Source organism: Dromaius novaehollandiae, chromosome 12, assembly GCF_036370855.1.
Source record: "Dromaius novaehollandiae isolate bDroNov1 chromosome 12, bDroNov1.hap1, whole genome shotgun sequence".
In the NCBI taxonomy this organism is placed as follows: domain Eukaryota; kingdom Metazoa; phylum Chordata; class Aves; order Casuariiformes; family Dromaiidae; genus Dromaius; species Dromaius novaehollandiae.
In genome coordinates, this window is record NC_088109.1 from 3,926,855 (window position 1) to 4,458,241 (window position 531,387).

The 531,387-nt window shown below is 47.0% G+C and overlaps 4 protein-coding genes and 1 long non-coding RNA gene across 6 annotated transcripts; 1 reads left to right on the forward strand and 4 right to left on the reverse strand.

Annotated features, from left to right (window-relative positions):
- Nucleotides 1–3,945: 3,945 nt before the first annotated feature.
- STAB1 (stabilin 1) lies at nt 3,946–72,349 on the reverse strand. 2 transcript variants are annotated; one of them, XM_064518703.1, is made up of 70 exons: nt 72,275–72,349; nt 71,039–71,194; nt 64,594–64,730; nt 62,082–62,197; nt 60,723–60,808; nt 59,564–59,633; nt 58,341–58,436; nt 57,901–58,017; nt 57,000–57,196; nt 56,648–56,781; nt 54,934–55,061; nt 53,455–53,546; nt 51,474–51,596; nt 49,125–49,271; nt 46,692–46,754; nt 45,634–45,747; nt 45,207–45,260; nt 43,701–43,781; nt 43,243–43,401; nt 42,743–42,805; nt 41,345–41,446; nt 40,313–40,399; nt 39,781–39,892; nt 39,057–39,240; nt 38,663–38,756; nt 37,564–37,722; nt 36,393–36,488; nt 35,897–35,992; nt 34,938–34,985; nt 33,990–34,120; nt 33,472–33,583; nt 33,174–33,251; nt 32,698–32,799; nt 32,053–32,160; nt 31,423–31,554; nt 31,113–31,241; nt 30,178–30,234; nt 28,610–28,702; nt 26,758–26,953; nt 26,193–26,288; nt 25,039–25,084; nt 23,650–23,729; nt 22,585–22,710; nt 21,738–21,811; nt 21,305–21,379; nt 20,547–20,666; nt 19,603–19,650; nt 19,394–19,477; nt 18,288–18,434; nt 17,983–18,120; nt 17,004–17,063; nt 16,722–16,898; nt 16,070–16,156; nt 15,445–15,591; nt 15,209–15,274; nt 14,306–14,516; nt 13,421–13,570; nt 12,401–12,505; nt 11,528–11,635; nt 11,002–11,195; nt 10,150–10,294; nt 9,517–9,650; nt 8,171–8,336; nt 7,625–7,731; nt 7,275–7,394; nt 6,681–6,833; nt 6,437–6,556; nt 6,022–6,168; nt 4,403–4,573; nt 3,946–4,148 (listed from the first exon to the last, which is right to left on the reverse strand). In XM_064518703.1, the coding sequence occupies exons 2-70, from the start codon at nt 71,117–71,119 to the stop codon at nt 4,098–4,100; spliced, it is 7,827 nt and encodes a 2,608-aa protein (XP_064374773.1). In that variant the 5' UTR covers nt 71,120–71,194; nt 72,275–72,349; the 3' UTR covers nt 3,946–4,097. The 2 variants fall into 2 exon arrangements, with proteins under 2 accessions (XP_064374773.1, XP_064374772.1); XM_064518702.1 differs by lacking the exon at nt 72,275–72,349 and having other exon boundaries at nt 71,039–71,358.
- A 6,823-nt stretch (nt 72,350–79,172) lies between these two features.
- On the reverse strand, nt 79,173–111,538 carry NISCH (nischarin). The gene is made up of 21 exons (XM_064518706.1): nt 111,296–111,538; nt 105,116–105,199; nt 104,147–104,329; nt 100,682–100,730; nt 98,731–98,894; nt 97,027–97,122; nt 95,945–96,040; nt 95,309–95,461; nt 93,874–93,942; nt 93,251–93,436; nt 92,892–93,020; nt 92,324–92,437; nt 91,302–91,410; nt 88,481–88,602; nt 87,499–87,554; nt 85,683–86,999; nt 85,032–85,206; nt 83,698–83,851; nt 82,986–83,114; nt 81,850–82,011; nt 79,173–80,572 (listed from the first exon to the last, which is right to left on the reverse strand). Exons 1-21 carry the CDS (start codon nt 111,380–111,382, stop codon nt 79,944–79,946), a joined length of 4,263 nt encoding a protein of 1,420 aa, XP_064374776.1. The 5' UTR covers nt 111,383–111,538; the 3' UTR covers nt 79,173–79,943.
- A 4,583-nt stretch (nt 111,539–116,121) lies between these two features.
- On the forward strand, nt 116,122–125,098 carry TNNC1 (troponin C1, slow skeletal and cardiac type). Its single transcript, XM_026106530.2, has 6 exons — nt 116,122–116,239; nt 121,302–121,332; nt 121,704–121,850; nt 123,217–123,331; nt 123,608–123,744; nt 124,921–125,098. The coding sequence occupies exons 1-6, from the start codon at nt 116,216–116,218 to the stop codon at nt 124,950–124,952; spliced, it is 486 nt and encodes a 161-aa protein (XP_025962315.1). The 5' UTR covers nt 116,122–116,215; the 3' UTR covers nt 124,953–125,098.
- Nucleotides 125,099–134,029: 8,931 nt separating this feature from the next.
- Nucleotides 134,030–136,855, reverse strand: RPL29 (ribosomal protein L29). Its single transcript, XM_064518707.1, has 4 exons — nt 136,757–136,855; nt 136,430–136,529; nt 135,597–135,661; nt 134,030–134,234 (listed from the first exon to the last, which is right to left on the reverse strand). Exons 1-4 carry the CDS (start codon nt 136,838–136,840, stop codon nt 134,121–134,123), a joined length of 363 nt encoding a protein of 120 aa, XP_064374777.1. The 5' UTR covers nt 136,841–136,855; the 3' UTR covers nt 134,030–134,120.
- An 11,241-nt stretch (nt 136,856–148,096) lies between these two features.
- On the reverse strand, nt 148,097–479,196 carry LOC112986963 (uncharacterized). Its single transcript, XR_010391194.1, has 10 exons — nt 479,023–479,196; nt 422,500–422,696; nt 319,355–319,599; nt 206,286–210,914; nt 194,238–194,467; nt 193,737–193,817; nt 156,512–156,671; nt 153,868–154,104; nt 151,193–152,679; nt 148,097–150,603 (listed from the first exon to the last, which is right to left on the reverse strand). It is a non-coding gene; the product is annotated as an uncharacterized LOC112986963 (long non-coding RNA).
- Nucleotides 479,197–531,387: the final 52,191 nt, after the last annotated feature.

Sequence of the window (531,387 nt, forward strand, 5' to 3'; positions counted from 1 at the left end):
TATGATATCAGTGATTCTGCACATCTGGACAGTGAGGGGACAGGGTTGCTGACTGGAAGTCCCAGTGAAGTGTGTCAGTGAATGCATCATGGGTGACTGTGAAGCGTCAGCAGTGTTACCTACCCAGAAATGGTACCAGAGGCCCTAGGTCCCATCCCATTCTTGGCCAAACTTATCTGTTGGGCCGGTGCCTCTGGTAGGGGACTGTTGAGTTAAATGTGCAGGATGTCTTAAGTCCCATGTGACAGTGGGGTGGGATTGGTGTCAGAAGGTCCAAAAAAAAAGTGTTTGGTGGCTTGCCTATTTTTGAATAGGCATGGTGCCATGTGCTGTCAGTATTTTGTGGGCTTGGTGCCACGTGTTGTCAGTATTTTGAGAAGGGTCTCTCTAGAATTGTTTGGCAATTAATGGTGCAGTGTGGCAAGTTATGACTTGCAGAGGGACATGTTAATCTGTTAGGGAAGGTGCAGAGTTGTGCCAGTACAGGTGCTGGCCATTCACATGTGTCTCCTGAGATATGCCCTAAGGTGTATGGAATGGCTGGTGAAGACGTACTGGGAGTGTGAGTGGGACATGCTGCTGTTTGTGAGGGGTGGTCAGAAAGGGGAGTGTGGCTATGCAAAGCACGGTCACATAGCCCCTGGATGAGGAAGAGGAAAGAGGTAATTAGTAGTGATGCCAGAGCATATAGGACATTGGACAGTGGTGAAGGCAGGTCTGTAGAGGGCAGGTCATGGAGTAAAGGTTGTCTTCTTGGGGGGGGGGGGCATGAAGGGTCTGGAGCTACTTTGGGATATGAGGTGCTGAGAGCAGGCTCTTCACCTTGCTCCAGAGCCATATGGTCTTGACCAGACTGCCCTGAGGAATAGGCAGGACAATGGGGAGGGGATGAAGGGGCAGGTGCGTAGAAATTGTTGAGAGTTTGTGCTACCCTGACTTGGGTGGGCCATAAGAAACAGGAGCAACAGTCATGCCACAGAAAGGCTGGGTGGCCCTGTCCTTGCTTGGCTATGTGGGAAATGGGTGACTGTGTGATGAAAGGGTAGGAAGTGTCCTTGGGGGGAAGTATGTGGTCTGTGAGGGTCCCAAAGGAAATTGGTAATGTAGATGTCATTGGAGCTAGATGTGCAGAGGCAGTCAGAGGGGGTTCAAAGGCAGAGCCAGTGGGAGCAGGCTTTGGAGACGTGAGAGTCGCTTGCCTCTCTCTCCCTCCCTTCATTGCTGCACCATTTGCAGATGGTGACAAGGGTGATTGATAGGTAGTGTTAGGCATCTTGTCCCTTTGCGTGGGAGGTGAAGCCATCCCCACTTGTCAGCGGTGTCTCAGGGCTAGTGCTGAGCTCTCTTTCTATAAAGGCCGAGTGAAAGGTCTGGGCTGTGTGTGTGGTGCATTTGGGGGATTAGAGTGACTCTCCCAAGGTGTGCCAGCATTCAGCAGTAGTGTCAGTGTGGCTTAAGGGGGTGTTGCCCTCAGGGATGTGTTTTCCTGTCTCAGGGTGTGCACCTTCACATACCAGGGCTGCTTGTCCAGCTCAGTGTATGAGACGGTACAGTGGTGGTGGAGTGCTGGGTGTAGATCTTGGTTGTGCTTCAGCTCTGAGCGGTGGCGAGAGGGGCTGTGTTCCTCAGCATCCTTGGTGAGATGGTGGGGGAAGAGGCAGTGAGGTGAATGGGTGTGAAGGCAAGGAAGGGCTCACGGGATTCAGAGGAAAGCCTGTGTTTGTTGAAGGGCAGCTACAGGCATGGGTGGGTTTGTGTGTGTGTGTGTGGGGGGGGGGGGTGCAGTAAGTATGGAGGACCAGGCCTGCCCAGGATGTCAGGAGTAGGGTTTGCATGTCTATGATGTCCAGGGGGTGGGAGCTGTCACACTGGCCGTTTTGGTGTGTGACTGTTGCAGGAGAGCAGAGAGCAATGCAGGCCAGCGGAGTGGAAAGGAACAGTGCTGTTGCAGGTGGAACAGCATCAGTGGCAGAAGCAAGGGTGGTGGTTGAGGCAACAGCATGGGTATACGTGTTGATTTGCAGGCCATGGGTTTTGGAACTGAGGAAACTTGGTAGCACCCTCCTTGTACATAAGAGGGTGGGACAGCTTTGGTGCCACCAGTTGGCAGAAAGCTTCTCTGAAGGATGGGTGTTTAGTACCAGCGTGACTGTTTGGTCAGTCAGTTCTCAGAAGACAGGAAGCAGGGTGTGTGTGTGTGTGTGTGTGTGTGTGTGTGTGTGTGTGTGTGTGTGTGTGTGAGAGAGAGAGAGACAGAGAGAGACAGAGAGAGACAGAGAGTGTGTGTGAGTGTGTGTGTGTGTGAGTGAGTGAGTGAGTTGGTGTGGGCTTTTTTTTTTTTTTTTTTTTTTAAACTGGAAAAGCAGGCCTGATAAAGGGTGAAGGAATAGGAAATGGTTATATTTCTCTCTGGATGGGTAGGGATAATGTTTTCAGCAGCTCTGCTGCTTGGCGATTGCACAGGTAATATGTGATGGCTAAATCAGGGTGAGGATGCAAAGAGGCGTCAGCTAGCAGTTTGGGGGGGGGGGGGGGGGCTGAGGCTGGAGCTGCGTTTCAGCCTGGCAGAGGGCCCCTGCGTGCCTGTGCTCCCACAGCTGTTGACAGCCTTGTCATGGGTAATGGCAGTGAGCTGGCAAGGAAACAGGCACTAGACTGCGGGGGGCGGGGGGGGGGGGGGCAAGGAGAGTGGGAAGAGGTTCAGGATGCAAGGTGTGTGTATAATATGAGAATTGGTGTGGAAGTCGACATGGGTTGCTTGTGAGCAGTGGGCTGTGGCAATTGGTGTGTGGGCTGTGTGTTGCAAATGTGGGTGGGCAGGCAAGTCAGAGGAACCTGATCAGTGCAGGTCGGGGGGGGGGGGGGGGGGGGGGAGAGGACTGTGCCAAGGAATCTCCTCACTGCCAAGTGCAGTCATACAGCATGTACGTGCTAGCAGCCCGTAGTGAGACACGCACATCTCTTCTCCCTCGTGTTCCTCTGTGGTGGTATGCCAGGCTCGCCTGTCAGTCTGTCACGTGAGTCTCACTGCCTCTGCTTTGTGCTATGTGCCAGGCTGTTGCAGCCTCTCAAAATGCCTTGCTCTTGACTCAGCTGCCTGAACGATTGGTATTAACATAGCTGCTCTGTGTTTGCTTACTAGGTAACAGTGTTGTAGTATGTACGTGCACGTTGCAATTGATGTCTTTGTGCAGCATGTAGCCTGAAGGCTCAATAAAGGTCTGCAGTGTGCAGTAACTAACTCACTCCCTACGTAGGTGGTGCTTGTCATCTTTCCTTTGCTTACCCTGGGAGGGCAGCTTTGGGTGCATGTCCGAGCGCCTGGGGAGCAGCTAGAGGGGGTGTCTGAGTGGCTGGGTTTGAGGTGCGGGGGTGGGGTGGGGGTGTCAGAGCAGGGTGGAGCATGTGCTCTTTATGGCCCTGGTGCAGCAAGGTTGACACATGGCTGGAGCAAAAGGTGTTTAAGATGGTGACTAACTAACTAATGGAAGTTGTATCTTAATGTGGGTGGTGGTGCTGGTGGGGGTAGCTTGCCTGGGTAACATGAGGGAGGGCTGGCATTTGCAGTGGGAGAGGTGGGGCAGGGAAATGTCACACAGTAAGACTTTGTGTGGTGTTAGGTGCCTGTGCCTTGGTGCAGTGGTTTAACTGAGCTTTTGGTGATGGAAGTGAGGGTCTGGGCCATGCTTTTGTGGACGGCATGTAGTATGGCGTATAGAGAAGGACCAGTAAAAAGGTGCGGGCTGGCAGGGGTGCTCTTCTGTTGTATATTGGCTCGTGGGGGCTGGGGAGCTGAGTGGTGTGCACAGATGGAGTGATGGAGCGGTGCAAGGCTGTTGGAGGGGGACGAATTGGGTAGGCATGGAGCTGGGCTGCGCATCTGAGCTGAACTGGGCTGGCCACGGAGCAGCGTGAGGGCAAACAGATGGGGTCTGCCGTGGCCTGAAGTGTTTACGTAGCGCTTTATTTGTCTGTGCGCTCCGGGAGGCAGCAGCAGGTGCTGCGGGGCTCAGCCTGGGGCCGAGGCCGACGCTCCATAGCGTGCAGGCAGGCCACAGGCAGCGTCGGCTCTGCCGGCGTCGCGCGTGCCCAGCGCCTCACTGCAGGAAGCCGTGGCTGTCGGTGAAGTCATCCGCAAGGAGCGAGTCCTGCCGGGAGAGAGGTGCAGGTGAGCCTGGCTGCCGTGCAGGGGCAGCAGCTGTGTCAAGAGGGGTGGCCGGGGGGGGACGGCCTGCCCGTGGGGGCGAGCGCGGTGCGGCGGGGGGAGGGAGGGAGCGAAGCACAGAGGCGGGGGGGCGGGGGCGGAAGCGGGGGAGCAGGCGGCCGCTATTGCAGCGGCCGTTACGCCGGCCGTTCAGCGCGCGCAGGGCTGAGCTCGCGCGCATGCGCGGGCCGTGCTCACGTGCAGCGGCTCGTAGTCGGGGGCGTGGCCTCCGTAGAGCGGGTTGGGGATGGCGAGGAGCGGCCGTTGCGGGCGGGGCCTGGCGGGGCGCAGCCCCGCCCCCTGGCGCGCGCCCCCGTCCTGCTGCTGCTGCTGGGGCTCCTCCTCCTCCTCCTCCGGGTGCAGGTCGGCCTGGAAGGGACGGGAAGCCGCGGGATTGGCGGGGCGGGAGGGGGCGGGGCCTCGAGGGCGGCGCCGATTGGCGGGCCGTGCCCGGCGCGGGGTGGAGGGGGCCTTCCCTCTCCCCCCAAGGCCAGTCCCCCCCCAGCCGCGTGCCTCGCCATCTCCTGTTTACCGTGCTCACCCTTCTGCCAGTCTCCCACGGGGCTCCTGCGACACAGTGCAGTGACTAAATGCAGCACTGGATGTGTCTTGCTGTGAACCAAAGCTGCTTCACAAGAAGTCCCAACCCCCTAGGCGCCAGCTGTGCTCCTCACAGCTGCTCCCCTGCACCGGAGCTTAACCACCGCCCTTCAAAATCCTGGCAAGCAGAGATGGTGCCACACAACCTCTGTGTGAGCTGTCACCACAGCCACGCCGCCTCCTTTCTCTCCTAAAAGCAACCTCTGCATTTATAACCTGCCATAGCTCCCCTGCTTTCCACCATCACCTCACTCTACAGAGGCTGAGACTCAAAAAGAGACTCCAAACGCTGACAGGCACTTAAAAAGCCAGGCTTACATTTGGCCTGCTCCTTCCCACACAAATACTGGAGCTTGTTGCCACCCTCCTTCAGGCGAACACCAGAAACCTGCCCTGTGGTTCACTCCCTCCTGGGGATGGAGCTGGCCCTAATGTGGCCACAGTGCCCTAAACCACACACGGTATCTCAGGCGAAAGCTCCCTTTTCCTCATCATACAGCCACCCCACCACCACACTCTGATGTTTGTCCCTGATGAGGAACAAGCTATGCCTCCGTATGCATCTCCCCTACACAAGAGCAACCATGTGACCTATTAAAACCACAGAGAAAAACCCTGGCACCCCACTCATACAACACTCCCACCACTGCTGACCACATGCTTTGTAGCAGCCTCATACTGCCGAAAAAAAGAAAGGGAAAAAAAAAAAAAAAAAAAAAAGTCAGCAATAGACACACTGACATAATCGGCCTCCGAAGCATGTGTGCACCTGCTGCAACCTAGGACATACATACTCCTAAAGAACAGCGGGCAGCTGCCAACCCAGATGCCAACGCTCCCCTTTCCCTGCCCCAAACCCTGTGCCCCTCAGGGTCAGGATATGACAAAAAGGGCTTGGAGGCCAGTAAAAGCTCACCCTCATAACTGCATGGGCCATTGGACTACCAGCCCAACAGAACCCTTAGCCTACAGCAGTGCAACACCAGCTCATGTGCTACTACACATCCCCTACCCGCAGCTGCACAGGACCATGCAGACAAACCACTTCTTAAAAAAAAAAAAAAAAAAAAAACCAAAAAACCCAACCCTCCAGGGGCACTGACACACTCTTTCCAAGACTTGCACCTGCCTAAATTTCCTTCTTGCCCTCATTCCAGACATGATAGTGCCCTTCCCCATGACCCCCCCCCCCCGCCCAGCTGTTGGTCTGCACTTACCTGAAAATACCCAAACTGCTCGTCCCGACGTCGCCTTTTGATGCAGTAATAGGCAACGCCAGCACCAGCAGCCAGTGCCAGAGCAAAGCACAGTGCTGACAATGTGCCTGTGGCCACGGAGCCTGAAGACTGGGCCATGCTGTTCACCTACGGTAAGAAACAGTGGCCCAGTTATGACATTCCCCTGCCTGAGCACTGGGCTCACTAGTGGGTGCTCTCCTAGCACAACCACCCTGCTGGGAGCTCCCCAGCGTGACCTTGGGCAGCCTGGCCAAAATAATGACACACGCCAGGAGAATATGTGCTACAAAGCCCGTTCTTGGGACCACATTAGATTCTCGTTTCTCCTCCATTCCCAGGCCTGACTCTACTGAAACCGGACAATCTTTCCCCATTCACACTGTCTGATGCTTACCTGACTGAGATGCACTACAGGTGGTGGGATCCTCAGTGGTTCTGCAATTGCATGAATGATACCATTGAAAGCTATGATGTCCCACTCCACAATCATTGTGTCATTGATCCCCTTGGTATCCTACAGCACAAGAGAGATGGTTTCATCTGACCAAAAAAACCTCTGCTCTACTCCCTTTCTCAAAAGAGACATGGTGAAAACCCAAGGATTTTTTTTTTTTAATCTCTTCAGAGGTCAAACTTACTGTGTGCTCTGTGCCATTCCCCACAAGGAGGTCTGAGACATGGAGATTGTATCCTGACTGGGAAGGGATGATGGTGCCTGTTGTGAGATTGAAGCTGAACAGCATGACATCGCTGGACGATGCATGAAGTTTCAAGTCTTCTCCTGTCAGCGTCTGAAAAAGCAACAGGGATGGGAGATGGCTGAGACAACCTTCCCCTCTGTTCCTTCTCTGTGCACCCCCCCCCCCCATGTGGCCTAAGCCCAGACACTCTCCAAGGCCACAGGACAGCTCAGTTCATGAGCAACATGACAAAAAAACCAACCAAACAAAAAAACCCACTACCTAGAGAAGGGAAAATTACAATCCTTAGAAATACTCAAAACTCAACTGGACAAAGCCTTGAGCAAGCTGATCTAAATGGCTCTGCTTCGAGTGGGGGGAGGGGTGGACTAGAGACCTCCAGAGGTCCCTTCTAACCTAAATTCCCCAATCATCCTCTGACTGCACTTCACATCATCATAATGCCAACTTTGGCAAACTCCTGCTGCACTCTGGGGCTCTGATAGTTTGTTCCATGCTCCCTCAAGTGGCCACTCATCCCTGCTTGCTTACCTCATTGTCCGTGAAGCCAGAATTCAAAGGGACAAAGAGAGTTTTGGGAGCAGACTCATCAGACAAATACATGAAAAAGTCCAGTCCTTCTTCTGTGTCATTGGCAAAATCAAGCAGCATCTGGAAATGATGGCAGATCCTACCCATCAGCATGGTGTGGGCAGCTCAAGGCCATTACCTCCCCACCCAGGTATTGCCCCAAGCCTCAGAAGGAAAATGCCTCTGAATTTGCATTCTCCACCTAGCACATAGGCCAAACCACCCGCTCCGCCCTGCTGTTATGCTCAGTCCCTCCCTCTGCCTTGTTCTTGGCTGCTGGCATACCAAAGAACCAGGAGAGCATCGCTTACGGAATAGAAGGTGGAGAAGCGAGCGTGGTCTGCGAGCACATCCAGGAGTTTGCCACTGCACAAGTACCCATCTCCCACGAACCCGTCACGGCAGGTGCAAATCACATCTGCAAAGGAACACCAAGGTGCAACTTCACCTGCCTGCAGTGGCTACACTGATCACCTCTCCCTCGACTTCCAGGTGCCTCTCAGCCATTCCTTCCCAATGCTGGGATGAGGAGAAGGGGATCTGCCTGCTTGCCTGCCCAGCATCTCATTTGCCTCATGCTCTTAGGGCAGTTCTCTTCCACTTGCCCCAACATGCTCCCTGTGCCTGGCAGGAGTGTCTCTGGGAATTGCCTCACCCTGATAATAGGGCTCTGCATTCTGCCATGGGTGATACCATAACCATGACATGTCCTGCTTCTCCCTGAGCCTGCCAGGACACTAATCCCTGTAGACAGACCCTGTGCAATGTACACTAAGGGACAAGCTGTCCCAGAGAGCTGCATCACTGCCCTGCTGAAATGTGAGACTGTCCGCACAGGCTGGCTCGTGGCCACTCACCTTTCTCCCGATAGCAGAATGCATCCCAGGTCTCACTCAGGTTGCTTCGGGAGCCGTAATCCACAATGCCCACTCGATTAGCTCCACAGCTGGGATTGGGGTAGGCTGTGGGGTATCCAGCTGTGCCGTTGTCCAGCCAACCCACCAAGCACAGGTGGAAACCCATCTAGGAGAGGAAAACAGACCATTAGATTAAAAATAATACTTCCAGTCCAGGTTTTTTTGCTCTGATGCAGACACCCACCATGCAGCCTTATGCTGCATTCCCCTGGCAGCTAAAGGGCTGGATATTGCCAGAGGTCTTGTCTCAGTGCAGCTGGTGAGACACAGCAGCCCTCTTGGTTTCATGGGTGTAAATGGAGCAAAAGTTAAGGGTGAGCTCAGGTTTGTCCAGCCACCTGGCCTCAGCATTGCCATGTTGATCATCCTGTAAGCGTGGGCAATGTGGCGAGAGAAACCTTGAATGTACTGACGGCTGCCCTGGAGCTACAGGAACAATGGTGAGGGAGGCAGGAACTGCCGTCTCAGGGGTGACATTGGTGAGCAAAGGCTAATGTTAACATTCATCGTTAGGAAAGGCAGCTAGAAGGATCAGGGCCCTGTAGGCCTTCAGCCCAGGTGTCGTGCTGCAAAGAATGGCATATACCGCCTCTGGAGATTCCCTTCCAGTTGTGTGACACATGCAGAAAGAAACAGTTGCCTGATATCTTTTCTAAGACTGTGTTTAAGTCACACACCTGCTCACCATCTATGCCGATGAAACTGGCTGCATACACAAGGGAGAGTGGTGGACGGACTGTACGTGCCTTTGGTAAGGCTGCCAACACCATCTCCCATGACTTTCTCCTTTGGAGGCTGAGGAGGCACCCCCACCCAAACAGACAGTTTAAGTGGTCACAGATTGACTGTGCCACTGAGATCCAAATCCAGTATCCTGTCAGGAGAACACTACGTGCTGACAGGCAGTTCCGCCCTCTGAGAAAGGTCCTGGTCCAAAAGCTCCCAGATCCAGTCAATAGAAAGCTTGCGAAATGCACAGATGAGAAATACACCTGGGCCAGAGGAATCTTGCACATCAGTATAGGCTTGGGGCTCCCCAGAGTGCGTTTACGTGGATGATTCCTACCAGCAAACCTACGGTTCTGTGATTTCTGAGAAGCTGTAAAGGCCGGGATTGCCACAGACATTTAAGAAAGCCCCCTTGGACCAGACTGGCCAACTGAGTGCTCACCCATCCATTACAGGCTTGCTATCTCCAAACCAGACCCAAAGTGAAACATCGCATGTCCCCACCCCACAAAACTATGGAGCTGGCTCCTGTCAGACCTCTGCATCCCTGCCCTGACCTGTTGTGCTGCTGAGAGCTGCTGGAAAGTGGCCAGGGAAGCACCTTCTGCTGCGCAGGCCTTCTGAGCCTGCTCGTAAGTGAAGTCATACTTTTTTCGGAATGACTGCAGATGAAATACGCCAACAGTTTTATCTGCAAAACACCAAGGCCAGGGAGCATCAGTACAACACAGTAAGCGAGCAATCTTCCAGCCTGCTCCCTGGAGCAGTAGTGTGGCTAGGCCATCTGCCATGTCCAAGCACAGACAGCACTGCCAGCTGGGGGTGATCCATGCTCCAAGGGAGGTGTGGGAGCATGGGCATTACTCAAGGGAGTGCAAGGTGGGGTGCAACACAGCTTTCTCTGATCTTGTTGCCTTCTGGCATCATGAGGGAGTCAGCACCTACTGGCAATATAATCCCACCTCATGCCTGCCAAGCAGAAGCACACAAGGATGACTTGTCCTCCACCATATGACATGTAGGGGGAAAGAGGGAATGTGGAGACCAGACCAAGCTACAGAGATGAGCTTCTGGCCCTTCAGCCCTCCAACAGTCGATCTCTCCTAAGAAATGCCCCAGCCAGAAGGGGAAGGATAAGGGACCTCTCAAGGGAACATCTGCATTAGCATGGTAGTGTTGAGCATGCTCACCGTGAAAGTGCAGGTCAGTGCAAATGGCTTCCCGATGGCATTGCCCATTCTCTTCCAGGCACCGGTCTGTGGGGGGCACAGCCTCTTCCAGGCACTGGATCCCATCACCAACATAACCCTGTTTGCACTCGCAGCGCCGCTCATTCTGTGACACAAAGAAAGGCTAGCATTCGCACGAGTGTACACATGCAAACACCAGCCAGGGAATCTTGTATCCGTATGAAGCTGGGGATCAGCCTGGAGAACACACCCACATCCCACCAGGACCATGAAAGAGCTACAAGAGACCACGTGGCCTCTGTCCTACCCCCATATCCAACTGCAGACACCCACGAACCAAACAAGGTCGCACTGCATCTGCCATGTGCTGTTTGAAAGATGGCTGAGCTTCAGGGTACATGGCTTGTGTTTCTTGTGCTGCAACATGCTCCTAGTCCCACCTTCTGGCCTGCAGTGTGCGGCTCCAGTTCCTCTGCAAGGATGGCTGGCATCATCCCAGAAAGTCTATCCTGGGGCCCCCAAAACAGTCCAGGAGTGGCTAGCCCCAACTGACACAGCTTACATCCCTTGGGCAGAGGAATGGGGAGAAACGGCCCCAGCATAACATCAACAGGAGACTGTCACTGCAGCCTGGCAGCAAACTGAGGGCATCCGCCCTGCTGCCTGGCAGCAAGGGCCTGCAGGGTGAGAGCAATAGCTCAGGGGAACTGAGAGGATGAGAGGCGCAGGCACTGAAATAACAAGGGACGCTATCGCACTGCTGGCCTCCTGCAGCCTGAAACATCCCATGTCAGCCACCTATGCTGTCCTCCCAGGCACGCACATCTCCCCGCATGTGTGGCATGTACTCACTGGCCCAGTGCTGATGCAATTGGCATGCTCGCTGCAGTCCCCATTCCTACCATCCATACATTTGTCTATGGGGTCGCAGACGTAGCCGTCGCCTTGGTATCCAGGAGCACAGGCACAGGACATGTTGACGCCAACCTGTGTGCAGTGTGCATGGCTGGCGCACCCCCCGTTGTCTGAGCTGCACATGTCAATCACTGCAGGGGACAGAAGCATCTGTGTGGGGACTCTGGGTCACTGGTGGGAGCTGTTCTGTCCTCCCACCTCCCTTTTCTCCGTCAGTCCTTCCCCCCATTGAAAAAGGGAGTAACAAGCTCCTGGAAACCAAATGCCGATGCCTGGAGACCATTTAAAGCTGCATGACCCAAATGCCTTGCCAGGTCCTCTGGTGGTCTGGCTGTCTTGGAAAGCATGCCACCGATGTACCCTCCTCCATGAAGTGGCTGAGGATATGGTCACCTGCAGCCTTGCTGCGCTGTCTGCTTCCCCCTTCACTCTCCACCCCTCTACCGTTATGGCTCTGCACTACCTGAGCACGTTCTCCCATCTCCTTCATAGTGTAGGTTGCATTCACACAGGTTGCCAGAGCGGCAGGTGGCTTGGGGATGGCACGGTGGCGAGCAGACGGGTGTTGTGACTGAAAGCAGAACACACACGAGTCAGTAAACCAGATGCACACGTTCCAAGGGCTGCAACATGGGAAAGGCTGTCACTGCCAGCTTCTGCCCCTAGCCACCTGCCCCATGTTCACCCCTCTCTCCCCCTGTGCTTTTCTGCAGATGTGCTTTCATCTCCCACTCCCAAACCCAGAGCACAGTTAGATATGCCTCAGGCCTTTGCCTCAGCTACTGCCCTCAACTTCCTCGCCAGGATGTCCACTTGGAGCACCATCTAAGCTCAGGGGACTTATTCATGATCGAATGTAACCTCCATTCTCCTCCTCACGACTCCAGGGCCCCAGCCCTTGTGAGGTGCAATAGCATTAGCTGGATCCTAGGGTGAGCCCAGCAATTGAGAGCTCATTTTTGGAGACATTTTTGATGGGTTGGCTGAACTACTGAGTTGCTGGGAAAATGGCCACATGGCACCAAGTACAGGACTGGGTAACAGTGGGTGCGGTAGCTAGGATTTTATCTGGTGCAGGAGCTGCCACTCAGCAGCCCAAAGAAACATTTCCCATCACTGCTGCATGAACACCATGCCGTCCCACGGCAGGGCTGTGCCTGCTTTCCTCTCTGTGGTGTTGGGGACTGTTCCTCAGGGAAGCCCTCACCTTTTATCTGGGGTGCCTGGCCACGTCAGGCACAAGGCATGAGCACAGCCTAGGAACCTGGCTTGACCCTTGCACAGAAGGAACTGAGAGGTCGGGGTTTAGGCAGTGGTGGGGTTTGGCATCCCTCACCTAGTCTGATTTCGCAGCGTTCCCCAGTCCAGCCTTCAGCACAGAAGCAGACTCCATCGCCATGCAGGCCTCCATTGCACACGCCATTTTCAGTGCAGTTACATTCTGTGAGGAGTGGACGAAAACAGTGTTACAGCATCTGCCTCGGTGGCAGTGAAAGGCCACGCTTAAGAGTGTAGGCCATGGGACAGTCGTGTGATGGGAACGCTGCTTGTGTGAGCAGTGCGTGGAAGGCAGCCACGGCACTACGCACGCATCCCTTCCCACTGCTGCCAGCCCTGGCCCCTATCTCTGTGACACACAATCTTCACACAGGAGGAGAAGTCTCTGCATCCACAAGCCCCCATCATTTCCCTCCCCTGGGCACTCCTGGAGGTGCTTTCTCACTCCGGGTCCCTGCAGCTACAAAGTCCTCAAAAATGTTCCCGCAAGCCCAGAAGCCTACCTCGTAAGGTCCAGCTGTGGTGGGGTAAGGCTTCATTTTCCTTCCCTTTGGCTTTGCCTCACACAGGCACAGGTCCCTACTGAGCACATCCCAGGGTGGGCAGCTCTTCCAGTAAGGGGTTCATCATGACTTGCTGGAATTGCTCCCCAGCTCAAAGGGTGCCGTAACGCTTACTGTCAGGTTGGGGTTCTTTACGCAACAAATGAGAAGGTGTTTTTGACCCTCGAGTCTCGGCAGAGGGGTGAGGCCATCGGCAACATGGCTGCGTGAGACATGCAGCTCCCGGCATGGACCACTCAGCCCTGAAACTGCAGGTGGAGTGGCTGTCCTGTAGAGAGCCCAGATTGAGAGGGACAGCCCTAGAGATCTGACCCAAACGTTGTGGGGACTGATGCATACATGACTGCCCTGATTCCAATAATGTAAGCTGAACACTGCAGGACCTTTCTAGAAAAAAAAGAATAGGTCAGCCCAACACCTCCCACCTCTCCAAACAGCACTGTGTGCCTCAGCCACTTCCCTAGAAACCCTCTATCTCTGCCCCACTGCTACTACTCCACAGGCTTCCCCCTTACCTCTGCAGTGTGGCCCATATCTGCCTGGAGCGCACAGCTCGCAGCTGGTCCCAATGAAAGCCTGGGTGCAGCTGCATCTTCCCGAGCCACCAATTTTGTCATCGCAGGTACCACGGTTACCGCACGGCGCCTCCAGCCCTCCTGGGCACGCTGCAAATGGGTCACCATAGGAAGGCGGTTAGTGACAAAGCAGCCCTGTGCTGGTGAGGAGCACCCACTCCCTCTTTCAAGGCCTGGGCACTGGCTGCTGGGGGGTGCTCAGACCACAGCGCCTGCTTGGTGGTCCTTGAAGTCGGTGCAGCTTGGACTCCAAGCCAGGGAGCTCCTGGGACAAGACACCTTTCTTATCCCCTTGGAACAGGGGTGTGAGGGGCAAATTTGGCATAGTTTCCAGCCTGGGATGACCCTCTGTTCTAACATGCCGAGTCAGTGCCGGCTGGCCTCATGCTACCTTGACTACAGACTCATCCAAGGACACATCTACCCTTGTTGGAAAGCTGCCCACGTGTGGAGCACAGAAGGGAGATGCCTGGGAATGGCCAAGTACCTCAAACATCTAGGAGTGAGGGATGTGTCTGACAGCCACCTCCCCGCAGCCCTATGCCCAGGGCTCTCCACAGGGATATGTCTTTCTCAGAGGAAAAGCAAATCCCCATTACAATACCATCCGTGTGCGCTCCAAGCAGATTGTTCTCTGCACAGTCCACAGACTGGGGTTCTTTGCTAGTGGTAGTGTGTGTCAGGAAAGGCCATCACTCTGGAGGGCTGTGCCCACCTCTCCCCAGGAAGCACATTCATGGATGCCAGAAATCAGTGCTAAATCAAGAACGCCATCTTACCATGAGAAAAAGGAACAGGATGGGAAAGGGTCACTTGGCTCCTTACCCCGACAGTCACGGCCATAGTGGTTCACACAGCACTGTGGGACCCACCGGGTGGAAACACAGCTCCTCTTGCAGCCTCGTTTCAGAGGCCCCCTGGAAGAGAAGTGCCTTCCGAAGGGGTCCCAGGATGGCCGCAACAAAGAGTTGCGATGAAACAGAAAAGTGTTCCTGAACAGCTGGTTTCCATAATAGTAGCAGCTCTTGGTTTCCCCCTGTGAGAAAACAGGCAAAACACAAAGTTTGCCACTCCATAATAGTAGCAGCTCTTGGTTTCCCCCTGTGAGAAAACAGGCAAAACACAAAGTTTGCCACACCAGCCACTGGATGCCATGTCCCTGACTCTTCACCTTGGCCTCTGTTGTCTCATTCATTCAGTTTTATGACAAGTAAGAAAGGCTTCCAGCCTGCAATGGGGCTGGTGACAAAGAAACTGTGGATGCACCTCGGGGAAGGTGGGTCTGGGGAAGACCCAGAAGGCTGTGAAAGATCATGGGCTGTGCTACCACAGTGAGAGTGGAGTACAACCAGTGCCCTCCAAGTCTGCTCGCTATCTCATCTCTTGATAAGCTACCTCCACCCAAGCAAACAGGCTGAGCTCTCTTGCTGTAAGACAACCAGAAAAATCCCCAGTGCTGCTGCAGGTATGAAGTTGGACCCTTGCAGCTGCTGTCACCCATAGGGTCCAAGCAAGGACCTTGGAGGCCCCTGACCTCATGTTGCTCAGCCCAGGTCCTGCCCTAAGAGACCATGCAGCCCTTGGCAGGGCACCAACAATGTGGCCAAGCTGAGGGACCTTGCCACATGCAGACGTTCCTTCATTTTGCTGCTTAAACATGAGGAAGATGTGTGTATTGTTGCTGGCCCCACACTGGGCCTGCTTGGCTGACAAAGCTGTGAGCTTTACCTGTTGAACTGAACCAGCAGGGCAGGGTGGCTCGAAGCCACAGAGTCCACAGCTCTCTGGAGGTCTCTGTGGAGGGAAGAAAGAAACCCCAAAACAACTCAATATACATTTCTGCTTCTCTTGGCTGCTTGGAGCTTTGCCGAGGAAGAGCAGTGAGCCCTGCCCACATCCCTCTTCCCAGGCACAGGGATTGACAGATGGCGCAGATCCTCAACGGCAACATCATAACTGCATACCTGCAACTCAACAGAGATGAACTCGTCACACCGAGATCCCAGACCTGGTGGTTCCAACAGCCTATCGATGCCATAAGCAATGCCCCCATTGAACTCCATGTGCCTCTGGATGATCACGGCATCGCCATTCCCTACTAGAAGCTCCCCCTACAAGAGAAAGAAAGCAACTTGTGATCCTGGCATATCCTACATCCTGGCTGCACCAACCAAAGGTCATCCTTTTTGATTGCCATGACTCCTCAGTCATCCCAAGAAATCTGCAAAATCTCTGTGCTGTTGTGTACCTTCTCTTGCCTCAACCACCCTTCCCAATTGCTGTTTTTATGGCCACCTTTCCTAAGAAATAGCTTCTTGCTTTACATGCTCTGTATAGGTCATCGTACGATGTGGTTGGCAACCTGGCCTGCATGTGCAGGTACCACGGGCCTCTGCCCATTTCTGCCAGCTAGCCACAGAGTCTTGAGCCTCTCTACAGGCCTGGCTGTAGCCAGGGAAGTGGGGTGTCTCAGCCTGCAAGCTCCCCAACTCCTTATTTGTTTCCCACTGGTGACTGACAGAGAGCATCAGTGTGTTCCCGGGGACACTCACTCAATGGAAAGCAGAGCCCAGCATCACTATTACTCACGATCTGGGTTTTGCTGCAGCTGAACAGGACAGCAGAGCCGTGCATGGTCCGTACAGATTTGAGTTGGGGCACATTACCAGCAACAATCTAAGAGGGAAAATGAATGTGAGAGCAAGAAGGAAAAGGTACATGAGGGGAAAGACAGGCAAAACTGGCAGTTCATATTTCTAAAAGGGGATGCTGTCCTGTGAGGACAGGGGTCAGCAGCCACACGGAGTGGGAGGTGTGACATGGCCACATGTAAAGCTAGTGTGGATGGAACAACCTAACTCTGTTGGGTTAGTCCGGTTTCCTGAACACTGGGAGAAGCTGTTTTTGCTGAGCTGGACCCTTCCCTTGTTCATCACCTGTATAGACAAGAGGGCTAAGCCTGTTGTGAACCTCACTTTGGCTACCTGTGGGTGATGCGGTTTCCCCAAGCAGCTGATGCAAGAAGGTTTTAGATCAACCACACTGCACCAGTGGTTGGTGCCCAAATGGCAGTTGCATCATATGCTCAGCTTTGGGTCTTCTCAAGACAACCAACATGCTGTATGTTAGCATGTCCTATAGGGGCAAAATACTGGGCAAGGTCGCTCTGGCATAACCGTAGGAATGCAGTGGCACCACATATGGCCTCAGGAGGCAAGAGCCTGCTTGTTGCCACATTTACCTTTGTGTCTCTGATCATGTGCGCTTTGAGGTAGGAGGCCAGTACGTCCCGATGCTCTCTGCGGTACAGCCACTGCTGCCTTTTCTCCGAGAGGGCATTAAACGCAGCATCTGTGGGCCACAGCATGGTGAAGGGTCTATGCAGGGGGTCATTAACCAGTGGCAGCAGCTCTGCATCCTGTCCGAGGTAAGAGGGGATACAAATAAAAAGCAACAAGCCAAAACTGAACATGCTCATGTACATACCAGGTCCCCATGCAATGGCAGGAGTCAGGCAGCTCACCTTTAGCAGCTTGCTATAAATGGTGTACCCAAAGGCCTCTGCCACCTCTGTGATATTTTGCTGTAGAAGGAAGAAAGCAAACAAACTAAGAGTCACTAAGAGACTTCAGGAGAAAAGCCACTGTGCCAGTTTGCCTTGAGTCACAGTCCCTTCCCACAGGTAACTGCAGGGGTTCTGCAGAATATTGAGAAGATCCATCACAAAGCCCAGGGTGTCCAATATAGCTCAGTAGTTTGACTGCTGAGTTAGTGGCAAAACTAGCTCCTCACAGGGAGTGAAAAGCTCCCTTTCCATGCGTAGGCAGGCACCAGGTCAAACCAGCTCTAATCTTCATGTGGAAATGAATGAGATTCCCCTGCCATGCACGGAGACTGACTTTTGACAGCACTCTTGTCTGATTCTGCCCAGGGGGCCTGTGTCTACATGGCAGCAGGGGGTTTCCCTCTGGGACCTGGAGCAGGAATGCTGAGGAGAAAACAGCCACTTAACAATCACAGCAGTTAAACATGATGACAAATTTCTCTTTGTCATCATCATGCTGACTGATTTGGCCTGGCAAGTGCTGACATTCAGGAGCCACCACTTTTTGCATTCATTCAGGCTAGACACTGCTACGGTGAAAGCTGGGATGACTTTTAGCACTTTTTAGAACTTTTAGACTTTTTAGAAAAAGAGCATGATGGTTTGCACTGGATATGACCCCCTGCCTACAGCCAGTTCTGTTCCCTGATGATGGATTCTGGCTCCTTCCAACCCAAATATTGCTACGCTGCAAATGCTGTCACTTTCAAAAGCCAGACTCATGCCGTCAGACACCCCTTACGCAAATGGGAACATGAAAAGTGGAGCATCCCATGCAATCTTAGGGAGAGTTTATTAGTGGCAGCAATATCAGAGCAGTTGGGGGTGTGAGGAGAAAAATCTTTGTCCTATCCTCAACATGGTGGTTATTAGGGCACAGTTATTGCTTGACATTTACTTGTGAGATATCTGAGGAAATGTTATGGTCCACCAGGTCGCTTGGAATGAGGATCTTGTCGATGAAGTGGATGACACCATTCATGCCAATGATGTCGCCAGCAACCACCGTAGCTTCCTCATTGAGATAGATGCTATTCTGAGAGAGAAGAGATGTGATGAGGTACTCCCGCCCAGGGCACCATGCTGTGAACCATCTGCAGGCCACAGGGCAAGTCACTGGCCACAGCTGTGGTGACGTCAAGTGACAGCAAAAATGAGGTCCTGCTAAGCAGGGCAGGAAAGCAAATCGTGGCAGAGAACTACCTCTTTCACCGCAATCTTTATTTTATGGCCTGATAAAGATGTTAGGGACTCCTGGGCTTCCAGGTCGCTGGACAGCAATTTCTGGCAACCCACCATGTGGTAGCGAAGCAGCTCGCGGAGGAGGCCTCTGCTCTTCCACGCCTCAAACTATGGAGAGAAAACAGGAACACTGAGATCATACTGGGGGCCCTTTGCCTTGGGCGAATCCCAAGGTGGGGGGGATTGGAGAGGGCACAGCCCTGATGAGGGAGACACAGATTGCCCCGAGCCTTTTTGCTTGGCCTATCCCCTCTGATCTATCCCTGCAGGAAAGCCAATTCCCCCCCCAAACATGCCAAATGCACAAATCCATTTGAGAGCTTTGGGAAATTTCAGCCAACATGACAGAGAGCAGAATTCAGACCCTTTGACGGAGGACAAACAGTTACATTGACTCAGGCAAGCAGTGCATGGGATATGCCATCTTTAGGAATTGTTTCTTTACTGACAGTATGGGTGGCCCGTGGGGAAAAGGTTGGGACTAGTGGTGTGAAACCACACGGCAGGACTTGCCAGTGATGGTATTAGGAAATTCCATTACACTGACACCAAAAAGCTATTGGTCAAGAACCTGTTTTATAAGGTCATGAATAAGGATTGTTCCTCTCTCAGGTCTCCACTTGCCCCAAACATCCCACTTGTTGGTAATGGAGAGAAGGGATCAATGGAAGCGGGATGGCAGGACCTGGGGACACAGAGCAGGCATAAGAGGTCTCCGTCACAGATACCCTGAAGTCTCACTGCTACCAGCCCCAAATAACCTTCAGCAACTGTAAACACCATTCATCATCAATTTGGCATGGTGCCTCTGAGGACCATGTGACAGGGGCTCCAGAGCCTCCGCTGGCAGGTCTCCTTACAACAGGGACCACATCTGCCCAGACTGCCTCTGCAGGCCAGCATCCAAATCTCTGTTCTTAGACTGATGGAAGACAGGGGATGCACTTAATGCTCTGCGCTGCAGCCCTTTTGCTTCATTTCACCGGGCTGAACAGCCCCCAGAGGAGACATTGGCATGAATGCAGCTTGCCAACACCTGAGAGTGCTTGGGATGAGGGCATACTTACCGTTGTGGTGTTTCCTATGAGATCCGTCTGTGGGACAAAAACAGTGAAAGGCCCTGCCCCGCTGAGCTCCTTGATCTTTTCCGCCTATAGCAGAGGGGGCATTTGTGGGAATGGAAAAAAAGCACAGTTCCAGTTAGCAAGACCCTTTGCAGAAAACACTAGGTGGAATATACAATGTGCAGACGAGGACAAAGTTGTGTGCCACCAACCAGTATCATCTTAAAGAACGTGGAAGCGCTTTCAGTCCTTGCGAGCTCCTTAAAAAAAGAGAAATAGCTCATGTTAGCAGAATCCCATCCACTGAATCCTGGCCATCCAGCACAGTGATCTGCTCTTTCCACTCCAGGTCACTCTCCCACCCCAGCAAGACACTGGTTCTCCAGATACATGATAGTGATCTTTCCCTCCCTCCCTTGCAACGGCCAGCACTGTGGGCGCAGGTGACAAAGCAGGTTACAAAGCAGGCAGTGACCTCTGCCTGGACCTTTCACACTGGAGATTCTGCAAGATGGAGAGGGCAGGAATTGCTAAGAGATGAAAGCTGTCTGCTTCTGCAGTGGCTGCCTCAGAGGCTGAACTGCCTCAGTGCTCAAGGGACATCTCGAGTACTTCATGAAACACCTGCTTTAGCCTCTCTGTGCTGCAACCCTAAGTTCTGGGATGACCATCCCAGAGTGGCAGCCATAGGCTCAGCAGGGCAAAATCTCTGCTTACCACACTACCTTTCAGTAAGAGCAGAAACACAAAACTGACTCTCTCTCTTTAATCTCAGCCATGCTATGGGCATGACAGCTTTTCATCTGCCTTTACCACAAAAGTTCACCAGCTTGCCCAAGGACAGCTGTTAACAGTCCAGTGCTCTGGAGGAGTGACCAATGCTGCCAACAGAGCAGCTTGTCAGAGCAGTCACACCACAGCTCCCTTTGGGGCAAGGTCACTTTATTGTGAGCTCTCTCTCCCAGTCAGCACCTCAAATACACCTAGAATTTATGGGTAGGTTGCTTCAGAGTACATTTCTTTGCTCCTCCACCACACACACGTGTGGATATGGCACTACAGGTTTGCTCATCTGCAGCTTGGGCTTGGAATGGGGGGAATGTTCTGCTGTGGAGCAGGTGGTCTGAAGACAAAAGACACCGTGCATGCTTCTCACCTGATACACTTTGCCATGGCAGGTGAAGCCATCTCCGACACTGTGCCAAGAGCAGGAGCAGTTTCGAGTACCAGGTCCTGTGTACTTGCAGAGCCCAAAGGGGCTACAGCCTCCATTGTTCTAGCAAGAAAAGCAGAAGGCTTGCATGTAGGTGCATCACCCACAATTTGGTGGTTTGCATGCAGGAGCTGCTAACTACTTTGAGCCCAGCAAAAAAGAAACAATTTCTTCCATCTGTATAGCACCTTAGAATAAATACTGCCCAGTTCCCCAAGGGAATATCAGCACGAAATCCTACCATGAAACAAGACTTTGGCACTTCCTTACTTTAGAGGCCACAGTCATGACAAAACCCATGATTCAAAGAGGTTTTTTTTTTTTTACATAGCAGAGATGGCATGAGTGCAAATTATTCTGTAGCTTTTGAGCAGAAAAATATCCACACTCCGCACAAAATGGATGTAAAGGAGTAAGTCACATATGAAAAGCCCACATGCCTCTATCCTTATGTCACTGGTTCTGCACTGCTTCTGTCACAAGAGGGGAGCCCCATTTTAGTGCCAGCTGGTTGAGATATTTGTGGATCAGTGTAAGAGGCAATGTAAATCAAGCAACCCTGGAAGCCCCTTAGGTATGTAAAAAGACAAGATAGCCAGCTTTAAAAAATCAGGCTAGCCCTGTTCTTGTTAACTGTGCGGAGAAAAGGACGCTCCTAGGCTTTGGCTTTCACCCCTGGTAACAGCAAAATGCAGACAAACCTGTTCACACAAGTTGATGGGGTTGCACCGGCTCACACCGTCCCCACTGTAACCAGGAAGACAGTTGCAGGCAACCTGGAGGGAGGGTAGACGTTCAGTCTGAATGCTTGGACCCAAAAAAGAAAATATGCAATGGCTGAGCTGGATGGAAAGCATGTGGGATAGCATTCACCACACACTCCTTTCCTTCACAAATAATCATGCCTGTGTCAATAACAAAAATAAGCTTAGACTGTCTCCAGCCTCCAGAAAGCAGCCATCCACTTCCGTGGAAACAGCCATCTTTTCGTGCCCTTCCCAGTCAAGTTTTCTATGTGGAAGGTAATAAATACAAGGCAGAGCACTGCCATGGAAAGGATTGTCTTTGGGAGAAGTACACAGCTTTGACAACTTCCATAATAATGTTGCCCTGACATCCCTCTCAGGCACCTACCTTCTTGAGGCCTGTTTTAATGCACTCAGCCTTGGTGTGGCATCCCCCATTGCTTTCAAGACAGGGATCAATTTCTGTATCAAAACAATAACACCACATTACCACAGAGGAATGCCCAAGGCAGCTGGGAATTGGACCCAGAAAAGTATGGGTAAAGCAACAGGGAGGATCTTCCCAGCCTGGGAAACAACTTGGTGGCAAAGTGACTTGTTCCTTAGATGACTTGTGACAGGGAAGAAACGAGGAACCTTTGCGAGTTCTAGTCCTAGGACACCTGGGTCTCTGAGTTGTGATAAATCCACAGGCAGAAAATCCCACATCTGCCTGAACCTGCTTTAAAGCACATGAGAGGACTGAACTCTCCCACACAGCTCCATCCTTATCTCAGAGCACCACCCTGGGAGACTGTCCTCACTCTCCATCTCTTGGCCTCCCCATGACATGCGCCAGAGCAAGAAACCTCTCGGGGCTGTTCTTGGCAGGGCCTTCATACACTGGTTTGAGGCCATCTAGCAAGATGGGTGCTGAGGGCAGCATGGGCTCTCTTCCCAGTTTTGAGCGGAGCTATGCCAGAACAGTGATGATCACCTCGCTAATCACGACCTGGGAGAATGCTGAGCACACACACACAGGTACGTGCGCACGTGCACACATACGTGCACAGACTTCGACAAAAAGCAGAAACAAGGTTGAATCAAGATCAGCCAACAACTACTGACTTTGAAATGGTCACTGCATGAACAGACTGAAAGGACAACGAGCGATTCAGTGCTTTAACCTGCCTGAAGTTCCTTCATGCATGGATGATGCCCAGACACCATCACCAAAACAAGCACTGAGAGCTCACCCATGCAGAGCGTCCCATCTCCAGCGTAGCCTTCCTTACAAACACAGGTTCTCTCTCCTGGGGACACTTTAGTACATACAGCATGTATGGAGCAGCCACCGTGATCAATAGTGCACGGATCTATTTCTGTGACCAGAAACAAGAGAAGTAGAATCAGCTCAGAGCATCTAAGGAAGATGAACAGTACCAGAATGATTGTCCGTCTTAACAAAAATCACGACATCTTGTTAAAATCCCTTGGCTTTTCGATGAAACTATAGGTCCTTTAAAGGCATGGTGCCTCATCCAGATCTGAGAGAGGCCGATCCAAATGTCATGCTAAGCTTAAATAACCCCCAAGTTGGACTAACAGGTCTTTCCGTCACAGTACTTGCTCACTGACAACTAATGCTTAGACCAGAAAAAATATTTTCCTGCGTAATGTAAATGTGTTTTTGCTTTTTTCCCCCTCACTCATTTTCAAATAATGGCAATACTGAAAACAGACTGTGATGTATTCCAGTGTTTTTGTCTGATTGTTATGATATTATTACTTTTGAGTGTAACTTTTCTTGGTTAGTTGTTTTTGACATAGACCAGGTTTGTATTTGCTCTAGAGCAGTATCCTGAAATCCTACCTGGTTTTGGCACAACTGCTGCACTGCTTTTACCTGACTTCAGCATGGGCAACAAATAGGAGAGGGCAGAAAATTCTAGGGAATTAGAGCATCCGCATGACCCCAATTCAGGGCCAAAATTATTACATTTGCCACCACTGCCCTGATACTAGAACTAATACAACATGTTCACGTGCCTTCCTCTCCACAAGCAGTAAGAATTGCCCTGCTCCACTTTCCTTAATCTTTTTACCTCTGTCACAGCTGAAGCAACATCAAGAGCATACTGTGTAAGGCTCTGGACTGAAAAGCCTCTCTACTGAAGCATGGCAGACTTAATGGCAGATGGCTGGGAGGAGGAAGATTTGAATGCATTGTGCCATGCATTTCACAAAAAAACCCCTTCCATTTGCGTAGCCGTGACATATATTTGCAAACCTTCAATCTTGCCCACACTTTCTGGGCATACCTGTGCAATGGGTCCCATTCCCTGTGTATCCAGCAGAGCAGGAGCAAGTAGGTGGGGAGTCGGCTGAGCTATTCAGGCAGCTGAAACAACCAAGGGAGAAACAGTCACTGATTTGCTCTGATAGTGGGAAACACACACTACACAAGTCCAGCATGTGAAGTCCACAATGAGATGAGACACTAGAAGAGGAACACGTCTGCAGCTGCTGAATATTTCTTCACAGCACCAAAGAATCAATCCAAACATGTCACCTGGAGCACAACAGGCATGCTGGCAAACATACCCAGAAAAGGGGGCTGTGCTCAGCAGAGGAAGTGTCCTGCCATTTCCACAGGTCCTACCCGCCTAAAGACACAATAGCAGCATTGAAGGAGGACACGACTCTCCATGGTGGTTTGCCAGAGGTTTGCCAAAACCAGAGACTGAGTGTCTCCTGTAGTGCTCACAGGACAGAGCACCTTGTTCCTAGGTTTGCTCTTTTCTCCCAGCCTCAGCTATCCATGCACCTCCTGGTCATGGAGAGGCATGGGAGGGCTCAAGCAGGTCTGAGTGGTGGCTGAGAGCTCTGTGATACCCAGTGACTATCTGGCAGCACCCCAGAAATGAGCCTGTGGCTCTGAAGAGTCACATACAGATCTGTAACACACCACTTGGACAGCATCACTTGGCCCCACTCACATCAGTGAGGAGCGAAACAAGTCAGCATAGCTCCAAGCAGTGCTTTGCCCATCCATGGGACTCCAGGGAGTATCACAAGTTGCAACATGCCTGAAGAGATCCCTCTGCTCAGTGGGGCCTGAAGGACAATGTAGACCTACTGCCTAAAACCCGGGCCAGACAGGTTTGATGAAGGCTCCCCTAAGTCATGTTGAACTGCCACAGAAGCTGGCTAAGGAGCTGGCATCAAGGCACTGGGCAGTGTCTCGTACCCTGCACAATGCACCTTCTTCACCATGCCCATGTGCTTCTTCATGGTACAGGGGAGATGGCTGGGTCCTGACACCAAAAAACAGGAGAGCAGATAATGGAGAGCAAAGGAAACAAGAGGAAGTCATCTCAGCCCACTGACCTATATAATTTCTTGTCAGGGCAGGCTAGGCAGAGAGGGCTTGTCCATGGCTGTTTGCTTAGTTCTATGAATGAGGCCAGACTTGGAGCACTCTGCTTTCTCCCATCCTCACATGGGGAAGGAGCTCGGAAAGAATTTATGCTCAAACATACAGGATCCTTGGGCTTTCAGCACCAAAACCAGTTCTCACGATGGAACTGATGCTTATGCACCTTTAATGAGTCCTCTGTGAATCCCCAAACACTAAGTCACCTGGCTGTAAAACAGATACACATGCACATTGCTTCCTCAGAATGACCCAGCCTCTTGGCTGTACTTACTTGGCCATTTGATGACAAGTGTTATTGCATAAGTCAATCTTGATTGCTGCAAGAGAAAATACAAACGTGACTTGGGATTTTCAGTTTAGCACTTGCTCAATCCATTTCTGCCGTCTAGAGTAAAGGACCCTGCAAAATAGCCTCATTGCCCTGCTTGTGGTGCCCTGATTGATGATGGGACACATCAGCAGTTATGTTGACTCACATGTCCTGTATGGTGGCAAGAGAACCCTTATGGGATTTATTTTCTGGTGCTGTGCAAAGGAGTAAATTCTACACTCTCTATCTGGGCTAATGGTTTAATTCAATCTTACCTGCATGGCCTCCACATTGGTAGGAATGAAACACGAACTGAAATCTCGTTAATCCAGAATGACTACAGGGCCATTTGGCTTTGTTCCATTTGAAGGAAAAAGATGCACTTGTTTCTTGTTTCACATTTAGACTAGACAGGACAGCTTCACCCAATTTCCATCTCTAAATGCCCCAAGACATCAGAGTTCACTACAAACTCAATCTTTGGGTATAAACCTTTAAAATCCCAAAGGATGCAGGAGCTTATGTTCCCCCCACCTTAATTGTAACCATACTGCCAAGTCCCAGAAACACCCATCTTTGAAATATTACTTTGACACACAATGACAAACGTTCAGTGACAACTGCAGACCTGAGCTCGCCTAAACCAATGAATCTGAGAGCAGAAAAAGGAACTCAGCAGACACGTTGGGGCAGTTTGAAGGCTGCAAATCAAGGTCTGCCACCTTCTTGGTGAAGTAACAGGAGCCGCGATCAACCCAGGTAGGCTGGGAGCTTCCACCTCTCTCTCAGGGCTTGAGATGCTTCAGATTCTCAGTGGAGACAGAACCAGGTGATATACTTTTCCCTACATGAGTTTCACTGAAATAACTCCAGAGCCAGGGCTCATGTGTTGATGAGAAAGGCACACCACAAATGCAATTCACGTGCAGGACTGAGTTACCACAATCTGATAAGCTTTCTGTAGGATGCAAGCATTTACCATGGGCCAAGAGCACATGCAGTTGTAGTCACCTAGCTCAGCTATCACAGAATTGCTCTGGAAACCAAAGGGAATCACTCACATCTCTCTACCAGAAAGGCAATATTACACCACGGGCCCCTTCAGGTTCACATACTTTCTCGGCAGGTAGGGCCCTTCCACCCTGGGAAACACTCGCAGCTCCCGTCCCCTTGTAGTCCATCGTTACATATACCATTGTCGCAGGCACATTCTGCAGGGGGAAAATAAATGCTCATCACTGTCAAACCAACCAGGACTGAAAAGCAGAGACAAACTGCTGTCTTACTGGCTGCTGTGTTCCTATGTTCACAATCCAAGGCATATAGCTGCCATAAGGAAAACACTGCAGGAGTGTCCGCTCTTGCTCCCTTGCTACCAGGCCAAAGAGCCCCGTGCCAGACCCTCTGTACTTTCTGTACTTTGGGTGGCAGCAGGATGAGTGGCATAGCACGGTCAGTCATGCCGTGGTTTGCAGATGAAAAACGGGGCTGCTTATTGGCTGACCACAAGCGCTCACTCCCAGTTTCCCCCTCTCAGTGACCTGCCAGCTTTTAGCGTGTCTGAGAGGTCCTGGGACATTTTTTCCCTCCCACAACCCCTCTTGAGAGATGAGATACAGCCACTTTTCTCCCCTTGTGAGAAGAATTGTAGTCACAAGCTGCAATAGCGATTGCTGTCACCTGCTTTGCAGTCAGCTCCGTATCGGCCCACTTCACACATTTCACAGGCAGTGCCATGGAAACCCTCCAGGCATCGGCACTCTCCACTGCCCTCAATGCCGTCCTCGCATTCCCCGTTCCCAGAGCACCACTGGCCTGGCTTCCCTGGGCACATCTCGCACATATGTCCATAGTAACCTGGGCAGCAGATGGACCTCTAGGGAACCAACAAGAACAGGTCAGGGTGAGCCATTTTGTGCAGCACAGATGAAGTAGCAAAAGCTACATCCTCCGGGGTCGCATGCTTTATTCTGGAAGCTACTCCCCTTTAACTAAGTGCTAAAAATCAGTTATGACAACACATGGAAGAACAGATGTGCACAGGTGGGTTTCTTCCTTATGTCAGCTCACCGTGATGTGCATACACATACACTTACCTGCAAAAAAGCTGTCGCATTTTGGAAAGATGAGAACATGCGGAAAGTCTGCTTATATCAACTCCCAACAATGCCCTCAATGTCTAGAGAGGTCATTACATGGAGAAAATGAAGGCACAGCCCCTAAAAACCACTGGCAAATCAATACGAAAAGGCACTGTCTTTGTTAAGATTAAATAATGCTACCTTCATAGGTCTGTGATAGGTATCAGCATAAAATATACAGCAAATGCATGGAAGAGTGACCTGTCTTATTCTTCAGTGAGAACAGACTGGGAAAAGTAATTATAAATGACCCTTACTCTGATCCCAGTTAGCACTGCTCCACCTGGGAAGACGGAGCTGCTTTCTGAGAGCATCCCCCACCTGTGTTCGCCTCACTGCCAAGAGGCAAGAGCAGCCTGCCTTCCACCGCGAGCACGTCCACAAGCACTGGCCACTGCCTGTCATCCCTCCCCGCCCCAGAATGGGGCTGTTTGCTGCCCAGAGCCTCATTTAAAGGTCTGCACTGCCAGCTGAGCAAAGCTGGCCATTTGGTAAGTCTTTCCCCTGTAACACAAATGTTCGGTCCTATACCCATCCAGCCCATCTTCCACCTGTGCCCTCCTCAGGCCCTGGCACACCCCATCTCTCAGACACACTGCTGGGCAGAGAGGGTCCACCAGAAGGTGATCCAGTTCAGAAGCCTGATTTCACTGCTCTCTTTTCTCTCTGCCTCCATCGCAGAAGGAGGCAACCATGATGGCTCAGGAAATCGAGCTGGATAGTGCAGATGAAGGGAAACAGTGGCCAGTGAAGGGACTCAGTAGCGCCCAGTGAGGTCCAAGTGCTGACTGAAGCTCTGCCTATATGCGTGATACGTCCAACTGCCGATCTCTCCTTCTCCTCACTCTACCATTCCCACAAAACTTCCCAGCAAGATGCTTCAATGTCTAAACAGGGTCAAATTCACCCAAGCTTTTCCCTTAGCATTCCCTGTTCAGGTGTGTTCTCCCAGCCACCCATTTTCACAAAACCGGCGGGAGTATAACAACTGTGAGACCTTCTGCTCCTCCTTTTAGTTTGTCTCCAGTTAGTCATCAGGTATTAGGAAAGGCACATGCACAAGCAAAATACCATCATTCATATCTCATTTCCTTAGGAAACCAAAGTGCAAACATTCAACTCCTTCTCTTCCTCTTTGCAACAAAAAACAAAGCAACAATACCAAAGCAGCGGACCACAATTCATCACTGCGCAGACATTTCCGCATGTTTGTTTTTTCTCCAGTACCCTCTATCTCCAGGACAGAAAGCAGCTTCCTGACGAGCACGGTGTCAGCTATGTAATGGCACAAGTTCAGCCAGGATGTCAGCACAGGCTGGATTTCAATGGCTGTATTTCTAACACCAATCTTGCTTGTGTCAAAGTGAATGCAAGGCAGATGTTTTTCTTACCAAAGAAACTTTTGCACAGGTGAAATAGCAGCCAAGTGTTGTATGCCCAGAGCGTAATTCACAGCGAGGGAGATTCTTGCTTCCTGGAAATTCCTACAGATAAAATTAACATAGATAAATATATAAGACACTACAATATTTAGACTAACAGATCACACATTATGGTGCATATAACAAATGGCAGTGTTCTTGCCAAACAGAGGAATAATGCTTTTTATCCTACAGGAACAGCCCTAGAAATTTGGGCATCCCAGAACTGAAAGCAATTAGGCATCTCTAGGCCTAGTGTAAGGTTGTCTCACACGCTCTGTTTTTTTTAACCTGCCCCAAATCCATGGTATACATCTCAATATGAATGCTGAGAAAACTAACTGGCAAATTTTTGGCATAGAGTAAATAACACCGCCTAAGAAGCCAGATGTGGCTGCTACGCAGTTCAAGGCCAGCACAGAGAAAAAATGCTTAGTTGTTTTCCTCTCTGGAAATGTTTGTCTTTCACTCACAAAGCAGCAAACTGCAGGCACAACCAGCCCGTCTGTGTGAACATTTCAACAGTCTGGGCTGGGAAAATCGCTATTCATACCCCTAAACTGGCCTTCCTTAATAATAATGTCAAAAGGGTAAGAGATCAAAATCTCTCTCCCAGTATGCACGCTAATTTCCCAAGGAATTTGGCAAAATGGCCCCAGGCATCAAAGAGAACAGAATCCGGGTCCAGACTGTGCTGTCACGACCCACTGTGCCCACCCGCTCTGCGGCAGAGTTGCCAGCTTTCACTGACACGTAGCCATCTCCCAGACTCTGCTTCCCCTGAAGGTGGACTATGGAAGTCTGGCTCCTCCTTAAGGGAATGGAGCTGCCATGGCCTTGTCTCCCAAGAGGCGTGCGGGAAGGGAAGGCTGTCTGGGAGGCGAGTGCATTGCAGTGGGGGGCCTCTGCCCACTGGGGCGTAAGGTGAGCAGCGTACGACTGATCCGTGCCGACGCAAGCTCCCTAGAGCCCCCCTCCGATTGTGGGTGCGCTCCTCTGCCCAGATACTGCCAACCTTTCGCCGTCCCCCACTTCAGTTAGGACACCCTTCTCTCTCCCTTTAAGGAAATGCTCTCAAGGTCTTTTTGGTCTCTGTTGCCCTCCTCTTCTTCAGTTTCAATAAGGCACACGTCACTGCAGTGACAGAGGTGCCCTCCTGATGCCTCTCTCCCACCTCCAAGAGCTTCCTGGTGCTTTGCTTTGTATCTGTGAAGAACAGTTACAGGTCCCCCTCAGACTGGCTGCTTTTCTAAGAGGCTAAATAGACTCACCACACTGCATGCTCTAAAGGGCTCCTGAAATTCAGGCACAGCATGGACACCAGCTCCGTAAGGAGCCCTATGGTTCATATTTGTCTTTTTCCTGCATAAACCTCCCTCACCTTCCCTTGGTTTTGCTTTCTCTTACAAACTTTGATGATGAACAAGCCACAGGGCACATTTTTACACATATCGAGATGACGTCTATAGAGCAATAAAGGGAAATCAAAGCACTATCTGCAAACAGTATGTGAGACACCACATTAATCAGAGACTCACCACAAGAACTGATCCAGAAGGACACTTGATCCCCTTCTCGCACTTGCCACATCTTGACTAGGACACAGAGAACAGACAAGTCACATGTGTGCCCTCCACCCATGTCACACCAAGAAACTAATCTTGAATTACAAATGCTGCTGCACAGGCTGCTGGCTGAGACAAAGACCCGCATATTTATCTCCATGGCTCAAAACACCAAAAGAAGAAAAATCACAATGCATGTCCCTCAGGTCCTGGCTGCTACCAAAGGCTTCACATGAGGTCTTATTTCTGCACTCTGATGGTGAGACTGTACCACAAAGCAAACCAGTAGAGATTCATGTTACACCTCCCTAAGTCTCTCAGCTGGAGTGGGGCTTAAGGCAGGCCCAGCGTTCCTTCATGCAAAGCTGCATGTATTTGTTTTCTGATCTGTAACGGGATAGGCCTGCCTCAGTCTGACCCTACAACCTTCGGATGGCCATGAGCCACAAGACATACAGGGACTGGACTCTGGCCATTATTCCCAGGCAGACCACAGCATTTCCTAGGAGTGCTTGTGGTCATAGCATGCAAAAATTGGGCTGGATTCTCCTTCCACAGCTGAGCACCTGGGAGTCCCTGCACCAGGCTGACCTATGGCTGGCATTGTCACAGAGTCCTGGCAAGTAAACTGAACTCGATCTGCATAGGAGCTATGCACAGCCCAAGAGCTGCAGATCTGCTACATTCAGAAATACTGGATTTGAGGCTAAGAGGTGCCAAGGTTCCATGGTGCCCCATTTCATACGAGGCAGGGCTGCTCAGCAGCTCATTTGGGGTCAGGATCTAAGCTACTGTGTCATCCAGGTGGAAGAGACAAGGTAGGTCTTCTGCTATTCATCAATTTGTCTGGTTTGGGAGCTGGAGAAACCCTGTGAGATGGTGGTCAGCTCACTGGTAAACATCATTACCCTTTGTATGGTGGTGGTATTGGCAGTGCAACGATTCTTCTGTATCTGGAGGACCTGTGAAACCCCAATTAACATGCCATTCTTCGTCTCAAAAAATTTTCCATCCAAAGGAATATTATTGACGAACTTCTGCAAAGGAGAAGGAAAGGGCTGAGACGATGACCATCAACTTGCACAGACTGCCATCAGACAGCCACAGTCCGGAGACCTGATGGGCGTCCAAAACAGACATGAGTGTCTCCAGTCACCAGCCTTAGAAAGTGATAAGTCAGCCATATCTTCAAATGGCAGAACAGTCTTCCCTCCTTACCTGCGTGCTGTTTTGGTAAAACATTAGCCAGTAGGAGAACCCTAACATGGTGTTCTTATGGATACCGCTTCTCAAGTCCGTAGGGAAGAGCTTCTCTCCCAGTACAACATGGTACTGCACTGTCTCGTTGTCCTAAATCCACAGAAAACCAAAAGTTAGGCTGCTCTTGACTTCCTAGACTGCAAATAGATAGTCAGAGGTATGTCATGAGAAGAGTTCCTAAGCAATCCTAACCACTAAGTCCACAGAGCCCAGTAACTTCTCATCATAACCAATAATAAATTATACTTGATTACTCTGTTACTAGGTGAAGCCATAAAGGTTTTATGGATCCTTTCAAAAGGTTAAAAATTGCCATTGATTTGTCAGGAGGAGGGGTGCCATCCATCCACATACAAATCTACTTATAAATTTGCATTTGGAGTCCAGCTCTTCTCTTCAGCTCCCATTTCAACATCCCAGGAAACCTTCTCATTCCTCTCTGCCATGTTTCTCCTACTTTTTTTTCATCAGGTATGCTCCTCCTCTCCATACTCAAATCCACTGAACGCAAGTTTAGGATTTGACAGTATATAGGTCCTTGCAACTACCTCAATACACGTTCACACTGTACACAAGCAGTGAGCTTACCAGCTGTGTCACGTTGGCAGCATGGCAGTACTCCTCAATGGAATTATTTCCAGGAACAAATACTGTATATTTTTCAGAGGATTCAATTTTTCCAATGAGGTCGTATTGCTAAAAAGTGTCCAAACAGTCATATTAGCAATTACACTTATATTCACTAAAGCCAAATTGCAGGTAAAATCAATTACAAAGGCAAGAGCACTAGAAGAACTGCTTGAAAACTGGATATGACAAAATACAACTTTCAGCCAGTCACTTATGTCTAACTGCTTGCTCCTCTCCCTGGGTTGACATCAATGCTGTTTCTTGGTTATAAGCAAACCTTCCTTTTTCTATAGGTTTCTCTGCTGCACTGAAGCAAGTCAGCCTGCCTGCTGCAGGCTGTCTGCCTGCAGTAGACAGGTCATTTTCTACTGTAATAACATGCTAAAGATGTAAAGAGAGATCTAACTATAAGTATATAACGCCTTGGCCGTTCAAAAGAACACTTCTAGAACATGATGCTGGAACGGTAGGAAACTCAGATGGTCTCCCCTTTTCTCACCTGGCAGTCCATGTTTAGGCCCATCTATACAAGGTAACTTGGGCATGTGCTCAAAAGAAGATTGTGACAACCATGATCCAATAGAGCTCACACCAGCTACTTACCTGTAACAACTCTTTGAATGTGCTGAATGAGGTGACCGTGTCAAGCTGTTTCTGCAGACCTGGGGGACTCGGTGGGATATCTCCTACAGGAGGCAACAAAACCTGTGGGGAAAGTGAATTCATCAGTTAGCTCAGGCAAGAGACTCTGGGGGAAATCACACTAGACTCCTGCCCTGCTTGCGAGAAGAGTAATTAGAAACAGCCTCACTGCATTATTTTGCGGTAGCCTTAACTCTTTGTCTATTAGCCAAAAGAAGAGGAACTCCCCTGCTGCTTGGAGATGAATGCTTTAAATGTTAAACATTGCTGCACAGGAAACATCTGTGAGGACCTTGTGATAATCAAATGTAGTTTAGCCATCATATCCCTTCCTAACTGTCTATATACATATTCCTCCTTGCCCCCATGACAGATGCCACAATGCAAATGTGTTGCAATAACCACAACATTTCCCAACATCGTGCATACCAACATACCTTACTGAGGACATGAATAATGCCATTGCTGGCAGGGATGTCACTGACCATGATACTTGCATTCTGAATGGTTAATACCTGCAAAAGTATCAGAGGGAAAGCATCAGAAATTGCCAAGCAGATGCAAACCAGATATACTGTTCATTCAAGGCTGCACATGATTAATCTGTGTACTATTTTAAAAAGTATTATGAATTTCAGGGCATCAGTGTCCCACCTGGGTTCCCCACAGGGTACAGCAGCTCTTGAGCAGTTTAATTTGATACTGGTATGTGTATGTTACACAAAAAACGCTTACATCACTCTTGGTGTTTATCTGCCATCTGGTCTGTGGGTTGAGGGTGGGTAATTCTGGTCTCTTGTAATTTCTGAGCTCTTCGCTAGTGAAGACACCTTCAAGAAAGTGGGCCCTGAAGGGAATACATGCAGGTAAAGAAGACGTTAGGACACCATTTGTAATGAGAGGGAGATAAGACCGTAAAGCCCAACATTCATGCATCTCCCATATCAAGGAGCTAAGCGTGCTGAGAAAACAACAGAGAGAGGGAATTCCTTGCCCTGATGGAGTCCTCTTCTGGATGGCAGTTAGGAAAAATATCTCTCTGCAAATACATAAAAAATAAATCTACTGCCAATTGCCTGACCTCTGTTACATTTCAACTGCCGAGTAAACTCTTTGCCTCCTAGATATTTAACTTTGCTTCTATTTTATCTCAAGATAACTCTTTACCGGGCTTGCCTGAGCAGAAATCGAGCTCATGGCTTTGTGTTACTGTTGTTTGGCATAGTAAAGCAAAGGCAGGAGACTCTTCGTACCTGACTAAAAATGGCAGCATATAAGGAGTCAACCAGGTATCTTTCTCAGCCTTGCTCAAGTTTTTGATAGCTGCCTCCGATGGCACCAAGACAGTGACATTGGTTCCTGATGGGATGCTGAAGAGAGATTTCTGTTGCCCAAAGCACAAAGAAGGACAAATAAGACATGCCAGTGCCACATCTATACCGCAAAACATAACCAACAGCTGTAGCTGCCATCCCGCTCTTGCAGTCTCACGGAAAGGGTGTGCAAAAAGACAGTGTAAATTCAGCAGCACAGCTGGCTCTCCTGATACATGGAAGATAAGGGCTGTTGGCAGTCAATGATGGTTTAGCCAAACACCTGCCACCAAGTAGGCACAAGGGAAAGCCTGCTGCTCCAAACTCTATTTCTGCATTTCAATTAATCTTCAAACCCATTCGGTCAAATCCATAAATCCTTTCTGAACCCTCAACATCAGTTTTGGGGCAGGGGCTAAGATTATTCCTAGCAAAAGCAGTGTATGAAGCAGGATAGGTAAACTAAGATTCGATTAGATGCTGTATTGCCATAGCTGCAGCCTGTGGAGTGCCTCTGTAATTACCACACTGGGAACAGAAAGCCAGTAAGAGGAAAAGAAACAAATATATAGCCTAACTTCCGCATGCTCTTTTGAACAATAGTTATTATTATGCACCCCTTTTTCTTTTCCTTCTGTGCTACTTTATGACAACTAGGAGTTACAGATGACACAACCATGAAAATTAAGTGTAACACAGCCCCAGTTTCTTCCTGTGCTAGAAACAAGGCCCTCAAAATACTGCACTATAACAACTGAACCTTTGTTGAGGTTTTGCTTTTCTCTAATGGGAAAGATAAATGGGGATGCCCTTCCTCTAACAGCAGCATTCACAGCAACTTCACTTCTACAGAACTTACCTGTGCTGGCATCCCACGGCTGTTCTTACCTTAACCCAGTCATAGAAGCCTGCGAAGTAGGAACTCCCGGCCAGCTCCTTCCAAACAGAAATGACAGAAGGGTTACCTCTGCCGAGCCCCTGGGGCTGCGGGGCAGGGAGACCCGGGCTGGGGGAAAGGAGCCCTTTGCAATTTCAAATCCAGCAATTATTACAGACACCTTGTATCATGGGGAGGGCTGAGCACTCCTGAAATGAAACTGCAGACATTAAAAAAAGAAATTCTCCAAATAAACAAACCCTTTTCAACTCTTCTGCAATTGCTCCTCTTTTCCATGGAAGGGGCTGAGCCCACAATGGCCTTTGATGACAGAAAACGGGCCGTGCTAGCTCTGACCAGGAAAACCTTCCAAATAACGAAGGAGACAAGCCTTATTGCATAGCACAGGCAGGGGTGAAGCAGCTTAGAAATTATTGCTGATGGTTTTTAGGACACATTGGCGTTGGCATCAGTGCTTTCTCCTCGGTCTTGGGCAGACACACACACATGTGCTGGCAGTGGCAGAAGTTGTCAGCTCAGGTAACAGAGAAAAGGAAGGTGCAAGCAGACAGCACCATATGGCTGTTATCTGCAGCATCGTTCAACAGGACAAAAGGATAGATAGTCTGCCAGAGTAGCTTCCCTTTGCAAGTTGCCACTGATTTACAGCCGTGCAAATGTGAAAGGGTCCTGTTTCAGACTCTCATGGTACTCCACAAGAAGCTTTGCCGTCACTCACTGACTCACTCGCAGGTCGAACATTTGAAGCTGAATGACTTTGAGGGAAAGGTCGGGGCAGTAGTTTTCCCTGAGCCTATGGAAACACCCTCCAAAGTAAAAATGAAACACAGGTGACAAAAAGAAAGCAGTTAACTGCTTCTGTTATCATTATTCCGGGCCAGCTTGCCTGTCATGAACACCCATTCCTCTCTGATCTCAAGAAGACCTCAGACACTTGCTCTTTACTCACTTTAAGAATGTCCCCATAGCATGTCATGCCGTCCCCCAGGTAGCCTTGAGGGCAAGTGCAGGACCTCTCCCCTCCTCCAAGGGATTCACACGTAGCCTGCCAATACAAGGAAAGGAGAGATTACAGATCAAACGCAGGTTATGCAGTGTTACACCTATCTAGGAATCAAATTCTGGCCTCCCATGGCCTGAGCTAGAGGAATAACCACACAAATACCTTCCTCCTGTTACAGCCACCTTTGAGATGGTACTGAACTTATACCTTATGCAGCAAAGCCATCACCTCATATATCGGTTGTGTAAATTTGCAAAAGGCAGAGGATCCTCCTGGGTAAATCAGAGACTAAACAGTTCTACACCTCAGTGGGGGGCCAGTAGGATGACGTAATGTAAATCCTTGCAGCTCTCTCAATGCCATGTCTGGAAAGCCTGGAGCAGATGGAGCAGAACAAAGTCCACTGCCACACCAACCTTGGGACAGCTCTTTAGCTACTCACCAAGTCATGGCAGCCACCGTTGTCCAGGAGGCATGGGTCGATCACATCGCAACTGTGGCCGTCACCAGCATAACCCCTCTTGCACACACACTTGCTCTTCAAGAAAGAGAGACATTTCAGTTTTACAGACCTATTAGAGCATCCTCTTTTGCTGGTTAAAATACACCCACCAGTGAAACACTGCGAAACAAACTACAGGAAGTTCTGTCTGAATCTAAGGAAAAACTTTTTTACTGTGAGAGTGACTAAACACTGGACCAGGTTGCCCAGAGAGGATGTGGAGTCTCTATTCTTGGAGATATTCAAAAGCTGTCTGGACATGGTGCTGGGCAGCCTGCTCTAGGTGACCCTGCTTGAGCAGGGGGTTGGACTAGATGATCTCTAAAGGTCCCTTTCAACCTCAACGGTCCTGTGATTCTCTGAATGGTGGAAAGAGAAGAGCTAATTTCCAAGCTTCCTGCTTTTGAAATATCTAGGAGAGTACTTGCGACATCTTGCCTTACTCACCTCTGCTACAGATTTGGCACCTTTTCTCAGCCTGTTGTCCAGTTTTCTGCCTTGCTCGATAGGGAGAAATGGGCGTTACCTTGAAAGGCCATCTCTCCCACATACTTTCCTCCTGTCTCAAGATACATTTCTCCCAGCCCAGCTCCCTTCACTCCATATGAACATATGAACTCCAGCTCCATATGAGCAGCTGCACATGCTTTTCTGCATATTTTATCACAGCTCAGAGATGAGCTTTGGGGTGTTCGAAGGCAGAACATACAGGATAGAGGAATCCAGGATACCCTGTGGCAGGACGGGCCCATAGCCCCCTCTCCAGCAGTGGCCTACGTCCAGTGGTTCAGGACAGCTGGCAGCCTGCTCTGGCTGTCTGGGAAAAAGTGGGGCACAGGAACCAATGCCTTATACCGAGCCATATGTTGAAATGTGGTCTCTTCCCTTTGCTGTGCAAAAGTTTCAGAGTAGCGCTGCAGCTACAGACACGTCAGTGCATCTCAGCACATATTAGCACCCTTGTGTAGGTTGAGCTGCTGTTTCTGTCGGACAGCAGACAAGCAAGCCTTACTGCTGACAGGCCCAGTTTCTACCTTCAGCAATCCCAGGCCATTACAGAGCCGCTTAGGAAAGACAAGACCAACAACAGACTGCTTAGCATAGACCATACCTGGCCAGGGCCAATATAAACACAGTTGGCGTTGATGTGGCAGTCGCCTCTGCTCTCCAGCATACAGTTGTCTATAGCCACGCAGGCCTTCCCGTCCCCAGTCCAGCCCTTGTCACACTGGCAGATGGCAGTGCCAGGGCCTGTACTGGTACACAGAGCCTCCAGGAGAAGGGAGAGAAAAAGCATTACACTAAGCAGAAGGAGGGAGGGAGTGCAGTACAGATACAGCAACGAATCTCTTTACTCAGACTGGGGAGAGTTTCTGAATGACCAACTCTGATTCTGGCACCGCAGGTGAGGGGTGGGATCAGATTTTACAAAAAAGTCTTAGACAATTTCATAACAGAGATAAAGTGATTCTGAAAACATTCAGTGTTTTCAGAGAGGCAGATACTCGTATCTAAGATGGCTCAGAACACCCGGGGCATTCCTACTGTCCTGTGAAGCTCTCCTATCACATTCAGAAGAAATATTCCCTGGAGGGGAGGAGCACAATCTTCTGCTTAGACATGTGGGAAGGAAATCACTGATGGAGGCCAGTCTCTCCCAGAAATGACCTAATTTGTTCCCAGTCCCATCCTGCTTCCTTTTACATGGCCCAGTGTGTTCCTCACTGAGGCGGTCTAAATTTTGATGGAATCCAACTGTTTGACAGTCCATTCCATCCTAAAGCACCACAGTTCTTTACTAAGGATAATTACGTGGCATTGGTGGTTACCGAGAAACAGAGGTCGGTGCTCACAGCTAAGCTACAGCCTGAATACAGCAACAGAGAAACTAACACACATCAGAAGAGCTTGAGAGGGAGATCAAAACAAAACAAAACCTATTTGGACAGCTAATCTCTGTGGCTGTCAGAACATCTGCACAAACCAGCCAAACCCTCCCCGAGGTGTTGCATTTTGGCACCAACCTAAATGACTGACATCCTCATGATGACTATGTTGAAGTAACTGTTATTCCACCTTGTCAGACAGACAGGGAAAGCTAGGCACAAGACTAGCACAAAACAAATTTGTAACAGTCCGGAGAGTCCTGGATCCCTTCTCTAATCTAATAGGTGCTGCTTCTCCATGCTTCAACGATGTAACCCACTTACGTTCTGTGAACAGCCTCCTCGTTCGGGCTGACTGCACAGGTCGATGGGCTGGCAGGAAAACCCATCCCCTTCATATCCATCCATGCAGATGCATCTTCAAAATAAGCACAGAAGAGATGCAGGTGGACACATGAAGAACAGTAACAAGCCCACAGAAGCTGCACAGATCAGCCCCTTCTGACACTTAGCAGAGAGCAAAAAGGCAGCTTGTGCCATTTCAAGCACAGCAAGCTTTTGATTCCTAGCACAGCAGGCTGGCTGCATTACTCAGATGATCCTGTCCAACAAAAACTCGGAGACATGTACACAGTTACAGGGTTGGCAGTCTCACAGCTATTGTGTGACCCTACAATGACAAAGTGCTCACCTGAATTTGTATACCAGAAAGACTGACCTTGCTGTGTCATTGAGGCTGCAGACAGCGTTCTGGTGGCAGTACTGGGACAGCCCACTTGGGCCACAGTTCTTAGATGTCTTGTCACAGAATTTCCCTGTATAGCCCTCCTTACAGGACCAGGACTGACATACACCCCCACTGCCTGGCCTGTTGTCACAGACACCATGGACACAGCCACAATCTGTCAAGCACATGGAGTAAGATCAGTTACTACATCACATCCAGAAACTGCCACGGTGGTGGCATTTTGTAGATTCTTGTCTTTCCTTTGCAATCTCTTCTGACACCAAATGACTATCACATTTGTTCTTGACAAAAGGACATCTGCTAAGAGACATCGCCTTACCTCAAAACCTGGCCAGAGAACAGATCCTGCGACTGCCTGGGTCCATGTGTTTTATGGGCTCTAAGGACAGGCTCAAATTTAGGCCATCTAGCACAAGGTCTCTGTCAACCAGGAAAGAAAAATGCCTTCTCTTTCCAAGCAGGAGAGACCTAAATCAAAATCCCACATCTAAATTTGGCCAGTGTTTCCAAGACCCACATCACCCTGTCATATCAGCCACATTTTTTCCCACTGCTGTTTGAAAAGACACCCTGTGACGACATTTCTGTCACTTCCTTCATGACATTGGTCTTGCCAGAAAGGAATCCAGGATACATGAACCTGCACTGTCCTTGCCCTACATTTTCTCCTAGTCTCTCCATCAGAATTACCAACCTTCATCACAGTTCTCGCCATGCTTGTTTGGGTTTGAACAGATGTGGCAGGCTATTCCTTTGAAACCATCAAAGCACTGACAGCTGCCAGTCCCTTGTATGCCATCACTGCACTGGAAGGAAAACAAAAGAAAAAACAAGTCACTGAAACTCAGGGAACAAAGGCAAAGCTGAGGCATTGATATCTTTCAAAGGCACTCTGACAGCTGCAGCAAAAAGCAGGACTTTGAAGAGTAGTGGTGGTAATACAAAATCCCATATAGCCAGAGCTGACCCCAAAAGCTTTGAAATGATTCACGTTAGAGCTCAAGAGAGAAAACCCACTGATGAAGACGTGCTATTCTCCCTGGATCTTCTGCTGCCACCACTGTGGGCTTAGTTCTGGAGCACAAATGCTGAAATATACTTGTCTATAACAACAGTCGTTACCATAAATAAAAAATGACCCATACTGCCATTAAAGGACAGATAAGTTAACAATGCTCTTTAACAACCCTGACTCATTGCAACACAGCAGGTTCTTTGACACCTACGTTTCCCCGGCCATAGCAAGGACTGGAAAATCCCCCTGGGCATGGCATGCAGTCTGGACCAAAGAATCCTTTGCAGCATCCAAGTTTCTGAAACAAAAGCAAAATTGGTAAAGTGCCAAGTGACTTAGCAAGCATTGTCTGGAGTCCCCCTGCCTTCACAGATCTGAAATGCTGGTCCTCCTCCCTGTGGCCATGGACTCCACAGAAATGGACTGTCTCATCTGGCATTTGCAATTCTAGGAACTCCTTCAGTTAAATTATTTTCCAACAATATCCCTATTTTTGCTCACAGCCAATTCTTTTTAGCATAAACCACTATCTTCTGCACTTTCTGTGACATTGTAGGAGCTCACTTGCTCCTACTTTATACTTGCTGAAGACTGTGTTCTTCTGGAGGGACTTTGCAGGGCCTTGTCATGGATGACCAATGGAAGAAAAATCAGAAGACAAACATCCAGCGGGCATTTAATGAGACACCCACAAATCATATCATATAGTTGGCACTATGACAGCTCAGGAGCTGCAGATGAATGTGAGATCTCTAAACTGGGACAACAGCTACTTTCCCAAACCATCTGACAATGTTTAATAAACAGGATGTAATCACTTTACAGCTTAAGGCACTTTCACTGTGCTCTGTTTCCTTTGGGAGACCTGCTTAAAACAGGGCGCTCCAGAGAAATGTGCCCCAGTGAACACTGCACTGTTTGCTGTGTGGCTTCCTCCAGCTTGGCTGCTCACAACTGGCATACTTTACGCAGGTTTAGCTGAGCTGCTTTCCAGCAATGTTCACGGCAGCTTAGTACCATGTGTTCTGCTCCCTGGTGACCAAAGAGAGGGCACATAGCCAATTCATGCGACGGTCCTGGGGGCAGGCTTTCCCACAGGACAGCTTTCCTCCTGCTCCCATCCAGCCTTCTCACAGCTCAGGGAGTCAGGATTTTCATTCAGTCATTTTCAACGAATAAAGAGGAGCCAGGCTGCGCTCCTTTGAAAGGTAGCGTGATCTTCCCTACGCTGCATCACACTCACCGTGACAGTCTGATTGCAGTACCTGGCGCACCCCTTCTTCAGGACATTCACACCTTGCGGATCATGAATGTAGACACATTCTTTGAGGGAGAATGTTGGTTCCTGTAGAAACAAAACAAGTCATCAGCACTGTAACTTACCCCTCCGCTCCTTTCACTGCAGAGAGCAACTATGCCATTATGGCATGCCTATGATGAAAAAAGGCATATGGCAGCTTCTTCTCGCTTCCAGCAGTCCACAAATCCACAAGTCCACAAAATTTTGTTCTGATAATATTGCTTATGGTAAGGAGAGAGGGTGAGCAAGGTGGTGGAGAGAGGAGGAGAAGAGATGAGGGAAGGGGAAAAAAAGAGAGACGAGAAAGTGGGGGAGAGTGACAGGGAAACTGAGAGAGAGGAAGAGAGAGAGGAGGGGGAGAAAGTGAGAAGGAGACAGGGAGAAGAGAGAGAGAGATTGAGAGGTGGGGAGAGAGGGAGATGGAGTAAGAGGGAGAGAAGGGAGAACTGCAAATAATTTCTGGGATAATGCCCAGTGACCTGTTGCAGAGTTATACATAGGCAGAATTGGGCTCGAGATGATTCTGGCCTCAATCAGAGAGGAAAATGAGTGACTGGTGATTTTGTAGAGCTCCTTTTGCAGACATTCATGCTAAGACAGATGGGCAAGTCCTCCTGAAAATCAAATCCCTCAGAAGACACTAAACAGTTAACAGTGGTGAACTGTTAGTGCTGAACAGTGGTGAACTCTGGCTTTCACTTCTCTCACAATGATTTGGGCCTGGCCTTCATATTGGGATTTCTTAGAAATTGCTGTTCTGCTAAATCTGTGATAACTTAAGCACCAGCCTCCAGCCTCCTCCTCCTCACTCCACCTCCAGCCAATTCTGCTCATCTCTGAATCAACAGTCAGCACAGGCCAAAACCGAATTGTTTCTCACCCTCTACAGAGCAGAAAGCTTGCTGCCATTCTGTCTCTGACCATGCTAAAGGCACGGGTACCATTGGATGGTGCAAGCATGGGCAGACTTGGCTCCAGCAGGTTGGAGGAGCTGGAAGACTCAGTGTGCATGTAGAAAAGCTCTGCCTGAGGCAGAGCAGAGCAGAGGTGCTAAAAGCTGCGAGACTACCATTTTATTCAGCACATAGGCTGTCTCACAGCTCTCTCCATGGATTCAATAGACTTCAGACTAAGAAATAGCACAGAGTAGTTATTAGGTGACAGAAGCATGGATCTATGAGCAACGAGTATCCTCTAACAAGCCACGTCGCTTCTCTCTATTGGTTGTCTTTCTTGCCCTCCCTTTGTTTGAAAGTGGCTTGGGTTAGGGACTGTTTATCACAATGCGTCTGCATGTCATCATGCAAAGAAGAAATTAAGTAAATAACCACAAATATTTACCATTTCTCTGCTGCCAGGTGGGCAAACACTATTGTTAAGGGCCTCACAATCCACACAAGAGCCCTGTTAAGCAAATGAGAGAGGAAAATGTAATCTTCTCAAAGGCACCCACTCCCCATGCCAAGAACACTACAGAGCTACTGCTCCCACAGTGTATACTCAAAACATCATGACATGTCAAAAACATTTCTAAAAGGGAATTTGCAGGCTCTGAAATGGGGTAAATTTTTCACTTAAATAAAATGACCCCTTTGTCTCAAGGAAATGCTTGTACATGACCGTAAGATGGGCAAGGAGGCAAATGACTTGCCAAAAAAGCAGTGCAAAGTGCTAGCAGATGCTCATGGCTCATGGTGTTGATACTAGCTAACTTCACATTATGGGACATCTCAGGGAAAATGCACTTCCCAAATGTAACTTATATGGACTGCTCTCATCCCTCCAGGACTGTGTGAGGCCTACAGCAGCCACTAGCATGAGAATGGGAGAAGCTGACTTACTGTCACAATTTTATGCTGTTCTTCATTGCATCTGTGCGGCAAAATGGGGACTATTGAAGGAGGGATGAAGATGCCATCCAAGGTATGAATGATACCATTTGATGCCACAATGTTTCTCATGTTTATGGGGATCCCCGATTCATCCATCAGAATTCTTCCCTGATGCAGAAACACAAATAATTTACCTGCTTTTTACCCTGTTAGACAGTACCAACTACATAAAACCAATACAGGAGACAGATAGTACACACCACCAAGTGCAGCCACATAAAACAGTCAGGCCCCTTAGCAGAGTCACAGATAAGAAGCAAAAATAATTCAATGACTTTAAATGAGTCTAGTTTATTAAGCAGAGGAGGAAGCAGAGCTGGGCCCAGAGTACAGTGTTCAGAACCACAGCCGCACTTTCTCCTAGCACAAGGGGTTTGACCAAAAGGGTTTTGATACTTCATACTTACATCTGCACTGACGTTGATGGTAAGTACCTGGTTAGCCATAGTAACAATGTGTGGCATCATTATCAGTTTCTCTACGGTCACCTGAAATAAAAACACGAGGGGATAGTACCATGAAAAAGCGGGCCCATTGCAGTACAGGTTACAGAATCCTTTCAGGATTCCCCCCTCAAAAAAAAACTTTAAAAGGGGATTTGGCTTTATCATTTACATTTCATGAAATATCTCCAATGTGCGCAATGGGTCAGAGAGAAATCCAGGGCTTTGTGGGGACTGTTTGCAATAGCACAAACACAGCAGTGCCTGCGGCAGCAGCCTCAGTATTCGTTCCTTGCGGAAGCTGCAGTCCAACACAACTGAAACTGAGTCTTCATCCATACTAATACAGCTGCAAGCAGGGTCAGACTAGCAAGGGAGTTCTTCAGGACATATTTAATAAATAAGTAAAACTGAGCCACAAACATAATGGATAATTTATTTTGACTTAATAAACTTATTTCTAGAGGCAGAAGAAATGTAAACTGCAGCTACTATAAGGAGAAACTTAAATATAAGGTTTTGACAGGGGAGAAATTCTAAGAACTGAACCAATTGTGTTTTTCTTTTTTTTAAATGTCCAACAGGTTGTTAAAATAGGTAGCTCAGCTTGTTACCGTGTTGTTATTCAGCAACTGCAAGAAAAAATACATTTTGCTGTTTTGTCAATACGCTGTTCATTTTCTTAGTTGGAATTAGAAAAATCATAAGGACTGACATTTGCTTCTCAGTAAAGAATGAGAATATATTGTTTTTTTTTAATGAAGGACACAACGTTGTACCATAATGGTTGAGTAATCGCTTCTCTTTCCATAGGCTTTGTGTATAATTTTAAACATTTCTTTTATTTATTATATAAGGGAAAATGTCTTGTTGATGCACTGTATTAATTTTATTTGCCCTGATATTATATTATACAGCATTGTTGGTACGAGAACGGCAGAACCAGGTCAGATTACAGGATCACATGGACCAGTTCTCCATCTCTAACTTTAGCCACTGGTGGAGCCCTAGGAGAGAGCAAAAGGAGCACGGGAGTTTGGAAAAATTCTTCGTTTAGATGTAACTTTTGTGGCTGCTATTAGGGAAACTGTGGGATGGAGGGTTCATAGTTAAGATACACTCTCCTAATTAACAGTTTAACAAATGAATGCAATAAAAAGAGCATTTGCCTGCAGCAAACTCTTTAGACAATGTTTTTGTTGTAAAGACCATGTGAACAATGAGCACGATCACCCCCAGGAAACTCAGAGCTTCGGATGGAAGTGCAAAAGCTTTCCTTTTTGGCAACTACTTCCATGCTAAATGCTTTGTCTCATCAGACCCTGGATCACATCTCTACACCCACAGGGGAAGCTCAAGAAGCAAGCAGCTGAAGTCATCGATACTCCAACCTCTGTGCCAAACAACATTGTTGTTTATATGCTGGCCCAAAGGACCCCAATTATCTAAAATTAGAGCTGCTTGTCTTACCGCTGCTGAAGTGTAGATATGATGTTTCACAAGTTCCTGAAGTTTATTTATGCCCTAAGGAAAGAAGGGAACATAATAATTAGACACCCCTTCAATGCTCAGGAGAAAGAAGAGACAACTACATTTTCTTTTAACCAACTACTGACATTTCTATGTACCATCATAGTAACTTCACTTGGAGAGTCACTTCCTTCATTTCCCCCTACCCAAAAGCAAAAAAAGGCCAAAAATCAGATTAAACAATCTGACCAAATGTATTTCTCATAGCCGCTTCCATCTGCATTCATTTCTCTCCCAAAGTCTTACACAAACAGAGACGTGGTTTAGCCAGCTCCAGTTTTCAGCAGTGATCAGGCACAGGTTGTTCCAGCAAAACCTAGTGCAACACACTTGACTTGAGACTTCTTAAATTATTATGAGCTCTCACCTCTGTGAAAAGATAAATGAGCCTTCCATCTCTCAACTTATCCACACCATCGTTGCTGGGTACAAATACAGTAAAGGGGCCTGGTCCATCCAGTATCGCAGGCAGGTCACAGTTCTGCAAAAATTAAACAGCAAAGCAATAAAGGATTTCATCATGGATCTAGCATAAGTCAGTGAGGGGGATCTACCAGAAAGGGAGAGGAAACTTGAGGCAACCCACTAGAGACAACACTATTGAAAAGCAAATGTACACGGGAGGCAACTGGACACCAAGATGAGGCAGGCAACATAGCAAAGACATAAATGCTATAAAAACATAGCTTGGACAAGGAAGGCATTTTTGTGAAGGGAGCTAATGTGCACAAGGGAGAACTGGACTAAAGCTCCCTTGTGTACATATACAGAGACTAAAACCATATCTTTCTGCCCCAGGAGAAGAAAAAGAGAATCAGGTCTACTATCACAATTGCACTTAGTGAATTTTGCAAACAACTGACAGCCATCCAACTGAAACACAACACTAGAGCAGAGCCAGATGACTCTAGTGAAAATAAAAGGAAAATCTGTCCCTAGTAAAAATATCAACTAAATCAAGCCTGGGCAGCAGTCTCAATGTATTATAACCTGAGGATTGCTTTTGTTTAGAGATCTACGCCAAACAAGCAGGTAGCTTCAAGCTAGCTTGGCATAGACAGGCATGTTCAGAAATGAGGCCTTCATTCTTTGGGCTGACACAGAGGTCAAAAACTAAATGTGCTTTGGAGAAAAGCTCTGTGCCAGGTGAGAGGTGGAGGGGGGAGAACGAGAGGGTAAAGAGACCTGCATGCTCAACGCTCATGCCAGAACCGCTATAGGTGCTAGAACTCAGATCTTTCCTGTCCATTACATTTGCTTGTAAAATACAGAAAATAAGAAGTGGTGATTCAGAAAAAAGCACCCATAAAGAAAGCCGAACCACTGAAATGCATTTCAATGTTATTAAAAATTCCCATTAAAACAGTAGCCAGCTTTGCAATAGCAGCAGTGCAGCACCTTCCTGGGGCAAACAAAGATGCTTACCTCCAGTATAGTTTCAAATCGACTGAAGATCTCCATTGAAGCAAGGATCTCACCAATGGTTTTCTGCAAGAAGATACAAAGAGGAAAAAAAATAGCTGGGTCTGAAGCAAGGTCTGAGCACAAACTGGAATGCCTCTGTCTAGGTAATGTTCATGGATTGCCCGCTGAAGATCTACAGGAGGCCATCAGCCTCTGAATATTCAAAACCACTGTCTTGGTCAGTTGACCTAGCAAGGACTGAACCTGCAGTAGCTTAGGCACAAGCTCATTCCCATACACAGCAAACCAGATTTTCCAAAGCATCATGCACTTGAGCACCTTTCTGTGTACCTAATCCCTTCTGCAAATTAAATCAAATGAAGAGGCAATCACTCATCATCATTAAAACCAGAGACATACTACTTGCAGCCATATACGAATGAGATCTGGGCTTGCAGGCAGCAGAGCTGCTCTGTCATCTCAAGCCCACCCCATGCTTTGAGGACAAGAGTTTATTCTGCCACCTGCCGATGAGTCCCAGTGCTGAGGAAACACAGTCTGTATGGATACACCTGCGAACAAGGAGGAAACCGGTGCTTTCCTTTTTGCCAGGTTGCCTATTGAGATTTTTGTTCCATTAAAGGAGCAACAGGTGCTCTTTAGATATGCAACACTGGAAGCACAGAAAGACAAAGGTAACAGGATGAGTCACCTTCCAAGCACCAGAGCTAGCAAAGAGATGCTTGCCATCTGACCTTCATCTGCAGAAATCTGCATGTCTTTTTGGCAGAAAGTGCTTCTTGCAGAACATGCAGAGGCACAGAACATTTCCAGAGAACACTGATACTAAGGGATTTGCTGCCAAAAATAGCTTGTGTGATCACTTGCCTTCATTGCAAAGCGAGTGTCACAGGGAAAAGGAAATGTCTGAAGGGGTCCAGAGAAAGACAAAATCTGCAGGGAGCAAGAGTGAACTGCCTCTCTCAGACTCAGTGGCATGAAGCATGAGTTGGCATAAGGCTTGCTCAGATCCCAGCAGACAGTCTTCATTGCAGTTGGATCATGACAGTTGCTACCTGTACCCTGCTCACATCCTTCCCCTAAAACAGCTCCTGGCAAACCAAAACGCTTGTGCCTTCCACCCTGACAGCATCCCTCCGGCATTCTCTTCCAGCCACCTGACTCGCCTCCTACTCCTCTTACAAGACAGTGGATAAACATCACTCTGATTGTGGGACACAAAAAACATGCAAAGTTGCTTTAAAAGTTTGTATCCACCGACACATTTTGAACATGCATATCAGCAGTGCAGTGACAGACAGTGTTGCACTTGGTACCAAAAATTTACAGGAGCTGGTGGAGGAAAGACTGCTGGGCTGGCATCATGACCAGAATAGCTACCAATTCTTCCCTGCAGTTACCTAAGCCCCAGCTTTCCCACTGGACCTCAGATGCACCTTTTTGGAAAACATCCACTTTAAATCCTTGCACACGTCATGAGACTGAGAGCATCTTAAGTGACAACAGTCTTCAACATCACTGATGGGCACAATCAAACCCATATGAAGACCTAGGACTTACACAGTGGATACACCATGATCAGGGCACTTGAAATCAAGAGCTACTAATACTGAGCACATTGTTCCAGCTGTTTTTCAAACACACAAAATACAACCATAACACTACACAACCCTACTGTTTTTATAGTCTAATTACAATGGTGCAAAGCAAGTGCAGATTACTACCAAAATCCTACCAAACCCAAGAGCATGTGTCATTCTATGTGCAATTTTTTGCAAGAAGGTAGTTAGGTAATAGGGCTGCTTTTTGCATATGGAAATAAAATAAAAATGCTCAGGCAGAGCCATGTGGTAGCTATGGCAAAAGTACTTCTCACAGCTAACAAAGAAAAGTGCTTAGCCAAGGCAGAGACTGAACCGAGAACTCTTAAATCCCTGTCCACTGTCTTAAATTCAAGACATGACTTCAAAACACAAAAGTCTGAGGTGATTATTTGTCCTCATTTTACATCTTTTTAACACAAAGACAACCTTTCTGAGTATAATTTCAAAATGCAATAGAGATCAATGAAAGAAAATCTTAATCTGAATTTTACGTGAAAAATGCTTTTTTATTTATGCTATTATTTTCTTGTAAAATAAAGCTGAAAAAAGAGCTCATTTTCTATGAAAAGTGTGATCTTACTCAAAAAGTAGAACTCTCTACTTGTCCAAGCACTGTGAAAGCATCACTACAAGGTCTGTATCTAACTAGGGTAGTGCTATTAACTACTTTTAATGATATGCTGACATAACAGTGCCTAACAGGCCTTAACAGGAGTGGAAACAAAAAAACAAGCTTCACTGATTTAAGAAGTTCAACCACTGAAACAGATTTTTTAAAGTGTTTATTCTATTATTCCATAAAATAGAAGAAATAAGAATGTCTCTGTACCTGTGGGTTTCCAGTGTTGTCAACGTTGGTTTTTTTCCTTATAGAGTTAACAATATGTATAACGCCATTGGCTGCTGGTATATTTGACTGCAAAACATTGTACAGATCCCCTGGCAGATCTTGATATCGAAACGATTTGTTGTATATCTGGATAATAATACAAGGTTATTTTCTTGTGGTAAATATATCCATGCTATCACAACATATCTATAAACCAAGGCTCCATTCAGTGTGCTCCACCTATAGATCATCAAGGTAAAGACACAGCTGGAGCTGCTGCAGAAAAAGTAAATTTAAGGGATGACCTCAGTGTGTACAACAGATATCCCACCTCTATTCAAGTTTGGATAATATTTGGATCCTAGGGTACTTTTAAGTCTTATTACAGAAAGAGGATCCAATTCAGGACAGTCAGCTCTAGAACTAGGTTTGCCTGAGTGTGAACAACGCTTGGTCGCAGCTCTGGATCACAAAAACATGCATTCACCATCGACAAACTGCAGCCTAAATCTGCCAAATGCAAGAAGGGAGACACACTGCTTCCTGGGCGCCAGAGTACAGAATTTAGAGGCAATCCTGGAACTACAGCTTTGACTGCTGCTTTTATTAGCTTATAATGGCAGCAAGAAGTCTTCATAACAAAGCCAAAAGTCAGGCTCCCTGATTTATATGGTACTGCAGCTGACACCTGGTCCTTCTACATTGTACTACCATACGCTGAAGCTAAGTGTAATGTAAGCGTACAAAGCGTAACCTATAAACTAAGCATCAAGGTACTTGGTGCTCTAGCAAACCTAAATCTCTAATCCAAATCCAGGCAAATACAGCCTGCCTGTGCTTTTCATTTTGCCATGTGCATTTCTTGAATTGTGCCTCTCTGCTCTGAACTCCAGCTCACATCACTAAGGACTCTGGCTGAAACAAAGGAAGGGGAGGGCAGACTTCCCAGATCAAAAGACTCCTGAGTAAACAAACAGGAAAGGAACTTAAAAAGGGCCTGACAAGCCCAGTTCAGATTCCCTGACTCCAAATAGCGCTTTGTCCTTTTGATGCATGCAGGGAGCGTGTATTCCAACCTAGACCTCAAGGCCAAGGCTGGATCCTCAGAGAGGAAACATACGGCTCTCCCCTGGCCAGCTGTGAGTATGCATGCCGGAAAAGTGCAGGATGGAGAGAGAACAGTAGATGCTGGAAAACATGAGTCAACTGAAAAAGGAAAAGCGGAAAAACAGTCTTCCATATCGTAACAGAATGATTAAAAACTCTTTGCCAGGATGACTATGAAAAATAAAATAGAATGAGAAAAGTGCAACTGGAGGAGAAAACATTCAGCACATAGCTGTGTCCAAGCACACAATCTCCAACGAGAAGCATTCAGTCCAAAGAGAGACTTGCTGCCTCTCCCACTCCAGCCACAGGGATGCTGCAGTTGCTAACAGCACAGGGAAAAGGTCTCTTCTCCTGAATACATATACAAGCTCAGGAAAGACCATTCCCCAAGCTTAGGAGTCAGATTCTGGTTAACTGTCATCTGCAGGACAGGAGAAGCAGTTGCCTGGGGTGTCTGGCCTGACATCACATTGCTTTGGGTCCCACAAATGAGCTTACTGGGAGGCAACAGCATCTCTAGTTTGTGTAACGAGCTGAACGGAAAGAGAAACCTCTGGAGCTGTGAACACCTGGAATCCGGAAATGACTTCAACCCTCAACATAGCCTGTTGCTTGGAAAGCATCAATATGACTTTACAGCCTTTTCTTCCCACCTACCTTTTCCTTTTGCCCCATGACCACCAGAGCACATATCACAGAGTGCCTCTCTGGCAGCACTCCCCACAACTGACCTTGGAACCTACCGCACCACAGATGCAGCGATGCCAACATCTGTCTCAGATGTGCTCTGTAATAACAACAAGACTTTATCTTAAATACTACACTTAGCTTCTCAGAACTGAGGAAATGTAAACAACTTAAGAGCAGTGAAAAACAGTTCAATGTCATCTTTGTGTACACACACCACAAGGGGATGGTAAGAACCAAGAAGCAGAGAAGTCACTTGAATTATTTAAAACTAGACACAGCACTGTAGAATATCTAGCAAGAGAAGAACAGTTTTGCACTGAAAAGGAGATAGACTATAATCTAATAAATCTCCTACATTTCTAGTTCCTACAACTTGACGATTCTCTTAAAAAAGTGGAAACGAAATCCTGTTCTGATCACAGGCAGGCTAATTAGAGAAAAAGGTTTTCTGGTTAAGAAAGTGCACCAAGAGAATTGTACTTAAGCCCCAGTCAGCCCTACATGAAAGCAGTGATCTGGGACTTCAGTTTAGTTTGGAGGATCCTTTACCTGGCTATTGAATGTCAGCTGGTGTCCGGACAAGGTCCACAAAGTCTTGGTTTTTATCATGTCTTCTATCAAATGCAGACCAGGAACAATGTGTATTCTGCATAAATGCTCTGCAACGGTATCCTTTGGGGAGTAAAGACCAAATAAAGGAGATAAATGGCATGCTCTTTAAAAACCTCACTTACTAAAAGAGCCCTAACTGTACCTCTTTTCCAGCTAACACACACAGAGAAATTCTCAGCATATAAGCCTGACCTTCTCTCTCCATTTTTGGTTCACTGGAGGACCACTGTACCAGATCTTTTGCTTCTTTTTGTGTGTACACACACAAACACAGGGAAATTGATTCACCTGTGACTTCAGAGGGGTTCTCTACAGCAAAACCTATTGTATTTGGACAATTTTAAAACTATCCCTGCATGCCACAGATTACAAAACTTGCATAAAGTCCTCACAGACGGTCTTTGTTTATATTGGACCATGTAGGCAGTTGGAGGTGCTGAATTTATATTTGATTTCTTCCTTTCTTTTCTGGGCTTTCCATCACGGGCATTTGTTAAGACAATCATCTGTTAATACTGATTTAGATAGAACTGATCCTTCCTTGGGGCTACAGGTGGACAACTCAGGGGCCCCTTTCTGGTCTGTTTTCTGTGATTCTAGACACAGGGGCCTTACTCATTGTAGTGAAAACCTCTGCTCAAAAAGGTATTAGGAGATGGCTAATTCCTTGGCATTTGCAGCCGGGAGTTGCTCCATAGACTGTACATGAGTTACTGCTGCTGCATAGGTAGCTTGTGATCAAGTACCAGGAGGAGAATGACATTTCTAATACAGCTGGAAATGCAGTATTCAAAGCGGGTTATTTAAAATGGTTTATTTTTAAGACATTTCCCTTCTTATATCTGTGTGCTAGCTGAAAGCTAATTTCTATCTGAAACACAACAGGAATCTTGCCTGGCATGCAATTAAAATCCTTACTGCATGAGCTGCATTTGTAGCTCACATATGCTGATTTTGGGCTCTGTCATGGCAAAATGGCTTATGTACACTCTTGTCTTAACGATGGATGGCCTGGTTGTGGGCTTGTCTATGAAAAAACTACTGTAAATGAACACAGCTTAATTAAAAAATAAATAAAATGGTAGTACGACCTGTAGGATGTACTTGTTGACGCCCAGAACTCCCTAAACTCTTATTTCGGCTTCAACAGTAGTTTTCTCTAGCCCTGTCATCCTTGCTGACCCCATTAGTAAAATGAGCTCTTCCCAAGAAGTCAACACCATACCCATATCTGGGGCCTGAACAAGGAATGGCCAAAATCCAATGCTTGGATGCAGATCTCAACCTCTTTTCAGTATTCAGGAGATCTGTGTGCAGAGCTTTGGACTGACCTCTTGTAAAGATCAGAAGCATTTATAAAATTCACACAGAGGCTAGGAGTCTTAATCCCCTGCAAAGTTCAGATCCTACATTTTTGCTCAACATCCAGTGTAGCTTAATTAAGGGATCAGGAGTCATTCATAACTTTGTAGGGAGTGACCTCTAAACATGTCCAACAGCAGAAGTCAATAGGAGAAGAATTTGACTACTGCTGCATGCTTTTGAAAACCCCACTCTGAAGCAGTGAAAGCCACCTAAATTTTGAGAATAGTCCCACACAGGAGGTAGGAGCTTTAAATGAAGAATGGCCAGAAGAACTTAAACTTTCTGAGGTTATATTCCCTGACATTAAAAACAAACAAACTCTGCGAATATTGAAGGGAGAGATAGAGATTTTCAAAATGATGCCAAGGATATAACATCCTCTATGACACTGCAACTTGACCAGACAATCAACAGTCTTCCCAAGAGACTGCTTGCGCAAGTACTGCCTTCCAAAATTTCTCCCTCAGTTGTCAATTAGTTTTTATAGCCTGCAGAAGCCAGGCAGGAAGAAATCCTAAGATAGCAAAAACTTGCTAAAAGCAAGAAAACTTACGTTAAAGTTCATTTTATCGTGAATTGGAAGAAGGGACGGTACAAAGACTGTGAAAGGCCCATATCTGGTCAGCAACACTGAACAACCAGAAGCTGTAAAAACAGTGGCAACATAAAGTAGTTACTTGGCATACGGTTTAACTCCAGCAATGATTATTCCTCAGGTTAACAACATAATCCAGTCTACCTGTCTTCAGCCTGATGCAAGTGACTAGCATATCTTTGCAAGGAACTGGAGGAACTTTGGGATTACTAAGGTATCACAGCCCCCCTTGGTGGCTGTTAGCTTTAAGTGCTCACCCACAAAATTGCTGAAGGATTGCTGGTGACTTCGGTGCACTTTGGATCAGTGCTGAAGTTTGCAGAATACTCACAATAATTTAATTCCCACATTCTTACTACTTTATTCTTATGCTCTCAGTCTTGCCCTTGAGACAACTCATTTCAGGCTGTCATTAGGATTAACAGAGACTAAATGCTTCCTGAGAAGCTGCTCTGAACCCACAGCAGTTAGCCTTCACTCTGTCATCAATGGCCCTTCAACAAAGTCCACATCGGCAAAAGCTGTTGGATATCAAGTTCCACTGCACACTATTTAGGAACCCAGATACCTTTGAGCAGTTGCTGATAGCACAAATGATCGTGGAAAACGTACAAAAAACGAGTGTTGGTAACACTGGTACGCAGAGGGAAGAGGGATATTCATAAATGCTAATCTGAGTTTTGGGCCTCCTCTCTATTCCCCTGTCAAGTCAGTGGAGATAGAGAAGACTCTGCAGAGAATAATTTGGAGAAGGTGTCTAACAGAAATATGCTTTATCATGAGCTAAAGGATTCTTATTCTTTCCATGGATTACAAAAAGGCAAAAATTAACCTTTGCAGATGCTAAGCTTGCAGTACATGTGTTCTCAAAGTTTGCTATGCTTTGCAAAACAATTCCTCACTTAAAAAGTACAACAGTGCACAAGATAAAGTCCTTTCATCTATATAATGGCCACTCATACATAATATGAGCTGGCAAGGGGACTCTTTAATGGCTTAGGTGAAAAAAACAAGTAGATGTTCCAGCGGTCTGTCTGGATGAGGATCCATGGCACACCAGCCTCGTGTACACAGATACCTTTGCTCACATACTCAGCCCTAGTTAAAAGATTGCTGAACCTTCAGCACAAATCCGCAAATTGGAGGCACACTGGTGGTTTGAAACAAAGGGGTTTGAATCACACCCCCGAGCCATATATTTCCCTTCTTTTGTGGACTGACGAATACCAAACACTCTTCCACATTGATCTTTGCAACAGTTTCCTCAGTTCACAGTCCAGAACTGATGAGTTCAGATATATGACTTGTTTGATTTTGCAGCACATGGTCATACACTGTGAAATAAATCTATCACGATTGGCAGCTTTTAGCCTTTTGCTGACATACTCTTGTCCCCACCTTTGCACCATTCCCTAAACAAATTCAGAAGACAGTTACCAAACATTTTCTTGGCGACGTTTAATTTCCTAATAAACCTTCCTCGCAAATTCTGTTGATTTATTTCACTCATGAGATCTTTATAGCAACTTCTCCCATCTCCAATCTCCCCTTCTTTACAGACACAGCTAAGAGACAAAAATGAAACATAACAATCCATTATAAAGCAGTTCTCAACAGATTTGACAAATTTGAGGACAACATATCAATATCTACATTTGGAAGATGAATCCCGACTTCAAGGTGTAAGTAAGAACTTAGTACCTTCTGTCTAAACGAAGTGACAGAAAAGAAGATGGACACTTCTGAAGTGCAAGTAAATTTGAGATTAAACAAAAAGGAGGAGGATGCTTTCCCAGATATAATCAACATAAGGATTGTCTGCTCTAGAGTAAATTCAGTGCACAGATAGCCACAATATATTCATCAAGACCTCTCTATTTAAGTACTCAGTCAGTACCAGTCAAAAGAGCAGCTGAAAATTCAAGGTCGTGTATAAAAACCAAATGTGTACGTGAAAATCCAGCAAATAAATAGCTTCTCTGTGACACCTCAACTTCATCATATCTCAGTGAAGTGTCAGTCCCAGCACAGCAGCTAGCTGTGGTTCATCTCAGACTTACTGAAAGCTTCAGACAGGCTAATGACTTTTGCAGAAAAGCTTATCTACATGTGAAAATCTCTGTCCTGATTCACATGGATTTATAGTCATTACTCAGAAACTACTTAAGATTACTAGCTGATAACCACGTTTTTTCCTGTTTGGGTTTTGTCCAAGTATCAGCTCTGCTTCTGCTAGTTCAGGGATGCAAAGATGTGTGGGACAGGGGATGTATTTGACATTACTCCAGCCTCAGAGGGCTGAGTGCCAGCTGCTAAGGAGCAGATATGCTAAAGGCAGGGATTGCACTGAGCACAGAGTCGTGCCCTTCGCTGGCATACATTCAGAGGAGGAAGCCACTGTGTTTCTTTTCTGGCCTGGAGCACATAATGAGCAGGGGAGTGCTAGAAGTTTTAGCTGCACTGAAGAGGAAGGATCAAGGGGATGGGACTGTCCTTTCTCTCTTCCGTCTCTTAGAGAAGCTCCAGCTTTTCTTGGTAACACACAAAATCCTCTGTGAAGCTTTGTCTGGTATTTGGGAGGCCGTTACGCCAAAATGATCTTAGATCTGGCAATATTCCCATCTAAGGGGTATCAACTTTTAGGTGTTTTGCTCCAAAGAGGACGAAACGACGTCTGGTGTCTCTTCCCTCAACTCCCCTTCCCTGTCATTCCACAACTCTAATTTCTTTCTTGCTTACAAGGCTGAGTGACAGAAGAACCAAAGATTTAGCCCTCAGAACCAAATGTGGGATTTCTTAGAATAACACACTAACCAAACAAGAGTCACACACACACCTTTTAGGGATGGATCATTAACTGAATAATATCTTACTACCACCACCAATTTGCTGAGTTACCCCCTCCAGTTCACATCACAGAAGACTCTCCTGCCCCAAATTTAAAGCATCTTGTGATCCACACGCCAAGATCTACACTCACTGATGTAAAACTTCTTACTTTCAATGGGATTATTACAAACAGGCTCTTCTCAAAAGGTGACTCTGGTACATTATCCTCCCTTAGGTCTCTGTTCCTTCAGCATAGCCAAACACAACTGCCATTCTAGCTGCAGAATCTGCTTCTTTAATAGCAATCTTTAAATTGGCTCACCTAGGATTCCCCTGGGAATTAATTTCACATGTGGAAGTCATGTCGCAAAAATACTGCCGGCAGTCATTGGGAAACACAGAACAGCTTGCTGAAGAAGTTCTCCTACTCATACCAGGCTTGCAAACACAAGATGCCTAAGAGATGACAAAGCTGTGATTATAATTCTGCATTCATCATCTCTTACCCAGTAAGTAAAAAAAAAAAAAAGTAAAAAAAAAAAAGAGCCAGTGATTTCCACTTGCAAAATGTGAGGATAGCAGGCTTGATGAATATGATCATGAGCCTCATTGGAAGAAGTTCTCACCCGGCTGTTTTCAGATACATGTTGCTGACATGCTGTTTTTGCACTTACCTCTCCTGGACGTTTGTAAACACAGAGTGTAGAGTTTTCTGGGCAGCCTCCATTGTTGTCAACACAGGGGTTTATGGGCTGGCATATCTTCCCATCTCCTTGAAATCCTCCTTTGCAGGTACATTCATACTTTCCTGGTCCGAGAACCTTACATACAGCTGAGGGGGAGCACGGTGAAGAAGCACAGGGATCCTCAACTGCAAATAAAGAGATGAGAGGTGAAGGAGTATCCAAATTTTTGTTTTCAAAAGAGCATTTGCTGTGACACTGCAGAAAGCCAAGGGCCCAGGAAGAATGGAGGACCAGGAATTTATTCTATTAAACTTCTAAAATTTCCCAGGCAAATACGTAATTTCAGAGTGCAGAGGGTTTGGATTTTTGAATTGGAGGAGTTTGGATGAGGCATTCCTCATATTACTTCAATAACACAAATGTCAGTAACAGTAGTAACAGAAAGAAGATGCTTGGAATTATTTCTGATTTTCCATCATGTCTGAGAATACCTGAAACTGGAGTGTGGTCAATTTAACAGCTAAAACTGCAAAAAGCCAGTGAAAATAGAGCTATCCATTGCTAGCTAGTCACATGTATATTATTGACTTTCTTTTAACAAACACAATTGACAAACTTAAATTTAAATCACTGAAGAAACACGCAAATTACATGCCTTTACGCATTATCTAAACTGGCACAGACTCACCAGTATCCTGCTATTGTGGTTATTCAGTACCTACATACAGGCAAGTGCTGGATGGATTCCTGTTAAAGGGATTCCTAAAAATCAGGTCCTTAAGCCTCCACAGTTAGGTAGACTGTTGTAGTCACAGTCATCAGATCCATGCAGAGCTGCAGAATATTTTCCAAATGGAGGACCATTTAGGGTCACAGGGAAGTCTGTCACCTTGGCAAGTGGTTCCACTTTTTCTGTAGCCCGGTTTGCAGTCACACATCGCCGTCTCATCCTTTACCACACACTGGCTGTCAGCCTCACATATCACGCCTTTGCAAAGGGGAAGTTCTGGAAACACACAGCAAAGAGAATTTTCCCTTTGAGCATGAAGGGCACTTCTGGAAGACAAAACTTACCTCACAAAAGAGAGAAAAGGAGGACCTACTTCATTTCCAGAGAAAGAACAGAGGCACAAAGAGATGGTACATCTCGGCCACTGTCACTTACGAAGTAGGGAAGAGACCCCGGCTTTTCCCTCTGTCCAGCTCTCCTGTACTCTGATCATCTTCCCTCTATATTCCCAAGTTATTTATCCCTCTGGCACCTCCATACACCTAAGCCCATTTCATAATTTAGCTCAGCTGCCCCTTTCCAGCTACCAGTGCATTTACCTTGGTCACATCTGGGGCCAGTGTAGCCTCCATAGCAAGTGCAGCTTCCATTTCCAGTGACACCACTGTTGCATTCCCCATGCACACAGTCACAAACTGCAAAAAATGTTCAGAGCACACTTAGTTCCTTCTAAGAGAGAAGCCATGTCAGCTGGAGCTTACAGAGGACATGCTGCAAGTCCCAGGCTGAAGAGGACAAAGTGTTGCCCTGTAAGAGCAGTCTCAAATGCAAAAACTTGACCAGCTTTTCAGATGTGTGTTTTAACATTCCACTTTTCCCAGTCTCCTGCAGTCCTAGAGCAAGGAAGAAGGGAGTGTTACGACAGCCTACTGCACTTGTGATCCTAGCATTGGTGTCATCCTGTGAGCTCTTGCCCTGAGACTACAGCTACATGGATCTACATGGATACAAGGGAACCAGGCAATAAGACAGCAAGGGCTTCTGTAGCAGCTAGGCTGCACTGGCCAAAAATTGCTTCATAAAATAAAATAAATGAGAAGTAGCACTGTGTGTATTAATTTGTAGAGAGGGCAACAAGGAAGAAGCTGAAAGACAACTGGAGCAGTGACAGGAATCTGAAAGACAGTCGGGAAGGGAATGTGGGCAACTTCAGGGGATGTGGGATGTAGGTAACATGGGCTAGTTAAAAAGAGACAAGAAACTTCAAAGCCTTCTGGGATAACCCTGGTAAGGAGAGAAAGTGAAATTACAGTAGGGAAAATGGACTGATTTGAGTGAGAGACCAGAGTCATTTGTCTAATGGGACAGTGAGGGAGATTATGTTCATAAGACAGGAGCTACTTGGCAAATGACAGCATGGCCCTGTTCCCCTGAGCCAGTGCTTACAGCTGACAAAACCAGACGCCTGATTTTCACACAAGGCCACTTGATGAGTCGTAGGTGATAGGCCTTAAGAAGAAAAAAGTTGGTATTTAACACATTTCGGTGACAATTATATGGTCAAAGTGTAGGCCTCAGACCTCCCATTGCATCAGTCCAGCACCCTCATGGGAGACCAGAATCTCAGCTCCTTCCCAATGAACGAACCAAGTAGCGTCATATCAGAAGGACAGAAAGATGAAATGCCAAGATATCTGCTATTAAACACTGTCAGATGGCATCCCCTCTTCCTCTCCAGCACCTTTCCCCACTCAGCCTCCCCCTGCTCTTTCCTTGCTCTCAGGTACTTTGTGGTGGTTTCATCTGAATTGCTCATCCTTACCTGACTGACAGTCTGGGCCAAAATGATTTTCATCTCGACAGTTCTGGCAGGCAAAACCACTGTATTGTTCCTAGAAGAGGTGCAAAATGTACCAGATGTTATTTTTCTATATCATTGCATTGTTCCAAACATTGTCATAGCTCGAAATCTCTCCTCACTTCTGATTTTATGTGACAGCTGAAGCAATACAGTAAAGAAAATCGATCTGTCCAATGCTCTAGTAGTATCAATGAGTCCTTGTGGCACAGAAGACCACACAGTAAGCCTACACAGTGAGGACATGCCAGTTTTTGTCACCAGCAAAACTCTGATGGGCACTGAGGAAACAAAGTCCTGGTCACAAATAGACAGAAATGTACCAGCTGACTTCTGCTATCTCTCTGAGAAATAAATTTGGAATGGGACATTTGACATTGATTTTATAGGGCTTGGGGACTTTTAACATATATTTTAATGATTTAAGGGGTATTTGAATTAAGTCCAAAATCAATTGTTCTCAAAGAGTAGTCCAAGAAGTAGGATTCTAGCTTATCCTTTGACAATGCTTTTATTTAAGGATGCTATAAAAACGTACGGTTCATATCAAAGAAAGTTTGAAGTCTGACACTAATCTGTTAAGCTAAAAATTTTAGAAACACTGCTCTATACTATTCACACCTGCATGAATTATTTACACTTTTGCTGTACTAAGTCTGAACCTGCAGTGAAAAAAATACTCCTCTGCACTCAACCCTCTTTTTGGCATCTCTTGCTTTTCCTGAGAAGGAAGGATCTGACTACCAAAGTGCAAGACCAGTTCATTTGGAAAGTATATCGTCCAAGTATGCAAAAGGCACAGCCCTTTAAGAACCAGGTGCCTCAGCGCTTCTTGCAGCTGTAGACAGACACAGATTATTTCAACTGATCAGAGGGTTAAATCCCACCCCAAGCAGTTCTTCCTTCATTTCTTCCTAGCGAACCTTCCCAACTCCATATCCTCACCAATTAGTGTCTTAGTGCTGTATCCAGCACTGATTCTCCAGAAAAACCACAGACATTGATGCTGGAATGAAAGAACCTTCCACGTGGAAGGCCAGCCTTCACCCAAAGCACCTGCACAGACACTATACAACTCCTTCTGAAAAAAGCACATCACCTTCAGAATAAATCGCGCACTGACCTTGCAGATGCAGGTCCCATTTTGCTGTATACCATCCAAGCACGTCCCATGGCCACTGCAGGGATTTTCAGAGCCACCTGGACACTCTAGGAAACGAGACAGGCCAAACAAGATTAAACTGCAAAATCAGCACTCCCTCGCCCTTTCTTTCTCCTCTTCCCACAGGCATTCCAAAAGCAATGGGCTCTCAACCAGCAAAGTCCCTGCCTCATTATCCAATGTGGCTAACAACGTCCCAGAGCTGGTGAAGATGGCCAGGAATGGCACCAAGGAACAATCCAGTTGCCATCTAAACAAAGAGGAAAACCTGCATCTATTAAATCACTAATGATTTTATTTTCCTATTGTAGTAGTTGATAAATATTATCCACTTAACCTTTAAAAAAAGGTTAAGAAAGCTCCCAGGGAGTTGTAACTAACCTAATTTCCGCAAAAGTACTAAACATTTTGGGGGATCCAGCCACTATTTTCAGTCTGCTAGGATCAGCGAGAGGTGGTATCAAACATATGAGGGCAGTTCTGAAACTCAGGACAGATGGGAGTCTGCTTTTCAAAGATATTGAGCATCTGCAGTTTCTGCTGACTTCACAAAGAGCTGGGAATGTGCTCAGAAAAACATGGTCTATGTGTCTTTGCAGTGGGGTACCTCCAAATTCTAGAGACTATTTTGAAAACTTTAGGTGTGGGATTCCTCTGACCAAGCCAATCGCTTATTCAAACCATTTCCATGTGAAAACAGACTCAAGCAACCTCTCATTTTCTGCAGTACTGGAGAGTCTTCTCCATATTCCTGTGATTAGGCAATCATATGAGAACTGTTTGGCTTGGTATATCTTGGTTTTGGATTGTTGAGACAAGAAGAAACAAAACCAAACATTTGCACATCCAATTATTTAACATGAAAGTGAATGAGAGGGGTGGAATTGCTAAGTCTTTCCAGTGGCTGAATTGCTGACTAGCTCCAAACTATACAGAAGCATACATGGCAAACACAACCCAAATTAAAGGGACATCAGCAAGAAATATCTTCCTCTTCCTTTGGAAACTTTCTTAAAGAGGAACAAAAAAATCCCTTTCCAAAATGTTCTTTTTTAAAGAAGAGACAACAGGAAGTTCCACCAGAGCAGGTTATGTTATGTGTTAAATGTAAGGGGATCCAACTCTTCTGAAGCAAAAAGGTTCTTTCTCGATTATCTTCTGACCCTCCTAGACAGATAAGGGAGATCTTGTGAGTGTTCACAAAGCAGGAAGGGGATATAATGAAAAGTAACCACCTCAATACCTACATAATGTCTTACGTTAAAATTAGTTTAACCTATTCTATAGCTAGAGACCTCTGTAAAGAGATGAAAAACTTACCATAGCACTCTGTACCCCAGAATCCTGAGCAGCATTTTTTCTCCTCAATTTCCTTCTTACATATGTGATGGCACCCTGGCTGGGAAAGCGTGTTTTCTCCTAACTTGACAGTGTATCTTAAAAAGAACAATCCAAGATTTGTGATTACAGCACAAACTTTGGGCCCAGCATAGTTTTTATGAATTGGTATTGACCACACACTTGTTGGAGGGTTTTTAAGCAATCATGCTGAGGACTGTGACAGACTGACGTGAGAAACGAAACCATATATGCAGAGAGATCCCCCCAGGCAGGAGGCTGGATGCTCATTTGTTACCTTTCTGTTGCACTTTGGACCCAGCTTAGAATCTTGGTCTTGAGCTACAAAGCCATACACGGGCACACAAGAGTTTTGTTTCCAGCACTCTCTGGTTACGTCTTCTCTAAGGAAACCCATTGGTTTGAGCTCCAAATACTGGTTACAAGAATTTTGCCAGGGACTGGGCATGAGATAGGACCCTGGACAGTTTGATGGCATCAGGACAGAAACTTTGGATGCTGGAGAGTTAGACAGCATAGAGATAGAGTTAGGACCTCCAGGGTGACTCAAATTAGACTTCACTCCCGAAAGAATCTTGAAACAACATAGTTTTCTTGTAGGACTTGTCCCTTTCTGTCTTGCACTGAAGACTCCAGATTGGGATGCTGGAAATTTGGATTCAATACCTGTGTTATTCACTGATTCTCCATGCGATCTTGAACAAACCACTTAATTATTCAAGAAGGAGCATCCTTCCCCTTTTCAACCCTTCATCCACCACCTTTACACACAGTGTAAGCCCTTGGTGGCACAGCATCTCTTGTTCTGCATGTATGCAGCTCCTGGAGTTGCACACGTCTATTCTTGGGTCTGTACAACCACCACTACCACAGCAACAGCAGAAAACACTCAGAAAAGCTGGGACTCGCACTATTCTTACACTTCATTTTATTTTTGGCACAACTTCCTTTTCAAAAGGAGCTTGGAACTTCTCTCAGATAGCATTGTCCCTTTTGATTCCATCTATCTCCTATCTGTGTCTGTGATTACTGCAAGACTGCTATAGCTATTTTTAAAGTATTTCTACAGAATAGTGAATCACAGAAGACAGTAGACAATGGAGTTATATATTCATTGTTAACATTCACTACTGAATATATATGCAAACAATAATCTATAGTGTTTTGTTTTGAGAAACTTCTTGGCAAATTCAGTTTTCCCTCACCCTTTTCCTATTAGAGCCAAGCTATAGAAATGCATCCAGCTCAACAGATCAGCAAAAAAAAAAAGAGCAAATAAAGAGCAAAGAAAACAAGAACAAGCAATTCTCTTAAGGATAACTAGGAAGGTTAAAAGTTCAGAGGATTGTTGCTGGAAGATGTGAGGATATACAAGGGGAAATACCATTATATTCTTTCCCTAATAATCCACTACCAAATGCTGGATCTGAACAGGTTCCTATGCAAGACAAACCTCTGTTTAGTTGCTACAGCAGGATTAGGTAGCTCAGGTTGTTCAGGGCAAGGTAAAAGTAATTATTGTGTAACTTGTTCTGTGTATACAAAACCTTTGCCCAGCAAAAAGGAGACAAAAATAACAAGATCGGGGCCATACATACATTTTTATGCACCTGAAAACAAAACTGCTTAGATCATTAGAGCTGCGAGTTCTCAAAACTCCTGCCTCAACTGATTCAGACCCACCATACTTCCCCTAACAGCAGCAGTCAGGCCAATTTTCTTTCAGGTGCCTCAAAAAATGGGGGCGGCTGCTGTTCCGCTGAAATGCTACATTCCTCATTCACAGTTGGAGGCCTGAGGAATGAACACTCAAACTTCTCTGAGGTTTTTAAATGGCACAAATACAACAACATGACTATTAAATATTCATATAATCAAATATATGTGTGTGTGTGCGTGTGTGTGCGTGCACATGCATTTATGTATGTGTGTGTGTATGCGCACGTGCATGCATTTATATACCAAAGGTGTGGGGACTGGTTGTCATTTTGTTCCCCAGTCAATAAGGATCAACAGTATCATTTGCTCCTCTAATTTTACAGATAGCCGTTTCTCAAAATCACAGAAGTCCTGAGGAGAGGGAACTCTAGGGACTTCTAGAGGTCTCTAGTCCAATTTCCCTCTCAGACTGGGACCATCACCAGCAAATTAGTCGTGGCTTTGCCTGGGCAAAGGTTTTTGCCTGAAAACCTCTGAGAACGGAGTTTCCACCTCTCTCTGTGACCTGTCCCAATGGTGCACTACCCTCCCACTGAAAATCTTTTTCTTAATATGCAATCTGTCTGCTGTTACATTGTCTGGCACCACCAAGACGAGTTTGGTCCTACCTTTGAGTTTCTCGCTAGCCCATATCAGAAAAGCCTATGTTGAAATGCATGGGAAAAAAACTCTGCATTCTCTTGAAGGCACATGTTACTCCTCATACTGCAGGATGCAAGAAAACCTTAACATGAATAGGAGGAAAAAGACTTACCTGCAGTCCCTCACTCCTAATCCCTGGGTGGTCTTTATCCAGCCTCTTGGACAAAACATTTTAGAAGCTGCAGCACAAGCAGTACATGCTGTATTCAAGGTAAACGTCATCCTGACATTGCATCGCATGGATTTTAACTTAAAAAGAAAAAGCAGAATGGAAATAAACCCCGAATTACTTTGTTACCTCAGCCATTCATCTGGTCAGCCTTCAGTAACTTTATTAACGTTGCACCATTCTTGAGGTGACCAACAGGGAGGGCACTGACCAGCGTGGCTTCTCTGTGATACACCACAAACTCATATGGGCTAAACCACGGTGTTACGTTGATGCACATTACCCCACTTGGACCTCAGCTAGAAGGCAATAGGGCAGATCACACCTATCTACAAAATTAAATTTAAGCCTTGATTCATCTTCGGGAGCAGCCAAAGTTGGCAGGTAGTACACCTGACGGTGCAACACAGAACAGCTTCTATTTTCTTTGCAAATGATGAGGATTGCTTTTTCCCTGTCAGATTCAAGCTTATATTTTTTTGCTGTAAGCAGCCATGTGACATTAGAAGGAGAGATCTTTGCCATCATTTTCCCTTCCCTTTCCCTTTGCCTCACCACAAAAATTCTAAACATTTCTAAAATAATCATAATCCTACTCTGTTAATTTAAGCTGATCTTTTTGCTGTAAATGCTGTAGCAGCATGTCAGAACAAGCCCTAAACACTGCAGAGGATGCAGAATTAAAATGCAACACAGTATTCCTGTTTTCCATGCCAATGATACAATTCAGTGCACTGTGATTTCATTGCTCTTCCATGGGTCGGAAGAAATGAAGAGGTTGGTTCAGTCTGTTCCCCAGAGGCCAGGAGCTGCTCATACAAGTATTGCTTATGGCAATTGTCTTAGAGGAGGTGCGAGGGGGAAGGTTTAAAGGGAAGTTGCTCTTTACCTGTCCGACCATCTGAATGGCCCTTGATGTTTTGACCTTAGGTAAAAAGGACCTCATAAACACTGGCAAGATCAGACAGGACACTTATGCAGTTGACATGGCTGGTTGTAAATTCAGCACACACTATCTAACCAGAAAAATTTCTCTCTAGTGGCTCAGGCTTCCTCACAGGGTTTTTCCATACCCCTCTACCCTCCAACCTTGTTTCCCCAAAACAAAAGCAGCCAGAACAGATGAGAAAAATATAGCCTCAGAGAGAATAACCATCATTGCATGCCAGCCTGTGGTTAAAGCTCATGATTTTACCACAAAAAGATTCCTAAACTCTTGGAGTCAAGTAAGTGCAGGGGAACCTCAGCACCCTTTTCAGAATGTTTGACACTCATGATGGCAGAGAAAAGCTGGGAGGCATGAGCTGTGTTTACCCCAAAAGGTTACCAACTGGAAAACAAGCACAGCTGACCTCAGCTGCTCCAGGCAATTAATTTTCTAAAAATAAAAACATTAGATCAAATTTTGGGTGGAGGCCTTGATTTGGGATTTTTTTAGGACAATACTGAACAACGCGGTTAATTGGGTTAACACATCTCACATGCCCACAACTCCCTATTTTAGGCTCCGATCAGCAATCTCAGCTCAGCTCTGCTTTCTCTGAACCTAAGCAAGCCCAAATGCATGCATTTGCCTCAGGGAAAGGGAGGAAGCCTGCTGCTTCCCATCCATTATCGACAGCTCAGGAAGGCACTCCCAGATGACAGCCAGCAGACTTCTGTCAGGAAAACCTCCTGAGAGATAACCTTCAACTCCCAGCTCTGCAGGGATGTCTTCCTGGAACAGTTTCCTGACTCACAGCCATGTCACCTCTGCCTGGAGTTGTTGAGTATTTTCCCATCTTCATGGATTCATTTTCTGCAGCCAACCATGCAGGGAATGCTGTCTCAAGAACCCAGCATCTCCCGTGCCCATGGTGGCCCTTCACAGGGCCATTCATTACCACTTGTGCATCTGTTTCATAAGAGAAGCTCACAGTCCCAGCTGGGTCCTGCCACCAACAGGCCTAGCTTTATGGCCTGTAAGCCAGGATCCCTTCAGGCCCCCTGCACTTCGGGACTTTGGCTCCCACATCTATGATCCCTGTTTGCATTCTGCTCTTTCCTTCTTGGCTGAGCTCTAGCTGTTCCGTTCCTGGTGTCAGAAGAAGGCTTTTCTTACTCCACAGTAGCCTACATTTCCTTTGGTGGCAGAATCCCAAAGGAACCTGTTATGTCAAGAACTCTCTTCTCTGCATTATAAACAGCTCAAAATAAATCTGAGATCCACCAACCCCACCCCTCCTTGTCCTGTGAGCCTCAGCATTACTAATTTTATGCAGCAGGAAAGAGATCACCTTTGCTGTCCCTCGTGCTTCTATCCCATTGGCACAAAGTGCGGTGAGAAGAGATTTCACCTTTTCATGGAGCAAAACAGAAAAGACATGGAGCAAAACAGAAAAGACAGGTGATATGGATGGATAAAGGAGGTGCTACCTCCACAGTACTCTGTCTCAGAAGATCAGCAGTGCCATCAATAGGGCAGGGAAGAAGCATGTCCAACCAGCTGATCTGAGTACAAATTAGGACTCCAGGTTGAAGCTGGGATTTTGAAAGAAGCCAGATAAAGCCAGGAATAAAATTCTGACAGAACTGTTCATCTCTTGCCTCCCTGGTCATATCAAATCCCAGCCTTCACCTTCACTGACACAATGTCTCAGAAAAAGGAATGGGAAGATCCCTGAGAAAGAAATACAGAGGTGGATGCCCTCCCGCGAGCAATGGGGTTAACACTGTCATAATTACATCACAAACCTTTACCAGGTTCCTGAGCTTCCCAATCTATATGAAAGAGACTACACAGACAGCAGAGCACAAAACTCCCCGAAATTAAAACCCGCCAAATCTTCCATTTCATCCTCACTTTCAAGCCTCAGGAGTTGGCTGCCAGATATAGTTAGGCCGTTAAATGTGTCACTTGGACGAAGGCATCAGCTTATTCAATTTTTCTTCTCTTTCCTCACCTGTGTGGCCCCACTTCTAAATGAAGATGGACACTGCGGGAGGAGAAAGGCTGTCACTCCCTGTTGGCTTTAGTTATTTGCAACTCATCTTCAGCACAAAAATAAGGCCTCTAAGACAAGACAGTTTTTAATTCCCCCTACCCTATCTTCCCAGGATACTTCATGAGGTTTAGGCTGCTTTCCAGTAATACCTTCCCCTTTTTATAAGGAAATATGCTTGTGTCAGCAGCAATAGGCAGGAGGAAAGGGGAAGAAAACAGCTGTGTGGAAGATAAAAAAAAAAAAAGAAGAAGAAGAAGTATGTCCCTTTTCATCAGAGTGACAGAACTGATGAAACAGTCACTTTCTGGAAAGTTTTGCTTCCTAGAAAAGCAGAAGAAGAGGGAATCAAGAGACTGAAACGCTATGTTTTGGATACACAAGATTTGGAGAGGATTAAAGTTAGATAGAAGTTTAAGTAAGTCAGAGATGGCTCCTAGGACACAGCATCACTTTAAAAACAGTGATACGCTGCTCTCCTGGGCTCAGCTGTGACTGTTACTTCCGAGTTTGAAGCCACCAGAGAGCAAGTAGCGAGAGGGAATGCCTGCCTCCCTGATGTACCAAAATTGCCTGGCGGGCTGAAAGTCAGGGAGGTCCAGAGGCCCCGCATGGCGTACGAGGTGCACCCTGCACGGTGGCCACAAGAGGGAAAGCGGGTGAAAAGAGGCACTATTCTGATCAGATCATGTTGTCAGCCTGGACTGTATTGTATCACACTCTAGGTACAAAGCAAGGAAAAGGAAGCTCTGTAACAGCTCCAAAATCAGAGGATTTTGAAGCAGAAGAGATACAGCTGCAGCCAACAGAGCCCACACTGAGGTTTGTCTTGCCAGGGCTAGGCTGTCCTCTCTCCCTGCATCCACTCACGACCTTGCATCCATGTGCATGAGTGGCCACTGCCTTCTGCACTTCGGTTCACACATATCTGGGCTTCTGGATGCCCTCACATTTCCTTCCCCCCGCCCCCACTCAGGCAAGGATGTTCCTTACTTCAACAAGTGTCCATGATCCCCTAACTCTGTCTCAAGAGTGTAAGCTGGGAATTTTTTTAGGGGGTAATGTCATTCCCCTCATTTTCTCCTTTTCTCTTTTCCTCTTAAACCATAACACAAATACTTCTGCAAGGCAACACTTACAGAAAGAAAGAAAAACACATTGGGACGTCAGTGTTTGGCTCCAACAATCCTGGGAGCCAGTTCTGGAAACAGTCATTATCTAATGAATCACCAAGTTTCCAGTGCATTCGCCCTTTACAAAACAGAGCTGCATGCACATGCTTGAGTCATTACAGCCATGTAACCCCTCAAGAAGTTCTCAGTAACCATTTAGTTGAACAGACTGGTAGCTCCTGGATACAGAAGCCTTTGAACTTGTCCAAAGATGCAACTTTTCAGCACGAGGCTGAACAATCTACTCACAGATCACATAAGACCAAGTTCATCTTGACACCATCGCAGAGGTTTTGGTAATCAACTAGCTACAAGATCCACTGTTGCAGTGGGGTATTCCCTATCTTGCGTCCCAGCTGCACGGAGTAGTGGAGGCACAGGGATGCGCAGAGCACTCCCCTCATTCCCCACCTGCCCTCCAGCAGCCCAGGCCTGGCCTCTTCCCAGCAGGAAAAGTCTTGTGATTCTCACATCTGCGGCATCTGCCTCAGCCCAGATAGTACAAAGAGGTATAGAAAAAACAAATCAGGCTAACAGATTTGCTGCCATTTTTGAGCCATAGAATCAGAGCCTGGAGGAAACTTCTCCAGCAAGTATTAGCTTAAATATCTCTTTTCTCTCTCAGTACCCCCTGCAAGGCTCCTGCAAGCCAATGGAGGCATCTCATGGAATCACAGTAGTTCTAGCGCAATCAAATCCAACAGCCATCCTAAAATATTAGGGAAGACTTCATTAGACCCTTGCTTCTCCCTGACCTCCCATTATATCCTTTTAAATGTTTCTTTTCTTTCCCCAGAAGAGCCTTTTGGGGAAACAACTCTAAAACAGGGTTATTCTCATGGACTAAATAAACTGCTCCAGAGGTGACTCAAAACATTTCCTGTCTCTCTGAGTGGGTACTCAGTACCTGATGTTTTAACTGTTTCAGTGCCAAGCCAGATCCCTCAGTGATTACAGAAATCACTTACAGGGATTACAGAAACACAGTGCCTCCAAATCGAAAGACCAAAATTCTCCTTAAACCAGCTGAAGACATGAGCCCATGCCTCTCAAAGCGTTAGCACGTTGGAACCCATTTCTGTTTCCAGATAAATAAACAACACCAGTAGAGACACTTCTTCAAATCCCATTTGTGCTCATGTCACTTCAATTATCCTACAAGCCCAAAGGTATTCATGAGGTTCTTACTGACTGTATTTGCATGCTTATAGCCATTTGTGGCCCTTTAAAGGAAGGGTCTGTATCAAAAGCATCCACCTTAATTCTGACACTCAAGTGCCTTTTCAGGGCTCTGCCTTTTTCTAAGTCTTCCAGACTCAGTGGCATCTTCCTTAGCAAAGGACTGCCTTCAGAGAATCACAGAATGGTTGAGGTTGGAAGGGACCTCTGGAGATCATCTATGCCTTCTCCCCTCGAGGCCCATCTCAAGGGTTGTCAAGAAAAGACAACCTTTCCATAGCCTAGATAGCTCTAGGGAATAAGATTTCCAAATGCCTCTCACAGTTTCTGATTTTGCAGGCCAGTTCATTCCTCCAACAGCAGGAAACAACAGAGGCAATGGAAGCAAACAATATAATACGAATTAGCATGCATTCCAATCTACTGAACGTAGGACGTCTCACCAAGGAGCCTAGACCACAGATCTACAAAGGCATCATACATTCTTCTAGATGCTGCTGCTAAACACGAGAACGGAGTTACAGAAGTTGAAACAAAATCAAGCCATGGAAAGTATTCCATACTCCTCATGGGGGAACTGCTGGGAAATGTATTTGAAACAAATGTATTTACCCTTTTCCAAAGAAACAATTTGGATGAGATTTTTGGAATTTTTTTTAGAAAGTTCTCATGGGACACTTGGGGCCTGTCCTGCCGGATGCCAAGCTCCCATCACGCGTACTCAAGATAGCAGAAGACAAAGATAACCAGTCCTTTCATATTGCCACCTTTGCATTCAGTGCTGATCATCAATAGAAGTTTAATTGGATCTAAAATTCAAGCAAGTCTCTCCAACCTTAATTTCAGCTGTTTAGTTTAGACCACACACACATGCACTCATGAGCAGAAAAGGTATGTTACAGTCTTAAAGTTTAATTGCAGATGTTATTCCACACCTAACTAAACGGAAATGCAAAACAGAGGTTTTAGGAGAAGTATTCTGCAACATGCAACCATCCAAATACGAACAACTGTTCTACAAACATTAAACTGCAAAACAAAGACTCACAGACTTACCTTCTGACTCTGGCACTCAGCTGTGGGAGTGAAACATGCTGCTATGAAGAAAAACAGCAACCCAGGAGGATGCATTTTCATAGTTTCTCAAGCAGGACCCTTTTCACGAAAGGGGTGGCGATAGAGGCTGCAATTTCTGTAGCATAAGACCGCCTACTAAGAATCAGATCCAAGACAAATCAGAGGTTAAAAGTAAACAGGGAGAGATCATTTTCACACTATGCACTTTAGCTGCAAAGCCTTCATAAGTGTTTCTGCTACTTCCAGTGTTAAGTCTGAATCAATCCCACCTTTTTCTTTCTTTCTATTCTTTTTTAAACACACAAGTAGAACCCCTTAGTAAAAGGTTTACTCAAAACAGGAACATCTACGGATTTCCTCTTACATATCAGTTCAAAACAGAAGGAAGGAAATCCTTAGTTTTCAACTAATTGGAATGAAAAGAGGTTAACTGTATGCTTAACTGAAGGCAAATCCAATGGGCAAACCTAAATATCATGAACTCATGAAGGGTAAATTAATTTCATTTCACCACTGATGTGAATGTGTTCAAAACGTCTCAGACAAAAGGTACACCCAACCATTGCCTCTCCCAGGGTACACAGGAGCAAAGCAACGTGGGTGATGTGTCCTGTACTTCAGAGCAATAACATAAGCATGTCCTTTCGTTCCGTCCAGCTCTTTGGGTAGGGTTTGATATTTATTTAAAATATTTGGGTTTCTCAGTAAGAACAGCATTACATTTTGTAGGTGCTGTGGCAGCAGTAGCAAAATGGATCATTTTCCAAACACCTTGCTGACAGTTCCATGAATCCAAGGAGCATTTCCACAGCACTTAGAGTACGAAAGCCTCAAAACGTGATTAAGAGGAGACATGCTAGCCTGAGGTATGGTTTGCAATTGAATTTCTCCTTTTGAACATTGCAAACCACTATGAATTGATTATTGACAGTTTTTACAGGGACTTTTCCCCCTTGTGCTGCCAAGAGGACTTGCTATATGGAGCAGCCTAAAGACTGCTTCTGTTATTAGCAAATGCCCTACTGGGCAATGAGGTACCTTTTTATTTTCAAGTTATTATTAGTACATGAAGATGCATAAATAAAACCAGGCTAGGAAGCTACTCTCGTGTTTACATAAATGAGAGTATTAATTATTCCCCTCCCACATGCATACACACAAAGATATGCATGCTAATATATAAAGTATATCATATGTAAGAACTGTTATACTTACCCCTGCTGCTAATTGTTCTTTATCTTTCCCTCCATCCTACAGAGAGAGGCAGCATGATGAACAGCAAGCAGTGTTATATATCCTGCACGTACAGGAAGCAGGTAAGGCAGACATCCATCCACTGCGACCAATGTGAGAAGTACCAGCCCACAACTCAATCGGACAATTCAGCCCACTTGTCCTGTTAAAGGCCTGCGCTGTAACAGCAGCCCTGGGACAGTCGCCGCCCCGACCGACAGCCGCTCCGGAGGCCAAGGACGGAGGGTTTGCAAGGCTCCAGAAACCTTTTCACACCCTGCAGATCTATGAAACGAGGCAGAGGCAACAACATAACTCAAGCCAGTTCTGGTGGGACGGCAAAGCAGCAGATAGACACTGGGGACACTCTGTTAGAGAGAAACATCAGTATGGAAGTTGCACTGTGCTCTATTTACATACAGTCAAGGTACTAGACTGGCCAGGTAAACTGGAGAACGAGACTGCTGCTCGGCTCCACACTATCTGCTAGGCATATACGTCTAAAACAGGAGGCCTAGAAGGAAGCTAAGCACTTGCTGATGGTCTTCTGAGAGCTGGCTATGCTATAGGGCTTAAGTTGCAAGAACTGGGCATTCACCGCTAGCTGACAGGTTTATAAGGTGAAAATAGCTTACCCTGAGGCATTTGAAAAGAGGTGGGTTTCCTTTAATGAATCTCTGGCACTCAGCAAATTCTAAAGGCACAGTAATGGCTGCCTTTTCTAAAGGGCTCGGCACCCAAAACGCTACAGCGGAAAAAGTACACGCAAAGACTGATTCCAAGGTTTTTTACTGTTGCTTATCATCACTGTGTCTGACCTACTGCCAGGAAACTGGGAAAGGAAAGGAGAGAAAAGGTTTTGTGAAATTCCTGTCTGAATTACATAATTCAGATTCATGGTAACATCAAAAGGCTCACAGCTAGCTTCCTTATTTGACCACACTTTAGTTAAAGGCAAACAATACAACACCGCTAAAATTGCATACACTGAGTATTGCCATTTTACAGTAAACTTGAGAAAGCAAAAGGCCGTCTTTGTCATCAGATGCTGCTTTCCTGATTAAGTGGCATAGGCGGCATGTTCCAACCACTACATATAAACTGCTCTGGGAGCATGAAAAGTTACTTTGCTGGTCATTGCTGCTGAACGTGGAACGCCAAAAACAGCATCAGCTTCGGATCGCAGCAATTCTGGGCATTAGTAACAAGGTAAAGCACCATCCGTCTCCAAATTACTAGGTGGCAAGAGTAATTTGCAATGCTCCCTGCTCAGGGCACAGTGGAAAGATGGCAGTCCAATTGGCCATGTCACCAAAAATGGCAACAACTGCAAGGAAACAGGAAGGGCAGCAGAGCAGGGTGGAAGAAATACGCATTATGGCTGCACTGATCCTGTTCCCTCTCTCTTCTGATAGAAGGGCTACTCCTAGGCAGATGGATGGATTTTCTCATAGGCAACACATCAGTCAAGAGCTTATTCCTCAGAGACAAAATGTATTGGATCACTGTTTTGTCCAACACTGTTCATAACTGTAAATAAGCAAAAAGACTCAGTAATTTCTGTAGGAGAGCAGCTAGAGGAATTAAATGCACAGGCATCTGCACAAAGCATTTCAGTCCCACAAAGTCAACCAAGCAAAGCTAGCAAGCACAGATCCTCTTTTGCAACATCAAAAACATGTAATTCAGAAAAATAATAGGTCTTAAAAAGAGTTCATGTGTAAGATATCCTGAGATCTGTCAGAGAGCTCTATAGTTGCTTGTCCAAAATTTAAAGGGGAAACATTTAAAGGGGAAACACCCAGGACTGCACTAAGAATGAAGCCATGGGATTTGCTATATCACTAGAAATGAAAGGCACATGTGAGAAAGGCTGACTGAAAAAAACAACTTCATCAAAAGGAAAATTTGTAAGCAAAACTTATAGGCATCTGATGACACAGCATGCAAAGAGTGGCCCTGAGCAGGCGGGATAGCAGGGCCTAATTCATGTCCTACTCAACACGTGTTCGAAACAGGATTGTGCAATTACAATTTTAAAAAGTACAGTAGGAACTGTGTCTGTAATTGTGTCTAGCTGCAAGTTTAACACGTGGGCTTTTGTTTGTTTTGGAAAGCTCTCTGCACAAGAAGGCTGGTCTACCAGTTGAAGTCACAGACCTGGGTCTCAGAAGCTTGTCTTCTACTTCTGGCCCTGACAAAGACGACTTCTACAAACTACTATTTACCTCATAGTCTGAGTCTCCCAAATCATCAACAGATTGCTGGCAAGCAGCAGTGCTCAGACACTGGGATGATGGGTGCAATATAAAAGTGCAAAAATACATGACAGCCCTCAAGTCCCATGGGTGCCAGGAGGCATCAGTGATGATCAGCACCTCAGCCAGCCAGTTTGGGATTTTTTCCCCACTCACTTGCTCTGTTTTATACATCTCAAGCAGCTTGTCTACTAAAAGCTGACATTTCTTCCATGAACACACAAACATTTAGAGTCGAACTCTGCTGGTAAAAACTACTGAACCTGTTCCATAGGAAAAAAAAATGCCTGGGTAAAGGCAAAGTATACAGCTATGGACCTCCCATCCTCCCCTGCCTGCGTCACAAGCCACATTCTAAAATGACGGGTCACCAGTCCTTTTCTGCGAAGCGTGTGCAGCCCTGGCGAGCTTGGGCAACTTCCTGCTATTGAAATCTTTTGTTTAAGCAATCTACTGCATTTACAGAGCCAAGACGAACGATTTACCATCCAGTCTATCACACTGCATAGAGTCCACAGGGGCTGATCATTTGTCTGCCTCAACAAACAGATACCCTATTCCACTCTTCTGGGACAGCTGGGGAAAAGCATGAAGTCTCTTTGCTCTGAATCATAAGTGTTAGAAGGCTGCACATCTAAGAAGGTACTATTAAGAGATTAAACAGGCCAAGCCACAAGTGCTTGTGAAAACAGGGCTAGCTGTAACCTACTCAATGAACAAAGCTCTGAGGCTGCTGGTGCAGAGGCTGGGACAGAATCCTGATTTTTTGCTTTCTTTGCTTGACAAGTTGGAAGGAACAGTAATGTTAAAGTTCGCTGATGAAAGCAAAAATGGAAAGGTCACACACCAAGTAAGGAGACTGTTTCTCAGTTCCTTTATCACACATTCACATTGGCAATAGTCTAATTCCAAGTAGACAGGTAGAGCCTGAGTACAATGTTGCCATGTGATTCAGGAAGAAATTACCAAGGCTGCTCACACCCTGTTAGTTCAAAGCCTAGAAGGGCAGCAGTACAAATATCAGTAAACACTGTAAATCCCAGCCTACTTACTGCTACTGGCTCCCAATTAATTTACACATGCTCCTGAGGGGAAAGCCAGTGGCAAATTCCCATCTCCGCAGTTTCACTTTGCCATCTTTCCAATCTATTAAGGAGTATCCTGGGTTTCTCCTGGGGAGTTGGGCACTAAATATTCCCAGATATTCAATGGGAATTAGATGCTTAACTCAGTTAAACTTGTTTGAAGAAACAGGCAGAGCTATTCAAACCCATCACCTGCTCACATTAGCACTACCAAGGAAGCAGTGTATCTTCCCATGGTGGTGCTGCTTATCCTTCATGCACTGTTAAATAACTAGAGGAGATAGAAAGGGCTTATAAGACGTTGCACTAAGGTCGTAGCAGTTTGCCAAGGATGCTACTGAATCGAAGCTGATGCATTGGCTAATGATTCAGCTTTTTGATTCATGACAATACCAAACAAAACAGCACCTCTAAACAGAATAAACATCATAACCTTCAGGTTGAGATCAGTATGTTACAATAGCAATTTGCACTGGTTAACAGGAGGGTGGTAGTATTACAGCTTCACTTTTATCCCTCAAGTTTCCAAAAGCCAAGCTTGCTCCTCTCTGCTGCTTGCCTTAAAGATCCCAAAGAGCATTTAAATAATTATTGACAATGTTTTTAAAGTCATTAAGTACCTTATCCCATCAAAATCAAAGCAAGTTCAATAAATTGTTTTCAAGAGAACAAATCCTTAAGGACTTCTCCAAATTCCTGTTGATCCTAGACCCATATGTTTAACTATTAACTCCTCCTCACTCTTTTTCTCCTGAGATGGCAGGTCATAATTCACCACTGGTCATTTCAAGCACCTGATGGAAAACATCACTAAGATGATACTTGACATTCCCGCTACCTCACTGTTTTCAACAGCATTCGAGATACTGGAAGTCACATTCTCAGAGGCCTTAGGTGTGAAGCATGAGTCCTTAGCACCTCACTTGCTAACTCTGGATATTATTGCTATTTATACATCTATTCAACTGGGTTTTTTTCCAGCATTGCCACATTCTTTCCTTCAGCACCTTTTTGGACTAATGAGTTTCATATCCCCATTTCTTCAATTTCAGTTCCTCCACTGCCTTTGAGTTTTACTAAATGCCCCTTCATTCTCAGGTGGACAGTGGGAAACAGAAATTTGTAGTCTGTCTACTCTAAACCACAGCTTCATACCTTTCCTCTTGTTGGTGCTTCTCCACCTAAGATTTGGTGCGTTTGAAGATTAATACCACAGAATTAGACTTATCAATCAGCCATGTTCAAGCAAAAAAGAAATAAAATTTGTTACTTTTTTTTTTTTTTTTTTTTTAACAGAAACTTGTATTTAAGCTGACAAGAACAGGAAAACAAGTCAAAGTGGGGCTGATGTAAATGCATCGATATTCAGTACATCTACAACCAGGTAGATCACACAGTGCTGTAAAAACAGCATGGAAATGGACATGGTACAGATGGACATTATAGCTTCTTCTTGGGAAAAAAACATGTTTTAGCTCAGGTCAACAACAGCTAATTTACACTCCTTCCTAATGACATTCATTTACAATGTTTCAATTGTAATAAAAGGGAAGTTTTAAAACCTTTTGCCAGATCCTCAGCACATGACACTGAACATCATTGCATGGATCTTTCTAGGGCTCCACACATCTACATCAACTAGAAAGCCAGCCTACGTACGTTTAAAATGGCTCAGAAGACAGCTTCCTGAAAAAGGTGCCCCCACTTGCCTGTGCTTTTGTCTTCTCATAACTTTCATAACTTGGATACTGTTAACGTTAAACAAGGTTTGAAGCTGTAACAGATTTGAATATAAAAGATTATTAAAGAATGAGAAATAAGCATGCAAAACTGCATTACACTGTGCCAGCTGCAAAAAGAGAGGAGGAAATAAAGACTGTTTTGTGTGACCACAATGGCTTACAAAGCAACTTCATTTTGCAGAACTTTCTGTGCCAGCTGTTTGTGGAAAGCTCTGAGAAATCTTTAAGAAATGAAGGGACAGCTTTAAGGTTTTGAACAGCGGTAGACTTAAAGAATTTAAAGTTTAAAAACAGCTGTGTTCCACCTGTGATACAACCTAGGAAGATAACTTGATTGCCCAAATTGTAGAAGCATCAGTGGATTATGCTTGGGTATTCTAACCCATATGCAGTAGTATTTTACAATATATCTAAACAGTTGGGTTTTATAAAGGAAACTTAAAAACAGAACTCGGGTCTTTCTCAAGCACAAGGTATCCCCAGGACAGACTTTACAAGTAAGATGGATGCAGGGTTGACTTTGCCAGAAACAATAAATATAAGCCCAAATATGAGAGGCAGAGATCTCAGTCATACTGGCTCAAATCCTAAGCAGCTCCAAAGGAGTCATTACAGATTTACTTTGCATTCACTTAAACCATAAACTATATTCTAAATAATCCATTAAGCTAGTAAATTTTCCTCAAAGGCTTGCAAATAAGGCTATTTGAGTTGCCGCAGGCTCCTCTTACATGTTGCCTAAGAGAATTGCATCAAACAAGCTAACAGAATTACACCTCAGAAAGAATTAATGAAGACCTAAGCTTTTAATATCATTTTATCCCTAGGTCTTTTATTTTAGAAGCTATGTTTTTTTTCTACTAATGGCATTAAAGCTTTAAAGAATAGAAACATTAAGGAGATTTCAGTGAATGCAAGACCTCCTTTACGCTAGATAAAAAACCTGGTTTTCCCAAAGAGCCACAGTATGTAACTTCATTGGTCAGTTCAGTCCAAGTTTGACAGAGGCTTCCTCTGATAATGCTCTGTAAACAGAGCAGCATTCACAAACTCTTCACCTCTTTGGTTGCCTAGAGAACTCTACTGCAACCTGCAATTGCCTGTGCCTGTCATCCCTGCCTTGGACTGGGAGCCCCCGGAGCACTGCCACAAGTCCCATCAGCACGGATACGCTCCATGGAACCACCAACCTCCCAGTGCCGCTGTGGATGTCTTTCGAGATACTCAAAACTTGTTTGGATGAGGCAATCTGCTTGAAGTTGGCCCTGCTTTCAACTCAACGGTTGGACCAGATGACCTCTTGAGGTCTTCCAACCATTTCTTTTTAAATAGTTTTTTTTAAATGCAGTTTTAAGCAGCTGTCACATGTATATCAGAACTGTCCTTCCCTCTTTTATCTGAGTGGTCATAGAACAGTCTCAGTACTTATCGTCATCATACTCAATATTTTACTATCATGGGAGGCCAAAATTTGTTAGGCTAAGTAACACTCAAGCTAAAGACAACAGACAGCCTGAAAAGCAAATCCCTAATATCTGATGGAGCAGCAAAAGGACTTGAAATAAATCCTCCTTGAATTGTGTTCAGAAGTAGCAGATCTACAGTTTCAATGACTTAGCTCTATATATGGACCAGTATATACTTGCTCTAGTAGAATAAACTATTTTCTTCTTTCATCTTGCTGCATATTTCATACTTCACAATACACTCTAGGAACAAAATATGTGTCTCTGAAGTGCCATATGGTACCCTGCAAACACAAAATAAACTTGAATAAAGACAAGACCAGGAAGAAAACTGTCAAATTACACTTTATTTGTATTGACAAAGTAGGCAAAAGAAAGACTTGGTGCTCAGAGATACAAATTCATTATTTGCTGACAAAATGCTCACCTATCCATGTTGTGTACTTTTCATTTTCAAGAGAGTGGACTTTTAACAGGCAATTTTTCTTTTTCCCAGACTAAGGAAAAAGAATGCCTATGAAATCGTAATTTCAGATGAAAATGTGGTTTCTGCATGTAGCTCCAATTTTACTGCAAAGTTCATGATTGGCAGCAAATAATAACATTTGGCCTCAGAAAGGAAAAATAGTAAAACTGTTTGTAAGGTCATTAAATAATAAGCATTAGCAGCATACCCAAAATACATCTTGTACAAATAACATTGCACTTGAACATACACAAGCATTTACCATTATTTACACATTAGAATTTGTATAGAACAGTAAGAGTGATATATACAGAAAAAAACAGCGGAAACTTTAACAGCCCTAGATGACAGCATATCTAGTGTTGACTCCTTATTTTTTCCATACAGTTTCCCAGGATGTCTCATGAATTTTTTCACTATATACTGGTGCATAAAAAATAGACTTTACAAAAAGTTCAATCCCTGGTTAACACTTCAGAATAATTCTATGTACTATTAAATGTTCACTGCACTAGGGAACAAGGGAGTCCAGTTCAGCTCCTTACTAAAATAACAGAACTTGACAGGCTCTACCTATTTAAACAGTGTGCTTTACCTTACAATAGACACTGCAATCACGTAAGCTGTGCAATAATTACCCAGTGAGTTCCAAAGGCAGTTCCCTACCACAGAGCATCTCCCACTGTCTTGCAAGCAAAGAAATTAACTTCTCTCGGCTTTCCGCGCTTGGGATAAAGATGTACCACTGGATCTCTCTGTTCCTGCTGCCTTCTTGTTTAGCATGTCCCTTTGGGGCACTGTCAGTCTCTCCAAAGTGATCCAGTGTTAAATTCTGCATCAGATCCTGGTTCTGAACATCATCGAACACAAACGTGAGGGCCTGTGGATATGTCTGATAACCCATAAGTACTCTATCTAAATCCCGGATTCGTCTGCCATCTGCAAGCTGATACTTATCTTTCTTTGGTGGTTCCTTAGCAAATTCAGGTAGTGGATAACTGATATAATCTTCATCAAAGAGGAACAAATCAGAGCTGGTTAATATTAGTGTTTTAGGCTGAAGCAAACTACGGTTTTGGGCAGATCCTTCTACACGATTTACTTGAAATGCCAGCACATACAAAAGGATATTGAGGGACTGAAGATTAGTCAAACCATCCATCTTCTCTGCCACTAGAAAAGCAAGGTCCCCAATTTCCTCTTCATTGGGATAAATAAATTTTACTCTGCTAGAGTGAATCAGTTCATAATTCTCCATTTTTCCTGCAAGGATAAATATATGTTACTATACAACATTTTCTTCATGCATGAGGATAAGCAACAAAACGTTTGACAGTTAGTTGCAGCTGGAATAACTCAAGTTTTAAATCCGTGTATACAAAGTTTTAATGGTATACAATACTGGAATAATTTTATTTGGATTGCAAATCTCTACTGGAGTCTCTCTTGCATCGCCAACACACTTTTCTGCTAATATCTAACCACATAACTCATGAGTGAGTTAGAAGCAGAAGAGGTAGAAGGAAATACAGCTGGATTCTCATATCAGAGACTATCTGCCTTCCTACCAGCTTGTTTCCTGTCTCCCCCTTCCCACTCCCCTGCTCTGAATTGACTGGAAGCACGATCAGATCACTGAACACAAACAAAATCCCTGCTTCTTTTAAGCAGACAGGAAGAGGGGGGAAATAAAAAAGAAAAAAAAGATCAAGATGAATTGCTTTTATATGGATGAGCACATGCTAGGTTCAGGAACAGCAGGAAGTGAAGCTGCATTGTGGCCTACTTTACTCCCTGCTAAGTGGCTAAAAACAGTGTAGCAAAGCATGCAGGAATCTCCTGCCTGAAAGCTTACTTTCAGGCCTTATGCTCTTTTGCATAAATCAATTAAATCAATTGGTCTAATAAAATATACTACTCATAGTCTTTCCTGAATAGACTTCAGTCCTTGCACTTTTTGAGCTTACATGGTTTTCCTTAAAACAGTGATGGTAATAAATATCCATCAGGAATACACCGTTTTGTTTTGCGCCATCAGCTGGCTTCAGAATTCTAAGCCAAAAGTTTCACCTGACATTTGAAATGAACCTAGCACACCTTAAAAAGGTCTAGTTTTCACTTCTCTGCATTCTCACAGAATGACAGGATTCCTTTATATGACCAAACGAGGAACAACGTAACCTTTGGACTTCATTAAATTCACTGTTCTTTAATGAGAGACTTGCAAGTTTCAGCCTAACCTATAGAGAGGAGTAGTGGAAGCTACGCTAGCACACATCCCAAAACACGGGGCAAAGGATGCAATTCCTGCTCCAGAATAAGCAATCACTTTAACTTCATGGCAAGGCTGCTTGATATTTAAACACAGGACATGTGTAAGATGACAATTAAGGTAAGGGAGTTTGGCTAAAGTATCAGGGACAAACAGGAAACAATTGATGCCAACACATCCTTTGAAAGAGTTTTTAATCACTACACCTTAGATGATGCTGTAAATACATAGCCTGAATAACTTAAGCCTTACAGAAGAGACCTTTTACCTGTGTTTTTATTCCCAAATTCAGAGTAGAAGTCTTTATCTACTGGTTCAGGTGAAGGTGTGCGTGCAAGCAATGACAAAACTGCCATAAGCTGCTGTATAAAGGCGTGAGTGTTGTAACTATCTCTGGTCAAGCAGGTGACTATATGATCGGCAGAGTGTCCTGAAGGGAAGACAGAATATAAAACATTCACACATCTGAACATAGCTTTATTACAATTTTTTCACCAATACAGAACTGTTGGCAAAAAACATATTTCTTGCAAGGATTAGGTCTCCCGAAAATATGCAATTTCAGATGCATCATTATTTGGATAACTTTCCAATCCTTGGAAAAGGATAAGAAAATCCTTACAACCCCTTGAAAAATAAAGTATGCAATTTCTCTTGATTTAAAATACAATGCACATTTATTGCATTTATTGCAGTTTGCTGCTGTACAGATTCATCCTCATTATCTTCTTGCTGTTACAATTAATACTGCAGAAAAACAGCCTCAAGTTTTGTGTACTCATGGTACAAAAAGTCACCTTATATTATCCCTACTAAGGTGATTTTTTCCCCCTCAAGAGCTCATGGTACAATAAGAGAAAAGCTGTTTTAGAACACAGGAATATATGACACACAAATAGTGAGACTCTGAGGCAAAGCACCAGACCTGAAACTTAAAACTCCCACATTATTTAAATTTAAAGTTGGCATCCTTTCTTTTTGCAAACTTCAAAGCCTCATTTTCCATCCAAAAAGTCAACTGTCAGCTACGCATTTTGCAGTACGGACAGTACCTTGATCTTACACTTCATTGCAAACCAAAACCTTAGTACAACAGGAAAGTCTTTAAGACTTTCTTTCTGATCTCTCTTGCTAAGACACAAAAACTTTTAAAAGCACTTGTGGGACCAATTAATTCATTGATATTAAGCCTCCTAGTTATCTCAAGTGCAAGGTCTTGCAAGACATTATCAGCCTACTCATTTATACAGCACCATCAGCATTATATTAATTCCTTTCAAGAAAAAGAAGCAACAAGATAACATACTCTTCCAGATCAGTAATGAAATAAAGATGAATCCATTTAAAACAAGACTAAAGAGACAATATGGAACTAGAAAAATTTAGAGCTTAAGATGTACTCACCAGTAATTCTGAAGTATTGGTCAAACAGGCCAACATTTACTGACTGCAGATCATTAAGTTTTAGCACAAAGCAGCAAGAGAGGTGGAAAGAGCTATTTTCGCAATCTGAGTTTTCTTGATTCCAAAAATCTGTTGAAAAAAAATATACTATAGGAAAAGGTTGTGGAAAAAAAATAAAACAATGATTTTTTTCCCATGAGCATAATTCTTATATTCAGATTTTACATCCATATCACACTCAAAGGAAGAAACTGGGAATTTCTCAATAAGTTGTCAAGTACGAAATCTGACCAAATCTCCTTGACAATACTGTTTCTGAAAAAAGTAGCTGCATCACACAGATTTAAAACAGCAGATGCATTCATGAACCAGTCACACAAATTAAATGCACACCATGACTTTCATTTACTATTTTGGCTTTTTTTAGCTGCTGAGGTGAGACTAGGGAGTATTAAATGACATATGAGAAAAGCATGGACAACATGGCACATGGAAGGGTCTGTATGAGAAACAGCCATGACTCAAGACCCCAAACCTGTTTTTTAAAGATAAAACCCCCATAAGAGTACTTTGCATAGGGCAGGCTGTGCCACTCTTTTCCTCAATTAGGAGGCCCAAAAAAAGAGGACCAGGCAAGACTGGTACTTAAACTGAAGACAAACACACAGACTAAGTTTGTTACCTTATTAGAAGCTTGACAGTAATATCTTACCTGACTGGTGGTCATGAGCATGAATGAGAGAATCATCCAACAGAAAGTAAATAGCTTTTGTTGAGAGAAGCACACAAGCCATCACTTCCACATCAGGTGTTTTGTAAAACAGAACTGAAGACCACATGAGATGCCTCAGCTCTTCATTTTCCACCTAAGATATAAATCATTTCATAAATCACTTGTGCATTTTGATCTTTCAGACAGTTTCATCAGCTTAGAGGCAGTTTTAGATCACTACAAAAACAATTTCTAAATCTGAAGGATCTGAAAACGTTATTACCAAAGAGGGAAAGTTTGCCCCAAAGCTGCTAAACACTGCTATAATAGCTGTCTACAGAAAATGTCTTGTATACATAAGAGAAAATATTTTTCTGTTGTGGACTGATTATTCCTTGTTTCTGGAAAATAACAAGAAATTAGAAAAATATTTAGTGCACAAAGTCTTTCCAGTGTAGACACTGAAAACAAAATTGTGTCAACTTCTAAGTATCAGCAGCGCTTCCCAAACCTCAACAAGCCTATTAAGCCTTCAGAGGCTGCTGAGGGACTGCATTCAAAGAGCCTCATGAGACAGGATGGAAACACAGGTAGTAATTAGAGCTGCTGTTACAGCTAGGTATCCTCCGAGCTTGTAGCTTGACAAGCTTACTGTGAACTCTCAGATGGGTCACTTGCTTTCTTTATCAGCTCCTCCAGCTGTAAGAAGAGCGGCATAACTTATAGACAGTGCTTATTTTAAAAGATTTGGAAATGAGGGGAAGGAATAAAAGTCATTCTCTTTCTGAACATGGTGAGCTTTCTTTTAAAAAGTCACATCATGAATTTAAGGCAAGAGTAGTACTTTTAAACTTTCCACACACAACCTGTAAATCTGTTATTCAGAAACTGGATTTATGTGCTTAGGTTTCCACAGTCCCTACAGCCATGTACACATTGCACACACGTTATACAATGAAGTCAGCACATTACTTGTTAATTTAGTCAGGTAACATTAAAAAAATAATTCCATTCAAGTAATTTTCTTTGTTTTTGCTGTTTTAAAAAAATGTGGGGAACATTCTTGAAGTCGTATTTTCAAGGCATATACTAATGTACTCTCTTGTTCTACATCAAGCATCCTGAGGGCAAAGTAAGCCCAGCAGAATCCCAGCCACTGCAGTGGGGGACCCAAAGTGGAGTCAGTAGCACAAAAAAGGTTTTGATCAAAAAGCCTTCAAATTTGGCATAACCTAACTCTTGTTCATAAGTTTGATCAAGAAAGTTTTTTTTAACTATTCTTATCTAGTACTGAAAGGTCACATCTTTTTATACATCTGGGCTAGGCACAATACCTCTGCAATGCTGTTATGGAAAAACTCAATTAGGGCATTTCCTTTCAGCCCAGCAACATACTGCAGAGACACAGAAACATGAATGTGAACTGGAATCTGGTTGTCTTCTGTAATCTTCTGCATAAGAAATTCAGATGGATATAAAGATGACAGAGTCAGATGAGGCTTGCAAAAGCTAGGAGACAGAACAGATCCAGAAAAAAGCAACATCAACATTTAAGGAAACACATAGCCCTTCCCCTACAAAAATCTGTACTTTACATTTCATTCAACAATTAGGAACAGTCAACTTTTATTCTCAATATCCATGGACTTGTTTACTTTAAATGATTTCTCTTGAGCATCAAGAGAAAATCAGTCAATCTGTCATGACCTCACCCTGCAAGGAAGTGGAAAAGTATCCATCCATGAGAAAAAATTTTTTAAGTTGTAACCGCAAAACAAAACAAAAATAAACAAAAAAAGTAGACAGATACAGTTCAAGACAACCATTCATGCATACAACATGCTAGCAGAAAGAACAGAATTGACCAATATTATAGGCCTGATCATCAAATCCAAAACCAGCTACAATGACAAATGCTAACACAGTGGTTAGGCCACATTAACTTTAGCACTGTGCAACCAATCTTTTACAAGAATCATCATTACCTTGCTGACTGACCGTGTCTGTTGGACTCTAAGAAGTGATTTCTTACAAAATCCGATTTGTTTGAAGCTTTGAAAATAATAATAGTCTTAACATCCTGCAGCAGTGTTCTTAAAAGACTGTAGATTCTTAGAAAGCGGAATTTCTCATGAGGTAGAACAAATACTGCTGTAACAAATCTGTATCCAACAAGCAACTCCAGCACATGCCCATCCAAAAATGAACCCTTCTGCTGGATGGAACCATGAGTTGGATGCAACACAACTGATGCCAGTGGAATCCTACTCAGCTTGAATATACTTCTCAAGTCTTCTGCACCTACCCATTTGCCTGGCAGTACACTGAAATCTACCTTAACTACGTACAAACGCTGGGGTGTTAGAAATATCCAGCAGGGATGGAACACATAGGGACCCTGATCAGAAGATTTATACATCGCTGAATAAAGTGCAGAACACAAAGCATTTTTTGACCATGCTTTGTTATTGTCAGATGACTCAGGTTGATGCAAGGCTTTCTGAACATTAGTTTTATTCCCGTAAACAAGATATGTTGGGAAACAACCTTTTATCTCAACATCCTCTGATGATATGCAATTCAATTCCATAAGCTGACAGACAAACTCTTGGAGGTTTGCTTTTCCACAGTACAATGTGGAGCTCGGTAACACCGATGTGCAGTGTTGAGAGCAACACGTGTATAAACAGGAGTAAAAGTCTTGAAGATTCTGGGAGTCTGAAAGAACAAACAAGCAGTTGTCACTGTTTTTCAGCTTGAGTGTTAAACAGATTTCCGGCATAAGAAAGCCAAATTCCGTCAGATCAGTGTATGGAAAACACAGTGTTAATTTCAAGGCAGAAGGGATATGCTGGCAGTTTCCTTTCAATTCCTGATGAGGAATCTCAAACACAGCTATCATACTATCAGTCAAAACCAAACAGGAAGCAAACTGCCTGAGTCCTTTATGAATGTGAATAGAAAAACTCCAGAGAATTTTGACTACATCAACACTCTCCACTGCTGTGTTGTCAGATGACTGAGTATCTGAAGTAATGCTGAACTTGAAAGTCTGATCTCCTTCGTGAAGTCCCATTTCAAAATATCCATCTTCTTTTTCTGTGGTTCTGGAATCACCCAGAGGGTTTCCTTTATTCTCTGTAAAGGAGGGCAGTGACCTCTGCACAGTCTGCGCTATCAAGGCAGAAAGGTGCTGGATAAAATCCTGGTTTGTGGCAGTGTATGACATACAATTAAAAGGCAAGATGACGGTGTTACAGGGGTCAGGCACTGCACAGTGTTCTTCCTCTGAATGATCCAAACTTCAAAAGAGATAAAAGCCACAGTAAGTACAAGCTTGAATTTAAAAATAGTCATAACTACCTATGATTCATGCTGCTGCTTCTCAAAGCTTGGAGACGATCTCGTTAACTCAGTTAAGTCAGCGTAATTTGTAGAACATCTTTGTATTGCATGCAGCCACTGGTTTAAAAGGCTGGTCATGTGTAATTCTATGGGAAGTATGAAGAACTAAAATCTTTACTCATTTTCCATTTCCTGTCGCTAAGAAGCATATCTCTATGAATTAAAGCACTTTGCAATACAGCTATTGCTGTTTTTGAAACTACCAGAAGCATCCCACAGCTCAAAGGTTAAAAACACCTTGTACCATGAAATTGCTTTCAGTCCAAAAAAACAAGATGCAGCATACAATGAAAGAATGTGTTTTGCCATAAAGGCTGGGTTTTAAAAATGCAGTGTCCAGAGTTATTACCAAAAACCAAGTGGAGTTTTAAGCCAGAGCTTAGATACCTAGCTTACCACATATGATGACCTCTTCCATATTCTTTGGATGAGTCCAATAGAGAGGCAGGTGCCTAAGAAGAAGGAGAAAACATCAGGAAGCCACCAACTACTTACAGCTCCTGACACTCTTCAGCATACATGAAAACCAAAGTTTATGTTGGCTCCAGCATTTTAAAGCTAGTCTACTCACTGCAAAGTCCTGACTGTTGTACTCATAGGCAGCTGAATAGTTACCCTTACTTAGAGGATCTAATCTGAGAATCCAGTTTGAGGATTCTAAAATGCTTCACCTGTTTACTTTAGGTTGGGCACTCAATTAAGGCAGGCAAGGATAGACTCCATCACTGATTTGGGCACAGATCCAACCTATGACCCATATACATTCTTTCTGCAGACTATAAAATTCTACTGAGGTTGTGTAAAGTGAGGTAAAAAGGTGAAGGAACTTCTTGAAGACCAACTACACTGGCAGCAAAGGAAGAGAACCCAGAGCTCCTGTTGGCTCTTTCCCCTAAGCCATGCATATTAATGAAGAATGCTTCCAGTGCTTATAACCAATGAAATAGTTTAGAAGCTCTCAAGCAGCAGGAGTTTGAAGGAGACAAATCAGAGCCATCATCTATTGACAAGGAGAAGCTTCTTCTACAAAGTGATGTTGTTACACCACCTAAGTCCTACACTCAGAGTAACTAAGTGAATACTAAATGGCAATGTGCTACCAGTACTGCATCAACATGTTGCAAGTACTTGACTTCAAAGTCATAATACAAAGAGTGACACCAGCTCTCTACAACTCTGTAAACTGGGATTAACTGCTTAATATAAAAGGTGGACCAACCTCCACACAATTTGAAGCTACCTCCTTTTTCCACTATAATAGCTCTGAAAATCAAAATAACTTTGCTATGGATTATTTTGACAACAGAAGTTATATCAGAACTAAACTCACAGGAAACTTTTCAAAGTACCATAAAGTAAACATAAGAACTGTATTTACCTGATTTTTACATCTGGAGTCTGACATTTCAAGGCATCTCTGGGGAACTGTATGGTCTGTAGGAGTCGAACCACTGGACTGCAAAGAACTGCTGGCTAGGACTGTTTCTCTATGAATTATTTCTAGAACAAATACAAACAGCTCTTAAACAAGCTGAATTAAAATTATATAATCAAAATCTGACTATAAATCATTAAGGGGAGAGGATGCCTTCACATAATAGCAGGGAGAAAACAAAAGCAGGTACAGATGGAATTGTAGCCTAATTACAGAAGTATCATTAATTTCATTGAAAGTTACATTAACAGCTAAAATTCCTTTTTCAAGCTAACAAGCATCTTCAATCTCAGTATCTGGCATGAATATTTTTCATACGACTTCTGAGTTAGTTTTAACAAAACATTGCCCAGGCTAGCAAAACCAGCAGCAAAGCACTCTTTGGCAACTCTGTAGCATTCTCTCAAATTTCTGTAGGCTTCAAGTTACAATGTGTAGTATCTGAGTAAATCCTTCAGAAACTCAACCCACACTGAAAACTTCTGGTCCCCCAAATGCCACTCTTAAGACAATTAACTCACCTTACTCGGAACCTTTTTGATGTGTCCAAAGATGAATGATCAGGAAACATTTTCCTGAGTGCATATGAGGCAATGCTCTAAGGGACATTTGACATTTTTTGTTTGTTTGACATTTGCAGAGTTTCACTAATGCAACTCAGCAAATCAATTTTCAATACTACCACTGAGCCTGCCAGTTTAAGTACATAAATGCATAAGTAAAAACAGAATTACAGTGTGGATATATGACTGTGACTTGAGCATAAAAACTCCTGTATGCAGCACCTTCCTGGACTGATGGTAAAGTTTATCAGATTACATCAAATCTTCTCATAGCCAGAGGAAAAGCAAAAGGTATTTATTACTTGAACAAAATACTGTGTTAGCAAGAAGGAAATTCAAATTGACAGGAAAAACAGAACACGACAGCATTATTTTTGGTTTTCTGTTTCCTATATAAATATTTAATCTTTTTCCATAAGCTATTTTCCAGTGACATTTACTTTGAATAATATGTTACGGAAACAGATGGTGTCTACAAAAACTGCAGAGAAAACAATTCATAGAAATAGCATATCAGGAAACTAATTCCATTATTCATGGTTTAAGGTCTAACAGTGAAACTCATTGCCTAGCATATTTCAAAATTTCTAAATAAATTTCTCACAATCTGTATTTTGAAAGCAACCCTTGATAGCTAAACATACAGCAAATGATTATTTCTACCATCAAAGCTGCAAAGTAGCCTGCCCTACTCCTCTTGCATTTTTCTACCATTTATAGTAGCCTTCTCTAAGATTCTACCAAAGGGACTTTATGGAAAAAGACTAACATAAATACATCTCAAATCTTACTCTAATTTTGTAGCAAATTTCTACAAAACTCCCAAGTACTTCAGAAAGAAAGAGCTGATTTTTTTTCTCTCAAGACTCATTTCCTCCTAAAAAATTATTGTAATATAAAAAAGGACTACTCACCAATATTTTTAAATAGTCACAGCTACTGCTACCATACATTTTTACAGCTAGTCCTATAAAAAACTGTAGATTGTTACATATGCAAACTGCCTCAACCCTGTAACTTAAATGCTTTATACTTTAAAGCAAGTATTGACTTCAAGTTATCCAAAAGAAAACTAAATATTTCTTGCACATATTCTGGAAAAACTGGCAGCATTTTATCTGCAGGTGACAGAGGATATCTAAAAGAATTACAAGAGTAAATGAAGTACATAAATAGCAACTGTACCAGTATTTGTTCTAAGTTGTTTGTTCTTATATCAAATGCTCTCAGAACAATTGTATTGTTATAGATTGAACTTAGAAACCTCTACTGATTTGGCAGAAATCACAGCAATGGATTGGATTTTTTCAGCAACCAAGCTCTCCTCCATCCAGAAATTCAACAATTTATTGGAAAGAGTGAAGTGCTTCACTCCAAATTATTGAGTATATACTTGCTGCTCTTTTAAACAATTAAGAAGTCTTCTCCCACTGATGTCTCCATTCACGTTCAATTACATTCTAAAGTTTCCAACCAGGAAAAAGCCAAAAAATTTTTACGTTCTCTTCCTCTCAGTCACAAATCAATACTCTTTTAAGTCATATGTAATCTTAAAGGCTTCTGCAAAAGCTCAAAAAGTACTCCATTTTTTCTGAGTTGCTAATGCAACAGGCTTTTTTGAAACATACAGTAAAAATAATTTTCAGGTAAAGCTAGCAGGAGCTACAGCAGAATAGACATGCCGAAACACAAGCTCAGACTGACCACTGATTCCGTAACTTGTCTTTCCTCTACTCACGGACTATTCCTAACTTCTTTCAGATTTATGGATGGAAATGTAATTCTTGGTAAAAAGCAATAATTGGACAGATGCTATTTCATCCTATGATTTGCCAACCGATAACAGGTAGCAAGAAATTGCAAGAAGCAGTTTTAAAACACGTCTGTACTTCAAGGTTTTCCATTAAGGAGCTGGGATACATATGTAAACTGGGAAAAGACATACAGTCCTCTGCTAGCAATTTCTGCAGGATAAAGTCCTGTACCCAAACTTTCTCCACAGTTAACATTGGCGAACAACCGGTTAGTATTGCCGATTCACATACAACTTGCAAGTTCTATGCCCATGCTACCATGTCTTTCTGCTTCATTTCGTCTTGATAAGCCCTATAACCATGCATGTAATACTCATGTATATCAATGCAGCTTCAAAAAGCAGAACCAAGAGGCTCAGCCCAGCAGCACGATACATACATGATTACCTTGGCTGGAGCTGATAGGACGAGGCAGAGAGGGAGAGGAAGGACGAACAGTAAGAGAACAACAGTTTGATTTGGAGCTGGCAGCAGTGAGCCTGGAGTCCTCACTGATCTAATAAAGAAAGTATGCCATAATTAAAGAAAAAAGAAACTAAACACACAGGACACATTAGATCCTGAACTAAAACCAGTCTGTACAACATCTCTTGCTTTCTCAATTTTAGTAATAGTGAAGTTGGCGCCAGCATTTCTTTGTCACATCCATCCACTGAGGCTTCTATTTTCTTGGTGCGGTGGAATTCCACTAAGAATTCATTTTGAAAGGTCATTCTGATCACTAATCACTGTGTTGACTGACAAGAGTAACAGTGAGTTTCATAAACCACACAAGAACAAAGCCAGATTTCTACCCTTGCAAGGACAGAACAAGCTCTGATAATAATTTTAATTCCAAAGCAGGACTAACCAGCTACACAGAAGGCTAAGAACACACATGTGAGAAGGCAAAGAGGATGCAGATTTCTGACTTTTTCCCACTGCTAAATAACCACAAGAGGGAAGATGGTAAAGTCACTTTAGTACTCTGCTGCAAAGGCAATAAAATTGTTTCTGCACTTATGTACGATGTAAAGCATGGCTGTTATGGTCCACTGCACATTCACTATGTTCTTTAAGTCATTCTGTCTTTTCCTCCCACTTCCTCTCTCCCAAGCCAGCACAGAAAGGAAGGCCAGATAATTACTGGAATTATACTAAAAATATAGGGAAAAAAATTAAAAGTTCATCCCACATTAAAGCAGCAAGCAAAGAAACTGTAAAAATTGTTATAACTAAAGGAAAGTTTAATGAATTCCCCTTAGACCTAATTTATTTGGCTAACTGACAATGCCTAATTTTTCTGTTTGTCTAAGTGGCCTATATTTGGCCATTGGAAATATATTTCTTTATAGTCTTTTTGTAAGCTTCACAACAGCATAAATATCATAAGCAATTGACTCACTCCTCCCAGCACCACTCAAACGCACCTTTTTATCTGAGTTGCTCAGTTTGTACTTCACCTCCTTCGCTTTTTGAATAGCTTTAAGCACTTCCACAGTGTCTAGTTCCTTTTCTGTGGTAACAATGTTATCCAAACAGACCTAAAAAAATGTGTAATATATCTAAAAATGACACTGCAAACAAGGCAATCTTTTTTTTAATTAATGTAATAATTAATATTAGCTTAATCTGAACTTTGTGCGTCTTATGACTACTACATGCAAAAATACCATATCACATTAGACCCTTGCTCTAGGGTGATACAAATTCATTGTACATTCAGAAACACTTGATAAGTTTTAAGACCCTTCTAGCACAACTGTATTTCAGTATTAAGATACTGTTTCTTTATCTGGTGAAGACAGAATAAAATTGCTTTTAGATCCATGGGCATAATGGAATACTACTAATATAGTTTCATTCTCTAAAGACTTTTCCAATGCACAGTAAAAACTCATCAGCTTTAACATTTGCACTACTTTCCTCATCAGACTTTTTAAAAGATTTTCTTTTAGTTAGGTGCCAGCTTCAAAGGAAAAATTCACTGTGGCTTACCTCTGAGGCCCTGTCCCCAAACTGAGCAAGCACTTTGGTCCGGTAATCAGGAATGATGCTCAAAGGATTGCTGGATAAGACCACCTTTTCTAAGCACGGGAGGCTTCCTATATTTCTTACTTCATCAATCTGAAAGTTTACAGAAAAAAGAATGAATGCAGATAGAGGAATGAAGTATCAGCACACATGCTGAGCATCTCTAGCATAAATTACTGTTATATTATACTGCTCATTTCCTGTTATAACCAGAAAAAGTTGCTGCAGCTGCATTTTTAATTTTCAATTTCGCTCTTTAGAAGAAATTTCTTGCAATTCAAAGCACAATTCAGTTTGACACTGAAATAAAGATCAGCAATTACCTGTTCTATTTTGTTGTTGCTCAGATCCAAGTTGACTAATGAGTACAATTTGTTAAGACCACACAGCCTTTCCAATTGATTTCCTGCTAAATTCAGAGTTTTGATGTTTCCTAGTTTTGTGTGAACACCTTCTAGTGATGTAAGCTTGTTGTAGGATAAGTCCAGATGAACAAGGTTGTAAAGATGCTACAAAAGCACAGAAGATCCATGTCATGCACCAAATCATTAAAATGAAACAATACTAAAGACACAAATATTAAGGCTTTTTTATGTTCTGTGCAACAGTGTTTATAGAAAAACTGCCTAGCCGTAAAAACACAATGTGAAATTGTTCATAACATGGGTCTGAGCTTATAAAACGGGAACTCCCTCAAAATGCAGTTTTACTGATTAAGAGATATGGCTGGGAGTGAAGGCACGGAACTAAGTGTTATACACCAATATTGACAAAGAAAAGAAAATATCTAGAGCAAATAAGAAATGCACCATTAAAAGAGTACTTGATGTTGTTAAAGGGTAACCTATTTTGGTTTAAACCGCTTTCCATGACAAAGACCAGCAACAGAATTCTGAAACAAAAAACAGGTTTGGAACAAAAATCCACCTTCAAAAGCATCATTTACCTGTAAATTTTCTACCAATGACACCCCATTGTGACTCAAATCCAGGAATTCAATCTTCGGAATTAATTTCTAGAAAGAGGAAAAATGCCTGTGGTAAAATGTGTCATACCTTGTAAGTCAGGACATACATCCTTCACCAAGAGCTGACTGACAAGCAAAAGAAAGGCATCATCCAATGAACAGTGTCTCAGTTTTTTGTATTAAAAAAATCATTCGGTGATACAGCGCAACAAAATTAAGTTAAATCCTCCTCTTGAGAAAAAAAAGAACAGATTTCTCTAAGAAGTATGGTTAAATTTAAGTCTGAAACTAATTTTCTTAAGATGAATATTTTTCCCCCAGTCCAGCCATTAATTACAGGTCAATTTCATTACAGCTGTTTCACCTTATCAAACAAGCATATCTGATACACGCAACCTCGATAAAGGCCATGACCAAGTGCCAGAAAAAGTTCACTGATTTGTTTAGACATATTGATTATACTAGCCAAGCATTTTATGAGCTCACATAAGCCTCTAACTCTTAGAAATGCATCTTAACCCACAAACCCTTTTATTTTTGGAGGACTCAGATGTTGCTTTTGATGCTGAATTTTGATGTTACTGTATATCCATTTGCTTTGTTTTGGCTGTAATCTCATCAATGACTTGCCTTGTACTTAAGGCCTGGACTGGGACCTGAAAAGTCTAAGTCTAGAGTCACAGTCCTGAACAAGAGGACTGCACTCCATGTTCATGACTTCTAGTTGAGTTAGAAAAGTAGCTATTTTCCCTGCTTCGCAGGAGTAATCTGAGTAAAAAAGTATGTTTATGTTTTACACATGTTCTTGTGACAAAAGCCAGATTTTTTCCTTAACAGTTGAGTTACAAAATGCAAAACCAAGGTACTGGCAAAATATTTCAGATGTTGTTTCCATGCTCTACATACTGTGCTGATGGCAAGGCGGCTGCCAGAAAAATCAAATGTTTTTAAATATGCAGGAAGCATATTTAAAGGTAAAAAAAGGTTTTTCGTTCGGTTTATTTTTGTTTGGTAGTTTTCATTTCTTTTCTTTTTCTTTTTCTTTTATTACTTTCATAAGTGGCCTAAGGCTAATGCAAACAGTAAAAATGTTTCAAAAAGTCAGTATTCATGAACACGTTACTTACAGAGCACAGAATGACAAACAGCTATTCTCCTTTAGCAAAGAAAATACCAAGGTAATAGAAAGATTTCAAAAAGTCTCCTTCAGCTTTTTCAAAGATTGCTTTCTAGTAAGCTTTAATTTGGGTTGCAAATCAACATTAAAAAAGTAGATGCAAGTGAAAATTCTTCCAGAAAAATGAAGATATATGAAGTAAATGCAAAATCCCTGCCATGTAATGCTCTACAGCACAGCCAGTCTTCTTTTTTTTCCCCCCAAAAATGAAAAATAATTCTTCCAAATAAATCTTACCACTGAATCATCAATTTGAGATATGCTATTGTGACTCATATCTAAAGTCGTTAAAGTTCTCCAAGTTGGGATAACTGCTGTCACCGGACAATTTGAAGTTGCACCCTCTGGCTCCCACTGATCAAACTCAGAGGCCTCAGGCACGAGGATTTCCTATTTAAGACAAGCACAGTAAAGTATTATGTTTATGTTTTCAGTGAAAACTAACCATTTTGAAAACAGTCCAGCAAACAGCCATGCAAAAGTAAGGAAGATTGTTAAGTTTTCTAATAATCTAAATTGAAGTTGTAGGTTTTAAAACGTGAGCTGTCTAGGCCAGAAAGCTGACATGCTTATTCTAGACTGATAAGGAGAGCCTTCCAACACCAGTAGCCAGTCTGAATTAGGGAAGGGAGAGGGATAATACAGGAACTGAGAAAATTATGCTACTAGATATCCCCTGCCAAATCAAAGCACAGAGAAAAGAACAGCCAAGCCATAACCATTCAATTCTGGATGAATAACAGAATCATGCATTCCAATAAGCATAAGAGATGTCCCTGTGAAGGGACACAAGTAAACAGTTCCTCTGCATTTTCTGCATGTTATTTTTGCATGTGCTTTAAGCAACTACCAGCAGTAGGAAATCACTCTTACCTTCATCGATGTTGCTGAAAATCGAACACTCATTGTGGCTAGAGCATGTTTTGATGAAGTCAGCCCTTTAATAAGTTTTGCCCCACAGTGATTTATCTGTTTTAAAAGAAAATTGTAATTTTTATGTTACAAAATCAGAAACAGTATTTCAGACAATTGTGAGACATGGAAAAGGTAGCTGAAAGCTTTAATATTGGGTTCTCTGCTCTATTAACAATTTGGAAAGTAGTTATAGCACTCCTCTAAAATCCCCTTCTCATAACACAGACACAAGCAGGAGATTATCACATCAGTGATACCAAAACTTGGTAAAGCTAAAGCAAAGAAATTGAGAAAGGGCTGCAGAAAAGTGAAACTTAAGCAGTTTTTTCAACAAAGATTCTTCTCCACCAACTTTCTGTCTCCCCCATAGATTTCTCGAGGTGAAACTACCCAGGCAGTTTGACAGGACACAGCATTTTACTGCTACTAAAGAGCAGTGTCTCAAAAAACTGTGCCTCTACCTGCAGACAAGCTCATTTATGTATCCTAATACGTTCTTTATTGTAAATAAAAAATGAAGTGTCTTGGGAAGCAAGGAGACTACGAGCTGAGCATTTAAGATGGTAGCGTGCTAACCACACAGACTATGTTTAAGATTAGAAAGCCTTTTTATGTAAGCCATTCTGAATCTATGCCACCTAAGGTCTGCTGTAGCCCCCGCTGGTAACCAAGTATTTCCTGGTAAAGCACTGCACACACTGCAACATGACCACAACTAGCAACTTCACTGGTGTATCAGGGAAACCACAGTGAACAGAGAACTGCAGAGCTCCTGCCACCCTCGAAAGTCTTTCTAGATTAGCGCTGCCAATCTCTGGACACACTTGTGTTACTACTAGATGAAAACATCAGTGCAGTGCCAGTCAATCCAAAACTTTTCATGAGAATTATAAAAGTCTTCATGATTATTTCCAAACACTGTACTCTCCAGTTCTAGCACCAAGCCAAATTATACAATTACTAATGCTGAGAAATACAGAGCAGACCTGGCATTTGCAGAGCCTCAATGAAATTATGAGCCAAGAGTATCTCAGTCATACCTCTATTTGGTGAAGTGATTTAAAAATTGACAGATCAAAAGGCAAGAGATGCTCCTGAATGTTACTGGTTCCAAAAGGTCCTCCTGTTCCAGTGACCTAGAAATCAACAATTAAAACCAGAGTTAGTACACATTGTCAAACTTGTCTGCATTTCAGAAGTCTTTTACAGGCTATACCACAAATACATCATCTTGGAAAAACATTCAAAGTTCCAGCCGAATTTTCAAATACGCAATGATTCATGAAAATTACAGACAATTCAACTCCGGGAAAAAATGTTGCACCAGCTATGCACAGAAAATAAAGGGCCAACCTTAAACTGCCACCTTGTGCTTGTATTCTGCAGCACATAGGGCATGCAAAAAAAGATATCTTAGGCAACACTGACCAACATTTCATCCTCAGCTGACCAAGACAGGCCTACACTCACTAAAAACAACTTTCCTGAAACATCTGGATCTTCCAAGACAGAACTACCTTCATTTCCATTACCAAGGATGAAGTTCAGGACATTGCCAAGATGATTTTAGAAAAAACACAGCACTCCAATGGTATGTATCTAATAAAAAAAGCACCTAAAATTTCCATTTAGTCTTACTATTTTGGCCTCAGAGAACGTCAGCAGCATGAAAAGAGAGATGGTTTGTTTCATTAATGTTTGCTGTGAACGTCTGAATCTTGGAAGAAGTCCTTCAGCTTTCTGCCTGGTCTTATCTGTAGGTCAAAAGCTTTGAAAGGACTCACTAAAAAGCATTCAGAAGGGCTAGAAATTCTGAAAACTCTGAAGATGGGTATTTTTCTAAAAGACATGCTTTTCTTCAGTCAGAGAATCCTCAGTTCTGAGGATTCTATAAACCCATAGGATGGCAAAGGCAACTGAAGTTCCATGGAAATAGCAGTACAGGTGTCTTTTTGCTTTTGCAACTTGCTAAGCCTTTCGATGAAATCCTCACCTTTGTCTCCCCTTTAAACATACTGCACAGTTAAAAGAAAACTCTTCTGCATGTAATAAAGGGGCTAAAAAATTTTTTGAGCCCTAGCAAGCACTGTTAAGAAGTTACTCTAGAAAACCCTTTCCAATTCACTTATTTGGTAGGACAAAACAAACAAACAAAAAAATCTAACTGGCTCCAGACTGAAACAATCTCTTCTGAGCTATTTTACATTTATTCTGAAGCAGTATTTTAGTTAGAACTTCAGGGTAATCTCACACACAAAAGGGGGTGTTTGTGGGTTTTTTTAAACATTTTCAGATACAGTCAGAAATAGAGACGAGAAATACACAAATGTACATGCATGCATATATATATATGTATATATATACACACACACACACGTGTATACATACAGACACACAAGCCTACCCATGGTAAATGCAGAGAATGCAGGGTTAAAGAGAATGTCTATCTACCTACCCATTCCTAGTAGCACCCAGTAAGATTCTGTGATTGCACTTACACAGACAGAACAGCTAAAGAGATCATGTCAAGGAGGGGACTCATCATCATTGTTAGAGAATTAGGTGTGTATTGAAGGTAGGCAGAATAAATATATGTTCAACATGGACTTCTCAATGCTCGCAGGGGCTTAAATGACACTAAACGTAAAGTTCTTCTGCATTCACAATAGGCTCCAAGTTTGCTAAGAATCATGTCAAAGTCTGCTAGAAACAATCTCTGCAGTATTTGTGCAAATATAGTTCACCTTTAAATACTTGAGTCTGCAGGTGAAATCCAGAATATGACCTAGATCTGTTTTGGCATCTCCATTAGCACATGTAGGCTTTCCCTGTAGCAACTGTTGAGTGACAGCATATAACTGCAAAGGTCTGATGCTAAACACTTCTCCAGCCATTAACAACTGCTCTCCTGAAAAAGAAGAGTATAATGATATTAAACACATTGCTGCAGTGAGTCGCACAACTTCACTGGTGACAAAAGAACAAAGGTAGAGAGATCTAAGCTTAGAATAAAATGTTTGTCCCTTATACTCTAACCTCAGATTGAGGCACCAAAACAATGCATATTTTCACCAATTTAAACAGGTACTAGAAGGACTGAATTTTAAAATTTCTAACATCAGAATAGTCTAGGTGTTGAAAAGGGCACTCTCACCATACAAGTCTGAAGGTCCTATGGCAACTAACTGCAAATCGCCCTCAATCTTACCAGGACTGGATTCAAATAATATTCTTTTATATAATGTAAAAGATACTAAGCTTTCTCCAAGATATTTTTAAGATAAGCTCTGTAACAGTCAGCACTTACCATTACATTCAGAAAAAGCAGTGCCTGACATCTAAAAAAAGTAACAGACCTTACAGCTTCTGCTCTCCTGAAGGCAGAACTATAGCGAATGTTTTTGTGGAGAGTATGAGGTCCTTTACTATACTAATACCAGTACAGACTCCCAGAACAGAAAATGTATTGTCTGTTACTATTTTTTCATTCCCATTTCATTCTAGAACAGTATTTAAGTAGTAGGAAACAGCATCTGAAAGTCTCTCTGAAAGCACCATAAAAGATAACATGGACCACAGCAGTCAGAACACATACACGTGGAATTGATGTCCCTCTCCCTTTCAGCAACATCAGTTTGACTCCATGAACAAGACAGCTTCAGCTTTCACGATAACCAGCATTTTCAGAAATGCTCTGAGTAAAAATCCCCTTGGCTTCAATGGGAGCAAGTCCCAAGAGTCCAGCTGCACATTAAGGTGAGGGTACACCAATATACAGCACTCAGATACCAGTGATTCCAGTATCAGTAAGACCACATGTGCTACAAAGTCAGGACAAATTTCTTCAGGAACTACATTAAAATATTCCAAAATTTGCTGAGTGGACCCTCTGAAATGGCTTTACCTAAAGTTAATTTTGTGCCAGAACAATCTAAAATGACATACTAAAACATGCTTCACCTATCACCTCAGCCAACACCACCACTGCTCCAGCTGACATACACAGTAGCATCCAGCATCTCCTTTAAAATAAAAATAGCCTGGGTTAATCACTTCACACGTCTCCTGCTGTCAGTGGACCAGTTCTATTTACAGTACGGACGAAAAAAGAGCTACTGCAGTTATAGCAAGTGTATTCCACTTTCATCTGCCAGCCTCAGAAAAGGACATCCTTTAATTAACTGACCAGAATGTCCCAAGTTTCCTGAATTCTGAAAGGACAGTAATAAACTAGACACAAAGTGGTTTCTTCCATTTAACACATACTACATCAGCACTCATTGACAAAAAAGAAATTTCCCTACATGTCACAAAACAACACGCCAAGACTGAAAGCTTAACAAAAGCTTCTGATCACTAGCATCCTGTCTTATCCTTTCAGGACACAGGCTATTAAGTAAGCCCTTTTCAACAGCTGAATTAATGGATTTCTCTGTTCAGTTTCCAAAAGTAATTGCACTACTGTTACAGTTCCCCCCAAAATAACAGCTTGAATCAAAGCGCATCTGCCCTAAACTGCAATCAGTAAGAAGGAAATGAAGAGAAAGAAGGGGAAGAAAAAGTCCCAGAGTCTGATATGCAGAGTTTGAGAACCTCTGATTGTGTGGAGATTAAATATCTCTGGTATATGAATGCATGCACATAGAGGAAACCTCTCTCTTCATTCCACTTCATTCAACTCTTCAAGTTCTTTACCTCTGTGAAAGAGCTCTTCAGCCAGTGCAGCAGTGATCCCATTGATCTCCTGCAAAGAATAAAGCATTGTAATTGATTGTTATTTACAAAATTATTGCAATTTTTCAATGTGCACCTTCGCTGATAATTTTTTCAGAAATCACCTGTAAATACGTCTAATGGATTTCTTCATAACTTCAAGATAATTCAAAAAAACGACCTGAAATTATTTAATTTTACATGGTTTTATTTCCAGATGGGAGACACTGAACTATAACTAAATAAGCACATCCTGCATATATTAAAAGAAAGAGGCAACAGTAGCTACAGAGACTATTACTGCCCATCATTTGCCAAACTTGAAAGTAAGCTTGTTTTTGAAGTAACTTGAAGTAATCATTCTTGGAATATCAGGCAAATTTCTACTTTAAGTATAGTGTTCTCAAAAAAAATGGGAATTTCAATATTTTTAAGAATAGCCTAATGCATCAAGCACTCAACATTTCCTCAAAATACCACTAATATACCAAAAACTTTAGCTGAACAGCTCTACAGGGAAGAAGAGAGATAAAAAATGGTCTTCTGCACTTCAACCCCCTATTACACTTGCTGGAGCAAATAACTGAGAAGCCCTGTTCTCCATCCTCCATCTCCTCCACCCTCCTGGGCCTACCCAGGTAACTCAGCTTCCATTCCAGGCACTGACAGATTCAGGAGGAGGCAAAAGGCTGAGAACTTTCAATGCAGGGATTTGTTCCTTCTAAAACGGAAGGTGCACAAAGATCAGTGCAAGTATTTTCCATTTAGACCTATTTCTCTCCACAAAAAGCAAATGCTCGGAAGTCAGAAATAGTTCTGAGCATTCCCAACAGTTCTCTCTCAAAGGCCCACAGGAACAGCATAAAATAAAACCACTGTGATAGCAAAGCTTCCCCTAGACACACACATCTGATTATAAGGTAGCAGCAAAGGGTAAACCGATATTATGGATTGAATTGAATATTTGATGAGCTTGCTTTGCTGACAAAGCCCTCATGATTCATAACAAGGGAATAAACCCACAGGACATCTGCAACAGATTGGTTCATTTGACGACACAAGTGTTTCAGAAAGGCACATCTCAATACAACTGAAACCTTGCTCACTGAGGACAAACAAAGCCTCCACACCAGAGTTTTGGGACCATAAGCTAGAAGGAGCTGTGTTCCAAACAAAATTCAACAGCTCTGACTTATTTTGAACAAACCAATTACAGTCATCTAGCATGCACGTGCTTAACTGAAAACTATACTCTCTGTATCCCTTTCATCATTTGGGACACATAGCAGATATTTTTCCTACTTTTATGATTGAAACAAGATTATGACTTGGATTGTCCAGTGGTTAACAAACAAAAAAGTGACTGCATTACTGTGTCAGCTCTAGGAGGAGAGGCCTCTGTCTCAGCTCTAATTACTTCTATGCATCAACCACACAGAAGGCATCTGTCCACAGCAGCTGGTCAACTGCAGCTTGGGGACACTCAACTGTTTTCTTGCTAAAGCTTGTATCTGTAAGTTTACAAACTGTATCTTTTAAGAAGACAAAATGTAAGAACGTGCAACAAAATCAGCATCCCCGTATCGCCATGGATATCCAATACAATGCCAGAGTAATGTACTGCACTACTACTACTATCACATGCAACTGCTTCTCTGTGCCAAGTGGTACCTAATTTCTTTGCAGCGTATGAAGTATTGTTCACGTATTCATGGAAGGCTGTCTATTTCTAATCCATTCAGTTCTATTAACCTTGAAAATAAAGTTAAGCATTCCTTACTGGAACTACTATATATAACAGACAAATATCATAGTCTTCCTATATAAACTAATGAGGCAATATTAGGAATTAAACTGTCTCAAGCATGCATGTGGGCTGTCTGAAAACTGAAATATTTTAAAAGATCAAAGTTCTGCAAGAAGATTATTTTCTAGTAGAATTGCTTAAGTAAATATTTAGCTTTTCTTTTGAATAGCTAACATTTCCTGTAAATATTTAAAAGTACTCCAACAAGTTCCAAGTAGAAACAATTGAATTTATACCTCAACCCAGATTCACTTAAGACAAAGAAGTGCAGATTAAGCAATGCCTTTGCTCCTAAAACACAAGTGAGCTAAAGAAACAGAGAAGAAATTCATATCCAAATAATGCCAGTTCTTTGGAAAAGTAAAAGATAAATGGATGAACACTGGAGCAAATTTCAATTAAATTATGAGAAGTTTCAGTGAGTTGGGTTCTGACTACTGTCAGCAAGAGGAAAAAAGTACCTGAAAGACAGGGGCAGGAATAGCAAGAAGCTGTGCCTGCATAAAAAACTTTGTTGGAAGTTTCAGCACTAGAACATTAATGAAACACATTGGAACATCATTTAAGAGAGTAGCCAGAGAACAGAAAAATTATGCAACTTGCTTGAAATGAGGAAATTTGCTTTGTCTGAAAAGAACAGACACCCACTGTCTTTATGTTGTTATGCACATTTTTAATACATTTTAAAACTCTAATCCATTTTAGAGGACTCTTATCACAATACAAACTAGTGTTTCTCACTCAAACCTGCAGGGCAATAGCAATACTACAAAGCAAACCTTCTCCTGTTTATCAAACTCTAAACTGTCACCAGGACAGGACATATGTTCGGATAATACAACTAAAACAGGTTTTTCTTTTGTTGTTAAATCTTAATCAACATACCTAATGGATCACTTGCAATTCATTTCTGAAGCCTTCATATGAAACCATAAGGAGCCATCTCAGCACATCCCACCCCCAAAGCAATTACTGCTCTTCCTTTCCAGTGAGTTCTCCAGTGCATTTTTCTCTTTATAAAGTCCACTTTCCCCCTTACAGCATGATGCCATACTACTAAAGCCTAATTACACATATGAGATGAATGCGAAATTTGCATTCTGAACACAGAAGCAAGCTATCACTTACTTCAAGCATCCTCTACTATAACATTCTACCTGCTCGATACTGCTAGTTCTCTACAGGCCACTCCATCTGTGTGCTCTTCTGGAGAAGTATCATTTCTCTTCATTTTGCTGCTGGAAACTGTTTCAGTGTGAACAGAAACAGAGCTCTAACCACTAAATGTGTGTGAGGGGGGGTGATCAACTATGTAATGTTCCCTCAGAGAGCTAGCACTACTGCCTTCAGCTTTAACAACCAATTCTGCTGCAGCTTTATTCACAGCCTGCAAGTATTCTGCCAGCACTCGTTTTCTTATCTCAGAGTCCCTACCCACACTACTTGCTAGTACAGTATCTACTGCAATAAAGGTTGTGTCAAAAATCTCCATAAAAACATGCTTAATATGTTACATTGTGCAAAATACTGAAAAAAGCAGTTTTAGTCATTTTGCAAGCATTACATTCAGTTCTCTCCAAGTCGGAGAACTGACGGAAGACACTCAGTATTGCATGTTATATGCTAAAAACATAACTTACATATAAATGAAAGTGTAGGAAGTGTGACAGCACTTTTGGAGCGGTAATAGGAAACTTGACTAGAAGGGTTTGCAGGTAGACTTCTAATTCTTTTTGTCTTTTCTCCACGAGGCTTTTGGAATTTTTTCCAATAATCTTCTTAGGAGGTAACAGATTTTTATCAATTTTCTTTTCTGAAACAAGCTGAAAGACAAACATCAGAGTTACTGCCTGACATGCCATATGAACTGGCATGAAAGATGCAAATGAATGCATTAAGAGCTTCTGCCTGTCCCTGGTAAGATCCAAGACTAAAATTGCTTCAGTAAATTAAAGCTATTACTCAATTTCTAACCTTAGGTATTTTTAGAAAGAATATTTTATCTTAAAACTATAGGAAGTTTAATGATGGTGTACTCTGAGAATATAAGAAAATGAAAATCCATGTCTGTCCTGACTAGCCCCACTCTCAGGATTACTCCACAAAATGTGTGCATACCACAGAGCAGAATGCAACTATTTAAGACGATAAAACTACAGAATACGAGGTGTGTTCCTGAGAAAGCAGCTCAGTCTTGAATATACTGGACTTTCTCTCATTTTCACTTGCTGTTTTTAATCAGTACTGGTTAGTAGCTACCACATGCAACCGTCTAACAACAGCTTATTAGCAACCCCTTGAAGACTGTCTTTGTTCCAATCCAGCGCCTCCATGTAATGACTGCAGCCTGAACTGTATTCTTTCTGATACAGGCTTGTGTCCAAGGCTGATGTCCAGGCCAATCTCCCACAGTTCAAGAACGGAGGGTAACCAGGGCAGATAATGCTGCTCATGCAAAAAAGGACTTTAGTTTGCAGTTCACATGGTTTAATTTCTATCTAGCAGACATTCTCATACTTTGAGGAAAGAATTTATGTTCCACACAACAGAACTACACGAACTGTACGAAGTCTTCCAAGAGATCATCACCACAGTTTTATCATCTTTACCTTTTCATGCAGGTCATGGAAATCACTATAACGATGTTTGACTGTCCACTGATGATTGCCAACACTGACCTGAATAATGTATACCTAAAAGAAAGAACGTAAAGTAAGGAAAGGAACTGGAAAAGCAGTTAAAGAAAAGCTGACTGTGATATGTGTAGGTTAATGTATCACTATAAGGTGACTCGACAATCATAACAAAGCATGATAGTTAAATAAAAGTTTATCCAAACTCTGCAGTGATTTTGCTTGTACAGGATGCCTGACCTCACTCACATGACTGCTCCACAAACAAAAATGGGTAGATGCTCTTATTTCCAAACAACTGCTATTATTTTTCCAACCTGAAGTTTAACCACCACAATCTCAAAGCTACTACTTTTTCTGAACATTTCTGCTAGCCAACTTAAATTGGCATTCAGATCTAGCCACAGCAAACACGAGACAGCAGCACCCCTCCTTCAGATTTACCAAGTTCCACAACAGGCAAAGGAACTTGGCAAACATCGTGCTGTCACTTCACGGTTAAGCGGGAATCTGGAGCTTGACCTTCAGAAGTCTAGGCAAATCCTTTGGTTGGCTGGATGTTAACTATTCTATTCCTTTTGGGGAAAAGCAAACATAACAGAGCTCCCTGATCGTTATGGCTGTGCCCAAAGAACCATTACAATTAACTAAAGCAATTCAACGTGTCTTCAGAGAGGGCTAATTATTTTTAACTATGCATGCACTGAATGGACACAACTCAAGATTTTCATGGCAGGCGACTTTCCAGATTGAACAGTATTGATTCTGCAGGAAACTCACAATCCAACTCTGGATATGCCAGAAGCAAGCCATCCCAATGGAACTGCCAGGACAGAAAATAAAACAAAGTATAAAACCACCATGGCTCAGCAGAACCAGTTCTTACATATACAGCTACTTGAAAACAATCAATTAAAGAAACTGTTACCTATTCCCACTATATTCCCTGTAAAAAAATCAATTGACAAGCAGATACTGGAAGCATTTAACACACTAGGGAACTTGCTTGCTATCATAGGTCACACAGACCTGATCCACAGGTGCTATGGGAAGGTTGTACATCTATTGCTAATCCCACTTGAGGAAAAAAAGCATTAACAGTCAATTTTCAATTTGTTACATAAAAGAAAGGCAGTTTTCATTTACTATTGGCACAGACCAGTAGAGTAGCAAACACTAAACAGAATACCACTTGAATTTTAAAAGAGCTATAGCACAGACGCATTTTTTGTATGGAACATCTGAGCCTGTAACATTCTGCCTTGCTGAACAAAAAAATCCCCCAAGTCCTACAGAGAATTGAATCAAGATGTCTGACTAGTGCATACAGCAAACGATGTGTCAGTGTTCTGATGGGCAGTGAAAAAACAGAAGATAGTTTACACAGAATTACAATCCCAATTAAAGCCTACATCTGACTTCCTGTCATGTTGTGTTGGGAAACTGCAGGTCAGGATTATTCACCATGCCTATGAGAAACTAGAACAGGAATAATCTGAGTATTCAAAAGCTTCTCACAACCCAGAGGAAAGCAAGTGGAGACTCAAAGAAACCAGAGGATTAAATTTAGAACTAAAAAAGTACTACCCTTAGAAGCTTTAATAAAAATACTACTACTGTTTAAATGCTGGCTGTGCTAAAAATCTTACGGGAGATAAAACAGTATAGCTAAATGCAATGCAGACTGAATATGTAATGAATAGAGTCTAAGATCACACACTGACAACCCAGTAAACTTCACAGCTCCCAAGTGACAGCTTGTGAGATAAAGAAGGAATGCACCTTCTCTCTATTTACAATACTCTACAATCAGTTAAGGTAAACATATAATAAAGGTTTCATATTCTCTTGCTGAAATGACAAGGACTGATGACTTCTAGAAAGAGTACTGAACCAAGTGGATAAGCAGCCTGGTCAAGAAAATGACCGAATATTTTAGATGTAGCGATACAACTCCTCAAATTAAGATTTTTTTAAAAGCCACGACATTACCCATGTCAAACACATCTAGAGCTGGCAATACATAATCACCTGTCAAGCAGCATTAGTAGCAGAATGACAGCAACTGATTTCAGATTAACCCATAAGTTGCCTTTATCTTGCAGAATAGATATAAATGCAACATGCTTATGTGCTCCAAAGCCTTATTTCCAAAGTTGATACAGATACCAGTCCCTCATTTTAAAGCAAAAATCTGAAGTTTTTTTTAAAAAAAGTCAGCTATGTAAGCACATCTCCAATTAATTTAGAGTGCACTAAGATGACAAGGCAGACAGTTAATATTAAGTTATGATTGTTCAGTGACTGCTTATCTATCGAGCCAATGGCTAGAAGGCATAAACAAAGGAAGAGATGATGAAATTCTATCACGCTGCATTGTCTCCCAGACATAATTTACCATGTGAAATCTCCACCCACACAAACTATGTTTCTTTTGAGCTAAAACATGAAAGGGTTTACATTCACAGGTTTTCATCTTGGGAACCTATCTTCCCATTTTCCAGAGTGCCTTTTACCAGACTCTGTGTAATGCATATTCTACACCTTTCTAAAAATCATTTGCTTTGGCCAATTTAAATTCTACCTTGCAAACTGTTTAACAGATCTATACTGCTGTATTTTTTCATGATAATTTTTCTTACCAATGAGGTTATTTATACAGACCAGTCACTTCAAGCTCATTGCAATTAAGTAGTCACTCTCCAGACAGAATGCCTTTCATCTCCTTCAATATTTAAAGTAAAATATTTACTAGTAATTTAACTTCTTAAGTAGTATGACTTTTAAACCTGCTGTTAAATGAACGTCAGTGATTCCAAACTGATCTTTGTCTATTTCCCGTACGGTTATAAAAACCTGCTCATCTCACATTGTATGGAATACTTGCAATTCCACTGTATCCCTCACCCAACACCACACTGGCACATCACCTCGGGACTGTCAAGAAAAAGGCAAGTATGTCACCCTACAGAGGCAAACAGAGCTGCCCACGGGCGCACAGGAAGCCTGGGACACAGGTGGGACTGCAGCCACTAGGTCCCAAATGCCAAAACAATGATGCAACCAAATCTCCTCCGCCCTGCCTTGTCAAGTACAGTCAGACAGTTTACACCCATTCAAGGAAGCCACAGTGTTTTCCTTACACACCAAAGTATTTATATTAAAAACAGCTGCAGAAGACAGGAAAGGCAGGAAGGCAATTTAGGCCAAACAAACAAATGCATAGCAGGAAACAAATGAAGCACTGGCAGCCTAAAGGCCTTTTTTACAATCAGCAGCCTTCAGTCAGCATCTAGTAGGATCAGCATATGCAGGAGAAACACCTGGTCTCATATTTCTCCAACACATGCAGGAGAAATACCTTGTAAAAGTACTCATTCTTTCTGAAGTCAACAGAAAAATATTAACAAGTGCAGTATCTTTTCCACTGGATTAATCCATAGATAATCTTCCACCCTAAAAATTTAAACAAGAATCACTAATATTTTTTAAAGTACCTTCAAAATTACATAGAACTGTGGGCCTGCCCTAAATATTTTACAAGATTTAAGCTCAAAATGTCAAACAAATAATGTCATTAAAATATGCCTCCTTCTGTTGAGATTATCTTGAATGCTGGAGCTCTAAAGTGCGGGGTAGAACGGGAAGCAACAATGCCAAAAGAAAACTGATTCTTTCAAAAACAAGGATGTAAATAGTGCTACTGGTCTACTGACTGCTACATGTTAACGGATAAAGATGCTTCTTGCTACTGCTCTATTTCCCTTTTCCTCTTTACCAGATTTGACTGACTTTTCTACCATCCATATTTCACTTCAGCTCAGGTGTAGGTCATTGTCAAGTCCTTAGTGCCACAAAATCTGAATTTTAAACACTAAACACAAATGTTAATTTTTGTAAATCCTTTCATTTTGTGAACCATTTCGTTAATCATTTGTTTTCATTTAAAGATATATGCCTACATTTCTAATGGCTTGGGCCTTTTCGCAGAAGCTGGCTGCAGGTTTGGAGTCCTGCTAATAATTTGCAAAAGTTTACCCACAAGTAAACTTAATGGCATAGTTCCCTGGAAACTGCAGCAACAGAATCAAAACATGACTAATTACTGGCAAATTTTGCCTTCCAAATATCTTACTTTCAAAGTCCCCTAGAAAAACGGCACTAAAACAGCATATTTCCAGAAGCATAATCATTAAATAAGAATTCAGGCCTTAAAAAATAAGCTTCTGACAGCAGTAGCTTAAAATGCTGTTATCCCCAACTATCAGCAGATCTGCTGAAGATTACCTGCAGCAGAGTAAGTTATGCGCCCGTACTACAGCTCGATCTAGCACATTAATGGCATTACCAAAGGTCGTTTGTGTCACGATGCTGATTTGCAAGCTGAGGCAGCTAAGTAGCTCACATTTCACCTCCTGTGTCCATAACCTGTTTCTAGTAGAGTACAGGGGCAGGTAACATTTTGAAATTTCCTCAAATAAATTCACTTGGATTTCTCAATCACAACTATTGCAAAATACTCATGAAAACTCTATCACTAACACTACTGGATCAGTTCATACCTAAAACAGAAGTTTCCAATCATCATGCCACAAAAGCCTCACCATGCCCTGACTGATCTGTGACTTTGAAAACAAACTTGCTTGGGGGAAGAACCACATGTCCAGCAAACACAGTGGTAACATGTCAACAGCAGAAGTGTAGTTTTTGTGAATACACGTCATGTAGCTAAATTGACAGAAAGAACTGAAACCATCTTCAAAAATGTATTTTAAGCTTCTCAACAACTAGTTCACTGGATGTTCCCCTTAACAAAGTGATCTGAAGCATTCATTATATTTTTATCTAGCTCTGTAAACATGGCCACTCATCACCTGAGAACCATTCCCACACAGTGATGTCTCAAGGGTTATCAATATGAAAAACAGCTAAGCCCTTCAAGTACTACAGCTGTGTAAATTCTCTTGCCAAGGCATGATTTTACAATTGCTCTGTCTTATTAAAAAAATCAGAAATTGCTTTCCTGTTGCTCAAGAGTTTTTTCTGAGTACCTTTTCAGTGACAGTAATCTAAGGCACTACTTGTAGAAATAATACACAACTTTTTACAAGCACTGTCTTTCTAAATCATTTTGTCCCTTTCTTTTTTCTTCTTTTAAGTTCCTAATGCAAGAAGCCGCCTGGGGTCATAATGTGCATTCTACAAAAAAAGACTATTCAAATCACAGTAAACTAAGGTAGGAGCAGAAAAAAATTTTAGTTATATAACAGGGCGGTGTTCTTGAGATGTTTTCTGTGTGCAATTACACTGAGGCTTGTTTTTGTGATGAGCTTCTTCCCAAAAAACAGACCAATTAAGTCTGAGTACACTGAAACTAGTTTTTTTTAAAAAAAAGAAGTTATAAATCAAAAATGTTTCTTCTTCCCCAACAGAAATGCTGCTGATGATTTTTCCTCTTTTTCTTGTAGAGTAAAAGAAAAAACTGTCTATGGGCAATACCATCCCCATATCATCCGATTTTCTCTGAATATGAAACAAAACTCTTCAGGAGGGATTTTATAGCATTTTCACCTTAACAAAATATTTCATACTATATTCAGTCCAGCTTTAAAAGCTACATTTTCTCAACACCCCTTTTTCATGATATACATATATATATACACATACATACACACACACATCTGTGTATACGTGATGACAAGCTGTTCAAACCCTGGCCCCGCTACTACACCAGCTCCTCCAAAGGGTCACAGTTACAAAGAGCTAGAGGGAGGGGGCCCAATTTCCAACGCCGGACATCCGCAGCCCTACCCTGAACCCCTCTGGGGCAGACTGCCCAGAACCCCCCCATTCCTCAACCGTTGGCATGAAACTTGCACCGATTTCTTCCGTCCTGGCTTCAGCAGCAGGCACGACGCCGGGTGGAAGCGCCGCCCGGCTCCCGGGGCGGCGGGAGGGAGACGGCGGCTGGCAGGCAGGCAGCGGCACAGCGCCGAGCCGGGAGGCGGCCGCCGCTCGGCGCCCCGAGCCGGGCCTGTCGCGGCTGTCCCGCCGCTGAGGGCTCCCTCCCCGTGCCCCTCTGCCACCGCAGGCCGGCTGCCCCGCACCGCCCCCTCACGGGACCCCGCAGCCGCGCCGCCCCCCAACGGCCCTCACCGTGTAGGTCTCCACCAGCTCGGAGCCCAGGACTCGGGCCCCGCGAGGGGGCTCCTCGCCGTCCTCCCCCGCCGCCGCCGCTTCCATGGCGCTGCGAGAAGCGCAGGGGACCGGGCGCCGCCGCGCTCACGCCGCCGCCGCCGCCACCGCTCCCCCCCGGCCGCCGCCGCCCGCACCGGCCGCAGCCGCAGCCCCGGCCCCGGCCCCCGCATCGGCAGCCGCCGCCATCTTGGCTCCCCCCCCCCCCGCGAAGGGCGCGGCCCGCCCCGTCCGCCGCCTTTTTATTGGCGGCCAGAGCAGGGGCGGGACTCGCCGGAGGGGGCGTGGTTTAACGCCAGGGGGCGGGGCTTGCAGGCGTCTTCGTCGGCCTGGAGGAGAAGGGCGGAGCGACGGCTCGCGGGGGATGCGCATGCGTGCTAAGCCCTCCCGGGCGGGAGGCTGGTGCAGGGCAATGCAGTGTAGGGCTGTGCAGTGCTGTGCGGTGCTGTGCAGTACACAGCTGGGCTAGGCTGTGCAGTGCTGTGCAGTGCAGTGCAATGCAATGCACTGCTGGGCTAGGCTGTGCAGTGTTGTGCTATGATGCGCAGCACTAGGCTATGCAATGTAATGCAGTGTTGTGCATTGCTACGCTGTGCTGTGCAGTGTTGTGCAAGGCAGCACAACGCTATGCGATGCAGTGCAATGCAGTGCAAGGAGCTCAGGCTGTCCAAGCTGGCCAAATGCAGCTAGGGACTGGTGTGTGCAATGCGCACATTGCAGATGATGCCCTTGGAAATGCAGGCAGATGCAGTGTAGGCCAAGGCAGGCACTAGCACAGGGTATTTGAGATTGAATTGCAGAGGGCAAGGCCAGTCCTTGTTTGAGGAGTATTGATCTCCCTAATAGTGCTGTGGCAGTGCTGTCACTGCGCTAACATCTGCATCTGGAAGCACTGATGGCAGTGGTCCAAAGCAGCGACTCACCCCAGCTGTAAGCAGCTCCCAGTGGCTATCTGTTGTCACACCATGCTGCTGACTGCCTGGAACAATGCTGCATTGGGCAGGGGGGCTGCTGCAGTGATTCTGTGATAAACATGCCTGTTGCTACCTCAAAAACTGAGCTGAGCGTTGGCTTGATGGGCTGAACATGGGCATGGAGGAGAGACCCATCCTAGGTGCTCAGGGATGAGCCCAAGCATGGAGAACGGCACCAGAAAGCCCTATTGAAAATGATTTTAGAAGGAGGCTTTTTGTTTTTGTTTTTGTTTTTTTTTTTTTTGCTTTTTTTTCTTGCAAGGATTGCCAGTACTCAAGGAGCTAATTTCAGGTGAATTCAGGGTGTAGTTCAGTGTAACTTTACTGAGGTTATGAGCTTTGTTTACCTCAATGAGCTGTGCTATGGAGGATTGGGAAGTGCTTCAAATCTGTGCATGCTAAACGGGACCTTGCCTGGAATTTGTAACAGAAGCAGATAATCCCAAAGGATGGCAAACAAATCCTTGTCCGCCTTTTCACCATGAAGTGGAATTGCCCTGAGGTGAAGTCACAGGTCTGTCTGCAAAAGCAACCTCTAGCTAAAAGAAGATGGTGTCGTCTCTTCTGTCCTTGTTTTTGCTAGCTGATCTAAGCAAGGGTGCAATTAGTCCCCGCGCAGCGTCAGTACTAATAGCAGAAGTGCCTGACTCCCGTTCGTGCACCGGCAGGTTTGGAAGTGCTCGCGGCAGACAGTGCCAGCGCTCGGCCCTGTGCTGAAGGGCAACCGCGGTGCCGGTGGGAGGTAATGCAGCGGGAGGCAGCTCTGGCGCCCGGCAGATGAAATTGTGACCTGGGCAGCAGATAAGCAAACAGCCCTCTGTGCGAATGCAAATACCAACTAGATAAACCCCTTTTTCTCTTCTTTTTAGCTGCAAAAATGCTTTTCTTTGGGCCAGAACTCATCAGAAGGACCTATATAGTGAAGGTGCACAGCAAAGGCAGTCCAAGAGGGATTTTCCTCGCGCTGTCACACTGTCAGCCGGAGCTGCTGCTGAACTCTGTGTCTTCGTGAGCTAATAAGCAGTTTTACAGAGCAAGTTTAATTACGCGTCCTCTGAATGCTCTGTCTTCTTAATTAAATAACCCTTTGCAGTGCTCACGTTTGTCAGTTTTGACTGGTGCCCTGCTCTTCCTAGGGGACTTTCCTGCGTGGGGTGGCGAGGTGGCACACCGGACGAGCAGCCCTGTCTGTGCCCTGGGGGCAGGCGGGGGGGGTGGGGGGTGCGCTCACTCCCACAGCTCGGCTCCAACCACACAAGGATTTAGCCAACAGTAAAAGCACAGATTTTTTTTTTTTTTTTTTTTTTAATTTTCCGCTGTCAGCTTGCTCCCCTTGAAGGTGGCTTGTTTTAACTCCGGAAATTTTGCTCCAGGTGGCCATCCCGCCCATCACGTGTATTCTTCGTGGAGTAAATCGTGGTGCTTGGAGAGCCCCGCGCTTGGGGCTGGCTGCCCCTCGCCTCCTGCCTCACCCCCCACCTGGGCCTCAGAGACGGCTGAAATTTAGCTGCGCTTCTGCTTTTTCTCTCCCTAAATCGGACCTGAAGAATGACCTGCTCATTTGAAAGTGGGGAGCAGCTGCCCAGGAAGGGAAAGTGAGATTTTTCGGGGGGGGGGGGGGAGACAGTGCGTTAAACACTCCCTCTCACCTCGGCACTTTGGCTGCCCCACAAGGGCAACGACACGTTGCCTCATGGCAGCCGCTGCGCGGACCAGGCTGGGGGGGGGGGGTTAATTGCCTCACCGCCGCGCAGCCTCCTGACAGACTCCGCCGCCGCCATGCGGCCTCCTGACAGGCCTCGCTGCCACGTGGCCTCCTGCTAGGTCTCCTCACCGCGTGGCCTCCCAACAGGCCCTGCCGCCATGCGGCCTCCTGCCAGGACTCGTCGCTGTGAGGCCTCCCAACAGGCCCTGCCGCCATGCGGCCTCCTGCCAGGCCTCGCCGCCCTGAGGCCCCGGCCCGGGCGTGGGACTCGTCCCAGCCAGGCACACCCAGGGCAGCAGTCCACCGGGACCCCTGCAGCAAGCCAACCTCTCCTAAGGGCAAAAACCTTAGCTCGCCTCCGCCCTGGAAGGTCTGGTGTGGGGCACGCGGGGCTGTACTCATCCTCTCCTCGCTGACACCGCCACACCTTACTGATTCATGCCCTTTTTTTTTTTTTTTTTTCCTGCAGGCACCTGTATTTTTGTTAAAGGGAGAAGTGATTTTTAGAAGAAACCTACTAGCTGCCTGCACAATATTGTCAGTTTTCTTACATTAAAAAATGTTGCTTTATAAGTCTTTGCTGTTAAAACCTCCCCCCACATTTTCTTCTTGAAACACAGATTTTCAGCAAAAAGTAAAAAAAAAAAAATCTGCAAATAATAGCTGTGGTTATTTCAGATTTTATAGGAGTACCTAAGAAAAAGCAAAGCAAAAAACAAAAAAAAAAACACCCAAAACTCTAGTCTGCACTTTGTGGAAGAGAAACCCGCTTCTCCCCCACAGACGAGCAGGGACACCAGCCGCAGGAGCAGGGCAGAGTCCTCTCCTTGCCCAGCTCCACCCTGCCCATGTGCAGGGTCCTGCACTCCCAAAACTGCGCTCCAGCCCTCGATGACCCCCTGCCAGCCCCCGGCGGGGACAGTCCCTCCAGCAAACCCCGCTGCACCGGGAGAAACAAGGGGGACGCCTGTCCACTTTGGCTTCCCAGCAGCCATGAGGTGGAGGGAGGCTGCAGGCGGACGAGGATGCTGTTTCACAGGTGTTTGGGATGCTCCTCCAAGGGCCAGACGCAGCACGGGTGACAGCACAAAGCGTGTCCCGCAGACGCACCCGGCCGGAGATGCTCACCCACATGGGACCCGTGAGGCTGGTGTGTTTCCCCAGGCATCAGCTTGGCTGACGGGGCGGAGGAGCCATCCGTGGCGCCTTTGGACACAAGAGGGAGCCTTGAATCACCGGAGAGAGAGATTTTGCTGTGGTGGTTGTGGATTAAAATGCTTTTCCCTTCAGGGAGAAGTGGCTGACCATGCAGAGGCCCCTGGCATATGGGTCTGCAGTAACTCCGGGAGGATGGGGTTTTTTCTCCATTTGCAGCGAGGACAGGACAGCTCGCTGCCTGCGAGACCAATAAATCACCATTTCCCACGGGAGGCCAGTGTCTGGTGTGGGAATTAGCCCCCGCACCAAACCCAAGCTGATGGCCTCCCCCTCCTCTGCTTGCACGGTCTTCGGAGGGGGCTAAGTGTCCTGGCGTGCCTACACATTTCTCCAGGGTCTCAGCATCAGGATGACATATTTCTCCTGGCCCCGGCCCGGATGCACATGGCATGGTGGGAGGATGAGCCCAGCTGGTGCACCCCGGAGCAGGCTGCGCCAGGCAGCGCAGATGGGGATTTGGGGCAGGACAGGGGCCGAGGGCCCAGACACCTCCGCATTTCATTCGGGTTCCCTCCTATTCCCACCAACCTCAGGGGAAGCTGGGCTGGGGCTGGGGCTGGGGACGGGCTTGTTTTCTGGGGTATCCTTTCCCCTATTGCCCAGTTTAATTAAGCACACTATAGCGTTTCCAACACAGCTCCCGGCAGGAGTAAGGGGGCTTTATGCACGAGACAGGGGCGATGCGCGGTTTGGCCAAACGCTGCAGGGCAGCGGCGGCGATGCCCCACTGGCATCCGGTGTCAGGGGCTCCATCGTCCCCCCCCGGACACCCCCAGCCGCCCCAGCGGAGGGCCAGGGCCGTGCCAGGCGCGGGCTCGGCAGCCTCCCCTTCCCGAGGGAGGCATGCAGCCGGGGAATTCCCGCGGGAGCACGCGGGGCTCCCGGGAGGGCTGGCCACATCCCCCCGCGCGGGGCGGGCGGCCGCTATATCAGCAGAGCTCCCGGGGCAGAGCCGCCAGAGCGTGCCGCCCCCCGGCCCCCACCATGGACGACATCTACAAGGCAGCGGTAAGTGATGCCTTCACTCCGAGCGGTGGTTTTGGGGGGGATTTCAGGCAGTCTGTACTGACCTTGCTGCCGATTCCCCGAAGCTGTGACATGCCGGCGTGCTGACTCCCATGCGGGCAGAGTTAATTCGGCAGAGACGTGCACGTAAGAAATAATTACAGGGTGGTGTCTTTTAGTCAACATTTCCATCCAGGACACAGATTTGTAGCACTGACAGCTCTGAAGCTTTCACGCTCTTCTTGCAAGCACGAAACTCAGCTCTACTGCTAAGTTATTTGCACTCTGGTTCTCTGCTGTGAGATGGATATGGTCCATAAGTGCAGTTAAAAATCTCAACAAAAGTCTTGAAGAGGCTAGTTTCAGCCAGGACAAAGCACAGCAGCATTTCCCATGAAATGAAGACAATTTATACGTGTTAAAATTCACCATCTCGCTTCTGGTTCTTTAATGTTCTGCCATTGCTAAGTTTCCCTCTCCCATAACTGATTTGTGTGTGTGTGTGTGGTATTTAAAAAGCTCTCAGCTTTTGTAAGTTATTTCCAAGCATCATCATCTGCTTCACCACTCCTATGCCCCTGGTATCTGCTGTACAGAAATTGAGAATGTAAAATATGCTGTCTGAGAATGCAGAAGCACCCTAACTGCTATTTTAAATTATACAGCTGCATGTTATCCTTACTGTGCAAATCCAAACTATTTGGTCTCTAATAAAGACACTGCATCATTTTGTAACTTAGACAGTGATACGTGAGTGAAATATGGATGAAAATAGATTCTGGACTGTGTGACTTGCTACTCTGTCCCATGCATAACTGGAGTTAAAACACATTATAAAAGTTTTCTGGTGATTTTTTTTTTCTTTACGTAGTTGATCAGGCTTGATTTTAACCAAGGGCACAAAAAATACAAGTGCTAATGCCAAGATTTTTAGAGGGAAGAAAGATCTTGCTTGAAATGTAACTGAAGAAAACAACAAAACGCTCACACAATTACCTCTCCTGTCCTCTTGGTCTAACCTAGAACCTTGTGAGCTTGGAAACCCATAGTGATTTGGATGTTTTCAGTGAGAAAAGAATCAGGAACGGCTGTACAATTGGGCATGGAGTTTCCCTAACATCCACTGCACAAAGGGAAGAAAACATGACCTGTAAAATTAAAGAAAATCCAGGCCTCTATAACTGATCTTTCTAGTTAAGCATATTCTCTGTGACTCAAGGAACAGGTCCTTTCCATATTGTTTAGGGACTTCGTGCAGATAATTAGGAAGAAAGGCTGAAGAGCTTTGCGAGCCAGCAATGCTAACAATTAGCCAAATGGGTCTGTCCATCAGCCAGAGGAATGCACTGTCCAGCACAGGCTGCATCGCAGCCGTGAGTCCCAAAAAGAAAGGTTTCCTCACACAGAAGCTCCAGCCGCTCTTCATATTTCTGTCCTGTAAATGGGATACGTATGGGCAAAGATCCACAGGCCAAGGTCACTCTTAGTCGAAGTCCGTGGACTTCAGTGGAGTTAGACTATGGAGGAATTCAGCCAAAAAAAAGGAACTCCAGCGTAAGAGCAACCAAAAACTTCCCACCTCAGTTACCAAAAACTTATCCCAAGCATCTAGTCCTTAAACAGAGAAATGAACTGTGCAAAATATCTGATTGAGTCCAATAAGGCTTTTGCTGCCTGTCTGAAGGTGGGGGCACACATGCAGACACCCTGCTGTCATTAGCCACGACAACATCACAACCCATAAATGCGCAGCTGAAGTCCTGGGCTTTGACAGCTGGCACCTTTACAGGGGCAAAACAACTCCTGCCCAGGTACAGCTGAGACCAACAGCTTTTTCTTGCATCTATTCCCCAAAATTTTAATTGTAAGAAGATGTTCACCTGGAAAAAATTTCAAGAACTTGAACTTTCCCCACCTAACTTCAAACAGAAACAAAAGATGAAGAACAGAACTGATAAAAGCAAAGTAAAAGCTATGACAGATTTAGCATTACCACAGACATCCCAGTGTTGTGAGCTTACTGTTGCCTTCCAGTACTGCAAGATGAAAAACCTGTCCCTGAAACAAGATGCAGAGGGAAAAGAGGAATAAAGCCATGAAAAGTGTCTGTGTCCAGAGGACACTATATGATACTCAAGTGAAATCCCTCTGTAATGAATATATTTTTCCATAGTTACCTTGCATTTAAAATTTACATACAATTTAGCCCCACATCTGTAACTTTATACCTATCTAAGATGCACTAGTCAAAGCAGCTTTGGAAGTGAGTCTTTTGTTTGCTGCTTGTTGAGGACATTTATTAATAAGCATTATAGAATTGAATGAGTTTGTGCCAAATTTGCGACATGCAGCCACAGAATCCAATGGATTTTCATCTTGCCTACTCATGTCTAGATAAGGCTGTACAAACACAAAGCTATTCTGGGAACATTTTTAGGCTCTGTTAAGCAGCCCTAAGAACAGTGCCAGGGACAAGTGTCCAGATAAAGGGCTGCAAGGATAAATACCAAAGCCTTTCTACTCCCGGGAACAATCAGAAAGCTCATCTTTATCTTCGGCACCTCTCTCACCAGGGTTTATAAATAGTGAATGCACCAAAAGGGTCGAGTTACACCAGCGGCGTGACGGTGGCCACAGACATTCGCTTGGGGAGCGCGTTGCCTGCCGCGGGGCTCCCAGCTCTCCTCCCCGCCCGCACAGTAGCCCTGGCCGCCAGCAGCTGCCTGCCTTCCCTCAGCGGCGGCTGGGCCAGGACCGGCTCGGGTTGCACCACGCAAAGCTGAAAAGCAATCCTGCCGCTGTTGTTATCCCTTTCTGACCTGAAAGGACTCACCTCCTCTAGTCCGCATCTTCATGCATGTGTGGAGCCGAGCTGTAGCCAAGCAGGCTCTGGATGAGGCACTCCGCTCGCTTCGTCCTACAGGTGGTTGTCCTCTGTCCTGCTGAGCAAAAGCCCTTTCCCTGCCTCTTGCTGCAAGCAGGCAGGGCGGCTTTCCAGCCGACTTTTACAAAACAATTGCCCTTTGGGGCAAGAACATCAGCCTCCACCCAGAGAGGGGGTGCTGCAACTTGGTGCTGAGGGTTTTTGATAAAGCTGTGTCAGGTTCCCAACCAAAACACAGAGCGAGATGGTCATCTGGGTATGGCTCGCTTTGGACATGGAGGTCAGGGGAGCAGCTGGTAAGGCTGATAGCTGTAGTAAGGAGGAAGCTAGCAGCGACAGGTACCCTCTGCACAGGACAGAGATAGTCAGATGATTTGAGAGAGGGGCCAGAGACAGAGCCCTCTAAGCTAAATTACACTGGAGCAACCTGGCATGGGGTTAGCATCTGACCAACCCCAGAGAGGCCTGCCGGCCAGCCTGGGAGGGAAGAAGGCAGGAAGACATCCAGCATTTTAATGGATGTTACTGAAAGAACAGTTGGATGAAAGGCAATGAGCACAAACTGAAGCACAAGAAGTTCTGTCTGAACTTGAGGAAAAACTTCTTTACTGTGAGGATGACTGAGCAGTGGAGCAGGTTACCCAGAGAGGTTGTGGAGTCTCCTTCCTTGGAAATATTCAAAAGCTGTTTGGGCACAATCCTTGGAAACGTGCTCTCGGTGACCCTGCTTGAGCAGAGGGATTGGACTAGATGATCTCCAGAGGCCCCTTCCAACCTCAGCTCTTCTGTGATTTTGTGATTATGTGGTCAGTACTATTAGATAGGCAGTACCTCTAGGAAGGAATGAAGCCAAAGAGAGAAACGCACTTGAAGAGAAGCAGCAGGATGCAGATCCCAGGGATTCCTCTCTGCTTTCCTCATTGATCATTTTCATTAATTCATGTTAACTAATAAGCTCCTACTGATCACTTGCAGGGAATAAATTGGGGTAGGCTCTGGAAACAATCTGCCTGCTCATTTCCGCTAATGCTTCTGCTCTACGTCACCCTCCGCGTGCTGCTGTGGCAGGCTTTCCAAGGAAGCCGCATTGGGCTGCGTGCAGGACAAGGAGCGCACAGACACACAGCCTGGGTCAGGGCCACGCAGGGTTTGGCTCCAGCCAGATCCATGGGGCCAGTGATACCCATCACGAAGAAGGGGTGCCAGTGGGGGCACCAGCACTGCAGCCCTCCCTGCACTGGGGTAGGCACTGCTGGGGTACCCACTGCTGTGCTCAGGGCACAGAGCCAGCTCTGCCAGGCATTTGTTGGCGATAGTGGCATGCTTTTTCCATTAGACTGTGAAAATACAGCTTCACTGCATTACCCTCTGCTAGGTCCTCTCATCTACCTAGTTTTATCTCCATTTTCCAGCACACTGGTGCAGGGAACATTATTGGTAATTGCTGTTTGCCTGTCATGAGTATTTCTTGTTGCAATGCAACAACAGGTCTCTCTGGGGCACAATCCCATTCCACCTCGCAGTCCCTGTTTCACTTGCGCTGTACGTGTGGGCCAAAGAGTTGCCATGGACACCGGACATTCAGGGCAACAGCTAAAACAGGCCAGAGGGAATAGCAGCCCCCTTCAATGACAGAAGTCTCGTGTTATAAAAGCTGAATTCTGACAGAAGTTGAGAAGCTCTTAATGGTTTGGGTAGTTCAGAAAGTTTCTTGAATTTAGGGCTAAAAACAGCTATTAGGGATGGTCTCATCTGCATCTCCCACCTCTGACCTGGGCCTTAGCCCGAACCCCCTCAGTGGCACAACCATCCCACTTTGAAGCCTCCCGGCAACAGGAAATTATTCCCAAGGAATGGTTGAAAAGGACAAATGCTTTTTCCAGCTGGGCCTCAGCACTTGTGCAAAGGCTAGTAGTGCTGCATGTCCGATGCTGCTGCTCTTGGAAAGTGATGCTCTCTTCAGAGGAACTGGAAATATTTTTTAAGGGGAAGAATTTTTTGGACTATAAAGGGCTGCTGTATTAAAACCTCACTGATCGTCGTGTATCCCGTAGTCCACACAGGCAACTGTTGCGAGGATTAGGTAATCTTCGACAAGACTGCTGAACAAACAACACTTTTTTTTAACCATTAGGGGTGGTGATAAATAAAAATTAATTGGTGTCTGTATTTTAATTACAGGTTGAGCAGCTGACAGAAGAACAAAAAAATGGTAGGTACATCTTTACCCTGACACTGCAGCCAAAAGAAAAACCCACTAGCACTCAGCCCATCCTTTCTACCAGCTACTGCTGGCAGCCAGCAACTTTGCCTCAGCAATCACCCACCAGAAGTTTTTTTTGTTTTGTTTTGTTTTTTTTTAAAAAAGTCTTTCTAGTGGCTAACTGAAGCACAGCATAAGCCAAGCATTTTTGAACCACCAGGATTTCATCAAAGGGTTTCTGCATGTCTGTCCAGGTGCACCCCTACGTCCTGCAGTGGGAAGCAATGCCCGGTGAAAGCCTGCTGCATCAGGCCTGCCAGGACAGCAGGACTGAGATGGCAGGCACTAGCATCTCTTCTCTCCCCTCTCTCTCTCCCCAGAGTTCAAGGCTGCCTTCGACATCTTCGTGCTGGGGGCAGAGGATGGCTGCATCAGCACCAAGGAGCTGGGGAAGGTGATGAGGATGCTGGGGCAGAACCCCACCCCCGAGGAGCTGCAGGAGATGATAGATGAGGTGGATGAAGATGGTGAGATATTTCCCTCTCTTCAGCTCCCCAGGTGTGTCAGAGCCCTCGCCCCACCTGTCTGCAGGCAGAGATTGGCTCCAAATGCTGCGGTGCGAGGGCCCATCCAGGGCCACCAACAAGCACACAGCGCACGCACCTCTCACCCCGTGGGGAGCGAGTCTGCAGCCTGGGCACCGTGGGGCCCACAACACGCAGCCACACGGGAAAGCCTGTACCTGTTTTGTCACAAGCTGGAGCCTGAAACTTGGAGAAACCAGGGTGTTCACTATAAGAGGATCGCAGCAGTTAAGGCTTTAGGCACAGAATGCCCCTCTGGACACCAGAGAGACCACAACACTTTTCATGAGATTAGGCATCTTGGTCAGTGATCAAATGTTCCTCTCTGGCACCACCTGGCAGGGCACATGGCCAGACAGATGGTATCACCCACCACAAGACGCTGCTCCCAGCGGCACACGAGCCCTGACCCCACGATTCAGGGGGGTGCTCAACATCTGCACAGCACAGGCAGGACCACGCTGGGGACGGCCTCAGCCTGGAGGGAGCAACCTGCAGGAGGGCTGCAGCTGAGGCTTTGAAGGTGACCAAGCACCCACCAAATTTTAGTACGGTCGCTCTAGGAAATTTCTGGACTAAGAGATGCTGTAAAAATTACTATATTGAATGGAGATAGACTGCTTGATCTCATTTGGCGGGGGGGATTACAGGTACTCTGAAATTGCAGAGATCCATACAAAATATTAACAGGCTGAATGTTGCAACTGCCATTTTGTGAAGCCCACCATTAGAAGTTCTACTGGCAAGAAAGTTTTGCACTGCTCAGGTATACACGCACACACACAAACCACACACATGTTAATAACAGTCAATATTAGTTGTATCAGTATACCAATAGTCAAACACAACAAGATCTACTGTGTGCAGGTTGGGAAGAAACGCCATATTAAGTAATTAGAAAAGAAAAAGCAGTTAAGAATAAGGCAAATAAGGAAAACATCTCAATGTCATTCAAAACACCAATAATATACTGCTAGTGAAAAAAATACAGTGCATGCCTTCTTTCTGGAGCTTTTATTATATATCTAGATGAGATGGGCAGGTATCTCCATAACAGAAATTAGCATTCATTGATACTTACAGCAGACTTTTGGTTCATTTTATCTAGGCAAATTGAATGCAAAAAGCAAAAATTCAGTAATGAATTCAGTCCATGGCCTCAGTCAGTTACACCAGTGCCCTGAAAACTTCCTTTTGCTACAGGGTCTCCTAAATTTTGTTCCTAGGTTACTAACAGAAGTTTGATATCGCCTTTGGCTTTACCAAGCCACACACTATAGCGTTGTCTAACTGTTTATTCTGCCTACAGGCAGCGGCACTGTAGACTTTGATGAGTTCCTAGTTATGATGGTCCGATGTATGAAAGATGACAGCAAAGGAAAATCTGAAGAGGAACTCTCAGATCTCTTCAGGATGTTTGACAAGTAAGAGACATGAATGCAACACACTGTGTAAAAGACCATACTGTAAATAGAAGTTATACCTGAACACAGATGGACCCATGGCGGCTCACTGCATCAACTGTGCACTTAGAGCAGGGGTAGTGCTTTTTTGCACTGTCTTAGAAATATTGAGCATCCTCCCAAAACGCTAATGTTTCACCTCTGAACACAGAGTGATGGTGGGAGAAGTGCAACAGGTCCTGGGCTCTCCTTCTCCAGCACGTTGTTCCACTTCTGAGCTGTTCTGTCCTTGCACAGAAATGCCGATGGCTACATTGACCTTGAGGAGCTGAAGATCATGCTGCAGGCAACAGGAGAGACCATCACAGAGGATGACATAGAAGAACTGATGAAAGATGGGGATAAAAACAACGATGGCAAGATTGACTATGATGGTAGGAGTCTTTCTTGTACATGATTTGGTTGAAACTCCTCGAGAGTCCCAGCCTTTCGAGACAGCTCCTGCAGTCTCAGTTCCCTTCTGGGAACTGATATGAGCTTGCGTAGGCAGTGTTGGGCAACACATCCCATTGCCACCTGCATTTGTACAGGTGTACAAGGTTTGCCATGCTTGCAAAAATTGTGGCAAGGGCCTGGGACTCCCTTAATTGTTCCCAAAGTCATCTGTTCAAAGTCAGCTGCACTGACCCTGTGAAGCAAACCTGATTTTCACTAGAGACCTGCTTCGCCCTTTCTGCCTCCTTAGACAAGCCTAAAAACAAGCACCAGCTCCTAAGTACTGTTTCTTTAAATACAGTGACACCAAAATGACTCCCTGGTGGCAGCCCCAGTTTTCCTTTGGGAGCCATCTGATTTAAGAAGGTAATATTAGGGCACTTACATGAAGTGACAGGAGACAGTGGCCCAACCTCAGGGTCAGCAAGCTCTGAGTCACCGTGGCCATCCTCTCCTGGCTAACAACCTGTCCTGTCTGCTTGAGGGTGGATCAGCGAGGTACGGCTGGCATTTTGAAGGACTCCGGCCATGCTACACACTTGCAAAACAGCAGAAGTAGTCAGGAGTGCACCTATGTGCTTCTTTCAGAACATTTTTGTTGCACTTCTGTGCAGTTATGAACAGATCCAGTGCAGAGAGGCTTTAAGACATAAAGAAAGGTGATATAAATTTAGATCGTCAGCCCAGAGCAGTATATAAAGCTCAGCCACCTCAATCAAACACCTTGTGGCAGGAGGCAGGGCACAGTCTTCAGGAAATGCAAATCAACATATCAACTCAGTGGCAAAAAACAGCATCTCCCCCACTTCTGAGCAGAGACTGCAGCCCCGCACCTCACAGCCCTCGCTCCCCAGGGGTTCAGCTGCCTCCTGCATTTTGGCAGCACCCACCTCCCAAGGGCAAAGCTGGGCTTTGGTGACATTTCCATAGGGAGTCATGAGGAGGCCTCGCCACAACCAGGGAACAGTAGCCATGATCCTCGGCCTCTTGCACACAGGTGGGAGGGAAAAGGAGAGGGGGCTGTGGAAACATGCCAAAGGAGTACTTGGCAGCTGTGGATGGTGCTTCGGTCCTCATCTAACACCCACTTGTCTCCAATGTCTTTTCCTTGGCAGAGTTCCTGGAGTTTATGAAGGGAGTTGAATAAACCTGAAACAAGATCTACAGCCCGAGTCTTCTAAATCCTTCCAGTGACGTTGTCTCATCTACTTGGTTATGTCCCCTTGGCTACTAGCATGAAGACTAAGTGCTGAAAAGGGTGGCCATCAGGAAAATAAAATACTTTAATATTGACTGCCTCCAATGGTCATTCCTTGGAGATTTAGTAAGAGAGCTTTACCGTGGTTATGTGTTCATGATTAACAGTGCTGCTCCTTGGAGCAATACCAAGCATCTGGGAGCCAAGTCGTGGCAGATCAGGAGAAGGTAGTAAAACAATTGTAGCTTTAAGCCTGTAAGGAGCATTTTACCTATAACCTAGTGACAACCACCAGCAAGCTGGGGCTGACAGTGAGCAGCAGGGTGGTACCCCACAACGCATTTCCTTGCTGCCCGTGGCCGGCTGCCCACCACTGCTCCTTGCACCCCAGCCCAGCCATGAGGGAGGGCAGCAGGAGCCTGTTCAAGCTTTGGCCCTTGGTGCTTGTTGGACTAACTGGACCACCAGGAGCATTTTATCAATTAAAAAAAGCTAATTAACAACCACTTAAGGCATCACTGAAATTCCTGGTGTCCTCCAATCAAGGGATACACTGTCCCTCTTCCCCTGCTTTCTCTTTGGCTGTCCTGACTGACTTGACACTGTCAACCTTATGGTGTTTATAGAAACAAAAGCTCTTTTTTTCTTTAGAAATGATAATAAAAATAATTCCTGAGCCCAGCTGGGTGCCTCCTTCCCTGTCACACACAGGCCCATGGACAGGTCCAGCAGGAGGAAGAGCGCGGGCTGCCACTGCGCGATGTTAGCAGGGCGCAGCACCCTGCCTGAGCGGCACCTCCTGGGCCTCGAACAGGCCAGAGAGGGAGGCTTCACCGCGGAAACTGAAACCCCTCCGTTGCAGGCCTCAGAAGTCATGTTTATTAGGCCACAAGGGTCCCAGCACAGGGCATAACATGTCCCACGCTTTGCTCTCGTCAGAGCAAGGTCTCCCCCAGATGTGGGACAGCATTCCCAGAGGTTGGGTTGTCTCAGCCCGAGCACGCAGAGAGGGGACAGGGCAGGAGACACCGCGGGAAGGGACACCGGCCGGCAGCAGCGGGACCAGACAGCCTGACAGGGAGGGCAAGGCGTGCTGCTCAAGACAGATGCATCTGAAGGACCCATCTTTACAAGTCCCAAGGAAACACATTCCCACGGTATTAGCAGTCCTCCCTACACATAGCAGATCCGTGCTGCCTCATCCCATCAATTACAGCCCCAGCACAGCTCATGCATTGCTTTCATGTTGCTAAAATCAAACATTTACCCAAGCAAAACAAACATTGGCAGGCCAAGGCACTATGTTCTTCTGCTTAAAATCCCTACATCGCTGTCTTGAAAACCCCTAGCAGAGCTTGTTGGCGTCTCCCAGGACCCTCATGCATATGTTCCCTGCTGCAGGATCTTTATTTCTGCCTTTCTTCCTAAGAATAGGGTTGTATACATATATTTTTTTTTTCTTCTGTAGTGAAAATTAACTCACCCAAGTGACTGCACAGCTATATCTGACATGATACAAATCCTCATTCTTCAGCAGTATCAGCAACATTGCAATTCACACCAAAGGGACCTGGGGTTAGAAAGGGTAAAGCAAGAGTATGAGAGGATTATTTGGTTATTTAGAAGGCTATAGTTGTTTCTTTCCTCTCGACAAGCACCAGATGTTTTGCCCAGCTAATGTGGTTGGTTTATTTTAAGTGGGCAATCAAGGCCCTTTCAGCATCTGTAGGGAGACCCTCTGGCAAAGCAGGCATCAGGAGGGGGAGCGGGGGGTGTGAGATGGAGAAGAGGGCTGCGTCCGGTGCCGAATGCATGATCACAGCTGCTGCTCTCTGCTGTGCCAGCCCTGCTTGTCTTCCCCCAGGACAGAAATCCAGCAGGAGCTGAGGGACGTACGTCCAGCAAAGCCCTACTGACCTGCTCCATGGCAGGAGAAAGTGAGTACAAGCCACAGGCTTTGCTCGTGCCGTTTGCTTTGCTATGGCCTGGCTGAGAGCGAGCACGCCTGAGTAACCCTGGGGCAGCTTTCGGCACTCCTTTGTGAGTATGCGAGATTGACTGCTTTTAGTGGGAGCCCACGGCCTCGAGCAGGGCCTTGGCTTGTAACCATCAGAGAAACCAAGGAAATGAACCCTCTTTAGCAAGAGGAGAAGGCTTTCCATAAAACCAGGGTGTTTATGAACAGCTCTGTAATGCAAACATCTGGAAGACCGCTCAGGGCGCTCACCACGAGGGGCATCCCTCAGGTTCCCAAGCCCTCAATGCCCCGGTGGCTACGAGTGCCCAGAAATGGTCCTGAGAGAGCAGAGCAGGGCTCACGGTCTCTCCCTAACGCCAGCCAGCAGCCGCCCTGCCTCCTTTTCTGTAACAGCCCACGGCAGGTACTCGCCCTCGGCCAGCAGCAGTGGCACTGCTGTGCTTCTGCCGGACCCCTTGCAGGGCAGCGAGTCTCCCAGCACATCCAGTCTCTCCCTCGATGGGGTCTGCACAGGCAGCATCTGGCCCGGTGCAGGGTTCACCCTCATCGCGGCCTGTGAAAGGACTTTCCCTGCGCTGGCTGTGGAGCTCTGCCCTCAGGCACAACGGATGGTGGCACTGGCGGAGGGCTGACCCCTACCCCAACTCCCAGCTGCGCCGGCCAGACCCTGGCACACGCATCCCGGACAACAGCATCCAGGAGGGACCGTGCTGACGGCTCCACCAGGCATTCCCCACATGTCGAGAACAACACAGCTATAAACAGCACATGACGCACCGAGCTCAGAGAGCCGGGGATGGGTTTAGCAGGCAGCAGGCAGCCCAGACGCACACGTGACTCCTTACGGGCCATCACGGATAGATCCAGAGCAGAGCTGGAGCCAGCGAGGTGCCCGCGCTGCGTCCCGCTACATGCTTTCCATGCTGATGCCAGAAAGGGAAGAGTCCTGAAGGTCTTTCCAGCCCAGGTGCCAGTGGGTTTGAGCCTCCTTTAAAATAAGCTCAGAGAAGGGGCAATTGCTCCCTGCCTCCTCCCTGAACCCACCCCAAAGTTTCTGCTGATTCAGCACAGCTGCAGAGGCACCAGAAACCAAGGTGCAGAAACATGCTGGTTTGAACAGCACCATGGGTAGGAAATGCTGCTGAGCGTTACTGTCTTCTGTTACAGAGGAAAACCTGTCTCTGGTGAGTCCATAGCTTAGAGATCAGAAGTCACCTCCACAGCAGGGCAGCAGGTGCTTCACGGCTCTCAGTGAGAGCTGCTTCTGAGGAGACAGCTAAAACACTTGACCCTGGGCACAGAACCCTGCCTGGAGGTACAAAGGTGTAGGCCTCAGCAATGCAAAAGCACAGCAGTGCTATTGCTGCGAAATGGAGCCTCCTCCTGACTAGCCCACCAAGGAGGCCAGAATTAAACCAAGTTTCCTCAGCACCACTCCGCCCATGGGGAGCTGATCCAGAAACAGGCAGCATCACCAGAAGGGTGGGATGGAGCGGATCACCGCTCTTTGGACTGCTGCAACAAATCCAGTCTGTCTGGAGGCTGTGATCAGAGTTTTCTAACCGGGCTCTGAACTGGCATCCCTAACCCCAGCTTGAAGGAAATAAATGCAAACTAAAGATCATCCTAGCCATCCCTGACTTCTCACCTTCCCAGGCAAAGTGGCTGGGCTCGGTGCAGCTCCTCTATATACTTCACAAGCCAAAGCCACTCCAGCTCTTGCTGCAGCCATAGCAGTCCAGCCAGCAGAAGACCCGTGCCCACACGCTCACATCACACCTCAGCAGGCAACATTGACAACCCAGTTATTTTCCCTGTCCTGAGCAAATCCCAGCAGTGTTTCTTTGTCAAAACAAAGGCAACATCTCCATGGTATTCACTGCTGCTTACTGCCAGGCCTCAGCCCACGAAGACTTTTTCAGGGAGAGAAAGGCGGTCTCAGACAAGTAAGGATCCAATCTGCAGGAGCATCCCAGGCTGCAGGGCTGAGGGAGGCCCCCTGTGCCCCCTCCCCTCTGCCAGCTGGGTGGGGGGCTCAGGCTCAGCCATGACAGCCAGCACTGGCCCCAGCAAAAGGGATGGAGCGATCCCAATCACCTTCTCAGCTCTTCCACTCTTGGTTCAACAGCCCCAGGATGAACAGCACAGGCAGCACCGAACCAGGACTGTACTGAAAATAAAACAGGAAAGAGGTGGCTGAGGAGACACAGGAACAAAGCCTCAGAGCAGCTGAAACCTGCCCACAGAAGAGCACACACACTGGGGAATATTTGGGCTTTTCCGATATGCTGGCCAGAGGCACCAGCAGGTCAGCACGCTCCATCTGGAGCTGGGAAAATTGCTGCAAGACCAATCTGTCTTAACACACTGACTATCATCTAAGAGCAAGCCTGCAAATGCCGCAGGGTGGGGCACTGCGGGTGGATTGCACTGTTGGCTAAAACACGGGAACAACTGCACTAAGAACGTAACTCTGCATGTCAGACCGGTGAGCAAGCTAGAAAACCAGCACAGGATCAGCCTGGTTGAATCTTCAGCATGGAGGATGTGCTTGGAGATGTGCTAATGGTCAATGGACAACACACAGAGGAGCCCATGTATTTATGCAGCTCCACACAAATTTGCAGCTTTCCCTCCATGCAAATGTACAGAAATGTTTTTTGTGCCAGGAGTCTTTAAGGACTACGACATCTTCATAACCACTGCTTGAGAAAGAGGCCACCAAAATATCCATGCATTTTTTTAATCAGGCAAAAAAGCCATTTACCACTCTCCAAAGCAGCCTGCAAGTCTGTATCTTCTTAAAACCCCAGCCGAGACAGGAGACTGGGTTGCCAGATAATATAACGGTGCATGCCCCTAAACGGAATCACAACCCTCCGGCCATTTGCTTTGCTTGCTTTAGTCCTGCCCCGAGATGCTGCTTTTTCAGCACATTCAGAGCTTCTCTTCAGCCTTCAGTAAGCTCAGTAAAACTTTTCTGTATGAACTAAGTGACTGCATGAAGATCAGGGGACATTTTGTACACGTCACCTTAATAAAACTTCTGCAGCTCACCTACAGTCGTGCATTTATCAACACAGCAGTGGCAGTGTAACATGAGCTAGGGTGTATCAGAGAAACAACATTTCACTGGATCAAAGCCCCTGTTGTGAAAAACACCTTCAACAGCCATGAAACTTGGGCAAAGCAGGACTCGCGTTCTGTTCACATGTTTTAGGCTTGCACACATATTACCGAAGGGCAGTAAATGAAGGGGGCAGAGCATTATGCATCAGCCCTACTTTTCACTTGCACCATGAACACCAGTCTCCCAGGTAAACACCCTACCGGTTCTGAGCATTTCAAAGCTTTGATTTCTCCTGAACATTTCTGTGCTCTTACCACGCAATACAACTGCTCACCTTTGCAAAATGAGTTGATTCGGTGTTTGTTTACATGCCCTTTCCCTTCTTTTCTTTACCAAGGGAAAGAAAACAGCCACTGCTGGAACTTACTACTGAGTCCTCTTCATTGCAAAGGGGAGGACTCATCTCTAGCAAGTACAAAACATAATCTGATGACAGGAGTATCTGAGCAGAAAGATTCTCTTAAATACATTGGTTTCCTGAGGGATACCAAGGACTTAACATTACTGCTTTTAAGACGACAGTGCTTTGCGTAATAGAATAGTTTCAAGTGGGCTGCAGCTGTCAACTTCCTCTTCTGGGCTGCACGTACATAATCTTCCTGACAAGTATCATCAGCCTTACTTGACCAACAGAACACAACACACAATTTACATCATTTCACAAGGCAAGCAAAAGAGCATAAAAACCTGCCACAAAGTCATGCCAACACGGAATCCCCTTTTTAGCCTTCCCTTCTGGGCTGGCACAAGGAGGGGAAAGAGGGGAAGTGGCGGACTGAGCTGTCATGGGGTTAGAAACTGCATGAGGCGATATAACCAGTGTTTGGCCAGCATCCTGCAGGACCACCACGTGTGCAGGGAAGTCACGGTGGGGAGCAGACAACAGCAAACCTGACACCAAGCTTCTGTGGAAGCGTACAAATTCCTGTCTCTTGCTACACAATGATGCCTGGATTAAGGTTACGTTCCTCTGTGCTGCATTTTGTCACGCAGACGCTATTTTGGTCAGAAAGTCAGCAAGCCCTTATTTGGGATGCTGTCCCACTGAAGGGCAGCATGAAGGACAGCAAGATGAAGAGGCTGCTTCCAAAGGGAGGATTGGGTGAGCTCTGTGGACACACGAGGAAGCCCAAATTCTCTTCTCTGCTGTTCTCATTAACACACCAATCTCCTTTCCTCAGCTTGACCTTTGCCTCTACCTCTCTATCCTCAAACTGCATCCTGTGGGTGAGCTACTCTCACAACACAAGCACTCTGGGGAAAACACAAAGGGGATGTAGGGAGATGAAGTCCCCCTTCTTAGATAGAAAAGGGTTAGAGTGCTTAAAATGCAATACTTAATGAAGGTTGTAGATCTGCACACACATGGGTGAAGGTGCAGCAAAACAAAACATCAGAGACTCATTTTAATTTTAAAACTATTCTCACAACACACACCTGCAACAGACCTACGTTTAGTTACACAGCTGGACCTGCCTCTCTGCCACCTCCAACACCAGCAGCAATCCAAGGGCACATCTCCCCAGTCTTTTGCAGGCAAATGTTAGGTCTTTCCACCCAAACTAGGGCTGTAAAGCTGCTGCTGGGCAGCTCTGGGCCCAAGTGGCTGAGGTGGCCTGAGAGAAGTGCACGCTAACGTGAACTAGGTGATTCCAGTCAGCCATGTGATAGCTTTGGTGGACAAACTCACTTGAACAGGTAAGGCACCAGCCGTACAGCTTAGAGACCTCTCATACCCAAAGGTATTCAGGCACTGCTGAAATCAGTGGGATTTAAGCACTGCAGATCTAGGTAGGGTCTAGGTGACCTACCGATTGCCCATAAACTTTCCAGAAAGGATTAAAACCACCAAGAACCTCTCCCCTAATGAGCACAGCCTTCTGGCTTACCTGAAAGCAGCAGAGACCAAACTGCCTTTGTCTGGACTATGCAGAGGACTGTTCCAGTTGTGACACAAACCCCATGGCTGTGTGTTCTCAGAACATGCTCCCTCCAGCACAGCTCCTCCTACCCATGCTCTCCCTATCAGCATGCTGCTCTCACACAGTAAATAAGTTTTTCCAGCTGAGAAACTTAAAACATGCCCAAGACAGAACAGATCAAGAGATGCATGCATACAAATCACACAGGTGGGGGTTGCACACCTCCCCACCCCATAAGACACCTTCACTGCTCTTCCACACAGCCCCCCAGTCCCAAGATGTGCAAGGAAAGCAACTCCATACACTTCCAGCCTCCATTTACTGACACCAGCCCCCTCACAAATAAGCCATAGTTCATGGTGAGGAACCATTCAAGCAGCGAACACCTCCACTTTGCTACCAGAAGCTGTTCACCTTTGATGTTTGTGAGGCAGAAAACCATAGGTCATCAGGCATACAGAATTTTTTTCCAGCATGTTTACACTCTGCATGTACTTGAATAAAGAGTAGGGGTAATAAAGGCACAGGAACAGACTGTAAGAGCCCTCAGCTCCTGAGTTTAATCTAGCAAGTTTCTTAAACACTGGGTTTGGTATTTGCTGAATGATATTTTTCATCAGTCAAAAGCCTAAAACACATTTGGGAATTGGAAAAAGACTTAGGAATCAGTTCAGCCAATGAAGATTTCAAAATACTCAGCTTGTTTCAAAATAACATTTCATTTTGATAACTAAGCTATTTAAAAAGCCCTTACCTTAAATAGATATTTCAGTTGAAAGTTCTTCATTCTGCAGGTTTGTTTTACAACTATACTAGAAAATTAAAAGTTACATACACCCCACCATTGAGTTGATTGGTAGATTTGCACCACCCGGTGGACAAATGCTGCAATTGCAATTTCAGTAACATCTTAACAGAGGCCCTGGGGAGTGAAGTCCTCTACTGATCCACAGAACACTGACAGCAGCAAAACCCTGTCATAACACCTCTCGCGTTTTTAATGTTACTCTCTCCACATCTCAGAGTCAGCAAATTTCCAATAGATACGTTTTTGTTACTGAAATGAAAGACCTCTATTAAGATGCAATCAACTATGAATAATTAGGTGTTTTATACAGTCCTATGACCCAAATCACACGTTCCCCAGTAGCTCCATTAGCACTTCAATACTTCCAAATATTTTAGAGGTCAACATGCATCACTGCACTAGTACCAATCACTATAACCTCTTAGTATTAGCATTTGTACCTACCTATGCTCCTGAGCTTCCTACTCACTGTTTACCATCATTTACAAACATCCCACGCAAAGGAAATCAAATGCAGCTGTTACCACTTACCTTACTGCAGGGAAGCACAGCCCCAGCCTGGAGCTGGAGCCTAGTTAGCTGTGTCTGTGTAGGCAATACCTATCCCATTTTTCAGAATTTCTGTAGCTGTAGCAACTGTGCCTGGACAGTAAAGCAGCAGATGTGCAAGAAACAGCACTTGGAAGTCTGATCTGGCTGCAACAGCACTAAGAGCTATAGCAAAAATTGTGATAGGCGAGAACTTTGAACACATACGCTAACATCCAAAACAGTTTTACCTGTACTGAATACTCTCATGTAAGAGTCAATTCAACATTGGATGTATTGTGTACTAAAAGACACGTAGGATACTTTTTTTTAATTTTAAAGCTTCACTTAATAAATGTAACAACTTCAAAAAGGACTAGTCTACTTGCAAATCTGAAAATAGTCTATGGACTACTAAACATCCAGAGCTACAGCAGAACAGTACTGAGGAGGCAGCAGCTGCTTTACTTTGTGTGTGGAGGTTGATACACATTAATAGAGAGCCTCTCCAGAAGCCTGGCTGATCTGACATGGAAGCAAAACACAGATACTGGTCACTCACTACATGCAGATTTGATGATAAATGATTGACATTTAAAAAGGGACTCATACAAGAAGTTCGAGGGTTCTCCTTCAAACTCAGAAAGTGAAGACACTTGGTTCCTGAGCTTTGTTACGCCCAATTTTATTTGTACAAAAACACTGTGACACACATGCCAACAGAAAAACCGGTTCTGTGTCTTAAACCACATCAGTCTTTTTTTTGCAGAGCAGCATGCTTGGCATTGTTGGCCTGCATCTTCTTCAGCCCCTTTTTGTTGTGTTTCTTTGCAAATCTCATGTTCCTCAGAAACTTGGGATCGACCTATAAAAATAAGGGAGAAATAAGCAGAAATGACATACATAAAAACATGCACGCTACCAGTATGTTGTAGCTATTCCCAAATGCTGGCTGCATTTAAATCAGAAACATTTCCTATTTAGGACACCAACAAAATGATTTCAGCCAACCTTAGCCATCCTTTAAACCAGGTGTTTTCCATAACATTAAAAATAAAATAAAAAGAACAGGACAAACTAAATAAAGCTGTTAATAAGACAAATTGCCTTGCCATGACATCAACATTTCATTTACAAAATACATTCTGGATCTGAAGCACCACAAACAAATCTTGTCAGGTGAGCACAGGTATATGTAATCTTCAGGCAAAGACCACTTCCTTAGGCCTTTTCTTTTCATAATAAACAATACCAGCATGGTGAAGCCGCTCCCTAGTTTTTGTCAGCTAATGGCTCACTAACACACCTTTTCATGGGGACAGCCCATTTGCAGAACTATTCATTACTGCCCCACTGAAACATACCTCCTATTTTACAGTTAAAAGCACTTAACTGGCAGAAAGCCTAAGTATCAGAATATTGCCATCCTAGCTCACATGCACTTTGTGCAAGGTGACAGACTCAGAGACAGCCAAACTACTTGTGGCACGGGGAGGGACTGAACCTTGATTCAGCTGTGCAGAAAACAAGCTTTTACATCACCCCTGAAAAGCCGATAATCACATCTACAAGGCAAAGAGAACCACAACCCCCTCAAAATCTAAAGTGCTTTGTTCCCTCTTTCTTGCTTTCAAGTGTGGAAAAAGATAGTTGTATCACTTGTCAAATCCCAAGGAAAGGAGAACGCTGTCATTTTCACATGTCTTATCCAGAAATACCAATTCCAGACATCTACGAGTAAATTTCCCTATATTAGGATGGAGAAAAGAGCAGGAAACACAGCAGGATTCAAAACTGAGAACAGTCACCCAACTCACATGCATTTGTTTCACCAGAAGCAGCAGTAAGGGGAATCTACCCGACTAGGAAAGAGACAGAAGGGGCCAACACCCAAAAAGCAGTTTTACGGACATACAATGTAGCTTTCACATGGGTTAGAACATATTTAATTTTCCCAGTTCGACACAGAAGAAAGCTCCCCTGCACAAAGCAGCATCAAAAAATGCCTTTTCTAGCCTAGTCCCACCAAAGCTTGAAACACAGCTATGGCAGCTGCAAGTAAGGTAAGCAAAAGATGGAAAAATGAACACGTGGTCATTCTGACCATCGGAAAAACAAGCTGTTTGTGATCTGATCAAAACAGGAAATACGGATACTGATATGTTGGTAGTTCCATGGTTAAGCTCAGGCAGCTTAACAGCCTGGAAGTACTAAAAGAAATACTCACCCCTTTGAGAGATTCATATCTCTGTGACCTGGGCTTCTTGATGCCGTTTCTGTGCCACTTACGGGCTTTTTAGAAGACAAAAATACAATTTAAATTACAACTTCAGCTATTTTTAAAAAGTCAATGCAGCTATTTAGTATGTACAATTGACCCTCCCAAAATGATGTGAGATAATTATCTAAGCGTTCAAATTCAAACGAAATTCAAGTTAAGCAAGCACTTCTAATTCAAATTAAGGAAGCACTTCTTTTCTCCTCCCCTTGTGTAATATACTCTTAGCACTATAAGGATTTCAAATCCAGAGATGTCAGGGTTATCCAATACACCAACGGTAACACCATTAACAGAACAAAAAGCCTCAGTCACCAAGAAGTGCAAGCATCTATGTTTAATGTTAGAAGGTACCATCCATTTCCAGTGTTTACTGTAAGAAAATAAACAGAACCTACGCGTGAGTGGGGCAAACTTACAGCAATTGATAAAAGCAAGCCCAAACAGCCATCTTACTTTATCACTATGTATCACCACTTTATCACCAGATGGCAATGCATCACAGGCAGTATTTCATTCACTGGCACATTTGATTCCAAAGAAAATGAAGCCTGGTTCTTTCTGTCTGCATACTGTTTCTATATTGAGTCTAAGCAAGCTCTGGCACTAGTCAAGCCCTCTTTCCTTAAATACGCCGTTCAGCCTTAGCATAGCGCTCTCTCCTCCCCTGCTGGGCTTCTCTGAGCGCCAAGGAGAAAGGATGGGCCGCTCTGAGGGATTCAAGGCAGCCGGGTAAAACCCTTCCGCAGGCGCGCAGCCGCCTGTCCCGGCGCCGCTCTCACCGACAAAGCGCCCGGCCGCCCCGGGCCGGCGGAGCCCCGCCGCGGCCCGACTTACACTGGTTGTGCGTGGTGTGGTTCTTGGACTTGGCCATGGCGCAACCTGCGGGGAAGGACGAGACATCCCTCAGTCGGGAGAGGCCAGGCGACGGCGCCGCCCCGGCCCGGCCCCGGCCCCGGCCCGCTCCCCGGCGCTCCCCGCCGCAGGGCGCCCCCCGCCCCGCAGGCCCTGCCCGCCCCGGCCGCCCCTGCTCCCCCTGCGGCCCCCCTGCGGCGCGGCCGCGGCCGCCGGTGCGCGGATGGAGCCGGATGGCGACGAGCGACACTCACCACTGCCGCCGCCCCTCCGGAAGAGAAGGGCGTGCCGCCAGGCCTGATGGGAAATGGGGCCGCCGACGGACCGGAAGCCCGCATCGCTCCGGTGCTGCAACAGGCGGCGCGAGGCGGAAGGTTCCGGCCGGCAGCCGCCCTCCCCCGCCCCCCGCCTGCCCGCGGCCCCCGGCGGCCGCCGCTGCCCCCCGCGTCTGCCCGGAGCAGCCGCAGCCCGCCGAGATCCCGCTGTCTGATCGCGGGAAGAGAGAGGCGCTTAGATAATACGCCGGTAACCTCGGGAGAGAAGTACTTAGCTGCATGTTCAGCTGCGTTTGTTACGCTTGGTGGGCCAATAAGATTATGTACCAGACATCTTCTTCTCAATGGGTTCATTAAATGTTATTAAATTTATTGAGAGGTTTTATTCTTATTAAACACAGGCCCTGTCGAAGAGGCTGTAAACACTTCATTTTCAAAACACAACAATAAACAGCTTTGGAAAAGCCCCATCAGTGATCCCTAAAACCCAGTGACGCACTGCCGAGCTGTGACCCCCCCTTAGCCAGCTCCAGGCCCAACACATCTGTGGTTGTCACAAAAACACTGCATGTTACACAGGAATTTTTTTCTTTGGTGCTGTGTTGGACTATGCTCAGCCGCACGAAAATGATGGTGTAGGGCCTCCCTCCCGTACCGCTCTGCACACCGACCTCCCTGTAGATACTGCAGTGTTCCCAGCAAAGGTGAATCAGCAGGGCAGAGCACAAACATGTGTGTCCGCGTGGTGCGGGTGCTTGGGAGGTACGCCCGCCAGCGCGGAGGAGGAAGGCCAGTCTCCGTCACTCGCAGCGAGCTCGGCTGTTACTGGTACCGACGGCCCCGCGGGAGAGACGCGTGATTTTGAAGTCGACGGTTGAGCGCTCGAGAGTTGAACTTCGCAGAACCTCTCACTACCACCATCGCGCTGCAGACGAACGCAGCGAGCCGGAAGGATTTGTGATGGGATTGTCAGGGAGACGGGGCATGGCTTTGCCAGCGAGCGCTCTGCCAGCAACCTGCGGACGGTGGATAAGGCTGACGAGGTGAAACCCCAGGGAAGAGGTGGTGGTTATGCAGCTAGGTATGTCAGGTGGGCTGCAGCGCATAATGAAAAAGGCCATAAGGAACCAGAGGCCAAACTCCCTCAAGCCAATGGAATCGTATCCATGTACAAAGTGCAGAGCTCAGAGCCAGGACTGCTGGACCTGCCAAGTCCAGGACCTGCCTTTCACACAGGTACCCTTGAAAAATGAGCGAAAAGGGCCTAGACTTAAGAACCAATGTGGCAGAATGGAAAAACACTACGATTATTTTAAGGAATCGCTTTATTTTAAGATGAGAGACACAGCAGAACTGCCTAAAATAGACTGGATTGGAAAATAATAAACCATAGACCAAAGCCCCTAAATCGATGCATGGGAGAGAGAACCAGGCGTTTTTTCAATTGCTCATTGCTTGCAGGGCAATTAGCTGTTCTGCCATTTCTCAAGCTCAAATACCTATGAATGATCTCATTTGTTACAAAAAAGGGGAAAAAGAAATTATTCTGCATAATTGGGTAAAACTGGCGAAATGGAAATGAAAATAGGCAGGACAAACAGAACTAATAGAATTTGACTTCAGTATTTCTCTTTTTTTCCCCCAGCAAGGTCTAAGTTGCAAAAGGTAGTTGGCATCATTTTTTTTCATTCTGGGTGGCTATTATTAGCACATACTGTAAAAATAGATGAAAATACTAATACTCATTTACTGGCTTTTTTGCAGCTAGCATACTTGACTGAGGTTCTCTACGATATCCTCCTTGATATGCAGACTTCCCTTTCTGATTTTTCAAACTTTTTTTTATTATTATTATTTTAATTCTTTCCACTGTAGTGAGCTGGAGTCTTAAAAATATTCGGACATCACTTTGGCCAGCTAATCACAGCAAACAGCAGGAGAGAATAGCTGACTTCCCTGATGACCCAAAGAGTCCAGCTCAGCGGAAGATGAAACTGAAACCAGAAGCATGTTTGCCTCCACTGCATTGCAGAAGGAGAAATACTTCACTCATTTCTGAAAATTCCTTCATAGAAAGAAACAGAAACATTTGTTTTAGGTTTCAGATATGACTTTTCAAGTTCGTAAAGTGGCTATACTGCTTCCCTTGTAATCTTTCACAGCTAGCGCTGTGCGCATAGTAGAGGGCACAAGCAGTCTAATAGGTGGGGATTAGAAAAGCTGTGCTTAATAATGCCCAGATGATACAGAAGACCAGAAAGCCAACTTATTAAAACAGAACTGTGGAAGTGCGTTTGGTTTACGGGCTGCTCAGATCAGCACAGTCAGAGTATTTCAGGGCAGATTCTAAAGCAGGGTAAATCAACACAGAGTGTTAGGAAAAAAAAGGAGGCGCCAAGGCAGGGTCAAAAGCACTTTATACCATCAGGGGATCAAGACCCCTTGAATTTCTCCTGAACTTTGATGAGCTGTGGTCTCCAATTACGGTGTTACCATGAACGATTGGCCAGTTTGAACCCTTCAATTGTACTTTTAGTGATTGCAGACTTAATTAGCGCATGTTATCCTGAGTGTCATCTACCAAAGGAGCTGTACTCATTAAATAGGATGGTAATTACTCCAGCTGCAAAACAATTATGAAAAAAATCTTGGGTTAAAATAAAAATCTTAAAGTGTCTTTGACAACCATGTTATCTCAGTGAATGTCCTTACATCACACAAGTTTATTCCCATTGATCTCTGTTAGGTCTGTCATGTCTTTTACGCTGATGCCACCTTTCAGCAGACTCCCCTAATCATGCTGCTTTCTTCCTCCATGCGAGCCGGCGACTGGACTTGGGGTAATGAATTACTGTGACTGCCCCCGTTTATACATGTTGGTGATTCAGAGTAGCTCAGCACCTGGGCTGAGCACTCCGCCGGTGTAAACCAGAGCATTACTGATAAATCGGCATTACTGATTTCAGGGGAACCGCTATGGTTCACACCAGCAGAGATACAGGCAGGAGTTCATTGACATCCAGTACAATACTTGGGAGGTGTTCAGATGTTTAAGGAAGATGTTATGTGTGAGAAACTTCCCGTCCCAACATTTCCCAGGGCCTGGGAAGCTGCCAGAGCCAGTGCTGGAAGGGTGAAGGAGGCAAGGGCCCGTGGGCATGGCCCTCTTGCGGGCCAGCGGTGGCCAGGGGCCTTTGCTCCAGCACATTTCTCAGGACGACGCAGGCAAGCCGCGAGTGTGGCCTTAGCAGCTGGGCGCAAGTGTGGCCTGCAGCCATCTCCGGGCTGTTTCCCAGCTGTTCTGCACAGGAGAAGCGACAATACACAGCAAAGCTCAGGGCAGATTCGGGTTGTTAAAGTCCAGCCAGTGAGAGGGTGAGGAGTTAAGCCTGGCAGTTTCTGAGGGTGTGCTCTACCCTGCAGCAAATGCAAGGTAATTTTGTCTCCACGGCAGACAAAATCAGTAACAGTTTCAGTCATTGATTAGAAGTAGCCCAGCTAACTTTGCTTGACATGGACGGGACGGTCCACGCGAACCGCTCTCTCGGGAGAGCTATCGGGCAGCGGGGAAATCGCGGTGACCCTTTCGGCTGGCACAGCCAGGAGAGGTCTGCGCCCCGAGCAGCTCGGGCACTTGCCATCCACCTGCTTTCTCTCCTGCCATGCAGATGCCACCGGAGTCCATGCAGTGGAGCTGCAAGAGGCAGCCTCGTGCCTACGGCACGGCAGGGCTGGCACAGCACAGCCCGACTCAGTCGCTCCCCTTCCCCCCCGGCTGCGCGGAGCCACCTGGCAGTGCCCTGGTGGGATACGGTGGCTTTGGGGCACTTTCAGAGCTGGCCCAGCTCGGGGCCAAACAGGGCCTGGCTCTGCTGTAGCCCTAGCTAGCGCTGCTGGAGGGCAGTGGGAGCGACGGACGGTCCTCAGGGACAATCCCCAGCTCTTCCCAGCCTCCAGGCCAGCCTCCCGGAGAAGCAGGCACACGAGAAAATCAAGGCACTAGAGGGAGCCTGAGCATAACAGATCTGGCAGCGCGTGGTGGCTCTGGGCTGAAAATCGGGAGCACTGGTCCCCGTCTGGGAGAGGGGAGATCTCCAGGGAATAACAGTAAGACATGCAGAAATTTCCCGCTTGACTTGGTATCCTACCTGACAGTGGCTTTTTTGCCCTGAGAGCCATTATAATTTTCTCAAAGACATGAGGAAGGTCATTAGAAATATTGTTCAGCTTATTGAAAATGACTGCTGGCCTCCAGGCAGACAGCTGGCTCTGCACATTCACAAAAGGGCTTTCCTCAAACCTGACCCTCAGTGCAAACACCATCTTCCCAGTGATCAGTGCCTAGAGGAGCTGCTTCCCGCTCCTGTTCCTAAGCAGTTAAGAAAAAAGCAGTGGCAGCTGGTGGCAACGGTTCTTGCAAGGTAAAGGCTGTCGGGGAGAAGGGTCAGCAGTGGGTCTCTCTAAGGCACTTGGGAGCCAGCGTGGCGCTGCCCTGCAAGGCTGCTCCTGTGCAGAGGGCACGAACCTGCAAACTACAGGCAGGGCCTGTGCTCACCACCGGCTCAGCTCCGCGGGGCTAGTACTGGTTTCCCACCAGCTGAGCTGACGAGTTGAGGCACTGGGGGAGACCAGGGAGCTGCAAGCTTTTTTTGCAGCAGTGTTTTTTTTGCATTTGCTTTGAACAAGGAATATGGTCACTCACTGACAGTCTAGTGTTTCTGACTCTCCCTGTGCAACCGCTTTGCCTAAGGACCAGCATAAAGAAGAAGCATGAGAAAATCGCTGGGCTTGCTGCAGGTGGGCTTATGATTGATGCCCTCTGTTTGAGATGGTGACAGGGACTGGGGAACAAATGCTCTGCAATGGTGTTCACCCGTAGAGGGTAAGATGGGCACGCTCCAAGTACATCTGCAAAACACACCTGCTTTACAGTGTTTTCACTGGGCCAAAAGCTGTTTTCAACAGTGGTACTCAAGCTCAGCCCAGCAGAAGTGAGAGGAGCAACCAGGCCAGAGCAACCAGAAGAGAGGTGTGAGCAGGGAACGCGTATCAAAGGACAGACATCTTACAGCAGCCCTTACGCTGCTCCATCCCTCCTTGCTGCCATTTGAGGCTTTCGTTCCCCCACAGAGACCATTCCCCAGATCGGCACTGGCCCAGGCCCTCTGCACGTTGTCTGTGACTTTGTTCCCGAAGACGGCTTTGCATCGTGAAGGTAGGAGCAAGACTCAGGGACCAGCCTACAGTGCAGCCGTGACCTTTCACTGCCAGGCCTGCCGCCTCCTCCCACTCTCCCCATAGCTGGCACTGCTAACAACTGTTTTCCTCTTGTTATCTTTTCCACCTCCGCTCCTTTCTCCAGAGGGGAGTCAGCCACTGCTGGTGGCCTACGTACTGGTGACTCACGGGCTGGGACTTGTGGGAGCCAGCTAAGCCACCAAACTTAGTAACTTCTTGTTTTACGTTGCCTACACCCTGGACACTTCTTCTGGCTGGGTTCATCACTGGATGTTTTCTCTAGCTACCTGCAGGGTCGGGAAGGACCAATTCGATTATGTTTCCTGGAAGTTTTGGCAATCAAGGAGCTGGGCTGAGAAGGTGCATCTTTCTGACGCAGATAAATTCCTTCTCAATGAATGTTCATCCAGCTTGCTGATACCTGCAGACCATGAGATGTTGCTTCTAATGACATACACGGACCTCCACCAGCCTACCCACAGAATGAGCTGAACTTCAGTGAGGCCCAAAGTTATGCGTATATTAGGTCCTCCCCATTTAGGGACTTATTTTAAATATCCAAGGCATGACATGACAATAAATATACAAGACTGTCTGGTAGTTACATTTTTCTGAAGGCATTTGAACGGCGCTGGTGGATTTCGGGAGAACTCAGGGACCTCAAATCGGATTTCCCTCTGTGCCAATCAGCCTCGTCCAGCTGCAGCGCTTGTGCAGAGCTGGCTGCACGTCCACAATCAACAAACGATCACTGCAATCACAAAACAGAGCCTGGGGTGCCTGCAAGCTAGTCTGGAACTGTGGAGGTGAAGCCAAGGCTGGAAGCTGGAAATGTAACGTATTTGGACTACTGAAAGGGCTAGAGACACGCGCTGCACCACTGCAGCAGCAGATTAGCAGGCAGAGCACAGGAGCCAAGGCTCCCGCGCAGCCGAAAGCCCGGCATGGCAGGCAGCTCTCCTGTACAGAAGAGAGGGGCAGACACCCTGGGTGAACCCAGCCAGACTTTTTCCTATTCCATCACTTGGTAAAAGTACGAGTTTGAAGCCAGTCAGGGAGCAGGAAGAGCAAAGTAAAACCGAAGAGCTCGCTGGCTGGGGAGAGCCCTGGGTGCAGCGTTTGACATGATGTTTGAGTCACAGAGACGTGGAGAACGTACAGCTGTTAACATCATTTCCGAGAAGGAAATGCCTCTATGGACAGAGAGCGAGCGGCTGGGGGCAGTGCCAAACCCCGCATCTCCCCCCAGGCCCGGGCAGGCGGGACCCCACGGTGCCTCCAGTTTCCGCAGTGCCGGCTCCGTGGGCATGTGGAGATGCCCCACGCGAGCTGCGGTGCTGCCCTTCGCACCCGGCAGCCAGCCCGGCCCACGTTCCTGCTCGCCCCGGTCTCCAACCAGCCCACGTCCCTCCTGACCGCCGGGCTGGTTTCTCCCGCCCGGTGCTTCACACCCGTGCAGGCATCCGGCAGGGCTGCAGGCCTCCGACACCTGTGACCCCAGCAGCAGGAGATGGGCTTCAGTGGACTTGTTTTGCTGTTTGATTCCTAGGCTTTAGGGTACACTTGCTGCACCTTCTCAAAATCCCCCCAGAAGCCAGAAGGTCAGGAACCATCGGCAACAAACACAAGAAGGGAGGTGGCGATCTCAGGTGCTTTGCAGGCTCCAGCAGCTGGGCGAAGGGGGCCGGAGGAGACAAGGTGCATGCGAGGAAATACGAGTGCTGTAAAATCGCCACAGACATCAGGATAGCTCGCTCTCGGAAGAGCGTTAAACCTCCCCGTTTCGGAGGCGGGACTGCCTCCTCGTGCTGATGTGCAGAATACCTACGTAACCTACCTGCAGCGCCGGGGCCCTAATAAGCAGTAGTAACGGGCCCTTTTTCAGAGTCAGGCTTTCGCACAGGGACGCAAGGAAACCGATAGGGAACAGAGCTGTTCAGCGGAAACAGCGATTAAGCCGCTCTGCGCTGGGGGTACCCCTCTTGCGGCGGAGGGCCCCGTTCTGCGGTTCAGTGAGCTCCTGACTGTCCCCGCGGAGCCGACGGCCGCTGAGCTGCCTGCTGCTGCAGCGTCTGAGCGGAGAGCCTGGCGCGAGGCTGCGCTGCGCCCACGCTCCCTGGTCTAACGCGACGTACCAGAGCACTTCTTGCCCCACCAGCAGAAAAGGAAGCACGCCTGCAGCAGCCCAAGGCAGGGGCAGATGTGCATAACCTACGTTACACCTGGCGAAACCGCACTGGAAATATTTTAGAGAACTGAAGCTATCAGGAAGGAGTGAGCGGATGCACAGTCACACTGTACACGCATCGGCTGATTACTGCAGGGAGGAATATGGAGAAAGTCGGGAGAAAGGGAGAGGTCTGACCTAAATAGATGCTGAGCTAATTTATTCATTTCTGTGGTTTATTATTTAACACAAGTTCAAAACAGCTCGGGACTTCTGGTTTCTCTCAGCTCTGCAACTGACTTTGGGATGAGGCAGGCTGACTCATTTCTCATCTGACTTTGCCTCCGTGGCGCTGAAAAGCAGTCGCCGGCGTGCTCGGGAGCACGGGACAGCCCTGCTCCGTGCGGCTGTGCTCGGGGGCCGGGCACGCCGCGGGGTGACCCCAGCGCCTCGGAGCAGCCTCGGAGCAGCCTGCGGGGTGGCAGCCGCGGTGCCGCGCCGGCGGAGGGGGGCTGCCGCCTTTGCGGGAGGGAGGCATTTGGAGGCAGGGCTCTCGTTTCACCTCCGCGCTGGAAGGTGTTTTGGCCCGCTTTGCGTGTCGTTAATAGGGATGCCTTATCGCCAGTTCAGCTGGCTGGCGAGCGGATTTGCGAGTTCGCCCAGCACGAGGCGGCCGTTAGCATCTATCGTTATCTCCTCCCGGGCAGCCTGCCAGACGCAGAGCCAAGTTCTGCAGCACAGGTTTTTCAAGGATAAACCCTGCGCCTGCCGCGCTTACAGCCGGGCTCCTTCTCCTCTCGCCGCAAGGCTGGGGCTGCAGTCGTTATCGATCCCCTGAAATGTCGTCTGGGAGGAATTCATTGCGAGAGGGAGGCGGATGCCCCAGCCGTCGGGAGAGGTGTCCTTCTGCGCGCCCGGGCTCGTTTTCGCTCCGGCTGCAGCTCGTCCTGCGGGCTGCACGTGTACTCGCCGAGCCGAGGGCACGTTTCAGCGCTGCTGAGGCTTTAAAGCCACAAGCTGGGAAAGGAATTGATGCACATGCAGTTTGACTGAAACCATACCGCCCGTCTGCACAGGAGCAAGGTGGCATAGACAGAGCCGTCCTTGAAGTAAATGATTATTTACTGGGCATTCAAACGGAAGGCACCAAACTTGCTCTGCGGAGGGCCCTTTAATTTTATTTTTAATTATGGTTAATCAGTTGATGTATAAACTTAGGCCAATGTTGTATCATAGTACCTAATGCCTCCATTATGGTTTTTTTTTTTTAAATGGATTATTCATTGACCTGTTTGATTCACTACAAATTTCTAATCAGTAAAGCAAACACCGATGTTATTTAGCGTCATAGCAAAGGCTGCTCAATTCGCACTGCCTTCACGTTGCCGGAGAATTTCAGAATTCAGGCAGCTCCACAGATGACGTTGCTGGGGTTGGGGGTGGGAGAGCATACGCTGAGCAGCAGCCAGGAGGGCTAAGTGCTTTTGCTAAAACTAGCAGAAACGAAGCAGTTAATGAAGCTGCTAGTGAAAGGTTTCTGAACCAGCTGGCTTCAAGCATCGAAGGGACCAGCTAGGCAGGGGACTGGCTCCTTTCTGCTCCATGACCAGGCTGCGCGGCTGCTGCCCTGGGGACGCAGGAGCAGCACACTCCTGCCCGCGCACCGCGGCAGACACATCTGCCTGCGCTGGACAAACGTGGGGCGGCACGAATCCCCCCTGGATTCATTCTCCGCAGGCTCCCATCCTCCCAGCCTGCAGAGGACACACGGCCTGGCCTGTGTTGGACCTCAGTCTGAAGGGCTTATTTTGACCAAGTGAGGGTTCCTTGTTCAGAGTTACATGTTTAGATCTGCTGGTCTGCGAGCTTCACGTTGATTTAGCTCAAGTGATGCCAAAGAAGAGAGGATGTCTAAATGACAGAAGCAGCAAAAGGGATTTGAAAGGTCTCTCTCTCTCTCCCCCTATACCGCTGAACAGAGTTTTGTTGTTGATACCCTGATTTTCTTAACAAGGCAAACTGTCTAGCAGAAAGGGAATATACCATACTGGACCTGCAACTACTGGGTTCCAGCTGTGGGCCAGGGTTTTGACACCTGCACCTTAATTTAAACTAACCGCAGTATTTGCTGTACTTCTCCGATGACAGGTTTTTCCGCAGGGATCCAGGAGGCTGGCGCGGGCGGCAGCGCGGCTGTGCTGCACCTGGCAAAGGGCTGATGAGGAAGCAGTTAAGGCAGATTCGGTTTCATGCTGGGATTTAAGACCCGTCACGTGGGCATTTCTGCCTTTCTCCCAGGTGGCAGGGGGTTGTAACAGAGCGGGGAGTCCTTTAATGAACTGAATTATGATTTCAGAGCAGAGAGTGGACCATTTTTTAAGCTTCAAAGAAATGGATCCAGTTTGGATGCTGGCTCGTCTTTATCTGTGCGAAGAGGATTATTGGAAAGCTGTGTTGACAGATGCCACAGCTAAAAAGGAAAATGAACTTCCACACAAAGGCGGCTTGTTTGTGCAAAGTGGAGAGGGGGGAAAAAGCTGCCAAAAAGCTGACATTAAACCCTGTGCTTACCTGCAACTCATCTGATACAATGACCGAAACCTCTCATTTGTAGCAACGTAATCCAAGATGTTCTTTCCACAAAGCAAGAAAGTAGGTTATTGCTAAAGCAGAGCTGGGGGAGGGGGGAGAACTACACAGAGCACAGTGGTGGGCCCCATCCTGCAAGGTGCTGTGCACCCTATACTCCCTCTGAACACAGGCTCAAGACCTGGCTTAAGTCTCATTTTTGAGCTGGGAAGAGCTTGCCTGCAAGGCCCGACTGCCAGGGAAGCCCAGCCTGCCATCGGCGAGCCAGGCTGCTTGTGCCTGCTGCTGGATTCAGACCAGGATGCAGAAAGGCATTTAGAGATGATGGATGCACACGAGGAATCCCCCAGCCCTGCTTTCAGCTGCTGCAGTCCCGCACGTGTAATATGGACGCCTGGAGGCAAGAGACATAAAAACAATAATGCTTAGCACTTATATAGCACTCTTCATCTTCAAAGTGCTTTGCTGATATGAATGAATTAATGACCCTGTATCAAATAGCCACATTAAAGAGGGCTGCACATCCCGATCCCATCACAGATGAAAAATAGCAATATTTGAGGTATTATAAAGAACTATATAAGCAATCTAATTGCCCACTCAAGGCTGTAAACTGATGGCTGTATTTATGCCTGGGGTGGGAGGGAAGATTTCACTGCAGGCAGCACACCACAATTAGCTGCAGGGACTGCTGCCCAAGCTCACCAAACAAATACTGGCTACAGCCAGGAGCAAAGCAGGTTCAAAGGATTCAGCAGCTGCTCCAGGCTGCAATATCTATATTCACACTTATGGTTTAAATAACTAAGTTGGCTCAGGTCATTTCAGCAGTTCTTACCAGTGTGGCATCTCCGCACGTAAAACAAAAGCTACTGTGGCAAGAAGAGTGACCCCAATTTCATCTTTGGGTTACCTCTGTAGTAAGGTGGAGTCCCACATTACCTCTGATAAAATCTGGAGTATTATTAGTCCATTTTACCAGGCAGGAGCTCAACTGTGGGTGAAATCGGCTTCCAGATCTGGCCGGAGCTGTTCGCAGCATCTGCCTGCTCACGGCGCTTGGGCAGTGGTGGGGCTCAGTCGGTGGTGGTCCCTCAGATGAGCCACGCAAGGGAAGCGCTCCCGGGAAGTGCTCCCAGGAGAAGTGTGGCAAGCAGGGCTGTGAAGGGACAGTCCTTGTGGCAGGTGGGGACAGGGCCAACAACCAAGCAGGGCTGGCACGTTTTTCTAGCACCTTCTAGCACAAGTGATTGCCCATCCACCCCCAAGGCCCTGGGACCTTTTGTTTCGAAAGCAACGTAGTTATAGTAAAATAACCATGGCTATACAATGGTTTGTTCCAGTTTAATTAAGGCAGTTCAGAAGCGGTGCAACTTTCTCCTGCAGACAAAAGCCACACAGGGAGCCTGCGTCAGAGCAAGGAACTGAACCAGCCCTTCCTGAACGCAAGGTCACTCTTTACACCACAGCATCCTTCCCCGATTTCCAGGCATGCAAGCACAGGCTCTCTCCTGGCCTCCTGTCAAATCGATGTGCTGACACCCAGGAGAGACGGGCAACTGGTGCAAACAGCTTCTCCCCCATGTGAAGGAAAGACAATGTCCTTTTTTTCAGATGTCTCCAAAAACTTGGATAAACTGTAATTGCTTTACTTCTGGAAATACTGCTGGGCCTGCTACCCAAATAAGATGTTAATAACTTGGCCCTGCATGAAAACACCTCTTTTTTTTTTTTTCCCCCTGGCTACAAATTAAGCAGAAGAATAAGAAAGAAAAGGAGGAAGTTCTCTTAACCCTGGCAACTATCTATCAACAGTGACAAGGAAGGACTTAAATCACTTGAGGAGCCTTCACTTAAGGCAAGAACACAATACTGTAGCTGCTACATTCAAGCATAAGAGCTTTGTTTTCCATACAATAAAAGCATTGTAGGGCTGTACAGTGTGTGGAGCGAGGAAAGCAAAAATGCTGAGCAGGTTAATTAATCTCCTTAGCTCTTCTAGTACCGTGTTGTACTGCAGCCCAGCCGCAGACATTTCCCATCCTTTACAGCCAAGAAACACCATGGCCAGACCAACCTCATCGCATGGTCCAGATTCCCAAACTGCTATAGTACAAGACAAGAGGTCCAGCTGCCTTCAGCAGGGTTAGATTTTGGCCCACAGTGAGCTCTCAAAAAAGCCACTGCGTGCTTACAAGTGCAGATACTGGAGGAATGCAAATGATTACTTAATAGAAAATACTCCACAAAGAGGTTTGGCTTTGGACCCGCCTTACCAACATTTCCTTTTGAGCTAAGGAGTAAGAAGAAGGGCTGCTCTCCCCCCGCGCCCAGGCCACGTAGTCAGGTGTAGAGAATCAGCACAGCCTCACACACAAAAGCCAAGCAGTGCAAACCCATGCAGCTCAGGATCTGGCCCCTTTGGTCCTCGTTGCTATGACTAAGGGCTGCAACGACCCGTGCACCAACACTGCTCCTCTGAACAGTCTGAGCCTGGCAGGGGAAGTGGATCTGGACAGCATCTTCACTGCTTCACCTGCTCAAAAGGGCAGCTCAGAACAGGACACACCATCCGAGCCTAACACCTCACCTAGCATTAGGTTTGTCCAAAACAACAAAAGCAGCAGACTGAAGTTGCTGGCTGCTCTGACCATCCCAGATACTTAACTGCAGGTGAAGAAGACTGCCTGACACAGCAGCCAGCTCTTCTCACATGCCAGTGCAGACCCCCAGCTCTTGCCTACTGAGTCTTTACTGCAGGACACAGCTTAAGCGGCAGGACTGATTTTTTTCAAATCCAAGGTTGGGGAGGGAGAGGAGTGGAGGGCACAAAAGAAAAGCTGTCAGGGATCAGCAAGGGTCAGCTGCTCCCTAAGAGATGGGGAGCTGGGAACCAAGCGCAGTAACAGCCACCAGGGCAGAGGCCTCCCCAGCCAGGGCCCCATCCCACCACCCCCGGGCAAGGCACGCCCTGAGGTCATATCCAGATTCAACCAAGAGCCCAGCTCATCAGGCACGTTCAAGGTGATGAGGCAGATCTGAGGCCAGCCAGGAAGTCAATCCACGAGTCAGGATCAGGTCTGGCAGCTGCTGGAAGGTCCATACGGACAGTGCAGGCCTGAGGTCTGGCCGGGAAGTCGGCCCACAGGTCGGGGCACAGACCAGAAGTCCATGGTCAGGCAGGAGCACAGATGATGGCTGAGCTGGACATCAACACCCTCAGAGCATAGCTCAGAGAAGGAAGGCCTGAGCTTAAACAGGGCCCCAGAGCCCATGGGCTGGTGGGAGGTGTAGGAGGAGGCCCCGGGTCAGGCTGGTCAGGGTCATTAAGGTCTATCAGTGCCCTCAGGGCCACGCATTGTAAACAGCCTAGAAGTCATGGAGAATGAAAAATAAACACAGAACAACTAGTACAGAGGAAATCACTACAAATAAATGTAGGCCAGTCCCATTTTTACATGGTCAATCACTGACTATAACCTCAGCAAAAGCATGTTCATGGTTTTGCATATACCTTCCCAGTACATTTTCATTTATTCCTTTTTTTAGGAATTATCTCCTCTGGTGTTCCTTATCTGCAGTGCTGTCCTTCTCTGCTTGTGTCTCTGCAGGACCACACACACTTTCATCCAAAGGCAAGTCAGTTTAATCAAAGCAAAGCTTTTCTCCTCCACTTCATAAGTGAACAGTACTGTTGGTTGCATTCAGCTCCAGCAAGGCTCAGAAAGGGAAACACGAAATAGTCACCTGTAAACTAGCGTGTGGTGGCACATCTGTTACCTTGGCCTATGCTCCTGCATTCAGAGGAGGGTGGTACAAGGCAGTTTTCTTCCTGTTGAAAAAATGAGGGATCCCCGTTAAAAAAAGGCTACGTTCCAACAGGCACATTGCAGCTCCCGCACCTGGGTTCCCTTTCCAGAGTCTCTAGGACACAGAATTCACCTTCTTTTGGTAATATGAAGACAACGATTTCAGTCAAGGCTTGGGCTCTGCCATCTGTTACTGAGATCCCAGCTTCCTCTGGCTTCCCCCCTGGCCCAGCTCAGGGATTCCCTCCAGGGACTGACTCCCTCCCTGGATGTCACGACTTCAGCGGCATCTAGATCAGCCTCATACTGCAAATCTTCTTTCTCCTGAACCTAGTCTGTGTCCTTTCCTGTGGTTTCCTGCCCACAATATTTGAAACTTGTCTGTCCAGTCTGTGAATGTCCCTTATTCATCTGCATGGGCACCTTTATCCAGACTGTCTGTATTTTATGCATTCATATGCACAAGTGATTTCTCTGTCTTATTTTGCTTCACCCTAGAGATTTCTACACAGACCCATGTTGTACTTGTTTTATGGTTACTCCTAAGTAATGGTTTCCGTTAATGCAACTTGACAGAAACCAGTTATTTTACATACATATAGCACTGCTTACCTGGGACCATTTAAATGCTCTTCAGAAGCTGGACTCATTTCAGGTCTCTTGGAAGGGGTGAAGTTAGCAGAGCGGTACCTATATAAATGTCTGATCTTGGCCGTAGGTAAATACCTGGATTTCCTCCCTGGTGCTGCTACACAGGTACCCGTGATGGGGAAATGTGTCATTCTCTGCTCTCTTCCTCTGTGGAGAGCCCGTTTTGCAGGGGAAGTTACAGGGAGGTTAAAGGACGCGCGGAGGTAACCACAGGAGCTGGTAAGGATCCAGGGACCACCACCTGCACTTTTAGGAAACGCTGTGATGTGGCCAAGCCTGAGGTTCCCCCTCTAACGCCCGTGGCCAGATCTCGGGCACCCTCTGCCTGCACAAGGCCCCGGCTCAGCAGGTCCCCGGGAAGGTCGCAGCCAAGCTCTCCGCTCTCCCGGCCCTGTTTAACTCCTGACACGTGACGGATAACAGCTCGAGGTGCGCTGGCCGCAGGCCACGCGTATATTAAGATTAAAGCCAGTCTCTGGCCAGATGTGGGGACAAACTGCCTCGCTAACCTCATTTCGCCAGCTAAATGTTCTCCCATGTTTGCCTCGATAATTGTGTCTTAGCCTCAGGACTGTTCTCTAGTTTGCTGTCCTGCCTCCTCACGTCCATTTAACGGCAAAATAAGAACAACAGGGCTTTTAATCATTGGGAGCCCGAGATGCGCTAAAAAAGCAAACAACTGTTTTGCCACCGGGACGAGACAGGCCTTGCTGGACCGACAGCCGGTAAGGCAAGCGTCTCATGAGGATGGAGGACTGCAAGAGCAACACGGACCCGCACTTTAAGCCACCCCTTTAAGTATTCACGTTAGCCAGAGCCACCAGCCGGGTGTCGAGCGGCGACACGAAGCAGGGAAGAGCGCGCAGGGCGCTTCCCCCCGGGAGCGGCGGCCAGAGGCTGCGTACGGCAGCGCTTCAGCCGCGCCGCAGCCGGGCACGCCGTCCCCCGGACCGCGCCGAGGCAGCGAGGTGTGTCCCCACAGCCAGCCGGGGCAGGGCACCAGCCTGCCGACAGCCCCTCTTCTTCGCTCCCGCTGCGGCCGTGTGAGCAGCAGTCCGGCAAAGGCAGGGGACGGGCGGCTGCGAGCGGCGAGGCGGGCAGGACATCTCCTCCGGTGGCAGCGCGGGCATACAGCTAATTAAAACGGCCACGTAACCACAGCCTCAGACACGTCTGCAAAGGCCAGTTTCCTGCCCTGGGCTTCGTTAGGGCTTTGCACGTGTTGTGCTGAACGGCCGTACGGCTGGGCACGGTGAAATGGCGAGTTCACAGAGAGGGAGGAACTGTGGTTACCGGTGGTGGAAAGGCACCTAAAGGGGCCTCCGCTCTCATCAGCAGGCCCTGGAGGGGGGAGGCTCGCCGGGGTTACGCTGTCCTGTCCCACAGAGAGCTGTAACGGCGGAAGCCAAAGTTCAGCGGGGAAGGGCTTCTTAAGTGCCCTACGAGCTCTGAAAAAGATGAAACATCCACTAGAATAATGCTCACACGACATCCCCAGCTTCTAGTACGTAAAGCACATTAAGACTCTTCCGGTTAATGAACGCTAACGTAGCGTCCATGGCAGGACAGCTGGGGGCGGCCCCGGGACGCGGCGTCCGGCGGGGGAACCTTCTGCATGGGAAGGGCTTCTGCTTTTTGAGCCCTCCGCCGGCACTGCCGGAGAAGGGCAGATGGCAAGGCACATTTATTTCATTTAAGGTGTTGTTCTTTTGCTCACTGGTAAGATTTCTGGTAACAGCAAGGCTTTTTTTTGGTTAATGTCATCCACGGCTGGTGTCTCCTGAAAACTTGCTTCATTAACACAGATGATGGAGAGGCAGAAAGATGAGCTGACGCACCAACGTCCTCATTTGACTTGCATTAGGAGATGGATTTCAAACCGCTCCTTATGACTAAAACATCTCCCGCAGGATTTACAGCTGCACAACTCTCTGCCAGCTACTATCAAACACGGGCCGCAAGAACAGCGCCCTGGGCAGACCAAAGGCCCATCTGCCCCTGGATTCCTCCACTGACTGCCGAGAGCGAGCGCGCAGGGAAAGAGTAAAAAGCAGCCTCTTCTCTGGCACTTGCCCAGTTTCTAGTAGCCAGGGTGTTTCTTAAGCTGCTTGTTCAAGTTTAACATGTTTCTAAGGAACAGCTAATTCTGTCAATACAGTGGCATCCCTATGGACTTCACCGATTTCAGCAGGGCCACTCACAGGCTGTGAGACCTGTTAGCTGGATGGGCAGGACTTGACCCTCTCTTACAGCTCTGCCACCAAAGTCCTAGGATGTTTTTAGACTCAGTCAGTAGCACAACGAGCTGGGGCAGAGTCGCAGGCAGGCAGCCAGACCGCTGCCAAAGAAAATGCATGGGACCTGTTCCAGTATGGGCATCTGTATCTGCTGCTCCCAGGTCTTTGCCTTATTTGTCTGAGGAGGTACAGAGAGAGGAGCTGGAACTGTGTGCCTGCTAGAGATGGAAGAGCAGGGGTGGAACGAGTGAAAAACAGCTACGCAGAAGGCTGAACCATTACGTTTCTAAACACTGGTTAAAATCTCCCCTCCCTGCCTAGCTAAAGCACAGAAATCAACAGGACAGTAAGTGAAATCCCAATTTGTGCAGGTTGGTGGTGCTTCCCGACATTCCCCACCTTTTCCTTCAGTCAGACTGCCTGCTCAGCTGTCGGTCCATCCTGGCTTTTCTCAGATGCCTGCCGCAGGGAGAGCTGCACGTGCAGTTCAGAAACATGGAAATTCTTCCCTCTCCAGCACCGAGCAGATCTTGCACTACTTCTTTCTCTGCCTTTAGATGCACAAAAGCCACACGGACGCATCTGCTTCTTGCTTCTAGTGGTGGTGTTGTACCAGGATCTTTTCAGAAGGTCATGCTAATTAAGAGATCATATCCCCATCAAAACCACGAATGCAAATACATCTCAGTATGCTGCACGAACGCTACCAGGGCTCACTGCAATTATACTGTCTCTCTTGGAAGGCTGCTTAATATCCTGGCTTGTAGCAATAGGAAATTCCACAAATGCTATCCTCTGATATTAAGGACATAAATTATTGAACAGCCCAGTAGCACTGTCCTTTTTCAAAGTCAGTGTTGAGAAGTGACTGACACAGTCCTTGCACGTAATTAAAATGAAAACTTAATTACACTGTGGCTGTATGGGAAGGGGCTGGGATTAGCACACAGATTTGTTGAGGAGTTCAGAATTCCCACTAAGAAACACTGTACTTTAACTATACTTTATATGGTTTTGAGTATGTTTCTCTGAGCCCCAGCCCTGTGCAGACCACAGCACATGCTGTGTCTGGTGTTTAGGCTGGTACGTTTTACTGGCTGTCAGCATCAATGTGCACTTAAATAGCACTTGTGCCCAACCTGTTCTGGAAACGGTGCTTAAGGCCACTGATTTCAGCATGACACCAGCTATCCTGCAGGTAAATGGGCCTTATTAGGGACATAAGATAATGCGGACTGTGGCAATACTTCCATTATCCCTGCTGGCACCACACCAGTTCCAGTGCAGGAAGCAGTGAATGGCCTCTCCCGCAGCTGAAATACTCATGTGTTTATTCCTAGAGCTTCCCTGCCTGGCTTCCCACCCCACGGATGTGCAGGCACGGGGCATCTGCCTATGCCAATGCAAAGACACAGGCTTGCTCCTTCAGTAATAACTGAGCTGAACTCAGTCCCCACACCAGTGGACATGCGAGGACATAGCACTGCCTGAATGAAGGAAAAGCACAGCCTTGTTTTTGCGTCAGGCTCATTTTAAGCAGTTGCTTATATTAAGGATGACCTGATTTATGATTTGGCTGTGATTAAAAAGCATTTGCTTGCATATTGATTTTCTCCAGGCTTTTCAAACCGCTTCATGAACTTCAGTAAATCCTCATGAAATCTCTGGCAGGTGGATGCCTTTAAATCTCTGTTATACCTTCGGCACTCAGCATTAGTGTACAAACGCGATATACCCAGAGGTGGTGGGGAGGATACAGTACCTGGCCATAGCTGTAGCTAAGACCTGGGGGCAGGTGATCTTTAAGCATCTCCCATGCAGGCTTCCAAGTCTGAAGTTGCTTTTAAGTATTTTAGTGTAAGGAATCAGGCCACAGCTGCACAGAGTCAGCCACAGGCTGCACTGCAGACCCCAGGAGTCCTTATGCCCTCAGGGCAGCCAAAACGCCTCTGCTCTCCTTTCTCCCTACCCTGCTGCATCATATCTCCACCCTTTCAGTAGCTGAAGGATCCTGAAAAATTACAGCCAAAGCTTTTGCCAAAGCTCTTCTTTATCTGGCCACCTAAACCAACTTTCTGCTGGGATGGAAGCGCTGAAGCATTTCTTAAAATATCTCTTCCTCCTGACATTAAATATTGAAGAGAGAAGCGTCGGGGGAAACCGTGCATTTTTACTGAGGCGGAATTGCACAGTGCTGGGAAGCACGGAGAGCCCAATTTAAATAGTAATGAGATGGCAGGCACTTGCAAAGCGCAGCTTGGTTTTAGCCTCCTGTTACCCCACCTGCTCCTGTCCTCAGCATCGCACCCAGTGATGCTCACAGCTTCTGACAGCTCACGCAGCAGCCCTGGTGGCTGAACGAGCGCGGAGAACCTGACCCAGCATCGCGGTCCTGCAGATACCTGCAGGGGAGATTACTATGGCGAGAACAAGGCTGGAGTGCTTTTGTGCTCCGCGAGGCCTTCCTTGGGTTGCAGATACAGGGAATAAAATCATATTGACCTGGAAACAAATGGACCGACCAGGAAGGGAAAGTTGCCTGGGCCAGTGCTGCAGCGGCCACAGCGGGAAGGGAGCAAAGCACGCAGCAGCCCCGGCTGAGCGGGGGGAAGGCTGGCGGCCCTGAACCGAGGGCTGCCCCTCACACGCTGCTTTGCCTCTCCCAACCCCTCGCCTTCCCTGTTTGCCTCCTTTCGGAGGGGTGGATGGGAGGGCGGCGGAGGGAGGGTGCTGGCGACTGTCCTCTTTGTGGTTGCTGTAGCAACCGCGGTGTCTCTGGTGGCAGAAGCCTCACGTTTCCTGGATCCAGGCTGAGTGTGAGCATGTTACTTGCAAGATGATTTTTTTTCCCTTGCTAAAAAAAAAAAAAAAAAAAAAAAAAAAAAAAAAGAAGCCTCCTCTCCTACCCAAACAGCAGCAGCCAAACCCCAGGAGCTGTTACTGAAGTGGGAGCTGAGGGTCAAGGTAGCTCATGCGCCAAGCCAAAGGGATGCTGCATCTTTCCTCTCTTGGGTGATTCTCGAAACATGAGTCAAATACTCACCACCTCCTCCAGACCCGCTTCGGTCCTCCCCGGGCTCCCCTCATGTCAGGCTGAAGCCTCTTCTGAGGAGCCTTAAAAGGAAGGACAACCTTGTCTTGTCCTAACCACTTTTCGAGTCTTGAAGGTCAGGTGGATTGCTGCATTCATCCAGGCTCATCTCCTGGGGAACGCAGACCTGAATTAATTTCCACATGAATTAGAGCATCTGCTTTAGGGGGAAAAAATATCAAGTCTTGATCAAAACATTCTCAGCACGAGAGGATCAGCCACAACCTTTGTTAACTCACTTCCTGATTAATCACCCTGACTTCTAAATAACGGAGCCTTATTCACAGTCTGGATTCATTTAGTGTCCATCTCTGGCCATCTTGTAAGACTCTGCCTACCAGACTGCAAATCCCATTATGCCACCATTTCTGTCACATCTGTATGTTACAAGCTGTGACCAAATCTTCCTTCTCTTTCTCTTTGAGAAACCAAAGAGACAGAGCTCCTCAAGTCAGCCTGTTTCCAGCCCTTGGAACATGCTGGTGACTCTTCCCTCAGCAACACAGCAATCGCATTTACGTTTGAACTGGAGACACCGAAACTGGCACATTTTTCCTGTGTGTCACACTTGTGCCAAGGCAGTATTCACACAACCTCTGATGCCGACCCAAAGCTGCTTCCCCTGCCCATTGCAGGCTGCGTTAGTCCTCTGGCCAGCACGCTGCCACAGACGCTCGCATTCATTCAGAGCCCATCACACCTGCCTGACTGTTTTAGGGCAGGTTAGTGCTCCACCCTATATGTATGACATTCAGTTCAAATAAAGCATGTATTTTTGGCCTCTGCCCAACATACCAACCAATCCACAGCAACTGATAGATGCGTAGGAGAACAAAGCAAACAGCTAGGCTTTAGTGATAAGGCTTCTTCATTTCTAGCCAAACATTGCCTTATGGCTCTGATCGCACCTATTTTGGCTTCATTTGCAGAGTTAAGCCACAGCCTTGCATTAATGCAGAGACCTGTCCCACTTTTCCAGGAGGCTGTAAGCCATGACCTGGCCTTTTCACCATCTGCCTTTGGAATGGCTGGGACACTGCTAGACAGGGCAAAAATTGCAACTAGGGTTGTTCTTCACAAGGAGGGGGAGGCAAAAAGGGAGCGAGTTGCTCTCCTACCCTGAGAATCTAGCCCAAAATTGTTTCCTGGCAGGAGCCATACCTTCCTTTACTCCTCAGATGCACTGGGTCAGCTACACCACGATGTAAAAAGTGAGCAACACCCAACCCCAGGTGGGGGCTGTTGTCACCCAAGACAGGTTTTCTCACCTCTGTCACTCAACTTGTCATTTCTTAGCCAGAGTTTTCTGGGATGCAGCTGCCTGGAGCTTTTACGTTCCCTGGGAAGTTTTTTTTAAAATTGGTTTGCCACTTGGGGAATGTTTCACTGCTATTTTCAGCTTGGGACAATTTCCCTTTTTTTCCTTCAAAAAAAACCAAAAAAACTGTCAACAACTCAAGAAAGAGTGATCTCAGTCTAAAATATGAGCCCTGGCATGGAAGGGCATTTGACTCAGAAGCCACTTCCCATCTTTGGAGACTTAAAGTATGTTCCACTTCGTCATCCCAAAGGTCTTTAAACACTTATAAAAACAGAGTTTATTTATCCACAGTCAGAACAGCCTATCTATTATCTTGAAGGCTGAATACAGAAAGTTTCTACAGAAATTTATTGGTTTCATTCCTACCAGTCTGAACAGAAATTTTCCACAGAGTCTGTCAAAATACAAGTGTCTCAATTCCAATTTCCCTCAGTCTTTTGCAAGACATCAAATTAATTGTGTTAAAAAGCACTTTTACTAGTTACTGAAAAAGCAAGACTACTGGCAGCTCTTCTTGACCGCTAGCTATTAACTTTTGTTAAGTCTCCTTTAATATTGGTTTGATTCAATGCGGTGGTTTTCTCCACCAGCAAACTCAGCAGTGATTGGAGCCAAGCCGGACCAACTCCAGACAAGGATTATTGGCTTTAAGTATCAATGGCTCCTACTGATGCCTGGGCAAAGTTTTTCTGCCCCTCTCAAGGATTACTTCATCACCACTGCCAGAAAAAATGGAAATGTGGAGGCACACAGTCAACCTAATGCTAAGAAGATTCTGGGCTGAAGGGGCTGATGCATGCGTAACTACATACAGAACAGAAAAATTTAATCTACACTTGCAATGCTTTCAAGAGGACTTTGGGAACCATATAATGGTTTATAGGAGTTATAATTGTGCCTGATTTTGTGTAAGTCTATGTTTCAGCTAACAGCTTAAACTTGTGATAATGTAGTATCTTTCACAAGGGCAAGGTGGTGGTGAAGAAAGCCAGCAATTCCCATTCCTCCAAGTATAAAGCAAATTAGCTCCCTCTCTATCTGATCTCCACCGGATTGCTTCTGCCAACATTTTGTCATGTTGGAGCTGTGCGGGCAGCTGGGAGTCCAAACCTGTCACCTGCTTTCCCCTGCCAACCTTCCCTGCTTCCCTTACTAAACACCACAACGAGTGAAGCAGGACGTGCGTCGTTCGTGTCTTAGCACATCAGCCAGCTGCAGGATGCACATAATTCATTATGATATGAGTATCTCTAAGAGATACAACCAGGTTGTTAACATTTAATTAAAAAATTGAGATCTACTATACATTGCCTACAACTGTCCCATTCTAAACAAGATGACAGACTTCAGTGGCACTTGCATTAAGTGACACAAACTGCGGTTGGCCTTTTCCTCCTCCTGCCATGCCACTCCAAACTGAGTGCCTGCTTATGCTTCAGCTCAAAAAATACTTTAAAGAGTGCCAACACAAACACACACACACGTACATGCAATCTTAGTATGAAATAAGCCAGTGCACTGATAATTTAGATAATGCTGAAAGATGGAACAGGTTTCCCTCAGCTGTCACAGCTTTGCTCTGGTGAGGTTATGAAAGAACTTGGGCTTACTCTAAATAGCAAGCAGATCTAAACTGAAGATTTCTGGAAGCAGCTATGCTGGGGAAGGAGGTACCCATTTCACATGTTAACAATCTGATTATAAGATCCCTTTTATGGTTAAGTCTCTTGCTGTAAATACTTAAACATTCATGTTCCAAGTTTCAAATATTGGCAAAGCTTGCAGGATTACATCCATCCATCTCCAGAACCACCTCAGTAAGTACACTCAAAATGTAATCTTGCAACTGGCAAGTGCTTTTTCTCTCAAGATCACACTACCTCTGCACACTTAGACATGCCTGAGGCATGTTCCTCAGTAAGCACCAAGAGTTATTAGCACAGACTTGATTCAGAGTCCTCAGAAGTGAAAACATATTTTGCTTTGAAATGTATATCTTTAAAAAAGAATTTAGTCTGTACAGTCCCCTCTGAAAAATATCTAAGACAAGAGTTCATAAAAATGATATAAATGATAACTCTATCCAGCTTAAACACTCACATCTCTAGGACCTAAAAAATGAGCTTGAGAAGGAGGATGGCCCAGTGGCAGAATGCTAGACTAGGATCTGGGACATATTGTGGCAAGTATCTGAGCCCCCAACTTAAGATATACGGTTCAGAGTACACCTCAGCACACAGAAGGATGGGTGGAAGGAAGACCAGGACTAAAACATAAGTGAGAGCCCAAGATAAGTTGGGAGCAAAGGCATTTCTACAGACTGGCTGCTCTAAAATGGATCGTTGGAGACTTGAGTACCTGTGGAAGGGATCCATGTAAGTAACCGGTAAGCAGAAACGCTGACAGATCAGGTCTGAAACAGGACAAAAATTGTGACACTTAAGGAACATAGGACAGATGTTCTAACAACCATCTTTGCTCTACCATCAATTTAACATGAACGCATGCGCACAAAACAAGTTCTCTCAGGCTTGGGGACGGGTATCTAATACCCCAAATCTTAGGACAACTGAAGTCATAAAACAGCTGAAGATATCTTGATCTGAAAATCTCTTCTCAGCCTCCTTCCAGTCAGAACACACCAGAGGATTGGGAGGCCTCCTGAACATCAGGAAAGGCCTACAGTCTGCGCAGACCCTTAATCTTTGTCCTTAGTTTTAGGACTCCACTCGAACTTTTAGACCAGAGCATACATAGCAATTAAGTGCTGAGCAAGGTCTGGAAGAAAGAATAGCTTCTGCACAGGATGGGCAGTGCAGGAGCCATGCCGCACTGAAGGGCACGTACCAGGGCAAACACATCTGCCTGAGAGACCTTGTTTCACATAATTTAGTCCAATTCTGCTTAGAGTGCTGGTCTGTCTACAGTCACTGGAGGCCAGGTAACAGCAGGCGTTGAGGAAGGGTGACAGGACCTGATACTCTTGCTCTTGTTATTTTCATACAGTATTACTTCACCGGCCTCATCAGAGCTAGCTCTGACTTCTCCAGGCTGGAAGGAGAGGAGAATTAGTCTCTTTGTTTCCATTATTCAGCCCTCTGACACAGCCACATCCAGTCTGAAAAACAGCCCGGTCACATGCCCTTTGCATATATGGGGAGAGCTTCAATTACATGGAGGCCGCTGTGCAGCAGGTCCGCCAGACCTGCTGTTTACAGGAAGCGCCATCTCAGAGCATGGAATTAGACAGACCGCAAGGAAGTGGAGGATTATTCACTGGAGATTAAAGGACACAGAAAAACCACAGGACAAATCAGTGGGGCCTAAGCAATGGTAGCTGCTATTTCAGTCTTTCAACTGCTGGCATTTTTACCAGTCATGCTGCAACAGGAGAATTTGAGAGGAATTCAGGAGGACAGATGATTGCTCTGCTTTTGACCAGTAAAGTACACCAGAGCATTGGTCCTACACCCGCCGCATGTAGGGGAAGGAAGCCTGCTACACTTTTCCCCTTCCCTAACCCTCCAGTGAGTCTTCTCCACCTGTACAATTCCTGCATTTGGAGTGGACCTCAAGTTTAAGCCACTCCAGCCAATTCTGCCGCTGGCAAATCCACTGAGAAGTACCCACAGATTAGCCCAGATCAGTCAAGCTATCATAGGCATCTTCTCAGTGATAGCCAACTTGGGAGGAAGGGGGTTAGGAAGATGAGGTCTGCCCTCTCTAGACAGCCATAGTGGCAATGGGAACAGGGCTGCATGCTTCTTGTTAGCTCTTGAAATATCCATGAAAGGGACAGAAATTGCCAGGTGAAGGTTATTCCTGATGCTCTGATCCAGGCCAGTCCAAATCCTCTCAAGACAAGTTCTTCTCCAGACTATTACCTTTATTTAAGCACTCGCCATCTCCTTTTCTTCTAAAAAGCTCAAAGCCCATCAGCACCGTCTCCAGTAGGGACAGATGTAGCATAGGTTATGGCCAAGGTATCCAGAGTACAGGTGGATCCTGTACATTTGTAGGTGACTTTGCAAAGATGTCCCAGTACAGCTGAAGAACAGCGCAAACTTGCATTACTTTCTGAGAACTTGCTTTAGCAGCCTGGCTGTTCTGAAATTTTTTAACACCCTTACTTGATGCATGTACTTTAAAGGGTGGCAGACACAAATCACTGTTGTATTAGCTGGCAGAAACATCAGCAGCACTGTAGCAAAAATGTGGTATCTCCACTCCAGCACTAGAATATCTCCTGTATCTTATTGCTAAGGGTCTATGGCTTTGGTGAGACCTGTTTTATTCAAAACTCAACTGGACATGGCCATGGACAACCTGCTTTAGGGGACCCTGCTTGAGCAGGGGGGTTGGACCAGATGACTTCCAGAGGTCCCTGCCACCCCCAACTATTCTGTGATTCTGTGAGTTACAGACACAGAGCTGTGTCCCTGTGGGAATTTCTGCAGATTCTTAAGCAGAGACATCTTAAAAGTAGGAGCCCCTTGTTTTAAATGCCTATGTGAGTGCCCATGAGTCTGTCTATTTTTTTGATGAGGTCTTATTTTCAGCAAAGATTGGCCACCAGGATTTCAGTGGCTGCTCCAGATCTCTGAAATTTGGGCCTTAATTGGATCAGGTCTAATCCCCAGGCTTAGCAATGCTTTTGGAAAGTTGAACTATGGAGTGGCCCAAGATAACTGATACAAGTACAAGTGCCAGGTTCCTTGAGTCTCTCTCCTCAGCTCCAACCAGTGTGATACGGCAATGATGGAGAAATCCCCACTCTCTCTTCTCACTCATTTTCCTTTATAATGGTGTTAACGCGTCCCCCTCATCTACCTCCAGCTGCAGACACACAGCTGCTCCCCTCAGACACAGCACATGGCTCCTGTGGCTCTCCAGGACGGCTATGTAATACACTGTGCTGTTTCCAGCTGCCATTCCCACAAGAATTTCCAAACACTTCCATTTAATTTCTCTAGCATTTTGCTTTTGGAAGGCAAAGCTGTTTGTCAGTGCTGCTGTCCTTGTCCCACAGCCATGTTGGAGAATTCAGCCTCACAAACCTCCTTTCAACAGCACAGCTCTCCAGGTTAGCACTCAGACTGCCTCTCTCACTCCTCTGCTGACCTCTTTTCCAGGCAATCGGGTAACTTGCTTTATGTCTTTCTGCTCAAAGACATGGATGTCACCCTGCAATCTTCCCCTCCTAGCCTCAGTCACACGTCAAAGCTGAGCGATGACAAAAAAACGATACTACTGTCACATGCCAAGTGACAGCACCCCCCACCAACCCCCACGGTTACAGCAGCAGGTTGTGTTTCCTCTCCAAAAATGGCACCTCCAGCAGCAGCGCGGCCCTTTCCACCCAGCTTGCGGTGTTGATTCAGCCATGACTCAACGGGAACGCGGCCACCTACCGAAGCCCCAGCCCCGCTTCCTGCAGCACTGCACGGTTAGCGGTTAGCACGCTTCCACTGAAAATTACAGAGATCCTGCAAAAGCAGGGCGAGAGTGACTCCATTTAGCACGGAGAAGCCCACAAGAGAGGCTCCCACTGACATTCCTGCCTCCCTCCCTCTCCCTGTATCCATGCGGTTGAGCAAACACAAATGGCACTGTGCCTTCATGTTTGACCCAGGGCAGCGCTGGCTGCTGGTGCGCTTACCACAGGCTTGGTCTGGAAAGCAAACAGTAGCTCACTAGGGCTTTTTTTTCTATTCTTTTTTTCTTTCTTTTTTTGTTCTCCACACAACAAACAGAGAGAGAGGATGAATGAGCTTATTTTACAGCCTCAGAGGAATACCCAGCCATTGTTAACGTGACACGCACTGCAAAAAGTAATGGCTAAGAAAATAAAAGCTAATTCTTTCCTGAATGGGCTGGCTGAAAAACACACCCCAAAACCCCTTACATGAAACAACAGCAGCATTTCCATTAACTACGTGCCTGATCCACAACTCAGCAACTTCCAGACCAGGACCTGACCCGCTGCACATCACAAAGGCAAGAGCAGATTCAAACCTCGGGAATTTCGGCGGGTCTGAAGTCGGTGGTGCGGCTGCTGGGCCAGCAGACACGCTCTGTGCCCCGCACACACCAGACTCCCCTGCCGCTCACAGCTGCCACCCAGCGATTTCTTCCCATGTGAGGCACTGAGCTATCCAGGGGGAGGCAATACCCTCCCTCCAGTTACGCTAACTGGTGCAGACTCTTATCTTCCTTGGAGAAAGAGTCACGGCTCTGCAGTGAATGCTGAGCAGTGAGTGCTCTGATACCGAGCGGGGAACTACCAGGAGGCTGTACACACTTGACTGAGATAGGAACCATCCAAAACCTTTCCTTCTCTCAATTCTCTGTGTCTAGAAAATGTCATCAGAAGGTCGAAGAGTCATCAGTGCCTGCCAGCCCAGGCTCAGGCACCCCCTGGACCTATGGGGAACGCCCCAGAGCCACCGGAGTGGCTGCGGTGGTGACAGGATGCCAAGGGTGGTAACCTCTCTGCTCCGCAGAGACTACGTACCCGGCACATGAGTTCAGCGGCACCTTCTTCCCTTGGAGAGTGATGTTAAGAGGCAGGATGTGCAGAGAAAATATCCATGCCTTGGCTGCTTAATTAATTAATTCAATTAATTTTAACCAGGACCTACTGAGTAATTTTACTGCAGGTCTCAGAGACGGCAGTACCGTCCCTGCTGGAACAGCCAGATGCCATTGCCTGCCACAGGCCAGGGAATGACGGTGCTGCCTTGCAGCCCTTGCTCAAGAAACAGCAGTAACGTTGCTATAGGTCCATATTTCTCTCCACTCATTACGTAACTTTCCTATGCCACCAATTCAAGCAATTAGCTCTATCGTCTAAGCGGTAAGAGCAATTTCAGGCGTTCAGAGTCTGCGAGTGCAGATCAGAGTGCAGAGTCTAGGATCTGCAGCTATCCTACATGTTTCAGTGACACACGAAGGAAAAAAAAGTCCCATTAACAGAACGTTATAAATAATTTCATCAAAACCAAAAACCCACAAAAAAGTGCTTTTTAAAAGACCAATATAAAAAAAGCAAGAAACACCAGCAGAAGTATGCCTTTTCTCTTTCACAGCTATAATTCTGCCCTCAAATACATCTGACTTATGAGAGAGTCTTTTATTTACATGGCCACATGCTATTTTTCCTGCTTTATTCAATGTTTAAGATGGCTGCAAGAAGGAACTAAACCAGAATTATTTCTATTTGAGGTTCCACTTATGCAGTCTTAAATGCAGAGCCAGTGCTTACCTCCTTCCTCATGCCCTGCTTACATGCGGTGTGCACTGAGACAGGATGGAGCTTGCTGAGGCTGCATCTCGGACATGGTTTCCTTCCTATTTATAACATGTGCATAAGTGGATGTATTAATTTAAGAAACAAACACTGACTGCTTTTTTTGAAGTCATAAAATCAGTAGACCAGTTCCCTTACTAACATCAATAGGTAGCAAAATGGAGATTTGGTTATTTTATCAGCTGTGGCTCCAACCCATGGTCTGTTGGAAAAGCGATACACCACTGAGGACTACAGCTCATCTTTTATTAAAAAGAGCCGCATACGCGTTCACTGCTCAGGCACATCGCTGCTGCACATCCACAGAGTGGGGAAGGGGTGCACTTAATAGCTAAAACATTGTCAAATACCTTCAAGGGGTTAACAAATTACAATGAGGAACAAAAAGGGGATTTTGCTTTGTCTTGAAATTCTTTTTTTTTTTTTTGGACCTATTAAATGGCTAAGGCTTTTAAGCTATCCTGTACAGTACGGGAAGAATCTATTTCCACTGTCACATCCCCGCTTCGGTGGAGCCGTCAGCCGTGCTTCACCATTCAGCTGTTTCGAAACGGGGGGAGAGGAGGAGAGGGCTTGTGCAGGGGAGATGTGGCCTGACCCGAATTACATTCATTATTTCATTGATTCCTCCGCAATGAATGGGGAGTTGAGGGTGTCACGTGAGGCCCTGCAGCAAGGCGGCTCTTGGAGCTGTTCCTGGCCTCATTACGTACAGTAGCGAGCAGGGGACTGGATTTGTGACAGCAAGTCTGTTCGGTTGCAGATAAAATGGCTTAATAGAAACTGGATCAAACTGGTCCAGCCTTGCGGGTTTTGATTTAAACTGCAGTTATGAGGTGTGATTAGAAGCAGGGGCTACTATGCCAAGAGCTCAGATATGAAGAAAAAAATCCATCCACCAAACCTATATATATTTTTTCTTCATTAACTCTTTGCCTACCACTGCCAGAAGGAAATCCTTGGCCATCTGAGGACACCTTCCTTACCACAGTTTAAGTAAGAGGCTGCAAGAGGTCTGTCAGCACCACAGAGGAATTTAGCCACTGAAGGATTAACGTGAATGGGCTTGGTCATAATAACCACAGCATAGCTCCATAGAGACCGACCGAATCTTTCCTACCACCATGCCTGAGAGCAAAGGAAACCAGCACGTTCCCTGAAGTCCCAGCGCTGGTGAATGATGGATGGAAGCTGGGGCTGCGTTTGCAAAAGCAGCTAATGGTGTTGGCTGCCTCATTGTTGGGCTTCTCACTTTCATACACCCTGTAAGGAGCCTGCTCTTTTCCGAAAATATTTAAATGAGATCTCTTTCTCATGTCTCTAACTAACCGTCCCAAACTCAATAGTTAATTTGGCAAATGGAGACCTTTGGGGATTTCTAAACTTCAGCCCCTATGAATAAAATTGCAAGTCAATACAATTGCTAGTTCTCTGTCTTCATGCTGCATCATCATGCAGTTAATTTCAAGCCTTCCAGTAAACTGTCATATATATTTTAACCTAAAAACTCCTTTGCATGACACTGAAATAGACCCCAGTCTATATACGTTTGCTGCCAAGACAAATGTATGGTTCAGCAGCAGTAAAGAGGATATAAAAGACTCCCACGTTACAAACGTAGGAGGCAGAGGATATTTTAGCGTGGCAGCGGTTACACTTTTGGCAGCTTTGCTATAATAAACGTTGTTTTCAGAACCTAAAAATATTCCCTGCACAGTGCAAACTGACATATTTGGTTTTAGAGAAGCTGTGCTATGGACCAGGGGACGGTGGACAGAGCTCAGGAACACGGGCAAACACAGAGAAGTAGGAGCTAATGTCACCCTCCATTTAAATGGGGTATTTCCTCACAAAATCTGTCACACGTTCGGCAATCCAAGTATCTGCCTGTTCGTGGGGCCAGGGTAGGACTATTGCCACGGTACAGATAGGGTCTCAGGAGTTACCCGAATGCAGCATACTGAGCCCCGCAAGCTGCTCGGGAGCCAGGCAGCGAGGAAAGGAAGCTGCGCAGGCAGGCCAAGCGCCTGAGAGCTGCGAGAAAAGGGACGTACAAAACCAACACCGCGCTTAAGAAAAGTCCTTGGAGATACCCACTACTGCACTAGACCTGACAGGACTTCGGTTTTTAAGACCTGATCCAAAAGACCAACCCTCAGCAAAGCCAACAGGACTCGACCGGGCACTGCTGAGCACGCAGCCTCTCTCTAATGAGAGTTTCCTTCTCACGGAGCTGAGAATCAGAACCCAGATTTTGGTCTCACTGTTTCAGTGCAAAGAAAACATCGGCAGTGAGGGATAATAACAAGAAGGAAAATTCAGAAAGGGACATACTGAAGGACACAAGACCACTGGTTTAATTCTCCTTACATCCTTCTGGCACTGTAACCCTGTTTAAACTTCCTGAGGCTGTAAGCAAAATCATCTGACGAAGAAGTAGCCTTCAAGTCAGCTGCCACCTCCAGGATGCCACTGCAAGAGCGCCTGTCTGGACCAGTGATGTGACTGCCCATAAGTGCATGCCCGACATTTACAGCTGGAAGCTTGTTTTCCTTGCTCTCTTTATTTAAATCTTTAATGTTTTCACCCAGTCGTTAGAGTGAATGCAGTACACAGCTTTTCTGTCTCCGTTTTCCTATGGCACCACCTTGCCCGCCTTCAGCTAAGGTGAGATGGGTGAGCGCAAGCCCAGCTGTCACTCTCACTACTTTATTTACAGTAGGTGAAGGTGGAAGGACCAGGTAAAGGGAAGGGGAAAAGATTAACCATCCTAGGTGGAAACAACTGTGCTGCAAAGCTGAGCAAAGGGCAATGTGTGCACCCAAAGCAACAAGGACAGCATTGTGCAGAGTAGGCTAGAGAATAAGTAAAATATGTCAGGAGTGGCCCAGAAGGGGAGCAGAAAGGTGCTGAGGCTCTAGGAGAGCTGGAGGACATTGGCTTCCATGTGTCTCCCAAGTCATCCTGAACTGAAACAGTCCATTCGGGTACAAGAGCTGGACCTCCACACCCTGCCCCTTCGCCCCTGTTGGGCTGGGTTGGTCAAAGGAGAGTGACGACCCACCCAGCTCATCTCCTTAGAGGCCACTACAGTCTGCGTTCAGTGACAGCACCTTTCTTGTGGCTTTGGACCTCAGCCCCTGCTTGTATGAAAGGGACACAGGCAATACTGGGCTCCTGCCTCCCGCACAGGCAAAGGGCTGCGAGTGCCACCAGGTACTTCCACGGCCCCAGCGAGGGAAAGTTGTACCAGAAAATGCCAGGCAGACGTGACTTCCCTCAGCAGATGACTGAGAAGTAATTTGTGCCGCAGAGTTACCTGTGGAGATAATTAGCAGCGATGACTCATACCTTAGTGCATTCCAGGACAGCGAGAGCGCCAGGGAAAACTTTGATGCACTCACTTTTTTGAGTGTAAAAGCAGGTAGCGATGGAAAGACAGCTTGGCTCATGCAGCTGCCAGGAACAGGAGGCAGCAGGGACAGCAGCATGACTCAAAGTTGTTATCTGTTTCCGCCTGCTCTCAGAGCTCCCATTGAGGAAAGGCACCGGCAGGATTGTCCTCCAGGTCCCCGAAAGCGGTCACCGTGCCACTGCGGGCAACGTGCTCTGTGAATGAGCACCGTTTCCCTTTGCTCTGGGAACGCAGCCCACAGGGGAGGACGCGAGAAAGAGGCACTCAAAGTGAGTGGTTTGAAACCTCAGGACGGATTTCCAAACCCAGTTTCTGAGCTTTTCATCCACTTGTTCCATGGCTCTAGAGGGGATGTGAGGAATTTCAGACCAGCTCCAGCTATAAATACTGTACGCTGCTCGTAAGAAGTGCACGCAGAAGGTTCTGCTCTGAAAATGGTCTCATGGCTCAGGTTGGTCCCCCACTGAGTCAGTGGCAAAACTCAGACGAGTTCTGTTAAAGGCTAGGTTCACATCCTCACTGCTTGAGGGCTGTCATATTTCCAGTAAGTCTGCTAAAAGGGAGATAGGAACTGTTACTGAACCACTTCAGTGCCTGACATTTTAATGAATTAATTTGTTGACTAACATTTTTGCAAGATGTTGTGGCTTAGGTCCTCAGCTGAACCAGATGCCCGCTTGCTGGAGCAGACAGGAGCAAAAGAGAAGTGACTTTTTACTGTCTCCCAGTCCCTTTATCCCCAACAGCACTTTTCAGGGTCCAACCTGGGGTGAGAAAGTGGTAGGTTGCGTCCATTCAGCTCAGTTGGAACCATCAGTTTCATGCAGAAAGGATATCTAAGAGCTGTTGAGATGGGCCAGGTTTGAATAGCAGAGCAAGCACAAAGCCATATTTCACATGAGAAAATTTTATGAAATCGGAAAATGTTTACTTGACATAGGGTATGGGCTTATTATCAAACCAAAAAAGAGTTCTGATAACTGCGAAGTCCAGCAGGACTTCACTGGGTCAGATGCAGTCTGGACACCAGAACTTTCTGTGGGTATGGATGGCCAAGTTTAATAAGGGGGTAAATAACAGAACATTGCTGGTTTGCAATGTTATGTACATATACAATCCTGGCAAGTCAATCCTAATAGTTACGGTTTCTGGGCCAGCAAGAAAAGTACTTATTATCATCAGACCTCTTAGAAAATCTCATTGCTACTTGTGCTGAATTTGGATGGGATCTGGGCATTTAGGATATTGGGAACATGTGATAGCATTATAGTTTCATACTAATCTGCAGTTTTGGCTATTTTTCTCATTGTGTACTATTAGAAATAAATAAAAATCATAGTTTCCTAATCCACACTTTACTAATTGGGAGAAAACATGTTTGTCATGGCCTTAACAAGCACTTCAATATGTCACACTTTTGTATTTATTAGTAAATGAATGCATAATACACTGTTATTGATCTGAATATCTGGATTGCAAAACCCATACAGCTACTCTAAGAGGACAAAACCCCACTTCTTAATAAAAACTGCACCAAGCAAGGCTGCATTTACAGATCTACAGGAGGCATGAAATGACTCTGTGCGTGGAGGACAGGGGAGTTTTGGCAGTGACTCACCAGTAAATTTTGCTGCCTATGGCAGGTTTATTTGGGATTCCTAGGAAGTTAAAGTAGTAAGTTATTTTGATACTAGGTCAAGTATCAAAGGAATAAAAATAACAGGTACTTTTGCAACCTGCAGGCTGAGTCCTCTAACACCAGTCCAGGCGTATGCGCCTGCCTGGGGTGACATTCGCCTTGGTTCAAAGCGGCAGCACAACGCACGGGTCTCTGATCTCTGCAACGCGTGAGGCCCTGCAGAAGGAACGCTCTTGATTTCAAAGTTCAGAGAAGTCTTTTCTTCTTATTTCCCCTTTCTAGTCAGTGAGGAGAGGCAGTTGTGAAGGGGAAAGCCCACATGGACCGAGGAACACAGAGGGGAGTGCTTCGCCTTTACAGCACAGGGCAAGCAAACAAATGGTCTTCCAGATGTGAGGAATGACCAGGACACTGAGCTTTTCTCACCGGGAATGCAAGGCTTCCACGCAGGGACAATCCTGTCCTACCTGCACACGCAGCTGGCCTGGCAACGGGGTCCTTCGCACTTGGAGGGAGGATGTATTGGCTAACGCCTTGGCAACAGGATGGTAAAGATGATCTAGTCCTAGAAATAAATTTAAGCCCAATCTCTGCTGTACAAAAAAACCCTTTCCCTTTAATACCACCACCTTTCACACTGAAAGATGACTGGATTTAACCTCTGCTGATCTTTCTGTCCCAGAATACACCGGGGCATCAGCCACCCACTCCTAATTAACTTGATGGGTAACTCAGCAGCACAAATCACCTCAAGTGACCTCGGCCACAGAGCACAGTGAATCCTTCCACAGTGAAACAGCACGGCAGGAATTATCAGAATCCATAATTGCTCTGAGCAGACAATAAACCAGCTCACGCCGGTGGAAGCAGCCACTCAGAGGTAATAACTGAGTGAATAACAATAATGGCAGCAGATACTTGATAGAAAGCATGGAACAAAAGAAAAAGCTTTCTCCATTATATAAAGAACGGATGTTTTCTGTTTGCTTCCTTTGGTTGAGAAATGCATTTAGCTATTTGGAGAGAGACAGAGTACAGATCACCAGCATACACTGTAAAAGCAGGTTTTGGGCTGGGGGAGGAGATGATCATTTTCCACTAGTGAGATCATAGGCAGGAAAATTAGTTTTCTCCTTTTAATCTTCTCTGGATTTCTACCCAGCCACTATCCAGACATTTTATTTTCTTCAGGAGAAATGTCTGCATACTGGTGGACACAACTGCTCTGGGGAGCCCTGATGTGGTTAGAAAAGGGCAGTGAAACACATGTTCTTATTCCCCCTACCTCCACTCTCCAAGTGCCCAAAGTCCAGCAATAGGTGGGGAAGGGCCAAACTCCAAGAGGAATGACCAGAGCCAAGGTCCAAACCAGCCTGCACACGCCTGGTGCATCTGCCTCAGGCTCCTTCTGCTGCAACAGAGCAGCACGGCCATTTCTTTGTGACCCACCGCTACCCAAACTGCCCATACCTATGGGTCCGATTCCCCACCCCGGCACAGCTGGCTCGATTCCAGAGGAAAGACGTCTGTTCTCCTCTGCAAGCAGAGGGCTGAGCCTACAGCGTCAAACGTCCCCCAGGCTCTGCTCAGAGCCTGACCCTGTCTGAGAGCAAGGCTTTGGAGGCAGCAAACAGGTCGTGTGGGGAGAAAAGCCCAAGAGATCTGGCTCCTAGTGGGCAACCAGAACGGACCCACCACGCTGTCCGTGCTGTGATGGTCTGTGTACTTGCTGTCACTGCTCCAGGGGAAGCAAGCACAGCCCCTCCGCAGAGACCTGGCTGCCACCACGTCCACGTGGCAGCATCAGGTGAGTGACAGAGCAGGAAGGGGAGTAAGTGCAGCCAGGAGATGGATGGAGGGGTGGGAGAAGGGGAAGAAGCAGCCAGGGGCTTCCCTGGTATGTGATTCTTGTTTGGAGCTAATAAGGAGGCTCTTGTCTCTCAAGCCTCCTCTTGAATCTGTCTCTGAGGGTAGGACATACGGCAGAGAAAAAAATTTGGCCTTGCCATCTCTGGCCACTGCTTCCTAGATTACCACTCCCACCAGCTCAGTTGTAAACTCTCCACTCCTCCCATTTGCTGGGATGAGGAAGTTGATACAGGACAAGGAAGAAAGCCAGGAGCGCTCATCTTTAACTAGGCTCTCAGAGAAAATGGATGAACATACCCAAATTTGTTTGTCCAGCTGGGACCATGAACTTGAATCCATTTTGATGAAGGTCTGAGAACTGAGTCGTGACCACTAAGTATCCAAATAACAGCCTAGGGAGCTCAGATGAAGGATGAGGAAGAAAGATGCTCCCACTTCTTAAAAGATCTCAATGAAAGAAAAAAAAAAAAAAGAAGATTAGCCTAAACTTCTTTTTTCAATACTTCTGACATGATCCATCTCCTCAAACTCCACAAAGCCTAAGGTGGCCTAAGGACACCAGTGTGGTAGAGGCAGGGGGACCTCAACAAAGCCCCTGAGGAACCTGGGGTTCAGACGTGCTCCCCAGTGCCTAGCTGCAAGCCAGAGACTCTCCCAGGTACCTGCCACAAAAATGCTGTTGCTTCTCCTGGCTCTTCTGATAAAAACTCTCAAAGTGGCTGCAGCAGTCTCTCTAGAGATGCGCTCCGTTAACTCTGCGTGCTCTGTGCACTGTGTAGCGGAGTGGGGGGCCCATTCCACCTCTCTAGGCTCATCATGTTACATTTAGTCTTGCAATCGTTCCTGCCACTCTCACTCAGCAGTAAGTACTCGGCCTCAGCGCTCCAGCTGCTCGGTACAATTCCCATTTCACAGTCAGCTACCTTCTACCGCTCCAGTGATGCCGCAAGCCAGCTCCTGCACCATCTGCCCCGCGGAGGATTCACACAAAGGTCACGCACACAAACACGGAGAGGCACCACGATGTGCTCCTGCGAAGACAACGCAACCTGGATGAGATGAAAACCACAACAAGCAGAAATCAGTGAAGGGGAGGCCAGCAAGATGCGAGCGAAAGGATGGCAAAGCCTAGTGGGGTTTTAGCTACAAAGACCGAACTGTCCAGCTGGGCAACACACTGAGTGTGCTGCAGCCACGCAGAGGTCTGCCCGGTGAACCGAATGAGCACGGGGCTTTAGGACAGCCACCTGCGCTGGAGAGGCAGCGCACCAAGGGGAGGGCTCCACAGAGCTGCAGAGGCTAAGCACTGCTCATTAAAGCGCAGAGGAAATGTGAATGAACCAGATGAATGGATGAATAAATGAATGAACGAGGGAAGAATAAGTGAATGAATATTGCATTGAGTTGGTGCCTTTCATCCTGGGATCTCAGAGCTGTGCAGCTCAGCTGATGTGCAGAAACCTAGTCAGTACTCCCGGGAGAAACACCCGGTCAAAACAAATTAGATTATTTCCCAGGGCTGTTGACAGAGCCATTTTGGGGGAGGTGCGCAGGGAGATGTGGCATATGGATTCATATTATTTGAAACATAAGGCTTTCCCCCAAACAAAATCCCTGCAAGTCCACCTTAACCAATGTGACAGATTATTAGTTTTTGAGTTGTTCTTGTTCTTGCTATTCCAGACATCAAGTAATTTCCATGGCAACGACATCCCAGGCGTTGCAGGCCTTTTCCTAACCTCTGTCATTTTCTGTCTAGTCACACTGGCTCATAATCGAGAGGGACAAGCGGCAGGGACGCGAAGGTGCCTTTTGGCACCAGGAGGGTTAAAGGACACCTCCCGCCCGGTAGGGCTGTTCCACGGCCAGACTCTGCAAGGCCCCCAGGAACCTCGCAGCCAAGCGTGGCACAGAGCTTGCTAGCAGCTACGGGGATTTTCAAGGAGGCTCAGAGCATGCTGAACTGAAAAAGGAATTTGTGGAAGTTTTATTGCACTGGTCCTGAGTGAAATTAGCTAAAACCAATGATCAAAAGAGATGTGAATGAGAAAGGATTTAGGGTGGTTTAAATGGGGACAATTTAGGGCAACTGGAAGAAGCAGTGAGAATTTATCTTTGAGGAGGGACATGTGTCAACAACAACTCTCCTAGGAGAACTGGAAGATACTTCTGGTCCCTTGATAATGCAGAACAGGATCAGCACAGAACCTGGATGCTTCAGGGAGGAGAGCGAGTTCAGCTTCACCATCCCTTCAGCTGTGTTTTGGAGGATGAAGTGCATCTCTTTTTCTCTTCCTTTTCCATCTTTTGAAGGAAAAACTAGCCATGCTGAGGACAACCTGGTCTCTCTGCTACTAGCCTAGCAGCACAGACAGAGCCTCAAAGAGAGCGGCTTTCATCACCCCTCAGTGCCAGAGTTGGATCCTACTCGGGCAGGTGGACCCAGGGTGGTTGTTGTTGTCCTCACAGCATTGTTTAGCTTACCTGCTTTTGGCCAGCGTGGCCTTCCTTCCAGTGGTCCTCTGTCCATGGCTGCAAAGCTGCCCAGAGTGGCCGTGACAGCCATTTTGCAAATATTTGTCTTCAGAGGGATATTTGAGGCCTGATGTAAAGCTCAGTGAAAGTCATGAGACTCCATCCACTGGCTTCAAGTAGGGTTTAGAGCTGACCTCAACAGCTCAAAGCATACCACATGCGGGAGTTTGGGTACACAAAAACCACTGCACTGAATGAAATGGTGCTGCAAGACTTGCTCACATAGTAACCGCCTCCACTGCCAGCAGGAGCTGTAAACAAATTGTTTGTTTTTCTCTTTGACTTAGCCTGTTCGCTATGGAAAGCAGCCTCCTGTCAGGAAGGCCAGGAAGGATTCAGGGAGGCAGAGTGTGATTGCAGGACCTGGAGCAGAGCCAGGCGAACAGAGCCAACAGCCCCGCTCCTCCACCGAGAAGCGCAGATGGGCCGGCATCGTGGCCGGCGTCCAGGAGCACCCGGTGTCACACCTCACCCCCGCGGGCAGGCGAAGCGCCCCTGCCCAGCCGCTCTTCAGTCTTATCACCCTTTAGATTCAAACACAGACTCTACCACAACGCAACAGGGTTTTTACTGCCAGAGGTTTGCAGCCCTGCATCAGCAATAGCCTGCCCACAAGTATTTTTCATAATCTGCCTTGAATTTTGTGGTAACCCTGCAGAGTTACTGGCTTATAACAAATACAATTGCTGCACTAGATTAAGCACGCTGATTATCTCATCCAAATATTAATGAGCACCAAATGTAAGGCACCAGGCCTGCTTCCACTTATGCCTGTGGGGAATATGGCCACCAAATTCAGTGGTTGCAGGGTTGGACCCAAACAGAGGTATCAATTTGCAGATGGGGCCAACAGCTTCCTTGAGTGCAGGCTGGTTGGTTGTTTTGCTAACATTGCTTTTGAGATGAATACAGAGAGGCTGTGCACTAGTTCTTACAGTTGCTTAAATTAAGATGTTGCTAAGGGATAGAAAAGAAAGAAGAGAAATGGGCTAACAGTTCTCCTCTACTGCCAGTCTGTCTCTGAACTGATTTCTTCACTGGTGGTTGGCCCACAGCGCAGACCTGGCCGGAGGGATGTACAGGGGAACCAGGAGGCCCTCAGCCCTGCGGACAGCCCTGAGAGAACCCCCTTCCCTTTCCACCTCGCATCCCCCACCTGCAAAGCAGGAAAGGCTTTCCTCCTCACTGGAACAGCCTAGGATTTACATCTTCACCTTGCTTTGAACACAAAGCACTGCAAAAATGCAAGTGCTACCAGTGCATCACATGTTCAAAGCCTGCATTCATCTCCTTAACACAAAATAAAGACCATTTAACTTCCCTTCACTAAGGGACACAAGAGATAATGTATCCTCTTGTGATTCAAGCTAAATCATACTACCTGCGAGTTAAGACTCTGGACTACAAGACCAGTGTCTTTGGTTCTATTTTTGGGCCAGCTCCCTGACTTTGTGCTATGAAGTACCTCTCTGAGTTTGGAGGTCACATCTGCTGTCGCTCTGCAATGACTTTCCTGACTAGTTAGAAAAGCAGTTTACACCAAGCTGCTCCAAGAAGGACCCCCCAGCTGGCCCAGCTAGGAGGGGGAATTTCTTTCATGACCACAGCTCTTAGGAAGAACAAATCTTTCGGGAGATAAACGGAGGGTATTCCTGTAACTCTTTCTGTTACCCTGAAAAAACTACTTGCATCGATAGAGGGTTTAGCATTGAGTTACACTTCAATATATCCACACAAAACTTCATCAAAAACAAGAGTGTAAAATAACTAATGATGTAAAACCTGGATCAAGCAAACTACCAGGATTACCTTTACAATTACAATAGCTATTGTAGTTGCTACGTTATGAAGAGTTGTACCAGCAGATTTGAGGGAGTGACAGCATGAGCAGGGGGCAGAGACAAGCAGCTAGAGGTATAAACCTTCACCTGCTCCAAGGCAGCCCACGCCAAGATGGACAAACGTTGCCCCGTCCAGACCGGAGAGCTTTCTGCAAGAGGGACCGCTGCACAAGCTGTGGGTGATGCTCTGCAGCCTGGGCTGTGTGAGCGGGCAGGACCGAATGATTAGGGCAGCCCTAACTCAGCTGAAAACTCCCCAACTCGTCCAGACAGCACCAGCCCAGACGAATGTCCGTGCCTCTGGGCCTGGCTGGTCTAGACCCGGAGCAAAGCTTCCTCCGCCCACACGGAAGGGAGGGCAGGGGAAAATCAGAAGACAAATTGGGACTTACCTCTCTGTTTTCTCCTGACATCTCCATCGCTCTCCTTCAGTCTAATCATTCTCTTCCTCTTCAATCAAGGGCAATTTGCAAGAGGAGCAGCTCCCAATGCCTGAGTGCAAAAGCCTTTAATTACTGTCATCTGGGAGGCTGTGCCAGGCTCCCCTCGGGTGCATTTTCATACTTTTTGGAAGACAGTGCTCTGGGACTTGACGCCCCCAACATGCCATTTGTCCTACTTTATTTTAAACAAGCACTTGCTGCCTATTAAGAGACATCATTATTTAAAAATGTGGCTTCTGAGAAAGTTCCTTGTAGTCTGTATGTACCTCTGACACATCTGCATGGTAATCACAGCTGTGCAGCATAGAGATAGCTGATTTCAACTGGCCTGCTTGGGTAAAGCCTGGCAGCAGTCTTCCACGTGCGCTGCCTCACACTGCTGTACACACAGACCCCGAGAACGGGCTCGCTCTCCGCCTGCTTGCTGGCTGGACGCACATCAGGTATTAAACGAGGGATGGAGGCAAGAGTATAAACGGGTTCAGAAAGGGACAAGGCAAATTCATGGAGACGAGGCTGACTGTGATTAAACGCAGTGGGCCCAAAGCAACCTCTCTCACAGGAAGCCCCCAGCCCTTGTTTCCTGGGAGCTGAGAGCACAACCCATAGGGAAGAACTGTCCATATGCACTGAACAGTATCCAGTATCAGCCACGGTTTTTAATTTTCTCCTGCAAGGGAGAATACAAATACAGCCCTCTACTACACATCATGTAGTCGAGTCCCAGGTCTGGGAAATGGCAGGGGTGAGCGCACCCAGAGAGCCCAGGCCTCACGCTAGGGAAACCATCTGCCTGATGATGATGATGATGTCTGCCTTGCCAGGCTGGAGGCAGCACGCTGGGCTGGACTGACCTTTGGGGAGAGCCAGTATGGTTCTCCCTAAACACAGGCTGAACTAACATCTGGGACTGAGCGCTCTGCAAATCCAGAGACCTTGCAGCTTGGGCTCAACGTACAGAGATTCACCGGAAAGGATGCCAACACGTTTCCAAATGGCCTGGACCAGAACCCACAGGATCTGCTCTATGAATCCTACCTGTTAGGACCAGTATTTGCTCCCTGGAGCACCAGCTGCGCCAGAGGAGAGCTGCTAAGGAGGATTCCTGGAGAGCCTCTGCCAGCGGGTGGCACTGCAAACCAGCAGTATTGCACAAGGCCCAGGGGAAAAAAGTCTCGGGGTGGAAGAGCAACAGAAGCGCTGCACACACGTGTGCTCCCCAGCCCGGGCGTGCAGCGGGGAGCCAGGGCGCAGGAGGCGCGAGCTGCCAGGGAGACGCCTCAGCCCGGGTGGCGGCAGAGGAAGGCCGGTGCGAGGAGAGCAGGCAACGGCAAAGGATTTGGGTTGCTGCTGTGGCGCAGGCAAACGGCAGCATTCGCCCCACGGACGCTGGAGGCTCAACCAGGAGGGTGAACGGGCTGCTTAGGTCAGCAGCTAGTCAAGCAATACCCACACAGGGCAGGGCCAATTCATAATGTTTGATTACTTCTCTCAAAGGTAGGAGCAGCTAATCAGCTTCCCCCTCCACCCTAATATAACATCCTTTCTGCAGCTAAAAACTACGTACTATGTGCCCCCAGACCACAAGGCCTCACCTTAGGGAACTAGAGGGGCTCCTACCCCCCACTCCATAGCCCGGGGGAAGGACACGGGTGTGGTGGGTAGAAGAGCTGTTTGGTCATCTTGCCTTTAGGGACAAGATCCTCGGAAGCACCACAACCACACGGACCTACTCTGGCCAGCACGGCCTGCAGGGCTGGAAGGCTGGACGGAGAACACGCTACACTACAGACACTGACATGCCTTCCTAGCTGAAAGAGAATTAAGGATCTCAGGGGCAGTTGGGTAAATTTGTGTTCAGGTCTTGCTTTGGTTTAAGCTCCTGCGCCACTCACCCCTGCCACCACAGGTTTCACTGCCCTTCACACTACATCTACGTTTCCTGCCCCCTTCCAGTACTTCTGTGTCGCACCCATAGCAGCAGCTTGACCAGTAAAAGCCCAGAAGGCCAAAATGGCTCTGGCCCGATTTCAAGTCTCCCCCTCCACCCCCAGCTAAAAATGCTCTGACCTCTCCAAGGTAACGAGCTGCCAATTTTTCTTCCTTTCACTACCAACGAATGAAGAAACATGTTCTCCCTCATCTCTGACGATGTCCTAATGGCAGCAGGGAATGACAAAGCAGCCAGGGGAATGGGCCTGCCCCTAACCCAGCCCTGGCTCTGACTCCAGAGAAGAAAGCTTGCTGGTGGGGCCTGGGAGGCCTCGGAAGAGAAAGTCGGGGGGACAGGGAGAAGGAGTAGTGAAGCAGGGCTGAGGAGAGCAGAATAGCCTCTCTCGTGATGTACAAAGGGAATTTGGCTCTCAAGGGAATTTAACGTCTGCCTTATGGGTGGCAGCACCATCTGACTGCCTCTGCCTCCACAGCAAAAGCCTTACAATTCAGACAGAAGAACCACCAGCCCTCGGCACAGCCTCCACACACTCCTGTCGCTGCTAACAGGCACCTTCTCTGGCAGAGAAAGCAAAAGGCGTGCAGGAGCAAAGCCTCCATCCAGTGGATCGCAGACTGGCAGGAACGCAGCCTCAAAAGGAATTTGCTCTGATATGAGAGGCTTCATCCAGCACCCTCCTTGTGAAGGGAACATGCTGAATTGCACAGAAGGGAAGGCTGCAAAATCCCCGTTCCAGACTGCCCAGCTTCACGCTCACAGAAATCCCTCGATACGGCGCACTCCGGAAGGGGGAAGAGCTTTGATCCAGCCCTTCTGCAGAAAACTGATCAGATTTGTTCCTCGTGCTGAGCACTCTGTAATTACAGTACATCCCACTTAATCGGGATGTGCTTAATTGGGAAATCCACTTACCAGGATGTCACCTAGGGAACTGATTTAAGCTTGATAACACTTAAGCACAATGCCTGCTGCTTTATAGGGAAGGTAATTCTCCTACAGGGAGGCCTTCAGGTGGCTGAATGACGCTCATTCTTCCACCAGCATCCGAAGTTCCTGGCTGCTTGCTCCTGCAACAGATTTCAGCCTTCCCCTTAAGTAGGTTACAGTCAGGAAACACACCAACCGCTACTGCCAGATCGCTGCTGTCCTCTGCACCAGCTACACAGGCTGGCACTGCATGTGGACTAGCTCACAGCTGCCCTCCTGGCCGGCCCTGCACAGCCAGCAAGTCCAACCCCCATCCCTCTTTGAACATGGCTTTCCTCCTATGACCAGGATTTTTTTTGATAATGACAATATGCTTAGCCTTGGCTAAGCTGTTCTTCAGCAGAAGAGAGGCCAGGGTGGCCTGGCCTGATTTGGGACAGGGTTAACAGCTTTGGAAAAACTAAACATCCCTTCCCATTAGTCCTAATGGTTATCTACCTCTCTCTGTCCTCCAACAATCAAAACAACATCAAATACCCAAGTGAAGAGAGGGAGTGGAAGTGGGAACAGCCCTTTAAAGCTGAACGTTGAGTCAAACACTTGGAGATGCCAAATTTCTAGCCTGGTTCCCTACGGGAAGAAGGTTTATGCGACCACACTAAGTATTTGTGTCTGTGCATACGTATGTCTAATAGATAACCCCCATAACTTCTGAACCTAAGGGCCAAGTTCAGTCAAACTGCACAGAGAAGAAGCTTTTTCAAAGATAACAAATTCCCACAAGTTTTGTAATAATAAGAGCCAGACAGAGAAGAGAAAATCTGTGCATACCCCACCACGCATTAGCTCTCAGGGACTTTACATGGGACAGTATTTGTGCAAGCCAAGCCCCATGAACCACATTTCCGCGTTTACAGAGGGATGCTAATTGCTCCAGGACCATCACTCTTCCAAGTTTTTGGCATTTCCTTGCTTATCCCTCTCCTTTTTGCTCTGACTACATTTTTTTGGACTGGTTGAAAGAACTCTGCTCCCTCTTCAAAAAACGAACCCTTGGATGGGGCTGTCTTTGCTACGCCTGTATCATATGGCAACAATACAACATAACTTTTCAAGACCCTGCACTGGTGTTTTTGTCCTCACCAACCACTGGGAGCTGGATGGAGTAAAGCTGGACTCTTTCAATGTGTAACGATTGCAGATAGGCTAGGAGAAAGCATGGGAGAATCCTACAGCGTCATTTGCATCTCGGACCCTATGAAATGCAATAGTTTGACATCAAATGAGGGATTTTTATGGCTGCATGTGTTTTGTGCTTCTCTGAGCAAGCCAACCTCCAGATTAGCTACACTGGCTTTTCTAAGTGTCATAAAATATGCAAAGGCACTTGCAACATATAGTGATTTCTGTAAAAGCAGGAGGTGAGTGCTGAAATGTCTCCTGACTTATCCTTTTGCTTCTCTTTAACGCATGCTGGGAGAAGGGATAAATGCAATCCTCTACTCCCTTTTAAGCTTATCAGTCTTACTGCCCAGACATAGATGGAAGACAAGACGCTGGTTACTACAGCACTATGCGTAGGGCAAAATGCTTAGGTCCTAAAGCCGCATGGAGGAGCTGACAGAGCAGACTGCCACGATGAATTGTGTGAGCAGGGTCAGGCCTTTGCTTTCTGCCAGCAGGCTCCCTGGTCACCTCCCACCACCACCACGGCAGACTGCCAGGCCCTGACGTTCAGCCCTTTCCCTGCACTTTGAGGGGAACACGGGAGCTCAGCAGGGCTTTAAACCATTCTTGCGGGCCCTGTGCTTTAAATAAACCAAGTCCCTTTTCAGTTAGAGCAGTCTGGAGGCCTGTTCTTTACTTTCAGTGTCCTCGGGAGAGCAGAGAACAGTAACATCATTCTGTGAAACCACATTTGGTCATAAAAGCTGACACCAACACCAAAGTTTTCCGAACCCTTACCCTTTACCTTTGGTACTTGTTCAATTCCCTCTTTTCCTTCATGCTGACACAAAGTAGTTCGAAACCCATGAGTCCCTGCTGAGGGATTGCTTCCCTCAGTCCCAGTCCTGGCTCATGCTGGCTTAAACATCTGTGCAATTATAGTGTCTGTGGAGTAAGGTCATGCTCCTGTCCTCTCCAGAGTCCCTCCTTTCCTGTGGTCTGGCCCACCCACTCCAAAAGCCAAAGCAATCTGAGGGACTCAAGTGTTGCCAAGCATCAGGTCCTCGACAGATGTCCTAGTGGCTGGACTTACCTCTTGCTAAAACCAAGACCTGCAGAGGCTTGGCAAAGGAAAATGCAACAGGGAATGAGGCTCCCATTTTCTGAGTCTTGGTAGGAGGAATAAAATATTAGTTCAAGTTCAATTTTAGCTTAAGGAGAAGAGTGTCATTTACTGGAGCCAAACAGATCCTTCTCCTCCTCTGCTACACAGCCAAGCTGTCGCCTTTCCATCTCAGAGCTGCTTTGCCAGTGACAGCACGGTGCTGCCTGGGAGGGCTGTTCTGCAGTCGCAGCCACGGCTGCCACATGCACACGCACTGCACCACAAGCCAGGTGCCGTCCAGGGGCTGTGCGAACGGACTCTTTCCTGCCTTACGCAAAGGCAAGTGTCCTACCCCTTATCTCCCATCCAGCGCTCCGCAGTCAAGCTCAGACTAGCACTTCTGGAATGGAGAATGACTATTTATGGGTTTTACGTTTTTAAGCACATGCCTTAGTGCCATGCATGTTCAAACCCATCCATCCCTACAGAGCAACTGCAGCTCTCTGCTGCCAACATGAATAGGTAAACTTAATTGGACAGTATTTTGCATCCAGCTTGCACATTTATGAAAGATTGTGCAACAAGCTGGAGAGTCATCAGACCTAAGGTCTTCAAAATGTCCCTGGACATCTTTATATAAAAACATCTTTATATAAAATCTTTAGCACAATTCATATGATATGGACTTCGTGCCCCTTGTTAGTGCAAATTAAGTATAATTATTTAATAACTGTCAGTAATGTTCTTTGCTACCAATAAAATACATCACTGCATCCTGAAAGCTATTTAGCACAAACAAGGTTAAAATGCAGATTATCTGTAATATTTTCATTCTGTTTGCTGTCAAATAAGAAGTGCTAAATCTAGCATGGGCAAATTTGAGATTGGCTGGAATATGAACATTCACATCACCATCAGAACTGTGGAACCTCATTCTAAATTATCTCAGTTACTTACGTGTAATCACATCAGTATGAAAAATATGATGGGATGGTTATTACTCAGCAAGATAAGTGAAAAGGGGATAGTTTCTTCAAACATTAACAACACAAATTGAGTAAAGATGTTACATGTCCAAAAACAGACAGAACTGTCCAAACCAGCTAGCACAAGAACATCTTGTCTCAGAGCCACAGCAAAACCAAATCAGCCCAGGCTCTGTCCCGAGATCCCCAGGTCTTTCTGTGACTGGAATACAGACAGAGCAATCGCTGCCTCTGGTAACACAGGCGCTGCCTTGCTACGAGTCCAAATGGGGAAGAAGCACCCAACCTGAACGACTATCACACTAACTACACTGCTACTGCTTTTTTCCCAAATTTCAAAGAAACCAGGAAACTTTTGAGTCCATGGCCACAGCTATCAGTTTCCCGCCTTAAATGATATGCAGGATGACCTGGTATATAAAGGATTATTCCCTATTACCGTGATGCACTAACAGTAACAACAGTACCTCGAAACCCTGAAGATCAGGACTCCACTCCACTATGCGTAAGGCAAGCAAGAGGTGCCAAACCTTATAGCTTAGGGTCATCTTCAATGCTCTTACTCCTGGCTTGTAGATGCCTTTGCAGCTTGCACTTTGTGGGTGCTGAGCAACGGATTTAAAGGTCAGAAAGAGTGACTGTAGGCCAGAAAGACTGACTGCAAGGGATTACTTGTTCCAAGCTGCTGTGCATAATTTGCAGTGCTTGAAGGTACCTTTGTTCACACGGAGAATTCCAGGATACCGGGGTAGCTTCAGAGGGTTGTCTGCATGGAACAGCTTCATTCAGGACAAAATTCAAGTATGGGTCTTACCCACTTTGTGAGGTGGGTATATGGAGGGTGGACACGGTTATCACACAGAAGAGATGTCCTTCCCAGGCAAACCAGCTGCAGAATGTCCTATCAGGTTTCCTCACTCAGTATTTCCGTGTGTTGGACCTAATTCACCCCCATCTGCACTGGCTTTGGGCACTCTTCTGAGAACTAGGGTGCCTAATGCTTCCTATACCACAGCTTGTACCAGAAACATCCAGGATCCAGGGAAACAATTCAGTCAGCCAAAAGAGAACCTGCCTCCAACCCACCCAGCTCCACCTGGGTGAACTCAGCAAAGAGTCTGCCTGTCGCAGGAAGCAAGCACTGCATCTGGGCACACATGACCTGCAACTGTTTTTCGTTACAGGTCTCTGTCCCTGCTCCATTCTCAGGGTGCCAGACACCTTTCTCATACTCACTGACTTTTAAGGGGAAGCATTCATCTGGTGCACAGCTGAGGAGAAGCCAGATGAGCAGGTCTGGGTCTCTTGGTGAAGTCCTGACACCAGAGTGTCTGCCACTTTCCTTTTGAAAAGGCTGGGGATAAAAATTTGTGTTTGCCAGCTAATTGCAGAGTACAAAGCAGTTAAGTGATTACTTTATTATCATTCCTCTAGCTGGCAACCAGGCCCAGAAACAACGACAAATGAAAACGGAGCCACAGAAATGGCTTGCTTGTGTTTCAAGTGAAAACAAATATTTGGCGATTTGAATGGCAAAACTGGATTGATGCACTGAGTGTAAACACAGGCTTGGGCAGTGAGAGAGCAGCAGACCTCTGGGCACTCTGGGATCTCATATCTAATTAAGGTGGGTAGGAATTTGTCTCAGCAGGTTCTGAGAGATTTAATTCTACAGTGTGACTAAGCTACCACGTGTTATCTAACTCTTCTATTTACCAGAAGGGGTAACTTTGCTGCCAGCTAACCATGTTCCTGCAGTTGAGGTGGGTTAATTGAATACAGTTTGATACTTAGGGGCAACCCCATTTGCCAGCCTACCTGCACCCTCCCAATCCCAATCAGCATTGCTAACAAGAAGACAACCAAGAGAGAATTTTAATTGCAAAGGAGCATTAAAAAAATTCTGACAAAATCCAAGGACCAGACCAGAATGACGGGTTCTTGTGGTTTTCTGCATCATTGTTTTGCAGCAACGCAAATTAGGTTCTTCTCTTGCAAACAAACAAAACTTAAACATGTTCTTCACACTCACAGGACCTCAAGGCTCCCAACCTCCTCTGGGCGCTGTCCTTAACCCCGGTAGGAAAGTCGTGGCGCTGACTTTTCTTGTGCTAGTGCTGCAAATATTGAGATGAAATTCTCCATAAGTGGCTCATTAAAGCAAATTCTTTTCTTTGTCTTAGGTTCCAGCTGAAGATAAGGAAGTCAGTCTGGCAGGTGCTGCACATCTATATAATAAAAAGATATTTCACAGTGGGTACAACTGAATTTCAATAAAAGTTGGAATTTCTGAACTGTCCTATGCACCCTGCAGCTTCCTTGGCAAAGGGCAGAGGTGGTTAAAGGTTTCGATTTACATTTCATTTTCCAGTTGTTTCTCTGGACTGAAAATGCTTTTTTCCCTTACTTTTCTGGCCCAACTAGATTCACAAGCCAGGTTCATCCCACTCAACGACTAGCCCAGTTTTGTAGCTATGCCGATTCTGGCTCACTTGCCGAAGCACCAGAATGGCACAGGAGGCTCTCCCCTGGGGCGCGGGTGAGAAACCCACCACCTCATGCTGCTGGGCTCCTCGGCGCTTTCGGGGGCTGGCTGCACAGTGGCAGCCTCCCAACGCCCATCCACCTGCCCCTGCTCCCCCTTGCACACCTCTCACGTCTGAGCGGCACCGGGTCCGCAGCCACACGAGCACATCACTGCTCCTGCCCGGGGGTGGGACTTCCCCTTGGCCCACTCGCAGCCCCGTTGCGGGAGGAGAGCGACAGAGCGGGTGCGCTGAGCTTTTCGGCACTTAGCCAAACCGATCCAGGAGCATCTAAAGCCCTTTCTGCCCCACCACAGACAGCTCCAGCTTCTAACCACCCCCAGGAAGCGCAGGAGGCCTTAGACCTCGCAGGCTGGATTGATGCGTTTACTGATATATTTTATAGCAGTTCAGCGGCAATCATCCACAAGACAGTGTTACAGCCAGCCAGGCACCAGCTCTGGAATAGAGAGCATCCCGGAGGACCAGCTGAAACTGTTCATCTGGAGATGGATTGCGTTTTTCAAAGGAAATCTTGTTCACTTTCAAAATGAAGTAGGTTCTACTGAAACGCTTCCCCAGCCAAATACACCAGTGGTACCAAATGTATCACTGAAAGAGGAGTATTTGCTATGTCAAAATGGAGCTGTGGTTTTCAAAGCTAACAGCTTACAGTGTTTACAAACTGTAAACACACAGAGGAAATGCATACATGACTTATTAACAGCCACTTGCTGCAAGACTTCAGGCTCCATGACAAGGCTTCCACTGTCCTCCCCATGTCCTCTCATGCCCCTCTTACCATACTGAGCACTGACTGCTTTAACCTGGGGGCACATCCGTGAGACCTGCCAACGTACAGGTGGGAGCTGAGGCACAGAAGGTGGGTTATTCCAGCCCATGCTAGCGCCTCAGCCCCCAGCCCACCACCTGCTACCGGCGCTGGTGGGGAACTGGGGTCCTGCAGAAAGACCTCACGCCCCTGTCGCCACTGAGATACCTTCCCTGCTGGCTCCCATAGAGGATTACAGCTAGGGGTTTTTATGGTGAGAGCAGGGCCCAAGGTAGGCAAGCGGGGGTGCCAATTAGGGTCATTCCCAGATAACCTGACTTGTGCGGGTTTACCACCACCTGCACTGCAAGTTGATGAGGAGTCAATTTTGTTAACTTCAACCCAAGCACAACCAGTCATTTCCCAAAAGGCCGCACAAAGTACTTCTTCTCTAATTCCTCTCCTATGCTGCTGCCAAGTGCTGCTGTCAAGGCAGCTCCTGAGTCTTCCATCAAAAGCAGCTCCCTGTTATTTAAGGCCGTCATGCTTCACGTACATGAACTGGACCAGATTTACCTGTTTCTACATAGCAAAGCCTTGCCAGCATATATCCTTTGACTTCTTTCCCTGTGAAAGCCGTAACAAAAAATTAACACCCGAGTGTTTAAGTGAGGTGACAGTAATCAGTACACACTCTGTCACACAATGGGCTTCTCAGCACATTCACAGAAGTTGTGGGATTTTTTTTCTGGTACAGGCTTTTCTATCAAACGGCGTATCAGACAAATGGGCTAGTTTTGGAAAGGGGTTAGCTTTTCATCTAGGAATGGAGGAAAAATAACCTTCAAACACCCGTCCTCCTGTAAGTGGTGACAGAGAGAGCTGGCCCATGTGCAGTAAAGGAGAAATCCTGGTAGCTTCTCTGAGTATGTTCAACCTCACGATCCATCTCAGCATTTTCCCTTCCAGGCTGTAGATTGTTCAGGGCCCCGAAGATGCATAGACTCATGTTACAAATGGTTATTTCTGTTGTTGTTATTATTTTTAGGAAACATTATTGAAACATTTGCTGTCACTGCTTGGAGGCAGATGACTTAGATGCGATGAGCTGCAAAATCTGGGAGATGGGAACCTCAAGGCAGCCAGCCAAACGGGGCTGGGACGCAGCCCTGCTTCCCTGTCGTGTTTACAATCTGTGCCCTGAGCAGGACTATGAATGAATCACAGCAGTGTACTCCAGCAGGCTTGGAGCTTGCAAAGAGCTGGCAGGCTGCCCGCTCTGGCTGGCCATCCCGACCCCTCCCCAAGGGGTTAAAAGCGGTTGTGCACCGAGATGGGCAAGGATCAGCGGCAGCCAATCTAAACAGACCCGTGCTGAAAGAGACCTCTGAGCCTCTAGTGATGCTGGCTGGTGTCCTCGCCTAAGATGCCAAGCCTGAAGCGAGGGACAGCTCTAGGCTGCCTCCCCCTTTCAGTTCACTGAGACGTGGGACAGAAAGCAAACTGCATTTTTGCCTCAGAAGTTGTTTTGTGGCTTTACATGGAATTCTTCCCCCTCCCCCTCTTTGTTCAGTATTACATTTCTTTAAAGGGTCTGTTTTCTGTTTTTTCCCTCTGAGTGCCTGAGGCTGAACTGTCCTTTGTGGGGCCAACTCTGGCCCCATCTCTAAGGGGAATTTAAATTAAAGGTGAAATCTGTGATCCCAGTGCTCTCCTTACTGCTCCCGAGTGCATGTGGTACAAGTGCAGCAGCAGGCAATGACTGTACCTGTACACTGGTGTCCTTTGCCTTCGCAGGATGGCAGCTCTAGAGCCACCTTGCACCGAGGCTCCCAACTGCTCATGCTCCCCAGCCTCTTGCATTGCTCTTCTCCTTGTGTTTGGGACAAGCGTGGCAAGGCAAAAACAGAGAGTTTGGAGAGATCAGTTCTCATCTGCGCTCTGCAAGGCTGATTTTTAGGACAGGGAGCAGAACGAGCTCAAGACCCCATGCAGAGATCTACCAAGAGAGCATCTGAGCTGCCAAGCTCTGATTCAGAGCCCAGAGTCCTACACAGGTCCCCCTGCGCCAAGCCCTGCAGCTTCTGGGATCCCCTGCAGTCACCCCGGCCTGTCTCAGGCAAGACTGGGAGCAGAGGGATAACAAGGACATTTGCTCCCTTTTCCAAGAGACTGGGGTTACCCTCAAGCTGGAAGGAGGAAAGCTGCTGAAGATGTGCCACCCCTTAGCAAGTCTGTCCTTGTGCAACGTACACTAACAGACTCACAGGGCACTGAGGGCCGAGAGAGCAGGACCCCCTGCCTGACCGAAACTACAAATGTCTTGCTTCTAAAACACAAAAAATAAAACAAAACCCCAGAGGATGAGAAGAGGGGAGCTTTGAATGGCATCTAAGAGCTGCAGGCAGAGGGAACAAGCCAGCTCTCTGTGGGAGAGCCTGCAAGAACCTGCCTGTCTGCCTGCACCAGCTTCACATGTCACGCTGAGACACTGAGTAGAAACTCACGGCACATAGCCTGGGCAGCACGGCTCATGCGAAGCCCTCACCTGCAATGCTGCGCTGCAGTACCCTCAGCATGCTCAAACACCATCGTCCTCGGTGCAGTGAGGAGGAAAACGGAAGAAAGCCGCTGAGCTGGGAGCTGCTGAAAAGGCTGAAGGTGAGGAGGCAGCAAAACACGCTGTTCGCTGGCATCTACACGATGCAGAGAGGAAGCGAGAGAACAGGAATTACCCCAGACTGAATAAAACCATTGCAAAATACATTCCTCTCACGCATGCTCTCGTGAAGGGAAGCGCTTGAGGGCTTTGAATCAGCCCGTTAGCAGCACTGGGCATTCCTGCACTTTCCCCCGTTGGAGCCTGGGCTGGCTGCCTTTGCACCCCAACACGCTTCGATGCCTGTTGAAACAACAGATGGATACTTCCCTCACCTGATTTAATCAACGAGGCTGTGATCATGCATGGGACTTTGAACCATCACCCTGAGAAAGCTACGCGGCCCACCTCACCGAGCTCACGACCTCTAACCAGCTCTGAACAGACAAAAGTATCCGCGTGGCAGAAGCTATTAACGTACCCGGCAGTAAATGAAACCCTCCTGACGGGTCCGATCAGTGGCATGGGGGTCACAGGCAGAACTGTCTTCTTCCTGCCTTCTTTCCCCTTCAGGTTTAAGGGGGCATGTTTGGAGCAGCATTTGGCAATGGCACTTAGCGGGCTGTGAATCCGGCACTCTCGCACTGTGGGTTCCCTTCTTTCCAGGCACAGGGATTCTGCCTGCGCTGTTCCCATCCTGCTAGACCTGACGCAGGGCAACAGCGAGGTGCTGCCCACAGCTCCAAGGAGTCCACAGTTCAGGGGAGTAACTAGTCTGATAGCTTGCTAAACACTTCCCTGGAGGGAGAGCACATTTTTCGAGTAGGTATTGGTATTTTAGAGATATTAGCAAATTTTAAGTAGCTCCAGTTTTGCCAGTAGGAGCAATCAGCTAAGTACTTCCGCAGGACCTGTCAGAAAACCAAGTGTGTCACCAGAACACAGCTGTGATTTAAAAGAAATGGAGATAATCTTTTAGGTCAAAGTTATCAGATTCCCTCCCTGATTTTTATGTGGATGACATCATACATCCATATATCCGTATCAGTTCACAGGCACACACAGAGCCGTACATACACTGGTACATATGTGAATCGATAGCTAGTGTTCTTCTTCCAGGACTTTGCTGATTTCCAGGCACACCTATCCGCCACAAACCCGTTCCTGAGTTACAGCAGAAGGGGCGAGCAGCTCTGAGCTGCAGTACACAATTTCACGGCACATCCTCACCGCAGCCCGAAGTGGGCAAATGGAGGATGCCAAAGCCCTCAGCAGCTCAACAGAGCAGCGGGGGCACAATCACCGTGTTGTGTAAAACCCGGCGCGTTCGGTGTAACCCACAGCACTTGACCATAACGATCTCAGCCATGCTTAATAGCACTCTCGCACTGTTCGCCCGCTAATAGCCTTAACTTCTTACTGCATTATGCTGGGGTTTAAGCAAAGCAGGGTTTCCCAGCAGGGCGCTGTATAGATTTCCTTTCCCATGAAAAGAGACTTATGCCTTCACATTTGTTCCCTGTGCCCAAATCCCATTCTTTCCAGGTAGAGGAGAGGGGAATTTTACGGATTATAATTAAAGAGGTGTTGTTCTGAGCAAGGGGAAGGGGGGACAGGAAGGTTAATAGCTGCACTGCATAAGCAAGAGACACACTAATGAGGAAAGCCTTGTGAGAAGAGTGCTTTTGGGCTCCACTTGCCCACCCCCTGCACTAGACAGCAGGTGGGTATTTACAAGCACACACTGCTGAGTTTATTTTATCTGGAGATGGAGACTGGATGTGAGTAGCTTCCTCTATTACTTTGTGCAGCGATGCTCAGCAGGCGTGAGTGGCTGTGGGAGAGCAGTATTTGCATTACTTGCATGAGGAAGCCCCATCCCATTCAGTCATCAGGAAGGAGCTGTTGACAGGACCACAGAACTCGATATGTAATAAAATATAAATATCAGCCAATATATAATATAATTCTTCGCAGGCCTCCAGCACCACTCACTCCAGAGCCCAAAGCACTATACAAATAGTAATTAAAACTTCCCAGCCCGTGGCTTTGCCAGTGGTGCTGAATTCATTTTACAGCGTGGGAAAATAAGCCTTGCATGATTAAGAGAGACAATGTAATTTCATCAGCAGGAGAAATTACCAGGCCCTTCACTTCCAAGAGGAGACTCTTCATGCAGAGACAAGAGCGGGCAGAAGGTCCCTTCTCCATCATGCACACTACGACTGTCTATTCCTGTACACATAGGTACCAAAAGAATAACGCACCAGGCACATCCATTCAGTCCCATGGCTACAATGCAACTTGCTTTGCAGAACTAGAGTCTGAAGGAAAGTGGGGAGTCCTAGAAGAGTAAGGTAGGAAATGCCTGCGGGAAGTCCCTTTTCCCATTCCACCTCCTGGAGATCTTCTCTGCCTTTATCCAGAGCTAACAGGAGTTCAGAGCTCCTCATGCCACCCTGCTAACCAAAAGGCCGATTTCCTCCCCAAGAAGCATGTTAACAATATCTTTCAAGGAAGAAAGTGACACTGGAGCATGCTAGAGCTTGGCTTAGCTCAAAACTTGCCCGCACACCAGAAACGCTGACCCTTTGGATTTTGGTTTCTTTAACACAGGCAGAGACAGTCCCTCCTGGTTCCTGCCTGTTCCATTTTCTCCAGGAACCCTTGGAGAAAAACTATGCAGAAATCAAGACCTCTATTAAGGAGGCCTCAGCCAATGATGCAGCCATAACAACATAGGCATTACTGGGGAAAAAGTCACCTGAAATACTTATTAGTAAACAAAATGTCTATCCAATATGAGGAGAAGACTTATAGGCCATTGTACTTCCAATGCGCATTTGTAGTGCTACTTTATTTGTGTTGCTTCTTTGCCTCCATTACTTCACTTGGTGTCAATGTTGGATAAACACACTTACCAAGTCAGCAAATAAGGCAACTATTGAAACAACTTAACCTTCTTTCCAACAAACAAAGAGGGGAAAAAAAAAAAAAGATCAAACCCGTTCTGTGTAAGCACTGACTGAGTGCAGTCCCCCTCGGCCTGCCTGGGTGAGTCATCAGTTTTATCCGACCTGGACAGTCCAATGCTTTAAATTCATTCTCTGCAGAGGGAGCAGAGGACCGGCACACTTACCTAGGGCTTGTTCTATTTCTTGAAGTAGGGTAAAAATGAAACTTAAGTGGGGTAAAACCCCCACACTGCCCCTCTGCAGAGCATGAATATCACCTTGAGGAAAGCGTGAAGCTACTTCTCTTTAAACATTATATAACAAAGCAATATTTAACCTCATGCAGTCAGGTATGCTGGGGCTTCAAATCCTTCCAATCCCTTATCCTTCATGCATAATGCTTCAACTGATGTGCTACTTTTCATCCCAGCATGAAAATGTACAAAAATGCCTATGCATTCACCTCCTTACCTGTTCATCAATGCCTGCTAGATTTGCAAAGGCACTTCACGTCAGGGTCAACATGCAAGAATTTTGCACACGGGCTCTGAACATATGCACAGGAGCTCAGACTGACTCAAAAGCTACAGGCAGAGCTGTGTGTGAGGTGAGCAAGAATACCCATGTCTTCTGCAGGCTGGCAGAAAATGTCAGTGAGCTTTGCTTTCAAATAGATTGAGGCAACTTTACAAATTGCCACCACCTCACTCTGATGTGATCTGTTTGCTTCCCAACAGCTGGAACGGACTCAGCACTCTTGAGTTGCCTTTCAATGAATCATTGGATCAGCTGCCTTGGCTGAACCAAACGTAACACGTTGCCCTGGGTATGCTCAGCTCAGCCATGTGAACGGGCTCCACCTGGGACAGTGGGTCCAGATGACTGCAGAGGGACGCTGAGCACTGACAGCTCTTGCCTGGTGTCACCCGGCAAGACAGTGGCAAAAGCTGGGACACAGACAATGCCCAGGCCCCCATTCTGACCACAAATAAAGAAGAAGAAACAACAGTGACTGAAAATAAATGAAAAAGACCCACTCTTCTCCCTAGAGCTGGAAAGTGATGGAACATGCACATCTGCCAAGATCTGCCATAAACGCTCCTTTCCCAACCTGCGTTCAGCTGCCGGGTGAACATAGTGCTTAAGTTTGTAATAAAACCTGTCGCACATATTTGAGCACTCTCAATATTTTTCACTAAGTCATCTGTGTGTCTCTAGCCATTAAAAGCTGAGTCCTACTGATCTAAGAAATGTATAAAATAAATTGCACTAGGGCAGTGGGGACTCTGGTAAAGCACTTTCCTGTCTGCCTGCCTCCCTGCCTCCACCCCGAAGCAGAGTTAAGCACATGCTGATGGGAAGGCAGAGCGCGCTCAGGGCTTGCTTTGCAGACGGAGCCAAGGCCCGAGAGCCACCGCGCTCTAGTGCTTGGGGCTCTGGAAAACTCTCCTGAGCATGTGAGAAAAGTGGCCCAGTTGTGGCTTAAACCCTGCAGCAATCCCTCAGGCCACCTCCTGAGACTACAGTGAACTCCAAGTCAAAGGAAGCTCTGCCTGAGCAAGGACTTCCCATGGGGCCAGTTTTCATCCTTGGTTTCCTCACATCCCTGCTAGGTGCAGATCTGGGCAGCAGCAGGAGTTACTTAACAATATGCACTGCTTTAGATGCCAGCAGACGGACAGTAGAGAGCCCATAGCACGCTGTGCCTGATGACACGGTTTCCCTGAAGCACTTGGCCACCATCCCCTCCCTTCTCACGGTTAACATGCACCTCGCCAGTGCTGACCCGGTCTCTCGGCTACTCAGGCCCACTTACCTTCTCTTCTGCCGCCACCTCAGAGGGTTGGCCAGCCTGACCCCATCTCTCTCTTCGCAGCTTGGCAAATGCTTAAAGATCCTGTGGGAGGAAAAAGCAGTTTAAATGAAAAACAACTTTTCTGCTTTTCGGAAACTAGGTATATTCCTGCTCTCCAGCCACCACCTTCAAACCACTAAGTCAGACCCCTGGCCTCCAGCAAGAATCCCCAGCAGGAGACATCAGGTTGTAGTCCAGCTGCCTGGAAAAGCCAGAGAGGCTGCAGGGCTCGGAGCTAACTCCCATCACAGAGGGGAAGGGTCCAGACAACCATAAAGTTCAGTCTCCCCCGCCTGCCATCCGGCCACTTTCAGATACACGCCAGGCACCGGAGCCAGGAACACCTGCATTAGCCCAGTCCAGGGAGCGTTCCCGAGGTCTCCGAGCAGCTGCAGAAGTGCTTACAGAGTTGGCAACTTTTCGGAGAGGGTTATTTATTTATTTATAATGGATTTTCCGTACCTGTCTATATTTCCAGGCCTGAGTCAAAAAAGAGGGACAGGGACTCTGCTGGGAGGCTCACTGGCTCAAAGGGCTTTGGTGAAGTCTGTGGTTTTGCAGTCTAGCCCTGCAGAGGCCTGTGGACTCATTCCATCTGTCTCGTCATTGCTGAAGTCTAATCTCCAAGGAGAACTGGGAAACACACACTGGTTTGTGCTCAATGTACTTCACGTTTGAAAGGATGGTCTTTTCTAAAGGGAAAGAGAGACCCAGAAATCTGCTGCTTCAATTATGCTTTTTGGGCTAAATTAGTTGGTGGAAATCAATACACCCATGAAAAAAGTACCCCACGGGACTCCATTTCAAAATCAGACAGCCTACTTCCTCTTAAAGATCTAGGAAGATCTAGGAGAAAAGTAGCAGCATGTCAACCAGAAATATTTCCCGAAGATATGATTTCCAACGAATTTCGCAATGCACAGGGTTTCCTGCCAGCTCAACCGGTAAGCTTTGGGGAGGCCAGGTAACCACAGCAGGGCGGGGCCTGTTCCGCATCAGCAACTCCCCATTCCCAACTCCATCTCCTTTCTAGGACTCGAAATGTTTGGTTTTCACTCCAAACCAAAATGGTGCCAAGTTAAAAATATCAAAATTCTCCAAGCCAAAAGACATGTTCTTTCTCTGTTCCAGCTCTTGTCCAAAAGGTAATTTCCTATATCAAGATGCACCACCACGGTGATTACTGCTTAGCGAGCCCTCTGCAATGCTCCCAGCAAGACTCTCGTGCCTGTCGCAGCTGTGTCAGAGCAGGCTCTCCACTGACTTCAGCTCATTTATACCAGTGGAGCCAGAGGGCAGAAATGGAGCTGAGCTGCAGCTGGCGGGATGCTAGGTTTCGGTTTGAAAGAGCGCTAGATTTCGGTAAGTTACAAACATACCAAAATCACAACAAAGACGTGGGGAAATGGGAACATCACTTGGCTGTGCTCAGACAAAACCAGCAGCTGGTTTCACAAGAAATGGCTTCTCAGAAGAAGGCAGCTCACCCTCTCCCTAAAGCGAGCTCCAGAAAGATGTGGCTGAAGGCACTTCAGGCAAGGGGCAGGGAGAGCAGGTGTCACTGGGCTGAACCAGGGCGTTTGTCTGAACAAATGGGCCACGCAGACACTGGTAGGAACACTTCCTCCAGAGCAAAGGGGCATGGCTCTGCTTTCACTTACCCTCCCTCCGTGGCATCGCTTGCCTCCTCTTAGCACGCAGTCCTCCCTAAGCTAAGTTCTGCGGCAGAAAACACTAATTGTCTCCTCCCCCGAAGATGAGGCAAGTGGGGAAGAGCTGAGAGCCACAGCAGGAAAGAGGCTTGGCAAGAGCCAACGTACCTCCCAGCAGCCTCTGCAAACCAGGCTAGCGGCCCCAGGGACCCTGTCACGGAGTAATACACGCAAATCCCTGCAGCTCCTTTGCCTAGCGGGGGCAAGGACAAGGTGGGCACGAGCACTGTGGCAGATGTTGATTAGAAAATAACCGTGAGAAAGGAATGAACCAGTTAATTGCTGACCCCCGATGGCAAACACCTCTCCCCCACCTTCCCCCACACAGTAAAACCTGTATCCAAGGCTCAAGCAGATTTAGGGTGGCTGCAAAGAGACTAGAAGAGAAAAAATCCTTTCCCATTCCAGCTAATAATATTTCCAGATAATCTGTTTGAGGCAGCACCCTCGGCGAACCAGGAAAGCTTTTAAGAGCTGTTAACACCTTAATGCAGACTTCCTCATCCTCCCCTAGACAAGCTGTGATTAATTATTCAATCCACCTTGATCTCCCTGGGAAACGGTGCTTGGCCTAAGCTTTTGTCAGAGGATTTGCCCTGAGCACAGGGTCCCTCTGGGAAAGCGGCTTGGAGCCCTCTTGCCCACTGGCCCCAGATAAGCAGGAAAGGTGGACTGACAGAAAGCGCACTGGGAATTAACTGCTTCCAGCTGCACATTTTCGTTGGCAGCGGTGGTGGATGGAGGGATGTGAGGTTAACTCAGGGCCTAGGCAACACTCATAGCTTTTTATTTGCCTGGTTTTGGAGCCAGCACCTGGCTGAGTATTACTGGAGCAACAGAGAGGCCCCATCTCTGAGAATTTACAACTGAAAATATGGCCTGTTGGTTTTTCACCTGGATTTTCTCAGCCCTCCTTCCAGCTTCCCTGCTCTTCCAGGCAGCTTGCTACCCCAGTAGCGCCAGCAGTACTCTGCAGAGGCTGTAGTACCCCAAGGTACCGTGGTGGCTGTGGGGCTGAGCTGCGTTTGTGATTCTGTCTGTGCGTGGTTGCTTCACCTGTGGAAAAACCCCACTACCCTGTGGAGCACCTCTGCCCCTTCACAGCTGCCTGCACCCAGCCTCCCATGTGCCAGTCCTCCCGGCCTCTCTGAAGGAGGGGAGCATATCCCCTCGGTGCGGGGCTGTCCCACCGCTTCCTCAGCATCTCCCTTTGGAAGGGGTTGGGCAAATAGGAGGACGCTTTCTCTCCTACCAATTCCCAGCCCTACAAAAGGCTTTGGGGACAAGGGAGGGAGTGAAAAAAGGCAAGCTACTGCTTATTAGGGCAGCTGGAGCCCCACAGGTTCTCCTGCAGTAGCTATGATGCTCAGCCTGACAGGTATTCCTGGACTGTGCAGGCTACTGTAGGTTAACAGAGTTCACAAAACCAATCTTGAGCTGTCCTGTACATACAGTGTCCCACATACGCTACCTTTACCCCTTAAACCACGGGCCTTTTTGCATCAGGCTAAACCTCCCGTCCTCAGGGCAGCATACCGCCTCCTGGCCATGCCTTCCACTCCGGGGCCAGGGCAAAGAGAACGTGAGCTGCTCCGGGGGCCGAGTATCACCAGGCAATTTACCTAACCCAGTGGTGGTAAATCACCCTCATACCAAATGCCAATATCCATTGCATCTGGTGCACTACAGCTGACACCAAGTCCAGGTTTGCTCACCACAGCCCCTCATCCGTGGTACCTGTAGCCCTTGGACTGTGTAAGGATTAACATATTTTCAAGTCCTCTCGCAGTCGATATCGATTGCTGGCTACGAGCCTGTTTGCTCACTGCTCACCTCCCTCAAACCCCTCTGCTCTGCCAAGGCAGGTGCAGGCTTTGCAGGGGGCTGCAGCAGGCGGTGGGGTAGCAGCACACAAACACGCTCTGCTGACTTCCTCCCCATGCAAAGGCCCTACGAATTCCTCCTCTTTAGGGGAGACCTGTGTCCTCCCACATCACGCACACAGCACCCACCAGCACGCACGCGGGTCTGGTCCGAGTGAAGTGTGTGCTGTGTGGCTGGCACACACACGTTACCTACCGAGGCCAACCAAAGGCAACCCATAATTATTCAACCACCATGGCAGCCTTCCTTTCAGCAGAGCCTGGAGTTGAGGTTTCATGCTTTCCTGGCACTTGTAGGAACGTCTTTCCATTAAACCCCTCTCCCTTTGCCACCTAGGGCTGTCTGAGAACTCATCACCTCTGCACAGTTTGTTGTGCATCTATGTATGAGGCTTATACTGCCCAAGCTGCACTGATCTATTTCCATACGCCAAGGGCAGAAACCCAGAGGCATCCTAATTTCCTGCCATGAAGCAATACCTGTCATCACCATTTTCTGCCAGCCACTTCTACAAACCTTCAGCTGGGAAATAAAAGAAGTGAGAGCAGTAGCGGCTTGAAGGTCCCTGTGTGCCAACTGCCAGCCTCCCGCAGGTTTCACAAGTAAAAACCAACATCCTCTCTTCGGCCTCTTTGCCTTACAACTGGAACAACACGTGTCGGGCATTTAGAAACAAAACAAAACAAAACAACTCTACATTCATCATCTCGCGTGTTTCTGAAAAGATGCCAAAGAAAGAATGAAAAGAAAGACAGAATATGTCTGCCAGATGGTGTAAGAAGGTTCAGGAGTCAGATCCCCCAGGATGCCTCTCAACCCCAGGTGTTGGTTAGCATCACACCTACACACTCCGCTTTGTGGGCTGGGCTGAGTTTCAATACTCATTTTATTTTTAGTTGTGCTTTCAAGAAAGGGGAAAAAAACCATCTCTCTGAATCGCTGCACTTTCCTCAAGCCCTTGAGAAACAGAGCTGAGGAACAAGTAGGGCACTTGGGAGGCCCACAACCTTTCCCCAGCTGAAGGCTCCAAAGAGCAAGCCTGCAAGATGCCTCTGCTTGTCCTTCAGTCTACGTCCAGGAATGGGAAGTTGTCAAATCAACCTCGCCGGGTGCCAGGGAAGCGCGTGGGAGCACAGAGCGCACACAGCTTGCAGATCTGCGGCAGGCCAAAGAGTGAGTGGGACACTCATGTATGGGAGTTGAGGATCTCCACTGCAGAGGATTCCTGGCTCTGCCAACATGCCTGCTATTGCTATCTGCCTGACTCCGTTGATTAAAAAAAAAAAAAAAAAAAAAAGACCAGAGGGAATCACTGTGGTTTTTCTGCCTTTGCCATGTGAGTTGCAAGCATGTAGAAATGGAAAAAATCCCTGCAAACTTTGGGGATTTGTCCCTAGCTAGCAAGGGACAACCAACGCCCCAGGCTAGAACTCAGCTTATGAGAAAAGATTCTGATTAAAAGCAGGGTGCCTTTTCCCTGGAAGATCCAGGCTGGAGAGGGGATCTCCTGTGAAGGAACAAGGGTTCCCATGGACCATCCGTCCCCTGATGCGTCAGAGACCCGAAAGCTGGTACCACTTTGGCACTCAGCTATCCTAACTGAACAGGCAAAAGCAGTGAAGTCGCATGTCGTATCTGGAAATAACGTCACACCTACGAGAGCCTGCAAGCAGCTACGAGTGCCCTTGCGCTAGGTGCCCGCAGGCAGCAGCCGGAGGGGCCGCCCGGAGCCCCGCGGCCAGGAGCTGTGCTCTGCGGAGCTCCAGTAGGTGCCACTACGGACCAGGGAAACGCCGCAGGCCTCCCGCCGGCCGGGCACGCAGCGGCGCCGCCAGCGCCGGGGGAACAAGGCTCTGTGAGCAGGTCGTTCCTTCTGCACCTTCAGCACCTGCCTGGCAATGGGCAGTACAGGTCAAGCAAAGCCCAACCCAGCTATTTTGGTCATGGCAGCCTGCTACAAGAGGCAGTATTTTTGCATGTGTCTAGTCACTGTTTGGATAGGAGATTTCTGAGGAAAATTCAGGTGCTGCAGGAAGTGGTTTGGGTGATTTAGGCGGTGGCACCTCCCCGCAGGGTTAGCATTGTGCTGAACCTCCTTGGCAGCGAGCTAGGGGCTCTGTACGGCTGCAGGTGTTGCCATTTCGATGGCATCCCAGGCTGGCTACTTGTGGTCACCCCAGATCCCACTTCTTGCAAGTGCGGAGGTGTTAGTTCCTGCGTCGTGACTGGTCTCCAGTTTTAAGCAATTATGCTCTGCTGAGCCAAAAGCTGCAGGAATTTCAGCTGGACACATCATTCTTCATTCTCTTTTCCCACTATGACTACTGAGCAGTTTTTCCAGGTGCCAGAAAACAGCATTTACACCAGCATATCAAATACAAACCCCTCCCATTGCCTTGAAAGCCCATTTCTCTTTCGCCCCATGCTCTTGCTACAAGGTCCACAAATCCTAGCTTCTGCTTTGCTGAAGACTTGCTTGTGTCCCAGCTTCTCTGTAGGCAACTGCATGTTCTTCCATCCCCATACACAGGAAAAACTCCAAATCACGATTCCAAGGGCTGCAATAGTTTGTGTCTTTCAATCCCTGCTGAAACTCACCCTTCATCTGCCAAGCCCATGAACCATTCGCATCTGCAACTGGTCTTATCAAGCAACTGCCTAACTTCTCTGCTAAGCTGTTAGTTTTGCTGTTACCCCCCTGCCCTTCAGCATGTTCAGATCACTCCATCCCCAGGTCTGATTGATCCAGTGCATGGCACCAGCCCCCCTGACTGCCAGCAGTGTCCTCCCCGTTCTCTGTCACCATCTGGGAAGGTACTAAATGCAATTGCACCCTGTTCCTTGACAGGGGATCCCAGCTGCTACCAGAAAAGAAATAATCAATTATGACACTGCCATTAATGAAGTATGAGATTGTGATTTTGGACAGCCTAAAGCCACGGATAGCATTTAAATAATTCACCATCCCAAAAGTAGAGCATATTATTGGAAAAGATGTTCAGGTCCTTCCACAGTGACATTAAATTCTATATATCCAGAGTTGATACCACGAGATGACAGCAAAAGGGAACTTCTGTTCAGTAGGGAATCTTGGCATTTCAAAATGCATTTGAAAACGAACACCCCCCCCCCAAAACCCCTAAAAATTATTTGCAAACATCCAAATATTTTGTTTCAGTAGTATCTCGTACAAGAAAACGAAATCCAAAACTAAACAAAAACACAAAATGCTGAAACAAACTGCAAAAGAATCATGCTGAGCATCATGCCAGAGAATCCTGCTGGCAAAATATTCAGCCAAATTATTGCCTTCTGCGAAATGCTTCTATTTTGGCAAAACTGTGTTTTTCGGGGGCAGGCTGTTCCGTCAGAAACTTTTGAACCTGCAGCAAGGCTTAACGAACACTGGAGAGAGACGCTGTGTGGGAGGCAGCATTGAAAACGTTAGTTTTGTTTTTAATCTGAAATAATTCCAAGGGCAGCAGGGAAGATGTTCAAAAGCAGGAATTGCTGTGAGGCACTTTTGTTGTCTTGGGCAATCTGTCAGAGCTCCGAGCAGCGCGTGGCTGATGCTGGCGAGACAGGTGGGCAGGAGAGCAGACCTCAGGCAGGGAGCGCTTGCAGAAAGCCCTAGCTCCCGAAAGAGGAGGAACGAGCAAGTTACAGGTTTGGAGGACCCAGATTTGCTTGCTCTGCCTTTAGTTAAGTGCACAGTATGTAATTCCCAGTAACTGGTAAAAAAGCTATCCAAGAGCTCCCATTACGGAGTCATGACATGCTGGCTGCCTGCGGGGGACGGGAAAGCCTTCCCGCAGACCTCCTGGCCTCCCTGCTGGTGACCCAAATCTCAAAATTTCAAATGATAGAGTTAAGACAAAACGTCCAGAACTGCAGACAAATCCTTTCCTTCTGACAACCGGAGGACATTCCTGCTGTTGGGAGGTCTCGAGACAGTTTCTGTGCTCTGACCAGAAAGCCCAGCTGGGCTTCGCCTGGGGCTGTACATCACTTCGGGGGGGAGAGTGGGCCCGGGCTGGCCCTTTCTGTCTCCAAACAGAAGAAACAGGCATTACTGCTATCGAGTGTTGCTGCCACAAAGCTGCCTTCCACAAGCACCTGACTCCTAGAGCTGCCCCATTTCCTGACCGCTTCATCTTCTCCTCCCCACTCCCCTACATCAACCCGTCACAGCAGCACGCTCCGGCCCTCTGTCACGACAGCATCCAAATCCCCACAGCTGGCAATGCACACACGCACTTCGGAAGGGAAAGCCTGAGCCAGGATCCAGCCCTTACAAACTGAGTAGCAGGGGTCAGACTGCAGACATTCAGCCCACGCCAGGCCTCCCCCTTGGCATGGAGACGTCGTGGGGTTACCCAGAAAACCCATGGTAGTTCACAAAAGCCACTGGAAGTGGGAATGTCATCTGGGCAATTATTTTAAATTTATCTCAGCAATTAAATGTAATTACCTTCACACTGCAGATGTATTTTTATTGATAATTAACCTAAACTTAGCCCTAGAGACTGTTAAGGATGTCGTGCTGGCTTGCACACGCTTCAGTTGCATGCAGTGTGAGGTGCAGCAGCTGTAAGGGACTGCCAGTGCTGGTGTGGGACCAGTCAAGGGAGAGCAGGTATCTCCTCTGTCTCATTATTCAGCCAAGTTCTCCACAGGGGAAAATGTTTCTTTGGGACTGGTGGACAGGAGTGAATGAAGGACCCGCAAGTGGCATGCATTTACTAGCTCTGATGTCTTCCCTGGGACAACAGGAGAAGGAAACTTGCTCAGCCTCCCTTGAAGGCCACATGGGCTTCTGTGTGGGTACAGAAACCCGCACAACAACAGCTTCTTGCAAAATTTGGACTCGCTGCCTTCTCTTGCTGTTGAAATCTCTGCAGAATTCCCAGTGGGAAATTCCTCTTTGAAATGACAATAATCATAGGATAGGAATCCCGCCTGTTTCAACTGGGTCAGCAGGCAAGGATGCTCTAGCCAAGCAGAGTGAGGAAATACCTACGAAAAACCCCCTTCTGTGGTTTCACTTTAAAAAGTCAATTATGTCATCTGTCGTGCAACATGTTCATAACCTATCACAGATGATTAAGTAGTCAAGGGTTACTAGATCACAAATCATATAATCCTCCCTGTACCTGGCAACGCTGTTTGTTATGATTCATGAACTCCAATCGTGTTATGATTCATAAAAGAACGTGGTACACACAGAACTCTCTTCCACGGCTTTTGCAATAGAAAAACAATAAGGAGTGACACAGGCAGAAAGTGAGACCCCTCCTAGGCTAATACACAGACGAGGCGTATCTGGAGGGAGATGCGATAAAGTTGGGTCATGCCTCCTCATTTTTGAGGACAGGACAGGTTCACTACAGTCTTGGCTACTGAGAATCTGAGAGACACCAGTTATCACCTCTCTCTTTAACGATTTCCTCCAAACAAGGGGGGCAAGTACAAAACTACAGACAGCTGGATATCAGCATTTCAGTGGAGTTATGGGTACTTTCCTTTTGTTCCCAGACCACCTTCCTGAATCCTCACATACAGTGTTTTGTTCCCTGCGCATATTTTTGGTTAAAATGCTCCAGCTTGGATTTGCTTGCATTCTCTTCACACAGACTCCCCGGGAGGAGTGAGGAAGGCAGGTTTCTGAATGAACTGCTTTTATCCTGAGCAGGAGAGGTGCCATCACATGCTGTCCCCTTGGATGGAGTGGTTTTCTGTGCTTGGAGGGGGCTGTGAACTAAGTCCTGATGGGGTGGCCAGAGTTGACAGCCTTGAAGGGGGTATGTAGGAAGGAGATGTTAGCGACTGTTGAGTGAGGGAGAAAGGGCAGAGAAGGAATCAAGGTTGACCTTCTCTACCTCCACATCAGTCAGCTTGGTGCTAGAGATGAGTCAGAACAATGACATTTGCTTTAAGCCATAGCCAGCACAGTCAGAAATGCCAATTTTCTCAGCTTCCCAGGCCAGGCTTGGTGAGATGCGTGAGTACCTGACTAAACACTGCAACACACCACGAGCCCCAAAGCCTGGATTTCACATGTGCCCTACAATGTTGGGATCTGGAGCAAGAACACTGGTTTGGTTCACTGATGAAACAGATGTGAACTACTAAATGTGGATGCAGACTGGGGAACTCTAGTTCAAGCTGTGAGGTTGGATTAGTGGGGTTTTCAATTTTTTTTTTTATTTAGGCCTCACTCAATTGTAGAGAGTTTGATTTCAAAAAAGGTACAATTAAGACCTTGGATCTCCAATGTCAATTTTAGCAGCTGTGTTAAACCAAATCAACTCCTGCCTCACTGCATGCTATTCAGTGGCTATTTCTTTGTTACACAGTCTTCTTCAAAATGATTTTGCTGCAGCTCTTCAGGCCAAGGCCAAATCCAACTGACTGCTGAGTAGAAGTGGGGGTAGTGTCCATCTCCCAGAGCATCTAAATGGGGGCACAGAATTGGTCTGGGAAAAGAAAAGAGGTAGACACCTCCAGATGAACTTTCTCAGCCAATAATTCCCATGCAGCAGCCCGAAAAGATGATACGTATTTTACTGATTGCAATCCTCGCAGCCAGCACCTATAGCTATCCCACTGTCTCATCAACAGCTACTTCCAACACTTTTTCTTCCCCTTTCTCACTTAGTTTTTCTTTGCTCCGGTCTCTTGACTTTAGCACATCCTCCTACTACGTCTGCACATCAGAGTGGACTGGGCAACCACATGGGACAGCAGCAGTTCTCTCTGCTAGAGAACAAAGCACCAGACAAAGCAAGTGTCAAACAAACTAAAAGACTGGATTCTCCACACAACCTGCAGGCAAGCAGGGGACTATCGGTTGCAGAATATTCTGAATGCCAAGTGCTTTCATGGCCTGAAAAAGTGGCTGGGCTAATCCAGAGCAGAAAAATCCATGAAAGACTACTAAATGCAAAGACAGAAACTATGACTCAGGAAGATCTCGAGTGCAAACTCATGCAGGTGGGCAGCACATATGCAGGATATCACAACCTGTTGCTCCTGTGCTTTTTTCTTCCAGATGGGATCTGCTCTGGCCACTTTAAGAGACAAGGAACTGGGCTAGCTGGACATTGGATCAGATCCCAAATAGTTTCTACCTTAGACAAGAACTGCTGCCTGAGGACATGGCTGGATTTCTGGAGAGCTGTACAGCTGCCCTAAGAACTGACTGACAAGCGAGGACCAACAGCTTTGCCTCAGGTAGCAGGTACAGTGTGTTTAGTAGGAAAAGCAGAAAACTCAGTGGTCATGCAGCAGTTGCTGCTTCCTGAAGCTCACCGGCCACTGATCCATGCGCCGCTCAGGCCGGATGACAACATTGACTCCAGAAGAGGCCTGCATTTGAGAAGCACCAGCAAAGCTGGGGAGATGATGGCCCCATGCCCATCCATCCTGACGTCATTAAACCATCTTGTCTGAGATTCACCAGTGTTGCCAAGTCCACGGGTATAAAACCCCATTAAATATTTCATTTTAATCAATTGCTTTCGGTAAGTGCCTATTGAGGAATTCATGAAAACGTTTTCTCTTTGACACAGAGAAACTTTCAATTATGAAAGATGGCTAAAAATAAAAGGAAATTATACCATTCAGACATCTCTGGAGGTGGAGGCAGGAGGGGGAACCGTCAGGGAGAGCCAAGAAAGAGACTTTATAAAATGTAAAGAAAGGCTACTTATTTTTACCCCCCAAAATGTCAGAAGGAGGCCTGACTTGAATAATCTGTCATTCACCTTCCCTATTAATAATTCTGCCTCAACTATTTGATATATTTAGGGTCTGAGCCAGAGTATCAAAGACAGTGAGAGTCATGACAGTCTTTCACTGACTGCAGGGGGCTCAGATCACCTTCTGAATCTCCCCGTTTTTCTGATGAGGAAAATACTTTTTTTAATGTGCATTTTTCTTTATTTTAAATGAAGTAGCCCAGCCGTAGCCTGTGACACTAAGATGACTTGGGGACTTTTTTTACAGGAGAGGCTAAGGCTGATAACCTACGGCTTTTTGCACACATGGTAAGTCTATGGGATGTCCTGATGTTGATATTCCATTTACAGTTTGTAGCTAGTATGACCTTGCTGAGAGGTTTGGACCATCAACCTTTTATGGATCAGCTCTTTGAGGTTAAAGACTAACTTCCTCGGCTGACAGCCATGACAGGCTCCATAGCCTCTTCCATGGACCTGATTTACAGACACTATGACAGAGCAGAGACATGACTGAGCTACCATGCATCAGCTAAGATGCAATATCCATCTCTATGCATACTTTTAGCCCTTTGCAACATTTCCAAGCTTAAATCTCCTTCACTGAGGGCAATGTAACTCGAATTACCATAGGTTCCCTATGGGCTAAGAGAAGGCACTTTCTCAGCTCCTCACATTAATGCATGGGGATGGAATCACTCTCTGGAACACCTCTCTCAAGATGAGCACGCAGGAAGCCCACACCCCTAATATCTAGGTGATAAAAGCTAGGTAAGATGAATCCCTTTGTCCTTCAGAAAATTTTGGTGTTTTGCAAGGCACTCAGCCACTCACTGATCTGGCCTACAGCCAAATCGCACACAGAATCTACCCACTGTTTTCTTCTACTCAAAGTCAGTTTTCAGGTCTTGTGATTTCCTTAAATACGCCCAGTCCGCTGGGGCCAGGATGAAGCTTGGGATGTCCTGCTTCCCAGACACCACTGGGCTAGTTGGTTGGGAAATGCAATAAAACTTACTTCAGAAGAGGAGTCAGAACTTTCCCAAGTATTGACCCTAAAATGAGTTCCCACTGAACCTCAGAGCAGCATCATATTTCAAATGCAAAGTTACTCTTTTGACCTTGCATTTTTATCAGCAATGATTAAAAAGAAAATTTTCAAATAAAACACTCACCGATGTTATCACCAGGGGGACAAGGAGGAAGGGAGAACCACCAAAGATAAACGCAAGTCCTGTGATGAAGGTACTTCTTTAAAGAACTCCAATATTGCTTGTGATCAAGGCAGCATAATTACCCAAATAAAACAGAAAAGAGAAGATGTCACTGAAAGGTAGCTACCTCAGTGCAGCAAGGAATGCACTGAAACACCAAACAAGGGTTTAATTAAACACAGAACCATAAAATTTGAATCATGGGGGCAATTCTGTGCAACTCTACTGACTGAGCTCTGACATTTTAGAAGCTACAATTTCTCTGTTCGCTAGCATGCACGGCACAAACCTTAAGGCTCTACGTTAACATTTGGATCTCTGGTCCCATGTGAGGTGCAAATTCTACAAAAAATTTCAAGCACTATGAAGGCTCTAAGGCTGCTGTACAGACCAGTGGTGATTGTCTCAAACTGAATCCTATAAATTTGTCCCTGGAAAGCCAGTTGATTCATTCCATTTCCAAAGGATACATTTTTCTTTGAACATTCTCTTTACACACCCTTGTATTTTCCAAGTCACATCCCCCAGCAAAGCTACAATTTACACCATGGAGATTCCTTCTAAAAACAATGTCAGGTTTGAAACAACATCAGTGTGCTCACATCAGAATCTGTTCAGCCTAAGAAAAAAAACTACAGATCCAACCTATTAACGTCACAGATAAGAAAAGATTTTACTTACTGATTTTCTTCTATACACTTACCCTGCTTTAATTTCCCTACCTCAAAAAGGAGAGACTTTATAGAGGAAATGGTGCATGCTGTGCATTAGCCCCAGAGGGGTAGACCCATTTACTGCTAAATCAAATCACTGGGGCTAACCCCATGATGGAGCTAACCCCAACAGTGCTTCCAGACTAGAGACTAACTCCTTTCCCCTGATCTGAGGCACAAGGAGAGAGGCCCAGCTGTGTCTGAGAGCAAGGTTGAGCTTTCATCCCTAGATGATTTCCCTGATCAGCAGAATCAGGAGACCATGGGGGCTCCAACCAAGGAGCTCCTTCCAGCCTGGAGACTGGACCGATCTTTGGTGAGCTGAGCCTGGGGCTTCTGGAGTGAAGGCTGCAATCCCACTCCAACAGAACGATAAAACAGTGGTGCTGGAGAAGGTGACTGGCCTGCTACCTTTCTCTCTACTGCCTCAGGCTTTCCATATGGTAAAATCAGAGAATACTCTAATGTGATCACTGGGTTTGTTCTCACTGCTGCTATGCCTGGGCCTGGTGCTCAAGTCCCAGGAGCGTGAGTCACATCCTGCTCCAAAGCTGCACTGCTAGGTGACTTGCTCTGAAGGTGCGCTGGATGGACGTGAGAGGCAGCCAACCTCCACGCAGCGAAAGCCACGCAGCACGCTGAGCTGTGACAAACATACATTGGATGGATTAGTGGGTCTCCTCATCTACTGAAAACTGTGAGACTTTTGCCTGTGGCTTGTCTGAGAATGACGGCTACAGCCCTCTGAATGAATAGGGCAATGGACAGCAGTCACCCTTCGAGGCAGGCCTTAAGCAGGCAGAGTGCACTACCCATAGACACGAAAAGCAGCCTATTGAGAGACCTCTGATGTATGAGGGCAGGGATGTGTCCACTTGCTCAATGAAACCTGCGGTCAGTTCAAGCCCTGACTCATCTTGGCTTTGGAGCATGTCCTAAGTGGGCTTAAATGAGCTATTCCTTTCAAAGCAAACCGACCTTCCTCCGAGAAAGCTCTACATAGATATCAGTTTGTCGAAGTTCAAAGAAATGATAAACAAAGATGACCCCCCAGAGGTCAATGTATACAGGAAACTTCAGAAATGTTTGCATTGCCCCTTTAATTAGATGACGCACGCTCAGCACAACATGCATCTATCCTTAATATACATCAGTTTTACTAATAAAAAAGAGGTATAGGAATCAAACCGAGAGCGGATGCTGTGAATTTGAGGAATTAAAAAAGGAACATCTCTCCAAACTGTGGGACTGCTGAGTGTCACAGAGCCACCTATCTACTGTATATAACAATCAGAGGGTGACATACTTAGCCCTCATCGATTGCCCTGTCATTTAGACTGTGCTGGGAACAAACCTTGTTCTGACACCGTCCACAACACTGAACTGCAATCTAATTTAAAGTTCCTAACTGAACATATATATAACATGTTGAGTGCTTCTGATCTGCTCTAGGTCTTAAAGTAAAATGTATGTTTCATACCACATATGGGTAATTGGGGAGAGCTGGAAAAAAATTACATGTGCTGCAGCTGTTAAAGAACTATGCGTGTTCATTACCTCTGTTTCTTTTCCACTGCAAAGCAAAGTCATAGGAAGAATATTAAAATTACCATAAAAAGGCATAGTCTCATTTTGTAGGCTGGAGTAAAAAAGCCTCTAGACTTTTTTCCCCTCCAGAGCACCTGTTTTTATATGTGCCCTTAGCAAAATGCTCTGCTCTAATTGGATTGGACTGTATTCTCTCACCTCCATGCGCTAATTTTAAATGATCAGTCTTAATTAGCTACACTCTTCCTTGCATTTTAAGCAGCCATTTTTTGTTAAAAATACTGTACATGCTCTGTGTTTTTGGAGAACGTTCCTATGTTAACTCAAACGGAGAAGCATCTTCAACACAGTATGTTTTCTACAAAATTACCAATAAACATTGAAAGGGTCCAGCCAGTCCCTGGTACAACTTCTTGTAGCAGAAGATGTGCTTGGCCCCAGGAGTTAAATGGGCTTCTGCATACACTTCAGCCCCACAGAGTTCATGCCTGTGGCTCTGCACTACAGCTTGCTGTTCTCAGCCTTACCTTAGAAAACAGAAGCAGATGATCAGTGCTGTCCTTCTGAGAAGCTGGGCTCTAATTTGTTAGGGGGAAGAAAAGGTTCTCTGCTTGCGAGCAGTCTGTACCTGCCTGCTGTCATATTTATAATGGGCCACAGAGGAAGACAGAGGAGTGGTTGAAAGGTAGGCATCATCTCATCGCACACAAACAGCTTTTTATCAGGACTATTCCCTTCACAGGAAGTTTGCTTATGAGGGCTCCCTTCCCTCGTGAGCTGCAATGAAAGTGCAGTATAATGCTGCTCTGGGAGGCAAGAGAAAATAGGAAACATAATGAAGCTGAATAGCAAGGGAGAGATGTTCTACAAGAGCTGAGATATAACTGTGCTCGTGATTGACAGCGACCTTGAGAGAAGACGACGGAAGAATTCAGACCGCCTGCAAAGAATGGATTATTTTCCATTCATTTTTTTTGCAAACTTGTCATCTCTCTGCCAGATCTAAATGATAATGCTTCAAATGAACATAATTCATCCACAGTCTTGCCTGGTGCAAAGTACAATTTAGGAAGCGATCGAGCAAAAGGCGGTGCCACAGGAAATGAAGCAGCATGGCACAAGATCACTTGGGGAGTTCTGCATGTGATAAGCAGGTGGCTTTCCTGGCAAAACTGTCATAATTTGACCTGTGAATGCCCATCTAGCCCCTACACAACTAACAGCACTAACAAGTAGGGTTCCTCCAGAAATCACCTCCTGGATGCCCCATAGCCTCTGGACCACATGCAATTTACTGTGCAGCTCTTGAATTGTGAACTACAGCAGTCAGCCCTGGGTGCAAAGGTAAGGGATAGTGCTGGCTTCTCAGAGCATGCTGGACTGGGCTTTCCCTCCCAAAGGAGCCCAAATCCCATTATAGCTCACATACCCAGTCTGTGCAGGTCTTGAATAAACAGACCTCTGGAAGGCACTGGGATTTAATAATAATTAGGCTCTAGAAATACTGAAGATAGAGGATAAATGATCCTAGAGACGAGAATTGTGTGTGTCACACCTAAGTGAGAAATGGATGATCATTTCCCACACCTTTTTCCATGCAGTGAACATGGAGCCTGTTTTCTTACTCTACTGATGTCAGCTTCTGACTGGGAGAACTCATTAATTGCAAGAACATAGTGCTACATTAACAGAGGAGCTGTTGAATGGTACTGGTTTATGCACTTAGTTTGCTGCTCTGGTTTATGCAGGCGGCAGCTGGGACGTGCTCTTTTCAAGAGCTTTGTTGGATTTGAGTTGGTCCTTGAAGGGCCAATAACGTCACTGCCTCAAGATTAGTGCCAACCAGTGACATGAACTGGGGGGTACTGCAGAGACTGGATGCTGGAAGGAGCTCTTTGCTCAAAGAACCCTTAAGATAAGTAGTAGTATTTGTATGCCATTAGTGACATTTAACCTGGCTAACTGCGACAGCAAGACTCCCATCTTCTTCCCTTTTCCCCTTTCCATTGCTTTTTCTTCAACTAGACCAGGCAACTGTAACATAAACGAAAGTATTTACCAGCTCTGCTTAAAAGCTTTGTGCAACTTAAGCACCTACTTACAGCTAGAAACGCCATCAGATGCACTTCAGGATGGAGGGCATGGTGGGGACTAGCCAGCATCAGGAGACAGGCTGGAAAGGGACTGGTGCAAGAACTTCCAGTTTCAAGCAATTCCTTTGTCGCATCTGTGCTCACACAGGCAGGCAGCTGGTTTGCAGAACTAGCTGGGGAGGCAGCACAACAGTGGCTTAGCTCTTAAAGAGATCTTCCTGTATCCTGGGACAGACCTAGAACAAAGAACACATCATATTAAGAACGAAGAAAAAAACATGTGGTGGAAATAAAAAAGAAGAAAACCCCAGAATATGACAAATACGATAACAGGCTCCAAATTCATCATATGCCAGTTCCCGTTCCCACAGTCCTAGAAAAAAGGGTTCTAGAAAGTATGCAGTAAGATTACATAGGGAATAGTAAAATGTGCGTGCTACATGCAGAGCCCAACAAGCAGCTACGGGTAATCCTTCTGCAGTGCACACTACTGATTTCATTCAGCCTTGAAGCTAGCAGAGCGCAAGAGATTCTTGGTCCGAGGAGGTGCTCCAAGGCTCAGGCAAGAACAGCCTTCAACACCAGGGATGTCTGCCTCTGGCACCTCCTCAGCAGAGGAAGCCAGTTACCAGAGATGAGTGCGGAAACCAGAAAGCACGGAGTTGTGGAGCAGATGCACAAGAAGGGTAAGCATGCACCAGTCAGTTTGGCATTGCTCATCGTTGACTTGACTTTACTGGCTGTCACAATCCACCTGATAATTACTAGTGATTTGACGAAGCAGCTGAGGTTATCTGTGAAGCGGTTTCTGTTCTCAAAGGAGGGTGGCTCCGCAGCTCAGAGCTTGGGCTTTTGACTTCCACGGCTGGCTTATTTGCCACATTCATTCTCTGTTACAGCTCCAGCACCATACTGAGCTTTGGCCACGCAGGATTGGAGGGGTCTGTGTTCTTCTGTCCTGCTTTGCCAATATGTGGCTGTGTGTTCATGACAGCATGACTGAATTCAGCTGCCCCTCTCTGCTGGATGCTGAGCGCTTGGTACCAAAAAGCAGCTGTCCAGTCTCCTACCACCTGCCCTGTCTTCACCTCCTCACAATCTGTCATCAATCTGGCAGGAGCTGGTGTTTTTCTGATGGCCCATGGTGCCTGCAACAGCATTAGTGCCTTCAAGCTAGAGACCAAAATGTGAAGAGCCCGGCGCTTATTCCTGTTTCACTGCCATGTTCCGAAGGACTGGAGTTCCAGGATCGGAGTGTGGGTGACAGCAGCCCAGCTCAGCTGGTCCTCCTGCTCCGTACTAGCGGTTGGAGAATTCCCGCTGCTCCTATAATCTCCATGAAGTCACCAGTTTGGAAAAATCTGTTTTGAAAACCACTGAGGCACATGATTAAAGATAATTATGTATTTAAGTGTGATTCTGAAGAGGAACATGTCATCCATATTCTTTTCCAAACTGAGGCGCTAAAAGATTTAATGATATTTGAGTCCAAATTTTAACATTTCTTAAAATCTTGTTGGTGCTGACTGGTGAGCAAAGGCTGGAGTTAAACCTATGGTCTGAAGCAGAAAATAAATCTTTCTTTCATAAGCCAGTCTCCAAAGAGCATTCCTTAGAAGAACACAGCCAGCAAGACGAAATTGCCATTCATGCTTATTAGAGACGTTCAATGAATTAAGAATTCAATTAAGAAAATGTTCCACTGCAGGAAGCTCAAATATTAAGATTATCATTATTGTAGAGGAAGGAAATATTTTTAATATATTAACTTTTTAAATTACATCACTGCAGAAAATGCACTTATTCTTGAAGCACCCATGCCAGTAAGGATGCTAGTTTTCCTCAGCGATGTGGAATGGTGGCAAGAAAGTTACAGAGTAGATGAGACAAAGGAGGTTTTCTGTGGGACATGGAGCTCTGGAAGATGCTGACGCTGAATAATGGGCCGTGAATTGTCTTTTCAAACCAAGTGACTGACCTGGACGGAGGGAAAGCATACCGAAAGGTGTGGAACCAGGGGAACGTTTGTGCTTCTCACTCCTGGCGAAGAGGCCTTTGGGGGAAAATTTTCAAAGGCAGGTGTCTGAAACTTGGCTCTGCCTTAGCAAGACGGCCGATGCAGAGCATCAGGGTACATGTCTGCAATCACAGCTGTGGAGCACACAGGGAGGGCCAAGACAGCCAGTCTCCTGGGCTACGGCTACCCAACACCAACAGCGGAGATAAGCCAGCCTGGAGCCTGGATAACCCTGCACTCCCCTGCTGTGGCTGCAGTGTTTACAGTAAGGAGGAAATCCTGAAAGCTCAGAGAGCATGGCTGGGGGATGGTTCAGTGTCTCGCACTTGGGCCTGTCCCCTGCTATCCGCTACAACCGTGGGAGAGGAAGGCTAACTGGCTGGGATGGCCCACTGATCTGCCTTGGCTTGATAGATCTGATGAAGCTGCCCAGAGCACCTGGACATCACAGACTCAAAAAGGGCTGTGGACCCGAGTGCCCTATGGCATTTTGAGAACCTCCCTCATATCTGAGTACCAGGGCAGGGCTTTACTGCCTACAGTTCTTTTTGCTGTATATTTGCATAGCACCTAACACCTGATGCAGGCAGTGTGTACGGAGGTCCCCGCTGCTGCCTCCATATGCTTGAGATTTAGCAACAATTCAACTGAAAGCAAAAGGTGTTCCTGAGCATCTCCCCAGAACTAGTCTGGGGGAAGGTAGAGATTTTTTTTTTTTTTGCAATAAAGAGATGTCACATGAAAAACCAGGAATAGAATAAATTACAGGGGAAGGAGAGAAGGAGGAAATCTCTCACAGGCCTTTCACGTTTCTGGTTCCCCTTCCAAATCTTGTACACACCACTGTTTTAATTAATAACTCTGTTACCCCTTCCAGAGTTCAAACAAAGGAGCATAAGGAGACTGTATTCCAGGCACACAGGTACCTGGGGAAATGAAGTGATCTCTTTAATGTTTCAAAGCCTTATTATGAAGCTCTAGCTCTTACTCAAAAGTTGCTGCCTGCTAAGAATTATCTGAACCGCTACCCTCAGCTGGTCACTTTGAAGCTGGGCTCAAATAATATCTAAAATGAAAAAAATCAAATATACGATTCGGATATTAGCTAAAACAAACACATACACAAACACAATCACCAGTGCTAACATTTCCATGCAGGGTTGCTTTTTCACTTATTTCCTCCACCTGACACATGCCAATGTGCGATCACGGTCATCCTCCACCATGCAGGAAGGTCAGCAGGAGAGATCTGCTCTGAGACCAGTCCCAAGAGGAGGAGACAAGAATCAAAGCCAGCTTCATAAACTAAGGGAAAGATTGCAAGTTTATGAGCATCACTGATGCTTTAAATGCAGTAGTTGCATTCAAACCTCAGTGCAGGCAGCATGTTGGCCCCTAGTGATGGCTGCCTGCTCGGCAAATTTCCCCTTGACTTCATTTTGGAGCCAGGAGGACCTGAACTGAGCCCTGCTCTTTCCAGCCCCCAGAGGGATAACTCTGCTCAATCTCTATCGTATGCGGCTTGGATTCGTTGCCCTTCTACCCTTGTGATTACAAAGGGGATAATTACACTCTTACTCTCTGCGTGTGTGGCCAGGAAACAAGTGAGTTTTCTTGTCTTTAGTGGGCATTGGGTGGCAACCGCCCCACGTATTCGTGCACACTAAAGGAGCCTAGGTAAGAAAAGAGTCAATAGCAGCATGCAATTTTATGGGCCAGTTTAACCTGGATGACCGCTGACGAGAGGACATGAGGGAAAAGACACTGCCTAGCTCTCACGCAAACACCCCCCAACCTGATTCAGGCTCTGCGCTCCCCTGGGCGCTGGGGGGAGGCAGGATGTGTGCACTTGCACGTCACCAGCACCGGGGCAGCAGTGGTGAGCGGGCATCAACCCCACCGACCAGCCCCACGGCGTAACACTGCTGCCCGACTCCTGCGCAGCGCGTTCCTGCCGCACACCGGCACGCACTTCACACCCCAACCCAACCCAGCAGACACACCCTCCTTTCGCAGGCTGAGAAAACAGGACTTCTCAAGACCACATGGAAGGGGAGCACAGGAACAGAGCCAGTCTCTGGGGGCCTGGCTGACCCCTTTATTTTTTGAGCAAATCTTTCCCCTTTGGGCAAGAAAAAGAGTAATTAAAACTATCTGCAAAAGTTCTGTGGAGGTAGCAAGTGCCTTGTGCGAAGCTTGCTGATGTGGATACGTTCGTGCTGTCCCTGACTATCACTGTGCAGACGGTTCTGATGATATTGCTTTCCTTAATTACCTAAAAAATTTAAGTCAGGAGATCAACACCACCATAAAGAATTCATGGGGAAAACGGACAAAAAGAATAGCAGAAATCTAGGAAGGCTGATGCAGAGAGAGACAGGCCTATAACCAGCACTCAGATGGTCGGTAAACAAAATGATACAGAGACAAAATTCTTTGACATTGCTGTTTACATTTCAATGTGGTTTAACAGCAAGTAGAATTTGATAGTCCTGTGCATTCAAATTAAGGAATTTGCACCACCAGAGGAACTGGCAGTTTGCAGAGGATACTGATTTCTTTCTGACCAAGATGGGCTGTTTCCAGAACACCAGGTCTGGCTCCACAGTACCAAGCCAGGAAAGGCCCATTGCCTGAGTGGGTCATCCTCACGTTCAGCTCCACCAACTCTACTTCCCCTCATTCTGTGAGAAAAGACAAAGAAAAACAATTTTTGTGAACCAAATCTTAAAAAAAAAAAACCTCACCCAAAAGAGCTTTCTGATACTCTTGAACAAAAAACAAGACACCACCATACTCCAAAAACAAGCAGTAGAGAATAATATCTGATAAAACCAGTAGAAATAGCTACATTTGACTCAGCCTTTCCCCAGACATTTTTCCATCTGAACCTGCCTTCCAGCATGTGAAGGTGGTGGCCTCTTTGGTTAAGGAAATTCAGGACTTTCCACTGGTGGCCAGAGAAGAAACAAATTGGTGGCCTGTTCTACATGGGGCCACGGTTAGAACCGTCTCCTTTCCCGAAGCTTCAGAGATGCTCGGATGAGAGACTTCAGGACAACTCAAGACAGGGTGAGTTTTTCATGCCAACCTGCAATGTGCTTTTTGAGTGGGCAGCTGAAAAGGATCAAAAGGATGAGTCAGAGAACGGCTTTCACAACAGACCTGCACAGTCAAACGGCAGCTGAAGAGAAATGTTCCAGCATATAAGGCAGGGGCCAGCCACAGGCCTGGGGAGCTGCTAACGACTAAAAAGTCTCCAGACAGATCCAAACGTTATGGTATAGTGAGCCAAGGGCGTAATTCTCCAAAATCAGTACATGAGGAAGCAACAGGGCCTTCCCAGGAAAGATTTGGAGAAACCTATGATAAAAGCCACATACGTGGGGAAAAAATGCACCACGGGCTGCCCAGAGACAACCTCCAGGACAAGCAAGGATGGACCCAGAAGGGGTCTCCGGTAGCACAGAGTAAAGAAACAGCATGTAACACGAGCACAGGAGACAGGATATGGTATGGCAGATTGCCTCTCAGAAAACTGCAGTGCGGGCTACCACGATTTCCATGAGAAAGGATGAAATGGACTTCAAAATAGGCAGAGATGCTGACATAACTGAGTTCCAAAATCACTTTGTGGGTGTATGAAAGCATTAATACTTAAGAACCAAAAACAAAAATGAAAAGACCCAAGAAAATGCAAAAGGAAAAATCTGGCTAGGAAAGAAGATGGTATCTCAGAAGGTCTGTTTTGTGGATCACCATATACTGCTCTAGGTAACCCCCCGAAATCACAGCCCTCAATGTAGTTATTTGGACCGAGCCACTCCACAAGGACCTAGAATTTGAAATCAGAATGAAAGCCCCAAATGGTTCCAAAAACTGGAGAAACTAGAAAAATAATAGCATAGTCAAATGCAAAACCATTTGCTCTTTCAACACCTACAAGCATATTTTTCTTTTTATGATCCATTTGGAAAACCGAGTCTTCTGCAAAGAACAAATATAATCCTCCAGTCAGGCACCCCAAGGCATGGCAACAGTCCCAGAACCAAATCACCAGCTTCAGATCTGCGTAACTTTACTATGCTTAATGAGAGTGACATGTACTGCCATGCACTGAACACACCTTCAGATAATGTGGTGAGGCAACAGCCTTCTTGAAATTGTGTAGCTTAATTCTGGCAGATCCCACTTGCTTCAACTGGCATAAAGAGGACAATCCACCATCCTATACCTACTGTTTTGCTGACCATTTGAGAAATCCTCTTAAACACTCTGCCTTCTTTTTTTGGCTTTGCCAGGTGGATCTCCAATACATCCCAATCTCTACCTTGTGGCTGCTTTTCTGAACAGTCTCCAGTACTTCCTCCAGAACCTGTTAACTATGGAAACCGGGAACATAGTTTGGGGGAAGCATTCCAAAGGCTAGAGACCAATGTGTAAACAGGAAATAAATGTGGTTCCTATATTCAAAATATGATGATGGGCTGCTTCACTTCTACCGAGTCCATTTTCTGAACAAAGCTATACACTTCCATTACTATAGATGCAGCTAGACAGAACAGTAGCTTGTCATATGAATTGCATCCTATTTGCATTCAGATTAAAGCAAGAGAAAATTGCCAGCAAAATGGGATTAAGAATATTTATGAATCCTACTGGCATGATGTATGTGTCTCCTAAATGATGGAAATTGAGAAGGAAATCGAGAAGCTTCACAAATCAGTGAGGGAACAGAGACAGGCTACGATGACTTCTTAATGGTTTATACATTTTTGTATGAAGTCAGTGCTCATAGAAAGTAATAATAAAGATTTGAAAGGCATGGCAAATATGGCGGTGCTTTGTCTTTCTATAAAGACCTGACCATCTCAAGATCTCAAAGCACTCTTCAAACTCAGGGAAGCCTTATCTGCATTAGGACAAGAGCAGCAGGTAAACTTATGTCACATACCAAACCCTCAGCAGAATCAAGAACCCCAGAGTCTTATACCTATCCCTTCTGGTGCGCTATATATTGAACTACTCTGCTTTTCTTCTCTTAATACAAAACCTGCACATACAGTGCTTTAATTTCTAACCTGCAGTACTTCCATGACATCCCCACCCAAGGAGTCTCAAGCGGAGAGTGCATCGTGACGTAGACCTGCAACGAGAATGAACATGAAAAGCACTTTTTTCCCCCTCTGCATGAAGCAGGATTTGAATGCAGACTTGAGGGGGCAAGCGGTTAAATGCCATTTCCAGTGAGTGACCAGAGGAAAAAAGCACCAGAGGACAGATATCTAAAAGCACTTCACAGGCACAGAGAAACTAACAGAAAGTCTGAAATACAAAAGGAAAGTTAATAGAATAGCAACCTAGACTTCAACGAAAACTGGATGGGCAGGGACAAAACTTAGGTGTTCCAGATGCAGCTTATTACTCACTTTATTAATTTGTATTGCTTCCTTTACTTAAGAGGGGCTTGTTGTGGTTCAACGCCAACCTTTCCTTAATCAACTTTAAACAAGTTGAAATGAGTCTGATTTAAAACTTAATAGATGTCTATGCAGCATTCTGCACCACTGTAACTGGTTTAACCTCACGCCTTCATTTGTACTGGTGGAGCGATGTGCGTTGGTAACCTTTTTAAAGCTGTGTTAATATTCCAACATGAATCACATTCGAAGGAGACCTACATTCTTTCCTGTTTCCAGGAGTGCTCAAAACTGTATCAGATCTGGCTCTAAAAGCCTCAACAGTGCTGGTTGGACTCATGCATACCAAGGCACATGCATATTGCTAATTGACTTAGGTAAGCTTCCTCTACAAGCCTCAATGTGTTTTATGGAATCACACACCCTTCTCATTTACGGCCTATTTCCCAATGTGCCAGGCTTCCAGTGTAGCTTCCACTGACCTTAAATGGGCCTCCAAAGCTCAGCCTTCCCCTACCATAAACCTCAAGGATCAGAAGTAGCTGCCTTTCACTGCACTTCTGGAACTCAAATGTAGCTCTGCCAAACTCCTCTTTCCCCCAAGATTTCTCTCTCCACAGAAGAGAGGCACAGGATAGAGAACAAGCAGCTGTGAGACTCCTGTAAGGCCACCTGGACACCCAACCACAGCCAGAAGAAGCTGCCTTCAATCAGTGCCAATGTCCAGTTGTGCTAGAATCTCTGGTGAGTAGCTAAGTCCAGCTGCTGCCTCCTTTTGCTCCCACCATCACACCACATCTCTACGGAGAGCATCATTAGACCGGTGTTTAAATCCACTGTGCTTCCAAATGATGGCAAGAGCAACAAAGGAACAAAGAACTGTATCTCAGCTAAGGTCCCTGTTCAGTTTGCAGTGCAGCCAGGGGTCGTCTTGACTGCTGGTGGGATTGTGGTCAGAGAAAAAAGGAGGCGGCAACTGTATTCAATTAGAGAGCCTGGAATGCAAGGAGGCAGTTTCACTCCTCATCCGTTGCATGGAGTGGCCAAGCGCTTTTACCTAAACCGGTTCCCTTCTCCTGCCATACTCACTCTGTAAGTTAAAGCTGCCCTCAAAGGGCCAGGCATGCTACCTTTATAACCCCTACCTATAACCTCTTCTTATGTGCTTCCTGTCCAAAAAAGCACTTTTTTGGTATTACATCTATCCTTGTCTGGTCTGGTTTTGTTTTCAGACTGCACAGACACTTCCCTCAGCTGCCCCAGCCTCGTGCACCATGGCAGTTCCGTGTAAACATCGCCGACCCAAGCGCTGGGCTGCAGCTGGAGCCGTATCTGCTTGGACGGAGATCAGATTACAGGAAACGGCAGCCTGCCCCACAGTGATCATTTCCACCTTTGTTAGTTTTTGGCTCCAGTGTCTATTTTGATAGATGCCAAGATCTGAAAGCTGTTAGTAAGGAAATGGAGCAGGGGAACAGCTACACTTTAACCCTTGCTTAGTAGCAATGTTAGTCCACAGTGCAGTTTCCATGCATTGGTGTTGATACATTTCTTTAATTTAAAAAAAACAAAAACAGGAACTATTTGCACAAAAAACAAAGCCATTGCTAAACTATAGGCCAGGCATTAGTGCTAATCTGGGAAAATGGCACCCAAGGACTCCCCAGCACTTCTCTGCTAAAAGGCCCACAGATGAGGCAAGGTGGCTCTCTGCAGAAGGAAGGATGTCCTCATGGTGTCTGGCTACTTTTAGTGTGACTCAGTTTTGTGCACCCCCATTTCGGGACTGAGATAGTCAGATAACAGCAAAGCCCCTTCTGGGGAGCCTTGGCTAATGCTTAGATCCTGAACTTCCAAGCTGCAACTCTGACTCAAGAAACAGCTCCCACCAGACAGGGCAGAGCGACCTCCCCTGCTGCTTGTCACGATTCTCACCAAAGAAAAAACCAGCCAAAAGCTAGCGACAACGCAGCTCTCTGCAAAGACTGGTAGAGCAGCAAACGAACTGCTAGAACCAAGCATACTGTACCCAGATGACTTCTGCCAGCACGTGCCCTATTAAAAGAGGCCCTTGCCCAGCAAAAGTCAATGTTCACACAACTTTGTGTGAACACCACTGGTGCAGGTGACTGCACGCTTTTGAGGTCCCTTTGCACTTGCCAGGGAAGTGTAAGAAGTTCTACTATGAACAGAATGTGATCCTAAGCGATAAAACCATGGAGAGAGGAGCCCAAAGGTTAAGTTTGGGCTTTACTTTTCAGCTGGCATTGTACCAGAAAAAGCAGCACCACCGGCATTTCAAAATCCTACCTGATTACTACAAAGCAAGCGGTAACAAAGATGTAAAACTCGTTTAGAAAGTACCTGATAGTTTCCCTTTAAACTTCCACTTCAGAGCAAAAATTCTTGCTCTGAAATAAATGGCTCTTTTGAGGTGACAGGGAGGGGACAGGACATATCATTCTACTAATTCAAGTTTAACCTCAAAGAAGGAAACAAACTTCTGACAATTTACAACCCAAACAGTATTTAATGCTCCTGCCCTTCCCAAAAGCAGAACATATTCCTCCCTGCACTCAAGGACCATTTTAACTGCTCTTCCTCCAACACATCTCTAGTCCATAAAAACCTAAAAGAAAAATTTGCAAACAATTTTTCTGATGTAAATAATTATGTTTTTTTCCTAGTTTATATAGTTTTAATTTAGTTTGTTACAAAGTCAATGAAAGAAGAAATGAAACCTAAGAACACAAGGTTAAAGAGGAAAACGAGAAAAGCAAAGAAAAAATATAGTGAAAGATAGCTCTGCCTAGAAAGAGACATGCAGCAAATTCCATTTAAGTTAACTAAGGGTGTAAATTGAAGGCAGATTAGTTAAATCACACTAAAACCCTTTATTGGGATTCTTATCCAGAATGAATGCATGGGCTAACACAGCTTGATGTAGAGGATGGATGTTAGGACTTCCGGAATCAGGATCAAGTCACCAAGAGGTCCTCCGTTCCCATATGTTCCACGGGAACTGGGAATCCCAGGCACTTTGGCTTCCACAATGTAAAGAAAAAGTACAGAATATCCCAAACATACTGTTAATCTTTGTACCTCACTGGACACCTGAGCACAACACTGAAAACATAGTAGAAAACTATGGCTTGGCAGTAACAAAGCCAGGAAACCACCTATTTAGCATTCAGCTACTGCCCAACCTAAGGCCCTCGACTGCTGTAGCATGAGACAGCTACCACCTCCTGGCGCAGGTGACCCCACAGAAAGCAATGCCCTGGCAGGGAAGTTTTGGAGTGCTACCAAGGCTGGCTCCTGACCCATGGCCCTTAGCTAGCCCTTGCTCAGCACATGGAGAACACAATGAAAGCAGAGAGGACCTCTTGCTGCTTGACAGCCCAACAGTGGAGACTACCATCGGTGCAGAAAATGGAGAAGTGCATGGGCTGTTCCTGGGGACTCCTGCATCACCATCACTTCCGAGGCTTTGCCTTTCCTAACTGCACCCTAAGCCAGAACAACACATTCATGAGATGAGTGATCTGCTGGGCCAAGGCTAATTCTTAATGGGGTATCAGAAGCTACTCATGGCTGCATAGTGGCTTTTTTTTGGGGTTGGACTCTCTAGATTCGGTAGCTGAGCTTTCCTGACATAGGGACCTCTGCTTGGCTGGAGGCAGCTGACCTTTCTTCCTGTGTTTAAGTCTTGCCTTGCTCAAGTCTGATAGCCTACAGCTATGTAACACTCCTAATGGCACACTCATCACACACAACACATGCAATGGACTTGACAGAACTCTGTTAACTTGAGACTTCAAACAGACCTTCACAGAGCACACATAGTTCAGTTCTCATCAGGCTCAGGAAGAGGCACGAACCAAGTGGGAGGAGAAACCAGTGATCCACATCCTCCAGGAGTGATCGGCATCTGCCGGTTTGCATAAAACCCCTACAAAAGTTTCACAGCATAGAGGAGGAGGATTCACTCTATTACAGCAATACAACAGATCCTCCAGCTCTCATACAATAATCTTCCTCACCACCATGTTGATAGCTGTAAGCCAGAAGAGTTGAAAAGAAACTCATGTTGAGCCAAGCTTTATCCCTTGTGCTATTATTATGCTCCAAGTCTCTCTTCCAGATCTGTGCACTCAGAGAAATCAGGAGAAAAACTTCAGAGGAAAGTCATCTGCTTGAAATAGCATGTGTGCATGTCAACTGTCAGTTGTCGCAAGGCATAGCAGGCTCCATGAGAGCAATACCAGCTTCACTTGAATAACAGTAATAAAACAATGCAAACAAGACCGGAGCTTAGTCACTTGTTCAAGTCTTATCCCCTTTTGTTTTTACAGATGTGCAGTTCACGGAAATGAGATGATTAGCTCATCAAAGCATCTGTCAAGGGGAGAGACAAACCAGCTTTTTACAAATGCATCCAAATGACAAGAACTGTCGGATATGGGCTGCAGTGAATCTCTCTGAGTCTTATTTTTGGATCTAACATAATCAACCTTACCAACTTGTTAGTTATCTTCAGCACATCCATGGAGAAGGGGAAGAATATATAAAACCTTGTCAAACATAGCAATCCGAAAACATTTTGTCATGAACCATGTATATACTTGCACTTTTGCAGTACTTTCTTTTAATAGGAGCTGTACAGCTTGGCCTTTGTTCCTGGAAGATTCAAATGCATGGCCAAAATTATTTAAATGGACTAGGATCTTTTATTTTTGGAGTCTCAAATTGGGACACCTTAAAAAGAGTGATTTTTCAGGCAACCAGTGGTCAGCATGGTTTGCAAATCAACAACAAAACTGCTCACATACTTAACATTATGACTAATGCTTTGCTACTTTTCCAAATCAGGTGAGAAAGGACTGTCCAAAGTTTAAAAGGTCTGGACTAGGGCTTGAGGGATTTCAATTGAACACCAGTCTCTATCTCAGACATCCTGGGTGTCTCTGGACAAGCCACATCCTCCCTCTGGAAGATGGGGAAAGGCCCTCATCTCCCGCCCGGCCTCTACGTCTGGTCCCATTTCAGGACAACCAAGCTGTCTCAAGCAGGACGACTGTGAAGGGCTGAGCACAGGGGGGCCTCATTTCAGCGGGAGCCATGCCGATGACAAGGATATTAGTAACAAGTGACCACAAAGGGCCATTTAGAGACCTTCTGGAGCTAGTCAATGGTGAGGAGCGCAAAGGGATTTTTAATAAAGAAAGGAGGGAGACAGAGGTTTAACTGAAAGGAAGATTACTCATTTGTTCCAAGACCTTTGTTGTTAAACACACCACACCTACTACAAGAGCAGTGGAAAGCTGTTAGCTTCACCTCGTGGTCCGGCTGGTGCTACCCAAAACTCTCAGCCCATGCAGTCTCTTCACCTATGGCCTATGCGGAGATGATAGGCCAGACAGAGAAGAGCAAGCCCTCGGTAATGCCGAGCTACAAGTCTGCACAGCTCCGGGCACGACTGAAGTTTGACGGGTGCTCAGGAGGCTGTGAGGAAGCAAGTCCAGCCAAAGATAGATGTAATAAGTGGAAACAAACGGAAATGACAGTCTGGGCATGAAGAGACATGTATATTCAGCGTGGGGGAAAAATGGTCTATAATGTAAATGAAACATTAGCTGCCAGTTCTAACCAGCTCCTGACAGCTCCCTGCTCCTGACAGCTCCCTGCAGAAGCAGAGACGTTGTTTGGCCTCCAAGAGCCACAGAACAAGCGTAAAGCACCAGAATGGGGAGAAGGCTGCGTGGTCCCTCACCGACCTGTGCAATTATTGTTACAACCTGGATGTCTTAACTACATGAGCTGCTTTCCTTGGTTTTGTTAAATAGCCCACATTCTTTTCCTTCTCAGGGAGGCAAAAGAGACCGGCCTCTTGATCCCTGGAACATAACCCCAGGGAAGGGCAGATTTTCACCACTTCCCCAGACTGGATTGTGGCTAGGAACACCAAAGGACTAATAATTAGTCTTATTGCCTAATTTTCTTCTAAAGACACACAATCATATTTATGAGGTACACACTGGCCAGCAGCCTCCTTTCCCCCTTCACCCAGTCACTTGATAGGGGAAGAGGAGCAGCTGCCACTTACTTCAGGCCACCGTGGTTTCCTCTTGGCTCATTCCTTGAGCAGATGCAATAGAGCCCATCTCTCAGTGCTCTGCAGCTAAGGTAGATGGTTACGAGCAGGGCCCTGCAAAACGCCTGCTCTGTCTACCATGCTCGCATACCACTATACTGCAGCAAACTCAGCCACTCCTCCCTGAGAAACTCCACCAGGCTAAGGCATAGCACTACTCTCCCAACACTGCAAAAATCTTCTGAAGCAGAAAAGACAACACACAGGTTGGGCCTGACCCATACATTAACAAAGCCTTTCATGCTCTGCTTGCTGCCCTGTGCACCTTTCACCAGTTTTCTGGTGAGCACTGGAATATCATTTATGTGACAGGGATGACGGGAGGAGGCCTTTGCCTAAGGCCTTTGAGTAGGTAGCTGTTTGGCCAAAATGGCTTTCCTCATCCTTTTCTCCAGTTTCTAGTCAATCTTTTCCTCTTCCTAAGCCTGAGAGCATTTCTGAGATGTACTGTTTGGTCTTCACCATATTCTTTTTTTCCTGCTTGCAAGCAGACTAAGGCATCATCAGAGCACTCTTAAAAAAAAGGTTCCTTCAGCCAGCACCTCTCCTCAGCCAGCAAACCCAGGTGTCTTGTTCCCGGGATCACTTGAATCACAGTGCATTTTTGTCAGGACCTGCAGTGGGAGATGATTCAGTGCAAGCTCATTGGTTCGAAGCAGATGCAAAGTTACGTGGAAGCTTTGGCAGTTCCATCCGAATGACTTCACTAGGCGGGCCGCAGAGCACTTGCACTTTGGGTGAGGAGAGGGAATGCTTAACAACAGTCACCTTGAATAACAAAAACCAGTGGCTCAGATCCTCTCATCCTGTTCCAGCTACTCTGTGCCATTCAAACAATGCCAGCCCTGGGCCTAAATAGACAACTAAGCTTTCCCTTAAGCATAAAGGTGTTCATAGCTTGGCCAGCTTCTCACAGAAGAGAAGTAAGAAGCACATATTCAGCAGCTACTAACTAGTTCAATCGTCCTTGGGGTACCAGAACCTATTTGTAAGAATTGATTACCTGCCCCATTCTTTTGGGGAACAGCCCAAATCCCCACCCTGCTGCTCCCTCCTGCTTGAACCAGTCCTCCTAAAGATACAGTTGGCTTGTTCCAGAGTGAGACAGGATGTCGGCAAACATCCTCTCCAGTGCGAGCCTTTGCTCTGAGATAAGAGCACAACAGATACATCAGGAGCATGGTACCAGGCAGCCTTGGTGGTAGGCAGGGGACGAAAGAAAGGCCCTGAGTGTTGGTGATGCCAGTCGGCTGTCCTGAAGATCACGCTCTGATCACAAGGAAGCAGTGGATAGGACAATCCCCTTCCCCGCTCTTAAACATCCATGAGTGATACTACAAGTTACCTAGCATCAGTAACTGAAAGGACTGAAATGTCTGTAGAGTCCAACAGCATACTGGACTTCAAGCAGAAGCAAGTTGAGAAGGTACTTTACATTTCCACCATTTTCTTGCTCATTTCCCTTTTCATCCTACCCACCAAAATGAATGGAAATACTACAGCAACTGCTGAGCATCATGATTCTTCTGCAGAAACCACCACACTGGGCCTATAGTGACACAAAACCAGAGAATTAGGTTATATCATTTTTCATAAAGTTGGGAGAGCTGGTCCCCAAGGGCACATACCAAGTCACTTAGCAGCTACCCTGCCATAATAACTTTCAGCTTTCCAATACAACTTTTCCTGGATTTCCTCCAAAAACTAATAAGACTATAGTTGCCTGGAACATGTTCATTCTGTAGCATTCTCCTCATTTGCCATTGGACAGCAGCTGTGTGACTGCAGGGCTAACCCATTTATTCTTTAGCTAAGTGGTCTGGCTAGTGATTCCTCGTAGCATTACACTTCTGGAACTATACATTGTCAGGCAATTTTCAAAGGCAGCAGACATGCCTCCAATCATATCTGACCATATTACTTATTATTAGTGCCCCTGGGACTCCCTCCACATCACACAATTTCAGTCAACCCTCCCTAAGGCTGAGAGTACAAATGCAGCGAACAGTACAAATGGTAACAGGAGCCTAAGTGAATAAGGCACCTGGTTGCTACAAAAAGTCATCTGGAATTGGACATCTCATTTCTGTAAGTCCAGTCAGACACTCCCATCATATACAAGCCATCATGTGTAACTGCTCAAATCATCACTGTGATTTTGGGGTTAAAAATCAACCTTCTACACATAGAATTTGTCTTAGTTGTCCAGAAGCAAATTGGTACTTGAAGTAGTCAAACTCCAAAGGCAAACACAATGTCTTTAGGCTTTTCATATTTCACTCTTAGTGACTTCTCAAATTGTTATTATAGCATTAATAACTGTATGAAGCTTATTCTGAATGGTTTATTGGACAATTATAGCTTGTCAGCGATCAGCATAAAATGACTGAGTTTTAAAGGCAGGACAGTCCATTATAAAGTGCTTCTTAAACATAGCTCTGCTCTTGGTACTTAATACAGTATTTTAGGAATGATTCCTAAACAATTACAGGTCAACCAGATATTTTATGTAGTGGATTCGGGAAGGACCTGCAGTCTGATTTGCAATAGGAATCCAAAGTGTGTCTCGCATTTGAAAAGACAGTCTTTCTTCTTGTCTTACCATTTCCCACTACTTCACCATTGGTAAAGTAAATGCCCATGCAACACAAGTCTGGCATTTCATTTGAGCTTTCCAGAAGGTCCTAGGGAGAGACCATCAAAGAACGCTGAGTGTGCAACTCCCCCAGGCTCCTCCTCCCAGCCTCTGCTGTGCACCTCCTTCTTTAGAAGCCAACTGAAATAAGAGGAATAAATATTTTACTTCAATAGGTGTGCCTAAGTCTTCAAGAAAGGTAGTATTTCTTGAATGAGTGCACGTGGATATAATCCTTCAGCCACATTCTTTGCATTTTCATTTTGATGATGGGTTTGCTTCTCATCTGTCACATTGGCTACTTAAGGAGAAGATGTCAAGGCTTCCTCGGAGTTCCCTTTGGAATGGGGCCATTAGGTGATTCTCCTTCATGGTTGATCCTGAAGTTTGGACCTCATCCCCTCCCATGGTAGGTCCTTCCAGTCAAAACCTGAAATGCACCTTGGTACAGGGAAAGAGGAGGCTCAGCAGCATGGGAGCTTGCTCTGTTCCTCCTAAAAACACTAGATAATTTGTCTTGCTACCATTACACGGATAAGCTCATGAAAATAATTACAGGAGCCCAGAGACACCCAAGAGATCTCAGGTGTCCTTCACCCCATTCACCAATTGCTGGAATCCACTGGCTAATGTTCCCCTGTTCCGTTTCAAACCCAAAACTCTGCCAAATCTCCTGGGCTAGAAATCACCGCCTACTTCTTTTCGGAATATGATGCAGTTCTTCCTCAGACTCACATACCTATTTCCTTCTCAGTTGCAGGGGTTTAAATGAGAAAAATTACTTCTTTCAGAATCAGCCAAAACACTCCACGCTCCTACAAATAATGTATTAGTATTAGGGCAAATCTCTCTCTGATCTCATTCATCATTAGCTTCAGCCCTCTTGCTAAAGTAGACAATACATCACTGTTTTGACAGCACAGACTTCTTACTGTCTTTGAGGAAAAAGCTTTAGCATCTGGTTTAGCCAGTGCAAATCCAGCACTAGGGGAATATGAGTGTTGAGAACAATCCTAACACCTTTCTTGGATGCCTACAGCGTCTGCCTTAAGGTCTGAATTAGTGACCTACGACAGGTCACCAATGGAAGAGCCGCCTTAGGCATCACATCCAGGATGGAGCTTGGAGCTAGAAATTCCCATCCATGCCTGGCTCACAGCTGCAGGTACACAGGAAAGTCCAAAAGAGAGGGGGGATTCCAGACATAGTCCTCTCTTCAGCATCTTCTGTTGCCTGGCTGACGTATCCTCATTTCACGCATTGTTTGTCTAATTCCCTCTGTACATTATTTTAGGAACTTCAGAGATTGACTCAGGCTCATGAATTTTATTCCCAGAGCCAGTTCCCTAAATCCTTTTGCAGTTCTAGGCCTCAGAGGCATCTGTTAAATGCCACATCCTGCCTCCTAGAAGTACTGCGAGGATGAGGACTCTCTAAATGACAATCTTTGCGGATAATACAGTTAAATACCTTTGAAAATACAGTAGGCATAAGTTCTTTTTCCATGCCCAGGGACAACTTCCAATGAAATACACCTCATAGAGTTTGTCCTGGTACATGGAATCAACCAGTGAACACAGTGGCTTACAGTAATCCACAAGTTACAATGAACATTGATGGCTTTCACTGAGTGGACAACAGTGCAGGCTCTGCAAAATTGTACATTTTCATGTGGATTCCTATTAGCACTCAGAAAACTGAGGCTTCTCTGGTGCAGATTGATTTGTATGAGTCTGCTTAAGTGAGCACTCCATGTGCTCCCCAAATGACTCTGCTTGCCACATTGCTCATTGTCTGTGAAATGGCGCAGTATTAAATAAGCTATCATCTTGGTTAGCGATAATGAGAAAATTGGAACAAGCTATTCCGTAAATGTAATCATTATCTAGTGATTTAAATGAGATATTCAAAGTGTCCACCCAGCAATGGTCAAGGAACTTCTCTTACTCTTCAAGAGGAAATTATCAAGACCTCCCACAAACCAGAGACTTCAGTGGACATGCTGCCATTAAAATGATCTGGCTTTCCACACTTTCTGCAAGGGACACAGCACAGCACAGCGCAGTAACTACCGGACGTTCAAAGACCTAGAAGTTCATCTCCGGATATTGCTGGTGCTAATGGATAGTTAACAGGGACCAGATTTCTGAGGTTTGTTTTCTGGAGAGCAGCGCTGGGGACACCACACGTCACCAGGGAGAGCAGTGAGAACTACTATCGGGCACACAGTACCAAAGGTGCACTGAAGAGACCCAAGGATAGCTGGGGATTGGAAACCTACTGAAGCCTTTAGAAAACAATAAGAACCCCTTAAAATTTTTTCAAAGGGCAAAGTAGTAGAACTGCTTTCTGGCAGATGAAAGGAGGAGAGGAACAGTCTGAGCTTCATACCTGGCTGTTACAGGGATGGGACTGAAGATGTGTGTGTGCGTGTGGGGTAAAAAAATCAATCTCTCTTTTTTTTCTTCTGAGTAAATGTCTTAAACACTAAGCTGCAGAAAAGAAACTTACTCCAGAGAAAGGACAAAGGCAATGAGGAATTAGTAAAACAAAAGAATAAATACAATGGAAAATATTGACAAAAGCAAAATCACCTTCTCTTTCCACCAGCATTTTTCTTCATGGTTCTGTTGATTCTGTTTCCTGTTCTGGAAAGGCGGTAAAAGCACGTAGCCCATAACCAATTCCGCCTTTTCTCTGACAAAAGCTGTCTAAGGGGAAGTACCTGCTCCGAGGGAGCTCCTTGGCCCTGGTCCCCACTTTCCCCGGGACGTGCGGCTGTTTGCAGCCGAACAAGGGCAGCAGCCTGGGGGGCTCCCTGCGGCGGCAGGGCCCCAGCAGCAGCAGGGCCCAGGCAGTCAGGCCACGGCGTGCTCACATCTCCCCCGCTCCAGGCCGAGCCGACCCCTCCTCTTCAGCCTCAGTGACCAATGCGGCCCGACGCAGAGCTGCTCTAAGGGAGCCGAAAGGGACCCTGCCCCGGAGCAGAGGAGCAATCTCCTGACAGGAGCTGTTGAGAGCATGTTTCCAGCAGCGCTTGTATCTATCCGTGTTTCACTCTGCAAATGCTTGTCAGACACGCTCACTGGGGCATGGCAACCGAGGCTCTTTTGTAACTTGTACAAGAAATTCAACAAACCACAAACAAGTGACCGAACCGTGAAATGCAGAGCAGGCCCATCGTATTTCTAAGAAGCCAAAAACGCCTTAAAGGAAGAGTGCTACTGTAGAAAGAGCAGGCACTCAGCACTCTCCCGGAGAGATCTTTGCTCTGGCAGGCCCTCCGCTCTCCCTTCCTGACAGCTTATCCTCGGGAAGGAGTAGAGACGCAGACACCGCCGGCACACGAGGAGCAGAGCAGCTCCCGTCAGAGCGCTCAGCAGAAACGCCGTGCACTACTCCAGGGTCTGGAGCCATTCGAGCCACAGGCAACGCTCTGCTGCGGCGGTGGCTGGCAGAAGTGGCACGCTCCAGCCGGCCATCGGAGGGCAAACTGCTCCAAGCATTGCTGCGTGTTTCGATATCTACATTACTAACTTCGCTTGAAACCAGCCTCTTCAAATATAATATAGGCCTGACTTTCAAGGAGCTTTAATTGTTTGGAAATTCTGGAAGGGCTCTAACGGGCTATATTTCAACCAGACAGAAATGTTGGAAAAGGCCGCGTGCAAATCAGAATACATGTGGAATGTACCGCAGCTTTCAAGCCAACGCAGGAATTCTTCTTTTCCCAAATGGCAGAAAAATTACTGTAGGCCTTCATCATAACCCAGGCAAACCAGGTCTGCTAGCAGAAGTTGGAGACAGTTAAAAATAGGGATTGTGCTAATCCAATTTTAACTCTTAACAGAGGAGGCAGTGACTTCTCTTTGGGTGCTGGAATGCACTCTGAAGGGGACTGATGGGTTCAGATAACATCATCAGTCTGCTTTTAGTCAATGTGCTGTTTTTGTCCGCCCCAGTTCCCTCTACGCATCTTCTTTTATGGTCCCCCCATTTGTTTTTCCTCCTAACACTGCAGAAATCAACCCAGCATGACCATTGTCCTGGTTGGCCTGTTTTCATCAGTTTCTGGTCGGCCTGCAGTCCTGACGGTAATAAACAGCATTAATTAACAAGGAGTGTATACTGTAGTCCATCACCGCACAGAGGGGCAGACTTTCAGACTACGATCAGAAGATCTCTCTATCCATTTTTGTTCGCCCAGCAGCATCTCCTTCATCTGTCTGCATGCATACCTGCACCCCTTAATTTCATAGCTTTTTAACCATGCAAAAGCAGCAAGATAGGCCTCCTGCAAATAACTTTGCCTTCCTTTATTTATTGGCAAAGTTTAAGATCAAGGTCAACTGAGCTCCACAAACTCAGGCAAATTCCTGAGTACTTTGTTTTCTTTTAGCACTCACTATGGCCCACACTGCAGAGTTCCCTGTGTACTGCAATGCTCTAGCTGGTGCGTGGTGAGAAAGTAGAGGTTTATTAACACCCAGAAAGACAAATTTAAGAGCTGAAAGCCAGGATAGCCATTGAGCTAATTGCTACCCATCTACAGACGGAGCCCCTAAAAAGCTTTGCTTACTGCCGCATAAATGCTAGGACCTGGAAAAGCCTATTTCATCCTGAACATTGCCTCCATATATCTACTTCCACTAGGAAGAAGACAGGTAATGATCAAAAAGCAGTGAAATGTTTGGAATTTAGGCCAATTACAAAAATGGGAAACAGGCAGACTTGAACCTGCTCTTTCCAGCCAGCCGTTACTGCCATCTGAAACCTCTCAGAGGAAACACAGGGAATTGCTGCATTTCTGCTTGAAGCATCATGGAACAACTTGTGGGCAAAGCTCATTCAAACACTGTAACTCAAAGGGATTGTCATTGAAATACATTAGTTCAAAGTGAAGAGGCATAGACTGCAACCAGGTTTTGACAGGAAGGTTTTCAAGACCAGAAAGACAGGTCAATCTGTGACTGACTGACCTGCTACAATATTCCTACTGCAGAACCAAAACAAGCTATGAAACCTCTGAAAGCTGCCACAAAGCGAACTTGACATCCACTAACCTCCTCTACCAGGCCTAGTCACAAAACACTGCTGTTCGTGCACTACGAAGGACCAAACGATCTAGCCTGCAATTACCTAGGTGATCCTCCAGAGCTGCAGGTGTGAACATGGAGACCTTTCTCGCAGATCTGGCAACTCTGCCATTGCTATTAACAGTTTTGCTGGAGTAAGCTCCCGTGAGGGTCCAGCAAGCTCTGTGCTCCAGGAAGCACCAGCTCTGCCAGGCAAGCAGAGACCTTGCCCAGAGCTGAAAAGAGAAGCACTCATGCAGACAGATGATCTGGTGAGAAGTAAAACCAGTTGGTGTTCAGTGTATGAAGCGCAAGGGCCCTGCTAATCCTGTGCTCCCCACACCTGCACGGCTCCATTACACCAGCATGAAGCAGCTGCTGTGACTTGCTGTGTATTTAGTATCTATGCTTTCAAGGTGGTTTTGCTCCTTTTGGTCTGCCCAGCACTTTGAGAATAATGTGTCTGAAAGCTAAGGTCACGCAATAGCAACACCCAGATTAGCTGACAGAGCCTTAGAGTCCCACGTAAAGCATGGTCCATAGCCCGGGGAAGGGGGGCAACCCTTCTGCGACTGAGCCCCTAGCCTAGATGCGAAACCACCAATTCCCGAACCGGACATGAGTACAGCGAAATCATGTCACCACACACAATCAGATCACTAAGGCATTTCATTTTTCCAGTTCATGCACCTTGTTGCCGCCGTACCTGGTCAGAGTGAAGGCCAAGGCAGAGAGAGACACGTTCTCGTCGCTGACAGACACGACGGGTTTCAGTATCAAGCCCTGACAAGCCATTCACCCGCAGAGGCAACAGCCAGTCTTGATTTCTACCCTCTGCTCTTAGGCAGCAATGAGATGGAACAAGCCAGATAGGACGTCTTTCTATTTTATTTCTGCTCTAGCAGGAACGAGTGGTTGACAGCACTTGATCCTGGATCACAGTTAAAAAGAATTCTTCTAGATCATTACACAAATAATAGTAATATTCATGGAATTACAGGAAAACCTGGCTTTTTCAACTCCAGGTGGAAAGGCAGTACTATTAGCAGTCACACATGAGCTCAACTGCTTTGATTAAAGAGCAACCATCTAATCTTTGCCTGGACTCAGTCCCGTGTTTTTAATGCCTGATTAACTACCTCCTGCCAGGTTTATTTTGCACCTTTGCATATTTTGGAGCTCTACATTTCCATTTATCCGCATAGACAAAGAACTGTTTAAACTAACTCTCTTCTCATTTGCATTGGCAGTTCAAAGTACTGTGTATAAGTCTGTAGCTGAGCAGTAGCAAGAGAAGATTTCAAGGAGCTTTTATGGCTGACACTTCTCTGGGAGCAAACGCAGGACCAAGCACTCTTAAATAAAGCCAAGGTGTCATTGTATGTCTTATCCCTCATGGGAGACACCAAACGTCACCTCCAGGATATCAGCAAGTTGCCACCAGTTTCAGTTGAAATGGTTAGAAAACTGACTCCCCATCCTGGGAACATTCAGGCCTTTCATAAGAAATAAAAATTAAAATAGGGTTTGGGGTTTTCATTTTCCAGCAAAACTCAAAATTGCTGTGGAAAATAAATGATTTCTATGCTAAATTTTGCATTTATCAAATTCTAATAGTCCTTCTAAGAAAAAATTAAAACTGTCTGGAAAATCTTCTTGACCAGCAGCAATTGCCTGGCTCTAAATAGTTTAAGCCGAACGGCTGGATCTCACTGTATACAGGCACTTCTCCAAATTATTTCCCACATTCACCCTCTTCCACTAAGAGCCCTCCCGCATCATTTGAGAACTCCCAGGACCTCTTCTCCTAAACCAAGACACCAGGCCAGTCTGATAGAGCACCAACTGCCCCAGCTGGGGCTGGTGCTCTATCTGCTGGTTGGAGCCCTAATCGGGCTGATGCCAACACAAACCTGCTCCCTCCTTCCATACAGGTCTTCTCCCTGTGGCTAGTGTAACTGGGATGCATTAACTCTGGGGAAGAGCAACAGCTATTCTAGACTGAGATAAGGATTTTAGCTGGAGGATATTCACCAAGTCTCCAGCACCGCTGGCACAACACAGCCAGCCTGCCCGAGGCTTGGAGCCCATTGCTGAGGACCGATTTTCCGAACAGACAAGGCTACGGCAACACTCTCCCCACAGCAGGTAAAAGGGGCTTTGGAACAGAGCTGGTATTTGTCCAGGAATCACAAAAGAGGGTTTACTGTTAGCAGTTCCTCATGCCTTAGACCAACCACTGCTTTTCCACAGCCCTCTCCAGTTTTCCCATCTTCTGAGTACTGCTAAGTGCCATATTTAAGCACACCACTTGTGTTGTGGCCAGGGCATTTTAGTGCAGAACAAAACAGGATTTACAGATTAGGCAGGGGGAAGGGACAGTGGATGCGGCTTAGTCGCTGTCTCAGTATCAAAGCAGCAAAGAGAATGTTTTCACAACAGCGCCCTTAAAAGAGAACAAAATGTCTCCGTTAAAGTGGGTAATCAGGTCACAGTACGGAGCCGATGAAACATGAAGTCCCAAAAGATATCCCTGCTTTGGGGTGGTGGTGGGGAAATCTTCACAGCGCAGCTCTACGAGTAACAGCAGAACAAAGCAAAGAGCACGTCGGGTGATTCACCTCCAGCTCCTGGGGTTCACCCGACGCTGCGGCTACAGGAAAAGGCTCCCTGGTGCGCTAAGGCACTTCTGCTCACCCGCCGCCTCGGGCCTTCTGGCGTTCTTTTCCTCCTTCCTTTGTTTTTGTGTTCGTCTGTAATTATAAGGGCATTCGCAGTAAACAGGATTTCTGTCCGCTAGAAGCCCATCTGCTCCCACTGCTTATTTCTTGCAGTTGTCACAGTTGTCATTCTTGTCATGAATTTCCATGTCGCAGCCGCACTGATGTCACTTCACATGGGCCATGAGAAAGGAAGCCGCCCCGCTCTAAAAGGGAGGCCCACCGCACCCAGAGGACCCAGCAGGAACGGCAGAGCGCAGAGCGTGGCTCCCTGTTTCCATACGACTCCCAGCAATGAAACAAAACCTGGGAAGCAGAATATTCCCTATGGCAACACCTCGCTCCAGGCCGAGCACTGGGTGAGCCAAGCATTTCGGGGACACCTCACACTTCCCAGACCACTGGAGCTGCGCTCCCTTTGGGTTCACTGGTTGGGCCAAGAAGTCGTGCTGGACTCTGCGCCGACTCGAGCCAGCTCTAGCGAGTCAGAGAAGGACTGCTTTGGCCACAGGAACCAGCTGAAGGGATAAATCTGTGAAGAGGTTTTCAAAGCCTCAAGCTGGGCAGAGCTCTCCCTCAACGTTAGTGTGCCACCACCAGCCTCCATAGTTCAGTCCTATTCCAGTACCTACCACAGCAATGAACTCCTAGAATAAAGGACTACAAAAAAGGGGTTAAAACCAACTCTACCCCCTGCTCTTGCCTTCTAAGAAAAGTCTTTTCTTTTTGGCTTGGTTTCATTCAGCTTCCCTGTTTGCTGTGAACTCAATATAGTCTTCTCCAGGTGCCCCTTTCTTTCCATCAGCTCTGTGACCTGGCTCTGCACCTGCTTTCTCGTCCTCTGGGGAGTCTCCAGCTGGTTTCTCGAGCAGTCGGCTCCCTCTTCTGGCTGGCCCTGCCTTGCTCTCCCCGTTAGGCTCACTGCCCTACTCTCCAACTCCGAAATTCCTCTCCAAGAGCAGGCTCAAGGGCTCTCTGGGAAGACACACTTTTCCCCCTCTCAGGGACAGACCTAGAGTGCAGAGCCCTAACTGAGTTCACCCAGCCAGGACAGAATCACAGTGCACAGCAACCAGACACACAGCAGACTACACATAAAATTAGATGTCTGGAAAAGGCAAATTTCCTAACACTAGTGCATATGCTGTGGGATAGTTCATGGGGCTGAACTGCAAGAGCAGAAAAAGCAATCCTCCACAGGTCTGTGCACAAGCCTTCAAATTAACCATACTCCCATCTGGTTTCCACCTGTTCCGCATTCCCCTTTCCTGCCCATTCCATGCCTTGAATATCTGTGCAGACTTTGCGAGGTTACCAGCAGTTAAACATGGTACCTTGCTCTCCCCTTCACCACAGCTTGACATGTGGCTGATGTGGCTGGCTCACGTCCATCAGCTCTAGGGTGGTTAAGTCTTGGCCCCAGCTCCTGCAGACTTCCCTACTCTATCTCCTCTGTACCATGCAGAAATACCACCTTCATGGCAAATGACCTCTCCCTCCTCAAATGCTCCCAGAGATATGGTGACCAGCCCAGAAGTACAGGCAGATCCTGGGCATCCAAAGTCAGTGCAAAGTGCACAGGCTATGTCATCCTGCAGGATCCAAGGATTCATGCAGGAAGTAGGGATAAGACTCTATATTTCAGTTTTGCTTTCTACAAGCATGGTAAATGAATAGTATTTACTGAAAAATATCCTGGAAGAGATGCAGTTAAGGTCTCCTTCAGCATGCTATGCAATTAGGTTTGGGGGACCAACTTAATTATCAATGAACCTATAAACTCTTACAGAGGACTGGATGGTCAGAATACAGCATAAGTATACTGCTGAGCTGGGCTGTCTTTGGACAGGCCCTCCGAAATAGAAATTGAAGACCTAACGCAACCTGGAGGGAAGAACTCTTTGTGACTCCGATTGGCAGGAAAAGCAAGTGCGGAGTACAACAGTGAATAGACAGTGGGAGAGTGAAATGTAGAAAACAAGGCAAACGTATGAAAGTCAGATGAGTATCGAGTTTAAGCTAAAGTCCACAGTAAAACTATCAACTCTGATGAGCGTTGGGTCATTTTGGAGTAGATGAAATGAAATAAAGAGTTTCTTTTCTCTCTTTCCTTTCTAAGAGCCATTGCTGAATTCTGCCCAGCTAATGAACAAATATAACATTGCATGTGCCCTGCTTTCTTCTCACTTGGATGTTTCCTCATTTCAAGATTATAGATCTTCATTTTTCCACTTTTCCAGAACAAAGACAGCACTGTTTTGCTATTGTAGAGCTACTTCCTGAGTGCTGAACCATGCAAGAAAGTCTACTATGTTAGAAAAAGCGATGAATGAAGGATTTGATTAGGGTGGGGGGAAGAGGGAAAGGGGAATACAGATGAGATTTGTGTTCCTGCTGCACATAGCTATTGGAAACAGTAGTGACACTTGAACTGCATTTGAAAAGTTCACAATAAGGCCCTTAACGTCTTTTTCTGTTTTTGTCTGATGTAAATTACTATAAATTCAGGTGGTAGTGAGGAGATTCACACTTGCTAAGGGTGCTGCTCCTCATCTGGGCTGTTTCCCAATTTCTTTACCTGTACTTTTCTAATAAAATGCCTTTCACAAAGGTAATGCCCACTACACCAATCATCCTGCCCAGTAGCTTAGGACTTGCTGCATTTGGATCCCTATAACCACACAGCACAGTCAGTGGACTTCAGGGAAGAAAACACTTCATATTTTTGGTCTTTTCTTTCTACAGGCTGCATCACTACTCCAAGTAGTGAGCTTTCCAAATCAGAGCTGACCATTTACGCTTGTGCCATTGAGGGCATCTCCTCTACCAATCTTGTGTGTCAGCATGGTACAGTTGGTAATATTTGTCTCTGGGACAGCAGGTTAGGGCTTTACTGAATCCCACACATCAAGTCTTTGAATTCAGTGTCAACCAAGGATAAACCAAGGACCTACGGCAAAGTGTGATCTATTACAATGCAATATTGGGCGGGTGCTGTATTGTTAGAAATGCAGTTCCATCTTTCAGATGAGAAGCCAAGCCTGAACTGTCACATGGTTGTATTTTTTCCAGATTTTGGGAGAACTGCAGATTCACATTTTCTCCCTTCGGAAGCCCAAAAGGATTGAACGTGGCTGAAACTGATGAGCTCAAGAAATTTAATAAAATATATACTTGGCTATAAAATTAGAAACAACAGAGCCACAAAACAGAAAGTAAACAGAACAAAATCCATTTCTCTAAATCATGCCAAGAAGTTTTCATCACTGTGTTGCAGAGGGTTTGGCGTGCTGGGGCAGCAGGGAGAGGGACAGGGCAGCGACATTCACACCAGGGAGATCACCACTCCCATGCTCTGCCTCTCCCGCCGCCTCCCTCGCTGCTCACAGGACACCTACGCTGAAGAAATACTTATGCGTGCCTCCAGCCTGGCTGTAAATGCAGTGGTCTGGCTGACCTTTCATCGCATGGCAATTATTTAATGCACGTACAGCACTTCGAATACCTCACGATACAAGCACTGGTCGTAACTATTCACAGAGATCTGAATCAGATCCTTATTCTCCTTTTGTTATTTAGCAGCTGGTGATGGTGAGAGGCAGCACTTTCTGCAGCTACAGACTTGACCTCTTACTACCCTGCAGACTTTGCCTATGTATTGCAAAAATGTGTGCATATTTGCCAATGCTTTAAAAACTCAATTGGACAGTGCCATTTCTACTGCAGCAACATGCTCCAACTTCTGTGAATAGTGGAGAAGGGTATTTGGTTGTTAACAAAAACCTTCTCTTTTCACAGTAAAATACAGCAGGCCTCTGGGGCTCATATTAGGACTACAAAGCTTGCTTGCACACTGTAAGGCCAAGAAGAATTATCCCTTCTGACTTCCTGTATATCCCAGCCTATTCATTTTCACACAGTTACCCTGTATTGAACTTAATTACCCCACTATTACGATTAATGGCTTGTGTTGATTAAGACCCATCTGAAAAGAGAGACTATTACAGCCTCTGAGACAATAACGAATCCTCCACTGGGGAGGGTTTGTCCCAAAGGCTCACCACCTTCCCTGCTGCCAAAAACATGGGCCCCACTGAACTTTCTTTGCTACACCTTCCAGCCAGGGAGACTCACCTTGAATTCCTCCCAAGATTAAGGAACTGTTTCATATCTAATGTCTTCTCTCTGTAACAGTACTTGGAGACAATACTCAAGTTACTTCTCATTTCTTTTTTGTCTCACTAAACAGGTAAGGGTGCTGAGGCCATCACCCTGCCAGGTATTTTCTCTAGCTCTTACACCTTTTTTTCTTGTGGCTCTATTCTGTACCTTCTTCAGGTTTTCAAATAACCCTCTAAAATCCCAGAAAGAGCACTGCCCCTGTGGTTTACAACTGTGTAAGATTTTGGAAAGCTGCAGAGGGGCCTTCAGCATCACCAGATCCATCACCAGAGGGAACTTGCTGTTTTGAGCACCCTCAGGCCAATCCCCTCCATGACAACCTTTTTCAAATGAATCCGCCTCCAATTCAGCAGTCCAGCACCAGAGCAAAATAAAATTGAGGCTGATGGAAAAAAACAAACAAAAAAAACCCCAAAACCCAACCAGCTGGATTGTCTTTTGCTTCTGTTACATGGGAACTTGGGAAGCCTTTCAGTGGTGGAAACATAAACCCTTGGCGCTAGCCGTAGCCATTTTGGGTTGGTATTAGATAAGGAACATCTTGATACGGTTTGGAAACTGCCTCCCACATCATTCCTGAATCAGATTCACTATTTTGTGGCCTAGTATACAAGTACAGACACTACATTCCTGTATTTCTTAGGGAAATGACTTCATCTTCTGATACAGTACTAATGATCACATTGCCTGTTTTACATAACTTTTAATCCCCTCACTGTTCCGTGATCATTAACAGGAGCATTTTTGTGTTACTTTATCTCCTAATGAAGCAGCAGCAGACGGAAAGCCCTCCAAACAACTGTTGACTGCACATTTTCATATGCTCCACTGCTCTAGTAGAAACATCTCCCCCCCGCCCCCCCTTCATTTGCTCAGTCTGGAAACAGAAAGAGAAAGGGGATCTAGGTTTCCATGGGATTTTTGGCCTTTGGTTCCAGAACAATTAAATCTTCAGTGAGCGAAAAGGCTTCGCCTAGGTGACACAGCCTTCCTCACTGGAGTCTGCCAGCTCAAACAGTACGTCCTGGCAAGCTATCAAAGCTGGGGCAACCGCGCACGGGCCTAGGTCAGCGAGAAAGGATCATTGTGATCCTTGTGCTCTTTTCTTCCCTCGTACTTTGTGCCAAGACTAGACAGTGACTTTAGACAGGATACATTAAAAAAAAAAAAAAAAAAACCCACTCATCACTTTTCTACCACAATCCTTTCTTTCACCTGGCTCAACTTCAGCCACCTGCTCCTGTGACAAGTAGCCACACCAGTCATATCCCAGTTGAACAGACTGCCTGCAGATCAGCTACATTTGAATTCAGTATTTTGAAGGAACGTAAAGTAGTTTGCTTCATTTCATCTAAGCTCCAGCCATACAGTGACACACGCTCATATCCAAAGCTGCTCCAGCCTTTGGATGGGAGTTTCTGCGTTTGCCTAGGTGTGCTCTTAAGTAGAGAGCTAATGCATTCCTCCCCAGGACTGCAACAGATCCTCTAAGGTTTCTCCCCTCAACTCTCAGTCCTTTTCTCTAAATACTGCTGTTTCCAGCAAGACATACTCCCTGCACTGAAAGCCTGTGGCAAAGCTACTTTTTTTCTTTTGACTCTAGACCTTCTTTGCTGCCATTTGCTTTCCTTTTTAGACCAAGCCAGCTAAGACCACTGCAATGGCATAAGAAACACACTCAAATCTGGAGAGCAAGCAAAGAACTTGAAAGCACGTAGAAAGGAGGATGGGGTGTCTTCCTTTGGGCTCTCACATATTACACTCGTCCAACACTACCTGGAGGATGAGACTGTCTGGGCCAGATCTGCTTCCCTTGTCCCTCAATTCTATTGCATTTTCAGGTCAACATAATGCTCTTCTCGTACAAAGACTCCTTGTTCCCTTAAAGACGTGGCTCGGGGTGTGCAGGCAAAGCAGGCCAGTGCGTACCAGGTGGACAGCACCCCCTTTTTCTGGGCTATCTATACTGAGGCTCCCTGGAAGCACTTTCAACATGTGGAAGCAGCCTTCCTCTCTTCCTTAATGAAAGGAAGAATTGTCCTTTTTAATTAACCAAAATGATGCTACGGGTGTAAAATTTAGTGAGCAAAACCAGCATTCCTGAGCGTTTATACAAATGCAAGATGCTCACAAGCGGGACCCAAAGGGCTTATTGCTTGGAAGTGGGAGAGACCCCGGGACAGGGAGTCCGAGCGGCTGCGCTCCGGTTCCTGTTCTCCCACCGGCTGGATTTCCGCCCTCCCCGCCCGAACTCTGTTTTCCACTCCGAAACGTCTGGCAAGCGCATCTGCAAGGCTAAATAAATTAACATTTGTGAAATGTTTTGAGATCTTGAGATAGGAGGGGCTATAAAATCACCCAGAACTATCGATGTCTTTTAGTATTTATTAAAGCCGCCGTAGTGCACTTAGCCAGGAGCCCTCGGGGCGTTTTGAACAGGAAAGAAAGCCCCCAGGCCTGGGCAGCGTCCCAAGCTCTGCAGCCAGGTGACCCCTGCGGGCCGTCGCCACGAGCGGCTCTGCACGGGACAAAGCCGGGCAGCCGGCGCTCAGAGCCCGGGGCAGGCGTCCCCGGGGAGGCCGGGGCAGGCGCCCGCTGCCCAGGCCCGGGCCGCGCTCTTGAGCGAGGCCCGTGGGACGAGGCCGGGGCCCAGCGCCCCCAGCCGCGGCCTGAAACGCGGAGCTGCAGCCTTAAAACCGAAAAGGCCGCGTCCTGCTCACGCGGCCCTCCCTGCCCGGCCTCGCGGGACGCCCTCGGCTCGGCCGCGACGGGTCCGTGGCCGCCGGGAGCGGTCGGCAGGTCGCAGGGCAGAGCAGCACCACGACCCCTCTGCCACAGGCTGCGCCTCCCCCGCAGGAGCCTCCGCGCAGAGTCAGGCCCCTTTCTCCCTGCCGTATGTCTCTAACCCAAGCACAAAAGCCGTACGTTGAAGTGGGTTTAAATGGTTAAAGGCACTCGTTCGCCTAAAAAGGGAATGAAATCGCTATTGACACCTCCATAAAAGAGAGGCTTTTCAGGCACAATACGTGAGCGACAGACGAGGAGTCTTCCTCGCTTTGCGTGTCTGCAATTAGATCTGCATCCTCCTCCTTTTCTGTCGTTAGAGCAATAGGTACCGGTATCTTCAAAGGAAGAGAAACTTAATGGCCTCACTGGCAGTTTGATGAATAATTAATGCCACCGCATTAATCGGGAGGTTAACTAAGGCCTGCAGAGAGCCGACCTTTAACGCACCAAAGCCTCTGACCTGGGACAAGAGCAGGGCCCCGGCTCAGGGAGACGCAGGGCAACCTAAGCACAACCTGCAACAGGCAAAAATCACAGATAAACCAACACGCAAACATCACCTCGCTCAGTGCCAGGCAGCAGGGGATTTTATTAATAGCTCATTAGGGCAGAGACCTGAGGATACGCCAGGTTTCCTTCATTTGCACAACCGCAGGACACGGATTGGGAGACACGGGATGCGGAGAGGGCTCCTGCAAACTAAGGCCACCACGGGGGTAACCTGCTGGACAGGGCTTGGGGCAACGAGTTTGCTGTGGCCCCAGCAAAGGAGGTTTAGCTGAAGCGCAGCAGTTTGACTCGGTTTAGTTTAGGAGTCCCCCTACGCTGGGCCTTCACTGCTGTGCTGTGATGCAAATAGTATCAAACGTGACTCACTGGTGGTATTTGTGAAACATAAGGAAGAAAGGTAACAGCCGAACGCATTTAAACACACTGTCCTAATTGATATTTTTAAGAGAACAACAGCACGGCTGCACCCATAGGAGCCTTGTCAGATAAATGCTAAATGCGCCTTTGAAAATATCCTCTGTTCAGACTTAATCATCCTCCATTCACCCTTTCCAAAAATAAAATGCAAAAAAAGAAAAAAAAATCTTTTTGGCTGAAGCATTTGGTTCTTGCTCAAGAATCTGGTCTGAATTTTATAAAGGTTTCCTGGCAGCTGAGATCAAGGGGCTGGTTTGGGGCTCAGAAAAAGGCCCTCTGGCGGGATGAAGAAGAGAAAACTGCCAGAGACCAAGACTGATACTTTGTCATTCGTTTATTGGGAACACTGCACAGGGCTGTTCCTGTTAATTAAAACCAGCGGTGAACAAAGCTAGTTTGCAGAGATTGGGCTTTGGCCAAGCGTTTGTATATAGATGAGGAAATGAGCTCATAAAAGTCATAAATGGCCTCCAACCTCAGGTTTTGTAATTGGCTCTCACACCTTGCTTCCAAGCCCCTCCAACTACCACATTTTGTAATAAAAGGGGGAATGGGACTCCTCACATGTATTTTGAGCTGGCATCTTGGAACAAATGCGGATCATGGAATGGGACCAAGAAAATCCCGGCATAGGGATTTTCCTTGGTCAGAACTGATTAAAAACTCTCTGAGATTGGCTCCATTCCATCTGGATATGGCTTATATATTTATGACGTTCATGCGCTAAGTTTTTCCTCAGGTAAAAATTCTTGCTATAATAAGCCCAGTTAAAATGCATATTGAAATCAATGGGATTAGATAGAGTAAGGACTTGCTTTTTAATTCAGACAAGTGCTTCATTTACTGCTGCCACTGATATAAAAAGCCTGGATGGGAGATGACTGAAGCATCCCAAGTCGGACATAGATCACAGAGACAGGCTTGCCATGACACCATCTCCAACACAGCTCTTGTTGCTGACTGAGCGAACAGCGGACAGAGGATCTATCTTTCCTCAAAAGGCAAACTTGTCACAGTATGTTTTAGTGACGAGGTAGGACTGGTGGGCTGATGTGAGCAACACTGCAAAATTGCTGCCTACTTAAATATATATATACACACACACACAGAACAAATACACACTCCCTTCAGCAGATAGCATGATTTAAGTCATAATATGCCTACTGGCATGTCCACCGCAGAAAGTTTACAATCAGAAGTATCCCAGTATAATTATACCACCAGGGTTACAGCCGTATAACTGCGTAGCATCATTTTTATTCTGGAGTAAGCCATGCATACACACGTTTTGGGTGCACCAAATGCAGAGGTCTGCTTACACCAGCATAGTTTTGCTAGGAAATTTCTTAGACATATCTTAAGACAGATTTTTCTCCAGGACTAACATGTTTGCTCTCTGGTAACTCTCAGCAGTACCAAAAACACTTCTGATAAAAGGAGTCTAACAGAAAGGACAGGAATGTCAAGCCAACAATTAAGACAACTCATCTCATTTAACGAGATGTTTTCACATTTGTTTTCTTCTCAAAGGACAGAATCAAAGCCTAAATTAACTAATTCCCTCCAACCATACACCACCTAATTGCACTGGCTTTGTTTCCTCAGTTCAGTCCATCAGTCTAACAGCTAATTACTCCTAATGTGCTCTAAAAGTTGTCTTGTACTTAGGGACAGCTCCTTTCTCATTTCAAGAAGAAAGCAGTGTCCTTCAGAGCAAAGTTGGTTTACCTTCACCTGATCAGATGGTTACTGCAAATCTTAGATCTTTTCCCCACAAAAAGACAATGTTTAAGCAGGAAATCCAGCAGCAAACATCCTGGGTGGACACCCAGGGATTGCACAAGGTCATATCATTTTCTGTCCACGACAGAAGAAATCTAAAATGCAAAATGTCACCAAAACAGCATCCAGCAACAAGCATTACACAACAGAGAGGGGAGAAATGGGCTGCATTTTTTGAAATTTCTACTTATTCTGTGTTTTCTCAAGGAAGTCTGGCGTGTTAGAGCTGACTTTCTAAAGGGCTAGTCTCTCTGTAAAGGGAGTCTAATGCACATACTGACACATCTGTGTTGTGAAGGCCTGAACTTAAGCAGGGAAGACCCCACCCTTGGTGTCTGTGAAAGCCCACCCCTGCCCTGAGTTTCTAAAGAGCTTCTTACTGTGCTTGGAGGGTCTGGCCTGATCTTCCCCTGCGGGGGAATAAGGACATCCAGCAATGTGTCCATTAATTCTCCTTTCACCCCAGCAGGAGATTTTGTACAGACCTGTGTTTCTGGTGAGATTCCAAAACCATTAAACAGCTCTCACTTTAACACATGTTGCCTCTTTTCAGACCATTAAGACACGGACACTGGTGACAGCACCGTGTCCCTGCCTTGCTGCCCATGCACTGGCAACACACGGCCTAGGGCTAAGCCGTACATCCTGCCTTCGTGCACCCAACAGAGGCGAATACCACTCACATCCACAGCAGGTTGCCAAGCCATGGTTTACGCTCCTGCACGCTCAAGAGGCTGAAACAACACACAGAGAGGGTGGTGCTGTAGTTATCCTATATCTGGGTTTTCATCAGGGCTTCCACCTAAAACTGCACTGCCATTTATACTAAAAGAGCAGCCCTGTAAACTAGTAACAGTGCTAAGCCATTAGAGAGGGCTCCCACAAGGCACGCTTTGCCTAGGGACTGAGGGAGAAAGCAAGCATCGTGGCACATCAAATGACACATGGAAGCACTACGAGGGAGAAAACGAGACATTGCAGCCAAGCAGGGAGGTGAACAAATCTCAGCGTGAAAGTGGCATGTGGAGGAATCAGGCTGAGTCAGGAAAAGATGGCACATAAATCTACCGCAACAGGAAAGAAAGCTGGCTAAGGACGAGCAAAAGGACCAATGCAATGGAGGGCGAGGGATCAGGGAGCCCTGGGAAAGATTCATACATGAGCAAATTAAAGAATGGCTCTAGGACCCAGTGTGTCCTGAGGCTGCACCTCCGGCTTTGGGCCTACATGTCCAAAGGAAAAGGAAAAAGCTCTTCAGTAGAGGCAGTTCTGGCACAGCAACTGCCTTGCCCAAACAGTCCTTGCACCAGAGCCAGAGAGCACTCCCACACTCCTCCTACTCCAAACACAGACTGCGAGTCAGGGAAGATGAAGAGAAAGGACCCGATTTCCTGCGGCAAGAGGAACTGGGAGACACAGTAACGAAAAAGAGTGACGGCACAGACAAAACAGTCCTTGCATTTTATCTCACAAAACTTTAGACTGTCCCGCTAGAAGAAACATAGTTATCTCGCCCTCATCGTGCACTGTGCTACACATACTCCTTTTAATTCGTTGGATCAAAGGTAGTTGTCATGGCAATATAGGATGAAAGTCACTGCATCATTCAAGTTCCCCATTGACTGCTGCAGTCATTTCTCCCAAAAAGCCTTGTACAACCCTTTCTGGCCCTTCACAGAGCTCTGCCTGGGTCCACAGTGGCTGCTCCCAATGTGCCCTTTCCCATGGCTCCATGACCTAAGCTCCATGCTGTCATGCAAGACCCACCAGTCTGCTGGTGTCCAGCCCATGCTCTCCTGGTTAATCTGCCTGCCTCCCAGGCTGCTTGGGGAGCGCTCTCTGCTTACTGAATGTTGTTAAGCACAAACAAGCCCCCTCCAGGTCCTCCTTGTGAATTCAGCCAGGACTGAGGCTGCTGGAACAGAGCTCCGCTGTGCTAGGCCCTTGCTCCTGGGAATGAGCAAGGTGATCACAGGCAGCGCTCCTCCAGCTTGTGGCTTACCTCGTCTCCTGTACCTGCAGATGGGCTCCCTCCTCACTTTGGCTGGGCAAATTACAGAGGTGAGAAAGGGTATCAGGTTAGCACATAGGGAAGCTAATGCATCCATAATCCCGCAGCTAAAATGCAGCAGTTTCCTTCATCCTTGCACTGAATTGCTCTCCCTCATCTCGTTGCAGCCTTAATTACCACCTAAGCTTGAGGAAACTCCTGCGATGAAGCAGGGTCTGCTGAAAGCACTGTGATTTTGCAGCAGCGCAGAAAAACAACTTAGCGTTCCACAGCTATGAAGACCTGAGAGCCTTTAACAGAGCTTTTGCTTTAACTAGAAATGAGTTACATTTCAGTTTCTTTCTCCAAATGCCTCTCTGCATTGGTGTATGGAAAGCAGCAATTCTGGAAGGATGGAGATAAAACACTTACTATTGTATATATTGCTCATACGTTCGGTACGAGCAAAGGAGACAGGAACACGGCATCCTGCTTCTACTGACTTGCTAAATAACCGTGGGCCACAGGCCGTATTGTGAAAGCAGACATTTCATGAAATTAATACAATTTCCAGGCATTTTACAAAATGACAGACTTCATGGGCCCTTTACATCCTCTAACTGTTTCACTTGGTCATTCTGTAATATACTTAAAAGTTTCAAGTGCTTCTTGAAATGATTCATTGTTACTGTTACAGTCGCCGCGTGCCACCTGGCCTGACAAGCATTTCATCACGTAGCTGTGGTGAACGGTGAAACTATCTGTGGCGAAGGCCCTAGAAATCCATCTGACTCGTGCTTAAAACATTCAGCTATTGATCCGCACCCATCAGGAAACGTCCGTGTCAGCAGGTGAGGCTTTCTCAGGGCGGCGGGGGTGCAGGTCAGGTCTGCATAAAAGTGTGCGCAAGTTTTGTTAACTTTTTTGAGACTTATTTTACCCCTCTAGAAAACAGAGCTAAAAATATTGTCTGTTCCAGCACGCATACCGATAAGAGAGACCACTCCAAATATTACTTTACGAATTATCTATACTATGTGGTGCCCAAAGATTTCAGTGTCATTAGGTTTTGGACACTATGGGACAAAACAAGAGACAGTTGCTAAGCTCATAGAATAGACCAAGTTGGCTAAGAGTAGAAAAAACCCAAGTTATCACTATTGATTTGAAGGCCAGGAGACCAAACTGACTTTGGGTCAGGTCTACAGAGGCTGAACCATCCATTTTCATGCTGAGATTCGTTCACCTCCCTGCTTGGCCGAGGATTACAGGCTTCCTTAACAGCAGCTCAAAGCCACAGCTGGAAGATTAATGCTCCTCTCCTGCAATTGCTCACTTGGTTACCGACTGGCCAACAGCACCAACCAAATACAACTGCTGGGCAGTCATGCCTGTGGTTCACAGCGGGTGCTGTTTACCAGTGTCACCTTCAACACCACCTGCTCACCATGAGGTCACATTTAGCAGGTTTCCTGAGTGCCAGAAACCTGGAGGAGGCAGGTTTGCTCCCTCAGGGCCAGCGCTGCCCCTGTTGTCATTCCTTCGGCATTGCTCTCCTCAGAGAAATCCCCACCAGCTGCAAGGATCCCATCTACTACTTTCTGGAAAAATCTTCTGTGACATAAATTATTCTTGCGTGGGGAGTCCTTAGGAGCAGCGACTTTGCATGACTGTGTGACTACGAACCTATCTTGCTCTGGGAGGTAACATCATCACTAGGAATAATAATGTTTCCATGGGGCAGGGAGGATGGGGGACACAGAAATGAACGGCATCTCCAGTTCTTCTGGTATTTGTGAGGCAGATACTCTTATCCAGCTTCTCCTCTCTGATTCAGACAGCCTTCTCACTCACTGGAGGGAACTGCAGGGATGTGTTGGCACTGCTGCCCTGGTGTTAAATGAGCAGGCTTGGTTGCCTCTGATGGCAGCACAGAGACATCCCACAAGCCCGACCACCCTCTTTGCTCTGCTGTTCAGCAGATGTGAGAACGTACCTGCTTCCTGTGCTACGCAGGCTGTCACGCAGAGATGATGTGTAGGCTGGCGTAGGAGCCTTCGGTGAGTGCTGATCTGAGCAAAAAGACTTGCAGACACCGCTTAGATAAACTTGACACTACCTGGATGATGTGACGGATAACTTCAGCATTTCTGAACGTGGGAGACTTTCCACCTTTGGCCAGAAAAAGGGATGTTGTTGAATCAATGGGGGAAGGTAGGATTGGGAAACCCGAGGTCAACCTCTGCACGCTTCCTACTGTATTCAACAGGAACAGATAAAAGCCAGCACTGAATCCTTCAAAAGCCTCCCCCTAAACGCACACTGGTGGGATGCTGCCGGCCAGGCGGCGCAGGTGGGAGAACCCTGGCATCACACACAGCCCACAGCAAGCAGCTCTGCTCCGTGCACCGTCGACCGCCTCCTGCGCCAACGCCATGGCACCGCCCTGGGGACCCCAAGAGCAGCAGTCCTTTAAGAAAGCCCAAGATACAAAACTGCAGGAGGTCTCACTGACAGCAACAGTGCTAGGAACCCAGCTTTTTGCAAAGTCAAGCCAAGGATTAAGAGATGCTAATTACTGATGTTTGCAGTCACATTTTTCAGAGTGTGACTCAGGCAGGGTCACATGGCAAATACAGGAAAGACCTACAAACAGGGTGAGGTGCCCTGACTCTCAGGGCCAAGTGCTAACCACTCAACCATGCCCGTCAGCCTGGGCAAGGAAAGCGCCAATCTCTGAAGTTACGACAGGATTACACAGCTCTCCAGCTCAGAGCTCTGAAAAAAGTGACATTAAAGATGATTAAAAACAAAGAAGAGAAACCTCCATTACTGACAAGAGTATCTAATGACAAAGTAGAAAGTTGCTAAAAAATAATCAGCACAGGTGGCTCTACAGAAACTGTAAGAGAGAGAAAGAAGGAAAAAGAGGAAATGTAATTGAAATAAGAGCCTCTCTCACACTAATGTCATTCTTGACATTTGAGCAAGAAATTTTAAAGACGACTAAAATAATATTTACATATAGGGTTTAATCACTGGATGTACAAGACAACTCTGTTAGATCATCTCCAGGGAACAGAAGAATGATGGGCTAATTAGCTGTGTTTGCCAGAAATTGCTTTGCTTCATTTTGCTATTATTTCCTACACACTTCTCTCATGGATTGGGACCTCTCTGTGCAAGATGCTACGCAGACAGACAGAGCAATAGCTCTGGCCTCCAGATGTCTACTACTAGCGAATACTTGCGCTGCGGTAGCTCTCTGAAGCCTCAGCCAAGCACAGTAAAATCCCGTAACGAAGGTGAGCTCACCCTCAATGAATGCCAGCTCTGCTCTGCTCGAGAGCTCTCTGTTCCCTGGTCTTGCACAGCTGAGCACAGGTTGTATTTTACACAACACTGGTTCGCTGAACTAATTAGAGAAAGACAGCGCTGACCTGAAACTTCAGTGCAAACCAAATCTTGGTTCGAGAACCAAACAGGTCTTCTCATTATTTCTTGTCTTCATGCATTGTCTCATTTCTTGCTTCTCCTCAAAGATGAAAATCAACACAGAATGACTGGCTTAGTGGGATAAGATCTGTGGCTTAAAAGGCAAGCTCTGAACAGAACTGATTCATAGGTATTTGCTTTAAAAACAGCATTAGGCTGAAGAGGAATTGAGACAGACAGATTTACCAGCCTCTCCCCTGATTCTAAGAAAGCCTTGGGGTCCTTGGTCCATGTCAGCCCAGCCATACGCGTGGGATGCTGAAGAGGTAAAAATATACTGGTGGGCTGGCAAGGAATGAGTTTGAGCCTTTCAATCTCTCTGAACCCAACAATGTCTCAGTGACTTGTCACAAACTGGCAGAGAAACAAGCAGCTCTGCCACAAGTTGAATCCTTTGACTACGTCACATCACAGAGTTCATTAACTGGAATAGGTGCAAGGGAGGGAAGGAATGGAGGAAAGTGCGAAAACGGGTGTGGGGCAGGATCAAGGAAGGAAAAACAGAGTTCACATATGCTAGGCAAGTCTCTCAGTTCTCCTAAAAATACCTGGAGGGCATTTCCATTCATTTACAAGTGATCATTTCACCTTCATCATCAAACCTCATTTCAGGTTCAGATCTTCCCAAAGCCAGTTGCCTGCAAAGTTGCAATACTTGGCATATGATTATTCTGAATAATCTGCCTTTGCAATATGCTCTGTGCCTCCTTCGGCACTACGGAAATGCATAAATGACAAGGATAAAGGAGAGGGGGGTTTTACGCTAGCACTAAAGACAGCATAGGGAGAAATGACCAAGTATAACCTTATTTTCAATATATGTCTACTAAAATCCACTGGTGAGGAGCTGCCAGGTATTTTCCCGGTGGAGAAATATCACTAGACTGCAACTCGAGCGTTGATTTAAGGCTGTGTCCTTGCAGAGAGGCTATAAAGCTAAAGATGGGACTCTGGGAGAGCAAATGACTAGGTGATTTAGGGAAAAAGACTAAGTTCTAAATACTAATTGCAAATGAACCAATGCTCGCACTAATTCTAGTAGAAAAAGTTAAAGATTCACTAAGAGTATCATGAATAAAAGTGCTGGGGCAGTTTTACATCTCTTTGCAATCTGACATGACCATTAATGAGCATTCAGGAGTTTGAGAAAATGTCCAGAAGTTTCACGAGACTTCCTTAATTTTGCCCAAATACTTATTTCTCTGAAGATCTTTCCTAGAAACCTGTTATTTATTATCTCTTTTTGCTTGTTCTTCAATTCTAGCTTTAAGGGTTTGATTCATGGAGCAGAAACAATGCCACGTGATCTCACTAGCCACCTACCCTCCAAACTGTAGAAATTAAATTAAACAAACAACCCTTTAGGTGGAAATTGTCTCAACTACTGAAAGCACGTTTACCAGCCACACATTCGCAAAAATCAGGACCAGTTTGTGAACTAACGAGTGTATGTCTTCCTGTAAGACCTTTTAGGGGAAAAGGTCTCATAGCACGGAACAGAAAGCAACAGCTTTTCTACAGCTTTTGAGAGCGCTTATGAATTTCTATAGCAGAGGTATCAGCTGCAACTAGATTACCATGGGACGCAACTCCAGCGCATGCAAATCAGTGTAGCTGTTTCAACTTCCATAAAGCTCTTGCAGATTTACACCAGCTGGGTATCTAGCACACAGGCTTTTAGAATAATTCTTGCAGGACCTCATTGCTCACAAGCATGCTGAGTTTCAGCAATACTCTTCACAACAGGAAGAACGTCCCCATGAATACTAACTGGAACTAACATTTTCAAGTAAAACCTGTACATCAAAAGGGCCAGAGGAATAACATCAGTTTCACCAGCTTAATTGCAATGACTAATAAATGCGGTCTTCCCACCAACCTTGCTGTAGCAAGGCTGCAGAATTGGACCCCAAACACAAGTGAGAAATTTGAAGATTTGAGATGATCTAACATACTCTTGAAGTATGTTTCTACCATTAAGAAACTCTCTATTCTCCTTTGCTCAGTGGATACATTTTCTGCTGGAAGAGCACAGACTGCTGAGGAAGAAGTGCTTAGAGCTGATTTTAACAGTAGGGATTAGGGGACACAAGAGCTCCTAAACCAGTAAGTTTAAAGTGGGATTTTCCAAAAAGCTTGAGAGCATAAAATGCCCAGTACCCACTGACACGGACTGGCACACACATGTTCAGGTCCTGTTTGCTCCCTTCACAACCCAAGTCTTTATCGGATGGCATTTTTTTGAATCCTTTTTTACAAAGCCGCTCTGAGTCCAGTCACGCTTGAGCATATATTCATTCAGACCAAGAGGAAAAGTCTTTCTCCTGTACACATCCAGACTCCAGACACTTCCCACCTTTCTGTCATCCACACAACACTGCAAAGAGCTTTCAGCGGGAACTGTACACTAAAGGAAAGGGAAACCAAGCAAACAAAAAAACTTTGATCATTTTATTAGAGTACGACCTACAGTATTTCCTTACGCCAAAACAGGGACAGGAAATACAGACGTGACTTCCTTGACTCCTCTCCTTCTATTATCGTTTAAAAGAAAGGGATCTTTGCTTCTTGGCTAACAAGAGACACATGAAGCTCACTAAGCTCTTTCCTGCAAATATAAACACACTGGCAGCCAACAAGATTCTCCCTCTGTTGTTTATATGCTTTTCCTTTGGCTTGTTCACTTCTTTCCTGCACAAATGTGCAGCATGGGAATATATTCCCAAGTGCTCCTCTCTCGCTTTCTTTAAGCTTGACTCTGCTGCCTTCCTGAAAAGCCCAAGACTTCTCGCTCCCTGCTGATGTTGCTCTCAACTCACAACGGTGAGAAACACCCAAAGCCAACGTTCTCATCTCTCTATTTCATAATAAAAGAGGTGCCATACGAATGTAACATTCCTCAAGTGCAAACCAAACTGCCCTTCAGATGCTGTGCTTAACTCGGGCGCATTTTGAGTTGCAGTTTCTGGCTACAGACCTCCCACAGGTGTGAGGCGAGGAGTGGGGGCTGTGCTCAGGTTCACTTTTCTGCTCTCCTTTCTCCCCTCCGTGTCCCACAAGACAATAACAAGGTTTTAAAATCAGAACTGCAGGCAAAAGCAAGAGAACAGGCTGCGGCAGTGCCTCTCCCTATTCCTGCCTTCAGTAAGACCTGCCGAACCACATGCAGAAGCGATGGCTGACACATTAGGTGCCAAGATGCAACCAAGTGATGGGTGCTTGGGAGTCAGCTCAGTGCCAGTATGTAGAAGCCAAAGCCTGGGCAGATTTGGTTACAAATGGCAATATTGGAAGCAGGAGCTTGGACAGTTCACAAAAAAAAAACAGAAAAAGATCCCACATATTCCAACGACTGGCAAACCTGAGGGATGGGAAGGATGAGGTGCTGCTATTCAGCTGTCCATTCCCAAGACTGTTCGCCTTTAGGTCTCCACTTACCCAGCTCCTCCGAGTTTGGGGGACATGTGCTGAGCCCGGCCCCCTTGGAGGACAGGTTCATTCCAAACTTTTGCAAAGCATTCTTGATAAAGTTTTGTTTGAATCCAAATCCCGAATCAGAGATGAGTGCTTTGCTCAACAGTTTCATCCTCCCTCACCCTTCAAATCAAAGGGTGGACGGCAGCTTCACGGCCCTCACTTTGGCTTCTTTCTCCTCTGTGCTGCGTTAATTCCTTAGGCTCCCGCCGCTCCCGGCTTGGACGCTGCGCTGCTGTAAACGACACAGCTGTCAAGGGGTCAAATGCCTAATTATTCTGGTGAGACCAAAGCTCACGGACAAAGGAACAGAGACTCTGAGAAGGCAGAAGCGTTACGGACACAATGGGGAAGCGCTGCCCTCCCAGTGGGAAATGCTGGACTTTGGTCTCCGAGCTGCCCTGCGGAGAGGGGCACGGCCCGCGGGGAGGCCTACCGGGAGCCGCTGGGGACAGCCCCGGTGACAGACAGCCACACTCGTGTCCTCGGAGCACTGCTGACGCCGGGAAGCACTACGGAGCGGGCTTGTAGCTGCTGCCCCCCTTCAGGGCCGCGAGGCCCGTCAGTACCTCCAGCCCCTGGACCGCCGCTCCCGGCCCCTCTCACCCATGCGCTCCCCGGGCTCCGCTCTCGTGCTCCCGCCCGCCCTGCTTCCACTCCCGGCTTTTCGCCTGTTCCTTCCTCCAGGCCCTCAGCACTGCTGGAAAGAAGAGGTCTCCCAAAAGGGACGTCCCTTCTGCACCTGCAGAGCTCTGAGAAGCGGGCGGCAGAAAGTCAGTGCTCCGTCCAGCTACGTCCCCTCGCTCACAGCCCAGGCAACTGAATGGGTCTTCGCAGAATCAGGCCTGCGACCTCAGATGCCCAGATATCCTGGGCCGTCTGCACCGAGGTGCTGGAACCGTCCCGCCCACGAGGCCGCTCTGCCACACAGCTGCTGCGAGGCCAGGAGAAGGGCACGGCTCGCACCTCTCCAGGCTGCCCAGTTACGCTCACACTACGCACACACACGCGCTATCCCCACAGGCCGCTTTGGAGACGAAAGGACGAAGCAGATGGACTTCTCGTTTCACAAGCAATTAACTGGTCAGCCTCCCCTGAGCCTCTTCTGTTGCTTCCTGGACACATCCCTGGAATTAACCTCAGAGCTAATGAAGCCAATTACCAACAGCAGACATGGTCTCCCTCTAATTATTTTCACTGGAAAGGTCACCCAAAGCAGCGCATTGTGAAACGCAGCTAATTGCACTGTCTCCTCGCAATACGGAGCCGGCTCCTGCAGGGCTCGGCCGGGACCAGAGTGGGGGCTCGTGTGCCCCAGCCCAACAACCGGAGCCTCCAGCCGGGGAAAAAAGGCTGGGAGAGAGGATCCCACTGCCAAACGCTCCTCGCCACCAACGTGGCTCACAGATACAGGCTCTGGCTTCTGGCTTATCCCTCGCCTCTCAGATGTGGCAAGGCAGCCCAGCAGTAAAGGCAGAAGACAACATGAATGTGCCAAGCTATCTGCGTGTTAGAAGAAAGCAGCTGGATGCTTCTCTTTGGAAATCATTTTGTTTTCATATGAGTTTTTTTTTTTTTTGGAGAAAAGAAAGGGAGGGTGAATTTCAGTTTGAAAACTTCAAACTCATGCCCTATCTTCCCAATGTGCACAGGGATGTCGATGTGGGTACCATCTACAGGAGTGTCCTCTGAGGACACTGCCCCATTTCTAAATTAACAGTGGGAAAAAATGAGAAACAAAATCCAGGTATTTTTGAAAGTGCTCTAGAAACAACATCGTCAGACCAAAATAAAGGAATGGCACCGAGGAGGAGGATGACAGTGGATTTTGTACTGCTTCTGTTTGAATGAAAGATTTCTGATGGAAACAGTGATGTTTCTGTAGAGTTCAGGTAGGTGCCTGAACTACTCTGTGAATTTTTTAACGGAGCTATCCTGTTTTATTTCTGGGATTACCAAAGTATCCCAGACAATCGACAGCGCATCACGGGTTTGCTCCTACCAGGCCGCAGGGCAGCTCAGAGAAGGGCAAAGGGGAGAGAGATGCACGCTCCTCAAAGGCCATGCGTCTTCTCATACTTCCATACAATAAACGTATAGTGCAACATATTGTGCCCTGTCCTCACCACCTACCTCCAACAAGGAAATAGGACCTTCAGTGCAAGAGCCCTATGTATTTGACCTCATGCACATCTTGCCTTTCCGCACGGGGAAGGGTTAGGAAGAAAGCAGAAATCCTGTCTTTGTCATTTGGGATTAAAGAGGACAAAGTATTTATGCCTACAAATGGATGCCATGTAAGCATTTGAGGAGGAAATAATATTGCATTTGCTTCTGGTGTAACTGGGCAGAAGCTCAAGGTTTACGACCCTACTCCTGACAAAAGTACAGTGGAATTGTCAATATGTCTGATGGGCTTTACTGAGCTAAAAGCACCCTCATAATCAGGTTGCTGAGAGACTTTGGTTCATTGTTAATACACACAAGGAAAACGTATCTGATGAGTAAAGAAGTTAGAAAGTTCACCCCTCCAGCAGGAAAATCCAGGGCGGAAATCCAACTGCTATGCTGGGTGCTGAAGACTGCTTTTATCAGAGGTTGCTTTGAGAGAGAGAATGTGTTAAACCAAAACACTTAACAAAAATGGATGATCAATCAAAAGCAAACTCCAGATGCTGCATTTTCAGCGTCGGCAGCACAAGGATCGGAGTGGCTGGATGTTAGACCAACGGCGCATATTGCGCCTGTCTCCTCTCCTGATGGCGGCTGTGCGGTGCAGCGTGCCTGTGCCCTGATGCGACAAGCCAGTAATTACATTCACATGTCAGGTCGCACTAGGCGGGAGATGATGCGTGTGACCACATTAAAGGAGAGAATTTTTTCCTTTGAGATTTCTTTGTTGGCTTTAATAAAGGCTCCCTCTGGGCTTTCATGCTTCAAGGGAGAAGGGGAGAGAGCCCATCTTTACACACCCTAATTAACAGCGTTTAATAATTGTTCTTTGCATGCTGCTATGGTTCCACAACTTTAGAGCAGCTCAGAAAAAGTAAGACCTCGCTGGACAGGTTTAGAGAACGTCAGTGTCCTTCGGCCTCAACAAATCTCAGAAAACCATGGGGCTGAGGCGGAGTTGCTTATAAGACCCACACGTAAGCCAGTACAGCGATGGCACCGACAGAGGCACACACAGGGCATGGGCAACCAGCCTCCACCCTGGCCAGTGTCTTCCACAGAGTTTAATTCTCAGGCTGGAGGACAGAATTGCTTTGGTGGCTCCCTCTAACCCGTAAAAGGACAGAGTGGAGCGACCACTCTTCTGCTCTGAAACTCTATCCCCTGTTTAAAGAAGCCTTTGGGAAGTTGGCAAGGGAGCACAGCATTTAGTGTGCTGGCAACACACATCGCCTTCACCTCTGAGGTGCCTGATAGTGAAAGAGGAGTCTCAGCACCTCCACAAAATCAGTGGAGGTTCACAGCTCAGTCTGGGAGGGATGAGAGATGCCACAACTCCAAGGGAAGCTAACGGAAAGTGGATCAGTCGTACACTAGACTTTTGCAGATGAAACCGAGAGCTCCAGCTTTCAGTAAGAAACAGAATTTCTCCTGTCTGGCCACTGAAAATATATATATATATTTTGCCATTTGCATTTGTAAAGATAGCGCAAGTCTTCCATGACCCCAAACCCCTGTCTTTGGGGATCCTGACCTGCAGTAAGTGCAGAACAGCGCCTTCCCTGTAAGTAACAGCGAGTCAGGTGTGCCTTCGCATTAGAGCTCAGCGCAGGCTCACACAGCTGCTCGCTTCAGTCTGCATTTAATGCACTGAACCATTCTAGCTACTAATCCTACCATAAGATTGGATTCACTTACTCACAGAAGCCTGGGGTCTCATATCTGAGATAGGCACCACAGATTTCCCCTAAATTACCTCATTAAAATCTAGATAACTTTTAAAGAATGATTTCTGACAACAGTAAGAGGAGGCCTTTGGGAAATCCATCAGAGATTTGTAAGATATTTGTCAAACCTTACGAGTGTCCACCCTCTGTGCAGTACTACTATGTTCTTGCAGGCACACCACCTCGTAACAATACCCTCCCAATACTCTGGTGGGGTCAGCAACTCCCGCATCTGTCTTCCTTAAGATGAAGCCAAGTGCACAGATTCCTGTCCAGCTGCAGTGAGATCGCCTAGGCAGTTTCCGACTATGCCGTGTTTGGAAGTCATACCCCCGACATCTGAACCACAAAACCATGCTTCCTCCCCCTTGAAAGCAACAACCAAAAAAGACCTGAACTAAATAAAGAGAAGATCTCACTCCCACCAGCTCTTTCCTCTGCTGAATAAATGTCTATTACTTGCAGATCTGAAGCTCGTATTCTCTAAGGGTGATCAAGCTGACCCTCACAAACACTTTATATGCGACACAGCAATGTACTGTCAAGAAATGAAGGAAAAGGACCAGAATCTTTCAGTTTGTTCAGCTGGAAGAATCAGGCCTCTGTCACTCACCAAGAGTCATTCCTGGTTTTCCGGCTCTGCCCCGCAGTGGTTCACTCTGTGAAGACCATCACATCGTCGCTTAACAATAGGCAGGTGGTACCTGCACCTAACTTAGCAAGGCAGTCTATGCAGAACAGCACGTAGACCACTCTAAGTGGGTTCCTCTAAAACTCTCCTAGAAGCCCCACATCTTATTTTGCCTGAAAATACTGGGATGAGTTACAGTGAAGAACACAAAAAGTCACAATGCCATTCACAGACAAAACGTTTAGACAGGAATGGACTGCTGCCTTGTTTAACTTTTTTATGTGCAGCTTAGGTATTACTTCTGTGTCTGTCCAACAAAGCAGGTAAGTAAAAAAGTCCTCAGGCTGATACCACAAGGAGAAACAGAAGGACTGGCAAAGCTCTCTGAGGGCTCAGGGCCTGAAGAGCAAACACCACCGAGGTTAGAGTTGAGGAATATTGACACTGTTGAATGGGGAAAACACAGAGAACCTGCAACCAGTATACTGGGTTTAAGCTCATGCCTGTTATGGCCTCGGGTAAACTAACGCTACATTTGTTAACCAATATGAAATGTAGGAGTCTATAGGAACCACATGTTTTCCATCCATTCCATGTGCACCATCAGCTTGATGGAGTTAGATGATGCAGACAGACAGTCTGAGATCTGGGTTAAATAAGTTGAACTGCTTTATTTTTCTCTTGGTGTTGCAGCATGCACAAGAAATTCTCACAGGGTAGAACATCTGGAGTGCATTACTCATTAAGAGTGAAAGATGCTGTTGTGTTTGTGGAGGAACCAAGCAAGCTTCTTGCAAGGATCTGACACAAACCAGAGTGACAATTAACGGTATGGCAGCTTTTTTTTAAAGGATATTAGTTCTGCCTCATGTTAAATAAAACCTTTGTCAGCTTAGCTGCCAGCACAGGTTTCTGAGAAGGCATTTCTCTAGCCCAGTAACACACACGAAAGGCAGCTTTTAAGCACTACACTAACATTTGTATGCACAGTAATGGGAATTCTTAGGTACAGTAGCAAGACGCAACTCTGTCAGGTTGAGAGCACAGTATGAACTGATGATACAACTTCTATCTACACACAGATAATATCTTCTTCACCCACAGTTTACGCACAAAACAAAGGCAAAAATACAGCGTAAGTCAGCCAGAAACTATCTGTGGACTTGGGTCAACATTTGAAGAGCTGATCTCTCAGAAGCAGCAAACAAAAGGGTTTCCTATTCTTTCGCAGCCAGTGGCCAGGGCTTTCGCACAGACGCGGGAGCCCTGGCTCAATTCCCTCCCTTCCTTGAGGGCCTTTCGCTCAGCTCCCCGGCTGCCCCGGAGGAGGGCTTGCCCCTGTTCTCCGGAACGTTTTGGGGTGGCTGCTCTCGGGCTCTTCTCTTGAAGCTGTGCCACTTCTGGGGTAAAAAACATACATATTCATTACAGAAAAGATTTGGGCTCCCAGTCCCGATGTGAGTGAGGAGCTGGCTGGCTCACGAGCTGCTCTTTCCCTGGCTACCTCACTGCGCGCAACGCAGAGCTACAGCAACACAAGAGGCTGCAGGAGCCGCGAGCATCCCGGAGCAGCGCCGTTATGGCACTATACGGGCAGATGGGGCAGAGAGAGTCACATCCTCCCAGGCAAAGGAAAGTTTAAAGCCTGGCTTTCCTTCCTAGAAACTTCTGCCTGCTCTGCAAACAGGGACAAAGCCCAGTTCTTATTTCTCTTCTTTAGATTTTGTAAATACTTGGGATGAAATATTTTAATTGATCTAAATACTTTAAGTGAATTCAACAAGGAAAAAATACAAATCCAAACCAATTGCCTCCCTCTCCCTGTCCCCCCCTTTTTAATTTCTTATTTTTTTACAGCTTGGCTATGAAACCAAAATGAAGAAAGAATAAAAGTTAACTATTGCTACGTCCCTACTTTTACCAGGTACTTCAGCAGTCTGCACCCCAGACCTTATCATCACTGAATCACTGGCTCAAGTCACACTCGTGTGTCTGGCTGTGGTAACGGGTTGTCACAGGGAACTCCATCCCCAAGCTGGTCACTGGCATCTTGGGGTAGCTGCTACGCGACACTTCCCCCGAGCTGACAAGATGACCAATGTTTTGCTAGCTGTACCCTAGCCCAGGTTTCCGGATACTTTTGATTAAGCCAAGACACCACATCTTACAATAACCAACACAACACTGTATCCTGCCTGTCTGCCAGGCGTTTCTTTCCTGTAAGAACTCGCCAGGTGGACGCAGCACTGAAAAGATAACCACGAAAACTTCCTGGGAGGGCAGATGCCAACAACAGCATGAACCAGGAGACGTGGCAGCTCCCTAGTGCTGCAAAGGAGCAGTGGAAGCTAGGAGACAAACCGAGGGAAGCGTAACGTGAAGACGGAGCAAAAGGTCATCCTAGGCATTACAGCTGGAGACGATCCTCCTTGGCTTTTCCTCATGACAATTTCATCCTGAGATTAACCACAACCGTTCCCTTAGAAGAAGAAAAGGAAGAACAGAGAACCTGAACTGGAAGGTCACTGGAGGGAAAGACGACACCTCCTTATGAAGCCAAGAGCTAAATTCCTCCTTGTGGTCTGGGCTGACGATTATTAGCATGTCTTGCACCTCCCACAATGAAGTCCTCAGTCAGACCTTTTCCAGATTATAGGTTTCTGCTAAGACTTGTGTGCGTGTGTGTGCGCGCATGCATGCTCATGCACATGTGCGTATCTCAGTACACATTTGTTCACATTATACCAACAAAAAACTGCCAAATGTCAATGATGTGCTTCAAGTCTTTGGGAATCTTTCTTTTCTTCTCTGTTTTCTCTTCTCTTTTTTCTTTTTATGATAAATTCAGATAATTTGTTCTTACCTGCTCTTCCAGAAATGAAAAAGTAGCCTGTAGGAAGAGACAGGGCAAACTTGCATCAAAAAGCCTACTTCTTTTACCATGCTAACAGAACAACTACTTGAAGTTTAGACAGAATGAATAAATGAATATGAGTTTTCAGACCATAATGGCAGAGTGCTTCCATTTATCCATGTGTCCATCAATTATTTCCTTGTAGTTAAACCCATGACTAATTACCCTTGGAAACACAATAGCTAACATCCAGTTGAGTACAGGCATCTCTTTTCATGTACCCAAGAACTCATAGCTTGAAAATTATGCCAATTATCAATGAAGTGAAGGCTTCTATGGACCAAGGCCTTGAGGCAGAAAGCACAGTGCATCCTGGGAAAGCGACTTCCAGAAAGAAGGAAGGGGAGTGTCCGAGCCATGGACAAAAATGCATAGCTTGTGATACAGCTCCAAAGAAGCGCTATGAAGACTCAGGAAGATGCAGAGATTAGCATTTCTCCTGTCCCCAAGTCTCCTGTCCAATTTTCAGTAAAAAATAAATATTGGGAGTGAAAAAGTTCTTCTTTGTGGAAATGAGATTTTTCCTTTGAAAAGTTAACCAGGTAGCAACCTCTCAGCCACTGTCATTAAAAATGCTTTTGGATCGTTTTTCCTGCAATGAAATACTCTGAATCAATTCTATCTCTCAACATGACCCGCTCCTTGATGACAGCACTGGGCCTGCAGTACGGGTTGACCACACCACCCCTCTGTCCTGAGAAACCCTCTCCTTGCCATGCTTGTTGCTATGCCACAAGAATGCTAGTGAGCAAAGCAGAGAGGCTTGAGCATAAAGAAGGACACAGTTCATCACAAGATCTTTAAATTTACCCCTGGAGTTCAACCCGATTCATGCACATAGAGTTTCATATACCCATGGAGAGAGGCACGGCTACACTGAAGGGAGCAGCACACACTCTGTATCGAGTTCCTAAAGGATTTCCCCCTCTCGATGTGGCAATTATTGCTATCTGTTACACTACCTCACAACATTTCTATGCCTAGTCTTGCATCCAGCTGACAAACCTTTTGCCCACCAAAACAAAGGCAAGTGGTCAGAAGACTGCCTCAGGAACCTATTCCAAAAAAGAGCCCACCTACTTCTAAAAGAGTGCTCCAGCAGATACTTACAACTGCTTTAATGTGACTGAGAAGAGCATGCTTATGCATACACATTACACTCCCTCGTGGTACCCCATTCAAGATCGATGGTACCAGAAGGGCCTATTTTAACCACTGACTGTTGGTGGAGATGCAAATTGGTGAGCCAGGAATAGACAAGTGTAACCTGAATTCTCCAGACCTGGCAGTAACACTTGCATTGCATTACGCAGCCTTGTCAAAGTGAATTATGCCCCTAGTTTCAGAGGAAAGTTGCCAGGCAATATTTCAAGATATTTGGCTGTGGCTTCTAACTGGGAAACACAACTTTTTTCTTTTTCTTCCCCCTCCCTTTTTGTTACACTTGTGCAGTCCTATCCAGTTCTGGCCTCCCTTATTTCACTGGTTAGGAACAGGTAGGCTTTCACACAGCAAAGCTTCCAACAAACGGAGGGGCCTAAAAAGGCGTTCCCTGACCACTACTTCTTGACATTCTCCCCTTCAAGTCAACAGTCAAAAAATTACAAGAATCATAATGATGTTCATAAGGTGACATCAGCGGGGGGGTAATTTTATTTAACACCATGTATCTTTGGAGGTATTGGAGGAATCAGGCAACTGTTTAACAGGAGACATACAGTAAAAAAACAAAGCGATATGTAAAAACGAAGGTCCTTTCCCCACTTCTCATCAGGTCCCTGCAAGAGTTGAGTAGGATTAGTGGTTTCTATTATCGATGTCTTGCATTACTCCTTTTGGAGGAGACTCAATATAATGGAAATTAGATGAATTGCTAAGCAAATAAACAGAGACTTTCATGGGCATTGTAAATGTCTCCTGACACTAAGCATCTCAGCGCAAAACTCTACAGAGAGAGAAGAAGACCCAACACTAAGAGGTATATACTCTCATCTCCAAAGACCGAGTCAGATCACCAGTGGCTGCTTATATTTAAAAAGCAATTGCATGAAGCCAAAAGAGAAGAGGCATTTGATTAAGACAACCAGTCAGGGTTTGGCATGGGCATTACTAAAAGCAGACACAGCTCAGAAGCTGTAGGCTCTCAAGACATTTTCCTGAAAGAGAACTCGTTGTTGCCTTTCTGGGACAGGAGCCGTGCTGCAAACTCTCACGCCGTTCTGCAGAGACGGAAGGCAGTAGGACCAGAAAGACAACCAACTGCCTTCCATTCAGCAGTTGTTTTTTACCTTGCTTTCTCATCCTTGACTAGTTTTTGGCCAAAATCAGTGTGAGACACAGAGAATAACAGTGTGATACATACTTCTCTCTGCTTTTGACAAAATGGCAAATCACTACCTGAGATTTCAGCATCATCTTCTAAAAAAGTCTCCTTCCTCCACTTCTTAGATTAAAATTACAGTTTATGGTGAGAACAAATTTCCCATAACTCTACATAAGGTGTATCTTACAGTTGTAATTATCCACACTTGAAGGAGAATCACAGGGTTTTTTTCTGACTAAATATCGTATTAGAATTGCATATTGCCTCGTTGCAAACCTCTCTATAAACAGAGCATGTTCAGGCCAAAAGCTTTTGTTTTCAGACATCTAGGAAAATTCAAAGCTTAATCCCAAGTGGACTACTGTAACTATGAAGCAGTTATGCACCTCACATCATATTTTTCCAGTTAAAAAGCTATTTGGAAGGACATGTAAGACCTTTTGTCCTTTATAAATACAATAGCTAAGATACATGAGTTACCAAAGTTAGGTTTCCGAGTTTGCACTCAAGCCCCTAAATAAGTGAAGCGAGAAAACTGGAGCAGGAAGATGGAGGAAAACTTCAGCCTTCTCATTGAGATACAGCATAATTTGCTTGCCAGTTTGTACATGCTTCAACAGCCTTTTACCATGGTTTTGCACTTGCAGAACTTCAGGTTTAAACAAATTTAGTGTGCCGCAGGGAAAACTAAAGTTGATGGGGAAGCAGCAAAGCCTGTGAATCTCCAAAAATTACTCATGAGATTGTCCGAGAGCAGATGCAAAGATATCTTTGGAACACTAGGCAAGAAATAGAGATGCAAGGATGCAGGAAAGCGAGTGAGAAGGTGGTTTTATGTTCATTCATCCATGCATGCACAGGATTCTTCCTGTATGAGTTTTACCTGGACAGACACAGACCTTGGGCAGATATGGATACTCAGGATCTCACCTGGGTTAGCACGACTGTCTGTCTGGCAAGGAATTTTGCATGTTAATCACAGTCCAGGAGAGTAGCTAGGCAGCATTTGAAATGAAGGGCAGGGACGAAGCTCAAGAGATCTAGTCCAACTCTACGCACTGAGAAGGTAGGATTGAGTGCCAAAATTCCCACTGAAGCAACAACAGCCTCTGTCAAATTGGTGTCCCTGCGCTCAGCACCCACCTGTATTGAACTGCTGTGCTGCATCAAGACCTGCTTGACTGGGATTCCCAGGGGCTCGTAACGTGGTGCTCACAAGCTTGGCTGCATCTCCACCTTGACCAACTAAAACTCAAAGGAAAAATGAGCCTGGTTTTTGCTTTCTAAATAGACCTTCAAGTAATTTCACTGTACTATAATCACACGAGTAAAGTTCGCTTTCATCCCACCCGAGCAGCACATTTCCCTCCCGCCGACAACGAGAACGCCCATGTGCTGTTTGAAGCGAGTGAGCTGTTCTTGACACAAGCCTGGTCGAATGCAGGTGGCGAGCAAATGTATGGGCGAGAAAAAGGAAGTACAGCGAACAAGAGAGTGGGGGGAGAGAAAAAAGGAGTGGAAACCAGCAGTAAGGCAAAGTACAGAAAAGAAAAAGGATTAAGGAGGAAAGAAAAGGAACAAGACAAACAGAGGGTTGTGGCAGCTGCGTGATGACAGGCGCTGGGACGAGCGGACAGATACAAGACCCAGCAACAGTCATGAACTGAAAGTTGACAAAGGCTCATTTCTTTCCCGCACTCCCACTTTACAGGACTTGAACTCCGGAAGAGAGAAAACCACAGACTCTGTGTCTGCTCCGACCGACTGGGACATCCTTGAAGAAGCAGCCAAAGCAAAGTGCTGTGATCTGTGGCTCAGGGCCATGAGGAGCTTATGCAAAAGACCAAATCCCAGCGGAGCCACCCATTTCACAGCGCTTACTGGCTCCGAGAGAAAGAGGCTTCCAGCACTCGGCGATGTTGGCCATGGGCACTGAAGGATTTGCACAGAATTAGCCCATGAATTGGGCATTACCTCCACCGACTGGACAAGCTCTCTCTCGTGGCTGGAAAGCCAACCTGTGTTTATTTTGCTCCATTCGGGTTTGTCAGAGATCCTTTGTGGAGTAAATTAAACACCACGATGACTGTCTAGGAGGGGCAATTCTGCCGCCTGCATCAGGGGAACTCTTTTTTCTTTTTTTTAAGCCAACGTATGCTCTGCTGTTATACGCGAAAGCCAAAAAAAGCCAAAGCAAGGAAATGAGTGTTACCCTGGACTGAAAGTTAAATTTTGACGTGCTTCACTGCAGCAGAGAAGCTGATAAGCGAGAAGTGGCTCACAGCCAGCAGGATTTATACCTGCGCAAGCAAAACCCAGTGGATTTCCAGTCCATCACCATAACTGCTCCAAGCAGTATATGCCTATGTATAGCACTCCGTCACGGAGCACGGACCTGAAGTGCTGGCTTTGCTTCTTTCCTTCATTACTGCCTATTTTGACTTTCTCTCCCAAGAAAATGGGAAAGTTCCACTACTGGCAACGTAGGAAGCTGTTTATTGCCAAGAAGAGAAATTAACAGTCCCTTGCTATAGGTTTTCTATTCAAAGCAGAAGGAAGAACATGGCTCAGGAATGCTAATGCAGCTGGCTGCTTTAAAAAAAAAAGTCTCCTCTAAGCCGGATTTTGATGCCAAAAAAAAAAAAAAGAAAAAAAAAAAGAAAAAAAATCAACCAAAGGTTTTCCCCCAAATACAGTACCCTTTCATGAAACAAAAATCCCTCAGTGGGAAAGGAGTTAGGTAAAAATTCTGGTTTGAGCAACCTTCTGAAAAGTTTTCTTTTGATTGTTCTTCAGCATAAACTAAAAATCTATTTCCATGAAGCTGTGTCACGGGGGAACACAAACCATGCCAAAACCCCTTAAAGGTGCAGTTCCCATAGGTGGGACTACTTTTTAAGCAGTCATCGCCGCACAGAGAGGCAGAAATACAAAGAAAGCAGATATCTGTACAGAACATTTCTCCGTGCCCAGGTTCATCATCCCCCCAGAGCGTGGAAGGAGGGCGGCTGCTGCTTTTCCCCCAGGAGCTCTGCTCCCTTCCCAAGCTACTGTGCAGCCACTGCACCACGTTCTTCTCAGCAGCAGCAAATACTGTCTTCAAAATTGGTTTCCCAGCTCTTAAGCCAAAGCGCAGTCTTGCTCTTTTACATTTAATGGATTTAAAATAGTCAGGTTTGCTTCTGGTCCCAAATGCATATGCATTTCTTAATTTATTCAGCCTAAACTAATCCACCTCCGATTCTTGGAAAATCTTAAGGACGTGCTTAATTTTAAACATGTGAGGAGGCTCAGCGAGGTGAATGGGATTACACATGAATATAGCCGCTTTCTAACACCACCCAACCATCCCTCTCCTCCCTCCTGTACTCCCCAAAAAGAAGATCCCACGCCTTAGCCAGGAAAACACAGGAACAGCCAATTCTGCCTCAGAAGAGCTTTGTTTGTAAAGACAAAAGGTAAATAGGGAAACAGAGCAGTTATTTGCCCCAAATCAGAAAGTGAGCCACTAACGCGGCCAAGACGAGAACGAAAGCCCCTCGTGACTCAGCTTGCTACCTTATCCGCTATAGCGTGCTGCTCCCCGACACTAAACCCACGCTCGAGGGCTTGGCTGAACCACAGCCCGACGGTTCAGATGCTGCAAAGGAATGATAAGTGGAGCTTTCAGCACGGCCCATCAAATATGCTGCAGAAGTTTTTGCCACAGGAGTGTTTTAATTGCCCTCCTCCCCAAAGCAGCCTTAAGAGGAATTAAAGGCAAGTGAGGCACAGGGTCTGATTAGATTATTGTAACAGCCTCCTCCAAATAAATACAACCTAAAAATAGTTCCAGAGTACAGAGATCACATCCAGCCAAGAACTGGATAAGCTGCCCTCACTGTAGGCACGTAAACGCAGGCCAGACAGATGTTTATGCCTGGTGATTTAGTGCATTTGAATTTGTCAAGTTGTTTGATACTTCATACTTAAGAGAGCTTTTTCTTCATTACAGAAACATCCTGGTTTCCAGTAAAAAGTGTTTTTGGACAGGAATTCCCCACATGCTGTTTTCTGCACAGTAGACAACAGAAGAGTTTATCGTACAGGAAGAAAATAAAAGCCATAGATGGATCGAAGTTTTCAATGCATTTCTGCGGGTTCCCCCTTCCCTTCTCCCCCCTTGCCAAAGCGGTGGCCGTGTCTATGAAGCACAGACCAGTTGGATCCTTTATTTCCCAAGACACCCAGCTGCAGCCCAGCAGAGTGGCGGCAAAGCAAAGACGCGGTGCCGGCAGAGCGCTATTCTTCTGATGCCCGTGCTCCACAGGGAAACGGGATCCTATTTACACCATAAGCTCTGCCGCTGTGTTTTAGCTCTACAGGGACACTCCTTAATCTGCGAGAGGAATCCAAAGGACTTGAAACAATAAGAGAAAAGGAAATCATTGTTTTAAGACATGTACTGAAATATCATTGTGTGAATGTACTTAACAGATGGGGAACGTGATAGCCAAATTCAGCCCCCCCGGTTATTTTCTCAGAACCAGGCTGCCCCATCCTTTCTCTGGGCAGGAAAACCGGAGGGGATATGGTTTCCAAAAGCCTCCTCGCCCCCACTGAAAACTGACAGTAGCTGGGGTCGAGTGCCATTGAAAACCCCATCTGTGCTGGGCAGGGTCAGGAGGATGAAGATGCAGCACGCTCTGGTTCATGTCATGTAGCTGGGATTTCTCAGAGCTCAGGGAGGAAGGAGGCCATGTGGACGGCAGCATTTCTAGGCAATTCACGGAAACCTCGGGGGACTGGGGAAAATCACCTCGGGCCTCCTGAAGCTGACAGCAATGCGCCGGTTGATTTCAGCTGCGCCAAGCGCTCACCATTGGCTCCCACTTGACAAGCAGTTACTTTAAAAAAGTAGTAACAGATTCAAAACGTGGATGGTCTGGCTGTATCCATTTATACATTGGCCAAGAGCTAAATCAAAAAGCCTTATCCCAGTCTCTGTGGTTTGCTGGGCAACTAGTGAAGGCTGAGCTACAAACATTCGGAAGCTCCTCACTCTTTAAATTAGCAACCCAAAGCATCTGTGAAGACGTTTTTCTCTTGGCTTGCAATGCCTTGAAGAATTACTTCAGGGCTAGGATGTTCAGAGCACCCAGGGGAGCAAAGTCCCTGGTGAACACTCAAATTCAATGGCGGCTGGATGCCTGGTCCCCTTTGGCTGCTGTTAGCAGACCTAGTCTAGGTGCTCACCCTTTTTGTACACGGGGTATAGTTTTTGGAGAGGAGGTCTGTACATCCCATTAGCCCTTCCAGGCTTGTCACCTAGGGCATTCTAGAAGGAAGAGGGAGCAGGGAGAGGTGCCAGAGCGTCACTCCACCCTCAGCGATGCTCTGGGGGATAGTCTATGCAAGTGCCCACATGAGCTTTTGAGTTTGGATCAGATGTATGTTTTTGAAGCAAATGTCCTGATTGTCTCCACTTTGGTTCCCATCACACAGAGGTCTCAGCCAGTGAGAACTGGATTCCTTTTATATCACAGAAGCACAGAATTGTTGGGGTTGGAAGAGATCTCTGGAGACCATCTAGCCCAACTCCCCCGCTCAAGCAGGGTCACCTAGAGCACATTGCCCAGGACCATGTCTGGTCAGGTTTTGAGCATCTCCAAGGATGGAGACTCCACAGCCTCTCTGGGCAACATATTCCAGTTCAACCACCCTCACAGTAAAGAAGTGTTTTCTTATGTTCAAGCAGAATTTCCTGTCTTTCAGTTTGTGCCTGTTGCCTCTCATCCTGTTACTGGACACCACTGAAAGAGTCTGGCCCCATCCTCTTTACAGCCTCTCCTCTGGTATTTACACACATTGTAAGATCCCAGTCCCAGCTCTCTCAGCCTCTCCTCATACGAGAGATGTTCCAGTCCCTACATCATCTTTGTGGCCCTTCACTGGACTCACTCTAGTACGTCCATTTCTCGCTTTTATTGGGGAGCCCAGCACTGGACACAGCACTCCAGATGTACCTCACCAGCACTGAGCAGAGGGGAAGGATCACCTCCCTCAACCTGCTGGCAACACCCTTCCTAATGCAGCCCAGGATACCTTTGGCCATCTTTGCTATGAGGGCGCTTTGCTATCCCATGTTCAACTTGTTGTCCACCAAGACCCCCATGTCCTTCTCTGCAAAGCTGCTCTCCAGCTGGTTGTCGCCCAGCACATACTGATACTTTGGGGTTATTCCTTCCCAGGTGCAGGACTTTGCATTTCCCTTCGTTGAACTTCACGTGGTTTCTCTCTGCCCATTTCTCCAGCTTGCCAAGGTCCCTCTGAATGCCAGAGCAACCGTCTGGTGTATCAGCCACTCCTCCCAATTTTGTATCGTCTGCAGACTTCCTGAGGGTGCTTTCAGTCCCATCATCCAGGTCATTAATGAAGTTGTTAAACAGTACTGCCTCTGCTATTGACCCTTGGGGTACATCACTAGTGACTGGCCTCCAGCTGGACTTCGTGACACTGATCAACAACTCTCTGAGCCCAACAGTTCAGCCAGTTTTCAATCCACCTCACTGATTATTTATCTAGCCTGCACTTCATCAGCTTCTCTACGAGGATATTATGAGAGACCATGTCAAAAGCCTTGTTAAAGTCAAGATACAAATAAGAGCTGCGTGCCATCAACCTAGGGGTCCAGAACCTGACCGGAACCAGTCCAAGACAATCCCCAAAACACGTATAGTGTGGACATCAGGTCCTCAGCGCTAACTACTTCACTCTCCACATGCATTTCTATGGCGCCATTCTATTTGCTAATGCAGTTACTGCCTAAACCAGAATTTTAGAGAGTTTGCGCATTATCCCTTCTGTTAGCCATCCTGGTATGCCAAGTCCAGCTAAGCCCAATGTATAAAACATCCCCTGGATTCAATGACAGCAACAGGATGGGATTGTGAGCTACATCAGGTCTATTTTTAAGGCACTGCCTTTCATACTTCAAGGCCAAATACTTGTTCTGCAGGGAGCTGAGTAGCTCAGAGGTTAGATGGAACAATCTGCATCTGTTTTGCAGAACAAATCCATGAGCAACCCATAACCACTGGAGTAAAGAATGAGCAGGTTCCTGGGAGCGGCCTAACAAACTGCCCTGGAGATCTCTGCTGGTACTCACCAGCCTCCTGAGAAAGGCTGTGGACACTGGGGCCTATAGCTCTGGAAAAAGCACACATGCAGCTTGGCAGCCAGTGCAGGGGCAAGGCACAAGAGACCGCCAGGTCCTTCATGAAGACACACATATCACCAGTTCCCTTGAATTGCAGCAGCACCTAACAGCTGCCCACTGCACCATGTTTTTCACCATCTTGTGCTGCAAGACTCCCTACGCTAACAGCCCTACAGTCTAAATAAACAGGAGAGATGCCAGAGCAGCAGCAAGACACTTGCATGCGCTCATTTTGATACTTATTCCTGCAGACTCTTGAGGGGTCCTGGTTCACAACACGAATAAGGCCATGCAGAGTCCCAGGTTTGTTAAGTTGCATTGCTCTGGGACTGGAATCACACGTGTCATTCAGTACTAGGGCATATTTCAATGCTTCCCTATGGCTCCAGGGCCCTGGTGACAGGTGCCAACTTAGCAAGCCCCAAGGTCTGAACAGGAGGCCTGCAGAGCTGCAAGCACAAGGCTCTGCAGTCTGGGCCAAAGGCCAGGCTCTACCCCTGGAGTTAAGACAAAATCCCTCACTATGCATAAGGCACAGAGTGGGATGCACAGCTAGAGGGATCCACCACTGTCTGGAGCTATTTGGACCTCTCTCTGGGAGAAGCTGGGCGTTCTCAGGGGGGGCTTCCTCCACTTGCACACCTGAGACTTGCGAAACCGGCAACGTGATTTGGGGCAAAAGCTCCCATCAGTCCCACTGGGAGCTGGGCACCTAAACCTCCACCTCGGGCAGATCTGCAAACATCCGCCCGGGTTCATTCCACAAGCAGGTCTGGGATTCCCTCCTCCTACCTCTCTCCTTTGCTTCAGCAACACAATGTCTCTCTTTCCCTGCTTCCGAACAAGGATCTGCAGGGCTCTCTGCATCAGAGATCAGGAGCAGCTTTGAAAGGGGGAACCCGCAGCCTGGCCTCTGCCCTGTTTAGAGACCTTTTGTGCCTCTGCAAAGCTTTCTGCTCCGCACCAGCCCCGCCGCTGATTGAGGGAAACGCTGCAGGAAGCGAGGATTTATTCTGCTGCTGACAATCGCGAACAGCAGTGTCCTCTGGTGCCTTCATTGTCCAAAGGTGTTTGAGTGTAAAGCTCATGCACAATAGCGAGCTCCCAGAGATGCCTGTGAAAAAGCCTTTTGGTACTTGCCAGCCCTGCGTGGAATGCGGGACCTCAGGTGTCTGGGCTTATCTTCCAGCCAAACTCATTCACTTACTACCCAAGCCCAGATTACTGCTTGTAGTTAAAAGAAAGCCCCAAAACAAAGGCGCAGCGGCCACGTACTCCTCGGCCATTCACGCTTCCCCAAGCTGCCGGCGCAGGAAGCAGGTGTTTCGAGGTCTGCGTTCCCACTCCAGCCTGAAGAGGCTGGAATAAGATACCGCCTTTTTAAAACATTCACTAAAAAAGAAAGGAGGCGGCAACACACCATTACTTTCTACGCTGGGGGCAGGAGAAGGAATCAGCTAATTTATAGCATGAGCTGGCTGCGTGCTGCAAAAGACGTTCCCACAGAAATTTCTGCAAATATGGAAATGAATCCAGCTGAGCAGTTTTCACACCCGTTCCGATACGTGCTTTCTGCTAGCTTGGGGAGTGTGCACCTTTCACTGGGAAGAGATTTATACTCTGCTGCTCGCAGGCACCTACAGTGGAAACGGCTAGATCCCCCTTGCTGCAAGGGCAGCGGGCAGCTCCCAAGTCCCCGTCCCGCCGGCGCCCCAGCGTGTCGGTGACGGCGCTGGTAAGAGGGGGAGTGCTTGGCCAGGGAAGGAGGAGAGCTGGTGACCACGCAGCGCTGAGCATCCTAACTTGAATTTAGGAAAGTGCGTTCCAAAGTGCCAAACCCTCGGCTGAGGGGAACTTGTACAGGAAGTTTTCAGTGGGAGCAAGGGATAACGTTTGGTACATAAGTAGGTAACCGTAACTCTCATAGTCCAAGGAGGGTTTGGGGTGCCAATGTGACCTCCATTTTGCCCTCACGAACAGTATTAATTGCTTTGGTATTTGCTATACAGAGGTACAAAAGAAAGGCTGATGAGGGGGTGGTTCTGCTGAAACAGCCCAACGACTATACTTTTCCCAGGGCTCGGTTTGCTCCCAGGCACCACACCGCGTGGTTATAACGGGGTGCAGTTCTGGGGGGGGGAAGCTGTTCTGAAACTGTATTTGAACGTCATACTGAGAGCTGCTCCACGACCACTGTGCTTTAAAACCTATCCCCAGCCACATGGCTAGACCTTGCGTTAAAAAACAAAAAAAACAAACCCAAAAACCAAACAAAACCCCACAAAACCTATTCCACCAGAAAACTGCAATTTCCTCTCCCTTTTCTCACCCATCAGCTGAGCAGCAAACTCAGGGCCAAGCACTCTTCCACCTCACTCAACCTCTGTGACGCAGGGCCCTCCGGGCGTTTGGCAGAGCATCCTTGTCCTGCTCCTACTACAGATGTGATCAGGAAGCGCCCGTCTAAGCACTGGACTGGCCCAGGCCAGCCTCACAGCCCTGACCAGAGAGCAGCACTCGGCTTGAAAGGGCTAAGACGAATTTCTGGCCATCTCTAGCTATACCTCAAACTATACAGCTTTATAATGGGGACTTCTTAAATGCATATTCTGTTTTAACCCAGCTATGTTAAGATAACAGCATCCCCAAGCCCCCTTTTCCATAAAGCTGCCAGTTTTAAAGATGCATCGCAGTCATTTTTTAAAAGCTGCAGGCCATCAGCGCTGCGTAAGTGCTCTTTACTTAGAGTGTGGTACCTGGGGACCGCAGAGAGCTGAGACTAAAAATATTCCCGCCTCATTATACATGCTTGTGGATTACTCAGTAATTACATTATGAGATCCTAAGGTAATTACCACTTTACTCGTCAGGCGTTCCTTTCGTTAACAGACAGGGTCAGCCACCCCGTTCCCTCTCGGTCACGCCGCCCTCCGCACGAAACCGCGCCGGCTCCCAGGGCTGCCAGCATGGGAAGCGAGGGGCCGCGAGCCGGACGGCGGCACTGCTGGCACCGCACAGGCGGACACGGACGCTCATCCCCCCGCGGTCCCTTGCCCTGCCTCCTCCTCTCCCTCCGGACGAGGCCGGCACATTCAAGCCAGTCAGGCTCACACGAAACCGCGGTGACAGCCGGGAGATGGAGGCGTCTCTCGTCTCCCCAGGCCTTTCGGCGCTGCAGCGGGGACATCGGCGGGGGACGCAGGCTGCCTGCAGCAGGCCAGCGTTCAGACCACGAGCGACGCTGTCGGGGTGACTCGGACACGGCCCTGTGGCCGCCACACGTGGGTGACAGCCACTGTCCATGCCAGAGCGACAAGGAGTGACCAGGCCCAAGTCCTCATCATGACACCCCATAAGGAACGGACTCGGGAAGCACCTCACCAAAACGTGCCCGCAGGCCTGCGAACAACCGAGCAGCAGGAGCAGCTTAGCAGCTGCTTGCAACAGCGGGTTGTTGACTTGCAGTTGGATTTAGGCTGTGGATAAGTGTTTATTTTACAAACAGAGGCCAGACGAAGCCATTCCCACCTAACTGCTTACTACCAGGGCTCCGCCAAAGCTGCCGCATCCGCTATCAGCCGAGCCAGACTCAGGTAAGGGAAAGAGCCCTGAGCTACCCGGGTAAATCTGTCCGAAACAGGGGCTTGCGTGACCCTCTGGCCAGCAGAGCTGTAGCCATCACTCCCAGAGGGTGGGAGCGATGTTTCCAGCGGGCACAGCCAGGGCAGCAACAGGACATCTGCCCACAGCCAAGCGCCTTGGACCCTTTCTGCCCCCAGGGGCTACCAGCTTTGAGACCGCAGCAGCCCACGTAGACGTGCTCGCGCCAACCCAGCGCGGCCTGCTCGCAGGAGCAGCCACGTCGGCTTCAAAACGTAGCGACTGCCCCCGGGATGGAGGAGGGAGGTCTGCAAGCAGCTCTCCTGCAGCCCCGCTTCCACCCGGCCGAGCGGTGCTGTGGGTTTGGCCACCCGCTCCTCCGGGGCGCAGAAGGCTGTCCTAACGCTGCCGTTTCACCGTGCTGCCGCGACAGGGTTTGCAAGAGCAGATACAGACAGGGAAAAGCCTGCCGTGCTGCTGGCAAAAAATATGCAGGAATGAGAGGGCAGCGTACAGCCCCACTGAGTCCCAGAGCCACGTTAAAGGCCTTATTGTTGGGCACCGAACACTGGCAGCCGCTTTGTCTCTTCCCTCCGGATTAAAGTTACACTTGCTTTCGGCTTTTTGCCCAAGCCTGATCAGTTACCAAAAGGCATTTTATTTTCTCTACAGTCATTTCCGGGAAGAGCAATGAATTTATGTTAACTTGGAGAGAAAAGGCATAATCATGAACTTTTCAACTAATCCAGAAATAAACAGCAATAAATTAAAAACTCACTGGTGATAAAAAGATAGGACATAAGTTATGCTCTTTCCACCCTACGGTTCTGCTTATTGAAAGAAATAAATTATTTTAAATGACTTCGATGCATTCAAATAATCTAACCTAAACAACAGCCCATTTTATTAGCTAAAATATCTTAGTCTATTGGTCGTTCCTTCCAAGCCAGACCACTTTCAGTCCAGTGTCACCGACAATCCAGGTGCAAGAAATTCCCTTGAATAAATCAAGATTGGCTGTGCCATAGCCGCACACGGAAGATACTGAGGGGATGAGGTTGGATGCACACAGTGAGAGGGAAGGATGGAGAGAAAATCATTACTTTTGTACAGGACATTTTTGGTTACCTGAAGATCTGAAATGCCTTTCACCTAAAAAAAAAAAAAAATGTTTTGACAAAACTCATTCCTTGTTCCAAAAGTGTTTGGAGAGACAATTCTGACGTGCTATAGCTGCACAGCAATATTCAAAGATCTGAGAGGCAAACATCAGCTGTTCCTCTTTCTTAATGAGAGGTAATGCAGCACTGAGAGCACATCTTTCATTTTGTTTGTCTCTCAGTAGGACAATAAATGAAATATGGGAATTATTTCTTTAATGGCTTCCCCCCCAAAATCAATGGCATTCAATCCAGTTCCAGCTGACCAGCTCTTGCCTTCAAGCATCACATGCCTGTTTCGAATTGCTGCAAATGTAGAAGAAGGAAGAAGTAGGACTGGATGGATTTATGTTGTCACTTTGAGGTTACCGGGTTCTTGGCTCTAGACCTGACCAACAACAACGCTACGAGAACGGAGGGGATGGAACAGGACGGCAGAGAATAAAAGCTGAGAGAAAGGAAAAACAGTTGAGGGGTGATGGAGAAGGGAAACCATTCTGCTGAAAAAAGGAACACAGTAACCGAGTGCCCACATAAGGGAAGGGAGCCTAAGGCACGAATATGGATTCATCTTCCTTTTGGATACCTCGCAGCCTCGTGGTGTTTCCAGGCTGTTGCTGGTTAACAGCACAGTGCCTGGCGATGGGAGACCTGCCAAAGGGCTGGCTGAAAGACTCGCCGAGCCCTCTGCGGAGAAAGCTTCACCCACATCAGCTCAGGTTTTTTGTCTGGACTCTTAAGACCCAAGCACTTGGGACAGACATCCCTCGCTTCTATTTTTCAAAAGACTTTTTCCTGATTCAGATGGGGACTTAGCCTGAGGTTTAGGTTCAGACACTTGAACTAGATATCAAAGCTGTTAAAATGCAGTAAAAACAAAAAATACTAGAGTGCTGCAAACACTTCGAATGCAAGCTACCTGCTAGTCCAGGAGTTGGCAACAGTCTGGCAGGTAGTCCAAAGTCCCCTTAGGATTTGCTAATCAAACACTTTTGATGATGCTGTCACGGTACCCCCAAGTTTCAAAATGCACAAATGAGGAACAAATGCTCAGTCATACCAAAGCAAAACTTAGCACAATAACTGCATGTATATGGAGAACAGAGCTACTGCTAGTTTACTGCAGGGGACAGTGAGAGAAGGAAAGCTCTGGGATGAAATGAATGTAGCACAGCATGAAAAAATTAATTTTATATTCTCTCCCTCCCTCCCTCCCCAGTAGTGGCAAGGTATCCACCAGCTGCTTTATAGCTCACTTTCTAGAGTAAAAGCTAAATTACTAACTGCATTTATAGGAAATGGAGACAGAGAACAAGGGGAAGAGCTACTGAACTAGACGCATTCGGAAGGGAACACTGACACCGGACAGCCAGGACAGGTTTAGGGAAGACGAGGTACAGGCTGAGGGCCAAAGCAGCAGCCGGCTCAAGCTCAGAGCTCCCAGCTCTAGCCTCCAGGATGACGGAGCAAACACCTCATTAATCACTAGGCATCTATGCAATCCCTGCCGTGATTAGCACTAATCTCCAGCATTTATGGATGATGATGATGTGTTTCCTACTGTGCCGCATAGGTAAATCAATCCAGCAGAAAATGCACCCCGGTCATGTTTCCAGCATGTGCTTTACTCTACCCAAAACAGGTGCCTTCCGGGGGAGTGCTCCAGCATCACGATTTCACAGACACATATGCTACTTCAGCCGAGAGACAGAACGACAAATATGAAGTCAATACGTTGTTTACAAGAGGAGACTAAGCTGTGAAGCAATTGCTGGCAAATTATCACGAGGAACGTTATCAGACAGAGGCAAAACCCTTTTCCAGATAGAAAGATGCGATCGCTTGTGCTGTTGACTCCTCAGGGTTACGGCTTACACCCCACTGATGGCTGCATTTAGAGTGAGGGCTAAGAGTGGGATTTCAAGGCTGTCTTCATACAGTGTTATTTGCAAGGGGCCAATAATTTGCTGGCAGAGTTTTCTGTGCCCTCACTCAAAAATCAAATTATTTTGTGCAGATGGAAATTTACCTGAGAAATCAGGCAGACATTTAACGCGTGATTGGGGAGCTCAGAGGAGAGGTAAGGCCCTCCCATCCCAGGGCAACCGCTAGCCACACTCCAAAGGGTCTGCGAAAACCCAGGCCAGGCCAGGCCAGGCCAGGCCACTTGTAGACTGCATTCATAAATGCCCCTTTACGTCTGCGCAAGACTTCAAGACTGATGCTGGCAGTTACAGAACCAGGCTCCCAGCAGCAGGAAAAACAAGCAGTTCTGCAGGTAGCAGAAGTTACAGCGCCCGTTTCACATCCTTTCGTTCAACATGCTCCCACGGGGCGCCCTGGAGCCTAATGACTGAGTCGAGCTCACGCTGGCCCCTCTCCCGTTTGTATCCCTGCTGTTTCTCCAGCAATCTGATCCCACAAGCTTTAGAGATGCTGAACACCTGCTAGTTCTCTTTGCCCCATCAAACATGACTGAAATTTCCCAACAAGTTCAAAGCTCTGGGGACAAGCAGATGGACACTGTGATTTCATGAACCTCCTCTCAACAGGACACTAACACCAGACCTAGGAAGTCAAATACAGGCTGGTCTTGACCCACATTACCATAATACCATTTCAAGGGTCTTGCAGACTTCCTGAGAAGTAGAGATCCTTGTGGCAGCAAAAATCACCCGTGAGATCATGCAGCTCCAGTTGAGAAGCAGCTCAACTGGGCATCTGCACTGACCACTGCCAGGCTTGGCCATTTAGGAGGTGCCACACAAACTCTACCACTTCAAAACAGTGCTGGTCTGAGCAAGAGTAGCAGCACATACAGCCTCACTGGGAGAGACGCAAGGATTTCTCTCTGAAGGGTCAAGTGCTAAGGGATCAGACTGGAGGGTATACGGTATACGACCACCAGATGAGGTGAGCTTGACCCCTTTAACCCAGACAATACACTGCAAGGAGTAATTTGGGACGGGGCAGCCAGAGCTGGCCACCTGACTGGCTCCTCCTTCTTCACTGATATCAATCAGTTTCCACCAAGTTTCAGCAGAGATTTTTCAGAGTGGCCTGAAGGATTCTGGTGACTACGAACACTTCTGCTGCTGTTCGTTTGCTGTCCTTTTCTGCTGCATTTTTTGCAGCGCTACACAAACCGGCTATATTTCAGAAACATTTCCAAGGGAGGCTATTGTCATTATTCTGGCTCAACAGAGGGACAAACCCACGGCACAGAGAAGTTAAATAATTCTCAAAAAGTAAGGGAATGAGACAATGGCATAGTGTGGCTCAGAAAACAAGCTCCCATGGTCTCGTGTACAACCAGCCAGACGATGCGGCTTCTGCACGCTTTGCTGCTGCTGGCACAGGACAGGGGAATGGGTGCGCATCCTGCAAAACAAGGCCTTCTGCTTCACTCCCCCACCAAACGCCGAATTGTTGCAGTCTGGTTCCCTTGGTAGGGGAGCTGCAGAGTAAAGTAGGTAAAGGACTGATCAGTGATCTAAACTTCCTCTCACAGGGGAAAAAGAAAAAGCAGCAGCAAAGCAGCAGCTTCTCCCTGTAGCAAGGCAAGTGGCAAAGCCAACGCTCAGATCACTTTCCAACCAGCAGGCTGGTGTCAGGGAGCACAGATCAATACGGGATCACTTAGATGCACGGCCAACAGAAAAGCCCCTTTAAAGGCAAAAAGTCCTTTTCTCACCCCTCCTTCCCCTTCTAACCTCCCACGGAGCATTGAAGCAACTGAAGGAAGGAGCTCATGATTTAATAAACCAGAAAGATATGTCAGGCTCAGAGGCTGTGGGTACGCTACTCCTGTTTTACTGAGCACATATCTATCCACTGCTGGGCTGTCACACTTTCCTATTATAAGGATATGTTTCTGTTTTAAACCCTGGGATCTCCATTTTACCCAGAAATCAAGTTCAAGCTGAAGGCAAGGCTGCTCGAACCTGCTGGCTCTGGCTGCATCGCTGTTAGGGCCCTGCAATAGCTCACCTCCCTGCACCCCACTGCTCCCACAGAGCGGGAGGAAAAAACAGGAGGAAAATCTGCCTTTTGCTGGCTGCAGGAGCAGTAATGTTGGACATTCGTAAGTGGAACCTGGTAATCTTCACTCCCCTTCTGTGGCACTGCAAGTGTGTGCCAGCACCGCTAGCGGAGACAGACTTCTGGCCCCAGCCTGGGCTGCTTGGGAGCAGGGCTACGGGGAGAAGAGGAGAAGCCTGGTGAGCGGCAAGCACAGGGGCCGCTTCATCTCCAGGGGAAAGCACCAGCACAGATCTCCCATCTTCTGGAGTCCCTGCTCTCCCTCTCCTTCAATGCATGTGACAGAGGAGCAGCATAGGCAGGGCCACAGGTAAGTCCCATGCCATGCGCTAGGCTCCTCCCTGCTCTCCATCCCAGGCTGGAGCTGAGCAGATATGTCATGGAGCAGGAGAAGCCATGACAAGAGACAAGCTTGGCTGTGGGAATGAGGTGGTGGAAGCCACCCGGGTGAGTCCTGCTCAGCTGCAGGGAGTGCTCCCACCTGGTGCCCAAGAGAAGGGATAAAATGCCCAAACAGTTCTTTTTGTGCCATACCTCCTTTCTGCAGGCTGGCTTCTGCGACTGCCCTGCGTTTCATGGGAGACAACGGAGCTGAGCCTATTTCCAGCAGCGGAGGAATTGGCCTTGGGTCTCTCCAGCCATCTGGCTTTGGGAAATGGATGCGCTGCTGTGGCCTGGAGAGAGGAGCCCTCCCTGGCAGCTTGCGTCTGGAGCGGCATGGTGGGTGGGCTTGAGAAAGACTCCATTTCCTGAGAAACAAGGTATTAGGAATAACGCTACGCGTGTCGTGCCAGAGGAAGCCTCTGCCACGGGGGTACTCTGGCGACTTGGAAAGCCCTGGCTGCTGCGGAGCAGCGAGGGTGAAGTGACCACACACTGACTGAAGCTGCAACCACATGCGAAGCGTTCCTCTTCACTCATATTTTCCTTGGAGCCAAAAACAATGAGAAAAATGAAACAAAGCAAGACAAAGCAAAACAAACAACAGCTCAACCTACTCTTGGCAGCAAGGTCAACTGAGGCCAGGTTGACGCGGGTAAAAGGCACAATGCTGCGAGATGCTGAGCACAATCCAGTCCCGGGGGGCTCAGCAGGACACCGGGGCTGCCAAGATCTCAGGGCAGCTGCTCACCGAAAGTAGGTGGTGTAACATGACTCCTGAAGAAAGGTCTCACCAGGGCAGCTGTGATACAGGTACGGTCAGTGTGACAGCGCTGTACGCTGCTATAAGGACACTAACTGTGCCAAAAAGAGGCTAACTGTGCTCAGAAGATGACAGCTTTTTAGGAGCAGTTTTTAAGGATTCCATTTTTGCCTTTGTTCTGCATTGAAACAAAATTAAAAATCCCAAACATCTTTGTGAGAAGATAATCTGGTGGTGATATCTGGTTCCAGCCTGAAATCTGAACAGGATGATGGAGTGATCAGGGCCTAAAACCCCAGCTCAGGTCTTGCCTCTGCCTAACTTCAAAAACACAAGGAAATCTTGCAGGGCCTGTCACTGGTCAGTCAGGGCTGGCCTTTGGGCAGAGACACCCCATGCAAGTCTGAGCAAGAAACTGATTTATTTTCCATTGCTGGCCAAACAAGAAAAAAGAAGATTGCATGAGTAAACCCAGTTTTCATGAAATTTTCACCAGATTAAAATGAATATTTCATTTGATACAGTTTTTGTGTGTGTGTGTGTGTGTGTGTGATCAGGCATTTTTAATGAAAGCAGGGAAGAACTGAGAAATGAATGAGTAGGGATGACAAACCTTTGCACTGAATCCTTAAAAGAATCATGCAGCAGGATGCGGAGCAAAGGTGCCCTCTCTCCTGCCTAAGTGTCCTGACCACCCGCATGGAGCCAGTCGCTTTCCTTCTCTCCCTCTGGCTGTTGGGCACTTTGGGCACTGTTCAGAGTGGATGAGCCTGAAGCGGGGAAAATGAAGCAACCCTCACTGGGTCACTGCATAGCTCAGGGGCTGGAGACTTCAAACGACACAGAGAAGACAGGAATTTGAACCGGGCAAAAGAGGCACTTGTGCCCGTACTCTAGCCTCAGATAACATCCAAATGAATCCAGCCCATAATACATGGTTTGGAAATACCAAAACAAATCTTTTTTTGACATTTGTAAGCCTTCTCTGCCCCTTCTCCTCTCCTGATTTATTAGGCTAAATTATTGGACAGTTTCTGTCCTGTACAACTCTTTTCTGAGGGACCAAACTCCAATTCCAAGCCAGCTCTAACAACCGGGTTACAGAGCACGCGACACACTGACGCTTTCAAGCCTCCCCAAAATGTCATCGAAACCAAGCAAGCATGAGGAAATACTTTAGCTTTGATGAAACATCATGTCCCAACCAGATGCAGCGACTAGTTCTAATTTGCGTCCTGCGTGGCAGGATCAGATAAGGCCGAGCAGCCACAACACAAGGAGGGCAGGGAGGAAATCAGACAGCTGGAATTCCAGCAAACCGCTTTTCGTGCCGTGGTGGCGCCGATACTAAAGGCAACCTGCTATTACAGAAGTGCCCAGAGGCAGTTCACACCAGTGCCTCTTCCCCCACTGTTTGGACCAGAGCAAACAAGGTATTCTCAGGGACCACGGGAAGCAACACGGGACTGAACTGTCTGTCAGGCCATGAACTGGTGCTGCTCTAAGTACTCTGTGATCACTCGCGCTGGCCGCACCGTGATCGAATGACGAGCATCGCCGACTATAAACTTCTGATTCAGATCCATTTTCCCCTCCCCCTCAGCTTGCTCCACCTCTCAAAATTGTCAGGGTTCAGCCTAAAAGTATATATATATATTTGACTTGATCACATTCACAAGGTGACCTAGGAAATCATGGGAAACAAGAAGCTATGCCAAGTCACCCCCGAGATGCAGTAGTATCCCCAAGCATCCTGTCCTCTATAACTTCCTCATCTGCAAGAAAGTAGGGGCATCTAATGCCCTCTTTGAAAGATAAAGGCAGTTTCAGGCCATCTCCCAAGGAACCAGTTTCCCATAAAGAGCATCAGCCTATCCTGTGCACAGGCAATGAGCCCGGGCAGACTTGAACTAACTAGGTGCTAGTGATGTTTGTCAGTCCCTGCAAGGCTTCAAGCAAGCTGAGGAAGCATTTACTGCACCAGATGAAGGCATTTTAGGAGGAAAACACCACGAGTTAAGACAAGAGAGATCAGCCCTCTCCTGAGCGGAAGAAGGTGAACGGGGTGCCTGTCCAAGCAAGGAGGGGAAGCAGAACCGACATGGGTGGATTCCTGCAGCAGGCCCACGGCCCAGGAGAGGCAGCCAGGAGCAACGGAAGAGAACTGCGAGCATCCCTGGGATATGAGGCCAAGCAATGAGAGGTGGAGCAGGAAACCTCAAACATGATGCACAGTGAACATGGTCGAGACTAGCCTAATCTCTGTGTCGGGAGACTGAGCTGGGACTGTGAGGCAGACGTGCAGGGGCAGCAGGCTGCTGGGGACTTTCCTTGTTTGCAAGAATATGGATGAACAGACTATGATGCATTCAATGGACACCGCTGTCCCAATAAAGACAGTGTCTGGACTAACTCAAGGCCCCAGCTGAACAAATATCACTGACCAAGCCACACGGAGGTGCTAGGGGCAGGGAGGAGCTCTGACACCTACCACCGGTCCCAACACGACCCTCTGCTCAGAAGCACTCTTCCTCTGCTTTGCACAACAGCACGCCCCACTTGCACACCTTGGGCCTGCAGATTGTCGCAGTTTTGCTCATAAACTAGTTTTAATCCAACAGGCTGGAGGAGAAAGTGGCACTTGCACCCTGGCAAACACCTGCTGCAGTAACTTGACTGAAAATATTTCCTGTCTCCATTAAACCTTAAATCCCCCTAGCCACAAACAGGAGTATATGCCTAGCTCCATGTTTAAATGACTCTGAGGTAACTGCAGTGATGCTGAGCTGGGACACTTGCACATCTGCCCAGCCTAAGTTACAGCACATCAGCAGGAGACAGAAGTCCCCACAAGAAATCCCTGCAGAGCAGTGATGTGTTTTTGGGCTGGGGTACCAGATCAGTGTAACCCTACAAGTGCACATGGACCAGATCCACAGCTGCTGGAGTCAATGAAAAGCTCCCAGAAGAGATCCTCAGGGGCACAGAGAGGACACGTTAAAGGGAGGAGATGAAGTAGCTTATGGGGAGAGGGAGCAACGGGAAATATTCTCCTGGAGAGCATTCACAGGAGGAAGCCTGGTTTGGAGAGGGTCTTCCATTTTCGGCACAAGGACTTGCTGCATCTTATTCCCCAGTCTCTCCACTCGTCACATCATTGAACCTGCTCATTTTTAGGTAACAGATGAAAATTTTATACCCTCAATCCTAGCAAAATAACTTTAACACATATAATGTGGCATCCTGACCAAAGCCGGCCTTCGGAGCCCTTTGAGATATCAGCTCCAACTTGTTGCATAATGGGGAGTTTTATTAGCAAGGAACGCAGCACTGCTTGTCAGGAACAGGACAAAATTCTTTCCTGCACCGTAACAGCCAAATTGTTAATCCAAAGAAAATGCAGCACAAATGTTTCTTAATACTAAACAATGACTGAAGAGCCCAGCCAGGCAGATGTAGAAAGATTCCCTATGAGGCCAATCAAAACTTCTGTCTGCATCTATGAACCTTTTGAGGTTCAACAATCTTAAACAAACAGCACAGCCATCTAAAACCTATCACAGGCTTCCCTGGCAGTCTGCCTACAGAAAGCAGAAGCTTGTAAAGAAGGTATTGAGCTCCAGCTGGCAGAAACGAGCCAAACTCAAACACATTTGCAGGGAAAGTTGAGGGCAACGCGGCTGGCTTCTGCGGTCGTGAAGCATAAAAAAGCCTTCCCTGCACTCAGGATACACCAGCAGTGAAATCTGGGGTCTCTGACCTGCAACGCAAAGATGAACAGGGTCCTCCCACCCCCAGAAACGCAGGAGCAAAGTGAAGGAAGGATTCCCATGGGGAGGCAGTATTTATTTTGGCTCCCTCACGAGTACTGCAGTGACAGTAATGATGACCCGGCACTTTAAATTAGGACATGCAGGGCTTTTCTTAGAAGAAATAGGATGCTGTTTTTAGAGGATGCAGGGCAGGCACTGTAAACGGCAAAATTTCTCCACAACCATAAAACCTCACAAAACCCCCAAAACCACAGTCAGGAAATTAAAGAGAATTCAGAGAAAAAACAACACAAAATGATTAGATCTCTGTAGGGATTACACTGGGAAAAGTTTAAAAGAACAAAGACCTTGATCTTTCAAACGCTCAGTCCGTGCTCAGCTTTATTCACCGAAGCTGCCAGTGCAGCACTGCAGACCCCCCGTCCAGCCGTTTCGCACCAGGCAGGACGGCACGCGGGAGGCTGTAGCGGAGAGTCCTGCTGCGACTAGGGGAGGAGAGACAACATGACCCATGAGATCCCTCTTATTTCTGACTTATTCTTTATTAATTCCGAAACTGGAATCGAGTCCAAACTAGCTGATGCCACAGGCTTATTACACTTGCCTGGATTTTTTTTCCCCCTAATACAGCTCTGTAGTACAGTTTTTATTTTAGCTAATGAATCCCTGCCTACACATGTGAGAGATTCCAAAACACCCACAGAACAGAGGCAGGGGAAGGAAATGCCGGAATTGTTTGTTGAAATCTGGCACGGACTATTTTTTGCAATGGTCCAGAGGAACACAGTGTTCTCCAGAGATCCTGAAAAGGGTGAGGTCAGAGATTTACTTCTGCCACGAGGCCTCGACATTAGGAGGATTTTTGTCTTTTGCAATTACATAATGTCTTTTCCATGCCTTAGTTGGTTGCTTCCAGATTTCTGAAGAGAGCTCTGAAATGACACACTCTACGGCTTTAAAAAACTTTTGCTCATATAAAACTGCAAAACCTCGTTTCCTGCCACAGTCCTGTATTATAACAGATGGAGGAAAGAGAGGGAAAAAAGGGCTTTTTTTTTCCTCTTTCATTTTTCCATATTATCCATGTGTTGGCAACACAACGCTGTCACAGAGTGGTGGAAAGTTCATTTACGGGAAACCTTCCGAAACTGGAGCAGCTCATAAAACTTTTAATACAGACTTGGTTAAAAAATAATGACATGAGACCTGAACGTTTTTTGGTTCAGCTAGGGAATGTGTTTTCAGGCCTGTTTATATACTTTGAGCAACTGATGATATTAAGGGATATTTTAACCATTAAAAAAAAAAAAAGAAACCTCAAAGCAGGGATGCAGTGAGAGATCAAGAAGTGAGTAAAGTCCCCTGCCTTGTGCCCCAGGCCAGGCGACAAGAGGGGGACGTACACCATGTCGCCCAAATTGTTTACCTGCATTTCCTCATGAACGCACTGCTTGGCAGGGCCTTTAGCTGACACAGACTGAAGGTAAAGCAGCTAAGAGGCAGCCTGGAAGCTTTTAGGATTGAAAACGTAAACTTTCTAAACATCGAATACTGGCAGAAGCAGAAGATGATTTGCACGATAAGGCAGGACACAGAGGTAGCCAAGGACTGATGTGCCCCACGCCAAATTCCAAGCTACGTCCCCAAGTGGCCCAATGACTTGGGGAAATCCACTCACATCTGGATCCACAAAATTACTCCAGCACCAGACCCCCCCCCCCCCTTTTTTTCATTCTTGGTAAAATAACTGTGTTCCCCAGAACAAAATGGATGCATCATGTTCCCCATCCCATCATAGAGGTGTGAGCACCTGCAGATCTGAAGAGCAGAACTTGCACCTTCTCTCTAAATCTTCCTCCCCGAGATCTAGCACCAGCACCGGTAGGTAACATGAGAAAAAACCTGCCCAAGACATTCCCTCTCTGAACATCCTCCACCCCTGATCCTGCAGGGCTTCTTTTCTCCTGTGCCATGGCCTTTCACTCCTTCCCCTGCTTTCTGTGCGGACACCTGGCAGCACAGGTTATGCGCACACGAATACGGGATTAGCACTTGCCTCATCTGAGGACATGGACTGTAGGAGTATCTGGACAGACGGAGAGACTTGGAGACTCTTGGACGAGGCCTCCAGTGGTCCTGCGACAGCCACAGTGAGTTACATCTCTGGGTTAAACAGTTCAGCTGCTCTAAATCAACACGGCCCATGATTTTGGTGAACCTCCCAGCAAAACCTCCCGGGTGAAGAGCAAAGTCAAACAATCCCTGGAAAGGACACAGTGAAAAGGACAGGAAACAATAGAAAGCTAGTCACAAACCGCCTATTCTGTCCACTCGTGGGTAACGACGGAGCGAGGCATTTTCTACATAACTTGGATTGTATGAACAGGAAATCTATGCACTAATGTATTCCCCCGGCCGCTCACACGAGGGGACTGTGTGCCTCTGGAATGCCTGCAGTGAATCATTCATTGTCCCTGCTCGGGCTTTCCAGTAGGAAGAAGCTACACATTTGACCTTATAAAAAGCAATCATTTTGCCTGCTAAAATGTGGCCAGCAGTTGGCCAGCAGTAGCCCAGCCCTTGCTGGCTGCCTAAAATATACCGGAGAGGATATGGGCTGCTGCTGTGTCCCCGAGTGCCGCATCAGCATTTCCATAAGAAACTACTCTATTCAAGGCTGCTACAAACCAGCCAAAAAAGAAAAGAAACAAACTACCCCAGACAAAAGGAATTTGGCCCCGAAAATATTCTTCCCTTAAAAATATATAAACTATGCTGAAGGCTTTGGTCTCCGGTAGAAAAATTGAGAACTAGACATTCTTGTTTTACAGCATCTTTTTTTCACGTGAAGAGAATTCCTGCCCTAGCTTGTGATCTTTAAGGTACGCTTGCCCGCCTGCTTTCTCAAAAAAGGAACTGATTAGCTCATTTGGCAATGGGCAAAATTGACGGCAGCACCACTCATGACTGATCCACGGCTCACTGAAGTCAGTAGGATTAAATGGGTTCTAGTTTCAGGGCATATTAAGCCTATTTTAGGGTCAGATACAGCCTGGCAGGCTGCAGAAGAGAGAACAAAGGTGTCCATCAGCCCATCTAGTAACTTCTCTCTTCTAAAATGCTTGTTCAGTTAGTGGCCACTGTGATATCTGAGTCCTTTTCAGTAATGAAAGCAGTACTCAGGACTTCAAAAAGGACTTTTTAATAATCCCAGGTAACTTGATTTTCAGTGTCTGCCCAGGGGAAAGAACTGGAAAGATGGCCCAGTTGAGAGCACCTCTTCAGGTTGTCCCTGCTCTTTCCCAGATTTCCTGTGTAACCCTGAGGACACTTGGAGGTTGATTTAGGCAAATGGGTGCAGAACCTTAAGACCCAGCCAAACCCCGTGTACATCACTGGATGCCCCAACGTGGCTAGAAACTGGGCCCATGCTGTGCGACTGGCCTCAGCTTCCTACCTGTAAACTGGGTATATCAGAGTTTCCCATCCAACAGGTATGTCGGGAGAAGATGCACATCACTTGTGACTCCTACGCTGACAGAAGCCATGCAAGTATATCAGATGGGGAGAAAGTGCCTAACGCACCAAAACTGCCCCCGCCGGGCAGCCCCAACCTCGGCAGCAGGGCAGGTCTGGAAATCGTACCCAGCCCCGCCGAGAGCTGCCATGGAGGACAGTGGTGTTTCAGGCTCTGAACCTCGACATCTTGTGTTTCATGTAATCTCACTGAAAATATTTTGATTTATGATCTCAATTATCCGTTAACTGAAATCCCACATCTCAGATATCATGAAATTAAGCAATAATGAATAAGAAGCTGTGCTGTTGTGGTGTTTTACAGAGTGATTCATGTTAAATAAGAGACTGTGTAACCAATATAATAGTTTGCCAGATTAACACATGCCTCGCTGAATAGTAAATACTTTTTTGTGGCTGCTTTGGAAACATCATCGTGTACAGTAATTAGCAAAGTGTGAGACTAATAAAATTAAAAAAAAGGAGAAGAAAAACTTTGGGTATGATTGGAGCTTGTGTCTTATCCAAGCCTGAAGGAGAATTTAAAGATTTAATTACAGCTAATGAGAACATATTTCAAAGCTGCAAAGCTCCTTTGCAGCTTAATAATGCATAGAAAGAAATACTGAAGTGTGATGCTCCCGTGTGGGGCAAAGCGTGTTGCTCTGGGAACATGTTCAAAACCCAAAGGGAAGTAGAGAGTGATCCAGAGGCCAAAGGGGAAAGGAGAATCCTGCCTCAAGATGGTCACTTCTTTCCCAGCTTTTGCACATTAAAATTCCTCACTAACTCTTCTGAGAATTACTGCATTAGCCAAAGCTTATGGTAAGCAAAGAACCTGAATAATTGTCCTCCAAGGAGCCAACATGGTTTGCAGAGCCATCGCTGCCAATTCTGTTTACTTATGAAATATTAATGCTGTACTGATGACAGTTGCTGGCTTTGACAGCACTGGAGAGCAAAGACCTCTGTAACGCATAAAGGAGAGCGCTGCCTCACAGGGGCAGAAGGACGCTCCCAGGGCCCGAGCAACGTGACTCAGACCGCCGGGATCCCGTAACGCCTGGCAGCACATGGCGAGCTTTCTCGGGGGGCAGCTCAGCCTGGGCATTCGTTCCGAGTTTGCCTGAAGCCCAGGTTCAGGTTCTACCTCGTGCCATCCCAGCTCGCCTGGCATCAGCAGCTCAATTCCCCAGTCATCACCTGGTAAAAACATTCGGGCATCCCCAAGCCAGGCAGTATTCAGATGACCGGTGTCCTGACCAGCCACTGATGCACAAGCCAACTTGGACAGAACAGCAGCTAACCTGAACTTGCCTCTAAATCTTCAATTAAGCTTTAAGGTTTAGGAGTCCCAACCATATTTCCCTACACCTGGGTTTTCCTCCTTTTGTTTTTGTACTATGAGTTCTTGTGGTATGTTCAAGGTAAGATCTCAGGACCTGATTCTGGGCCAAAACAGATCATCAGACTCCTGTGAACTCATCCACTCTAAGCTTTTAACTCTTACGTGACTTGACAGGCTAGCAAGGTCAGAGGCCCAGCTCACATCAAAACCTGTTTCAAAATAATTCATATCAGTCTTTTTCACAGATGCTGGAAAACCCCCTTTATCAGACAAATGCGGGATACATAGGCACATTTCCTTCTCACAGTGAAAGGGAAGAAAGCCTGAGGTAGTAGGTAAGGTTAGGAGAGGGGGCAAGAGGTTAGGACTGCTGGGGTCTACGGCTGGTTTGACCTTGAGTTACTGCACGTGACCTCAGGCAAAGCAGATACCCTCTTTGATCACAGTTCCTTCTTTGCAAATGTGAATCTAACTGCTTACACCTACCTCCCAAGTGGAAGGGAAAACATAAGACATAATCAGTATTTGTAAAGTTCTTATTGCTCCTTGCAGAAAAGGCATGCAGACCTGTTTATCTTAAAGCACTCTAGAATTAGCGTATACAACTGAAGGACGTAAATTGGTATAAAATATTCGCTTTCTTCTGAAAGAGTTTTTACTCCTCCAGAGTTATGCAAAGGAGTCAGCCACCGCAAACACTAAAACATGATTCACTCTCTACCTGAAAACTACCACGCAAATCGTATGTCTCCCTTTGGAGAATGCTCAAGACTGACTCACCAAATCTTTGAATGGATTTGTTACTTGGAATTTCTTTGCATAGTAAGACCCTATTTCAGTGAAAGACTTGTAAAGAGTTAATTGCAGATAGTTCATAGTCAAATTTAGGAATTTGTTCCATAATGAATAATTATAGAACTCCCCTGTATTGCACATGTTCCACATTTTGGTGGCTACGCACTAACAGCTTGCAGTTCGTGCTCAACACAGTTTTCCAATACATTACAGAGAACGTGTGATGCAGAGTTCACTTTCAGAGACAGTTTGAACAGATAAATTTCACTTCCTTAGAGAAAATCATGCAGCAGAAACACTATTATTGGAACGATCATGGAAAGATATAAAAGGCCACAGAAAAGGTAAGAATTACACTCAAACAGAACATTCATACAAAAAGCAAAAACGGTCACAAGCGGGTTTGCCATTTGGTTTCCGGCACCAGTTTACTGAGTGAGGGGTGTTGAGTAAAGAGAGGAAATTTGCTACATTTTTGAGGGTTTGATGCAGCTTAATTTTCAGGACATCAACAAATAGTTTGATTTGGAAGCCAAATATAAAATTCAACTCACCAGGAAGTCCTTACGGGGGCAAAAAGATCACCCTACAGGTGCTCAGGACATTAAAACCCAAACCAACCCCTTGCCACTGATAAGCTTTTTGAATATGAAGAGCAAAGGTTATTTAAATCCTCCTACATTTTATTCAGTGCACTCTCGCTTGCCCTAGGTTGCCGTGATCCCTCGTCTGCATGCATGCAGGACACCCATCGCTTCCAGGACACCGTGCAGCGGACTCCTATACGCACAGTCTGTCACGGCACCTGCCCATGCGCCATAGAAACGTCAGGCATTTAGCTGCAAGAGCTGTTGCTGGGCCACTCTATGGCTAGAAATGGTGGACAAACAAAGAAAAAACACTTTAAACGCCAGCCAGAAACCTGGCTTTCTAGGAGGCCTACTCTTCCTTCCACAGTAAGCATAAGAACGACAGCTTGCATATCTTCACGGACAGATTCCTGCTGCTAACATGGATTTCTCCGTTTATTTGTCAACATCAGCAGCTATAATTTTGCCCTAGAAGAGGAGCACAGTACTCCAGGCCCTGTGCTACAGCGCCGGAGCCGGTCTGGTTTCCAGGTGGGAGCTGGGCTGGAGCCGCAGGCAGCTCAGAACAAGGGGAGGGGGTACACCCCCCCCATTGCTATGCCGGACACCACCAGGGCCCCTGCACTGCGGGGAGGAACCCAGGCAGCGGTGAAGTTATCACCTCGGTCCTGCTGGTGGTTTGCCACGGGTGCCGAGAGAGCTCTCTGGGGCTGGAACCGCACCAACAGCTAATGGCCACAGCGTCAGTGAGTAGCACGTGAGCCTGGGCTGCGTTAAGCCCTGGGGTTTTTGGACTGGGAAAACTGTGCTGCAAACAGCTGTCTGCTGCTCTTCACGTCAGCTTGGCAATGCAGAGCAACCTTGCAAGTCACAGGGCACCTTCCAGCGTGCCCCAGAATCTGCACGGCATGACAGCAAAGTCACCCAAAGGTGTCAACCTGGGGCAAGAGGCAATTGTCAGTCTGTTCTTGGCTATATTATGGCTCCATTCACTGGTAGCTTTGGAAAATCCCATCTGTGTGTACCAGTAGGTACCTGCGGTTATATACGAATCCCAGGAGGGTCAGAAAACAGCAACAATCCCAGTCACCCTAATATGATATCCTGCACCAGAGACAGCAATTCAGATCTACAATCACAGAGCAGCTTGCCTCAGAAATCCAGCCCTTGGGCCACCCTGCCAGGACATGACTTCAGAAACCGGAGTCGAGAAAGCATGCTATCAATGTAAAAACCCCCGTTCACCAAAACCGCACAAATCTGGGACGTGACTCAGAACTTTTGAGTTCTCTGTAAAACTACAGAAGATGACTACAGAAGATGACTTGTTTGTTCTTCCTTAGGACAAATACATTTGAAAAACAGTTTTCTCTTGCCAACAAGTTGCTATTAAGATCCACAGGCAAAACCCATGCAATTTATTGGTTGGTGCCAATACCATTTGCAAAAATGCCAGAATTACTGATTACAAACATAGTAAATTGCCTTCCCAAAGGCACCAGGTGCATCCCGCAGGCAGCGCAATCCCAGTGCCACCAGCAGTCCCTCCGCCAGCCTGCGGAGCCCAAGCTCGCAGCGGCCACGTCCCTTTCCCACCAAGGGCTCCCAGTCCGCGAGGCCTGCAGCCTGCCTGGGCTCCTCGACTCTCTTCCCTGTGCCAGCGAGGAGCAGGGAGGCATACACAGGTTTCCCCAGACACGTGGTCTTTTTGCTTTGGAGGACAAAAGGAGAACCAGGGAAGACCTGAGCACTCCGGGTGGGTGCGTCCACTGGTGACCTAGAGAGCAGGGCAGATGCACCACCGCTGAGCTGAGCTCAGGGAACACAGGCCCGCTTTTGCTGCCGGGATGTTCCTATACATTCGGTCCCACCTTTCACCAAAAGGTCAGTGGGAGCCAGGGTAAGGGAGCCTACGTAGCCTGGCTCAGCACAGAGCAGCGTGCTGCAGAGCGGAGGTGGGTGTTTAAACACTGAGGAGCTCAGCAACAAACGCTGGGTACACAGAGCGGGCAAATCTTTAACAACTTCTCCGTATTTATTAGCCAAAGTAAATATTCTCAGCGTGATGTGCCAACAGCGAAAGGTGAGTTTTTCTGTTTAGATGAGACAAGGGTTCCCTACTCAACGGCAGCACAATTTATTTGCTTTTTCAATTCTGGAGAAAAAAATTATATTGCATCAAGCTTGCATCCATTATCTAGCTGTCCCTGGAGACAGAAGCTACCTCAAGCAAAGAGCATACTAAGGAGTCAGGTGTTGTCCCTCACGTTTGGTTTACTAACACTTGCCTGCTTCCCTCTGGCTTGTGCTTCAGGTAGGTGTCAGGCTCTGGGAAGCTCAGAGCCACATTCTCAACCTCTCGGAGCTCAACTTCTCATGGTAACACACTCAAATATCTCCAGCAGCTCATTAGGTTGAGCAGAACTTGTCCTTGTCAGTCTGCTTCTCAAGTGCGAAAATAATTATTCCTTTGGCACTTTATTTAGTGCCCCTCTCCTTATAGTAAGTATTGGAGCTCATTAGCGCAAAACACAGCGTCTGAGAAGTATTACTGCAAAATGAAATATCCGCGCAGAACATGGAGATAAACAAAGAGTTTCAAATCCATGTGGAAAGCTCCAGTTTCTGAATTTTCAACGGACGACTAGGCCACCTTGATCTGCAGACTCTTAAGACAAATCCCTCTGGTTCTGGTGCCCAAAATGGGCCCACCCAACCGATCCAAACTGATGCTTTTATTTCGGCATTTAAGAACAGAATGCAAAAAAAATAAAAATAAAAACAGACAAAAGCTTCTCCAGGCCACATCTGTGTACGGGCAAAACATCCAGAGTCAGCAGAAGCTGCCCAGGAGAAATGACCCCCAAACTCATTTCTGCACCCAGACATGCCGTCTCCCCCGGTGAGGGACAAGCACCTTTGCCATCTCAGCGGTTCGGGGAGCCTCTGTGGAGAGGGAACGGCGGCTCTCAATCGCGGCGGCCTGCGGAGGCTGCTGCCCTGCTGCCCGGGACTGCATGCGTCTTGGGCATGTTCTCTAACCATGGACAGGCTGGTCCCACCGCTGACTGCCTAAAAGAAGGGGGCCACCCCTTCTCCATATTTGAGAGGACGGCTAGACATCTATGACCTGACACCAACACCATCTCTGCTATGAAAGGTTAGATGCTCCCCCAAGGAGTGGAGGACTTAGGACAGACTCTTTTCTAAGGCCTTCATTACTGGCCAGCTTAGACGTCTCAGTGCGCTGACCTCTGTGCAGGCCATTCATGTGCTTCACATACTGGAGGGGAAAGAGAAACACTGTCTGAGGGCTACAGCTCCAGAGCCTTACAGTTAAGTACCGTAAAGCTGAGGTCTGCTGTGGCTTAAAAAGAAAACTGTTTGCAGATACAGATCAAGTACACCGTGAACATCACAACCACCGCACAGCTCACTTCATCTTTCAGCTGAAGCACCTTGGGAAGCAGAGAAGCTGTGGTGTCCACACAGAGACATCGCACCACCATGGGCCCCTGGCTGCTATTGCACTTGCTGCTGTAACATTTCCTTGAGCGTAACGGGCTGAGGACTCCTCTGCGCTGGGGAAAACACCATCAGCACCTTTCCAACTGGTCGTTTCCATGAGAGCAGCAAAGCTGGGCCAGACGGCAAGACAGAATATGCAACCACGTCTCTCGACAACACCCTGACAGTTTTTTCTGTCAGATAGCAACCGGATCACACAACCTACGCTGACCTACGTTTCCCCAGCAGGCTGGACGCGGCACTCACACCTGCCCAACAGTTCACCCACGCGCTGTGCAACGTGCCTGCATGAACCCCGCTGACTCCGTGGCGTCAACGGCTGCCCGGTCCTTTACGGGCTGGCCTACTGCTGCTAATGAGTTACCCAGTAAAAAGAGAAGGAGCTGGCCTACGTGCTTGGAGGCTGGTGCGCGTGTAATTAGCTCCCTGACCTCAGCCGCTGTATACGAAGGTTAAACACAGAAGCGGATATGAACTTTGGACGCTCATCAAAGACACCCTCGTTAACACGAGGAATGTTTAGAAAGGAGATAAACATAACTGTGAGGAAGGCCAGAGATGCGGCTCCTAAAACAACTGCTCCCATCGAGCCTCCCACCTGAAAGAGCCTGCTCAAAGGAGCCACGACACTGGCGTTTTATTGCCCACACTGGCTTGCTTTACCACTAAAGCTACTTACTTCTGCTTCCAGTGCTCCTTCTCACACTGATGCCAACCTGACAGCGCACAGAGTTCACGTTACCAGCGATCCGCATGAATGATATCTTCCCGCATGCCCTTCGCTGAGACCAAATACAATTTCTCTCTCCCTTGCAAGCTGCTGCTCCCGCTGGAACACAGCACCTCCGCTCTCAAATTTATGTGATTCGGGCCGTAGGCAACGTCCCAGCCGTGCTGCTCAGAATGACCAGGAGCAGCAACCCTCGGCCTCCGCAGGCAGGGCAACACGCAAACCTGGGAGCTGGCCCGTGCTTGGAAGTGCAGGTGAAGAGTCCCAACGGCAAAACTCAGATGGGGGGGGGGAAAAATAGAGAAGAATATTAATTATTCCCCTTCTGGGTGCCACTTGGCTACACGTTTCTTTAAGTAGAACAAACAAAACCTAATAAGGCTAAATTTGAACCAAGAAAAAGAGAATTAGGAAAATTTGAGTGTTTTTTCATTACTTTCATCTCACTCAAATTTTTCTTAAACTAAGAAACCTGTTAGGAGACAACTGCACATATACAAGAATTTATTTTTTTCCTTGTTCTCTAGTGAGAGAAAACAAGATGCCGAGTCATTAAAAACCTTCCTCAAGACCACATAGCCACTCATAAACCACCGCCACAGGAATGGAAATGCAGAAGGTTCTGGAGTTTCAGTCCTATAGCTACTCCACTGAAAAGTCCTCTCTTTAGGAGCAGACAGGAAATTAATGCGAGCAGTGAAGGAATAAGCTCTCCTCAAAAACCCCAGTAGTAAGAATCACAGTAAGGTTATTCCAGATGAGCACGGAATAGGCAAGTGGACAAATATTTCAATCTGATATACTTCAATGACTTAACCAGCCTAAAAGCTCTTCCTCTAACGGATGCTGTGTCTGGCACAACGTCTTTATCGCATCCTTTATCCATACAGAGGAAAGAGTGCCAGGCCCATTGCTTCCTATGAGCATGTGTCATTGTCACTGATACATAACATCCCTCATTGTGTCTTCACATACAACAAGGCGTTGACACGATGCTCTTAGCGTCCATTCTCCTCTAACATCAACTGTAAAGGCTTCCACGAGCTCTAGCCCCACCTTGAAACTACATCATCTCGAATCCTCAGCGAGAAATGTGAGAGTTTCCTCGCAGCAGCTCACGTGGCTTCCCACTCCAGTCACAATCTGAACGCAGGCTAGAATAAACAGGTTATGGCTTGTACCGTAACTACATCGTCATGTCCTGAATCAGTTCTTACTCAGGGAAACTCCCACGAAGTTGGTGAGAGTTCATCTTGAGCGAGGACTTCTGGGTAGAAGGAGAGGAAAGTTGCAACCACCACTGTCCTTTGGGGGTACTTTAAAGAGAGAAAGTCCAAGCAACTGGAAATCTTTTTTTCTAGATGAACAGTGTATGTCTGCACAGAGAGGGGACAAAATTTGGGAACCTTAGAGAGGAGCTGCAGCAGCAGTCACAATGGAGCAAACTGGCCACTTTATCTAGAACTGAACTGGATCAGCTGTGGAGACAATTTCAGCTTGTGTGGCTCTTGGTCCTCTAGTTACCTCACTCGGATGAGGATGTGTTGAGAGATGAAAGCCGCCAGCCAGAAAATCCTTCGGCGGCTCTCTGCCTCAGCACAGAAGCCTTATCTGCCTCTCCAGAGGCTCCAGTCCAGCTCTGAAGAACAAAATTGGTTCTGGCCTGTCAGAATAAAAGCTGTCCCAACTACATAACCGTGCCATCTCCCAAAACAAGGGCCTTCGCTGGCCCTGGAGGAACAGACACACGGTGTTTTCATTCTGTCCTTACAGACCTAACCACCCATCCTGGGTTTCCAACACAATAGTTAGCTGTACAGTATCTAGACTTAAAGTCCTGGCAAGCAAGAACGCTTTTTATCTTCCTACAAGCTAAGCTGTCTGGATAGGGAAGCAGATTCTGGCTTGTGCTGGAAAAATAGAGCTCTGCTGAGGAAAACAATTTCAAGAAGCGTTTTCAAGCCCACATATCACTACTGAGGGTATTTATTTGGTTACTAACTGCTTCTGCTCACTTTTCACAAAAAATCTGTGGCAAGATCATTTCCTGAAGGGCCCAAGGGTTCCTGAACTGCCTTTAAAGAAAGCTGCAATGCTCGCACTACAGGAGGACCAGGAGGCCAACAGGATACAGAAGCTTTCACTTGTAAGTCTTGGAGGGTGAACAAGGATTCAATGTGGTTTTAACTGAAAGATGTTACCAGCTCACATCTCTGCATCAAGAGGAGGAGGAGGTCAGAACCCCAGCTCTGAAGCAGCGCTGAACAAAAACCTGCCCATGGCTACCACGGTAAAATCACTGCGGCTTGGCACCAGACTGACATCATTAAGAAAAGGATCTGCAGTTGCAGAAAAGAGCTACAATAATATTTACCTTTGCAGGCCATGATTGAAATGCTTTATGGCAGGCAGAATAGGACTTTCATGAGCTGTTATCTGTTTTATGCGTGTGTGGACTTCATGAAGGCGTAATAACGAAACTGAACTGAATGGAGAGAGAGCAATCTTGATTAACACAGCAGTTAAGCTCAGCTACCTCACAGCTTGCTCATGAGCTATTCCCCTGCTTTAACTATTGGTAAATCACTTACCGTCTTTGCTTAAAACTTCCTGATCATCGTTTTCAGAAACACTGTGCATTCCCATCGAATCCAGGAGACTAGGCTTTAAATGCCTTTGCTGACAGAAGCGGTCTAGAAGCACACATCTCAGGGTCTGCTAGGGGACCTGGTCACCCAAAATCACATCAGGCATCCTAGAAAACCTGGCCATCAACTTCTCTCCCTGCCCTGCAGTCTCCCCTGTTCTGTCCTGCCCACTTTGCTTTTACACTTCGTGATTTAGTGTGCTGATGGGTCTGTATTCCCCGCTCTCAAATCAGGCAGTTACTGGTTAATATTTACTGCATCAAAGAAGAACACCACGTAGTTTTTCAAGGCTGTGCCCAGGTGAGCTGTCTCATTCAGTACAGTGCAGCTGTTCCATTGCGTAGTTTCAAAAAAAAAAGCTTCCCCAACAATAAAAATTAAGAAATCTTTTTGTCAAGTCACCTACAGAAGCTTTGACTGTATGCCATAAATGGGAACGGCAGCAATAGGTTAATCAAATAATCCTGCTGAGTTTAACACGTGGAGCACATTCTCCCTTACAGCTCTTTTAATCCAATATAACTGGCAGACGACCCAGCTGCAGGTTTATGATTTTCTTTTTTTTATTGCAATAATTAATTCTGTGAAATTCTAAAGCCTGCTGTGTTGTTTGCAAGTTGTTAAAATGATCCACCCATCTCTACACGATACTTTAAATACCAGACCAAAAGAGGAGGAAAAATTAAACAAAGTATTCCTCTTGAAAGTATCAGTTGGTACCTGTAAGGCCTCAGTTTTTTATCTGGAAAACACTGGTTGCAGTTTCCAGGAGATCTTCAAGATGGTTAAGTCATCAGCAGAGTGGTATTCAGAACTGCTTTCTTCAGAAAAAAATATCCTTTCAGATGAAATATTTCCCTTGAGCAATTTTAAACAGTAAGAAATAAAGATCAAGTACATTTTGAATTGTAATATTATTTCAAATAAAAAGCACAGAATGTTTTCTTCTGCAAATGCCAGAATGAGATGTTTTGCTGATTTAAGATTCTTTGGAGAAGATAAGGAGAGCGGTCAGTGAAAACGTTTTTTTCGGTGAAAAAGTGCAGGCCAAAACCTTCTGCCCAGCTCCCGTTATCTGCTGCAGCTGTGACTGGCTTTGCTGGACCAGTGTCAGATGCTGATCTCCTTAAGCACAGAGAGGGGTGCTCCCCTCTGCAGCTCTCCTGGCTTGATTCTAGCAGGACTAATCATGGAGAAAGACAGAAATCAGCAGGGGTTGGGATGTTCCAGAATGCGACCTAAAGGATACTTTATGCTTTAGTCTATGTGGTCCAGGACTGTAAACAAGGACACCTCATTTCTATCCTCCGCCCTGCTTGTTGGCTTCTGTAGGAACTGGAGAAAGTGATTTTACCCCTTTGAGCCTTTACTTCCCTCTTTTGCCCTTTCCCCATCACCGTCATCCTCTGTCTGGCTCCTCTGGTTAGACTCTTAAGCTTGGCAATAGGATTTCCAAGTTGCTCCCTGACATAGCACTGGCACGGACAAACTTTGAGAGCATGACAAATTTTGAAGCAGCAAGGCAGGGGACAGGGATACAACTGAGATCCTTCTCTTCCTTTGACACTGCCCCATAACAAACAACGTAGCCATTTATTCATTCCCTAGTACTTAAACTCAGTAGCCTCTTCATTGCAGTATGATGCCCCATGAAGTAAAGATGAGGGTGAATGCAACTGCAGGCAGTGAACAAATAGCTATTTGGAGATAAGTCAGCCTGCTAAATAGGTCCTGATGAGGCCAATGCCACTGAACCCAGGACTCATATGCCCAATTAGCTCAATCACAGGCTAGAAAGTTGGCCCACAGCCTGTGTTGGAAGGAGACAGATCTTTCGTTAGCGCACAGAGAAAGCTCTGATTTCTCCTGTGATGGATATGACATACTCTTATGAATCTATTAAGTATAACAAAGTGGTTATTTCAGCAGCAACACTAATGAAGCCTGATTTCCCACTCATTTGCAGTCTGTGCTCTTACACTGTCAGCACAACAGCCTGAGTTCCCCCATTCTTTCTGTGATAAGCTTTCGCTTCTCTACCCAAGAAGAATACCCTGCTTTTCTCCCATGTCCCATCATCCCACCCACCCACGGTAACCTCAGCTTTCTAAATATATGCCCTACTCTTTTCCCTGAGCAAGTGGCAGCATGTGCCTGGGCTGGTTCAGAGCTGCTTCTGCACAGACACAGTGCACGGTGTGGGCACCGACTAGGCGGCTAACTGCTGCCTCTCCGAACGGCAAGTGCTGAGTTCTGCCTTTTTTCCAGCAGAGGCACTAGTTCAGGTCCCTTCCCCTCCACCCAGATTTTCATGAAACCAGCAGGAATATTTTAGCTTGGAGAACTCGGTCAGATTGAGCTGCCACTGGCAGCAGGTTCAAAATTTCTTTGTGAGACGACAAATGCAGACAAAGTGGCTGCATAAGCCTTTTCTGACAGACACTAGGCTTAAAATGAGGAGAGAGTAATAGCCATAAGCAGCAGCTGTGACACTTCTTCCCTAGTTATTTGGCAACGACTAATATCTCTTGTCACTAGCAAACATTTGCTCTTCAGCTTCCGCTGGGTTTGCTGACTTGAAGAAAGACTTTGTGTAACAGGCTACAGTGACTCCTTGGGTAAATGCTGAAGGGACAAAGGAAGGTAACAAAACATCAGACAGGATCGACATAAAGTTACCTTCCATCTTCCTTTTGCCAGTAACCAGCAATAAGCAGAAGTTTCACACTTGGAAGAGCATTCAAGCTGATCTCCGAAATACACCAGAGCTTCACGTCGGACCAGGTCCGGTTGCCTCAGCGGCTCTGTCCCCCCATCGCTGGTCTCCAGCCCCACGGGCTAAGGCAGCGACGTCTCCCACGAACAGCCCTCACCCAAAGAAGTCAGCCTGGTGAGGGCGGATTCCCCTGGGCTCCTCCCTGCACTCGCTCAGCCACGCAAACCAGTACTTTACTCCCTGCAACAGTCCCACCGGGTACCGGGAGAGAAGAGTCGCTCCAGGAGGCAACCAAGAGGACTCCCTGGCTGGCGCGGATACACGGGCCACGCAGGTTTGCCCTAACAGAAAGCAAAGACTCAAGCCGCCTCATTTGAGTCAGTCAGTGATGAACAGCAAGGCCTGGAGAGGGCCTGGGGGCCCCCTCTGCTCCTCCGACCCACACCGTGTTGCCATACCTGCCTTTTGTACATACTTGGGAGCGTCCACACGCACGAGGTGGGCACAACTCTCCACACCGCCCAAAGACGGCCTACAAACAAAAATAAAACTGCGGACCCTACGCTTTCCACACTGCTTTCTTTTTCTCTCCTCTGATGCCAATTCCTGGTGCGATCCCAGAAATAACACGGAGAAATTCTTGGCTTGCTATTTTTGGCAGCTCCTGCCACCGAGGAAACGGGGAGCTCACACTGCGGCCTTTCAGGCACGCTGGCGAGCAGGCCGCAAGCGCGCTCCCTAGCCCGTACGGCTCTGATGGCAAATCCCGGCCAAGCCGGACAGACAGCTTCGGCTTCAGTTTCTTTGGAACGGCCGGCGCTGCGCGGGACGACCGGCCTTCACGTTGAGAAGGTGCTATTTATTAAGCATATTTAACGAGTAGACATAGAGCTGTGCGGTGGGCACCGTGACCGAGGGCGGCCGGTGGGGGACGAGAGACTCGCAGCCCTCCCGGCGCGTTCGGTGTCCGCTGGCTGGCACTGCCACCTGCCTTGCACAGATAAGTAGCGGGGCGATCGCCTTGTCATCCGCACGTAATTAGCCGGAGGCAGATGTCCATGTGCACCGAGGCCAAATCAAACAGGGCGGTTTATAGACACTGAGCCTCCTGTATCGAACTTGGCACGTCCTAAAGAAATAATCTTAGAAATGAAAACATGGAACATTTCATCAGGTTCCCTCAGAAGCTGCCTACAGCGTACGATACACAACAGTATTTAGGCCTTAAATTGCATCTTGGTATTGGGGTAGGCAGCAGATGAAAGAACATTTTCTAACTCTGGGTTTATGTGATACTAACTATACCATGGTACCGCTTCTAGGAGTTTGTTGCTGGTGATCGCATTAATATCCTTGGATTTTCCTTTTCTTTTGAACGTACAACTCAAAATGGTATGGAAATGAGAAAGAGACCGAGCCAGCCTGGTTTGAAGAAAACCAGCAGACTGTTTTCGAATTTATGAATACTTAAATGGCCCAGACTCTGAAAGAGCCTCAAGTTTCAGAGAGTCCTTTTCTGAGGACCAGCTTGGTTTGAAACCTGCCAGGGATGAGACAACCTTCCATCTGAGTCGTCCCTTTTAGGGCACTAAACCTCCAATTTGATCCCAGAAAGTCTGCCTCTTTCCTGCACAGACATTGTTTAGACAACAGGATAAGCCTAAACTAGGCCACTTTAGATCCTACTCTAGTTCCGCATTTTTACAAACTCTGACACTGTTCAGACCCAAGAATTTAACTCACCTGATTAAAAAGATTAAGGCAGACATAACATTTGGATCTGGAAACAGGCAAGAATGTCCCCTAAAGGCAGAGGTTGGCCAACTTGTGGCTTTGATTCAGAGCCACATCTCATTGCAGCTGGCACTAGAGCCAGGATTAGCTGCATGACACATCAAATCCTGCTATGCACCAAGTAAACAACGAATCCATAACACTGGGATTCACAAGTCCTAAAGAGCTACAGAAAGTAATTCAGGAAGTTTGAGAGCTCCACAGCCAAACATAAACCAGGGATGTGTAGGACCAATATCTCTGTGAACTTCTCGGTTCTACCGTGAAGCCAAGTTGTCACTCTGGTCAACTCCTAATCCTCCAGTGTCAGGAGATGGTGGAATATTCTGCCAGGCCAGACTGAGTCGTCCAACAGGCTGCCAACTAAACGATGCTGATGCGAAGAAAGTCCAGACGCTTGTAAGCATTCATCGGCCAGAAACTCGTGGCATAGCCCTCCCAGTTAGAGCCTCAAGTGTAGGAGTCCCCAGCATTTTGAGTGCTTTTGAAGATGCTGGATCTCAACAACTGACTGGACTGCCAGCAAGTAATTCTTGTTGCTTTATAAAACACATTGAGTTGCCCAAATAGGATTACTACTCTGTACAGCAACTGTAATTCTGAATATCGCAAATGGATTCCTGGTAATAAAGGCTGCAAGGACTTCCATTTTAGCCCTCTACTTCGAATAACCGTAATGTTCCTGAATTTTCTGAGCTGCAAATTTTCACACTGCTTTCTCTGCCAATGTTGGCTTTCATTATTTCTTTTAAATATAAACTTGGAGCAAAAACTTCTCAGATGTTTTAAGTTATGAATGTGTGGAAAAAATACAATTTTCCCCATTAAAAAGAAAGTTTTGTGTGTGAGAGAGAGACACAGAAGGAAAGAAGCACAGAATAGCTCAAAAATGGCTGCACTTTGAAACCTGAAACTTGGCACAGGAATAGTTCCTGACAAAGAGTGTATGCTCTGCTAAGTTTAGAAGAAATTGTGGTTGTAAAATAAAGCTATGAACACTTGAGAATATGCCATGGTGCACAAACAGTAGAAAAATCCTGTTTGGATTTAAGTTGTTCTATTAATCCATACAGCCTGCATGTACATGTCTGAGGACTGCTGTTTTCATTACCAGTAGCAATTCCAAATAGGGACTGCAGGACGGAAACCAAGAGCTCCTATAGCTTGAGCTAAAAAAAAAAAACAAAAAAAACCCAAAAAACCCAAAAGAGGCTGAGGGCATACCTTCCCCCTGCATATGAAGACATGGGAGCCACTTGTGTTGTATTAATCTGGGAAAACAAAGCCTTGAGCTAGGGCAAGCGAGCCAGGTCCAGTTTGAATGGACCTATTTTCATCTCACCTAATGGTTTATTAGATTGGGCTCAGCATAAAGATGCCTAGACGTGTCTTGGACATGAGATGGAGAGTCTGTGGACCATGTGGGGTTCAGGCTCAGATCTCCACCTGCTATGGGAGCCATGCTGAATGGTACGGATGGAAATAAGCGGCTCCACGTATGGAGGAAGCAGGCAGCAGGGATGTGTGGCACATGCTGACCGGTGGGGTGCTTGGGCACATTCAAGGAAAGCTGACTCTGGACCTCAAACAGCTAGAAAGCAACAAATGCCTTTCCAGCTGCTGCTCTTGCAAGTCTTTGCCTTCTTATCCAGAAACGCTCAGTTCATTCTTGAACTCTCTCGAATTTGCAGCCTCTCATTGGAGTACTAAAGCATCGCTTTTGACTACTGGGGATTTTTGACCTCTGTTTACATTTGGTAGCGCAGTAAGAGCGCAGAGACGGATCACCCATCTCCGGTCTCCAGCATCAGAGTTTCAAGGATGCAATTACTCTTACTACTATGGGAAAAGGGAAAAGAGTGCTATGATGGTGGCTGTCATCTGCACGTACTCATTACTGACCAATCTCTAATTAATGGCTGCTGCACCAAACAGCCAACTATTGCCTCTTTCACTTAAAAGAAAAAAAAATCCAACTAGACCTCACTGCTGCTGTAAGAGTGATTGGTCATTCCACAGCCATATTCCTCCTGCATTTAGTCCTCCCTGTTTTATATATTCCCTAGGGTATCCAAGAGGAGAGGCAAGGCCGAGGTATACGGAGCACAGCTGGCTGCCTGGGGAGCTCCTCCCACGGCAGGGATAACATTCCTGGGATTAAACTGGGTGAGTGTAACCAGATGTGAGTCCCAGCACACCAGGGGCAAGTAATCCCTGCAGCAGGAAGCAGCAATCAGATCGGCAACCTTATTTCTGTCAGGCTGACGCTGGGATTGTTTCAAGCTTCAATAACAGGTACAGTGAGCACTGCTTAACACAGAATAATTTTCACACTCACACTCGGAAGTGCTGGAAGAACTCAGTGCTCTTCAGCCAGTTCCCCATTCCTCCCCAGCCCCTATCACCCATCTGAGTGAGAAAAACAGGCAACATTATAGGGATGGTTCAAGCAAGGCCAGATTAAACCCAGGATCATACATAAGGCAGCTGGAGGGTGGAAGAGGGTCAGCAATTCTGCAGCTGATTCCAATGAGGAGGAGGAATGTTTTTCCTCCCTCTAGGCAAGGGAGAGGTAACACAACATTTTTAAACAGGAAAAATAATCTGGAAGTGAAGACTGAGACTTGGACAACCTGAACAGATGTGGATATTCCTCTGTGCTCAGATGTCCATCTGCAAGTTACAGATACCATTGCTTTTGCTGATGCTTACTATGTTAATATACAGCCAAGGTGGACTCTGATTGTAGCAGAAAAAGGAGCTTGTTCTTAAACAATGGTTACTCATACAAAAGTCCTCCTCAAATCAAGATCATGTTCACTCATCTCTAGGCTGGAATTTCTGGGACCTAGTGGCACAAGAACTACTGAAATCCATTAAACATAGGGTCTTGGAGGCTGTGCAGAAAAGTCAGTATTCACATTTGGGACTGAACTCCCAGTCCTCAAGCATGGTGAGCAACAGCATCGCACTTTTAGATTCTTGCACAGTAAAGACATGCAGGGTCTGGGCGACAGTTTCTCCCCTCCTGTGAGTTAATGTTGAGCAGTGGACTTCATATGCCACCTGCATGTGTCTCCTCCCGCCTCCCACCCTGTACCCTAGCCCAGTTCTGTGCACGGCCTGTTGCAGTCGAACATGCCATATGGATTTGGGGGAACGAGTGGGTGACTGTCACTTAGAGCTCCTTTGGGAGCTGATGGAGAGAACGTCAACCTAAGAATACACTTACTTTGCCATCCAGTCCTAGCGTAGCAGTCAACATGATCTGCTTCTTTCCGTTTCAGTTCAGATCATCTACGTAGTGGTTTCAAGGAGGGCCAAAGGACTGAATACGATTATGCATGGAAGTACAATCTGCACACAGCTTGCTCGTGGAGACATTTTCTCCCCAAGCATTATAGTGCTGTGCCCCTCCTGTTCTTCCATTAACACCGTTTCTCTTTGCTCTGTCTAGCTGCACCCTGAGCGCTGTGTTGCCATGCCAAGTGCGGTTAGGAGAACGAGCAGAGATGAGGGAGGGTATTGATGCCAGAAGCCTAGTAACATCCTAGTATAATAGCAGCCATCACTTCAGTCTCCAGACAGCTGAAACTGAGACCGTGCTAAATAGCCAGTGTTAGTCCCAGCTTTTCACCTCTCCACTTCTCTCATTACCCCCAAATCAACAGCTATTAGGTGACAACGAGACAGACAAACACTGCCAACGTGAGCAGGAGGCTGTGAAGACTCTGCACAGACACGTTTTGAGATGTATGCCTAACGGTTAAAAGCTCCCACTGCATCAGCTGGGTATTTGCACAAAATACTCCACACTCCTCAGCAGTGCTGTTTGTCCGGGCGCTCTCAGAGGAAAGCAGGCAGCAAACTGGCAGTTACTCCTACTTCACAGGCACGATGAAGCACAAGCACACAGAGCAAAAAGCGACCGTCCTAAAGCCACTCAAGTGAGATGGCAGCACTTGAATTTGCACGTCCCACTCACAGGACCACGCTGCCGGGCCTCACCAGGCTTCTCCCCTCGTAACGCCCCTCGGCTACCCCCGTTTTACTGCTCTGCTGCCCCTGGATCTGCTAGCTTGATGCCGCAGCTACGCACAGAAACGCAGATACAGCGCAAGCTCCCTAGCCCTGCTGGTCACACCATCTTCTCGTGGCTCCAGAGGCAAACGGCCATCCACGAACGCCGCAGCACGCTGAAGGCGGCACTAGCACTGCTTCGGTGGCAAAGGGAAGCCAGCGCAACTACCCTCAGGATCAGAAACGCAGGGTCTGAGCCCAAACTAGCTGGGGCCTTTGCAAGCCTGTGCTGAGGGCTACACTGAGCAGGGGCCGAAGAAACCAAAGCCAGAAAAGAAACAAGAATTAACAGCTGAAATGACTGGAATAAAGGTGCTCTGACCCAGAGCAGAGCCTTCTGGGAAACGGCTTTTTACCGCTGCCTTTCTTGGGCCTCCCAGTTCAGCGCTGGTCCCTGTCAGCGTCCTGCAGGGATGCGGAGAGTGCTCAGCACCTCGCAGGACCAGGACCGGGACCGGTGCCAGAGGGCACAAAGCAACAGAAGAGAGGAGAACACGTGTCGCACAGGGCTAATGTGGGTGAGATCCCGTCTCCTTAGCCCCATATGGTAACTCTACGTTGCAAGTAAAAAGATGAGGCCAAAACCCAAGAACCAGAAGGGAGGAGCGCTTCTGGAGTCACAGTCCAACCCAACCCTGCTCTTGGGTGCTTGTAGCCGAGGTCCAGCCTCAAACGGTCCCCGTTTCCCCAGTCCCAAACCCCACAGGCGGCACGCAAACAAGAACAGCTTCACGTTCAAAAGCTGGAAATCACAGCAGCTCCTCTGAAAGTTTAGATCAATCTCAGCGCGCACGTGGCGGCTGAACAGTCTCCAGGCTCGAACCCCCGCTCCCCCACGACGGGGGCAGCAGCAGCCGCTCGCAGGGCTCGGCAGCGCAGCCCACGCGCAACCTGAAACACTCCACTTGACAGCTGACTGCCCTGAAGGAGCCTCCCAGCCCTGGCGGACCTTGGCCTACTTTCTGACATCTCCAATAAAAGGTTCAGCCTCTGTATTTCGTGAGACTGGCTTTCTGTTTGCCCACTGTTAAAAACTGCACTCGAACAAGCAAACCCATTTCACATAGGAAATTCTGTCTGGAAAGACAGAAATACACAGACGCATACACCAGCTGAAACGCAGCCCGCCCCAGTAAACACTGCACTTCCTTTTTCACACATACATGTAAAAACCTGGATGGTTTTGAACAGCCTGTGTTCAGAGAGACCTTTCATTTTAGTTATCCTGGATCAAAGCAAATAACATCATGTGGTGGCTCATGGTGGTTTCTTTTGGCTCTTCTTTATACTTAAAAAACACTGAGCACATTTTTACAAATCCAAGTCATGTCCAAACAGACACTAGCATCACTTTATATTAGTTCCATCATCCTCTGTGCGGAAAGCATGAAGAATAAAAAAACCTCAGGCACTGGGAAATGACCTGAACTTTCATCTAACACAAACCAGTGCAGAAGGTTGAAAAAAAAATCAGGTATGAAAATTATTTTAGCATTTATCATTTTCCAGCATTTATTTTCTTCTTCTGCTTTGGGGAGAGGTAGGAGTAGAAAAGCCAAAATCCCAAGAGAATTGCTATAAAGTATTTTGAAGACAACTTATTTGGAATGGGAACTCAGGGACACAGGCAAAAGCCTGCTTTAATGAGATTTCCAGTCCAATTTTGCAGAACTTAGGACATTTGGATATTGGGACTTTTTACAGGCATCCAAACTGGAGTGAACTGAATACAAGCTTGCATAATGAAATTTGAAATACCAGTTGAACATGCTGACCTTATGCAGCATTTGATTAGATGTTAAGCACTAGAATAGGAGGGCTTGGGGAACAGTTTGGTATCTCAAAGAAACCAGGTAAAATGACTTTTTCCCAGGTTACACTACCTAACTATGGAAACCAGTGCCCCAAAATTTCACTGGGACCAGGACCTTGGCACAACCAAACAAAAGGATTAGATACTTGTGTGAATACTGCAAATATGCGCACCGTTAAGGACAAATGCCTTTGGGATGCTGGGGCTCCAGGGTAAACCCTCATAGATGTCACTAAGGAAACGTCTCCTTGGAAGAAGGCATGTACAACTGCCGCCCAGCTCACTCACCCCAGAGCAAAGGGTCCACCTGAGGGGTAGGATATCAAGCAGAACAACAGGGACATTGGTAACATCATGAATTTGCCTGTGTGGCAAAGGGAGATGAATAACAGACTTTGCTGATACTTCTGATTCTACGTGAACGATCAACAACTGTGGTTCCCAACTCAGATTCGAAGCCGCTCAGGGAAGGACTGTGCCTTCTCCTGCGTTTGGTGGAGGACTACTTCAGCACGACCATGAATATATTAAAACAGAATACACTGAATTAACGTGTGTCCAAAGCAAGCTCAGGCTCAGCTACCTTTTCAATTGGAAAGTGTGTCACCTGCTGATTATGCCATGTTTCCCCCCTCTAAATTCAACAGAGTCAGCTGGCCACTAGCAAGCCTGAAACAGCCAAAGCACTCCTGAAGCCAGAAGGAACCTCAGGAGGACTGCTCTGCAGAGCTGGGACCACCCAGGGCCTCTCCTCTCCCACTGAGGACCAGACTCCTATGGCTCTGCTCCAGCCGTAACGGGAATCATGTTACTGGGATAATACTGAAGAAACAAGGGCAGCCTGGCTTCACACCATCTCATCCTGAGCACACTTCTGTCAGGGGAACAGTATCTCAAACTCACACTCCAATTTATTAGTTTCTTTTCTCCCAGGGCAGCTGTTCTGCAGGTGAAACAGAAGAATTCACTCTAGGGCTCTCACTCTTCCTGCTTTCCATCAGCACCGATTCCTTTAAAAGAGAAAAATAAGGCAACAACTGGCGATGCTTACACAAGGCTTTCTGCCAGCGTAGCTCTGCTAGTCAGGGATATGAAGAGGTGTGATCCTTCACCGATGGAGCTGTGCTGGCAACCCTCCACATGCAGATACTGTTACACCAGCAAAACCATATTTGTTTATTTTTACAAAGATAACTTGTGTTGTGCTCTATGTCTGCGTTTGTAGGCATGCACATTTTCTCCTTTACAATCTGACAGTAGAAAGCACAGCCATGTCCAGACGAGGATGCCTTTGGTGGGCGTAACAGCCTTTGGTGTCCTATTTTGGGTAAGCATGCACAGTGCAGCCAAGGTCTCCGATTTTTGGAATAGATGATCACAACTTAGATTTATCCTTTGACATATCTCAAAAGAGCTTACTGGGAAGACATGTGGAAGTGGGGGGGAAACATAGTTTTCAGAGGTCTAGTCATGCATAAAATTAAAAGCAACTGTATTTTCAGACTGTGTAACTTTCAAGAAAAAGCAAGCAGTAGATGTTACTGTTGGGAATATGGTAGATGGATGGATGGATGGAGACAGAGAGAGAGCAGACTAAGAAATAAACACAGCTGAAAAATGCTAATTTTCTATCAAGGAAGTATATTCATGGAACATGTCATGCGATATTTGCCCAGCTGAACACACATCGGTAGCAGTCAGTGCGACCCAGAGCCGCAAAGTGAGAGAAAGCTGTTGGCAGAGGCAGTCTATAAAAAGCCATAAAAAGTCAGAGTTCTTCCAAACAAGGTCAGCTCTTAGCTGCTGCTTCTCTTCCTCTGTTTAACAGTCGAGGAAGATGGCTCAAAATGATTCAGCAAGAGCTTTTGTTCTGGTAAATCTCCGAGTGAGGTAAAAGATTTGAAAAGAATCACAGCCCAACCCTTTGACCCAATGCATCGGAAACTTTGCTGTTCATTAAATGCGAGCTGAGCCATGACCTCCGTGAGTCCTGAAAGATTAGCTTGCTGCATCCTCAAGGCAGCTTTCCTGGCAGGAACTTGGTTGCTGACACCTTGAATTGTTTTAAGATGCTGCTGCAATTTTCCTGTCCTGCCCAGGAATGTGACAGGTCCTCTGTAGCACCAAGCTGCACCAGTCTCCCAGCAGTGCTGCCTCTTCCACTTCTTATCACAGACAAGGAAAAACATACAAGCATTCAATCATGCTATTCTGCAGGTAGGGAGAAAAAGGGTTTTTTTACATGATTTTATGCAACGTAAATGTCCCTCTGGTTGGTGCTGTTACATGAGTGGTTGATCTAGGGTCAGGACGGGGGGCAGCTGGGATATAATCATCAGCCCTTTGAGTACCACAGACATTCTTGGAGATTTGCCTTTGCATCAACTTCCTACCACAAACAGCCTTGCCTTCCACAACTTAATGGAAAATACAACATGACAAAGAAGTCAGTAAACACCATGTAAGGAGAGCAGTCAAGGTTTATTCTATCGGGATTTTTACTTCGTTCTTTAAAGGGACCTTATTCCCAGAAGCACCTGACTGCTCACAGAGTCTCTCTCCCAGTGCAAGAAACTCTTGTTCTTAGAAGCCTTACTTCATGTAAAGAAACACCCAGAAAAATAGATACTTTGCTCAGTGTGTGGATCTTCATCATCTGTAAAGCCTTTATGCTCCTCCAGAAGAGAGCACAGAAAGGATACCTGTTCTTGCTGCTGGCCATTTCATACCAAAAATCCCCCAAATTCCCCTCCAACATCAATACATCCACCAAAAGGAAAGCTATTTTAGATCTGACAGGCAATCGGGAGTAGAGCAGAATGGTTACATAAAGCATCGGGGGAGTAAACTAACATTATGTATAGACAGTAACGCTTCCATCTGGAGGAACCCTCACCATACCACACAGGCTCTGGGATTCCTCCGAGTGAATAACTACATAGACTAGCTTTTTGGCAGGTATTCAAGACTTCCTTCCATATACCTGCCCTTCCTCCCGCACATATTTTCTGTCTATGTGTGCTCCTGCTGATGCTATCGGTCTCCTCCCATGGAATTTGTGCTCAGCACATGAAGGTCTTCTCCTGCAGCCAAAGGATGGAATAGCAGACACGCCTTGGCTTCCAAGGAGCCCTTAGAGTATCTGGATGAACATTTCTCCCCTTGAGTACACTGGCCTACTGCAGTGTCATGCAATGGTCACTGCTGTATTCTGATTTGGGAGCACTTTATACCTCTTTGGCATTTCTGTAACAAAATTATGCAAGGATAAGCGACCATTAGTGTCTGATTATGACAATCTCTGAGATGAAGGATACCTTCCTCCAGGCAGCACTAAGTCAAGGAGTGATGGCTGTGACACAGAAGAGTGGACACAAGACAATTTCCCCTTCCTCTTCCAAGTGAATTTTCAAGTTCTCTTGTCATCGTAGCAGGGCCTCTCGTAACAGCAGTGTGCGAAGGAATCACAGCCCTGTATCACCTCATTGTCCAATGCGCTCCCGATACTGTGCCATTGAGAACATGCGCATTACTCAGAAAAACCCAGCCACTCTGCCAGAAAGGGACCATGTATGCTTGGTTAAGTCTATTGAATTGACACTCTCTATTATCTACCCTTCCAGCTGAAAACAGGCCTCCATAGTAAATAATCATTTCCAAGATCTTAAGAAATGCCAGGCTTCCTTCTATTACAAAGCATTATTTTCTCTGTTGGGTGATGGCTCCACAGAGTTAAAGGGCATCTCTTTAGCTGGGTATAACAGCAGTGCAGGATTTGCCCTTCAGGAGTGGAAGCACTGTGCTCCTGGAAGCTAGAGCCCACCACAGCCTTCAGAAGTCAATGCTACCGCCAACTCCCAAACAAACTCCATCCTCTTAACTCATGACCTAACTTACCGTTTTTCTGTCTCCTATTCTGTGCCACATATCAAGGGTGACTATTAAACAAAATCACTGCCAGAAGTGTTGAGAGTGGTTTCACTTTTAGGCCTGCAGCTTAAAGTGTCTTCCTTTTGCGCTGTCAGGAAGCATTATAACTCTTACACAGCCTCTTGATTCTGCTCCCCACCTTCTGTTGCCTTCAAAGGATATGCGTAAGGACAAAATCTTTTCCCTTCCAAAACCCTGAAAAGCCAACAAGTACCTCTTCAGCCTAATCTTTACTAGACTAGCCTTTTTGCAATGACAGCTGAAGCCAGCCTGTACCAACAAATAGTTTGTGTTAGAAGTGTCCCAAGCTGCCCAGCACTCTAACTTATTTTTTCAGATTTCCCTGTCAATCCATACTTCAGGACACACTAATTCAAATGTAAGCAAAATCATGTAGGGGCCCAAGACATATTGTGGCTATAAGGTTTCTTTTCAGAAGCTTTCTAGACTTCAACCCTATGAGTTTTGAAGGCAAAGCCTGGCTCTGTGACAAAGGCATTTGGGCTGGACATTCCCAAATCCTTCCCTTCTAGGAGTCAGGTCTTCCCGAGACACCAAGGAAACAAGAGACAGGCAGGAAGAAATAACCCTGGGTCTACAGGTTTTCTACACAGTTCTAAGCCATGCCTATCTCTGGATTTTGTTCTTAAGTGCTGAAATGTTTCAGCCTGTTCAGATAGGTAGAACTGCGCTTTTGGAGGCTGTCCAAACCATCCGTTAGGCTTCTAGTAGTGAATAAATTTTTCTGCCTGATTCATGGACAGCACTTCTATCTCTGAAAGAAGTTAACTAGAATGTAACCAGGACTAGCACTTGCCATTGTGCAAGCTACTGGAACCAATTTGATAATTACTATATTATATAATTATTGGAAAACAGCAGAAATTTTGTTCTGATCAAAATATATAAGTTAATTGATTCCTACAAAGTAGCCTTGCAGAGCCAAAGATAATGCTTCTGCAAGTAGGCCACCATCCCTGAAGCATTTCAAACACAGCTCAGTGTTAGCCTGCAAGCACCCTAACCTAATTACTCTCACACACCCCATCTATGTGAAAAAGAGCTGAGAAAATCAACTCCAGGTTCATTAAATAAGTAAAACATGGTCAATCTTATCTTTTGCAGCATTTCTTATCCTCAGGTTCTCCACCAGCTTGTAAGATCCACCAGGCGACTGCTGCACATGCTTTACCTACCTTTCTCTGCACAAATCTTACACCAGTGATTGGCAAAATCTCAGTGCTTGGGCTGCTGCAAGAGTTTCTGCACTTCTACAGCAGCTTTCCGTTGCAGTGCTGCTGCTGCACTTCTCTGGGCCAGCCCTAGAGCACCAGGACTTCACAGAGCTACAGTCCAGCCCTGCTGCTCCAAGAGAATAGTAGTGAAAAGCCTGCTCTGGCTCCTTTCAGGAGCACTGCTACCTTGTCCAGCTGAAGTGCAAAATGATCATCATCGACAGCTACAACTGCCCTCACTTTAACTCTCACCCGACAATCATTCCTAATCACTGGAGGTATCAAATTCCACCAAGCTCCCAAGCAGGGTCCCCATAGCTCTTTGGTCCTCTTCCTTCTATCTCAGCCATGTGCAAGGCCCTCTATGCCTGGTGAGATGCAAACCAAGTCTGTTGACACTTAAGCTTGCCCAGAGAGTGTACGAATCATGATTACGTTGCCTGCCTGTCAACAACAAGCACTTCATTAGCAGTTCTGCCAAAGGGTATGATGATATTAACCACCATGACCAAAGCAGTTGCCCTTGTGGAGCAGGTACTGTGCCTGGTTCTCCTTGGTTTGCCCACAGAAGCACGAAGAGGTCCCGGATGCTGCCTAAGGTGGGAACGTGCCCCCATACGAGCCCTCACAAAGGGAACTATGAATGTCGGTGAAGCAGGAGGGAAGTTAGTCACCAGCGTAAGAGCTAGCCATACTTTTTGGAGTATCTGTGAGCAGCTTTTGAGCCCTCAATCATCAGACATCTGAAGCCAACTTTGTTTCAGTCAGGCAGATACAGATCTTGAGGACCTCTGTTAAGGTTATTCAAGGTACGTCCTTTTCCTCCCCAGCAGAATCAAATGCATATCTGGCCTGTTACCTGCAGTGCAAACACTACCCAAACACTTCCACTGCTGACAAATAGATCTTTCCATCATTACTCAATCATTATTTTCTCAGTTTAACTCCATATGTATTAAAATAGCATTTAAAGATGGAGCCAACCTTCAAGAGCAGATGAGAGAATCCAAAATTAACTACAGAGGCATTTTTGGTTCTGAGGTCTGGATGAGAGCATAAAATAACTGAACCTTGTTCCTGTGGCTTATTACATCATCCGTCTCCTCTCTGACTGAAAATATTTCTATTCCTCATTCCAGCCCATCTGTTCTTCAAAAAACTCATTCTCTATATTTACTTGAAAAACAACTAAGTGAAGGCAAAAGAGACTTTTCAGAGGAAAGTATGTTCATAATTAAGCAAAGAACATTGCATGTTTATTCCTGCTAGTGTGTGTATGCGTATAAGCACATGTGTGTGTGCAGGCCTATTTTTACTTACGCTGTCAAAATTAGTCTAAAACTTCACAGCAAGAAGGTTTTCTTGACCCCCAAAACACATCATTATTTCTAATTAGGAAATAAAAAACTAGAATTGTCAAAAAGATCGCTCAGCAGGGGAGCCCTGCTGCGAGATGACGGGACTTTTCCCTGCTGTTGTGTTTTCTTTAGCTTTAATTTACTTTTGTGTGAAAACTGAGCCCAGTGAAATTCTTCAGCCAGCAGGGAAAGGAAACAGGCTCAGGGCAGCACTGCCCTCCCCTTCCCACGTAGTTCGGAAACGGCGTATCCGGCCTTCTCGCCACGTGAACGTTTACTCCTCTAACACAGGTTCATCTCACTCAATGCAACCTCACCTACCTATGCTGTGTTCAAGCTGCATCCACTCATATACCTGTTCTCACACTGGAAGACGACTGAGGTGTAACAGTACCAAACACTTCTCTGTTGGTCTAGTCCATGCTGTCAGTATTTCCAAAAAGAAAAAGAAAAAGGAAAAAAAAAAAAAGCACACACACACCTCTAACAAGGGAGGTATTCTCCTCCTTTTGCCATCTGTGATGTGGAGACAACACATTCCTCTTTGTCTTATCTTTCCTCACTATAATCACTTTTGGAAAAACATACTTTACTCTTTGCCTGGAAGTGCCTGTAATGAGGTAGGTCTTGACTGCGTCTGTGGCCTCAGGGCACAATTTCAGTACACACAGCAGCGGGAGCACGGAAAGAGAGCTTCAGTTAACTGTCCTCAGGAAAACTGTCTGTTTGCCTCATCCAGGCCGCTTGGACACAAGCGCGCTGAAGAAATCCTAAATGACTCAGGGCTGAGCTCATTTGAAACAGTGACTGGCAAACCACACGTGAAGGAGTGAAAACCCCTCTGATGACCACACTGAGTTCTCAGAAATCGTTGGCTGAGGGGAAATGCATTTGTACAGCCCACTTTTTGACACACAGAAATCACTCAGGCAAGGACGACTTGCCGAAATCCTCTCATCTCGCTACACGAGGAGGCAAATTAGATGAGCAGGATGCACCTCTGAAGCAGCTAGAGCCTTGGGTATACGAGTTCAGGTGTTCACACCTTCCTTTGGAACAAATTTCTTCTCCTCAGGGCAGCAGAGTAGCTTGTACAGATTTCAGCAGTGACACTTGGTCAAGTTTTTCCTTATTTAATTTCAACCAAAGCTAGAAAGGGAATTCCACCACGTGGAACACGATACACTGCACAACAGCCCAGACTTGCAGGGTTTCTAGGTAGAGCTGGAGAAGATCATTCATACTTCATGCCCACCGCACCCTTGATATCTCTGTTAACATCCTTAACACCTACCTAATTCAGTCTCTAACCCATTTACATCTGTACTGGGACTACTAGTAGTGGCTCTACAGGGAACTCCACTGATGCAAGTCTACTCTGCTGTTTATGGTGTATTGAAAAAATGTCTCTTCCTAGATACAGGGTCTATTCACACGCTTATGGATTTTTGTAATTCACCTGGCTAAACTTGTAATAGAGAGGTTTCAATGCAACTAATGAAATAATTATGAAATATAAAACTATAAAAACTTAAGCAGCAAGCCACTGAGGGTTTGAAATAGCTGCAGTCTGTATAGACAAGGCACACAAAGAATGGGAAAGAAAACAGAGATACAGAAAGCTGAGATAACTAGAACTGGAAGGGAGTTTTTTTTCAGGTCAGCTACCATCAGACAATCCCCACAAACATAAAGGAAAAACCCATTCAAACGTAAACCCCTTCCAGAAACAGAGGGAAAAAAGCCTAGACTTCCACATTCTGAATGAGGCCACTGAAATACCAAGTAGGAGGTATGTCCACCTTCAACCCATCACATGCCCGTTTTTCCAGCTAGAACTACAGAGCAAATTCTACTCAAATTCCTGGATAGATCATAGGGTGAAGAACCCCTGCCGCTGAGCAAACGTACCTTTTGCCAGATTTTGTCAGACAAGCTGTGCAATGGGCACCTTTCAGGCCGCTCACCACTTCATTAGCCACTACGCCAAGCTGCAAGGACTGCCAGGTACAGTTTCACATAAGTGCTAGTGACAACATTCACTGGTGGGATCGCTTGTCTGTGACACACGTTTCTTAAGTGCAGAAAGAAAAGCCATACTACTGGCTTCTAGGGAAAAAATACAGACAACAACAAACATGCTTGAAGTCTGCATTCATGTTGAGAACGACATGGGTTCATCGTGTGCTGCTTTACCCACAGGGGCACAAAATGCAAGTGGCTTGCATTTCTTCTCTTCCTTTCTCTTTTTAATTTTTCACTTCTCCTTGGCATTGCCAGAGGGCTCCGTTATGCCTGAGGAGTACATCAGACAGATAACTGCAGCCAATCCACTTAGCTCCACAGAGTAAAGTGGCCATGCTAGCAACAAATTTCATTTCCCGTAAGGAATGAAACCCGTCTTGTGAAGTGTGTTATGTCAGAGAACAGAGTTTGAAGGAAGTACTTGCCTGCAAGCTGCAGACAGCGCAGGTGGGAGCCTCGTCTTTGTTTCACAGCAATTTATCAATGCAAAAGAGCTGAGAATTGGGCCTTTAAATTTTTACGTCTCCTGATATATCTGGTTTCCAGGAAAAAATATTTGCTGATGTAAGTCCTTCGTTACTACTGCAGTCAACAGAAACACTGCCATTGATTTTAACCGAAGTGAACCAAGCTGGTAGGCAGTGAAGATGTTCTTCTACAGACGCAATTTACACTTGCAAAATACACTTTTTTATATTCTTGAGCCTGAAATCTCTACTCCCTTCTTGACTCGTGGCATCAAAACTTCACACTGATTTGCCAGGTTTGTTTTCCCAATTCACTACACCCAGCTGGGGGAGTCCTGCCCTCTGTAATAACCCCTCCAACCGCCAGTGCAGCAACACTCTGGACTGATCACATGGCTCAGAACAGAGGTAAGTAAATGCACAGTAGGAGACTATTTTTTCTGTGTATTTTTTTTGTGTGTAGGTTCATCTTTCTACTTGTCTCCACATAGTGTTACTAAACACTGATTTTTTTTTTTTTTTTTTTTGGTAAGCTTACCCAGAATGGGCACAACTGATCTCCTGACGTCTTGGAATCCATCCAAACCATCCATTAGCCATGAGTTCACAAACTGATACATCTTCCAAGAGGCTCATGGGCAATGCTATTGTCTCTAAAAAGAAGTTAACTTAGGGTAAATGAAAATAAGATTTACTACTTGGGACAGGTCGCATGTAGTTAATAATTCAGAATTTATGAATTGTCATTGCCAAACTCCATTCATCTGCAGTGATAAGGGGCCTTCAGACCACTCAGCACGGTAACTCTCCATTAAATCGCTGTTATTTATGTGCATTGTGTACGAGGCGTACACATGGATCACATCTCCGCTGCGCTAGGCACTATCCAAACACTACGGTAGGTCATCACAGTCTCGTTATCCTGATAATGGTGGGGTTGGATATAGATCCGGGACATGGCCCTGAGTAGGGACTCCTATCAGCACGTCTTCCTACACCTCCCTTGCCATCTGCTCCATCAGCAGATGACGTGGAATATCTACGGGCCGGACACGTAGTTTATTCAGGGCAAGGGACTGGCTAGAGAGGCCAAGTTCCTAAGCATAAAGTTTGAGTCCTTGGTGTAAAAATGACCAAGACAACGGAGCCCCAAAGACGTACTGCCATGGAAGACCTTGCCCACACTGCTGCTCCCTCTCGCTGGTTTCTGTTTTAAAGGCTAGGTTTGTTGCTATCTAGCAACACACGGCACCCAAACTTCTAAGTTTAGAGACCTGCTCTTCCCCTTTGGCACAGGGCCTCTGGCCTTCCTCCCACACTCCACAGTTTTCTCAGCACCATCAGTCCAGTACAGAGAGAGGTCGCTACTACTGGCACTAACACGGCACTGGAGAGGCTCCCTTCCCACCATGATCTCCCCCGTGCTGAACTAAACGACCGGCTGCAGACCATGGCGGGGGGGTGGTGGGGTGGTGGTGAAACCAGTTAGCACCAAGGACCCTAGGGAGTCCCTGAGACTCCAGTGCTTTTACACCGTTACTGCTCTGTATTCCCGCACACTGTGCAAAGTCGGCAGCATCGCAGTGCCAAACACAGGGTGCATTTCTCACCCCCAGATAGCTCCCCAGCCCCCCACGATTCACAATACCCAATCGTTGGCTACGGTACACATCCCAAACACACCTTGCAGCGAGGGCTAGTAGAAGCACAACATCTCAGGCTTGGAGATGTTAAACTGGAGACCTGGGTTTTTGCTGCTTCAGAGCCCTCAGTTTATTCAACAACTAAGACCTCGTTGAGCAGTTTCAACAAAACTTCCAAAAATACATTCTTAATGAAACGTAAGTGTTGAAAAACAACCTTACAGGACTAAGCACAACCAATGCCCAAGCCTCACAAAGTGACCCGCTCATTCCCATGCCTAACGCATGGGCTCCATGGAGCTGCACAGCGGGCTTCGCAACACGCAGAGCGGAGCCAGCCCTTCAGAAGCTCTCAGCTCCGGGAGCCCCTGACGGCATGTGCTGGAGGGGAAAACTTTACTTCATGCTTGTGGGTTTTTACATCATGGTTAAAAAAAAAAATACTTCTGAGTCCTCATCTGTTTTTCAGTGAGAGACATTGATTTTCTGTGGCAAAGGAGCGGGGGGGGGGGGGGGGCTTTAATGTGGGGCAGAGAGACACCCCTATGGAAAAAAAGCTGTTTACAATTATCTGATATCATGTCATATAAAGAATGTTACCACCAATAACACACATGTATCAGTGTCGATTGTGGTCTGGTTTCTCTCTCTCCCTCCCCATTTCCCTACAGGCTTCGATCCTGACTCAAACATACAGATATCTGCATAGTGGGTGAACAACCACTCAAATAATATGAAAATTGCCATGACTGAAAGTACTCTGAGCCAGCAGTGGGGAAAAAAGCTTTCACCGAAACCACGCAAAACGAAGAACGTGCGAGAGAAGCAGTGTCAGAGTGGCTAGAAGTGTCTGTGTGAAAACGGTACCCTCCGACACACAGCCTGGTTGAAGTCTTCCCCGCAGTTACACCCACTCAAACCACTATTTGCGGCAGTACGTAATTCCTAACAACTCTTCAGAACTATCCAGTGTCTAACTGTAAAAGCCATTTGACAGTTGACTTTTACAATTAAATAGCTGATTTCAAACCATCTTCTAAAGCTGCAATTCAAGCCCAAAGACTGTAAATCCCAAATTTCCAATGTAACCTAGAAGGAAACATGGAGAAGGAAGCCTACCTGAGCACCTCCAAAATGCCAGCGCATTCTCCATCAGCTGCTGCATGCATTGTCCCAAACACGTGCTCCACTGCAGGAACAGAAGGGTTGAGCATCATCCAGGAACCAGAGCAGAAACCATGCAGAAGGATGATCTTCGATGGAGATGCTGGTTTGGTACTTGGGAGGTCTGGATTTTCCCTCCATCGCTAGCAAGGCCATTCCTACGCGAACTCAGCAAGCCACACAATATGCGCTTCTGTTGCCTGCCTGTAAAGAGAAGAGAGAAAATTCATGTCTCACTGGCTGTGTCACCTGGTTAAAGTGCAAGCTCTTTGGAACAGGACTATCTTTCACTGTGCGCTTTGCCCAGGCTGGATGCCACCGTCGCGCCGCGTCTCAAAACAATAATGAGCAGTGGCTGCTAAACAGTATACAAGAGTAGACAGAGACACACAATTGAACGCCCCCCTAAAACTGTAGTCTGTTTTTCCTCTGCAGGAAGGAAATAGTATGATGAAGACTTCAGGCTCAGATGCTTTATGGAAATGTCAACAGGAGGCACAATTACTGAAACATCTTTTTGGAGACATTGCTAATGTCAAGTCTCCTGATTTACATAGATATATGTTCCTGTTCTCTGGAACAGCATGCACAAACTCTGTTTTTAAGCTCTCCAGTGATTTATTGAAAACAGCAAGTTTCGCACTGCACTAGAACAATATGCTTTGCACACATTATTATAGGCATTTAACTTCAAAATCCTGGTCATAAAATACATCTAACCAGTCTTAAAAGTTTTAACAAACCTCCAAACAACGGCTAGACAAATTATTGCTTGTTTTTAGTATACAGCAAGGTGTCACCTTGGCATAGCCTACAGAGACAACACAGCTCCTGCGGGGAAGGCCTACAGCGCAGCACTACACTGCATTTCCCCGTCATTTCAATACACCACAAATCTCAGCTATTGGACAACAAACTGGGAGCTGCCGCAGGGGGCCGCTGACTTGACTGGAACCATCGCTTTTTATTAGAGCAGTCGGAACCGAACAGGTATTCTGGGCAGACTGACTGCAGCTCAGTATATCCCATCTCTGAGGGCGGTGAAGAGTGAATCTTTAGGGATGGCTTTAAGAAACAAAGCCTGCATTCAGTAAACCTGCCTCTAACACGGTCACTTTTGAGCCACGTTCTCTTTAGAGGCTCAGAGGTCCTGCTTACTAACGCTGAATTAACTGCATCTCCCCCCTGCAAGCTCTTACTTTGCTCCCCCGAAGGGCTGGCTCACAGCTCACGGACTTGGTTCAGCTCAGGCCTCCCCTCCTCGCTGCTCTCCTGCCACTTAGTCTTTCTCCTTCCTCTGTTTCCCAAATGTTGCATGAAGAAAACTCCCACTGCAGTTTGTGGGAACAAAGTGGGGCAGGGCCCTGGTTTCTGACAGTGCCTCAAGGGTGGGATTTGCAGGAGCATTTTACAACCTAATTGCCAACAGTGGCACATTTCCCATCAACTTCATGCCAAAACAACCAATGCAAAGCACTTGTGCTAACCCCACTTCCCCCTCCTCCCCTTAAACGTATCCTAGACCTATTCCATGGTGGCTGCAAACTGAGTGAAGACCACGATGTAAATAAGGCTTTCCTCCGGGAGGGGGAGAAGCTTACGGGCACTTGTTTGCACATCCACAAAGAAGCACAGCTGAGCACTAAAATAAAGGAGCTGAGAACAGCACCTGCCATCCACCCAGAAAGGTAATGACTGGTTTTCTCTTTGGCAGCTCCTACTAAAACATTAATCATCACTGATCAGCCTCATTCTGCTTCCATGTTGGGATGAAGCCCTGAGATGTGCAGAGTCCACGAAAATCACATTGAAAAAATCAGGACGCCAATATCATGTCCACTGGCTGAAACAGCCAGGATCACCAAGAGTTCTCAGTCCCGAGTCTTCAGCTATCACTGGTTTGTAGGGGTTCCTAGCACAGCACTTTCAATTAATTGATTTAATAGGACATAGCATCTTGTGTTTATCAAGTTTAACACGGACCAAAGTCTTCCTTGGACACAATTCAACTTCAGGTCCAACAACTGTAGCTAAGAAGAAGAAAACTTCTGCAACAGATCCAATTATTTAAAATTTGCAGGCGTGAAAAAGCTGTGCTGGAATATAACTATCATCACTTAATCACTGTTACATTCTTGTTAGCCTCAGGAGCCTTTTGATATCAAATATCAGCTCCCCATACAGGCACTTGCATCATCAGCTCTTCATATAGCTTCTGATAAACAGCACACATCGAGCTTTCCAAGCCGCAGCCTCTCTCCCTCCCAGTAACAGAGGACACGTGTTTTCCAGAAGAGCCGGGCCATTCCCACAGCTCTCACCCACAGGCGCTGCGGTCACGCCGGGTCTGTTCTGCACAACCGATGCCAGCGTGGGGCACTGGGCTCCTAACGAAGCGAGATCAGACGGGCTGATCTGCCTTTCTGAAATGCTTTCAACTAAGCGGCGCCTCTGTCCCGCCCGCTTGTCACCTCTGAAAAGGCCCTTGAAGCGACGGCCATCTGCACTGACGTCCACCGAGCCCATACCATCACGCTCTGCTGCAGGCTGCGCACGCGCCTCTCCTTCAGGCACCTCCGCAGCTCCCACACAGGCCTGCAAGACCTGCCCTCGCGAGGCAGGACGCCTGCAATTCCGTGCACCTGCTTCCGGGGGTTTTGGCTCTCGTCAGAGCACAGGCAGTCCCGGGGGTTTGGTCAGACGCCTTTCGGACACCTGGCTCTGCCCCTGTCCCCTCCGTCCACAGAACCAACAACTGCTGCTGTGCCAACAGGGCGTCCTGCCTTGGGTTACTAAAAATACATGCCAATACCAATGCCACAAGCATTTTTATAACTACCAGCTAGAGCACTCAGAAGTTGCAGACCAGCCCCCCGTCTACACAGCTGCTGCTCTCACTCGATATTACTGCTCCGGAGTGCCAAGATCGCACAAACGCATTCCTCCAGAAACACCAGACGGGAAGTTTTGTTAAAAGCTTTTCCTTGCTCTGCCAGCTTCCTTACTCATTCGCAGATCCCCCTTTCTCACTCCCCCCATATCCGTCTCCTCTCCCCACCCCACCTTGTTTCTCTTTGGAAATTATGCAATTTCCCCCTGGTAGAGATTAGCAAGTGCAGCTTGCGCCTCCGGCGCTCCTGCGGGTTTGGCCATTGTGCCTGGGATCCCTCAGCCAGCATTAGTAGGTGGAAAATGATTATGTAACTTCTCGCACTCAATGGTCCCTCTGTGCACGCGCTCGAGCTGTGGGCGGTGGTTAATCATGTTCCGCTCCGCGCTGCTGCTGTATCTGCAACGTATCATTTTCTTCTTTAAGCGAGCGGCTGCAGCCACGGGGCCTGCGAGCTCTCCTGTATTTCAGCCCCCAGGCGAGGGGTCATGGGTGCTTGGGGGCCCCGCCGCACACACGAGCAGCCCGCAGGTCTTCAGGAAAAAGATACTGCCAAAGCCTGTTCCTTCTCTTATTCCTGTGCCGTTTGCTAAAAATCAAAAAAAATAAATACAGACTGAACAGTAAGACTAGCTGAAGCCTCGGGGAAGGGAGGATAAGAGGTGAGCGCAGAGGAAAGAGTAAGGAGAGCCGAAAGAAAAACGTTCTTCAGAGCAGATTTTCCGAAGGAAGGCACCGGTTGGAGCAGCACTGCCCTGGGGGGAAGAGCACTGCTCAACAACTGGACACTCGAGGAAAGGGTGACTTTCTTTTTTTCCCCCAAACTCTAATTTTTAGGATTCATCACCATAGGGATGTGTTGGGCCATCTCTCCAGTTTAAGGTTTTCCACCCCTTTTCCTGGGAAACCATTCTTTGTACCAGCAGCGCTCAAGGCCATGCCTTCCTCTGGCACAAATTGCCACAACTTTCAGTGAAGCCACAGCGGACAGCAGCAGATCATTTCAGCCCACCCGTAGACTTCTCTTAACATCCTCCGCTTCCTCCTATACTAGAGTCCCTTTGGACTGGGCTGGGATTCTTCTTCCTTCCAAAGCAGTTTGCCCCTTCAAATGCTTGAAAGTACACGTATCTTTTCATCATTTAAGAAAGATTTTTCTGTTGTAACCCTTCCTTCGGTCCATCTTTCACTCACAGTCTGGTACGGAGCCTCCTGTTTCTACACATTTTCGAACGCTCATGTGAAGCGAGCAGAAACCCCAAGACTTCTGAGGTCGGACTGGGTCTGGCACAGAATGCAGTCAAAGAAACGAACGGATTAAGAGCCATTAGGGAACCTCAGCCAGCCTTCAAATATAAAACCAAATACTTCCTGCGCGGCTGAGGAACACATGCCTGAGGGACAGTGCTGCTTTATATCCAGCCTGCTCCCAGCCGCGCTCTGTGCACTTGGGTCTCCAGAGTCCAATAAGCTTCATTCAGCAGGAGCAAAAATAGACAAAGATGAAATCAAATATCATGACATTTTCTCAATGTTTCTAGTCAAACAGAAAATTAAACAGGCTCAGTATTATTGCCAGAATGTTAATTTATGCACTGCTTTGGGGAAAGCAGACTCGGGCACATACAGAAGGTCAGGTTTACCACCGTGTTATTAGCAGCCCCCTCCTTCCTCCTAGAAATCCTCTCCAGGATACTTTCCAGTCAAAGGAAGAATATGTTACATTGAGAGGAGGTGGATGAAGGGCTGGAACTTTATATGGAAGAGGCAAGCACTGACATTTCAAGTCACTCAGTTATAGGCAGACTGGCAGGGCAGCATCTACCTCAGTATCTTCTCTGTCTTCACCCATTCCTCTGTACACAACAACGCTGGGGATTCGTGCTGTACTGATGGGTTTTTTTGTTGTTGTTGTTAAGATGGAGTGACACTGAAATCAATTATCCTGCACCCATGAAACAGGCAGCGGGAGAGTTTACCCTCTTCAAATATTAAAGGTTGAATTAACAAAAGGAACACAATTTCGATCAAGATCCTAATGGTGCAAGGTAAAGGAGTAGATATATTTCTACATGGTGCCCGTTAGAACATTATGGGGGGTGGGGAGGAAGAGACAGCTTAATGACAGCAACTTGCAAATGAGAACAAAACCTTTTAGTGTGATCCTTGCCCCAGGCTTCTTGAAAATCAGTTTTTGTGTCACATCCATACATCGATGAGTATTTGAAAAATCACATACACGCTATGAGTTGCAAGTATCCTTCTGTGGACCAAAACTATGTTTTCATACAACATAGAATACCGTCAGCAGTGCAAAACTCTAGTGCTGGTTGCTCTAGCAACACGTATAAAGGAGCACTGGGTGCAGAAAGCAGGGAATTTGGAAAAAAGTGTCAAATAATCAGTCTCTGCAGGAAAGGAATACCAGCCGCAACTGTGCTAATGGACCTCCAGAACAGCCAGCACCACTGGAGAAAGAGGGACTCCTCCTCTGAAATCACAGCACAGAGGCCACAACCACGCTTTTATCAGCTTCACTTTGGAAAACTGCTGACATCCAGGTTCCCTGACGGGCTCTGATGGTTCTGAACCGATTTCTGTGAGGACACAGCTGGCTTGCAACTGAAGAAGCTGGATAAAGGAAAAAAAGAAAAAAGTAGGCTGACTGCAGATGAAACGTGAACCTGAAGCACTCACTGGGATGAACGTTCATTACATTTGAACACATGCAAGAGAACTCAGGACTGATAATTTTTACAACCTTCGGTGAACAGATGGCATTGTAAACATCTCTCAAAATTCCTCTCCTGAATTCTTATCTATCATCCCTTGAAAGTGCCTTTTTCCTGGAAGATCAAGCATTTAGACTCTTTCCAACTGATGAAACGGATTTCCGGAGGAGTAAGTCGTAGCTGCCACCTAATTAAGTACTGTATTTTAATAAAGCATTGGCCTTCTGCTGTTGAAGTGTCTGATTCCCACAGCATTTTGGTCAGACTGTTTACCAGCACTAGGACGCATTGGCCTAGTTTGTTAACAGCTCAATGGAAAAATTTATGCCACCAGTTCAAGCCTCCCTTTCAGAATTTCACTGCTTCCTTCAAGCCCTCCCAAGCTGCAAGAAGCAAGGTATTTCTCAGAAACTTAAGCCAAGGTTTATGCTCCAAGAATCCATGCTGCCGGATGAGAGACAGTGGTGCCCGGCGATGTACTTAACATTTCATATTGCACACCCTGAAACGCAGGCTTTCAGTAAAAAGATTTTTAACTAAATGTTACAAGGTTTGGTAAACAGCTTCAGAGGAAGCTATATGGTGCTGTTCTGCCTGGTGCTTAAGCATGCGGCATGCCAGATCTGGCAGTTCTGTGTCAGTCTAACAGCTGTTCCCAGCACAGAGTCTCATTTCTTCCCGAAGCCAGGGATGATGACGCAGATACAACACCTAGCTGGGAACGACTTCAGCTTCCTCAGCTCAGGTGGCTGCAGCAGGGAGATACCCATACAACATGCAGGCACCCCACTGCTAACGGGGGCCTGCGCAAGCTTCGCTGCAGCTGGCAGCGCGGCAGCACATGGGCACCCACATTTGCAGCAGTGGGGCGTGCAGTTACAGTGTGGGCACAGCCCAAGCTTGCCTCTGCAGCTGTATGAGCACAGCAGGCTCCAGCCAGAACAGTACACACCTGATTACAGATCCCTTACCCCTGGCAGGGTACGAGCTGCGTCCCACATCCACTAAACCTTCACGGATGCTTGTATCAGCTACAGTCCCCAAAGGCCACTGCTGCTGCTACTTTGCTAGCAGATAAAACAATGGCTTCCTCAAAGTCAAGTATGCCTTTCCAGAAAGTCTCCAAAGCACCAGTTATAAAAGCCAGGACCTTCCACTATCTCAGATTAAGTAAGTGGAGTTGGGAAGTTGCCTCGAATCTTTTTACTGCTCAAGAACTCACTAGGTTCATATTCTGCCTGCAAGGAAAACAGTGGCATATTGAGGATGTATTTTAGGTTTGTTCAGAATAACAGCCTCATGGTGCAAACGCTCATCGGATAGAAGAAACATCATTACTCAGCACTCCATTAGGACCTTCCTGTTTTTCTTACCTCTGCGAGAACTGAAAATTTAGCATGTCACCACCAGTCCTCGTGTCATTTTGGAAACTATCAACTGTTTTGTGGCTATACCAAGAAGCTCTGTCTCTCAACTTTTTCCTCAAGCCCTTTCCCAAATAAGGCACAAAAGCTGAACTCAAGTTTCAGGAACATGCTTGGTCAAAAGTGATTTGCACCTACGCACTAGTAAGCGTTTCCAGAATAATGGTGCCAGAAAGAAAAAATTGAAATACAATGAGCAAAAGAAGCAACGATGATTTCCAAAGTCATTCACTGGAAAGAATTTAAGTTGTCCTGGTATGTCCCAGAGCTGTCAGCACTGTCAGTACTTTGTCACTATTACAGGTGACGGAAAAAGACAACTGAAGTCTACAAGCCTACTGGAGAAACAGTTCCACTTTTCTGAAAGAGTTTTCATTTACTTTTGAAAATTGTCAGTGCTTGTTTCAGTGCTTTTAGGGAGAAGAGGACCAAACTGCAGAACGTACCTAACAAGAAGGGTAATATCCTGGACTGACATGCTCAGCGGGTCTCCAGGTTTGACAGGCCTCTTGGGTATGATCCCTCATGCTCCTGGTGATTTAACTATGAGGCAAATCCATCTGGTAACTGGTATCACTTCTGCTAGTGAAACATTTATGTCCAAGCAGCCTGCATTATCATGCACTGAACTTACCAAGCCCTGAGATGCATCTGGTCATGTCGCACTCACTCCCCAGAGAAACGTTAGTGGGATGCAGTTCCATGCCATGAGCTTCTTAGAGAGCCACCTGCCAACTACTTACTCATAGCCAGTGTCACAACAAGAAAATATTACAACAGCCTTGCAGCACAAGTCATTAACGCATTGAAGTCACTAAAGGTGACACTTGCAATTGCACTGTAGATACTGGCTCTGCAGAGCATTACTAGTCACTCAAGGGTTGAGGAGGGAGACATCTGAAGAGGAGCTGGGCATTTAGGGCTCTTGGGAGGAAGCGTGTCTGTGCATGTAACAACGGAGACCAACTCAATGAGACAAGATACTAGTGTTAACACTGAGCATTAGGCAAAGGAGGATAAGGGCACATCAAGGGAAAGACCGAATCAGAAGAGCTCTGGTGCAGTTACAAGGCAACACAGAAAAGGATATGCGAGACACTGGACTGACTCACATGACCAAGAGAATCACTGTCTCAGTGGGCTTTTCAGAAGTGGACCTTACCGCATGGGCATGATTTGGGCACAGACAGCGGCGTCTGAGCAATACAGCTGTGATCGAGCCCTAGGGCTGATCCATTCCAGCAGTGGAAACAATACTCGGTCTTGAATGATAGGTAAACATTTACCTTTCCTGCAAGCGAGTAGTAACTGTAGGCACAGGGCTGAGTATCTCCTCTCCCTCTCTCACCTCTAGAGAAAAATTTAACATAAAATCAAAGAAATTCTGAGTTAAATAAAATCAAGAGGGGAAAGAAGCCGGGGGGGAAGGAAGCTGGGGGGGAAGGAAGCCTCTCTCTTCCACGCTGTGGTCCATTTCCCCAAACCAGTACGAACATAATATTGTTAAGTCTTCTAGCTCTCTGACAAATGGCTGAAGTGGGTCAGCCGGGACATAAACAGAACACTTAAGTCCCACTGTTACAGGAAACTGGGCTAATAAATTGTTCACATAGAGGACAAACTTGGAGTGCGATTTTTTTTTTTCCAGGTTAAGTGGGGTTAATGTTTGGATGAGAAGCACATTCCAGGGTGATTTCACTGCTGAAATGCGGCCATCTCTGGGGTGGAGCCCTGCAGCTGTTGGTAGCACACATGTATTTTGCTCTATATATCCAAAGAAAGAATTCATGCAAGTAATCAAAGAAAACAACTGAGGATACATCAGCATTTGGTAGGATGGTGAGGTGAAGCACTCTTGTTCTTGCTGTGTGCACCAAGGGAATCAAGGGATTTACACTTTCCCTGAGAACTGCCTTTTTTTCCTACCTTACTGACTATAAGTGGGAAGGAGAAGGAGAAGAGATTTCTCTCGTTGGAAAGGCAGCTGGTCTATAGCACCAGAAGGAAGCTCTTCCTGCATCAGCAATATCTCTTGCCACTCCTGTGCTTCCCTTGCACACCTCTCCCCCAGGGACCGTCCAGCGCTCCCTCACTGGGTGCCAGCTGGAGAGAACACGAACTGCCGGTCAGGAAGCTCTGAGGAACATCAAAACGTGCTGATATTGACCTGGCAGCAAGTAAGTCGAGAAAGATGCTCCCTTTCCCTTCGCATCATCCAACTGATGACTAGAACAGCCGATAGCTGCGTAGTGCTATCAAACACATATAGCAAGATGCCAGCTAGTAATTTCTCACATTCTTTCCCCAACCTCCTCTCCTCATGCCTTGCCAGCTCACTTCACCCTTACTTACAGCAGGCTGAAACCACTTCACATCCTGCTGGCCTTATTCCAGCTGCCTTGACATAACACAGTTTCTCCTATTTCTAATCATGCATTTCCTGGCATGATCCCCATTGGAAACCTCCAGTTCTGATAACATTTGATGACCTTTCCATTATTATTTCCCCACAGCCCTCTTCAGTCTCTGATAGGTTCTAAAATTGGGATTTGCCTTCCTGGAAAGCCAGACACTTGGGGTGAATGACTCATGAGCCTTGGCATGCGGTTCCAGCAGCCCGGGACACAAAGGCAGCACCTTCCCCCACACACAGTGCATCTAACAGTAGGAAGTATTATTCTGCAGGGCTGCGCTCAGTGATTTCCTAGAAAAGCAACAAAAACGCCACATGTGTTTGTGTTTCCATGTGAATTCAGCACAAGGAAATCCACACAGGCCACATGCGGTTTAGAAATTGTAGGTGTTGCGAGCCTCGTGTCTGCATAATATCTTGCTTTTGGTATGCAGTAAACATTCCACATCTTTAGGGGAAACTCCCACATAGCCAGGAGAAGGAGGATTTTTAAAACCCAAGATCCTAACTTCAGCGCAAAGGCACGAGCGGACAATAAATTTCACATCTGCAGAGGGAGTGCCTGATTTCACTCGATTATTTTGATATGCTTCTTTAGTGAAATGATTATGCAAGAGTAATCACAGACAGACAAGAAAAGGCTTGGTGACCATATGAACTTTAAAGAGAGAAGGATGTCTTGGAATTAAGTCATTGACAGAGACTCATGAGATCCATCTCTGCCAACAACCAGGTCACACTGCAAAAGTCAATGGAGCCAGATTTCTACCAAGTCTTGGAGTTCAGAGTCATAGCTTTGTTCAGAAAGAAAACCAGCTCTTCTCTATGTACCAAAAATCAACTGATTTACCAGACCTCTCAGGATGGAGCATGATGCTACGTAGTCACTAAATCATATCCTCCATGTCAGAAGGATGCTGGCAGGTATTGTCTCTCTCAGGTAAATTTTTGCCCAACATGTGGGATCTTGATCATATGCACTTCTTTGTCCCTCTGCTGTCCCCCTCTGAGATGCGGGCTGCTGTCCTAACCTTCCTTTATTTTTTCCCCACTTTATTTTTTGATCATAAGTGAATGCTTTCTAACTAAATTCTGGTTCAAAATGTAGTGTACTTAAACCTGAAAGCAAAAATAAGAAGTATTTGAATCAAAACAAAAATGTCTCAACTGAGTCAAACCAAGCGTTCCTTTAGATTTTCTGTTGAAGAAAATCTCAGATTTTGATTCGATTCTGAATCAAGATAGAAAATTTAATGTTATCTCAAACATGCTAAGGAAAGAAGAAACAGCTACAAATGAAAGTTCTTCCAAGCAAAAGAACCTGCTTCTCGTGGGAAAATGGTTGGTGCCATCTTTGAATGGGATGGTCTCAGAAAGATGAGCCTAATCCATTTCACCTTCACTGAATGACGGAATATATTCATGTCACTTCACAGCAGGGACCCAGTTACTGTATGAGTTTTAGCCCATTTTGGGAAAAAACCCTAACTTATGCTCCCCAGCCACACATTGAAAACATTGTACCTATAGAGACTTCTGTATTTCAGCACACAGTAGGTATACTGGGGTGATCCAGGCCAAGAAGGGACTATGAGTGCACAGCAACACACACCTTAACCGTCATCTATCCACGAAGGAATGAACAACTTTAAGAAGCTCCAGGAGCTCTGAAGCCACCAGAGACCAGGGAAGCCTCAGAGCTCCTCCAGTTTCCCCGCATGTACACACAAACCAGACGCTTTAGGCCAGGTAGAGAGGGAAAGACCATAAAGATTTTTCACTACAACATTCCTGGGGAAAAAAGTATACATGATTCAACACACCTCTGAAGGAGAGGTCAAGTGGAGAAACAATACTTGATGGAAGAAAGAGTCACAAGGTTAGTTATATTGATTCCAGGCTGAACCTTGTAGATTAATTATGGTGGAGAAACATAAGTATGGACAGCTAGATGTTGACTCTAAGCCAGTTATTAGAACAAAGCCCGCTGAGGGTGATCTTCAGAGGAAACAACTTCCGATAGGTTCTCAGTGCTAGGTTTCTTAGGTAACTGGACTTCTGCCAAACCATCTGGCTCTTCTGTATTTCATTCTTACAAAGAGGACTTCACAAAGGCTGGAAGAAAAACTTGCACAAGAAATGCAAGAATCATGTTCTGAAATGTGCCATTAAGGAGATACTTGATATATTTTAGAAAGATTTCAAGTTAGGAGAGGGAAGGTAGGGGGGGAGAAAAAAATCCTGACAGAAATGCTCATACCTGAGACAGAAATACCACAGTCCCTGCATTGTGAAGCCATACTTCTACACTGTTCAATCCTATCAAGGAAACAAACATCTTACTACTGAGAGCAGAAATTGCCCTCTTTCTACTGAGGCAGAAGAGAACAGCAGTCTCATAATTACTATTCCTTTGACTATGTCTTGGCTCAGTTTAGAAGAGACCAGCTCAAGAGGACAGTTTGCATGTCTTCTTTTCATCAAAGCTTATGAAGGGCTTTTAAAATACAAATACAATGGTGGCTTCATCTGATATAGAGATGCCCAAGCAAAATCACCCCCAACTAGATCACAGCCTGCTTATTTTCAACCTGTTTAGCAATTAAGCAAAACATGGGTTGATCTTAAGTCTCCACACCTCCTTTCACTTATTCCATTTATACTGCATTTAATCTGAGCAGCTAATGCAAAACAGCATTCAGAGAGATCACCAAGGTGGGGAATAGGAATGTAACCATATCTGTCCTTAGCAACTACCCATTTGTAGCAGGGTCAGGACACACACTCTCCGGGTCTGCTTTGGCAAACCTGCGTAAAATTGACAACTACAGAATATTTGGCGGGGAAAAGGGACAGTTAGGATCTCAGCAGATGCTCCTAGTCAGCACTCCAAGGCAGGTAGGAGCTTGTTGACAAATTCCTTGAGTTCAGATAGGTGTCAGATGGTTTCTCCCTGTCTCAGGCCAGCCAAGTGCTCTGTCATGTCCTGTACAGCGAAGTGACAGGACAGGTCTTTTCTTTGTCACCCTGGCATAGGAACAAACAACGAAGGGATGCAGCAGAGAGAGAGTGACCTTTGCCAACTGTTAGTCATCATGCTGATATCTCAATTCTGTGTCAAGGCTCATCTATTTCCATTCAGGTTCCTTCCTGCACTGCCTTTGCAGCAGCAGTGCTCATGCAGAGGACAACACCAGCTTGTGATGGTCCCCTGCGATGGCCATTGGCAAGGTGAGAGAGCCTATTCCCAAAAGGACACCCCTGCAGTACAGGGGCTGGCAGGACAAAGTTTGGTACTTGGGTGTTCAAAGGAAGCCACAGAGTTTGGTCTGCAGGTGAGGAGTGGAGCCTCTCTGGGCCCATGAAGGACATCTCACAGCCACGTACATGTGTGTGCATTTTAAACATAGCAAATACAAAAAATTGTAACACTGTGAAATGGAACCTTTTATACCTAACAAATTCTTGGAGCTTTCAGTTTTCATCACCCCTGACTGAACTGCGGACTCCCAGTGTTATGCCAACGGGTTGAGTAAAGCAAACAGCTCTGCCCCACATCGTTCAGCTTCACTCTGCTCCTTCTCTCCTTCCTGCCTCCCAGCACCACCGCGGGTTACCCTCCGAGCTCATCTGCTCAGGCAACTAGACAAAATGCCCTACCAATATCCAGTACCCTGTGCATGAGCAGGCACTGCAAACTGCCATACTCAAAAGAAAATGCAAGATCAACAGAGCATGTTATCAAAGATAGATCCAACACTTAGGTATGGGGCCGTGTTCCTCCAGTGCCTTAGGGCAGCATCACACCAACACTGCCCAGGTAAGTGCTCTAGAAACAAGCATCTTAACCTTGCCTATCTCCCAACGTCTCTCTTGGTTCGGATCTCAACAAAACAGCTCCTCTGCTGCTAGCTTTCAGTATGGGCTGTGCAAGTAACTGAATTTCTTCCACCTCACTGGGGTGAGGATCAACATGCAATGAAAAAACTTTTTGCCTCCTCCAGAAGCTTTTTCTCTGAAATGGGAGAGTGCACCCAAAGATGCTGAGAATAAAGGAATCAATTCCTAATTTCATACTTTCTCAGATAAAATCATTCAGTTCAGCAAGTAGCTTTGACTGTCCTAAAACTATGCTTTTTCTCAAGTGAAAATGCATTTGAAAATTAAAAATCTTCAGTTCTGGTGCAAATTACATGCGTATAGCTTGAAAAAATCTAATTGATCCCTGCTGCTGAAAGGAGCTGGTCCCTTCACCAACACACACACCCATTTACCATCTGCCTCTAGCCAGACATTTGTTTCACTCTCTTTGCCATAGCTCTGGTGCTCTGCAACCCTGCACTGAGCTATTCACCTCCCTAACCCACCAAACACAGGGAACGTGTTTCTGACAGGTTATTGAGGAGCGTCTCGTGCAAGGCTGACAAGCCCCGAAGCTGCGCAGGGAGGAGATGGGAACACCTGGCTGGAAGCGGGACAGGATGTAACAGTTCACTGCTGCCATCAGCTTAGCTGCGATACGTAAAATTCATCCCGAGCGCTCTGGTTACTAAGAGAGACTGAAATAAAGCAGAAGGAAGCGAGCAGAGCTAGAACCTGCGCACCTCCCGGCTGGATGATGCAGCGCTTCCATGCCTCTCGGAAACCTTGCTCCCTTCACCGAGTTTCTCTAAGAAAGGGGCAGAAACTGTACTGCCAGTTCCATCTCCCCTCCTAACGATAACCATTTGGTTGGGTTTTTTTTTCATATAACATAGGGTAAAAAAAATTTCAAAGCACCCGGGGAATGTTTGCGCCCAATTTCTAATGGGAATAAAGCTTCAGAAGCCCTTTGGCTGCATCACCATAACAGCTGATACACGCAGCCCCGAACCTGCCATAAAGAAATAACAGCTATTGACAGAGTGCTATAAAGATTAGTTTAATGCCATAAATACTTCCAAACACTGTTGAAACATTAACTAATCCATTCTCACAGCACCTCAGTGTGGCAGATGAAGCTCATCCTCTCTATGGTTTGGGGGGACGGGGAGGGGGGAATAGAGCAGAGAGTCTTTAGATGCACAGGGGCTGCTGCTGATACTTGCTCTGAGAGCTGTTAATACCATATAGTGACCACTTTGGGGGATGGAATAGACTCCCATATCGGAGCTGATATGAGCACACACCTCACTGCGGTACTCTCCGAGGAGGGGATGGGTACCTGGCACTTATCACAAGGTCTCAGCACCACTGGTGAGCAGAACACACACACACCCAGCCAGTGACCTCTGTGAGAGGAAGGATCTATCTAATCACAGCTAATTACTCTGGCACAAGCGCAGTTCTGTTCTTTCTCATTGTATAGCCACAAATAAAAGATGAGAGGGACCAACACCACATAACAACTTACAGAAGGCTCCCGAATTCAGCCTGTAATATAGGATACAGTATTTGATTGCAGGACTTTGTTTTCTTTGGACACCCCACACTGGTTCCCCAAATTATGCTGGTACCAATCATTCCGTAATTGCTCTGGTGGCCTGCTTTGGAAGAGGTACGTATAGCGTCAGTGTGCTGCATCTTCATTCCTGTATTTTTAGATTTCCAGAAACAACTGCCATGGGAACAGCCTATTCTTTATGAGGTATGGTAGAAAAGAAGTGATGTAACTGTTCCACCCAACTGAACATTATATATAAGAAACTATATATAGTCACACACAAAGCTCAAAGGGCAAAGCCTCATATGTGCTGTCAATCAGCTGGGATCAGTTTCTCCCTTTTCGGTTGACTATCACACACCTCCAAGGCATCCGGCTATCGGAGGGCGGCTGCCTCTCTGCTGTGAAGCCACACGAGCCCCCACACCTCAGCCAACAACCCAGGGAGCTCCCAGGCTGGCCTCGGCTGTGCAGGGCTCGTTAAAGGACCCAGGCAAGAAAGGAAACAGAGTGACAGATCAGGAAACAAGGGAGGAAGCTGTTCTAAGGAATAAATCCCTCCTTGGTCGCAGGCAGGCTAAGGACTGCTTGCTTGTGCCCTCCTTTTGACCTCAGACACGGGAACCACTGGACTGAGCTCTCTTACAACACGTCCCACTTCCTATTTTGGAAAACTATCTCCAGACCATCTAGCACGCCACGATTTCATGGTGGCTTTCTACGTACGCTGCAAATGAACCTCAGCATGGATGGTCAACGAGCCAAGCTGTGAACGGGCACCAAGGGAAGCCAGCTCTCACCCCGGGCAGGGCCTATCAAGGGGTTTGCAACCCTTCCACAAACCCCTTGTGCTGCGAGCCTGAGCGTTAAACACAACTCCAGCCGATGAAGGCAGGCTAGAGAGGGCCTGCGGCCGAGCGCACATCCGCAGCTCTCGTGAAAGCCGGCCAACGAAAGGCGGTGAGAACGCGAGGCAAAGGTTGTCCGCTTCTCCCAGCCTTGAGAAGGAAGCACGCAGCCAGCTGACGCGTAGAAAACACACCAGGAAAGACAGTGTGCGAGGTAAGGAGAAACCCAGGGACAGTCCCCTGCTGGGTTTACACTTCGCTTTGCGTGACCGAGTGAAACAGCTTTGTTTTCAATGATCTCTTTGACTCACTTTAATCCAGTCACCGATTCTTGAATGAAAGGGCTTACGGGAAGCAGGTCCGAGCCAGCTGGCTTACAGGAACATCCACCTTCCACTCGAGTCAGCGCTGCTCGGTTTCTGCTTGCTGCCACCTCCACGGGGAGAGGCGGCTGCTGCTTCTGGGGCAGCGAGGGCTTCGAGTCCTGCTCCCCACGCTCCCTACGAGCCGTGGCCAACAGATCCTGGCAGCAGGACACAGCGCTCAACCGTTTCACTGCAGTTATTTGTAAGGCTGCAAGGACCCAGCTTCTCTCGTTGGCAAGGACTTGTATGAACTACACTGAGCTGGGGTGGGCATCTCGAATTTAAAGACAGCAAATGTGGCTATACTGTAGACCTACTGCACAGCCCAGGATGAACGCCTGCCCAGACAACTCGCCTCTCTTAACACTGCTCATTTTAGACCCAAATTAACTTTGGCTTCTCACAAGCCTGCCATTATCTCCATTTTCTTGTGTAAATTATAGGCAAGAGATACAACCAACACAGGGCTGAGGTTGTACCAAACACTGCTTCCGTGACACAAACGAGGGCTAGGCCAGAGCCCTACCGCCGGAGGAGCTGGGCACATTTGCTGTTATTTTTGGGCAGCTGCAGAAATGTTTCTAATCCTTTCTGCCTTGATAACTTCAGGCCAAGGTCTGAAGGGAAGGGTTATGCAGAGAGCAAGAGTGGGTGGGAAGCACCGTGCTATTCCAGCTAACAGGAAGGCAATGCTCTCAGCAGAGGATCTGCTTTCTCTTTCAGTTCTCCCTTTGCTCCTTTCCCTACAAGACCTGACTTCAGGGCTAGGCACAGTCGTGGAACAGCAAACAAGCAGCAAAGGCCCTGAAGACAGCAATCTGCCAAACTCCACCAGGAGCAAGTGACGTCCCCTGTGTGGGCTCAGCTGTACCGGCCACAGATGGTATGAAGCTAGACCTCCTGAGAGCCTTTCCTCTGCTCCTCAGTACCCCTCCGAGCCCAGACCCAAGGTCTGGGATATGGCCAAAGTTCTCAGTCCCCTTCCCAATCTGTTCGTGGGCAGCCTTGCAGGGTAACACAAACCTTGCAGCTACACACGTAGCCCTGCACATACATAGCGGCTGACAGCGGCTGCCCGCTCCATCTGCCTTGCTTTATACCCCGCTATTTCCCTTGAGTCATGAAGCAGCAGAGAGACAGGCCATCTCTGAGCAGACGCAGGGACCCAGCGTGCCTCAGTCCAGCGCAAGCCAGCACCGTCGGGTCTTCTCTGAACGCCGGCACTCCAACCACCGCACCAGGGCTAAACTATCCCCAGGACCTGCTATGGATGGGCCAGAGACAGACATGCAAACAAATCTCCTCTTTTAAACAAAAAAGACTATTCAACAGAAGAACATTGGAATACTTTCATTAAACATTCAGGAAAAAACAAAAAGATTTTGAAATGCCTATTTTGACATTTCTGAAATAATGCATCACCAGGAATACTTTGAGGCATTTATACAATACTTGTTTAAATAACTGGTATAAATAGAATTTATTTTTTAAGTTAGGATTTGAGGGTGTGGTGGAAGTGTTTGTTTATTTAAAGTTTTGAGTTTGCATCCTAGTTTCAGGATAATAAGAGACAGAAAGAGACATCAATCCTTTAATTTTTTCACAGGACAAAAATTGCTTTTCTTGAGCATTTCTCTAGTCACCACATCCATTGCTTATATTTCCCCATCAAAATTGTCATGTATCAAGCAAGCTTATGTTCACAGTCAGCTAATTAAGACTCCAGAGGAGTCTTTTTGGAAGACTCCAAAAAACATGCTAAAGGTTGCAAGCAATGTAACCCCAACGGGAATAGACTCCGGAAAATTCAACACCACACTGGCCAAGAGCTTTCCCCCCGTGTAATATTTTTGGAGTAGACGAGACAGTAAACAGCATACCAAGATGATGTGCACCATACGACAGAAACCTGCCGAGAAGAAAACTCCCAGCCTCTGCATGCCCGGACTGCAGTGGGCACAGCACAGAGGAGCAGGTAAGATCGGGACTCAGTTTGGTCCTGCAAACTGCTTTAGTCATTGCCCAAACTCCTCCTGAGCCACTGAAGCCCCTCAGCTTCCTCCCTGCGCAGTCCAACACTTAGCCGAAACCACCACCAAGAAGACGCTGTCAGAGCGAACGGGCCCAGCAGAAAGGCAGGCGTAGGCTCCATCTCACCACCCCAGCGAAGACGGCCAACTGGACACCAGGGCCAGCAGGGCATGCCCAGAGGGGCTCGCCACATTTCTCTGCCAGTCTGTTTTGATGCAAAAAAAGGGCTGTGTAATTCCCCATGGAGCATACCACAACTTGCCTGATGCATTTGGGATCTTATAGGTCTCACAAACAGGCAGTGGCAGAAATAGCAGCAGACAGCTGTCCTTCAGACCGATAACATGCGTTTCCAGGCAGGTACATCCACTCCACTCCAACAGCTCCAGAACTGCCACACTCTGACCTGTGTTTTCTGAAAGGTATATGGAAATCAAAGCCAATCGGTCTGCAGAAGAAACCACATTATCTGTAACAAGTTGAACTCCAGAGCTCAGTGATGCTCTCAGGGGATGACTGAGAGCATGGGGCTTTTGTGCTTCCCTTGTTGCTTTCATCTGGCAATTACAAATCCAGCTGACTGGATTTATATATGCCAGTCGGCTTTCTGTAGGTGACGGGCTGGCATCTTGTGAGGAGTACCAAGTTAGCTCCCTCATTTAAGACTAGCAAGCAGGCAAGCACTTGGGCTGTGTTGTCTCTGCGCTTGGCGTGGTTTCTGCCAATGCCCATGTCCAGTAGGAAGTGTCAGAGTCCAACCCGGTGGAAAAGGCAAATATTTGAGTAAAGCAACCCCAGGAATTGAGGCAAAAGGACTGCATGGCTGGCATTAGATCTGGGCAGGAAACAATGTTATCATCCTAGGAGAATGCAATATTTTGCAATGTTTTCCTGTCCCAGATCAGTGCAAAAAGTCTTAGTAATTTTTGGCAAACTAAGTTTAAAAAAAAGAAAAAAAAAGAAAAAAAAGAAAGATATTACTTTAAGAGTTCAGTCTGTATGGGCCTTTCTGCCAGCCCTCCCTCTGTAGTTTGCTTTTAAATTTAAAGAATAGATGAGCAATTTCAATTTGCAATTTTTCATTTTCCAGTATGTTAAACATTAAAATTGTCAAAAGTGCCCATTTGTTTTAGTTTTGACACATAGGGGTTTTCCTTAATAGACTTTGCAGATGGGGGGGAAACAAACCCCCGCAGTCCTGACTCCTGCTAGCTGGCATCTCCCTGCCCCGCTCCCAGGGCACCACCTGCTTCCACGGGAGTCTTCTCTTGCTGACCATGGACATGATCTCTCTACCAGCTAGTGGCTGAGTCAATCCTTCCTTCCCCTCTGCTTGGCAAAGGAATAACTGGTTAGAAAACTACTCACATGCTAAACAAGCAGGAACTGTAGGCTTTCTGCTAAAATGAAGCAGCCAGACAAGCAGTATCTGCGGTAACGGCAGAAAATGACTGCGCAGCTGCACGTCTGCAGCCCTGCTGCGTGAGTCCCAGCAACTGTGCCTCAGTGCCCAGGACATCGGCCAGGGAATTCAGTGAACCCATGGACAAACAAGGGAAATACTGTATCTGGAAGAGAAAGGCACTGCGATGCTCCTGAGCTGCAACGTTATACCCTGACATTAAACAAATCCTTCACCCTTACCTGTTTCCAGTTCCACATTTCTACAAGTTTCTGTGGGTCTTCAACTGAATGCCACAACACTCACACGATCTCCCAGAGTTTTTGGTCCCACTAACCAACTGGGGCTATTTCTCTATGCAGCTCCAGATCAATACTCGTCAGTAAAAAGACAAGCGCCATGTATATTTCCATAAAAATATTTTGGTTTTTGTTTGTTTGTTTGTTTTAGAGAGGTAAATCTTACGCATTGCACTAAAGAAAATCCGAACACAAAGGTTTGGGGTTTTTTTCTGCCCCCAAATTAGCCGAGCCCCAGCCTCCCTTCTCCCTCGCAAGAGTCGAAGCAGCAGCCAGGCCAGCACCTCCCCGTGCAAGGGGCTACGACGGCCTCAGAGTTCCAGGCTTTTCTTGGAGCACTCCTCCCGACTCCAGGGGCTGGAGGTGCAAAACGCTCTGGCGGTGTCGTCACAGTAACGCAAGCAAGAAGGGTAATGCAAGAGGCTGCCCAGGAGAGCAAGAGCAGAGGCATTGCCTGACTCACTGCAGCACGGGCAGGGTAGGCACGAGGAAGGTAAGCAGCAGCAAGGGGAGGCGAGACGTGCAGAGCCGAGCCCCAGGCCCCACGCGGGGATGAGGCGTTACAACCCACTAGTTTCAGGGGAAGAGCGCCCATTCCCGCTAGCTGAGGAGCCGGCCTAATAACCAGCAAAACAAGACTATTAGGAGCAGCGATTGGGAGCCACGTACATGCCATGGGGCAGGTTTATGTCTGGCCTGGCAGGAGTGGCCGAGGCAGAAGCTGATGCTGCAAAGCCTGGGAAATCGGTCAGCGGGCTGAGCTGGCCAGGACAGCCCCGGGAAAACAGCCGGCACGCGCGGCTTCGTGCGACGGCTGCAACAGGACTTCCACGGGCTGTCGTGCCAAGCTGGCACGGGGGAGGTGGAGCAGGGATAACCGCTTAGACAAGGCACAGGGTGACGGCAGCGATAAGGCAGGATGCTTAGGAAAGAAGCAATTCTGAATGGAGCCAAACCTGGTGATTTAACAAAGAAATGTGTTTTCAGGAGAGGGACGCTCACTAATGTATCTTGTTCGGATTTGGAGGAAAACCACCTAGTTCAACCCCACACAGAAATAAAGCCCCAACATGACTTGCCAGCCCTCCTCCATCAGTGCAGCGACACCCAGACTGACAGACAACAGCAGAGAAAAGACCTGAAATCACGGAGGGGCCACTACGGCCACAGATGTACAGAGGCAATTCCCAGCACGTTACCTATCTTGGCACTTTCTCATTCAAGCAGAAGGTCTTGTACTCATGTGACTTACGGGAGCAATTTCTTCATAAAGAAAATATGTCTGTTCCTCACGGCCGCTGAGACAACCTTAAAAAAACGGATCCTAAAGATCAGCCACAGCAAGACAAAAATAAATTCAAAGCTCAGGGTTGCTTAGGCCCCCAACTCAAGACTGCTAGATCCCTGTGAGCTGCGACAGTTAGAACAGAGTTTAGGCAGATGAGAGTATTTGACCCAGAAATGCACTTTACTCTTCACGCACATAACCCCAAGTATGCAGGTAAGAGTGTAGCAGTACGGAAAGGCTCTTCTCGCCCCACCTCAGCTCCAGCAGACCGCAAGCGGGTCAAAAGACTCACGGGCAGCAACAAAACTAGAAGCGATACAGGTGTTTCAAAGGGCTAAGAAAATGTGCCGGGAATAAAATCAAGCACATATGGCAGCATGTTGCTGGATCAGGGCTCCTGCCTTTCCCTCCACAAGCCGTGGCTGCCAGGGCAGCCTTTGCAAATGACATTTCCCCTCTATTTATTTAAACAGTGCAGCCTTCACCTTGGGGGGTATGTAGGGGGGAGACAACACCCCCCCCCCCCCCCAAAGATCAAAGCTCTGAGAGTCCATATTTTATTAGTTCCTTCCATAAGTCACGCACCAATGAATTATGAGGAATTAAGCCCCCTCCAGAGAATCGCTACCTTTTCACTGCTAGCTTAGCTCACAAGCAGCCACTGCTGTGCGGCTTTATCAGTTGTTCATTCCGTCTGAATGAGTCTCGGCTCCTCATTCACAAACCAGCCCCTATTCCCTGAATCAGAGGGCGAGGAAGAGGGAGGGAAGGAGGAGGATCTTGCTGCACTTCTGTCATCTCTTTCACACTCCGCTTGGTGTCTGCTGAATCAATGGAGACCTCAGGAATCCTCTGGCTTTGTTCTACCTTGCATGTGGGGGCTCTTCCTGCTAAAATAGCAGGTAGTAGCAATAACCCTGCGCACAACAATAATCCAAACCCATCTGCCAAGGTGAGAGAAAGATACAATATGCTGCTTTTGGAGAAAGAAAAATGTTTTGGGAAGCAGGGGGAGAAGAGCCAGATTTCCTGAACACCTCTGGGTAAGGCAGTGCAGAGGGAGATTTTATAGCGGAGAAAACTGTCCTGTTCCACCGTTATCATAATGCATATGGGGGAATTTGGAAAGCTTATTGTATAGTGTATCAATATGCTTCACAACATGCCATGCTATGAAAGTGGAAGGACCCCCCAATGCATCCATGGCCTTTCCCCCTCTAAAGGTATTGCAGCAAGCACAGTCCTGCTTCCCTCCAGAGCTCTGAGCTCTCTCCCATCACAAGGGTATGACATGCAGACTTCAACAGCTCAGACTTTCATCATCAATGACGGACTAGAAGCTGGTCATTTTTTAGGGGTGCCAAACCAAAAGAGTCTTAAAACGTTCAAATTTCTTTATGTTGAGTATCCACTTTCATTTAAAAAATACACAACAGACAGATCAACGCACACCAACCAGATCCCACTCAATGGAATCAAATAACGCATGCAACATCACTCACAAGATACTCCTGGTTTTAGGAGTTTCTCATCTTGTTTCATTGGAATCAAGCTCTGATGCAGGCTCAGGCAAAGCAAGAGAAGACTTTGCACCCAAATCTCTCCCCACCGCCTCTCAAGACAGCAAACCCAAGCAGCACGGCCTGCCCTGGGCACATACCAGTCACAAGGATGGGTGAATGCAAACATAGGCTTCCATCTTGCAATTTTCATATATGGCTCTTTTGGCTTAGCTGCTGCTTCTCACTGAATGAGAAGTCTGCTCTATTCTTCATGAGGGCTTTTATTAACCTAATACTGGTGACGTCTTTGAATGGTACCCACTGTGCTAAGTATCATGCTGGGTAATGGTTGGCTGTGAATGGGAAATTGCTCCTTCACCCTGGAGAAGGATGCCTGCACAGATCAGCTGCTGCTTTCCTCTAACCCCTGCTTCCCTCTTACCTCTGCTCCATCTGTCTCAGTGATTCAGGGCCTGTATTTCACCTGGCCTGCCATGCCTTTGCCAGCAACAGCAGATGTTCACGGACGGGGATATTTGGCTGGCCTAAGTTTAGCCATGGCACAGCTGGTAGAACATCTCCCTCTTGCTTATGGGGTCCTAGAGAGAGAGTAGAGGGCTGGGAATGGCATCTTTTCCTGTTCCTATGGCAAGCTGGGGCTTGCAGAAAACATTGGTGTTATATCACCTGTTTCAGAAAATCTTGCTGACAGTGCCCTGGGCCTAGATGGCACATGACAGCCCAGGACCCCATTTGGTACAAGGGCTTGTACACAGAATCAAACTGTTTAGGTCTTTGGTCTACCTATAAAATGTGATGTGAGGTGCAACAAGGTGGAATTACCACACATGACCTCCCCTTCCAAAACAAACAGAAGGAAAGCACTAATAAGGGATTATGGGGAAACCAAACTTCCCTCATTCCATCCCTGGAGTGTGTTTCCCCTTACTTTACGGGGCACTAAAACCAAAGCTTTTTGGGAAAACACTGGCTGAGGGAGGGACAGTCAGACCTAGGCAGTTATGCACGCAATGTCTCTCCACCTCCTGGCACACCCTCGCGGGAGCCTTCCTCTCCTGGGGGTGTTCCACTCGGAGTACCACCACCTGGGCATCCCCAGCGGGCCCAAGAGGATATGGCCCCTGCTTCTCTTCTCTTTGGCAGCCTGACCATCTTGGTACAGAGTAACCACACAGCCTTCTGTTAGAAAAGAAGGATTTTGAAAGCAGCGCTTTACTGAGGTCTCTCTTCCCTAGAGCCCCACAACTCTGACTCACCGATTTCAGGAGGCCGGCCTTCCTCGGGCATCCTTTTGGCACTATGCTTTCAGCACCGCTGCCCTGCTTCTGCTCACGTGTTCCCCTGCTCCCTCTGGGTACGGGTTCTGCTAAGCACCTGCTACAGAGTGACAGACCTCAAGCTATTCTTCCCTTTCAATTTTTTTATTCTTACTCCTCCATTAACCACATGGGCTTCACAGGATACAGGGCAGCTCCCCTGCTGTCCCAGGTGATCCATTTTGCCATAGGCGCTTCCTGAGCCTGTTTGCTATGGATTGTTTGGTCAACACAGCAAGTCGTAGTTCCCTCGTTGCTAAAGGCTTCACAAACCGTATAATAAGCACTCAGAATAAGTGTTACTGTCATCACCATCATTATGAATCTATGCACAGCATTACAGAAGACTGTAAATGTTAAAGTTGTCAACGAAACAACAATGTAAACGTCGATGCTACACCTACAGGAAGCAGAGGACAGGAGAACAAAGGTGCTGGGCCAAGGCCGGACACGAAATGAGTGGCAGAGCCAGACAGAGGTCCTAGGTGCCCGAACTGCAAGCCAGCATTCTGCTCACTGGACCAAGCAAAGGCATCTGGATTTTGAGGCCTGCCCCTTACTTCAGTAGAAAACAAGCAAATAAGCTTGTGCAAGCTTTCCGTGAATCCTGCAGATCTGAGAACAACATTTTAAACCATAGAGCGATTTAGAAAAAGAATTTTAAACCATCTCTGACCTACACTGCACCAGACGCAGTCTTGTCTCAGAAGAATAGCTGGCTGGCCTGAACATCAGAGCGGATGATTGTCCTGAGGGTGTAAAGTCAGAGATGAGGCTGCTGCGCATCATTAAGCAAACAGATGGAGAGACAGCCCCAGGGGCTCAGACGGAGCCTGACGCTTTCTGGGTCTGTGAATGCTTGTTCCAGGAGCAGGAGCGGCTCCAGAGTGCTCTGTGGAAGGAGGAGACGCAGTCATGGGTGGAGCCTTAGAAACTCCAGCTAATTGATGATGGAGAATAGAGGAGGGAAGGGGTCAGAGGGCCTTTTCCTTAAAACTAGGTCATCAGGAACAAGCATGCCGAGAGGCTTTTGCTCTGCAAATTCAGAGCAATATCAGACTGACCAAAACGGGCACACAGGTCCTTAATTAAAAAAACAGCAGCCTCTCAAAGCAGTAGGAACCATCACGCACCTTGTCCATCCCTCTTGACCCTGTCAGGCTGGGCCAGGAGTCCTTCCTGAATCCCTTTTGTATTCATCTGCCAGGACAGACAACCAGGATATCCTTCCAGCTATGAAGTTTGTTGTGAACTCTCCCACCAACCCTCCAACAAGAAGTCAGATGGGTAACTTTTCTAGTCATTCCTTGATGGAGCTGGAGCTACCCATATGCTGTGGCAAATCCCAACACACCTGAGCTATCCAAGTGCTTAAGCACCTGCTGACATTTTTGAGAAATGTTATACATTTTGAGAAATGCTATACAGACAATATAGCTCTGGACCCAAGCAACACCTAGATTTGACTCATCCCCTTCTTTGTATTTTTGGCTTTAGACCCCTTTTCAGTCTCTCACTGGACTTTCTTCCTCCTAGTGTAGCCTAACCCTCTTCTCTTGCCTTTCACAGAAGAGCCTTTTCCCCACCTCACCCAGTGCCACTGAGAAGAGACTTCCTCATCACCTTTTCAATACATCCAGACCTCAGGATACAGAGCTCCTTCCTGCCTTCTGCCACTGTCATTAGCCTTAGGACTGAGTACAAGATGATCACCTCATACTATGTCATCAGTATCCATTCTAATTCAAGACAGGCCTGAGCCAAACGTCTTGCCTCTAGGCAGGTCTTCCATCAGCTGTTCAGACTCAGCCCCCATTTTTAGCACTGGAGGCTGCGGGCTCTTGGGGGGGCGGGGGTGTGTGTCAGTGTCTTCTTTTGTAGGACTCTAACACACATTGAGACAGAGTTTTAGATGAAAGAAATGCAAGCTTTGCTCTGTAGGAATCTCTCCATTTCTCATGGGAGTTCAGTAATATTTTCATGTAGACATGCAAATAGTGCAGTTTCCCTTCCCATGCAGTGTACCATTTCCACTCAGCCTCAGACTGATAGCAGCTCTATCAGTGTTAGCACAACACACAGACTTGGCGCAGCATCACTGGACATCCATCATGTTTGCAGGCCAGCACATTCCTGAGCTGCCACAACACACTGCGTGTGTAATGTGCTCCTCCTCCCCGCTGGCACCCTTCCTTTCACTATACACTTCTCTGACAGCAAGAACGGTCCCACTCGTACCTCCATGGTCGGACCAGCTAAACATTTCACCGCTGCTCTGGACACAACTGACGCACAAATCTACTGCTACTGCAACAACCTCTTCCTCGCCCTTTCTCCTTTGACTCGGTCCTCTTGCTGTTTTGTGTCTGCACGAGCAATGCTTGCCTAACAGTTAATCTTAGAGAGATGTGAGCCTTCAAACAAAACAGCACATCTGCATGTATCAATCATTAGATGAAGACTGCTAAGAGGACCAAGTTTACTCTTTCCAAGTATTTCTCATCTCTTTGAAACACCTAGGTCTTGCAGCTGTCTTGTAGTTTTTCTGCTTCTGTGCTATCCAAAGGTACAAAAAAACAAGGAAAAAAAAAAGTTGGATTCTTTCCCCTGGTGGGAATTGGACTAGAAGACCTCTAAAAGTCACTTCCATCCTAAATTACTGTTTCTATGACTTTCCAGAACTAAAACCAAATAAACGTGGAAAATAAATACCCAAGTAGTTTTCATTTTACTTCTGACTACAACCACTAATTAGGGTCTTTCTACAAATTCTCCAAGGCTTTCCATCCCGGCCTAGGGTTCAATCTTAGAGGACCCAAAGAAAGCTTGGACCAGCGCTGCTGCAAAACCAGGCTCTTGAAAGGAGATGAATTACTTGATTTCCCCTACATCCCATTCAGCCTCCAGAGCAACGGAAGCTACATCCTCCATTGAGGAATCTCACGGCCAGGCTTGGCTTCTGAGGTATCGGGAGCCTGTTACAGTCAGAACTTTAGGAGGATCTATCAGAACCAGCAACCATAAAACCAGGAACCTGAAGGTCCAGCTAGATGAAACCGAGGAAAGGCTTCTTCCAATCTTTTATTCAAATCACGATATAAGCAAGTGCATGACCCCCAACCTGAGAGACATCTCAAAACTACAACCTAAAAATCACTGCTGGAATAGATGCTGCCATCTTAGAAACAGAGAAACAACTCTAGAGGTCTCCAAATAGGGATGACACAACCCAAAACCTGCCAGAGAAATGGGGTTTTTTATTTTTGCTAAGAGGAAGCATCTTATTTACCTGGGAGAGAATGATCTCATCCCCCTAGCTGCTTCTTGGCAGCTTTCTTCACTGTTAAAAACCAAGTGGTATCTCTGGGATGGCACTGAACTTCTCATGGAGTTGTTCTAGTGAAATTCATGCTAAACTGGTATTAGTATCAGTTTCTTTATCTCTGTTTCTGAAAAAGGGTACAAGCACTAACAACTTCAGTAATGATTCACGGGTTTGAATTCCTAAACCTCTTCAGAACAGGAAATTAAAGCAAAGATGAACAATACCCACATATTAAATATATTTAGCTGCTGTGTTTCTTGATGAGAAACTCTGAGAACTGTTTAGTGGTGCTTTTCATGTGGCTGGTCTATGTGGAAATGATGGCAGCTGACATTTGAAGTCAAAACAGCCAACTAAAGGGGGGATGCAGGAAGACATTTTATCGTTTTCCTTGTGCTTTCTGCTCTCCAGCAGAGTTCCTTCAGACAGGAACTTCTCACTACTCCCTTTGACATGAGATAAAAACTACTACAGGAGGAACCCCACATTAGATGTTAAGGCACAAGCCATGGGGAAGGGAAACCACACTTCTATGGGCAAGTTATTCCAGAATGAAGACTCTTGAAATGTTTGCAGAAGTAGGTCACGTTCGCTCCAGGCAGGCAGCAGCAGACAAAAACAGAGGCCTCCAACACGAGCTGCTGCAGCAGTTCCTTCCCGTGAGGTAACCAGCAAAAGCAGTCGGCTCCCAGCATCTCCCTCCTCTTTTCGTGCTGAGGCATCCATTTCTGCATTTCATCCATGACTGTGTCGAGTCAGGAATCAAAACCATCCTTCAGAGCCCTGCTTCAGTGCCCTGGCTGCTAGGTCCCTGCTTCTTTGCTCTCTTAGGGCAGCTTGTTGACAGCTGTTTCATAGAGCCTAGGATTCCAGCTCTTTGTTTTTTCCTACTTCATTAGCTAAACAAACAATGACACCATATAAAATACCACCCGGCTAGTCCGTCTGGGAGACACAAACCCATGCAAAAGGATCTTGGAGACAATTTTAGAAACAGGCTGTGCCTCTGCCAAGTGCAAGCGCTTGGATCTGCGTGGTTGCTAAGTGTTTAGCTCCAGTTCTTGGAGAGACAGCAGCACGCTGAGCCGAGTCTGGAGCGAGGGCTGTGAGAGCGGCTTTGGCAGGGAGCTCGTGAGGACGGAGCACAGTCATTGAGATAGCAGGGAACTGAGTTATAATACTGCTAAGTGTTTCAATTAAAAGGCTGTGAATGACCAAAATATCAGAGCCAAGTAATTCTTTGGTAATAAATCTGAGTTACAGATACTACTTTAGGCTTAAACTCTTAACAGAAGACATTATAGGGACATTTAAGAAAAACACAGTAAAGCTGTCTGGATGGGAGACTCAGATATCCCCATAACTCTCAGCACCAGATGTTTAAATCTAAGCCACCATGGGAGACCAAGACTGCAGTAAAAAGCAGGAAGAAAGGCATCTGGGTAAAGAAATCCTTTCCCCACATCCCCATTAGCCACACAGGGAACAACAGTCTCCCTACGCATTCAGCCAGAAGTAGATTATGGCTCCAGAACCCATCAGGAGCCCGGTCAGAGGAATGCAGTGGACAGAGCCCACGTGTATCTGGAGGATGTGACAGGACTGTGCATTTTAGAGCCCTCTGGAGCAGGATTTTCATCCTTATTTCAGTTGCATCAAATCCTCTGTTACAGAGGCACCAAGAACAGAACCCAGGCGAGGCTCATCTCAGGCACAGTCACAAAAACTGCTGGCACAGGGTGCCAGCGCTGCCTAGATGGACTAAACTCATCGTACACAACAGCCTGCAATGACTCCCAGCTACAGAAGAGACTGCTCTGCACAATAAAGGGACCCTTGCAAAGCCCACAGACGCAGGGCTGTCCACCTTTCACCATCAGGATGGCTCGGGCATACATTTGTCCCAGGCTGTGGTTCAGCAGAGCGAGCTCTACAGCCCACTGAAATCCCTCAGCAACTTTTAGCAGTTTGTCAGGAGGTCGGATTGGATCTCTTAAAGGTAAATGGCTTATCTGGACTGCGTATAGACCTGTTCTAGTGTATGTACGTGCCAGAGCAGACTTCTGTCCCCCGCTGATACGCTCCTTGGCAGATGCCACCCACCGACACCTTCCCAGCACCTTGGGGCCTGGGGCACTGCAGTGGCACCAGCTCGCCCGTAGCAGAATCCCGCTCGTCTATGTGGTGAGGACATCTGATGCCTGACTCAGAGGAGCACACAGTTCAAACCGCCCCCACGACTTAAAAATAGGCTGAACAACTTGCTGGAGCAAATCAGCTTTTCTAAAAGCAGAATAAATAATTTACACGCTGAAGCAGCTAACTTCACTTAGCCTTTTCCTGTGGCCTAGGCCTAGTTTGAAGAATCTTACAGAGATACATGCCATAGGCTAGAAAGTTAGACTTGTTATTCACATTTCTTTTGAACTCAAAGGTCTCTCTAATCAGAATCAGTGAGCTGTTTTATTTGTCCCTCTTTGGCTTACAGAATCTGGGAAAGTTATTCAAGTTTTGCTTCACATAATTCTGGGTATCCAGTCCTAGCCTCTCTGTCTCGGGGGAAAAAATCCAAAAAATAAAAAAACAAAAATAACCCCCCAAAACAAAAAAACCCCAACCATTCAAAGAGATGCTGAGAGACTGTTTCACCATCTTTTTTAAGACACAATCCTACCTACTGCCCCCTGCATCATCAGCCAAACAGGCACCACATCTTCACATCTGCTTTGGGAGGTTAAGACTGTATTCAGAAGAAAAGGAAGCAGGCAGAAATACCTTTGCGGTGTCCATGCTGTTCCATGCTCAGTCGCAGCTGGATTCCTCCAAGTATCGAACTTGGCCCTCAGTCACACTGACTGGTCTTCAAAGGATTGTTGTGTGGCCGTAACAGGCCTGTGGGCTTTTGACCCACGCGATAATTGTGGTTTGCGCTATTGGAGTAGATCTGAATGTCTCTCGTGAGAAGAAGATGGTGCCACGTTTTCCTTCACATCGACCCTTTTCCGTCACGGCTAAGCGGGAGAGGCTCAGGTTTTGAGCTCGGGAGGCAGCCGGGCTCCCTGGCTGGGCCCCGCGGACTCTTCCTTCGCAGAGAAGGCAGGAGATCTCCAACACGAGTTACAGAGCAGCCTCGTGCACTCGCTTCTCAGTTAACCAGCTCAAGTCCTCCCAAGAAAAGTCATCCAGGAGCACAGCAGTCCAAGGGACCCCCTGGCTCCGAGGCCCCGGGCCTGTCTTCAGGCCCCTGTTCAGTGACAGTGCGGTCACAGCTGGCGGAAGCGCCAGCCGGCCAGGCCCGCCCTGCCTTCACGCGGACTCGGAGAGACGCGCGGGAGTTACAGCGGCCCACAGAGAGCGGTGCCGCGAGCGAGGGAGCGAGGACAGCCTCCTGGCAGGCTTCGCTCCAGCTCCGTGTCCAAGTCTAACGTGGCAGGACAGCCCCTCCTCGAGCTAACAGACACACGTGCCCTGCCGCGCACGCGCAGCGGTGCCTTGCAGGGGGGGTGACCCCAGCGGCAGCGGCAGCTTTGGCGAGGGGAAGAGTCGTTAAACACCCGGCTTCGAGCGAGGTCAGGGCAGCAGTACAGCTCCTGCCAGAGCGCGAGAGGAGCCCTCTTGAAAACCCTGACTGCAAGGCGAGGGGCCCCACAGGGAACGAGGACCCTTGTCAGCGCGTTTCAGGAGAAACGCGAGAGGTGAACCACAGACCAGCGAGCGCAGCGGAGCCGAGCTTGCAGCACCCCGGCGCGCGGCACCGAGAACCGCGCTCGGCCGCACGCCACGCCTGCTCCTTCCGCCATCGCCTCCCTGCCTTCTCCCTCGCTTTCCGCCCCGGCGGCACACGCGCTCGGCACAGCCCTCTCCTCTCGCGTACGCAGCGCCTTGCCTGGAGCTCAGGAGTGGCCCGGCCGCTCCTGGAGGCCGCTGAGCCCCAGCGGGGCAGAGGCAGCGAGTGCTGCAGGCTGGTGTGACGCCCTTCGCATCCTGCTGAGGAGGTACGTTTGCTTCTCCTTCTCAAGGCTGAACAGAGGCTTACAGCAGTGAGGACCAAACTTTTGACAGAGCCGTTCGCATAGAGGAGCTCCCCCTACTCTTCTCCTGGGTGCACTTATTCCCTACCGGGGTAGCGTTTTCATGGGCTTTGACAGAGCTGCAGGTCTGGGACTGCCATGCTGGAGTTGCTTCTAGGTTCCCACTTCATGGATTATGCTGCAAGTTCTCCTGCACACAACATGCAGATCTTTCCGCAGGAAATAAGCAGATACGTAGCCTTTTGCAAACACGTTCTTCCCTCAGAGCAGAAGCTAAAGACATGCCAGTCCCGTTACAGCCTGCGCTCAGAGAGGGCAATTCAGGGAGGCTGAACACCTGGTAGACCTGCATCTAAAGCTCAGAACATCATTTCATGCTGGACACAGTTTTTGATGGGAAATCTCATCTCAAAGCTTAACAAATGTTTAGGTGCAGCCCTTTAGGCTGAGCCAGCGTGACCTCAATACATTTGCCAGATTAGCTGCAATCAAAGCTACTTTCCTTCCCTTCGAAGTATAGCCACTTTGCAGTTAAGCACACCACCCTCAGAAGACCAGATAGACATGGCCGTCTGCCTCCAGAGAGTAGCCACCTCTAGCAGGGGTAAGACGCGGCTGTCGAAACGGCTCCTACCCCTAACTGTCCCCTTTGTCGCTCCGCTGGCAGGAGCACGGTCTGCCTCTCAGCTCCTCCCGTACCGCCTTTAGCGCCTTGCTTTGGTGCAGCAGGGCTGGCACGGAGACGGGAGGCGATGAATGAGGACGGCAGGCACACCCCTGCTTTCCCTGCGGGGAGAGGAACGGGGCAAAGAGGGCCGGGGTGGGGGAGAGGACGCTCTTAACCTGCTGCCACAGCCCGTCTGCAAGAGCTCTCCTGCACGTGGGGCCCCGTGTTGGCTTGTCCGGCAACACCTGCCCTCCCAAAACGGGGCAGCCAAGGTTACGCACAGCTGTTAAGCAGGCAGAGCTGCTGCGATGTATCAGCTCCATAAACGCGGCAGCACCGCCACAAAGACCGGCTAGGCCCTGGTGACGCTGGGTGGAAGCTGCAGGGGAGAGCACATCTCTATGGCAACAGCTCGCTGCCTCTGGTACCAAACCAGCTGCCTCTTCCTCACTGGCAGGCAAACGGGAGGGCTGGGTTTCTCCACACTACCATGAAAAGCTACCGGGTCCTACAAATCCCATCATTAAAAGCCAGGTACGTTGTGCTCCATTTAAAGCTATTTTTGGAATGTGTTTCAATAAACTCCACCCCCTGACATGTCTTTGCTTAATAAAGTGACATTCTGAATAGACTTACAGAGGAAAAAAAAAGCCAGCTTAAAACACTCCAGCTCCGACTTCCTTTCCCAGGGAAAACCTCTCAGGAACCGATTCTGGTCGGCAGAGAAGCAGGATTCCTCCGCAACCTCATCTTTAACTTCAGCGCAATAGGAATCCAGATCCTAATATCCAGCCTCCCCACTGCAATGACCTGCTGGCAGCCCAAGGTATTTCACCTTGCATCATTCACCACTGCTGAGCATCCCTGTCGCTTGCAGCAGACAACGATGTCAGCCACGCACGCAAGCTAGTTCCTCTTGCCCTTTGCTTCTAGGAGCTTTCCACTGCAAAGCTCGAACATTTCGACAGAGCTACAGATGAACAGCAGCTACGAAGCCCCGCTACAGAGACTGCCAACCCATTCTCAGCTTATGACAGCTTGCTGCAGGACTAGGAAGTATATTTGGGGGTAGACAAAAAACAACATAATAAAACTTAAGTACGTAAGACAGTGCACTTTCCCTCCAAAGCTTCCAGCCCCTTCACATGCCAGTGGCATTTTCTGCTTCTGCAGCTCTGCTAATGAGGACTCCTCCCACTGCCTGAAGTGGAAGCAGGTGAAGTAGCTTGGATTAAGACACAAGTTCAAAAACACTGACAGCTCCACGTGGAAGTAGAACAATTGCTCAAAACACAAGAACCCACACCAGTTTCTTCAGGTTTATATTTCCCTCAGCACCAATACTACTTTTTGACTAAAGCTGTTTACAAATTCAGATTTGAGCAGTTTGGTCCTTACACAAATATTTACAGCATTGGGAAAAATACTACCAGACAAAAATCAGCACAATTTAACACTTAGCTTCAGCTTCTTAGCCAGCAGTGAAGATTGACATTTTCAGGTTTAGAAAGAATTCCTTTTTTTCTCTACAGAAAACTAGCATGAAGCAGCTCAACCTGCCAGAAAGCTGTAATATTTTCATCTTAGCAACATGCAAGGCCAACCAGGAGGGTTGAATGTTTGCAGACATAAGGGTCTCCAGCGTTTCAAAAAGATTCACTTGGAAGAAGGCAGGAGTGTCAAAGTCAGCTGCTGTCTTCACCTGGTATCTCTGTACGTCACCACTGCCTCAATACTTTCGAGTCAGCCAACACATGTAGAAGTTTCTTTAAGTGCCATTCTTTGCACCAGAGGTACAACATTGTCTCCCATTTACCTCAGAGGACAGCTAGTACAAATACAGCACTAGAGGTACCTAAGGCAACTTTTTAATCCATACTTTCTTTTCAGATCGACCCTATTAGATTCTCATGTGTTCACATGGGATATTTTTCCAACACCAGATGCAGTAATGTCTACTCAGTTGAAGAAATGAGAATGAGAAATGAAGAAATACAAATTATGCAATGAATTCTCTACCCAGTTCAGGCCTCTAGGTCCATAAACACAAGGCTGAATTTGCACATCTGTACATATTCCCCTGAAACTCAGCCCACAAGCACTGAAGCTTTTTCATCTTGAACATCCCTATGACCCAGGGCAGCATGTGGCAGCTCAGCAAAGGCGCATGCACTTGAGAGCCAAACGAGAGCAGGAGATTCTTAAACGCTTGCTCAACCTGCAAGCTAGTCCCAATTCTTTTTCCCCTAGGAGACTGCAACTTCAGGAGATGCCTGTAGGAAGCTGGCTACTCATGCACACTACTGCCAGCACACAGCTGCAGAAAGACTAGAGATATTTACCTAATCATCCATTTTACCTGCTTATTCAGGCACAGCAGCCCAGCAAAGACAATTATAACCCCAAAGGGACACGTGTGCCTGGGAGCAAGCTGGAGCTTGGAAGCAAGTCTGCCTGCACCTCTTCCCTTTAGCAAGCCCATCCAAAGGGCTCTTCAATTTGGAAGCTCGGTTTTGTTTGGACAAACCCAAATAATGAACCTTTTAGGCTGGAGGAAACTCAGACAAAACAAAAGTAAAGAGTTTGTGAACAAATATCCCTCTGTTCACAGCATCCTTAAAGGCCAAGCCTTTCCTTTAAGGCTTGTTCTCCAACAACTCAGAAACTTCCTGGGTTACAGCAAATACCGTGCTGTCCCCCGTCACATCCAGGTGCTTAAGTCGTCCTTTCTTCCTGTCCTCGCTGTGGCCTGGCTTTGTCAGGTCCCTCCTGCTCTTAGCAGTCCCCGGGCTCTGCCGTGTTGCAGGCTCCCTCCTTGCTCCCTCTCCTCCACTCCAGCAGCTCTGAGCCGCTGGCAAGCTCTGCTGCTGGGGGAGGCGGCAAGTTCCTCCCGAGACTCAAGGTAGTGCAGCCAGGACAAACACTCGAGCAGCCTGCTTTCTACCGTGTGGCCACAGGCCATCAGGAGGAATGAAACATGCAAAACCAAACCATCGGAGCAGATGCTGTCTGTCACAGGGGGAATTCACAGCCTGTAGTTAAATGCTTGTCCCTCACGCTCAGATCACCCCCTACAGATGCTGACCTCAAAGAGGAAACTCAGGTGCAATTCAGAGCACCTACATTCAAGAGCCCTCAATAATGTTAGTAGTGCTTCTCCTTCTCTCCTTACGGGACCTTGGAGACCACCTGAGCCTTCAGAACAAATACTGAAGACAGAGCATTTGAAGCACGTGCAGAGGCAAAAACCCACTGTGAAGCAGATTTCTTTCCTTCCCAGTGACTGTGCTCTTACCCTGAACACAAGGTACAGGAATCATGGAAGCTCAGGGAGCTTTCCCAGGCCAAAGTAGTCTGAACACCACTTTCAGGAGCCGAGTGTGATGGAGTAAGTAGCTCCTCTCCACAGCTGTTCTGCACCTCCAAGTTACTGCAAATGCAGTGTACCTGCAGTTGATGGACTAGCCAGCTGCTTGCAGTGCTGCACATTTCCTTACGAAACCGTGAACTTGCGACAACAAATACAGGACAACTCCATCTCCGACAGGCCACGCTCCTTAGGTTTTATCATGATACCTTGCCGGAGCACATCCTCCCATCCCCTTTCAGGGAACTCCCTTTCAGCTTCTGCTTCCTCTTTCATCTCATTCCCAGAATACTTAATGCCATCTGCTCGGTACAAAAGTCACTGCATCCCCCTTTCCCCGGACCATACCAAGAACTCCATGCACGGGCCTGTTTCCATTCACAAACAGACCCAGGAACGGAGGGGAAAAAAAACAGTCTTCGTAGACGATAACCATTCCGCCAACGCTAGCACTGGTACGCACGCTCTTGGATTTGTGACGCAGCACCATCTCGTCTCCATGCCCAGGCCCTCGTGCAGGCTCAGCTCCTTCCCTTCCCAAAACGGAACTCGAGCCAACAGGAGCCAACTGATTTTAGCGGTCATCAACACAGTAGTCAAAGCGTTACGTCTGAACAGATCGCTGTCCCACAGCTAAGTGGCCAAAACGCAACGGAGTTCACAGCAGCTTACAGAGTTGATTACGTACAACGATGCTCAACACAGACCAGGCAGATTCACACGTTCAATACAGTGGAGCTGCTGCCTGGATCCCAGCCCTCCATGCCCCGCAGCAGCAGTGCTGCCTGCTGAGCAGTTCCAGCAGCCTCGCTCACTGTGGCCGTTCGGCCTCCCCTCCCCACCGACAGAGACACGCTGTGTTCATGCACACGTTTCCAGGATTTGCTGCAAGAAGCCTTTTCTTTCTCCTTAGGGATTTCAAGGGCAGGCAGGGCTGCTCTGATCAGCTAGGCTGGCCCTCGGACTGCACCCAGCAATTCTGCACCCCCCACTTCTGGAATAACTTAGAGAGAGCCTTTTAAGAAGGTGTCCAGCACTTTTCAGCAGTTCCATACTCACATGTCTATGAAATCCTTCAGATGAAGGATAACTGCATCTGGGTAAGTCTCATATAATTCTCTCTCCTATTAGTTCAAACAGAGCAGGAGGCAAAGAGACCAAAATCTGACCTAGGGACCTGACTTTAAAGAAGTCAGTTCCCTCGGTATCTATACAGCAAAACCGCGCTGATCAATGAAATAAACAGCACATTACCATGATGGGGCTGGTGAGCGTGGTAACACCAGACTTACTGTGATTCTCCCACTTCTGCCAGCAGTCAGCTGTCCAGACCTCAGACCCCCCTTTTCCTAGGCACTAGGTAAGTTGCAGCCAGCCCTCCAGCCAAATACAAAACCAACTCCTCCTCTTGCAGCAGCTCCTTCACAATTCAATTTGCCTCCACATTGTGCCCTAAATTAAAGCCTGAGGCCTATAACTAAGCTCAGGTGCTGCAAGTGATCTGCAGCACACAGCTGCCTTCTGTTTCGCAGTCCCCTCTCTCAGAAAGGGTGGAGATATTTCATTCTGCTAAGGAGGAGCCCCAGCTCCCCAAATTCAACCTTAAGCACCCCAGACAAATTTGCCCTTACCCTGCTGATTACAGTGCTCCCCTCAGTCACAGTCCTGCACTCTCCTGCTTGAGGGCCCACAAGTCCAGGGCTACTCAAACTACATTTCCCAGATGACTTGGCCTTAATTAGGAATACTCAGAAAAGAGCCCTGTTCCTAAAGGACCCTGCGCCGAGGGCACCCTCAGCAGAAGTTTGCACAAATAAGCACTGGGGGCTGAAGAAAGCGTTTGCAAGATGAAGGTAACAGCAGAGGCAACACCAAGGCAGTAACAAGCCCACAGAAGGGCTGATTTCCTCAAAGCCTGATCCAGTTCTCATGCCAACCTTAAAAACCACTGCCAAATAGGTCTGGCAGGATGACACTGATTCATCAAAACCAAGTATTTGGCAGAAGGATGACTTTAAACTTTCAATTGGAAAAATGAAACTGAAACCTCCTGTTGGGCATACTTGTTACAAGTCCTTCATTTTTATACTTTAAGGTTACTTTTGAATTGTTTACTTTTTACACTTCTCTAGGAAAAATGCAGTTGAAATGAGAAGGAATATGTTATGACGGCCTCCGTTATTTTTTCAGTACTTTCCCCATAAAGCCGAGTTTGTGATTCAGTTTTGCTTTAAAGAAAAAAAAATTAAAATGTCTGAATTTCCCATGGAAGAGAAAATTTGGCCCTTACTCCCCTTTGAAAGATACCTCTAGCATCCAAAGCTAATGAAGGCAGAGAGCCACAGCAAGCCTGGGTCCTCACGTGTTCTTTCCTATCACTCAGCAACCACCAGAAGACTGACCATTTCGAGGAGAAATTCCTCGCTAAGTCAAAGGAGAACAAAGGCTTGCTTGCAGGCACTATTTGCAGGTTGCGGCTCCAGATACCTGCAGTCCCATTCGACTGCCAATGTAATCTGACCCTTGCAGAAAATCAGAGGTCAGTCTGTCTAAATTAACAGAAAAAAACATGTTGTTCCTGCTGCAATACTCGAGAGGGAGGTTCAAAATCCAATGATCTCAAACTGAGTACTTTAGGTGGCGGGGAGATGGGGTGCAGCCCTGATTTCCATTCCGCTTTTAACCCTCACAGACACTGAGTAACCTTTTCCTCTGATGACAGCACACAGTTCTTGACCAAGGACACCGTTACTTCTAATGGCTTCCGGTTACTGCGCTCTTCATCCCACAGGAACCCAACATGCTTTACGGTACCTCTCCATCCGCCCCCACCGGATATGTTGCACGTACTGGGCACAGGCCACCGGGGGCATTGCCCCTTCTTAAGCAATATTTGAGGTATTTGCACTCATGCTCTCACACGGGTTTACTGGAGGGCAGCCTAAGGGAACCGCAGCCCACCGGTGAGCACCAGCCAGCATGTCGCATGCTCCGTGACGTGACTGAGACAAAGGCTGGACTCATCCCTCAAGCCTCGCACTAACTTCAACTCTTGGAATCACTTCACATTTTCCTTCAGATCCCCAGAAGACGCAACTTGATGCAAGGCAAATGAAATAACCAAATCAGGTTTTACTATCAACTGTTTTCCACTATGGGAAACTACCATCAGTTCCTGCAGAAGGATGCTAACATCACGAGGGAAGAGCTGTTTGGTGCAATTCTAACTTAGGAAAAAGATACGCCAAAAGAAATGGGTAAACATGGAACATGCGTCAGGGAGAGGTTTCTGTATATTGATTTATTCCCATCCAAGGGAACAGCATTTTCTAGAATCAGTGGTGCCCCGACAGAAATTTCAAAACGACACACAAACAAGGCAGCCCTCGCTCCGCCGTGCCTGCCGGCAGAAGAGGGCAGCTCGCCCTGCCGCCAGCTCCCCGCTCCTCCAGCGCAAAGCAGAGAGGCTGTGACCTGCACTGGAATACAGCACACGGCAGCAGAGCCAGCGCAGGCCGAGGCACCGGCAAAGGGCCTTCAAAAAACCTCATGAGTAAGATGGGAACCAGCACACGAAAGGATGGGAAAGGGACAACCTGTGGCTGGTGTGTTTATGCAGAAAAATTCTATGTATTTGTACCTGAGCTTAGGAATTTCAAAAATCTGCCTAGTTTTGAATAGTGACGATAATCCAGCAGGATTTGCATAGAGCCACCCTGAGAGATGAGAACAGGATCTAAATACAATCGTACAGGACTGAAATTTAAACACCGAAGTCTGATCTTTTCAGCCTGACAGCGACAACCCTGGAATCGGCGCTCCCACAGTTGTCTGGGATTAACAGTTACTGCACTCAAACCTCCCTGCGTTCATTAGCGTCCAGGTCCTGCCCGACACCCCAGCGAGGCTGCGGATGAGACAGTACAGCAGGCTTGGAAATGTCTGGCAAGAGGAATTTCAATCATTCTTTTTCTTTTTTCATTTATGACCATCATAATTTCCTTTCTAGGCTGAATAACATCTTTTCCATTTGTTCTGGTTTTCTCTGACAGCACCATTAGCGCTATCAGAAATAACAGCGGTATATTAGACAGCAGTGTCAGAACAGCAGCTTTTAACACCTTGATCGCCACAACCTCGAGTGCATCAGCATTTCCCAGTGTCACTGGTGCTGCAGCCCCTAGGAATATTTCGTGTCTTCAGTTAGAAATTAAAAGTTCGACTCTACAAAGAAAAGGCAGCCAGAGGGCGAGAGGCTACCGTTCTGATCTGATCTATAGGATCAATAAGAACAAAAGAACAACAAAAGAACCTGATTCAACCAAATATTCAAGGAACATGATTAGCTTTAATGATAAAAGAGCATAAGCTGGTGAAAGTCATACATATTCATACCAGGGAAAGATTATTTGTGAATGTCACAGACTGCTGCTGGCAGAGCCTGGACTGAACATGAGACTCTTGGCCAAATCTGCCTGAACCACAAGGCAATCCTTGGCTCTCAGACACTAGTGAGAATATAGTAGTTTGTATTTCATCTCAATTAGAAGTCTTCAGGAAGTCAGTGCAGGGGGGAGGTGAGGAATGGGGACACTATATTCTGTTTTTAAATTACATTTTGAAAGCTATATCCCCTTATCCACAAGGAAAGCAGCTGAAGACACAGGGGTATGTCTGCTTCTCTTTTGTTAAGTAAGGTAAACAAAACATCACGTAGTCCTGTGAGCTCAGGTAAGAAAGGAGTCAAGCCTTTTGAGCGAGAAATGTAAGTTGCTGCAGAGCTGTTTTCTGCTACATGATAGCTTCATGCTTTCCCAGACCTTTCAAAAAAAGCTATTTTACTGAGAATCCTCATGTTTTCACAGTTTCTTCTTGGAGGTTTTCAGAAGCAGAACTGTCAAGCCCACCCTGCCATTGGTTCTCCTGTCCCCATAGCTCGAACATCGCAGTACAGAACAGAAAGAAACAGAGGCAGCCTTAAAGGAAATACCGCAGTGGAAAATCCTAGAACAACATGTGCAGAAGGAACTTTGTTCTCAGCCACTTTCAGTTCATTAAACTTAGGTTTAGGCTGGAAAGTGTAAGCTCTTCCAAGGCAAGAGTTGGGTGGTTTTTCTCAAAAGCTGGTTCACTTTGTGATGGCTTTTTAATACATTTTTTGAGTTTTTAGCTTAGCCTCAACTTTACAGAATCGGCCAGTTGACTTGTCTGTATCCGCTCTTGGAGCGATATCACTAGACTCAGGTTTTCATGAGTAGAGCCTGGCCTTTGAGAACTCTTTGTCTTCTTCCTCAGACCCCTGTGTTGTGGTCATATGTTGAAACTATTTCCCTTAACGCACTGAAAACAGTGCCAAGAATTAACACAGTCCCATCTTCCCACCATCACTAATGGACTAAGACCTTGAAATCTCAGCCTCAAAGCCACATGAGGCATTGGAGAAACAAGCAGATTGACAGTACAACCTATAATCAGATTGAACAATTCACAATACTGGCCTTCCTCTTCCTCCCACACTGCTTCCCTCTTCAACGAAATAGTTTGTATTTGAAGTATTGGTACCCCTTTGCCAAAAGCCCCTCATTGTACCTGCAACCGAATCCCTGTATCTTGTAGCATAAACACCAAAAAACTGCCTTCTGTGCTCGCTCCAGCCAAAGCCTAAGAATAGGACACTGGCTGATAACAGAAGAGGTTCTGACCTGACACATGGAAAATATCTTGCTACAGCCTTGCTCTTCCATTTGTTATTCATATAACAAAAACAGTTTATAGACCTAAGGATCATAAACCCTCTCTCATGTTGCTCTGCATTACAGCACTTTACTTTCTGCTGTTCAGAGCGTGCCAAAGGGAGAACCTTAGAGGAAATGGAAGAGGACTATTTATCCAACTGACAGACTGGTTGTCTAGGTTCAGCTAAGTCACTCCAGCCCAGGGAGAAGGAAGTACAACCTTCATGCTAAATACAGAACCATTTTAGTTCTTCACTAGATCACTTAAATTCATTGACATTTGAATAATTTATTTAGTGGTAACAACTAGGAATAAAATACCACAGAATCACAGAATCCTTGAGTTTGGAAGAGTCCTCTGGAGATCATCTGGTCCAACCCCCTTGCTCGAGCAGGGTCATACAGGCCAGGTTCTTCGGGACTCTGTCTAGTCCAGTTTTGAGCATCTCCAAGGGCAGAGAATCTACAGTCTCTCTGGGCAACTTGTTTCAGTATTCACTGACCCTCACAGTGAAAGTTTTTTCTCACATTTAAATGAAACTTCCTGTATTTTAATTTGTGCCCTTTGATAAGATCCCCCTGAGCCTTCTCTTCTCTACGCTAAACAGTCCCAGCTCTCTCAGTCTCTCCTCATATGATGCTGCTCCAGTCCCTTCATTATCTTTGTCAGTCCCGTCACTATCTTTGTGACTTTTCACGGGACTCGTTCCAGTAAGTCCTTGTCTTTCCTGTCCTGTCCCGGTGAGCTCAGCACTGGACGCAGCACTCCAGAGGTGTCTCACCAGGGCTGAGCAGAGGGGAAGAATCACATCCTTCAACCTGCTGGCAACGCTCTTGCTAATGCAGCCCAAGATGCTGTGGGCCATCTTTACTGCAAGAGTGCATTGCCGGCTCACGTGCAACTTGTCCAGCGGGACCCCCAGGTCCTTCTCCGCAAAGTTTTTTCCAGCAGGTCAGCCCCCAGAGTGTACTGCTGCACGGCGTTATTCCTCCCCAGGTGCAAGTCTTCGCACTTCCCTTTCTTGAACTTCATGAGGTTCCTGCCTGCCCATTTCTCCAGCCTGTCAAGGTCTCTCTGAATGGCAGCACAGCCCTCTGGTGTATCAACTGCTCCGCCACTTCGTATCATGTGTTCTGTATCTAGGGCTTTGTCTGAAGGATACTGATTAATGTTAATGTATTTATGCAAAAAGAAAAAATTTTAAAATTTTTTGCTGTTTTTTTCTGCCAGCGTGATCTTGTCCAATCTCCCAAAGCCCTGCCTGAAGCCTGCAGAACTGTGTGCACAAACTACACCTGCACATGACCAACTCATAGCTCAGAGATCTGAGACACAACAGCCAAGCTCATGCATCCTTGCTAGAAAGGTGGTCATCCCACAGACAACGATACGCATCCTATCCAGTCATTCCTCCCCCTTCATTTATTTGTCTGGTCAATTAAATTTATAGAATTAAAAAGTAGCAGCTGCAACAGAGGCGCCAACATCCTCCGTGGATGACTCATCCCTTTGTGGTTTTTTCTGGGATGTATTCCTAAGGAAATGAAAACACGCTAGTGTCTTTTTTTCCTCTCATTTCCTTACACAACATGCTTGCTGTTCTCCTGCTTATACGCCCGTGTGGATCTCTGTGGGCCCTCTCTCTGTCCCAGGCTAGGCTTGCTGTCTGATCTTCTGTATCATGTGGGAGCAGGACTCCAAAAGTAGCAGCAGCGGGGTCATATAATGCCTGCCTCTGTCTGATGGTTTGTTATAACTGGAAAGGATAGAAATACCCATGAGGTGGACAGAAACTGAAATAAGAGTGAAGCAGAGATATGAAAGAAAGAAAGGCCCTGATGAAAGAGAGGCCATGCGGTGTTATGGCTATGTGATGACAGCTAAGTCTTACTTGATTTCTAGTTGAAGAGCACTGGGCACACCCAACTCTGTATGTTACGGTCTTGCAAGACTATAAGAAACCAAATTAAGGAAGTCAAGCTGGACTTACGGAGTCTCAGTTCCAGTCACTTCGTAACACACTTCCTCGTGGTGCTCTGCTTTCCAAATGGCATACCAGGCACCAAGAGCAGGCAGTGGAGAAGAGGAGTAGAAATCCTGACCCGCTTAGCATCACTTTGAAGCATGGGTGAAGAGCGCAGCCACGAGCTGGGGCCACCCCCCACCCCCCCGGAGCAGGGCTACAAAAGGGTAAGACAAAGAGGAGACAAACCCCATGAAATCCATTCTTACGAACACCACTGACCAGCTAAGATGGGTAATTTGAAAGGCCACAAAATGAAGGGTTTTAACCCTGCAGAAAGCTGATGGATCAGTACCCCAGAGACCCTATTCTCTGTCTTCATCCCTAGACTATGCTGAGATTTAAGAGTTTTTACCTGTTAGAATGAACCATCCTGCTCTAGAGCTTCTGCACGCTGGTAACAACTCTCAGGACAGCCTTTGATAAATGCTACCTCAGGTCACGGTGTCTCAGCGCTGACCTAGGCTTAGGCCCTCTCAGCATAACATGCTGGTCAGGAAAGGAGCCAATCTCCCACTGCTGACAGACACCAAGCTTTCCTGATGTTCTATATTTTTAAGCGCTTTTGGGACTTCTGCTCTAAAATGCTTCCCTTTAATTTCCATTTAATTTCCTTAAAATTGTCACTGGAGCTGTTGATATCTCTGACACGTGTCAAACGCATCCTATTCTCTGCTGTCTCTTTCTCCCCCAGTACGCGGTACATACAGAGATTTAAAAAAAGGTTTTAGCTCAGCACTTCACTACCCTCCTCCACACTTTTTTGAGCATTCAAACCTTTTTTTAAAGGAAAAAAAAATAGTGCACCTAATTGAACACATAATTGTTGCATGCAGAGCTTCCCCAGAGAATTATATAATCTCAGCCTGTCTTCTTTAGGCAGCATATAATCATGTAAACTACTGTTTTTTTGTTTCTCTTATTTTTTACTCCTTTTTCTCCCTCTCCAATACTTGTAATAAGTTTTCCATCTTGTCTAGACATTTCTGACACGCACTACCTTTACCTAATCTTCAGCGACCGCAGCAGGGGAGATGTAGCAGCTCTCCTCTCTCCACATCGAGACCCACAATCTCAGCATCCCCCACCTGACAAGTCCAGCGTTCAGCATCTCCTCTGACCAGTACTGGCCACGCTGCAATCACAGCCATTTCCAACCCCTCCAGCAATCTCGTCAGAAGGATTTTTTCTAAGATTGGGATTGTTAACCCATTAGGATGAAGGCTCTGTCTTAATGGGAGAATACCCAAAATGACCAAAATTGGTCATGTTTGATGGCCCTGGCTGCTACAGTAAAGAATATAATACTGTCAGTATGTAGGCATGATCAGAAATTTTCTGTTGTGATAGCATTCAACAGAAAAGCAGGCTTGGGTCCTTTTTTACTATGCTATTTTACAAAAGAACGACAGCTTTTCTCTCAAAAAAATATTTGTATATGGAAACACGGCTGTGATATTTCTTGGGAACTGTGGCTTGCTTGCCTTGCCTTCCTGTTCTCTTCTCTCTCAACAGCCTGACGACAGAGCATAGTTGAAGATCTCCAAAAAACAGCCTCTCAGGGAAGAGATAAGACAACACAGCACCATGGAAATCACAGCCTGACCAAAGGTTCTCCAGAAATGCCCACTGAGCACTGCAGCAATATTTCAAACCACCGCTGGAGCCCTGGATATCCTGCTAACATTGGAAAAGCTATATTTTCTGCAGACAAAAAGCTTTCTCTTCCCTACCCTAGTATGAATGAGTTCAGTTCTTCAGCTAACTCTAGGACCGAGGTGAAGTTCTGTTCGTGTCTGGCGGGAATCTCCTTTCCCTCTGTCGGTGCGCAGCTTCTACCGGGGCACTGAAAGCAGGATGCAGAATTATTTGCAATTATGTATTTGAGATGTGGGGGAAAAAAAAAAAATTACCTTGGGGTGAGTTCACATCCTTTCAGATCTAGCTTTTTGCCAACAGTCTAGCAAATTTGCTCCCCGGTAGGAATGTTTGCTGAGACAATAAATCACATTTTTTTAGATCTTTGCACAAAGTAACGCTGAAATATGTAGTGGTAAGTATTTACCTCCCCAATCTGATCATCAGAACTACCCCCATCCACTTGGAGATTAGAAACATACCACAGAGCTGATGTGTCCAAACAGCTAAACTTTGAATCCAAGCAACGGATTCAAAGGCCGGATTCAAAGGCCGTGTTTGCACACCCTGAAGGTCTTAAGTACCTGCACTAATGACAACCTAACAAAGCAAATGGAAAGCCCTGTGGCATCCAAAGCAGGTGAAGAAAGGAGGAAACAACTTGAAAATGGATTCAGTCCTGTCCAGGTTTCCTCACAGGCAACATGTACCACATTTGCACAGTTACTCTTCACATTTTTGAGCTTCCTCAGGACGACTGACCAAACAACCATGACCCTTCTCTTTCAACTTGCTTCCTCCCCGGTTCCAGGGTTCTTGTTCCACCAGAAACAAGTTACTGCCAATGATATTGAGCCATTTTCAGTGTCCTGTCTGTTTCTTTCCTTTCTTTCCCACATCACCTCAGTCTAACTGATGTTGAGATGTTACACCCTTCAAGCTACAAGCATTCAGGGAAGGGACTGACTGTATTTTGATGTCTTTTCTCACCCCGAGTGCATAAATAAGGCCAACGGGCATTACTGTGAGGCCAAGAGAAAAAAAGTTCCAGCAATCCAGCTTCTGTGAACCCAACTGCCCGGCATAACCACACCTGGGAGTTCTGCTGGGCACAGGAAAGGCTCCCTCCCTTCTGGACATCCTAGACCTTACTTCATTCTGGTGCCTGAGGGAAAATGGCTACACATTCGAGTACTCAGCCCATGATCTTGTCAACCACCTTTGTTACTCCACAAAAAAAAGGCCCCAAACCAAGCAGCTCCACGCACTCAGAAGCACAGTCCCCTTTGTGGCACACTGCTTGGTGACACATCTGGGCCCAGTCACACCTTCCACACACGCAGTTCTGCTGCTGCAGTCTTGCAGCTGTGCCTGACTCCACAGAAACCAGGGGGTTGACCTTTTCTGGTTAAACTTAAGGGACGGGGCCAACATATCCCAAGGCCATTTGGTGAGTCAGACCTACCATGTGTTTCCTAATCTAGCCAGCCACTGAAACTTGCAACGCATTTATCAATTCACAGCAGCCTCTGCCAGTAATATTAATAAGTCACAAACATTAAAATTCATGTGCAAGACCTCTAAAAAGAATGCTTCTTTTAAAAAAATCATGTTTTTTGTTTCTCTTTATTTCCCTTTGACTTTTGCAGCCTTCAAAGACTGCATTTTGCAGGTTCTTTCAGCAACTGTGATGTGCTTTTGAAGAGAGAGTCCCTTGACTCCAGGAGGCTGTCACGAAAACTCCATGCAACATTGCAACAGACTGCCATAACCCTGCCACATATCTCAGCTGCGGTACTTCTAAAGAAACCGATCACTTCTAGATAATCATTAGTGCTGAAACTGGGACCCTGGAGTAGGTGCTGGAGAACAGCAGGTTGAACTTCTAAGCCTGCCACACCATTTCCAGCAATGTGCTCTGCGCAGTGGAATACATCAGACGTTCCTGGAAGCCAGAAGATCTGGCCTCTTGGTTCTTCCACTGACTCATTCACTGACTCTCGGGAGGTAACTTCATCCCCCAGCAGAATGAGCTGGGACGGTTACCCCTTCTGGGGGGCAGCAGCTCTCTGTGAGCTGTGGCTGGGAGTCACAACACACACCAGACCGCTACTCCCTATTAGCAGTGTGGTTCTTGTATCAGGACCATGGCACAGACAAGAGGAAAGCAAACATTTGCAGCGGCATACATGTGCAACAGGAGGAAAGCAACTGAAGCCCTCCTCCCAGATTATATGCTACAGGGAGTTCACAGAGCAGCAAAATGTGATTTCTTGGTGCTGATCTTTCTTTTGATAAACATCAGCTGCAACTGATTTTTTAACACTACCTGTGGAGGGTAACAACTACCTGTTGCAGGGTGTCCACTTTCTCCTCACTTCGATATAACAACTCTATGGCAGCCTCCACTGGATTTCTCCCCTTTCACCCTGGGTGAAAAAGCAGAGTTGTGTCCTGATGTACATGACTTAGGAAGCCTGTGCTCATACCTTAACTAGTCCCCATCATTACAGCTGAGTCCTTTCATGAAGCTATGCAGATGCTGTTCTGTAACTGGACGCAGCAGGAACTCAACCAAAGCAGGACCCAGAAACTCCAGTGGCTTGAAGCAGCAAGTGGACGAGACAAACACGTGAGAAGCCAGGCTAGATGAACAGAGGAACTAAGCCAGTACGGTTTAGCATGACCAGCTGCATATCCGGTGCTATCCATGACCGTCATTTGCCACCACCAGCCCATCTGCAACAGCCAGGGCCTTGCCACAATGCCTTGGCAGCAGTGCTCTGAGCCATTAGCGTATCGTATGAAAGCATTGTATTTTCCTAACAACATTCAGCGTAAATACGTTACTTCCTCAGTTGGCGGCTCTGATGTGCCAGCACGTTAATGAGAAACTAATGAAGAGTGCCAGGCGAACGCAGAAGCAGTAATGAAGATTAATCTCTCCCCAGAGAGGACGACATGCCTTCTCAGAGACCTAGTGCACCGCAGCAGCATTTGGAGGGTCAAAATTGTGTCAATGAAAGCTAATTAACAGTAAACCTCTCTCATGTTCTTAATTATAGAGCAGTGCGTAGGGATTTCAAATAAGCCTCTCTTTCCATTGTAGCTGAATTCCCATGCTGGAACCTGTGAGTCCTGGAAGAATTTGATGGTGTATCTGGACACAGGTCTTCCAAAGGGAAACACGCAGAGCCATGCAGAACTCCTCCCCTGGCAGCAACTAAGAGTCTTTGTATTGGAAGACACGCTGTATGATCTTCTGTACGACACAGCACCAGGACCCTGCCTCCCACGGTGCTGTCCTGCCATGGCAGCTAGTACTGTTCCTCATCCTCAGGCCATGCCTGAAATCCATCTGTCAGTGTCAAGCTCCTGGCACCCACCAGCAACCTTTGGAGTCAGTTCTCCCACAGCGCGATTCCCTGCTGCATAACTGCTTGCCAACGGATGCTGTGGATTCACAGAGCTACAAGGTGTGGCCACAGCAGGTTCATCAAAGAGAAACCCATCAAGGGCTGGTACTGGCTTTGAAAGGTCCTGAGAGCAGAAGCAGCACTGAAAGATGATGCAACACCAGAGAGCCTTGTCTCAGGAACCTTTCTGAGTCTGCTGCTCGCTTCTAGTGCGCCCTCATGTCACTTCAGTCCCCCCAGCTTGATTCCTTGCCCATTACATGAGGGCATTTGGTGGCAGAGATAGTAAAGTCCCAGATAAAGCTCCCTTCTCTGGTGCTGCGTGCCCACACTGCCTAGTGCAAAAGTCTTGGCCAGGCCTTCTAGACACAGCTGCAGCAATAACGATCACACACATTTCTTGGGGATACTTCCATTCCTCCTTCCCCTGACCTGGGTAAATCCACTTCATAAAAAAGCAGCAAAAAATTCTCCCAGGCCATCGGTACGCCTGCAGAGTGAACTGGAAGAGAAAGTACCACGCTTTGCTGCTCTGGATGAGCCATAAAGCAGCAAGCACTTAGGATTCCTGTCTTGTCTGGCTGGAACCCAAGGGGAAGCAAATCCTCTGCAGGCAGGACTGTCCTGCCAGCTCCACGATCTCCCAGCGACAAAACATGCTGGGTCTAAAGAAAATCAACAACTTTGCACATGTCTTTGCAAGGCTCTATTCAGAGAGGTGATTGGCACTGAAATTGCCCTACATACCACAAAAGCAGTGACAGTGCCACCACCGCAGCAGGGGACAGACTGACTCCAGGCCTTGTTTCAGACCCTGCCTTCCAACTGGAGCAGGCTGTGCTGCCAGCAAGAAAACAGGATCCTTTACGAGATCAGAGGTACACGTCTCTCATTCCGCTTTCAAAGGTGAGCCAACAGCTCCTCCACTCTCCACTGCATTTAACTCTTGCCCAGCTGATATCCACAGCACCAGTCCATGTACTCTCCACGGGGAAGGCAAGAAAGGCGGGGGGGGCACGGAAATCAATAGTCTGCAAAGATTTACAGTGGCTGAGGCACTCAGGGACACAGCAGCACATTCTGCTTCGAGGTGCCGGAAACTTTAGTGTCTGGGTGAACACTTGCAATATGCGGCTTGACTTGATTGAGAAGCGTTCAGCAACTTTACTGCAGGGTAAACGAGCCAGCCTGCACATTATGGGAGCAAACGGAAGTGCCACCCTAATCTGTGTGAACTCTCACATGGGACTAACTGTGTCCTATGCCTCTTGCATTTTACGGCTGAGTAATGCCATTTCTCATACATTTAGATGTCCTCTTCTCCTGACTGTGTGGGCAAGGACTCTGGGACAAAGTTGCCATCCTCTAGACCACCCAGCAGGAATCATTTCCTCGGGGCCAGAGGGCTCTTCCCACTTACACCCTGTGGACTGAGTGGAGGAGTGAAATGGGCATCAGCAGGGCCTGACTCTGGCTGGGAGCTTCTGTCTAGAAGCACTCTGACCCCTTTGCTAGGAACATGCTGCCCACAAAGGATTGGAAAAGCTGCTCTCCCACCATTTGACTAAAATGCCTTGGTTATTCTTTCAAGCTGAGTGTTTAAGGGAAGTATGTACCTGCCTCTCACTGATAGCAGAAGGACTGAGGCACCTAATTCTGCTAGGCTCCTTTGAAAACACTGAATTTCAATGCTCAAGGGCCCACTCTGCTTCCTCAAATAATTGCTCATGTCATGTCTACACTCTTAAATGACTGGCAGCAGAGCTAACTTGCACTGATTCACCTTCTTCTGACTCACAGTCATTTATTTGCACTATTTCCAGCAATGGCAATTGAAGTAGTGATAAATATTTTCCATATATTCCCAAGAGATGGGAATATGCAAGACCATGTCCAGCCACGTCAGGCTCTCCTACCTTCTCAACCAAATAAAAACAGCCAGATCTATTAGAATTATAGGAGTTCTGGATCAAGTTTAGAGAAATATTAACACAGGTAAATCCTCTTTTTCCCTATTTTTACATCAAATTCCAGCACTGTGAAAGCTTTGAAGGCTGTCAGGCTCAAAGTGTTTCCTCTTTACTACAGAAGTAGCCCCTCCTGGCTGGTCTCAGCTTGTGTCTTCAAGGTTTGCTGGAGGGGCCACGCAAAGGGCTGAGAAAAACAAAAGAAATGGCTCTACGGTGCCTTTCTGGTTTTGAGTTTTGCGTTACAATTGCCAGAAAGCTGGTGCCAGCTGTGATACAGACACTGTCCCCCAGCAGCAGCCTTGTCCCCCAGCCTTGTCCAGAAGCCAAGGTACCAGACACTAGCAAATTAGGCTGCGTTTGAATGAACCATCTAACCCAGGATACATCACATCACTTCTGATCACTTCAAGAGATGAACCAATGTAGACAAAACTGCTGACCTGACTCCCAAGTCAGACCAGTATTGAGCAGTCCTTGGATTTAGCTGAACACAGAGTCAGGGGAGCTTCTCACAGAACCTGACTCTGAATCACCCACCAAACTCTGAATCACTGGGTTTCAGCTCAGCCTTTGAGCTCCAGCTAAAAGCGAAATGACTGTAGCTCTCTGCACGTATTTCCCCCGGGGAAGCGCATGTAAACTGTAAAACCACCTTACAGTCTCCCACAAGAGAGGAACCGAGAACGCCCAGGATGCTCCAGATTTGCAGAGAGGTCTGATGGGAACCAGCCGGCTGGCAGGGTGCCGGGCAAGCAGGCTGGCTCTAGAGTCAGGACAGCAATGTCCGACAAAGTCTCCCAGCCACAGTACACAGGGTGGGGTTTTTTGTTTTTCATGTATGCTAGAGAAAGGCCCCCAAATCCCATGAAATTCAAGGGGAGCTGAGCCCTGTCTTGACCTCTTAGACGCTCTAAACCTTACATCATTCAGTACCACAAGACAAAATGGTTTCTCAGGAAAGAACGGGGCTTGTTGCTTAATATTTTTCACTGCCATAACACAATGAAGAGAGAAGCTGGACAGGGGCCAGTTGCCATAAAAGCAAAATCCAGACTGGGACCCGTAAAGTGGTTGAGCTCATCATAAGCTCTGGCGAAGCTGTTCCACAACTGCTCTATCTCCAGCTTTCAGTCATCTCAAATTTTCTCTAGTCCTTACAAGCACAGAAATCAGGGATGGTCAGGACTGTGAGCAGAAGGGCAGCTGTTTACAGCATCTGAGTGCCAGCTTTGGAAGGCACTGAAGACAAGACATGCTTGGGTAGAACAGCAAGTTAGAGCTATAGATGTCTTTTTAGCAGCCTGTGCCGGTAGTGGTCTGCTTGCTGCTGCTGTGTTTCAGATCTTTACTAGCCGAGCTCTGCTTGAGGAATTCAGTGTGGCCATCAGAACTTCACATGAAGATCAGGCTGGCCCTCTTTACTGAGGGCTTGCCTGGGCCACCTCAGCAAAGATTTTGCAGATCTCGCTTGTGGAGCTGCAGCAAGTCCCCTTTACTTTTAAAAAAGCAACAGTGCTAAACAGACTAGATTTATGATCCACTCACACGCCAGAGGTTCAGCATCTCTAAAAAACCAGACAATTACAGCATTCAATTGCAGTGACTTTGCAAACAGCCCTTTGTCACATTAAACATTGAACACTAAGATAGGATCAATGAACATAAAGCAAAATTGCACACCGCCTGTCCTAGCTCTGCTGTCATGTAACCGGGGAGACTACACTTAACTGAACAGCAAAGATAATGGCTTGAGGTTGGGTTGGAAAATAGCATATTTGGCAACCATGAGAAATGTTGTCAGCACTGCAGCTCATTGGAGAGGCTCAGCAGAGAGCCTAAGGCGTGAAGGTCTGCACCTACGCTGAGCAGAGTCAGCACTGACTTCTCCACTGACTCCTCTGAGGTTAGGACCTGCCCTGGCCAAAGCAAGGGCTAAGCTGACCTGTCACAGCAAGGAAGTCATTTGAGAGGAGGACAGAGACAGTTCAGGATGCACGACCAAGCTCCGACTCGGAGGTCAGCTGCCTGGGATCCAAAAACCATACGCCTGCATTCGGCAGGACTGAGCCGCCCCCCTCGATGGGGCTCACTCCGGAGTTCACTGCTGCACCCCTGCTCTCTGCATGCCCCAGGGCTGCATGCCCCCCACACGTGGGCATCACGGGGATCTGTGTGGTTTCCCTCTCCTCCTCCACCAAGGCCTGGTGCTGCTCTAATGAAATCTCACTGACTGCAGGAAATTTCTGTCTTCCCGCAATACACCACAGAGACACAACCCATGTCAGGACACGACTACCTGTCCTTAGGGAGGTAACTACGAGTCTGACAGTCTTTCACTTGGCGCTGCAGTCATCAGTAAATGCACTGAGCCAGACCTGGCTGGGTAAATCACAGCAATTCTCTCAAAGTTAACAGAGCGACTGCAGATGATACTGGCTAAAGACCTGAAGCTCAGACTCTCCCTCCTTGCTACATGCTTAGGGCAAAGCTTCGTGGCAGGCAAATCATGCCAGCCGTTCCCTAAGCCTAAGAGTAGTACCCAACTCTCAGCATATGGTTTGTCAAGTAATGGCAAGATTGGTTGCGTGCTTTAAGGTAAGCTGCTGCTTAAGTCTTTACCTAATTGGGGCTTTACTGCAGTGCTTAAATATGGATTAGAAGTAATTTCTCAAAAGCATCTAAGTGACTGGAGTATCTAAATCCTCCTACCTCTTGCTATAGCTCGGGCTGCTAACACACAAGGGCACAAGAGATGGTCACTAGGAAATGTTCTCAAGGTGGTTTTGAACTCTGTTTCCATTTCTTCAGCTTTCCAGGGGTCATTACAGGAGATTTGTGAAGGGAGAAATGTTTTAAAATAGAACTATTATAACTATTGTAACCATTTGTTCAACTTCTACAAGGAAAATTAGCCAGAGCTCCTGCTTCCCTTGGTATATATCACAAAAATCACTAACCACTTCACTGCTTGTCCATAACAAGTCCTCTCTCCCCACCCTGCCTCCTGGACACTGTGTCCTAGTCCAAGCAGTAAGGGCAGTCAAATGCAGTTTAATCAAATTTACACATTCCACTCCGTAATCAGCGATCTCTGCATCCACCTTCTGTGCAAGTAAGGAGAGGCCAAACGCACTGATTTGTAATTGTCTCCTTTCTTGGCTTTCATTAGCTTTTTCTTCTCCTTATGACGGCATCTCCCAGCTTCAAGATCCTACGTATACTGTGAGCACATCGCACCTTGCGGTCAAGCCGTGGCTGACACTCTTTGTAGGAACAAAAGCCTCAGTTTAGTACACATCCAATTTTAAATGCAAAAGCAAGCTCTCAAAAAAAACCATCAAGGTACCAGACTGTGCGATGGATATTAGCCATGTACCTAAGTGTCTTGCTGAATCAGGGCCACAGCCTATCAATTACAGACATTAATGATGTAATTTTCTCAGAAATGATGATGGAGTCTGTATCTAGGCCACAGTTATCCAACACGTACAGCAATGCAGACCGACACAGGCGTTACCAGAGGTCTGTGGACAGCCACAATAACAGCACGTGGAATGGCCCCCACTTCCCCTGGACGGACCGCACACCTTTACGTGCTGCAGGGGCATGGAGCAACACCTTGCTCTGCCTGCACAGCTCCCAGGGCAATTCTGAGTAGAATTTACGCTGTTTATGGACTGTCATTTGGGGTAGGCTGCACAGAAATTTGTAGCTGTGCCTAATCATACAGGTCACTAAACAAAAGGTAATTAATAAAAACTAATTAGCAAGCGTTAATCATGTAAAAGCAATTAGTAAAAGCTGTAACAACAGCTGCATTGTAGGGTTGCAAACAATAGTCTATTCAAGACCCAGACTGCTGCCCCAGACTCCTTCCCACTGTCTCTGTTTAATACCACCACTGTCTTAATGTGCAGGGCCAATTCCCCACCTGGAGTGAAGCTGGAGCCTGGCAGCTCAGTGACTGCCAAGCACGGCGCACTGCTCTGCCCTTGCTCTGCCAGGCTGAACTGCTGGCAGAAGAGACAACTCTCGCGTGGAGGACACGTCCCCTTTTTCTGAATCGCTTTGTAAAGGACAGACCCAACTACAGGCAAGACCTGCTTGCTACGTGGTCCCACTTCTTGTATCCCCTTGGCCAACCCCAGGACGTGGTAGCTCAGCTGGAATAAACAGCCTCATCCCATGCATACTGAGTGCTGTCAGATACTCCTCACAGGGTCTGTGGCCTCTCCATCTCCCCACGGCACTGTCGCGAGGCACAAGCCTGTGTTTAAAACACCTTGTAAACGTAGCCAAAGTGGTTTAGGAGATGAAATCCCGCCTATCTGGGTGGGACCAGTACACCCAGACTGGGGAAATGGAAGTTTTGATGGCAGTAACTCACTTCTCTTGTATGCGGCTAAGAAGCGAGTTACTGCCATCAAAAAAGGAAAAATATTATGGCCATATTGTGCTGTAAATGCTGCAGCAGGGGAATACCCACAGACTGTCAATTCAGCATCACATTGGCAAGAGCTATTTTTATTGACATCTGCTGTTTCCATCACTGCATAAGGAAACAGAAGGAAGGAGCGATTCAGAAACAGTACCCAGGCCAGGTCCTGGAAAGCCTTGCTTGGGGTGTGTCAGCATAGCTGGTCCTAAGCACCTGAGCTGTGCACTGCTGTACCTACTCGAGGCACAGTAAATCTCCCCTCTCCTCCCTCTCCCGTCTTTCCCCCAGTTCCTTTCTCAAGCCACACTGCTTTCTGTCACCCATCCATGTATGAGCATTTTGCCAGGGTGGATTTCATTTGCAGTCTCCTACGTAGGGTGTAGCGTTCTCCTTCGGCTTGCACAAGGCCCGTATGGATTCCTGCAAAAAGTTAACTACACGGCATCTGGGCAGACACTGCACTTCAAAAACCCGTGCCTTTTTCAGAAGCAACCAGCTTCCCGATCCCACATGCCCGAGGCTGCCCTGAGTTGAAGTTGGTTCATGCTCAGCAATGAAGCCCAAGCACAGCAGTGCACCGTTCTGCGGGGCAACTCTGAAGTTAATGATGCAGGAGAGCAGTCGGGTGTGACTTCTAAGGAAGGGGAGAATGTGCTTCTAGCTTTCCTATGATGGTTAATCATTAAAACCTTTCATGGTCACAGAAGGTGCTGGCCTCCTTACAAGCTCCCCTTATCAGCCATAATTATTTCCTGATCTGCTTTCGCCTAACCACCTGGCAGACTTATGCACAACACCCTTGAATCACCTGACTGCATTTATTGCCCTATATTCCAGTTCAAATGGGCCTCTGCTGTGTCAGCTGCAATATTTACAGCATGTTATTTCTCCCAGACCATACCCAAACTTAAAAGCTATTCTGCCCCCTGCCTTGCCCTTTATACTAGCCCTCTTCCCACGAGGAAGGGAAATAGAGCCGTGATTTAAGTATCTCGGCACTTCTTATCTTCTCCCCCCAAACGAACAGCTCCTTTTGCTTAAAGCACATAAGAGCACTGCTGCCGTCTCCCTAATTCCACTTCACTCTAAATTTTCAATTACTTTTATTCTACAGATATTGTCTACATTTATCCTTTTTATGCAGTTAATACATTTCTATTTGCACGTCTGTCTTTTCTGTTTTTGAGAAAGACTAGTTCACCTCCACAGAGGAAAGAGACACAAATCCAGTGACAGATCTAAAAGCATCACCCACGCGCGTGCCACTTGCCACGTCAGACGCAGGGCGCTGCCAGGGCAGCCACCAAGGGACAGCCTCAGGTCCGGACCTGCGCTCCAGAGACCCTCCGCACACGCGGCCACCACGCGTCCGGCCGGGACTCCCCTCTCCTGCCGTCCCCGTCCCCTCGGGGGCAGCGAGGAGGCCGCACGCGGCGCCCGGCCGGCCCTGCAGAAGCGGAGCCGGCCTGCTGCTTCCCGCTGGGGAGAGTTCGGAGAATCACCGACTTAACTCTTTTTAACTGAATGAAAATGGATAGAATTGGCCTCATGTGCAAGGTTGGTTTGAACAGACGAAGCCCAATCCTGAAGTCTTATGCGAGTGGAGCCAGTGGGAATTTCCACGAGCAGAGGGGCTTGTATGTAGTTAGATAAATAAGAGGAAGAACCAGAGATCCCGTCTCCACTGCAGCTCTGATTAACTGGTAGAAACTCACCTCATCTATTCTCAGTGAAATCCAGTCTACGGGATGTTCGTGCCTATCTGTGCACATACGCACGTGCCGTACTGTGCTCTGCAACACCTACCTGAGCTACCAAGAACTGCACACAGAAACACAAGCAAAGGGAAACAGAGGTGTCTACACAGGGAGAAGAGTAGAGAAATGGGAATATGGCATTTCACAATCAAAGTTGTTTTCTCAGTGAGACAGTATCATCTACAAAATGGAAGAAAAATGCAGGAGGGGGGATTTTATCTTCGCTGCTTAAGTTTATGAAAATACCACTTTAGGGAAATTCAAAACCACTAAGTGAACGGGGATGTACACAGAATAACCCCAAGGTCAGATTACACTGCTGTTACTTAACCTTGGTGTCTGATACACGGCTGACTCCGCATGCAGGAGACAGCAAGGTCAATTTGAAACACTTGCGTTCTACAGTTCACACCAAAGTGTTTCCTCTTTCTTTCTAATATAACACGCATGTAAAACAGCCAGTAATCCAGAGAGTTTGCAAATACAACCAAGTACTTGGAAATGTTCTGCTCTGCGTGTCTTTCCCCAGCACAGAGCGCAGCCAGCTAAGGCTGACTGCTTCACAGGGTACCGAAATGGTGCTCAGCAGAGAGGGAGACGGGTACACCATCCATCCAGAGCACAGAAACGAGCTTTGGGAGGCAAGTTCCTCTGGATCTGCTTCCAAGTCTGTTCACTATCTTAACACAGGCAGATACGGTACAACTGGAGAGTTTTTCCAGCTCTAGTGACGTGAGAGTTAAAAGCCTGAACCATGATTTCGGGATTTGACCTGGCTCCTTCTGAGTTTTGCTCAGCTTCCAAACTCAGCAGCGCACAACAGGCACCGGCCTGTGCCGAGCCCAGGCAGGGCGCGCTCCGGGCGGGCTCACACCAGCCCTCCCGCATCTGAGCGCCCCGAACTGTGAGGAAAACAAATTTGCTCTATGAAAGCATTGGTCCAAATTTTCGTAACAAAGCCAAACAAATGCCACAGACGGTTGTCCTGAAGCACTCTAAAGCTGCACGGCACAACAAGGCCTTATCCCACATTAATGCATTCCCTTTGACTTGACCCAGGCCCCTTGGGGTACGTAACCGGGGGGGCAGGCAGCCTGGCAAGCTCCAAGGAAGCCTCCAGGATTCACGCTAACCTGGGCTGGAAAGCAGCCCTCGCAGATCCCACAGCCTGGCTGATGTTCAAAGGCTCAGCAGCAGGGGAAGGAAAAGTGTGCTTGGTATGGGAAGGGGGGGGCTTGTAACTTCTACCTTCCACCCTTTTGTAGGAAGGAAGAAAAACGTGTTTTGGATACAAGGTGAGGGAGAAGACTGGACCTACTGTTAGCAGGATTTGACTTCTTGCTCACTGCAGTCATGTCACCTCCAAGGCAGAATTAAGTGCATCTGACCAAACAGATGTGCACCAAAGGCACACCGGGCAGACCCTGAGAGCACAAATAATACGCTGCTAAAGTATAAAATAAGTGCTCACATAAGTGTCTACCTGCACATGCAGTTCTCCACTTTGCCAGTATTACGCGCTTCTTTCTGCTCCCACAGTCATCTTTCATGCTGCTTGGAGCCACTGCAGACAGTGCTTTAAAAAGGCCAGCTCAAGGCTCAGGAACAGGCACGAAGACATGCAGAATCTCTGAAAGCACTAAAGAAAGAGCAGAGAACAAGGAAGGCAATATGATGCCCCCAGAAAGAACAACTCTGGGTTGCACCTACGTCATCATTCCCGTGGGGCTTATCACCCTCTCTTGGAAAGGACAGAAAATACATAGGGAAGGTCAACACAACGAGCAGGGACCTTGCATACCGCACAGCTTCTGTGTCCATGTCCTCAGCTCAGAAAGAAGACGACGGGGAGGTGACAGAGCTCTGAACAGTTACAAAGGGCGGAAAGGCGATTCAAGCACACACGTTCAGTACTTCTCACAGCGCAAGAGCTAAAACCACTGGAATTACCAGGTCTACCAAAATTCTCCAGGACGCTGATGCCACAAGACGGGGGGATGTGCCAGAAGCCAGGCCAGCAGAAGGATCACACTACGTACAGCTTTTTTCTGATGCTTCTCCTAAGTATGTGTTACGGATCACAGTCAGAGACGGGACACTGGGTTAACGTGGGCCTTTAGTCTGAGCCAGTACAGACATTGAAGTGGTCATTGGCTCGCTACCGAGGCATAAATTGAGAGCTTATACTTGAAAACAAGCCATCTTACACCCAGAGCAGTACCCCATCCACTGGGCTGGGGGAACCACCGCGGCGCACAACAGCGTTGGCTTTCCTTCACACGGCACGGCAAATTCTTTAACAGCGCTGCGACTTGACCGAGCAGTTCGACTATCCGATGCACTGGGACTACTATAATCTGCAGCCATTTAGTAGCATGGCTCTTTCCATTTTTAATGCAGTTTGTGAGGCTTTGAGCAAACCTGATGAGGAACAAGTAGCCAGGGCTGAAAGCACACGGCAGGGAGGGAGTGTGTGACTGGTACCGCACTTGTGCCTTGCATCACTAGTCTCCGATTCGGATCCTGCACAAACACTCTTTACTGCTGCCAGTGCTCCTAGAAATCCCCTACCAGAGCTGCTTGAGCCACTTTTGAGCGGGTAACTTGGCACTACCAGACACCACACAGCAGACTGAGCAAAAGCTGTGGTATTTTGAGCTGTCCCATTTTTCTTCCCAAATTCAGCTGCCTCTTAATTGACAGGCTCATAGATGGTGTTGTGTGGCCATGGGTCCACACAAGGATGCTCCTTCCTGGGTTTTGGGTGGATTACTGTATAAAGTTCCCTCTGAACCCACATTTAGGACCCTGGCCTTTAGCAACCACCTCACTCAGGCTTTCTTGAGCTGCGGCTGGGGCAGGCTACCGGCGCTGCAGCTCGTGTTGTGCCGCAGGCGCAGCTGGGAGCTCCCGCCAGCACACCCGCAACGCCTGCGAGCCGCAGGGCACGCGGTGGGGGCAAAGGGGGCTTGCATTCACCACGAAGCTTCATCTTGATCATGTCCTGAGCCGCCTTTAACCACAGGGAGGGAGGAAGGGAATTGTTTCCAGCCCTGCAAAAAGCATTGCATGGAACTGGAGAAGGTCTACTTTCCACTGATTATTTTCTGAGGGAGGTTTGGTTCCCAGGTGAGCTTTCTTGCCTGAAATCCCAGTGAAACACACATACAACATCCTCAGGAAACCCTAGCCATGGCGCAGAGGGGCAGGAAAACGTGGGGTTTTGGGGAGCAAAAGCTGAACATCGTGTGCACCCCCCCCTCTCCCCCACTCAAAGCCTTTAAATGCTCTGATAGGAATGGCTGCTTTCTGGGACACACGTACCCTGTCAGAAAGCCCTGCTTCCAACAGAAAACATAAAAAAGCTTCTGAGTTGCTTTGTAATCTGAACTGAGCCAAAAGACAGGGCTGGTTTCTGACTGAATCATGGACCACTGCAAATCCCTGCCTTGTGCTCCCAAACATGCCCTGAAGCCACCTCCCAGGCGCTCCACCTCCCGCTCTAACGAGGCTGAAGAAGCGGCAGCTCCCAGGTCTGCTGCACACTGTGCTTTGATTCCCCAGCTCAGCTGACAGGTCAGCTCTTCCCTAGCAGCAGATTCCCATCACTAGCACAGACAGCTGCCATCAGTCATCTCGATTCCCCATCACACAGTCCTCCTGTCAGCCTCGGTGACATCTCTGCTTCATGACAGCTCTCTGAGCCAGGAACTCGGGTGGCACCAGGGAGCACAGTCACCACTGCTCAACACGTACAAGGGCCTGGGCCACTCATGCCTCTCCGGAGCTTTCCTCCTGGGCTCTATACTGTACACACCCGACGCGTTCAAATTTCTGCTGCCTCCAGCTTTGAGCAGCCATTCGCATCAGCACAGAGTGAGCCTGCCGTTGTACCTTTTAAGTCAGAGTGGTTGCTCTCTTACAAGGGATAGGTGTAAACAGCTCTTTCATTCTACTTTCTGGGTCTGGTTTTTCCACTTCCCTATGCCTTGCACTTTCTCACCACAAAAAAAAGAAAAAACAAAAAAACAAAAAAAAACCCCTTACTATTTGCCATATATAGCAGTTCATGTGCAAATTCCCTTGCCTCCAGCTCCAAGCACAGAGCACTGGAAGAAAAAAAAAAAAAAAAAGAAAGAAAAAAAACAGGGAAACAAATTGCATTAATTTGATCTATCTTTTGCTCAGGGCCTCCACCCTCTCTTGCAAGACCATGCACTTAGATAATGAGAAACAGGGCATTCCCACCCCTCACGCACAGTCCCCTTTTGATTTCCTAAGCAATAAGGAATTGAGGCATGAGACTTTCTCAACCACTTCCCACAAGAGCTGTCTCTGGCTTTGACTTTGATAACTGTTTGACTGCTCTTTCTCTGGTTGTGGTATTGGTGTCAGGAGCCAAAGTGATGGATGGGCTTTTACAGCTTGAATGGCCTTTGGCTGGTTGAAGATAAGTCCCTAACACTTGATACATGCTTCCTGGAGTTCCTAAGCCACAGGATGCTTAGGAAGACCTCTTTCCTCTACTGTTATCTTTGAAACGGGAGCAAAACAAAGAGGATGAGCCTCTCAAATAACTGTATTGCATCCATCACCATACGAAAGTGACTGGGAAGTAGTGATGGTTGCACTACCACCACCACTAATTTTCTACCATTCCCACTTCCTGATCCCCCAGGCTCATATACTACTACTTTAATTTTCTCTCCTTTATCTGAATTTTTATTCTATCTCCTGGGCCAGGTATGACAGGAGTGAATGCTGTTGCCTACAGGTAGAAAATAAAGATTGGAGTGACAGGGAAGATAACAGGTAAGCAGCCACAAAAGACACAGCATCATCAGTGTGGGCTCTTGGCATCCTGGAAAGACGCCACAATGCTAACTTCAGGCAGTTGCCAGAGACACCTCTGTTGACAGTTCATGATTTCACCTTAACTCATAGTCTGCTAAATCTTTCTCGAGTTATCTCAGTCATCACAGGATTTGCGATCACTCGGGTAATCTAACAACGGCTGAAACTTTAAATGCAGTCAGACTGATGGGCTCCACTGACAGACTCATCAAAAGCTACTGAAAACAGATATTGATCTATGGTTACCATCAGGAAAGTTTCTTTACAGGCAGTTATACTCTTCTTTTTCAGCTTTCAGAGATGATTTTGTAGAGTTTTCACTATTTAAGTTTTTAAGCTTAAAGAATACTTGAACAATTTTCTTCTGACACTGATTTCAAGCTTTTGGGGGACTGCCAATGAAGGCTGAGACTGAAGATGAGCTTACAAAAGGGCCCGATACCAAGAAGCAAACAGTGAGGCTCCTACTGATAAGGGCAATTGCTTGGTGCCCTCGGGAGCTTAAATCGGCGACCGGGTTGCTATAGAACCAATGTAAACACACTTCAGCTGACCCACCGCAGCTAGCTGTGTATGTGCTTTTAAGCTGTGGCAAATACGGAGGGATACAAGTTGGCTCCCTGTACACAGACAACAGCAAACTTTGGCCAGGGCCGAGCTGAATGCTGATCCAGACGATCCCTGTTCAAAGTCGAGAATAGCCAAGACACATTTACGTTCGGTTCTTTCACGCTGACACAGACCTAGAGCGGTTTCCAGGGAGGGATTGAGAGGGCACTCCGAGAGAGGTTTCAATTTGACATAAATGTAATTTGTAATCAGCGCGGTGGAGGCACGAATCTGCTTTGGCCCTCTTGGAATTCAGCGCCCAGGAGATGCCTGGCAGAAGCACACAGCAATGCTAAGTTGTACTTCAAGCCCTGAGAAATGTTAGAACTGGCACCCAGTTGTGTTTTCATCAAGGAATGGGACTCCCAACCTGCTCTCTTGTTATAAAAGCAGCACTAAAAGCAGCAGACTAAATTTTTAGGAAGAAGCCAGTTTCATCCTTCTTTGTATTTGAGGATTTTCCCAACCATTATATAACCACAGAGTAAACAGATGTATCAAGGGTGAATCTGGGTAAAGAGTGACTCAGGATTTCTAAGGCAGCGTCAAGTACAAACAAGGCCTTTGAGATGAATTACTAACTGCCTCAAAGTGAAACAGCACTGAGCAGAGACACCGTGTACCACGGAGGAGTCGCCCTTTTGACTTCATAGATGATTCTTCCCGGAGATCAAAGCTATGAAGGTGCCACCTTCCACAAAAATGAGCTGCAGCCGTTTCCTCCCAATACATGGAGGAATGAGTTCCAGAGACCTCCTTACGTGTGGTCACACTGTGCTCCCAACTGTCTCTGGGAATCGTTGCCTAATTTCAGCCAGAACTGCAAGAAGAAAAGAGGCCTCCAAGATACCAAGTTCCTATGAATTTTGTGAAAACTCATGGTCAGACAGAGGAAAAGTCTCTGTTGGTGCCCTTGCTAGGGGAAAGGCTGATAAACCAAACTCTCCCTAGACACTGCAGAACCCCTAAAAGGAGGACATCCTAGAAAGCACATCTGACTCCTGCTGCTGCTCATCAAGTTGCTGGTTTCTTCCCCTGCTACTCAGTGATATACTCTGACATTCTCCAAGCAGTTGGGCTCCTGTCACGTAGGACTTTTTCTCTGCCCTTTTTGCTCCTGACTGCTCACTCCAGGCTTGCTGGGCCTGGACTTTAAAGATGCTCTGCCTTTACCCATAGTTCAGGGGCAGGTGTGAATTCTTCCTTCAAACCCTACATCATTCTTCTTCTTAGAAGAGACAGTGGTTCCAGAAACCCTCTGCTGGGCTTTGGAGCCCAAACTCCACTGGTTTTCAAAGGGGACTTTTTCTCTTAGTTGCTTGCAGTGCCTGTAACCCTTTCAAGTCAGTTTGTTCCCATAAATCTTTGAGACTCCTCCAGCTTCCTGGAGAGCCCCAAGCTCTCATCTCCGGGATCCCTCTGGAGTCTGGAGCACGACCAGTGACCCATGTCACTGCATTGCTGGAGGATGTGACACAAAGCCTGCTGGCTGTGGCAGGAAGCTGATTCCTCATTGCAGCAGGCCTTCAGAACAACTCATGTCTCTGCTATCTGTGAGAGAAATTCTTCAACCTTTGCTCACAGTGAGTAGCAGATTATGCTGTTAATCATCACAGAGAAAAAAGGGAGGGATGGAAAAACGTCTGCCTCACAGACCTCTTACCGGGGCTTTAGGGGGAGACCTTTCTCAGTGGGCGCTGGTTGTCCTCTAACTTTCTCCTGTGGAGTTTTGTTTCTTCGAAACAAATTGGTCTTAGATCCTATTGAAAACAAGGTACTGGCAGTTTCAGTGGGCAAGTTATTACTGTTTTCTCCAAGCGGGTAAGAAGGTTGCAGAAAGGCCAGCTGAGAGTCCTTTCCATATCTATTATGAAACAACCCCCTGAGACGGGAAATGCTGAAACAGCCTAACAGCAGGACAGAGCATCAGCACAGTATCAAAGCCTCTAAAACAGAAGTTCCACAGATTTTCCAGTCCTCTCTTGTTGTTCAAAGACTCCTCCTCCATGAAAGCTCAAACTCTCACAGGAGCAGCGGATCATGTGAGAGGCATCAGAGGATTATTAATTTGAAAGAAATGGGTGGAAAGTGTGTCAAGCACGCCCAGTCTTTGAACTGGGTACTTTAGAGGATCATTGCAATATAAAAGACAACTGCACATTCATTTCCCTTTAGAAAGAACATATTGCACAAAGCCGCAAAAGTTGCATGACCTTCATGTGAAGGAGAACTGAAGGACCAATCTTCACTCATTGTAAACTGACTTGGAAAGGCAACAAAGCTACGCCAGTTTTCACCAGCTGAAGATACAACCAAATGTCTGCGGTATACTGAAGACAAAACTATAAGGCCTATTCACTGCTGATGCTTCTGGGCAAATGTTAATCAGTGAGAAATTTCTTTCCAGAGATGATTATGGAGCAAATAGAAATCAATGAATCTGGTCTATTATGAAGACTGCATCTTTGCCCAAAGCATACAGCTGAGGGTAGGATTTATTAACATCATATGGCTGCAGAAAAATCTAGAGCCTCAGAGCTGCTTCTGGTAGCTTGCATTTACCTGCAGTACCATCTTTACTGTGTCCTCTCCAAACCCCTGTCCAGAAGACAGGCCAACAGCATCACAAATATTTTTCCCATTGACACTGCCTGGGCCAGAAGCAGGGAGTCACTTGAGAGGGAGCCACGCTGTGCCCCTATCCCGGCAACTCATGGCTGAGATGCAGATCAACACCTCTGAACTGAAGGCTACCATTAACCTTCCCTTAAAGGATATGGCACTGGTCATCGGCCTAGGGGCCATCACACAGGCAGTGCAGTGTTCAGTTTCATTTCCCTCTAAAAGTGAAAGAGGATGCTCTGCATTTTCTACAGTAACATACAGGCCTGAAAGGGGAACTTTCTTCTTGCAGAAACCCCCTGCTGCTCTGGGGTAACAGACAACAAGGGAATGAACAGTGCACACCAGGATCAACCCAGCCTATATCACTGGCATCTCTAAAACGCACTAGAACTTGGTGGCAACACCACCAAGGTCACAGCCACCATTTCCATTCTAAGATCCTTACGAGACTTTATACTGAGACAACGATGCTGGTCTCCTATTCCCTGATACAGGAATGGAGATGCAAGAGAAAAAGATATGACCAGTATTCAGCTACCCAGCAATCAAACCAGGAATAAAACCCAGGACTGCCACATCCCAGGGCAGTGATGCTATTTAGCAGACAGCACTACCTCAACAAAGGTATTAAAAAAGTTTAACTGGGGGGGATCTGGCTTGTCAGCCATCTACCCGAGACAACGCAGAGCGAAGCCTTCCAAACCACCTTCATGGCCTGTGACAAGCAGCATGGGCATGTGAACTCATCTCACAGCTTTGTCAACCTCCTCCCAACACACTTGAGCAAGAAAACCACTGGGTGAATGCTGCTAGATCCATCATTTCTTCAGGAATAACTACTGGCAAAAGGGCAGTACTGACCTGGTCCCATTTTGTAACCTGAATTATGCACACACGAACACCTAGCAAGTGTCAAAAGGAAACAGATTTAAAGATTTTTCTTTTCATACAATTCAATTAACTACCACAATTCCCTGCACTTAGAGAAGAACTGAGAACTGTGGGACAAGGACTCCCCCCTTCCAGGACACTGTATTACCTAGACCTAATCAAAATAGCATTTCCTTGTCCCAAAACTGGAAAATCTTCTTATGCAGGAGTCTGGTTTACTTTATAACAAAGATTTTTGTCTGCCTGAGCAAGTCAGCTCTTGACAGCCTGACCTTCAACAGCAAGGCTGCTCCGGCGTTACGGAGTTGACATGACACTCCTGCAGTTCTCTGCGGTACGAAAGTACATCTCTCCCCATGAGGCCAACCTCTGCTTCCCCCCTTCACATCGCCCCTTCCAAGTTTATTCTGTATCCTTTTATTTTCATTGCAAACCCCTCAAATATTTTCTGTGCATGTAGTTCCTGACAAGAATTTCCTGCCCAAGCACCACCATATATGACCTGTTGGTGCGAATATCTTGTTTTATTACCCTGAAGTTTAAGGGCTTGTTGCGTGGATTAGAGGAAGCTGCTTGCACAGACAGCTGAAGCATACACAGCATATGCCCTGTGTCCCACCTCTTCGAGCACAAGAGCCACATCTTGAGAGCTATGCCAACAAGAGGCAGCTACCGAATTCTGGGTGGCCTCGAATTAGAGGTCCTTCAGATCCTCAGTCGATTGTTCCCTCCCAAAGGTTCACAAGATGAGAAATCTAAAACAAAAATATTAAAAATAATAAATAAAAAAGGGATGCTAACTGATGTACATGCACTCACCCTCACTGCCTGACCACCAATACCCTTCTTACATGAGTTTATTTCATTATGAGCCTAATTTTCAGTCTTTGCCAACAGTTTCCATAACCTAAAGGGAGCAGTTTGCAAAATGAGTCACATCACTGTGTCACCCTGGCACCCTCCGCAGTGGTTGCCTGCGAGCAGCCAACACGGTGGCTCTATGATTCATGGGACCTCCTGGCAGGCCCCTCTGGTTTCCACTTTCAGGTTGGCAGGTTGGTGTTGGCACATGCTGCAGAGAGGTTCATACAGTAACTTACTGTGCTCCTTTAAAAGAAAAATACGGAAAGGATTTCTAACCACAGAGAGGACTTCCATTAAAAGCATTTTAAGAAATTCTCCATGGAAAGATATCTTTTAGGCACGCACTACTCCTGTTTAGATCAGCCCTATGATGCCAAAAAATGGACAAAAGCAGATTCTTTTCTCTACGAGTTCAGCAGGAGTGGAAACAAAACCCAACACTCATTCCCTCCCCTCCCCCCCCCAATGTCCTCCCAGGAAAAGATGAGCCTTAAGGTCCAACACTGTTGTTGACTCCAGCTTTGCGTCTGCCCATTTCCATAGGCTTCACCCATCTGCACCAACAGAGTTCATAGAACCCCAAATCTGTAGCTAACCCCTCCCCATAAGTCTTTGCTCCAACATCAGCAGGTATTTAAGGACTCTGTACAAAAAAACCTGGGTGCTCTATAAAACTTTGACGTGACCTGCATTGTCTAAGAGGAGATCTTATGGGAACTGTATAGAAAGGGCGAGGAAGTGTTCAGTGGAAGCACACACAGCATTAACCACCTCTCGATAGCTGTGCGCATTCCTCAGCAGCCAACGAGTACCCGAGGGAGATGCTTTATGTACTGCCTCTGCAGTAACAGCAAGGAAGCATCTACAGCTGCAGTTCAGGAAGCATGCACTCGAAGAGCATACAGCACATCCGTGGTTTAGAAGGCCTGCTATTTTAAGGCTCACAGCTAGCTGGGTTAGAACGGCATAAAGCCCTGAGGACTAAAACACAAAGGTGGAAAACAGATCTCTGAAGAGCTGCAAAGTGACGACCTGGCTACAAAAAGGCACTAGGTAGAGCATGCTTGCATTCTATAGCAAAATCTCCCATAAACTTAAAGAGGAATGCCCAAATCAGGAGAACAGGACACATACAAGAACCTCTGTACCTCTGAGACTGTGGGCTCTACCCCAGAGCGTCGAACTTGCATGCCTCTAAAGCAGAAGCAAGAGGAAGCCGTGACTAGGTGGATACTACGTTCTGAGGCTAAATCCTGCAAGCAAACGTCATGAGAGCAGCAGCACACAGCACTGTACAGAGCTAGCCATTTAAAGAGGTCTCTGCAGCTGCCATTAGGATCAACTTGAGATACCAAAAGAATGGCTCTGAATTTCCAAAGTGCTAAGACATGAGGTCCCAAGTCATTCTGGTCACTGTGTCCTGTGATGGGAACATTAGCTCCACTGGAGGCTGTTAGTCCGTTACAACCCCACAGGTGCTCATGCGATGCTGAGCAGTATGAGCAGCGTATCCCAGCAGGACAGCACGGTGCACACCACTAAGCTCCATTCAGACGGGACTAAGCATGACAAGGAACATCCTAGAAGGCTTGTGGATGATTCTTCCTCACTGCTCACCCAGTAAGCTTGCACCAGCTGGAGAGCGCAATCAAGCACAGATTTCTGCGTTTGCATTAATAATTTACACAGTGCAACTCCTTTGGGTCCAGCAGATTGGCTTTCCCAGAAACAGGGCTTCTCTCACCTACCCTATGTAAGGACAGCTCAAACCGCAAGCGTGCCTTGCCCTTCACTCTAAAGAAATCAAATCAACACAGCGACGACCAACGCTACAGCCCTATGACAGCCTCGGCCCTCCACAGTTCCCCTGGCCTTTGGGAAGGCTGAGCCCAGGAACTACCAGCCTCTCTCAGATCAGCATCTGACCTCTCCTTTCACCTGGATTGGTCTCAGTTTCTAAGCTGTTCCACCTTGTAACTAGCCTTTTTACTAAAGTAGCCCAGCTGACTTCCACAGAAGAAAGAAAAAGAACCCAGATGAGAAAAAGGTGGCAGGCATGAAAGGACAGGAAAAAAAAGAGAGAAAGAGAGAAATATGGAACAGAGCAATCTTCTGCTCTCCATTCCAGTCATGTTCTCACACACTTGATAGCATTTCTTTCCATGGTCCCCATACCAATGCAGACAGAGCACAGAAATCAAACTGCAGTTTTGCATAGTGCTTAAGCACATGCATTGCTGAATGAGAATAGGTTTCAGACTAAGAGTGCATTGCAGCTAGCCCTTTCCCTCTCTTGCCTGCCTTGCTCCATCTGATCAGTGGGGCAGGGGCTCTGATGCCCACCATAATACAGCCCTATTCTTATCTGACCCCTAGAAAATGCAGTAATAGACTCAACAAATAATGGATACATTGCTTAAACGGGACTATGAGCCAGCTTGTAAAGAACTCACTAAAAGTCTTAGTCTTGCATTACAAAAAGGAATTTAATGTCCAAGAGGAGTATAGCTAAACAGCATGGCCCACTCGTGCCTGCACTCCTGGTTCCTCCAAATCAGCTGAGCTCTTTTTGAGCATGAGCAAAAACGACAGGCTCACACCTACAGCATTAGTGGCTTCCTCCCTCATGACACCACTGAAAACTTTCCTGTGCTCCCAGAAGCCTCACTATTTACACAATTGCTCCAGTCAAATGCTCTGAACGGGTGGGAGTGCCATACACAAATGATCATGTTCCTTGGTGGCTATGGGAAAGGTCCTCTGAAGTCCATGCTCAGAGCAGAAATGGCAATGAGTGGTAGAGACAGACAGTGCCCTGACTGTGCTTGCTGAGAGCATCTGCGTGGCAGGCCAGTGCAGAGGCAGAGACAAGAAGGCAGCATCAGTTATTCACACTGCCAGGCAAATACTTTTAAAATAGTGTTTCCCATATAGCCATCATTGAAAAGTGCCAGGAAAATAGCAGTCTTTAAAAGGAACAGTCCTCTCAGCAGAATTTGTCCAAAGTGATACAGTATATTTACATCAACACATTTTTTTTTTTTTAATGAATGACATTTAGTAACCAAATAGAATCAGAGACTAATCATCACGCAGATGCCATGCCTCCTTGTTAAGATAAAAGGATTATTAGAGAGTAAATCACAAAACTCCCTTCATTTGGATGGGGAACTTCTTCCCATCTCCTTTCAGATTAATATTAAAGTAAAACCGATTCCAAATCAGAGCACGGTGTGTCCACCTCCCTCTTTGAATGCTGTGGCATTATCTAAAAAAATGGAGCCAAACTGTGCCCTGATTTTGGTTCTGAAAGTCCCAGGCTACGTAGCAAATTCCTTCCCCGTTTCTGAACCCGATTCTGCCAGCGCGAATCTTGTCAGGCAATATGTCTTTCGGAGTCCCGCAACAAGACAACAGGAGCTAAGGTGACGTGATCTGCCCCTACTCTTCTTTCCAAGTTTTAAGACAACGTCCAAAAGGCATTCTGTTGCTATAACAAACAGTGTGGTTGTGACTCACTGAGACATTTAAAATTACACTCCTATAATTTCATTTTTCACTTCGCTCATTCAAAGCCAGCCTGCTGTGGCTTCTGTACAAGCAACAGCAAATATTCACTAACTGGCCTGATATAGTAGCGGAGTGTGTTCAAACATCAGCTCAAAGTGAGGTGAAGCTAGGACAGGATACAGCAGTTTTCACGGACAGACAAAAAGGAAAACGAAGTCAAAACGAAGCAAGGACCTGAAATATCAAGGTCTTCTCCATACCAGCACATTACTCTCAAAAAGAGGAAAAACAAGAATTCTAGCCCAACAAGGGCTGTCACAAAGAAGAGCCTAAGTTTAGTAGCAGCCAGTCCAAGGCTTCGCACAAAACACCTCACTGGTGTGCGTCACCACTACATCTGTGTGTTATCAAAAGCACCTTATGCAGTTACTCTTCAAGCTATGAAGTCACTGTGCTCATTGTTTTGGCCAGTTACGTGAGCACTGCACAGATATGACTTTATTTCCTGTCATATCAGATACCCACCTACCTTTCACGCTAGCCACCTAATCAGCACCAATGAAGGAGCAGTGTTCAAGCCCGGATGGCTCCTGGATGTCAGTCTCCCGTTGCTAGACTACCTTGTGAGCAATCTCAGAGCAATGGGGCACAAATGTACCAGTGCCCCCATCCTGCAGTAGGTGCTGGATGAAATTAGTGCTCTGCCCAGATGGGGAGAGACTACCCAGCAGGCTGCCTGAGCCAGGCAGGGGGGTTGGTACTGCATATGCAATGAGCTCTAACTTAACTTTCCAGATTTTATTTTAAATCTTGTGATATTTAGACTCTGTGAATGTCAGTTCACAAAGCCACAGAATGGTTGAGGCTGGCAGGGACCTCTGGAGATCATCTAGTCCAACTCCCCTGCTGAAGCAGGGTCACCTAGAGCACGTTGCCCAGGACCCTGCCCAGATGGCTTTTGAATATCTCCAAGGATGGAGATGCCACAACCTCTCTGGGCAACCCACTCCAGGGCTCAGTCACCCTCACAGTAAAGAACTTTTTCCTTATGTTCAGACAGAGCTTCCTGTGTTTCAGTTTGTGCCTGTTGCCTCTCATCCTATTGCTGGGCACCACTGAGAAGAGTCTGGCCCTATCCCTCCCTGCAGAGGCCAAAGTTTGCTCTCCTGAAGTCTGGGATTGTGATCCTGCTTTTTGCCAGTTGTTCATTCAGGAGGCTGACATCTTTCCCAATATACAAACTGCTTCAGGACAACAGGACAGAAAGACAGGCCATTCTGGGGCTGGCTAGGAGCTAAGACACTGATTGTTAAGATATGCATCAGTATTTTGCCTAGTGTCTTCTCTGCAGTTTGTACAATTATTGATCATAATAGGCAAATGCAAGGTTTTTTAAAAAATATTTGTAAAGAGATCCATCCACTTCAGCAGTTTTCCATTTATGTGGAGGTCTAGGGTTTACGTTATTCTTAGAACATATTTAAGGTGTGCATCTTTCCTCCAGACTCTGATTACAGGGCTCTGTCCAAAGTAATGTTCATCCTTTATTATCATAAATTGATACACAGGCTTTCCCAGCTTCACTCAATAGCTTCTCATTGGGCAGCGCAGTTAGAGAAAAGGCGATGTATTTCATTTTCTGTGAGGCAAGACCAGCCGTAAGCATCATTTTTCAACCAACAGGACTGACTTGAGCCAGGCAACAATTACTCTTTCCTCACCAGTCTGACTTTGGTCCCACATGACCTACAGAAACTGAATTCCCCAACTATCCACCCAGATTTCCTCTCTAACTCCCAGCTTTCCTGTCCATATGGATGCCCCAGGAAAGGTCACAGAGCCTTATCTACAGGATTGCAGTCCTGAAACTCCTTGCAGACGTATCGCTCAATTAACATGCTCAGGAGCATCACTGAGTCTACAGGTGGAAGAAACAGCAGGACATATTTCCTTGGTCTGCTGGACTGAGAGCCTCGGGGTGGGGAGAAGAGAGGACAAGCCAAAATGGTGCTAAAATACTTGCTATTGAAGAAATAAGAAGCTCAGAAGACAGAATTGAACTGGGGAAGGAGAAAGATCATGGATTTCTATTGGTGAAGACACTGAGGGTACTGAAGAAGTTATTTTAACCAAGCAACTGCATTTTAAGGAATCCCTGCAAAATTGAGCTTTTAAGAGAAATGGCCCAGGTAACAATATCCTCAGCTTGAACTCATTTTCCTAATATTTAAGAGCCTAATGAGTTACATTCTTAAGTGAAGAAGATATTTGGTAGCTGCTTGGTTTTCTTTGTTCCACAGGTTCTCAGAAGACCATTGCCTCAGTGTCGGAGGGCCTGGCCATTTCAGCCTTCCCTCCAGCAGCACTGGCCTGCCTGTCATCCTGATCTAAATGGCAGCTATGAAGCCGGTTCTCTAACAGCCATTTACAACTTCTCCAGAGTAAACACACCACAGGCTGCTAGATGCTCTCTCTCTACCTATCACACACTCCTAACTATGCTTTACATTGCAGCAAATGTTATGTTTATATAACATATACATTATGTTACAGTTTATGTTACTACACACTTATATACAGCCAGCCCAGGACATTTCAGTATCCAGCTCTGTTTTCTATTGCACACGGCTTGGCTAAGTTTTAGCTCCCTGTGTTGCAATTTTCCAAAACAGGCAACTACCTCAAGCTGGATTTTTAAGCACAATCTGGCTATTTCTAAGACTACGCCTAAGAAAATAGATTGTCCTTTACAGCTTAACCCTCTCTCCCTTGCCACCCAAACGAGACAACCATTTCACTGAGAAATGCTCATGTCCATATGCCTTGGCACGAGGACTCATGACTTGGCAGCATCCAGAACGCACTGCCCAACTCACAGTCCCCGTAAAGCTGCTGGAGTCCAGCAGTTGAACACCGCGAGCTCCCCGTCTGTACTGAGTATATCACTGACATAGTAACCGTATCCGAGTTGAGTCATTCACGCCCATAAAAAAGATAAACAATCAGCAGCGCTGACACGACGATGCATTAATGCATCTGTACAGATCAGCAAATATGAGGTTTGTTTGAAGCATACAGTCACAGAGGCTTGCCATTTTCCTTGCCTTTCCTGTTTCTATAGTTGTATATTTGAAAGTTTTCTCTTCTCTAAATGAGAAAGAGGACAGGAAAAATAATCCATTCCAACAATCAGATGAAAAAGTTTGGCATTTTTGGAAAGGAAGGATTGAAAAACACACCATACATTAATATTGTCCTCTTTTTCAGGGAACGGTATATATAATGGAGAAGAAGGACTCACTGAGACAAGTCAATCAATAAATCAAATGGTAACTCTCACCTCTGCTCTATAGGTGTACACTGCTCTGCAGAGGTACCTCGGGTCTGACCTGAAGTACCCTCTCACCTAGCCAGTCCCCAAGCTCTCCTGAACAGAGAAAGCCAACGGTGCAACCTGACTGAATTAAAAAACTAAAAACCCCCACTGCTGCAGACTTCTGGGAGTTGTTAACACTCATTTTAAGCTGTGACCCAAGATACGAACCTAGATCTCCCAAGGATATTCACCTTTTAAGCCACGGTTTCCAGTTCCCTGCTTACAGCTCATTCCTTAATGCAAATACAATTTGACGGATTCCGGTGCATACAGCAATGATGTGGCTAAAGTCTCAGTCAACTCTTCTCAGAATAAGCGTTGCCATTTAAAATGTGGCAATCAAGCTTGTAAAAGGAAGGAAAGAAATGTCACTTGCAACCTGAGTGATTCTGTTAACAAGCTAGATTCCTGCTTCAGGTTTTTTGTCTGATAAAGCCACTTATCTCACTGTATTAAAGGTCATAAATTGCTGGAACAGGGGAAAGTCCACACACAAGGCTTTTTGCCATCCCACAACTTTTGCTTAACCTTTATTTGAATCATTATTACAGCTCCCAGAGCCGAGTCATTTAAACTACCTTCTACATGAGTGCACACACAGCAATTCTGCATTACAGAGCAAGTATGGAATAAATAAGCAGTGGTGGGTGATTATACAGGACAGTGTATTTCCCTGCACGTGAAACTGCAGTTCCAGTTTCCAGCTGGTACCTAGGAACCATTAGAGGCACCTAGTCCTCAACTCACACGACTATACTGGCTTGGCATTACAAGACTCCTCCACCCTCTGAGCAAAATCTGATTTTTATACTTGGAGACAGGGGAGGGAGAGGGAATGCAGGACTGCACAAAAAGCAGCAACTTCAGGGCACATAACGGTGAGCAGTGACAGCTGGACAGCTTCCCCACACCACCGCTGTACGTTCACTCACCCCTGACTCTACCTGGCCTAATCAAGATGTCTCTGAGCACCGATGCCAGTCCTCAGTGAGTCTGAAAGACTTGTCTGGAGCATGTCAAGCTGCCGCGTTCATCTTAAGGCAATATGTTAGTGCCACAATGCACTACTCCAGGGAAGAGAATTTCACTCCTCAAACCTCCTCCCAGAAGATGCTGGGCAGAACCCAGGCATGCCACCCCCGTCCCACCACGTGCTGCTGTCACGCCGGACAAGCGGCGTCTCAAAGGGATGACCTTGTGGAAGCCTGGGCACTGCAAGGAGAAAGGCTTGGATAGGACTATTAACTTTCCAAGGTGCTTAAAGTTAGTAACATATTTCATTCTAAAATGATGCGTTTCTGGCTTTTTACATGAATGTCTTCTTATACAGCCTGAGTAAATGGATTAATTAAGAGAGATTGATTCTCTGAAGGTTGTTTCTACATCTGCCTTCGTATGGTATTCACATGCCATTTGTTGAAGTATTTTAAGACCTTGTAAACATCAAAGATCACTAAAATAGTTTTTTTTTTCCCTGCTCACCCTCCCTCCCCCTTCTTTACTTCAAGTCTACATAAAACCTTTCACTAAAGATCCAGATTCTCCCACTGAAACCAAGTGTCACTTGTCTGGAAATAGATCCTCTCCCTTCCTCAAAACGGATGCGCAGCAGATGGCAGGGGACGAGAGGCTCCGGTATCGCGAGCTCACGCTGCCTCCCCGATGGGGCACGAGGGGAACGGTCCGAGGGAGGTGCCGGCCCGGCGTTACCTGCGCCTGTAACCTGCACGGTGCCTCTGCTCATACGTAAAGCACAGGGAACGCGAGGCGTGCGGAGTACCTGCGGCTGCCAAAGGCGCAGCAACGCTTTCCCAGCGACAGGGTCCCTGGGACACAACGCTTCCCCCCGCCCCAGGCCATTTTGGAGCGCTCACCAGAAACAGTTAATCCAGACTAACAATAAAAACCTGCAAGTCCTTTTTAAAGTGGAGAAGAGGGCCATTTTAAAGATCAAGAGCTGCACTCCTCCTTTCACAGGATTCAGGGCTGCTTTCATCGAGCTTTATTTTTACAGAGCGTGAATCATTTCTCACTTGAAGGTAGCTGCGATCGCTCTGCTGTCGGTATCTCTGCCATCAGCAATGCTAAAAATACAGAAAGCTCCAAAGTCAGCCGCGGCGCAGCGGCAGCCCTGGACCTATCCACACAAAGCTCCCGCTTCTCCTTTTTCCCCCCAAGAGCAAATATTCCATTTCCCCCCCACTTTCCAACAAAGACTGGGAGCCTGTAACCACAGCTAATACCGCAAAGGTTGCCATGCTGTCAGGTCAGCTACGTTCTCAGCTACGCTCAAGGGATGAGGACTGGACAACTGCTTCTCTGCACTGGACCACTTGTTTCATTTATGCCCAGCTCAGTAAGTCATGCGCTTGTGACTATTTTCCCTTTGAAAGGGATAAAGTGTGAACCAGAAAGCAGCAGCAGATCCTTTCCTGAAAACCCTTTACCTTTTTATATTTTGAGTTTGCAGCAACAGCTCAAGAATGCACCTCATCCAAGTTTGCTTACCAAACCACAGCTAGAGAGTAGGCCAGTAACGAGCCCTTTATGTTAACTGACAATTTACATGTACTTTAACATCCACCCCCTCCGGAAGAGAAATTATCTTGCAACATATGAAGATAGCTGTGCTAATTATGATTTCAGTTGCCATGAAACAGTCTTCAAATACGGTCCCTCCCAATTCATTATAAACAAGGTCTCGAGGTGTGGTTTGCTCTACAAGGAGCAATATCTGATTGTGAAACCATGTGCCACTGGCTGCGGTGGAGGCAGAACTGTTTTTTGCATGGACTTGGACAAATTCACAGAGGAAAGGCCTAGTGGATGTAGTCTCTGGTTCTGGAAACCTTTAAATGCCCATCTGATGGGAAATAGAGGGGCATGCAGGGAGGAACCCCTCTGTACCAGACTCCTCCCGAGTCTGTCAGAGACTCGCTGCTGCCACGTTAGAGCTGAGGAGAGGCCTTGGTCCCACCTACCTCAGCCACTGCAGTGAGCCAGCCAGAAGTCTGGTCCCTACCAGGTTTTGATTTGGTGCTAGACTGATCAGATTGCCTATCTGTTTGTTCTCAGTGTTACTTCCAGGGTAAGCGCTCTTTTGGGGAAACAAAACAAGGAAAAGGACCTTGTAGTGCTGGTGCATCTGCTTTAAGAAGGTTGTTGCTTGATTGAACATGGAAGTTCAAGACTTGCGTTACTAATACCATACTCTTTGGTCTGGGTTACGCAACATAAAATTTTATACAGTGGCATGGGAACCTTATTTCATTTCCCTTGGGAGAACTGCTCTCGTGTCTCTTATAGTACCATCTCTGACCAGGTGGGATGTTGAGAATTGAAGGTGTACGGGCCCTCTCTCTGCTTCAGCAATGGGAGCTTTGCTAGCCAGCGAATTTCAGCTTGGTGTCATCTCCAAATGAGAAGCTGCCTGGCAGGATTTATGCATCATGGAAATGAAACCAGGCTAGAACACGTGTCTGTCAGAAGAGAAGGTATGTGACCATGCTAATATTTGCGCTTGTCCAGCATAGCCTCATACAATGGAAAGATGAAGAGATGGCCTCAAATTCATTACCAATATACCACTGTTTTTTTTTGTTTTTTTTCTCTCTCTCTCCAAACAGAAAAGGGGCTTCTCTTCAGCCAGGCACCAAATCTGACCTCTGGCAGAAAGGTCCAAGCACACCCTTGGTGGCTACAGTGCCCTGGACACCTAGTCTGGCTGCCAGAGGAGAACGGGGCAATCAGCTTCTGTTCCAGCAATGGGCATTTAAAATAGCAAAATTGTTTTGTTCAACTCCAAACTAACGTTTTTGTTTGGTCTGCTTGTTTCACTGAGCAGATTTGGAGAGTTAACCTTCAAGCTGACCCAAAACAGCGTTACCGTTCACCAGCGAACAAGAGTTAACACACAACTATTCACGTAACATTAACAGTAAGCTAGCGTAAACTCGTCACGAGAGAGTTAAATGAAAATGCTGTCAAGACTACAGAGACTCCTGGCCAAGACACAGAAGCCTCTTTTCCCTCTGATGTCCTTTGTGCTGTTGCGCATGGGTTTTCATGCAGAGCTTCGTTCACTGGAAGTAAACCACGTGACATGCAGGCTCCTGAACACATGTCCCTTCCTTTTTTACCTTGTATTTGTAAAGATTTCTATAATAATTTCATTGGGTCACTTCAACACTCTAAGTTATCTTCCGCAATAATTGGGAAACCCCTGCTTGGTAGAGAGACATTACAGAGACAGCACTGCAAAGGACCTGCTTTTTGCAGTGTCCAGCTATTTTGCCCAGTGCCCTGTACACTGTGAACTACATTTATTCCCAGTGCAACTCTGGCAAGCCCACTGGAGTTTCATCTTAGAGAAATTTTTCCACCTTACCTCAAATCTCACAGGGGGTTAGAGGGAAAATATCCTTCCTTGTCACCCCCCAAGACAAACTAAACTGAAACACATGGCTCAAGATGAACGCAGGGCTCTCCCAACGTTCAAGCTAAAGATAAAAACATTTTAAAGCAAATAACTATTTGGTTTCTGGTCTTCTCCATCCCCTTCCGGAGCGACAATAAGGTCTTGACAGCAAGAAATGGAAGGACTGCAAGTACACCTGCTACAAGCATCGTCTCATATCTGTCCTTCACAGCCACATACAGCCCTCTATCACTGTTTTTTAAAGATTAAATTCTATCTTCAAAGTCATCTCTTTAATGCTTCATTAACTGCCTCATTGCTTTCTCATCATTTTTGTTTTGTTTTTCTAAACAAATTCTCAGGTCTGAACACCTGTGCAGGCGAGTCAACTCCCATGTATAAAATGCCTTCAAGAGGTGGGCAACACACTGCATTTTTCTAAATAGGATTCAAGTATCAACACTAAAGAACCGGACTCTGGAGTGGAAGAAGCCTCTTGGTATGGGATATCTGCTCGTGGAGCAGGAGCACTAGCCTTGCACCGTGGAGACCTTGACCTTGAGATTCCCCATGCCTCTTCTCCCCTCGCCCCGAGGAAACAGTGCATGGGCACAAGTTGTGAGGGTGGTGGGGCCAGTGACGCCGTAATCGCCCTTAACCTTGATCCCGAGAACCAAAACGTATTAAATATATTAATATTTTCTGTGAGGAATAAATAACTGTGAACCGCCAGAGCTCTGATGTCCAGCATCATGATGTTTATCATCATCAGCTGTGCTGCACATCTGCAGATGCCATCTCAGATGAACTAGTATCCCAAACACCTGGCTGAATCTACTTCAGTTATGAGAAAAAGGTTTGCTATTGCCCAAACCCCACTTTCTTGCCACGCGTGGGCTTTTCCTGCCCCTGCCAAGCCATGCTAACCCCAGAACCATCAGTCGAAAGTGCACAGTGACCAGACAGGAGCGGATAACTGCATGCTGCTATTGCTGTATGATTTAGTCACTTGTATATTTGATAGCAGTTAAATCTGCAGTTACATTCCAGACAACACAGGACTGGATCTCTGTGTGTGGCAGCAGAGGCATCTGCTGAATTTTTTTTTTTCTTTTTTTTTTTAAAAAACCTGTAGCATCACATCCTGAATTCATCCAAATCAACAAGCCCACTGGTGCCAGCAGAGCTTCAGCTCATACCGGTTGGGGGCAGGACCAATTGCCATTAAACTTTCAGTGCTGAGTTTGTGTTTGAACTGGAACTGATTGTGCCCAAACTATTAAGTGCTTCCAGAAGGCTGAGGGACTTCTGCTATTGATTAGAATGATGCGGCTGCCAACAGAGCGGCTGTGCAGAGCACTTCAGAGCCCATTTTTGTTGCAACAGTAAGCTGCACTGTCCCATAAAAGCCTCGGAAAAAGGCTGCGATCAGAGCTTTGTTAAAGTTGGAATCAGTCCCCTCCGAAAAACACTGCCAGAAACGCCTCCGCCAGGCTTCTTAGGTAGGTCCCACTGCTCCTGCCTTCACTCCCTGCTCCTTGGAGCTCCCTTTCCTCTCCAAGCCTTATCTGCTTCCTTGGATCCCTCTCAACCCCCTCGCAGCCTCCAACATGCTCGCCTCCTCCGCGTGGCAAGGACAGCTCTCTGGCACACACCGCGAGCTACCAAGCCCGGAGCGTACTCGCGTGGCCCCTTCGGCATCTCGGCTAGCTGGAGACTGCTGGCGCAGGCTGTGGAGCACTTGCATCATGCCTAGGACTTATCTCTTTGAACTTTCGTTAACAAAATCGAAACAGACTTATTTAATGCTTCCCCGAGTTTTCCTAAAGGCTGCCTCTTTGCTGTTGCCCTTAAAGAACAGTAAAACAACTGGGATTTCTTTAAGGCTGAAACTAAAAGGTGTATGATAATGCTGATTTATATTATGCTGCTCCTATGACCTTATGGCATCCCCAGGCTGTCTGTGCACTGCACAGGTGTAATAAAACAATGCAATAAAACACACAAACATATTAATTAAAATATCTATCATAAAATATCAGTGCCTAGGTACTTTCCAGCACTAGTCTGCAGTATAAACAAGTGAAATTAAGCTAGTGCTACAAAAGCAAACATTACTTTTAACTTTGCCATCAAACTATTAGGAAACAGGAGATTGGGCCAAGCCCCTCCTGCTACAATCAGGTGCAAAGCCATTCAAGGCAGTGGCACGTCACCTGCTTGCAAAGTCCAGCTGTGACCCAGATCTGCTGTTTGCATCAAGTCAGCTGCAGTTTTACAGAAAAGAGCAAAGCTCCAGTCTCTGAGGCTCAGCAAATTTAGGCCCTGCCTACTTGTGTGGGAAATAGCTTCAAGGGTTTCTTTTGGCCCCCAAATCTTCTACTCTTCATCCCGTTGCATCTGTCAAGTTTTAGAAGTTTAGTCTAACAAAAACAGAAACTCCTTCCTTTTTCATAGGGCCCAAGAGCCATCCCACTAGGGTACGACACTGCCAAATCCAGGGAGCAGAGGTGGGGTAGAGACGGCAGGCTGCCAGCTTTCCACGTAACCTTGGGCAGAATATCACGCAGGGCGGTACTCTGAGCAGAAAGCCCCTTCTCCAGCCAGCCAGCGCATACTCACTCTGCACAAGCGCTAAGCATCAGGCAGAGGAGGAGAAAGGATTCAGTTAAAGACAGTTTCACCAACTTCACCCCAGTTTCTCCCTTTTGCCTTTTTAGGCTGGTTCCCTAATCAAGTAGGGCTCGTACGCTTGTCCATAGTCCTTCCTTCAGTTGCTTTCAGACTCACTGGTTGACTTTAAGTTGGATGGAGAGGTCTGAAGGTATTACATCCCTGCAAGGTTCATGAATACACCAGATCCACAATCTAGCCCTCCATTAAGGAACTACTTGCTATCATGCAACAACCTAAGTGAAACTTCACAGCAAGTAGTGCCACTAGCTCCTCACAGAGGCACACAACAGCTGGGGTTGGCAGGGACCCTCTGGAGATCCTTTGGTCCAACCCCCCGGCTCAAGCGGAGGCAGCTACAGCAGCTTGCCCAGGACCGTGTCCAGTCGGGTTCTGAGCACCTCCAAGGATGGAGACTCCACCACCTCTCTAGGCAACCTAGCGGCAGGGAACAGCTATGACACAGTACTTCATCCAAGCAGGACAAACAGAAAAAGGGACTTAGAGAATCATTGTGAAAAAGCACAGCTCAAAACTATAGCCAAATGCCTGACCGTCAGGGGTTGAGCATGCCACTGCTCCCACCGGCATTCCTCGGTTTACCTTCAGGAATCCTGTCTCTCATTCAGGCACAGAAGAGATTGCTGTGAAAATAACACTCCAGGTCACACAAAAACCACTTTACGTTGGAAAATGCTTGTATTCAACTGTTCTTTAGCTCTATTAGCCTTTGGCCATCTTTCTAATTTTGACAGTGACATCTGTCGTGTAAAACTAATTCTGGAAGCATGTTTTTATTTTTGTATATGGAAGCTGTGCATTTTAAAGGGCAGAAGGCTGATGAGAGCCAGAGCAAGGAAAGGAGGGAATAGTGTATCCCCATGGAGTAACAGAGAAAGAGGCTGGCAAATGCATGTGCTGCTGCTGTTACAGCAGCATCGCAGTAGGCACACTGGTCTAAGGATGGTTTAAGCAATTAATTAACTGTCTCACAGCAGCTTCTATTTAAGGCCCCAAAAATCTCTCTCGGGCCATTTCTTGTCAGTTTTATTCCCAGCTGTAACAACTCTTTTATCCTGGGATATTCTTCCCAGAAACCTTGCCATGCTGGCCCTACTAGAGACAGGCATGTGTTTCATTACTTCGAACATCTTGCGTTTTGCCAACACATCAGCAAGTTTTAGCAGGCACAAGACCCACTTTACCAACGCGGACAACATTGCACAAACAATTACAGAACTGGAACGGCTGCCAACAAGGGTGATGACCTTCCGGCTGAAATGTCGCAATACGGTTCCCCCACCTCAGCCTTTCTCCACTGGGACGTCACCTCAAAAAGAAACAAGATGTTATCTAGTGCTGCCTCCTCTTCTGGTCCTACAGCCGAATGTTTGAGATTTTATTATAAGGCCTGGGGATGGGGACCATGTCATTATGTGAGAACCTCAGGGTCCATTCATAAAAGGCATGTGGTTAGAACGGAAAGAGGAAAACCCCCATATAACCAGATTTTTGCTTGCCAGAGGCTGTCAGTACTGCAGGCCTTTAGCAGAGACATCAAGCCAGCAGAAGACCACACCAGTTTGCTGCGCTTTCTGAATGAGACGTGCATTTAACACTGTCAAAGCGTTGACTCAAAATAAAGCAACTTGTGAGCCTGAGGGTGGCAGATATAGCTAGTGGCACAAATGTGAATGCCTCCCCTGTTCAAGATCGTCTCAGAAGCCATTCAGTGAGACTTTATAAGATGAGCCCTTCAGGCAAAGTTGAATTTTAGATATCCTTCTTTAATGCCTCACTGCAACACACACCACCAATTTCTACCAGTGCCAGCAAAAGCTAATGTTAGGCCTCTGAGCAGCCCTCTGAAAGACTTGTGACTTTCCCTTTAAACATTCATCAGGTTTACGCCACGACATCAATATCAGCCAGCTTTTAAAAACAGCCTCACAGAGCCTCTGCACAGGGAGAGTTTGCTCACGCTTGCACTGATTTAGCCAAGAACAGGATTTAGTCCTTATTGTTAAGAGGGGAGACTGAACAAAAAAATGCAGCTACAGTAAATAAATCCAAGTAAAGGTCAACCTCCCCCAATTTCAGTGGGGTCATTCAGGGAGGACAGTATAATCGAGTCACTGGAAGGATGCCGAGGTTGGATCTCCTGTGTCCCACACTCAGCACACCAGGGAGGCGGATGCTGCGTGCTCCTCACCCAGGCAGCCGGGCTCCGGGCTGCCTGCAGTCAAGCGGGGCATCACCACCGCCAGCCTAGACAAATCCACGCCAGTGTTACGGGAGCTAGGTTGGGTACCCATAAGCAGGCCAGATGCAACTGCACAGTGCAGAAAAAGCCCTCTGAAAACAATCTTCTTCTCAGGTGAGTGTTCCCACAAGGGGGTAAACTTCTGTGCCAGACCCTCTGCAGGCGTCGGCAGGCAGAGCTACGCTGAACCAGGGCATCTCCGACCACTTCTGACGGCTAACCGCTTGGCTCCGAATCGCCTTAGCCACAACAGTGCCTGCTTCGCTTCAGGCTGGAACAAGATGACTTAGGTTTTCCTCCATGCACCTTTCAAACCACAGTGAAGAAAAGTCATAAAGGAAAAACTGATGCAATATTTACATGAAGCAATGAATGGCTTTACTAAAAAGACTCTCCCAGTTACAGCACCTTTCTCCCTGTGTGCTTACCCTGCACTGCTGTATTGCCCTTCGGTTTAAGTCAGCTGTCTTTTCCTTTATTAAAAATAAAACAATCCAACCCTGCAGTTCATTCACCCGAGAAGACTATACATATTGCATACGTGCTCCATACCAAAACGCCACGCAGCCTCAAAACATTTTCTTTTGGTAAAACAACACTTCCAAAACACGGTAGGAGGAGGACCAATTTAGGTCGTGCAGCCATAACCCAGCCGTCAGTTTTGTTCCTCCTGGCACCGTGGTAGTTTCCCTTCTACTTCCCCGCGTTTCCCTCTGTGATGAATTACGTCTCACACAAACCTGGCCTGGTTCTTCACTACCTCAAACCCCGAGCCAGCACAGCAGCGGGCTGGCTTCAGTCCACCCTGCCGCTTTCACTGCGGAAGGGTTACGAGGGGCCGTGCCCATCTCCGGGCGGGCAGGCAGGCTCTGCTGCTCCTGCTCCTGGCAGCAGGAAACGCGGCCAATCTGCCAGCAGCAGAGCGGCCTGGGAGCAGGGAGAGCAGCCGGGCCTCCACGGAGAGCTCTCACGGGGGGCTCGCTGCTCCCTTTCTCGGAGCACTATTGCTCTGCCAGGACTGGATGCTGCAGCTGCATCGTAACAGAGAACCAGATCCACGTGTCAGCCTCCTACACCTTTCCTAAATCGCACTGCATCTCACGGGAAACCTATTTTTCTACGAACTCGAGTTTGCTAGAGGTGAAGGTAGTTGTGCAAAAGCAGCCTGTTAAAGTGTAACCAGCCATCGGATGTGCCGGTTAATAATCTACATTAAAGCTTGTCCCCTTTGATAATAATTTTCCATGGTTGCAGAATTAAAGCTTAACTGGTCATTGGCTTAGGAAATGACCTTGTCTGACAGGGAATGCAGAAAAGGAAACAACAGTAACATGACCTTCTCGTGTAAACTCCAGACGAGGACAGAAGGGAGAAAAATACTGCTGGCAATTTCCAATTGACTCAGCAATTTACTGCAACAGGTCTGCAACTTCCCTCACCGTCCCCCAGGCACCTGGGCAGCACAGGCTCTCGCCTTCGGGGACTGCAGGACCGCGGCAGATTAAAAAGGTCAACCGAATATCGCAGCGTCTTTCAGAGGCCTACCAGCGAGGCTTGGGCGGCACTCTGGGGAAGGCGCAGAAACGTAGCTTTTGGACCCAACTCAAAACGCGTCATCGTCACCGGAAGCCTTTCTGCTGGGCTACTCTGAACGTGGGGCCAGAACGGTCTTTAAGGCAGGGACAGCGAGCAGACAACCGCAGGGGACAAGCCCGCTCTGCTGTGGGTGAAGATGAAATGAGCTAAAAGCCCGTTCTGCTCGCAATTACTAACGTGTCTTGAAGAAATATGATGGAAACATAATATGGAAGAATTTAAAAATCTAAGTACACATAGGAGAGAGTTTCTAAATAGACCCTGAGCACGACAACCTCCCTAACAGCATCCAGGACCAGCAGAAACGGATAAGAGGTTAAAACACTAATACGCCACCAGACCAACTGTGTTCCTGCCATAACTCCAACATCGCACGTACAGCAGATACGAATTCGGCCTGAGGATGAGGAGATACAAATGAATCCTAACTTTTTCTTGGCAGACAACCCACACCACAAAGCAAAAGGCAAGGAAAAAGCACAATCACCACTAGATATGAAAATATCACCTTCCTGTGACATCCACCTTGGACTTCTCCTGACAGGCAGAACATACTCCAACAGGATACTGGGGAGCTGGGGCTGGTTACAAACTGGTCACCAGCAGAAGTATTTTCATTCAAGAGCCCTTGTAGCTTTCTAATGGGCCTGTTCAACCCTTCAAAGTAAAAGGCCTCCTCTCCACACATGCTTTTTTTTTTTTTTTTTTTTTAAATAAACAAAAAGGGTTCTCTTTTGGAAGTCAGGAGGTGCTTGATGGACACAAGACACGAGAGCAGTTTAAATCACAGTCTTGAGAACTACGGAAGAAAAAGCCCCCATCTATTCCAGGCACAGCTCTCCCCCTGAGAGGCTGGGGGTAGCTGCTAGGAAAGACTGGAAGTCCCTCCCAGTTTGGTGCTTCAACTGGCATCTCCCTAATTCTGCACGTGTGAGATGCCTTTTGGCCACAAATACCTGTACTGTAACGACCTGACTAGCCCTGGCAATCGGGCAGAGATGGAAGCACCTAAATCTTCCTGGAGTCAGGCACAAAGATAGAAATGAGGTGTTTTATTGCAGTGTTAAATTTCAACTGCTGACAGCAAAACAAACACTGGAAAATGTGACCCTTCTTCTATTTATGAAAAGCTCCAAAGACCCGATTTTTGGGGGTGGGGAAGTAGCTCACAGCCAAATTTTTTTTTTTTTTTAAGGATTCAGTCACTCAGTAATGTAGATAAGTGACTAGATGGATTGCCAAAACAGAGAGAGCTCTTAAGAGCATGAGTCCTCTCCTTTCAAAAGCACCTTAAACACTCACAATTCTACATCACTGACTGCGAGTGAAATTTAAGCTTAAGCTGTAACCTAAGATAAAATGTAACTTTAGTTGGTCAAAAACATAGGGAGAGTTCAGCATCTAATGGATTACTTGTTTAAATAATAATAAAAAAAGGGAGGGGGGGTGGATCAAATCACATTGACATCAAAAATCTTCAAACTGCTTCACAAACTAAGAGCTCCGTAACCAGAAGCCCTCTTCCTCCCCGGCTTGGGGCCGCTGGGAGTCTTGCTTTCTTCACTTAACGCTTGCAACATGCAGCCTGTGAAGACAAACTCTCCAGCCAGGCAGCTTCTGACCTGAAGCCTGCAAGCTCCCACAGCTCTCCCCTTCACTGCGTGAACTGCCCGGCAGCTGGAGACCTGCTGACTCCAGACCCACCCAGCTGTTTCCTCCAGAAAAATGGGATCTCGGATCACCTACTCACTGAGACCTTGCTGTTTTGAAATGGTCCACAAGAAAACTCGGAGCCACACTTCAGACTCAGCAAAAGTTTGCAGAGCCTGAAACATCTTCGCTTGCTGGCCTTGCTCATGGGAAATCTTGCAACCAGCTCCAGCGACACCACTTGTAGGCATAGCTTGGGATCACGTGAAGAGAAAGACACAGTAAAAAGGAAGAGAGGATGCTTGGAAGAGTATTGCAGCTGGGAGGCATGAGTACGTATTGTTGCATAACAGCAAAATTATCCAGTGCCACGAAGAGCACAAAGATGCTATTTATATTCAGTGCCTGGTTTCAGTAAGCTATTTTGTACTAAAATTCCCTGCTGATCCAGCTGCACTGTGATAGCAGGTGTCTGCTAACATCAATCACGTTACTGCATTTTTCCCTTCCTCCTTCAGGTGTAAGAGACATAATGCATCACTGTACAACCGCAGAGGAAGACGACGCTGCCTAATTTCCCATAGGATGCAATATTTATCCTGTAAGTGAGGATTAACTGAATAACTTGCGAGCTTTGTGTCAAGGCTTGTAAGAAGTGGTGACTAATCCTAGCTAGTGGAGATTAACAATGTTTGCTGTGGGAAATGTGCCAGACATTTCAATTATATCATGTCTCCCAAACAGACTGCAATAGTTCTACATGAATACAACTGTGTTCTTGCCACAGCACAATGATAACAGGGTATGTCCTCTCCGGTTTTCCCGTCCATAGTCTGGACTGCAACGGAGGCCTCAGCAGGCTCCAAGAGAGCATATCGCAGGCTGCTCTTCTCTTTAGAATAGGGCAAGAGGAAGGGAAGGATCAGACACGCAGCCAGGAAGTTTTTATATTATATCTTGAGAAGCTATTTTTACCGAGTGCGTACCACCTGTGATACCCTCAGTGACCATCCCGAAAAGAAGGGGGTGCCAGCAGGCCACGCACAGCAGACTTGAGAAGCAGCGTTGAAGACTTTGGCTCCGACCGGCACACCAGGCCACCTCCAGAACGGGGGAAGACCACATGAGTATGGACTTTGTCATCACTAAGGAAAAAACAGAAAGCAGTAAAAATTGCCAAGGAATGCTGTGACCACTCCAGCTTCTCTGAAAGCCATCAGCTCAATTTAGAGACTTAGGTACAAGTACAGGATTGAAAGCAAATACAGCATCACACTTAACCAGTTTATCACTTAGCCAATAGGCTCCTATGGACCCCCTACGCATCCAACATCTACTGCAGTCGCAGTAGGAAAGCACGTTGCATTTCAGCCACCATTTTCAAGCCTGTGCCCTTTACAGGAGTCTGGTCTTGAACGGAGCTGCTGACCCATAAGAAAGCTGCAAGTGGCCTTCTCCATACAAGGACTTTATCCTAAATCAGCTGGTTCAAGTCATGAACAGTCAATCTGGGCGATATAGATGAGGTGCTGGTCACCCCAGACAGGGCTGAGGTGTACTGAAAGCACTGAGGGGAAGACCAGGACTGCAACTCTGGTCACTGCTGCTGCTAGAGCTAAAACAGCTTTGCAAAAGCTTTCACAGGTTGTTCCACTCTTTTTTCAGTCGGCCACAACACTAGGGCAAATATAACTGGCAAGTGCTCAGCAGTCCCAGAGGTCTTTGCAGGAAATCTTTCCTACGTGTTGCCAGCAGCTGCGCAGGGTAGCTAGAGTTGCAGGAGACCTTTTACGGATGATTTTGGAAGCTCAGCTTTCAAGGCCTCATACCCAGTACCAGCAGCTGAACAAGCTTCTGCTTTCTTTACCCCACACTTGACTTGGGTACACTTAAATTCACTTCACTAGTAGCGAGAGGGCAAGAGAACACTCTGGCAGGACGTGGCCTACAAGGAGAGTCCAAGTGCCAAAACACCAGTTTTCTGGACTCTGCTTCTCCCCCAAACAGCCTCTCACCCTGCAGCCCAGAGCTGGGAACCAGCAGGCTCCGTCTCAGCTAAACTAAGTAACTGCAGGACACGGCAAGCGCGGCAGCAAACGAGCACCAGCTGACAGCAGCAAGGGCTCCCGCTGCACCCCTGCCCAGAAGCCCTTCCCCACGCTGCAGTGTCGGGCAGAAGAGCCACTCGCGCAGCTAGCTTCCCGGGTCTTCGCCTCGGTATAACGTCGGGGAGATGCAAGACTGACTACAGTGCAGGAAAGAGGCTTGTGACGGGGCATTCGAGGCAGGTTAGAGTGATATGCCTCATCCTGACCACTCTGACTCATTTCCACACATGCCCACAGCCAGCTTGACTCTACGCCGGTTTGAACCTTCCCTTTGATTTCAAAGGTAAAGAGCAAAACAAAACCACCCCCTCAAAAACAAACCACAGAGGTTCAGCTTCTAAATACCGCTCTCCCACTCGCTGACCCGACAGACTCCCATACCCAGGAACGAAACCATTTGTCTTTCGAGTTCAACGCTTTTCCTCGTCTGCGTTCGGATGCACCCACGGGAAGCTTTATGCATCGCACAAGACAAAAACCTCTCTGTGCTCCTCTTGGAGCGCTCTTAATGAGTTACACGTTAACCTTAATTTCTCCCACATGTATCAGTAGTTATTACTACTTAATAGCGCTCCAAGGTGTTTGAGAGTAACAGCAGCCCAGAGGTAATTAGAAGAAAAGGAACATCTATTTATGAGTAAGGTATACGCATCTGAACAGAACATTCTGCAACAGAGTGACCGCCCAACGACAGCTGCTCCAGCACACCAGAGACAGGCTAGTCTGGGATTTTTCAGATTAGCGACTGGACTGATTTTTTTAAAAAAGTTGTTTCGAGTTAGCCTGGAAGCGATATTTTTTGGAAGTCCGCATGAACTTAACACACCACCACTTGGCTCAAAACAAGCTGCTTTGAGGATACTTTTAACAGGCTATGTTTATAAGATGCTCTTTTTGCTGCCTTTTTCTGCTTATAAAATAAAACATAGGATGCATGAGAGAGAGTCCCTCGTTTGCCCTGTTGAAAGCAGACTTTTCAAGCAAACCACCTCTGTTGTTCCAGTCGCTCACTTCAGTTAAGTCATAATTATAAAAAATGTTAATACTCATCTAATAATAAATAGCATCCTGTGCTTTGGGCCAGCCAGAGAGAATCTCCAAGATGAAGGACTCAGCGAGGTCTCCTGGGTGCCAGTGACTGCACCCACGTACGCGAGGCGCTTGGCTGAAAAGCCAGAGAAGCCCCTCAGCAAGCAGCCCACAGCCAGTTGACGTGGCCAGTCTTCAGCACAGGAGACTTAAATCCATACTCTACATCATAGCAGGGGGGTAAAATTGAGTCTTGCCTCTCTCCTATGACTGCCCTCCCCAGCTAACTAAAGGGAAGAGCACCACCATACATTTGTTTTCCAAGTATTTCCATGTGAACTATTTCATTTCTAATTTATTAGCTAGTTGCAACTATCTGCCAAACAAACAAAAACCGCAAACAGGCCAAGACTGTTTGAAAATGCACTTCTGGAGAAGACACTAGCTCGCAGCAGCATGAATTCCAAAGCTGAGTTCAGGTTTTGCACGTGTTTTTTCTGGCTGCTCTTCACTGTTGGGTCTCAGGTGGCTGATGCAAACATGGCTAAACAGCATCGCCCCCATCTCACAGGAGAGAGCACAGAGGCACAAAGAAGGGAAGGGCAGGAATTGGTTTTTTTTTCTTTTTCTTTTTTTTTTTTTTTTTAAATAAGTAGTCATTTAAGTAATGAAGCTGAGAAACATTTCCATCTATTTCTCATTTTTCCCTCTGCATTCTGTATTGCAGTAGCAATCCGTTTTGAGGCCACATTTTACACAGGTCCCAGAGCTAAGCTGGGCAAGTCAGGTTGCAGATACATGTGCTCAGAACCAGCAAAGCTTGGGAATGCAGAATTTCTGTCCGTCAGACTCTGCACAGTGGGTGTTTCTGGTCCTCGGGCCCTGCTGAAGCAGACATCCCATATTCCTACCATTCTACGAGTCCTCCTTGTGATTTTTGGGTAGCTCAGAAGTTTGCCAGGAGCTACAAGAAGCCTCTCCTGTTACAAAAGGCTGATCTCCAACCTCATATAAGCCAAAACCGGAACTGAGGCATGACATGGAGCGGAGCTCAAGCCGCTACATTCCTCAGGCCTACTAACACAGGGTCCCCCTTTGCTTCCCTGGACCTAGCAGCAGGGTTGGGCAAGAGAGCAGAAGCCTGGGGTGGAAATACAGTGAGACCAGCTGCAGGGGCCCGGTGAGCAGTGGGGATGGGCAGGCAGCACAGGGAAGCCAGAGGTGGGTACTCTTGGGGTGGGAGAGAAGGTGGTGACAGTGAGAACTACTCCCAAAACACTGAGCTTTGCTGCTTCAGATCCTGCCTGTGTAAGACTTGGGATAGCAAAGCCACCTCGGACAAAGCTTCGGTCCATTTCCGGGCTGCTAGAGAGCTGCTCCCTCAACATTTGGAAGTCCTGTCTCCACCTGCCCATTCCTGCCTGCCTTGTGCTGAGCACTATGTTTAGTGAATCACGCACCATCCTCTCTCCTTGATTCATTTGCCAAAAAAGGGTGGGGGGAAGCAATTAAAGAGGCAGAATGTGATATTTTATCACTTTGTGCTCCTCTAAGCCTGACCACAGCCTGGTGCATCCACTTTTCTCTCAGGTGTTCAGATATTGTGGTGATGTGATGGTTGCAGAAAAGATACAACACAGCAATAACAACAAAAACTCAGTGAAGGAGAAGTCAGCTTTCTGCACCAGAGATAGGGGCTCCACAGCTGGGTCCAGCTAACCTGACAGGACAGAGTCATGCAGCTAATGTCCCCAGGTTTGCTTCAGTGAATAAGCTCATTAACTCTATCACCAGGCACTGTTTCCAACCACTGTCCAACCTTACTCTACTAGGGCCCACAGAGCATCTGCCGCAGGACCGTTCCTGACCGCATGCAGACATTTCCCCACTCTCCCAAGGGACCAAATGCCTGTGACAGAGAGACAACACCTACAGCGTGCCACAGGAAGGCAGCAGGAGAGACAACGCCTGCTGCCCACGGCTAGGCCCCTGCAATAACAAGATACGCCAAGGAAAGCGGAGATGAAGCAACCTCTGCTTGAGCCTTGCACCAAACTGGCTTTTCCTTCAGCTCTGCCAGGACAGCTCACAGACTCACCCCAGTCTTCTCTACCTCCAGAAGATGAACACCTGCCCTCACCTCCACTGCGTAAACCAGCACAGACCAGATCATCCTTTCTTGTCTTTTCCTTTCAGGTTTAACATTTGACGACAGCTTGGGGTGTTTCACACGAACAGCCTCATCCTCTCACCATGAGCGTTTGCTTACCTTCTGCCTAGTTCTTCAATTCCAGCATACTCCTGCACCACAGGAACAGCTGCTACAGGGATCGCTATGCTCTTCTCTGGACTGGCAAGCAAGGAACGACTTGCACTTTCTTCTGCACAGGTGGGCTTTTGTGGATCTGAATTATGTACTTTTCCTGGGATAGTGGTGGACTTGACAAAGTGGACAATTATTACACCCTCGAAAGAAAGACGTGGAGAACAGAGAAGGGTTCACCAGAAACAGGGGGTAAAGGATATAGGCTGAGCGGTTCTGTTCTCCCCAATTTTTTGATCACCCTTCAGAGATTTCAGTGAAATGTAGGTTAATAATGAAAATGTTACAGTGGACAATAGTTTTAGAGTTGAAAAATGTACACATAAGGTACTTGGTATGCATAAAAGACTTAAAATAATTTTGTACTAAAAACCATATACTTCGAGAAGCAAGTAAAATAGAATATATTCAAATTCTTTGCTTAGTTCTCTTCCTTATGCAAGGTTCTTAGTTTCTTCCAACACAGTGGTAGGAGAGTTGTGAAATACAAATACGTTTGTTTTCATTCTTCACCAGTATGGACAATATTGACTGCTCCACTCACTAAGATTAGCTGTTTTTTGTAAACAGCTAATACACTTTGACAGTGAGGATTTTTTCAAGGCTTTCTCAATTTTGCTGACATAAAATATCACATTGATCTATTAAAATTGCTCTCTGGTCTAAGTACGTTTTAAAAAGCCACCTTCCTTTTCATGGCAACGATCACAGTCTTTAATGTGTACTTCTCCCCACTGTTAAAAAAAACCATCATCTCTTCCTGCTAGACTTACTACACCACATTTTGACTGAGTTTCATTTGAGAAAATCTGCCTTGAGATGACCCAAATATTCTGAAACACATTCCCTACAGCTTTGCTTTCTTCTTATTTTCCAGGCTTGATGCTCTAAGGAATAAGAATGAAACAGTTGCCCTGGTTATTTAAGGACGTTTTTTTCCAGAAGTATCAAAACCATGTGTCATTGCTCTTTTTAAGACGACACCCTTCAGGGAACGCAAGGGGATTACTGGGAGGCAGGTCCTGACCAGTGCAGCTGCGTGTAAGCAAGCAAAGGGGATGGAGGGAGAGGCATTTGGCTGCTAGTTGAATGGCAAAGCACAGTCTTGGTAGTCTTGGGAACAAAGACTGGAGAAACGGCTTGCAGCTATCCAGCCCCAGGCTGTGACTTGCCATTCTCCCCGCGCAGCAGGGCTGGGTAGAGGTCCCACAGGAGAATCCGAGTTCTACAGGAAGCCATGTCTGAGTCAATACTGAGACCGCATGCAAGCACAGCACTAGGACATGGCCCTATTTTAGGGACTAGGTCTTGGATGTGATGTAACACGTACAGCGTAAAGGAGAATCATCACCAAAGATCCTGTAGCTGTTCTTGGAGAGGATCTATTTCAAGTGCCCTGGCGAAACGCAAGTAGCTACTGTATATTCTTTGAAAGCTTAGCTGCTTCTGAAGTTTAAGCAAGAAGTAAGCACTCTCCACTTCCCACCCTGATAAGCAAGATGATGCTGTTCTGAATGGTTTAATCAGCAGTGCCTTGGAGGACACATTTTGAGTAGTGAGATAATGTTGCAGGCACATTATTTGTTCAGTGACCATTCTGAATACAAAGCGCTACCTGACTGCAAGATACTGTCTGCATGTAAGTCACACACACATACTGGCCTCTTAGCATGCTTTGCCCAGCATCACACCAAATCTGCTGGCCTTGCCTCATCTGCTGTAGCCTGTTCCAAAGGGACATAGTAAAATCCCGCACTGCTTTGCTTATCACCTATAAACCACATAAATGAATGAGTGCTTCATTTGCATGCATGCATATCTAATAGCAGCATACAGAGCAAGTTAACAAAAAATAAGCTCTTTCTTTCCCCTAAGATGTGGGACTGAGGCTTCACATACAAGGCACAGCATGGAAAAGGCCCTCTCCTGCACGCAGGCACAATAGCAGCCTTGGACCCGAGATTCTGTGTGCATTTATTTTGGCTGTTTGACTTGAGATGTCCACTCTCTCAAGACCAATGTTCTCCCAAAACTGTGCTCACTCAAGCTCAGTCACTCCCTGCCCGGTGAAGCCCTGCTGCCTCCATAGGCCAGGTGTCCTGAGGCCTCCGAGCACAAGGCAGTCTCACTGTCATGCTGCATCAGCTGCTGAGTTTTGAAACGGTTTCTCTTCATTAAATATGCTAACAGGCACATAACTCTCAGTCTCAGTAGCTTGGATTCAAGTCCGTATCTTATTTTAAAAGAATCATCTGTACGTTTTACAGAACAGTTGCTGTTCTCTGTGTTCCCCCCTCTGGTAGGGGAGAGGGGGGACAACAAGATCCTGAAGTCTTCCTGTAAATGATATAACACTAGCCCATAATTTCAGTCTCCGACACATTCTGTTTAAGAAAAAAAGAATACATCCAGCACATCCAGAAAATTTTGCTTCTATAAAGCCCCATGTAAGTCAAGTCTAACCAAAAGATCCCTTTTGAATTCAGTGTTGTTTGGATTAGGCCCTTAAAAAGCAACCGTTCAAGGCAATGGCCACCAAGGGAACAAATCAAGATTTTGCTATTGTGGTTGAAGGTGTAAACAGATTTTTAATAATTTGGAACAGCATCATTGTTACAGCTTAGTTATTCCAGAATAACCATCGAAATGATGTTTACTGAAATTTACTGCACACCAGTATCGATCCAAACAGCCTTTAGAGCAGGGCTGTGTTTCCTGTAAGCATATACAAATACGTGTAGAGGAGCACAGTTGTGTATCAATGATGTAATTACATCAAACTGCATAGGTAAGTACTGACTTTTCAAAAGGATCAAATGGAAAAATGCAAAAAAGCCAAACTCCAAATATTTGGGAAATTAGAGTATTTAGAAATTAGGTTACAACATTCACGTTGGAAGTATCTGGAGCTACAAAACAGTCAGGTAAATTGCAACATCAATTCTACCAAGTAACCCTTCCCCTGCAAGCTCGCTTTGACGTCCTAGTCAAACAGCTCGCGCTGCAGAGCAAAATCAACACTTTTTCTGGAGGAAGTATTTTTACGAAGATTTCAGGAGTCAATGAGAGGGTTTTGCTTCTATAGAACAGCAAGCAGGTTTTTCAAAAACTGCCCTGTAACAACAGCTATACAGTGACGAGCACATGCAACATCATAGTTGCATTCTTCTCCTGACCAACTCCTGGCTCTGTGCACGAGGAGCTAGTGTCCAGGGATGGGAGACTTCAGGAGAACGTGTACTTGCCTTTACAAACTGTAAAATTTTCTCCCTTTTCTAGCACTACCAAAAAAGACTGAATTAGTATTTAAACCACATTTACATCATCACCGCTGCAGGTGCCTGTCTGTAACTCCAAGTATCCACATCAGCCTGCATAGCGAGTTTCTACAGCTGTGGGTAAGAAAGAATTATTTTGATTAGAAAAAAAGCTGGACTGTGGCAACTTCACAGCTCCTTTCGGTTGCATAAAGAGTTGCTGTCTCCCCAAAGATACCCCCCCAATGCCACCGGGACAGAACAGCCTTTCTGCAAGAACAGCTTTCTTCAAAGGATATTACAGGCAGAAAAACAGTAACGATCCAGAAACTTGACACTGACTTCCTAAGGATGATATCACATCGCGGAGCAGAAACTCCTCTTCTTCCCAAATGCTTAGCCTTTCTCCTCTCCTGGGAATAAGCAGCCTGGACTGAGCATTAGATAGTACCACATACCCTCACCCTGACCTCCCTGAGGTGCAAAATTGAGGAGATGACCTTGCTTCAGCAGGCAGGCCTGACTGCTCGCCGAGGCGGGATGCTTGCAGTAACAGCGGGACACTGCATAACAAATCTCGCGCTCATTTTCCCACCGAACGAAAACATCCCTTGACTGAACACACCCTAAAATCCATGGGGAGCATTTGACTACTGGGAATGCTGTGAACCCACCAGAGGTTTAATTCCCACGAGGTTAACATTTTTGACGTGGAAGTACCTGAACTGGCTGTGAGTTAACAGAGAAGCTGATGGTTCAACGTACAGACACAAGGTGTAAGGAGTAGAGCCCAGAAAAAGCAGGAGTGCTTGCGCTGCGTGGAAGAGCAGAGCACAGCTCAGAGGTTACCCCAGTGCCTCACGCTCTCGGCATTTCCAGCACGTATCAGTGGGATCCCACAGAGACATCCTGACTGGTGAGGTCACACGTCGCAGTGCGTGAGAGCTTACTCACAGATTTCTTCGCAGCTTCTCCCAGGCCCTGCTATGGAAAACTGGTGTAACAGAGAAGAGAAATAATGACACTTCTCTGGTTCCCCTACACTGTCACAGATGCACCGTTTGCAGAATTTTTCCTCACAGATCAGCTACCTCATTCAGTACAACTGTCTGTGAAAAACGGAAGAAACCCAAGGTAACCAACCGCATGCGAAAGGGTACAAAACACTAGGACCAAGAGTGAGAGGTGGAGAGCTGAGGAGCAGGAGTTTACAGCTGCGAGCTCTCTTTCTGCTTGTGTCACTGATTCACCACGTGGCCCCAGGCAATGTATTTAGTTCCTGTCCCCCACTAAGAGCTCTCCATATGTCCCACGCCAGCAGCACAACACTTGAAGGAAAACAAAGCAGAGAGACCGGCTTGTCTGCAAGCAGCCACAGTATCATTTTCCTAGATATCAGAAACCCGAGATGAATGGAGCTCTATCTCTGTATACATTTATCTCATTTAGACCAAAGATAAACAGCAGGAAGCATAACTAACTTTATGGCAACATATCGTACAGGACAGGACAGCCAAACAGAGTTTCCCTCTCTCACTAACCCTGCTAATTCTGTTTTAGGCTGCCTTTAACCACCGTTCCCTTCCTCAGAAGTGGATATTTTGGGTTGAAAGAGAACGTAGGTGGAACAGGAACTCTTCCGAGAGAAGAGCAGAGCCACAGTCTTCCTGTGGCGTCTCTTGGAACCAGCCTTGCAATCCTTCAGATTTTAGAAAAAAGAAGGGGTGCCCAGGGACAGGAAGCATTTATCGACAGAATAAACAGAGTTACAGTAATGCAGCAGGAAGCAGAACTAATGATGCAAACCACTCAAGCCAAATAATTCACTGGAAGCAAGGCAGACTTCTCTCCATGGGGAAGCAGGGCACACACTCAACAAGAAAAGCTGGTCTAGCCCAGGCCGGATGAGACTGGAAGAGAAGGTCACATCCCAGCCATGAAATGGGAATAGAGAAAAGGATTTAGTGCAGACCAGGACTGAGGAGAGGGATCAGCTGGCAGAAAAGCAGTATCAGTGACTGAGGCTGGAAGTGAGGGTGGTGTTCCTAGGAGGGCTTGCTGCATTGGGGCAGGCTGCTGACCTCCAAGTCAGAATAAGAATGCCACCAGCAGCACATTGAGGCACAGATGTACTTAAGAGCATGAGAAACCCAGGTCTGCTAGGAGAAAGTCCTGTGTGAGGATCAGGTGCTCAGAGGAGTGGTAGAGAGCTGCAGCTTCATGGCACAGAAGTGCAGCTTTGTAGCACAACTGCTTCAAGGTGGCTTTTCGCGTGTCTATCTGCACTCCTTACCCTACCCCTGCATCCTGGAGAGACAGCGAGAGTATGGGTTCAGTGCAGTCCTCTGCCAGATTTAAGCTCAACTTCAACCCTCCATTTCAGACTCTTCTTTCTACCTTCCTCTCTCTCTCTGCAGTACAGGGGGCAGCGCAATGCCTGGGAACATCCTCCCGAGGAGGAGCAGGAGAAAGGACGTCTCTTCCAGGCCTGCCTGGTCTGAGAGAGGAGTGTCTTGTGGTAGGATTGAACACGGGCTCCAGTTGTCCTCCACAAATGAGGGGACAAATTCCCTCCATGTCAACTAGTCAATAGCCTCCTCTTCCTCCTCATGCAGGACCTCCTCCTCCCTATGCTCTCACTAGTCAGTGGAAAGGCAGAAGAACTTCAAGAGGTAGATTCAGCCCCATAAGATCCAAAGAGCCCTCTGAAGGGCACTGAAGCCTGAGCTTGTCAGGCTCTGTTGACTGCAAAAGCCGGGGGGCTGCACGTGCAAAGGTAGAAGATGCCTCCAAATATAGTTAAATGCTGAAGGTCAGGTGAAGTGAACCTGTACCGCTGACTGTATTCAGGCAGAAGAAAGGATAATTCAACACTTACAAATATAACAAGCTCCAGTAGCGGAACTTACAGCTAACAAGCCAAAAAGAAAAGCTTACACTCCTTTCCCCCTCAGAGGGCCAACAACAGTAGGAAGAGACAGTGAAGGGCTGATTTGATTGCAGTGGGCTCTTACTTAATACAGCTGTTCTAAGGCTGCCTACAAAGTATTTCCGCTATAAATACTGGGAAGAAATAGGTACTACTAAGACAGAGAGGAGAGAGAAAAAACATGGGGAAACACTAAAAGCTGGATATAATGTCTATTGAGAAAAAGACTGATCTCTTACTAAGTCAGGTTCAATCTGCCAAAACTCATGACTGACTTTGGCCTACTAAGATGGACGAATTGAGGAATTTTTATCACAGAATGGTTACTAAGGAGACGGTGAGGTTAAACGGACTTTCCTGAACTAGTCAAGTCTCTCTAGTCTACGACAGGGTTTAGCAGCATAATCAGTAGGCAGGTACTTTGGTGCCAAAAGGCAGGACATTTCTGAGGCCACTTCTGTGGGGTTCAGTAACTCACTCCCAAAGCGAAGGGGAGCACAGCACAGCACAGCAGTCGGTCGGAATGGCGCTGTTTCCTACACATGCAACACAACACGTGTTGAGATGAGAGATGATTAATTTAGTCACACAAAACAAACCATGAAATTAAGACAGAAACTAGAAAGCTGAGTCATGACAGTCTTCAATTCAGAAATCAATATTGATCTCTGTGTTCAGAGACACAAGGGGAAAGATCATTAGACTGTAATAAAAGGAAGTGAAAGTTCAGGACAAATTCCATTTCCCCGACACAGACCAGTTACAGTCAGCATGCCAACAACTCAGAGGGTATGCAAGGAAAAGGTAGGCAGAGAAATTATAAAAATACCATAGGAAATTCAGAGTGTCCCATCCTGTTTTCAGCTACTTAAAGAAGAGATGATACAAACTCCCTTTTTCATAACCTGCTATGATACATTGTTAACAGAGCGCCTCTTTTTTGCTTGTCGATCTTGTAACGAGTCACACATACGTGATGTTGCCAGTTCCTCCTCTCCTCTGTGTAAATGACTGCACTCAGGAGGGACCATACATCTGGAAAAACTGTTAGAAGTAGCAGCAGGGAGTAGACAAGATACACTCGTAACCCTCCCCCTCGCACACACACAGATCATAGGCCCACTGAAGCCAGGAAGGATTTTGCCTATTGACCTCATAGGCACATGGGTTGAACACAATACCAGTGGCAAGCGGCAATATAGTTTTCAAGCCATGCGTTATTAGTAGGCCAGCTAGTAGGACACAGTGGTGGCAGGGGGGAGTTAGACCTGGACAGATGCAGAATCAGAGTTGTGGCAATCCCAGACCAGAATCATTGCATCTGTCAGGATGCACCTGAAACCACTGAGCCAGTGTGGAAAGGATGCAGGCAAGGGGCACAACGAGAAGAGAGATGAGAGACTACACGAGTTCTACTGCAGCTCCCCAGCCATCCATATTTTACAGCCTCTCAGTGCATTTGCGATCAGAAAACAAGCAAGAGCTCTTTCCCATCACATAAGTTCATCTGTCCTAAACACCCACTCAGAGAAGGTTCCAGGACGAAGAGACCCGGGCAAGCTTCTAGACACCACGTGAGCAGGTCAGTCATCACGGGACAACAGGAGACACGCGTTTACAGCGGACGGGCATGCACACCAGACTCCGTAAGTAACTTACTCATCTGCTCCTGTTCCATAACCCAACCTGTCTGTTCAAAACACAGTGGAAAATCCAGGAATGACGAGGCAGACTTCACACACCGACTGACTCATGTTCATACCGCCCGCATTCTTCGGAGCTCTCTCAGGCCCTCATATCCTGGGAAACTGGCAAAAAAAGCTTATTCCAAATATTACCAAGAACAAAGTTGAAACATGCTAACACAAATCCAGCCCACACAATGGTCCACTAAATTCAACAACAGTCTTTCCCCTGGCTTCAGCAGGCTGCGTATCAGCAATAAATAAAGTTAATGCCCGTTGATGGCTCTGCACTGAAATAACTGATGCCTTCAGTGAATTTTTCTGTAGAAAAGATAGTCATGTTAAACACCTCCACAGATAGACCAACGGTCTGCATCTCGACAGGCAGCCTGAGCAGAGAGGGTAGGGTCTGAACAGACATGAAGACTAAACTCTTCCCTTTGCTTGGTGGCTGATTTGCATCAAGGTTGAATGTGTTTGTAAATAAGGAAACAGAAATTTATTATCCTGGTCAAGTTCTGTAAGTTTAGGCTATGAGATGCAAAGTTATCAGTCGAGAGAAGAACCCCGATTTCTTGATTTCATACAATTTAGAGCAGATTTGATCCAGCCATGCTCCCTGATCCTGAAAAGGATAGCACGACCACCACAAAACGTTGTTATGCTTCTAGCACACTACAGTATTTCATTCCTTTTGTGTCATTCACCCCAAAGAAATGCTTCTCCCAGCAGCATCTGCACATGTCCCAGCTCCCTTCCCAGTTCATACTCCAGGATGTAAACTGAACAATGAGCAGTGTGCAAGGAGAGGAGGAACAGGGCACGCCTACACTGTACAACAGAGCTCAGCACAGCATTGGGATGGTGCTGAGAGGAAGCCAGAAGACCTTAAACCAGGACAACTATTCAGCATTAAAAAGGTCAGCTGTGAACCAGGACAGAGGATTAAATTGTGTAACAAAAAAAATGACTCCTTCTGTAGCTCACTGATGCTCTACAGTCTTGGTAGCCATCTCCAGCACCTGAGACAGGTAGAAATGCACACGCATACAACACAGCTGTTCCCAAAACTCATCCAAGGGACATGTGTCCTTCCAACTCCTGTTTGTTCCCCATAGAGTTTAAGGCAGTCTTGTCCTCTTTCTAACTCTCCCAGGGCAGGATGCAGGTGAGCACGCATGACAGCGCGTTCCCAGGGCACTGCCTGGATTACACTCCCCACTCCGGGCCAACGCACCGTCGGTTGCGCAGGAGGGACCTCAGTGGAAGTTCAGTACCCTGACAGGGAGCACTGAAAAGGGCTGGAAGGAGACAGAACCACAAAGATCTGACCTTTTACTTCTGTTTGATTGCCAGGAACCTTTTAAAGCTACAAATTAGATAAAGTTTCAAATGGAATTTTTGTGCCAAAATGGGAGGAGGGGAGAGGGAAAGCAAAGCCCCTCTTCGCAAAAAGGGGGAATCATATTTCCACACGCTTTAAAATTGTTTTCACAAATACGTTCAGAACAGGAAATTCATTAAATCTGATCCTTTCCCACAAAAGTTTCAATTTCAAAAAAGATTTCTAATAAAAACATTTTCAAGGAAGCATTTGTGGCCAGCTCGCATTTTATTCTCTTCCTTGGACATGTATCTTGTGGGCCTGGAAACAAGATGGTGGCTGTAGAGGGAACAAGCAAGTTTTTCACTTTATTATGTGACACTTTTGCTTAAGGACCTTCTCTCACTCAACAGTTGGGTCATCTTTGGAAATGTTCTATTTCAATTTTGAGTTCAGCCAGCAGAGAGGCTGGTACTTGACCATACCTCCACGACCCCAGGCTCAGAATTGAGCCCTGACATTTATATGTGATTTCACTATTTCACCACCCCAGGCTCAGAATTGAGCCCTGATATTTATATGTGATTTCACTATTTCACCACCCAAACCAAAAGCCAAGCCTAGCCTGCCAATATCCAATCTCTAGAGCTATTACTCCTTCTCTCTCGCTCTGGAGCTTCTTTGCAAGTGAGACTGGTTAATCAGCAGCTCCGTGTCTCTATCAGCATTGCTCTCCTCTTCAGCACCCTCCGGAGTCGTGGGCCCCACCAGCATCGGAAAGGAGCCAGCACAGACCTCACAGTCAAATTCATGCCAGGACAAGAAGGACAAAGTCACGGACAGACACGAGAGAATGGGATTATCTGCTCGGCTGCTGCTTGCTCTGAAAAAGTTGCGAAGTCCAAGACAGTAAAATTTCCACTGAGCTTGCATTTTCCATGATGTAACTCTCTTTAATGAATTGAAGAGAAGTGAATAAATAAAAAAAAATAAAGAGCCGGTGCTAACAAAATCTCTAGCAAACTTTGTCAGTTGGGACTAGACCCGTTATAGTCCATTAACATGCTGAGCAGCCTTAGGCCACCATTCAGCAAATAGATTAAGCATGTGCCTGTTTCAACCTCAGCAAAGAGGAAGGGGCAATACTCCTCTTGGAAGCACCAAGACCTAAGTCTTCTTTTGCATGGCAATCGTGCCCAATAGCTTCAGACTCTTCCTGTTCTAGGCATCCCAGAAACAGTACAAAACAATTGCTTCTCTCCAAATAACCATCAGCAATAAATACAGCAAGGCAAGTACAGAACAAGTTAGCCAAGAAACAGATGCACTGGGAGATGCGTGGACTCTGCTGCTCCATCACTTTCCTCCTATTCGCACCCACCACAGTATACTGGATACATGTCAAGGCATTTAAATCCAGACTGTGCCCAAAGAGGAACTGTATACAAGTCATGCTCCCACTGCTAACAGCACATTAGGCATGAAAGGATTTGAAATAATCAGCTTTCTTTCAAGAGCAGGATGTTCTTGGTTACAGAACTCCCACTGCTTCACCTCTTCCATGGCTAAGTTGCCTTCCAGGCTTGGAACTGAGTAAACTTCAGTTCCCCTCCTGCAGGAAGCTTGTACATTCAGACACCTTCAGTGAGCACAGTATTTATCCCAGACTGATGCAGCAACCGTGAATCATGCAATAAGGCTGTGAAAATGAGACCAGAGCTGTAACCAAAAGGGAGAAGTGCTGGTTTTAATGAAGAATTTGCTTCCATCAGAGCCTCATCCCAAGTCCTTTGTACAGTCAGTGAGCTCAAGAACTCACTTCTCTCATGCCTTTCGGTCTATTTATGTCAACTTACTAGTTAATATTTTAAACAGGTTAAAGGGAAAACACATTTTGAAGTTACAAGAACACCAGTGAGCACAGGCTTATGACTAATTCGATGGAGGCTGGATCAGACACAGCCTGCATTCAGCTTCCACAGACACCTTCAGGGTGAATTCAGCAGTGACGTAAACAGCAATGCAAGTTGCATCTCAGGTAAGCAGACCGAAGTAAGTAGTTTAATATTATCGCTGCCCTCTGAGCAGACAGGAGAAGGACAGAGAGAAAAAATTTATATTAAATTTTTGTAATTTTATGGACAAAGGTAGGTGACCATAAGAGAAGACTACACTAGAACATAAGCTGTAAGAAGGCGATTCAGCACCAACCTACGTGGTGCAATAAGATGATGCTGTACATAGCCGTTTGTGACTTTTGTTAGTATAGAACTGTCTGAGTTGCAAACCAATGGCCTAGAAGTAAAACTTACCTCAGATCCTGAGCCACCCCAACATTTGCCCCTATGTTCATTTAACCAATCCAAAACATTAGGCAATGCTTGAAGACAAACATTTCCATTACACCATTTTCCACTAGAAACTGACTTACACCAAATCCTCCCCACCAGCACTCGGCTATACCCTACTGCTCTCTTTCAGCACACGCTATCAGGGAGCCATGAACTAGCAGAAGGGTCCACGGTTAGGTGCAGACCAAGGCAGGCTCCCTCTTTCCAGAGGGGCATCATCTCCAAACTCCCTCATTGAAGAGGCTCTCCCAAAAGCTTACCCCACAGGAAACTATACACAGCAATTTAGCTACCTACTTTTCAGAGGACTAGAACTAGACCGGAATTGCAAGACTCAGTTTAACACAGCCTCTTGAGGAGATCGAGTTGAAGGGGGCTCATGTTTCCATTTGATTAAACAGGACTGACACAGCCAAGGGGAGTTCCAGATTCCCTTTCATGGGACTTACCCCTACCATCCCCGCTGTTCCAGCCAAAGGGAAGCAGTACAACAGAGCTTCCAGTGGTTAGTGCTTGTCCAAACGCTGCACAAACTGCTCTCAGCTTCTCTAAATATTCCACAAGTCCAGAAATCCCGGTATCAAATTTGGTTTGGGCGAAAAAAAATCCATCCAAATTTTCCTTCATTTCTTTTTCCGAGTCCTACAGAGAACAAAATAGTAGGAAAAAAATTTTAAACATGTATCACCACAGTTATTTATCCAGGCATTTCTCAACTGCTCAGTCTAAAAAGCGTACAGCCACACTTTCTAGGAAACGCATCCAGCTTTGAGAAGACAGACCTCAGCCTGATCCAAACAGTGCCCTGTCTCTCACTCCCTTTTAAATATCTCAGTCCAAACTGCAAACTGTGCATGTGAGACCCATTTGTAAGACTAAGTAGTCTATGCAAAACATACAGTATAGAAACAGTTTCCATGATGGGGGAAAGGGAAGCATTTGCCCAGGTCGTGCTTGTTCTGTTCACTGACAAATACTGTAATGGCAAAATCATTTTTTCTCCCAGCCAGACAGAACGGGCTGGTCTGGCTCCACAGGGCAGCGTGACCACGTCGGCCCTTCAAGTACAGACCTGCTCCAAGTGAGCCCCATGGAGCAGCCTCTCAAAGCCGGGATGATCCCCCCATCTGAGCCTTTAGAAAGCTTCCCATCTCAAGCAGCATTTGAGCCTTTAGAAAGCTTCCCGTCTCAAGCAGCAGGGACACACCGGCAGGAACACAGGCCACGATATCATTCCACCAGAGCTAACCCTCTGGGTCCCTGCCATGTTTTCCCCAGCAGACAGCCAAATTCCCTCCCACTCGAAGTTCTTTCATAGCTCACAGAAAACAGATCCTCCAAGCGTCCCAGCACAAAACACCCCGGGATACATCTCAGATGCAGGCTGCGTGTGGCAGCATGGTGACAGAGCGCTTGGGCTATGTTTCGGGAAGAGCAGGCTCGCGTCAGGCTGGCGCCGACCCAAGTACCAAGTCGGCCAGGGTAGCCGCCTGCTGAAGCCACCCCAAGGGCTCAGCCCGCCAGGACTTTGTACAGTGCTTGTGCTCCTCGACGTTTACCTTAAACCCCAGCCATTTCTGTGAATCCAGCGAAGGCATGGAAGACTTGTACAACTACCATGTTGATCAGAATAAGCCAGGCAACGGCTTCTCTGCAACTCCCTGCCTGGCTCAAGCCTTCTCTTATCTGCGGGCCCTTGGCAAACAGGGGCTTGTTGGCTCTTTCAGGCTAGCCTTTGCCTCCACCACCTACCTCTCTGTTTATGTTACTTTCCCAACACACTTGCAAATATGATAAAGGTTAATCTGGTACAGAAGGTAAATAGGGTTACACAAAACTGGATTTAGCAATTTAGTTTTATTGGCCACTAAGCAAGGTAATTCTTCGATGCAGGTAATGAGGAGATAGCCAAGCCAGATAAAGGATCTGTGCAATATAAACATCCTCCCAAAGGCCTGCTCCCCACTTGCATAAGCGCTGTAATCATGAAAGCAATTCTTAATGGAGCCACTTGGCAGCGGCCCCGGCAGAGCGAGCTGCGAGCCTCTCCCTGGCTGCTGGCCTGGCTCCAGGAGCACCTCACTCCCGCACCGCGACGGGGTGGGGGGGGTGCAAAGCCGGACCTGGTCAGTGCGCGGCGGCACTGAAGCAGGGCCCAGCCTCTTCTCGGACATGTCACCTGTGTGGTTCAAAGCACGTCACTTACCCCCTCTGTGCTTAATTCTGCATCTATGAATTCAGATAGACAATTCTTCCCTTGGGCCCCATCTCTCTAGCAGGTAAACTCTGCCCTACCTCTTAGGCTGTTTCCTACACACAGGAACATGCACGGCTCCTGGCTGAAAGAGTTACTGCCAGATACTTGCAACACTTGCAATACTTGCAATTCCTGCTAATAAATGACTTCTAATCTTTCCTGATCTTCCAATATTTGCCCTTTATCTGAGGGAAAGATAAAACAAAACAAGATCCCAGTTTCCTGGACCAGCCTTGTATCACCTATCGGCACCAATACCTAGGAAAATCCACAAGGCTGGATGGAAAGCAGTTTGTATTTTGGGTTGTTTGGTTTATTTCTCAGCTGCCATCAAATTTAGGATATTCCCCACCAAGCACAGCAGTGCCAGCTCTGTCTCGCCTCTCAGCAGACACATCCACAATGTTTCACATTTTCCCACTGCACGACTTCTCATCAAGCCGACGGCTTGGCTACCACACAGCCGGGCGCATCCCTCAAAAGGCTCAGTCTACCACACAGCTCCGATTTTCTGGTGCTCCCAGGACTAACATATGCAAGATGGGAAGCAGGGGGAAGAAGGAGAACGATGGATTAGATCAGAAGATGAGTATTGCTTGACCCAAAGAAATTTCTTATAAGTTGCAAAATGAAAGGCAGTTTTGAATTGGAAATATTCTGACCTGTTTTCCAAATAAAACATGAGGAAACTCACACAAAGCTGCAAAATGCTCCAGCTAAGAGACAATTTTAAGCTTTCATTGAAAAAAGAAAGATTTTTGTGTCTCAAAATATTAGACAGCTCTACTTGTATGACAAATACGGTCTTCTCCTTCAGCTAAGGACATGTCACTAACAACATCTCAAAGGCTGCTAAGGAGCTCCTGATCAAGCTGAGAGGAGAAAAAGAAGATAGGGCCAAAGATTTTCTTGCCTAAGTTTTCCAGGAAGGATAAAAGAAGAAGAAAGTGAAGTTCACTTCACCCCAAAAGTCACTAACTGAGAGACAAGTCTAGCAGCCACTTGCTCTTCTTTACATGATTTTGCTATTGAGGGCAAAGAGGGCCTCATGTTCCTGTAACATAGAGCATACGCTTACCAGCGGCAGGATTGACTCAGGGTCTAGGCATTCATTCAGTATCAGTTAGGCTGATTTCCAATGCTGTACCTTACGAGTTCTTTCTCATTTGCACTTCTTTAACTTTCCTCAAGGATTTTCCTTGGATTGGCCTAGGAATTTTCACTCAAAATACTTGCTGATGAATTGCCATAGTGGGAGTAGCAGCATGAGCTATTGAGGATTAGACTGGATCTCAGGAGAACTGCCGCTGGCCACCCTGAGATGAGTAACTTCACTTTCTATGCCTTTTCTGCCCTCTGTATACACATAAAATGCGCTTCTGCAAAGTGCTTGGAGATCTATGACTAGAGAGTGCTGTATGACAATTTGGGGTTATTAGGCATTATTATTTTGCATTTCCTCCAAAACCCAATACCTTTATCAGCATCCATGTTTGAGCCAGGATGCTGGGCTAGCACAGTAGCTTCAATTTGCGTACAGCAAGGCTTTGCTAGTGGAGGCGAGGACACAGATATCCTCGCAATGGAAAACCTACTTGCAACATCCTTCTTTTTCTCATTCACCCATTTGCAAACCACCTTCAAGTGTCTATGTATCACAGACTGCAAACAAGCAGTTAGGCCTCCACTAAAGATAAGAGGAAGGCTGGCTGCACCTTGGGTCTTCTTGCAGCCACCCCTTCAGCATCAGCACCTTGAGGCACTCCCAGGCACTGTTACTGAAGGCGCAGTCCAGCTTTTTTGAGGGCATTCCTTTTTTGTGGCATTTTTCCTCACCCTCTTGAATGCCACATTTTACAAGAGAATATAGCTAGCCTATCTCCTTCCCTTTTCCTTATACCTGGAAATCTCTGACCTATGAGTTTGCCTCATTCGACTCCAAATCTTATCACTTATCATCTACAGAAAAACTAATCCTGTTTGGAGTTAAAGTCATTTTCCAGCTCCAGGACCAGAGCTGGTATAAATTGACAAACCTCCACTACAGTTAAGGAAGCTATCTTGATTTTTTAAAACCAAAAGATGTGTTCCTCTGGGTTACTTAAAGTTATACCTAACATAAGAAAAATTTTTTTTATCAGGTATGTTACTTAACTAAGTGAGCAAAGGAAAGAACGCAGGCATTCTTCCGAGAGATCAAATAATGACTGTTCTGATAATAAAGGCTAACTTAAGCCATCACAGCCAATTCATAGTGCCGGCTTGACACTTGTTTATCTGGACAAACAATTATGAAATGTTCTTTTGTCCCTGCGAGTACTGTGTAGGCAAAAGTCATTATGACTTTCTGAGTGACTTTAAAGGGCCACTGTTTAGATACCTATTCATAGCTGGGGAAACGAGCAATGCCCTGGGCAGACTCCGACCAGCTGAAGGACCCCGGTTTCCTCCTGGATCACTTCATGGACAGACTCCAAGCTGCCCTAACTGGAGATTTGTGGTGAGCTTTCCCAAAAGCAGCTTACAACTTTGATGTTGTAACAAACTCTCATTTTCCTCAAGGGATTTAATTCCTAAATGGCAAACTGTAACCAGGCATACAGGAGCCCTCAGCTGTTTTTTTGAAAATAGAACTCAGGAGTCTAAATAACTTACTTACATAATTTTACCCATATTTCTGAACTGGAGCTTTTAAACAATCTGTCATTTTCATTTAGAAATAATAATTAAGAGACCACGTTACTTTCTAGACCAGCTGCACACGGATACAGATATGACGTTCATCACTGTCACTTCTCAACATCTCCCCCAGTAAAGGTGATTGCTGCCTCTCCAGGAGGTGTCATAACCCCCTTGTCTTGAAAGCCTAAACAACTTGCTATGACTCCTGTCTCAGGCATCCAGCTGAACCAGGCATCCTCAGTCATGGTGCCAATGTCGCATCGCTCCCTCGCGGTCTTTCCCAGTGGAAAACACCACAAGGGAGCAATGCGAGTTGGGTCCCAGCTCAAAGCCTACATATCTCCCTGGTGTTTCAGGATCAAGGTGCCCCATTGCCAGAGAGCAGACTCAATGGAGGCCCAGCTCTGAGCATTCCCTGGCAGCTCAAAGGTGACCTAGTTTTTGCCTTAAAAACGGAGCAGGAAGAGCACACCCTGCGGTGCTGGCTCCTGGCATACGGACATGGCTCCTGGGCTGAGTAACCAGACGGGTTGCGCAATCTGTACTAGGCTGCTGGACCCAAAAGAGGCAATGGGTGCCCTGGCCACAGTCTCTGCTGAGGTTCTTGAGAAAGAGCAAGTTCCCAGGGCAATGTCCCGACAGGGGGAAGGAAAGAAAAATCCCAAGCCAGCACAAAAGCACATCTTAAGAGTTTCGCGGGATGCCAGGGCAGAGCAGAGATAGTTATGTAGTGATGTCCTTCATGATATAGTTATGGGACTACCACCAGTGCAAGAGCCCTCCGTGGAGACCTCTCTCTTTCAGTCACTGATGAGATAAGGAGGCCTTTGAAATTTATCGTGCTGATGAGAAAATGTGTATTTAATTAAACAGAGCTGGTCAAATACACTGACTTATAAAACCACTGCAGTATATTTGTGCATGGAAAAACCTTATCTGAGAGGTACTCTGTTGCTATCTTGTACCCCTGTTTTCAGGCTCAACAGTCTCCTAGGTGACATTGTGGAGTTCACCTTTTTCTAACACAAAAGGAGAAGGAAGGAGAGCTGGCTATGAGGAGATGGAAGAGCACACTTTGCCCACAAACAAAGCCATTTAAAGCTTTCAGATCAGGACCCATGAAATGCACCAGGACTTTTCAGCCTAGGAAAAGAAAGTATTACATATGGCTTCAACCATAGTCTATAAAACCGCTCATTGCCAGCGGATGCCAAGGATATCAAAAGTTTACAGGGGTTCAGAAAACAATCTGACAAATTCTTAGAACAGAAGTCCAGGACGCCATGAGCCATACTCCCACTGTAGACCGAGAGCGCGCACTTTTCTATCCACTGTAGCCACTGTCAAAGTCAATACAGGGCTAGAAGGATCTTTAGCCTGATGTGACATAGCCATGCTTTCCCTTCTACATCCTTCAAGGGGACAGGGATAGAGGAACAGGACCTGCTCAGCACGGTACATCGCTCGCGCCACCCAACAGGCGGTGGAGGCCCCTTCGAAAGTTCACGCAGACCGCAGGGTCTGATCAAGGGGTAAACATGCTCCACGGTGTGCCATCAGCGACTCAGTCAGGCTGTCAGCGTTCCCATTTTTGTTCAATGTCCCAGCATATAAAAACAGCTGACTACAGCCTCTGAAAAGCCACGTCACTGCTTGCCCTTTCCTGACCTTGTTGATAGCACATGGCGAGCCAGATCCCTGGAATGGGAGCACTGGAAATGCCCTCAAAAAATTTCAGTCTCCTCCACTTCCTTGCCCCAGGCTAGATCAATTATAGCTGCATCTTTCTAGCCAGATGCCTACCTAACCTGTTCCTGAAAGCCTCCAGTGATACCACCATTATCTCCTGCTAGGTCACCCGCTCCACTGCTGAAAACCCCAAATCCACAGTTGACAAACATATCCAGGTTAATATGCCCCCAAATAAATTGCTTGCCACTTTGAACCAACTAGAGAATAAACCTGTTGTCTTTTAAGGTTTAAGGCAGTTTGCAAAAAGTGAGAAGCTGACATTATGCTTTTTTTTTAGCTCCCCTTCCTTTTGTTTGCTTCAGCCTAATCCAAAACATTTTGCAGGTGGTAAAAAATTACAACACAAGGTTAAATTAAGTCAGGTTTAAGGGCATTCTCTGCACCAGACCAGAATCTATGGAGGTTCAACACCTCTCCCAAGGCAGGCCATTTACTGTGGCTGTGCTTTTCATTAGTGAAGTAGAAGGTGATGAAGAAATGCCCTTCACTTTAGATACACATCTTGCCATAAATAGATTGCCTAATTAAAGCAATTGTTTTTAAAGGGAAACTAGAGAGATTAGGCTTGTTCATAAAAATAAACCAGCTTTGATTAAAGTTCTGAGGGTTGTTACTATCAGGAAAACCTGCCAGGCTTCCCATCAAGATCAGTCCTTTATACAGTAGATGGCAACATTAATGCTGCATTTCCAACTGGGTTTCAATCACTCTTGAGCTTTCAGCCAGGGCCAATGGACTTCGCCAGGCAATGTCACCCTCTTTATTGCTAAACAGTGCAGCTGCATAATCTTGGTGATTCATTAAAATAATAAACTCCACACAATAAAAACGTGAAATACTCAATATATTCTGGTAAAAGTACAATAGTTTACTTCCTTGTTAAATGACAACCTGATAAAGATGTGTGTCACGCATACCATTTGCAGGAGTACAACTGTCCTACAGGTTTTTGATCAGTATAATCTATTTTTGATCAAGAAGTGCTGGTACAGCTTGAGGAATGAGCAATAAGACCTTATCACATAAATTAGCCCTCTTCAGGGCAGTGCTAACGCTGATAAGATGTTTGGTATTGTATGTCAGGCAGAGGGGGACAAGAAAAGCAAGTGATTACATGGAAGCCTGTGAGCAAAAGGGAGCAGGGCCCAACTTGAAGAACTGCCCTAGGCCTAGGAATTGTGGGCAAGGTGGTTACCTGGGAGAAACTAGCTCAAGGGAGCCACACTGAGGTGAAGACATTGGGTGGGCTAGCAAGTTCTCCTTCTCAGGTGAGGACCCCTTCCAGCAGGGCGATGAAACAGCCACCAGAAAGACGAACAGAGGACAAGAAAAATGCAGTGCAAGAGAGCTGCTAACCACAGCCTGAACATCTACTCAACAGCCCAAATCCAAGCAGCTGTACTTCTTTTGCCAAGCCTCTTTTGCTACCCTTTCCCATCGAAAGCCCAGTTCTCTCTTGCTGACCCAGGAAGTCAAAGCTCAATTTTGCACCTACTTTCACTGGCTGCCGCCTGAAGACTTGGGCTCATTAGACAAATGACCAGGTGACAGCCCCACTGCTGCTGCATAGATGTCTTGGCTGCAGAATTGCAAAGTCGGGGCACAGAGAAACTGGCAGGCACCAAGGCTGCAAGCCAAAATACCTTGCACTTAAGCACAGACCCAAGTCTCCTAAAAGCATCCACGCTTACACATATGCTGAAGATGCACAGAAATAGCCCTGCCATCAAAACCAGTCTCAGTGCTAATCTATTGCCCTTCCTTACCAGGGAGCCAGCTACCAGTTCAGAGGTATTTGGCAGCCCAGACCACTGGAAAACCAAAAAGCCCAAGCAATAGCCACCGCTGTGACATGCTGCGCTCAGATCCACTGCCCACACGTTCTAGCTTGGGCACAGGACATGCCTGTCCTCCTGCTTCCAAGCCTGCCCGTGCTGGCAGGCCTGCAGCGAAGCGGCAGGGAGTGGCGTAGGTACTCGCCTGAATCAGAGCCTGTAAGTTACTCGTTCTTTTCTCTTCCTTCTGCACTTTCTCCCATCTCCGAGTTCCTGACTACGTGATGCTACATAACAGAAGGAGCCTTCTGTTGCGTGATGGAGCCTGCCCCCACTCCTCGCAGCCGAGGATTGTTGCTCCCTTCCCTTATCGTATTACCAACATGACACACACACTTGTTTTCCCCCTGCCTTTTATTGCTGGAAATTGATTTGATCAGAACCAGTGAATCATGAAGCCAGGGAAAAAAAAAACTAATAAAAAAAACTAATAAAAAAAAAAATCACAGCAGCGATACAGTGAGAGGCTCGAATCCCACACCACTTGCAGCTTTCCTGCATGAGGAGAGATGTGGGTCTCTCTCTCCCCTGGAAACGAAATGCGTACAAATGCCCATGCTGGAGGCTAGCTAGATCTATGTATTGAAGCCGACAGATGACATATGCTTAGAAGGCTGAGGTGTGGAGGCCTACAGCATCACAGCAAACATATTCTAGCCGCTTTGCTGTAAAGAAGATATTAGAAATGAAAAGGGAAGAACTGGGCATTTTTCTACCTAGGTTCTAAAAGAGAAACAAAACCAGATCCTTTACCACCATCCTTAGCAGTTGTTCGGAGAAAAGAAAAGCAACGAGAGCACCCAGCAAGTCAGTGGTAAATCTAGTAACAAACCCCATCTCCCTCCTGCATCCCAAGGCCAATAAAATACTTTAGTGATATTTCCCTCCCCTCACCCCCATTTCCTCGCGTTTCTGCAGTTCTTAATGTTCACCCGGGATCACAGAAGACTGCCCTGTCACACTGAAAACTGCTCTTGCAACAGGCCCGAAAAGCTTTGCCTTTGGCATATTACAGCCAACATTAGATTTACTGCAGCAGCAACAGCACTGTGTATAAATCTGCTGTTTGGTGGCTGTAGATTTTGTGCAGATCTCCTCGGCTGTCAGGAAGTCATACCCTTGACTGACGGTTTGTTTCAGCAGCCGTTTCTCCGGGGCATCGTAGTCATCTATCTTCACTGTTGGCCAAATACCGCACCAGGGAGACTGAGATACACAAGCGCTCTGGCAGGACAAATCCTCTCATAAAACTACTAGCCCAAGTCAGAGATCCATGAGCCTCGTGTGCCCACAGAAACCACGCTGGGTGCCTATCCCATCTCAAGAGACTTTTTACAACACTGAAGGACTAAAAGTAGAAAGCTCAGAAGAACAGATTGCATCCTGTAACCTGCTGCTCTGAGCCACCTCTGAACACACGAGGCTTTTAAGAAAGCAAAAGTAAGTAGGCAAGCGATGGACTTTACTGTTGTTAAGGCTGAATGGAACTGTTCTTCCCCGGTAGTTTCACAGGCGAATCAATGGAAAAGCCTGGCCGCCAGCCAACGTCACAGCGGTGAGCTTTGGGGAGCATTCTTCCCTGACCCCTGGAGATATCATCTTATAACCTGAGGCGTACGATTTGATTACCCTTATCTGAACTTACATGTTATTTGTATCAATAGAGTTGCCTGGATGTAGAAGTTAACTCAATGACTTCCCGTAGTGCTGGATTCCACTAAGTTTGATGTTCTGCTGCGAAGAGGCATTTCAGATACTTGCTCCAAGTTCATAAGCAATGTAAAGAAACATTCGTGAGCCTAAATCTCAACAAACACTCCTACACCATATGACTGTTTCACTTTTCCAGGCAATTTTTTTTTTAATAACACTATTTCTGATGCTCACAGCCTTTCACCAGGACCCTTGCAGTATTCAAAGTTTTTCTCAGAGTTCCAGGTAATGGGGCTGTGTGATTATGCAAAAAACCTCGGCTTTCAAAAATTGAAACAACAACACACTAAAGTCTCAAACATAAGAAACTGAAGACCCTCAGCCAGTGTTCAGTTCCTTAGAAGCAGCTCTGAAAATGCCAGACCTTCCTACCTATCTGCATTGAGGAGAACCCGCTGCCAGAAAGACCCTCTTTTGAGGTTTAGTCCAAGTCTCAAACCACGCCACCTCTCGAATTTCTCCATTCCCAGGCAGCTCCTCACAGGTCAGAAAGCAGACATTTCTTGCTAGACCCACAACTTTTGACACAGTTATTTTGTAACCCTATACTTGAAAACAGTTTGATCATATATTGCTGTCATAAATTCAGCCTAGTAACAGCTGGGACAGATTTACAGAGGTATGACTATCTATTATTCATGGTGTGTTAGTCCTTACAATGTGTTTAGCCAAGAAAAAAAAGATAAGATATCCTCTGGTTGATTATTGACAGATACTTGGCAGCTTCCATCTTTGGGACTGCACGGTCGCAAACAGAACGAATCCAGCCTGTAAAAGCACTGATTCGATAACTTGACCATGTCAGGCTGGGAAATGATATGGACTGAAGAGGACAAGGGCAATCATTTGCAACAAACACTATTTTTGCCTTTTAAAACTCAGGGAAAAGCTTGTCAGAAGAGCTAAGCTGTTGGCCTAGGAAACGCGCAGTAAACACTGCCCCCAGAAATGTGCACAACAACATCAACGGACCTCAAAGCTTCCTCGATGGAGGAAGGCTTCCTGCCTGCTTTGGAGGCACCACAGCCATCTGAGGGATGGTTTCAGGCAACAAGTGGGTGTCCCAGGAGACTACATTAGACATCAGTCACAGATGCCCACACAGGACAGGCTGCCAACCTCGCTTCTGTGCACGGCGCTCACTCATCCTATGCTTGCTCAAACGAGGTCTGCAAGGGAAGGGCAGCACCCCGGCTGTCTGCAGAGCGCACCACCGAGGATGCCAGTTAGCATCAGCCCGCCTGCAGTCTATGAACTTCCCCTTCGCTTTGACTAACAGCTCCTCCTTTTCTATATCTATTAACTGAAGAGCAGCTTTCCTTGTTGCCTGCTGGTGGTAAGCCCTCAGCAGACTGCCTGTCCTACGGATGGTGTGAAGACCAGTCAAGGGCTGTAGGGAAGCACACAGCCAAGTCCCAGTTTTCCTTGCCGACTGCACAGCAGCTCCTTTCTCTTGGCACCTCACCCTTGCTCAGGGACAGGGTGGACTTTGGCATCTGAGACCCTGTAGGAACCCTAGGTTGCAGCTTTGCAGAGTGAAGAAGTTCTTTAGCGTTCACAGCCAGGCCTCAGTACAGGCCACCTGCAAACGAGTCCAGATACGGAAACCGCAGGGCTAAGGAGGGAAGGCAGGAGCCGCTGGGAGTAGGGCTGAGGTCTGCATTACCGAGAGGGCTGGCCATAGGGTTAGAGCGTGCTATGTAGGCTCCAAAGCCACACAGCCTACGTGTCCGCTGTGTTGCCCTTAAAACGTCACAGGCAGCAGTCAATGCAACAGCAAGCGGCATGAGAGTGCTCTCCTTCACACTCGCTCTCCAGCTGCCCGGGCTCCTGGTCCGCGCGCAGCCTGAGAAAGCAGTGAGCACAGCTGCCCACAGAAGAAACCCCCCCAGCACAGCACTGCTGAACACACTCACCGATGGCTCCACAGGAGACTAAATAAGCAGGAAAGACTCAGTTTCCTCCTCACGGCCTGGCGATGGGACAGCCTGGAGCCCGACAGCGGGGCACAGACTATGCCTCTGGCACAGAGGGAAGAAAGCAGAGCTCCTGCATCCTGCCAGCCCGGCAGCCACATAAGGACCGAGATTCACGCAGCCACAAGAGGGGCTGGGCAGCGCGGGGAGTCACCCATCACTCCCTTTCCCTAGATGAAGGGCCCGGTGACTCCCAGCCTGCTCCAGCTGCTCGGATTCCCTCACTGGGATGTGACTGCATTCCTTGCCTGTGCACTGCTTCTGTCTGCTGTCAGCTTGGTTTGCTTCACTCCCTTCCAAGCCATCGCTGCTGACACAGAAATAGAAGCACCAAAAGAATACAAGTTTTACAGAAGTAATTGCTTTAAAACTAGACATTTGTATCGTGCTCTGAGCTGAGGATCTCTGCTAGCAACGCAGGTGAGAGTTTTTTGGGTCAAGCAGGCAGGCTCCTTCTGCTGGGAATTAGGAGGGTGGATGTCAAGCCTGAGTTTATTTTAATCTTGGTCAAGTCACTTCATCCCTCAGAGCTTTCCTTTCCAGACTCACTTGTCTGCTGTTGACCGTTAGATAAAGAGAGAGGCGAAGATAGGCCAATTAAATAACCATTCTTTAATTAGGTTTTCCTTCTCAGCAGTCACATGAAATAACGTCTGCTTGCACAGCAGAAATGGCAGGATCCAAGTTGAATGCTTTTTATTATTGATCTTGCACAGTTTACTGTGAGCACAGTTTCGTTTACTCGGAAATCGCAAGATCATCAGAAATTGGAGGTAATTTCTGGGAAGAGAGTTTCCCTTTCAGTTAAATCCTGAAACATTGTTTCAGCGCTCTGTAGACTTTGCCTGTTGGGTAGGTACCTCGCACCACCCTTACCATGACTACTACTTCTGTTAACTTCATGCACAGCTCCTGCACTGCAAGGTATCACCTGCCACATGGCACTGTCAAACGTTAACTCTGTGAGCAACTCGGTTTCACTATGTTTTTTAAAGGACGCTAGCTGCTCATACATCCTAAATAAGGAGTCACCAACTCAGGTCATCCCCCGTAGCACATTCATATACTATGCACCACATGACCAACGTAGCACAGCTCAGAAACCTCTTCTGGAGAAAAGAAACTACTAGCTATAGTGTTCATCAATCCTATGCCCAGGGTCTAAACAGCCTTGTACTGCTGGTACAGAAACTCAGCACCCCCCTCCCCAAACTCTTCACAAAGCCTCTGAAAGCCCAGACTGGTTTATGTTTGTACACCTTCATTAGGCACTCGTGAGAAAAGCCTTAATGTAAACAACAAGCACCTTACTGCAGTACTGATCAGCAGTATTGGCATCGTGGGGGCTGCCTGACCGCAGACGGACACAGGCAGGACGTCCCGAGCTGCAAGGAGGGGAGGCACTGCCGGCAGGGACACCGGCGCCGGGGGGAGGGCAGCCCAGCCCAGCCCAGCCCAGGCGAGGAGCCGAGGCCAAGGCAGCCCCAGAGAGCGCAGGTGGGCTCGGGAGGGGGGCAGCCAGACCACAGCAGCAGGTAACTGCCACGGAGGGGGACTGAATGAGATAAAACGCATTTTGTGGATGGGGGGGGGAGAGAGAGAGAGAGAGAGACTCATCTCCACTCCTGCTAGGACCTTCTGAAGGTGCTATTTTTTTGTTTTGTTTTTGGAAGGAAACAGCATTCCCCAAACTGCAGTTATTCAGAGACGCATGGTGCAGCTCTGCTTCTTCTCCAGCTGTGATACCAGGTGGATGAAACTACAGCAGGGAAGGGCCGGCGGGGGGGGAAAACACGCACACAGAAAAGGTCTTGTGCTGTGTGACAGAGGCACTGACGCATATCAAACAGAAGACTTCAAAAGCTCTTATCCAGTGCAGGTCTGGGTGATGATGTGTCTCCTCAGAGAAAGCCGACAGCCTTGAGAGACAAAGAGCCCCAGAGAGCCAAGAATGCGCAGCGCCTCCCCAGGCCCGTCTTCATTAGGGGCTTTGGGCCGGTTCCCAAAAAGCGCAGCTCAGAGCCCTGTCTCAGTGCTGCGGCTGCTGCCAGGGTGGCAGATAAGAGCATATAAAGAGCTGTGTCTGCAAACCTTTCCCTTCACCCCCACTCCCAAATGCTTGCCTCCTTTTGCAGCAGCCCACTAAGCCTTCTTGCTTCCCATCCTTTCTTTTTTCTTCTCATGTGAGGCATTCACCATCGCTAAAGCCCCCAGGTACAGAGGCTGCAAAGCCCTGCAGGCCCCAGGCCTTGGAAACCGTGCAGAATGCACCACTGTGCAAGTCCTATCCTTGATTTAATCCCAGACGTACAAAATAACAGGGCCAATGACCAGCACTTGGAGGGCATGTACAGGCATCGCAGGAGCTGTCAAGGACATATAGCCAGCTCCAGACCAAGGCCTGCAACATTAATACACAGAAGTCATACTGCAAATGAGGACCGGAAGCACAAAGGTGTACCAGATCCCACCAGAGCCCTGTGGAGGTCTTCAACAGGTAGACTGTTCTTACTCATACTGCAATCTAACCAGGTGACAAATTCCTTAGATCCCCATTCAGAATCATCATTGCCGTGTTTTCAAGCACCTCAACCCATGCCTCAGATAATTCTCCCCTTTAAAAGCATTAAGATTCAAAATAATTTCTCAGCTAGCTTGCACAGGATCAGAGGTGGGGAAGCCATGAGGGACCTGAAGGGGGTTTTCCTTTGCAGGGCCACAAGCACGCAGTCCAAAACTGCTGCTGATCCATCTTTGGGGTGAGCGGGCAATTGCATGCATGAATATGGTGTCTTTCCACTCGACAGTGGCCCTTTTTCACAGTCCATGTTGCCACAGTTGGCTTTAGACAGACTACAGCCTAGGTGATGCCAAAAGGGACAGTCCCTTCACCTCCCTTGGGCCAGCACGAGCACTCACATGGCTGTGAGAGAGACAAACCAGACCTTCGATCTGCTCCTACCAGAACAGGCAATACTTCAGCAGGATTAAAGAGCCGAGTATCTTCACCGAACAGCTCTGCAAGGGCTGACACAAGGCAAGGGGAAGGATTGCAGGGGTGGGAGTGAAGGAAGAAGGGAATCTGGCAACAAACGAGATCCTTGACCAAGTTCGGCTGACTATAAAACCTCCCCAAAGACCCTACGCATTGCTTGAAAAAAGAGTTAGAAAGGGGCTGGAACTGCAGCAAGCAAGAGGGAGTGATGATATACCAAGGTTCAATGTGAACTGGACTTGTTATACAACACCAGAACCATCCAGCACCACCCATAGCGTTCCCCGAGTCTTTGGCACTAATTCACAGCTACAAACCCTACTAGGGGTCTGTCCCCCAGGAAGTCCCACTGGGCCCTACTAGACCCTACTACTGCTGCTGCTTCACACAGCCATGGGAAGACTCCTAAGGGAGGTAACACTTTACAAATAAGCAGATGACCAAAGAGTTAAGTATGTAATTTGGCCTGGAGTGTGGACAGGATAGCAAAGAGGTGACACAGCAAGAGATGGGGAAGTAAAAGGCTTCTGTATCTTGCACAGCTTTTGTTAGGAAACCCACCATTTTCCATTTCTATTGCTAGACCCTTTTCAGCCCAAGCTAAAGAGGACCAATATATGGGAAAAATCTTTGGAGAAAGCTTTTGAACTTAAGCTTGCATCAGCACATGAGAGGTTACAGAGGAGGCATGTTATGATGACTGCTACAGGTCACCTCTTCCCAGTCACCCTCTCACCAGGTTGTACTTCTCCTTCAGGCACACGGACCACACGGAGGTGTCATGGACAACTCCAGCGCTCCTGGCAGACAACCCACAGGCAGCAGTTTCAGGCTCTGACAAAACCACTGCCCCCATCCACGTGCCGATACTCTGCATTCCAGCCCTACGAGCTTGAACTGTCGCATCCAGCTGACACTGCACTTAAAGCAATCAATTGATAAGGCTCTGTTCTAGTCTGTGGTGGTGATTTCCTCTCCTTACAGCAGCAGCTTTGCTAATACTCCTGAGTTATTTAAATAATTCCGATGACAGGGGACTGCTGATGCCTCATAGGATCTTATTGCTCATGACCACGGCCTTCCTACCCACGTCAGGCACAGGTGCCACCAGACTTGGGGTAGTTCTCCAGAGCTAAGAACAGGGGCAGACAAACCTCAGAGTTAACAAGCTCAGCTGTCCAGCTAAAGAGTGCTGCCCAGCACCTCCTGCCCTGAAGCACCAGGCACAGAGGCTTACCTGGGGAGGACCCCACCGCTGCAGAACTGCCTGCTACACAGCATCGGGAGAAATGCAAGTCCGACTCCAGTCGGACTGAAACATCAACCCTGCTTTGCCAGCAAAGCCTTCCACTTCAGAGACAGCTCACTATTTCCCTGACGCATCCAAAGGCTGAAGAACTTGAGCCCTTTCAGACTCATGCATTTGTTCATAAACTACCTTCACTGCTTGAACAGCCAAGTAACAAAGCCACAGCTTGTACTGCCCCAAAGCACAGTCAAAGAGACAAACCACCACAACGCTGTTTCGTAAGAACTGCTGGGACTACCCGTGAACAACCCTTAGACACGGAGGGGACCTGCTAGTCAGTGGCCAGGGATGCTGCTTACTTCTCACTGTTTGCCAGAGCGAATCTCTCCCAGGGGCTCACAGAAGGCCTGTGTGCCTAGATGGAAGCAGGTCCGGAGGATCTCCCAGCACAACTGCAGGAGGCAGCTTTCTCCTACTACTTCCCGAATTTTGCGGAACGATATGTCCAAAAAAAAAAAAAAAAAAAAGGCTTAAAGCAACACACCAGCAAGCTCCCCTTGCTGCTCTAGCAGATGGCACTACCATATTCCCGAGAAACATCACGCACCATTGCTAGTGCTAAGCTATCAGTGATTAACCTTAGACAAATCACGCTTCTGATGCATTTCACAACAGGCAGAGAAGGATAACTATCCAAAGCCTCCATGGACAGGGACCTTTAAATGGCCACCTGCATGAGGTAACTCTGGATGCCAAGTTTTACTTGAAAGGGGGAGCAACTATTCCCGGTGCGGATACCTACAAGCCCCTTCCATTAATTGCATTTAATTGCATTAATCGCAGGGAGAGTTTTGGACACTCAAGCCGTAAAACCCCCAAATACACCCTGCGGGCAGGTGAAATCACGGGCCAGAACCTGCTCTCCTTGTGTTCGCTTTCAAGCTTGAATCTATGTCCTAGAGAAACCACAAAGCAATCGTTCTTTGAAGAGAACTTAGAAAGGAGGAGGGGAATTGCGTTTGCTTTCCTTTTTTATTTCCAAAGTCCCAGAAAAAGAGATGAAAATGTGTAAAAAATAATGCCTGCAGAAGTCTCACGTGCAGAAGTCTCACGTGCAGGAAATAAAGGTGGCATCGGTGCCAGGAAAGCTGGGAAGCGGTTCCAAGCCTCACGCATCCATTGGGGTGGGGTGGGGGGGCAGGACACTACCATGTTCTTGACCATAAATATATTCAGGGAACATGTAAACACAAACAATCAGTTTACATTACAGATCTGAGTTTGTCTTGTTTTACCCCTCTTCCCCCACACTCCAACTTACAGCTCATATTCTGTGCTGGTCTCAGGAAAACCTGGAAAATTTCAGTCTGAAAAACTCCCGTTTTTCAGTGTTGGTCCCAACTGAAACTCTTGACAAGTTTTTCTGACCAGTTAGCACAGCAGCTCAAAGTTAACATTGATGTGACTGAGCAAGTGGTTTTGATGGAACTTGACAAGCAAGAGTAGATTGGCAAGTGGGTTTTTTTCCTCTTTAAGCCTATGGGTTTCTTTAAATCCCAAATGAAAACAAAAATGTGATGGTTGTAAAATCACATAAGATGGTTTAAAGTGATTTTAAGTCTCTCTCATAAGCCAAAGCCATTGAGTTTCTCAGAAGTCAAGATGCTACCCGCTTCTGATGATAACATTAGGTCCTGGGCAATGTAACCAAGGAAGAGTTTATTCCCATTCATCAAGGCAACGTCCAGACCAGGAAAACATGCCGCAGGTCAGCAGACACGCTAGAGCGCTGGAGAAGCCAAGAGCAGAGCCATTCATGGAGCCCTACCACCAGCTCCAGACAGCCTGGTTTAGGAAGCTTTCTAAACACCCCCCAAGGCTGCCCACGCTGGTTACCTCTCAGAAGCACCGCAGGGCCCAGTACAGGCTGCCTATTTGTGGGCTCTGCTTCATTAGCAGTATAGGTATGTGCTGCTCGCGCATGGGAGCAGCAGAGTCCAGACTCCCGTGACATGACTCATGTAACCTGGTGACTCCAGAGATGCAGGTTTGAAACCAGATGTTCCGATTTCTGCTCAAACTAGACCGCTACTAGGGGCCATTATTTATTTATTTACTTCCTCCTCCTCTTCCAAATAACTAGGGCCTGGACATCAAGCCTGCAAGGCTAAAAGGGAGGCTGGCACCCTGAAGAAAGAGGGAACTCCATCTTTGCAGTCAGACACAGCCCAACCCCACAGTCTTGCGGTATATGTCTCCCCCCCCCCCCCAAAAAAATACAGTCCATCCTAAGTATCAGGTACAAAAATCAGCAGTGAAGGCAGTGTCAACTACCAGGGAAAGCTAGCAAGGAGGGGAAAGGGTTATAAATCCTCAGCACAAGCCTCAAGTCCTATTCATCGAGTGGGATTGCTCGCAGGAACACCAGCTACGCTCGTATGAGAAAGTTTCATCCTTTCAGCTCAGGGTGATTTTGAAGCATATAAAAACGCAAAAGTGGAACACAGCATTGCCTATATTCTGCTTCAAGGAGAAAATATTCAGCAAGAGCAACATTCAAGTACAGTGAACGTCTGCCAGGGCATAAATTACATGGGTACCTGAAACAAGAACACTCGCAATGTACATTTTAGAAAGTAGACCTTATCCTGCGAGATACATGAAGATGCAAGAAGTATTTCAAGACAGGCAGTTTACCAAAGCGATCTGTTTGGCATATCAGATGAATTAAAAGAAAATGGCTTGAATTACTCCTCAGTAATTGTAATGAATTATAGTTGGAGTCACACCCAGGATGAATTTAGCTCTGTATCTCTCCAAGAAATTATATATTTTGATTTTTCATCTCAGATTCTCTTTACTTCTGTCCATTCATCTTCCCAGCATAATTGCACCCATCTGAGTGAGGCGAAACATTTTTAAAATCCTTTGGTTTTGTCTGTGTGTGGGTTTTTTTTTTTAATATCCTGCTTCAAATTGTTTGCTTGCAGGGCAACCTTTTCATATCTGGCATTTCTGCTGACACCAACAGTGAAATGGTGGGGGCAGGAAAAAGGGCTTTGCTATTACAGAACAGGGGAGGGATGCAGGTCCAATTACCGGCTATCCTACAGGAGCCCTTTTTGGGGCAATTCAGCTTGATAGGGTTTTTGAAAATGCTCCACATTTCAGAAAGATATTAATCACCAAGATAAAGCTCTAGCATCACCAGCACTCTGAAATCCATATTTATTGTTTATGGGAACACTACACCTGGGCATACACCGGTCCCCAAACCCTACTCGCAAACTGCATCTTACCCCCTCCTCCTCCTCCCTGCAATCCAGATTCTCGCAGGGACCTCTAGGAGCATCCTTGTCACCAGGAAGATCACTTCATCATTTATAGGCACTATCTGCAGCAATTCCCCTGAAGTTTATGGCTTTGAGCCTTGTAAACTCAGTGCACTTACTAACATTAGGGTCTTTCTGCAATCCTACATAAACTCAGAAGGGATGCACTTCTTTTTTTCTTGAACAGCCCTAGGAGACAAAGCTGAACTCTACAGCCTTTGCCGAGGCTGAAATCCAAACCGATAACTTCCCAGTATGAAGAGGACTGAGGTGCAAGTTCTTGCTCCCACTAAGACCAGGCTAAGGACACTCCAACACGTGCAAGAAGACTGTCCCACATTACCTCAAAAGAGGAGACTACATACCTTGACCAGTGAGCGTGGACAGTAATACACTGCACATGGAGGTAAGAAATCACCACCCACCTGTAGTGACACGACCTGCGTCCTGATGGACAAAGCCCAGAGAGCACCAAAGCTAAGGAGAAGCACATTAACGCTCTTCACGTCAGCCAGAAACATGGCAACAGACTTGAGATGCCAGCAGGAGAGCACATAACCTGTTCACCATCACACCCTGTGCAACTGATCTTAAATTAACCCTTTCCATTTAAGAAAGGGGACAGAAAGGCACATCTTTGCTCCAGTGCAGAGACAAAGGGGATGACGATGGCAGGTTCATGCCCTCCGGCCCTCTCGACCCAAATAATATGTAAAATACATAGCTGCAAAGGTCACACATTTACAGGCTTTTCACCAGCAGCTTTAGCCAGATGATGTTCCCGTAGTCTGCACCTCTGGACCAGCAAGCTGTGTTTGCCTGGCGAGGCTTTTAAGACGTCCCCCACTGCGTAGTCCTATTTACCTTCTATTCTGTGTGTTTAGATATGAGCTCTGGCTCCCGACGTGTACACACAAATGGCTCCTTTTTGCCGTGGCACATTTAAAGCGATCGTTTCATGTTTCCCCAGTGCGTTAGGTTAGCAAACACTGGGTTTGTCACCTAGCCACAGCACAGTACAAACATCACACTACCCTGCTTACAGGCTTTCCCTTCACTGGCGGGGAAACGGGACTCGCTAGGACCTGAACAGATGGGTCCTGGGTGGATGAGAACAGCGGGGATAGGCTGCACAGGGGCCCCTCTGGGGCAGCACACACGCTCGCGTTGGCACAGCTGAGAAACGCTCGTAGCCCCATCACAAAAATCACTTTAATACCTGTAACCACATTGGAGAAGGTGGATAGAGAACTGGATAGGATGCTGGGGGTCCCTCCCACAATGATTTGTGCGGTTTTAAATATCCCCGTTCAGAGAAACAAGAAAGTCAAAATCTCAAATTTTCCCCAGAACTAAGGCGGCTGGGGGAGGCGAAGAGGACGAGAACATGTTGTTTCTATTCATTTTCAGGAATTCCATTTCAGTTCCAACATTTTTTATAACCTTCAATTAATGCTAACTATCGAAATGAAGCAGCATTTGGACCTAAAAAAAACATTGAAACTTTGCCATTTAGAAAAGGTCAAACAGTTTTCAAAACATTTTCATCTAATATTTTTCAGAAACTGAAATTCATCAAAACCAACACTCTTCCATGAAAACGTTCCATTTCAGACAAGTGGCATTTTCTGAGGCACGACGCTTCTCAGGGATCTCCTTGCCAGCCCGGGTAGCCAGTCCTTCCCTTTCTCCACCTCATCTGCTGACAATTCACAATTTACTCTTTGACCTCGCAAAGTCCCCTGGGGCCGTGCTCGCAACATCACCGAGTCAGCAGAAGCCAGACACCAGTCCCGGGCAGACACTTTTACACGATCCGTTACACACAAATACAACACTGAGATGGGAGGTATCTCCTGTGCCTCAGTTTCCTCACGCCAAAAACCAGCTACCTAGCAGAAGTGTGAGCCATCTCCTTAGCTCAGAGGTCCTCCTATGGACAAGGTTACTACAGCATAAAGCTGCCTTTTTTTGTTCTTCCTTGAGCTAGAATCCAAATCCATCACCACCCACCTGGAGATAATGCCTGTACTAATACCCCCGTACAGAATTACCTCTTTGATCATCACCTGTATGGAACAACCATTCTGATTAAAACTGCAGCTGGCTTTTGCACCTTCTTTGGAGATTTTTAAAGCCAAAGACTGTCTCCTGCTTACCTAGGAAAGGTCAGCCCTCTTCAGCTGCCACATTTTACTGTGTATTGCTAAGGATATGCTCCAAGATCGTTCATAAAACCCTATATCTCAAGAGAGCCACACTGCCCACTCTGCCCAGCCAGAAGGCCCCATGTGCAGAGGGTAAAAGGCTGGGGAGCAAGGAGCCATGCAGCAGAGAAGGATCTGATGTCACTGGTGGCCTTGACCAGAGACCCCCGGAGCAAGGCCTGGAGAAGGCCTCATGGAACCATCTCGGCAGACAGCAACATCCTCGACTGAGCAAAGACTCCACCCATTTGCACAAGCCGCCCCTCTTTTGTGCTACAGACTTTGACAAAGATTCAGTTTACTTGCCCATAGAGCCAGAAGAGAATCAGAAGTTATTCAAGTTGGTTTGCACACAGTGAATGCAATGCTTTTCTCTAACCTGAGACCTCCTGGAACTGACAGAACAGGGGAGACCCTTCTTGCTTGGCCTTTCGGCAGCAAAATGAATCCACTCGGGCTTGACCAGGCCAGGCCCAAAAATGCTCTTCTGGGGCTCATTTTGCATCTGAGCCCTGAAAGATATCCCGCTGCAGAACAGACATCTTCGTGTGAAACCTGTTCATGCTGCCTCATGAACTATGACATAAGCCCAGGAATCTGCAGACTCCAGATATCTGCTTGTTCTTGGATGGGATTTCATGACAAATACCTGTAGGCAGGGAAGACTATCTGAAACTGCAACAAAAGGGGCTCCCAAGGTCTTGGCTACAATATGCAACAGGGATGCAGCCATCTTCTCAGCTAAAGCAGGTATTTGCGCGAGCTGTGAGCAGAGGTCTAAAGAGCCTGGCATTTAGCTGCTGCTTCTCTGACTCCATGCTAAGAGGTGTCTGGCTCACATTCACCTGTATCTTTGCATAAGCAGACAAGCTCAGGTTTGACTGCACTCATCTGTGTAGACATGAGTCACAATCTAGTCCATAAACACAGTCTCCAGCAGAGCTGCGCAAACCACATTGATTAAAGAGGAGACTCAAGCCTCCACCTGAAACTCGCAGGGGGCCGAGCCGACAGGAGCGCAAACACACACCTGTGCGCCAGGTGCTGGCTGCCACATGGACCAGAAACATCACCACACAGCAGCTGCACTCACGGCAGCCACAGACTTCTCCAAACTAGACATGACTGCTAAAACAAAACTTAAAATCCTATGATCTTTTCTCTATACATACCATCTCTCCCAAACCCTACCCATTTTCAAAATCAGAGCAATACTGAAGGAGCATCTCAACATTAGAATAGAAACTAAATACCTACCCCATCCCCCAAAACTCATAAGATCTGTATCTGCAAATCCAGCTCCTGGCACTCTTCAGTCTCTGGAAGGCAAGCTTCTTCCAAAGACTTTTACAAATATGGCCCCAAGGAGCCATCATGAGTGAGCAGGACTGGGGACGTGCAGGGTCATCACCTACTCAGCGATACACAGACTCACAGCACTGTCCCCCAACTAAAGCACCAATGGGTTAAGTCTTGTTCTCCAGCTCTGGAGCTTTCTTGCCAGACATCTACAAAAGAGTTGGCTGTTGAAGGCTTTCAGACTGTGCCAGTCACCATTGCCTGTAGGTGGGAAAAACATTATGCAAGGAAGGTTTTCATCAGGGACCTGTTTCCAGTAAATCCAGCTCTAACACAGAATGCCAGAGGGATTTCTCTTGCAAACAAAACACTGGACTCCTTGCAAACTCCAGCCAGGGCGCTGAAAAGTGCTGTGGCACAATGCCCTCCCTTAGAGCTCCACCATGGTGGCCTCAGCTCGGAGGGAGAGGCAATGAAGCATATGTATTTTTCTTTCAACCTGGAAAGACGATAAAAACCACCATGGCGGGAACCCAGCGTGATGGGAGCCAGGGCAACAGATGAGAGCTGGAGAAACTGGAGAACTCTAAGGTCACCTCTGTTTCCTTCAACAAAAGACCAAAACAAGCCCCTCAAGCCCCCCAGAAAAGAGATGCAGAGCTGAGCGCACAGGTTATGCCGTCACTGCTCTGCCCTTCAGCTGGATGGCTCATGTTACTGCGTGAACAACTGCTGAAGCTAAGAGGGGACAGGGCGATTCAAGCCACCATAGGAAACAAGTAATAATAATAAAAAAAACCTCAATTCTTCTGCAACTTTATCCACCTAAAGGCTTTTCCAAATTCCCAAGCCTTCCTCCAAGAGTGACCTGTTTCTCAAATCCAGGTCCAAGCTCCCTTCACTGTGCAAGGGCCCAAGAGCGAGACCAATCCATAATCCCACCTGAGAGATCAGTTTCTTCCCACATGCCCCCTACAGAAATAAAGTTCCCATCTTTCCACCTGAGCCCCCGGAGACACTCCAGCAGCCCAAGGGGAAAGAATCAAGGCTTTTCTGTAACGGATATACAGCAGAAACAATCAAACAACTTAGGGTTTTTCCACTCATTTGGTTAAATTGGGAGCAGCCTAAGCATTTTTCAACTAAAATTGCATGCACTAATCACTTAACCATAGCCTTAGTTTGGGGGAGGAAAGAAGCTTCCTGAGTGTTCATAATAGTCTAGGTTTTTATAACATACAGAATAATACCCCAAATCTAAACTGCAGATGTGATTTAGGGAAGGAAATTAAGTTTTCCAACATGAAGGATGACTGCAGTTTCATTTCCAAAGCCTGTTTCTACCAATGGCAGCCGGCAGTGGCTGGCCCTACTGTTCGCCCTCCCTGTCCAGCACCCCGTCTCACGCTGCTGGTGTTCCTCTGCCACCCTTGGGCCTTTGTTAGTCAACTCAGGAGGAGGGGCACCAAGGCCCAACTCTGCCTAATGCATGTATTTTCACAAAGTCTGGGGAATACAGCTATGAGCAAGAGCCAGGTACTTCACATCCCCTTTTCCCTAAGGCCAGCTGTTCCTGATCATGCTTTAGCCTCAGCAAAGCTAACAGCAACACTTTTCCTACGTTCAGAAAGTCCGTAATTCCCACTGCTCCACGTCTCCCTGGGTTGGGGGGGGGGGGGGGGGAAGGTGGTCTCATAGACACCCAGCAGCTCTTTGCTGTCATGTAAGGATAGCGACGCATAGCCCTCACGGCCTTCGTCATGGCCACTCTCCCCTCTGAAGCCAGAGGCCATGAATTCAAGTGTCAACTCTGTTGATGAGCATCTCCCAAAGGCTCTGTCTCCTGCCCCTGCCGTCCACACCTCTGCGCAGAGGCAGGGCTGGGTGCGGCTCAGCAGCACGGGCTGCGCCAGGAGCACAGCAGGCAAACGCAGCACCCGCCTCACACTGCGCTTGGCTCCGGCCAAGGCTCTCAGCTTGCTCTCAAACTGCAGGTGAGAGGGAGGGACGGTAGGAGAGGAAGGGAAAGAATTAATTTGGAAGAGCTCCTGGATCCTGCATCTGTACCTTACGCTCGAGAGGACAGGGCTGGATGGAGAGGATGAATATGTTTATTCAGCATGTTTAAACACACACACTCCGCCTTTCTGGAAAGCATTCAACATGTGATACCACCCAAAAGTACCTGGCACCTGGGGACCAGCTAGGCCCAGCTGGCACACTCAGCTGATCACACGCCAGATGGACACCAGCATCTGTAGAGGTGGTGCAGGCCAACTGCCCTGCACACAGAGAGTGAACTATTTCTCTTTACACTTGTCCCCTTTTGCTGCTCCTGCTCCATTTTTCCCTCCCTCCTGTTGAGGTAAGGGCATAAAAGAAATCGCCGCAATGACTTTTTGCTTTTAACTCAACACTTGAAAACTTGTCATTTGAATTCAAGAAAAGAGTTAAATTTGCGGAGAAATGAATATTTATGAATTTCACCCAAGGATTATCCAGTATTCCCCCCTCTCCCTGGCTAACCTCTCCTGCCTGGGAGGACTCTTATCGAGTGGTTGCTGGGGACTTGGCGGGGGGCGGGGGGGGGAGTGCAAATTCAAGACTCGCAGCTGAAACCTCCTACAAAAGAGCAAGATTTCCAATTTTGAGATTTGAAATATTATTTAACTGCTTTGCTTTGATTCTCGTGCACGCAGGGGACGTCAGAGCACTGCACAACCAACATCAAAACAGTTGCATAAAGCCAGGAGAGCCTCACAAGGGCACAGGGCTTGTGCGACACTGACAGCATTTTCTTCAAGCCTGTTCTACCCCTGGGACCTTCATGCAGACCAATGCAGACTTTGGAAAAAACAAACAAAAACAAACTAATTCCCTGCAAACATCCAAGGTTTACCAGTGTAAACTGTTTGCTGAGGAAGGAAAGAGTCTCCATTCAAGGAGGTACTAATGCTGGGAAGCTGAGAAAAATGAAGCCTGTTGAAGTCTTGCTGCTCCCCAGATGCGGGTGAGTTTAGCCCGACCGCACTAAAGAGGCACCCAACAACTGGGGTGAGGAAAGCTCCAGCCGAAGGGCTGAGTCAGCTCGGGGAGGGTGACTAGGAGCCAGTGAGATGAACATTAACACCGCGATTCACTGACCTGGACATCCCCTCGTTAGGCATTACACAACCAAGCACAGCAGCCCTAAAACCAGGAAGCAGTGAAAGGATAAAGGGAGAGGCGCAAGCCAGCCGTGACCTCAGGACATCGGCTGCTGGCCTCTAACAAAAGCAGCACCCCAGGTTTGGGGTGTCTATGGCTTGTCTAACAGCTCAACTGTCACCTCTCAGCACTGGCTGCTCTAGTACCAAACCACCCCGAAGGTTTCTCCGTCCTCCCCAGATGAAAACAAGGGACAGACCAGGCAACTCCACTCCTTTGCCAGGTTCATCTCAGCCCGACACGTGCCAGACATGCCACCCCCAGACAGAGACGCAGCAGCCCAGAGCAGCATCCCTGGAACATCCCTTCTCTATGGCCGTGCATCGAGGACCCCGAAAACCCCAAGCCTGTTCACCCATCAGTGCAATCATCCCAAGGAGGGAAGTTCAGGAGCATCTCTCCATTACGGAGGATGAAAGAGAGGAGTCCCGTGACTTGCATCAATTGATCCAGCACTCCCGTAACACAGACAGGACAAGAACTCACAGCAGCAGCTTCAGGCTCTGTCTAGCAGACATGAAACCTACCGTCTGCTGGCAGACAGGGCACTAACACCCGGCCTTGGGACACCGCTGCCAGAAACAACGATCCCAGCCTGGGCCTGAGGAGAACAAAAGCCCTCAGGAGTTTCAAAGGGCCTCAGCTCTACCATGGTTCCCTGTGAAGTCAGAGCGCCCATGGATTTCAGCGGTGTCCTTTTAGGCCAGCCACAAATGCTTTTGAAAATCCTCCTCATTAAAGTTCGTAGAGTTTCTACACATTTCACAGAGTAGGAAAGACACTGTTCCTTCCTGTATGCTACAAGGAATTTTCCAATATACCATCCATTACCAGAAAGTCATAAAGCCAAGTACGAGTTTCCTGGAGGAAACCTTGGTGCTCAGAATCAGTACATGCAGAACAGACTCCACGCAAGCAGAGCTGAGCGCTGCAAGCAGCAAACGCCCCCTCCGTGCTTTCTCCGGGAAGATTTTGTGGCTGGGGTAGCAAGTCGAAACCCCGATGAGCAGATTTCTAGTCTTGCTCTGCTACTGGCCAGCACAGTGACTTTGACAAGTCTTTGATCTCAGTTTCCCCACCAGTAAAAAAATACTCTGGGCTGGGCCCGAGTCGAACAGCTTGGGGAGGGGGAATCACCACATCTGTTCTTGGAAGCAGGCAGGCCAGAAGTCAGGGGCTCCTAGTCCCAAGGCCGGGTTTTAATAGAGCACTAAGAAGGTACAAACAGGGCAGGGTAACTTTTTCAATAGAGAAAAGGTAGGCATGCAATGTGAGACAAGTTCAACTAAAAGCTCAAAAGCAGATCTCCCTCCTGCTGTCTACTCCCTCCTCGGATGAATCCTTGTCTCCAGTTTATCCCAGCAACTTTCAGTGAGCTCCTGAGCTATGCAAGCTCCACAGTCTCCTCTAGATGCCCTGGAAAGCCTTCTCATCTGTCCTTTTTGAAGCTTGGTGGTGACCCTCCTTTCCACAGCCAAGAGGCTCTCTAGAGCTCATAAAGTAGCAGGTCCCCCCAGTTAGGCTGCTGGACTCCTGCCTGCCATCCCGTGCTTTGGGGCAGCTCAGCATCCACAGGCCTTCTCAGAAAAGCAGCAAGCCAGGACTCAGCACAGCCAGTGCCACAGGAGCAAGTGTCCTTCCCTCCTCCTGCACAGCATGGGTTTTCAACAGGACAGACAACATACACACAGGAAACCAGGCGCAAACTTGCAGCTCAGCCATTTGCCACACCACCACGTAAAATCTACCTATTGTTCAAATAATGCAAAAACATGCCAGTACCTCCTGAAGGACAGAGAAAACAGCATATATCATAGGCACAAATACCTCCAGTGGAGGCAGCGAGTATCCCAGCATGTTCATCCACAGCTTCTAAGGACACAGGAAGGGGTGAAGGCATGGGGCTTGATGGTATTCAGAGGACTACACCTAATACCTGTGTCACCCAGCATGGGGAAACTTCTCTGTTCAGGGACCACACACCACCACACAGTCTGTCACACTTCTGATGCTGAATTATTTGCTCCATGCAGAAGCCTAGTCTTCCTTGTGCACAGAGGTGTCAAAATAGTTCCAGCGCTCCCTGAACATGACGCATCCTTGCTGGAAGAGAGCTTGTAGTTCAGCTAAGAGCCAACATTTGACACAGCAAGGTTTAGACCTTCTGATGTAAAGCACTGGGGTAAAAGACTCTGCACTTGACACCAGTGCTTCTACCCCCATTTTTCCAGACTGCCTCTGTCCCCTACAGACACAATACAAGAGTTTGCAAATGGGCAAAAGGCTGTTGTTGAAAGAGGGAAGAAAAGAGTCTGGTCTCCCTATCAGCAGTGGGTAAGACAAGGAATCACAGAGCTCAGTGGCAACCAAAGATTGCTCTGACACTGAAGTGCTGGCATGGATTGTCAGGGTAGGCGTGGGGTGCCCGGCAGTAGAGGTTGCTAAGATGTCAGATGAAATCATGCCTGTCAAGGATGGGCAAGCAGAGCGGACCATGGAGTGGGTGCTGGACTCCTCAGAACTGACAGCTGTGCAGATTGATGAACTCTCATTACACCTTTCTGAGGTACCTAGATAGCCCATCCCAACAGCCAGAGCCTTACTGCATTTAATGTCACACCAGAAAGCATCATTCCCCCACAGTGCAAAGTGCACTGTGCTGCCTCCCCAAGCACTCCCAGACGGGACACCACCCAGGACACCACCCAGGACAAGGCAGCTATCCAGAAGTATTAGCCATTGTACACACAAAAACATACCACAGGGGGTCATTCTGCAAGCCAGATCCGACCCAGCTAAACTTGCCATTCCTCCAGGACCAACCAGTCTGAAGGAGAGAGGGCACCACCTTGCTATACGGAAAAACTAGATGCAACTAAAGAGCGTCTGAGAAAAGGAAGCAGAGCTGGAAACGCTGAGACACTGCTTGTGTTGTGCACATGCTGCACTCTCATCCCAGAGCCACCGCGTGCACCAGCATCAGGGCATTTTATACACGCTAGTAACTCCACAAGGCACATCGCTGGTCCCTGCCGCAGGCAGTGGCCACTCAGCTTCAGCGGAGCTTTTCCTGGGAAGCAGCGAGCTGTAGGGAACCGAGAGGCAGGCGGGTCTAGACCTGGGTCTGCCAGCATGCCTCATACCTCTCCCTCTGCTTAACCAGTGCTGCCCTGGGCCCTCCTTGCACCATGTTCAGGTCACCACTCCCAGGAGGAGCCTGCCCAGAGCGCAGAGCCAAAGGGGCGAGCTGCTTCACATGCTGGGGGATTTGCAGGATAAAAGGGATTTACAGAGGGACAGGGCTTTCCCTGTGCTTAGATCCGCAAGCTGCAGCTGGGCTCCGGGAACGCAGCACCAATGCTCTGACCTGTGGTCCCACTCATGGGCACGAGCTGAGGAAGCTCCTGCCTTAGTCAGCGAGTGATCCCTGGGAACGGCCGGCAGGAACTTCCCGAGGAGATTCCTCAGGGCGCTGATTCACTGGAGTCTAATCCAGCCATGAGAAGTGACCAGCTGCAGCAGGCTCCCAGCTTAACATTTTGAGCGGGGGGAGGCATTTTGAAATGGGACAGAAATGATGTTGTTTTAGAAACTCCAGATATATTTTCTTTATAATCAGCAAATGTGGATGAAATATGTAAAATAGAAGGGTTTGAAATCAAAATGAGACTTTTCTACTGGTGCCAACCAAGTCTGTTGTCAATCACCAGGAAACAGAACTTCTACAATAAAACAGCCCAGTTTCGGAGGAAAATAATATTGAGAAAAATCTTGAAAAGTCTTACAGCATAAAAAAACCCCTTCCTCTTCCCTTTAAATTCATCCCTCCCATCCAAAAAACAAAGATGAGGCTCTATGGACATTCGCAATTCTCAGAGAGAGCGCGCACAAGAGAGGTCTCTCCAGCAAAATCAGACTTTTCGGAAGTGCCTACTGTCATGTGCTGAAACACGAATGACGGAGAGGAGAGTAAAAAGGGTGTCAAAGTAGGGAAATCAGGCTTTTAATTTTCTAAGCAGTTGTTAATACCATTTACATCCAAACCTAACTTGGCTGCTCCCAGACCACGTGGTTACATTTTGGGTTGAAGCTGAGGTGCTGGGTCAGTGTCTAGTCAAAGATTTGATCTCTCATAGCAATTCACAGCTGGCACACGTTACAATAAGTGAACAGCAAATTAAATCAGCCTCAGGGCTGCTCTAACTTAGTGTGGTTGCTGTGGTCTTGACTGAGGGATTAGGGCAACACAAAGCTGAGCTTTAACCCAGCTCGGGCAGCATTCAAGGAGAAGCAGCTCCAGTCTGTGTCATCGGCAGCAGAAACAATGGCGTAGCAGCCTCTCCCCACAGCTCTCTCTGCAGGGCAGATAAAGCCCGCTTTCAAAGTTCCCACAAGAGGTTTAATGGCCTCGTTACACTGGAGAGTCCGGCTTTTGTGGCTGGAATTGCCAAATGGGTCCAGCCTGCAGCAGCAGCAGCTCATTTCCAAAGGAGCTCAATGCACCCCACAGCAGAAAATGAGAACAAGGAGTAAAAGAGGCTGTTGTAGGAAGAGAAGGACACTGAAAGGGAAAGAGAGAGATCACTGAAACACAGCCCAACTTTTCTCAAGTTACAATGAGGGGAAAACTTGGAAATGAAGCATGAAGGAATTTGCAAATGAAATACAGGTGGAAGAAAGGATGCTTCTGCTGTTAAGATCTAGGCCAAAGTCTTGTTTCTCTGCCGCAGATTCCCTCCATCTCTGGGCAAGCTATCATCATCACTTCTGCCTCCACTTCCTCTGCAAATACTCTAGCTCTACCCCCTGTCTCGCTGTGCTGAGACTCGACTGATTCCCAGTACAAACCAGAGGGGCTGCGGCAGTGCAAACAACTGTATATCAGGTGCCCAACACAACTGGGACGTGCTGCAGTCGCTCACAGGCCGTGCAGTCGCCCTGCAGAAACCATTTGACTGTGACGTCTGACCCGCGGTGCCTTTTTCCATCTGGCAAAACTTCTGATTAGGAAAGTAAATCTGGAAGCCCTGGATGGGTGCTAACTTCCCACCAGGCTGTTGTAAAGATGCAGGAAACCGAACAGGCCAACAGCCAGGCTGGAAGGCACCGCAGGAACACGACAGTCCAGTCTGATGGTCACCTAGTGCTACCTCCACCAGATACAAGGACCTTCAAGGGGTATTGAGCCCTTTCTGGTTCAGAGCAGTAATATACTGAGCTTCCTCGACCCCTGCTAGTTTCAAGGGGCACTTCAGACACACAGGATAGCCTTGCAGATTTTGTGGCTACCCGTGATAAGCTATTTTTTCCTACCACTGTTAATAATCTGAAGTCTTGAGTAAGTATAGGAAAAACAACTGGGGTACTTTTCTAGCCCCTTCTCAGATCTGCTGGTAAAAGTACTTCAATTTCTACCAGTTAAGGATTTGACCCCAAATATTTACATTAGATTCAAAAGGAAAGAAAGAATATAGAGATCTGTTTTAAGACCAAAACATTATTCAGAGTTCTGCACTCAAAGCAATGTTGGTGGCTGAGTCCTGCCAATCCCTTAAAAGGAAAGCTTTGCTTACTGCTAACAGATTTTTCCCCTCTTTATGGAAACAATAAAAGTTAGCAAGCTATGGAAAGGTCCCCAGGTGCTGGGGATCAAGGAGAAGGATTTCTCAGCCAGGAAACCAAAGCAGCTTCAGTTTCTATTTGTTTGCTTGTTTTAAACAGGTTAGTTCTGCATACAATTGATAAATTAAAAAAGGAAAATAAATTCCTTCCTTCCTACCTCCACTGGCCATAAATTGAAATAAGCTAATTAAGTCATAATATTTGTTATTCACCAATGTCTGCAAAGGGAGACATTAATGAATTTTACATAACAAGAAGGCAAAGAACATTACTTGTCAGATAGCCTGAGAAATTCATTAAATAGCCCTTTAAGAGACACGATTCAAGTGCAAAGCACTGAAGTGATAACAAAACCTATTGAGGAGCCTGTTTAATTAAGCACCAACTCTCTGCCACCTCTGACACTCATACCAAGGTGTCTGTGCTAAGACAGTCTCTTTTTTTTTTTTTTTTTTTTTTTGTACAGTCAATGAGGCCTCAGCCGAGTCTATTCTTAAAACACAAAGATAACTCTGTGACTAAGTAGCCAAATACCATGCTGTGGAAAATCTATACAAGCGCTAAGGGAATTGTGCATCTTTTCTGCAAAGACCTAAATGAGATTTGCATGTGCTCCCTCGATGCCTGACTGACACAGCCTGACTCAGAGTCATGCCAGAGATGTCTGCTACATAGCAGAGGAGGATGGAAATAGCTCACGCCGGGCTGCCCGAGTCTGCAAGGCTGCTCCTCAGGAGCTTGTCGGACACCAGCAAACCCCACAGCACCCCATGGGAGGGAGCAGAGGTGGGGAGGGCCACGCAGGGTGGCCTGTGCCCAGTGCACTAGCAGCTAAGACTGTCTGCCTATGGTATGTCGCAACCCTCCTCTGCACCTTGTTTTCTCTCCTGCTTTCTGTGCACACACTATAACGTTGTGCAATACATGAGATTCATCATTAAGAAGAGTAATAGGACAAGCCAAGGGTGGCTTGTACATGTATCTGTCATAGAGTGATGACCACGAGGAACAAGCTGCCTAGCAGTATGGTTTACTGATCACCCGCTCCCTCAGCCATGACAGGGGCCGAACACTAAATATGTTCCAGTCAAACCACCCACGTTCTCCACATGCTCTGCAAAAAAACAAAATACCACTTTACATTCTTCACCAGAAACATTTCTCTCCCTGTCCTGCCCTGCTCCTGCTGTTTCTTTCTGTTTGCAACAAACGTGTCTTCACTTAGCTACAAACGACAGCTTAACCATCTCACAGGTACGTTTTGCATGTTTATCAGAACTGACCCACTAACACTCAAGCCCATACAATATTATCAGAACACTGTAACTTATCAGTGAAACGAGCCAGCTGAGCAAGTCAGACAGAGCCAGGAACTTCAATGAAAGCCAGGCTGATTCTACCTCCCGCCTATGGGCTGAAAGAGCCAGGCATTTGACAGCTGAATCAATTTCTGTCTTTTTTTAATATAGTCCCTTTATTCATTTGACTGTAAACTAAGAAGTCTCCTTATGATACTGAGCCTTCTGACCAGCAGCTTCACTGGCTGCAGGGTTTTCACATGGTAACAAGAGCTCTCACTGCTACAAGCACATCCCAGTAACAGCCTGTGCTTCTCGCTCCTTGGTCTCAGCTCTAGCTCTCCTGGATTTTAGCAGTGTGAGATTTAGATCCCAAGTCTGCAATTCCCCTGCCAACCTGGGCAGCCACCTTTTACCTTCTATCATCCTGGTTTCTCTGTGCAGGGGGGAGAGGACAAAAAACCACCTGCAGAAGTGATTTGTTTCCTTTTCTCAAAACTTCTGCACAGGGAAACAATTTTCTCAGCTCCCTCAGTCTGCGCATGCTGAAAACCCCGGCTCCCTCACAGGTTATCCAGCTGAACCCTGTGGCTCCAAGGTTTTACAGAGTCCCGCAGACCTGTGCACCCATGAGCACACAGCTACCCAAATAACTCCTGAGTTCTGATCCTGCCTCTACTGATATGACAGCAGAGAGGGCAGGGGGAGCCAGCTGCTCAAATGCATGGCCTGCCTCTCTGCCAGCAGCATCCAAAACAGCTCTCCTAAAGCCACCCGAGGCCCATGTACCTGAGCTGAAATTGCAGCAAAGAGTTCCTTGAAGCACTTAAAAGGATGGTTGGAGAAGCTCTAATCTCCCATCAGCTTGGGGAAACACTCAGGAACAGAAAGCCAGTAACAGGCCAGTTGTTTGAACAACCAGGGCAAAAAATCCTAAAGAAAGCACCAAGAAGATAGAATCACATGTGGGGAAGGGTTGAGAGCTAGATGGGAAGATAGAGCCCTTTTCCCAGGCACACATGAGATGATCAGGTCAATAAAACACAGATCACTTGTTTATTCACAGTCACCTTTAACTCAGGAGCCCTCAGGGTGATGCTGTTTCCAGTCAGCACCTAGTACAATATCAAACAAGTCTCCAGGGGGTCCTAAGCTGACCTCAAGTCATTACTCACTAAGTTCTCAGTAAAAATACTGTTCCTTGAGAGGTGCCTTCACACACACACTGACCCCCAGAGTCACAAGGTTTAGGGTCTGTCAGTCTCTGAGACAGAAAAACATAAAAACTGCGGAAGCTTACCAAGAATACGAGAAATAAGGTGCGTTCTCCCTTCCCTCCCCTTCTCACACTCATAAAGCAACTGAGTTTCCCAAAGCAAAGTCCCAAACCTGTTCAACCAGCACAGCTCTTCTCTCCAGGCTGACATGGCTCCAACTTCCTTCCTCTCCTCCCACAGCCACCAAATCAAAGGTAGAGGTTACCACCTGCCACTGAAATCAGTGGACCTCACAGCTGGCATACAAGATGAGTCAACCCAACATGACCCCACCTTACAACAGGTGGCTGAGGCCAGAAAATCATCCATCTGGTATGTCAGACTTTATTTCAAGTACGGCTTTATGCCTACCTCTATGTGCTCTGCAAGACAGCAGACACAAAGAGGAGGGTGGAAAGTTTGAACGCACCAGTGCTGATAGAATCACTGTGTTTCAAAAGCCTATAGCTATTTACAAAACTAAGGGTTCCAGTGCCCTCTTCATATGCATTTTAGGCATCCCTGAATATTCCCCTATTCAAATGTACCTAGACCTTGGGTCACCCTACAGGAAACCAGGTGAAGCCCAACCCTCCTCACCATTACTGAAAGCATACAGACATCTACTGGAGTCTCCAACCTAGAGCAAAAGCTGAGCTCTGGCAGGCAATCCCAGAGATGGAGAGGTGTTTGCCTAAACTTCTGCAAAGCAGTTCAGCCCACTCACCTAGTTCCCTTCTTCCTGGCTCCCAGGCTAGGAAGACTTGGCACAGTCATTGCTAAGGCTCACACTAACCCCTAAGCCATCTGCTGTTGCTGCTTCTCCCAAATCACTTTTCTGAAGGAATAGCAGCACTCTGTGCAGTGGCTTTGAAAACCAGAGTGCAGACAGAGCCTGCAAGAAACCACACTGCTTGCCTCCACACCAACTGCAGAGTGAGATGCTTTAAAATGATAGCCATACCCAGCAAGCTGAACAGCCCCGGAGAGATTGGCCAAGGAGTTTGGGCAAGCTTCCCTCTCCCAGACATTAGTCTCCTTCTTTCTTGAATCCAGCATTCAAAAGGCTCCTAGAGTGATTCTGGTCTTCATTTCAATACAATTCTTTTATTAGATAAGTCCTCCAAAAGACCTGAGGATTCCCTAGTAATAGTTCACTACAATATCCAACCCCTCCATCTTCCCATCATCTACACTGGTGCAAAGCGAATTAAATAATTAAAGCAACTCCAACTGCACACAGCTTGTTCCTATCCCTGCTTTCAATTTCTTCCCTGAATTGTTGATTGAGGAATGTCTCACATGTCTGCTGGTGCCAGACTTCAGGTCAAGAAGTTTTCCCTAAAGGAGATGGTTCAGGGCAGCTGTACTTCACTGCTTCCTCTGCAGCGTCCAAGTATTCTACTTCCCAGGAGAGCACATGGATTTTCTCTCCAGTGCGCTCACTGCCAGGGCTGCTCTGCATTCTTCCTACTTTGTGTTGCAGATTGTTCTTTCAGACCATTTGATCAAAAGATTTAAAGTCACTGAAGTGTCTTGTGGCAGGTGTGGAAGGGCAACTCAGAACGGAGTGTTTTCTCCTGCCTGCCTGCATTCACCTTCCCCTTGCAGTGCAACCATTGATTTCAGTAAGAACACAAGCCCATTACAGTGTGATTACACTGCAAAGCTTCCTGCTCAGCAAAGTTGGCAGACTACATTTTGGAAACAGAGATTTACAAATTCTGATGGCTTTCTGCCTTCTTCCTAACTCCCAGAAGGAAAAATCATTCACCCAATGATGATACAGGGACAGAAAAGCAGCTCAGGAGATGGGCAAGCTCCAGAGGGTGGACATGTCCCAGAGCTGTTGTCCCCAGCTCTGAGTTGCGGTTTAATCAAAGTTTCCCCTGAAACTCTCAGTTTCAGATATGCCACAAGCCTGAACAGATTTCTATAGCATGATTAGCTGTGAGCAAGTTGTCATCACTCAATAATACTTCTGGGTTATTTGGAGGGGGTATTTTTAAGTTTCAAGCTCTTTTACAGTTTTAAGGCTGCACAGTCTTTTTATGACAAAGAAATATCTAGCAACTACCTTCTCTGTTGCTGGAGCTCATGGTAGGGTGACACGCTATGCAGCAACAGCTTACGTATTTAACACTCCCATCACCTAGAAGCCTGGCTCTGGCAAAAAGGTGGCAATTGTAATTTTCAATATGAACAGTCAACATTACAGCAAAAATCACTTGCTAGCACATCCATACAGCAGAAAACAGCAGCTCCAGAATGCATGCACTTCTGTGTTTCAAATTAACCGAATCTGACAGAGCTGCCTGCGCTTCAAAACTGAAAACTGAAAATGTATTTGGGGGCCCCAGGCTCTTCTGAGGGTACTATGGAAATAGAACATCTCAGAACTGAGGGAACACAAAAGATAAAAGTGATACACAAACATAATGCCATTCTGATAAAAGCTACAGAGAAAAAAAAAGCCTGACCTGAACAATTTTTATTCCAAACTGTCCTTTCTAGAGGAAAGCTGAGAGCTAAGAGATCTCCAGGAGTTTTTAAAGGGACAGAGAACTCTGGCTGTCTTCAGAGGCCAGTTCTGCATGACAAGCTGCTGCCTGACGACAGAGGAAGAACATCAGTCTCTCTGCTCATGAATTTGATCCTGGGCAAACATCCAAGCAGGCAGGACAGCTTTAAGAGATGAAAACCACAGCATCTCACTTCCCAAAACTCTTGACAAAAAGAAAAGAAATGCATTGAAAAAGAATGCAGGGGGATTTTGATATGGCATCATTTTTGAGAAGGCTGGTGCATAGATAAGAGTGCTTTGCTCTTTCACAATAACCAAATGACGCTCTTTCCCCATAAACCCTCAGAAGTGTAGTTTCTTGCCAATGGTAAGTCTCATCGCTACTTGAGGTTTTTTGATTCTCTTTTTCATGCTCCCACAATGGCGTTTTGTCGGGAGACTACTCCACAGGCTGCTAAAGAAAAGCGGGTGTCTCTCCAGGACCAAGAGCACCAAGCGAAACAGTCAAGAATTTCTGCCCATTTTCCACTCCTCAAAATTTTAGTCCATTTCCCCCCCTTTGTTTAAGGAAAAACAAACAAACTAAAAAGGTATTTCTCCTCCTCCTCTGGGTGATGGTTTGGAAACCTGAGTTCCTATCGATAGATATTGTGTACTTACAAAATGCCAAAAGGGAGCTTTTCAGTAGCCTCCTCTGCCTTTCGACAGGTACAAATTTCTTGTGGGAGAGAGGGAACCCAAGGATTAATAGCTCTATTAGCACATCCTGCTGTGCATCACAAGATAGTGTAGTGCTTCCCCTCCCCGAAGGAACCAGAGGAATCGATTACTATGAAAGAGCTTCTATTTTATAAGAGATCGTTTTTCTTTGAAAAAATTGGGATACTGCAGATTCATTTTTTCTGCAAAATTTAAAATTTTTGAGAATATATATTTTTATAAAGTTGAAAAACTTGTAATAGTTTATCTCTTTTTACAGAAGCTCTTACCAATCAGTGAGTCCTGAGATATCAACTGAAGTTTTAACCAGCTCCCAGACATCAAAAAATACAGAAGCTTCTTAACATTAATGAGACTGTCCCAAAAGGGAGGAGATCCTGGTTGGGATCAGAGTGTCTGTTTCTGCAGCCACTTAGCTCTGAAGGACCAACTATCTACTCACGTGACCTTGATACGAAGAAAAGAAGAGCCCGTCTGACTGATGGCTTTTGGCCTCAGGATACTTAGTTCAAGACATTCTAGAGGACCAATCCAGTGTAATCATTTTTAACAAAATGAGTGACAAGGAAGAGAGAAACAACTATCATTTTCTGATCACATGTATGGTTGAAGACGAGCATCTCAAAGCAGCAGTCCCTAGCCAATACTTGCCTTTTTCCAGATGGCAAGTAACAGCTCTTTCTCTCCAGCAGTCACATGGGCTGTCCTGTTGCTGCATTTGCCATAGACAATGCTGTGTATATGAAAGGTCTCGCACTTCTATTCTGTCAGGATTGTTTCTGAATCTGTTCACCCTATGGGTCCTCTGTGTATCGTCAAGCAAGAGCTTCAGAAATCACCTTGAAGGGCTGAACCTTCATGTAGAGTCTTTTCTCAAGTATTTCTCAGTGATGGGGTAGGAAAGTTGAGCAGACAGAGTACTGCAAGCAGTGTTTCCTCACTGCCTCTCAACTACCTGTGTCTCCCAACCCAGTATTACTGCTGGTTTTATGTTTATTAGAGGTTTTGGACAGCAAAAGAGATGGTAGCTGTGGGCAACTGAACTCAACTTTCTACTCAAGATCAGCTAAATGATAGCAGACAGTGATTTACATGCTCCACTTGCATCTCAAGTTCAGATGAGATGTGCTTGCCTCTCGCATTCTCAGGTTACTTTGAGAGCTAAGTGCCACATACAATTCACGTCTTAGAGATAACGGAAGAAATGCAGATGTTTCTGGATATTCACCCTTTGCTTCTAGCAGAAGCTCTCAGTAATAATGAGCTGACAAGTAATAGATCACTTCAGCAGAAGACAAGCTGACCCAGCTGTCTGGGGAAGCTATGAGAAGGTCAGTGAAAAGGCTTACAACATATCTCACAAATAAGAACAGAGATCAACCAGCCATTGAGTTTCTGAGGAGGAGGAGATTTTCAACCCCGGGTTCATCTTGCCTCATGATGGAGACTAAAGTTTCATTCCTGTTATCAATTCTAATGTTCTATCTGCTGAATTTTTTCCATACTCCAAGGTGTTTGCCCCACAGCCTATTCCCACCAATGCTCTTTGTCAACCATCATCCTTACATATTCTGGCCTGAAGCCAAAGATACCCTATGTGAGCAGTGATCACTGCCATGCAACACAAGGATCCTGTTAACAAGCTAGGCACATACTTAGCTAACTACAGTATTTCATCCTGCAATACTGGCAGATTCAGGTTCTGTCACCCAGCAGAGAGAACCGGCCACTAGCCCTATTCTTCTTCCAGCACTGAACAGGGGAAAGGCAGCAAAGTCACTGGCAACAACAGCATCAGCATGAGGACTGTACTAAGCTCTCCATTCAGTTAAGACTGGAATAATTATCTCAGCCTAGCCTTCCAGCTAGGGAGCAAACTTATCTGGAGCACACTTTTAAATACTCTGATTGTCACTTCTCAGTTGCAGCACTTTGCAATATCTGCTATATTTCTTGTGGCAAGTTTCCTAGGGGTGTAAAACTGCTTTTTCCTATTCACCTTCCTCTTAAACCTCCAACATTTCACCATATTCAGAAATCTGGTTGCCATCCTTCCTTAAAGCAGACCCCTTCCTTTCCTCTTCACTATCCTTAATCACAGATGACAATTATTTTTCAGAAAAAAGAGACTGCAAAGGATATCCACGTAACTTTCTGTAGCTCACTTTGGAGGACAGCTGCCTGTTACTGTTTTCAGTAACAGATCCAGGCTTTTAGCTAGCAGTTGATCTCTGGAGTTCAGGACGCAAGTCTCAAGGTCAAGCGACATACATTGACTCAAGAAGCAAGTTATTCTACTCATTGCTTGCTTCACAACTAGAAGAGCAGGGATGGAACAATTTGCCGAGAATTACACAAAATCAGGAGGAGAAGAGAGAATTCCCACTCCCCATATTCTAATTATGGCTCATCCCAGGAACAGAATAGGTAGCAGGCTAATAGCATCATGCAAGATCAGGTAAGCAACAAAGTAACTGCTGGTGTCCACAGCAAACTTGCTAATTCCCAGCTCCTCTCCCAATGAGTTGCATGATTACTGTCATGCATTTAGGATGTGTGCAAGAGTAGGAATCATCCAACATAACAAGTATATAAAGGAAACAGTTTAACATGTGGCTACTTTTAATTTTGTGAGATAGGTGGATATTATCCTTTATGAAGGGTAAACACCACTGACTGAGGGATGTCTAGTGTAAGATTTGCAGCCTTTCAATACCAAACCCACTCGGAATATAAGATTTGCCACAAAACCCTTTCAGGCCTGAATCCTACCTTTTTCACAAACCAGAATCGGTGCTTGAGGGAAAGCGTTCACATCCCATAGATCTTCCAGTGATGCGGGAGCCAGGATCATGTGGGAGTCCCAGCTCCCACTCCTAGCTGCTGCAAGTGGCAGACAGTTGAGGTTACCATGGCTCTAGATCAACACACAAAAATTCCAGTTCTTTTCTGGAACTGGCAGCAGTATCTCTCTCATTGTGAGACCCCAACACAGAAGACCTCAGTAGATGACCTGCCCTTTGGTCAGTTTGAATGTAAATCATCTCAGTCTTGAATGGGAGAATCTGTGAACTGGTCTGCAGATAAGTCTGGCAAATCAGCATTAGCTAAGAAAATGTATTCTAAAGCGATTTTTAAGTCATGATAACATATGCAGCTGCTGGGCAGTACTCTTCATTTGCCTCAAAATAGTAAGGGTAAAAAAATGTGACCAGGACCAAGAGACTGTGAGGTCCCCCTGAAGGAACGTTATGTATCTGCAGCTGATTCATCATGACATTCAGAGGGAACCTCATCCCCCCTCAAGTGGTAAAGAGGAACAGGGGGAAATGGATTCACCTAGAGCAACATCCGCCTCAGAGCAGAGCTTCCTGAAAAGGCTAGCACCTGCTGTGTTAGTGCGGGACAGTCCAGTAAGGAGAAAAAGAGTAAATCTGAGTGGTTGTTAACTATTTAAAAACAAAAACATATTCTTGATTCCAGTTACCTGTCACTGTAACAGGTAACACCCTAGCACATACTAGAGTTGTGCGTATGTGTTAGTCCCAGGGAGTTTAGGGTCCACCTCACCTGCTAGTACACACGCAAGTTAATAAACACATATTAAGAACACATCTGTTTTTCCCCCGTGACTATAGCGTGGACAGTCCGGGCTGTAGGAACAAGCCTCAACAGAGGAGCTCTGCAGTGCGTGAACAGTTGGGACTACTTTCTCCTGTCAGCACATTTGGCTGGGAACTTGGGGGAAAATAGCCATAAGCATATGTGACCTGTGTGACTCCTGGAAATTTAGAAAGTGATCATTCAAATTCCACACACCCTTTTGAAACAAAACTAAGTATGCCACAACATACATAGTACAGTATGATATATATTTCATCTAGTTATGGTTTTGCTCCATGGAAAAACTGAAGATATTCCATCTAAAGGCCAAGAGGATTTTGAACTAAATTTACCCAAATTTACCCAAATTAAAGTTTAAGAAGTGTGGAACTGAACAAAGCTGGCTACACAACTTTCAAACCAAGTCAATAAATCCTGATGGAAGCTGTCTAAATTGCCTTTGTTGCCAAGAGATAAAAATAACCAAATGACAAGCCATACTGCAGTGATGGTTTTGTATTTGGCAGGTGTTATCATAAAGGGAACTTCTGTACACACGACATCAGTACATTTCAGCCCCATGATTTTAACATTATCTGTTACCCAGTGTAATACCTCAATGACCTTCCCCCTCAGTTTCCTCATCATTATCCTGGAAAAGATAGAGAAGCCTGCTCTGGAGAGGATCTGCCCCAGATTTTACATGGGCTCAGTGCTTGCTGAACATAGTCTCCAGGTTGAATCCCAACACCCAGCCAATTCTCAAGCAGTGGTAAGACGGGATCTGCTTTGGACTCCCTGCTGTGCCAGGCAGTTCAAGTTGTCTAATCTGTGCCATATCCGGATACCAAAAGGTATTTGGGCTCCAAAGTCCCTTGCATAAGAGACAATCATGTCCCAGTTTCTGAGAACCTGATGATTGCCTTGTATCAACACAGAAGATGTAACAGGAGGTGCACAGGCATTCACCGCTTTGTAAAGACATCCAAAGACACTCATTAACAGCTGCAACACTAATCCTAAAAGATCAGTCACCTCTGACTAATTCCTCAGTGCTAGCGGCCTGATTCTAGCACACTGATGGGCATCAGAAAAATAGCACTGAAACTTCATCTTTGCCAACCTGTAATTTTGTACCTGAGTAGCTTAAACCCCCACACGCTAGGTCTTCAGCCACTGCTTACACTTCTCAGACACATTTGTAGCGATCATTGGGATCAGTACATTCCAGAGTAGATGAGACTTTGTTCAACTAGTCCTGGAGAAAAAAATCTAAATGAACCAAAAAACAACCTAAAACTTCAATGCAGTTAAGAGTGAGAGGGTTTCATGGTATATCAAAATCATTGAAAGAGTCTCCAAAATAGTTCAGGCACCTTGCCTACAGGAGGGGACTTTTTCCTAAGAATTTCCAAACCAGGTCAGCTCCAGTGCAGTTACAGCACTAGAAGCCCAAACTTAAACAAGCTAGGGATATTTTTAACAACTTACTGATAATCAGCGCAAGGTTGGGTTCCTTAATATTTTACTTGGGTAGGATGATGATAGCAATAATGTAGACAAGATTTAAGATCTCCAAAGAAACTGCTTAATAAAGTGCAAGAGGAAAGCAAGCTAAGTTTAGGAGAGGGAACATGTTCTAGTTTTACAATAATTAAGTCATGCAACACCTATTTAGCTGGATAAGTGAGTTATGTTTCACAAGGGATCACAAGCACATTTTCGTCAGCTTTGATTCAAGTGGTTCACATCTCCCCGGCTCCAAAGTTTATTACTCAATTCCAGTGTAACCCAGTCCCAAACCTCAAGAGACACAACAGCGCTCTTCTGCAAATTTGTGTGGGAAAAAATAGTTCCCTCCATTTTCTGCAACAGTAAGATATTTCAGCCTTGACTTGTTTCCACAATATTCAGAAAGCTTCAGAGGAACATGGTGTGAATTATCACTTTGATGAGCACCTGTGACTTGCAAGTTGCATGTAGTACATCCAACTATAACATGCAAGCAGAACAGGGGCTGCTGAGACACCACATCCCTCACTTTAGGAAGGAACAAGAGAGCAGGAGCTCCCAATGTCAACACAGCTAGCCCACCTTACCCCTGAGGAATGGGGACCTCCAAAAGGCCACAGACATCTCCCAGCCACCCCCAGAACACCCTTTATATGCAGCCCTTTGAGGTGCACAGTGCATGCAGGAAGATGTTGGTGTAAATCTCTGAAGGTCAGGGAGAGATTGCAACCCCCAATCTGCACTCATAGGTGGAGTTAGGAACCTCATAGAAAAGGGAGAAAAAAACCAAAAGTTTTATTTGGAATTAGCTTGACACAGACACAGCTGGCAAAGAGGGGAGCAGAGGAATTTAGTGCAAAACAATGCTGAATTAAGAGTACACCAAAGGTGTGAACTGGTTTCTGGCACTGCAGGCCCATGCAGACCACTTTGCATGGCTGCACTTCGCTTGGTCGTGGCTCAGCAGAGCTCAGAAGTTGCTGTGCGCTAAGTGTTACATGCTAACCCCACTCAAGGATATAACATTTTAAATAGTTCAGGCAGGAAGAACGTCACAGGTCTGAAAAGCATTGATGTTCTCTCACAGAGAGAGCTTAGGAGGACACTAGAAGCCATGAGAGCGCCTCTTTGCTGGCAAGGATTTTTCTTGTTTTTAAACATGCATCCATTAACACCAGGGATGAGTTGCTCTAAGTGTGTTCCTGGGCATGGGTGTGCTGCAGCTGCTCTCCTGCAGTCTGACGTGCCAGGCAATGTCCCAGCAGAGCACCAGGACAGAGGATACAGATGCATCCTGGCCAGCAGGCACCACCTGGCCTAAGATATCCACTGGACTTAACCAAAAGCAGATAACAGGAGAATCAGTGGGAAAGTGAGCTGCAGCCTACGAGAGGAATGAGGGGTTTTGCAAAAGGGTGGCAGAGGGAAGGCCTGGTCCCTTCTGTAGAGCTGCCTCCATCCCCACTGAGAAAGCTACAGCTCATGGGAGCTGCCACGCGCTTGCCCCTGCGTATTAACTGCTTCTCAGGAGGAGACGTGCAGCTGCCACTGGGTACCACAAGTGAGCGGGGAGACCGAGCAGTGTCCCTCCCCAGGAGACCTCTCCTCTCCCACTCAAGACAGCTGCCCTAGAGCAAAAGGCACCAGTTTGCTTAACAGGGCCTGGTCTCCCACAGGGTAGTGCTGCAGGAATTCAATTTACACCTCGGCGTTACCAGTGCCGAGGCTCTGCCTCCCAGCTAGCCTCCTCATGCAGCACACTCCTTCCCCAGGCACTGTTCCCCACCCCACGGCCCTCCCTACCACCTCTGTTCTCTTGGCATTTTCTCCCTTCCTTATCATAAAACTTGCTTACCTAACCCAAGCACTTTTCTCCCCTTAGTCTGGCTCCTGTTCTCAGAGGAGCCATTTCCTCCTGTCTGTTGTTGATTTTTATTGTTTCTCCTCTGTAACCGCATCTGTCATGATCTTTACTTCCAATGAACGGGCAATCACATGAGTTCCTTGTATTTTTCAGGGAACCTGTTTAGCAAGGATCCTGCAAACAATGGTTTCTCTTGTTGTCCTGGGAAGGCTGCAAACCCCACAATACAGGAGCAGATTGCTGACCCCAGCAGAAAACACTACAAGTATTAGCAGCTTAAGAAACACAAGAAGCAAAACCACCAAATCCCCAAATATCCTTTGCTGTTGCCGGAAGAAAGCACTTGTTTGGCCAGCCTGCTAGATTAAGAACCACATTGTGTCCCATTACTGGAATGCTAATGAGTTTTGTAACTAATGAGTTGGTGGGAAACTACTCCCCACATGGGAGATCTGAAGCCTCGATGCTCTGCACCACCTCCCCCAGCGGGCCAACAGACAGGTAGGTTGTCCCCCCAGCCACATGCTCTTGCTTGCCTGTGACACTCGTTCAGGACATGTTTCAGACCAAGAAGAGTCTTTCAGCAGAATCACTCCTCCTCAGGGACCTCGCAGGAGCCACCCTCCCAGCCCCCCCACGCATGAAGCCTCCGGCAAGGACTGCCTGCTGCCAGAGGGACGGGGAGCTGAGCACGATAATGCAGGTAGCAGGGCAGGGGCCTCGCCAGGCAGGGTCCAGTCCTGTGGTACCCAAGCAGGGCAGGTCCAGGGATGGCTGCCAGCATCAATCCAGAGTCCAGATCATCAGGCAAGTTCATGGTGATGAGGCAGGTCTGAGGTCAAGCCAAGAAGCCAACTGCAGGTTAGGGTCAGGTCCAGTGATGGTCAGACACAGTCCAGGCATGCCCAGGCTTAAATCAACAAGTCAGTCCGTACGTCAGATCAAAAGGCTCCATGGCCAGGCACAGACATGGCTGTGACAGAGCTGCAGAAAAGTGCACTTACAACATAGCTCAAGGAGCAACTGAAGGCCCAGGGCTGAATTTAAATGAAGCCCCTGAGCCCACAGACAGAAGATGTGGGTAGAGGCCCTGGGTGAGGCTGGTTAGGGCAAGTAAGGCCTATTAGTGCACTCAGGACCCTGACACTTCATCCCTGCAGTCACTACAGCCTCTTCCCTGCAACAGTTGGCCAGCACCAGAGCCAGTCACCAAAAGCGATGCCTACAAAATCCCATGTCATCTCAGTACAAACGCTGCTACCAGCCACGGCAGCCTGGGCACTCTTGACTCTCGAGATGTGAGGCACACGGGCTTCCAAGGCAGCGAGGTATGGCTGGGATCTGAATTACCATGGGAAGGGGGAAGAGTCAGAGGGCCAACTTCAAGCCTCAGCTATAGCACACTCCTCCAAGCCACATAAAAAGGGCTTCAGATAACTGGGGATCAGCCCTCTAACTTCACTCCTCCTCTGCCTCTCTGCACTTGCCCAGAGATTACACATAGATTTTGCCACTGTCCTGCTTAGGTGCAAACTCTACAGTATTCACAAAAAAGCACTCCCTATACTCCCCCCTCAGAAATAAAAGGGATGAGATTCAATGTTATAGAGCAGCCTGCATCTAAAGGTCAAAAGGAAGATACGATGATAGCCAGGAACTGCTTTACCTCCCCAATGCTAGTGTGCCTTGGGGCAGAAGACAGCAGCTGCTGGGACAGTACAGCACCTCGACAAGCCATTGGTACAGCAGCACCAAGACAAAGATAAACAAAGATTAAGGAAGTGATCATACACTCAGATAATGAAGCTGCAAAGCTGAGTAAGCAATCGGGTATTTCGGCTCGTCACTAACTGTAGGGCTTTCGTTAGAGACAAACAACCCAAACTCAACAACACAACAGTGGCAGTTGTTCATATCAGCAAGGAAGTTAAATAACCTCCCCCAATGGATACTGCAAAAGCAGAACATGTGGGATAAGAGCCACAGTCACATTAAAGAGGCTGGAAACTGGCCAAGGCACAGTGATAGCACCCCCCTCACACACACACCCCTTACGACTCAGGAGGGGGAGTACTGCGTTTCAGGAGCATCATAGAATGTTCCTTTCTGGGCGATATTTAACCCAATCTTCAAACTCCGGCCAAGAACACACTCCTCAATAACTGGAGATGTCCAATAATCAAAACCAGAAAAAGCTTTCCATTCTGTTGCTGAGTTTTATCCCTGCCCTGATACTCATTGACCCTGTGTCAGAGCATACAAGCTTACATTCAGAAAGATTTAATGAAAAGCATGCAACAGCTAGAGATCCTGCTGCCAGGGGAGGAGGGGAAGAGAGAGAAAGGGCGGAAAAATATATCAAATGGCTTATAAAAAAAGAACCATGTGCACTTCCCAGGAGAGAATACAGTCTTTTAAGCCATCCCATTTAGGGGAGCTTCCCCTAACTCTGACAATTCCTTGAAGGCAAAAGATAAACAGATCATGGGGCCAGTATAAGGGCTATGCTATGCAGCTGCACAGGTCTCTTGGAAGGTCCATTTTGTATTGCCTTGGCTTGTTCTTCAAGCTCAGAGAGAAGGTTAAGTTGAAGTCACCTCCTTCCCTGTGTACGCAGAACTGGCTGCAAAAGCATACTTCAGCCACTGCAAAGGGAGAAGCAGGCTCTGCCAGCTACAAAATTGATGAAATTCGTCTTTTAAAAGTTAAAAATAAAGGAAAAAGAGCTTTGCTTTCAGAAAAAACAGTTGTGGGAATATGCATTTTTCTGGCATGAAGTCCATGTAGGCATCACATAAAGCCATCCTTCAAAAATCACTTTGAGGAGTTATCTGACCTGCTGATATCAATACTCGGAAACAAAGGAGCCTGGCTTTCCATTCCGAGAAAAGTCAACAGCCAGCACTGCTCCTTTGAGCTGGCTACGCTCAAGAGCAAACTAAGCAATGGGATACGCCAAAACCTTCCAGCTCAGAGCTTCTTCTTCACCACCAACTCCTACCCAGGCTCACTCCAGCTTGTGCAGACTCTTGCTAGCTTTACCAACCACGTATAAGTTCATAGCCAGATGAACCTTTCCAAGAAGATACAGTTTGCCAAATGCTTCGTTTTCAAAGTCTCACTGTAGTGCCTTCACCCAGACTTCCCCTTCCTTTTCTGCCCCCTCTTGTGTACGGCTGTCTTATATCAGACCAGAAGCTGTCACATCCTAGGGGACCTTTCCCTGTGCTGAGTCCTTCTAATTTACTTCTTATGTAGTCAAGGAAGGGAGTTAAGGAAATAATCACCGAGACTGTAGACAATTTAGAAATAGCCTGGAAACTATTTCTAAGGAGACTACTTGCCCTTAGGATGACCTAGAAAGCCTCAGTTGTCTTGCTGTTTCTTTCTGGGGACTAAAAAAACTTTAAAAAAATTCACTGTACCTCTCCAGGATTAACTGTCTCAGAACTCCTAGATCAGCCCTGTGTCAGTTGTGAAAACATAAGAGTGGCCGTATGGGTCCAGACGAAGGATCCACCTCACCTAGTACTGTCTCCAACAGAGACTATGAGTTGGCACCTAAGAAAGAGTAAGAATAGGCCAAGAATAAACAGTACTTCTCTCCCCAAACCCAAAGTATTCTCAGTCTTCAATTATTTTCAGCTGAAGAGATTTCCTGAGCCTGATATTGTTCGTCTATTTAGTAATCCCCAATAGATCTCTCTTCCGAATACTCAATCTTGTTTTCCTCTGAATGCAAGTAACCATTTCACTCCCATAACATCCTTTGCCAAGTTCTCCAGGTCTATTACTTGGAACACAAAGATCCACCTCCCTTCATCTGTTTGAAACCTGACTCCTACTGCCCTCATTTGTTGGCCCTCAGTTCTTCTATGGGAAAAGACAGGAACAGTCAGTCCCTATCCACTCTCTTCAGATGACTGAAGCTTTTGTAGGTCCCCCAGAAATCATCTCTTTTCAAGGCTGGAGAATCCTAGACTGCTCCATTGCTCCTTTTATAGAAGCTTCCAAATCTGAAGCTCACCTCCAGCTGCATGGGATCTAAAGGTCACTTGCCAATCCTAGGCCTAAATTCACCACTGGGGTGGGAAAGCACCTTATCCCACTGATGCTGTCATTTAGCCCTCTTTCTCCAGAAGTGAATTTGACTTGTGCTTTCACAATGGTCTTACAGCAAGGAGAGAAAGAAAACACAGACAAAAGTTTCTCTTCTGCACTCACTTTTCCTCCCTCTGAAATTAAAGAAAGAAAAACTAACACTCTTCTTTTAAAAGCCCCTTCCCAGAAGAGCAAAACCAAAGATCATGACTCAGACATGGGGCTATAACTTCCTCATCCTATTACTCAAATCTTTGACCTCCAACATTTCTCCATTTCTCTGTAAGGGTGCCATAGGTCTAGCTGATCTCATGGTCTGTCACACTGATCTCAGAGATCTTCAGCACTTTTCAAATAAAGTTTGGTCGAGTCATCTGCATGCATAACCTGCACCTAGGAATTTGAAAGTTTGACCTTGCAATCTTAACTTTCTTTTAAGCAGAAGAGTCTTAGGAGAGGGGAGGAGGTGGCAGGGCAGTGACTGGGTGGAAAAATGGGTGGTGTATTTACAGAATGCAGCCTAACAGAAGGATCTGTCAGAAGCTCCCCAGCAGTCCACAGACTTCAAGCCCCTCACCATTTTAGGGCAGATCAGAAAGGTTTCCTGGCTAATGTCTATTATTGGAAGATTCTTCTCCCACATCTGTGCATGTAGTTCAGTGGAAATGTATTTTATCACCCCTTGGTTAGCCTAGAGCAATTCACTGGGAACTGAGAGGATCAGCATGCCCACAGCATTAGCAAGAGTTGGAATCAGCTTACAACACTGAAATCACCCTCTACGTCAGCAGGAGGAAACAGTTTTATTTTTTTTTTTTTTTAATTTACTATGTCCAAGATAGGTAATAGGATTACAGAGCCGCATAAAATCAAATTTGAAAAAAATGACCAGTTAGATTAATTTTGAAGGTTTCTCACACTCCACAAGTATCCAACAAACAGAAACTCAATTAGGAAACCAGTTTTGATAAAATCCTCCACAGCAAGGCTGTGTTTGTGACACAGGATGCCTCAGGAGGCCCAGACTTCCTTTCACGGCCTGGAGCCATCCAGGGATCATGAAGATTCAAAACTGTGTTCTCCCTACCACTAACGTCCTAATTTTCAAGTAGAATCCAGAAAGAGTTTGGACATTCCAGTCACTAGACCACTCTCTGCCCTATCTCCTTCAGAAACATCAATATCCTTTGCAAGGTTATGACTGGCCTAGACAGTAAAGGCAGCAAGGCTAACATTATCCAGGGCCTTGCTTAAGCTCTTGGTTAATCTCTGGCCATAATCATCCTCTCCCGCCTGGTAAAACAGCACTCAACAGGTGCCTCTTGCAGCAACAGACAGCTCAGAGAGCCCACAGCTCTTACATGCCCAGCCTTGTCTTGAGACACAAGTTCAGGTGAGAGTCAAGCCTGAAAGTCAGTGAGAAAGCTCCCAAGAAGAAAACCTTCGCTGCTGAAAGAAAATTACATGCTGACATCTGACAGTGGTAGGAGCTTTATAAAAAAAGCAAACAAAAAAGCAGCACAGAAGCAGGAATGAATGGCAGGAGCTGCTCATGGCAGAACTGCTACCAAAAGAGACTTTTGGCAGTCCATGACCTCAGCCTAAAGCTTTTTCACTTGCTGAGCTCTCTGTTCCACATCTGGGTACAAACTAGCCACTCCATATTATACAAACATATTGAGGCATTTAATGAATGCAGCCCATGAGCAGTTTTTGATTGAATAAGACATGCCCACCAGGCCACAGTAACCTGATAGGAAAACAGGGTTGAGGAGGTGGAGAGAGGGATTGTCACAGGACAGCCATATCTATTCTAGGGAATGCCAAGTGTCTTTAAAATTACTATTGTTAGATTTCTAGACTTTAAGAGGGCAGCAGGAATATATGCGATCATTTAGATTGGTCTCCTGCATAAAAATGTTCTTGAATTTCATCTGATGTACCAAACCCAAGTCTTTTGGCTGAGTTAGCAAGACACACTTTCTTCAGAGGCTTCAAGTGACAGAAAAACCACAGTATCCTTGGTAATTGGTGCCAACATTTAAATAGGCACTGTTGAAACCATGCACCTTATTTCTAGCTAGATTTATCTAACTTTAATTTCTAGCTGCTAGCTCACATTATGCTCTCATCTGTTTCTTATCCATACACAGGCATCACTTTATCCAAGGAAATTCAGCCATGCATTTGCAGGCTGACACAGCAAACGATACCCAACAGTTTGGGCCAGGAAGAAAAGGATACTACATCCTGCTGCATGTATACAGGTGCAGCAGAATCAGATAACCACGTCTAAAAATAACATCTGCTCTGCAATTAAGGCTTGCTCACAGCAATAAAGCCTCGGCTCAGGACAAATGACATACCTCCAGCATCCTGCTTCCAGAGCACTACAAAACAGTGGCCTGAAGCAGCCAGCCAGCAAGGCTGGTAGCGGCTCATTGCTTGTGACATTGCTCTTCAATTACTGCAATCACAGACCAAAGTTACGAATAAAAAAGGGAGTGCAGTAAAAGCTAGTAAGCACCACTGAAGACTCAGAGAAAGAACTGTGTAGCTCTTCCCGAAGAAGCGCTGGGGTAGGGCACACAGCCCCTAGCTGCTCTGCATTACACGATTGTGCTGCCATCCATGACCTTGAACTTGCTGCTTGCTGCTCTGCCTTTGAGAAACAAAGACAGATTTACCCATCCCCAAAAGACCCAGGCCAAGCTCAACCAGTGAGAGATTCCTCCAGCTGAAAGGTCTCTTACCCCATGACACAGGCTTTCTGGTGACGGGTGCACGGTACAATAGAGCCAGTTGGGACCAAACTGTAAACTGAGAATTTTGAGAATGCAAGTTAGAGTCACAAGGGCCCTGCAAGGGCATAAAGACGCAAAAAAAGAAAAAAAACAAATCTCTCTAAGAACTGGGGTCCCACAGTCTGTCTCTGCTTCAGGACAGCAGTGCCTTTCACAGTCATAGTGGGAAACAACATTTGCAACAGCAGCAGCATGAACAGACTGTCACTCCACACAGTAATGACACTAGGGAGGAAGCAGCAGGTGCTGCCAACCAGCACCAATTGGTGTTATCTTAACATACTGGGCTGTAAAGTGTCAGAGCTGCTTTCTGCCCGGTTCAGTCTTTCCTTCCATGTCAGCAGGAGCATCTGGGACAGGCTGGGTCGGATAGCCTCAGACAGGACCTGCCCAGAAGCCCTCTGCAGTTCCACACCAACACCCTGAAGCAGCAGCTCCCCAGCAGATCCTCTGACACTGGCAAAGGACTGCTACAGTCTGAAAAAAAGTAGCTGCCAGGTCTTCCTCTCCCAGTCACAGCCTCAACACAAGCCACGCCAGCAGGATGAGACTTGCCAAGGAGGGTATGTCCAGATATTGAGCACAGGAATTTCTCTGCTCCAGGACAGTCTGCTGGGATGGGACAGAACTAACAGCAAAGGGGAACCAACCCACCACACTTACTTCATTATTAGACCAAGCCTTGGACTTTCAGGTTTCCAGCATGGACCCATATCGTTCTCTCCCTCCACAGACCAAAGTGTGCAGCTGGTTCTGTGACCTCTGAGTTGAAATGCGTAATAGTGCAGCAGCAGGTCTGCCAATGCCTGTGGTCTGTGGAGGACATCATCCACATGGTCAGTATACCGGCCCAGGCCTAGGACCTCTGGTAGCCCTGGGCTTCCTGCAGACCGAGCAAAACCTAAGCCAGAATCAGTGTCTCACCACAGTCATACAAACACGCACAAAAGCAAATTCTACAGTACTTCTCAACAGTGTCTCAATACGACACCTTCTTACAGAGCATGTTGCAGAGCTGCCGGTTACATCCTCTACATATCAGGAGTATTTTCAAGCGATGGATATTTCTCTGTAAGGTTTCACAGGCTGCCTGGAATAATTTTAACAAACCTACTTCCCTTTTGTCTGTTGTCACATCTGGGGGATTTTTTTTTCCACATGAGAACTCACAGTGGGACCTGTACATCAGCTAGAGGGAGCAGGTCTTTCTCCATTCCCATGCCAACTAGCCTCTCCCAAACAACTCTCCTTCCTTTTAACTCCAAGTACTTCTCAATATAGAACAGATTCCAGACAGGACTGGGTCTTGGAGAGCTGGGACCTCCCTCGTGCCAGCACAGAGTCAGTCCTGCAGGTAGACTGTGCCTCACAGTCTAGGAAAATTCCTGCTTTCTACTGTGCCTGGGGCATGCATACACACATTTTCCAGATCCAGCTGCAAAAGGAAGGGATCTCAGCTGACAAAGCAAACCTGCCCTAGTTGGGGCCTGGAATTAGCAGGCACAGGAAAACCCAGGCAGAAACCTGATTCCAAAACCCCAGTATTGATTTGGCTCAAGCATTCCCCTTTTCATGCCTGGAGACTTTTCCAACCCCCTCACCCACATGCACCCCTCTCTGCAATGCATCACTAAGTAACATACACCAACTTACCTAAATAAGCATCCTGTGTTTCCTAGCCTACCAGGATGGAAAACCTGTCTGCCCAAGTTCTTACAGGAAGCATGATGAGGTGCTAAGAAAATAATTCTGCCTACAAATTCCTTGGCTGAAACAGCTGCTTTTGTAGCTGAATGGAGTTTTTGGCTGGCATTCAGCTCTCCTCACAAGTCCTCTCTACAAGACACTCCATTTACTTCCCGTTCCCTGCAAGTCCCTACAGGACAGCAAAGAGGCTAGAATTAAACATATATGAAACAGCCAGGCCAAGACACACAGTCTGAATTCCCAGACAAAGTACAAGACAAATATAAGCATGACAGAGGAACAAACATAATATGGGCTTAAGTCTGAAGTGAGCCCTCTGTAAATGTGATCTGAACAGCAGGCTACACCTCTCCAGCTTGATGGATTCCATAAAAGTGAGGTCTGCAACACAACAGATCTCAGTAAGAGAGACAAAATACTCTAGGGATTCAGAAAGAGGCTTCAGAGATTCAACATCAGCTTGAATGACACCAGTCGTTAACAAGCAAGAACTGTTACCTTTAAACAGTGGTAGATAAACCAATGTCAAATGAACAGGTTCTCTGAGTCCAGACTCAGCTCATTTCACTTGAAGCTAAAGGGCTTTCTTCTCAGTTAGGAAATGAGGAAATAAAAGACCTGTCTACACTGTCCACTCCCTGTGTGCCCGAGAGGGACACCCACTGACCCCGAACGCCATCAGAGCACCTGCTGTGCTGGGTGACACTGTCAGGGTACATCCAACTACTACCTGCTAGAGGTGATCCAAGAATGGACTGAAGAAGGAATAAAGGAGGGAAGCAATATTACCCAGACATGCTGGATGGCTAGTGCTAGATTCTTAGTTTTCCCAAAGCCAGTTCTCTGGGGTCCTGGCCCAACACTCCAGCCACCAAGTTTCTTCCCTTTCATAAAACCGACATATCCAAAGGCTGCCTTCCACTCATGAAGGATTTAAAATAATGCCCACAAGTAAAAGTGTAAAAATCTTCAGTGTTCAAGTAGACCGTGGTCTTCACAGATTCCCCCTCTGCTCAGGAGGAGCCTGGGACGTCAGTTATCATGCAGCCACACCATCTTCCCATCAGCTCATAGGAAATCCCACTGAAGCCTACTATACTGTCAGCCCAGCGGGAAGCAGCAATCTCACGGGAAAGCCTATTCTAGTGAGGTTTCCAAGATAGTTCTGCAGAGCAGAGACACTTTCAGACCAAAGCCAAGGCAGAGCTGGCCAGCACCTCCAAAAACGTGACTATGTGGGAAATCTCTTCTGAAATGTGGGGAAAAAAAATGGGGGGGGGGGGGGGGAGAGAGAGAGAGAGAGAGATTTAAGTTTTCATCTACCGATTAAAACATTGGAAAATTTCCCTCTCCCCCTAAAATGTTGCATCTCTTTTGGCAGTGGGGAAAAAAAGAGACCCTGCCTCTCTCCTTCACACACACCTATTTCCCCACCACTGATGTTGCAAGGTTTGCAAAAGCTGAAAAGGAAAATAATTTTCTGTCACCAAAATCATGATTTTTAACAAAGCATTTTTGCAATTTTTCATGAATAGAGAGTAGCAAAGCAACCAACTGCACTTCATACAAAGCTGACACTTCTTCAGGAAACAACCATCACTGCCACTAGGACATTTTCTGTCATGTGCGGGGGAAGTGAGGTGTAGACAGCAACTCAACTAACTCTATTCAAATGCTTTGCCGAACTGGTATCTAAGCGAGGAAATGCTAAAGGAAGCCTGGAGCCAGAGCATTTCCCATGAGACAGTGAATCAAGACCTTCCTCTCTCCGGTGACTCAGTGTCACAGGAGGCAAAATCCAGAGGATTTCTGGCTGGCTAAAGCCACAGCACTGGCCTTGCAAGCAGACTGGCTCCTCCGGATGTGTGCAGGGAGCCGGCTGAACGGAAGCAGGACGGGAGACCTGCTGGGGAGGCCCCATGTCGCAGCTGCTTCTCTTTCAAAGTCTGGCCAGCGCTGGTCACACTGGGAAGCTGTCAGAGGGCAGCAGTCACCTCTGGCCTGCGCTTCACACGCAAGGAGCAGAAGAGAACAAGAGAGAACAAATCAAAGGACTCAGAGCAAAGAAAGAACCAAAGGCTGGAAAAAGAAACAAATCCTGGGTCAGGCAGACCAAATGAAGCACACACACAAAACATGCAATTACCTGCTGCACAAAAGGCAGCAGGACCATCTCTGCTCATACAATGCACAGATGCCTTGAGGAAACGCAGCCTTTCTGCCAGTCCAGCTTCTTTCAGAGTCTTTCTTCCACGCCTGCATCTCGGCTCTCCTTAGCCTCACTACTCTAGTTCTCTCCGCCCAGGTCTCCCCTTTCTCAGTAATGCAGAGGAGGGACATTACTAAAGAGCAAAACAGCTCCTGTGCTTCGGAGAAGCCTATGCTCCTCTCTAGAGACGAAAACACCCAAAACCAATGAGAAACTTTGGCTGCATGAAAGAAAACAAGACAGAAAAAAGAGCAGCCAGTTTCTAAAGCCAGCCAAATGTTAGAAAGTAAAGTCACTGCATTTGCACACAACACAAAGCCTCCAGTTCAGTGTGACCACATCAGAGCCTGCAAGGATTACTAAAGGTTTCTGCATGGGTTTGTGGCCCGCACCCACTCAAGCAAGGATACCCACAGCTAAGGGAGAGTGTCGTCTTCTTGCTCGCTTATTTGGAGCTCTGGTTTGGAAGCTCAAACCCAGAATACCAAGAGCAGCTTTTTCTAAATACTCCTAAGATGGTTATTCACGCACTTACAATATTCCCTGAGCGTTTGTCACTGTCTATTACCTTAGCAAACACTGTTTGCAAAGCAGAGGTGAAGGAATGGTGTGAAGACAAGCACTTTACATCCCGTCTTAAAACAGGCCCCACTTGTGTAGCACGGCTGGGAGATGTACAGCCATCCTCCTCCTAAAAGCTCAAGGGGTGGGGACACCACCACCTCTCCCAGACAGTCTAACCATCACTTCCTGTTCCTTTAATACTTTACAAAGTCTCCCCCCACAGTTTCACTCAGCAAATGCTGCATCAGCCACAATAGTATGCCCGATAGCAGGGAGATGTGATGATACTTCAGAAAGACTAAGATGTGTGCAAGGAAACCCTACAATTTCAATCCACCTCATGCAGTCAGCCTGAAGAAAAGGAGGTGAAACCCTAGCCCTGCTGAGAACTGCAGGAGTCTGGTAACCATTTTAAGAGGAGCCTCAGGTACTGTGCTGAGGAGGTGCTGCAATCTCATCACCAGGATGGAGAGAGTAGAAGCTGCGTTAAAAAAAATACAGACTGAAACCTACTCTTTGCCCATGAAGGAAAAGAAATCCATGAGGGACTGTAAATTATTAAGTCTTTATCAATTTTCACTGTAGGGTCAGCCTCTACAAGCAACCCTCACAACACACACTGGACACTACTTGCTTTTCTCTCTTCCATTTTGGGAGCTCGCTGTCCATGATCCACCCACCTGCTTGTGTGCTTTCATGCAGACAGTACCAGCAGTGGCCAAAGGTGCCGCACGGATTGCGCTGGAAAGCACGGTCTCTGCTTTTTCACTCACCAGTGAGGGCTGTAGTAGATTGCAGAAACCTGGGGATCCCAGGGACCCACCTGTGAAGGGAAGGAGAGGCACAAGCAGTGAGTAAACCAGAGCAGCTGACAATCTAGCAGCTTCTTACCGTCAGAAGGGTTGGTCTTGACTCCACCTTTTCTCTGTACATGTTTCTGGAACTAGTGATGCTTCAGTGATCCAGTTCAGTTCACTGAACTGGCAGAAAACAAGAAAAACACTGGTTCAGTCACGACTTCAGCTGCCGCCTCTGACTGCATCCACACTCCCAGGACCATCCTTTCACCCCATAACACTGGAAGGGTCTGTGACCAGTGACTTCATCTGTTATCCTGCCCCCACAGCAGGCCCTCTCTCAGGTCCCAAATAGTGCTTCTCTGAGAGCATGCGAGATCATTACAGTGATGGGCCAGGACAAAATCTTCTGAGCTGAAGGGGCACCAGATGCTTATTCTCTTGAGAAACTCCTTCTGTGCACTCTAGACTGACCTTACTGGGCCCATTTGCCTCTAGTCACTGGCCTACCAAAAGGACATGGGAAAGTCATTGCTTCTCCGTGTACAGCTGTTCCTCTTCCCAGCTTTCCCCTTGTCTATTTTGACATGTTTTGTTGCTTAGGACAACATCTATCTGTGTGTACCGTGCCGAGCAGAAGAGTAAGATAGTGCCTCTGATGGAAGGGCTTTGCACAGCAGGACGAACCACAACAGCAAAAGCCCTGCCACCCACTGAAGAGCCTCATCTCTGCATAAAAGTGTTCACTCTCCAGGTAAAACACGTCACTAGCTCACTGCCAGATGAAGACATTTTCTGCCTCCCGACGGGAATAATCAGCAGGATCAGGTGCTAGGCACGCTTCCTGCAAGGCAAAGCAGCAGCAGGTAAGGCCAGTGCACGCCCCGCACACGGAAGCGTCCAACACTCCCTGCCCGCTCCCTGGAAAGAACCAGGAGCCACCCACAACGGGTGGGGGAGAGTTAGCACTGTGAGGCAACCTAAGAAGACAACAGAGAAAACCAAGAAAAGCATGTATTCATTATGTTATTCAGGCCTGAGTTCCTAGAAAAGATTTTTCTGGTCTGCAGCAGCATGCAACATCCTTTAGATGACAGCAGTATTTATAACACCCTACGGCACCATTCAGTGTTCAGAGAAAATTGGCAGAGCGAGTCCTGTCTGCATGCAGCCTCTCTCTTCTGCAAGGCACCTCTCACTCCTGGGCTGCTGCACTGCCAACCCTATCCATCCATACCAGAGTGAGATAATTTGTTTGCTTTACAGAAAACAGTAAATTCACAGAGAAAGGCAGGAAACTATTCAAATTCCCAAATAATTCCAGCAATAAAAAAAACTGCGTGTTAAAAAACACCAACCTTTTTGAAACAGCTGTTTTAAACCTAACTTGATTTTTAAAGGATGAGATTACTTGGAGATTACTTGGAGCCAAAACAATATTTGAGCTAAATTGCTTTTTCCTCATTTGCCATCCCTTAAAGGGGGATTTTCTCCTCTGCCCTATTTTTAAGTTTGTCCACCAAACTGAACGTCTGTCCTTTCTGTCCCAGCCAGGAGGCTTAGGAGACTAGGAAGAACATGCCTCCATTTTCAAAGGGCTGGGCCAGTGCTTGTTTAATACCTATGTGCCATTTGGGAAAGGAGTCATTAGCTGCCTTCTAACCCTTACTGAGGAGGAGTCAAAACCAACTTTCCCCTGTTGAATCAGGCAGACCTTCAGGTAACAGACACAGGCAGATCTCTGTTGGTCCAGTAATCACACCATTTCACGTCACCCATAGCCAATCACTCTATAGGAGATCCTACTTATTTATTGGTGCAGAGCAAGGAAATTCATTACAGCCCCTTTCCAAGCCGACAAGAGTTGAGGCAGTTAGAAAACCTATCAAGTTGTCTTGCATAGTGACAGGGTTTCCCATGGATTTCTGGATCAAGGCTCTCTAGGATTGAAGATCTGCACCCTGACAGGGACTTCCCCACCCTGGGCATTCAGAACCTGCCTCCTCTGTGGGGATTTTTAGGATTTCCTAGCAAGTTCTGGGCTTTCACTGCAACTCAGGGTGAAAAAGTAATAGAATCTCCTTTCCTACCTACTGCTTATTTACACAAAAGAAAAAAAACTGATGGAAATTAGTATCTTTGAGTTCTCTTCCACTTTGCCAAATCTGGCTGAAGTCTCCAGGTGGGCAGCAATCATATGGGATGTACCTTTTTGCAAAACCAGACTAAAAAGGACAGTGGGTAGGTGTTTCTACTGATCCATCCACAAAGGAAGCTGAAGGGAGTGATGGAAAGACACGGTGAACAACAAACACAATCCCCTCCCAAGAAGTTACACTGGGAGATAGATGTTACATCTCTTGGCTCCGAAACCAGTATTGATCCACGAGACCATACTGTCCCAGACTTCTGGATAAAAAGCTTTTCTGGGTGAAAACAAAAGTACTGCTAAGCCTTCCTTACAGTTTCATGTTAAAATGAGGAAGGCAGCCCAAGGCCCTCATCGCGGCTGCAAGTCACCACGGTGTTACATCAGCCCATGACAGTACAACTCCACTGACGGTCAGGCTGGCATAAAAGCTAAGGAGGGAGGCTGAATCAAACCTGCCATGCTCCCAAAAGATATCAAAAAACTTGATTAAAAAATAAGCGCCCTCCTTCTCTCTGTAGTTATTTTTAATGAAGGTGGACTGTGTCATCCTGGAACCGAGTCAAATGAAAACGAGAGATTTAAAGCACTTCACTTCCCTGCCGCTGCCCCTCTGGTCTGTGTCAGTCATCACTTCTTGGTTTGTAAACTCTTAGTGGGATTTGCACAGGGCCAGGCAGATCAGGGTCCTCCATTTACTGCTATATAACAAACACATTCCGGTAACAGGCTGTTCTCCTGCCAATGCCTTCTGTTTTCCAACTCATTTCATTTTCTTCAGTGACCTTCTGTCAGACGAGTGGATAACCAGAGTCTTGGGCTGGCTCCACGCGGATTCTGCCTCTCCGTGGCGTCGGTTAGCTCTCTGCAGAAACCCGGCCTGCGTAGGAAGCAGGGACAGAAGCTCGCCGCGTGCTGGACCCAGTTTATTTGCTCCTGTTTCCGCTCGGTTTTCACCATCCCTCAGCCTCCAAAGCCCTGACTCCTCCTCCCCCTGGGGCTGCCCACGGCAGCCTCCCCAGCCCTCGCAAGCCAGGAGCCAAGGAAACGTGCCCGCAGCTCCGCGGGCTGGGGCTGGGCCTTGGGCTGGGCAGTGACGGGCGCTTGGGGCGGAGGCCACCATTGTTTGAGCGCCCTGGTTCCACAAAGGAGCGTTAATAATTTCTTCCAACTGCACTAAATGAAGGGTGGCAGTTACACCCAACCTATAATATTACGCATCACTGTTTTTCCTCTGCTGCCTATTAAACAGAGGGTTTCTCCTTTTTGCTGTGGGAAGGCGGTAAGGTCTAAATATCGTACTGTGACCTAGGCAGAAGCCACTAATTTTAACAGGATTTCTGTCACATACATGGTCCTTCTTGCTCCACAGCCGGGCTCCCCCACCCCAAGCCAGGAATAAGAAGTCTTGGGACAGCCTGGATCAGGAATCAAAGCCGGACTCACTCTCCCGCAGGTCTGCCCTCGCAAGGGAGGGCTGCAGCAGGCAAGGAAGCCGACATCTGGGGCGTTCGAACAAAGCCGTTCAGCAGGGCCAGCAGAAAAACACAACTGCGCTGTGGAAAGCGGTGTTTCTTCACAAAAGTAAAATGGCTCTCATTTAGCCCAAGAAAGGCAGTTCTTGCAGAGAAATTGCTCAAGAGCTAGTCTAAAATCCTCTTATTTGTCTCAAGAGGTACCCAGCTCTCCAGGTGCTCTCTGACTTGAAGAGTGCAATCACACACCAACCCTTGGCTTTTTGAAGCATCATTTAAAGAATAATAAACAGTAGGAGACCCCCCCCCCCCCACTCCCATGTAAAACATGAAGGTTACTTGCAGCAAGAACTAAAACACTGCAGCCAGAAGCCTTCTTTTGTAGACAATAATCTCATTTTTCATATTCTGTGCAACATTAAAGCCATCCTCAGAAAAGTCAGCTGTGCCAAGACTCACAAGCCTTAGAATGAAATTATCTCCAAAAGAAAAATTTCACTGCCCCGGCACAGAGTGAGAGCAGTGCAAAACACAAACAGAACGATACGAGTGGTGAAAAGCAAAAGGAGGTGGTTTAGACACATCCCATCTTCATATGCAACGCTTCGGTAGCCTGGGTAAGGAAATGGGTTTTCCTTTTAGACAAGGGTGGGCCAGATCCTTGGCTGGAATAAATCAGCCCTGTCCTGCTGAAGTCGATGGATTGCTGCTGATTCTCAGCAGCTGAGGGTCTGGTGTGTGGTTCTTCTCCTGACAGTATCACTCTAATTTAATTCTAAATTAAAATCACATGGAGCAGTTGTTTTGATAAAATATTCTTAAACACCAAATACACCAAAGCTAAAGTAAACTAAACTAGAGAAATGCCTCTCCACTGTAAAGTGGACTTGGAGGCCAGGAAGAACCACAGGATAATTGGAAGAAATCCCTTGAAGCATTCTCACTGATTAATTAGTCTCTTCGTTCTGGAATGAGGCCACTGGTGGTGCGAAGGTTTCAGGGTTTAACACATTCCCTCACGCTTGCTAAGAGCTCAGTGCAATTCCTGGAGACAACAGCGCCAAGGATGAAAAGAAACACTGAAAGGTGACCGTAACCGTGCTCCCCTTTCGCTAGCCCCCAGCAGCCCCCTTAGCCAAGGGGGGCCTGCGGCCCTGCTGTGCCGAAGTCATAAGTCACGCACAGCATCCAACTGCTGCACGACTGCTACAACCAGCTACAAGAAATTAAAGGACCTTCTTTAGCGCCAGACATGGCAGCAGAAAGCACCCTGGGAACCCCCTGAGCATCGCAGCGGGGGAGGCACACCCCATGGCAGGCACTTGTGCAACTCCGTCTCCGCTCAGTCACACGGGCCCACATGAGCAGGACTACTGCAACCGCACATGCGGGCCACAGCCGGGAGCGATGGCCCTCACACAGAGCAGCCCTCTCCTCCTCGGCCTCCCACGTGCAGCTCTCCCTCCTCCTCATTCTGTCCTGCCAGGTCCCTCCAGACCTTGCCCAGCCTGGACATACCCCAATTCTCTTGATCCCAAAAGGAACCAGGCCTCCAGCAAGCCCTCAGCCTCTCTCAGGATCAGCAAGGATGATGCTAATTCAGTGCTGAAGTGGGTGGAAGTCTTTATTATGTTTCAGGCCTGAGAAATCTCACCAGTGCACTAAGAACCACAGAGCTCCTTTCTAATTACATGGCAGAGCACTGCATGATTCATGTCAGCAGCTCCCCGGCCCCCTCACCTCAATCCTTGCTGGGGTGACACAACAGATCCGAGTGGAAGTGATTAGCAGGTTGCAACCGCAGCCGCCTGCTTCCCAGTGCTATTAACAAACCAGGCGCCATGAATGAGCAGTCCGACTGCAGTTGGAGTCCTGTTGAATCATGTTCTTCTGCATTGCAACATCGGAAGTTGCATTTTAAAACTGATCGCCTGGGTTGCACTCAGATTTCCCAATGAAGGCTGGAGGAGGATGGCGAACCCAGGCTGAGAACATTATATATGCATTTTTCAATTCCCAGAGGAGGTTCAGAAATTAGAACTAGCTCTGGGGCTTTTTGGTTTTGTTTTTCCCTTCCATCTTCTCTTTCCTTTTGGTCTGACTAACTTCAGTGACTAGCTTGCACAATTTTATCAGGTTGGCCCTGATTAATCATTCATCTTCAGCAAGCAGCAGTGAGAGAGAGCAGGCCAGCCAGAGTTTGTGCTTCAGTAACAACAACAAAAGAAAACAAAGAAAACAAAAAACAAGCAAGAAAAAAATGAAGACAGAGAGACAGAGATAGAATAGGGGCAGGGAAAAAGGACGGTTGGCCAACAGCACTCATGGACAGCTTTCTGAACTCTGATCTCAGATAACTAGCAGTGCATTCATTTGTAAGACTGCCAGACCTCCTAGGAAACCTAAAAGGCTGCTGTTATTTATAAAGCCAGATTGCAGTTATTCTGCGTGGACGACTAGCTCGTTATATTTATAGGTACCTGTCCCATTCACCCACTTCATGGCCCTCACTCACATAAATCTACAAGGCTTGCAGGACCTGCCTTCAAACACTACGATACCCCTCCTTGCCGAACAGGGCCATTTGGAAGTGTCTGCCACTGCTACAGGACTCAGCAGCATGTGTATAGAAATATATACCTGAAAGCCCCACATTTCTGTTAATGAACAAGCAGCCAGATTCAAGAATTGGTCTTTCACATGGAAAGCACCAGATTTTGTAAAAAGCTCTCAGTAAATCTTAATCATAACCATTTGATTTAAGATGGTTTAAAACTGTCAGCTGGCTTCAGGAAAAAAGATATGCAAGTCAGTCCAACTGATTCTGGCCGTCTGAACTCCAGTCTCCCACCTCCTTTAAAACGGAAAAACAAAACAAAATCAACCCTCCTAAGTTTTATGATTGAGCTTCGAACAGTCTGCGCATAAATCCGAATCACAAAGCTCTGCTGCAAACAAAGCCCTTTGGTGAAGTGGGGGACGTGGGGGAGCAAAGTCAGCTCCCTACAAATCGTAGGGGAAATGGGAATAGCAAGAGGTTTGGCATTTCCAGTTTGTAGGTGTTAATGTACAAATAGAAAAAAAGAATGCTTTTCTGTTTTGTACGCAAAAGACTTATTTCTCATCAAAAAAGTTACAATGATACAGTTCTTACCTCTGCAAATAAAAAAGGCAAGATTCCCGTGCGAAGGCCAGCTGTGCTCACTCCGCTCAACCAGAAGCCTTGCCCAAATGGGGATGCAGGAACTGTGGCAAACTGCTGGCCCAGTTGCCCATGTGTTCACAAACTTTCAAGCACAACCAGGCTCCACCAATCCCAATCCCAGCTTACTTTCATGCTTCAGTTTGTGTCCTGATTTGGGGCACTGGCTACCAGCTACTGAATCAGAGCTACAGTCTCACACAACCGTCCAGGCTTGGCTCCCTAGAGCAGCCAGGCAACCATGGTAGGAAGCACTTTGGCTCACTGCAAGCAGCAACAACAAGCAGGCCTTGAGGGGAGTCTCCAGTAGCCCCCTCAGAGGCAGAAACTTTCACAATCTGAGGGCAAATGCCATTTTTCCTGCTGAATCTCTTGGACAGATTCCCTGTTTCTCCTTTATGAATTAAAAGTTGTCCAGACAATTAATATTTGCACTTCCGGAATATATTTCAGGGAGTGATTATTTCACGATTCAACGTAGAATAAATGCAAACCCTTTTAAAATACTGACAGAAAAAGAAAAAGAAAGTGGCTCCCACTTTTCAGAGCATACCCGACCCCACGATCCAAGAAGGGCCAACATCCAAGACTCAGAGGGGAAGAGGCTAAAGATCTGTGGTGCTGGATCTGCAGGTAGGAACTTTCATATCCTGTAGCTTGAGCATCTGATCCTGGGTCTGTACTCGAGTGAACAGGTGTCTCTGTATGCAAGATGCAGCACAAGAATTCTGTCTTGGCTGCAAAAATATTAAACAAATTTGATATTTCTCCATTAAAAGTCATCAAGTACATAACTCAGCATTTACTAGCAAATAACCATCTCATCAAAAGATTACCAACCAGTTCTGCTAGGAACCTAAACAATGCAGCTTTGGGTTAAGGGTGTGAGAGAGATGAAGCAAAGCTGACTCAAGCTGCTTCTGGTGGCTAAGCTGAGTGAAATGCAATAAATACTGAACAAAAACAATTTTTCTCTTGCTGTTACACACAGTATTTGCAAGCAATTACACTGGCTGTGGCAGTTTAACACAAAAGAATAGTCAAGACATTTCATGCATTATTTACACAGGTAGTTATGGAAGTTCAGGCTATAAACTGAAAGGAAGCTGGATTTTAAAAATCATTTCATGCCTTAAGACATTTTTTACAGGGACAAATGGGAAATAGATAAATACATCTATGATCTTTCCTCTACAGTCTTCTATCTCGCTCGGTCATTTGCACCTCTGCTAGGATTAAGAGCAGCTCACATTTCCCTCCTGTATGACATCATGTATTTTACTTGATCACTTCTGCCTTATGATCCATAACTGCAGCTGAGTTATGGCACGTTCTTTGAGAATCCTCTAGTCTTACTATAAGGCAGCATAAAGCAGTGAGGGACCTGGTAAGTTAAGTTGCCCTCCTCCATGGAATGAAATGCCACCACATGTCCTAGGACAAAGGAAAAGCAACAGCCTCTCAGAGCGTCTGAGCACCCCATCTGGGAAAGGGCGTGTCTCTCAGGTACCAGAGAGGACATCAGAGGACTTCTCTGGCCAAAGAAAGGGTCATGCTGCAGGGCTCAGCTAACTGGTAACAAGATAGGTACCGCACACTCACAGTCCAGAGCTCAGATTTAGTGCAGGCAAATAGCAGCTACAGCTACCATGTCCTGCAGGCTGATCAGTGACCCGACTGCAGCAGCTCAGCTCCCAGAAGGCAGCCATGCTGCCCAGTGTCAGCAGCAAATCACACCCAGAAGCCGAGCGGTCCCTCTGTGCGTGGGGGTATGTCCCCCTACTTTGACGCACATCATCTACACTGATGCGACACGTGGGCAGCTTCACTGGGCCTGTACTAACAGGACACAAGACCCGCAGGACACCTGACCTCTATGTATTCCACTGCCCCTCTGCTCCCACGCTTTTAGGGAGCTAGAGACTAGGCTACAGCGATGCCAGATCTTCCCTAGTGCCCCTGTAGGTCACCTCCCTACCTCCGCAACAAAGAACAGATTTTCTGAGAATCCTCTTTCGAGGGAAAGCCTACTTTTCTCCCCTTTCTCTCCTTCCTTGATGAAATGCTAACCAGTCTCTGGAGTCTCCTAATATGGATGTGTCAGGGCTAGCTTTGCAGGAGGACTTTTAACATCCTTAGCAGGACACTTTATCTTTCAGTTCTGAAGTGCTACAAAAAACAGGAATCTCAAAAAAAGGGAAGGGGTGGAGAGAAGTTTACTCCCTAACTCCTGACCAACACTGAGCTCTGACCAAAGTAAAGTCAAAAACACCAGAAACAAACACTTCCCTTTCTGGAGTCTGGGGAAGAGAGAAAACAAGGGAGAGACTTTGAAGGAGGAGAGGGATCACATATCCCCTTATCTCTCTCCCTGTGGCATCTATTCACAGGTTTCTCTTTCAGGGCCCTAGCAACAAAGCTGTGCAATGGATGCTAGAGACAGTAGTTCTCCAAGGCATTTTGGGAACATCCCACAGAGTCTGAAAGTAGCATCTACAATGTTGGGTTGCAATGGGGAGAAGAATCACAGTATGATCTAGTAGTCAAGCAAAGCAGCCAGATTCACAGAATATTTTTTAACCCATAATAAATGATAGTTTCCTAAACTTTATTGTGGTCACAAAGTCAGAACTAAATTTGATAAAAAATGCAATTATTGTGCACAGAAGATTTTGAAAAATGTCACTAAATCCTCAAGAGAAAAGCAATGAGTGCCTTTTTAATGAAAACCAAGCTTATGGATTGCTGGTTTCTGAAAGCAGTCTGGTAAATATTTTTATTTTCCAATAAACAAAATAAGTACTGGAAGGGACCCATGCTCCAAACTCCTCCATTTTTCAAAACATAATAATAAGGAATAAAGGAAGCCTGTCCTCTGATTTTAAAAGCAGTAGCTAGTTTCTCAGCAAATTTTGACCCAGAGGTGGGTAGAGCACTGGAGAAAGACCAGGAGACCCTGATGTACTTTGGAGATTGCAATGAATGGAAAACAAGAAGCAGAACCTGCTCCTGACAAAATGGATTGGGAAAGTGCCCAGAGATGGAGCTTATCATGCCACAACTTGAACCTCCCCAAGCAATTCACACACCCATGTCTCTACATGAAAGCAATGAGATGGGAAGGAAGCACAGTTAGGGTTTGGCACTGCACAAGCCCTATGCAATTACAGGGAAGAGTAAACATCTTATTCACGTATGAGCAATAGTCCCTCAAGGGAAAACCCTGTGGCTTCCAGCCCTCCCAAGAAGGTCACAAATGGGCACAGGAAACAAGAGGAGACTTGCACAAAGGGAAGGAGCTAAACCTCACTGCCCGCGAGTGAGGAACTGAACAGACAGGTCCATGTGCAACAGCACTGGGCACGGATTTCTCAGAGCAAGCCATGGAGTTGTCCAGTGCATGGGAAGCTCTGAAGTCACCGAACCTTTTGCTTCTGAAACTTTAAAGACATTATCCATTCTTTTTCCCTAACACAGCAATTCCTGTTAAAGTCCTCAGTTTGGTGGAAGCACCTATTTTAGAATGACATCTCCAAACCAAGTTGTGGCTTGAAAACAATAGTCTTTAAATCCATTTGTTACCTTCCGCGCCACCAACTCCTGCACAGTCAAGTTTATAGCCTTTCCAGATGCCATTTCCCATTCACTAAGACCCAACAGGACACATGATGCCGAGTGGTACAGTGTTTGACCCAAGTTGGTACTCTAAGGACTTACTGACTGGTGGCTGTCGAAAGATCTTCCACAGAACTGTGGGAGCTCCCAGGAGACAAGCATAAGCGGTTCTCTGTAGTCACATCCCTGCTGCAGTCCCATGTTACTGGGCGACTGTCCTCAGGCTCGGAAGTATTTCCTCCGTGACAGGAAGAGGGGGAATCATTGTGAAGCTGTCAGCAGAGATTCCTTACCAAGATCAGGGATCCTGAAAATACAACCAAACTCAGGTCAGTCCTCCCTCAACACACCTACATGCCCATTACACAAAAGCTAAGAGACCCCTCAAGAACCATCAAGTACTTAGACGGATAACATATGTCAGCATACAACATTTAGGTACCAAGGGCCTGAGTCCATCTCCAGTCCATTGAAATCTTTCAGTGGGCTTGTGAGGGGACAACTGTTAGCTTGCTTGTTGTTGCAAGTAGTTGTTTCTCAGATGCCAAGACTCGTCCAGTTGATGCTAGCTGATTAATCTCCCTGAGAAACTGAAACCATCTGGTAGCCCATTAACAACTCTTCCTTCCTGGGCTCAGAAACCTAATGCAGATCCTGCACAGAGAGGCCACTATCAAACATGTATCTGTCCGAATTATCGCTGCCTTTCGAGGCCTAAAAACATCAATTCCCCACAGCCGTCAGAGAAGCCAATACTATATGGGTTTTGAGTCAATTTATCCTATAGCTGGGTTAAGTCACTTAAGTTCCTTTCTATTCTGAAAGAGCAGCACAAGGCAAAAGAAGCACTAGATGCCCGATCCTGCTTTCCTCAGAGACTTTTCAGTGCAAGCTGGGGACGCTGCTGACTTCTGAACCTTTCAGAAAAGCAAATCTTCCTGCCCACTGCCCGCCACGCGCACACACACACATACCATGTGCATGTAACGGCCACGCTGTGGGCCTGGGAGCATGCAGCAGCCCGCTGTAGTTTTAGGCTAGATGTTCATGATGGCTTGCTGCAGCAAGAAAAAAATGAGAGGCGAGGAAAGACGAAGAGAAATTTACTGCCATTATGTGAGCACATACAGTAACTACATACTTTCTGCTGCTGTCATACAGCCCCACTGACTGCTTGGGAAATTCAGGCAGCCACCCGGCCTGCAGATGTTTCCTTCCTCTGCTCAACGTCCTGCTGCATGGAGAGATCCTGCCTCACCCAAACACGCAGCTGGCAGCACGGGGCCTCACAGCCATGGTGCTCTGAGCCGGATCAGAGACTCCCTGGCACAGAGGCCAGCGCAGGCCACTCCCAACACCCTCCTTTGGCTGGGGATCAGAGGGCCGGGGAGCTTCGGCAGCTCCGGTCTCAAGGCACGGGGCTGACCGCCGGGCCCTGCGAACGCACGCAACGAGCTGCGGGCACCGAGCCCAGCAGGGAACAGAGGTCAGCCCAGCTGCCTCCCAGCCCACCTATTCTTGCTGACTCTTGTCTGCGAACGCTGACTTCTCTTCCTCTGCTGGTTTCCTGGCCCCTTGGAGAGGGGGAAGACGGAGTTTCCTGTTCTGCAGAGCCACAGTTTGACAGGAGCATCTGGACCCTGTCGGGGCTCTGCGGTGGCCGTCACGAGAGCCTCCTTCGCTCTGCCACTGGCACAGCCACAGTCACGTAACAAACCCCACGCTGAGGTGCTGTCCCAGGATCAGGCTCAGAAGGATGATGGATAATAAGTGGCAATCCCCAATTCTCCTTTCTCTAGCCACTCTCCCACCATTGCTACAGGCTGAGGCTGCAAAAACAACAGGGGGAACAGGCCTTTCCTGCAAAGGCCCCAGCTGAACTCGATCAGCTTCTGGTTTTGAAGGATGTTCAGACCAATGGTCACTGAGGGGCCTTCAGAAATACTTTTGCCTCCCTTAAGTTGTTGGATGTATCCACACATATAACAGCTTTAGGTATCTGTGGTATGAACTACATTTCAGGGCAGTCATGGGACAACCAAACAAATAGTCCAATTCAGAATACGGCATTTGTTGTAAGCTTTCCCACCTCTAACCAAGGCCCAGCCCATCTACTGAAGCAGGCTCAGCATTATTCTAATGAAGACAACAACGAAGTGAGGGGACCAAGAATCCAACACACGTACAGACAGACAACTCCCTGAAGGAGCTGCAAATCACACCCCATAAAAATCTGGCACGATAAACAGCGCGATAATTCGGGGGCTACATGCTTCCAGCAGCATCACGCGAGCAGCCCGAGCAGCCTCGCCATGGACAGCTTTCAAAGGTCTCCCCAGTCTTTGCCCAAGGCTCCCATCGCGGTCTGACTGGGAAAGGGGAGGCGAGGACAAGCGCGGGGAGGCGAGGCACCAGCTCCGCTCATGTCTTCACCTGTTTGGGGGAGCTGGCTCTTTCCTTTTGGTTTTCACCAAAGGGCAAAGTTAAACTCAGTTCAAAATAAGTCAATACAGGCAGAGCTTTATTTCAAACATGCCTTGGCTGCTCAGCACAGTACAGCTGCAAGAACCGGGAGGAAGAAGGGGGAAAAAAAGGCTTTGTGGTTAATTGCAAGTGTGCTAACATGGTAAGGAATAAGGGCAGAGAGGATGGCAGAGATAATTACTGTAGGAACCGCATTTCTCTCTTGGACAGAAGATAATGAGGTATTCTTTGCTACAGAGAGCATTCTCCTAGCAGAGCAAAGGCATGCTCTGGTTCCCAAGCAGTGGAGCTACAGAAACCCACTCCCCGCTTACCAGTGTTGGCCAAAGGGCCTATATCTCTTAGCAACGGGAAGACAGAATATGAACTGCCTCCTTGGGAAGAAAGTGGTTTTCTCCTCACCCTCGGCATTAAACCAACCACTCCCCAGGATCCTGCACTTGTGCAGCTGCCCCAGCTTTGCACAGGTGTCACAGAGGTGCTTGCTCCCGGCAGCACTTCTCAGAGCCCGGGCAGGCAGAAAGGAGCTGCTCTTGCTGGGACCCGCCCTGGATCCTGGGGAGACGCACACAACGGCACAAAGCTTTCTTTGAAAGAGCTGCAGCAGAGCAGCCTGCAGCTCGGCGCAGATTATCCCAAATCCCTTGGCCTCAGCGAGCCAGGGACTGCTCCGCATCTGCCCCTCGAGGAGCGGGCTGCTCTTCATCACTGACAACACCCACGAGCACTCACAAGCACTGCAGCCTTTAAAGGTCAGCAGAGCCCCTCGCCTGAAACCGCCCGGGTTCAGCTGCTGAGGGGAAAGGCCCAGTGTAAGAACACAAACAAAAACCCAACCATGAAAGCAAAATCATCATCAGGTACATGGTGGCCATAGCAGCGAGGCTGGAGAAGCCGCCTTCCTCTGAAAACTGCCGACAGAAAGCACTGCCGGTGAGTCCCCTTGCGGGCTGCAGCTAGGACTGGGATGGAGTTTCCTCCTGTCTACTTACACCTCCAGTCCATCCCAGTACCTCTTCGCCAAGAGCTCCTTTGCTGATCAAAGCTCCAGCTAACGAGCCTTTATTTTTAGCACCAATCACTAGGAGAATCTGAACCTTTTAACAAACCCTCCTTGACACGGTAACAAGCACATTACTGCTGCGGGGGAAAAAAGAAAAAAAAGAGCTGGGGCTACACCTGTATCTGGGTCAGCATAAATGTCTCTATGTCACCTATAGCCTTGTTTTATGGGAAACGTGGATAATAAATGGCGATTATGGAAAGTGGAGGGGAAGAGGCAATCCTGAGAAATTTATAGACAAGAGAGAAATCACACTAATGGGAAATAACACAGAGCTGCAAAACTGTTATAAAAAAGGCATTAGAAGAGCTCTGTAATTGGGGTTATTAGACACAACCACGCCAGGCATTTTTTCCTTTTTGAGTGCATGTCACTGTGATGGATGTCACTTTCGATGGTGATAATAACAGTAAAATACCTGTGTTAAAGCTGAGTACATTAACTTTTATATTGGTGTAATTTACAGCACTGTAAGATCCCATCACTGAGGAGCAAAAGACAAAATGCTCTTCCTTAGGATGTCAATAAGCATGCATACGCTTTACAGGAAGAAGTCCTTCTTTAAATACCTATTTTATGTTAAATAATTCTTTTAACTTTCCATTACTCTTGTCAGGAGAGACAAGGAGCAGGAGAAAGGGGTAGGCAATTCACATTGATAACACACGTCGTGAGCTGGATTTGCCATTGCTTTGTATCTGGTGAAGCTGCTCACAGCTGCTTTTCCGGCCATGCACACAAGAGATTAGATTGCTACATGGAAAAGGGCAGAACTGACTGGACAGTAGCTATTATTTTTTTTAAGACTACATAAGCATCAATATGATACTAAAAGCTACATAAAGCATCATCCACTTGCCAAAGAAGAGATGGACTCTCCAACAGAGAATCTGCTAGCAGCACTGCACTGATTTACACGGTTTGATTTGATAACGGAGAGGTGGAGCACCTATCTCCCTACGTTGAAATGGTGCTGTGCTCACTACAGCCGTTAGAGGCACGTGCACTTTAGGTGCATTGAATTATAAATAGAACAAGTCAAGCCCCAACTTGTTTCTAGCTGTTCTCCATTTCCAAAGCTAAAAGGCTGCTAAAGGAACAATGAATGTGGTCGTTCCTGGGCTGTGAGTAAGTAGAAACCACCGCGACGTCAACAACACACGTGCTAGGTCGACTTTGAGATCCGCAGGTAAGTGAGGAGGGGGTGTTGTCCAGGGCCTGAGAGCGCTATGCTCTGTTCTCCTGCTGCCTCCAACCACCTCTGTGCCCTTGGGCAAGTCGCTTCATTGACTGCTCTTTGCAGGAAGGGAATGCCTCCAGCTAAGCAAGGTGACTGTGCAGGGACAAGCACAATGAGGCCTGGAGGGACTATGGAAAGAATACCAGTTGCTTCAAGATAAACTAGTTTTGAGATGGTACAGAGCTGTAAAGCAGACCAAGCTACCACTACCATGGGCAAAAGCGCTCTCAGAGGATTTACTTCAAAACTGTCTGCAAGAGGTTTTGAAACCACTGTGATTTCAAAAATGGGATGGGCATCCTAAGCTACAGCAAGTTTTAATACCATGTAAAAATCACAGAAGAAGGAAGTTTTCCTTTGTCCTGCAAATCAGTCCACACATGCAATGCAAGGCAAGCATGACCATTTAGGTGGGCTCCTGCCTTCACATCATCACTCCCAGCATCTCTTAGCCAAGAGCCAATGTCTGTAACAGAGATGAGAACTTACAGCTCCCTCTGATTGCTCCATTCCTCAGGGACATGGGGTTTGCAGCGCACTAAACAAGAAGGTAGCTACGCTTGCATTTAGTTTTGTTTCTGAAATTAAGCAGTTCATTTGCCTGCAAAAGGTAGACCTTCTCACCAGTCCTTACGCTGTGAACACAAAAACCTTGACAGGGTTGTGTGTAGCACAAGGAACAGGCACTGAGAAATGCACTCAGCTCCCCCAAGCTGCACTTTCAATTTGCAAACTACAGAATAGCTTCGACGTTAAGAAAGGATGAAATGACTTTGGTTTCTTTCCAAAACAAAATATTGCAGTGTGACATTACTGAATGTCAACCCACCCAGTCAGAATTCAATACTTCATTCAAGCCTAAATTTTTTTTTCCATGTGTTCAGCTGATTAACCAAGGATTCAACCATTTATGCCCTACTATGTGTTGGTTTTTTGTTGGTTTTTTTTCATCTTAAAGCTGCGTTGGACCGAAGGGACTCTTGTCTACATACATAAAAGGATTCAGCTGATGCCTCAGAGATGAGGCAGGACAAACAGAACTCTCTCTTTCCTTCACCTCTGTGCTAGACTAGCCCAAACCCATTGAAGACCCTGACTTCTCCTTCCTTATTCTTCACTTTGTAAGCCAGACTCTGCTCTCCCCCTCTCAGAGCAAGTGCAGCTTGCTCTGCAGCCTGGATTCGCTGTCAGATGTGCCAACCACCCTATGGTCTTGGAAAACATCTCTCTGCGTGTGCCTCTCTCCAAAAGCTAGAGAGGTCTGTTCCCACCAGTTCCACTGGTGTTATCCAGCCTAACTCTGCTATACCGCGCCAAGGTATCTAAACAAACCTGCCATCTTCCCTGCCTCCTACTGTTTCTTTCACAACAGTTACGCTGCTGAGAAAATACTTATTTTGCATTTGAGAAAAGGTCATTGACCAGTGGTGTAAACCACTCTTCCCCCGAGACAGCAGAAATGGGAGTCAGATCCTAAAAGAGAAAAGCAGCCTGCAGTCTTTTTCCTGCTCCCCTGCTTCTTCCCACAGCCCATGCAGACAGCATGAAAAGACTCTCAGTGGATCAAAGTCCAAGGAAAGAAGAACAAATTTCACGGTCCTCATGAAATCCACCTCCGCTGGTCCCCGGGTCGGTCTCGAGTCACTGCTAGCTCTCAGCAGGAAGCAGGGCCTGCCCTAAATAAAAACGAGGTGGGTAACAAAACAGGAAGATTCATTTCCTGGAGCACCACAGGGCTCGTGGCAGCAGCTCCCCAGCCGCGGTGCGCTCTCCGAGGACAGCTCCTCAAGACGGCACGAGCAAACACATGAACCAGAACAGGGGCTAGCTGTACTTTGCTGGCCTTGCCTTGAAAATACACTTTATTAAGTGTGCTCATTATACCCACCTGTAGAAGCAGGACCACAACAGCACGCACCAGCTACACTGCAGTGCTGCAGCATGGCAGAGGATGCAGGAGATGAAACAAGTTTGGCAGCACAGCCCTTGGTCTGAGAAAGCAATGCATTTTCCTGTAGACACCACAGAGTGTTTTGTGTAGATTTCAAATTCACTTTTGACCAGCAATCTAGTGGGTCCTGTGTGGTTTCACGTACACATGGAACAAAACAGCGCAAACACCACAGTTTCAATGAAAAAAATCTCCCAAAGTTGTGCAAGGAGCAATACACTGAATTAATAAGCCATGTAATTACAGTCCTGGAGTACACATCTGTCTGTACACAATGTCCCCCAGTACACACCAGCCACATATCAAAATTATATCCTGCAAATGCCCATTTGTCTAAGCAACACCAAGCCTAATCCAAAGCCTATTAAACAAAATGGGAGCCTAGCTGCTGGTTTCAGCAGCTTTGGACCATGCCACTTCAGCACATACACAGTTTCACCATTCTTTGCACGCATAGGGATATATCTGTCCATTTAGAGCTGTGACAGCTGTTTCACACAAACTGTGGTTGGAGAGAGTGAATGTATCAGGGAGAAGGGCAACTGAAAGAATATATCCTTGTGGAAAGGACCAGGGATAGAAAAAGGGAATTTCAACAAGGTTGAAAACCACTGGTGTACAGATCCCTACCTAGCTTTAAACAACTCAGCACTAGTGCTGTAACAGCACAGCAGCAGCAGCAGGGCTTCACCACATGTAGTTCTTCCCGCCTCACATCCTAAGGACAAGGTCTCACAAGACATTCAACTCAAGCAAAGAACTCATTTTTGCTTGTATCCCTCATCTTGCCCCTCTGCTTCTTTAGACACAGTCTCGCTCCTCCCCTGGGCTGGCTGCAAAGCTTATCCGATCCCTTGATGAACTGATTCATCTCAAAAAGCCAGCAGTAAATAATCCATAAGAGAAAAAAAACAGTTATAGTTTTTGGCTGGCTTAGCGCACAAAGCCAGCTTGGGGACAGGCAGGCGAGAACCCAAGCAGTTTGCGTTTTGCAAGTTAAGGCCAAGTTCTGCAGAAAGGATCAAACTTCATTCATTCACGTCCAGAGTCATCCAGCTGTCCTTGCTTTTTGCACAGGGTTTTGCACACACTCAAGGAAGGGATACTACAAATAACAACAATCCGCTGAGGAAAACATCACGCACTGGCTTCAAACATGAAAAAAAAAGCAAGCTGTAGCAGGGTCAGGACCTCTAATTTCTTTCAAGTCTTCATGTTCACCAAATGTGATATTTCAAGCAGGTCATATTCCTCGCTCAGCACTCAAGCCAGCCCCTCTTCACTTCCAAGAGACTTACAATCACTAATGATTATTCTTTCTATAGTGCATTTAGCAGCAACTCGGACTGCACCGCTGCCTCGCAAAGGTCCCCCCCAAGTTTTCCTTGCAGCCAGCTCCCTGGCACCTGATAGGCACGGAAAGGTGGTCTGGTTGTCATTATTTTCAGCCTCCTAGTGCCAGCCCTGTGGCTCAGTTTACCTGGGCACCTGCAAGACAAAAAGCCAGGTAGCTTGGAGAAAGGACAGCTGGGGAAGTTGCCAAAAAAAAAAAAAAAAATCAAGGAAACAGAGTTGCCACTACAACAATTTGTTGCAAGGCAGAGCCCAGTAAAAAGCTGTTGCCTTCAACAAGCGCCTAAGCGAGCCCACCGAGCACAGGAAGGCCCTCGGTTTGCTCCAGTTCCCTAATCCAGCACAAATGCATTTGGGGATTTATGGGTTTTTTGGAAGCTTCCAGCAAAGCTCAGGGCCTGTTCCTTGGGTTATTGTTTCCCATCTGTTTTTCTTCATTTTTTTCCATCACAGAGGCCCCATGGTGGGACAAAAGAATGTGACCGGAACAATAGGCAGCTCTTGGTGCCTCCAGGACTGCAAAGAGGGGCAGAGCTGTCACTGTCAGTATGGGAGCCGGCTTCTATATTTAGCCCCTACTTGCTTATTCCAGATCATATGCACAGCCTGCACACGAGGAGTCTGGAGGCTTTCACCACACCACTATCCCCAAGCACTGCACATCCAGCAGGGCCCCTGAAAATAAAACATTCATTTCCCTTCTAATAAACGCTAACAGGAAGACTTCCTGCTTCCCTCCCCCCACCCCCGGTTTCCAAATCCCTATTTTGATGGACTTTTTTCTTCGTATAAGCAAACTAAACAAAACCATCCCCTCCTCCTGCAAGGAGAGCAGCCTCGGAGAGCACCAGGACTCCAAAGCCTGGACACCACTGCACTGCCTGGCGGAGCAGGGCCCCACAAGCAGGCATAAACGAGTGAGCTCATTCCCCCCGCCCCACACACTTCAGCCTGAACTAAATTCATGGACTAGACTCACCCACACATGAGACCTGCCCCAAGCCCATGCCACACCACCTGAGTGCAAGACAGCTGAGGGAGAACCAGGTCTGAGTGCTCACCTGGCCCTGACCCGCTGCAGCACACACACACCTCTCAGACACACCAGGCAGGGAGGACTGCTGAGCAGAAGCTCACATCTTAACGCAACGCCTTCCTCCTCATGACCCAGGGCACCTCTCTACCACTTTGGAGGCTGAGGAAGCCAAGCTGTATGTGGCAGGCTTTCACTGCAGTGCCATTTAGCACTTAACTCATTTCCACCATCAAGGCCAGGGGATCCTGCAGAACAAGAAAAAACATTATTTTTCCAGAAACGCCTCCATAAGAGTTGTGCTCCTTCGAAATGGTTCAACGGCAAGTCCTCTTTCTGCCGTTTCCACAAGGCTTGTAGATTAGGGCCATTCTACACTTTGGCTCTCCAGGCCTAAGCCCCCTTCTGAAGAGATGGATCTCATTCGAAGCATGGCTAGAAACGATGATGCTCCTTGGCACGGCAGCCAAATAGGGAAAGCTTTCCCTCCCCACCACCTGCATGGTCAGAACATCTGGGTGTATGGCCAGGACCACTGCCTGGGCCCCAGGCTTTAAGCACCCTGCCTTCTTCAAGCCACCACCTTCTTCAGCAAAGCAGAAAAATATCCAAGTCTCAGCCTTAGAAAAAGAAACAAGAAGAAATCTTGGGTTTCAGTCCCTACTTCCAGGACAATTTCTGTATTCTCAGCAGTCACCAGATAACATCCAGAGCAGATACTGAAGGAGCCATGCAGGAGGCCCAGACTTTAGATATCTACCTGAAGTTTGCAGAGTCGGTCACCCATAGGGTCAGGTGACCCTCCACACTTCATTCACCACTGGGGGTGCCAGACTGTGGTATGGGATTTCCCACAAAGACTGACGGTGCATCCCACATATGCTGCGAGTGTGCTGAACAGTTGACGAAGTATTTCTACTAGGTATGACTAATATTTTCTTACATGCCACAGCCCAGCCGGAGCGGCTGCAGAACAGCCAGTTACCTTAGACATTCGCAGTGCTCAGAATTGAACCAGGAGACATTGCCAAGGTGGCAGAAGGCATGCACGCAGGGAAACGTGAATGTGCTGGTGTCCTCCCCACTGATTCCTCCTTTAGACACCTTGCTGCGAGGTTTAACACTATGTTGTGTGACTATCCCCACCTTCCCCTCACATTTCAGGTTTCAGTTAGGTTTTGGCATGACCTAAAGGCCAAACTGTTTATTTGGGGGAAAAACAGAGGCATTTCAGCATCTCAGAAACTAGACTGTAATATTTCAATGCTGGACATGAACATCTGCAATGGGTTTTGAGGAGTCCCATTCTTCGCTTAATTTACCATGGGTGCCCATCCTGGGACAAGCCAACACCTGCCACAAAACCCTTGCAGACAACAAGTCTCTGGGAGTTAGAGGTATTAATCCTCCTCCAAAGCATGTCTCAAAGCAGTTCTGCCAAAGGTTGCTGGAGTCTTGGTGAGAGGACTGAGCGTGCAGGTGCCTTCTTGTTTTCCTTGCTGCCATCCACATCGCTCCTCTAGTGCGGCGACACATCTCCAGGGACACCCCACCCTGTTTTTCCTCCTGTAGGCATCCATTACTCCTTTCCACGACAGCCAGCTCACTATCCTTTCCAAAAGCCCTCCCATTGCAAGTAATTATACATCCCATCCAGCATCACCTCAGTAAGAATTTTATTTTCCTTTTAAAGTATGTCTTTTCCTGCTAAATCAGTGGTACCGAGCAGTGACAGGCATGGATGGAGAAATGACACCTGGCTGTATCACAAATCATGCCACTACTTTGCTTTGTGGCCCCAAACGTGTTGCAAGTTAAATCTTCCTCACTGGGGTATTTGCTTCCAAGGGCTGTTAGGAGGCAGGGGTGCCTGCTGAGCTGAGAAGCCTGGACAACAGCAGCACAATTGTGTCTTAGCAGATCGCCTTCCTGGAGCTTGCGATGAGCCGCACTCCCACGGTGCTCACCGAACACCTTCACACGCCAGCACAGGCACGTCAGCTGCTTTCATCAGCTAGGCAAATCCCTTCTCCTTCAGCTTTTTCCATTTCTGGAGCCCAGCCTCCCTCCACTCGTGCTGAGGAGGGGGTGTGGGGACAGCTCTCTGAACGAATGAAACTAGCACGTGCCAGCAAGCTGTTATTGAGTCCTGTACACCTAGTGAGTCCGAGAGGAAGGGAGAGCTTTCCATCCGGCATTCCCACAGGTCTTGAGACAGCAGTTACTTATTCAAAGTAGAGGAAAGAAAGGGGCTGGAGTTTCCAGTGGAAGAAGCTGACAGAGAAGAATGCTTCAGGCCTTGTTCAGCCAGCAAAGCTCTGAATAATAATAACAACAATAAAAATATCATTCTGCTCCATTTTGCAGCCAAAACCATCCCTCACATCTTCCTCTTCCCTTCCAGACATGCCTCCCAGGAGCAAATTAGATGAAGCGCAGAGTGTTCAGAAGCTTTGGCTTCCGCAGAAGCTTGGAGTTATTATCACCTCCAAAACAGGGCTGCGTTCACACTCGGGCTGAAGAACACAGCACAGACACCGACCAAGGGAGACTCCTTCCACAGAGAGAATGGATCCAGCCAAGGAGAGACGGGGGAAGACCTGAGGCACACGCAGGTAACAGCAAGTTTCCTGAAGGTCACACAGCAGGTTTCAAAGTAGGGAGAAAACTGACTCCAGCTTTGTCAATTCTAGACTACAGGGATCCTGCTCCAGAATACCAAACATCCTATTTACACCACCTTCCTCAGGGTAGGGGCTACTTGTAACTCATCAACCAGATTCAGCCTATTCCTGCATCCCTCCTCCTCCACGCAACTGAAAGCGCAGCTAAAGAATAAGCAATCTGCCTCATGACACATGCCCAGAGGAGGGGTGTACTTGCACTCCGAGGGCTTTTGAGGGGTCTTTTGCGTGGCCCCTGCCATGAGGTGACACGTTACCACCAACACCTGCATCCTGCTGACACAAGGAATTGTTTCCCATCACACAATGATAGGGGCTTCTCACTCAGATCTCTATATGTTCCCCAGACACGCTCTTGGTTCTAGCACGCGTGCATGGACTGGTGAATGTACCCCCTTCACTCTGCATGGGATCCACAACCAACCTTCCTTTCAAACTGCCAACCTCCATTAACCACAAGTACTTCTGAAAAAACCCACTGGGCATAAGGGAAGCACTTCTAAGCCTAGGCTACGCATGGAAAAGGCACACACACACAATCACTCCTCACATCACCTGCAGACAGGAAGCTCCAGCAGGCTTTGTGGTGCTGGGTTTTACCTTCAGTTGCAGCTGAGCCACTCCAGTAAGGAATAAAGAGAGAGGACACACGAGTGGCCTAGGACACGCTAGTTGGAGGTAACACAGTTCTGCCTGCAAAGCATGCCTGCCTCTCCAGGAGCAGGGGTCAAAGCGGCCCTCCGAGCGTCCCGCGCAGAACCTGAGCTTGTGACATGCCTCCTCAGGTCAAAAACCAAGGCATGGCAAGGTGGCTGTATAAACACAGTCCATCAGTTCCAGCACACGTCCCTTGCATCCCACCACCCAGCACGGAACAACTACTGCAGGGCAGCACAGAGCCCACAGAGCAATCAGCAGCCTCCCCCTGTAACAGCCACATTTCATGTTTCCCTCCTCACAGATCTTCCTTTCTCCCTCCCTCACTTGATCCTCCACTCCCTTTGGTGCTTCCAAGAAATGGGAGGAAGGTGTTATTCTTCCACAAGCCGCTCTGTCCATAGGGAACATATTTCTTCCTAGGAAGCTATGCAAACCCTGTGCTTCTGTCTTCTTTCAGCTAGTTAGGTATGAAGACATCAGAGATATGAACCTCTGGCAAGCCATGCTTTAGCATTACTCAAAATCATCTCCAGGACACAAGCATTAATACTAATTATAATGTTATCCCCCAACATCATTATTCTGCAGCTCATTTGCAAATGGCTGCATCAGCTACCTGCAACACATCCTATTAAAAGCAATAGAGAGATGCCCCGACAGAGGCTTTCCACAGACAAGAGGACACCTCTCCGCGCATCGGTCCCAGGGCATGCGAAGTAATACCTTTGTATTGACAAAGCACTTCCTCTACCTCTTTGAGGCACCCAATAGACCTTGAGACACATAGTTTACAGTCAGGGACACACACCAGAGAGGACTTCTCAGGACATCAGGTCCAAGGCATGCAGTCACAGACAGCACCTTTACATAACCAACCTTCTTCTAGAAATGATAAAATTCTTTCTGTAGAGCAATTCAGCTTCTTGATGCCACCCTATTCTGCTCATCCTGGAGGCTGTTCCACACCTTAGCACCACAGTACATGGGAAACATCTTCTAATCTCAAACTGAGATTTATTCCAGGTCCTCATTGTTCTTGAGTCATCTTCGTCTTTTAGTTTACAGAGCCTTCCCTCATCCAATCTCCTCCCCTCCATTTAGAAGAAAAGGGGATTAAAAAGTTGTTCTCCTAGAAGCCATACTCCCTACAGATATAGGGAATACACATCCTTCCAGAGCGCCATGGAAAAAGCATGATCCTTTCTGGTCCCCAAAGGCTGTGAGGGAGGGAAGGAAGCTATTGCTGGATGCAGGCAAGATACTGCCCTGGCTGACTTGGGCCTTAGAGGGATGAGAGATAGTCACCAACTACTCTAAAAATGTACCCCTACAGCTAGGGGAGAAGCAGAAACCACATCTCCCACCCCTTACTTGTGCTCCGTAACAAGTCTACAACAATTTGGGGGTTTATCTCAGAGCAACTCTCTACTAGGGGGTGGGGAGGGTCTGTGTTCCCACCCGGCTGTTCCACCATTAGCCACCAGACCCTGAGGAAGTCATTTATTTCCCACGTGCACAGCTGGGCAGCAGGGCCCAGCGACCTAGCAGTTTTTCAGCTGGGTGCAAGGCCTAACATGATAAAGACTAATACTAATACGCAGCAGTGAGAGAGGCAGTAACGGGCTTAACAGAGCCTTGCAGAGCACGGACAAAGAATTAAGCACAGTTCTAATACCAAAAGCTTTGACTGAGTAAGGATAACTTTACAGATAAGTGCAACCAATGCATATGCACAGGCATTTACGGTCAAGAGTGCAAATTCAGTCCTAGCTGAATGGTCCACTGGGCACACGTGTTCAACTGTGCACACCACCACTACTGCACAACAGAAACCTCTTTCCCATAAAGCCACACAGACTCCCTTGGGCAGAGGCCAAGCAGTTAAATAAAAAAGTCTATCCAGAGTGAGAATTCTTCAGAGACATTTCACCATCTGGAAAGAGGAGGGGGTCTTATGCTGAGAACGCTGGGAGAGCCCGACCTACCGCGGTTAAACACACGCCTTGTCCAACGTTAACTTCTAGGGAAGAGCGTCACATCGTTCCCACCGCCCTGCCACAGCAGCGAGCAAACAGGTCGGATTCTGCTCAGCTCTCCAGACGAGAGCACACGGCCGGAGCCCAGGATAGGATGGCAGCTGGCCATTCAGCATTTGCTTTCTGGTGGGGCCAGACTCGCGGTATTGCTGGTGACAAACAAAAGCCATTGCCGTTAGCGTGGGCTTCTTCCTTTCCTTTTGTTTTATCCCCACCCATTTTAAGTAAATAAAGCTGCAGACAGCTTCCTTTGAAACACAGAGGTAGTGAAGATTTTACTGAGCTCCAGGAGAGAGCACAGCAGCAGCCAAAGCGAAGGTATTACCTCCTTCCATCACTCCCCAAAGAGATCAGGCACTCCCAAGAACCTAGAGAAAAGAGATCACAGAACCCTGCTTGCAAAAAGCCTCCAGTATGCGAGCTGGCCCAGGAGAGCAGCGGTCAGAAAAAGGGAAGTAGGACTTGGCTCCATTCGCAGATCTGCCCCAGGAGGCTGTGTCCTGGTAAAGAGCAGAGTTTTAAATGGCCATATAAAATCTTTCTATCCTGTGGTCACATGAAGTCTGTTTCCTGGTGGGCTTCACAAAGCTCAGCTAGGCAAAGGCACCACCATATGGATATAACATCAAATGAATGGCTGTGGAGAGACACAGCTCCGGAAAAATGAACACATCCAGATGGAAGCTCTCATCCCATTCTCTTTCAGCTAAGGGACACAGGCAACGTGGAGGAGCGCAAGAAGTCTTTTGCTTGGCAGAATTCAACCTGCAGCAGGGCTCTGATCCCTACTCTTTCACTCAAGACTGGCCTAAACCAGGTCTTGAGATCTTGAGGTGGCCAGACCAGAGAGAGAAACACCTCTCTGGAGGTGAAAGAGGAAGCCAAAACCCACTGCCTTAAAGCTCAGAGCACATCTATCAGTCCATATCCTCAGTCCTTCAGGAAGATGGGGGCCCCAGGGGCAGAGCAGCCTTAAGGGGAACCAACTCAGTGGAAGGTCCCAGGACAGAGGAAGGGGAAGGAACACAGGGCACAGCTCTCACTCCCAGAAGAGGGCCTACAGCTAGACACTGGCAGCCAGTGGAGCAAGTGTTACCCAGCATGAGCAGAAGGAGCTCTTTGCTGCCTCTATCTCACAGCTGCTCACACTCATTCTAAACCTTTGACGCTGACAATCCTTCTGTTTGAGAGAGATGGGGCCCATCAACTCATCTTCTCCATCCCAGCACTGTCCTGTTCCAAGATCCTTAGCCCACCAACCCCACTTGCTAAAAGCTGATTGCTTCCTTCACAGAGTCACCTCCCTGCAAAAGAAAGAGCCTCTTGTTTGAGCACTGAGTTTCCTGGACCTCACCTGGCCAGAATGGAAAAGAAGGAGAACAAGGTTTTCCTCCAGAACAGGGAGATGGAATTGGTTGAAGTGGCTCCAATCAGTTGTGCTGCAGCATCTGAGAAGGTATCCTCATTCCAGTCCTACAGCAAGAGACAGGACATGGCCAAGCAGGGGAAGATGACAAGATCTCTCAAAGCTGCCTTTCACTAGAGCACAACACATCCTCTGTGTTATTAGAGGGCTTTTTCAGACTGAATGAAATAACACTCTCCAGCTCTTCATTGCACCTCAGGGAAGCAACAGCATCTCTCCACCCCATCTTTCTGCAGGGCGGAGATTAAATATCTGAGATGTATCAAAATGAAATCAATCAGGCGAGGCTAAACATAGCAAAAAGGGAGGGGGAGAAGAGCACCTCAGTATTTAAGTGGGCTGTTTAAAAGCTGCTGATGAATGTTGAGCTGCTGGATTTCTTCAAGGCCCTGTGGGACAGAGGAAGGGAACATGGAGGCAGGAACCTTCCTCCTACCCTGGAGGATGGGGAGGAACACACGTCACTTCCCAAGTGTCAGCTGTGCTTGAGGAAAGGGTCAGACTCCATCAGAAGAGCTGAAGATGCAGTACAAGGCCAGTCCAGCCTGGTTCTGGAGACTCAGGTCTGGCAATGATCTAGACAGGAGGATGAGATTCAAGCACCGGCACTATTTCATGAAGTGAGAGTGCACCCCTCTCAGCCCAAGAGATTACACAGCTCCAAGGGGCTTTTCGATGAGGCCCAACTCCTCTCTCAGAGCAGAGGTGCAAAGATCAAGACTCCAGTCCTTCTGGGCCTTGGCAGGTGTCTCCACACAGCATGTTTCCACTTTCAAGCAGCAGTAACATAGCTAGAGCCAGATCTTTTGGCCACAAAAGCACAAGCTGATGGGGCTAGAAGCAAGAGAGGCTCTTTTAGTGCATAGTCACATCAGGTCAGAGACAGCTGGGGTTTGGGAGTGATTCACATTGTGCTAACACACAGAGTCCTGCTCTGAGCCAGAGCTCTGCTGCGTTAGGGTGCTCTACACAGACACAGAGAGGAGGCTTTCCTCTCCCGACAGCATCTATCTGAGCCAGGCACTTGGGTAATCTGCAAGCCACAGAGTCCACACACCGGTGAGAAACTGCCACTACTCAAAGGGCAGGCTGATTTTTGGCAGATTTCAGTGTCTTTTCAGGCATCCGTGAAACCCTAACCTCGGAAATCCCGTGCCATCAGGGTGTGAGGCCAGAGCAGCACAAGTTGAGGTTCTGAGAAATGGGCGCTCAATATTATCTACATCTTCACATCAATCAACAGCAAGTAAACCACAGCAGGAGGAGTAGATGAGAAGGCAAAGCACAGCAGCACCAGAAATTGCGACAGAAGGATAAAAAAAAAATAAGAAAAAATAAATAAAAAAAAAAACCACACACCAACAACCAGAGACGCAAGTTGTGGATCTCTGAAAGACATACATGCGCATGCACGCGCGCGCACACACAGTTGCTTGGACTGTTTATCAAGCTCAGGAAGGAAGAGGGATCAGTCTGCCAGAAAGATCAGAGATGCTGAGGCTGTCATATGACACTCCCTCTAAGAAACAAAACCCGCAGAGCGTGCGCACAGACAGAGAGGAAGCTACAAGGAAAGCCTTGAAAACAGCAGAGAAAACCCTAACCCCACCCCAGAGGGGCTACTTTTAGCTAAGCTCATACCCAGAAGCTAACGAAAAGCACAGCCAAGCTCTCATTACTTCAGGCAGGCAGGGGCCTATTCACTGCCGTCCCCTGGCCCTGTCTGCCCTTCCAGCCGAGCAACAAGACAAACCCTTCGGTCCCAACAAGCCTCTCCTAAGTGGTGCTCAGCTCCCTCAGCTTCCTTTCGATAAAACACTTCCTATTCAAGTGCAGAGACATGCCAAACATCCCTTCCTCATTCCCAGGGGCTTGGACTCCAGCTGGTATAAAAATCAGTAGAGCCAATAAAGCTGCTGGCTGTGGACCGACCCAGCTAGAAATGGAGGAAGATTTGGCCAGTGGAGTGACTGTGTCCCGGCCCAGGCAGAAGAGTTTGCCCCTCGCCCGATCAGTGGAGCCCTACGCAAACTCACCATACTTGTGCCTGAATAACCCCAGCCTGTTTACAACCACTGCAGAAAAAGGGAAGAAAACTCCCAGTCGGTTGTTAAGCAGAGGACGTCAGGGCATGGCTGAGACTCCCATGCCCACAAAAACAGGGGCACAAAAGCAGTATCATCACAAGAGCCATACAGCATCAGATGCTCTCTTGCTCTTGGTTTTCAACCGCTCGCATATGAAGCCCAGATGGTTTCCAGAGTGAGGGAGAATGGAGCGCTGCTTACACAAGCAATGCCATGTTTCGGTAAATATCATATGCCATCCAGACATTTTGGTCTGGAGCCAACTTCCATTAGGCTTTGCTCAACTGAGGACCTGGCTCCTCCAGGAGACAGCAAGCTCCATTCCTGCTGAATGCATGTCTGAGGCAGATCTGTGTCTCAGGCGGACACACATTTATACCAGATGAGCCTTGTTACACCTGGCATGAGAAGAGGATTTCCAGTGTTCAGCCAACCAACCTCTGCTTCCAAGGTCTGCTCAGGCAGAAGCAGTTAACTCTTCCTTCCCAACACTGCGTAGAACCACGTGGGCCGCAGCAACCTGGTTCTCCCATCCACCTTTCACCAGGGACTCAGAGAAGTTTCTTCAGATTCCCTTCACGTGCTGCATCTCAGAATAGCATGTGTGTATTTTCAGTCTTATGAAGCAACTACTCTATTTGTTTGATAACTGTCACAAGCAATGGGGACTCGCACAATTGGTAGTCCCTTAGTTAAAGGCTCTTTATAAGGCCAGAGGGAAGAGAGTATCTGGAGTTCTTTCCTTAGGTCCTTTTCAAATGAGAAGTGTTAAACTTGTGCCTCCACTCTTCCCTGGTTTAGAGACAAGGCATTTCAGCATCCACCTCTTTAAAATAGCAGATTTAAAGAAATGGGGAAATTCTCCAGTATACAGACCCAAACATAGACTTGCCTTTGATGGGAAGCTCTAAACGCAATTTAAGACAGTGGCCTCTCTAGCCCTGGTTACTGCTTCCTGCACGGCATGGAACTCACTAGGAAGCAGGAGATCTCTGGGATTCAACAGCTCTGAATAGGAGAGTACATTGGACCCATCAGCAGAGAGGCCACCCTCCAAGGCCACAACCGTGGCAGAGCAGGGAGGCCTGGCAGCCACCTTGCATCATCTCCTCCTCATCACTTTCCACAGAGTTCAGCTCATGCTGTCAGGAGGTCAGCTGAAGTCAACAAGAGGTGCAGCAGATACTTAACACTTCCACACACCAGACCCCGACAGTCTCCAGAAGAATTATTCAGAACCGGATGCCAACAGCCCCCACAAGAAAGACAACTCCAAACCCAGAGAAAAGCAGCTTCTTTGGGAGAACATGGCTGCATGCAAACCAAGGCTCCCAGGATCAATTACTGTCTTTGTTACCAAGGCACAAACTCACCTGAGAAAGTAGCAGGAATCAACAAAACAAGGAGGAATCATTCCCCCAGAGAACCAAGCTATGTTTTCTCTGACAAGAATTTCAATGCCTACTTCCCTTTCAGAGGGCATGGCCTATCATCCAGGCAGCTTTACTTATGCCCTCCTTCTAAACATCAAGTGAAACCCTTGCAGGATTGGCAAAGGGAGGCTAGATATCAGGCTCTCTGGCAAAGAAGGTCAGGAGCAAAAAACAGGGCTTCTCTCCAGCAGCCCATATGCAAAAGACACACACATTGGAATAGATTCTGAAGCCAAAACAAGGATTTGGTGGCTTTACTGGTATTTTTTGGCCACTGAAGCCAAAAAAACACACAGACACATGAAATGGGATGGTGTGGGTTTGGCACAAAAAACAGCGAGCAAGTTTTCTACCATTTGAGCTGTGGGTTTAGTTGGCATTTGCCAGCATTAACACAGTTTGCAGCGCAAGAGCTGGAGCGGCTGCACAGCCTGCTTCCTCCCCAGCTCCCCGCACAGACCAAATGGGCCAAAGCAGGAGGTGGGCGCTGACAAAGCCACAGCGCAAGGCAGTGTTTTGTCTGATGAGCCCTTTCTTGCCTTGTCAAGGAGCGCTATCCTCAAGCCTGCCAAAGCTTCTCTAGCTCGTTTCTTCCCCTTTCTGTGACTTTCTAGGTCACTACCAAGAGCCTTTTCTCTTCTTCATTTCTGCCCAGGCCCCCCAGCCCCCCTCAAACCCTGCACACTACGTAACGTGGCCCTGCCTCCTCCCTGTCTTTTGTTCGAGGTCCCAAGTGAAAGACGACACGTTGTTCAGAGCAAAGCCTCAGAAGAAAGTTCTCTTTGGGAGGAAAGGAGATTATTTTAAATAACCACACCAGACATCTTTTTAATAAAGCAGCTCTCACTGATCAGAGATCCAGGCAGGTGGGCTCAGCCTGTGAACACAGGCATCCAAGAGCGCTGCTTTCAGCTGCTACACCACTGAGAAGATCACCCCTATTGGGAGGAACAAGACAAAAAAAAAATAAAAGAAAGAGGCCTCCGAAATCAGACCAGTGTGTCACATATTCCTCAAAGACTGACAAATTGTAACCTTGAGTTTTATAGCACACACATCAGCGTGCTGTAGGGCACCTGCCAGGTACTTCTACAGTGCCCTGGAAGCTGAACCAGTGCTGGTACTGTCCAGGCACCTTGTTCAATCCTTTTACAAACTCTGTGCATCTATGTACGTGTTTCCCAGGTTTATTTGTTCTGTGGGACTCATGCTATATATCTTGGTATGCTACAACAATTTCCCCGTCTAATCACATGCCTTGTTGCATTACCACACCAGTGATAGCTGGTTGAACCACACACCACATCCTTGCAATTGTTTCTGTTACTCACAATTGACTTATTTATTAAACTTCAGCTTGCTGAGCCTCGCCAGAAGATGAGCAAGATCACCGTCACCCTCCTCACTGTTGATCATAGTGGCAGAGGGCAGGCGAGTAGGCTGTGAGCTTGAGCTGTGAAACAGCCCTGGCTATTTCGTAAGGACATACTTTCTCCAGCAGCCAAGTTCCCTTGCATCTAAACTCCAGGGCTAGAGGCCCGGGAAGCGTACTCTTGAATTGCCACAGAAATCACAATGGAAAGTAGATGCAAACAAAGTCCAAATTAATTTGTGATTTTAAAGCGGCCAAATAAATACTTTCACAGACTTGCTTGTAGCACAGTGCCAGCTGCAGTCCCCGCATGCAGGTCCATCTCTGCACCCACCCTTGTTTGCAGAACTACCTAAGAGCAATCCATACAAAAAAAACAAAGCAAAAAAAAAAGTGAATTGCCTCTAGATAGAACTAACCCTGCTTGTGGGGGATTTCCTAGGTTTGGAACAAATAGTCTGATGGCTCCTGGCTGCTTCAGAGGCCCAACCCACCATCTTGTGCTTCACAAACAGTCCTCCAACAAAAGACTTTGACTCCCTGCTTTCAAAGGGGAACAGAAGGCAAGTTGAGACAAAGCTTATGGCTGCTTGCCCAGCCAGGCCTCAGCTAGTCCTTCATAGTAAATATTTGTTCTTAATTACAGTGCCATTTGCCCCAGGAGCTTGCCTGCAATCTGTAGGAGGGAGGGGGATTATGTTGTTGATAGGTAAATAATAGCTCTTTCATCACCAGAAAACCCAATGCGTTTTCCAAAGATGAAAGCCTCTCCAATACTTTCCCCATGGGTTAGGGTAAGGGTATTAAACCTCTGTCCCTCTCAAGAGCATGCAGAAAACTCCCACTAACTACAGTAGGTTCAGAGAGAGGGAGACAGCAGCTCCACTGCTACAGCTCCCCTCCAGCCCTGCTGGGAGCAGGAGTCAGCTCAACCAAGTAGCGCTGCCTTAGCTCCAGCAAACTGGGAAAGCTGGTGGGCGGTGGGATCTGGTCTGCCATCGTACCTCAAAGTCAGGATAGAGTCTGCTTCCGATAGGGAACGACAGTGTACAGCACACGCTGCTCTGCCAAAGCCTCCTCCCTGCAGCTTCGCCTGACTGCTACAGCAAGGCATGGAAGCGAGGTGGCCAAACTCGGACTCCAAACCTGTGATGGAGCCAAGAATAAACTCCCTCTCTCCTTGTCCACAGTTCTAGCAGACAGCCATGCTCCTTCATGCCCAGCACTCGTGGGGAGGCCTCCCAACGGCCTGGAGCATCTCCTAGAGAAGTGCAAGGCACTGGCCAACCCAGAGCAGCCATGTGAGGCAATCCCATGGACAAGACGTAGGAAGCGGGCAGTTCCCACTCTTTCAGAAAGCTGACAAATGCTGAGTTTTGATCTTCCTATGCTTAGCTTCCACAATATCAAAAATATTTATCAGCAAAATTAAGGAAAGCAGAAGTGAGATAGCTGACCTCTGCTCTCTCTGAGGAGGTGAGAAGTGACTTCCTCCCACCCGCCATTAGAAAACCCAGCCGACTTTCTGGGAAGCAGTGAACAAACACAAGCGTTCCCCTTCTCCCCCATGCCACCTAGCTAATGTTACCGCGAAGGCATCTGGCATCGCAGAGCCAGAGGTCAGAGCCAAGCTAGCTTTAGCCCCAGAACATATTATTCATTTCTTCCATAACAAGAAAACAAAGATTAAAACCAGTATCTATCCATGCCACAGCGCTTACATTCCTAATCCATTCCCGGTAACCAAACTCAGCAGAGAGAGCAGATGATAAATGCCTATAAACACTAAAAATGACAGGAGCCTTCAAAAAGCAGGCCCTGAACTTTGAGGGGAGAGTCAGAAATGCAGAAGACTGATACTGTAACATTTAAAAATCCAAGAGAAACAGAGCGCATTTCCTTCCTCCCACGTTTCAGCCCATGCACTCACTAAAGGTTCTTCGCTTTTCCCAGCGAGGCAGGAGCAGCCACAGAAATGACACTGCACCTTGAACGCCCAGGAAGTCATACAAACCTCTCAGCACCATCTCTGCTGCTCTCCCCCTCCTCGTCTTATCACTTACAAGCAGGTTTGCTGGGTTTGGTTTTGTTCCTCTTTCCAAACATCACCAAAACCTTTTTAACTTTTTTCTTTAGACTATACTTAAAAAACAAACAAAAAAAAAACAAAATAAAGCTAGTGCCATTCCCTCCCCCCAGCTCTAACAGACTGGCCTGAAATCTGTTGTTAGCAAGACAAATATTTGTACAGTTCCTTCGTAACTTCATTCATCTCTCTCTACTGCAACACTTCAATCATTTAGCATTTTTCCCCTCTTATCCAAAGCCTTCAACTTCCTGGACAGAGATTTATTCAAGCCTCTGAAAACCCCCAGCCCTATATTCCGTGCTAGCGCCCTCACAAGCGAGTTTGAGCATTTCAGTCTGAGCCAGGTATGAAATGTACTGCGGGGTAAGCAGCGGGGAAAGAGCAGGGTTTGTCCCACGCGTTCCCCCAGCTCGAGCAGTACCCTCCGGGGTAGGGGCTGGCCAGTCCCAGGCCTCGCATCCGCTCTTCTACACTCGCCCAGATTCACGAGCAGGTAAGACAAATGGTTCACTGCTTATCTCCAGCAAAGGGCTGTGTGGGAGCTACGGGAAATGTACGGCTGCAGGAATGTACCAGGTGTCAGGTCTTTCCTCCAGTGTGTTGCTATGTCCTGCCTACCCAAATCTCTTCATGACATCCCCTGGATGTTTACTTTGCTTCCTGCCTCTAAACTCATCAGGGAGACTTCCTTGCTATTACAGTAGTTACAAGGTGCAGGGTCAGAGGTGCATTTTATAGTGTGCCTAAGCAGGCAGTTAATCCTATAAACCTATGTATTTCTCTAGTCTATGGAGGCTTAAAGCTCGTAAAGAAACATAGTACATTTAGGACAAGAAGTCAACACGGAGGGATGTTTTGAAAGGCTGCTTTCATACCAAACATTTGTTCATCCCTGATAGAGGCGGAGGAAACAATTTCAGCCTTCAACATAATCTCATAACAAGCCATAACCTCATCCAGATCCTCTACCCATAAGAGGAAAAAGCACCTTAAAACCAAAAGCATCCTTCGGTCCCTGTTGCTCACCCAGAGTCCTACTCCCCTGAATGGTACTGAGCCTCCCAAGCCCAGACCACCAGCTTACAACCTTGTCAAAATGGAAGAAAGCAGGGCGGGATTAACATGCCTTTTTCCTTTAAAAGCACTGTGGGGAGGCCAGTAAGCATCAGCCAGTTTTCATATATAGGGTTGCAACTGAAAGAAAAACTGTTCCAACAAAAGCAAATTACTTTCAGATTAAAGCTTTCTTCCCTGTCCTGATACAGGACAAACTATCTTAAAATGCTAGTGAGGGAGGAAACATGTTTCTCCTAGCTCTGTTCTCCAACACAGATGCAAACTACTGCTGGGGAACCGGAGAACTCAACTACAGGCATTTCTCACCAAAACCAGCAGGGAAGCCTGTAAAGAGCAATCAGGTAGCAACAGCTGTTGGTGACTTCTTGAATGAACTCACTTTGAGTCTAAAAGAAAAAGCACAGGCTCTTGATGCATACACTCCCTTGAAATAATGAGAGGAAGGATACACATATATTTAACTTAATTCATTCAAAGGATAGATACCCCCTCCCCTTACCTTTAGCAACATAGAACATAAATATTCTCCAGAGAATGGAGCAGGGCAGGGGAGACCAGAAGAAACACTACCCATCTTGTGAGTCACAGCAAAGCCGTAAGAGAGGATTCATTAACTAGATTCAGGTGATCCTATTAGCATTGCAGTTGCTGCACATCAGGCTGCAGAGTAATTAGAGTTGCAATTCAGAAGGATTTACCAAAACATTTTTCATTAAAACACAGTTGTTGCTAATAGGCCTGACTGAAGTCTTCAGACTATTAGCCTGCTGCATAGAAGTTGTAATTATTTCATCCACTTGGGGAAAAAGGGCACCAAAGAAATTGTCTGGGATTGTCTGCAGCTTTAGAGGAGCAAGGGAAACCCAGGGCATTCAATGGGAAGTTTCTCTTTGACATCAGCACCGGCTTTTGATCAGGTTTCCAAGTGGAGCACTCTGGATGTCCGGGGAGAACGCAGGAACACCAGGCTTACAAAGGAAGGATTTGCCATCGGAAATACGCCAAGGCACCACCCAGCCATATTAGTTGACTCAGAGTTACTGCATAAGTCCTAATTGCTGCCTAAAAGTTTAGTGGTCCACCTGAATTGCATGATCTCTATCTGCTGAGGATGTTCAGCCACCCTGCAGCATCTCACAGAAGCAGGGCCCATATTTCCTCGTCTAGAGGCAGATCATTTTCCAGTACAGACTCAGTCACTCTGGACAGGAGTAAAAGGGAAGCGTCTCCTAACAGAGCAGTGGAGTGTGAGCCAGCACTCTGGTTTCTCAGTATATGGGTAGCCGTGGGAATGGGAGGACACACACCAGCTTCAGTTCCTGACCTCACTTCCACCAGGTTAAGGCAGGCGTGATTCAGGTGACAGAAATGGGCTCAACAAGTCTGGCCGCAGGATTGAGAAAGAGCAAGTAATCCAGGCACCTGCTGTCCTGCCTGCGCTCTGTTCCTGCTGACGTCACATGCAGAGTGCTCTAAAGAAGAAGAAGGGCAGAGATACCGACAGAGGCGAGGGAAGAAAAGATCTTCCTTTTTACCCTCCCACACCAGACTTGGCAGGTGTAGGACAGGAGCACAGCAGTGTTGGACTCTGTGTGTCAGGCTGTCCCTTCTCTTCCACCCACACTGCACATTCTCCTTTCAGCCCCCTTTGCTCAGAGGTTTACTACCACTACACAGAACCACTTTTTCCAGTTTCATCCCCACCCCACCAGCTGCCATGTGATGAGAGTCCTCTCCTGCCAAGACAGAACCAGCAGACAACACTGCACAACTGTTAGACCACAAGACTACAATTTACTAGTTCCTGTGCATCGGGGTACTCCATGAGAAACCCTGCCAGGCCCTCAGAAACCCAACACTCGGCTCTTAACACAGCTCAATACAGACAGTTTATCAGCAGTGTAAAGGGAAGCATAGAAAAGAGAATACGAGAAAAGAGCAAGCAGAAACGTGCATGTACACACAGGCCGCGAGGAGGTAGGAAGAGCATTAGGGTGATGGCCAGTTGCCACCCCTCACCACAGGGCCTGGAAGGGAAGCGATCTGCTTGTAATTAATTACCAGGCACCTTTAGTAGAGACACTTCAACTTTTATGCTCAGGAGATCAAAGTCTTTGATACATTCTGCTTTGCCTAAGATCTCCACATAACTGACCTGATGCTCTCCTGACCGCCTGTCCCCGTGCCTGGCCAGAGGTAGGCCCTGCGGGAAGCATGAACCGGACCTCCGAAGGGATCTCTCCCAGCAACGTCCTGCTGAGATGCACAGTACAGAGGGAAGAAAAGGACCTCTAACCAGTGCAGGAATGTAATGATTTTGAAGAAGTACTTTTGCTTTTTAAAAGAACAGGCTAAATGAGCACTTTGAATATCTGTGCTACTCCAAGCAGATGGGATGCGGGACATTCTGCCAGCTTCCCATCACTGGCTACTTTGAACACTTTGGCACATAGGCCCTAGAGGGAAAGGGCTCATTTCCACTAGACCCTGTGTTTGTTTGCCTAGTCTCAGGTACTTTCCCAAGCTAGTGAGCTGAGAGAAGAGAAGGCCTCTACTCCTTCCACAGCCAAGGCACAGACATAGTTCGTCTCACGTCTTGAAGTGAGTCCCTTCATCCTTCCACTCTACTGACTTAAGGGTGACTGACTTACTGGTTTGTACAGCACCTAGCACAGGGCTAGCAATGTAATGCAAATAATTAAACATAAAATCATGGCTGGCAGTTAACAGAAGAAAGGGGTGGTTGGAACAGCTCATAGCGATGGTTTTTTCCTCCTTTGCCCTAATCCTTCCTAAGGAATCGTGCATGGCTTATGCAAACGTATTTCAGCTAACAGATAATCCATGAACGATTCCTTAGGTTGCCTAAATCACATGGCACTCTTTCCAATTCACAGGTAGTAACTTCCAAACCCAAGATCACCTAGAATGGCTATAAAATTTGGATTCCAAATCCTTACGGAAACTGGTTTTCTAGGCACTGTTTATGGGATATCTCAGCACTGTTTTGGAGGAACTTCCTTAGTCAGTTTTTAAACCCCAGGCCACATTTTTCTATTTTAAATGTGAGAGTTATGAAATGGTTTCCAAACTGCAGACACACATTCCATGGACACAGCTGAAAACAAAACCTTAATGTTCTCATGAAGCTCTTAAAAAGGGCTACACATACAGCTGGAAGCGCTGTGTGCTGTTTCCCTTTGAATCCCTTCTAGGTTTTTTTGCTGCAAGCTTCATTGAGATATACTGGACATAAACAAAAAAGTTAAACATTTCCTCTTCTGGCACATCACACCAATTGATACTTGGTTTGCAGACCTTCCATGCCTCCAGTGATAGAAGGTTTGGGGCTCTTAAAGGAATATGTCTCCAAAATGAAGTCTTTCTTGCATGTTTTCCTATTAACACTTCCACTGTATTGCAGTCATGCTTGCTGGGTTTTTTTTCTTTGTATAAAAACAAGCAAGCAAGCAAGCAACAGCTTCAATTAACAAATTACAGATTCATATAAATATTCTCTGTTTTGGGGAGGTAGAGGAAAGGTCTCTGGAGCAAAGAAAGAAAGAAAAAACATAACAAGGATCATAAATCTGAAAAGTAAACAGCCTAAGTGACTGCTTAAAATCCCTTGCAGAGTGGACACCTGTCCGCTAGCAAGTGCGGTAGAAGCAGTCACGTGAAGCAGCAAAAGGGGATACACTGAGCCCTGACAGCAACTCAAGAGCCATAAAGTTAGCTAAAAGCCATTGGGCTTTATCAGAAAGGCACGCCAACAGCAGAACCACCCGTTCCTCTCAGTTCATGTCTGCAGGAAACATGATAAAAACCTTCACCAAAAAATAAATAAAGAGCCGGGACTTGCCAGCTTGTTATTTCACGCGACAGCCATGCCACAGGGGTGCTGGCCAGGATCATGTCCTCGGGGCAGTGCAAGAACGTGGAAGGAGAAAGATGGCATCTACCCTAAACCGGTTCTCACTCTGTATTTCGGAGCCAGGCACCCAGAATTTTGTTTAGAGCTGGGAAACAGGAAGACATGCAGACTAGAGGTAGGCTGTACTCTCCATTCAAAGCTTGCTCTGTTCACCAGGAATATCTGACTGCAGGCAACTAAAACTGGCCTTTTGCTCTTTGGCACTGTTTTTCGCTTCATATTCTTATCCGGGTAACTGGTAACTGAGTGCGCTACGGAAGTTCCTGCCTTCCCTACCCACCTCTGCCAAACATGGCAATTCACTCAAAGCCCAGGTCTGGATGCTCACTCAGGATAGAGCTCCGCTTCCAGGAAATTCGTTACTTCCATCAAAACTGCCCTGGTAGCAAGTTTAATGAATGAACCATGTCCGGAGGGGAAAGCAGAGGAGCACAGTATCTCTCAGGCAAGCGAGAGTTTGGCATGCCATGCCCACCCCGCCCTGCTGCCTGAAACACCAGTCCCCTCCCAGGGGTGCAAGGATCCTCCCGCATGCTCTGCACCTCCTGACTAGCTGGCTATGGCTTTCTCTTCTCTGGGGCGTCCTACACAGCAGGATGCTGGTGCCTCCACTTCTCCAGGGGACGCCTTCCCAGGTGGGGATGGCTCCGAGCAGGACTCTAGCTTTACAGCCAAGCAGACAGAACAGTGCTGATCAGGTAACCCTGTCTAGTTACATCAAGCCAAACTTGTACAAGTCCTGTGTGGAAGCAGTTAAGTATGTGGCACAACGCCTTGTACCTACGCTTAGAGCAGGCCTTGGAGAAGGAGGCTGGGCAATGAGGTTCTGGTAAAAGCTGGCTCGTAACAAGTTCAGGGCTCAATGCCTGCTCCACCACCAACTTTCTGCTAGCAGCTCAGGCCACAGACTGCTCACAGCCTGCGTAGGACATCCTTTCCCCTGTCCCTGGCAGTCTGGCGGAGCACCCTCTGGCTGCCTCCACGCTTTGCCAGAGCAGCCAGCCTGCAGCGCAGGGACTCCCCTTCTTGCAGCAGACAAGATCCTCACAGCACACACAAAACAAGTGCTCTCCCATCCGCCTTCTTTTCCCAGCAAGCCTAAATCTCCATCCAGCCCTTCCACCTTCCCAAACCCACGTGCCTCACCATGCCATGCAGTGCTCTGCAGGAATGCTGTCCCCTTTAGCCTCACAACTCCTTACCACGGGGCATCTGCCATCTGTAAAGAGGGAAATAGCAGCACCTGGCTAACAATGGATCGATATCGAAACATCCAGGCTACAGCAGGGCCAGGGAGAAACCTAACAGACAAAGATTGGCTTCGACCTGTACAAAAGAGTGCAGCATCTGCTGAGGAGGACACAGCAAAGGCAGTGAAATCCAGTGAGCTCGGTGAAGAGGCTGCTGGTGGGCAGGCACAGCATTTTAGCAGAGACCGTGGAGCACCAGAGTCAACATTTCCAGACCTGACCAGCAACCAGGCAGCATTAAAGCTCCACTTATAAAATTACAAGGTTAATAGATGTCACAAACACGTTACCGGATGTCATGACTTGCTGGAAGCACATCCCAGAAGATAGCAGAAGCAATTACATGCATTTTGTTCACGATCCAGCTGCATCAACCACCCATCAGCACTGCTTATCAACCCTTTATCAATATAAACTTAGCACAAAGGAGGATCTGGTGTGCCTACACCACCGTACATGTCCTCTAAGACAGCCCTGCCCTTTGAAAGAACTTGTCTTAAAACACAGCCCAAACGCATCAGCCATTTTAAAGTTAAAAAAAAAAAAAAGAAGAAAAAGCCATCAGAGCCAAACCGTGCGCTGCAAGGCTTATAACACAGTAAACGACCTTAGACCACATAACCTGCAACACCGGTGACAAAATAGCAGAGAAAACCTCCTGGACAAAGCAGGAATAGAAGTCCACATGGTATGACTTTTTTTTCGGGCAAAAAACAACCATCTTGAGAGGGGGCCAGAAATGATAGAAAGTGAAAACTAAGATGCACATAGGCTTAAGGGCCTTGTCCCAAACCACACAAGAAGCCTGGGACAGAGAACTACTGTATCACTCTCAGACCAAGCCTGGTGAGATCTCCTGTCCAAGCTGGACTACCTGCAAGGGACAGAAAGCTGCTAAGAAGCAGCAGAGATTTTGTATATCACCGTAGCTTCATAAACATGGTCCAAGACAAGGCCTGTAAGCCTTCTGAAGCAAGAAGCAGAAATCAGCCCAGACCTAGGCAATCAATAAAACAGCAAGTATCAACACCACCACGCACATGTGAGCAAGATAGATGGTAAAAAGCGAAACAAGTCCAAACCTGCAAGGACATGACGGCATTTTCCAGGAACTTGCAACATCACCTTCAGGGTGGGGATGAGTAACCAGTGTCCACACCTTGTTGCATTGTACTCATTTATATGGTTATGGGATCATGCTAGAATATCTGCTCCACACAGCTATGTGGTAAGGACCCCCACGCACCCCTGCGCATGCAGTTCAGTTCTCACCAATATGCACATGCTCTCGTCCTGCTTGCAAATGGAAGGCAAATGGAGGCATCGTGGGGTCTGCACGGCTGCCGTGATGTGTGTAAGACAGGGACAGGCAGTAGGCATCCCTTCATTTTAACAGGCTGTTTAAGAAGATCCATGAAGGCAACTGTCTGGAGAGAATTTCCCACCCCAAACAGCCTCAGCACACTCCAGCCAGTCCACATGAAAGCTGAGCGTGAGGGACAGGCCAACTCTCTGGCTGGTACAGGCACCAGCTACAAGTTTAGGTAGGTAAAAGAAATATCCCCCCCCCCCCCCCCCCAACTTTTAAAGCAACCTTTCCCTGTCCTTTTCTCAGGCTGCACCTCCTCTGGAGACACAAGGCAGAATCTGTCTCTTCCCTCCACCGAAGCTGAGATCACGCAGCAGCTTTACCACACCACAAGTTACAGTTAAGGCTACTCCTGGTAGAAGACGATCTTTCCCTCACTAAATCCTAAAGCATTTCTCCCGGCATTTCTCTTGCTATTATCTGCATTCAGCCCTGTGTTTATAAGATTAGCCTCAAATTAGGACAGTTTCCTCATTCTTCCTTCTCTCTTACTACAACCTCTGGTTCCTGGGAATCTGATCCTATCTTCTATAGAGGTTACTCCCTGTTGATAGGGAATATCTAGTGTATGTGGGCAGGGAAGCACCAGCAGAGGATAATGAGGATTAAGAGAGAGTCCTTGTTATAACATATCTTCACAGCAGATCAGAAGACTCAGTGGGCCATTTGATCAACAGGGACATTAGGCACCCGTCTCTCTCTCATGCTCCCACACAGTGTCTCACCCATGGTGGCATGGGCTAAAGTAGCACACAGTATCTCTGAGGGCAGGGCGAGTCCCCCAGGCACATCCAGCTACAGCCCTGTGTTGTCCAGTTCTCCTTAACCAGAAGCATGGTGCTTAAGAAGTGATGGGAAAGGACAGCTAGGTGAAAGAGAATGTTTTGAGAATTGGCTTCTTGCTTACAATGTTCTTCACCAGGAGGAGCAGGTTTATTGATCAGTGCAATGCCATCTACCACCAAAGGAAACTGCTCATTCATGAGCGATTGCGGCTAGCGGAGAACAAAATCTTCAGGGCATTTCTGTTGATGAAAAGTCCCCCTCCTCGCTTTGGCTGTCCTACAGTCAGCACACATTGCCTTCAGGCAGACGTACAGCTGCTTCCCAACTATTTCAATGTCCCTTTGAGAGCAGCTGTACAATAACCTTAGGAGTTTTTCTGCTCCAGTGATGCACTTTGGCAGCTCTCTTCACTAAACTGAGAGGGAAAGAGAAAGAGCAGTATCTCCAGTCTCCATGAAACCTCCTCACACGTACACAATCACAGTGTGCCACAAGAAGGGCTCCCTTCTTCACACGGCTTACTCTAGGTCAGCATTTTCTTGGATGAGCAGGGGAATCAGAGCCACTAAGTCTAGTCAGACCAAAGCTCCATCCTGTCCCATGTCTTATATTCAGTGACAGCTCATAGTAGCACCTACAGAAGAATACAAGAACAGGGCAAGCATGCAGCTAAGTTTCACCTCAAATGCTTTCCTAGGCTCCAGCTATTTGCACCACTGGGGCTTTCTCAGCCAGGGATTGTGTATTAGTGTTTAATAGCCCTCAATGCATTTTCCTTTCATTATTTAGTCCAGTCTCCCCAAGCCAATGTCAACTCTTTCGTTCACTACAGATATGTACAGTGCCATGATGACATTTAAGGTTTGTTCTCAGTTCTTTTTCTAAGAGTTGGTTGGCTTTTTGGACCACTGAGCCTCACTCCCATAGCCCAGGTGACTGCACTTCTGAGATCTCCTTCCTCAGTGACACTATCTCATTTTGAGCCCACTGTGCTGCATATCAGCACAGATGAGGTGGCTCCCTCTCCCATCTGGATTACGTGGCATTTCTCAGCATCATATGCTACCACACCACCACTCCACATTACAAGGGCTTTCCGCAACTATTCACTGTTGCTTTCAGTTTTTGCTACTCTGAACAGTCAGCAGCCCTGGCACTCAAAAGACCTTTGTTGCATTTGACTGATGTCGATTCTCCATTGGGAAAGCTGGACATTTCCCCGTAAGTCTTCCTTTCCCATCTTTCAGCTTATTATTTAAAGGGCCTCAGGAGAAACCCTGAGTGCGCAACAGGACATCTGGCTCACCAGGGGCTCATCCATGGAGCATTCTGCAAGAGATCCCTTTCCCCATATGCTCTCTCAGCCCCACTCTTCATCTTCCAGGCCTCAACAATCTCCTCCAGGGAGGGTCCGAGCTGCGGGCCTCTGTCTTAGTAAGGAAAGGAGAATAGCTCCACCCCGGTATATCACAGTCGTAGCATCTATTCACTGCTTTAGTAAAGAGTAACACGACGCAATGACAGCAGCATGTCTGCCAGGCACCAAGGAGGCTCCGCTCCTCTGGCAGAGCACCCGTGACCCTGCTAAACTCAAGACATGCCAGATCACTACAAGAAAATACTGGAGCTCAAAAGATTTTGCTGGGGGGAGCCTGGACAGGTGCCCACAGAAACACTAGCAGGACTTCCTCCTGCAGTGTCCTGGGCCTGGAGCAGCCACAAAGATGACTGCCCTTACTCAGCAACCCAGCTTCCTCCCAAACCCTGGAAACCATCTGGAGAGAAAAAAAAACATGGGTATTCCCAACATCCCTTTGCTGGACACTGTTCCTCAATCCTAGGAAGAGGATCAGGGCTCCACATTTTCCCCCAGTGACAATCTATCATCTTGCCACCACCCCTCCAAATTGTCCCTGTGGTTTCAACTCCAGACTTCAGTCTTCACCTCCCAACCACACCATACTTTTGTGAGGTGTTCCTTTAGCCTCCTCCACACCAGAGCTGCCCACATTTCAGTGCCCAGAGAACAATCCCGAGGAAAAGCACCTTCCTCTTCTTTCACAGGGAGTGGCTGATTGCTTCAGATAATGATATTAAGTGAACAAGTTGGACATTGGGAAGCAAGATTAGTTCCCACAAGACCTGGATAGTAATGAGAGTGGCTAAAGACAGGTAATGAGTGGGTGGCACTTGTCAGCTTCATAATGTAGATTATAATTTGTTTATTACTCTTGCTACTGCTTTCGCTGCTGTTGGAATGCAATTAAATGATAGCACCCATGAGTCCTGCTGAGTATCTCTCATCTCTGACCTACAAACATCCCTGGGCCTCCACTGCACTAGCAGTAATCTCAGGCACACGGTGGCATTGCATGGCTGATAGGAAGTATCCCACGTTTCTGGAAGAAAAGTGAAGAACGCTGTAGACAAAATCAAACCTACTTCCACAAGGGACAGGCTCGCAGGAGTTTGGGTGATTCAGAAAAACTAACCAGCATGCAGAGTTTCATTCCTAGTTATTCCCAGACAGTGACATCTGGAGTTATTCTGGACTCCCAGACATAAGAGCTTGGATTTTAACATTGAGACAAAGGAAATGCTCCTGTGTGCAACTCAACGCTAATTCCCTCGTCAAGGCCAAGTGGTGGTGCAGATGCCTCCCCTGGAAAACTGTGGGCCCCAGTGGCTAGTATTGGTTGGCCACCACTCTCCACAGGGGGCAGCTGCACCCCAGCCCATCTCCGAGCCTCTGTGATCCCTGCCTGATGCACTGAGTTTGTCTGCCTGCCTCAGGGGGTGGCTGACCTTGTTAACCAAAGGCTGGCAACAGTGGCGGCAGCAGCAAGAGCTTTCCTCGTGTGGCATGAATGATACAGACGCACTATCCACAATACGGACGAACCTCTCCAGAGAGGATCATCCTCTCTCCTGCCTGAGAGGGGCCCAGCAAGTTCAATCTGCGGCAGGAGGCAGCAGGCCCCAGACTGATACAGCTACCCAGGAGTACAGTCATAGCCAAGGATACAAGATGGGGCTTTCCTGTGATAGGCAGCAGCAGTTCCATTACGTTGATGGAAAGCTGTATCTCATTGGTGGCACCGATTCTATCCCAGGAACTGTACCCTGGGAGACAGCGCTTCCAACATGACTAGATTTGTTTTATTAAAAAAAACAAAAACAAAAAACTGACAATTGTAAATCTTGCTCCACACACAAACATACGCACTTCTTTCCACTTTTACCAGATTTAAAACTAGACTGGGAAGCTCTCTAAAACAGCCTAAGCAGCTGGCAACAGAGGAAAGGAGCAAGCTGGCTGCTCTGGACTTTTTCAGATGAAGCATTTGTTGTACAGTTCAGAACAGTTCAGCCACTTACTGGGACCCTTATTTGGCTGACACTCCTCAACACCAGTGCCTCTGCCATGCTCTGCTGCAGAACTCGCTAGATGGAGGCAGACACGGCCAGCAGAGAACTGCTGCTTCACTAACTTTGAATAACAACCCTCCTGCCCCTCCCCAAACCACTTGGGTACTTCCCTTTGCAAAGAAAAACATGCTGCAAGGACATAAATAAAAATCAGCAGGGAATTTCAGCACTGAACTGCACTATCAGTGCATGTTTGGGCACAGGCAAGCACCCATTGAAGTCAGCAGAAGTTTGGAAAGACAAAACACCTCCCACACAAAGGAGAGACAGAGGAAGCAGTCAGAGCTGTGAGGCAGATAAGCTGCCTGTCAGAACAGGCTTGGACTGTCCTGGCAGGAAGAAGTTATCCAACAAGAGGGAAAGCTATTTGGGGAATGAAGAGTGAAGCTTCATGTTAAAAAACAGCTTCCCAAACATCTCTCTAGCTTTCTGCCAAATGGATGCAGGGCCAAGACATGCAGGAGCCTGTTTGAACCTCTAATGCAAGATCATTCAAAGGCAACAGACCGAATGGGAATAGAGCCTAGAGCCAGCAGGGCACGAGTGAAACGCGTGGAGGGTGACGAACGTCAGTGATGACAGGGAGAGGGAAGCTGACACTGAGGAGCACTCATTCTGTTGGAGGCTAGGGCAGCTTTCTTCCAGGCTCAGCATCCAGGGGCCTCTCAACCTCATGTCCAGAGGGCTAAACAGTGTCCCACTCTGCACAGCTCTGAAAGGATCCTGCCCTGGCTCTCGGAGGGTCTAATCCAAAGTCTCCAGAGGTTTTCTAATGACTAGTCCAAGCAGCAGAGAGTCAGCCATCCAGGGAGAGGCAGTGGCAAATTTAGAGTGAGAACTAAACTGTATCACTGGTGCAGGACTGTAAACCTCCTGCCAACCACTGAATACTTTGCTGCCACGTCTACACAGTAAAACAACTGCTCTAATTCAGAGCAATGTCTGGGAAAGGAAGCGGAGTTCTACCCCAGACCCAAAGTCAGAACTCCTCCAGTCCCCATACATCCTTCCATTCAAAATCCCCCATACAGAAACATGCTGTTTCCAAGGTGCTGCATCTGCGACCAAACCTCAGTGCTCACCTTCTCTCTAGCATCACGTTTTCGCCAACGCCTTATCAGTGACCAGGGCCTTGCCAATGCAACAGTCTGCTCCCTCTCATTTTGTGCAGGGTTTATCGCAACAGTTCACCTTGCAGAAGAAAACAAGGCAAAACCACAAGCAAACGAGAGCCAGTTCCTACAAGAAAAAAAAAAAAAAAAGAAAAGAAAAAAGAGAGACAGAGAGACAACACAGACCAGAAACAGAGTAAACTTCATAAAAGCAAAACCCCAAATCATAAAGAATCTGCCCTTGAGGCAATGATGGAAGATGAGAAGAGCAGAGTGCCTGAATGCGGAGATTTTCAGGGCTACCAAAATAAAGCAGTGAGAAACCCAGCAAATAGCTTTACATAAGCCAGATGTTTCTCCAAGGAAAGAAAGCAGAAAAATAAATAAATCAGTCTGGATTCCTCTTCCCCCACTCGTACCTGGTCTCCTCACCAGCTACTTCTTAAGGCCCTGTGTGCTCTTGAATACCATGTGCCACTGAGCAGCAAAGAACCAAAACACATCTCCCCGATCTCTGCACAGCAGGATGGGTCTCCATTTCCCACATGCCCCAGTGTTTCTGAGATAAAGCCAGGATTCCAGTCTCCCTCAGAAGGACCACATCTCCTCAGGAGCAGCTGCCTGGTGAGAGTACACCAATTCTCGACTGTCTGAGTAACAGAACGCAGTGGAGAAGCCAGAGAAATCAAACAAGCGTAATGCAAAAAAAAAGCAAAAGTTCAGTTTTGAGCACAAACAACCAGAGCAGAATGGAGAAAGAAAGGCCAGAAAGACCACTGACGGGCTCGTTTTGCACCAGGCAGATAGCGGGAGTCCATGCAACCCCTGTGGGCTGTGCAGACCCATGTTTACTGAGGTTGGGCATCAGCAGTCTGGGGCTGTACAGCCAGCCTGAGTGTCTACACCTGCCACATGATTAATTCCCAACCCATAATTAATCCCCAACCCTTGACTGTGCCATCGAAGCCGAACCGCAACTTCCTTCCTGACCTAGCTCCCAACATGAAAACATGCTCTGAGATATGGCTTAGCAGGGGCACATGGAGATGTCAGGGAAGAGCCTGGAGGCAGCAGAAGCTCGCAGGTCCTTTGCAAGCAGCTCCTCATTGCTGACGGCTCATGTGGCTGCTGAGGCCCAGCCACAGCCATTGCAGACACAAGAGGATTCAGCTGCCACGGACCATGGAGGGCCTTCCACCTCCCAGGGCCGCCCTTCCTCCCCCACCTCCTCTGCATCATCCAGCTGCGCTTTCAGAGCAGCTCTACAGCCAGCACCGCGGGGGTCTCAGGCCGTCCCAGGGCGACGCAGCGCCTGCAGGCCATGGGGCTGCTGGGTGCCAAGGCCCGACCGAGGCCAGCAGCCACAAGCATGGCTGGCGCCCCTCTCCTGTGGAGGCTGATGCCGGGCAGGAGCTGCGGCTGCACTGCCAAGCCAGCCCTGGCCGCTTCTCCAGAGCAAAGTTAAGTGGGATCATGGCCTTGGCTGGTAACGTGCTGCTCCCGCCACAGCGAGCACCAGCCTGGGCACCCCTGCGGAGCCGGCAAAGCACGCCCGGGTGGTGCCACAGCAGCACTCTGGGCATTTTTTGGGGGGAAAAGTCTGAAAGCAGAGCCACGGCCAGGCTAGAAAAATGAAACTGCATTTACCGAGGCGCCTCCTTCGCGCGCCAAGCCGCTCTGGCGCCGCTGGGGGTGCCGGCTCGCCGCAGCGGGGCGGCGGCCATGCCAGGGCGCAGCGCGCCGCGGCGACGAGGGCAACAAAATGGCTGCCGCCCGCCGCAGCGGGGCGCTGTCCCGCCCGGCCGCTTCCTCGCGGGCTTGAGGCGGCGCCACGCGAGCTGCTCGCGCCGCGGCTGCCGGCGGCGGTTTTTACGGCCGTTTCAAACCTTCAGCGCTGCGCAGGACGCGGCCCCTCCTCGAGCACGACACCGCGCTCACGGCAGTGCTGGTGCTCCCCGCGCAGACCTGGCACCTCGCGTGGCACGGGGGTCCGGCAGTCACCTGGCGGCCGCTGTGGCTGCCCTCGCTCCGGCCCGCAGAGAGGTGCTTCTGCTTGACCCAAGCCCTTTTCTGGCAGCTTTCAGTGAAGGTCCCTCAGTTTCGGTGTCTTTTCCAAGCAAGGCTCCACCTTCTGGTCCATAACCCACTTTCCCCACCACTACAACGGTCTCAGCCCCTGTGAAAAGCCTCGGCAGGAGACCTCCTGTTGCTAAATTTGCCAGGCAACGTCCCCTCCTGACCCTCGCTGATGCCTCACCCAGAGGCAGTGCTTCAGGGCCACGCTGTCTGTGGCCATGGCCACCTGCAGGCTGACCTCAGCTGATCTCACTCCATGCAAGCTGTGCTCCTCTCCAGCAAAGGCTTCCCCATCAGAAGTGGCGGCAGAGAAGCAGGCAGTAGGAACTTACCTTCAGAGAAGCACAGCTCCTGCAGATGGGCTAGAGAGTGAGAGCAGCCACAAGCAGACAGCCTGCAGCGGCAGGAAAATCAGTAACACGTCCAGAAAGTTGCAAGAGGGAGCCATCACAGAGGGGAGCTTTGCAGCTTGCACTGAGAAACTCCTGAGAAAGACAAATGGGACATGGAGGCTGGATCTGCTTCTGCCCTGTCTCTCCTGAGCTGCCCTCCCTGCCTGGTGGACATTGACCTCACCTGTGTTCTCACCCCATGTTGCATTTAATGAGCCCATCACACAGAGCTCATGTAGGACTAAGAGAAAAAGATCTGCAGATGCACAAGAGCGAACAGCCTGAGATCAGGAAGAAACCCCACTTTCACACAGTTTTCGAGCAGCCCAGAACATGACTATTGCAGCCTGTGCCAGTTGACTATAAATACAGGAATGTGTTGATTAGCTGAACTATTTAAATGCCTTCACAACACTACAAATAGCCTGATCTGCTCACATAAAGGATAAAAAAAGAAAATAACAACAACCCACAAATAACCTAGTTACCCTGGAGATATGAGCACCCAAATTCAGATGATGGCGTGAAGAGTCTGCTTTCCATGGGTGTCTCTGGGTGACGCAACAGAAGGCAAGTTCAGAGCTGCAGAGGTTGACTTGCATCATGCTCAAAGCGTGTTTGATGCCACACCAAGAAATAAAGGCCTAGGAGAAGGGCAAGGTTAGACAGAAGAGAGGGGAAAAAACTACAGCCAACCCCAAAGCCCCTTCCCCTGAGCTCACGTCCTGCTTGCTCATCTCCTGACACTGACAGCATCCCTTCACATCTCATGTCTGCAATTGTTTGGGGCACATCTCACTGACCCATCCCCACCTTTGAGTTGAGGCTCAGTTGCCAGGACCAGAGCTACAGCTAGCGTGAGCTGGAGGAACCCAGTTAAAACACAAAAAGGGGGGAAAAAAAGCGCAAGAATCAGTGACTTGCTGAGGAAGGCATCCCACTTTATCCTGGCAGCAAGGCCTAGGCCAACCATGCTCTGTCATTTTGTATTACCAAAATATAATCTTAACACTGCACTGCCCCTGGACCTGTTCTTTGCTCTTCCGTTTCACAAGGCACTGAACAATCACCTTCATGCTCAGTAATGCCCTTGCTTTCCTTCCCCTTTCCTCTCTGGCTGGGGTAACTGGCTGAGCTCTCTCAACCAGCCAGAAGGATGGAAGGAAGGAAGATGTGCTGTACTATACAAACAGTCGGTGGAAGCATTCAAAAGCAGCTACATGGACTTTACAGCAGGGAATTGCAGAGGTTTAACTCTGCCTGTGTTAACAGCCTTGTGCTCTTGCTGTGACTTGAAACTGAGGCAAAAACCCTTTGAAAGCAACAAGCTATGGTCCCTCTAGCTGCTGAAATTAGAGCTAAGACAAAGTCATCCACGGAAAAAAAACAAAAGTTCCCACTTTTGTTACCTGAGGGCTTGTGGCATCACAAGTGAAAAGCCAGTGGTAGCAGATCTCTCAGCCCAAGCAGGGAATTCCCTGGTTTTGTAGAACAGAGCACCACAGAGCATCTTACAAGTGGCTTGTCTGGAATCAATGGGTTAACCAAGGAGCTTCTCCCTGCTGCATGTGGGAAGCAGTATCTCCTTGCCAAATTCCACCAGCCTGAATATAACCAGCTTTCTCACTCGGCCTGTGCTCCTACACTTAGCTAGTGCTCGTGCCCGCCTCTGCAGGGGAGTGTAGACAGACCCCACTCTCTCTTTCTCTGTATGATCTCTCCAGCACTACCCCTTTCCTGATGTCAGTTCTTGTCTCCTCACTGAATTAATCTGGCAGGACATGAGATCTCTAAAGAAACCCCAAGCCAAGAAGCACAGTGCAAGACATTCTTAAAACACTGATGGCTGAGGACCCAGCCAAACCCAGTAGGCAGGTCACTCTCTTCTGTCAAGGCCAGGAAGCTTAAAAGAAGCTCCTCTTGGGTCCTGGAGGAAAGAGCACTTTCTGGACACTTTTCAGACAAACTATCTCCTGCCTCTGGCAGTGGGACTTTTGAATGCAGCAATGGCAGGGATATTCACAACAGACTTGCATCTCCCATGATTAGCTACCAGATGAGAGCTGCCTGCTGAGGAACAACAGAGCAGCTGGCTGAATACTAGTTCTTCTACCTAGACCATTACAAATGACATCTGTGCTGTTGCAGACAGCCACAACTCAGCTACCACACAAACTAGCTCACAGAGCTAATGCTAACTGCTAATATCCTAGTCCACACCTTAGCAGAAAATTGTAAGAGGAAGTCAGATGGAAGCAAATATAGCTATACACCTGACAAGCTGTTCTGCACCCCTTCAATGCACAGCTGGACTCCAGCACAGTTGCGTATCTTCCTCAAGAGCTACTCTACCATGTAATTAAAGAAGAAAACCTAAAGGACTTCTTTTCCCAGTGTACCAGGCAGATTTTTATTTGTTGAGCCACAAACAGGCCTCTAAATCAATATATAGACTCCCATCATGCAGTTGAGGAGTAAACAAACAAATCCTTGCTCACACACACTCCCTTGTCTCCTGCTTCAGTCTTTGACTAGCTGTCCTACTCTGCGATAGATGCAGCACCTTTCAATCTGAGCTCTTTCTAGAATAAAACTAGCAATCCTTTGTGCCTGGGCTGTGAGATTAGAAAAACAAAAATACACACACATACACACACCCTTAGAGGAATCAATCAAAACTTTGAAATAAGATAGTCACTTAGTTTCTTGCCATTTGGATTAAAACAAGGAATGCTGGGGGGGGGGGGGGGGGGACAAAAACACCCCACAGCCACCAAGAAAACCCCAAAACATACTTAGTGATTTTTTTCAGCTGGGACAGTGGACTCCACACCAAGTGTTGCTTCCAGCACCAGCCAGAGCCACCCGGCTTGCATCCCTCTTTCCAGAGGGCACAAGGGTGTGATGCAAACTGCAAATGGTTAACCACCTTTCCTAACTGACCTTTTTAACAGCCTGTTTGCACCAGAAGCCAGCTAACAAGTGCCCTGAGAACTGGCCAGGCCGGCTCAGTCCTGCACGCCTGGGATCGGAGGGGACACGGGCCACAGCTCCATCGGCCACGGTGCACCCAGAGCCAGGTCTTACCCAAAAACAGCCCCATGAGCCCATCCAGGTTTCTCTCAAACCGCTCGTGCCTGAGGACAGGACTGGGGAGCGCAGAGGAGGCAGCACAGCCCTCATGGCCAGGCCCGTGTGCCACGTGGAGGCCGCTGGCTTTGCGCGTTGGCTCGAGGGCCTCCTGCTCTCCGTGGGCTGCAGGAGAAGTCGGCAGGGGCCTCACGAGGCCGCAACCTGCCGCTTTCCCACCAAAAGGAAACCTGCAGTTACAGCAGTTGTGGCAAAGCCTCACTGTGCCTCAGCAGGCCACGCTTAAGTAGTGAACAAAAGTGTCTTTAGTTTATCTATTTATTTTTGGTGCTGAGGGATGGCTGCGGTCAAAGCTGGTCCCATTCTCGAGCTGTTCTTTGT

Bases quoted from the DNA above. Each gene is read 5' to 3' on its own strand.
- NISCH (XM_064518706.1), bottom strand. From the start codon at position 111,382: ATGGAAGCGGCGGCGGCGGGGGAGGACGGCGAGGAGCCCCCTCGCGGG. The intron at 93,437-93,873 runs GTAAATGATGCT...GTGCTTTTGTAG, and splicing joins CATTGGTAGAAAATTTACAG to CATCTTTACAACCTTGTTCA. The intron at 82,012-82,985 runs GTGAGTACATCT...TCTTCCCTTCAG, and splicing joins CCAATACTTCAGAATTACTG to GACACTCTGCCGATCATATA.
- STAB1 (XM_064518703.1), bottom strand. From the start codon at position 71,119: ATGAAAATGCATCCTCCTGGGTTGCTGTTTTTCTTCATAGCAGCATGT. The intron at 30,235-31,112 runs GTAATGATGTTT...TCTGTGTCCTAG, and splicing joins ATACCACCACCATACAAAGG to TCAAGATGTGGCAAGTGCGA. The intron at 9,651-10,149 runs GTGAGCATGCTC...GGTGTTTTGCAG, and splicing joins CACTGACCTGCACTTTCACG to ATAAAACTGTTGGCGTATTT.
- RPL29 (XM_064518707.1), bottom strand. From the start codon at position 136,840: ATGCGGGCTTCCGGTCCGTCGGCGGCCCCATTTCCCATCAGGCCTGGC. The intron at 136,530-136,756 runs GTGAGTGTCGCT...CCTTCCCCGCAG, and splicing joins CCGGAGGGGCGGCGGCAGTG to GTTGCGCCATGGCCAAGTCC. The intron at 134,235-135,596 runs GTGAGTATTTCT...TTATTTTTATAG, and splicing joins GATATGAATCTCTCAAAGGG to GTCGATCCCAAGTTTCTGAG.
- TNNC1 (XM_026106530.2), top strand. From the start codon at position 116,216: ATGGACGACATCTACAAGGCAGCG. The intron at 116,240-121,301 runs GTAAGTGATGCC...TTTTAATTACAG, and splicing joins ACGACATCTACAAGGCAGCG to GTTGAGCAGCTGACAGAAGA. The intron at 123,332-123,607 runs GTAAGAGACATG...GTCCTTGCACAG, and splicing joins CTCTTCAGGATGTTTGACAA to AAATGCCGATGGCTACATTG.